General features: G+C 45.6%; 1 protein-coding gene across 1 annotated transcript; it reads right to left on the bottom strand.

Moving 5' to 3' along the window:
• Nucleotides 1-68,669: 68,669 nt before the first annotated feature.
• LOC144773090 (cullin-4A) lies at nucleotides 68,670-537,352 on the bottom strand. The gene is made up of 20 exons (XM_078657905.1): nucleotides 537,041-537,352; nucleotides 466,750-466,865; nucleotides 427,735-427,838; nucleotides 419,661-419,730; nucleotides 405,318-405,391; nucleotides 369,346-369,508; nucleotides 349,597-349,686; nucleotides 348,380-348,462; nucleotides 344,557-344,624; nucleotides 320,711-320,829; nucleotides 300,970-301,162; nucleotides 283,095-283,199; nucleotides 254,293-254,403; nucleotides 254,103-254,188; nucleotides 226,698-226,805; nucleotides 221,201-221,314; nucleotides 196,651-196,756; nucleotides 133,235-133,407; nucleotides 92,243-92,395; nucleotides 68,670-70,686 (listed from the first exon to the last, which is right to left on the bottom strand). Exons 1-20 carry the CDS (start codon nucleotides 537,198-537,200, stop codon nucleotides 70,591-70,593), a joined length of 2,292 nt encoding a protein of 763 aa, XP_078514031.1. The 5' UTR covers nucleotides 537,201-537,352; the 3' UTR covers nucleotides 68,670-70,590.
• Between the last annotated feature and the right edge of the window lie 4,653 nt (nucleotides 537,353-542,005).

Genomic DNA, 542,005 nt, shown 5'->3' with positions numbered 1-542,005 from the left:
TTTACAAGGTATACATTGTTGAACAAACAAAATGAATAAGGTGCAGGGACAAACAAGAACAACAAGTATGGTTACAGTCATAGTCAGAGTCAGAAGCAAAAACAATGTTCCAAATGTTCTCGTCGAGGGCAGTTGGTGATTGGGAGGCGGTAGTCAAGGTGTAGCACGCTCAATGGGGTGATTGAAGGCAGGCCTTAGGCGAGGAATTTGCCCATGAGGAAGGTTTTGGTCTCATTTTTGAAGCGTGCTAGAAGAGGGATTTTCCTGATGGAGGGTGGAAGAGAGTTCCAAATTCTTGGTGCTACTCCGCTGAACGTCCTGTTGTAGGTTCTTTTTTTTTTAAGGTAGCAGGAGGTATCTGGCGGACCTGGAGTTCCTGCTTCCCCCGGATATCACTAGTTTCTGTGCCAAATAAGCAGGGGGGTTTGTGTACAGGGCCTTGTGTATAGTGCAGGCCAATTTCAGCTGGATTCTGGCTTCCAGGGGGAGCCAGTTCAGCGCCTTCATGTGTGGAGAGATGTATATATATATAAATCTTTATTCGGCTTATTCACGGTGGAAAAACCATAAAAGTACACAAAAATATCAAAACGCAGTAAAAGTAAACATGTTACATATGCTTCTAATAAAATTCATTTCACAATTAAAAAGAGAAAAATTAATCAAGAAATGTGCAAAATACCGCTTATGCTCAAACTGACAGGATTGTTAGAGATTCTTTCTATGTTTCATAATACACTTTAAGAAACTACTAATAAAGTAACAGACATTCGGTGTTTCCAACATTTGCAGTCTTAAAAGGGCGGGTCTGCACTGTCTTAGCCCCCAAGATTTTAATATTGGTAAAAGCCAGATCTTTCTGTGCGGTTGGTGATATTTACAAAGTAGGATCACGTGCAGATTCGACTGCGTCGATGTACCGTCACAGGGACACGGCGGGAGTGTGGCTTCCCAACAATTTTGTGAGGGAAAGGTGACCATTCTAAAGAAAATATTTAGCCTGAATCTTGTGATAAGCATTCTCTCGTAAGTTGATATTTGAAGTTCTAAGTACGGGTGAATGACAAAGGCTATTTGTATCATGTTTGAATGAATCACTGCCGTTTTTGTGGAGTTGGATGCGAGTCTTAACGATTCCAAATGACATAAGGCTCGGCGTTTAAGATCTTTTTTTGGAATGACCGTTATAGTTGTCGGGTCTGTATAGTAGTTCTCGAAGCCTAAATCTGTAAAAAAGTTCCTGACATATAAAAGCCACTTTATTTTTGCAGAATTGTCCATATTCATTGCATCTGTGATAATGGCTTGAGTCAGAGCGTTTTTGTTTGATTTCCAAATGCGGCGCCACAACATCAGAGGTTCAATTTTAATTAAATCCTCTAAGTAGGGTATGGCTAGTTCTAGGTGCATTGCGTAGATTGAGGTGCCTTTGGGGGTAGCTAATAAGAATCTTAAAAATGTGTTTTCCACCCTTTGAATAGGGCTGACATCTGTGTACCCCCAGACTCCTGCACCATATGTGGCTATTGCCAGGCATTTGGCGTTATAAATCTTAAGGAGCTCTATTGGCGGTCTCTTGCCTAATTTCTGGGAAAAAGTTATTAGTGCTGCAATTGATCTCCTGAATAAAAGTGCCCTAGTGCTCACTGCTTGCTTCCAAGAGAGTTGGTCATCTATCATAACCCCCAAGTAGGGATAATGTGGGGTAGATTCGAGCTTTTGATTGTTAAGGACTATAGGGTAGGTTTTTTTCCGGTGTCTGCCAACTGTCATTACGAACGTTTTTTTCACGTTCACCTTTAAATCTAGGTTGCCCATAAAGGACGTGTATCTGTTTACTGCTTTTTGAAGCTCTTTGGGTGTACGTGCTAAAATAACGGCGTCATCCGCGTAGAGCAGGGCTGGGATCAGGCGACGATTTATGCGTGGGAGGTCCTGGGCCCCCCCCAGCATCTCCCCCTCCAAGCCATTGGTATAGAGTGAGAAGAGGAAGGGGGCCAGGACACATCCCTGCCTGACCCCACGCCCTACACCAAACGGAGACGTCAGCTCACCATTGACGCCAAAGCGTACTCTGGCTGTGGCCCCAGTGTAGAGCTCTTTGAGAAAATCTAAAAGGGGTGGATCTATTCCCAATGGAGCTAAGACCCTCCACAGCTTTCTGTGCGACACGCAGTCGAAAGCTGCGGAGAGGTCAACAAAGGCCATATATATCTTGGTGTGAATGGCCTGTGTGTATTTCCCCATTATTAGAGTAAGATTGAGGACCTGCTCGAGGGTACCAAATCCTTCTCGGAATCCAAATTGGATATCAGAAATTATGCCCCGGTCCTCTGACCACTGCTGGAGACGCTCTAGAATCACTCTCCCCACTACTTTCCCGAGCGAATCCAGCAGTGATATGGGCCGGTAGCATTTTACATCTTGTCGGTCTCCCTTTTTAAAAATGGGAACCATTATTGATTTTGTCCAAGATGTTAGGATTCCCTCGCTTGCTGCTGCTGTACATACTCTGGTTAGGATGGGGGCCCAGAGGTCTTGGTTACTTTTAAAAAGGTCCACTGGGACCCCGTCGGGTCCTGGTGCCTTACCTGATTTACTACTCTGTAGGGCATCAACAAGGTCTGAAATATCAAAAGGGACCAGAATAGGGTAGTTTACCTTGGGAATGGGGGATTCTGTTGGGAGGGTATTCTTAAAAATTTCCTCAAAGTGTGAAACCCAAGTATTTTCGTCGATAGCGACTTCTATTTTTGGGGTATCTCTTTCTGTGAGATATGGGGTTCTGACCGTACGCCAGAAAAGCTCGCTATTTTGTGAGACTGCACCGTGGTGGAGATCATCCCACAGCTTTTGCTTTAGTTGGGCAGTTCTCAGCTTTCTTTCCCCTGTATATTGTCGCCTGAGCAACTGAATCTGAGCCGCATCACGTGGGTTATTTTTGAGTGCGGATTTCAACTTTGATAGGGCCGCTGTGCAGTTATGATTAAACCACTTTGGTTTTGTAGGGCGGTTTGATTTCGATTTTGTGGTGAGTAATTCTTTTATAGCGTCTAGTATTAGATTAAAATTTCTCAGGACTTCTTTATGGCTAGTTGTCAGATCCAGGCATTTCATTATATTAGGGTAGGACCGCGTTATTAATTTTTTCATTATGTCAGATGGGTTAATTTTAGCCCATCTGATTGTTAGTCCATTCCGTTTGCTAATGTCAATCTTGTTCTGCCTGAGAGTGGTCGCCATCTCTGATTTATGGGAGAGGTTTACAGGCATAGACATTGTTAATATTAGAGCTGCATGATCACTAAAAGGAGTGACAATGACTTCAAAGTTTTTGAATTTCGGGGTTAGGGTTTGGGAGAGAAATATAAAATCCACTGTTGTCTTATGTCCCCTACCCACGTAGGTCGGTATAAATTCATTTGGGTCTGCTTTTATATGATTGGCAATCTGAAGATCCAGATCTGATAGAGCAATGTTTATTAGATTTCCTAATTTGGAGTGTGCAAGGTGTGCTAGTGGAACGTTGAAGTCATCAACAATCCCACAACACATTAAGTTGGGGGCTGTGCAGGGATGGAGATTAAAATCGCCTCCCCAAATTAATTGGGTTGCTTTGTCTGCAGGGCTCTGATGGAGTACTTGTTTTAATTTATCAGTTATAGTGGTGAGGAGGATTATAAAGTTATCTTCCGATAAATTATTGTACGTGTTAGTCAGAATAATGATGTCTTTGTTTGGAAGGGTAAGTGATAGGATTTGATGATTGTCATCCTGAGAGAGTGTGACCACTTTATTAAGAGGAAGGGAATTTGAAATATATATTGCTAGCCCACCTTTTGGTCTGCCCATTGTACTGGTTAGGGCTGGAACATTGTAGGTTTTATAGCCTTGTAGATGATGTTCTTCTACGGACCATGTCTCCTGGAGACAAATTATTTGGTATGGGGCTAAAAATTTCTGCGCAGAGCCATCCTCGATTTTATTTCGGAGGCCCGCGATGTTCCAATAAGAGAGTCTAAGTGGTGAAGCATCATCGGCCGATTCTACTTCTGGGGTTATCGTGTCCTTGTTACTGGTGAGTAGGGCGATGGTATTAGACTGCAGAGAGGGGGATAGTTGAGTGTCGATGGGAGGAGCAACTATTGATGGTCAGTCGACCATTTCTAGGCCGCTGAACCTATTGCTTAGTGGGATGTTTTGCCATAGGTCCCAGCGTGGTTGCTCTCTATGTGGAGGCCAATGTGTATGAGATCTTCTATCGTCCCACCTTCCTCCCTGGCGACGTTGTCTCACTGGGTGCCAGGAATAGTCTGGTTCGTATTGATTATGGGGGGCGTTGTAACTGATGTTTGAAAAATCATCCTGCCTGGAGAATGGGACAGACCAAGGGGGCTCTTGATCCTGTATATAGCTGTCTACCTGCCTGAAAGGATAAAAGAAGGGGAGGGACTTGACCTTAATTCCTCCATTCGAGGTGATGTCTTCCCAGGCACAGACATAATCCACTATTCGAGGATCCTCAAATGTGATTGCGATACAGTCCCCGGAAATGGTTTTTCGAGTATTGCCCACCCATGGAACCCTGGCTACAGATCTAATTCTTCCACGCCAGGAAGATGGAATTGGGCGGTTGGTCTGGAGCCAGTGCTGAACTTTATTTTTTAGGGACCAGATCGGTTCTGGGATAGAGTCTATTAGTTCTGGCACTCCAGCCATGACTGCCACATAGGGTGAGGCCTCTGGAGGGAAATCTGCTGGGAATCTTGGCGGGCCAGGGTTCCCCGCAGCATTTCTCCTGGGCCTGCCCGCAGGTGTTTTTGGTGGTACAGGTGGGGGGGGTAAAGTTGTTATTGTAGCGTTGTGCGTGGTATTCCCTGTGGTTTTATTGGCTATGCTGCTCGGTGCCGTCGGAGTTGCGGCAGTGGCAGCAGATACAGCTGTAACAGGCACAGCTGGGGAAGTCGGAACGGTGGACTGTTGTAGGTTGCTAGTAGAACTTTGGGCTACTACAGTTTTTGTTATTTTAGTTTGAATTAAGGTGTTTTTATTATTCGGAGGATTTGACGTACTTATCTGAAGAGTCTTTTGCTGTGAATTAGGTAAAGATGGTTTAGGGATTAATGGATTAGTGCTTCCTGAATTTTTGCTATTGTTTTGTAATGATTTTTGTGGACATGGTGGTAGCAGTGGTTGCTGATTTTTTAGATTTTTTAGAAGCTCGGAAATTTGCAATTCCAGGGTTCCTAGCCGATGTTCTAAGGGTTGTAGGGCATGTTTGACTACCCTGGCTATGCTAGAAAGTGTCAATTCCCGCGCCTCGACTGCGTTAGATTCCACCGGGGTTTGTTTTGTAGAGTAAGGGTCCAAAACTATCAAGGGGGGTGGCTCCTTCTCTACCTGGTGGACTAACGCTAGAGTCTCAACATGTATCGCCCTATCATCTTGAATTTGAGGGATAGTTGAGGTTATTGCCAGGTTTACTGGGGAGGGTGGATTACCTGGTGCCCTTTTCTTACTAATTGCTCCCTCCCTCTTACCCCTTTCTGCTCTTTTCTCTGACGAGGAGAGTTCAGCGGGCGTTATTGGGAGCAGTTCAGGGGTTTGTTCTAGGTCAAAGCTGAGTTGAGAGTCCGCTATCTGGGATACCGACAGATCTACCGTATTTGGTAGGCTGCGTCTCTCTCTAGTTGGAATCAGCTCTACATTTGGGACACCTGATACTGGAGATCTGGCTTCTGCCAAGATACCTAGTGAGGATCTTTTAGCAAATGCTAGATCTAATGAGACCCTTTCCTCAATGAGTGTTATGCTTTCATCTATGAGTGTGTTAGCCTTCGCTAGAAAGTCATCCATGGGACCAAGCAATTTACCTGCTGCGCTAGGGGCTTTAGTTGTAGATTTATTCCCTCTCGTGAGGACCATTGCTATTCTCGTTAGGTAATGGGGACTAGGTAAGCCCTGAAAGGATTACTAAAACGTAAGATCAAATAAATATTTTAAAATCAAGGGAGGTGGCCCAGTCCAGTCTCTACCAGCCTCTAACGGCCTAAAACGGCCCAGTCTTTGCCCGGGTCTTCGCCCCGGGCTGCGACCCGCGGCGCGACCCGCGGCGCGTTAGAGACTGGCTAGATATGGAGGACGGAAGGAGGGCGTGGCCGCCGGGGGAAGAGGCGCCGGCTTCAAGGAGCGGTGGTTTCTGGGCCTCGCAGTCCCCCGGTGGGCTGTTCGTGGACACAGCCAATGCACTGCTACCTGGGCGGGTCGCGCTGAGAGCGAGATGGTGAACTGCCGATTGCAGTAACGCTCCCACCAGCCGACCTCAGCTCCAGGGAGTGCGGGTCAAGATTTGGGCAGACAAGCAGTTCCTCTTTCTGGCACAAAGAGCAGGTCAGTGAGCGGCACCCGCGCAGCGGGTGTCGCGAAAGGTTATAAAGCAGGGATCCAATCAGTGGGCGTGGCCGCCGGGGGAAGAGGCGCCGGCTTCAAGGAGCGGTGGTTTCTGGGCCTCGCAGTCCCCCGGTGGGCTGTTCGTGGACACAGCCAATGCACTGCTACCTGGGCGGGTCGCGCTGAGAGCGAGATGGTGAACTGCCGATTGCAGTAACGCTCCCACCAGCCGACCTCAGCTCCAGGGAGTGCGGGTCAAGATTTGGGCAGACAAGCAGTTCCTCTTTCTGGCACAAAGAGCAGGTCAGTGAGCGGCACCCGCGCAGCGGGTGTCGCGAAAGGTTATAAAGCAGGGATCCAATCAGTGGGCGTGGCCGCCGGGGGAAGAGGCGCCGGCTTCAAGGAGCGGTGGTTTCTGGGCCTCGCAGTCCCCCGGTGGGCTGTTCGTGGACACAGCCAATGCACTGCTACCTGGGCGGGTCGCGCTGAGAGCGAGATGGTGAACTGCCGATTGCAGTAACGCTCCCACCAGCCGACCTCAGCTCCAGGGAGTGCGGGTCAAGATTTGGGCAGACAAGCAGTTCCTCTTTCTGGCACAAAGAGCAGGTCAGTGAGCGGCACCCGCGCAGCGGGTGTCGCGAAAGGTTATAAAGCAGGGATCCAATCAGTGGGCGTGGCCGCCGGGGGAAGAGGCGCCGGCTTCAAGGAGCGGTGGTTTCTGGGCCTCGCAGTCCCCCGGTGGGCTGTTCGTGGACACAGCCAATGCACTGCTACCTGGGCGGGTCGCGCTGAGAGCGAGATGGTGAACTGCCGATTGCAGTAACGCTCCCACCAGCCGACCTCAGCTCCAGGGAGTGCGGGTCAAGATTTGGGCAGACAAGCAGTTCCTCTTTCTGGCACAAAGAGCAGGTCAGTGAGCGGCACCCGCGCAGCGGGTGTCGCGAAAGGTTATAAAGCAGGGATCCAATCAGTGGGCGTGGCCGCCGGGGGAAGAGGCGCCGGCTTCAAGGAGCGGTGGTTTCTGGGCCTCGCAGTCCCCCGGTGGGCTGTTCGTGGACACAGCCAATGCACTGCTACCTGGGCGGGTCGCGCTGAGAGCGAGATGGTGAACTGCCGATTGCAGTAACGCTCCCACCAGCCGACCTCAGCTCCAGGGAGTGCGGGTCAAGATTTGGGCAGACAAGCAGTTCCTCTTTCTGGCACAAAGAGCAGGTCAGTGAGCGGCACCCGCGCAGCGGGTGTCGCGAAAGGTTATAAAGCAGGGATCCAATCAGTGGGCGTGGCCGCCGGGGGAAGAGGCGCCGGCTTCAAGGAGCGGTGGTTTCTGGGCCTCGCAGTCCCCCGGTGGGCTGTTCGTGGACACAGCCAATGCACTGCTACCTGGGCGGGTCGCGCTGAGAGCGAGATGGTGAACTGCCGATTGCAGTAACGCTCCCACCAGCCGACCTCAGCTCCAGGGAGTGCGGGTCAAGATTTGGGCAGACAAGCAGTTCCTCTTTCTGGCACAAAGAGCAGGTCAGTGAGCGGCACCCGCGCAGCGGGTGTCGCGAAAGGTTATAAAGCAGGGATCCAATCAGTGGGCGTGGCCGCCGGGGGAAGAGGCGCCGGCTTCAAGGAGCGGTGGTTTCTGGGCCTCGCAGTCCCCCGGTGGGCTGTTCGTGGACACAGCCAATGCACTGCTACCTGGGCGGGTCGCGCTGAGAGCGAGATGGTGAACTGCCGATTGCAGTAACGCTCCCACCAGCCGACCTCAGCTCCAGGGAGTGCGGGTCAAGATTTGGGCAGACAAGCAGTTCCTCTTTCTGGCACAAAGAGCAGGTCAGTGAGCGGCACCCGCGCAGCGGGTGTCGCGAAAGGTTATAAAGCAGGGATCCAATCAGTGGGCGTGGCCGCCGGGGGAAGAGGCGCCGGCTTCAAGGAGCGGTGGTTTCTGGGCCTCGCAGTCCCCCGGTGGGCTGTTTGTGGACACAGCCAATGCACTGCTACCTGGGCGGGTCGCGCTGAGAGCGAGATGGTGAACTGCCGATTGCAGTAACGCTCCCACCAGCCGACCTCAGCTCCAGGGAGTGCGGGTCAAGATTTGGGCAGACAAGCAGTTCCTCTTTCTGGCACAAAGAGCAGGTCAGTGAGCGGCAGGTCAGTGGAGAGATGTAGTCAAACTTCCTGGTACCTGTGAGTAGTCTGGCAGCCGCGTTCAGGCAGGCTTTTAGAGGCGCTAAGGAGGTCTTAGGTAATCCTGTGAGGGTGGAACAGCCGTATTCCAGTCTGGAGATGACAAGTGCCTGAACTGCCGTTTTTAAGTCCGGTGCATCGATGAAAGGTTTCAGCTTCCAGAGGTAGCTCAAGTGGAACCTGGCTGCTTTGGCCATCGAGTTAATGTGGTCTTTCATATTGAGGTTACTGTCGAGGATAATGCTCAGGGATTTGGCAGAGTCCCCAACGGTCGGTGGGCAGTTCAGGGCTGTGATGGTCTTAATCCAGGTCTGAGTCTCCGGATTGGCTTTTGATGGGGAGATTAGGAGAAATTCAGTTTTCTTTGCATTCAGTTTGAGTTGCTTATTGGCTAGCCATTGGACAGTTAATTTCAGGGTCTCGTTCAGGGCGACGATCTCATTGAGAGAGGAGATGTTGATGTATAATTGGGTGTCGTCCGCATACATATGGTAGGAGATGTTGGCGGCACGAAGAACTTTAGTGAGTGGCTCTAGGTAAAGGTTAAGGGGAGAGGGTTGAACCTTGGGGTACTCCGACAGTGACAGGGGTGGAAGCTGATAGTTTGCCGTTGATGAGGAATCTCTGAGAGCGGTTGTGGAGGAAGGACCTGAACCATTCTAGTACCACGCCATCCAGACCCATCCTGAGTCTGAGGCGTTCAAGTAATATTTCATGGTTGACCGTATCGAAGGCGGAGGATAGATCAAGGAGGATTAGAAGGCATGTTTTGCCTTGATCTAGGGCTAGGAGGGCATCATCCACGATGTGGAGCATAGCAGTTTCGGTGCTGTGCCCTGGTCTGAATCCAGATTGGAAGTCATCTAGTAGGTGGAAGTTGTTGATGTGCTGGCTAAGTTGCTGTTGAACACACTTCTCCAATACTTTGGCTAGAAGCGGGATATTGGAGATAGGTCTGAAATTGTCAGGGGAGGCTGGGTCCAGTGAAGGTTTTTTCAAGATAGGGAGGACTTGGCCGGCTTTCAAAGGGTCCGGGATCAATCCCTGCTGGAGAGAGGCATTGATAATTGTAGTCCAGCAAGGAACAATGGATTGGGAGGCAGCGGCGAGGCAGTTGGAGGGTAGCGGGTCATTGAAGTGGTTGTTTGGTTTTAATGTAGAGAGGATTTTTGAGATGGAGTTTTCATTATAGTATTCAAAGTCAGTCCAGCGGGCTTTGTTTTTAGGAGAGGCCGGGATGGAAAGAGCGGAAGAGTGAGGCAGAGCAGGCGCGGGTTGGGGGCAGGTGGTGGTACTGAGTTCAATTCCTAATGTCGTGATTTTATCAGCGAAGAAGGAGGAGAATTCATCTGACGATATTAGCGATTTGGGGGATTCTTTTGGTGTTTTAGCCAGTTTATTAGATTGGAAATTGACCAGTTCAAAGAGCTTTTGGGGTCTATTCTTGGCGTTCCCCAGTTCCGATCTGAAGTATTCTTTTTTGCAATTGATGATGTGCTTGTTGTATGCATTTCTTGCCTGACGCAGAAGTTTTAGATGCGCTGCAGAGGGGTGTTGTCTCCAAATTCTTTCAGATTGACGTAGGGATCTCCTCTCCATGTTAAGGGAGCCAGTGAACCAAGGGTTTCTGTCTTTGCATTGTGTTCTTTTTAGTTTTAGAGGGGCAAGGTCATCCAGGATGTTTGAAATGGACGATGAGTAGTGTTCATTGAGATCGTTAGCCTTGGTTATGTGCAAGGGGGGGATAGTTCAGATCTGCAGCGAGCCTCGAGTTTCATAAAGTCTAGGTTCTTAGTGTCTCTGGTCCAGCGTTTGGGAATCACCAGTTGAGATGACTTTGTTTTGCGGGTCCCGAGTAAAATGAAGGATATGCAGTGATGGTCAGACCAGTCACAGGGGTCTATGGAGATAAGCTTTACAGCGGACTCCTTTGAAATGATCCAGTCGAGGATGGCTCCTTTGGAGTGTGTTGGCATAGAACAGGCTTGGGTCAGGGCTTGGTCAGTTAGAAGGTCTTTGATGGCATTGACGTAGGGATCTTTCGCGTCATTCCAATGCAGGTTAAAATCACCCAGGAAGACCTCTGTGGCCTTGGAGGAAATTCTTGTTGTCATGATTTCCAGAAGGTGATCAGTGAAAGCGTCGTTTGGACCTGGTGGGTGGTAGAAGATGTGCAAGTTGCAGAGGTGTAATGAGTTGCTGCAAACGGAGAGTGCAAGGTATTCGCAGGAGTCTGAGGTGTCCGTTACGAGTTCTGTGACAAGCAAGGAGGAACGGTAGATGCAGGCTATGCCTCCTCCTTTCCTATTGGAATGTCTATCCAGTCTGGCGATGTTGTAGTTGGGTGGGACTAATATATCCAGGCAAGGGGAAAAGAGTATTCCTTTAGCCAGGATTCGGTTAGTATGGCTAGGTCTAGGTTTTTGACCAGGATGAGGTCAGCAATATCAGCGGCATGTTTGACTGCTGAATGGCAGTTAATTAAAAGACCAGATAAGGGGGTGTCGGGAGGAGAGTGAGGAGTCTGGACAGATAGAACTACAGGCGCCAGATTGCTTTTTACCACACTTCTGTTGTGTAGGGTAGCTAACCTGTTTGGGTTGATGGTGACCGTGCTGATGGGGTGTTCGGGACTCGTATTTAGCGGACGGGGGATGGCTGGGGTAGAGTTGTGGTCTTGGAGGATGGCTAGGATTTCGTTACCCGTGAGGTCTAGAGGGTTGGAGGAGGTGATGGGAGCGTTGTATGCGAGTGCGAGAGCCCGGGATTCCTCTTCAGAGAGGAGGCAAGGTTGTTTGCGTGGGCGAAGATGTCTCAGAGGTAGCGGGAGAGGTTGCTTGAGAGGTTCGGTGTTCAGTGGGGGGGAGGTGTGCGGTGACTTGAGGTTAGCCAGTGCGACCTCGGCAAGGTGAAGGAGGTTCATAAGGTCCAGAATGGAGCTATGAATGTTCTGGGTGAGTTTGGTCGCTCTGGAGTGCAAAGTTTCAAGATTAGTATAAACAAGGGGTACGAAAGGATGAGGGTTCGATGTTTCCAGATCAGTTGAAGGGGCATGTGACAGTGGCAGTGGGTTGGCTGGAGCAGGCTCAGGGGTCTTTGGAGGGGGAGTATTTAGCTCGCGATTTAGGTGGATGACTGGCGGGGAGGGGCTTTGAGGTCTGGGGGTGGTTCTGTTATGGGTGCCTTTGTCAGGGTGACTAGTGAAGGTGGCCATTAGAGGTCTGGCTCTTTCAGGGGCAGGGGTCATAGGGAGCGTATCAGTCTCCTCAACAGAGGGGGGCACTGGGTGGGCGGAGATCGCAGGTGTAGGGGAAATGCTGATGTCAGGGACAGGAGACATGGTAGGGTGGATTGGGTGAGCCGAAGTGGGGACCCTCGGAGGACTAGTGAAAGGGTTGCTGGCTCTGTTGGGGACAGGAGATATGAAAGGGGGGATTGGGTGAGCCGAGGTGGAGACCCTTGGAGGACTAGTAGATGGCTGGCTGGATATGTTAGGATGGCGTGGTGGTGGGTCATTGGTACGGGTGTTGGTTATCCAGTCGGAGTTGTGCACGTGGTTTCTGAGAAGGATGAAAAAGTCTGAGAATTTGTTGAGGTTGTAAGTTGAGGCTTGGATTAGAACAATGCCATTTTTGTAGAGGGTGATGTTGAGGTCAGCTCGCAAGGTTGGGGAGGGTGCTATTGTGAGCTTAGTGCCGTGTGGAATGTTCCTGGTTGAACGAATATTGAGAAGGTGCGCAAGGGTTTTTCGCCAGGAAGCTGGTCTTCTGGAATAGAAGATGAGGTCATTAATGACTGTGCCGATGTTCGCGCAGTAGCGCATGTCGGATATCAGAGTCTCTGGATGTCTTTTTAGGGCAACGTGCTTGAATGATTTCGTGGCGGTTTTGGAGAGGTTTGGGGGGTAGACAATAGTGTAAGAGTTTTCCCCCGATGCAGATAGGACAGGACTCGACATGGTTGGGTAGGGGAGGGGCTAGTAGGCAGTAGAGAGAATGGGTCTCCAGTACCACGGCGGGGTGGAACTCAAGCGGCTGAGGTAGGTTGCTCGACAGTCATTGAGTGATGGGTCAGGATTAGCTTTGATAAAAGTCAGTTGAATTGCATTATAGGCCAAATTAGAAAAGGGGCGCTGTTTGTAGTGACACTTGTGTCAGCCCTAGTATGTTGGCCCATAATGCCCTGTTTAAGGTGAGTTTGCTATACTTTCATATACGTTGCTCCTTGTTTAAGGCTAATTTAATTTACTTTACTATACTTTATTATACATTATACGTGGTGTGGTGTGGCTCACTGGTTAGAGGCGGCAGACCCGGAAGCAGAGAATGGCCCGGGACCAGGGTTCTATCCCTGACGCGGCAGGGTCGTGGACCAGGGTCGGCGGACTCGATAATTCTCGCCTCGGTGCCTACTCTAACCAGGGATCACACTCGGCAACTCTGGGCATTAGCTTGCCTCATCTCCACAACGGCCCCCCACATATGCCGGGGATGCCTGGTTTCACCTTGGAGATACCCAGTAGGGACCATCTCACAGGGAAAGCCAGGACGGGTTCCCCAGCGGTCTACAGCGCAGAGATACTCCTTCGGGAGTCGATTCTAGCGCTTTAGAAACTCACAATTAATTAATTAATTAATACATTGCTGCATTAGTAGTCTCTTGTCTCATATAACAGCATAGAATAGGTGTATAATTGATTCTTACTGTAGTTTTTACTCCATTTCAAGATGACCAATGCTTTTCCTGTGTTTGTTTAGTCTTCTTTCAGTGTCTATTGTTTTGCAGGGTCCTCCTCTCCATGAAGTTTTGATGTACAACCAAGTTTTGTAGTAGAAAGACACAAATTCTTTAAGAGAGAACAAAAAGTTGGTGAAAAAGTAGAGGATTTTATTTCAGCATTAAGAGTTTTGAGTGCTGAATGTGAATTTGAAGGTTTTAGATATCAATTAATAAGGGATCAATACATTTGTAAATGTACTGATAAGACTATTCAGCAACACTTATTTCTCTAGGTAACCCAACTCTAGATGAGACCATTCATATAGCAAAGAGCATTGAGCTTTCAAAATTTTCTGTCAAAGAACTGGATGAAAAGGGGGCATGGTTGTATACCAAAGATGATTCTGTCAATGTTATAAGGTCAAAAGATGCTTCTATAAATTCTAATTTAAATCGTACAGAAAATACGTTTTTCAAACAAACGAACATTTGCTTTAAGTGTGGTAATTTTCCCCATTTTAGGTCGGGACTTCCCTGTCCTGCTAGAAATGTCACATGCAGAATGTGTGGTAAGTTACGCCATTTTTCAAAAGTTTGCCAAAATGGGAAAAGAAATCTCGATTTTAATCAAGATTCAAAACAAACAAGCAGATTACCGTCTTCAATTGCAAATGTTTTAATGGCTGATTCCAAGGTTGATGATTTTGATAAAATTCAAGATGATTTAAGAGACATGGTAGTTGTGGTCGGGGACATGAATGCGGAAATTAATGAGTCTTCTGAGTGTGTTGATCCTTATGTGGAGATTGGAGTCGGAACTAAATGTTTATGTTTGCTTGCTGATTCTGGTGCGAGAATCACTATGATAACTCAGGAAAAGTTTAATAAAGTTTGGGGTACTCGTGCTTTATTGCCACCAGATAGGTCTCCTGTATCGTGTGAAGGAAGAACAATTGAATTAGCAGGATATTTTGAAGATACCTTGGAATTCAGGGGTAGGAACATTTTTGGGGAAATATATGTGGCCATAAAGGGATTAAATATCCTTGGATGGTTCCATCAAGGGCGTTTCAAAATGGTACTTAGACCTGGTACAAGGGATCAAGTTTCTATTCTTAGAACAGAAGAGTTTGAGGATATTTTGAGTGAACGTTATCCATCAGTTTTCAGCAACAATCTTGGAAAGATCAAAGGTTTTACTCATTGTATTAAAGTTAAAGAGAATGCTATACCTGTTAAGCACAAACTCAGAAACGTACCTTTCAGTGTGAGAGTACAACTAGAACAAGAACTTAAGGGTCTTTGTGAAAAGGGGATAACTGAGCCTGTTGAATCATCTCTTTGGCTTAGTCCTTTGGTTGTGGCTAAAAAGAAAAATGGCGAACTTCGTGTCTGTATTGACTTGCGCAGTCTAAACAAAAACATTTGGATTGATTCGTATCCCCTCCCAAAAATTTCCGACATGTTATCGTTGATTAATGGTTCCAAATGGTTCAGTAAATTAGATTTGGCATCAGCATACCACCAGGTAGTTTTGGATCCGTCATCTAGGCACTTGACTGCTTTTGTTTCACCTATTGGAACCTTTCAGTACTGTCACATGCCATTCGGGTTGGCCTCTGCGGCAGCAGTTTTCCAAAGAATCATGTCTAATTTACTAAAGAACATCAAGGGTGTTGTTGTTTTTCAAGATGACGTTTTGGTACATAGTGATACTTGTGAGTCGCATGATGAGACAGTCTTTTGTGTATTGGAAACTTTACGTGATGCTGGTGTGGTTTTGAAAAAGGAGAAATGTGTTTTTAAGGTGCAAAAAGTTGAGTATCTAGGACATGTTCTTTCTGAACATGGAGTTGAACCAAGACCAGGTCTTGTTAAAGCTATTCTGGAATGTCCCGCTCCGTCTGACAAGGTAGGACTCAAATCCTTCATTGGGTTGTGTGAGTTTTATTCGCGATTTTTGCCAGATTATGCTTCAAAAGTACAACCACTTTCAAACATGCTTAAGAAAAGTGTTCCTTTTGCATGGAACAAAGAATGCAATGATGTTTTTGTGTGGATTAAGGAAAATCTTGTCGGTCCCATAATTCTCAAACCATTTGTTCCTAATGTAATGTGTACCATCCCAGTAGATGCCAGTGGTGTGGAATTGGGGGCTGTTTTAATCCAAAACATTAAAGGGAATGAGCACACTTTAGGCTATGCTTCAAGAGTGTTACGTGGTTCAGAATTAAATTTTTCGGTGATTGAGAGACAGTTGTTGGCGTGTTGGTGTTCTATAAGGAAATTTACTCCTTATGTTTGGGGAAAACACTTTAAATTGTGCACAGATCACAGCCCACTAGTATCCATTCTTTCTGGTGACAAATTGAAAGAACACACGCCAAGAATCGCACGTTTGTCAACCAAACTTTTACAATTTGATTTTGAGGTTAGCTACATTCCTGGAAATAGGAATGTTAGAGCAGATTATTTTTCAAGACATCCTGTGAAATGTGAAATTGAACTTGATGATGAAGATGCGGAGGATTGTTTTGTAGCTGCTGTGGTTTTGGATGAGATGTGTGCTGTCAGTGAAGCAGAATGGAGAGATAATTTGAACGGAGATGCTTTACGTAAGGAAGTCATTAAGTGTTTAAGAAATGGTTGGCCGAGGGAGAAGAATGCTCATTTTTCTTTACAAACGTTTGTAAAAGTTGCAGATGAACTATCCATCGAAGATGGTTTACTTTTGCGTGGTGATAGATTGATTCCACCGGACACATTAAGATCTAGATTGATTTATGGTGCACATGAAGGTCATTTAGGAAAAACTTTTACAAAAAAAAGATTACGTGAACATCTTTGGTGGCCACAAATGGATAAAGATGTTGGCACATTTGTTGGGGAGTGTGTGATTTGCTCAAATTCAGAGAAAAGTATGAAAATACGCACCCCACCCCGTTCAACCTATTGCTTTACCTAGTAGACCTTGGGAGAAAATTGGAGTTGATTTGGTTGGGCCTTTTAATTCTCTTCCTAACAATGCCAGGTTTGCCATTGTGGCCATAGACTATTATTCAAATTGGCCTGAGGTTTGTTTCATCAATGAACCTAATTCCAGTAATGTCATTGATTTTTTGAAAGACATTTTTTTGCGGGAAGGTTTCCATACCACAATTATAAGTGACAATGGAGTACAGTTTGTCAGCCTAGATTTTGAGAGTTTCTTGAAAAATAGTGGTATCATACATTCAAAAAGTGCGCTTTATCATCCAGAAACAAACAAATTGGTTGAGCGAATGAACAGAGAGATAAATAATTGTGTACAATGGGCCTTAACTGGAAAGTGCAATGTTCAAAACGCTGTAAGATCCATGTTATGGTTTTACAGCACTACACCCCATTCTTCCACAAAAGTCTCACCTTTTGAACTTCTTCGGGGAAGAAAACCTTGTTCGAAAATATGTCCTGGATGGATGTCAAGATGGGTGAAAATGAATACTGTAGATAACCTTGATAACACTGTAAGATCTAATGTGTCACAAGCTCAATGCCAACAAAAACTATATTTTGACTCCAGGAAGAGGTCTTTTTCTCATAATGTTAAAGTTGGTGATATTGTACGTATTAAGATTCCTACTCATACGAAGAAAGGCAGTTAAAAATTCACTGAACCATTTACTGTTGACAAAGTGCGTGGTAATGCTGTGAGAGTCAATTTGAGAAATTGGTGGAATGTATCTAGAATTGTTAAAGTCACTGATCGTTCGGGTCAAATTCCTCCAATGAATTCTGACACTTCTGATAATGATTTAAAACCTGTAAACAATGATGTATCTTCTTTTCCTGCCATGGTGGTTCTGCGGAGATGTTCTCGTAGATGTTCTGTTCCAGCCAGATATCGTTAGCAGTATGTTTATCGAGATGTTCTGTTCCAGCCAGATATTGTTTGCAGTATGTTTTTCTTCTGTTACTGTTTCTTTGTTTTATTTTTTTAAATTTGTATTTAATCTTTTTTTTATATAGTTTGTTTTGTTTTCTTTAAGAAAATATTAAGAGGAGGAGGATAATGTAGTATTCTACATCCTTGTCCTAGATTGCTTAAGCTGATTCTTACTATGTCATTAGTATTCTATTTAGAATGTTGGTCAAGGTAGAGTTGACAGTTGGCTCCTTGTGTTGGTGTGAGCCTGCTGCTGCGCAGCACCTGGAAGAAATACTAATAAACTTCAAGATCAATCCAATTTGACTACAGCAAATTACTACACACTGTCTATTGAAAGGAAAGAAAATATCAAATCTCTCACTGCAATGTATCTTAATACACGATCTATACTTAAACATGCTATAGAGCTAAGGAGCATCCTAGACGCCGATAAACCAGAAAATTGTTTTTTCACCGAAACTTGACTCCATAGCCAAGCCTCATCTGACATAGCATCTGCTTTTCCCCCAGAGTATTATCTAACCAGGCTAGACAGAGAAGCGAGCAGAGGTGGTGGCATAGCAATTGCGGCCAAACCTCCCTTACAGATTGAGGTGCTAGAGTCTTTTTTCAGCCCAACCGCAGAAATCACGGTTGTTAATATTAAAATTACCAGCTCCGAAACATGGCGAGGGGCCTTAGTCTATAGACCTCCGGGTCCCAAAACCAAATTTGTGAACCATCTTTTAGAAATCATAGTCTCTCACACACTGGCAACTGATAATTTTGTTTTACTTGGGGATTTTAATTACCATGCCGAGCTCCTATCTGATCCTGAAACAAGCCATTTAATTAGAACAATGGAAAGTCTAGGATTGACCCAAAGGGTAATGGGCCCGACCCACCTAGCAGGCCACACATTAGACTTAATCTTCACTAACTCATCCAAAATGAGTAATGAGACCCCGCTCCCCATGATTTGGGCCGACCATTATCTTTTAAAGTTCAGTCTTCCTAGACTCACCCCGGTCAAATCAGTAAGTAAAAAAAGAGCGCTCATACGACCTTGGCGCAAATTGACGTCTGAAACTTTTCTTAAACATTTTAAACCTCTAACATATCAGGGGGCCCAACTGGAACAAATGGTAACCATCCTAGAGACCTCCATCCTGCAAACTCTGGATGAGACTATCCCTGAAACGACGGTCAATGTAAAATCCGTTGCTTCCCCTTGGTTTACCGCAGCTCTAAAAACTGACAAGCAATCCAGTCGAGCTGCTGAACGGCAATGGCGGAAAACAAAAAAGAAGGAGGGTCATACGAACTATAAATTGTTGCATTCACTTTATGTAAAAAATATCAAAATGGCTAAAAAGACTTATCTAACCGCGCGCATAAACAACGCGGCTAATTCAAGTAAAGAACTATTTAAAATATTTAAAGAATTTTCGTCACATCGGGCCGAACAGCATCCGTTTGTACCCACCCAAAAATGGGTCGAGTCTATGTCCATCTTCTTTGATAATAAAATTACATCAATTTATTCCTCCTTCTCGAACACTGACTTTAGCCCACCCCAGCAAAATAACCTTCCACTAATAAAATCCCCTTCTGTTAATTGTAAGGATATTCCTTGTTTGACTGAATTTGACCCTATCACCGTCACCGAAATTCTTGAGGGTCTAAACAAGGTAAAATCTGGTTCCCCCTTGGATCCCTTCCTCCCTGCTGCTGCACTAATATTACCCCTTACTGGCTGACTTTCTCAAGGACATTTTTAACACTTCATTATAGCAAGCCATTGTGCCAACTAAATGGAAACATGCTCAAGTCAAACCTATCCTAAAAAAAACTCCACGGATCCCACATTACCAGGTCACTACGGCTTTCATAGAATCCCACGGGGTTCTAGACCCCTCTCAATCTGGTTTCCGCGCCGCTCATGGCACGGAAACAGCGGTCATTGAGATCGTAGATAACATCAGGCTTGCGGTGGATAGAGGCGATTCAGCTATACTCATCCTTCTGGACCTATCCGTTGCTTTTGATACCATCTCCCACAGCATCTTGAAACATCGACTGTGGGAGATAGGTATCAGAGGAAGGGCCCTCGGTTGGATTGAAAACTATCTCACTGACCGCCTCACCACTGTGCGAGTAGACACTCTGGTCTCAAGTAGCCGCTCGGTAACCGTTGGGGTACCCCAAGGATCGATTCTCAGCCCTCTACTATTCAATGTATATCTAACTCTGTTGGCGAAGATCATCAATTCATACGGTTTTGTAACCGTATCGTACGCTGACGACACCCAATTGCTCATTACATACGGTACAGACTATTCTGGCACACGTTCTCGTTTCAAGAACTGCATGATTGAGATTAGTAACTGGATGAATAACAACAAACTGCAATTAAATGCCAGTAAAACCGAAGTCATTCTGTTTGGCAAGGCTGAAAAATCCTAGTCGCAAGACTGGTGGCCTCCTGAATTGGGAGCATGTCCCTTTCCAAAACCAGCTGTACGTAATCTGGGAATAACGATAGACTGTGCCCTATCCATGAAAAACCATGTCAACCAGGTCACAGGAATCTGTTATGGTATCATGCGCAATCTTCGGAAGATCTTTAGATGGCTTCCTATCGAAGCCAGTAAACCTCTGGTACAGGGCCTTATCATCGGCCATTTGGACTATTGCAATGCCCTGTACGCGGCACTCAACGAGGACCTGCTCTCAAAGTTGCAGACTCTCCAGAATGCTGCAGCCAGATTAGTTCCTAACCTCCCTCCCAGAATAGCCTCTGCCCCATGCTTGAAAAAACTCCACTGGCTCCCTGTTCACCCGAGAAGCCATTTTAAGATCTTGAGTATGACACACAAAACGCTGTACAACACCGGGCCTGAATATCTTCGAAAAAAACTCAACTGGTATGTACCCAAAAGACCCTTAAGATCAAGTACCAAATTATTCCTGATTCAACCACGAGTCCGTACTTCCCGTTATGGCCACCGTTCTTTTTCCTATCTTGCTCCTTTGCTTTGGAACAAACTGCCCCCTCACCTGTTATCCATCACCGAACACAAACAATTCCGTAAAACTCTCAAAACCTGGCTATTCCCTAAATAACCCCTGACACCTCCCTCAATAGCTACCAACGTTGTCTACTGTTTTTGCTGCAAGCGCCTTGAGACCTCACGGTGAAAAGCTGCGCTATACAAAAACATGTGACATGACATGACATGACACACACACATCTAGAAAATGTAAAAAAAAAAATGGTTTGAAAAAATGTAAAAATAATAAGCTCAGATTACTTCCGAAGGAGGTGCAAAAAAAGTTCCCCGGCCTTCGCTGCCGAAATAATATTATACTTTAAAAACAATGGTCTTAACACGATTGATGTTGTAACAAATGTAGGACAGGAGAAACAAATACCACATTATTTAGATATTGGACATAATTCACACAAAGGTCACAAAGCTTCTCATCCTTAGGTAATTCTTCCCATGCTCCAGTAATAATTCAAAGCGGAAGCAATTTCAGCCTTAATAGCAAAATAGCTGTATGCACGGGAAAGGATCCATAAAACATATGGTCACTTTTTTTTTTTACAAATAATACTCTCCACAGCTATGCCATTCCTGGTGTGCTGAGTACACAGTGCAAATTCTCTTTTCCAAATAACTTCCTAAATTCATTATTTAAATCATATTTTTCAAAATATGTTTGGGAGGGGTGCCACCTCACTCTGACCAATTCGAAACGTAACCAACGCGTTCATATAATTTGAGAAGACAACACTTCTTCCCTTTGGATAATGAAAGATTTCATATTTTAATGCAGCCTGTATAGCACCCGAATCACTATTCAGTATTTGATCCCCCACTTTAGAACTGCTGTCATAGCAACTATTTTCATAGAGAGGAGCCCAAATTCGAGTTGGAGGGCAGAAGGAACATCTGAAAATGTCAGATTAGATATTTGGCGCCCAAGGCGCCCTTCAACGCTCTCAAAAAAGGAATAATACCGCTCTTCCATTATGTCACAGGAATATCTCAATGAAGGTGGAATTTTAATCTTATACAGTGGCAAACATGGGCAAAATGCCTTTGCCCGCAACACTTTTATAGCTTGCGAATTCCTGAAGCCGGGGATAATGCCTTATTTCTACACTGACTAATATGATCACTATTTAAGCAGTTACTAACAAAAAAATAATACCACCTAGATATGGGTACTGCTTTACCACTTCCAATTTGTCTTTCCCCAAGAACCAGTGCAAATCCTTCCGAAGTCTGCACCCATCCACCCCCCCCCCCATATTCCCCCCCACCGAGTCATAAAAACCACAACTTTGCTCTTAGAGATGTTTATTTTTAGGGAATGTTCATCAGCATAATATCCGAGCTCTGCAAGAAGCCGATGTAGTCCAATTGGGGTTAAATCTAGAAACCAACATCAGCATAGAGAAGACAACAAACATTCTTTGTTTCTAGTTTCGTTGGGTCCCACTTGCACTGCCCAACTCTGCTAGGTAAGTCATAAATATAAAGGGAAGAAAGAATGAGCGCAAGCACTCCTGCTCCAGCTCCTTGTGTGTCTCTACTTTACTGGACAGTCCCTGGTTCCCTCCCACCCAGACCTGAGTACAAGTTGAAGAGTGCAAAGTTACAATCAACTTAAGTAAGTGCACGAGGATCCCCAATATAATCAATTTCCTACACAGCATCCCACTATGAACCCTGATGCTGAAGAAGACCAGGAGCCATGCACGAGCTGTACCATTTCAGATGTTGATGACTAGGTGGTTGGTGTCCGGCGGGAGCACCAACAAGCCTTGTAGCCATAACAGGTATGCAGAACGAATAAGGAGCAACGTTGAGACCAGTAACGTACAAGGGGCTCACCAAAAGAGGGAGAGTCAGAGCAGGCCTGAGAAAGCAGGGGAGCTCACCGAAGCAGGAGTAGACCCTTAGGAGGACCCATAGGCTGAAGGTACAGGAGTCGCACAAGGACCTCGAGCAGTTCACCAAGAAGGAAGGCCCACGGTGCAGAGGATGCAGATATGATGCTGTACTTAGCAGGAAGAGATGCTGGAGGCCAGAGCTTCTTGTAGCCCAAAAGATCTCTGGAGTGCAGAGCCAACAAGCCTTGGCAACAGCAAGTGACCCGGTGCACAGGAGGTTGGTCCCAGCAGTTCTGACGAGGGATACTGGCCTCAAAATTGCAGAGAGGACAAGTCAGGCCTCGAGGAAGTTGCAGAATCAGTACTTGTGCTGCTGAGCCTTTGGAAGTCTGTGGAACGTCAGGAGCAGCAGACCAGTCAGCTTGTTGTGGTGCCTGCAGATGCAGGGGAGTGACTCTTTTCCAAGGCAGATTACTTTGGGTGTCCTTGTGTCATGCCTGCCGAGCATCCGCGGATAGCACAGACAATGTATCGAGACCAATGCAAGATGGCCTCGAGGAACTGCGCATGCGCAAGGGTATCGGGCAGGAACATAAGCTCGTTTCCCTCGGCATCTAACGCTTTGCGCTCTAGTCTCCCCGTTGGATACTACGTCACTTCCGCATAGCCGCTTTCCGTCTTCGCCATAGTTTTGTGTGGACACTTGTTCCTGATTATTGGATCACTGCTTTCCCTAGCAGTTTGACGTTCGTTGGTTTGATCCCGGTTTGGGGTCATTTTGTCACAGACCTCTGTTCTGAGCGTTCGCCTACGTGGAGCTCCCTTCCTATGTTTTGATTTTGCCGTCAACTATATTTGCAGTTCTCTGGCAGCTCCAATCTATTCTAGCCGAGTGTTTCTCGGTAATCACTTCGTGCAGGCTGTACGAAGTTCCCCACCTCAGTTACCCAATAGACCCATGTGTGCCATTTAACGTGGGATCTAGTGTTTATTATTTCTCTCGTCCAGAGCCGGCTATCTGACCCATGGGATCAGTGTGATCTCATACACCCTGCTGCTTGCGGACTCGTCGTTGGGCCGGACTACGGTCCCGCCGGACGGCCGGTATTTGCAGAGTAGGGGAGTGTGGGGTTGCCTGGCATTGTGGGATTTGTGGTCCGCCTGGCGAGTTTACTTTATTCCCCGTTTTACCTTATTATTTTGGCATTCTCTGGGCTTCCTGGATGCTGGCATATATTACAGTACAAAGACAAGAAGACCTGGTAAAGCGCTTGTAGCGCACTATATTTTCTTCGTGTTCTTGTTGAATACTATTGGGTGTTTATGTACGTTTGCATTACCTTACAGGCAAGGATTATTGTGACTTCAGACCTTGTACCATATCTATTCCTTAGTTGAGAAAGGAAACATGAGGTAAGGTAGATACACATACCAGTAGATAGTACAGATTTATTTCACACCAGTATTACAAAGCATTTTCCTCAATACAGGTCTTATGCAATCTCCATAGGGCTGTACACATACGGTTCCAGACTAGATCATAGTTGTTTTCCTTGTCACTCCTGTAGACTCTCAAGGTGATTATTGGTCTATGTACAGAACATTGAAGGGATTGAATGGCGGATTGATTGTTGTTGTATTAACCCCTTTATTCCTTGTAGCTTCATCATCAGACAGAAGCGGAAGAGTACAGGGTCCGAAGAGTCCAGTGTTTTGTCTCCCCTTACTTTCCTTGTTTTGTTCCCTCCTTTCCCTCCATATCACCCCTGTGTCCTAGAGCTTGATAGGCACAGGTGGTGTAGGGAGGAAGGGTTGGGGTTATCATCGGCTCCTGGCACTCCTGCGGAAACGGAACCCGGATCCTTACACCTTGATGCCCAGAGGTCTGTTGAAGATCCTGAAAGAAGCACATACACAGGCAATGAAGAAGACTTGCAGAACGGCAAGACCAGTAGCAACAGGAGTCTTCCTTGCTGCAATCTCGGTTCCAGGTAAAGTCCAACGAAGTCTAAGTGTCCAGATGGTCGAAGAGTGACGTGGTTTCAGGCTTGAGTCTTGTCCCACAATGAATCCAAGGAATAACCCACAAATAAACCCTTAAGTACCTTATAGAAGGAATTGGAACGACTCAGGGGTCCGTCCGAGAGGAGGGGCTGGACAGAGGGGATGATACTCCCATGTCCTTTGTCCAGTTTCACATCAGAATGGGAGCCAAGGGCTCCCTAAACTGGCTAAAACTAGAGGATGCAAAGAGGGTACCAGATGTGCCCTTCAAAGTCTGGAGGCGCTGGCAAGCTCTCCCACTGCAACCAAATACACTAAGTCCTGTCAGGGAGGTGGTCACACCTCCTTATGACAGGAAACCTATTGTTTTACCTTCCCCTGCTCCAGCTCAGCTAATCAGCAGGAGGGGAGAATTGTGTCTGTGGTCGGCAACATCACTAGATTGCTGTCAGACCCTGAAAGATTTTAACCAGCAGTACAGGGGGTACCGCAAGGTGCCCCCCCAGTACATGGGATCATACTTCCAACACTGGAATCGGTATTGGGGTGTGATTCCAACATGTTTGATACCAAACATGACTAGGTTCGGGGCAGCCACTATATAGTTATACATCTCGAAATGACTGATGTCCACTATATGTATTAAAATGGTTGACCACACTTACAAAGGCTGGGGAATCGACTCTAGGGTAGTAGGGCTGTCCTGCTCATGTATGGGCGCCCTCACACCCAGCCGTCAGGACTGAGGAGCCCACCATAGAGGTGACTTATAGGTTTTAGGTGCAGTGACCTCAGATATAAGGAATCGTATATCTGTTGTGAGAGGTGCAAGCATGAACTCACACAGGCTACAATGGCAGGCTTGTAGTCACAGTTTGAATGGACTCCCATGGGTGGCATAATACCTCCTGCATCCCATGGGAGAACCCTGGTGTACCTATGCCTTGTGTACCTTAGTATCCTATACTAGGGACTTACAAGGGTACACCAGTAGCAATTTGGGGATGTACTAAAGTACTTACCAGGGTCCATTTATGGAGAAAGCACAGTGACTGGGGGTCCTGATTAGCAAGATCCCAGTCAGACTAGGTTAAAAACATACTGACATAAAGCAAAAGGTTGGGGTAACCATGAAAGCGGATCCTACTTTCCTACAGTCGCTCTTTTTTCGGGGGCCTCTCTCACAGGAACCCGTCCGTCCGATGCTCACCTCCTGGCTCCAAGTTACTGACGGGCTTATGAGGTGAAAGTGCTGTGATGGCCCAGCGGTCGCCACCCATCCCCCGTAGGTCAGAGACGGGCCAGACACACACACTTTTCTCTGTGCCTCCACACCAGCTAGCACCCCTTTCACCACGTCCTTGCGTTCACGTCGCACCCACGTCCTCCTCACTCATTCAGAGCTGCCTGAGGTTGAACTTGTAGGAGAACACACACAGGGGCGTAGGAGACACTACATTTCTGGGAGGGACAACCTTTAGGACTTTCCAGTGTCCCGATACAAATCAACCATTGTCTGGGAACTGTACACAATACAATTGCATAGTTTTGTGGTGAAACATTGATAAAGGCAGGCATGTAGTCACAGTTTGCAAGTATGCTTCGATTGTTATTTACATTCACAAAGTAATTAGACCAAATGTGAAAAAACATGTTTTTGAATCTTACATCTTCATGCACCAAGCAAACAAAGATGGGACGAAAAAGGAAGATTAAACTGAATGCTCTTTGCAACATGTGCATGATTGTGAGGGACTGTACAATTTACTTGTGAGGAAGCACATCTTTAACAACTGTCAAAATCAGCAACTCCACCAGTACATGGTGGACTCGGATCTGACCTCTCCCCGAGTATTGGGAAAGAAGGCAGACTAGTGGGTCCGTACCAGAGTGCAACAAAAGTCTCATGGTGGTGCTGACCAGAAGAAGCAAGTTTATTCTAAGGCCCAAGAGAATGGTGGGGAGAAATCTAAAGAAAAGTCTTCTGATGGTCCTCATAAATCTTTCTCTGGGGGTAGGTCCCATTGCTCTTCCTACTCTAACAAGAAACCTTGGTGCTATTTGTGTAAGGAAAAAGGTAAAAGGGCAAAGGATGCAGATTGCTCTAAGTCTAGCACCAATACTACTACTCCTAAACCTCCTAGTGCCCCTAGCAATAGCACTGTTAGTAGTAGGGCCCCCCAAGAGTTTAGCGGGGTTAACCTTGTGTACTAAAGTGGGGTCTGGCCTAGTCAGGACACCTACTTAGGCTGTTTTAGTCTGTGATGGCGGCACTGAGCTTGCCACCCTTATTGTAAGTCCCACTAACTTGGGCAAATACAGACAACAGCCTCTCCTCAATGGACAGGAAGCTGTGGCATACAGGGACACAGGGGCCAGTGTCACTATGGTAACAGAAAATGTTGTGTCTACTGAGCAGATTCTACTTGGACACATTTACCAAGTGACCAATGCTAATAATACCAGGACAGATAATTCAATGGCAGATGTCAATCTCAGCTGGGGAGAGGTAACTGGATCTAAGAGAGTTGTGGCATCTCCGATCTACTTGTGGACTGTCTACTGGGCAATCTTTTGGAAACTTCAGCCTGGAGTGTAGTTCCGGACTCATGCAGAAATTATGGGAATGTCAGCCAGTGTCTTTGCTGTCACTAGGGCTGAGGGCAAGAAGTTACGCACTGAGGGAGCCCTGGATCCTGAAGAAATGGACCAGCCAGCTTCCAAGAGAAGGAGCAAGCAGGATAAAGATGTATCCTTCTCTCAGACTTACAATGAGAATCAGCCTCCTCATGGAGATGATCTCAGTACTTGTGAGGAGCTTGGGCCTGACAACGCAGAGCAACTAGGGGCAGGGGTCCTTCAAGGGATGACTTCAGTCTCGAGCAGAAGGCATGCCCCTCTCTTGAACAACTCAGACATCAAGCTGCTGCTGAGAAAGCAGGACATTTCAATAGGTTCCACAGGACTTATCAGGAAGAAGGGCTCCTGTTTTCTGAAAGTAGAGACCCCAAGCCTGGTGCCACCAGGAGGGTGGTCATACTTAAGAAGTTAAGGGTTTCTTATTGACCCTGGCACACGACATTTCCCTTGCAGAACATCTTGGGCAAGGCAAGACTTGGTGCAGGCTTGTCCCTTACTTTCATTGGCCCCACGTGTCTAAAGACACCAAGGAGTTTTGTCAGTCCTGTCTCACCTGCCAAGCCAGTGGTAAGTCAGGTGGCACTACAAAGGCCTTCTTAATCCCACTGCCAGTGGTTAGGGTTCCCTTTGAGAGGGTAGGGATAGACATTGCAGGTCCCTTAAACCCTCCAACAGCATCTGGACATAGTTTTATCTTAGTGGTGGTGGACCTTGCCACTAGATATCCAGAGGCTATTTCCCTTAGGACCACTATAGCTCCTGTAGTGGCCAGGGCTCTCCTGGGAATTTTTTTCAGAGTTGGGTTCGCTAAGGAGGTCTTGTCAGACAGAAGTACTAACTTCATGTCTAGCTACATCACTGCTATGTTAAAAGAGTGTGGTGTAAACTATAGGTTTTCCACACCCTACCATCCACAGGGCAATGGGGTGTTGCAAGGTTCAACAAGACCCTCAAAGGTATGATCATGGGACTCCTAGAAAAGCTGATGTGAAACTGGGATCACTTATTACTTTGCCTTCTTTTTCCCTACACAGAGCTTCATCAGAAGGGGTGGGCTGCAGCCCATTTGAACTTCTATTTGTACATCCCGTTAGGAGTCCATTATTTATGGTCAAAGAAGGATGGGAGCAACCTCTCAGCCTCCTAAACACATAGTAGACAATGTTCTGGGCCAGCGTTCTTACATGGCTGCATATGAAGGCAGCCAGCAAAAACCTTGAGGCCAGCCAGGAGTTTCAGAAGCATCACAGCGCCAAGACTCCCATGGGCATTCGCGCGCTCTATAAAATTATATATCAAATCAAATCAGAACGCTTGACATGACCAAAAGGCTGTACTTACTGTTTACCAGCCAGGATAGAAAGTGTGGGTGTTGGGGCCTGTTGCCCCAGCAGCTCTCTAAGACAAGTGGAGTGGCCCCAAGTTGACCTAGGTACCCCAAGAAGTCCCCACAGTGTGCTTCATGTGATTCGCCCGAAACCTTTTGTTTACAGGGCTGACATGAGCTTGCTCATGGCCACTGATGAGAGACAAGAGTAAGAGAGTGGTCCTGTTCCTAATCTCTCTCAGGACCCTGTTGACGGATCAGTTGAAGGAGTAGCCTTGGCAGACAGCCTCACTGATCAACAGCAAGCTGAGTGTAGACAGGTTCTCAGTTTTCTGGTCTCTTTTCTCTGACACCCAGTGAAACCACCTGGTGTACCCTTGAAGTGGACACATGTGACAGCATGCCTGTGAACAGTAAAATTTACAGACAGCCTGACCATGTCAGAGACTGCATCAGGACAGAGGTCCAAAAGATGCCAGAGTTGGGAGTCATTGAGGCTTCAGATAGCCCTTGTCTTGTACTCCCTGTACCAAAATCTCACAGCTAGGATGGCAAGAAAGAGATTAGTTTTTGTGTTGACTATAGAGGCCTCAATGCAGTCACTAGGGCTAATGCTCATTCAATTCCAAGGGCAAATGAACTGATTGATACTTTGGCCCCTGCCAAATATCTCAGTACATTTGACCTGACTGCTGGTTATTTGCAAATCATACTCAATGAGGATGCCAAACCTAAAACAGCATTTTCAATCCCCAGTGGAAATGATCAATTTATTGAGATGACTTTTGGTTTACAAAATGCACCTACCACATTTCAGAGGCTGGTGAATAAAGTCTTAACAGGTCTGGAAGCTTATAGTGCAGCATATCTAGCATTTAGCTGTCAGAAGGCATTTGATAACCTGAAGCAAGCAATGTGCTCTGCTCTAATTCTCAAAGTCCAAAGTACTCCAAACCATTCATTGTCCATTTAGATGCTTCTGAGATAGGGATAGGTGCAGTATTGTCACAACTTAATGCAGAGGGCCAGGATCAACCAGTAGCTTTTATAAGCAGAAAGTTGACCCCCAGTGAGAAGCGTTGATCAGCTTCTGAAAGAGAGGTATCTGCTGTGGTCTGGACCTTGACGAAGTTGAGGCCATACCTGTTTGGCACTCACTTCATTGTTCAGACAGACCATAAGACCCTCTTATGGCTTAAACAGATGAAGGGTGAAAAACTCAAACTTTTGAGGTGGTCCATTTCCCTACAGGGGATGGACTTTTCAGTGGAACATAGACCTGGGACTAACCACGCCAACAAAGATGGACTTTCCAGATATTTCCAATTAGAAAATGAAGCCTCAAATGGGCAAGGTTAGCCTCATCCTTACGTTTGTGGCCGGGGGGGGGTGTAGGAAGGTAGGATCTGCTGTGGTTACCCCCACTTTTTGCCTGGGGTCAGTGTGTTTTGACTATAGTCTGCTGGGATCCTGCTAATTAGGACACCAGCAGCTGTGCTCTCTGCCCTAAATTGGCTCTGGTGAGAACTTTGGTACATCCACAATTGGCTTCTGGTGTACCATTATACGTCGCTAGTATATGCCACTAAGGTACCCAGGGCATAGGTACACCAGAGGCTCCAATGGGCTGCAACATGTATTTTGCCATCCGTGGGAGTTCACTTAAACTTGACTACAGGCCTGCTATTGCAGACTGTGTGAGATGGTGCTTGCACCTCTCACAACAGCTAGAAGTTCCTTATATCTGAGGTCACTGCACTTAAAAACTATGTCACCCCTATGGTAGGCAGGGTGCTTGGTTATAAATGTGAGGGTGCCCCTGCATGAGCAGGACACCCCTACAGACCCCGGAGTCAATTCTCCCGGCTTTGTAAGAGCGATCAGCTATTTTAAGGTATATTGTGGACATCAGTTATTATGAGATGTCTAACTAAATGATGGCTGCACTGGACCTGGTCATGTTTTGTATCAAACGTGTTGGAATCATACACCAACACTGACTCTGGTGCTAGAAGAACGATCCCAAGTACTGGGGGGCTCCTTAGATGACCCCCCCCTGTACTCCAAGTAACAGTCTTTCAGGGTCTGCCAGCAACCTAGTGCTGCTGGCCACAGACACGATTCTGCCCTCCTGTTGCTGAGCTGAGCTTGAGCAAGGGAAGGTAGAACAATAGGTTTCCTGTCACAGGGAGGTGTGACCACCTCCCAGACAGGACTTATTGTATTGGGCTGGGGTGGGGGCGCTTGCCATTGGCACCAGACTGCTTTGAAGGGCCAAATTTGTGCCTTCCTTGCATACTTCTGTTTGAGACAGTTCAGGAACCCCTGGTTTCCACTCTGGTGCAAAACTGGACAAAGAAAAGGGGAGTATCCACCCCTATGTCCAGCCCCCCCTCTGGGAGGGACCCCTAAGTCGTTCCAATCCTTTCCCTAGGGTACTTAAGGGCTCCCATGTGGGTAGGGCCTCAGATTCTTCATGAAACAAGAATTACCTCTGAAACCAAGACACTTTTCTACAGTTTGGACACTTGGACTTCGTCGGACTTTGACTGGACCCGAGACTGCATCAAGGAAGGCTCCTGCTGTTCCTAGTCTCGCTGTTCTTCAAGTCTTCTGCATTGTCTGTGCATCATTAAAGTTCTCCAGAAGGCCTGTGGGCATCAAGGACATCCGAAGTAATCTGCCTTGGCGTGAAGAAGTCACTCCCCTGCATCTGCTGGCACCGCAACAAAGCTGACCAGTCTGCTGCTCCTGCCATCCAACGTACTTCACTCGACCCAGCAACATAGGTGGTGGTTCTACAGTCCCTAGAGGCATTACCTGTTTTCTCTGCAATTTTGAGGACAGTATATAGCTCATCGAAGCCACTGGGACCAAACTCATGTGCACTGCGTTTAATTGTCATTGCCAAGGCTTTTTGCCACTGCACTCCAGAGATATTTGGGCTACAAGACGATTTACCCTCTAGCACCTCATCCCTCAAAGATCAGCATCCTCTGCACCGTGGGCCTCCATCTTTTGTGGGCTGCCTGAGGTCCTCTTGTGACGCCTGTGCCTTCGGCATTTGGGTCCTCTCGACGGTCTTGCTTTGCTTGAGTGTACTCCCCTGCTTGCTCAGAGCCTGCTCTGACTCTCCTGCACTTGGTGAGTTGCTTGGATCTTACTGGTCCCAATGTTTGCATCTTTTTCCTTTCCACGCCATTTCCGGCTACCAAGGCTTGTTGGTCCTCCCGCTAGACACCGACCAACTGAACACCAACACCCAATATGGGACAGCTCGTGCATGACTCCTGGTCTCCCTTAGCATCTCCTGGTCCTCGCAGCTGCAGCAACACGGTCACCGTCTTCACTCTTGAACCTCCCAACATTGGTGGGGATTGTGCTTCTGTGCCTCCTGGTCACTTCCGAGTGGCATAGACTCTATCCCCTCTGCTTGCAGGTTCTCTTCTTCAAGAATCTACTCTTGGATTCCACCGGACTCCTTCACATGCTTCTTCAGGGGAATTTTCTTTGAAGTCTTCCTTTGTCATCTATGGCAGGTTCCGACGTCAATTCACCCATATGCACCCAGCTTCCCTGGTGCAGGTAACCTGGTTACTGGGGCATCCATGGGTGGGATGACTCTCCAACCTCCCGTCTTCCAAAGGGCTTCTTCGAGGTCCTCTGGGAAGGGTCCTTCTTCTGTAAAACTGCAACCGCAACTTCTCCATTGACTTCAATCAGGCATGCGGCTGTGTTTCTACTCTGTATTTAACAACAAGGGGTGGTGATGGACAGAGTTTCTGAATTAAGCAGAATACTCTCCCCCAGTCAAGAGATCAGGGCTAGATCCAACACCGTTTTTTTAGCTCACTGCACCATCCCAGTTCAGAACCTGGCTATATGCAAATTAGTCTGTTCCTGTCCCAGTGCATGATGGGAACAGGGCAAACCAAACTACCAAGCCAATTCTTACACTGGGAAGGAAACAAGCTTCCGGGGACCGGTTTCTGGCATTTCAGCCGTCGTCGGCCCGGCTTGCTTGAATCCTGATGGTGCAATGAGCAAGGGACTCACATCTGAGTATACCCTTCCACGCTTAGGGTGGACAAAATATTTAACAACAAGGGGTGGTGATGGACAGAGTTTCTGAATTAAGCAGAATACTCTCACCCAGTCAAGAGATCAGGGCTAGATCCAACACCGTTTTTTAGCTCACTGCACCATCCCAGTTCAGAACCTGGCTATATGCAAATTAGTCTGTTCCTGTCCCAGTGCATGATGGGAACAGGGCAAACCAAACTACCAAGCCAATTCTTACACTGGGAAGGAAACAAGCTTCCGGGGACCGGCTTCTGGCATTTCAGCCGTCGTCGGCCCGGCTTGCTTGAATCCTGATGGTGCAATGAGCAAGGGACTCACATCTGAGTATACCCTTCCACGCTTAGGGTGGACAAAATATTTAACAACAAGGGGCGGTGATGGACAGAGTTTCTGAATTAAGCAGAATACTCTCACCCAGTCAATTGGCTTGGTAGTTTGGTCTGCCCTGTTCCCATGATGCACTGGGCCAGGGACAGACTAATTTGCATATAGCCAGGTTCTGAACTGGGATGGTGCAGTGAGCTAAAAAACGGTGATGGATCAAGCCCTGATCTGTTGACTGGGTAGGAGTGTTCTGATTAACTCAGATACTCTGTCCATCACCACCCCCGTTTTGTAATTATTTTGGCCACCATGAGTGTGGAAGGGTATGCTCAGACATGAGTCCCTTGCTCATTGCACCATCAGGATTCAAGCAAGCCGGGCCGAAGACGGCTGTAATGCCAGAAACCGGTCCCCGGAAGCTTGTTTCCTTTCCAGTGAAGAATTGGCTTGGTAGTTTGGTCTGCCCTGTTCCCATGATGCACTGGGCCAGGGACAGACTAATTTGCATATAGCCAGGTTCTGAACTGGGATGGTGCAGTGAGCTAAAAAACGGTGATGGATCAAGCCCTGATCTGTTGACTGGGTAGGAGTGTTCTGATTAACTCAGATACTCTGTCCATCACCACCCCCGTTTTGTAATTATTTTGGCCACCATGAGTGTGGAAGTGTATGCTCAGACATGAGTCCCTTGCTCATTGCACCATCAGGATTCAAGCAAGCCGGGCCGAAGACGGCTGTAATGCCAGAAACCGGTCCCCGGAAGCTTGTTTCCTTTCCAGTGAAGAATTGGCTTGGTAGTTTGGTCTGCCCTGTTCCCATGATGCACTGGGCCAGGGACAGACTAATTTGCATATAGCCAGGTTCTGAACTGGGATGGTGCAGTGAGCTAAAAAACGGTGATGGATCAAGCCCTGATCTGTTGACTGGGTAGGAGTGTTCTGATTAACTCAGATACTCTGTCCATCACCACCCCCGTTTTGTAATTATTTTGGCCACCATGAGTGTGGAAGGGTATGCTCAGACATGAGTCCCTTGCTCATTGCACCATCATGATTCAAGCAAGCCGGGCTGAAGACGGCTGTAATGCCAGAAACCGGTCCCCGGAAGCTTGTTTCCTTTCCAGTGAAGAATTGGCTTGGTAGTTTGGTCTGCCCTGTTCCCATGATGCACTGGGCCAGGGACAGACTAATTTGCATATAGCCAGGTTCTGAACTGGGATGGTGCAGTGAGCTAAAAAACGGTGATGGATCAAGCCCTGATCTGTTGACTGGGTAGGAGTGTTCTGATTAACTCAGATACTCTGTCCATCACCACCCCCGTTTTGTAATTATTTTGGCCACCATGAGTGTGGAAGGGTATGCTCAGACATGAGTCCCTTGCTCATTGCACCATCAGGATTCAAGCAAGCCGGGCCAAAGACGGCTGTGATGCCAGAAACCGGTCCCCGGAAGCTTGTTTCCTTTCCAGTGAAGAATTGGCTTGGTAGTTTGGTCTGCCCTGTTCCCATGATGCACTGGGCCAGGGACAGAATAATTTGCATATAGCCAGGTTCTGAACTGTGATGGTGCAGTGAGCTAAAAAACGGTGATGGATCAAGCCCTGATCTGTTGACTGGGTAGGAGTGTTCTGATTAACTCAGATACTCTGTCCATCACCACCCCCGTTTTGTAATTATTTTGGCCACCATGAGTGTGGAAGGGTATGCTCAGACATGAGTCCCTTGCTCATTGCACCATCAGGATTCAAGCAAGCCGGGCCGAAGACGGCTGTAATGCCAGAAACCGGTCCCCGGAAGCTTGTTTCCTTTCCAGTGAAGAATTGGCTTGGTAGTTTGGTCTGCCCTGTTCCCATGATGCACTGGGCCAGGGACAGACTAATTTGCATATAGCCAGGTTCTGAACTGGGATGGTGCAGTGAGCTAAAAAACGGTGATGGATCAAGCCCTGATCTGTTGACTGGGTAGGAGTGTTCTGATTAACTCAGATACTCTGTCCATCACCACCCCCGTTTTGTAAGTGTTTCTACTCTGCACACAGCCCCTTGGGGTTCCTTGGTACTTACCTTGGGTAGTTCCTTGTGTCCCCATCTCCTATGAGTTTTCTGGTCCAATCCCCGTTCTCCTTGAAGTTTGCATTCCACTTTCTTCGCATATGGTTTGGTCTTCACCTGGACATCAGTGTATATTTGTGCTACTTACCTAATTATTTTGAAGTATTCTTGTGTGTATTCTTGATATCTCTGGGTAGGAGATATACCAATGTGTTAGTGATTGTGTTGCATAATAAATAGCCTTTTGTTATAAAACACTGTGTGGTTCTTTTTCATCTAATCTACACTGTTGATTAAATGTGGTAAAACAAGCTGCTTTACACTCAAGGCTTCTCACCACAGCTACCTTTTTGAGAGCTTTATATGGTTATCAAAGACCACTAAAATCACCATACGGGTTGCCTGTATTAGTGCAAGGTGCATCACTCCTGGGAATGTGCACCATATCCTAAGCCAGCTTCCCACAACCACCAACACCAGTTCTCTAATATACTTCTCCCAACAGGGAACAAGTCCTAAAAAAATGAAGTGGGGCACTAACCAAGTTAGGCAGTATGTAAGTGACATCACAGCGCGTGACATCGCACATGACATCACAACACATGACCTCACAGGAAATGATATCACAAAACAATTACACCAGATTCTAAGACCTTGTATATGTTAAGTAGGTCTATCATCAGTACATTCGAGCGCATGACAATATTTAACAAATTAGAGTTTGTGTCGAAGTTGTGCCAAAAAATGATGCAACCCCAGTGCAAGGACTAGGCCTCCACTACATTTATTTAATAAAACTCTGCCAGAAAGAAATTGGCAACAAGGAGAAACAAGGCTGTATATCTGTTCTGCTTAATTGGTTAGAAAGTCTGCATTTTAAAATATCTTATGGGGTTAAGGCACCTGGTGCAGTGATCTTTATGTACCCAGTAAATCTCAGGAAATAATGATAACAATTGTAAGATAACTCTGGTGGTGAATGCTTTTGCTGGAGAGACAGTTGTTTTGTCTAGTCCCAGTTTTGAATCAATGTAGCATAGAGGATTAATATGTCTCAGGCAAAGCACATCATGTGATATACAGATGACAGATCTTTCTTTTATGGGTTATTGATTTTGACACACGGATCCTTTATTTACTTGCAGTTTATAAATTGTAATCCCTATAACATAGCTCAGCGAATTATAAAGGAAAGGACATGTGACTCCTACACCTTGTAACCCTCACTATCTTATGTAACACATCCTGTAAATTGATTTACACACATATGGTTTATTGTGAATGTATAATGTGTATGTGTGATTTAAAGAGCTCCAACACCCTGGATTAGGTTGGGTAGCGCTATAAAAGAAATAAGGCAACATAGTGGTATTTAAATAGTTATTTGTGTAAATATTAGGACAGACCAACACATCTGACACAACATAATGCAAGATAGCGTAGACTATGTTTGATGCTAATTGTTCTCATGTTCCAGGGCAAGGTTCAACTGCTCAAAATAAACATTCCAACAAAACATTAGACTTTGAGTGGCTGAATTGCACAGTGTGAAACAGTCAAATAAAGTAGGGTCCGGGCTGATGTGGGGCAGTATGCATTCAGCCAGGGCCGACTTTAAGGCGGTGCGACCGATGCCACTGCACCGGGAACCAAGCCCAGGGAGCGTCATTTGCCTCTGACCAAAATGCATGCGCTGTCCTCTTCCATTTCCACAACATCGTGAAAATAGAAGATGGACAAATGCGCTCACGTGGTTGCGGATGGATGTACACGGACAATAAGTATGACCCTCTGAGGATGCCTTCTTTGCCGCTGCTGCTGGGCCCCCCGAGTCCACCAATGTACCAATGCTTGTGCTGTGCAACAACAGCTAGTCGAAGCAGCCGTGCACCCTCGGGCTTCTGAAAACAACCCCGAGGGCCCTCGCAGGAGCAACCCTCAGATATAGAAGAGGAACAGCACTGGCCTTCACCCGAGCGTCCGTCACAGGAAATTGAGGCAAAGAACTATGGCTGAAAACACAGCTCCTCTCTTTTGGTATGTACAAGCCTTCCTTGTCTCGCCGTTTTTCATGCCTTTACTTTTTATTGTGAACAGTCTGCTTGTCTATGTTTTTACTTTACAGCCTGCCCCCTTTACACTGCTGTCCTGATCCATACTGTCTTACTTTCCAGTGGTGGACAGTCTACCTGTGCCTATTTACATTGCTCTCCTGCTACCAGAGGCCTATAAGTGTATCATGGACCCCAGTGCAAGAAAGAAAATTGGCCCCAGCAACCCTGCGTGCTGTGTACAGTATGCCCTCATCTCTATTTATGCTACTCTTCTGGTGTACAGCCTACTTGTGTCTAAACTGCTATTCCCTTATATGCAGTCTAGCTCCTCTGCTGTAATGGTGGACTGGTTCAATTGTAGTACCATCTGAAATTTAAGCGCCAGGATACCCGTAGGGTGACAGCTTTGCGCTATACAAATGTTCGATACAATAACATTTTTTGACCCTGTTTACACTGCTGTGGCTTGTCTTAATTTAGACTGCTGCTTTGGTGTTTACAGTCTGCCCCATACCAGTTTTCCGCTTCTGTCATGATGTGTACAGGCTGGTATGGACTTTTTTTACGCCGCTTTCCGTGCATATACAGTCTGCCATCCGACTAATTCAAGTGGCCAGGATACCAGATGTCGCCTAACTCATAGAGCTTCTGACTTTGCAACTAGGCACTCAGGTTAAAGTCCCGGCGTTGGCTCACTATGCTGTGACTCTAGGCAAAGCATTTCATTTCCCCATACCTGGAAAAAAACATGAATCTGACATTGTGTACTGTAATCTAGTGTTCACATGAAGCACTGTGATCCCCTGCGGCCAAGTTTGCGCAATATGAAACCTACAAAAGTTGGTAAAATGGCTGGTGGACACCCTGGGACATGCCCGAGTGCCCGGACTTCCCCTCACAAGCCAGGACCCCTGTCTTACAATCTAGGCTTTCTAGCCACCAGTACCAGGCCTGTCACCCAGGCATCGTCTAAGCAGGCAGACTGTTAGGCTATTAGGCGAAATGTTACTGCTAAGTAATCATAGCAACTGAACATATCCTCCCATTCAAGAAGCCACTCTCCATTCATATCACCTCTGGGCATCTGTGCTCCTTTTCTTCTTGAAGGTCTGATACACAAGGGCCTAACCTGTTAATACTTTGTCTTCGTGTCTTATAGAGCATCAGATGTAATTTTTTTTGCATTTTCTTCTAGAAGTCTAATTTGTTTAAGCACCGTGCACTAGCTGTGCTTTTCGTAGCCTTGCATCTGTCACTGTGTGTGCCAGACAATGCTGTGCAGCAGTGTGCGCCTATTGCATTCTGGTCATCCCTTACAATTCCTTTACTTTGTGTGCATCTAGTCCAAATACCTATCTTGTTTTCAGGAATGCAGTAAATAGCACATTTTTCATCTCATGTGCTCCGAGCGCAGTACATCTGAGTCCCTTAACAAGCATTACACTAGCATTGTTTTCCAGCATAACTCAAATTAAAAAAGTTTGTAGGGGCACCCACCGAGATGGTTGCGCTGGGTGCCACCAACTCTAAAGCCGGCCCTGCAGTCAGCAATCAACAAACTACCTACCGCGCTTTGACATACCATTGGCCCTGCCACAGACAGAAGAGAGAGAGGAAATTCTTTCGTCCCCTCGTCCCCCCACCCTTGTCCCCAGCGTCACCCCACTACAAAATCGGGGGGGGGATATGTCCCCCGCGTCTGCCACACTTCCTACGCCCATGCACACACATAACATTTTAATGCTGTTTAAGTGTGTTAGTTAACAAGATACTTGACATTCATGCCAATAGACCCGATTTAGGTGGGAGACTTCAGATTTCTTAATCCAAAAATGGCATTATTATAGACGTCTCCCATTGAAAATTACATCTGCTTCAATAGAAGTCAGTGGGGAAAATAGATCTGTCCGACTTTTTTTCAAAATCTCACACTTCCCAGTTTGAACATTTTGGAATGTATGAATTTACAGAGCTTGTTTTTCTATGGAAGTAGCACAGAGAGAGCAGTCATGAGGAATGTATTGCCGTCTCAGCGCTAGGCTTGCCAATGCTGCACTTTCTCCTCATTTTTCTGAAACTGCAGTCTGCTGTGGAGCTTCCCTAACCATTCCAGATGCAGCTCTCATGCTATTAACCAGCATGAGAGGAGCACCAGGATTGAATGGAGCGGGTTGGCCGGATGCTCCTTCAGGCCTTGGAGGCATGTACTTGCTCTCCATCTAGCTGTCTAAGACAGCTCGGATGGAGAGCTTCAAAGTGCGCATGTCAGAAGCTCTCCCTGGTGAGGGGAACTGGGGCTGCGAGCTTTAGAGCAATTGTAAGAATTAGATACCTGAATAGCGCAATTTTAAAAGTGAATCTGGAGCGTTTTTATTTCTTTTTAAAACCGCCTGATTTTTCATGTGGGGGACACCAGAATAAGGGGAATTGTAAATGTAGGTACTCTGACACCTCTACACACCTTACTGTTGTTGTTCAGGCCAGCCGCTTCTCTGCCGAATCCCGGCGGCGGTGGGCGCCATCTTGAGTGTGGCAGGTGGGGACAGCGCTCACGTCGTGCCGTCCTTCCCGCCCTCTTTCTGTATTTAAGCCAGCCTTCCGCAACGCTCGGTGCCGTCAGAAGCTCTCCCTGGTGAGGGGAACTGGGGCTGCGAGCTTTAGAGCAATTGTAAGAATTAGATACCTGAATAGCGCAATTTTAAAAGTGAATCTGGAGCGTTTTTATTTCTTTTTAAAACCGCCTGATTTTTCATGTGGGGGACACCAGAATAAGGGGAATTGTAAATGTAGGTACTCTGACACCTCTACACACCTTACTGTTGTTGTTCAGGCCAGCCGCTTCTCTGCCGAATCCCGGCGGCGGTGGGCGCCATCTTGAGTGTGGCAGGTGGGGACAGCGCTCACGTCGGGCCGTCCTTCCCGCCCTCTTTCTGTATTTAATCCAGCCTTCCGCAACGCTCGGTGCCGTCAGAAGCTCTCCCTGGTGAGGGGAACTGGGGCTGCGAGCTTTAGAGCAATTGTAAGAATTAGATACCTGAATAGCGCAATTTTAAAAGTGAATCTGGAGCGTTTTTATTTCTTTTTAAAACCGCCTGATTTTTCATGTGGGGGACACCAGAATAAGGGGAATTGTAAATGTAGGTACTCTGACACCTCTACACACCTTACTGTTGTTGTTCAGGCCAGCCGCTTCTCTGCCGAATCCCGGCGGCGGTGGGCGCCATCTTGAGTGTGGCAGGTGGGGACAGCGCTCACGTCGGGCCGTCCTTCCCGCCCTCTTTCTGTATTTAATCCAGCCTTCCGCAACGCTCGGTGCCGTCAGAAGCTCTCCCTGGTGAGGGGAACTGGGGCTGCGAGCTTTAGAGCAATTGTAAGAATTAGATACCTGAATAGCGCAATTTTAAAAGTGAATCTGGAGCGTTTTTATTTCTTTTTAAAACCGCCTGATTTTTCATGTGGGGGACACCAGAATAAGGGGAATTGTAAATGTAGGTACTCTGACACCTCTACACACCTTACTGTTGTTGTTCAGGCCAGCCGCTTCTCTGCCGAATCCCGGCGGCGGTGGGCGCCATCTTGAGTGTGGCAGGTGGGGACAGCGCTCACGTCGGGCCGTCCTTCCCACCCTCCTGCCTCCTATAAAATGTGCACGGCGGCCAGACGGCGCAGCGGGCTGGCGCAGCGGAGGCGCCGGACGCGCGCCGAAGCCGCGCCTAAGCCAAGCCCGTCTGTGCCCGTCCGTGCCAAGTCCGCGCCGAGAGCCGGCCATACTGCCCAAATCCACCCAATAATCAGGTACAATTCGAATGACCTACTTACAATACGACGGCCAGCTGCTAGCCATAGTTGTAAGGATCATTCTCCCATCTACCATCTCTGGGGCCCTTTCTCGTGTCGTCGATGTAGATGGTCCTCCCTGACGCCCACCAGCAATTTACCACGGCAACCCCCCCCAATTTCGCAAAAACCACCTTCCTTCCACCTCGGACTTATTAATGCAAGATCTTTAGCATGCCACGCACAAGACATCCATGACCTTGTACTTTTTCATGACCTCGAGGCCCTGTTTATCACCGAGTCCTGGCTCCATGACTCATCTAACCCAGATCTGGCAATTGCCCTTCCCCCTGACTTTACCATCTACAGACGGGATAGACCAGCTGGCAGGGGAGGCGGGTTAGCTATCATAATTAGAAAATCCCTGAGGTGCCACACATTTGACCTGGCCACCCTCAAGGACTGTGAGAGTATAGGTTTTGTAATCCACATTAACCCTTCTACTTCCTTTTCTGGAGGCCTTGTCTATCGCCCTCCTGGTAACGCTACGCCCTTCCTAGATTCCTTGGATGAAACCCTTGGATCCCTTCTGTCCCACTATCCCAACTTCACCCTTCTCGGTGACTTCAATCTTCATTTGGAATCCCGCGTAGACCCTCACACTCTCACTTTCCTACAATCCCTTGACGTCTTCGGTCTCTCTCAATTAGTCATTCCTCCCACACACCAGGCTGGCCACACACTAGATGGCATTTGCTCAAATTCTATCACTCTTGCTGTATCCCCCCTATCCCACAAATTTGGACTGACCATTGCTTTATACCCTTCTCAGTCCTGGTAAAACCCATAGCACAACCGAGTACCAAGAACACCCCCCCAACCTACTCGACCAACTGGAAGAAAGTAGCGGATTCTATTAAACTCCACCCTCAGCTCCCCACCCCCCCGCCCACTACTGTTGGAGATGTATCACAAGACTCCATAAACTTTCACACCTGGATTAATCAAATTGTTCTGGCCAATTCTAATTCAACCCACCTAAAATCTACTCTTCACAAAAGAAAACCCAATGCCCCCTGGTATACCCAGACCCTTACCGATAGTCACCATAAGTGTAGGGTTCTTGAAAGAGAGTGGAGGAAAACCTATGATCCTTCTTCCAGAGCCCGATACACCCAACAGAGGAAACAATACCTGTCTCTCATAAAAAACGCAAAAAAGGAGTTCTTTTCTGCAGCAATTGAATCAGCCAATCAGAAACAACAGACGATTTTCAACATTGTCAAGTCCTTCACCCATCCCAAGGCCCTCACAGTGGAAATCCCCCCATCCCAAACCCTCTGCGACCAAATCGCCGACTTCTTCGTTGAGAAAATTAATAATATTCGTCAGGATTTTCCCCCCGCTTCCGGTCCCCCACAAGTTGCCACTACCAATTCGCCCCTGCTTGGTAATTTTCCAACAGTGACCTTGCTCCAAACCCAGAAGGCCATTATGTCTTGCCGATCAGGAGCCCCCACAGACTCATGCCCCCCTGCTATCCTCCACCTTTTCATCGAGGCCGTCAACCCTCTCATCAATTCCATTGTCAACCAATCCCTCAGCTCAGGCACCGTCCCCGCAGAATGGAAGAAGGCCATCGTTAAGCCGCTGATGAAAAAACAAAATAAATCCCCCACAGACCTTTCCAACATGCGCCCAATCTCCCTACTCCCGGTACTAGGCAAAATCACTGAGCAAATAGTACATGAGGAGTTAAAAGCATTTGTGGAAAATAACCACATCCTCCACCCACAACAATTTGGTTTCCGCCCTGGCCATTCCACTGAAACTGCCTTGATCGAGCTATCTGACACCATCAAGTTCTTGCAGGATGAGGGGAAACACGCTGTACTCATCCTGCTCGACTTGACTGCCGCGTTTGATACCATCTCCCATGACATCCTCATTTACAGAATGCGCGAGATCGGTGTGACAGGCACTGCACTAAAATGGATAACGTCATTCCTCTCCCAAAGGTCCCAAACCGTCTCACTTGGCCCCTTTCTCTCCGGTGAAAGAACCATTATATCAGGGGTGCCTCAGGGGTCTATCCTTAGTCCCCTCTTTTTTAATATCTACATGGCCCCACTGCTCGCCCTGATTGAATCCCATGGCCTCCTAGTAACATCTTATGCCGACGACACACAACTCGTCGTCACCTTGGATAAAAAAACACCGGATGGCGCTTTGAGATTCCAGAATTGCCTCTCCCAAGTATTTGCTTGGCTCAAAAACAACCATTTAAAGTGCAATAGTGCCAAAACCGAAATCATACCCTTAGGCAAAGACATCCGTTTTTCCCCAAAAGATTGGTGGCCTCAACATTCGGAAGCTCCTCCCAGTGCAGTCTCCTCGGCCCGCAATCTGGGCGTACAATTCGACTCTTCCCTCAGTTTTGACGATCATGTGCGCATCACGGCGGGATGCTGTTTTAACCTTATCAGACAACTTAAGAAATTCTTCGACTTTCTCCCTATCTCTGCCAGGAAATCAGTTGCCGTTGCCCTGATTCTATCTAGGCTAGACTATTGCAACGGTCTCCTGGCAGGCATAAAGAAGTCTACCCTTAAGAAGCTACAGAGCGTACAGCACGCAGCGGCTAGGCTCGTCCTCAAACTCCCCCGAAGGTCTTCTGCCTCCGCAGCCCTTAACACTCTCCACTGGCTGCCCCTCCCCAAAAGAATCCTTTTTAAACTTCTTGTCACAGTGTTTAAAGCTACCAAGAACACAGGCCCCTCCTATCTCATTAAGCGCTTCCCACACTATATTCCATCACGTTCCCTTAGGTCATCAGGAGCCAACCTGGTCGCCATACCCAGGTTTAAGCTCAAAACAAAGGGCGGAAAAACTTTCTCGCTCCTAGCAGCAAAGGCATGGAATAGCCTCCCCTCCTACCTCAGGCACGCCCCCTCAGAAAGCCTCTTCAGGAAACTCCTGAAGACATGGATATTCTCTCAGCTCGACTCTTCAGTCCTCGCAGCCATCTGATCCTGTTTCACGCCCAGCTGGCTTCTTCTGTTCTGCGCAGCGCCAAGATGCTCCTTCCGGAGCGATAGACGCGCTTTATAAAAACTAATAAATATCAAATATCAAATGTCAGGCTGGCTGTGGCAAGACAGCTGGCAAAACTGACATGCACACTTTGAAGGATCCTGCCAGTAACTGATCCAGTCCTCCATTCTGCAGCAGAGGACACGACCCACGAGCTTCTTGGCTCGGGGGCACTGGAGCGCAAACATCAGTAAAAAAAATTAAATTGCAATGAAATCATTTCACTGCCATTTTATTTTTTCATGCGCAGCTCGCAGCAGGTGGGGAGGGGGATGCTCCCTGGCCCTCATGGAGAAACGGCTACTGTTTGGATCCCTAATGCTGATTTTCTTTGCCGTAGGTGAACACGGATCATGCATATGCACCATTACATAGGCAGGTCTCATGGATTGCAGTCTTGTTGGTTTCAGGGTGTGCCCAAAGTGCTACCCTCGTGGTGGTGGAAGGCTTCTGCCTTCATCCAGAGTTAAACAGCACAAACGTTGTGGTGGCAGCATACAGTGTGATGATTAGTAGTAATGACCAGGTCATTTTACCCTGTGTCATTGGAGTGAGGCCATCAGGCTCACTCACTTTTTCAAGTTTCACTGCTGTGTGTTTAACTCACCCATGGCCTAGATCGGGTTGATGTAGAAGTGCATGCATAGTAAAAACATGCGCTGAATGCATTTGTGTACGCAAGAAATACACTACACAGAGAGTGCAGTGTGGAACAGTGTGCACATGGTAAATGTGGGTGTGTGCAGACAGAGGGTGTTTTAGGTGGCACACTGGTGCAGTACAGAGAGACTGTGGTATTGAACAATGTGCACAGACTGAGCGCGTGTGCTGCATGTGAAAATGCAGGTGGTAGCATGGTAGATGGGCACAATACTAGACAGTGGAGTGTGCTGTGAATATATGCTGAGTGCAGAAATGCCTGCACTGGCACATTACAAGGGGGACCTTGGGTTCCCTTTTGGGAAGCCCAGGCCTGCCTGGTGAAAACAGGAGGGGTAGAGGAATATCCCCTGACAGAATTGTATATTGCTTCATTCCTATATGCTGGATGGGATGAGCACCTGATGAGGGGGGAGCCAGGCTCTTCCTATACATTTCAAAGGGCTCTTTGATTCAGTAAAAACTGACAAGGAAGAGGGATATGAGGCTGCTAAGAGAATCATAACCCCTTCGCCGCGGGACTAATTCCCCTGCGAGGCGGTGGGAAGGGGGGACGTGCGCGGCGCCGCAGTGCTTAGCTCAGCTCGGCTCGTCACGCTGTACGGTGGCGCTGTGCTCATGACGAGCTGAGCTCGGCATGACCACGCCCGTTTTCATGGAACGCTAAGAACAGCAGGGGAATTATCCCTGCGTGGGCGTTCCGCGGCGGTCATGACGAGCTGAGCTCGTCATGAGCACAGCGCCACTGTGCCTCATGACGAACTGAGCTTGTCATAAGCACCGAAGGTGATAAAGGGTAGGGCTGAGGGCCCAGGATTAACCTCTGATGCTCTGCTCACTGGTGTGAACTCTGGTCACTCCCTTGAATAGTGTTGTGGGTTAATCAGCTTCTGAGTCCTACCTGCAGAAGGAAGGACAAAGGGGAGAGATGTCCATATCAAAGAAGCAGGACCTAAAAATAAAATGTCAAAGTTCCAGACCCTAAATCAAATTTTTTTGTTTGGAAAAGAACTATAAGTGGGGGAGTCAGAGACCCCATACTTTGTCATCTGCTGAGCAGCCAGCTGGGCTGCATGAGGAAGGTAAGCTCTGCAAGACGCCTGCCTGTGACCAGAACTAGGAAGCCTAGCCTGCTAGTCTCCCTGCTGGGTGAGGGGACATCAACAGGGAAACCAAAATCACCTGCCCTGGAGGCTGCAGCACCAGTACCTGCCTGCTCGCCAAGACCAGTGTCCCTGTGAGGGAAAGTAGGGCGTTGGAGATTGTAAGTTTTTGAGCGGAGCCCACACATGTGGGGCTCCTGAGCAACATGTGAGCAGCTGTGCCACACCGATTGGACTGTTAACCGTGTGCCGCGTTGTGAACTTTGGCTATCCCATATGTCAGGAGGGGCTGCCAAGGACGAAGGACAGTGCTGCATCAATCGGGCTGTTGCCCATGTGCTACGTTGTGAACTTAGATAACCCTGTATACCAGGAGGGGCCACCGTGCATGAATGACAGTGTCACATGGATTGAAGTAGCACCACTAACTGACGTACGGATTTAGGAATTTGAATGACATATCCCAACACTACAATAGCCAGTGTATTTGGTATCCTCCAGTGGATAACAAAGGATATCTCATTCAATATTACCCCACAGCAGTCAACATGCAACCGGCAGTTCCACACTAGATGTAAGAGGTCTGCTTAGGACTGGACACGGGGCATTCATGAGATCTAGTGTTATCTTTGCTATATAGACTGACAGTTGTATAGTACACTCTGTGTAAAAACTCTAAGTGGATTTGCTTCTATTTGTAATTACTGGCATTTGTTTTCTAATGGAGTGCAACAATAAGATCACTTTCATACATTCCATAAATCTTCCAAATTGTGTTTCCAAAGAATCATCACAGGCATGCATCCTATTAATTGATACGTGATCCTCAATTTATATGTTTTTAGATACACCCTCTGGAGTATGCTCTTGTACATATACCCCAACTCAGTCATATCATCTTCAATGAACAAGACTTTTACAACCTTTTTCAGATATGAGAGGCAGTGCTGGGTTACTGAGCATGGAAAACCTCGGTGAATAAAGCATCTGTTCACAATCTGTGCCAATCATCATTGGTAGCTGCCACTGTAAAATCTATGGTAGCTGCAATTTTTTAGAGAGAGGTGCAAAGCACATCTGGGGCTACAACCTACGTTTCGATGACCATATATGGCAACATGGTTGAGGAAGGTACCAACAAAGTGCGAAGAAGGCTTGAGCAGACAAATAATACAATTCAGGATCTGGGACTGTCAGTCTTCCTTCAATAAGCGGAAGTGTCATAATGTCCTATCTAAATCTTGCCTGCCCACCAGCCGAGATTAATCGAATAAGCCCAGACCTCAGACTTTTCAAGAAGTTCTGTGTCAATGGTATAAGTATACTTTTAAAGAATGATTTAAAAAAACAAGGTAAAACCGCCATGTTTCTAATTGCTAATCTGCCAGCTATTGAGAGGGGGAGTGTTATCGATGTATACACGTGTATGTAATTTGTCTAATACTGGGCCATAGTTATGTACAACAATCTTTATCAATATGTATTTTATTGCCCAAATATTGGATAGATTTGTCTCTACATATCATAAGGTATTCTGATGTAAAAAGCATGAGCTGTGGTGTTTAATGGGCATATCACTGATGGTTCCAGTTAATCACAATACCAGAGACTCACCAAAATTAGTGTCTCACTTAGTGTAGGAGACAGGTTTTCTTCAGTGTTTTTATAAACAGCATGACATAGTTCATACATTGTAGGAAGTAGGCTCTGCTGCTCATGATTTCCCCCACTTCTTGCTTGATGTCTCACCATTTTCGAGTAGTCTGACTGGGATCCTGCTAATCAGGACCCCGGTCTATCTGCTTTCTCCCTTAAATTGACATACATATACTTTGGTAAACTCCAGATTGGATACTGGGGTACCCTTATCAGTCCATAGTATATGGTACCCATGTACCCAGGGCATAGGTACGCCAGAGGCCTCCTATGGGCTGAAGCATGTATTATGCCACCCATGAGAGGCCATGCAAAATGGAACTCCAGGTCTGCTACCGCAACCTGTGTAAGCTGGTGCTTTCACCACTTACTTTAGATATAGGTTCACTGTATCTATAGGTCACTGCACTTAAAACGTATAAGTCACCCCTATAGCAGGCCTTAACACTACTGAAGGCAGGGTGCTGAGTTTTATGTCAGAGGGTGCCCCTGCATGAGCAGAGCCTCTCAGCAGCCTTCGGAGACCATTCTCCCGGGTTGTCTGTGACTCAGGTAGAGATGCATTTTAACCTTGTGGCAAATGCCATCTCGAAAACGGCTACATAGAAACAGATTGTTTTTGGTATCAAACACCTTGGAATCATACCTCTACACCGGTAACCGGTGTGGGAGGTATAATTCCACCCTTCGGAAACGAGCTTCGTCGTGTCACTAGTCTACCCGGTGCCAGCCTCCTCGACCCGGACAGCACAAAATGGATGCTGCCGACCAGAGACACATTTCTGCCCTCCTGCTGCTGAGCCAAACTCGAGCAGAGGAAGGCAGCACAAAAGGCATCCTGTCACAGGGAGCTGTGACCACCTCCAACACAGTGTTTAGTTTATTGGGGTTGGGTGGGTGCACTCTGAGAGTGCCTGAAAGTCTGCACCAGGGGCACATTTGGTGTCCCTGTGGAAAGTCCAGCTCAAACCAATTCTGGGAGCCATTGGCTCCTGCTCTGGTAAGAAACTGGACAAAGGACATGGGTGTAACCACCCCTCTGTCCTGCCCCTCCCCTAGGAGGGTCCCCGGAAATCTGTCCAACCCTCTCCCGTGGGTACAAAAGAGCTTACCTGGCTGTAAGACTTTAGATTTTACGTGGGCAAGATTGTACAAGAAGAAACCACTGACCCCCGACCATCTGGACACTCTGGACTTTGCTGGACCTCGACTGGGCTCGACTTCGTCCCCCTTTCTGTCCGAAGCTTAGTTTGTGCCCTTGCTCCATACAGGCTCCATGCATACTGGTCTGCTGCTCCTACAGACTCCGAAGATTTCAGCAACTTAGAGGTGAGTTTCTGAGGGTTCCTCAGGTCTATCTATCCTCTCAGCAAGTTTGAGGTGAGGTACTGGGTTTTTAAGAACCGGCACAGAACCGGTAACCCAGCGGTGCCAGGGGATCAACACGCCATTTAAGACCCGTGCTCGCTTGGATTTTGGCCAATTTAAGTTTAAGCGTGCCATTGTAACATTCCACTAATCCAGCTGATTGGGGGTGATTTGCAGCGTGGAACTTCTGCCTAATGCCTAGCCCTTCACACACCCTTTTCATCACACAACCCACAAATTCACCTCCGTTGTCCGACCAGACCATTCTAGGCATTCCGAACCTGGGGAAGAACTCTTTCACAAGGGCTTTCGCTGTGGACAAGGCAGTATTGTCTCTTAGGGGATAGGCTTCTACCCAACTTGAAAAATCACAAACAACCCCGAGCACATATTTTAAGTTGTTGCACCTCTCCATGTGTATGAAATCTAGCTGCAAAACCTCGAACGGATACGTAGGAGGTGCGAAATGACCAGCTGGAGTTGGGGTTCCCCTACCAGGATTGTGCTTCAGACATACCATGCAATTCTTGACAACATTCTCTGCACACTTGGGAATCCCTGAATTCTTCCAAACTGGGGCCAACAACTCGCAAATCCCTTTCGCGCTGATATGGGCCATCCCATGAGCCATTGTAACCACTGCAGGCACATATGCATCGGGTAACAACCATCTCTGTTGCTCTGTCGATTCAATCCAACAACCATTTGCATCCATTCTCCCTGTACTTTCTCTCCACATGCTTAACTCTTTCTCCGTGGCCTCAGCTTGGATGGACTTCACACTTTCTATCGTGTCCTCACATATTCCAACATCACCAGTCCATCTTTCTGGGCTCGCAACATACATTCGGCTCATCATATTCCTTGCAGTATCCTTAGCAGTTTCATCAGCAAATGCATTTCCACGACCAACATCATCAATCACTTTCTTGTGTGCACTACATTTCACGATCGCTACTTTCAGGGGCAACGTCAGTGATTCAAGAAGCTCATTCACCAACTGACCATGCTGAATCTTAGCTCCATGCGAAGTCAGGAACCCACGTTCTCTCCACAATCGTCCAAAACTGTGAGCCACTCCAAACGCATACTGACTGTCGGTATAGACAGTCACTTTCATTCCTTTGGATAACACACATGCTCTCGTTAATGCCACGAGTTCAGCGGCTTGAGCTGAACCATGTGGTATTCGCGCAGTTTCAACGATTGTGTGCAAAGTTGTGACAGCATATGCTGTAGTCACGTTACCATTTGGGAGTTTAAAGCATGAACCATCCACCCATAATGTACCATCACATTCAGCAAGAGGAGTGTCGAATAAATCAACTCTTCCTCTTGTCTCTTCCTCCGTTCTGAGGAAACAATCGTGCTGTTCTGAAGCATCCGATTCCTCTGTAATTGGTAACAATGTGGCTATGTTCAAGGTACTACACCTTTTGATGTGCACATGGCTCGCTAGTAGCGTCAATTCATAACTGGACAGTCGAGCACTAGTTAAATGCTGTGTCTTGGTCCTATTTAACAATGTGTCTACTGCATGCGGGACCATCACGATTAGTGTATTATTCATTACTAGACCTGCAGACTGTCGAATAGAAACAGCTGCTGCTGCTGTGGCTCTTAAACAACTTGGCAATGCTCGTGCTACCGGATCTAAAGTTGACGAAAAATAGGCGCATGGCCGCTGTCTATCTCCGTATAACTGAGTCAGCACGGACAATGCACAACCCTCCTTCTCGTGGACATATAATGTGAAAGGTTTATTGTAGTTGGGGTTACCTAACACAGGGGCCGAACATAATGCTGTGCGTAATTCGAGAAAACTTTTCTGACACTCATCAGACCAAGGAATGGGATTGGGTGTATTTGTACACGTTAGTGCCAACAAGGGTTTGGCTAATAACGAAAAATTTGGAATCCACTGTCTACAGTACGATGTAATGCCCAAGAAAGCGCGTACTTCTCTCTGCGTTCTTGGCACATTTAATTTTGCTATTGCCTGAATTCTTTCTGGGGTCAGTTTCCTTCCCTCCTTCGATAAGAGATGACCTAAGTAGGTCACTTCTTGTCGACAATATTGAAGCTTGGAAAGTGACACCTTGTGGTGCAGATCACATAGATGACGCAGTAATTCCAACGTGGCCATTTTGCAAATTTTCTCAGTATCCGCAGCTATGAGCAAATCGTCCACGTACTGTACGAGAGTGGAACCTTTGGGCAAAACCATTGCGTCGAGCTGACTTTTCAGAGCTTGACTGTATATTGAGGGGCTTTCACAGTAGCCTTGAGGAGCGCGTTTAAAGCGGAAACTGCGACCACCTAAACTAAAGGAAAAAATATCCCTGCTTTCCTCAGCAATCGGGATACTGAAGAAAGCATTCTTCAGGTCAATCACCGAAAACCAGGATGCGGACGCTGGAATCATAGTCAATAATGTTGTAATGTCGGGGACAACTGGGAATTGCGGCACCACTATCTTATTTACTTCCCTAAGATCAATCACGAATCTATACACAGGTGGCTGAGAAGGGTCAGTTCGTTTTAAAACAGGCAGAACAGGACTATTGCAAACGTTGCCTCGTGTTTCTTCAATTACGTCTTTCTCAATCAACTCGTAAACAATCGCTAGCAAAGCTTTTTCGCCCTCATTGGATATTCTGTATTGGGCAATTCGTGGCATTTTGACATTCGGTTTCAATGTTACAACATACGGTGGAATTTCTAAAAGACCTACATCATTCGGACCAGTAGCCCAAAGAATATCTGGAAGAAGTGCCAATTCTGCTGGAAGTGTATTTCTCGACAAATACATGGGAGAAACCACTTTCTTACCTAAAGTCAGTTGTACTCCTGAAGGAGAACAGTACAAAGTCGCATACAATCTTTTTAGCAAATCTAATCCTAGCAAATTTTCACCACAACCTGTTGTCAAAATAAGGGGTGCTTCGAATTCACAAGGACCAACAGAAAGAGATAAAGGGTCAGAAATCGGATTTCTAACCGGGGCGCCAGAAAAACCTACGGAAACGTTCATTTCGCCAGACAAAGGTGCGCCAGGGAGTTTGGAGTGCATAATAGAACTCTTTGTAGCACCAGTATCCAACAGAAAAGGTTCTGACACACCCGATGTAATCACCTCAACGTAAGGTCCACTCTGATCTACTGGAACTGAAACAACTCCCTCTCCTTGTCTAAGGCTGTCCTAGCAATCATTATTCTCCCACTGCTCATTTTCTGTGTAATACTCGTCAACGTAGTATTGAGCTGTCCTGTCAGATACGTTATTTTGCTGATCAAACCTGTTCATAGAGTTTTGTGGTGGAAGGGGACGTGCGTCCTGAGGGGTGTTTCCACGCCCTCTACCTCTAGGCGCTTGCTGACTATCACGACCTCTTACGCCAGAAAACCATTTGTACGTTGTGGCAGGGCAGGACAGTCATATTTGTAATGACCCTCTTGTTTGCAGTATAAACACTGGTTGGGACCTACGCGGTTTTGATTGTAATCGAATCTCTGCAAGTTTCTCTGAGGCTGCTGAAAAGTGTTCTGGTAGTGATTCGGACTATTATTACTTTTATTACCACCACCACGTGGAGGATAGGCTTGCTGTAGCAAAACCTTCATTTTGAGTTCTCTAGTTTTCTTCTCTACTTTATCTTTCTCATCCTTGTCTCTATTCTCGTAGTATTGTGCGGTAGCTAATATCTGGGCTGAAGATGAGACTGCCCAAGAACTTTCTGAATCTTTTAATTTTCTACACAAGTCTGGAAGTAGATTGTGCACAAATTTATCGACAAACAATCTCTGACCACCTTCTGTGGTCATATCTTGACCGCTGTGGTCAATAAATGTTTCTTCAAATCTGGTGAAGAAATCTGAAACAGTTTCTTCTTTCTCTTGCTTACATGCAGATAACTTATCCCAATTTACGCGTATTGCAGGCATTATCGTTTTCATGTAATCTACTATTCTACCAGGTAGTTCCGCTATCAGAGGCTCAGGCTTGGCACCACCAACTTGTCGTGCGTCTGCAGCAGTAATATTAGCCCACGTGTCACCTAATTCCTGGTCATGATCTACATGGCGAATTTTTCCCCATAAAGGCTGTGGAACAACGTTCCCGAATAACATATCGATATCGGCCAAATTCATTATACATGACCCAGCAGTTTGCGACAATTCTTTATAGTACCCTGCAGGATTTTTACGCGGATCTGGTAGTGTTTGTTTGAGTGCTAAAACTTCAGCTCGCTTCCATGGAACATGTACCCATACGCGGTGAAAGTGGGGCAGGACAGGTGGGACAACTGTCGCGTCACCCTCTCTCCATTGTGGGGGAACTTCTCTCATAGGGTATTGTCGTGCCTTTTTCCTACTAGATGCACTAGATTCCGATGGTGACCCAGAACTACTTCCCTTACTTCGATATGATAATAGCATATCAACTGCTTTTTCCACATCGGGACCTACAATCATACCTTGACTAAACTTAAACCTTATACGACACATCTTTTGTGGGAGGCAATCCTGATCATTGTCTTCTAAATCCTCGCAAAGAAAAACACACATCTGTTCGAACACATATCTCTGTGTCGCTGTTTCCCATTGAGGAAAAACTTCCATGACAGACTGTAAATCATATTTTGCAGTGTCCAAAACCCATTTCCGAGCTAAACTATTCAGGGAATCTCTCTCTTGATAATCAGGCAGTTGACTTCGCAACTGTCTTCTACTTATGTTAGGGGTCGTAGCAGGCGACCCGAAAAGTGGTAAAAGAAGATTAGTAACAGTGCTGGCCATTTTCTGCCGAAGGGAAGGTGAAACGGAAGAACAAACAGATGAAAAAACAGGGTGAGATAAGGCGGGGGTAGAGATGGCAGAAGAGGTATGAGGAATAATAGATGTGGTACTAGGCGAAATCATAGGAGGGGCATTAGGAGATATAGAAAGTACAGTAGGCAAAATCGTAGAAAACACAGGAGGAACAGAAGTTGTCGGTGGGCCTGAAGGAGGCTGCACCGAAGAAGTAGGAGCCAGCTGAAGAACAGCTGGTGAGTGCTGTGGAAGAGCCAGAGGCGCAGTTTGTGCAACTAAAGGTTGCGGGGGTGCTGTAGCATTCTGCGCATAGGGGGGTGGCGAAGTTAATAATTGCGACATTAATTGGTCTTTTTCACGCTCTTTTGCTGTCCCTTGCTGAAGAGACGGCAAAACTGGATAACACTTATCTATTGCCATTTTACGTTGCCTGTGCAACTGCTCATTCATCTGCTCTTCCTCATTATCTTTAAACTGCACGGCAGCTTGTATTACTGAAAGTCCCCCTTCTCTCTTATTTTTCTTAGCTAATTTAATTTCTTTTTGTTTGGCTTCTTTGCGCCATATGCGAAAAGAGTCAAACATCGCCGGCCGGGCTTTCTTTTTGAAGAGTTTAACTTCAAGGTTGTCTAAGATTTCAGAATCGAAGCTACCATATTGGGGCCATTTTAAAACACCGTCTTTCCTAGTGTATTTAATCCATACCTCGTTGTAAACGATGGGGCCTACCCCATGTTTAACGTACAGCTCGTAAGTCGGAGTTCCAACTGGAGGAACCGGACATGAGTCCTCCAATCGGGAGTCCCTATTATTACTACCAAGACAAAACCAATTCCCGAGTCTAAGACTAGGCATCCTCGCTCTCTAGTCTAGTTCCAAAACTTCAAAGGATTTATCGATTACGATATTTCTCGTGAATACACGAGTCCTTCGGTTATGGTGCTTGCAAGTACCAATAAAAACCTTTATGTATCTCCAAGATACCACAAAGTAAGTCCAACTAAGGACTGGGAGACGCTCCACTTATACTTAACTGAAAATATCGATGGCTTCACCAGAAGACTCGTCTCAGCGTTTCGCTCTACCGAAAATTTCAAGGGTCCAACATCAGGGCGATAGCCAGGGCAGCAGACCTTGTAGCCGTCGGGAAGCGGGGAACCTCGCAGTAAAGACCTTCGGACCACGTCGACATGCAGGGGTCGATGAGGTGGTGGGCCCTCCTCCGGAATTTTCACACGAAGCTCCTCACGATCTTCAGGCTGATTGGTACCACTGGAATCGCCCCAAACGCTGGGCGCCAAATGAGGTACTGGGTTTTTAAGAACCGGCACAGAACCGGTAACCCAGCGGTGCCAGGGGATCAACACACCAGAGACCTCGGGTTCTCCTGAGTCAGACCTACAGAAACTTCAGAGTCTTCCAGGTGAAGTCAAAGATTCGTTTATTGGCTGCAACCAAGGTGACAGGGTCCTAGAAGTACGATACAAGTATATTCAGGAGACTGCACACTTTCACGAAGTCAGGCTTCTCTTCTTATACCTAATATTTAGCCTTGAGCAATACATTCCTTGGATTCGTGGTATTTCATTTATGGTTACTGATTACAAAAGAAAAGCAGAGTCATGATGACATGTACATATTTCACGTCGTGCTGCTCATAACAAATCATCCGGCAAGGCCCAACATTTCATCAGATATCGCTGGACCCCCAATAAAAATGGTCACCTCCCCATCATAAAGCAAGTGAAGAAAAGGAGTGGAGAAAGATGTGAGCGAGATATGGCAGGTGTGCGCGCTGAAATGGTTTTATGGCTGGTTGAGCCTAGATGCTATCTTGTTCGGCCACTGGGAGGGAACTGACCTAACGAGTTCGGCCTGGGGCAATGGTTCTAACTTGTACTGGGGTCAGAGAGAAGTCGATTAAGGGGTATGTGTCCTTGTGGAATCAAATTCAACTGGATTAAGGCCTATGTAAAGGGCAACATGCAGCTAAGGGTTCAGAAGGTAAATGACGATTTCGAGGTGAAATCGTCACTCGAATATGCCGAAAATACATGTACTTGATGTACTCGTCATTCTCGGTCTTTTGATACCAAATTCGTCCTATTTCGACGAAGTTTTTATTCTCGAGTCCGGTACTATAATATGAATCCAGATTTTTCAGAACCACAGAGGCCAGTATCCCTCGTGGGGACTGCATATCCCGAACCCCTGTGCGCCACGTCCATTTGCAGTTGCATATGCTTGTTGGTGATTCCCAAGCTTGTGTAGTGTAGTCTTGACTCTGAGCAGCATTTGCACCAAAGAACTCCGGCCTCCTCGCACCAAGTGCTCTGTGGGCTGGTACTTTGCAATCTTGCTCGAGGTCCCCTCACGACTCCTGGTCATTCCGCCTTTGGGTCCTCCTGAGGGTCATTTTGATTTCTCTTGGGCTTTCCTGGTTGCTCCAGATGTGCCCTGACTCCCCATTGCTTGGTGAGTCCCCAGGACCTTTCTGGTCCACACCGTAACCTGCTTGACCTACCTGTGTGGGTTTCCTTTGCCAAGGCTTATTGGTGCTCCACCCGGACACCGACCCCTCAGCTCTCTACATCCTTTGTGGGACAGCTCGCATCCGGCACCTGGTCGTCCTCGATGTCTCCTGGTCCTCGTGGCTACAGAGTCTAGCATCCCTTCTTCGCACCTGAAGCACCCAATATCGGTGGGCATTCATCTACCAAGCCCCTGGTCACTCTGTAGTGACCCAGACTCTGTCCCCTCTGCTTTCAGGTTCCTTCCTTCCAGAATCCAGGCTTGGATTCCTCTGCATCCTTTTCACCTTCACAGCAGCAGTACTTCTTCACATCCTTTCCACTGAGAATGACGGCGGTTTCCAACACCACTTCAGACCTATGCACCCGGCTTCTCTAGGATAGATAACTCGGGTACTACGGTATCCACAGGTGGGGTGGCTCTCTAACCTCTTAAGTTCCAAAGGGTTTGCTTGAAGTCCTCTTAGAAGGGTCCTTAAACTTTAACTTTCCAACCGCAACTTTTCCATAGAGTTGTACGGAGCACGAGGTCATGTTTCCTCACTGCACCCGTCCGCTGTGGGCTCCCTGTGTCATCACCTTGGGTGGTTCCTTGGGGTACCAGCGATTCTTTGTGCACTAGGCATTATCTCTAGTCAAGTTGTGATTGTTATACCACTATCTTAGTATATGGTTTGGTCACCCCCTGGAGCCCACTGTGTATTGTGCTACTTACAACTGTTCTATTGATCCCGTATTGTGTGCTTTGTGTTCTAACCTCGTGCAGAGGATAGTAGAGTGTTATATTAATAAATACATATTTTTATATAACTACTGTGTGGTTCCCCTTAATTTAGTCATTCGGGAGGTGATATTCTGGTAAAAAAAAGCTGCTTTACATTCCTTCAAGATTAAGCCTGAAGGCTGCTCTCCACAGCTACCACTAGGATAGCTTTCTAAAGGTTATCTTGGACCTCATACATCATAAGGGTCGTTTGGACTGGTGTAAGGTGCCCACTTTATATATATTGAATGCCAAACACCTGTGTTCATAGCTTGCACACCAATGGCACCATAGCAATAGTGAACAAGAGTAAAAAACAGGGGGCAACTATCTGTGCCTCGAGTAGATGCCATTGGAGCCATCCACTACACTTTGTGGCTTACTGCCAGGCCTTGATCACATTTGCTGTGGGGGTTGATAGCATCGTCAGTTTCCCTTTGATGTAGATCCACCCATTATATACCCCATGCTCATCGCCATCCCGTCCATCACCATCAAGGGCTCCCTTTGGTCTGTGAACAACCAATCAATGAGGACTACCACCTCTGGCACCCAGAAATATAGTTGGTTTGGCGGTGCAATGCCCCCGTCACATGTTTTCTTGTTGTCTTGATAGTGCTATCCGTGTGGCCCCACCTTTCCAAACAAGTAACCGGGTGATGGCCCCAACATACTGTTCCTAACAAGTAACTGGGTCGTGGCCTCAACCTGCTTACAAAAACCTATCTGGAATCTCGAAAAAGAAGTTCGGCAAGGCATATAGAATTTCAGACAGATGTATAATTTTATAGCGTGCCACAGGGCCAAGTAAATATATCGTACTATAGTATATAGTAACTTGGCAGCTCAACTGTCCACAGGCACCGTGCTTGGGCCTTTAGCAGAATGTGATCCCGGTCCCTAAAGTTTGGCAAGCTGGCAATATCAGTAGTTGAGAGGTGGTGGTCGTCCAGGGACTCTGTGTGTGTGCTCAACCGTATACATAGTGGAAGCCCGGGCCCTCAAGCACCATTTCTAGCAGCCATTTTTCAACGTATATTTTAGTGCTGTTACCCTCCACGTTTTCGGGAATCCCAGATGCACATTATTGTGCCTGGATCAGACTTTCACATCATCCAGTCGGGTTGTCAGCTTTTTGATTTCCGACTGAAGGTGTCGCAGTTGGGAGGTATGGCCGGTGACTGTTGGCTCAACCTCATTTAAAGTATGTTCAGTGTCTGCCACTTTGGCCACCTGCTTCTTATGATCCACTCATAGCAGGCCTGTGTCTAGGGCCACATCCTCAATTTTGCGCTCTCAAGTTGTTCTGGTGTCCTGGATGCCTCCAGAATCAGTTCTGCGTGGGCCTCCAGTGGCGTTCCACTACCCAGCAGGGTCACGTCGGCTTCCCTACTTCCTTGCGCTCCCACTTCTTCATCTTGGTTTAGGGTGTACCATGGCTCCCGGATGGACCCTTCTAATCCCAGCTTCAGTGTAATGAATGGGGACCAGCTCCTTTGGTCTCAGGCCTTGTGCCCAGTGGGCGGTGCCAGTCTTGCTATATCCAGGGGGAGTGGTGTTTAAGGGGACCTGTTTCCTATCAGGCTCTCTTTGATGGTTCACAGCCCACACCAGGGCCGGCCAGGTATCACCAAGCATCGCTCCATTGGGAACCCCGGATTATGTTATGTCCAGGAAATTTATTAAGCACACATACACCATATGGTTTCATGCCATTGATAGTCGGAGGGGACTTAACAACAAAAAACAGACTGCTGACAATAGAGAAGTTCTAGTTGAGCAGTTGTCGTAAAAGCCAGGTCTTAAGAGCCTGTCTGAACTTTATGTAGCGTGGTGCCATCTGTATATTAGGAGGAAATGAGCTACAATTTCGGGAGGGCAAGACAGAAAATCTGGAATCACCCATTCTTTTCTTTTTGAACATGAGTACAAACAGAAAATTCATGAGTCGAGATGTTATAAAGGCAGGGCTCTTCTCATCAAGAGCTTTAAAGATAATACACCCGATTTTAAAGGCAATCCTTTGTTCCATTGGGAGCTAATGAAGGTCCTTCAGTAAAGGGGAAATATGACAGCGTTTGGGCTGTTGAAATATCAGTCCAGCTGCCTGCTCTGGACCACTTGGAGCCCGTAAAGAAAGGTCTTAGGGAGTTCAATATAAAGAGAGCTGGCGTACTCCAGCTGAGATATGACCAAGGCGATGATAACCTGGATAAAGGCTTCGATGGTAAGAAACTTGAAGATTTTTGTTAACCTGTAAAGCAACAAGAAGGCGGACGAAATGTCTGCACCTAACTGGGGTTTTATTGATAACTCATTATCAATGATGACCCTGAGGCTTTTTACAGATCTCTTTGGGGGGGGCGGGGAATCCCCAATATTAGTCAGTCAAAATGAAGCATTCCGATAGTACATTTTGCTTTCTGTGATGACTGCCTCATGTTTTTTTTTATTATAACCAATTTTTATTTCATTTATACAGTGACACCATCCAAAGTTAGAAGCAGTAAAAGCTGAGCATTTAGAGTTACAACAGTACAAAAGGTGACCTCGCCATAAGTCAATATTTTCAGCAGGACAGTTCATAATAAGACAACCACTTATCAGGCTTCTGAGGGCATCCATGTGCCTCATAGATTGCTTTTTCTTGCTGAGGGCACCAACCCAGTTTGGGGGCCCAATTCGGTCAGACACTCCAGTACCGCTGAGATCTCCTGCTCCAATACACTCCAGAAGGATCCCACATCATATGAAATGTCTGCATCGGGGAGTGCGCAGTATGCACAGCAGAAGATATCCATTGCATGCGATACGAGAACAAATAGGTCGTGTGGAGGTAGTTCACTGTACCCTTCGCAGGTGTGTAGATATTGCCAATTCCCTAAGAGCAAGGCATGCTTCCCTCCAGTCACCATTGTCCAGCTTACCCACCCAGCACCCTCTCCCCAATTTCTGCAGAAGGAAATCAAAGGCATCAGGGGCATGGTAGTTAGGGAGCGGTATATCTGGGAGATCGCTCCCTTCCCTAGGCACCAAATTAAACGCTTGGCTCTAGGAGGCTTTATTAAGGGAGCTGAGGGTGATGATCTCAGTTTTATCCGCACTGAGTTTAAAATGACTAGTGTTCATCCAATCGTGGATAAAATGCATGGTATTTTGAAAGTTTTCCTTAGATAGTGGAGAAACATCTATCCTAAAAGTAGCTGCAAGGAATCTGCATAGTTCTAGATTAAGCAATTCATGATTTTGAGTGCATCAATGAGGGGGCGTATGTATATTTTAAGAAGATGCAGTGGAAGGGTGGAGCACTGGGGTACTCCAGAATCCAAATAAGCTTCTGTTGCCCTAAAGGGGGTAGGCCATACTGAATAGGAATGTTCCTCCAGGAATGATTTGATCCAGTCAAGCACAGTGCTGCGCCACCACGACACGGTCCACCAAAAAAGTATGGTCAATCGTGTCAAAGTCTGCTGAGAGGTCCAATAGGACTAATGCCTGTGTAGAGTTTTTATCACACTCCTGACACGCAGTCTACCACTGAAAAGATTACTGATTCAGTGGAGTCTGTGGGACGAAAACCAGCTTGGGCATGGCTCTAAGAATTTTGATTCTTCAAGAAAAGAACAAAGACACTGTGCCACATGAGCTTTCAGAACTTTTGCAAGGAATGGCAGCAAAGATAGTGGTCGATAGTATTTCAGTATGAGGGGCTCCTCATCAACTTTCTTCTGAAGTGGAATAATAACCACAGCGACCTTCAAAGAGCTAGGTGCCTGGCCTTTAGAGAGGGAGAAATTAATGAGGAACAGTGGAGGACTTGGGAGAGCTGAGAAAACTGATTTTAGCACCTTAGGAGGGCAGGGTTCATTAGGTGACCGCACCTTTAATTGGACAGGAGTTCCATGATAAGTTTATTACTATTAGAGGAAAAGGTGGCTGGTGTAGTGAGGTTTCTATCCTCCGGTGTAACAGTTTATGAAAGTCCTGTCCTGTTTCCCCTCACTCCTCTCCTTTGCAGCGTGAGGCAGGGCCCACTGCCCACTGTCCTTTCATTGCACCCCGAAACCTCTGAGGCTCAGCTACTTCTCTGAGCTTTGGGCCATAATGCAAGTCTAGTGCCTTCCAGGGATAAACCTCTCACCAGGTCCCAATCATGGCCATGAACTTCCGTTCCTCTCCAAGTGTCAGCTCCGGAGTGAGCACCAGTATTCCGAGTCCTTTATTGGATACCAATCTCCCGGTGCCTCTGACATGGGGAAGCTCCTCCACTTCCACGCCGGTGCCTCCAGGGACACGTGTATCTCTCCCAGGCCCGTGCTGGCTACGCCTGTCACCTCCGACCACTCTGGTGGCCATGCTCAGCTCGGTCCAGGTGCCCACTACAGGGTCCCTGCCTCCCCGTTCCAGGGACTTCCACACCTCGCAGCATCTCGGCCAGCATCTGCAGCTCACTTGTTGCCCTGGGGTCAGATGGTTGAGATCAGATGGACAGAGTCTCCTCTGTGTTTCAGGTGGGCAGAGGGAATGGAGTTCACTGACACCCCCCCCCCCACCCCTCACCCCCCCCCTCACCCCCGAGGCCTCCCGGGGTGGGAGGGCCATGGGCAGATGGTGGCAGGGTAGTATGTTTGTGGGGCCTGCATGAGTAGAGCGTGGCCAATATCATTCCTGTTCAGGCCATGCCCCTCATCTGTAGCGTTTGACACTGTTGACACTCTTTCCAAGTACTATTTAGTGTTGGTGGCTAGAGTTCATAGTACTTAGATCAGCTTAGGAGTTGCTTCTTAAATTAAAAGGAGCGAAGAGTTAAGAGAAGGTCCCATTTCTCAAGCTCGGTTCATTGCAAGATAGATTACTGAAATGTTACAAAATACACATAAAATGTAGTTAATATGCATTTATTTGCACACAGGACAGTGAGACCATCACCCAAGAGGATCAACCTGCAACCGACTTTCTTAGCATTCTAAGATATCACATTTGAAATACTGCGGAGTCAGCATGGCCATCTATGCATTATACAATATATTCCTTTCACTTACATTCAACAGAATATAAAAATGTACAAGTAATGATCAAAGGACACAAACAAATAATCAGAAAAAAACCTAGTAAAGACCACACATAAAGCCACTCATGAACATTCCTAGCGCTTTTACGAGAAATGGAAGGGTTCTCGATCTTGCTATAATTCCTTATCGCAAGTAAGATACATACCGGGGTCAGTTTCTCGCACACAGTTTTCCTTGACCCAACGACATCACACTGTGGCATGCGCAACACTTCCATTGTGCTTTACATTGCCATCAAACTGTTGCACCACAAATCTTCCTACACAAAGGATTAAAAAATTTGGAAAACCCCCTCCATGCCTTCTTTCCCATTTTTACTTTGACTCAATAATCAAACCTGGACACGGTCATGATCTCCGGAAACTTGTCCTTTCCAATACTTACATCTCCTTTGCGCACTGTGCAGCAATTTCCATCCAATATCTAGCTCTGCTCAAACATGGAGCAAGTATTCTCTTGATCTCATATTTGTACTGTGTTATTTATATCAGTTACTGCATTTGGGGTGGTGCTGGATACCCACAGAAAATTCTTAACCACTTTCCTCCAGACTCCTTCTTCACATAGAGTACTTTGTAAACTCTGTCTCTTAAAATTCTGTACCACCTTTCCACAAACCTGTTGCTTTGGCAGTGTAACACTGATGTTCCTAAGTGCCTTAGCATTCCAAAAACGTCTTAATTTCAATTGATACAAGTCGGACTATGTTGTCCTCAAACAATTTCTTCCTGCACACCTTTTCTCATAAAGAGAACTTACAGGAATTCTATAATGTTCTTTGTCTCCACTTGTTTCACAAGCATCACATCTGGCCAACGTGAATAGTATTCCAAAGCCAAGGGGACGTTTCCTCCATGGACCACTGGCATTAACCATTTATGGTCAAGTATAATTAGTAGTCTTCGATGACATGTTGCTCTATGCACAAGGTATACACTGCCTAACCATACCTTCAATGTCTTTATCCAACCTGCATCATTAAAAGTTCACATTAACCTTCTCTTTTTGGAACTCATCCCTCATGTGCCAAGTTCATTATCTGTTCCCTTAATCCTACCCATCCCATTATCGTCCCATTCCTCCTGAAAACATCATCTTACCAAAACAATTCTGACTTGACATTCTCCAAGCCTTAAAACGCCTCATCCAGCACCTTTCTGCCAGGCCATTCAGTCCAGACCTGTTCCCCCACTCTCCTTAGATTCTCCTCTAATTGCGATGCCTCCACCGATTCCGAAGGCAACACACAGTCCCATGTAACATCTATTGAATTAACCTCCACAAATTCCTTATTGTCTTCAGATTCCTGATCCTCGAGACGCAGCCAAGACAGACCATTTGCTGTCACATTTCTTATTCCAGGAACATACTCCATATTGAACAGAAAATCTTACAACTTGCACCACCACTTGACTGTGCAACGCTTCACCTTTGCAGCTCCTTTTCATGTAGGCAAATCAACCAATTGTGTACACATAACTGTCTAAAATGAGCTACACCTCAGTGCCACATAAGGGCTTCCGTCTTTATTACACAATAGTTCTGTTTAGCATGCTTCCAAGTTCTCCAAGCGTACATCACCAAAACTTCTTCCTTATCACTCACCTGCATGGGACAGTGCCCAATGAACAATTGCTTGCATCTGTCAACACAGCTGTGGACAATTTGGTGTCGAACAGCTTCCAACACTGGGTTGCACAGATTTCCTCTTTTACTTTAATACAATCCCACTCACACTGCTGGCACCATACAGAGTTGTCTTTCTTGATCAAACTTTGCATCTTTTTAGTTCTGCTTGCAAAAATCTCTCTAAATTCGGCATACTACTCTGATAATCCTAGAAAGGAGTAAACTGCTCCTTGTTGATGGAACTGGATGCTTCCTGTATCGCCCGTATCAAATACTCCTTGGGCTTGCTGCCACTCTGGTTGGTATTATGACTTAAAGAATAAGTTACCTACCTTCTGTAATGCCTTTTCTGATAGAGCCTCTAACTGCAGATTCCTTATCTTAGAATATTCCCGAGGTGTCCCACAGAATCCGGGAAATCTTGAGAAGTACCTTTGTGCGCTAGTAGGAGGCACTGACAGCTCTGCGTCGACCGCACCAGATGTGAGGTACACGGAGCCTATATAGGCACCACTCAAGTGTGCGAACGCTTGTTTCTTCGATGACACATTCCATGGCCACAGGCACAGAGGCACATCAGAATGACCGTGAATAGTGTGCTGAATCTAATGAAGGGCTTCCAGAGGAAGAAATCTAGTTCGCAGAGCAAGCGGGAAGGAAAGGTCTAGTAGGAATCTGTAGTTAGAGTCTTTACCAGAAAAGATGTTACAGAAGGCGAGTAACTTGTTTTTCTGGAAGTGACTTCTAACTGCAGATTCTTTCCTTTAGAATAGATATCACAGTAATAACCTCCCAGTGGAGGGACTGTGAACTAGCTTAAATGGGCAAAATACCCATCTTGACAGACCTAACGGTCCAGACAGTAGCACTCCGTGAACATATAGAGCAATTCCCATGTAGCCGTCTGGCAGATGTCAAAGCTAGGAAATCCACGTGCCAATGCATTAGTTGCAGCTTCTGGTGGAGTGAGCCCTAAAACCTTCTGGAAGCTGTTTTTTTAGTTAACACTTAGCAGATTTTTATGCAGAGTATGATCCATGAAGCGATAGTCCTCTTCTGCACTGCCTTGCCATTCTTTGCTCTGGTGTATCCAATGAAAAGCTGACCGTCCAGTCTTTGGTACATTTAAAGTAAGAACTAAGGGCTCTCTTTGGATCCAAATGATCAAGTCCCTCCTTCTCATAGGAGGGGGTGAGAGGGAGCAAAGAACGTCAGAAGGGTGATCGTCTAACTATGTGAAAGGGAGTCCCCCACCTTAGGTAGAAATAAGGCATGCATTCGATGAATTAATTTGGCCTGGTAGAAAGTAGTACACAGTGGGTGAACAAAGAGGGCCTGAAGCTGATATAAGAGCCACCAAGAAGACTGTTATGAGAGTTGGAATCCTGAGAGGACATCTATGCATGTGTTCAAAAAGAGAACATATCAGATAGGTTACAATTAAATTCAAGTCCCACTGGGGCATATTAAAAGGGGAAGGCGGAAACATTTATTGCAGACCTTTCAAAAAACGACTCATAATGGATAACCTCAACAGGGAAGACTGATCCGGCAATCACAGTAAGGGCGAGATAGCCTACATAAACCCCTTAACAGTATCCAGTGCCAGACCTTGCTGGGCCAATGATAACACAAACAGTAACACTTCAGTCAGTTTGGCAAGAGGTGGTTCGAACACCCAGCCACAAAGTTGTCCCAAAGGCAGGTGTATACAGATTTTGTTAGGGGACACCCAACTCCAACCAACGTGTGGATTTGTGCAATGCACAACGCTGAATTATAGGTCCGGGTGACTTAATGTTTGCAACATATGGTGAAACCTGAGAATGATAACACCATGGGTTGATTAAAAAGACTGAGAGTAACGATCAAAGGGATCAAATTCGACCCCTCCCTGAGCTTCAAACAGCAGGCTACGGCCGTAGCAGGGACCTGCTTTGGAATTATAAAAGGGCTCAGGAAATTTTTTGACCCGATTCTCATCTCCGCAAGGAAAACGGTCGCAGTAGCCCTCATAACCTCCCGCATCGACTACTGTAACAGTCTATATGCAGGGACCAATAGAGAAGTCTGCCACAAACTACAGATAGTGCAACATGCTGCGGCAAGATTAGTGTTAGGATGGAAAAAGAGAACCTCGGCCACAGCAGCAATGAACATCCTACATTGGCTGCCCATCTACAAAAGGGTGCTCTTTAAAATCCTACTGATCACTTTCAGGGCTTTCAACGGAAAGGAACCCAACTACATACTAAGAATATTCAAACACTACACCCCCACACGATGTCTTAGATCTCAAAGGGCCAATCTTCTCACCATCTCCAATTTCAGACTCAAGACTAAAGGAGGAAAATCCCTGGCGGTGCTAGGCTCCAAAGCCTGGAACACTCTCCCCCATCTTCTCCGTCAAATCCCCACAGAATCAATCTTCAGAAAAACCCTCAAAACTTGGATCTTCACCCTTTCCGAGGAACAATGTAAAAACCTTGTATAGAACTTCCCCCCTTCCCCACCACACTTACCAGACGTCTGATTTTCTGACCCTCTTTCTGTAGCGCAAAAACGCTCCCTGGAGTGCAGCCTGCGCTTTACAAAAACCCCATTACATTACATTACATTACGATGACGCTGATCAATGCCTGATTTTATCGGAAAGCTCTTTTTCTACGCCCCGTGGTGTACTTTCGTATAATAGACCCATAACAAAGGATGTAGGATCTATTTGACAAGCCAGGAAATGGACCTGACACATTACACTCCTGACTTAGGTAATACCAATTTATAAGTATGAGTTTGTGAGATTTTAACAAGTCCTAAGGAAGGTGGTCCCATTCCATGTTTACCACTGAAACGAGTCAACGTAATACTGAGACTAATTCCATAAACGTCTGGACGCACCAAGTGATGATTATGTCAAGTACTAGGCCTTCATGATATTGATTTTAACAGATTAGTTTTGTGCATTGCCCGATGTGTTTTTGTCTTTTTCTCCAGTGTTTTGTCTTCTTTCAATAAGTCAAAGTAAATTTACCCTGCCGTGTTTTACTCTATACATTTTGCTACTTTCAAATGTAATGTACATTGGGGATTTTACTTTATGAGACAACACATTGAGTAGGGAATCAAATTGTGATCATTTTACAGATATATGACTTTAATCAAATATATGAGATAGGTATATATGATATTAAAAGCTTGATACATTTTTATCGTGTGCCACAGATTTTTGGTTAATCTTGGGAGACCACTGAATGTGGAATATTGAGAATGGTGGTGTATAATTGTTTGAATTGAAGCAATTTCTATCGAGCCCCAAAGGGATATTTGTTCAACTTTACAAGTCTTATTTACTGCCCCGTCCTTTTGGAGTTTAGGGGGGGGGGGGGCTCTCTATTGACTGCAGTTTTGTCAGAATAACTACCACAACTTTGGAAGGATGATCAAAGACACTCAGCTGCCGCTGCTTAATCTCAAACATGAAGATGTAGTGTGAATAGGTTAAGGTGCAGGACCTTTCCTGCTGCTGCAGCAGGAGATCCTCCCAAAGAGACAGCCTAATCAGAAGATGGATGCTCATGCCCAAGAATTCGGAATACCATACCCTATGTGCCTAGTCCGGAGTCACAAAGATGACTGAGGCCCGGTTCTGATCATCTTGAGGACTCAAAGCAAAAGTGGTATCCGTGGAAAGGCGTACAACAGTCCCGAGTTCCACTCCAAGCGGAATTAATCTCCTAGCGAGAGTCACTTTTGAAACTTCCACACACAGAAGAGCTGACACTGTATGTTCTCGGCGATGGCAAATAGATCGAGCCAACATTCTCCCCATTTGCAGAAGACACATTGCACCACCTCATGGTCTAAACGTCATTTGTGGTCCACAGGCCGTGGACGGCTGAGTAAGTCTGCCCTGGCATTCAGACTTCACACCAGGTATTGTGTGACCAGGAAGATGTGCAAAATATGCAAAACCAAAGACATGGGTCCCTTGCTCACTTTGCCACTGGATTCAAGTTAGCCTGGCTGATGACGTCCGATTAGCCAGAAACCGGTCCCAAGATGTTTGTTTCCGGTCCAGGGAAGACATGGCTGGGCCGTTCGGGCTGGACTGTTCCCATGAGGCACAGGGTCAGACTGATTTGCATAGGCCATGTCAGAACTGGGGTGGCGGAGTGAGCTAAAGAATGATGATGGATTAAACCCAGATCAGTTGTCTGGGGGTGAGTGCTTGCAATGTTCAACACTACGTCCATCATCCCCTTTGGTTTTTCTCAGGAGATGTTCAAACATTCGAGCCACGTCTGAAAGTGCAGAGCATCTTGGGGCAGGGTCAACGACCCCCTCCTACTGCTTATTGCAGTAACATACAGTAGTGGTGGTGGTGTTTGTGCACAGCTGCACCAGCCTTCCTTTGATGGACAGCAGGAAGGCCTTTAACGTCAAGTGGCTGACCCTCAACTCCAACAGGTTAATGTGGGGCAGGGTCCTCATCAGAGACCAGTGTCCTCTGATCTCCACCTCTCCCAGGTGGCCACCCCATCCAAGAAACCATGCATCAGTCACCATTGACAGATCTGGAAGGGGATGGGAGAGAGGTCGGTGGCTGCTGACCGGATTACGATTCAGTAACCACCACTGCAGATCTCTTACAGTCTCCTCCGAACGGGGGGAGGGAGACAGCTGGAACTGCGGGAACGGGGCAGAGTGGAGTCCACTGCGCTGCCAATTTAGACAGTCCAAACACATTATAGTGAATTTCCCTGTGTTTCGGACTTCTAGCCTGGCACGAGTGAGAATCGCATATTCTTCTTCTGGGACCATTGATAGCACCAGTGCCACCGAGTCCCACAGAGCAAGAGCGCAGCAGCCCAGAAAGCAAGAGGTATTAACGGTCGAAAGCCCAGGAGCAACACTCCAAAAAAGTGCAGGTGACCATACAAAAAGAGTCATTTTCTTACAAAACCTCTAATCACCATGCAACTAGTCACTCATTGACCCATGCAGCCCAGCCTCCAATGTCCATCTATACAATGATTGCACAAGGTTCAATAATCAAATATGTTGCAAAACATATCATATTTGCAATTGTTTTCATAAATTTCTTGGGGAAGCACTGCCAACCCCCCTGTTCCATAGCCAGACTTGTTTGCACACTACATGTAGTATAGGGGAGGATCTGACAAAATTTGCCAGGGTTCCCAGTCCAACCCTGACAACTAAGGCAAGTCTCTCTAGTCAACAACATCTATTAATGCCCCTCAGTGCATGTCATCTTCCCAAGTGTTTCTTAGTATTGTAGTTGAGCACCGATTGCTATGTTCAATGTGAAACCAGTGGCAAGGCCAGTTGGGTACCTGTTCACTTATATATGGAAATTAATCGGCAGACAAGGCTGCTTCTGAGCACTAATGTTGCCGATTTGAAAGCGTGACGGCTAAGAGATAATTGTGTACACAGTACGAATCAATTTTATTTTCGTAATCTAAAATCTATGCAAGTTATAACGCTGCATTTTTTTTCGAATGATTTAAACTCTACCAAAAATATATTTAAAATGCTTACATTCAGCGCCAACAATGTTTTTATATGATTTAAAGACAATTTACAAACAACACTCAGAAACAAAGGGAGTTACCTAAGCATTTTAATGCTATGTAATATTAAATTACGCAGTTTAATAAATGCTTTCTAGAAAATGTACATACATTAGTATAACACTAATTTGCCTTTATCAAAACACCTTTGGTACTTTTTCGTTGCAATTAAAACTGTATGCGGATCTTGTGATATTGGTATTTATGTAGTGCAACTTATAAATGTAACCACACAAACAAATTCTCCTGTAGTTACAAATCCACTACTGAGTTCAATTACCAATCAAATCAAGTTGTATTATGTATGTACAGCATGTAACTAGTTTGACTGACAATACCCTTTCAACTCGAGACTAGTCTTTAACAACATCGAGCCTACAAACCTTGTTCCTAGAGTATAAGGCAGCAGTAGCACATTGCACGCTGAGATGTCCTGAAATTTTCCTTGGCGGTAAAGAGAGCTAGATGTATTGCAGCAGTTCTACAGAGTGCCAAATTATATCGAACAGCAGCAACTTGTAGCAGAGCAGTGTCTGCAAAATGGAATCTCATTCTCCAAAACAAATCCAACAGACGAATAATACAGTTACGACGACTAAAACTAAAAAAATGAACTAGAAACTATACCTTATGCATACTGGAACCCAGTTGTTATCTTGGCGCCTAAGAGAGCTTCCCTGGTATTGTAGGACCAGAATTTCAGGTTAAAGTTGTTTGGCGCGAAACCAAGTAATTGGGATTGGAAAACAATGGGGTATTTGTTGCGCACTAGCTAGAGAGTTTGAGCAGCATGAGCTTTAAGAGATTTCTGGTTAGAAGAACCATGAGGTCTGTGCAAGGTTAAATTCTAAGAGCTGGTTTACTCCCAAGTAACACGTATTGTAACATTAGGGGGCACCCAGCAAACCCAATATTTGTTGCTATAGATAGTGTTTCATTTATCCTTTTAAAAAATCTTTTTTTAATGTATATCTTCTCCAAGATACTCCTGCTCCTTCTCTCGAAATGACTGCATCTCTTTCGACCAGTTTAATCGAAGAGAGACCTGCAAACAGATAATTCTGGTTCATGAATGCGTTGTTAGGTTTCCTACCCTTATAGTCCTGGTCATAGAGGTGGGCAAGCCAGGCACTGGTCAAGCGTGACGCCGTCCCTTACATGTTGGTACGGACGAGACAAAATGGAGCCGTATTAATTCATAAATGCTTTTTGAGCCACTTACCAACAAGAAGCCTCCCATTACAGCACAGCACGGTCACACAAACTACGAGGACTCAGTATGTGGCAAAATGAGATCAGGTCAGCAGTGCGTGGGCACATGTTGTACGTAACTAAAGATAGCAAAGCATTTTAAATCAATATGACAAGATTGCAAATTTTTTCGAAATAATATAAAGTCACAACATTTCATTCATTGTTTACAAGCCACAAGTGGATCCCTCCTTTGTTTTAAAGTACACCAGTCTAATCAGCGCTTCAAAGCACCCCAGAATATTACTTTCCTAAAACTGTTTATTCCAATCCATTATGCATTACGATAAATGCTGTACCCATAATTCAGTGATCAGCTTATTTTGTTCATGTTTTATTTGCAGCTCACACTTGCAGTCAAAACAACGCAGCCTAAGGAAACGTTTATAGAAGGGAATTTATAAACACATGAGGCTCTGATGCACCAAGATGTGCACCCATGTCTCAAACATTGTAAAGAAGCTCTCCACGTACAACTTAATGTGCATCAAAAGCAGAGTGGCAATCACAGCGGCCAAGCACTTGTGCGAAACAGAACCAAACTTGTCGGTGGATGATCCCACAAAGTTTTGTATTACTTCTTCAGCTGACTGAGTTATCCGTTTGATTCACAGTGGACAACATCTTGTCTGAGAATAACATAGGCTGTGTTCTGTGTCCTTAAGGTACTTTCTAGTGCTACAAAATAGTCTTGAGCGTTTGGTTATGCAACATAGTGGTACTGGTTTGGGTTGTCTTTATCCCGCTCCATATAGTCTCGGTCTATAAGGGATTCTATTCTCTTCTTCAAGTCTCCCGGCTTCATAAGTGTTGAAAATTCGATGTTTTGTTGATGCAGAAAAGAAAAAAAAGAACAGTTACTTTAGGTAGCAAACATCCATTCGGCAATTTTTTTACATCTTGCATAAATGTGCCAAGCTATTTCTTTCGTCCACTTATATTACAGAGGTAATATTTTGAAATACAGTCACTTTCTACGCATTATATCAAAAAGGTGAAGTCACCTTTAAGTTGATGCTTGCAAATACAGTACATGGCTCTCTCCCATGATCAACCATCAGGACATGTTTCCCACTGTTCGAGTGACATGGACCCTACTTCTCAAAGATCTTCAAACCAAAATTATGCACTACCAGTTTGGCATCTGTATCTATATTCATATGTGCATCCTGGCTCCTTTCACCCATGCAGCTGATTCAGGACAGTCAGAGAAGCACAGTCAAATTCAAATTCAAAATTACTTTATTCGATTAATACATTATTAATCATAAAAGTTACAGAGATACAATACAGATAAAAATTCTAAAAAAAACAGACAATTCATAGCAGCAATTGGTCAATTTCCTTGTTCTCAGAGACGCACATAAGAATGAGGCGACACTCAAACAGATTAGGGGATCAGACAACATTCGTAAAGAATGTAAGGCAGGGCGACCGTCTAAAATCAAATTTACGTAAAAGAGGAATTAAAACCTTTTTACGGTGATTACAATAAAATTTACAGACGAAGAAAACGTGCAAATCAGTTTGTAGGGAAAAATCATCGCATGGGCAACATGTAAGATCACTACTAGAATAAATACCAGCAGGGTAGCCCAGCATACATGGGATATAATTTAGGGGAAATCGTAACAGAATACATCTGTGCCAAGGGCTTGTAACAAACTCCAGAAAGGAGGGATCTCTTCAACCTGCAGTGGGCCCTCCCAAGTATTCCCTTATAGTAGATTTATTATAAAGTACATTCATTCTCGCATCATTAGCACAGTCTAAAAAACAAGTTTTTAAAAGTTTTTTTGAGACAGATACACAATTTCCCGGTGACTCAAACAAGCTCCCAGAATCTAAAGTATATAAGGTATTTCTCACGTATTTTAACCATTGAACATTCTCTGAATGTTTCAGGGCTAAACAGTCAGTTATTATTTGTTGGGTGAGGGACATGGTATCTCTGGACCATACTGAGTGCCAGAGAAGAATAGGGGCAATCTGATCGGGTATATAGGGGATATTTAACTCTTGATGTAGTTTAAAACTGGAACAACTATTGGGAAGACTCGACATAGATTTCCAGAAACTATCCTCTATTATTTGTATATCCTTTACTTTAACATGGCCCCACACTCCAGCACCATATGCAGCTACTGCACTAGATTTTGCCCCATAGACCTTCCTTACAATTGCTGGGCTTCTTGTTCCCAATTTTTTCGAAAAGGAGCGTATTGCATTTGTACTCTTTACCAGCATCATCCATCGATTCTCCACCATATTCCCCCAAGATGCTCGATAGTCAAAGGTCACCCCTAAGTAGGAAAATAGGTATGTCTGTACCACTTTACGATTCAAATAAAGAAAGAAAAGGGTGTTTTCTTCTTTTTTCCTGCAATTAATACAAATGACTTAGATTCATTTGTATGAAGATCCAGACTTTGCATGAATTCTACATAATTACTCAACAGTTTCTGGAGCGTTCTCCCCGTGCGCGCAATTAAAACTGCATCATCTGTATACAATAAAATTGGAATGCGCATCTTATTTATTCTGGGTACATCTATGGTTGATTCAAGCAGACAAGACTCCACCCCATTGGTCAATATTAAGAAATGTGGGAGGTATGTGCAGCGTTAGCAGAGTTATCAGAAGCATTAGAGTCACCATGAGCTATATCACTCACAAGGATAGCTCGCTATTACTACCAACAATTTGGACAGACTTTCCAAAACAGAAATTCTATAGAAGTAGATAGATGTAGCTGGTCAGGCTTCAGGTACACAAGAGGCCAATTGGATAACTCTTCATGAAAATCTGTCCTGAGATTAATGACTTTGCTTGACATGCCTGCATGGCTAGCACACAACTACGCTTGATAGGTTCATGTCAATAGAAAGCCATATATTGATATTTAGCTGTGGTATATTTTGCATCGATCTCACGGAAGAATGCAGCCCTATTAAACTTTTACCCACACGTAATAAAGGAGTCTTTACACCTAGCAATAGCCTTTGATTCAAGTATACACACGTTCAAGCACAACAGAAAATATGTTCAGAGAGAACTTAATGTCAGTTTAAAATACAACTATGTAGAACATCCATGGCTTAGACAGAATTAAATAAACACAAGCTGATGAGAAACCAAGGATCTCATAGAGCCCTACCAGTACCACACCACTAAAGTAGCTGCAAACCTCCCAAAGAATGGTAGAGCAAAGCAGGGTTTAATATCCAGTTTGTATAATCCTTAATATTTATACATTCTGTTTTCGATAGTGCTATGACTGAGACTAGTTTGAAGGGGAATTTTATTTTTAAAGAGAAAAATATTTAAAAAAGAACGCAGCCTGTCACCTGCAATATGTGGAATGCTTCTTCATACAGGCAATCCTTTGCCAGCACCAGTATGGTGCTTGGAGGGCTCACCCTGAACTCTTTATGCGGAAGTGTTTTTTATAGGTTGTGAAAGAATAAAACTGTATAGAAACCACTGTCTCTCAAAAATACTTACAACAAGCAAGTGAATGCTTTATGAAGTAAAGACAGTAGCTCAGTGTAGGAAGGTAGGATCTTTCTAGCATGGTTACCAACACTTTTTGCCTGGTGTAAGTATGTTTTTGACCTAGTCTGACTGAGATCCTGCTAGTCAGGGCCTCAGTCATTGTGCTTTCTCCCTAAATTGACCATGTTAAGTACTTCTTTAGAGCCACAGTTGCCTACTGGTGTACCCTTGTAAGTCCCTAGCAAACAGAATTAAGATACCTAGGGCCTATGTACACCTGGGATCTCCCATGGGCTGCAGCATGTCTTATGCCACCCATGGGTGTCCACTTAAACTGGGACTACAGGTCTGCCATTGCAGTCCGTGTGAGTTGGTGCCTGCACCTCACAACATATATACCTGGTCTTATATCTGAGGTCACTGCACTTGAAACCTATAAGTCACCCCTAAGGCAGGCTCTTCAGTCCGGAGGGCAGGGTGCTTGGTTTTAAGTGTGAGGGCACCCCTACATGAGCAGAACACCCCTACAAAACCCGGAGTCCATTCTCCAGGTTTTGTAAGTGAGGTCAGCCATTTAATACATATAGTGGACATCAGTCGTTACAAGATGTCTAACTATATAGCAGCTACACCGAAACCGGTCATGTGTGGTATCAAACATGTTAGAATCATAACCCAACACCGATTCCAGTGTTGAAGTATGATCCCATATACTGGGGGGTGCCCCTCCCCCTGTACTCATCGTTAACGCCTTTCAGGGTCTGACAGCAAGCTAGTGCTGCTTCCGACCACAGTCACGATTCTGCCCTCTTGCTGCTGAGCCAAGCTTGGGCAGGGGAAGGTAGAACAATAGGTTTCCTGTTGCAGGGAGGTGTGACCACCTCCCAGACAGGACATAGTGTATTGCCAGCACCACCAGACTGCTTAAAGGACACATTTGGTGCCATCCTTGCATACTCCATTTTGAGCCAATTTAGGGAGCACTTGACTCCTGCTCAAAACTGGACAAAGGACATGGCCAGCTTCTCCTCTGGGAGGGACCCCTGAGTCATTACAACCCTTTCACTAGGGTACTTAAGTGCTTATTTGTAGTTGGTTCTTTAGATACGTGGTGGGACAAGACTCAAGCCTGAAACTACATCCCTCTTCGACCGTCTGGGCACTTGGACTTCGCCCGGAACCGCGACTGCACCAAAGAAGACTTCTGCTGCTCCTGGTCTCGCTGTTCTTCAAGTCTTCTTTGTTGTCTGGGTCTTTGCTTCTTCCAGGATCTTCACCAGACCTGTGGGCGTCCAAGACACCCAAAGTAATCTCCCTTGGAGTGAAGGAGTCCCTCCCCTGCAGGCACCGCAACAAAGTTGACTGGTCCGCTGGTCCTGATGCACCACGGACTTCCAGAGGCTCAGCAACATAGGTGCTGATTCTACAACTCCCTCAAGGTCAGACCTGTCCTCTCTGAAATTTTGAGGCCAGCATGCCTCGTCGCAACCGCTGGGACTGAACCCCTGTGCACCCTGTCAACTTGCAGTTGCCAAGGCTTGTTGGCTCTGCACTCCAGAGTTCTTGGGCCTACAATAAGCTCCAGCATCTCTTTCTGTCAAGGACGGATCCTCACCGCATCCTCTGCACCATGGGCCTTTTTGCTTTGTGAGCTGATTGAGGTCCTCAAGTGACTCCTGTGCCTTCGGCCGGTGGGTCCACCGGAGTCTTCTCCTGCTTCAGTGGGCTCCCCTGCTTGCTCGGGCCTGCTCTGACTCTTCTGCTTGTGGTGAGTCCCTTGCTGGTCCCAACGTTGCTCTTCTTTGTACTGCCTACCAGTTGCGGCTGCCTAGGCTTGTTGGTGCTCCCGCCGGACACCAACCACCTAGTCACTAATATCTGACTTGGACCAGCTTGTGCACAACTTCAGGTCTTCCTCAGCGTCGCCTGGTCCTCAAAGCTGCAGCTAAAAGGTCCCCGTCAACTCGTTTGAACCGTCCATCATCAGTGGGCATTGCTATTCCGTGCCTCCTGGTCACTCCTGAGTGGCATAGACTCTTTCCCCTCTGCTGGCAGGTTCCTCACTTCCAGAATTCTCCCTTGAATTTCACCGGACTTCTTCACCTTATTCTCCAGAGGCACTCTTCTCCAGGTCTTCCATTGTCGTATATGGAGGTTCGTGACATCTCTTCACCCCATATGCACCTACCTTCCCTTGTAAAGATAACTTGGTTTCCAGGGCATCTATCGGTGTGGAGGCTCTCCAAATCCTGCAGTCTTCCCAGAGAATTATTCGGGGTCCTAAGGAAGGGGCCTTCTTCTGCAAAACTGCAACTTCTCCATTGACTTCATTGGGCACGCAGCTGATTCCCACTCTGCACACAGCCTTCGGGGGGTTCCTGGGTACTTATCCTTGGTGGTTCCTTGTGTGCCGGATGCTCTGGGTCTTCTGATCCAAGTCCTGTCCTTTGCAGTTTGTATTCTACTTGCTTGGTAAATGGGTGGGTGTCCACCTGGAAATCATAGCTTCCTGTGCTACTTAACTTATTGCATTGAAGTATTGTTGTGTATCTCAGGGTAGGAGATATACCAATGTGTTAGTAGTGCTGTGTAATAAATAGAAGTAAAGCACAAGTTACTTACCTTCGGTAACGATATATCTGTAAGAAACAGTAGTTAGTGTTAGATTCCTTACCTTAGAATATCCCCAGGCGTCAGACTGGATCCTGAAAGTCTTGCGTAGCAGTACCCCTGCGCATGGGTAGGCGTCGTCTGCGGCTCCGCGTCCGTCGTGGGCGTCGTGATCGCCGGGATGACGTAGTCGGAGCACTAAGACGCCACTCTCGCATGCTGACGTTAGTTCTTGTACATAGCTTTCCGCACCAGGAACGCAGAGCCATGCCAGAGACCGACACTGGTGCCATGAAACTAGGGCCCTCAAAGGGAGATACCTTAACCCTAGATATCGGTTCGCAGAACGGGGAGGATGGGTGGGGCGGTACAGAATCTAACACTAACTTCTGTTTCTTACAGATATATCGTTATCGAAGGTAAGTAACTTGTGCATTAGAAAGAAACAGGTTAGTATTAGATTCCTTACCTTAGAATAGATACCCCAGCAATACCAACCCTGGAGGTGGGTCTGCAAACCAAGATCACACCAGAAAGTCCTGGAGAACGGAACGGCTGAAAAAGCCATCTCTCCGGACCTGGCTGTCCAGGCAGTAGTGTCTAGCAAATGTGTGCAGCGAAACCCACGTTGCTGCCTGACAGATGTCCTGCAAGGGGTCTCCTGGACCCAGGGCAGTAGTAGCCGCCGTGGCCCAAGTGGAATGGGCCCTCAGCCCGACAGGAGGCTCTTTTTTCGTCAAGGAGTAATAGACTGTGACAGGCTCGAGAGAAATGGGCAATAAGGGGGTCTTAGTTTTAACGGGTTTTATTATGTAATATAGGTGATCAGTACACGTTTTCCTTAGAGGCACATTTCGACGTAGAGATCGACTTCTACTGGACCTCCTATGGCGATGTTTGGTTGGGTCGAGTCGGCGATAGCCTTCAGGACTCCGTCGGGGCGTTGCTTCCTCCGTGTCCGTCTTGACTCTCGGGGTAAACAGACAAAAATAATGTCTCGTGAGAGTGGTGTTCTTAAATATACAAGTGGAGGGGAAAAAGGTGTGAGGACGCAATAACCCGTGCAACACTCTTTGGTACAAGGTACTAGATGTGAAGGGTAGTGCTCGGGGAAGGGTAAACCGGGACAGGGAGATACCAAGTTTAAACAGTTGAACCGCCCTTACGTCCCACCCAGCTCCGGATTGTATTGCGTACCTGGGTTAGCCACACACCTCCCCTGGGTGTGTGGCAGGGCGACTCGTGAGGACGTTGGCTTCCTGGCTTCTCCTCCGTCCCAGGCGCCGTTGCTCCTCTGCTCTCTACGTCCTCCGCTCTTTCCGTCTCCTCTTCAATACTGCTCCGCTCCTCGACACTCTTCCTCCGCGACTCCTCTTCTCTCCGGGTGAACAAACACACCTGGTTCTGGCGTTCTTCCGTATAAGACGTCTCCGCCTCATCGTACAGACCCGCCCATTCCTCCGCTGTCTCAGAATTAAAGGGCCAGTGTATCCCTTCGTTCTCCTGTGCGCTGGTTCCGGTATCGACGGGCTGTGAAGGGTAGAAGAGGGGTGTTGAAGGTGGTAAAACCTCCTGTAATGTCCCGTGATCATAAACAGGAGTATCCTGCGAGTCTACCCTGTTCCACAGACCTTGATGCACAACACGACCCATCGAGAGATGGTCCGCTTGTGCACCGCCCGTCCCTTCTTAGCGCCCACGTAACCAACAAAGAGCTGGTCGTCCACCCGGAACTGGCGTGTGCGGTCTAGATAAAAGGAGAGCGCGTGTTTTGGGTCCAGAAGGTGGAGCCTCTTCCTCTTTCGAGGGATGCGGAGGCGGAAAGAAGATGGGCAAGGTGATGGACTGCCCGATATGAAAGTCTTTAACCACCTTGGGCAGGAAAGAAGGACGAGTTCTCAAGACAACTTTGTCCTAGTGGACAAATAGAAAAGGAGGCTTGGAAAAAAGCGCCTGGAGCTCACTCACCCGTCTGGCAGAGGTGATGGCCACCAGGAACGCAGTTTTGAGAGTTAAAAAGCCTCAAAGGACAGTTGTGAAGCGGCTCAAAGGGAGCACACATTAAATAAGTTAAAACCAGGTTCAAGTCCCACCGAGGCATAACGAAGGGAACAGGAGGAAAGATATGAGTTATGCCATTCAAGAAACGATTTGCAACCGGGGACTTGAAAAGGGAGGCTGATCAGGAAGCCGAAGAAAGGCTGAGATGGCCGAGAGAAAAACCCTTGATAGTGCCCAGAGCAGAGCCCTGCTGGGCCAAAGAAAGAAGGAACAAAAGAACCTCAGAAAGAGGGGCAGAGAGGGGATCCACAACCTTTGCTGTGCACCATTCCACAAATTTGTTCCCCCAGCAGGTGTATACCCTCTTAGTGGAGGGACGCCTGGCTGCCAGTCAGTCAGTCAGTCAAATTCACTTTATTCGATTAATTAAAACCATAAAATCATACTACATAAAAATACAATAAATATTAAAATAATTAAAAAACACAAACACCAACAGGACACAACTGAGTCATCAATATGCAGAGGAACAATTCATTATATAAAAAAATTAAGATATTCTGCAAGTAATTAAAGGTATTCTAGTTGATGGCAAGCCTTCTCTTTTTCTTTATTCTGACCGCTGCAGTAAAAAAACTAGCTATATTAAAAATTTCCCAAACATTGGTCAACATTTGTAAATACATCAAAGCAGGTCTGGCCTGTAAAAAACCTTTGCCCTTTAAAATAGGTAAGATTAACTGATTTCAAATCTGCAAAAGATGCGCACAAGAAAGTACAAAATGAAATGAGTCCTGAGTGGAAAAATTATCACATGAACAAACACCCAGGTCCTCAGGCTTTTTCCATCCCAAAGGTTCAGCTAGAAGATGCAATTGATTAAATCTGAACCTCACTAGAAGGAAAAGATGTGGATGCCAGAATTACATCGCAGACTTCGGCACGCAGGTCGAATGATGTCAACTGCAGCCGCTCAATCTCCAAACAAGGAGGTGGAGGCTGGACAGGTTCGGGTGGAGGACCGTCCCCTGTTGCTGCGACAGAAGATCCTCCCGAAGAGGCAGACGGGTTGGAGGATCGATGGCCATGTTGAGCAACTCGGGATACCAGACTCTTTGTGCCCAATCCGAGGCCACAGGAATGACTTGGGCCCGATCGCACCTGAACTTCTTCAGCACTCTGGGCAGAAGTGGTATAGACGGAAAGGCGTACAACAGACCGCAGCTCCACTCACGACAAAAAGCGTCGCCTAGTAAGTGCCGACTTGGAAATTCCAACACGCAGAAAAGCTGACATTGCGCATCATCTTTGGTGGCGAATAGATCTAACCAAGGCTCTCCCCGCTGTCGAAAGAGACCTTGCGCCACGTCCGAGTGAAGATGCCATTCGTGATCCATCATGCACCTGCGGCTGAGTTCGTCGGCCCTGGTGTTCAGTCAACCCGCCAGGTGTTGAACCACCAGGGATATGACCTGATGTTCCAGCCATGTCCAGAGGCGGAGGGCCTTCTGACATAAGCTCCATGACCCCACCCACCCTGTTTGTTGCAGTACCACATGGAGGTGGTGTTTTCCGCAAACACCTGCACAACTCTTACCCGGAGAGAGGGAAGGAATTACTTGAGTGCAAGATGGATCACCCGGTGCTCCAGAAGTTTGATATGAAGTCGGGACTCCGTCGGAGACCAGAGGTCTCTGATTTCTGCCTCTCCCATGTGGCCACCCCATCCCAGAAGGGATACGTCCATCACCACTCTGTGTTCTAGTTGGGGAAGGGATTGCCGTTGACCCAATGCTGGTTCATAAGTCACCACTACAATTGCTGTGCAGTGCCCTCCGAGATCTGGACGCAATCTGACAGATACCCCTGATGCTGCGCCCACTGGAACTTCAGGTCCCTCTGCAGAGCCCCCATATGTCACCTGGCGTGATCGACTAGCAGGATGCAGGAGACCATGAGGCCCAGCAGTCTCAGGGTCATTCTGACCGAAACCCGGGATAGAGGCTGAAAGATCGGAATCATAGCTTCAATATCCCGGACTCGCTGTTCGGGAGGATAGACCCGAAACCGCGTTGTGTCCAGAACAGCTGCGATGAAGAGCAGGTGTGACTTCGGCACGTTTATAGTGAACCCCGGCGAGTGCAGGTCCGCCGTAGTCTGGAGGTGGGAGACGACTGCCTGGGGCGAGCCCTCCTTCAACAACCAGTCTTCGAGATAGGGGAAGACTGAACCCCCTGATCTGCGCAGATAAGTTGCGACCACCGCCATCACTTTCATGAAAACCCAAGGGGCACTGGTAAGGCCAAAGTGAAAATGCTTGTGGCCAAAGTGAACCACAGGTAACGCCGATGGGCTGGCAGTCTTCTGGGTCGAGGGTTGACAAGACCCGAGCAAGCGTCAACATCTTGAACTTGTCCTTCCGGAGGAAGCGGTTGATGTTCCTGAGATCGAGGAAAGGACGAAGGCCCTTGTCCTTCTTGGGGACCAGAAAGTGGTGGGAATAACAACCATGACCTACTTCTGGGACAGGAACGCGCTCAATGGCTCCCTTGGCCAAGGGAGCCGTAACTTCCTGCTGGAGATGGGCCATGTGACCCTACGACATGCGGTGGTATTGCGGTGGCATGGCTGGAGGGGTAGCCTCGAAGGGGAGGGAGTAGCCCCTTCGGACTATCTGTAAAACCCACCTGTCCCACGTGATGGTGCGCCAGTGGCAGAGGTGATGGCCGATCCTGCCGCCCACTGGCATGTGATGGGCCTGGAAAGTCGGACTAGGAGGGTTTGGAGGCTGCTGCAGAGGGGGATTGGTGGACAGGCCCGCCCGCTGGCCCCCTGAACCACGATGTTGGTTCCCACGTCCCCGGTAGCGTGAAGGTGGGTAACTTGCTGCTGCCTGTGGCTCTAGGAGGAACGTAGTGGGTCACCCCTTCCGTAGCCACGAAAGGGACGTAAAGCAGACTGCGCTGGGCGGCTGGAGAGGCCCAAGGACTTGGCCGTAGCCTGTGAGTCCTTGAAACACTCTAAAGCGCTATCCGCTTTGTCACCAAAAAGGCGACGGCCTTCAAAAGGCATGTCCATCAAGGTGCTCTGGACATCCCCCGAAAAGCCAGTTGATCTCATCCAGATGAAGGGCTACAGACGTGGAAATCGTCTTGCCTAGAGAGTCGGCAGTATGCAGCCCACAACGGATGGTAAACTTAGCCACATCCCTCCCGGTGAGCACTGTGTGGGCCTCCACTGGACACTGAAGCAGCACCTACGCAACCGTATCCCACACAGAGTGGTAATAACAGCCCAATACTTTTGCGCACACGCGCCTTGTTTTGCTGCTGGGGCATTTCTTTGAGCCCATACCTTGTGCCTGCATTACCACCGCTACCCGCATTGCTGCCCGAGGTCTCCTCCCGCCGCCGCAGCTCCACAACATCCTGAGCGCGGCCGCAGAGGGGGGGGGGGGGGGAGACCTGCCTGCCTGGGGACACGGACTACCAGTCCCAGCTTGCTTCGCGGCCGGAAGCCGCCTTCACCCGCGCCAGGAGGCGCTTTAAATTCAGGATAATCCCGGCAGAGCAGGGGACATTACTTTTGCGCACACGCGCCTTGTTTTGCTGCTGGGGCATTTCTTTAAGCCCATACCTTGTGCCTGCATTACCACCGCTACCCGCATTGCTGCCCGAGGTCTCCTCCCGCCGTCGCAGCTCCACAACATCCTGAGCGCGGCCGCAGAGGGGGGGGGGGGGGAGACCTGCCTGCCTGGGGACACGGACTACCAGTCCCAGCTTGCTTCGCGGCCGGAAGCCGCCTTCACCCGCGCCAGGAGGCGCTTTAAATTCGGGATAATCCCTGCGTCACGGGATCGCGCGCGGGTTGCGCCGGGCTAAGCCCAGGCAAAGGGCGGGCCCTCTGAGGCCCTCAGAGGTCGAGGAGGCCGGGCCGGGCGCACCCCCCCAATATTGCCTTCGTATGCCTCTTGAGGTATGTGTTCTTTACATTTCCTGCTTGCTTTGGATTGACTCTGACTATTACATCTTCAACCTACTAGTCGTGGGACTCACATAGTTTCATATATACCGCCCTGCACTTGTTGACTTCATAGTCTCCGCTGTATGGTATATTGCTCTTCGCTTTGCTTGCTTTGCCACCCGAACGACTATAACCACTGTTTATATTGTATTTGTATCCGCTCCCTGCATCGCGATTAGCGCGCCGCCGGGTCTGTTCAGATACATCCACCTCCGTACAATAGTTACCCTATAGGGGTTTCTCTTACAATTATTGTTTTCCAGCAAGGAGAGTGTGAGGGCCCAAGTCTAGCATAATATCTTCTGTTTTGGAATTGAGTCACATTCCATCTGTGATAAATACAAACGCACCCAAAGCTACCATTATGACTACTAGGGGCACTAGGAGCAAAACAGCAGCTGGGGGGGCTCCAGTGACAGGGCCGATAGATAATTTTATAACAAGGGCCAACGACGCCATAAACCAGGGCATCACACTTCTGGAGCGCAGGGGTTCGCAAGATTTAGCCCTAGCCAGACGATCATCTCTTGGCCTCATTGCATCAACCAGTCCAGGCCAGAAATACCAACACTGGTCCTATAACTACAACTGCTGTTCGTGCTGATATTCATAGTATACCAAATGAAGTCAATTTATCTGCATCAAACCCCCTAATAGATTCTGACCTAGATTCTACTACGGACCTGGAAAGGACCCCGGATCTGCCTATTGACCCTACACTAGTCGAAGTAGCCGTAGATAGCACAAGGCAATTAAGGGGCAATCGGGAAGGAGCAGTACGAAAACAGACTAAACATACAACACAGCTCAGCAGGTCCAAAGCTAGAAAGTATAGCGCGCCAAAGCGAAAGGCCAGGAAAGTCGCTAACCTACACACAAATGTAGATGGAATGAATGCAGTAATAGAAATAGAAAATTAAGTGTCCCATGGGGCACCGCAGGGCATAGGGGACAAATCTGATGCAGACGCTGTAAACAACCACCTGTTGGAAAGAATGGGTGAACCTTTTAGCCTCTACTTGTCCCCAATAGAATCTAGACTCATACGGATTGAAAAACAACTAGCTGAGCTAAGCACACCCACTAAAAACACTCCTAGTGATGGTGCGCCAAACCGTATGGGACCTAAATCTAAGAATAACACAGCCCCCATTACGGCTGTAAAGCCTAAAACACCACAAGCCCCATGTAAGGGAACTGCTGCCAAACCACCAGCAGCAAACACCATCAATACTGCTAATCCCACTGTCAATTCCCATAAGACTATGGTAGCCACACAGCCAGGGAAGGGGCAAAACATTGCCCAAAGTAAGGAAATCCAAACTAGTCAAACTATCGATTCCACCCAAAATCCCCCAAGGGTCCATCCCGCCCAAAATATGGCAACTAATACGAGGCAGATTTCTCCACGCATTAGTCTGCCGCCCGAATGCGGGGCCTACGTGCTGGTCCTAGTTAATGTTCCTAAACTTAGGAAGGATCAGGAAGAAACTCCCATATCCCTTAAAAATAAGACCCTACACTGGTTAATTGCAAATTGCAATTTCCCAATGGAAGGGGCAAGGGAGATCATTCACACCCAGAGTGGGATGGGTAGGCCCGCTGAGGAAAAAGTTTGAGGGGGACTGTATCATTGTAAATTTTAAAAACCCTCAATGGGCGGAAAAAAACCTTGGCTAGTGCACCACTACCTTCACCATGGGAATTCAATACCACTCTGCTCCCATTGGGCTATTTTTACAGACATTTGATTCCTCCTAAGCCAAATATGGCAAATAACTCTGTTGTGCCCTCCCGGGACTTAAATTTTGGTGCTGGGAATAGGTCCCAACTTTTTCCCCAGAACCTGGACGTTAATTCCCTGAAGGGCCCTGCACTGCGCCACCAGGCCCCAATGTTAGCACATCAGCTGCACCATACCTACTCTCCAATAATGCCCCAGTATGACCACAGGGAAAGATTTTACCCCACAATTATTCCCAACCAGTTCATGTATCAAAATGAAGTAAGGCCACTATTTAACATCCCAACCTATAATCGGTCTGAACAGGCCTTCTCAAATTTAGATGACCTGGATTGACCGGATACTGGGGCAGGTGACAATATTGGAAGTACAGCCACAAGCAATGATTACAAGGGGTGCCATCTAACAGAGGAAGAAATTACAAGCCAGGGAAAATTACTTGGTGCCATGGATGTCAATAGTGGTCACAAAGCAATAGGCAACAGCAGCGAGGAATGTTTATTAGCATTACCAGGCAATGTTGACCCGGGAATATCATCGCCTGATTTGGACGTGAACATACTGAGCAAACCCTGGAACCAAGCCTACTAGACACCTCGGCCATTGTGGTCTGAAAATCCTAAGCTGGAATGTAGCTGGGTTAGAAGCAAGGCTTTCAGACCCTGAATAGGTTAAGACAATTGATGACATGGACATTGTTATGTTTCAGGAGACTTGGGCTGTTGAAAACCTTTACATTGAGGGATACAACTGTTTTAGTGTAACAGCGCCTAAACCCAGCCTTGGCCGAGCAGTGGGCGGTTTGTTTATAGGGATTAAGACACTGGCTGGTGGCACAATCAAAGACTTGTCAAGAGGGAATCTGAACATTCAAATTTTGGAATATAAAACAAAGACCAGGATTTATTTAATCAATTTTTATAATAATGATTTTAATTGTGTACCAAACAAAAACTTTGAGGCTCTTTCAAAGACCTTACATAATTTGGAATCTAGCCTACAAGCAGATGTTGGGACAGGGATTTTGATTGGGGGTGACTTCAACGCAAAGATACCAATAGATTCTGAGACCAAGGATAGGACCTATTCAGACCAAGCAGAACGAAGGGGCACTGAATTAGGGAATATTTTATCTGAGTTCAACCTTGGTGATGCCATGGAAATAGGCCATAATCCAAGTGCTCCCCATGCTCCTACGTTTAGAGGTAGGGACTGCAGTTCCACCATTGATTACATCTTTATGACGCCCCATCTAATAGATTGTGTAGTTAAATCTAGAGTGATGGAGACATCGTTTGGGGACCACAACCCATTAATAGTCACCCTAGATGTAGCCCCCAGTTCTGTTTACTCAAATATAAATGGTGCAAGAGATATTACACCCTCGGTTGATGGCCTGAGATTAAAATGGAGGGGGATTGATAGTGAGGCAATCTTGAACACTGTACAAGTTAATCACCCCCACCTGATTAACTCTTGTTTATTCATGGACGGCAATTATCATAGGATAATTGCCGACTTTGGCAAATTATGTTTAGCCATAAAAACTCTTCGGTCAGTCCCTCTACCAAGGGTAGAGACAGAACCAAGATGGTTCGACTCGGCTTGCTCATTGGCAAATAGGGACTTAAGAAGGGCACTCTCCACTAACCCTAGGTGTACAACTGCTGTTCAAACAGCCAGGAAACAGTATAAACTCACAATAACAGGTAGAAAGGCCGCACTGCTTTCAGAACAGTGGCATTCACTGGTCGCCAGCGCTAATTTGGGGGGCAGTGGGCCCTTCTGGTCTGCAGTTAGGAAAACTAGAGAAATGGGCAAAAAGCTAACACCAATTAGCTGTAACATAACTAGCAGTGTCTGGGAGGCCCATTTTTCAAAAATGTATGCTGCCCCATCTGAGGAGGCTATGACTTACAGCCTAGGACAGCTGAGTGGCCTACAGATTGATATTCATGAAGTAGAAACAGCTATAAAAGAGAGTCTTGGAAACAAAGCTCCAGGCCCTGACGGTCTGCCTATCGATATTATTAAGTATAGTCCAGACTTATGGGCACCAATCCTAGTCAATGTCTTTAACAGTCTGCCAACAGTGCCCATGCCTACCACCTGGGCAACTAGCACCATCGTCCCAATTTTCAAAAAGGGAGATAGGTCGGACCCAGTTAATTACCGTCCAATCTCCCTTTTGGATAACACCTTAAAAAGTCTGGGACGAGTAATCTTTAACAGGGTGCTTGAATGGACTGAAAACACAGAGTTATTAGACCCGTGTCAGATGGGATTCAGGAGCGGGGTGGGGACAGTAGAGCAATGTTTGAATTTAAAATTGATAATTGATAAGTATAACATTGCTCGATCATCTCCCATTTACCTTGCTTTTATGGATCGCTCTTCCGCTTTCGATCTAGTGAATAGATCCAAACTCTGGACTATCCTATTGAACTATGGCCTAGATGAGACCCTTGTTAATTTCCTGGCTTATCTACACACTGATCTAAAAGCACAGGTCCGGATTGGGATGGGCGGAGAGGTCTCTGGAGCCATTGATATTGGTAGGGGGGTGAGACAGGGGTGCGTTTTAGCACCCCTGTTGTTTATCATCTATATTAACGGCCTATCTGGAACCCGCAAACAAGTCACCAGCGATGTACCGATAATTATGGGGAAACCTCTTTCAGTTTTATTATACGCGGATGACGCAGTGCTTATGGCCCGCACACCAAATGCCCTCCGTTTACTTGTTCAAAGTTTTGTCAAACATATGGAGGGACTGGATCTGCGTGTACATTTTAAAAAGTCTTTTATTATGTCATGTGGCCCTGGGAAGCGGAAGCTCAATACTATATACATAGGGACAGACAAACTCGAATCTATCCGTACGTTTCCTTATTTAGGGTTGGTTTTCGCTGCGAACGGCTCGTGGAGTGGGCACTTGGCCCACGCCACGAGCAAGTTCTCGAAAGCCACCAATTCTATTTTGAGCTTGTCCCGTCCGAAGAAAATAGGTGCCACAAGAGCCATTTTAAAAATATTTAGATTACAGTGCTCACCGGTAGCTTCATATGGAGCAGAGGTTTGGGGGTTGGGAGAAAGCGCATGCATTCAGCGGGAAGAAAGCCACTTTTGCAGAAAAATACTGGGCGCCCCAATCTCATCTTCTGATTTTATGTGTCATAATGAATTAAACCTCCCCTATGTATGTGATTTTATTAGAGCTAGACCAGCATTATTTTGGGTTAAGGTCTGGAGGAACAATTCAGCCACTCTCACACAAAACATTATAAAAGATTGCTTGAACTGTGACCGTGGCATGAAGATCCCATGGCTCCTAGGAGTTTCTAAAACACTAAGTGCCGTGGGCAAAGGTGATCTTTTCTCCGACCCCTCCAAGATTGAGCTCAAGGATAAAACAGAGGTCAAACAAGCACTGTATGCACATTTTGAATCTCAAAGGATGGGAAGAGAATTAATAAAATCAACTGTTGCAAAATATATGGGAAATGAATTGTGCAGATATCCACTCCCGCCCTACCTCACTCTACCCATGACCAACTGGGAGAGATCACTTTTGTTTCGTTTAAGAGCGGGTTCAGTGACATTTTTGTTGTCTTTCCCTCTGGGTTATCGTCATAGCACTGACTTCAACCCATGCCCGTGTGATGGTGTCAGCACACAGAATGATTTGCACTTCCTATTCTTCTGTAAATTTTATCTAAGATATATTAATTGGTTTTTAACTCCATATTTTAGGAAACATCGACCCCTCTTGCTGGAAAAGTCTTATTTGATGTTGGTTTCCCTGGACTCAGATGAACTAATTTTTCGCACTAGCACTTTACTGAGACTGTTAACGCGAGTGCGTAAAATGATGGAAAATCCTTGAAATTAGCCTCACTAGAACTGTATCGTACTGCATTACATATATTTTTTTTAACTTGATAATCTTGTAATAATGTGTTATGCAAATGAATTGTTGTTTTTACGTGGTACTTTTATGAATTTTATGAAATTCGAATAAAGGTCTTTTGAATTGAATTGAACAGCCCAATAGACATGCAGTGTTTACCGACCGCAGTCCCAAGCTGGCGGAAGAGAACATTTTCTTCCCAAGTTTGATTCCCTTTCCGGGGAGCGGTAGGGAATGCACCCTTGGAAGTAAAGGCTTGGACCACCAAGCTCTCCGGGGTGGGGTGTTGGGAAAGGAAAGTAGTGTCGCCCGGAGCCGGGAGGTGGAGTCTGGCAATCATCATCATCATCAATAGCTTTATTCGACAAATTAAGTCATAAAAGCATTTACCAAAAACAGATAAAAGAGTGGATAAAAACAATTACCACAATATAATACATAACCTAGTTAAAACAGCGTGACAATGAAAATTGACCTTTAAAAAGAGAAGAAGTAAAATATGTACAATTCACTCTAAAATCAGTATATTAAAACCAATTATTGGGCACAATAATTTTACAATTTTCAAGGCGAAGAACGGGCTTCCCACCAAGTTCGATCACGCATCTACCAGAACGTCTCCATTAGAAACTGTAATTTACTAATTCACTTTTCTTAGGTTTGGTGTAGAGAATTCGATCTTAGCGCCCACGACAACCTTAGATATTTTGCCATTGCTATAACAATGGATGCTGTTGTATCAGTCCGCACAATTCTTTCAGCATCATGTGGTGGGCTCACTAGCTAATTTTGTCACCCCTGTTTTCTGTGGTCCCCTCGCCCGCCCCCTCCAGTATGGGAAAAACTGTACCCTCCCTCTCGACCCCTCCACTTTGTCCTGGATATTGGTGTTCCATGTACCATCATAGAACGTTTAACTTTAAACTTAACATAGCAACATGAATTTACATTTCTGTGTCATTGAACCATTCCACTCAGTTCGCGGTCTATTCTGTAAGGCACATTCCAGTTATCTCATGAACCACAGGAAATCTAAAGAAAAAATACTGTATAAAAAAAAAAGAAAAATTAATTTTTGCTGACTGCTAGATAATGGTCACATAATGGTTACCGAAGGCGCTCTAACGGGGACAGACCATCTAATATGAGGTGCATGACCTCGTACAATTCTTCAAGTTGGGTGCGGTAGCTTTGGATCACGGAAACTCTGGGAGGCGTGGATATGGCACAAGCTTAACTGCTGAGCCAGGCCTTGAGTGTCGACACTCCCTTGTCTCATCAGATGACTTAGATGGACGGGCCGAAGATCTCTGATTGGGAGAAACCCACAGGTATCCACAAGTATTGCCATGAAGAATTCCACTGGTCACAGTTATGTTCTATCCATGAGAGTTACCAGATGTGGTAAAAACATGGTACCATAGTGGAAATTGATGGACTTTGTTATTGGTTAATGGTTACCTTAAACTATGTTTTTGTTATTTGTTGTACCTTACAACTCCTAAATAAGTAATTGAATATTTAGTATATGTTAAAAATCATGTACATTATGTGCTGTATTAAGGGGAAAGAAGTGTGGTATGGTTGCTCTTTTTCAGAGTTCTGCATGAGACAATAGTCGATTAGAATGTAGGAATGTGAAGGATGGAACAGAGAATGGTTATAACGTTTCATACTTATGTCCTGAATAAAGTTATACTTCTACTCAGCACCTGCAGTCTGCTTCCCTTACATTACTGTTTGCTGCAACAGTCTGTTTATTCCTATAAAGCCATCTATACTCTTGGTGAAATTATATTCTGTGTCTGAATAGGGAATATCCATTGTGGCTTTACATAGCATCTGCATGGTGCTTTCCCACACACTATACATATTCCAGTCTCTTTTTAATATTGAGCGAGGCAGAGACTTACTTAATAAATAGAAATGTGGGTGTAACATACTTCAGTACCAATTAGGAGCTGATGACGTCTGAGAGCCTTGGGCAGAGGGTGGCAGAGATGGGGACCTGGGTGTGCACTGTGGGGGCTCTGGTCTTGGGTAACATGGACTAGGGTCAGAGGAGCTCTTATCCGTAACCTCTGTATCACAATTTGTTAGTAAGTAGCATCTGTTTCCTGGGCTCACAGTGGCCTCACAATAATCCTTGTATCTGGTGGATAAGAATGACACCATGTTCACAAGTAGGTCTCCACAGCTCCTACTATCTACAAAATACTATAAACTCATAATGATTTCTTAAATTACTTCAAATGGCCTGCTTCTAAACTGCCTGTCACCACTGGAATGCTCGCGGATGAGAACAATGCACGGAAACCACTGCCGTAGATGTCTGCCTCCAGGTCTGTCCCTGCATCTAAGTGAGAGCATAGGTGTTTTCCTAGCCTTGGTATTTGGGATCACCAACATTCATAGTTCAGTACCAGCTCTTCGAACATGATAGGCCCTGGTTAGGCTTTCTCACAGAGCTCCTATTAAGAGCCAGATGGCCATTTATCTCAACAAGCATTTTGCCAATGGGCTGGAGCCTATCACTTTACAGCAGCAGAGAGAAGCATAAACAAAGATAGACAGAGATAGGAGGGAAAGAGAGCACAGGTCAGAGAGAGGGAGGAGAGAGAAAGAAAAAGATGGAATGAGAGTGAGAAAGTAGTGAGTGGGGCTGGTTTGAATATTTTTGCTAGAGCTGTTTTTGGTTCCCATTTCAGCCCTGCTTTTATTTCACTTCAGGAGGCAGGGTCACAATAGACTTTTCCCATTCCTTTAACTGTACTTGCGAGGGGGCAAGAACAATTTAAGGTCTTAACAATTATGAAATGAACAGTGAATTTGGAACAAGATTACAGCTGATTACCATTACATAGGGTAGGGGAAGAAAACAAGTTACTTACCTGTAACTACAGTTATCCAGTATTTGTATCTTTCATAGATTCACATGCCTGAATCATTCCCAGTATTATTTGTATTCACACACATATAACAGTAGCAACTATTTTAGGAGCAGTGGCCCTGATGAAAGCCAAGGGACGCTTTGCCCGGTAGGCAGAAACATGTTGGCCCTATTTTCGACAGTCATTTGTTCCATACTGTCGTTTGCGCTGTTCCTGTTTTTTAATTAGATGGTTGTGCCTTGTTCCCATTAAAGAGTTGTTTAGACACATCACCCTATTTTATATTCACCACTCTGTCTGTATGTTGCACTGTGTCTCTACCACCTTTCACCAACCATCATAAACTGGCCAACAATTGGAGGTTCATTCTACTGTGGACCGCACCCAGTATTCACTATCTACTGTGGGGCGTGGGGTCTAGATGATCTAGGGACCCGCCAGGCCACAGTGTGGACGGCCAAATGATAGGACGGATCACTTGGTTTGTTTGATGGTTATCCACAAAGTTCCTGTACTGGATTTGGTTGACCAGTCTGTGATCGTTGTTCTAGACACTATTTCTCTAGAGAGTGCCTTTCTTGCTTCCCAAACATGTTTCTTCTGTTCTTCTTTGTTTAACCTTCTGAATTCATTATATGGTGACTGTAGCACCACCTGACATAGTAGAAGATTTGTCAGTATGGCCAGTACAATTTATGGCTCATAGACAGACTGTTCAGCTGACCACGAGATTCGAACCTGGTTCCCCAGTTCCACTGTCGACAGCTCTGGCCGTTACCCCACATCCTCACTTCACATCAAAGCTCCTCAACTGTTTCTCACTATCACTTCCACATTTGTTCAGCAAGACCCTGTCAACACTGAATAAGCATTGTCAAGGACATTAGATCTCTGCAAAGCCCGTGCTATTGGCCATGTCAATGTGAATGTCTTTTGGCCATGTTGTCTAGCAGCACATCTGCTTGTTCTCACTACGGCTTCTTCACTAATTTTCCTGGCTCTTTCCCAACTATGATAGTGTACTAATACCTTCCTCTCTCACTGCACTACCATCTCCCTTTCTGCTCTGATCCTTTAACATTTCATTAGTTCTGTGTAAATGTGTTGAGTCTTTGGTCATTTCATTCTATTTTTCTCTTTTCCATCTCTTCCCGCTCAAACTCTGCCTCTTCTGTTTTGTCTGAACCATGGGCTTCAACCTTTGAGTCTGTATTATATTTAGAACGATCGCCATTCTTAGAAGCCTGCCCAGTCTCAACTTTAATGTGCTCAATTCAATTAGCAATATTCATCCTGTCAAATAAATCAGGGAAAAACACCATTGGCTCTCATTTCTTTTTCAACACCTGTAATCTTTAACAGTTTACTAACTGTTTCTGCTATGAACATTTTTCAACATAATTTATTGTTTTCCTCAAATTACCTACATGTCTGCTCCTCTCTGCTTCACTGTTTGCTTTCTTCTATTATTAAAAAAGAGAACTGAGTGCATAAACATGTGGCTGCTCTGTTCAACACTAATGCAATATTCAACAAGAATACATTTCCGCTTGCCGACAGAATAGTCTAATGAAAGTGGCTGAAAGTTCAAATGAATAATCCTTTGCCCTGCACGAGATCAGAATGCACCTGTACAATCAAAGTGTGCGAGTTCCATTTACAGATTTACAAATGTAGTTACCTTAACTGGAAATTTAAGTTGATTAAACAACTCAGAAACCAAAAGGTTATGGAGCAGTGTCTTTCTCATCTTCATAATTCTCACAATAGCAGCATCAATCTGGTATTGTCGGTCCTGAAATACTCTTTCCGTCGTGCTCACTTGCTCCTCCACCTGGGTAACAGAGAAAGAAGAGTGGAGTCAATACACTTACTGATAACATTTTGCATACCCTGTTAGAAGTCTGAAAAGAGTTGATTAATAGGCCTTTTTTTGTGGCTGAGGGTATGCAAGTACAGGTCAACGTATGCATAGTTATTGCCTTTTTCGAGGTGCCTGCAAACCCGGCCAGTTCATCTTGGAGCTACCGATACGGGAGGGTGTACTTTTAACTACAGAGGAAGGTGGTAAATATTGCCGACCGGTTACAAGCAAGACCATTGGCGTTCTCTGAAAAATGTATTGGGGAGAGGCAGCTGGGGTTGTAGTTGGAATTGGTAATGCTGGATCATATTCTGAGGGCGATTCTTCATTTTTTTCTGTATTTTACCTGGATATTTCCCATGTTAGCAGGTGAAGGTGATAGATACTGGGCATGCGGTGTTCCTGTGGGACTCGTAATTCCGATGGGGCCAGTAACTTCTTCACGGTTGACCTCTTAATGAGGTCCTTAACCCAAAGTTAACTGTAAGAAACCAGGTTATTCATTGAGTGGTTGGAAACCCTACTCGGGCAACAACCACAGTCCTTGCTAGGGTGAACTACAAAGGTAACTAAATTAACCTGAGCTTAACCCTCTGGCAGCCTGGTACAAAATCAGTCAGGCTTAACTTCGAGGCACTGTGTAAATATTTACGCAGCACACAAACCGTAATAAATTGAAAACACAACACAAGAAAAATTCCAAAGCAATAAAAAAAATAGTCAATTTTAATAGATAAAAGTAGACCAATCAGTAGTATAGAGCCTAGAAGCAAAAAGCGCAGCTTACAGTCATCTGATCCTCTCTTGTATGTGGAAAATCAAAACTTCAGGGCAACCGTGCTGTAGCACAGGCCGGATACCGAGACCAGGTTAGTCTCACTGAAAAAGTTACATTCGAGTCCAGAACTTCTGAATTTTTCCTTTTTTTGTAGAGAAGCGCACACTAATGCCAGCCAAGAGTCCAGGACCTGGGGAGACACATCTTGAGGATCAGGAACTCACTCTAGCAGAGGCCAGCAGGGGTCAAGCAGGTCCAGGTGCAGGTCCAGTTGGAGGGAGGCCTCTGGAGCTTGCTGTGTCTTTATATCTCAGAACGGGAGGTCAGCCAACTGACCCTTTAAGTCAGGGACTCACTCTAGCAGAGGCCAGCAGGGCTCAGGCAGGTCCAAACAATTAAACACCGAAAACAGGACAGCCTTATTATCACCTATGAAAGTACTTATAAATACCTAAGTTCAGGTTGTGCGCTGTACAAGCAACTCTTATATTTGATTTAATAGACTGTAATGTTGCACCATCTAGAAGAAGAATCTAGGTCATGTTTAGGGTTTACATGGCTACTGACTTGCCTTTTATTTCCCTAATGGCATGGTCGCTGGTGGGCGGTGCCATGAATGTTTCTAAAAACGATAATTTCTAATAAATGTCTGTGTAGGTAGTGATATAATCTGAGGTACTAAGGTCAAACCTTAAGCATGTTAAAGAAATAAACTTTTTTGAATTTTGAAGAAACTATCATATTTTTACATTATGTTTGTGGGACAATATACAGGTAAAAAGCTTTCATGGCTTGGCTTGTGAGCAGACTCTTTTAGCCAAGCCAGACCCATAGCTCGATCTAGCTTGGCTCACTCTATTAACTTGTGTAGGAAGGTTGATCCCTGACTATGGTTGCCCCCAATTTTTTTGCCTGGTGTTTTGCTGGTTTTCTGACTTAGTTGACCTGGGGCCCTGCTATTCAGGACCCCAGGCCTACTGCTCTCTCTGTAAAATGGATTCCATGTACCTTGGGTACATATCTAAATTGGATACTGAGTCACCTTATCAGTCCCTGTACTGTGTACCTTAGGTACCCAGGGCATAGGTGTACCCAGGGCCTACCAGGGGCTGCAGCATGTATTATGCCACCCCTGGATGGCCATCCAAATCTGACACAACTGGCTGCTTGACAGCTGGGGCAAGGTGGTGTAATCACCCTTTGCTTTAGATATAGTATACCTATATCTAACCCTAAAAATGGACACACAGATCTCCTATCAGTCACTCCTATGGCAGGCCTTAACAATCCTGAAGGCAGAGTGCTTGGAATCGTGTGAGATGGTGCTCTGGCATGAGCTGAGCCTGTCTGCGGCTTTCGGGATCCATCCCTTAGCCGTTTCCATGATATCGCATACCATATACTCTTAAGTGCATTATAATCCTCGCGGTTATGTGCCAACTCTGGTATCGCTTTATCAAAACATGTCGAGTAAGGTGTCGTACGAATTGGAATACTAACCCCTCGCCAATTCTGGCGACGGGGTTAGCATTCCACCCTTCTAGAGGGACACGACATGTATGTAACCCCTAACCCCGGTTAAAGTCAGACAGAGCCTTAGCATCCACAAAATGGATGCTGCCACCGAGACACAAGTCTGCCCTCCTGCTGCTGGGAGTCCTCCCAGAGCAGGAGATAAGGACAAAGGGTTTCCTGCCAGGGGCGGTGCCAGCACCGTCCCAGACAGGGTTTTGTGTATTGTAGGTAGGCAGGGCTTTAGAGGAAGGTGACTGCACGTGGCACCCCGGTGCTCACTGTGCATAGGCTGGCTGGAACCAGTTCCAGGGTCACTCCAGACCCTGTGCTGGGGAAAAGCCCGCCAAGGAAGTGGGTGTAACCACCCCCCTCCTAGTCCCACCCATAGGGCAGGACTTAGTCGCGTGCCAGCCCCTTTTTACAGGATAAAGGTAGAGACTGGCCCCCTTCCAAATCAGATCATCTTTGAATCCTGAAACTACTTTCTGCGAAAGGAACTCAAGACTTCTTCCTAAGATTTCTCCCTTGTGGCTAAGGAGTAGTCACCCTGCACCCGCAGGCACCATCTAAGAACACTGCGGTCTGCTGCAAGTCCTTCCTCCGGAATCCGACTGCCCAGCTCGACGAGAACCGGCTTCCCTGGCACCTCTGACCTCTACCTGCATCATCAGTCACGCTGAGATTCGTGGGTGTGACGAGACCTCGAGGGACCGGCCATCTTCAAGACTGCACGACTTCTTTCCAGCAAGCCCGCCGAGTGAATTCCTGGTGAATGCTTTGGGGTCCGAGAAGCCCCCACCCTGAGCAGCTCCAGCACCGAAGAGCAGCCCCCCAGCATCTCCACGATCTGCGTGGGGCCCTTCTGCTTTTTGCTGCTCACCGCGTTGTTTGGCTACTAGCCCGCTGGCTTGTGGCCTTCCTGACGACGCCCGACGACATTTCTGCTGCTGGTCTGGTTGCTCCAGACTGGCCCTTGCTTCCCTCCATCGGAGAAGTACCCTGGACCCTCCTGGTCCACTCAAGACGCCATTTTAGGTCCACCGCGTGGGCCTTGCATTTGCCAAGACTTGTTGCCCAATCCTGGGTCCAGCGACGTCGACAGCAAGAACCTTCGTGGGACAGCTCGCACCTCCATCCTGGTCGCCGACAACGCCTCCTGGTCCGAGAGACTGCAGAGCCCAGCAGCGCCCACTCACCTGACTGCGGTGACTTCGCCCGGTGCCATCCTGGTGCCCACTTAATCACTGGCTAGTGATTCAAGAACTTGGTCCCCTCTGCTTTCAGGTTTTCTTCTTCCTTGATCCAGGCTTGGATCCATCGAACTTTTCTTCACTGGTCGCCTGCCAGCAACTTCTTCCTTCCAGGCTCCTGGTCCGGCAACGAGATCCCCGACGTCTTTTCAGACCTATGCAGCTGCAGCCCCTGGGCTAGGTAACTTCGGCACTTCGGTGTCCCAGCATAGCCTCACTATCCTAGGGTCAGGATCCACTGTTGTTTTCTTCCTACCAGGTCGGGTTCGCCCGTGAACACTAACTTTGCCTTTACTAGCCTCCATAGACTTTGTCCCGCATCCCGCGTGAGAGTGCACACTCTGCACCCGAGTCCCCTGGGTCTCCTAGTAGTAATCTAACGATTCCCTAGTCCAGTCCTAGCGATTCCAAAGCCTATTAGAACTGTTACGTACCTGCTAGTAATTCGCATTCCACTTTTAAAGTATATGGTTTTTCGTGCCCCTCGGGCATTTGTGTATAACGTGCTAACTTAAGTATTTTCGTAAGAGTTCTGTTGTGTGCCTAGCACCCTGTCCTCATAAAGAGTACAGGGTTGTTGTGATTCTAATAAATACACTGTTTATTTTCATAACACTTGTGTGGTGTCCTTTCACTGGGTGTTCAAGGGGTAATGTGATGGTAAAACAGCTGGCTTAACACGCCCTCTAGAGTCTTAGCCTTAGACTGCTCGTATCCATGCTACTAGGATAGCTGGTCTATAAGGTTGACTTACAACCAATCATCAATAAGGGTTGTTTGGACTGATATATAGTGATCACTAGAATAGTGAGCACTGCACATCAGGCCAACTTCTCACATTGGTGAGCAGCGGTTGGGATTTGAGCTTGCTGTTGTTTTACCACACATGCCCTAAGAATATCTTGTGAAAGATCACATAAGTACTAAAGGTACATATAACTTAGCTTAGAATACTCTGAGTTCTACTGAACCAGCTGTTGTAGCTCCTAGGGCCTAGCACACCCTAAACTACAACTCTAGCAAGGGATCAGTAGGCAAACATATAGTGTAGGTAAGTGCACCACTTACACCTCACTAGAAAAGCATGTCGACTCAGGGGGACTCTACTGAGACTCCCCTGGTCAGTGTTGACCCTCCACAGGTCACTTCAAGATATGCAGCTCTCAGTTTCCAGGAGATGAGACAAATCTGTGTCTCCAGAAAACTGAAGCAGGGGTCTAACCCCACCACTCCCTTTCTGATAGGTCTCTTAGAGACATATGATGCCAGAAAGCTTTCTCAGTTACATGAGAACATGCCAGCCTTAGAGGGAACCTCTGGGGATCCAGATCTCCCCAACACTGATTCAGCAGTTGAGGAGGAGGATCAGGAGGTACTCTCTGGGGATGAGGTAGACAAGGGTCTTGAGGTAGTCAGAAGGCTAACTAGGACCAACTTAGACTTACTTGGGCTAGGATCTGGGGGACCCCCAGTACTAACCCGAAGTGGGCCTAACCTTGGAGTTAGGAGAGATAGATCTCTTTCTAGGGACTCCAATAGATCTCTGCACTCTAATGCCTCTTCTCAGGGGAGAAGGAATCCTCCACAGAGGAGATTTACTTCCCCTCAGAGAAGGGAGCATGAGGCTAGGATGAGACAAGCTGAACTGAGGATTGAAAGGGAAGAAATTGCCCTGGCCAAAGAGAAGCTTGCCCTGGCAAGAGAGCAGCAGATGAGTGGGCTAGCTCCCACTGGTGGCAGCAATCTCCCAAGAGATAGAGAGAAGGGTTTAGATACTAAACACCTGACTAAAATAGTGCCCCCCTTTAAGCAAGGGGATGATATCCAGAAATGGATGGCTGCTCTGGAGAGGGCCTGCACTGTGCAGGGCATTCCCCAGAGTCAGTGGGCAGCTATACTGTGGCTCTCCTTTGATGGTAAAGGTAGAGATAAGCTCCTCACTACAAGAGTGGAGGATGCTAACAATTACCAGGTCCTGAAGAACACACTGGTTGATGGGTTTGGTTTAACCACTGAGCAGTACAGGTTGCTGTTCAGAGACACCCAGAAAACTCAGTCTCAGGACTGGTCTGATTTTGTGGATTGTGCCACTAAGGCTTTGGAGGGCTGGTTGCTGGGTAGCAAGGTTACAGATTACACAGGATTGTATAATCTAATTATGAGAGAGCAAGTCTTAAATAATTGTCAGAACCAGTTATTACACCAGCACCTGGTAGACTCTGATCTGACCTCTCCACAAGAATTGGGTAAGAGGGCAGACAAATGGGTCAGAACCAGGATTAGGCCCAAGAACCAAGGTGGTGACCAGAAAAAGGAATCAACCAAGCCTCAAGAGAAGGGTGGGAATAAATCTACAGATCAAACCACATCAGGGCCCCAAAAATCCTCTGAGGGGGGTGGGTCCCAGAATCCTTCCAACAACCAGAAGAAACCTTATTGTTATCCCTGTAAACAGGTGGGTCATTTAAAAACTGACAGCAGTTGCCCAAAGAATAACAATAAGGAAAACATACCCCCAAGTAACATTCCCAAACCTCCTGTTACTACTAGTAGTAATCCCCCAGGCGGTGGGAGTGCCCCCAAGAATTTGGGTGCATTTACTTTGGGAGTTCCTGGGGACTCTGGCCTAACCAGGTCCCCAAACTTAGATACTCTTGTCTGTGAGACTGGCATGGGGTTTGCCAACTTCACAACTTGTCCCAACACTTTGGGCAAGTACAGACAGGAGCCCCTCATCAATGGTATAAAAGTTGAGGCCTATAGAGATACAGGGGCTAGCATCACTATGGTGACTGAGAGTCTAGTCCCCTCAAGGCAACTTTTACCTGGTGCCACATACCAGGTGACCAATATTGATGGAGTACAGAGAGATCATCCCATGGCAGTGGTCAATCTCAGCTGGGGAGGTGTCACTGGCCACAAGAGAGTGGCAGTGTCACCAAACTTGCCTGTAGATTGCCTACTGGGGAATGATTTAGAGCTCTCAGCCTGGGCTGAAGTAGAGCAAGAAACCCATTCTAAAATGGTAAATACCCATGGTAAGGTTAGTGGGGCAGTGATAGCCACAGCCCCAGTCCAAGATGTCCTCCCTGAACAGGTCAGGAGGGTTGTGCCAGTCACAACCCAATCTCAGACAACTTCCTTCCCAGAACAGGTTGTCAAGGCTGTCATGGTAACAGCCCACAACCAAACTGAGCCCCCTCCTGAAAAGGTTGGGAGAGTTGTGATGGCCACAGCTCAAACTCAGACAGATGACAGTGTTGTGAAGAATGAAACTATGGATCACTCCACTCAGACAGAGAGTATTGAGGAGGAAGAGAAATCTCCCTCCCACCAGACTTTAGGAAAGGATCAGCCTCCTCAGGGAACTGATCTGACCCCTTGTGAAGAAACTGCCACAGAGGTAGTCAGGCCTAGCCTGGCAGAACCCCTGATGGCAGTGGACCCTTCCAAGGTGGGACCCAGTCTGGAGCAGGTAACCTGCCCCTCTCTACCCTGCCTCAGTCAGCCCAGGGCTGTAGAGGTCAGGAAGGCCAGTGTTGGACCCCAAGGGGCCCCCTGTCCAAAAGAATTTCCCAATCAGCAGATTAAGGGCACTGAAGCTAGTAGTCCTAGCCAAGTGAAAATAAGACACACTCCTGAGGGATCCCCCTTAAAATTAGTTAGGGACCTCCCACAGATGGACACTGTTGGGCACAGCCAAACTTGGGACCTGAGGGCCCCAGACCTGACCTGTCCCCCCAGTAAGCCAACCAGAGGGACCCAACCTCCAGCTGTAGGTAGCCAGAGGTTGACCCTGAGAGCCCAAAACAACTCAGTCTTGGAAAGAAAGGCCTCTATGGTGGAAAATGATTGGAGGAAGCTGAGCCCAAAATTAGTGGAGCCTCACTTCAGTACTCCATTTCAGCACCAGCCTTTTTCTTTGACAAAACACACCACAGGTAGAGATTCCCTATGGTGGAGACCCTCAGACACCCTTAGGGTGAGGGGTTGCTTAGTGGACCATGACATAGGGGGTAACCATGCCAGTGCTGGCACTTCCTTAAATGGCCACTTAGGCAATATAGGCTTACCTGGACAAGGATAGCCTTATCTCCTTTCGTTTGGGGGGGGGGTTATGTAGGAAGGTTGATCCCTGACTATGGTTGCCCCCAACTTTTTTGCCTGGTGTTTTGCTGGTTTTCTGACTTAGTTGACCTGGGGCCCTGCTATTCAGGACCCCAGGCCTACTGCTCTCTCTGTAAAATGGATTCCATGTACCTTGGGTACATATCTAAATTGGATACTGAGTCACCTTATCAGTCCCTGTACTGTGTACCTTAGGTACCCAGGGCATAGGTGTACCCAGGGCCTACCAGGGGCTGCAGCATGTATTATGCCACCCCTGGATGGCCATCCAAATCTGACACAACTGGCTGCTTGACAGCTGGGGCAAGGTGGTGTAATCACCCTTTGCTTTAGATATAGTATACCTATATCTAACCCTAAAAATGGACACACAGATCTCCTATCAGTCACTCCTATGGCAGGCCTTAACAATCCTGAAGGCAGAGTGCTTGGAATCGTGTGAGATGGTGCTCTGGCATGAGCTGAGCCTGTCTGCGGCTTTCGGGATCCATCCCTTAGCCGTTTCCATGATATCGCATACCATATACTCTTAAGTGCATTATAATCCTCGCGGTTATGTGCCAACTCTGGTATCGCTTTATCAAAACATGTCGAGTAAGGTGTCATACGAATTGGAATACTAACCCCTCGCCAATTCTGGCGACGGGGTTAGCATTCCACCCTTCTAGAGGGACACGACATGTATGTAACCCCTAACCCCGGTTAAAGTCAGACAGAGCCTTAGCATCCACAAAATGGATGCTGCCACCGAGACACAAGTCTGCCCTCCTGCTGCTGGGAGTCCTCCCAGAGCAGGAGATAAGGACAAAGGGTTTCCTGCCAGGGGCGGTGCCAGCACCGTCCCAGACAGGGTTTTGTGTATTGTAGGTAGGCAGGGCTTTAGAGGAAGGTGACTGCACGTGGCACCCCGGTGCTCACTGTGCATAGGCTGGCTGGAACCAGTTCCAGGGTCACTCCAGACCCTGTGCTGGGGAAAAGCCCGCCAAGGAAGTGGGTGTAACCACCCCCCTCCTAGTCCCACCCATAGGGCAGGACTTAGTCGCGTGCCAGCCCCTTTTTACAGGATAAAGGTAGAGACTGGCCCCCTTCCAAATCAGATCATCTTTGAATCCTGAAACTACTTTCTGCGAAAGGAACTCAAGACTTCTTCCTAAGATTTCTCCCTTGTGGCTAAGGAGTAGTCACCCTGCACCCGCAGGCACCATCTAAGAACACTGCGGTCTGCTGCAAGTCCTTCCTCCGGAATCCGACTGCCCAGCTCGACGAGAACCGGCTTCCCTGGCACCTCTGACCTCTACCTGCATCATCAGTCACGCTGAGATTCGTGGGTGTGACGAGACCTCGAGGGACCGGCCATCTTCAAGACTGCACGACTTCTTTCCAGCAAGCCCGCCGAGTGAATTCCTGGTGAGTGCTTTGGGGTCCGAGAAGCCCCCACCCTGAGCAGCTCCAGCACCGAAGAGCAGCCCCCCAGCATCTCCACGATCTGCGTGGGGCCCTTCTGCTTTTTGCTGCTCACCGCGTTGTTTGGCTACTAGCCCGCTGGCTTGTGGCCTTCCTGACGACGCCCGACGACATTTCTGCTGCTGGTCTGGTTGCTCCAGACTGGCCCTTGCTTCCCTCCATCGGAGAAGTACCCTGGACCCTCCTGGTCCACTCAAGACGCCATTTTAGGTCCACCGCGTGGGCCTTGCATTTGCCAAGACTTGTTGCCCAATCCTGGGTCCAGCGACGTCGACAGCAAGAACCTTCGTGGGACAGCTCGCACCTCCATCCTGGTCGCCGACAACGCCTCCTGGTCCGAGAGACTGCAGAGCCCAGCAGCGCCCACTCACCTGACTGCGGTGACTTCGCCCGGTGCCATCCTGGTGCCCACTTAATCACTGGCTAGTGATTCAAGAACTTGGTCCCCTCTGCTTTCAGGTTTTCTTCTTCCTTGATCCAGGCTTGGATCCATCGAACTTTTCTTCACTGGTCGCCTGCCAGCAACTTCTTCCTTCCAGGCTCCTGGTCCGGCAACGAGATCCCCGACGTCTTTTCAGACCTATGCAGCTGCAGCCCCTGGGCTAGGTAACTTCGGCACTTCGGTGTCCCAGCATAGCCTCACTATCCTAGGGTCAGGATCCACTGTCGTTTTCTTCCTACCAGGTCGGGTTCGCCCGTGAACACTAACTTTGCCTTTACTAGCCTCCATAGACTTTGTCCCGCATCCCGCGTGAGAGTGCACACTCTGCACCCGAGTCCCCTGGGTCTCCTAGTAGTAATCTAACGATTCCCTAGTCCAGTCCTAGCGATTCCAAAGCCTATTAGAACTGTTACGTACCGGCTAGTAATTCGCATTCCACTTTTAAAGTATATGGTTTTTCGTGCCCCTCGGGCATTTGTGTATAACGTGCTAACTTAAGTATTTTCGTAAGAGTTCTGTTGTGTGCCTAGCACCCTGTCCTCATAAAGAGTACAGGGTTGTTGTGATTCTAATAAATACACTGTTTATTTTCATAACACTTGTGTGGTGTCCTTTCACTGGGTGTTCAAGGGGTAATGTGATGGTAAAACAGCTGGCTTAACACGCCCTCTAGAGTCTTAGCCTTAGACTGCTCGTATCCATGCTACTAGGATAGCTGGTCTATAAGGTTGACTTACAACCAATCATCAATAAGGGTTGTTTGGACTGATATATAGTGATCACTAGAATAGTGAGCACTGCACATCAGGCCAACTTCTCACAACTTGCCTGTATGCCCTACTGTTATTTGCCAATCAGGCTAAGTACATGCGGCCATCCGTCACTTGATAAAATGATTTGTAAAAAGAGAGGACTAGAAATATGGAACCCTGCCAACATGCAACAATTTGACATCTACCATCAAGGCTTATTGTAGCAGAGATGAAGAGATGTGTGTGGAGTGAAAATACATTTAAAATAAGTGATCCCAGGGCAGGGACTCCAGGCAGTTGAGTTGTACATGACCATAGGCATGAGGGCCCAGGTAGGATGGACAGGGACATAGCTTTTTGGGGGTGTTTGTGTTGTGACACCCCTACAATGCTTTCTTTGTTTGGTAGTTGGGGCTATGGGCCCCGATTTGGGTCTTCTAAGTCTGTTGGTTATTTGTGTTGCTATTAATTCACTAAGAGGTTTTGACTGGTTAAGTGTTTTGAATCAGGGATATATATATATATATATATATATCCCATATTCAAAACACTTAACCAGTCAAAACCTCTTAGTGAATATATATATACATATATATATATATATATATATATATGAAAGCTCGATGGGGTGACCAACAGTAAGAAGCACTCTACCACACACCGGCTTTTCCCCAAACAAAGCCTTTATTCGGGATGCACAACTTCCATCTGGGTCCGTATTGCAAATAACAGCAGCCTGACGCGTTTCGTTTTTCACTTCCTCAGAGGCTGTATTCCGAGCACAACGAGCCACACCTTCTTTTATCCCTCTTCGTGCGCTGATATGCAGCTGCTCCAATGAGACCACACGGAATTCTGGGAGATGTGGTTCGTTCCATCGGTATGTGCTCTTGTTGTTGCACAAATCAAACTCTGGATGAGCCCCATGATAAAAGTTGGTGCTCTATCCCTGGTGCGTGTTCCATAGTCAGAGCCCCGGGATGGAGCTCCGTGGCCCCCTTCTCCTTCACAAAGAGGTGGTGCTTGCTTTGCGGCAGGCCGGCACATATGTAACATGAAAGCTCGATGGGGTGACCAACAGTAAGAAGCACTCGACCACACACCGGCTTTTCCCCAAACAAAGCCTTTATTCGGGATGCACAACTTCCATCTGGGTCCATATTGCAAATAACAGCAGCCTGACGCGTTTCGTTTTTCACTTCCTCAGAGGCTGTATTCCGAGCACAACGAGCCACACCTTCTTTTATCCCTCTTCGTGCGCTGATATGCAGCTGCTCCAATGAGACGACACGGAATTCTGGGAGATGTGGTTCGTTCCATCGGTATGTGCTCTTGTTGTTGCAAAAATCAAACTCTGGATGAGCCCCATGATAAAAGTTTGTGCTGTTGGTCACCCCATCGAGCTTTCACACACATATATATATATATATATACATATATATATATATATATATAAAAACCAAATTGCCCAAAAGCAGCGAGAGGGCACACCACAGCGCTTACACCATCAGGTATTAGAAGCCTCGCTGCAGCACGTTTTTCATTTCCCAAAGTTCATAATCTGCCGACGCGTTTCGAGGCCAATACGCCTCTTCTTCTTGGGCTGATGAAAAGCACTGATCAGCTCCCTCGATTTTGACCAACTTTTATTTCGTACAAATCCCTTAGTGGGTGTGGCACAGTTCATTCACACAGCAGGATGCTGGGAGATGTAGTTACTTGGGGGAGCGTTTTAAAATTGATATCCTTTGTAAGTTCAGTGTCATTCTGCCAAATTAACAGTCCTTTGTAATGCCTTTAGTAGGAAGGGGAATTTTGAAAAAACGCGCTCTGTAGCAGAAAAGCGCTGTGCTGTATGGGTTCGGAATCCTTCCATCCCACAGCCTTCTGAGTTGACGAAGTGGCAAGTGACCAGACAACGCGTCGAGCAGCAAACAAGCAGAAGGGCCCCACGCAGATCTCGTGGATGCTGGAGGGCTGATCTTTGGTGCAGGGGCTGCTCGGGGCTGGGGCTTCTCAGTCCCCAAAGCACTTGGTCGAGTTTACCTCGGGAGTCGTGCTGGAAGCGAAGTGCAGTTTCTTTCAAGATGGCCGGTTCCACGTGTCTCGTCGCACCCACGGGTCTCAGCTTTGCTGCAGATATGAGTTGAGGTCGGAGAGGTCTGGGAATCCGGGTCTCGTCGGGCTCCGAAGTCTGGATCCTCGAGGGAAGACGACAAAGTGAAGCCGCTGGACGCTTGATGGTGCCTACTTGTGCAGGGTGGACACTCCTTGCCCACAAGGGAGATTTCTTCAGTCTTCTGTGGAGCAGAACGTCGAAGTCCAGAGTTTCTTCTTGCAGAGTAGTTCAGGATTAATCTAATTTGGAATGGGACCAGCTCCTACCTTTATCCTGCTAAAGGGGGCTGTACTGCTGACTAGGTCCCTCCCCTGAGTGGGACCAGGAAGGGGGGTGGTTACACCCCCTATCCTTTGTCCGGTTTCCCGCCAGAGCTGGGGCAGGGATGCCCCAGCAACTGGTTTGAACCGGTTTATGCACAGGGCACCTTGTATGCCCCAGGCATGTCTCATTCCTTTCAGGCCTATCCTACCCAATACACAAAATCCTGTCAGGGGTGGTGCTAGCACCTCCCAAGGCAGGAAACCCTTTGTCCAAGCCGCCCTCGCTGGAAGGACTCCCAGCAGCAGGAGGTCAGACTTGTGTCTGTGGTGGCAGCATCCATTTTGTGATGCCATGGCTCGAGTTAACTTTAACCGGGGTTCACAGTTACATACATGTCGTGTCCCTCTAGAAGGGTGGAATTCCACCCCGTCGCCAGAATTGGCGAGGGGGTAGTATTCCAATTCGTATGACACCTTACTCGACATGTTTTGATAATGTTATACCAGAATTAGCATTCAACCGCGAGGTCGATAATGCACTTAAGAGTATATGGTATAGCGTTATCATGGAACAGCTATTAGGACTTGGTTCCGCAAGCGCAGACGGGCTCAGCTCATGCTAGAGCACCATCTCACATAATTCCAAGCACTCTGCCTTCAGGATTGTTTTGATAAAGCGATACCAGAGTTGGCATATAACCGCAAGGATTATAATGCACTTAAGAGTATATGGTATGCGATATCATGGAAACGGCTAAGGGATGGATCCCGAAAGCCGCAGACAGGCTCAGCTCATGCCAGAGCACTATCTCACACGATTCCAAGCACTCTGCCTTCAGGATTGTTAAGGCCTGCTATAGGAGTGACTGATAGGAGGATATGTGTCCATTTTAGGGTTAGATATAGGTATACTATATCTACAGCAAAGGGTGATTACACCACCTTGCCCCAGCTGTCGTGCAGCCAGTTGTGTCAGTTTTAGATGGCCAGCCAGCGGTGGCATAATACATGCTTCAGCCCCTGGTAGGCCCTGGGTACACCTATGCCCTGGGCACCTAAGGTACACGGTACAGGGGCTGATAAGGTGACTCAGTATCCAATTAGATATGTACCTAGGGTACATGGAGTCCATTTTACAGAGAGAGCAGGAAGCCTGGGGTCCTGAATAGCAGGATCCCAGGCCAACTAAGTCAAAAACCAGCAAAACACTAGGCAAAAAGTTGGGGGTAACCATAGTCAGATATCCACCTTCCTACAGGCATGGGGATGTTTAGTTTGGAAGCCCCCCTGGCCAGAACATCCTGGAAGTGCTTACGCCATCCACCGGAGATTTTCTCAACAGTGGACTATCCGGAAGAGTGGGCGAATAGTCTCTCTTTGAGGAGTACGTTAAGGAGGTGGAAGGAGTAGGAGACCTGTGCTTTCTCCTGCCGCTGCAAGATCTTGACCTTCTCCTAGGGGCTGGTACAGGGGAGCGAGTACGCGCTCTTCCTCTTGGAGGCGACAGATCTGCCTCTTGAGCTAGGCGAGCTAGCGGAGACCTGTGAGTCGGGCTGGATTCTCTTCTAGCCTCCATAGTACAAGTACGATCCGCCCAATGATGCAGGGGTTGCAACCATCTGGGAGGGAGGTGGACAGATGCAGGCCTTTGTGCTCTACCAGGGGAACGTGATGGAGACTTCCCCACTTCCGCACGAGCTTCTGCAGCATGATGGGAATCCGAGTGCGAACCCTGGCTCCTTGAAGAAGAGATACCCACCTCTGGAGTACGAGACCTGGAGATGGACCGGTGTGAACCTGCTCTCGACGTCGATGAAGGAGACAGAGAAAGGCTTGCTGGGGCTGACACCGACAGAGACCTCGGTCTCGACGTCGCTTGTGAAGTGGATCTATGCTTAGATGCCGATCTGGAATGCATGTGCCCCAGTGTTGATCATCTGGACCGAGATCTGTGTCTCGACGTCGACCCCGATCTTTGTACTTTGAAGGAGTACTGTGTCTCAACGTCGACTGCTGCGCCAACAGAGGACTGTGCCGCGACCTCGATCTTCTCGCCAACGGAGACTCCTGCCTCGACCTCGACCCTGCTCTTTTCGACGGAGGACTGTACCTCGACGTCGAATGATGCCTCGACAGAGACACTTGCCTCAACGTCTATCTTGGTCGTTTCGACCTAGGGCTGTGTCTTGATGTCGAGCTTCTTTCCTTCGACGGAGGGCTGCGCCTCAACGTAGAGCTTTTTTCCTTCGACGGAGGGCTGCGCCTCGACATAGAGCTTCTTTCCTTCGACGGAGAACTGTGTCTCTGCGTCGACAAAGGAACCGACAGACTGGTGCCTCAACGTCGAGTGTCTTGCTGGCATCGACTGAGGGCCCTGCCTAGACGTCGACGATAGAATATCCGACGATCTCTGTCTCGACGGCTATCTACGCTGAGACCTCGACGTCGAAGTAGATGACTTACGTCTCGGCGTCGATGATCTGTGTCTCGACGTTGATCGTCGCTGAGGAGTCGACGGCGGAGGATCTTCTCTCGACGCCGGACGCTGTTCCAACGCCGACAGAGACTTGGCTTCGGAAGCTGAAGAGCGGCGCTTCTGCACCCGGTCCCTCGACGACGACGACGGAGCCTTCGATGTCGAGCCCGACGCCGAAGGGGAATATACCGGGACCTTGCTCCTCGACGTCGAATACGCCCTTTTCTTCGACTTCGCAGGAGACCCACCTCTTTCTGAGAGGCCATAGAGCCCGATTCTTTCCCTGTCTTTGAGAGTTCTTTTAGACAGCTTCCTGCAGTGTGGACATGAGGAAGGAGAGTGGGAATCAGGCAGACACAGAATACACTCCTCATGTGTATCTGTCTCAGCCTTCTTCTTGCCACAGGCAGGGCAAGGGTCAAATAAAGAATGCCTTTTTTACTGAAAAAAATTACTTCTGTCACAAAAAAATGGGTTACCGTGCACTCAAATGCCAAAAGACGTCGAGTGAAGCCAAGAAAACCCCCCAAAAATCAGAGAATTTTTGGCCAAAAAGTAGAGAGCTGTGACTCCAGAGTCCTGACAAAAGGAGCCGGAAAGAACAACTGACCCAACTGTCACCCCTGGGGCATGATGGGAAGCTAGGGGTCATGGCTGCCTTAAAGGCACAGTGCCAGTTTTTGTTGAAAATGCTTTCATTTTCCATGCTATTGTTTTACAATGCAGCCTGTAGGCTAACAATGTCTGCTTATGTGCAGGTTTTGCTCTTTATGAGTGTTTTACTCATTAAAAGACAGAGTTCAAGTGCTAATTGCCCTCTTGTGTCTTTTATGTATTGGCAAATACTGTCCTTGTGTGTGCAATTACATTGTTTAGCCTCCATTTGGAGGCTGCATTGGTATGGGAAAAAATGATATACGTTTGTATATATATGTAGAGCTGTACATATATGGTTTCCATATATAATTGTTTATTATTTGCGGGGTCCCAGCACATGAGCGGGAATATTCAGTGCTTATGACTATTGATGAGGATCCCCTGGAGGAGAAGTGATGACGACATCCTTAAGCTGCCACAGCTGTTTGCAGACAGGCAGAGCTATGTGGAGTGAACAGACAAAGGGATGTGGAAGTTTGTGTTGGCAGAAAATGAGGCGTGGAGCCTCATTACTGATAAAAGAAAGACACGAGGCTGCCATGCTAAAAGATGAAGCGCGACGACGGTGAAGCAGGCGCAATATTGATTAAAGAAAGTTGCACGCCCTCCTGAAGCGGCCGGTATGCAGACGCCTGATCAAGGGAAACGTTGCTGCTCTACTTCGCTACCATGCCAGTAAACAGAGCCCTGTGCAGCTGTAGACCGCAACGGAGCTCGGAGCAGAGCGAGTGAAAAAAAAAGACTCCCACAAAAACAACACATGAAGAGGAAAGTGTAAAGATACAGTAGTTAGGCACTGCATCGTGAGAGGATGAAAATGAGGGAAAAAGAAGAAGGATTAACCACTAGCAAGCATGTCTTTTTGTTGGACAATTGAAGTGATGATTAAAACGATAATGGGCGGGCTGTAAGCACACACAGTGAATACAGCATGTCTTGAAGAGACCGTGCATGCGCTGCCTAGGCTTGACCTACAAAAGAAGTAAGGACTGGCCAGCAATGGTCAGGCTAAGTCATTGCATTCTGTGTCTGTGACGGGAGAGAAGAATCGAGGTCTAGACAAGGACGGTTTAAGCTTGGGTTTATTTTTCTGTAAACTTTTATGAGTGGCCGGAGTCAGAGTTATAAGGATAATACGTCTTACCCGGTCTTCTGCAAATGGCTAGGAGTCCTTTCCTTCTTGGTCTTTAGAGCGTGGTCTTCCCCTCTTGGGCTGGGCACTCGGGCGAAAGAAAAGAAGGGAGAAGGTTGTAACTACTTCTAAAAGCTACAAGCAATGGGAAAGGGAGTAAGGAACACCCATTTAGTACTGTACGTTTTAGGAGTGAGTGCTTGTGTTCAGGAACCGGGTAGCCGCAGGTAACAGAGAGAGAGAGAACCGCCCTATTCGTCAGACTTCTCCCGCCTCCCAACCCATCCCGCAACTCATTCCGTACCTGAGTGAGCCACGCTCCTCCAGGAGCGTGACTGGGCGCAGCGCGGAACGGTTGGCCTCCTGGTGTTCTAATCGTCCCCGATTCCTCCGGAGTCTTCCTCAGGAGCGGTTGTCCCTTGGCTGGTGTCCCCTGCATTTATCTTGCGGCGCCCTCTTCCTCGTCGCTTCTCCTTCCGGAGGTTCTCCACACCTTGTTCTGGGTCCCGCCTTCTGCTATGGGTTTTGGAAGTGTATTTGAGCAGCAGAAAATGCATTTCTACAGCAAGTCTGCTGATATACGGCACCTGTTCGCTTTACTCAAATTCCAGTTGCTCTGTTTACTACAATCTTTCCTACTGAGGACTATTGCTTTTTATAAAACCCTTGTCATATATCAGAGACCCAAATTCTAGACCTGTGGCTCATCGAGGACGCAGAGAGTTACCAAAACCTGCCTGGAAGTATTAGTATATGAGGCACTTTTAAAACACTGCACACCTCCGCCCCGAACACACATGATGCTCACAAAGGGTTTAATTAGGAGCAATTGCCTGTTAGAGCAATGTTTAGGAAAGGTCAAGCTTTTTCTGGGTCTGGATGAGTTTGTCATGCAGTCGATTTCGTCTCCAGTCCAAGAACCTCCTGCGCTGGTTGTTAGCTTGCCACCCACCAGCACCCATGAGGCATTCAGGCTGTGCTCGAACACATCACCAATGGCAGTCCCTTCTGTCAATGTGCACACCTACTGCCGCGCCGTGCTCCGGCTGCTTCGAATCCAAAGTTACTGAAAACAGTTCTACTCATACAGATGCTTCCAAACCCATTGACAGCTCACACAGAGCACAAAACATCCCGGGCAGTGCGATCACGACGGCGGCCAACTTAGAATGGTGAAGTTTACTTTTATACACAACAGAAACATTGTAACTAAATCAAAACTAATTTAGATGATGTCATAGCATCACTTAGACAAATTTGTGCTTTTCCCAATCTTACAAATCTTTTTCGCAATTCTTGAGAGCCATACATGATCGATTTCTGTGCCCTTTCAATTGCCTTTTCGCAGGTAGGACTGCAACACACTGGAAATAGTCAGTTTCCATATACTCTGAAGCGCTCATGTGCAACAGGCATCTCAGTTGCTCCTCTTATTTTTGGAATGTAGGCGGCCAGCACGCTCAGTGTGCATGCACATTTGATGCCAGCTCCAACTGTGAGACAAAAGGCACGTGCATTGCGCGCCTGTGAGAAGTTGGCCTGATATGCAGTGCTCACTATTCTAGTGATCACTATGTATCAGTCCAAACAACCCTTATTGATGATTGGTTGTAAGTCAACCTTATAGACCAGCTATCTTAGCAGCATGGATACGAGCAGTCTAAGGCTAAGACTCTAGAGGGCGTGTTAAGCCAGCTGTTTTACCATCACATTACCCCTTGAACACCCAGTGAAAGGACACCACACAAGTTGTTATGAAAATAAAGTGTATTTATTTATAACAAGTCTACCCTGAACTCTTTATGAGTCAGGGAGCTAAGCACACAACAAAACTCTTACGAAAATACTTTAAGTCGCACAATTTACACAAATGCCCTAGGGGCACGAAAAACCATATACTACAAAAGTGGAATGCGAATTACTAGCAGGTAAGTAACGATTCTCAGAGGCTTTAGAAACGCTAGGCCTACAATACTGAACACTCAGGTTAGGAGTAGGAGGCCTAGGGATGCCACGTGCAGAGTGGGAACTCTCACGCGTAAGGCGGGAAAAAGTCTATGGAAGCTAGAATTCACAAAGTTACTGTTCTCGGGCGAACCCGACTAGCTGGGACGAAAACGGGAGTGGATCCGAACACTTGGAGTGTTGGACTATGCTGGGGCACCGGAGTGCTGGATTTACCTAGCCCAGGGGCTGCGGCTGCATAGGGTTCAAGTTGCGTCGGAAACCCACGTTGACGGACCAGGAGCCTGAAGACGAAGTTGCTGGCAGGCGGCCAGTGAAGAAAAGTTCGAAGAGATCCAAGCCTGGATCAGGGAAGAAGAAAACCTGAAAGCAGAGGGGACCAAGTTCTGAAACACTAGCCAGTGATTAAGTGGGCACCAGGATGGCACCGGGCGAAGTCACCGCAGTCAGGTGAGTGGGCGCTGCTGGGCTCTGCAGTCTCTCGGACCAGGAGGCGTTGTCGGCGACCAGGAGGGAGGTGCGAGCTGTCCCACGAAGGTTCTTGCTGTCGACGTCGCTGGACCCAGGATTGGGCAACAAGTCTTGGCAAATGCAAGGCCCACGCGGTGGACCTAAAATGGCGTCTTGAGTGGACCAGGAGGGTCCAGGGTGCTCCTCTTTTGGAGGGGAGCACGGGCTAGCCTGGAGCAACCAGACCAGCAGTGTTAGTTGTCGTGGAGCATCGTGAGGGGGCCACTAGCCAACGGGCAAGCGACCTGGACAACGCGGTGAGCAGCAAAAAGCAGAAGGGCCCCACGCCGATCTCGTGGATGCAGGGGGGCTGGACTTCGGTGCTGGAGCTGCTCAGGGTCGGGGCTTCTCTTACCCCAAGGCACTCAGTCGAGGGTCACTCAGGCGTCGTGCTGGACAAGCGTCGTGCAGTTCTGAAGATGGCCGGTCCCTCGAGGTCTCGTCACACCCACGGATCACAGCTGGGCTGATGATGCAGGTTGAGGTAAGAGGTGCCAGGGAAGCCGGTTCTCGTCGTGCTGGAGCAGTCTTGATCCGAAGGAGAGACTGGCAACAAACCGCGATGCTTGGTTGGTGCCTGCTGCTGCAGGGTGACTACTCCTTAGTCACAAGGGAGAAATCTTAGGAAGAGTCTTGAGTTCCTTCTTGAAGAAAGTAGTTTCAGGATTCAAAGATGATCTGATTTGGAAGGGGGCCAGGTCCTACCTTTATCCTGCAAAAAGGGTCCGGCAAGCGACTAAGTCCTGCCCTATGGGTGGGACTAGGAGGGGGTGGTTACACCCCTCTCCTTTGGCGGGCTTTCCCCAGGCCAGGGGCTGGAGTGCCCCTGGAACTGGTTTCAGCCGGCCTATGCACAGTGAGCACCGGGGTGCCACTTGCAGTCACCTTCCTCTGAAGCCCTGCCTACCTAGGATACACAAAATCCTGTCTGGGACAGTGCTAGCACCGCCCCTGGCAGGAAACCCTTTGTCCTTGCCTCCTGCTCTGGGAGGACTCCCAGCAGCAGGAGGGCAGACTTGTGGCTCGGTGGCAGCATCCATTTTGTGGAGCCAAGGCTCTGTTTGACTTTAACCGGGGTTATTTACAGGTTACATCCATGTCGTGTCCCTCTAGAAGGGTGGAATGCTAACCCCGTCGCCAGAATTGGCGAGGGGTTAGTATTCCAATTCGTATGACACCTTACTCGACATGTTTTGATAAAGCGATACCAGAGTTGGCATATAACCGCAAGGATTATAATGCACTTAAGAGTATATGGTATGCGATATCATGGAAACGGCTAAGGGATGGATCCCGAAAGCCGCAGACAGGCTCAGCTCATGCCAGAGCACTATCTCACACGATTCCAAGCACTCTGCCTTCAGGATTGTTAAGGCCTGCCATAGGAGTGACTGATAGGAGATCTGTGTGTCCATTTAGGTTTAGATATAGGAATACTATATCTAAAGCAAAGGGTGATTACCCCACCTTGCCCCAGCTGTCGTGCAGCCAGTTGTGTCAGATTTAGTTAGTCAGTCCAGGGGTGGCATAATACATGCTGCAGCCCCTGGGAGACTTCTGGGTGCACCTCAGCCCTGGGTACAGGGACTTGAGAGGGCCCAGTGCCAATTCAGTACCTGGGTACAATTTGGATTAGAGAGAACAGCTAGGCTGTGGGTTTGATTAGCAGGCCCACAGCCAGGGAAAGTTGTAAACCAGTGAAGCAAAAAGCAAAAATCTGGGTGATCATAGGATTGCAGACCCTACTCTCCTACAGCGCCACCCGTTCGCACTGCTAGAAGAACAAGTTACTTACCTTTGGTAACGCTTTTTCTGGTAGATACAATATCTGCCTGTGGATTCCTCACCTTGTGAATATCCCCTTGCATCAGCAACATTCGGAAATTCTTTTCGTAGCCTCGCGCCGATGTGGAATTGGACGTCATAGAGACACGACATCACTCGCGACTCCGCTGACGTCACCGACGCCTTTAATAGGCCCACGCCGGCGTGATGACATCAGTTCCGCCCTTTTTTCCGTGCCTTCGAGGCACACGGACGGACCAATGACAGTAGACATATACACAGTAAACGCAGTACAAATATCAAGGTAACACACACAGTGTGAAGCAATTGCAATAAAACATTTGAAATAAACAACTCCTTGACAATAAAATAAACACATTACATAAACTCTGGTATAGAAGAGTGGACAACGTGGAGGCGGGTGGGTCAGTGAGGAATCCACAGGCAGATATTGTATCTACGAGAAAAAGCGTTACCGAAGGTAAGTAACTTGTTCTTCTGATAGATACATCTGCCGTGTGGATTCCTCACCTTGTGAATAGAGTCCCACAGCAGTCCCGACTCACGGAGGAGGGTGTCCACTCTTCTAAACCAGGAAATCCTGGAGGACAGAGCGTGCAAAATGACCATCCCTCCTCACCTCGGAATCCAAGCAGTAATGCTTCGCGAAAGTGTGGAGGGAAGACCAAGTTGCCGCTCTACAAATATCCTCTACAGGAACACCTCTAACCAATGCAGAGGTTGACGACTTAGCTCTTGTAGAATGAGCCCTTATACCCTCTGGTGGTTCCTTACCGGCCAAAGAGTAGCAGATCTTTATACAAAGGACGATCCATCTTGACAAGGTTCTTTTATGGACCGCTCTTCCTTTCTTGCAGCCAGCAAACCCAATGAAGAGCTGGTCATCCAAACGAAAGTCTTTAGATCTGTCCAAGTAAAAGGACACCACCCTTTAGGGGTCCAGAAGGTGCAACCTATCCTCATCCTTAGGAGGGTGTGGTTGAGGATAAAAGGTAGGGAGGGTAATGGATTGACCAAGGTGGAAAGGAGTAACCACCTTTGGAAGAAAAGCAGCCCTGGTCCTAAGAACCATTCGATCAGCATGAATGGTCAAGAAAGGGGGCTTGGTCGTATATCCCTGTACGCCGATGACATGCTGATTTATTTAACAGATCCCGATAGGGGCATTCTGGCGCTCTTATCACTATGCGACACGCATGGGAAAACGTCGGGATACACACTGAACTGGGCCAAATCAGTGAATTACGTGCTAAGGGAACCGAGGCCGGTGCTACCTCACTGACCACAAGCTCCTTTAAATACTTGGGCATCCAGATCACGGATAACGCCCCAGAATTCTTTGAGCGAAATCTGAAGCCCCCTTTGGAGCGCCTCCGCACTGACGTTAAACACTGGGCGAGTCTGCCGTTGACCCTCCTAGGGCGCGCTGCATTGTACAAAATGATGGCGCTGCCAAGATTTTTATACGCCCTGGAAAACACACCTTACATTGTCCCACCACGTTATTTTAAATAGATACGGGCTCTGGTGTCCGCCTTACTGTGGAATAATGGTTCAGTACGCATTGCACATGACAAGTTAACAAAGAGCTGGTACGAGGGAGGTATTGCCCTACCGGATATACACCTATACTACTGGGTGGCGCAGCTCAAGATAGTGAATCGGTGGATCCATGCTCCGAGAGACGACCCTCCTTACAGGTCCGACTGGGCGCAGCTAGGGACGGAAGGTATGCTAGCGCCACTGTATAACAAACAGCAGGTCATGCGCTTAAAGGGAACCACTAAACACACGGCACTGATATGGCACGCAGCGCAGGCGAAGCTGGGATGGAAGGGGAGGATTACTAAACTGACCCCCCTCTGGGACACTAAGGCTCTAGGGCAACTTCGGAAGAGTAAGGGATTTGCACAGTGGGACATTATTGGGATCTCCACGGTTGGGGATATGTGGGAGAAGGACACTGTAATCACGTTCGAGAAACTCCAACACTACGGGCTGGGCCCGAACGAACTATATAGATACACTCAAATCAAACACGCGTTGCTGCAGGCGATACCACGTGACAGTGAAGTTCCAGACTCATCCCCACTAGAAGACCGATTACTCACAGATTTCATGCAACAGGGAGCCACCGCACTCACGTACAAAAAGTTGATCAACAATATGAAAGACCCCACATTGGCATTACGGGAGAAATGGGTGGAGGATGTGGGCGGTATCGATGATTCCGAGTGGAATGAAGCACTGGCGTCACCCAGAGAAGTGGGGATATCGGCGAAATTTAGATTAGTGCAACTTAAAATTCTACATCGCATTTATTACACACGATGCATGCTGCATAAGATACATAGAGCTCCGAGCCCCTTCTGTCTCCGCGGTTATGGGGAGGAGGGTACACTGTTCCACACGCTGTGGGATTGTCCTCCAGTGGTAGAATTTTGGCGGCAAGTCATGCGTACTGTTTCACAGACACTTAAGGTCTCTCTTGTCCCCGAGCCACGCAAATGCCTATTAAACATCTGGGAACCGAACGATTTGACGAAGTATGGATTAATATGGGCTACACTGGCAATAATGGTAGCGAAAAGAGACATCGCACAAAAATGGGGTGCCTCGGAGCTGCCAACAGCATCCATGTGGAGTAGAAATGTGGACTTGCTAATGTTTACAGAGAGGGCAGTATATGTGCTTAGGGCCTGTCCCCGTAAGTGGAACAAGGTATGGTCAAACTGGAATGTGTACAGAGGTGACTTATGTGATCCCTTGCCAGAAGATGATGACATAAGCTCGGACGAAGATGAGGAAGGTGTTTAGGAGATATGGGTGGGTAATACAGCTAAGAGGTGACATTGGGTGCGGCGCTGGGATTGCGAATTGACACATGATTTAATAACAAACGGCAAAACTACAAATCAGTGCATAGTAACTGACGAGGTAATGACAGCTACTTGTGGGTATCTATCTTGAACATTGTTATGGTTCTGGTCGAGAAATGTTTTATGTTCGAAATAAGAAAAGAAGGACAATGACAAAAAAAAAAAAGAAAAAATTGTTACACCTGTACGTCGCTGTAATTATGATGGAGGAGGGTGTGGGAGACATGGCAGACCATACGCCACCGGACCTCCGGGTTGTCGGATGCACGGCTGTGTATTCTGGAATAGTAAGCATCATGGCTATACTTGTAGCGGCCGGCCCGATGGGTTGTAGGCCCTGGAATGCATCGTCTCCCGCTTATGTGTATTCACTCAATAAAGGTCTTTAACAAACAAACAAAAAAAAGGGGGCTTGGAACTAAGAGCTTGAAGCTCACTTACCCTCCTTGCCGAGGTTATTGCAACGAGGAAGACTGTCTTAAGAGTCAAAAGCCTCAAAGGACATTTGTGAAGAGGCTCAAAAGGAGCACCCATCAAAAAAGTCAAGACAAGATTTAAGTCCCACTGAGGCACAATAAAAGGAGTAGGAGGGAACTTATTTGTGAGGCCCTTCAAAAACCTTAAAACTACAGGAGACTTAAAAAGAGATGGCTGATCAGGCAAGCAGAGAAATGCAGACAGCGCTGAAAGATAGCCCTTAACTGTGGCAACAGCAAGTCCTTGCTGCGCCAGAGAGGGCAAACTGGAGAACTTCAGACAAATGGGCTCTCAAAGGGTCAATAGATTTATCCCCACACCACGTGACAAATTTTGACCATCTATAAGAATAGATGGACTTAGTGGAGTCACGCCTGGCTGACAAGATGACATCCACAACGTCAGGCGGGAGGGAAAAGGAATTCAGGTTGCCCCATTCAATCTCCAGGCATGAAGGTGTAATGTCTGGAAGTGGGGGTGTAGAACCTGCCCCTCCATCTGAGAGAGGAGGTCTGCCCTGAGAGGGAGACGGAGCGGCGGGTGAGAGGAGAGGTGGAGAAGATCTGTATACCACACCCTTCTTGGCCAGTCCGTGGCGACCAATATGACTTGGGCCCGGTCTTAGCGAATCTTCCTCAGAACCCGAGAAATCAAAGCTATGGGAGGAAACGCGTAAAGGAGTTGATTTCCCCAACTCTGAAACGCGTCCCCCAAGGCTCCTTGCATCGGATACTGGAAACTGCAGAAAGACAGGCAGTGAGCATTCTCGCGAGTGGCGAACAGGTCCACCCGAGGAGTCCCCCACATCTGAAAGATGTCGTGAACCACCTCCGGGTGAAGCCTCCACTCGTGGTCGGCAGAGAACTGCCGACTGAGACTGTCTGCACGAACGTTCAGAACTCCGGCCAGATGATTTGCCATCAGACAAATCTGATGGCCCTGAACCCAGGACCAGAGACGCAGAGCCTCTCTGCAGAGACACTGCGACCCCACTCCTCCCTGTTTGTTGATGTACCACATCGCGGTCGTGTTGTCCGTCAGGACCTGGACTGAACGACCGCGAAGGGAAGGGAGGAAGGCCTTGAGCGCCAAACGTATCGCCCGCAATTCTAGAAGATTGATATGAAGCAACCTTTCCTCTGGAGACCAAAGACCCTTGATCTCCAGATCCCCCAGATGAGCACCCCACCCTAGAGTGGATGCATCCGTTATCACTGTGGCCACCGGATGAGGCAACTGAAAAGGCTTCCCCTGAGACAGGTTGCCTTCCACGCCCCACCAAGACAGATCCGCCGCAGCTTCTCTGGAGATCCTCACTGACTCCCTGAGATCTCCGTTGTGCTGATACCACTGCCTGCGGAGGCACCACTGGAGCGCCCTCATGTGCCAGCGTGCATGGTTGACCAACAGAATGCATGAAGCCATCAGACCGAGCAGGCGAAGGACCTTCAGGACTGGAACGACCGCTCCATTGTAAAATAAAGGAATCATTTCCTGTATGTCGCGAATCCTTTGAGGAGGAGGGAATGAACGACATACAGTTGTGTCCAGTACAGCACCTATGAACAGGTTGCGCTGGGAGGGCACCAGGTGAGATTTGGGCACATTTATCGAAAAACCCAACCTGTACAACAACTGGGTTGTCTCTTGCAGATGACGGAGCACTATCTCTGACGACTCTGCTTTGATCAGCCAGTCGTCCAAAAAAGGGAATACAGGAATCCCTGACCTTCTGAGATGTGCCGCCACCACTGCCATCACCTTGGTGAAGACTCGAGGCGCAGTAGTAAGTCCAAACGGAAGGACCGCAAACTGATAGTGCTGCGATCCCACCGTAAAACGGAGATACCTCCTGTGCGACTTCAGGATTGGGATGTGAAAGTACGCATCCTGCAAGTCGAGTGACACCATCCAGTCTTCTTCTAACAGCGCTTGAAGAACCTGAGCAAGGGTGAGCATCTTGAATTTCTCCTGCTTCAGATAGAGATTCAAGATCCTGAGATCCAGGATTGGACGAAGTCTGCCATCCTTCTTGGGTATCGGGAAATACCGGGAGTAGCATCCCTGACCCCTTTCCTGCTCTGGAACCACCTCTATCGCACCCTTTCTTAAAAGAGTCTGCACTTCCTCCTGCAGAGGTAACAGATGTTCCTCGGTGCAAAAACCTTGGCAAGGCGGGTAATTGGGAGGGAATTCCCGAAAGGGAAGGGCAACCCATTCTCTACAAGATTGAGAACCCAAAGATCTGATGTAACCGATTCCCAATCTTGTAGAAAATGGGTAAGCCGACCCCCCACCGGACCCACATGATCCTGAATGGCGGATCTAGGACTGCTTTTCTGAGGCAGGGGGATTAGAGGAAGTGGAAGAGGAAGAGGCCTGACGTCCACGAGGACGCAATCTTTGCTTTCCTCTGTACGACCTGTACATGGAATTTTGCTGCTGTTGTTGTTGTTGTTGCTGTTGACCTTGTCGGTAATTCCGAAAGGAAGAGCGACCAAAACCCCTGAATCTCTTGTTGGTTGAAGAGCTCCTTATTTGAAGACCCAAAGATTTAGCAGTTGCTCTACTATCTTTAAAACTCTCAAGAGCTGTATCAGCCTTCTTCCCAAAGAGGCCAGACCCATCAAAAGGAAGATTCAATAAGGTCGCCTGAACATCCGCTGAAAAGTCTGAGGATTTCAACCAAGCAGCTCTTCTAGTGGCGACAGCAGTACCCATGATACGTGCCACAGAGTCTGCAGTGTCAAGACCACTTTGTATAACTTGGCGAGCTGCTGCTTGCGCATCTGAGATCACTTCCTCAAATTCTTTTCTGCTGGCATCAGGAACTTTAGGAGTTAGAACACACAAAGAATCCATAAGGGCATGTACATATCTCCCCATCAGACAAGTGGCATTAGTTGACTTCAAAGCCATGCTTGCAGAGGAGAAGGTCTTTTTAGCCACCTGATCTTGTTTCTTTGCCTCCTTTTCATAAGGAACCTGGGGAAAGGCACTTACATTCTTTTTAGAGCAAGCAGCTTGAATGACTAAACTCTCTGGTGAAGGATGAGAAGTCAAAAAAGCAGGGTCCTCAGGTGCAACCCTGTATCTCCTTGCCACACTCTTGGAAACCGCAGGATTTGACAGTGGCTTCTTCCACACTTCCAAAATGGGCTCTGTCAAGGCGTCATTAAATGGAAGTAACGGTTCTATTACAGAACTAGGAGAATGTAAAACCTCAGTCAGAAGATTGGACTTAAACTCCACTGTAGGTAAAGTTAATTTAAGAAGATCTGCCGCCTTCCTCATAACCATATGGTAAGGTTGGACATCCTTAGAAGGTGCATCAGAGCTTGAAGGTAATTCCCACTCTGGGGAGAAATCAAGACTACTAGCATGAGCTAGCTCATCAAAACTATCTTCATCCCATTCACCTTCCTCTATATCAGGATGAGATTCTATATATCTTCTTTCCTCCAAAAGGCGTTGTGCTTCCCTTCTGGACCTCTCCTTCACACGTCTTGCAGCCGGATCCACCAACGGCTCCGACGGAGTCGGGATCGACGTCGGTTTTGAATGCGAAGGTTTAGTCGGATGTTCCAGAGGTCGCTCTGGAGCGGGTGACGTCGGAATCGGCGTCGACGGCCTCGGTGGAGCCGGAAATTGCCAAGGCGGCGTCGGGGCTGGCATATAAGGCATAAAAGGTGCAGGAGGATAGGAGTGAGGGACTCCTAGATTGAAAGCCAGCGGACCCATGGGACCAGAAGGTGCACCAGAGGGGTACCATGCCTTTGAAAAGACACCATACATAGCATTAAGAAATGCAGATGGATCTTGTCCTGGGGTTGGAAATGGAGGTTGGAAACCCTCAGGCTGGTCTTGTGGAGGAATCGGATTCGGCTCTTCGGTAGGCGCGGAATCCACATCCACTTGAACCTCTTCTTCGTCACGGGCTGAGGACGGCGCCGGAGATGGATTCGGAGCCGGAGCCGGTGACTGAACACGCGACTCCGAAGGTGAGGCCTCACCTTCTGGTTCAGAGACATTCAGAGTAACCACCTTAGAACGTACCTTCTTCGGTGACTTCGTTCTCGAATCCGACTCCTTACCAGAACGACGTCGGGATTCATGTCTCCTCTTCTTATGTTTCTTCTTCGACTTCGAAGTATGATCCGAAGCCGACCTCGAAGACGACTCCTCTCGAGATCTAGACCTCGACTTCGACCTCGATCTTTCTCTTCAAGAACGAGACCTCGATGTTCTTCCTTTACCAGCTTTTAATTTTGCCACCAGGAGTTTGGCCTCTCTTTCCCTCAGAGCTTTCGGGTTCATCTTTCGACAAGAGGAACAACTATCGGCGTCGTGGTCGGAGCTCAAGCACCAGATGCAGTCATCGTGCGGGTCGGTAATCGACATAATTTTGCCGCGTTCTCTGCAGGGCTTGAAGCCGGTCTTCTTTGTTGACATTTTCGAAGAGACAGGATACAAAGAAGCAGAAAATAGAAACAAAATAGGCAACAAAGTACCAGTTGGCTACAGAGATTCCCAATAACCGCTAGCGTCGACGACGCGGAAAAAAGGGAACTGATGTCATCACGCCCGCATGGGCCTATTATAGGCGTCGGTGACGTCAGCGGAGTCGCGAGCGATGTCGTGTCTCTATGATGTCCAATTCCACGTCGGCGCGAGGCTACGAAAAGAATTTCCGAATGTTGCTGACGCAAGGGGATATTCACAAGGTGAGGAATCCACACGGCAGATGTATCTATCAGAAATCCGGGATTGACCCTAATTTGGTTAACCAGTATATCATTCTCCATATTAAACTTTTAGTACTCCAATACGTAGTCCATTGTTAATCCAAACATTTAGTGTAGTCGCTCGAAGACATTCAAAACCACTGCGAGGACAGCGCATTTCTCAAAGGTCTTTTATTATGTAATCTTCAACTGCATTCAGCGTGCCTATCCGGGCCTCAACTAAAGCACGTAGAGGTACATAGTTCATACTCTAGAACCACATGAAATTCCACCCAATGTATTTCGGTCTCTCATAAGACCTTCGTCAGGGGTAACTACAAAAGACAGAAACAGACATTTCAAACTGTAGTTCAGAACCAAATATATATGAATGCAAATGAATCCCTATATGCGTGTGTCTTTAAATTAACTCAATTTCAGTCATTGCACCCCGCCCAAATCTCTATGAAAACATGCCCATTAATATTTACTCCTCTCTGCGTGTGCTTTAAAAGTGCTTAAACTTGTGATAGCAAAACGAAAATTGTGTCCATTAAAACGCCAAATGAATGTCAAGAAAAACCATTACCTAATATGTGCGCAAAATCCTTGCCTTTCTCAAACCCAAATCTTTCCCAACTCCCTGCTTCCCGCCGGAGTCCTAGTGGCACTCTCTCTGCCTCTATTTCATAGAGATTTGGGCGGGGTGCATTGACTGAAATTAAGTTAATTTAAAGACACACGCATATAGCGTAAAGATACAGTACTTGGTCCCTGTTACACGGGAACAAACAGATGACAAAAAGGAGAGATAAAGAGGAAGGACTGACCATTAGCAAACAAGGATGTTTAAAGGACACAAACAAACAAATGAAAAGCAGTTGGCGGGCTGTAAGCCCACAAATAGGTTTATACTAAAGAATATACAACAGGTCTCAAAAGGTCGACTTAAAAAAGGATCCTGTTCAAGACTCTGGTCCTTATGCACAGAGCTTTGAGTCACTTAGGCAAGGAGTACCTGTCTTCCAGTAATCAACACTACAAGTCTGTCCCTTCCTACGGCCATCTGGCTAAAGTCCCATGGGTCAGGGGACAAAAACAGGAGGCCGATCCTTCTCCCTTCTAGGCTCCCAAACCTGGAATAGACTACCTGCCGAATTACGCAAAATTGAAATTGAGAGGCCTTTTAGAAAGCAACTCTTAGATTTTCCCTCTCTTATTCCGACATCCTTTGGTCTCCTACATTCCATTCAGTGCCCGGATACTCCTTTGTGTAGCTGTGCGCTCTAGAAATCTTAATATTCATTCATTCAGGGTCTTGTTCGATGAAAAACTGCCAAGTGTCTTGACATTGAATCCTCAATATGCCCCTCGTCTTTCTCGACTATATCTTAAAGTCTTTTTACACCTGAAGGCTTGGCAAAAGGTACACTCTGACTATTGGTGATATGGAAAGAGACAAAGCTTTCAAACCTTGTGCTGATCAGATCAGGGATAATTTGAATTCCAAATGTCCAGGCCCGCAAGGTCCAGTCCAAGAGTATTTTACGTCAATCCTTCGATGATGTATTTGGGTTAAAGATGCCAAAATATGGATTTGATCCGGGATTGCTGCGCCGGAATAAATGAAGCGATGTATGGCCCGAAGTTTACACACACAAACTGAACGATATCGTAGCCATTATTTTCCACATCTGGATCCAATGGTATAAAAAAACAATCTAAGGATTGAGCTGAAGCCTATGTGCATTGCAGAACAAAGGAGGAGCCAGTCTACATCTTGTGACTCAAAACTTTTTTGAAGAAAAACAACCTGCAATGTCTGGACCCTTCATTTTATCTATCATTATTTCGGCACTTTGTGGCCATAAAAGATGCATAAAACTAAAAGTACATTTCACAATAGAGGAAAAACAGTTTACATGATGTGGATGGGGTTTGCAGGAATACATAAAATCCATAAATTAGTTAAGAAGGCATGTATAAAACATTTACTGAAGAACAATTGTACAAAACTAGTTATCTGAATCCTAGGAGCAATTCATTATTATACAATAAATAAGAAATCAGAACAACCTTATCCACCACAAATAGATATACACAGACCTAACCATTTATAAATCCAGTCCCAATTTTTTACAGGTATAACATACTGACAATAAAAATCTGCTTATACAAAAAACAACCAATTGTCTGGAATCAGTTTTAATAATCCTATATGCTTCCACATAGGAGCGTACACCCATGGCATTACACAGTGGTTTTAATCCATCTTTTTCTTGCTGATAAATATGCAGTACAAAAGAACAGGATGTGATTATCATCCTCTTTTGGACTGAACGGACACCACATACACCTCACACTTTTTGAAGACCCCACCGTCAAAGACCAACTAGCTAACATTGCGTTAGTTTTAAGTATTCCATATCTGAATTTCAGATATAGGCTTTTTGCCAGGGGTGGTTGAACCTCGTCTAAAAAGTCCCCAAAATGTGGGGAGTCCTTGAATGCCAAGAAACTCCTTGTAATGGCCTGTGTGGCTATTTGGGAGATTGTATGCTATGTACGCCCAGAATTTTATTTTAACTAGTTTTTTGCAGCTGGGTGTAAGACATTGGGGTTCCTCCCAAAAATGAGACAGCCCAATTCTACTAAGCCATGTATAAACGTGTTTCAGCCAGGGGTTCGAATTGTAAAGATCCAGACTCCTAAGTTCGAGGAGTCCATCTCTATAATCTCCAAGTTCTGGTGTGCACCAGAGTCTCACCCAGTATGAAAGTGGACGTAAAATGGCAAAATGATCTGTACGTTTTGCACTTAGGTCTAACAATAATGGTAAAAGTGGGGTACGTTTGGGTAGTCTTAAGATACTTCTATAAAACTTGTTTTCACTCTTTGCAAATAAATTCCCAGCTTTTGGGCCCCAAATTTCTGCGCCATATAAAGCTGCAGACTGGGCCTTGAATTTAAACACTTCTAATGCTGGTGAAATTGATTTGCTAGGACTCGCCCCATGTTTCTTTAAAATTGGTAAGGAGTTCTGGGTTAAAATAGTTTTACTTTTTTCAATTTGGGTTTTCCATGAATTTTTCAAATCTAAGGAGATTCCCAAATAAATAAAATTAGACACAAGTTCCAGTTTTTGATTCTTTAGAAAAAAGTTCCCCTTAAATGATTTATGGGGATTTAGGGCCATACATTTAGTTTTTTTCGCATGTATCTCTAGCCCTTTCTCGTTACAGTAAAGTTGGAATCTACTTAAAAGGGTTTGAAGACCATTAGGCGTCTGAGAGATCAGGATAGTATCGTCCGCGAATAAGAGTGTGGGGACCGTGGTTCCATTCAACTTGGGTGAATCGTTGTTACAATCTTCCACGTGAGCTAGGATGTCGTTAACAAATAGTGAAAAGAGCGTGGGAGCCAGCACACAACCTTGACGGACTCCCCGCTTTATGGGTACAGATTTGGACAGTTCCCCATTTGGTCCCCAACGCACTCTAGCATAATTATTGTCATGGAGTCTTATGATCTGATGAAGTAAGTAGACCGGCAACCCCAACATAAACAAACAAGCCCATAGACGATCACGTAAAACTAAACCAAAAGCTGCCCTAAGGTCAACAAAAGCTACATAAATGTGCCCTTTCCTTAAAAAAACATACTTCCAACAAAGACAACAGAATCTGAAAACTTGCTCAATTGTACTAATGTTTCTCCTGAAACCAGCCTGGAACTTTGTGAGGATAGCATTCTCGTCTATCCACAAATCCATTCGTGTTAAAATATGCCTCGCAAATAGCTTTTGTAAAATGTCCATTAAACTGATCGAACAATAGTTAGATGGAAATTAAAATGATCTCCGCACCCCTCCAACTATCAGGTAAATCTGCACCATTAGCTAAGATATTAAAAAGCCGATTTATATAGGGTGCCCAAACGTTAATCTCATGCTTATACAAATCGCCTGGAATTTTATCTAGGCCTGGTGCTTTGTCGTTTTTGACTGAGTTAATGGCTAACTCTGTTTCCTCTAGAGTGAACATTAGAATATTGGCGCAGACTGTATACCGGGGGTGCTCCATTGCATTTACCTCAATATGATCAGGAATTTCATAAAGGTGAATAAAGTGGTTGACCCAGGTCTGTTCATCGATGAACACATCCTGGGCCAGTCTGCCTGCATGATTCCCATTTGCTACTAATCTCCAAAATCCTACGTTGTCCTTAGTTTTTGCTGCCAATAACATCTTCTCCCAACATTCCTCATCCCAGTTAGTTCTTGCTAGTGCCTGGATTCTTCTATAATCCTTCCTAATTGTTTCAGGAGATTTACTTTTGATTGCCTCTATAAGCAAGGTCTTGCTTATACGACAATCCTTGTTGTACCAAAGTTGGGTACCTACTGAACTAGTTTTCCTTAGGCACCATTTTTTTAGGCATTTTGGACACATAGGGCAATAAGGATAAGAAAAACCCTTTGTGCAAATCAATAAAATCATTATCTCCTACCGATTGACTTATGACACTAGCAAACGTGTCAGCAAACATCTTATAGATACCTGCTAATGCTTCTCCATTATTTAATAAATGGGCCCATTTTAGTGATCGTCTGTTGTTACTTACCAATGGTAAATCATTACAGCTAATAACTAGGGGACAGTGGTCCTTCTCCAAACCATCACTGAAAAACAAACTGTGATCTATTAGTAATTGGAGAGGACGATGATCACTTTCAAACCGAGGCATAATCTCAAGGTCTATCAGGTAAGGCCAGATATCAAAAGATGCTAAAATGTAGTCAATTCGACTTTTGGAGTTATTTTTGACAAAAGTTGCAGCTTTGGGAGAGTCAGACGGGAGACGGCCATTGCAGGCCCTTAACCCATACGTGGTAATCAACCTCATTATTTGAACTGCTAAGGTGGTACAACGCACAGTTTCAATATAAGATAGAGGTGGGATGTTATTAGCCCTATCCTCATTACCAAAAACATCACCGAACCCAATTATCGGCTCAAAGTTGCAGTTCAGATCCCCGCCTATTATCATGCTTGGTAATTCATCCTGGTTACCTATAACATTTTCCAGCTTTTCCAGAATCGGGGACTCTTTTGATGGATTACCTGGACGGTTATATACATTAAATAGGAGAAGACATCTCCCATCTTTCATCATTCCCTTCAGCCCTAGTATATCTACTGAATCAATAGTTAATTGCGTAATGGTAATTTCCAATGATACTTTTACCCATATAGTTAGGCCTCCAGATGGTCTACCTCTAACTGACGGTACAGCTTCTATGTTAAAGGTCCTGTAGCCAACTCTATGTGGTATTTCTAGGGCCCATGTTTCTTGTAAGAAACAAATATCACCAGAGTCTCTAAATTTAGACCAATCAGGATCGCAAAGGTTTTTCAACAAGCCCGCAACATTCCAAGATATCAATGTTAAATTCTGTGGAGTATATCCAATACTATCTACATGAGGACCTGCCAGGGGAACATCATGAATGCCTGTCCTAAGGACAATAATTGATCCTGGAGTATGTTCTTTTGCAACCCCAAACTTAGAGACTCAGCACATCCCACCTGAGTATCCGACCTACCCAGATCTAACCCATCTGGAGACGACTCCTGGATTCCCTTCTTCGATACAGGAGTCAGGCCTGTTATTTCATACATGGCACCCAGAAAAGGAGCAGGACCCAGTCACACCTCAGTACTCACACCTGATGCCTCCTTATTTAACTCTTGAGTGGCTATCACGACATTTCCCGCCTTTCTTACCCCAATTTCCTCTATATCTAAAGCCATGGTCGTTGGTTCAATTAGTCAGTCAACCATCTCCAAGGATGGAAGATCCCAGTATCTATTAGAAATATGAAGGGGCAGAGGTGGGTCCGACCTGTTACCTACAGCCTGGGTAGATGGGCGGTAGAAATAGCATAAGGGGAGGGCATGAATATTAGTTTGTACCTTGTGGGTTTCGTCGCAAACTCTCAAAAGGTGACGTACCGTATTCGGACGTTTGAAGTTAATAACTATACAGTCTCCTTCAATATCTTTTCTTTGTTCACCAACCCAACCCACCCTGCGGACCATAATGATTTCATTTGTTTTCAAGGGGCTAAAACCTCTGTACTTTTGCAGCCAGTCCACAACTTTATTCCTCAGTGTATACCAGGTTTCATTCTGGTCACTCCTAAGCGTGGGTACTCCTGATAAAACTAAAACATAAGGACATGCTGCAGGAGGTAATCTCAAATTATCACAATTAGGAGTAATAGAAGCTTCACTTGTCTTTGTATTAGGTGTTGGCAATTTACTATTGCTGAGGTGCGCCTGACTCACAAATGCTCTATCAGACTTTTCCCCAGCTTGTCCCATTATATTAGACCTCAAGTCAGTCACAACTAACGGTTGAAGACTTGAGCTTGGAGCTGCTACTTCAGCCGGAGCACCTACACTTGATTGGGATATAATGTTCAACCTAGTGGCCATTTCTTTGCTTCCTGCTACGCACACATTTTCCCCCACATTGGCTTTAATACATTCTTCAAAGATGTCATTCCCTTTTTTAATCATAACTTCCATTTCCAATAACCCCTGGTTAAGTTTTGTTATTTTATCGTCTAGATCCTTTGCTCTGGAAACCATAAGATCATTTACTTGCTCCTGAATGGGATGTAGGGTGGATTTAAAAATATCGGTAACAACCGATTCCAGTGTTTCAGACGCGCCATCAATTCCAACAAATGGAGATAAGAAGACCGCCTCGGTTTGAGTACCGAGCGATCTATTGTTAGGGCTCAAATAGTCTGTTTGCACCGCCTGAGTGGTTGCTTGGTTTAATTTTATCCCTGCTATACCCTTATTTTTGTGTGGCTTTTTCCTTTGCCCTATGGGTTTTGTTTTGGTTTTGTCCTGAGCCCCCCTACGTGCCCCCCTCGCCTTGTCACCATAGGCGGGGATGGCGATGCCTCTGAGCCTGACCGAGTTCTATTACTGATCAGGGTGGAGTTTGCTATACCCGTCTCGGGTGTATGCGTGGAGGGTGGTAAAGATTCACACAACAGTTGGGATGTATCTAGTGGAACAGAAAGACCGTGTGCCTGGTGTAGCGCTAACGATGAAGGATCCAAGGACAGCCTTTTCTCCACTAAAGCAATCTCATGACTAATTAGTGATTCAGCACGTAGGAAAAACCCATCCAATGTACCAGCTAAGCATTTCTGATTATTGGTCTTAGTGGTCTGGAGTCCTGGAGTTGGGCAGTCCATGATTAATTGGCTAGCCATCAGGCTATGTTATAGGAACGGCCCAATTTGAAAAAAGGAAGTTATATGCACGAGCAACAGACCCTTGATACCAGCTATAAGGCAAACAGTATTTACTCAATCAGTGTACTAGAAAATAATAACATACCCCTGATCAACCACGACTTTCCACACTGTTCATTAAGGGTACACAATAGAATGAACAAGAGAGCCTAAGCTATACAGCTCTTCTAATGATTTTACAGGAGCAAGGATATTGCATAAGCACCAATACAAACTTAGTCCCCTATTAAAAGAAAAAGCTTAACATTCTAGCCAAGACAGATGGTCCAGCCTGGCCTCATCAGGCCCCGGATGGCCACAGATGGTCCCGGGCTTCTCCCGGCGCGTCCCGCGCGCGTTCCCGCGACGCAGGGGGTGAGCGCGATTTAAAGCACCTCTGGGCGCGGATATTGACGTGGGCGGCTTCAGCCGCTAAGGAGCCTGGGGGGCGTAGTCCTCCTCTCAGCGGCCATGGAAGTTGTATGCGGCGGCGGGAGGACAGGAGGGCAAACGGGACGACCAGCGTCGGAAGAGGGAACCAACAGGAACCAGCAGGTAAAGTTACAAATGCCCCCAGAAGGTTTCAGCGCCACCCGCTCCACCGGGCGTGAGCGCGATTTAAAGCGCCTACGGGCGCGGGAATGGACGTGGGCGGCTTCAGCCGCTAAGGAGCCTGGGGGGGTAGTCCTCCTCTCAGCGGCCATGGAAGTTGTATGCGGCGGCGGGAGGACAGGAGGGCAAACAGGACGACCAGCGTCGGAAGAGGGAACCAACAGGAACCAGCAGGTAAAGTTACAAATGCCCCCAGAAGGTTTCAGCGCCACCCGCTCCACCGGGCGTGAGTGCGATTTAAAGCGCCTATGGGCGCGGGAATTGACATGGGCGGCTTCAGCCGCTAAGGAGCCTGGGGGGCGTAGTCCTCCTCTCTGTGGCCGCGGAAGTTGTAGGCGGCAGCGGGAGGACAGGAGGGCAAACAGGACGACCAGCGTCGGAAGAGGGAACCAACAGGAACCAGCAGGTAAAGTTACAAATGCCCCCAGAAGGTTTCAGCGCCACCCGCTCCACCGGGCGTGAGCGCGATTTAAAGCGCCTCCGGGCGCGGGAATTGACGTGGGCGGCTTCAGCCGCTAAGGATCCTGGGGGGCGTAGTCCTCCTCTCTGCGGCCGTGAAAGTTGTATGCGGCGGCGGGAGGACAGGAGGGCAAACAGGACGACCAGCGTCGGAAGAGGGAACCAACAGGAACCAGCAGGTAAAGTTACAAATGCCCCCAGAAGGTTTTAGCGCCACCCGCTCCACCGGGCGTGAGCGCGATTTAAAGCGCCTCCGGGCGCGGGAATTGACGTGGGCGGCTTCAGCCGCTAACGAGCCTGGGGGGCTTAGTCCTCCTCTCTGCGGCTGCAGAAGTTGTATGCGGCGGCGGGAGGACAGGAGGGCAAACAGGACGACAATCGTCGGAAGAGCGTACCAGCAGGTAAAGTTACAAATGCCCCCAGAAGGTTTCAGCGCCACCTGGACACAACAGTAGATGGTAGGAGTATGCAAACCATCTGTATCTACAGCAACAGATGCTAAGAACAAACGTTTTTTCCTGTTTTACGCCACACTCCAGGATGTGTTTTTTTATGGAAAGCTAGGTTTGATCATTGTAGATAAAGCTTTGTGGTAAAAAATAAAACATGGGTGGTAGCAATGGATGGCTTAAGTACCGCCCATGGGACGCCCATTTGATGAAATGTAGCACAAAGCAAAACATAAAGCTACTTGTGCTACAAAAAGGGCACATTTCCATTGCAAAACAATAAAAAAAACATTTTGCACTGTAAAGTAATTTCCCCATCAAGACTTTGTGCCTCTTTGTGGTAGCACAAGTCTTGATAAATTCAACCCTTGTGTTGCACCCCGGCATGGGCCACTTCAATCTAGTCAGGCAAAAGGAATTGTAATGCATTTTACTTCTGAAATGCAGACAATTAAAACAATTAGCCAGTCAGTCAGTCAAACAATCTTTTTTCGTTAAAAAAATGCACAAAAATACATAAAATTACATGTAAAGATGTGGCTGCTAAAAAGGTACGCCTACACAATAATATACTATGTGCTACACAGGGACAATCCATCGCATGAGCAAAGACCCGGGCAACAGGAATCAATATTGTGAAATATAATACATAGAAAATGCTTAACAGGGGAAATTGATCACATGAGCAAAAGGTTTCAGACAAAGTATGGGCAATAGAAATGAATAATGTGGCTTAAATATGAGAATAAATGGCAAGTTTTCCAGACTACCGTTATTGACAAGTCATGATTGACTCCTATTAAATTGACAAATCCGTTCATGACTTAAAGATCTTCTTTCCTCAAAGCAGCATTTGTTAGAGCACAGTGCAGACAATCGAGATCAGTTCACATTTCAGAATACATAGCGTCCTGTCATTTACCCAGCATATTTCTCAGCCTTACTGCAACCGAAATAAATGTATAAATACCTATGCATGCAAATTCAGACTGGAGTAATTGTAAGTGCAACAGGGAAGGCCTGCATTTCCTTATGTTGAAAGGCCTCACTTACGGAATTAAAAGCATTTCTCTAGGTGCTTTTTAAAGCTTACAAATAAGAAGAAACACATTACTGATTGAGAGGATAGGAAAACAGAAAAGGTGGTGCATTGAAGCAAAACCTAACCAAATAAAACCGGTCAGAGATTATGTATTTAACACAAATGAACGTGAAATAGGTTTGTGGGACATTTGAATCTGCAATTTTGTGCCCATTCCGGTGGTTATATACCTTTACCATTAGGTTCTGCTTCCGATATTGATTATTTTGAGAGGACTGAAAAGTGATGCGATGAGGACATTGTTTATATGTGTAGGGTGACAAGAGCTCTATCATGCAGATGGAGAATAATATTTTGCTATACATGAGAGTATTTCATGGCTTTTAAATAGCCGATTAAGTCAACATGCTTCCAAATGATACCACTGAATACGTTTTGTAAGCATTCAACCACATCTTGGATTATACTACAGGGTTAGATCAATAGTGCCCAACGTATGACCAGGAGGATCTAAACCATGACACACTTAAGCTACCTACATACAATACATTCACGTACAATGAAATAAATAAAAATTATAATTAGATCAGACGTTGGCCAAGAGCTTATTGATTTACTACAATTATTTACATAATATACATATATGGGCTTTCAGCTAGTCTTCTTCATCCATTGCTCTGTTACTGTGTCATTCACATTTTTCTTCCGCCATGCACGACAGGCTACAGCATGGGACAAAAGGTCAGCCCACTTCTGCCTTTGGCTAACTTCAGTATGAATGACCGCATTCTGCCCTTTTATAAGGAGCACATCCACGCACATAGTATTCCCTTTATCATGTATGCCAACATTTTATAACTGGCAAGTGGGAGATTTTTTTTTTTTGAGGGGGAGGTAAGAATTGGGGAAGAGTATTTTCCCTATCGACTTATATTGAAGCAGAGCAATGTTAGGTGGGAGACCACTAAAATAAAGACATTTTTAGCGTAAAAAAAGGCAAGTCTCCCGTCTGCATTGGGTCTGCTGGAATGTAGGATTTAGTACCCTAGACTACTAGAGCTCGATGAGGGTCAGGGATCTTCGTCAAACAAAGTTTTGTAAAACTAGAACAAAAAAGTAAATAACACTGACTAAGCCAAAATGAAGGCAACACCAGACCTATTGGTTTTGCCAGTGCTTGTTTATATAGAGCCTATTTTGAAAATCTAGAATGACCAGCTCTGTGTTTGACAAAAATAGTAAGAACAGCATGAGACATCAGCTATCACTGTGCTAGATAAATTCATCACAGTGCACGAAGGCCATGGTGAAACATTATAGACCCATGTTCTGCTAATACTTCTAGAGGAGGATGTTTATGGAGGAGTACGTTCTATGGAAATGGTCAATTAATAATGTTAGTACTGTGGTGGAACATCTGATATTGCATTTTCGAGGTACTTCATGAAAAATAGAATTATGACAGAAACAAGAAAAGATACCTATAGTTCTTACATAGTTTTCATCTGGTAGATTATCGACTGAACAATCTATACATCAGATCGCTCAACACTGACGCAAGGTGAGATGCAAAAGCACTTTGCAATACATACCGTCTCTTTCATCTGAATCTGATTGATCTTGATCCTAAACAACTTATGTTTGAAGTCATTATTAATGACAAACTTGTCCTCATCTTCCACATCTTTGCTTTTTGGAGATTTGACCAATACGCGTGCTTTTCCACAGGCCAGTGACTGCAAAGTTCTCCGTAATTCACCATCCTCTACACACAAAGAAATATGAAGTTGAAGGGTGATCTTAAAATACCATGGCAATTAACTTGTGCATTTTACCAACATAACCTTTCTGTTTACAATTGTATTTTCATGAATTTGATCACCTAATACACCAATAACTGCAAGGTGAATCTAGATGGAGTAAATAAAAAATAATTGTTTACTACGTAAATCTCAGTATCACCACAAAGCATTTGGCTCTGGTATAACCATCAGTATAACTCGGAACTGTGCAATGAAACCAGAACAATTTCAAGTAGACTAAAAATAATCTATGAAGGTTCTGTGGATGGCCACAGCCTGATCACTATTGATTCACAGTTGTCTTGCTAGTAGCAGCCCCCTTCCCTCCCACTTTGTCACAAATGCTTCTCCCCCCTTGGTAGAAGCACTTAAAAATGACTGAAGCCCAGGGGAGCAATTGTCAGTGTGATAATGATAATGTGGATACATAATAATACTGTTACACGTGCTGTACTCCTAACTGCGATCAGACCTACAGGCCAAGATATTCCATGAAGCCAATGGTCCAACAGAAATCCAATGGTACTGAGAAACAATTCATGTTTTCTTTCTCAAGCCAATTCTATTATTTTGGTATTATTTTCAAAGAATCAAGAACAGCAGTACATCCAAGAATACATATTAACTGATTGCACCTATTAACTTGGTACAGATTATGCCATTTTCTCCAGATGTCTCATTTTCCTGCCGAAGGTCAAAAAAATAAGAGCATATTAAATCATAATACACCACATGTTACAATGTTTAACTCAACAGCCCCCAACCACCATATGCCCATTACTACCCATCACAGATCGCAGTCGATCCTCATGACATGCAATGTCCAAGGACTTGACCAGGTAGATGATTCTCTTTACAGTCTATGAGAGGCTTCCAAAAGACCCCGAGTCTGCCTCTCATTTCTCAACTCATAATACAACATTCCCAATGCTACCATTATCCAAAGTGTTTGAACCAATCCATAATTAGAAGAGGACAATTCTTCCAGTTAGTTATACTTTGCTGCCAGTAACGTGTCTCAAGGGCCAGTCGCTGGTTAACATGCCTTCCCGTTCCCAGGGACATACCATAGCAGTATAAAGGATTAAACATTTGGTAAAGGGCATGACGGAGTCCCTTTAGTATGACTCAACAAGTTCTTCCAATATATTAGCAAAACCGGACATAACCACCAAATATGCATTTAAACCGCACTTCCACTCCATTGTCTCCAGCATTCAAGCCTTGGGGTGCATTATCTTTAATATTTATGACGTACATTTTATCTTTTGAACAAAAATGTGCAACATTTATGAAATGACAATAGTTCAATTTATTTTTAATTTGTCAACATAAACATGTATTATTTGGAAAAATGAAACAACGTTCACTATTCTGCACCGAGATATGGTTATGTGACCAAGACAAACTGAAAATGTTCATAGTGCCAGCTTACAACCTTAGCTTCTGAAAAGAGGGAACGCTGGCTTTCACTTATCAGCATCCACTTAATTAAGCACATAGGTGCTAAGCTTCACACCCCAGTGCTCAATTTGTTAACAAATAAAAGCAGGGGCCCAAATGTTTTCTTAGGAGCTGCTGAATACCAAAGCAGCCTAGTTTTGGTTACAGGTCCGGCCTATTTTCCTCTCCCACCCTCAAGTATTCACTCTTGCAGGCTCTTCTATAACCCTGCTTTTATCTGTCACTGTTTTTGGTGAAGTTCTGTTGAAGAAAAATAAGTCTGATCCCTCAAAATGAGTGCCTGTGCCCACTATCTGTATTCAGCTGCACAAAATAAGCACTCTTCACTCTTTTGCGTATGGAAAGGGGATCTGGCCAGACAGGTTAGGATAGCCCTAGACAGATTCCTCTCTAGTGGTATCAGAATAAAATTCGGAATTCGTGACCTAACAAGCGAATGGGCAGCCGTGCACGTATAAACTTTATCAATGTGATGTCTCCAAAGCTGGCAATGGTCTGTGGCTTGGCCGCTCCTTTAAATATAAAAACAAAACGAATGCCACGCAGGGGCTCTTGCATCCTTGAAGATGATTCTGTCTTGTCTTAATGAATGGAAAAATTACCAGCTTTAGCTTCCAACAAAGAAAAAACATGACAAAACCAAGTTCATGCACATTTCACTTTGCGTTTCTTTTTCTAATCTGTCGAAAACAAATCTGAAACACTCAACTTCAATTCAGAAAATGTTAACTTATAAGGCAGAATCCAAATCATCCTTTATTGCCCCTCTCTCGACCTCTTCCAAAGGGATCAATTGCGGTCTACCTCGGAGCTGCAACTTCTTACATAAAAACATTTCAAAACCAAAGGAAATCTCTCTGAATCCACTCTCCTCTATCTGCACACACTCTTTATCACCTACTCACTTTTTGTGTTATATCTGTGCCTACTTTGCCTGAGCCAATGTGCTGCACGCATAGCTAGAAATAGAACACCAGTTTTACTTTAGTAACTCCATTTCAGTTTTGTATTTTTAGAACGTTTAAAAAGTTTCAAAATTAAGATTCGGCTCAAATATTTTTGGGAACTGCCACCATTTTTAGCCATTTCATTATCTTTGTAACTTGTCTTCTTCCAATAATTTATTACCCCGTCCTTTCAGAGCTACTTTTTTCTTTTACTTTCAGTACTTTACAAGAGTGCATCTGTTTGTAGATCATCTCCTCACCCACCGTCCTGCTTCACGTTGTTGGTTGCGCCGTACCTCCTGCCCCCGCGATGCTGCTTGGCCCGCCCGCGTTATTGCTTGCCACGTTCCTCCCATCCTGCATTGTTGGTTCCCCTGCCTTCTCCCGCATTGCTTGTCCCATCCCCCCCAACATTACTGCTTGCCCCGACTCACGTTGTTGATTACCCTGTCCCTCCTGCCCCCTCTCGTATTGTTGCTTGCCCCGTTTTCTAGTCCTGCATTGTTTATTTCCCCATCCCACTGGCCCCCTCAAGTGTTATTGCTTACTCCAAACCCCTCGCACACCTGCCATGTCCCTTCCAGCTATGTGCTTGCCCCTCCAATGTTGCTTGCTCCATCCCCCTCTTGCCAGAAAAAACAGCACTGACAAAGCCAACAGGTCTCACCTACGTGATCTATTAGCTTTGTCAATGTTTTAGCCATGTTGCACAGCAGCTGAGCACCATGGCTGAGTATTGGGGGGAAAGCAACATGGCAAAAAACATTGACAAAGCCATTAGCTCGCATAAGTAAGACCTATTGGCATTGCCAATGCTTATTATTTTAGCATTAGCTTAACAACGATTTTTAAGCAGCTAGAACAAAATAAAACATTTGTCAGCTGTATCAAACACTGAACTTTGGTCTGACACACTTCCTGAAAACAACTGGGTAATCTTTCTGTTTCTTTCACTTAATGCACATATATGGGCGTGTATGGCCCCGGTCAGGTCAGCTCCATTTCTTTATTCAATTATAGGCAGGAGTGACAAGACTGGTCCCTGTGAGTTTATTCCCGCAGAAACACGTATGGCTGAGTATAGAACATTCTAGCTGTATTACAACTGTTGGGACGGCCTATGCAAGCAGGCTGGCAACCTGTAGCTGTATACATGCTCTGAATGGCTAATGAGCAGGACAATATTAGGGGTAGTTCAGCTGGAGATGGGGGCATAATCATAAAAAACACCATAACTATGAATACCAAACGAATCAATGAAAACATGAATATTTGTTTTGTGTTCTAAAAAATAATGAATGCTGAAGAGATCTAAAAAATTGTATATATTTTTTTAAGTAGAGGCAGTTGTGAGGTATAGTTAACTTGAGTGTTCCAGCCATTATAGTGACATATCTCATCCCAAGGACAGAAGAGCTACTCAAAGACAAACATTTAGTTTGAACCCTACTGACGAGGCTGCACTGATTAGACGAAGAAGGAAGTAATGCATTAAAAAACGGAAAGCGTTCTTACTTCAGTCACAAATGAGTTTGATAAATGCAATGAGTAATCGAATGATGCGAAGTACTCTGTAATTGACTCGATCACTATCACTGGCATTGACCTGTGTGGGTTTTCCTAGTTCGGTAAATGTGTAGATCATAGCCTCCATACGCCAGGTACAACCATCAGTGATTTTCCCCGACAGAGGTTTTGTGCTAATCAAAATATAATGACTTTCAACATGGAGTTAGGTAATATGTCCCAAGAGGTGGCAGAGTGCTGAGTTTGAAGAAAATGTCCATTCGAGATAGTGGACAATCTTTTGTACTTTTTGAGTTATCAACATCAGATCTTTTCACCTGACAGAATGTTGCAATAACATGTTTACCCTTTCCATAAAGGTCCAAGAATGGACTTTTATTGCAAGCTGTACCTACGGCATAAGCGCACATGCATCAATGTTACCAATACGCCGATCGCGGTATACAGGAGTTAATGAAGTGGGGGTGGAGCACACATACTCAGTTCAGAGTCCCAGATGCAATGTCTTGATTAGGTCTGTCAACTCCTAGGTGGAGTGCGAGCCATGTGAAGATGAAGCGGGTGACATGTACCTGTTACTCCATCTGCATGAACAGGCGCTGGAGAGAAAACTGGACCATGATGCTATGGTACCGAGAGCTGCTGCATTGGGGACTCATGAGCCAGACCCACCCACCCGACTCAGCATGTAAAGAAGCGCTGCAGATGACAGCACTATTCATGATATTCGTTGCCCTCACTTAAGGAGGTATCATATCAGCTATCAGTAAGGGGGTGTTTCTGAACCTTTTCTCTTAGTCAAATTGGGCTTCCCCAACAACACGTGCCCTCGGGGTATTTAAAAAAAAAAAAAAGGTCTTCTCTCATTCCCCCGATATAGACATTTCCCTCCTCAACCACTCCCTTAGCCAAGGTATGGTACCAAACACCATCAAAGAGGCTATAGTGGGTCCGCTCCAAAAGAAAATTGGGCGTGGACCCATTGAAGAACTATCAGCCAATCTCCCTGTAAGCGTTCTTGGCCAAAGTACTGGAGGCTCATGTTGCAAGTCACCTCTGCTCCTTTTTAGAGGATTCTAATTTACTTGACCCCCATCAGGCAGGATTTCGGCCAGCTCATTCGACTGAGGCAGTCATTCTCTCAGTCATAGCTGAAAGGCGGGAAGATGCTGTCAAAGGCGATACCCAGGTGTCGGTCCAGCTTGATCTGTCTGCGGCCTTCGAAACAGTCGACCATGATCTCTTGATCGGCCATGTCGGGCTCAGGCCTACAGAACTTAGCCTTAGCCTGGTTTGCTTCCTTTTTAAAGGACCGTTCTCAATCTGTATGGCTATCCCCCTTCAATTCTCCCAAGGTCCGTTTAACCTGTAAAGTACCACAAGGATCTTCCTTGTCACCCCATCTTTTTAATCTGCATATTTGTCCGCTGGTGCACTCCTCAAAAGAGATGCAAGTCAGAGTGCACAACTTTATGGACGATCTGCAGCTGTTGTTTAACATTGACCAGTCGGTCACGTCATCCTGCTTTGTACAACTACAAAAATGAAGATTAGAAAATTCCTCCATCTGATGACTTGTTCCAGGTCATTTTGGCTTTTGTAATTTCTAGATTAGACTATGCCAACCAATGCCCCCCTAAAGGTCTGAACCATAGTAATCAGGCTGCCAGGCTTATTTTTTAAGAGCCTAGGCACTGCCCCTTGTTGAGAAAGTTTCATAGGCTTCCGGTGGAACATCGTTCTATTTTTAAAACTGGCTTTATTATTTTTAATTCTCTTCATGGCAAAAGTCTTGCTTTCATATAAAGAATCAAAAAATATTCCCTTAATCGCAACTTACGGTCCTCTCATAAGAACCTCCTTAAAACCCCCTCCTTTAAAAAGAAAAAAGAAGAGATTGGGAGGTTCCAGATTTCCAGTTTTTGCCCCACGCATCTGGAATGCCCCCCCCCAGAATTGAGATCTACACCCAACTATATGAGCTTCCAGAAACTCTAAGTCTTGGCTCTTTAGACATGTGTAAGACTAAGTTCTTGCTTGGTACCTAGTGGCAAGAAACCTGACCGGTGATAGAGTGCTATATAAATCCTTGTAACATAACATATCAATGAGGTCTACTTGCCAGATATATTAGATGACGGGTGTGTCAGCGACTAATTGACGTGCATCCACTGTGTGCTTTTGCTCACACAGCGATTATCTTTACTGCCATTATGAGTTGATGAAATAACATTTTGCTTGGGTAAGTGGTGGTGATATGCTTTCAGAAGAGGAAGGGGAAAAACTGATTAAAAGAGGAAGAAAGGAAAGTCTATATGAAGGTAGATCTAGAAAGTGCACTTCAGTGCCTGCAAGCCAAAGTGTGATTGGTGGAGGATGAATGTCAAGGAGCGAACGTAACCAGGCACTGAACCGGGAGCACTCAAAATCAGTGATGCGGCTGCCACTCATTCAGCTGCTGCAACGTGTTATTGGGGCTGCAAACCTGCTCCCTTTATTCAGCAAGCTTGCTGTTCCGGCTAATCACTCAGAGATGGCGCATTTGAATTGGATGCTTAATTACTTCAACGCTATGGGAGAACCCGTTTACTCCATGATCCACCCACTACTTCAATATATCTTCAAGTTGTTTAAAAAACTCTAGAATACTGGTGATGACATTGATTATGATGATGCAGTGGCTGCTTTAGATGCTTATTTTAATCCACAGCTCAACCAGGGTTATGGACAGATTATGCCAAGACAAGCAAAGCAAAACAAGGGCAAACTAATCAATAACTTCTATGCTGCATTGCAAGAACTCGTCAGCAAGTGTACCGATGGTGAGAGTGCAAATTATACAAGGTTGTCATGTGTTTTGTATAATACTTTGTGAAATGTGAACCGAAAATCACACTCGGTACCATGCTGACGCAATAAAGAGCTCACAATCCAAAGTGAAATCTGAACAGAGTCGGTGTTCGCAAAAATGGTCATCGTATCGGGACAAAAAGATTTAAAAATAATTAAAACAGAGCATATTGAAGGTATGGGTAGGACCACCAGTTAGGCTAGATCCAAAGAAACTAAAAACCCTCAAGATTCGGCCACATGTTGGTACTATGAGACAGAACATCAACTGGCAGCCAGATGTCCCAGGTCAAGGGAAGGTGTGACTGAACTGCAATAAGGCCAGTCACTTTGCCAGCGTATGTTTGCGACGATGATGAGGAAGAGGTCTGCCGACTTTCTGAAAGCCAACAAAATTATTTAGAGATAACTCAACAACCAATTTGACTAGGTCAGACCCTCAGGAATAAATGCCCAAAGCGAACAATCAAAAGGCGCTGAGAAAGAAAAAAGTAAACTTACCTCTAACTGCAGTTCTCCAGCATTGGCATCATTCGTAGAGTCATATGCTTGAATAAGTCTCTATTGTAAAGGTGGTAGTACCACAGTAATCTTACAATAGCAGTTCCAAGGCTTTGATCCAGAGGCACTTTAGTAGCACACTCGTCTCATTGGGAAAAGCCCTGAAATCTGAAAAGTGAAAGTGCTTTGAACTCTACCTTTCCAAGAAGCCATCTTAACTCGGATTTCCAGCACGAATGTGATGAGAGCAAATGTCTGAAGGCGAACCTCTGTCTGGGGAGGAACGAGGGCTGCATGTGAATCTTTGAAAGACACCCAACCCTAGAAAACTAGTTACAGAAAAGTAAAAGTTTTCTTCTCCGGCATTGCAGCTTTTATAGATTCACAAACTTGAATCAGAATTACAAACAGTACAGTAAATTAACACATCAACATTGTGGAAAGTGGAATAATGATAGAATGGCTCACCATATTTGAAAAGATGGTGAAGACCTGCTTGGACCACTGCTGCATCTGTCTGCTACAGCATCAAGACAGTAGAACTGAGTGAAGATGTGTCGCCTTCTTTGTGTAGCTGCACAACAGATGTCTACAAGGGGTACCTTGCATAGAGAGCTGTTGAAGTGCAATAATTCTTGTGGAATGCGCTGTGACTTTCCTCACAAGTGAATGCCCCATGTTTGAGTGGCAGTAGGTAATTGCTACAGCTACCGATTTAGATGTTCTCATTTACACAATGAATAACATTTTCATGCATTAAAAAAAGCTACCAGCAACTGATGGCACGAACTTCAGAATTGACTCTTTCAAGTTTCTACTCCCCCCCCCCCCACCCCACACGAGGACCTGCCTAGAGAATCCGTTCACCCGCCTGTTCTTTAAATCTAGAGCTTGGGAATATGGCCCACCTGCCCAAATGATGATAAATAAACATAGTCATATACTAGACGCCTGTTGAAAAGACCATCAAATTTCACTTTGATACTAAAAAACAATGTGGATTTTGTATCCTCAGCAAAAATGCGGTCGACAACAGGAAACCGAACATGGATGGGAATGATGAGGATTTCAGACTTGTTAAAACAGAAGGAGAAGCTTCAACAGAATGGGCTACAGAACTCTATTAGAAACCTCACAGATAAATATGGCAAACATCATCCGGCTCAAATACATTGTACACTGAAAAAGTGAAATTTGTTTTGATGCCTTTTTTCACATCAAGAGCTGAATATGCTTTTTTCGAGATTTCAGTGGTCTCAATATTAACAACAAGCATTTGCAATGCAATAGGTCTCGCATTAGGAAAGTTTGAGCTATTGGTATTGTAAATGACAAATATTTTATTTATGTGTTGGTTTTGAAAATAGCTAAATTAATAGCTTTGTCATTTACAATGCCAATAGTTTTAACTTTCGCAAATGTGACACCTATAGCATTTGTAATGCAATATGTTACGTGACTTAGATGTATTGATATTATGAATAACAATGGCTTTTATTAAAAAAAATAATAATACTTAAATAAAAGTTATTGTAATTTATAATGGCAATAGCTTAAACTTTTGAAAATAACTTTTGTGAAGATTATATTCAGTGTACTTTATTGTGACGAAAATCCAAGAACAGAAGTGAAATATTAACATCTTTTTGTGACATTTGTAATAAAGCTTGAAACATTCAGAGAACATATTTGAACCAGTTATTGTTGAATGGTTGCACAGATTGATGTTGTGGTGGCGACGAGTGATGCTGTGGCGTTCAGCGATGCTGTGGTAGCGCATAGTGATATTGTGGTGCCCCTGAGTGATGCTGTGGTGGTGCTGTGGTCATGCGATAGATATAGTGAGTGCGATAGATAGATAGATAGATAGTTAGATAGATAGAGGGAGGGCGATAGATAGAGGGAGGGCGATAGAGGGAGGGCGATAGATAGAGGGAGGGAGATAGATATAGTGAGGGCGATAGATAGATCGAGTGAGGGCGATAGATAGACAGATAGATAGAGTGAGGGCGATAGACAGATAGAGTGAGGGCGATAGATAGATAGACTGAGGGCGATAGATATATAGATAGAGTGACGGTAATAGAGTGAGGGCAATAGATACAGTGAGGGCAATAGATAGAGTGAGGGCAATAGATAGTGAGGGCGATAGATAGAGTGAGGGCGATAGATAGATAGATTGATAGAGTGAGGGGCAATAGATAGAGTGAGGCGATAGATAGAGTGAGGGCGATAGAGAGAGAGATAGAGAGGTAGAGAGAGATAGATAGGGAGAGAGGTAGAGATAGATAGGTAGAGAGAGAGGTAGAGAGAGGTAGAGAGATGTAGAGAGATGTAGAGAGAGAGGTAGAGAGAGGTAGAGCTAGAGAGGTCGAGAGAGAGAGGTAGAGAGGTAGCGCGAGAGAGGTCGAGAGAGAGGTAGCGAGAGAGAGAGAGGTAACGAGAGAGAGAGAGGTAACGAGAGAGAGAGAGGTAACGAGAGAGAGAGAGGTAGAGAGGTAGGTAGAGAGAGAGAGAGAGAGGTAGAGAGGTAGAAAGATGTTTATGTTCAAACACTGCTATCTGTAGCTTTTTCGTTCCTTGTCAGTCGAAATTCAAGCCCTGTTAAGTTAAAGCTTTGTCCCAAGCTTTCGTTTGAGGTAGTGCACCGAGCTTCCAGCACCTATTGTGACTTTGGTGCTATATAAGCAGGGTAGTAAGATATGAGCCTTTTGGTATGCATACTCACTCACAAACATTGCCGAAATCAGCACATAGAGCAGTTGGCATCCTTACCATGCATTTTTTCCAGCGCTGACAATAACAGGCTCATAGTTGTTAACCATGAGTATATGGTCAGCAAACATTTTTCGAGAAAAAGCATTGTACTGAAGGACCTTATTGTAAGTAAGCGGCTCTACAAGTCGAGGTAAGTAGATAATAATTAATTTTATTAGAATTAAAGAGAGAAGTCAAGGTCTTCCTGCCTCAGCAACCGCCCCATCGGAATGGTAGGAATCTGGAATCAAGTTGATGTAATGCATGATTCCATATTCCACACTCCTCAGCTCGAGGCAGAATTAAAGGCACATACAACATATCTCCTTTTCTTAATGGATTAAAGAAACAAACTAAAAAAGGAAAACAGAATACAATAATGCTGGATAAGTAAATGCAATGACTGCAATGAAAACTTGTTAAACAAGGAAGCATTAAATAAAATAGCAATAATCATGAAAACTTTGAACACATTTACACAAGAATATGAAGAATTAAAATTAACATTCTACAGTTAAATTATGTAAGAACAAGAGAAAAGGACTAATACATGATAAAATCGTCATACTTCTTTGGAGCATTGTGCTGTCTTGTAGAGTGTAGATCTTTTTGTACAGATTTATTTACTTGCACAAGCTCACCAGGAATGATTTTGGAATTAACAACAACCTTGGAACTGGAAGTGTCCTTACCAGAAGCCAATTCCTCAGAAGCAGCAGCACCACTACTCCTTTTCGAAAACAAAGCAATTCTTCTGAAAATCCAATTTTGACCATTTTCTAAAACCACATGCCACCTATGTACTTCTTTAACTTTAAGAGGTTCCGAAAACGTATTTATTCCAAACTCTTTCCTACCCAATTTGAACTTGACATAGTCACCAACATCAACTCTACCCACCTTACCTTTGAAACTATTACTAGAATTTACAGATTTATTATTTGAACTCTTAACATCTTGAAATCTGTCTTCAAACAACCACTTAGGGACCATCTTGGTCTTGGGAACCCTACCACGCATGCGCTCAAATGGGACTTCATTGGTGACACTATGAACTGTTGTATTATAAGACCAAACAGCTTCTTCCATAGCACTACGAACATTATGCTGACCTTGCACAGCTAATTGAATAACGCCTTTGACTAACCTATTCATGCGTTCCACAATACCGTTACCCTGCGGATTGTATAAAGAGGTATACATATGTTTGACGCCATGATTGGATAAGAACGTCCGCATAGAAGAAGAGGTCAGCTGTGTACCATTATCTGTCACTAAGATACCAGGAAAACTTTCTTTCATAAAAATGGATTTGAGTTGAACAATTACACTTTCAGTAGTTATATTCTTCATGAACTCGACACATAACCATCGTGAACATACATCCACTAAAACCATTGCAAAACGACATTCACCAGATAAGTAGTCCATAGGACCAATAAAATCCAAACATACTTTGCTCCATGGTAAATCTTCACTACAAGCAATAGACCCTAAAGGACGTGAATCGATTTTTAATCTCTTCTCACTCTCCTTGCACAATGAGCAGTCTTCAACCCATCGCCTCATATCGTCATCTAAACCAGGCCACCAGAAATTGGCCTTCAAACGTTTGTTAGTCATACTCTGACCAAGGTGACCTTCGTGTGCCAAAGAAAAAAGTTTTCTTTTTAGTGATTGCGGAGGTACAAATCGTTCACCTCTCAATACAAAGTCATCAGAACTACCCAAACTAAGTTCTTCCTGTAATTTCACAAAGCTCCGTAAAGAAGGTTTTACGTCACCTTCTCGTTTCCACCCAAGACGAATAGCATTGATCAATTCAGCAAAGTCAGGGTCTGCTACAACAGCCTGATGCCACTCTTCTCTAGAAATGGAGTTAAAACAATATGAACAAGCATCATCAAAGTCAGCAACCAAACAAACAGTCTCATCATTGAAATCAAGGCATTCTTCAGATTCAATAGGTAGGCGTGACAAGCAATCTGCTTGTACATTTTTCCACCCAGAGATATGCTGCAATGAAAAATCATATTCTTGTAATTTTGCAGCAAATCTCATAAGACGAAAAGAACCATTATTGGCACCACCAGGTGATAGGATCTTAATAAGTGGTTTATGGTCTGTTCTCACCGAAAAATGTGTGCCCCACACATAGGTGCGAAAGTGAGAGACTCCCCAAACAGCAGCTAACGCCTCACGTTCTATTACTGCATAATTGCGTTCAGAGGCACTAAGAGTCCGTGACACGAATGCTACAGTTCTCTCTATACCATTTTTCTTTTGAGATAGGATGGCACCAATACCATGAGCACTGGCGTCAACAGTTACAAAGGTGTCTCACAAGGTTCAAATGTAGAGAGAATGCCTGCGTTGATGATTTCAAATTAAATTTTTTCAAAAGCATCAGATTGTTGTGGACCCCACTCAAATTGTACCCCTTTCCTAAGAAGTAGTCTTAACGCTTCAGTTTTATGGGCAAAATTAGAAACAAACTTGGAGTAATACTCCACCAATCCTAAAAAGGATTTAAATTGGTCCTTATTTAAGGGAAGGGGAGCACATCTAATAGCCTTTAATAAATCTTCTTTTGGTTTCACACCAGAATGGGAAATGGTATATCCTAAATAGTCTATTTCTGTTAACAAAAACGGACATTTATCTTTTCTAAGGGTGAGACCAGCATTTGAAAACACATGTAGGACTTTGGCTAAGTTATTATTGTGCTCTGATTCATCAATCCCCGTAATTAAAACATCGTCTTGAAAAAAATGAACATGTTTCAAGTCTTTTAACAAAGAATGCATCATGCGTTGGAACACGCTGGCTGCAGAGGCCAGCCCAAATGGTAACCTTTTAAATTGGAACACTCCCTCTACGGTGATAAAAGCAGTAAGTTCCCTGGACTTGGGGGTGTAAAACAACCTGATGATAAGCTGAACGGAGATCAAGCTTGCTAAAAAACTTTGCCTTGTCCATTAGAAGAACCATTTCAGAAATGTTAGGGAGAGGGAATTTATCCACGATAATATTTTGATTGAGGGACCTAAGGTCCACACAAAAACGAAGTTTACCATCTTTTTTTTTTTTTGCATTTCAACGAAAGTTCCCTTAAACGTGTGACCATTTGATCCACAGATTCTTTGTCTTTTTGCGGCATAGTATAAAATTTATGTCTTTGCATGACAATGTTGACTTTTTTCCCAAAGTATTTTTCAAGTCTCATTTTTGCTTCTACATATGGATTGTCAACAAGTTCACCATCTGCACCACGTAATTCTGGTAAGAATTTAAAAGCATGTTGGCCTCCTTTACCAAGAGAGTTTAATAAAATTGTTTTTTTGCGTGTCAAAGGAAATCTAAGTCCATCGATGGCTTCCAAATAATTTTCGAATACGCCTATCCATTCTTCCCATTCAAGGGTAGGTGTATCTCCATCAACTAGAAACGGAGGAGGCGGTGCAATAGTAGAATTCGCTGTAGTAGCCATTTTATTGTAGATGTGTAAGTATCGTATGCGGAATTAAGCTGAGGCAGGATAATTTTTATTTTATTGAAATGGTGATAATAGTACAGCAAAGTCTTGTAAAATTTTAATAAAATTTAGTCACTGTAAGCAACCAGTGCGTAAATTATTGAAGCTGTATTTAAATTCATTTAAGTACATGTGTTGAAGTAGAAAAGAGACAAAATTGATGGCAGTGGTAGCGTTAAGCACGATTCGTCGCGCAAAAACGTTACATGATTGGCAAGACTTGGTTGGCAAAAATGAAGGAAAATGGCCGCTGTGCGTGGAAGCGTGATGACGTTAAATCAACATGCGTGTAGGCGCGAGTAAGGTTGTGCGCGCGTATGGAAGACTGATTGCAGAGTCTCGCGGTCATCTGATTTGAAATGCGCACTAAAGAGTCTCGCGGCAGTGCCTCGCGGTCAGCGCTTCATAATAATGTTTCGTAAAATCACCATAAAGTTAAAATAACTCTCGGAGGTTACCTGGGATAGTCAGGATGGTGGTTGATACTCACGAAGGTATCTGGAATGAATTTTTGAAAGTATCGTTGAAAATTGTAAACTACTGAAGGAGTTTCAGTCGGGTCCCGTTTCAGGTGCGGAAAGACGCGATGGCAAAACAGGTTTGTTGAACAGGATCGTCGCCAAATATTGTAAGTAAGCGGCTCTACAAGTCGAGGTAAGTAGATAATAATGAATTTTATTAGAATTAAAGAGAGAAGTCAAGGTCTTCCTGCCTCAGCAACCGCCCCATCGGAATGGTAGGAATCTGGAATCAAGTTGATGTAATGCATGATTCCATATTCCACACTCCTCAGCTCGAGGCAGAATTAAAGGCACATATAACAGACCTCTAAACAGAAAGTAACCAGCTTGGCAAGACCCAGGGCGAGCTCCCAGGCAATTCCGCGCCACAGGGGGTGCCAGGAACCAAACAGATTCTTAAAGTTTGTTCATGAATAAAGTTATTAGCAGTGCGACTGTAAACGTAAAAAAAAATGCGTGCACACGTTTCCCTTTTCCTGTGAAGCCAGACATGAAAGACTGTCCCTGTTGGGCTATTTGGAGACCCCTTCTTCGTTGACCAGCCCAACACCCCTTAGAGCTGTGGCAGGGATTTAGCACCTTAAGTGGGCCTGTCATTGGGCCGATGGTCTGGTGAAGAGGACAACACGAGAAGGTGAATTAGTTGTTTATGGGCCTCTGTTGTCAGCAGACAACATGCTCAAACTGAATACTATGGAATACTATGGTCGAGGGAGGGAAGTGTAGTATCAGCAGTTACTTTACTGTATAGAAAAAAAGAATTATTTGACAATAATATATTACAAGATAAATAAACATTAAAATCGAGAAAACATCCAAACTGCCACTAAGATGGACTAAATACATTTAGCTTAAGCGTTTAAAAGATGAAAAAGAGGAAAGATTGAAACATTTGACAAATTGTCAAATAAAACTAAAATCACTTGACGAGAGACAATACTAATAGCGTGATTGGTGAACCTGATGCTAGCTGTGACAAACGCCCTTCTTAAATATTTTCTCCTAAGGTCCAACAATGCCGGGCAGAAACATTAAGAGCTCATAGATACCTCCTACCTGCTAAGATCGCAGCCTGTGCGTGTTGTGCAAGACTGAAAGGCACAGAGCAGGAACAGGGAAAAAGAAAGGATGAAAGCTGGGGTGAACAGAGACAGGGACTAATAGAAGAAGTGCACGCCTTAGGATAGTGAAGAGATACTGAAATGAGAGTGGGAGGGGGTGAGCGTAGAAGACTTTGGAGATGGGATAGGTGGTTGGTGTGTGTTGGTTTGAAGAAGAAGTATGTAGCACGGAACAAAAAATAAAATTATGGACAAGAAATGAATGCAGTCACCGGTGGGGCGGGGGGGCACTGACTTCGCCGCCAACATCAGACATCCTGCTTAGCGGGGTCTCCGCGTGGTACTGAACTCTGGACAAGATCACCAAGACATTGTTGGGGTGCCTCAAGTGGCGCCCGCGGAGGTTACCTGCCTGAGGGTGTGGCGCTCCTTGCTTGTCCCCCAAGGGGGGTTCGGTCTCGCCTCTCCCCCCCCCCCCCCCTCCGCTAGGGTGGGATACGGCCAGTGGCTATCTTTGCTGGCCAGGAAGAGAGATTTGCGCGCACGTCTGTGAGACTCTGGAACTGGAGGGCTGGCCTGAAAGGGAGTTTGTGAGTGGGGAAAGCCGCGGATGGATCCTGAGCAGCGTCTGGATAGCGTGGATCATACAAGTGTGTGCCCCACGGGTAAAGCAGCATGGGCAGGAAGGACAAAGATCCCAAAACCCGTAGACAGGGAACAATAGACCGCTACACCACGGCGCCCCTCCCCCAGAAGATGATGCTGCCGGTGTTCGCTCGGACACAGCCCTACTGATGGGTGCCATACAGACGTCCCGGGTGGCCCTGGAGAATATAATTGGAGAGGTGCGCACGGAAGTAACGCTCATACGGCAAGACCTCCGGAATCTGGCGGAACGGGTGACGGCCTCAGAATTGGGGAAGCCGAGGATTCTATACAAGACTTGAGGAAAGGGATTGCGGACCTTCAATCCTCTCATAAGCAGCTCATGTGGAAGGTGGATGATGCAGAAAATAGGGCAAGACGCAACAACCTCTGCTTTGTAGGCTTTAGGGAGGGAATCGAGGGGGCAAATATGTCGAAGTTCCTACATTCCTGGCTTTTGCGCACTTTCCTAAAGGACAAATGCTCTTCTTGTTTCATAATAGAAAGGGCGCACCGAGCGTTGCTGGCTAAACCACCGGTGGGTGCTAGGCCTTGGCCAGTCATCGCTCGCTTCCTCAATTTCCTGGACAGAGATATGATCCTACGGAAGCTCGGAAACTTGGGGAAATCCGCCTGGAAAATGCCCAAATAATGATTTTCCCAGATTACAGCCAGGAGGTGCAGAGGCAGAGGCGCTCCTTCGACGCAGTTAAGGCTAAGCTGAGAGACCTCCACATCCAGTACATGCTTCTCTTTCCTGCAAAGTTGAAAGTGATTTACAAGGACCAGACGTATTTTTTTCAAAACCTGGAAGAAGCATGGCAGTGGCTGGAAGAACGCCCTCCTCTGCCAAGAAACGCATCTGGGGTTCACAAGACACCTGCTATAGAGAGATCCATGGAGGGGCGGCGAAGCTCACCAAAACCGCAGAGACAGAGACTTGGAAGCCGGAATCTGGCGGTGACCCCACACCCCGCGTTCGGCTCTGTACGGCGGAGGGGGCGAAGCGCCGCCTCTCCTGATTCACGTCGGTTGACGGGCTCCAGATTCCGCTGCCTCGCGGAAAAAGCACAGTCGGAAGGGGAGAGAGAACCTGTGGATACCTTCTCCGAGGGAGAAGAATCGGAAAGGCACTCACTGCATCCCCTGGCAGTGGCAATCAACGACATAGAACAGGAGACTACGCAAGGGACGGGGACTTCTCAGAGAGACCCATTGGACTCCAACTCGTGAAGATGGGACAGTAATGGCAGACCGAGTGTTGATGATGGGGCTATGGACACCCCCTCATATTGGCTCTGTTGTATTGGCCTAACTTTCTTTCTTGTTTTTACCTGCTCGTGTGTCTACCTCTACATGTTTCTTTGTTAGAGGTCCAGAGCAAGTTTCTCATACTTTGAGGGTGAGTTTGGGTGGGCGACAGACCTCCTGCACCTGAAGGCTTTATCTCTGTCTTTTGGATGGCGATGGGACTTGAAGGGGAGGGAGGTGGGGAGTTATTGGGGGGAGCTATACTGCTTGCGGGGAAGGGAGGGTGGGTAGTTTTGAATGAGTGTTGGGGGGTTCACTGTTCACTTTTTAAAGTATGTCGCAGATGAAACTGTTCCATACACCTGCATGCCACTCACCAGACACCTGCCTTTGCATGAGCGAGTCAAGACTAGTGTTCCCTACGATGTTGGGTAGCCTGGGAACGCCCATACAAGACAATAAAAGTGTCCGAATCATTACATGGAACGTGAATGGCCTGGGCAACAAGGGTGGCCCCATAGTCCTGCTGCAGAAGAGCCACCTACACTGTACGAGATGCGGGTTACTGGCCAGGGGGTCATATAAGGTTCTGGCCCATGCCGGATACACCTCGGGCTCTAGAGGGGTTGCCATACTGATTAAAAAATTCCCCCCATTTGCCGTCACACGAACATGGACAGACACGCAAGGCACCTATGTGGGGGTTACGGGAACATGGGGACGCCAGAGGATCACGTTTATTTCTGTTTACACACCACCGAAACTCCAGGCCCGAACACTTGCAGGTCTAGCTGATGTCCTTTTGAGTACACCTGACACACTGCATGTGATGGGTGAGGACTTCAATGATGTTATGTGCACGTAATTGGATAGGTCAAGAAATCGGACGTACCCTGAACCACTGTCTCCCCTGGCGAAGTCCATGGACACGCTAGGATTGACGGACACTTGGAGATGGCTCCACCCGGATGTTAGAACTTACTCTTACTTTTCAGCGGCCCACAAGATCTACTCCAGATTGGACTATGTCTTTCTCCCCCAACATGTTCTTAGAACGGAGGACAAGGCAGAATATTTGGCACGGGGAATCTCGGACCACTCCCCCCTCCTGGTGACATTAGGGAGGAGACATGGTACAGGGGCAGGATCTGGCGCCTAGCGGCATGGGACCTCCAGAATAAGGACTTGCTGCGGGGACTTAGGGTGGACGTGAAGGTGTACTTCTCAGAAAATTTAGGATCGGTGCAGTCAGGGGTGATTATATGGGAGGCTTTTAAGACTGTCATGCGTGAATGGGCCCAGAACAGGTTAGCGGAGGAGAAGAGGAAGAAACAGGGCGAGATGCATGACCTGGAAACTCGTATTTTGGAACTAGAACGGCAGCACGTGGTAGATCGTGCCGCGCAACCTCTCAGACTGCTAGGGGATGCATAGCAACAATATAGGGCCCTGGTGTCGGACGAAGACAAAACACAGGCACAGGCGTCTTTGCATAGACTGTACGATGTGGGGGACAAGTCTGGAAAACTCCTGGCGTGGTTGAGTCGTAAGGAGCAGGATGCGAGATGGGTGGAACAAGTGTCAGATGCTCAGGGTCATATTAAGCAGACTGACGTCCAGATAGCGCAGGCTTTCGCTTACTATGAGGAATTTTATACGGCCAGAGACCTAGGCTCGCCGGAGGAGGTAGGACACTACTTAGACAGTATTGAGACCCCCGTTCTAACGGATGAAGATCGGGCGACTCTGGAGGAAGAGATAACGGCCACAGAGGTCAGGGAGGCCCAGCTAGGCTTCGTCTGGGGAAATTGCCTTGACCGAACGGGTTTCCCCGCAGAATTCTTTAAAAAAACGGCGGATCTACTTACTAAACACCTGTTGGCCTTGTTCCTGGGGGCGGTTCAGGAGGGCGCGCTGCCTCCGGAACTTCGGATGGCCACAATTATACCAATCTATAAACAAGGTAAGCCGCCGGGGAGTGTGCGTCGTATCGCCCCATTTTTCTCCTGAACGTGGAGGTTAAACTCCTGGCGACGATTCTGGCGCTGAGGCTGAGACGTGTGATTTCGGAGCTGGTCCGCTTGGACCAGACCGGCTTCCTGCCGGATAGGGCAACCAGGTTAAATTTAAGGAGAACTCCTAATTGGTTGATGGAGGTATGTAACCGTCCGGAGCCTCATGTGTTCTTGTCTTTGGACGCCGAAAAGGCGTTTGACGCAGTGCATTGGCCCTTCCTGGAGGGAGTGTTGATTAAGTTTGGCTTTGGTCCTAAGTTTAGGAAGTGGGTGGGCCTCCTCTATACTGACCGGAGAGCGAGGGTAAAAGTCAATGGGGTGTTATCCGACCCGGCAGGGGTGCCCTCTCTCACCGCTCATGTTAGCCCTCACCATAGAAATGGTAGCGTGCGAGATAAGGCTCGACAAAGGGATAAGAGGGTTTCAAACTGACTCGAATGATACGGTTGAGGAGAAAATATCGCTATACGCGGATGACATCCTCCTATATGTCACCCACCCTGAAGTCTCGATAAAACGACCATTCGTCTTGCTGGGCCGCTACGGTTCAAATTCAGGATATACGATAAATTGGCATAAGTCATTGCTGTACAGCCCCAGGGGGGAGGAGGCATGGCCTGTTCTGCCTGAAGCGCTTCGGGTTACGAGAGAGGGGTTCACGTATTTGGGGATATACGTGACGAAAGACCGATCACTCTCGTATCGGAAAAATATCCAGCGAGTGCTCACAAACTTTGCTTGTGATGCAACAAGATGGAAGACCCTCCCCCTTACGATTCTCGGACGAGCAGCAATGTTCAAGATGATAACCCTGCCACCATTCCTGTACGTCCTACAATATGAGTATTCCCCCTTCCTCGACAGGTTTTTAAAGTTATACATGATGAGCTTCTATCACTGCTCTGGCTAGGGAAGCATCCTAGAATAACCCTAGAGACCTTGCAGAGGAATCAATATAATGGTGGGATTTCCTTACCCAATCTTGAGGTGTATTACTGGGCGGAACATTTATCGCCAATAAATGACTGGCTCCATGCCCCGGCGGATCACCCCACATATAGACTGGAGAGAGGGACAATGGCGCAGCGTACCGGTCTACATTATTTATATGGAGGTAGGGGTAGGGAACGACTTCTTTCTGCAACACGGGTGACTGTGGAGACATGGGAGAGGGCGACTAAGAGGATTGGATGGGCACACAAATCGACGAAACCGACGCCAATTTGACACTGTACATGGCTAAAGGACCTGCATAAATTAAAGGGTTTCCACAGGTGGGATGACATTGTATCTCTGTTCTAGGTGATCTGCTGAAAAGGGGAGCTCTGAAGTCCTTCCAGCCGTTGAGGATGGAGTATGGATTGAATCTTACTCAGTACTTGAACTATGCGCAAGTACGTCTTGCGTGGAGGGCGGAGAGTACGCTTTCGGACCCCCTGCGGGAGTACGCACCGCTTGAGGGCCGTCTGCTGCAGAAGCGCGGCCCGACTAAACTGGTGTCCCTGACATATAAAATGTTGATTAACAATATGCCTGACGGCCTGGGGAAATTGAAAGGCACATTGGAAGTAAATCTGGGGGAGATGGACACTCTTGACTGGGAAACAGCCCTGATGCACCCTAGGGAAGTTCCGATAAAGTCTTGACTTCGGCTTATACAATTTAAAATCCTCCATAGGGTCTACTATGATAGACATCGTTTGCACCGGATGGGGTGGGCCAGTTACCCTAATTGTCTGCGATGTGGGAGCATTTAGGGAGACTTCTATCATACCATATGGGACTGCAGTGTCATTCAGGACTACTGGGCTAAAGTTATTGAGCGAATTAAGTGATATACTGGAAACGACCCTCCTGATGGAGCCTAAACTTGTGCTGCTAGGTATCACAAATGAGGTGGATTTGACTCGCCCACTCTTGATCTTCCTTAGACTGGCCCTGGTGGTAGCTAAGAGAGATGTGGTCAGAGCTTGGGGCGCTCCCATCCCTCCTCGACTAGATGAGTGGAGAAGAGGCATGTGTAGGAAGGTGGATATCTGACTATGATTACCCCAACTTTTTTCCTGGTGTTTTGCTGGTTTTTGACTTAGTTGGCCTGGGATCCTGCTATTCAGGACCCCAGGCTTCCTGCTCGCTCTGTTAAAATGGACTCCATGTACCTTAGGTACATATCCAATTGGATACCGGGTCACCTTATCAGTCCCTGTGCAGTGTACCTTAGGTACCCAGGGCATAGGTGCACTCAGGGCCTACCAGGGGCTGCAGCATGTATTATGCCACCCCTGGCTGGCCACCCAAATCTGACACAACTGGCTGCACGACAGCTGGGGCAAGGTGGTGTAATCACCCTTTGCTTTAGATATAGTATTCCTATATCTAACCCTAAAATGGACACATACATTCCTATCAGTCACTCCTATGGCAGGCCTTATCAATCCTGAAGGCAGAGTGCTTGGAATTATGTGAGATGGTGCTCTGGCATGAGCTGAGCCCGTTTGCAGCTTGCGGAACCAAGTCCTTATAGCTGTTCCATGATAACGCTATACCATATACTCTTAAGTGCATTATGAACCTCGCGGTCAAATGCTAACTTTGGCATAGCATTATCAAAATATGTCGAGTAAGGTGTCATACGAATTGGAATACTAACCCCTCGCCAATTCTGGCGACGGGGTTAGCATTCCCCCCTTCTAGAGGGGCACGACATGTATGTAACTGTGAACCCCGGTTAAAGTTAACTCAAGCCTCAGCATCACAAAATGGATGCTGCCACCACAGACACAAGTCTGACCTCCTGCTGCTGGGAGTCCTTCCAGCGAGGGAGGCCTGGACAAAGGGTTTCCTGTCAGGGGCGGTGCCAGCACCATCCCAGACAGGATTTTGTGTATTCCAGGTAGGCAGGGCTGAGAGGAAGGTGACTGCAAGTGGCACCCCGGTGCTCACTGTGCATATGCCGGCTCAAACCAGTTCCAGGGGCACACCAGCCCCTGAGCTGGGGAGAAACCGGACAAAGGAGAAGGGTGTAACCACCCCCTCCTGGTCCCACCCATGAGCAGGACCTAGTCGCGTGCCAGCCCCTTTTTTTAGAATAAAGGTAGGAGCGGGCACCCTTCCCAAATTAGATCATCTTGAAACTTGAACTACTTTCCACGAAAGGAACTCTTGTCATTCTCTGAAGACTCTCCCTTGTGGCTAAGGAGTAGCCACCCTGCACCAGCAGGCACCCTCTAAGCGCTTGAGGTTTGCTGCACGTCCATCCTCCGGATCAAGACTGCCCAGCTCGACGAGACCCGGATTCCCCGCCATCTCTGACCTCTACCTGCATCATCAGCCCAGCTGAGATTCGTGGGTGCGACGAGACCCGTGGGACCGGCTATCTTCAAGACCTGCACGACGCTTAACCAGCACGACCGCCGAGGGACCCTCGAGTGAGTGCACTGGGGTTTGAGAGGCCCCAACCCTAAGCAGCTCCAGCACCGAAGTCCAGCCCCCCAGCCTCCACGAGATCTGCGTGGGGCCCTTCTGCTTCTTTGCTGCTTGTCACGTTGTCCGGTCACTTGCCCGTTGGCTAGTGGCCCTCCTGACGACGTACCACGACGTTTTCACCGCTGGTCTAGGTCCTCTAGACTGGCCCTTGCTCCTTGTCCAACAATAAGTGCCCTGGACCCTCCTGGTCCACTCCAGACGCCATTTTGACTCCACCGCGTGGGCTTGCCTTTGCCAAGGTTTGTTGCTCCAATCTTGGATCCAGCATCGCCGACAGCAGACACCATCGTGGGACAGCTCGCACCTCCAGCCTGGACGCCGACAACGCCTCCTGGCCCGTGTGACTGCAGAGTCCAGCGTCACCCACTCACCTGATCGCGGTGACTTCATCCGGTGCCATCCTGGTGCCCACACAATCACTGGCTAGTGATTGAGAACTGAGTCCCCTCTGCTTTCAGGTAGTCTCCTTCACTGATCCAGCCTTGGATCACACCGAACATCTTCACTGGTCGCCTGCCAGCAACATCTTCTTTCAGGCTCCATAGACTACAACGAGGATTCCCGACGTCATTTGAACCCTATGCAGCCGCAGCCCCTGGGCTAGGTAACTCGAGCATTTCGGTGCTCCAGCACAGGTTCACTATCCTAGTGTCCAGATCCTTTTTCGTTTTTAGTCTACCTAGTCGGATTCGTCCGGAAACAGTAACTTTAGAATTACTAGCATCCATAGACTTTGTCCCGCATCCCGCGTAAGAGTTCCCACTCTGCACCCGGGTTCCCTAGGCCTCCTGCTCCTAACCGGAGGGTTCAGTAAGGTAGTCCTAGCGGTCCTAAAGCCTCTGGATCGTGTTACTTACCTGCTAGTATTTCGCATTCCGCTTTTAGAGTATATGGTTTTTCGTGCCCCTCGGGCCTTTGTGTAAATTGTGTAACTTACAGTATTCTCGTAAGAGTTTTGTATTGTGCTTAGCTCCCTGACTCAAAGAGTTCAGGGTAGTCTTGTTATAAATAAATATCCTTTATTTTCATAACAACTTGTGTGGTGTCCTTTCACTTGGTGTTCAAGGGGTATATGTGATGGTAAAACAGCTGGCTTAACTCGCCCTCTAGAGTTTAGCCTAAAGACTGCTCTTGTCCACGCTACTAGGATAGCTGGTCTAATAAGGTTGACTTACAACCAATCATCAATAAGGGTCGTTTGGAATGATACAGAGTGATCACTAGAATAGTGAGCACTATATATCAGGCCAACTTCTCACATTGGTGAGCAGTGGCTGGGATTTGAGCTTGCTGTTGTTTTACCACACACGTATCCTAAGAATATCATTTGAAAGATCACATAAGTACCAAGGTACATATAACTTAGCTTAGAATACTCTGAGTTCTACTGAACCAGCTGTTGTAGTGTAACAGGGCTTAGCACACCCTAACTACAACTCTAGCAAGGGATCAGTAGGTAAACCCATAGTGTAGGTAGGTGCATCACTTACACCACACTAGAAAGCATGTCTATCCATGGAGAGTCTTCAGAGACTCCCCTAGTGGTTAGTGACCCTCCACATGTCCTTTCCAGATATGCAGCTCTCAGTTTCCAGGAGATGAGACAATTGTGTACCTCCAGGAAATTGAAACAGGGTTCTAACCCTACCACTCCTTTTCTGTTAGGTCTCTTAGAGACATATGATGCAAGAAAGGCTGCTAACCCAGACCTCTCTAATCCAGATAGGAGCATGCCCCCCTTAGAAGGTACACCTGGTGATCCAGATCTCCCTGAAACAGAGGATGTAGAAGAGGAGGAGGAAGAAGGGGACACCTCAGGGGATGAGGCAGACAAAGGTCCTGAGCTAGTCAGCAGACTTACTAGGGCCAACTTAGACCTACATAGGGAAGGATCTGGGGGACCCCCAGTACTGACCCTAAGCAGGCCTAACTTTGGAGTTAGAAGAGATAGATCTCATTGTAGGGACTCCAATAGATCTGTGCACTCTCATGCCTCTTCCCAGAGGAGAATGACTTCTCCCCAGAAGAGAATTACTTCCCCTCAGAGGAGAGAACATGAAGCAAGGATGAAACAGGCTAATCTGAGGATCCAGAGGGAAGAACTTGCCCTTGCCAAGGAGAAGCTTGCCTTTGCTAGAGAGCAACAGTTGAGTGGGGCAGTCCCCACTGGTGGCAGCAATATCCCTAAGGATAAAGACAGGAGTTTTGATACTAGATACCTGAGTAAAATAGTGCCCCCCTTTAAACAAGGGGATGACATCCACAAATGGGTGACTGCTTTGGAGAGGGCCTGCACTGTCCAGTGCATCCCCCAGAGTCAGTGGGCAGCTATATTGTGGCTCTCCTTTGAAGGTAAAGGTAGAGATAAGCTCCTCACTACTAGAGCTGAGGATGCTAACAATTACCAAGTCCTGAAGAATACACTGATTGATGGGTTTGGCTTAACAACTGAACAGTACAGGTTGCTGTTCAGAGACACCCAGAAAATTCAGTCTCAGGATTGGGCTGACTTTGTTGATTGTGCCACTAAGGCTTTTGAAGGCTGGTTACTGGGAAGTAAGGTTACTGATTACAAAGGATTGTATAATCTAATTATGAGAGAGCAAGTCTTAAATAATTGTCAGAACCAGTTATTACACCAGCACCTGGTAGACTCTGATCTGACCTCGCCACAAGAATTGGGTAAGAGGGCAGACAAATGGGTCAGAACCAGGATTAGGCCTAAGAACCAAGGTGGTGACCAAAAGAAGGAATCAACCAAGCCTCAAGAGAAGGGTGGGAATAAATCTACAGATCAAACCACATCAGGGCCCCAAAAATCCTCTGAGGGGGGTGGGTCCCAGAATCCTTCCAATACCCAGAAGAAACCTTATTGCTATACCTGCAAACAGGTAGGCCATTTGAAAACTGACAGCAGTTGCCCAAGGGCCAACAACAATAAGGAGAACATACCCCCAAGTAACACTTCCAAACCTCCTGTTACTACTAGTAGTAATCCCCCAGGTGGTGGGAGTGCCCCCAAGAATTTGGGTGGATTTACTTTGGGAGTTCCTGGGGACTCTGGCCTAACCAGGTCCCCTAACTCAGATACTCTTGTCTGTGAGAATGGCATGTGAGAATGGCATGGGGTTTGCCAACTTCACTGATTGTCCCAACACTTTGGGCAAATACAGACAGGAGCCCCTCATCAATGGACTAAAAGTTGAAGCCTATAGAGACACAGGGGCTAGCATCACCATGGTGACTGAGAGCCTAGTCCCCTCAAGGCAACTTATACCTGGTGCCACATACCAGGCGACAAACATTGATGGAGTGCAGAAAAATCATCCCATGGCAGTGGTAAGTCTCAGCTGGGGAGGTGTCACTGGCCCCAAGAGAGTGGCAGTGTCATCAAACTTGCCTGTAGATTGCCTACTGGGGAATGATTTAGAGATCTCAGCCTGGGCTGAGGTAGAACAAGAAACCCATTCTAAAATGGTAAATCATCCTGAACAGGTTAGGAGGGCTGTGCCAGGCTCAGCCCAATCCCAAATAGATTCCTTCCCTGAAAAGGTTAGCAGGGCTGTGATGGTAACAGCCCATACCCAAACTGAGTCCCTTCCTGAAAAGGTTGGTGGGGTTGTGATGGCCACAGCCCAAACTCAGACTGATAACAGTGTTGTGAAGCCTGAAACTATGGATCACTCCACTCTAACAGAGAGCATTGAGGAGGAAGAGAAATCTCCCTCCTACCAGACTTTAGGAGAGGATCAGCCTCCTCAGGGAACTGATCTTACCCCTTGTGAAGAAACTGCCCCAGAGGTAGTCAGGCCTAGCCTGGCAGAGCCCCTGATGTCAGTGGACCCTTCCAAGGTGGGGCCCAGTCTGGAGCAGGTAACCTGCCCCTCTCTACCCTGCCTCAGTCAGCCCAGGGCTGTAGAGGTCAGGGAGGCCAGTGGTGAACCCCAAAGGGCCCCCTGTCCAAAAGAACTCCCCAATCAGCAGATTAAGGGCACTGAAGCTAGTAGTCCTAGCCAAGTGAAAATAAAACCAACTCCTGAGGGATCCCCCTTAAAATTAGTTAGGGACCTCCCACAGATGGACACTGTTGGGGACAGCCAAACCTGGGACCTAAGCGCCCCAAACCTGACCTGTCCCTCCAGTAAGCCAAACAGAGGGACCCAGCCTCCAGCTTTAGGTAGCCAGAGGTTGACCCTGAGAGCATACAGCAACTCAGTCCTGGAAAGAAAGGCATGCATGGTGGGTAGTGATTGGAGGAAGCTGAGCCCAAAATTAGTGGAGCCTCACTTCAGCACTCCATATCGGCACCAGCCTTTTTCTTTACCAAAACACACCACAGGTAGAGATTCCCTATGGTGGAGACCCTCAGATACCCTTAGGGTGAGGGATTGCTTAGTGGACCATGAGATAGGGGGTAACCATGCCAGTGCATGCACCTCCTCATATGGCCACTCAGGCAATATAGGCTTACCTGGTCAAGGATAGCCTTATCTCCTTTTGTTTGGGGGGGGGGGGGGTTATGTAGGAAGGTGGATATCTGACTATGGTTACACCAACTTTTTTCCTGGTGTTTTGCTGGTTTTTGACTTAGTTGGCCTGGGATCCTACTATTCAGGACCCCAGGCTTCCTGCTCTCTCTGTTAAAATGGACTCCATGTACCTTAGGTACATATCCAATTGGATACTGGGTCACCTTATCAGTCCCTGTACAGTGTACCTTAGGTACCCAGGGCATAGGTGCACTCAGGGCCTACCAGGGGCTGCAGCATGTATTATGCCACCCCTGGCTGGCCACCCAAATCTGACAACTGGCTGCACGACAGCTGGGGCAAGGTGGTGTAATCACCCTTTGCTTTAGATATAGTATTTCTATATCTAACCCTAAAATGGACACATATATTCCTATCAGTCACTCCTATGGCAGGCCTTATCAATCCTGAAGGCAGAGTGCTTGGAATTATGTGAGATTGTGCTCTGGCATGAGCTGAGCCCGTTTGCAGCTTGCGGAACCAAGTCCTTATAGCTGTTCCATGATAACGCTATACCATATACTCTTAAGTGCATTATGAACCTCGCGGTCAAATACTAACTTTGGCATAGCATTATCAAAACATGTCGAGTAAGGTGTACGGGGTTAGCATTCCCCCCTTCTAGAGGGGCACGACATGTATGTAACTGTGAACCCCGGTTAAAGTTAACTCAAGCCTCAGCATCACAAAATGGATGCTGCCACCACAGACACAAGTCTGACCTCCTGCTGCTGGGAGTCCTTCCAGCGAGGGAGGCCTGGACAAAGGGTTTCCTGTCAGGGGCGGTGCCAGCACCATCCCAGACAGGATTTTGTGTATCCCAGGTAGACAGGGCTGAGAGGAAGGTGACTGCAAGTGGCACCCCAGTGCTCACTGTGCATATGCCGGCTCAAACCAGTTCCAGGGGCACACCAGCCCCTGAGCTGGGGAGAAACCGGACAAAGGAGAGGGGTGTAACCACCCCCTCCTGGTCCCACCCATGGGCAGGACCTAGTCGCGTGCCAGCTCCTTTTTTTAGAATAAAGGTAGGAGCGGGCACCCTTCCCAAATTAGATCATCTTGAAACTTGAACTACTTTCCACGAAAGGAACTCTTGTCATTCTCTGAAGACTCTCCCTTGTGGCTAAGGAGTAGCCATCCTGCACCAGCAGGCACCCTCTAAGCGCTTGCGGATTGCTGCACGTCCATCCTCCGGATCAAGACTGCCCAGCTCGACGAGACCCGGATTCCCCGCCATCTCTGACCTCTACCTGCATCATCAGCCCAGCTGAGATTCGTGGGTGCGACGAGACCCGTGGAACCGGCTATCTTCAAGACCTGCACGACGCTTAACCAGCACGACCGCCGAGGGACCCTCGAGTGAGTGCACTGGGGTTTGAGAAGCCCCAACCCAAAGCAGCTCCAGCACCGAAGTCCAGCCCCCCAGCATCCACGAGATCTGCGTGGGGCCCTTCTGCTTCTTTGCTGCTTGCCACGTTGTCCGGTCACTTGCCCGTTGGTTTTTCGTGCTCCTCGGGCCTTTGTGTAAATTGTGTAACTTACAGTATTCTCGTAAGAGTTTTGTATTGTGCTTAGCTCCCTGACTCATAAAGAGTTCAGGGTAGTCTTGTTATAAATAAATATCCTTTATTTTCATAACAACTTGTGTGGTGTCCTTTCACTTGGTGTTCAAGGGGTATATGTGATGGTAAAACAGCTGGCTTAACACGCCCTCTAGAGTTTAGCCTAAAGACTGCGATTATCCACGCTACTAGGATAGCTGGTCTTATAAGGTTGACTTACAACCAATCATCAATAAGGGTCGTTTGGAATGATACAGAGAGATCACTAGAATAGTGAGCACTATATAACAGGCCAACTTCTCACAGCATGGATATCTACATGGCAGCTGAGAGGGTCACGTACAAAGCCAGAGGTTGCCCCAAGAAGTTTAATAGAGTTTGGGGGAAGTGGAGACGGTACTATGGCCTGGATGGAGGTTTGTGATAGAGGGAGGTCAGGTCACCCTGTTGTCCCGGTACTTGTGGATGGCACTGTGCAATGCAGTGATGGGTGGAGCAGCTACGTATCCACTTGCACTGTTTTCTTTGAGATGCGGGGAGGGGTGGGTGGAAGGGGGGCAGGATATGGTAGACAGTATTATGTGACATGCCCGTTATGTTTCAATGTTCCAAAAAAGCAAATAAAAATATATTTTTTAAAAAGATGTACTTTACAACTACTCACTGAGTGAGGATGGCTATCTGGCAGACTTTTATAAACTTGATAAACCATCTTTAACAAAGATGCGCATGCTGCCTACAATAAAGCTGAAATGATGGTAACACTGCTGTCGGTTTCCAAGAACGCATTGATATTACTGATCCCAGAACCAAGTAAAGACCCACTGTACTGTGATTAAGATCTTGCCCAAAATCCTAGATCACACTTTAAGACAAGTGTTCCCTTAGCCTTCTCCATGAAACTCAAGCAGGGTTTGTCCCAGTACCCATCTGTGAACACTCGCCCACTCTCTGTAGCTAGCAAGAGACTCAAAGGAGGTGGTCACTGTGATATCACTTAACACAGAAAAAGCCTTTGATCACGATGAATGGGACTATTTATTCAGTATTCTAGAGAGGGTGTGTCTGGGAGAGGATTTAATAACCAAAGTATGCCTAGGGGCGTGGGCAAGGTGGTGGCGGGGTGAGACGTGAATATCGCTCCTCTGCTGCCTGGACCGAAATGCGCTGATATTTTCAGAGACCCCATGGCACATCTAAGCTCCAGAACCCGAGCCAGTGGTTGCTGTGACCAATCGGTTGCCTGCGGGCCGACACCGTAAAAGGCAAGATGGCGGTCATCAGGAGCGGAGGGCCACCGGCAGCGATACGCAGCCTCCCATCGAGATCACGGTTAGATGGCACTGCGATGAAGGGCAGGTGCAACCCCCGTGGAATTCGTTGACCCAGAGAATTCCAGTGGGGTACACGGCGGTCCTTGAGAGGAGCGGTGTAGGAAAATGCCCCTTTTTGCATGGTTACCCACCTCTTTTTACCTGATCTCTTTTGCAACCTGACTTGATGTGCCCTGGGTCTCTGCCAATCAGGTTCCCAGGGCCTATGTACTCTTTTCTAAGACAGTACCTTAGGGGCCCTGTACCTTAACACCCACACATTACCATTGCAGGCTGCGTGTTTTGGTGCAGAGAAAAGTGAAGAGTCGACATGGCACATATTCCTGTGTGCCACAACCCACTGCCTGAGGCCTAGGTAAGTCACCCGGCTAGCAGGGTGCACTAGCCCTCAGGTGAGGGTACCCTTGCATGAGTCCTGTACCCCTACAGTGTCTAAGTCCATTCTTAGACATTGTAAGTGTAGTAAAGTCATAAAGAGTATACAATCTGGGAGTTGGTCATTACAAGCTCCACGGCTCCATAATGGTTTTACTAAAAACTGGGAAGTTTGGTAGCAAACTTCTCAGTACATTAAACCCACACTGATGCCAGTGTGGGTATAATGATTTGATGTAAAATGCACTCAGAGGGCTTCTTATAGATGCCCCCTAATAATAGACTAGTCCTGGTGTGGTTCCCGAATAGCTGCCCGCCATTTGCCACCACCGGACAGGTTTCTGGAGCCCTGGGTAGAGAGCCTCTGCTCTTTGGGTCCAGAAACAAAGCCCATCCTGGGCAGAGGTTTCAAGCTTTCTCTCCCAGGATGGGCTGGGTCCACGAAGAAGCAGCTTCAAAAGCCTGCCGCCTTTGGAACCTGTCCCTGCCTTTCACTACCCCCAGCAACTGGCTCCCACTGATTCTGCCCCCCACTTTGGGCAGGAGAATTGGCGGGAAAACCAAGTTAGGAAGAGTGATGTGCCAACCCCACACCTCAGGGGGGAGGCGAGGTGAAGCACACATTTCAGTCCCCTTAATCTTGAAGATGAGAGGACTCAGCCAATTAGGGAGAGGCTCAAGCCCCCTCCCACTAGACAGTGGCATAACAGGGGGTTTACCCACCCAAAGGAAGGGACCCATTTGTCCCGACCTGCACACCCCTAAATTTAGTATTTAGGGGCAACACTTAACCTTGCCTCCTCAGATTTGAGTAAGAAAGAAGGACTGAAGAATAAGAGGACACCAACGGCTTTGGGCCCAGCCTTACCGGCCTGTCCCGTCCACGACCTGCCTACAGCAAGAACCCTGGTGAGTCCAGCAGCCAGAAACCCCCAGAGGACCTGCCTGACGCCAATTAACCGACTGTCTCCCGTGAGCACTGGATTTGATCAAGCTAAGATTCACCCACAGAATCCGGATTCCGGTTACTCAGCGATTTTGGACCACTCTGCACCCGACACCCAAGGCCTGTGTTCGAGTGGCCCAACACCACTAGGAGGTCTACCCAGCGATCCTGACCTGGTGATCCCCAACCTCCCTCAAGCTTTAAGACGATGCGTGCAGCCTCAATCTGGAGCCCCCACCCGACCGAGACCGGAACTGGTAAAGAAACCTGCTGCCAAAAGACACCCCTGCACCCGACGCCCCACAGCCTTGTGTGGCCCAACAGACAGTGTCCAGGCATCCCCCAAGAACCCAACTTACCTCTCTAGCTGGTGGTCACCTTCAAGAAGACTCCCTGCCCGAGCCTGCAGCAACTTTGCTGAGCTGAAGGTCTCCAACGAGAATCACTGGGTCCCCGATGTCTTCTTGGCACCCTGCACCTGGCCGCCCCAGTGCCGCTGGTGGTGCAGCTCTTGTGCGGATTGTTGGCCCCTGCAGTGAGGACATTAACCCCAGGAGGTTTGCTCTCACACCAAGTGGCCTGCTCGTAAGCAGTCCCTAACCCGAGGCCCCCTCAACCCGATTAGCTAACATTGGGCACCTGCACTCTGCACCCAGCCGCCCCAGTACCGCTGGTGGTGCAATTCAAGTGCCTACCTAGCCCTTGGGGAACCTAACCCGGAAAACTCCCACTCTTAAGTCGAATACTTACCTGTAAAACTGATAACCATTTTGCTCTCATAGGGATCAATGTTATGTGTTTTGACCCTAAAAAGTGTTGAACTGATGTTTGTATGAAAGAATAACTAAACTGCAAAGCTTTAAGTGTCTTACTTACCTTGCATTGTGAGATCCCTCGGTGTGCTATTTAGGCATACCACCCCAAGTCGAAATAATCTGAAAGTAATCAAAAAGTATCCTAATTGTAAATGAAACTGCTTTTTGAAAACATAACCTGTAACAGTTGTAAATCCATGCCCAATTGCATTTCTGTGTAAAGGTTTACACTTTACCTCACTGTACCAAATCCTCCTTGGTTCTAGAAATATAATATAAGTATATCTATTTGTATGCTTACCCAATTGGTCTGAATTCTGTCTGTGGGTGTGTGCCATCGGACTTGATTGAGTGAATACAATAAATGATTAACACACCCTCTGGATAAGCCTAACTGCTCGCCCACATTACCACAAAGAGAGCTGTTATTATTTACCTAATTTGGCCTCTGCTATACCTCAGGAGACTCCCTGGACTCTGTGCACACTATACCTCATTTTGGTGAATGTTGAAGCTTTGTTGTCTCACTTGGGCCCAGTGCGAGCCGTGACGGGGCCTTCACTCTCTATACCCCCAGCACAGTTGCGCAAGCCAAATCACAGACCTGGGAACTTCCCCCGCTCCCCTGAGTCAGATGTCAACAGTGGGAGCCAAGAATAGGGCGTGGGGCCAGGTCCATTCACGTTGAAGAACACTCACTGCCGCGGCCCGATTCGCCGCCGAGGTCCCATGATCATGGGCTGAACTCTTCTGATGCTGCAAGGACGCCCAGGTAGCTCCGCACCGGCTCAACCACAGCTGTCTCCACGGCTCGATGCAGCCGCCGGGTATATTTGGCCCTGGCAGAGTCCCCATCACCGCCATGGCTCAATGTGGCCGCCGAGATATTTAAAGGCTGCAATCCCAGCGGCTACCCAGGCACCGCACCCATCAGTTGCCACCTCCCAGCGGTCCCGAGCTATGGGGTGGCTCCAGACTCATGATGAGAGGGTCCCAGACTTCAGATCCCCACCACTGACGATGTAGCAGCTGGGCTGCGAGGGTTCGCCTCGTTGCGCCAGGCAGCCAGCGCAGGCGATCCGGGAAGCGCTCTGCGTCGTTCTTTGTCTGCTCCGGCTAGTCCATCCCGAAGAGTCTCTTCAAAGAGGTGAGTGAACACAGTGGGACAGGCACCTCCAACGGGCTGTTCAGCGTCTGCGACTTGAGATAGCAGCCGGATCACTCCTCCTAGGCGGCCACACCACCGAGAGTGTAGTGTAGTTCCTATATTCCTAATAGGATCTGCGCATTGGAAAAATATATCCTATAGATTTGACGTAGGAATTATGTCGACTAGGTCTCTATCAAATATATTAGACTTAATTGTGAGTGCCAGCTAGCTCAGAGGTCACTAGAAACTTTCTCGAATAAACAAGAAGGGATTTGTTTCTGACAACCGCATAAACATGAAAACTTTGTTTCCCAAGAATAAACGTATCTTCAGAGTCGTGGAAACAATAGATAGATATTTTACTCAGTCAATCGTGCATGCTTCGTTTCATCAGAGGTGCAGAGAAATAGAGAGACGGGCGTTTTCAATAAAAGGATTTATTGAACAGTCTTCTTTCTCATGCAAGTAAAGTGAACTGCTACAATCGTAATACAGGCTGCGAAGTATAATACGTACAGCGAGAAGAGTATTATAAAATAATACTGTAAAAGCATGGTATGGTTTCTAAGCCATAAAATACATACATAAATAACAAAGACTAAAAGTCCTCAACTGGTACTTCAAAAATACGCCTACCCCAATGTACCTACCCTAAGTCTAGTACGAGGGAAGAAGTAAGTGAGGTGTAGCATAGGTTTAGTTTCTTTGCCAAGAATCTATCCAAGATTTGTCATAGGGTCTAATCAGCTCCGTACCTTGGTTTTAGAATGAAGGAGGTCTGGTATCTCTGTCTCGGACGCGAGGGGAGCTTGCAAGCACTGGAGCTGGATTCTCAGCAAGAGAAAGGCAGCCTCTCTGTCAGTGCGTCAGCTGGAGGGTCGGCTTCCTTTGGCACTTGCTGTAGCGAGCTGCGTTGGGCAAGTAGATAGTGGAACTGCTCCAAACCGCCGTGTGTTTGCTAGGGCAAGTGTGGGCATATTTACATCTTGAAGGTGCCGAGTTTGACGTAAAGTTGGACATAATAACATCATGAAAGAACCCCAAGGGAATGGTAGTTCTTTGAAAACTCCATGATTTCTAGGATAAATCAATATTCAAGAACGGGGATTTCCCTGACTGCTGAAGCAGAGTTTTCCAAGAAATCGTTGTGGCTTTTCGGAGCTAGTGGAAGTATCCCTGCCTGTATTTGGACTGCATGGGCTATGTCTAAATATGGTTATGATTTCTATGACTATATAAGGGCAATGTGAATTATACCTATATAAGGGCGTGAATCGGGAAAATTTCACTTGGGTCCTAAAACGCTATACAACAAGAGGTCACAGGGTGTTTACGATGTTGCTCGGAGTCTCTCCCCTTTTCACCGTGTAACACCAAGTGTACCTGGGCAACACAGGGACAGCATGGGACGAGGATGTGTGTTTTTCGACAGGATATTGCGCACATAAGATGTCAGGCTACTGCAGCTTGCCTAGAGCACGTCCAACATATTGGATCGCCAGGCCACGTCCCCACATCTTAGCTTTTTAAACACATCCTGTCCTACTTTACAGTCCCAGTGCCCCATATCAAAAACATATGAACAAACCAATTACCTGGTTTATTAAGGAATGTAGACAGAATCGAAGTATCCTGGCATTATCAATCAATTTTGCAAGTCAAGAAAGGTCTATAAATGAAGTTTGGCTAAAGCCAAAAAGGACTGGGATGAACACGGACTGCAGGATCTAAAAGCAGCTTGCCTCGCTAATGACTCGACCAAGTTCTGGTTCTTGGTCTCCCAGGGTGCTAATTATGCAGCACCTCTTCCTTTAAACCATATATCCCTGTCAGACTGGTCTGAATTCTTCTCAAACCTGTACTCTAGTGGTAACGCATCAACTACTATAGCATTGCCTCTAGTACAGAACATTCCTTCCTTTGCGAGTTCAATGTTCGATGTGCATGAGGTTACTGTTTCTCTTAATGCCACCACTGGTTGCAGGGCTGCAAGACCTGATGGCATACCAGCAGACATAGTTCTCTATGATAAACCAAACTGGTCAAACTACATCATAGTCCTTGATAATGTGCCAGCCAAGGGAAATCAATTCTTGGAAGGGTGCCATAGTTATACGGATCTATAACAAGCATTTACAATGCAACGGTTTCGCTTTTGCCAAAGTTAGAGCTATTGGCATTGTAAATGACAACATTTTTATTTATGTGTTGGTTTTGAAAACAGATAAGTAAATGGCATTGTCATTTACAATGCCAATAGCTTAATCTCTTGCAAATGCGAGACCTATTGCATTTGCACCCACACACACACAGACTCACACACAGACTCACACACAGAGAGCCCCCCCACACAGAGCCACACCCACACAGCGCCCCCCACACACACACACAGCGCCCCCCCCCCCCACACACACACAGATCCCCCGAGGGGCGTGGCTAGCGAGCCACGATAGCGGACGGAGTCTGGTAGAGCTCCGGTGCTGCCGGGGACATCGCATCCTGATAGGGCTCTGAGCGGGGGGGAATGGGGGGGGGGTGGGGGCAACAATCTGACCGCATCCTGTAGCCCCTGAGCCGTGAGGAACTGCGGTGGCTCCGGGGCGCTTCTAGGGCTCGAAGGATACCGGCGGCCGGAGGTCGCGGCTGCGGCGAGGGAGGCCTTCCCCTGCGTGGTCGGCCGGGGCCTGGCGTAGGAGGAGTCGCCGAGAGGCTTCGGGTGCGGCGGACCGGAAGTGTCGCGGAGGGTCCGCGAGCCGCGGCTGGGACACCTGGGATTCCTGCTGGCCTGCCTGGCGGCCCCCCCATCGGCGGGCCCAAGCTGCAGCCTGGTGATCCTGATCGCGCAGGGATCCGGAGGCGGCGGAGACCGCAATCTGCATGGCGGACGGCCGACGGACCCTGAGAGAGAGAGTGTGAGGTGACTGCTGGAGCAGATTCCTGGGGCGGCGACTTCGGGAGTGGGGGTGCGGAGCTGGTGAGATTCGAGGGGCATAGTGAGACGGACCTTCGTGGCCCCCCCCCCCCCCTCCCACTGACTGGTCTCCCTGCATCCTCCTCTCCTCTCCCCCTTGACGACAGGGGCGGCTGCTGCCGTTAGAGGACACCGGATTCTCCACTGCCACCGGGCGGAATTGTGCCCCACTGGCCGGGGTAGAGGCCCTGACGGCCGGCTTCCCCCCCTGGCCTTGGCGATCGGCGCGGGGGGCTCCAGAGGACACGAGGTTGGACGACCTACCCCCCTGAACTGCGACAAATGGCGGGGCGCTGGGAAGGAAGGTGTTGACCCTGCTCGCTTGACCGGCGGGGGGTGTGGAGACGAGAGGCGGTCACTGCCTGAGGGCGACTCCGGTTTCTGCCTCACTACTCCTTCGGCCCCCCCGCCCGATTAGACCTTCCTCCCCGCGACTTCGGGACATTCTGGGAGCGGCCAGAGCCACTGACGACGCTGCTGTGGATTGTGAGCTGACCTCTGAGACGGTACATGTCGCTGAGAGGCGCCCGGAAGACTCTGGTGTCGCCTGAACTTTCGTGCTGCTGCCTTGTGGGGACTGCGGAGTGCGGAGCCGCGGCGCGTGAGAGACGGAGAGGGGCGAGTATAACGCCTAGTGCGAAAGGGACGCCTGGAGTGGACGAGGAATTGCCAGGGGGGTCCCCCCGCGTGGACGCCCGCACCCGGTGGCTGGCCGAGCCTGACAGGCAGCCATGGTCCGAAAGGGGGCTCGGGCACTGGATGGGAAGGATGGCCCGGCGAGCACGGGTTCGGCCCCGGGGGCTGTGCAGGACGGCTCCATACTACCCTCCCTTGACCAAGCCTTGGGCGGGGATAAGCAGACTGACAAGCTGGACTTGATCCTTCAAGAGATCAGAGACTCTCGCCTGGCTATGGAAACCCAGATGGGCGTCCTCACCACGAATCTCTCTCTATTAAAAGCAGACCACGGTAAGCTGGCCGACAGGGTGAAGGACCAGGGGATAACGCTGACGGAGCTGTCTCCGACGGTGGCAGAGCACACTACCTCTATCAAGCAACTGCAGGAGCAGGTGATGACCCTCATGGACCGTGTGGAGGATGCCGAAGGGCGTAATCGACGCAACAACATCCGCGTCATTGGGCTTCCGGAACGCAGTGAGGGGTCCCGCGCAACGGAGTTCATGGAGCAGTGGTTCCGCGATCATGTCGCCCCGGAGGGACTGTCGCCGTTCTTCTGCGTGGAGCGGGCACACCGGATCCCTACGGGGAAGCCTAGAGCAGGACAGCCACCGCGACCTTTGATAGTCAAGATCCTGAACTACCGGGATAGAGACATGCTCCTGCAGAAGGCCCGGGAGAAATCGCTCATTGAATATGAGAACCAACGAATCTCACTATACCCGGACTACACAAATCAAGTGCAACGACAAAGGTCATCCTACTTTGCGGTCAAGAAAAAGCTCCAGAAGGCTAATCTCCGGTACGCCCTGTTTTCCCGGCCCGCCTCAAGATCATCCACCACAATAAGTCCCACTTCTTCGAGAGCCCTACTGACGCAGAGGAATGGTTGGAGGTGATGGGCGTTGAGGAGACACAGGAGGGGGCGTCTGGCAGGTCCGGGAGCGGCTCAGATCGCGGAGGGAGATCTTCACCCGTAGCGCCGTTGCAACCCAGGCGACGCAAGCCCTCTATTGCACAACAAAGGGAAGACCAGATGACAGCGGTCAACATGGTGGGCTCTTTCCGCGACAAACACGAACTAATCCACACGGACACGGAAGACAGCACACCACATTCAGACTCGGAACACAGCGTGATACTGTTCCCAACGGTGACGCCGAGAGCGGCGGACGAAATGCTGGACAATGGTCTGGAGTGAGGGCCCAACCCGGAGTGCCCTAAAAACCTTTGTCTCCATCTGATATCCTTTTGTTGATGCTTGGCGGGGGTGGGGGTGCGGGGTGGGGGATGCGGGCATTCTGTACTTTGGGAGGCGCTACCTCCTGCGATACGGGGAGGGTAACTACAAACTTAGACATTGTGGGCTCGGACCTTAATGACTGGACTCTATTGCCTGGCTTTTTCTGGCCTTTTCGAACTGAGACCCCCGAGTATGTATGGAAGGTGTGGGAGGCGCGAGCAAGGGACCCCTCCCTCCCTCTTTTTTCCCTTTCCCTCCCCCTCCCTTGGCTTTCCTTATCCCCCCCCCCGCGCCCTCCTCCTTTGATTCTCTACTCCCTCAGGGAGGTTGTTGGGAGACATATAGCCCGTGCACAAACTTCCCCGGCGGCGCTGTTGAGCCGTCAGCGTAACACTGTTAGACTTGATGGACGAGGTACAAGCTATGCCAACCCCTATGGCGAATGCACCACTGTTTGGTTTGTTATGTTCTCCATTTCATGGTTCGGCACGGCACTGTTCTTTAGCTGCGCCACAAGAGTTCGGGTTTGGGGTGGGTCGAAGTACGTCTCCTGGCTTATCACGGTTAGAATTTGTGCTGTGGCTACGGGCACAGTCTCTTCCGATATGTATCATAGAATATGGCTGACACTGTAGGGAAGTATAGGCTGGCCACCTGGAATGTGCGGGGACTTGGTGCCATACAGAAACGACACAGAGTGCATGCATACTTGCTTCGACAGCACGCCCACATCGTATTCCTCCAGGAATCCCACCTAACGCACACTGAGACACTCACACTGCGGAAGAAGTGGAGGGGGACTGTGTTCTCTACGACATATTCCGCCTTCTCCAGGGGGGCTACCATTTGGGTAAGGTACGGCACTCCCTTTGTTGAACTGGACAGGAAGGTTGACGACCAGGGTAGGTACATCCTAGTGAAAGGTGAATTGGACGGCTCCCTCGTGGTTCTGGGTAGTGTGTATGCCCCGAACTATGATCAGGACGCATTCCTTGCGAGGGTGGGGCGAGCATTGGCTGAATGGGGGGATATCCCTTAGATTCTGGGGGGAGACTGGAACATGATACTGGACGCAGCCCTTGATAGGTTGCACCCCCCCTCCAGGCGACAGGTGTCCAAAGAATAGCAGACTCGTTTAGGACATGGATGCAGAGTTGGGGTCTGACAGATACATGGCGCACACTCTACCCGACACACAGGGAATACTCCTACTACTCCCCGGTTCATGACTTGCATACCCGGCTGGACAGATTCTTGTGTACTAAGTCCTTGGTAGCTAAATGCACGTCCTCCGATTATCTGGCTAAAACCTTCTCCGACCACAGGCCTTTGACACTCGATTTACACTGGGGGAGGGTGCCATCTCCGGTACCAACCTGGAGACTTAATCCGGCACTGCTGGAGGATGCCCCTTTCCGCACTTCCCTGTTGGACACCCTCGGCGATTACTTTCGAGAGAACTGGGATTCAGCGACCTCTAACTTGATAGTGTGGGACGCTATGAAGGCTGTGATAAGGGGGGCGGTTATTGGTCAGGTGGTAGGTGCCCGGCAGGAGATCCACAGGAAGCTGTGTGATGTAGAGACTTGCCTACAGACGCTAGAATCGGCGATGGGTGAGACCCCTGATCGCGCTGGAGAGTTACGACTGTGTAATATTGAGCACGCCGAACTCTTGGAAACTTTGCGAGTTATTGATTACAAAGACTATCTGAGACGACAACAGGCCGACTCGGACAGATCGGGTGCTTTACTGGCCCGGCTGGTACGAGACAGTCCCGAGACCCCAATGATCACACGGATTAGAGATAGCGCGGGTGGGCTGGCAACTACACAATTGGCTATTAATGATGCTTTTAGAGATCACCTTAGCGCGTTATATGCTTCCCCCCCGTGGAGGACCGTGCGGCGATGATGGACTTTCTGAGAGACTTGCCTTTCCCGGTCTTGTCCCGAGCGGAGCGGACGGGGATAGACGGACCCATCACGCAGCAGGAAATAAAGTTAGCCATCCGATCCCTTAACCGGGGTAAGACTCCTGGACAGGACGGTCTGCCGGTGGAGTTTTATCAGTCATATACTGAGACCCTGGTCCCTGTCTTGGAGAACATTTATAAGGAGTCGTATGAACTTGGGTACCTGCCTGAGACGACAATGCAGGCCTCAGTTATCTCAATCCCCAAGCCCGGCCGGGCGCCCTTGACCTTACCAATTACAGGCCCCTTTCAATGCTCTCTACGGAGTATAAAATACTCAGTAAAGCCTTAGCTCTGCGGATACAGTCCCACCTTCCGGCCTTGATCCATTCGGATCAGTGCGGATTCCCTGCCAGGGAGAAGTACGTCCCAAAACACGAGGAGACTCCATGCCCTCATGGCCGCGACACCGCCGACTCTACCTCGGGCCGGCTGTGTCGCTCTGGACCTCCGTCAAGCTTTCGACTCATTGTCCTGGGAGTTTATGTTTGAGGTCTTGCTACGTTTTGGCCTCCCCAACTCCCTGATACGAATGGATCCGGCTGTTGTACACACGCCCGACAGCTCGGGCGCGCACGGGTCGACACGTCTCCTCTAGTTATAATATATATCGTGGCACTCGACAGGGCTGCCCGCTGTCGCCCCTGTTCGTCTTGACCCTCGAACCTCTAGCGATCGCTCTCCGGACCGGGATGGCTGAGAGGGGCATTTTCGTCGGTGGCACACCCAATTTGATATCAATCTACGCCGACGATATCCTTCTGTATTTCCGGGATCTGGAGGAGAATCATTTGGCCTTAGCGACCATTTTTACTCGGTTCGCAGATGTGTCGGGACTGGCGATCAACCCGGCGAAGTCGGTGGGGTTTTATTTCCAGGAGGGCCAACGACCAACCCACATACTGTTTGGCACTTCCCAAATCCCGATAGCGCAGGATACGTTTAAATATTTAGGCATACAGGTCTATAGACGGCCGGAGGACCAGATCGATGGCAATATTGGGCGGGCCATTGCTGGCCTCCGGAGTAGTGTGCAATTCTGGACGTCTCTGCCGCTGTCCGTCATGGGTAGGATTGCCATCTCTAAAATGGTCATGCTTCCCCGATTGCTTTATTATTTTGTAAATCTACCGGTTCTCCTCCCACAGACTATTTTTAATAATTTGAATACACTCTTGACCACCCTAATTTGGGGCTCTGGCCGGCGGAGAATAAGCCTCAAAAAACTTCAACTGGGAACCAGGCGTGGAGGCCTGGGTGTACCAGACTTTCGCGGTTATTATTATGCGAGCCAATTACAATGGCTATCGAGATGGTTGGCGGGCAGACATCTGCATGAAATCGGCTTTACCGGTGACCGGCCGGCGCGTGGAGAACTGCACTCCCTACTACTTCCCAAGGCCAAGGTGCCCCAAGACTGCCACCCCCTTCTGCATACCGCCCTGATATGTTGGCGAAAAGCTTTGGCATACACCTCACCGGCCCCATCGTACGCCGACAACATCCCCCTCTTGGGAATCCCAACGCCACAAGGTCGGTTGACGCACGGTAGATTGCGGCCTTGGACGGATGCGGGGGTAGACAGAGTAGGCGATTTCTTTGGGGAGGACGCGTTATTAGACCACGCCTCCTTTGTGCAGGCCACGGGAGCCCCTCCACGACTAAACCTCCAACATGCCACGGTGACACACTACATACGCACTACATGGGCCCCACAGCGAAGCAAACCGGAGCAACATGAGCTAGTGCACCTACTACATTACATGGGAACGGGAGGTCATCTTGTGAGGTGGCTATACACTGGCATTAGGGAACACGCTGCTATGTCCCTTACCCCCCTCAGGACCACCTGGACGTTGGACACGGGGGAGGATATGACAGATGGGGCATGGAAGGTGGTTATGGAGCACCCTAGACGAGTGTCCAGGAATGTGAAGTTTAAATTTATCCAAGCCATGTTACTACATCGGGCATACCTTACCCCACAGAGGCTGCACAGGATGTTCCCTGCCTCACTCCATTGCTGTCCCCGATGTCATGAGGAGGAGGCTGGCCTTCTCCACATGTTATGGTCCTGCCCACGTATAGAAGGCTACTGGGGTCAGGTCCGACACATCCTCTACACTGCCACGGGCATGCGGATACCAGAGGGAGAGCTGCCGTGCTTGCTGGGACATAGGAAAAGGCCTAAGGGACGTAGGGCCCCACTGAAGTTCATAGACTTAGCATTACTACTGGCGGTCAGGACACTGACTATGAGGTGGAAATCTGCACGGCCCCTGACTGTAGAGATCTGGTGGTCCGAGGTACTGAAGTGGGGTAGGGCTGAAGGTACAATACTCAAGAGGGAGGAAGACCGAGGGCAACGAAAACACCCAATAGCGCAGGACTGGGAACAGATACTGTTAGAGCTGGATTACATGACTTTGACGCCCTCCCAGACGGAAACCGTGTAATGGGGGTGACTGGACAAGGGAGGTGAGTTCACGAATGGAGAATGGCCCAAGGTACACACAGGTTGGCCGGAGGAGGTTGATCACACTTATTCAGATGAGTCAGTTTTCCGAGTTCACTAGGCCCGGGGAGATACCATGGCCTCTGCAGAGCTGTCAGGAGACGTACGGAACGGGGTGGGGGGATGGGAGGGATAGAGACTGGCGACGCCTCCACTTATGGAGTCATAAATCTATACGTGCTGAGAATTGATTGAGCAACGACAGCTTGCCTTTACTTGCAAAGAACTGCCACCCTTATATAGAGCTGTTCAGGTTGCTGTGGATGATTTGTATAACCTAAGTATCAAGAGAGGCGCTGAGCCAGAAGTTTAATGTTGATGGGGAGAGAAAAAAAGAAAAGACTATATAAGATGTGTAGAAAATGTATGTACAACGATTTATCTGGTTGCAGTCATCAATAAAAAGTTTTTTTTTAAAACAGATCCCCGCACACACACAGAGCCCCTCCACACACACGCACAGAGAGCCCCCCCCCCACACACACACACACACACACACACACACACACACACACACGCACACACACACACACACGCACGCACACACACACACACACGCACACACACACACACACACACACACACACACACACACACACACACAGAGCCCCACACACACACAGAGCCCCACACACACACACTGAGACTACTCCATCACACCAATAAAATTCAATCTTGGCAGCTATGTGTACTGCTACTGTTAAGAATGAAATAGTACAGCGACATCATATAGCATTTGAAAGATGTGCTCCCGAATTGTGGGAGCCATCAGCCCAGCTGTTTGCTCATGCTCAGTCATGTGCAGTCTTATCTCCTGGACTGGATGTGATGAGATTGAACATTTTAGTTCATGCAATATTTATTACAGGCTTGTAAATTTTGCTTTAGTGCCTGCTTGGCTGCCCTTTGCTTTCCTTTAAATTGTCTGCAGCGTGCAACACAGCCTTTTTTGTGGTTTTGTACACTGTATGAAAAGGAGGTTTTTGATGTCTTGTTGGCATTCTTTGATCACACAGAGAACAGTCTCAGAACTGCACCATCCCTGCAGCTCTGAGTGTGAATGACAGGAGCAGAAACCAGAGTCTTCAGCAAACGGCAGGTTCTTGTTTTTGTAATATCAAAGTCCCAACTAGTAGGATTAATTGTGGCGCGTCTGCAGGAAGCATGCTCGTTATTACCCTAGCATTTTGAATTTGCTTTATTGCATCTCAGTGCAGTTTCCTCGCACTCACTTCAAGCAATTGTGAGTTAAGCAGAAGCTAATCAAATCTAAAACAAGGGCAAAGGGCTATTTTAGCAAAGGATAATTGGTTTAGAGGTGACATTTCATCCAAGCAGAGTGAAAAATGAGATAACAAGATTTATTAAAGGGGGAGGGGAGAGGCAGCCAGAGACTGCCACAGAGCAGCGAATCCTCAAAGCAAGAATGGAAGGAACCGGGATTTAAACGTGTTGAAATCAGCGATCTGGCAGTTGAAGGGGTCAGACAAGAGACAAAACAGATTAACAGTGTTGAATGCCAGTGAAGGTTCAACAGCCAGGAAACGGGGTTATGTAATCACGGGGTGAATGCCCAGGCAACCTCGGAGCACAATATACGTCAACAGAAGTAATTATACGGCCGTGGGGTGCCGGTAGGAGAGGGGGGGGTGGGCAGAGGATCGGGTGCAAGTGAGCTCCGCACTGCTGCACTCACCACAGAAGTCCCTGGTCACCGCCGTGCTCTGCCGACGCTCTGATGCGGCATCTCCTCTCTGTTGGTGACCTCCCGCCACTCCGGCCCAGAGGCCCGCACAGCCGCCGGTGGAGCTGCATGACCCCCCTTCCCCTCCGGCGGACACCAGCCCAAATACGGCCGTGGGGTGCCGGTAGAAGAGGGGGGGGTGCAGACTTACCGCGATAGCAGCTCCGGCCAGCAATGTCCCGACGGCCGATTTTGATGCTGTGGAGACTCTGGTGTTCCGCGGCTGTGTGGTTTGTGCCTCTCAGCAGGAAGAAGGGAGCCGTAAGGATGGCGCCGAAGACAGTTTCCTGGGGAGAACAGAACGGAACATCTCGAGCATCCGCTCAGCCCCATGAAAAAATGGCGGCCGCAAACATGAGGCAAAAAAAAAAAAAGTAAACACCCACAATGGGCCCACCTCTTCGTGACGGCAAAAAAAGGGGCGGGATGAGTAAAAATCGCCAGAACGCCCACGAATCTGCCCTGGCAATGACGGACAGATCTCTCTTCCAATGGCTAGCCTCCATTTATGGTGCTAGCCAATGGAAGAGAAGGCGGGACAAAGGTCCATACTGGTAAAAACATAAGATTTCGCCTGCGCGAACGCTGCTGTGCAGCGGACGCCAGGCGAAACCTAAAAAGGGTGAATGTAGTTTCCCGGCAAATTACAGACCAGACAGTCTGATAGATTGCATCCAAAAGATCTTTTGCTGAATGGTGCAGAACAAAATCCAGCTATGCATCGAAGAGGAAAGTATATTGACCTGCTTTCAATCTGGGTTCTGCAAGAGGACCAGCATCATTGACCAGGTTTTTCTGTTTCTCTCTCTAAATTGGAAGATAGCAATGATCAGCAGAGGCAGCTTGTGCAATGCTTTTGCTGATCTCAAATCAGCCTTTGACTTGGTCCCCCACCCTAAGCTTTGTCAGGTACTCAGTGATATGTGCAAGCTCCCCGAGCTCTTGGCATTGCTCATTCGTCTACATGAAGGAAACTTTGCCAAAATTTGATGGGGTACACAGGGCCAGATAACTGATCTAATTTGGGTCAACAATGGAGTCCGCTACTGTGTCCTTGCTCCAACACTTTTTTTGTGGATTTCCTCGCTCAGAAAATGATGCCCCTACTTGAACTGGAGAGAAGACACCAATTCTCCTTTTCACTGATGACACCCTATTGATCGCCAAAACCCAGAGTGGGCTCCAGCAGTTGCTGAACTGTTTGAGGGGTTCTGTGGCTCACACAGGTTGGAGTTCAATGCAGCAAAAACTAAATATATGTCCTTCAACTAGCACAAATCCTACAAGGGGAGGCTGACTTGGGCTGTAGGTTCCTCTAGAAAGTCGACTCATTTGACTATTTGGGACTAAGCTTGTCCTTCACCATGACATGGAAGCTTCATATCCATAAAATGATCATCACACAAACTACTTACAGGGATTATTCTCAAGGAAAACCGGGCATCGTATAGCAAACCCATTAACTCTGCATTGCAGATTTATGAAGCCAAAACCATGTGACCTGCTCTTTATGGAGCAGAACTCTGGGGCTTTTCCAACAGCATAGGACTAGCAAGGGCTGCAAACAAAAGCCGCGCTACTGATCAAAGAGCCAGGTCTTGAGAAGTCTTCTGAAGGCCAGGCGGTCTTGGGTCTGTCGATTGTTGGTGGGGAGGGTGTTCCAGGTCTTGGCGGCGAGGTGGGAGAAGGATCTGCCGCCGGCGGTCGTTTTCCTGATGCTTGGGACCGTGGCGAGGGCGAGGCTGGCTGAGCGGAGGCATAGGGTGGGGGTGTAGAAGCAGAGTCATCCGTTGAGGTATGCTGGTCCGGCGTTGTGTAGGGCTTTGTGTGCGTGGATGAGGAGTTTGAAGGTTATCCTCTTGTTGATGGGGAGCCAGTGTAGGTCTCTCAGGTGGGGGGTGATGTGACTGCATCGGGGGATGTTGAGGACCAGTCGTGCCGAGGCGTCCTGGGTGTGTTGCAGCCGTCTCAGGAGCTTGGTTGTTGTTCCTGCGTAAAGGGCGTTTCCGTAGTCCAGCCTGCTGGTGACGAGGGCCTGGGTGAAGGTTTTTCTCGTTTCAGAGGGGATACACTTGAAGATGCTGGGGAGCATTCGGATGGTGTTGAAGCAGGATGTGGAGACGGTGTTGACCTGCTTGGTCATGGAGAGGGTGGAGTCAAGGATGACCTCCAGGTTTCGTGCTTGGTTGGTGGGTGCTGGGACTGTTCCCAGCGAGGTGGGCTGCCAGGAGTCGTCCCAGACTGAGGGGGTGAAGCCGAGGATGAGGACCTCCGTCTTGTCAGAATTCAGCTTCAGCCTGCTGTCCTTCATACATTCGGGGATGACCTTCATTCCCCTATGGAGTTTGGCTTTGGCGGTGAGAGGGTCTTCGGTGGGGGAGATGATCAGCTGGGTGTTGTCGGTGTAGGAGATGTTGAGGCTGTGCTGGCGGGCGATGTGGGTGAGTGGAGCCATGTAGATATTGAACAGCGTTGGGCTGAGAGAGGATCCTTGTGGTGCGCCGCAGATGATCTCGGTGGTCTTGGAGTAGAAGGGTGGGAGGCGGACGCTCTGGGTTCTGCCGGAGAGGAAGGATGTGGTCCAGGCCAGGGCCCCTTCCTGGATTCCGGCGTCGTGGAGGCGCGTTGTTAGATTGCGGTGGCAGACCGTGTCGAAGGCGGCTGAAAGGTCCAGAAGGATGAGGGCGACTTTTTCTCCATCAGGGTCCTGATGTCGTCGGTGGCGGTGATGAGGACGGTTTCGGTGCTGTGGTTGCTGCGGAAGCCGGACTGGGATGGGTCCAGGATGTTGTTGTCTTTGAGGTATCGGGTCAGTTGTCTGTTGACAATTTTCTCTGTGACTTTCGCCGGGAACGGGAGCAGGGAGATGGGCTGGAAATTCCTAAGGGTCCTTGGGTTTCTTCAGTAAGGCGTTGATCTCGGCGTGCTTCCAGCTTTCCGGGAAGGTTGCTGTCTCGAAGGAGATGTTGATCGTTTTCCGGAGATGGGGGGCGATGGCTGTGCTGGCTTTGTTGAAAATGTGGTGTGGGCATGGAGTTCATGGTCTTGATGGTGTCTTCGTCGCTGTCGTTTTAAATGCATTAGAGTTTTAGAACAACATTGGGATATCATCACAGTTGTGCTGCACAGGAAACTTTATTTCCAATCTAGGATTGGTAACTTACCTTAGTATACATTCTCCTATAAATGGATGGCTACTGACACCTTGCTATGCACAGCTTGTAAAATAGCGGATACATCTGTACCTCATGTTTTGTTTGCACTGCATAAGCCCGACCCTTATGTAAACAGTAGGGGACATGAAGCCATTTTTCTGCTCTCAATATTTTAAGGTCAGACTATCGTCCATTATTTACTTCTTCTAAAGCTAAATTCTTGGGACATATGTGCACCATAAGAAGAGCGGCGATTCCTACATAGTCGCAGAAAGAGCGACATCACATTTAAAACTATGTTTTACTGTCATATCCCTTCTCCTACGGTGTTGCTGTCCCGCTGATTTTAGCTATGCACGCCTGTTTTTCTATGTATTCAATTATATGATTGACTTTATGCACTTTGTGAAGGGCTACCGCTCGTTTTACTGTTTTATGATATATTTTTTTCTATAACAAAGTTATTTGAAATTAAATTTAAACCTATAGGGAACACGATTTACTTACTTGGGGAGGAGAGCACAACATTTCCAAACCTTCATTTGTTTCAGTTCCGGGCTGCTAGAATTTCATGCAAAGACAACAGCTTTAAAAGAATGGGAACCATTTGTTTACATAACCACATACAGAGGACCAAACAAGGCTTTGGAATGAAGGCAAAAATTAAGGAACATAGTGTTCTCTTACAATATAATTCAAGAACCAACTAAAGAGACTATGTTTAATTTTACTTCCCAAAACATATGCAAAAGCAGAAGTGGGAGAAGTAGTCTGGAAGGGCAATGAAAATTTGCTTGTATGGCATTTGTTTGGTAAAGTTCAAACACATTTAATTCTCGCTACATTACATGTAATTTTATGTATTTTTTGGTTGGGTTTAGGCCGTTATCATAGCTAGACCTTTGCAGGCAAATGAGCATAAGCTTACTGTTGCATCTTTCACATTGCAAAAAAGGCAGGTTCCGTGGCAAGGCAGTTTCTGTGCTGCCAAGGCACAAATTGATCCATCTTCGTAAATATCCACATGTATTATATGGAGCAAATCTAAGCCACAATTTGAGGACTGTTCCCCCTCATCTTGTCACATTAATAATAATGCATTTATAGCGCACTACAAATTGCAATTATACCATCTCAGGTGCTGCAAGGTGCTGCAAGTGTGAGAGCTCATCAAATAAAAGCAGACCGTGTTGTTTATACACCCCAAGAGTCTAAAACATATGTAATATGAATGTGGATATAGGAACACACTAATAATCCTTCTTGTTATTAAACAGGTATGCACTCTGGGCAGTCGAATTCCCTGCCCCGTTGCATATGCCGACGGGAGTCTTATATCCATGGTTTTAATCCAGCCTGGCTCTCAGGCCTCAGGGCTTCTATGGTGGCGGGCTAAATAAGTTACTGGGGCGCCTTCTGTTCCCCCTGCCATACCGCTGGCCGCATTTGCCTCCTCTCGCTCCCCGGCCCACTCGAATGGCAACTCGCGCAGCTTAGGGTCTTTGTGGCCCATGCTGATGCTAGCAAGACCCACAACACAGACCGAGGGCCACAACCAACACCCGCACAGGGTAGGTGGCGTCACAACATGTACAACGGGGGGGATGGGGGTATGCCAGTGTACTGTATGAGGTGGGGCAGAGACTGCGTTCCAAAAACAGTGAGACTGTTAGCTAATGTCTGGGAGCTCCACTTATATTTCCAGCTTCTTTGTGAAACAGGGCTCGAACAGCGTGGTGGTGGCTCCCCGCCAGACCAGGGGGACTCACGGCACGTCAACAACTTGGGGGGGGGGGGGTGGTCTCCACTCCAGGGGGAGCAACTCCACCACGACTGGATGGGGTGGGGCTGTGTGTAGCCCGCTGCCCCAAACCCAGAAGGCACCACCACCCAGCACCCCACTATGAGCCCAACCACAGCTCAACCATCATCTCTAGGGCTCTCCAGCAGAGCTAGTTCACAGGGGGGGCCACTGACAGCAGCAGGCAGGTGCTGCGCCAGGCAGCGCGGGCAGGCTCTGCTCCACTCCAAGGCCCAATGCCGCTACCGACCGACGTCCCCCAGGGAGCAGACTCTCCCCCGCAGCACTTCCGAATAATCTGCAGCCTTGCAGGATCTCGTGTCCAGCAACGCAGCCCGAGACCTGAGCGCAGCCCTGAGCCGGCGACAGAACCTAGCAGGGCTCGGTGGCCCCAGCCTCAGGCTCGCCCATGGCCACTGTCGCCGAGGGGCCTCACAGGCAAATCTGGACCTACCACACAGCTTTAAGCAAGATTGGGAATGTCGCGCCCCAGAAACCGGAAGCCGCATCCTGGAGATGGCCAACAACACCTGAGGCACAGGCGCCCTTCAGGCAGATGATGCCAGTTTCGGATGGGTTTTATTCCAATATTTCGGGAACCGGCTTGCAGAGCTTCAGTGCTGTGCGGCCATCTTGGTCGCCGGCCTCACCATGCCCCCACTTCGCTGCTGTTGTTGGTAAGGTCGTTGCTGGTGAGGTTGCTGGCGACCTTGATACCAGTGAGGGGTTTGAACCCTCAGAGGGTATAAACGGATCTGGTAGGACTTGAAAGAGCTTTTTTCTTTCTAGGTCAACTGCCTTAAGGGTCTCCATTTCAGATTTCATCCAAGCCATCTTGTCGTTAGTTTAGCTGCTGAAGAGGGTGGATCCTGAGAATGGGAGATTAAGGATTCTTTGTTGAGACTCCGGTTTGAAAGTCGTGAGATGGAACCAACAATTCCTAAGTAAAGCCACACCACGACAATATTCATGTACGGCCAACAAGGAGGATTCAGCTGCAGCACAGCTGACCTGATTGGAGACCATCAAGCCTTCATTGACTATCTCTAGGAAGTTGCCCCGTTTGTCCGTGGGAAGATCATCTGCAAACCTTTGTATAGAGTCCCACAATGCTCCAGAAGGGCAGCTGCACTGGCCACTTTTACTGTGGTTGCAGCTGAGCTACATACTTTGCGATCACAGAGTCCAGCTTCTTGCTCTCTTTATGAGGTGGTACAGAAGAAGTAGGAGTAGTAGCATGGTGTTTCTTGGCCGCTTATATGATCACTGAGTCCGGAGGTGGATCAAAGTGGAGGAAGAGAGGATCCTGCTCGGGAGGTCTATATTCTTTTTGTATCCTTGATGGCACAGATTTAACTGAGGCCAGGGTCAAAAACAATCCCATTGCTGGCTCTAGAAGGCCTGGCACCAAAGGAACTAGTGGTCTTGACGGTGACCAATGGTGAAGCATCTCAAATATAACAGACACATAAGGTGCAGGCACCAATATCGGTATACTGAGCTTCGCAGTTCCTCTTGCCAGGACCTCCTGTAAGGGAGTGATGCCATCCACTGGAGAGATCCGAGGTGGTGATGAGTCCAATAGTGTCGGTGAGTATCTTCATGTGGAAGTGGAGGAAGTAAATTAGAAATGATATCTAGATCTTGTGCGTGATCTGGACCCTGATCTTGATCAAGATGTAGGACTACAATGGTGAGAGCGCCTTGAAGATGGATGGGACGACGAGTGCAGGGATCTGCGGGGTCTGTGATGATGTCATCGATGGCACATTCTTAAACGCGATCTAGGTCTTAGGAGAGGAGCTTCCACAGGCGGAGTAATTGACGCGGTAGAAGGGGCGCTGAAGGGGGAGATGGTGGTGGAGGGGAGTCCGGTAATATTATTGGTGAAGGAGAGTATACCCCTGAGAATTCAGAGTCTGAGTTGACTATCCACATCCTTCAGAGGTAGATGACAGAGCCCAGGTAGAAGACCGACCCTCTCCTCCCTCTGAAGTCCCACCTACAGACTGTGCATGCGTCTTTCCTCAGTGCTATGGAGGAGGATTTTCTCCCTTTCCTTCAGGGTGCGCCTTGAAAACTTTCTGTAGTGCTGGCATTTATACGGAACATGGCTTGCTGGAAGGCAGAGAATGCAGAAACTGTGAAGGCCTGATTAGGCCACCTTTCTCACACAGGCAGGAAACTTGTTACACAAAGATGGCATCTTATTTGATAAAATACCACCAATTTCTGTCAGAAAATGTAAAGGAGAGATGAAAAACGTCAAATGAAGTAGTTGTCACAAAATTCCACTGGTGAATTTTTGAGAGAAAAAGCCTAAAGGGCTGAGCTCGTGCTTCAAGATCCTATCACCAGGAGCTGAAAAAAATAGAACTGAGGCAACAGCCACCTGCTAGACATGATGGGATACTGGTGGTCTGTGTCCTTAAAGACACAGACGCGGTTTAAAAACTCACATAATAGCAGCCTATAGCGCTACCCTGCTCTGCCTTCCTTTATCTTTCTACTTTTACAAAAAGGGTTTGTGAAAGAGGTTTAAGCTGTTTGTACAAAGAATTGACTTTAAATTATACACATATGGGTATTTTGTCCCTTATTAAGTATAATCTGATGAATTTCACCACTGTAACATGTTCCTATAGACTGAAGAAAGGTGAACATCAACACTTAAGACAATATTCTATGGAAAAGTGGTCTGCTATTCCCACACATGGGTGGAACTATTCAAAGCTTGTGACTTCAATGAAGATTCCCCTAAGAGAGAAGCAGTCATATCCCCACACAGGCATGTACATACCCACTCACTCACTCACACACCCATTCACTCACTCATAAAGCCACTCACACAACTGCTCACTCACCCATACAGCTACTTACACAACCACTACTCACCCATACAGCCACTCACACAACGCACACTCACCCATAGTCACTGATAGACCCACTCACTCACTCATACAGCTACTTACACAGCCACTCACTCACCTATACAGGTACTAACAGAGCACATCACTCACCCATACAGTAACTCACACATCCACAAAACCACTTACATACCCATTTACACATCCATACAAGCACTTGCACGCCCACTCACTCACCTATACACCCAGTCACACAGACCCTGACTGTGCAAAACAGCCAGTCACACATGCACTCACTTACCCAAACAGCCACTTACTTTCCCATACACTCACACACCTGGTCACTCACCCATACAGCCATTCATTCACTCACACACACACACACACACACCAGTACAGCCACTCACACGGCCACTCAATCACCCATACAGCTACTCTCACACCCACTGATTCATCCATACAGCAACTCACACATCCATACAGCCACTCACACACAGAGTCAGACAGTGTCACAGCCACTCAGATGATATATATTAGAAATAGTATCACTCGGTAGTACTGAAAGAATAGTCATTTAACTTGTGCAGTAGCTTAGTATATTTGTTTAAGTCTCAGAAACGTTTACAAAACACTGACACTCACTTGATGTTATTATCCGTGATGTCATGAGTGATGTCACTGACCAATCTCACTTACAGGTACAACGGAGCTGCTCGCTTTTAGAAAAGCCTTAAAAACCTGGCTGTTCAACACATAAAGTCTAGGCATTTTAATGTGCCTGCAGGGGATCATCATCTATAGCGCCACGACGCCCTTGGGCAACAGTTCGCTCTACAAATATCTTTAACATTAACATGAGTGATGTAATATGTGAGGTTATAAGTAGTGCACTGCAGGGTGTAGGTTATAGTTAGCTATAACTGCTGAAATTCAATGGTTTTGTACAAATGAAATCTGAGCCTAACTTCCCTGTAACCTTTGGTTTTATGTATATATTATTTATTTCTCCATTGATGTTCTTTTGCCTGAACATCCGATCCGGCGGCACATTCAAACAAACACCAGTCCATTGTTCAGGTCAGTTTTACAGTTCCTATTTTATTTTCGGCATAAACAATCGGCATTCCATAGTCCTTCTCGTTAAGAATCAAGACCGACGCGTTTCGGTATACTGCCTTCTATTTATATACACACACATATATATAAAGAAAGTCCAATTGGTCGCACACTGCTCATCCTATCAGCGTGTTGCCCCAAAGCATTGTGGTCCATGAAGTAAGCATCAGCGGGTGCGCCTCTGCCAGGGTCTTGAGCAAAAAATCACTGTCGTGTTGGCCATCCCTGGACACGTGTTTCGAGGTTGTTACCTCTCGTCAGCAGGGAATAGGCAAATATGTAGGGGTGCTGCGTAGGCTGCAAAAAATATCCTCAGGTCTGGTACCACTCGTGGCACGCAATTGCGTAACCCGGGCTCGTGCCACGAGCGGTACTGGACCTGAGAATATTTTTTGGCAGCCTACGCAGCACCCCTACATATATGCCTATTCCCTGCTGACGAGAGGTAACAACCTCGAAACACGTGTCCAGGGATGGCCAACACCACAGTGATTTTTTGCTCAAGACCCTGGCAGAGGGGCACCCGCTGATGCTTACTTCATGGACCACAATGCTTTGGGGCAACACGCTGGTAGGACCAGCAGTGTGCGACCAATTGGACTTTCTTTTATATTCAAGCTCCCTTGAGCTGGTGGGGCTGACGAGCCCAGGTTACGCACCTGCGTGCCACGAGCAGTACTGGACCTGAGAATATTTTTTGGCAGCCTACGCAGCACCCCTACATATATGCCTATTCCCTGCTGACGAGAGGTAACAACCTCGAAACACGTGTCCAGGGATGGCCAACACGACAGTGATTTTTTTGCTCAAGACCCTGGCAGAGGCGCACCCGCTGATGCTTACTTCATGGACCACAATGCTTTGGGGCAACACGCTGCTAGGACAAGCAGTGTGCGACCAATTGGACTTTCTTTTATATTCAAGCTCCCTTGAGCTGGTGGGGCTGACGAGCCCAGGTTACGCACCTGCGTGCTACGAGCGGTACTGGACCTGAGAATATTTTTTGGCAGCCTACGCAGCACCCCTACATATATGCCTATTCCCTGCTGACGAGAGGCAACAACCTCGAAACACGTGTCCAGGGATGGCCAACACAACAGTGATTTTTTGCTCAAGACCCTGGCAGAGGCGCACCCGCTGATACTTACTTCATGGACCACAATGCTTTGGGGCAACTCGCTGGTAGGACAAGCAGTGTGCGACCAATTGGACTTTCTTTTATATTCAAGCTCCCTTGAGCTGGTGGGGCTGACGAGCTCAGGTTACGCACCTGCGTGCCACGAGCGGTACTGGACCTGAGAATATTTTTTGGCAGCCTACGCAGCACCCCTACATATATGCCTATTCCCTGCTGACGAGAGGTAACAACCTCGAAACACGTGTCCAGGGATGGCCAACACGACAGTGATTTTTTGCTCAAGACCCTGGCAGAGGCGCACCCGCTGATGCTTACTTCATGGACCACAATGCTTTGGGGCAACACGCTGGTAGGACAAGCAGTGTGCGACCAATTGGACTTTCTTTACATATATATATATATATATAAAGAGTGTGAATTTCACATTAAAGTAGCTATAGTTAACACAGGCCTCAATTTAATGCTAAGTTGAAATGATCGTCTGTGGAGTATTTTTTTTTTCCTTTCTCTTGTTCCAGGGGCCAAAATACACCAGTATATGTTGATTGAATTGTATCATACTGTTTTTGTTTCTGTGTGAATGCATATCTGTATATGTTATTTGGAGAGCTAAATAATGAACCTCTGACCCTGTGAGAAGAACACCTACCAAAATTAATCCTTCAACAACAAGATATCCAAAGAAGGTCATGCAGCAAAGACTCAATTAAATGGTATATGGAAAGAAGGCTGAGACTGGTTTATTATAAAATGTTCAATCCTGATTGGTTCTCTTCATGGGAACCATATGGAGTTGTGTTTCACTGGAAAGATCTGTACTATTTAATTATACATTGCAGAGTTAGATCAGATGCACCCTCCCGCTGTCCTTAGAGGAGCCACTCCTTCTGCTTCGGTCAAATGAGGTAGACTCATGGGCAAATCCATCGTCACTTACCAGACTGAATCTTTATTTGATTTTCCCTTTTGAGGCCTTATTTGCTGGCACCTTCTGTCTGACTTCTCCCCAACTTACCTGACTTTTTAGCTCAGCGTATTAGGGAACTTCCCTTCATGGGAAGCTTAGGGCTATCTCGATTTGCTTATGATAAGTTTAAACCGTTAGTGTTTGTATTTGCTATTTTGAATTGTTTTGCATTAGACTAGACTAATCGGACAAGTTACTTACCTTCGGTAATGCCTGTGTCATGTCTCTACCAGATAAGGCTTCACAGAAGGTAAGTAACTTGTCCATCTGATAGAGACATCTAGCTGCAGATTCCTTACCTTTGAATAGATACCCAAGCAATACCATCCCCAGAGGAGAGACCACGGAACGGTTCAGACCAGAAAATCCTGTAAAACAGAGCAGCCAAAGAGGCCCGCTCTGCGAACCTGGGAATCCAAGGAGTAGTGTCTGGTAAACGTGTGCAGAGATGTCTACGTAGCAGCTTGGCATATATCCAAAATGGGAACACCACGCTGGAGAGCTGTAGTGGCAGCTTTTGCCCTGGTGGAATGGGCCCTAAGCCCTTCAGTGGGCTCCTTCTTCGCTAAGGAGTAATACATTTTTATACAGAGGATAACCCATCGGGAGATAGTCCTCTTCTGGACAGCACTGCCTCTCTTTGTGCCCACGTACCCTATAAAGAGTTGGCCATTCACCGGAACTCTTTGGTTCGATCAATGTAAAACGATACTGCTCTTTTTGGATGCAGACGGTGGAGACGTTCCTCTTCCTTGGTGGGCAGGGTAACAGACTGTCCCAGATGGAAGGGTGTTACCACCTTAGGAAGGAAAGAAGCCCTAGTCCAGAGTATTATCTTATCCGGAAAGGTAGTCAGGTAAGGATGCTTTGGTGATAAGGGCTGCAGTTCGCTGACTCTACTGGCAGAGGTTATTGCCACCAATGATGGTGAGCAACCGCAGAGGACAGTTATGCAACGGCTCAAACGGTGCACACATTAAGAAGGTGAACACCAAATTAAGGTCCCACTGTGACATGATGAAAGGTGAAGGGGGAAACAAATGGGTTAGCCTCTTCAAAAATCTCTGCACTATAGGAGATTTGAACAAGGATGACTGATAAGGCAGCCGAAGATAAAAGAACGGGCCAAAAGGTAGCCCTTCAAAGTGCCCAGAGCAGAGCCCTGCTTTGCCAAAAAAGTATGAAGAGAAGGACTTCAAATAAGGGAGCAGATAATGGGTCAATAGATCGGTCTGTACAATATTTAGAAAACGTATTCCATCGGCAGGCATATAGTGATTTTGTAAAGGGAAGCTTGGCTGCCAAGATAACCTCACAGACTTAAGGAGGAAGGACAAAAGAGTCAACTGTCGCCGCTCAATCTCCACGCAAGGAGGCAGAGAGTAGATAGGTTCGGGTGGAGGACCCTCCCCTGCTGCTGCAACAGTAGATCCACCCGAAGGGGCAGACGGACTAGATGATCGATGCTCATGCCTAGAAGCTCGAGATACCAAACTCTCTGTGCCCACTCTGGAGCCAAAAGAATAACTTCGGCCCATTCGCTCCTGATCTCTTTGAGCACTCTGGACAGAAGTGGTATGGGCAGAAAGGCATATAGGAGGCCTGAGCTCCACTTGAGACAAAAAGCGTTGTTGTGCTGCCTTGGAAACTCCAACGCGTAAAACAGCTGACATTGCGCATTCTCTCTGGAGGCGAACAGATCTAACCAAGGCTCTCCTCACCGCTGGAGACCTCGTGCCACCTCTCGATGAAGAAGCCATTTGTGAACCCCAAGGCACCTTCGGCTCAGCTCGTCCGCCCTGGGGTTCAGAGAACCGGCCAGGTGTTGAACCACCAAGGAAATGCCCTGACTTTCCATCCAAGTCCAGATATGTAGGGCCTCTTAACAGAGGGTTCCGACCCCACTCCGCCCTGTTTGTTGCAGTACCACATGGCGGTAGTGTTGTCCTCGAACACTTGAACAAGTCTTCCCTTTATTGACGGCAAAAAGATTTTTAGTGCCAGTCGGATCGCTCCGAAGCTCCAGCAGGTTGATATGGAGCTTGGCTTCCGCCGGAGACCAGAGTCCTCTGATCGCCACCTCCCCAGATGGCCACCCCAGCCCAGAAGGGACGTGTCTGTCACTACTGTGAGATCTGGGTGGAGAAGGGAGAGGGGTCTGCAACTCGTGGTTTGTCAGCCACCACTGCAGATCGTCCGCAGTGCCCTCTGAAATCTAAACCAGGTAAGTGAGGTTTCCTCGATGCTGTGCCCATTGGAACTTCAGGTCCCACTGCAGAGCCCGCATGTGCCACTGTGCATGGGTCACTAGCAGGATGCAGGAGGACATGAGGCCCAACAGCCTCAGAGTCAGTCTCACCGAAACCCAGGATAGAGGCTGAAACATTGGTATAATAGCCTGAATATCCTTGACTCGCCGTTTGGGAGGATAGGCTTGAAACTGCACCGTGTCCAGAACCGCCCCAATGAAAGGAAGTAACAGAGGGAGTCAGGTGTGACTTCGGCACGTTGATAGTTAACCCCAGCTAATGCGAGTGGTTCACCATCGACTGGAGGTGGGAGACTACTGTTTGGGACTAGCCAGCCTTCAACATCCAGTCATTGAGATAGGGGAAGACTGTAACCCAAGATCTCCGCAGATAAGCCGCGACCACCACCATCACCTTTGTGAACACCCGAGGGGCACGGGTGAGGCCAAAGTTGAGCACTTTGAACTGAAAGTGCTCGTGGCCCACCGTATTGTGCAGGTAGCGACGATGGGCAGGTAGGATGGGAATATTGAAGTAGGCATCCTAGAAGTCCAGCGCTACCATCTAGTCGCCTGGGTCCAGGGCAGACAGGACCTGCGCAAGGGTGAGCATCTTGAATTTCTCCTTTTTGAGGAAGTAATTGAGGGTTCTGAGGTCTAGGATAGGACGAAGGCCTCCTTCCTGGTCCCCAAAGAGGACGTAGCAGGAATAGCAACCACTGCCAACTTCAGGCCCGGGAACCCTCTCTATGGCTCCCTTGGCCAAGAGAGCATTGACTTCCTCGCGGAGCAAAACAAGGTGATCCTCTGTCAGCCGATCGTATGCTGGGAGCATAGAAGGAGTAGTCTCGAAGGGGAGGGATTACCCCTCCACACCGATATGATGTTTTGCCAGTGATGGCGTATTTTGCCACCAACTGGCCGAGAGTGGTCCTGGGGAATCGGACTAGGAAGATTTTGCGGTGGAGGAGGGGATGGTGGCTTGGTTCAGCTTCTAGTGCCCTGACCCATGAGGCCGGTGTGAGCCGCGTCCGCAGCCCCGCAGAGGTTAATGAACTTGCTGGGCCCTCTGGCCGGAATAGGGTTGGCGCAGCTGGTAGTCCCTTCCGTAGCCACGGAAGAAGCGAAAACTGGATGATGCCCTGGGGGCAGTAGTGAGGCCCAATGACTTGGCTTTGGTCCACAAGTCCTTGAAGCGCTCAAGGGCATCATACGCCTTGTCTCCGAAGAGACGGGAGCCATGAAAGGGGATGTGCATGAGGTTGGCTTGAACATCCCCCGAAAAACCAGATGGTCTCTGCCAGGCGTGGCGACGAACTGTCATGGAAATCGCTCTACCTAGTAACTCTGTCATGTCCAAGTCACAGCTGATGTCGAACTTAGCTGCGTCTCTCCCATCTGATATAGCTTAGGAGAGTAGAGCCCGTTCCTCCTCCGAGACTCTGGGCAGCACCTGCGCTACTGTATCCCATGGAGAAGGGGCGTAACGGCCCAAGAGGCCTGCGGTGTTCACCGACCGCAGCGCTAGGCTGATGGAAGAGAAAACTTTCATCCCAAAGTTTTCCAGCCTCTTGGGTTCTCTGTCCGGGGTGTGGAAGGCAATGCGCCTCGGGACGTGGAAGCTTCGACTACCAAGCTTTGGGGAGTGGGGTGGGTGGTGAGGAAAAGTGGGTCCCCCAGTGTGGGGCGGTGGCGGTGGGCGATCACAGGAGCCCCTGTGCTGGGTTTGGACCATGTCCCAAAAGGATGTCTGTCAAGGCCTCATTGAAAGGCAGTAGGGGTTCTGAGCTCGAGACCCCAGGCTGCAGGACCTCTGTCAAGAGGTTTGTCTTGACCACCACTGTAGGAAGCTGTAGCTCACGGATCTCCACAGCCCTATGCACTACCATGACAAAAGTTGCTCTCTACTCCGTAGCCAGGGTAGGAGGGAAAAGCATGCCAGAGTCTGGTGAGTTGTCCAGACCACTGACATCACCCAATTCCTCATACCAGTCCAGGTCTTGCTGCTGCAGGATTTCTAAGGGATCTTGCTCCCCTCCTAATCCTCTTCCTTCATCCCTAACCCTTCAAAATAGGGCAGAGAGAACGGCATGGAGCTGTACGGCTCTGTTGGCGCAGGTCTCTGTGTCGGACGAAGCCCGACTGGCTCCGTGTCGTTGGGGAATGAGGATCAGGGAGGCACCGATAGCTTGTGCAGGCGATGCAGAGGACCTCAGCACCCGACGCAACACTGAGGAAGGTCACTGTGGAGGTGTGACCGGTGTTAGTCGGGACCCCGGAATAGGTCCACTTGGAGGCTGTGGAGCTGGGGCCGGAGCCACTAACACGGGAACCATGGGCCCATCCGTCCTCTGAGCTTGCGGGGCCCGAAGGCGCATCAGCAGGGTCAGGCCACCCAAATATGACACACAGGGCATCATAAAAGTTCTTTGAGTTGAGTGGGGGTCGCTCCCAGCCATGGAAAGGGAGGGAAACGCAGAGCCGACATAGTCACCCGCTCTGCTCTGAGGATCCTCCGCCGCATCAAGACAAGGGCGAGGCCAAGTCGAAACACACTTCAACTTCTTGTGCTTTTTGTGGTGGCCCTTACCCCTCTTCAATGACTTCGACCAAAAGGTCTTTGAATCACCAGATCGGTGTTCGGACCTTCTTCTCGACAGAGACCTGCAAGCTTCAGGGACTGCTCCCTCAAAGCCTTCGGTGCCATGGCCTGGCAGTCGGAGCATGACTTGGAGTCATGGTACCGCTCCAGGCACCCCAGACAAGCCAAATGAGGGTCTGTGACCGACATGGCACAATGACAGGCCCTGCACGGCTTGAACCTTGTAGTCTTCTTACTAGACATACCTAAACACACTAAGAGTCGACAAAAAGTCTGTCAAAAAATGACAGGCGGTAACTCTCCTCAACAGATCTGCTGTGGCTGGTGCAGAAAGAAAAGAACTGCTGCCGCCGGAGTGACCGTTTTATTGACGAAGTGGACGTCACGGCGATGACTAACACGACGCCGACATACGCGCACGGGTACTGCTATAAAAAAAATCTTCTGGATCCAGCCTGACGCCTGGAAGTTCAAAGGCAAGGAATCTGCAGCTAGATGTTTCTATCAGATAATGTATTCTATGTTGTTTACTGAATAACTACTAATTTGAATTTTTGAGTTTGTACTTTGCTAATCTGCTAACAAACCTTTACGGTTTGCAAATCTGATAGACTGTTATTGTGGAGGAGCTGATGGGGACAGAGATAAGTTAACAGGATATTCAGGTGCTAAAAAAGGGCAATTTTGTAGGAACTTGAGAATTAAGGGGTTGGGAGAAGCTTGAATACATCGCATTCATACAATACGTAGACCACTCAAACTGAAATGTTAAATAAAGCAAAAGAAATTCCACATACCTACACCAGTAGCCATTTTTATTTCTTCAAAACTGAATTCCTCTCCTTCATTAAACATAATTACAAAAAGGGGGTGGTGATGGACAGAGTATCTGAGTTAATCAGAACACTCCTACCCAGTCAACAGATCAGGGCTTGATCCATCACCGTTTTTTAGCTCACTGCACCATCCCAGTTCAGAACCTGGCTATATGCAAATGAGTCTGTCCCTGGCCCAGTGCATCATGGGAACAGGGCGGACCAAACTACCAAGCCAATTCTTCACTGGAAAGGAAACAAGCTTCCGGGGACCGGTTTCTGGCATTACAGCAGTCTTCGGCCCGGCTTGCTTGAATCCTGATGGTGCAATGAGCAAGGGACTCATGTCTGAGCATACCCTTCCACACTCATGGTGGCCAAAATAATTACAAAAAGGGGGTGGTGATGGACAAATGAGGGTCTGTGACCGACATGGCACAATGACAGGCCCTGCACGGCTTGAACCTTGTAGTCTTCTTACTAGACATACCTAAACACACTAACGGAGTTGACAAAAAGTCTGTCAAAAAATGACAGGCGGTAACTCTCCTCAACAGATCTGCTGTGGCTGGTGCAGAAAGAAAAGAACTGCTGCCGCCGGAGTGACAGTTTTATTGACGAAGTGGACGTCACGGCGATGACTAACACGACGCCGACATACGCGCAGGGCTGCTATAAAAAATCTTCTGGATCCAGCCTGACACCTGGAAGTTCAAAGGCAAGGAATCTGCAGCTAGATGTTTCTATCAGATAATGTATTCTATGTTGTTTACTGAATAACTACTAATTTGAATTTTTGAGTTTGTACTTTGCTAATCTGCTAACAAACCTTTACGGTTTGCAAATCTGATAGACTCTGTTATTGTGGAGGAGCTGATAGGGACAGAGATAAGTTAACAGGATATTCAGGTGCTAAAAAAGGGTAATTTTGTAGGAACTTGAGAATTAAGGGGTTGGGAGAAGCTTGAATACATCGCATTCATACAATACGTAGACCACTCAAACTGAAATGTTAAATAAAGCAAAAGAAATTCCACATACCTACACCAGTAGCCATTTTTATTTCTTCAAAACTGAATTCCTCTCCTTCATTAAACATAATTACAAAAAGGGGGTGGTGATGGACAGAGTATCTGAGTTAATCAGAACACTCCTACCCAGTCAACAGATCAGGGCTTGATCCATCACCGTTTTTTAGCTCACTGCACCATCCCAGTTCAGAACCTGGCTATATGCAAATGAGTCTGTCCCTGGCCCAGTGCATCATGGGAACAGGGCGGACCAAACTACCAAGCCAATTCTTCACTGGAAAGGAAACAAGCTTCCGGGGACCGGTTTCTGGCATTACAGCAGTCTTCGGCCCGGCTTGCTTGAATCCTGATGGTGCAATGAGCAAGGGACTCATGTCTGAGCATACCCTTCCACACTCATGGTGGCCAAAATAATTACAAAAAGGGGGTGGTGATGGACAAATGAGGGTCTGTGACCGACATGGCACAATGACAGGCCCTGCACGGCTTGAACCTTGTAGTCTTCTTACTAGACATACCTAAACACACTAACGGAGTTGACAAAAAGTCTGTCAAAAAATGACAGGCGGTAACTCTCCTCAACAGATCTGCTGTGGCTGGTGCAGAAAGAAAAGAACTGCTGCCGCCGGAGTGACAGTTTTATTGACGAAGTGGACGTCACGGCGATGACTAACACGACGCCGACATACGCGCAGGGCTGCTATAAAAAATCTTCTGGATCCAGCCTGACACCTGGAAGTTCAAAGGCAAGGAATCTGCAGCTAGATGTTTCTATCAGATAATGTATTCTATGTTGTTTACTGAATAACTACTAATTTGAATTTTTGAGTTTGTACTTTGCTAATCTGCTAACAAACCTTTACGGTTTGCAAATCTGATAGACTCTGTTATTGTGGAGGAGCTGATAGGGACAGAGATAAGTTAACAGGATATTCAGGTGCTAAAAAAGGGTAATTTTGTAGGAACTTGAGAATTAAGGGGTTGGGAGAAGCTTGAATACATCGCATTCATACAATACGTAGACCACTCAAACTGAAATGTTAAATAAAGCAAAAGAAATTCCACATACCTACACCAGTAGCCATTTTTATTTCTTCAAAACTGAATTCCTCTCCTTCATTAAACATAAGCAGTACCAATGTCTGAAAAAGTGATACCTGAATTTCTTTTTTCCCCTAGAATTTAAACAAATACCATCAAATTATTTCTATACCACGACCACAATGTAGGTCTTTAACATTAATGACATAGCTGTATGGTCAACCATTGACTGTTTGGAAACAACATATTAATTAATACAAATTTATAAAATACAATATCTTGAAAAATGTTAACTCAGCAATTACATTTATAAGCCTTTTTGCTCAATGATGAGACAACGTATTGCTAATTCCGTAAAACATAAACCATAAATATAAACAGATAAAAGAAGTAAATATGTTAGACTTTGCATATCACAGAGCGGAAAGGAGAAGGGTCTTTGAAGAAAAAAATCAAATCGAAAAATAAAAGTAATACTTAAATAACCCTTCAGGATACTTAATTTAGAAGCACAAGCAGAATGAGCACTAGCTTGATATAATGGTTGTACCATAGCGCAACCCTTTTTAGCAGATAGATTGCTGCACTTGGTATTCATTTGCTGCAAACATCAATGGCGTCCCCATCCATGAGTAATCTACCAACGGTAAACTGTCCATCTGTTTCCACTGTGTCAATTACTGGTCCATAGTGTGTTTTGGGTGTTTCCCCTCTCTTTGGCATGCTTCTCAACCACACCGGGTGTACTTACGTGCACAGTACTGTTAAATTACATATGTGTATATATCGATTTTATGTATTCTTTCTGTTCATAAGATCCAAAAGGTTGGTCATTTTTGTACCTTGACTCTTAGTGTGGAGTATGGGCTCATGGAGAGAAGCCTGAAGGTACTGAATCATTGACCATTATTCTGTATCATCCTCAAGATCAACACATAGTGTGTTCTGCATAGCATTACTAACACTTATTAATGGACAATCGCTAGGTGAGTGGTCTCTGCAAAGACTAAGTCAACTATGGCTTGTTGGGCTTTTATAAATAGTCCACGTGGCCCTTGTTAGTGTGTGATAATATTTTGATTCTATGCACTGACATAGCATCACCATTTAGTATTGAAAAAACGTATCACTCTAGTAAATTGTCTTTATTTGATGCTGCCTGACACAGAGGATACCACTAAACGTGCACATGACATTTATGTTGCTGTTTGATTACTGATTGATCTCTGTGGTTCGATTAATCCTATACTAACCAATGAGTTTTTTATTTAATACTCTAGTAAAATTATTCCTTTCAAAAGCGCCCTATTATATTTACATGTTCATAAACAATCACCTGGGGGATTATTGGGCTACCCTATTTTGTGTTTAGCTATCCTAACTCGACAGCTGGACCTTCACAGGTGTGACAATCCAGCTGAGTGGTCTCTTTCTCCCCTGTGCTTCAGTCACCCAAGCCTTTCTCCTGCTTAATACTGGAGACAAAGTGTCCTGCAGTGTCAACTGGCATGGGCCTAGAGTGCTTACCCTCACATACACTGCTCTCAAATTCTCTTGGGATCATAGTCCAGCTGGCGCTACCAACCAACTTTGGCCAGTGATTTAGAGCTGAAATCACCACATAAAAATGTGACAACCGTAACACACCAGTTCTTTTTCCAATGTAATAGTTTTCAAGATTCCCTCACACCTTTTCTACAGCTTGTACATCAAGCGTCTGAATAATATTGAAGTTCAGAAAGCCTGTTCCAAGCTGCCTCCAGCTATGTCATCGTTCCCACCGATGTCAAGACATTGCTTTAAACAACCTGCAGTTTTAACTATTGCCTCCAATTTGAACTTAAACATCACATGCCTATTCATTGTTCCCACCTTTTCATGTAAGGCCAATCCCTTAAAGAAGAGATTCGGAATGTTTCCTGATTATTTAGACCTGCCAATTCATTGCGTCTCCTACATGCTTTATCAGTGACTATAGACTGACACAAAACAAACATGTGGACTACTGAGAGAAGGATCAGTGTTGAGGAGCTGCTGTCCTTTTTGCAAAGGTCTAACGTCTCAACAGTAAGCCAATGGGAAATAGTTTATTATTATCAATAAACACATCATAATCAAATACTCCAGTTTCATTTACAAAATTTTAAACAAACAGCAATCTGTTTGCCGGTCGCTTGTGCTTAAGTCTTAACACAAGGCAGTGTCACATTCGTTATGCCTTCCTTTGTCACTTCCCAAGCAACAGATCTGCAATTCTGGTTCAATTGCAGGGCCCACTGGCTTTTACCTTGATGCAGCATACAAACACTGCTTGTGTCTGGGACTTCACCTTCGCACCACCGTGGAGTGGTTGCCATGATGAAAAACACAGCATCTTGGGAGAAGTGGTTGTTTAAAATAGAGCCTCTCACTCAAGTGGTCCATGGCCATGGTTGCCAGACTACATTATTGGCATTGCTGCAGCTCTAACTGCATTATCGTCCTGTGCCTGGACCCCACCTCGAAAGAGGCGGTGGCAGAGAAAAATCAGGCACCTAATGGATAAAAGCAATCGCTTTTAGATGTATCTTCCCTTTAACATTCTTTTTTTGATAATCAGATTTCATTGCTTTTTTTGTACAGTTACAGCCCATGAGCTGGGCCAATGAATAAAACAGGTAGGGGCGTCAGCCGCCCAAGCAACTTACGCTATTCCATATACAGCCTTCAGTACTATACATCAGGTGCTCATCTCAAACCAGTATTATCCACTTTAAAAAGAATGGGCTATCTACTGAATTCATCAAATGCAGATTTAACATGCAAAAACTTGATTATTTGGGCCATGAAGTAAGCAATGTGGGTATAAAACCAAAGAAGGCTCTGTTGCAAGCCATTCAGAATGTACCAGGATCTATGAGTAAGGCAGAACTTAGGTAATGTATTGGCCTAATAAAATGTCATGCTAAATTTGTGAATTGTTTCTCAGAAAAAACCTATGGAATAAGACAGCTGTTAAAAAGGAAAATGTTACTTAACAGTATGCATCTGTTCTTGGCATGTAGAGCTGTAGAGTTGTATACTTTGGCATAGATCGCCATCTGGTGTTGGGCTCAGATGTTTGCAGTTTGTTTTTGTCAAAGAAGTTTTTGTAGTCACGGGATAGGTGACTCCTCCTTATGGTGATAGTTCGCATGGGCATCGACTCAATCTTCAGATTGTTTTTCGCCATAAAGGGTGATAAAGGAGTTAGGAAGAGAGTAGAAAAGGATGTCCATTTGATGTATCTAAGTAAGATAATACTGCAACAGATAAAGGTACCTGAGGAGGTGGGTGGGCGTATACAACTACAGCTCTACATGCCAAGAACAGATGCATAATGGTAAGCAGCATTTTCCGTTCGAGGCATATGACCTGTAGATTTTATACTTTGGCATAGACTATAAAGCAGTTTTCTCCCTAGTGGTGGCAACCTGTATCCGTTGAGGTATGAAAATGTGTTCTTAATACAACCTGGCCCACAGTAGCTTGTTGCTTTGCTTGCACATCTACACAATAGTGTTTAGTGAAAGTATGCGGCGTAGACCAAGCTGCAGCTTTGCAGATGTCATCTAGGGGAATGTTCCCTAAGAATGCCATAGAAGACCCTAGTTTGCGTGTGGAATGAGCTCTATGGGGAATAGTTAATGTGTGTTTAGCTCTGAGATAGCATATTTGGATGCATGTAACAATCCACCTTGCAATTCCGGTTTTTGAAATGGGATTGCTTTGTGAGGTGAGGAGAAAGCGTCAAAAAGTTGTTTTGTTTTCCTAAAGCTTTTAGTTCTTCGATGTAGTAGAGGATGGCTCTTTTAACGTCTTAACGTGAGGATAGCGCGTTCTGCTACTGAATCTGTTTGAGGGAAAAAATACTGGAAGTTCAACCGACTGATTAAGGTGATTCAAAAGGGGGTGGTGATGGACAGAGCATCAGAACCAATCAAACACTCACACCCAGTCAAAAGATCTGGGTTTGATCCATCACCGCTCTTTAGCCCACTCTGCCACCCCAGTTCAGACATGGCTGTATGCAAATCAGTCTGACCCTGTGCCTCATGGGAACAGTCCAGCCCGAACTGCCAAGCCATGCCTTCCCTGGACCGGAAACAAGGACTGTTCCCATGAGGCACAGGGTCAGACTGATTTGCATATAGCCATGTCTGAACTGGGGTGGCAGAGTGGGCTAAAGAACGGTGATGGATTAAACCCAGATCTTTTGACTGGGTGTGAGTGTTTGATTGATTCAGATGCTCCGTCCATCACCACCCCCCTTTTGTACCGCTTTTGGCCGCCATAAGTGTGGCAGGGTATGCTCACACGTGAGTCCCTTGCTCAATTTGCCACTGGATTCAAGCAAGCCGGGCTGAAGACGGCTGGAATGCCAGAAACCGGTCCTCGGAAGCTTGTTTCCGGTCCAGGGAAGACATGGCTTGGCAGTTCGGGCTGGACTGTTCCCATGAGGCACAGGGTCAGACTGATTTGCATATAGCCATGTCTGAACTGGGGTGGCAGAGTGGGCTAAAGAACGGTGATGGATTAAACCCAGATCTGTTGACTGGGTGTGAGTGTTTGATCGATTCAGATGCTCCGTCAATCACCACCCCCTTTTGTACCGCTTTTGGCCGCCATAAGTGTGGCAGGGTATGCTCAGACTTGAGTCCCTTGCTCACTTTGCCACTGGATTCAAGCAAGCCGGGCTGAAGACGGCTGGAATGCCAGAAACCGGTCCTCGGAAGCTTGTTTCCGGTCCAGGGAAGACATGGCTTGGCAGTTCGGGCTAGACTGTTCCCATGAGGCACAGGGTCAGACTGATTTGCATATAGCCATGTCTGAACCTGGGTGGCAGAGTGGGCTAAAGAACGGTGATGGATTAAACCCAGATCTTTTGACTGGGTGTGAGTGTTTGATTGATTCAGATGCTCCGTCCATCACCACCCCCTTTTGTACCGCTTTTGGCCGCCGTAAGTGTGGCAGGGTATGCTCAGACGTGAGTCCCTTGCTCACTTTTCCACTGGATTCAAGCAAGCCGGGCTGAAGACGGCTGGAATTCCAGAAACCGGTCCTAGGAAGCTTGTTTCCGGTCCAGGGAAGAAATGGCTTGGAAGTTCAGGCTGGAGTGTTCCCATGAGGCACAGGGTCAGACTGATTTGCATATAGCCATGTCTGAACTGGGGTGGCAGAGTGGGCTAAAGAACGGTGATGGATTAAACCCAGATCTTTTGACTGGGTGTGAGTGTATGATTGATTCAGATGCTCCGTCCATCACCACCCCCTTTTGTACCTGATTAAGGTGAAAGGCAGATACCACCTTAGGTAGAAATTTTGGATTAGGACTCAGAACCACTTTACTATGGTGTATTTGTAGAAATAGTTCTTGTATGGATAATGCTTGTAACTCACTAACTCTTCTAAGTGATGTGATACTACGAGGAAGGCTACTTTCCAAGTAAGGAACTGTAACTCGCATTTATGCAGAGGTTCAAATGGGGGACCCATGAGTCTGGTGAGGACTATGTTGAGATTCCATATCGGAGAAGGTGGAACTCTAGGTGGAATTATTCTTTTAGGTCCTTCCATAAATGCTTTGATAGTGGGTAAGTGAAACAACGACAAATGTCTGTTTTGGAGGTAAACAGCAATTGCAGCAAGATGTAACCGTATAAATGTATATGCTAGGTTACATTGATGTAGATGTAAAAGAAAACAGATAATATTTTTGATGGAAGCATCTAGCAGATCGATTTTGTTATTTGTACAATAAATGACAAATCGCTTCTACTTTGCTGCATAGCATGCGCTAGTAGTAGGACGTCTAGCCTCCTTAATGATATTCATGCAGTCAGGCGGGAGATTAAGGTATCCAAACTCTAGGATTTCAGGAGCCAGATCGCAAGATAAAGTTGATTGGGATCTGGGTGCCTTATTTCTCCATGGTTCTGAGTGAGGATGTTGGGGGAGAGGTCGAGCTTATGATGAGTAGGAGAGGCGGAAAAGAGTATACAAATCTGCCTGATAAGTTCATCCATAGTGCATTGCCTTTGGACAATGGGTGTGGATATCTAGAGGCAAAGCTGGGGCATTTGCGTTTTGGTGTGTGGCGAACAGATCTATGTCTGGATGACCCCACATGTGAAAGAATGGAAGAAGAACTTTAGGATGAAGTTCCCATTCATGGATCTGCTGTGTTTGACGACTGAGTAGATCCGCGATCTGATTGTGTACTCCTGGTAGATGTTCTGCGAGGAAGTAAATGTTTAGAGGAATGGTCCATCTCCATCGGCTTTGTGCTAGTTGTGAACGCTGACGAGAGTGTGTCCCCTATGCTTTTGTATGTAATACATTGCTGTCATGTTGTCTGTACGGATCAAGATAGCTTTGTCTAGAAGCAAAAGTTGTAAGGACTTTAGAGCTAGAAAGATTGCCAGTAACTCCAGGTGATTTATGTGGAGTTTCTTTTGTTGATGGGTCCATGTACCCTGAACGGTTTGGTTAGGAGATGAGCCCCCTATCCGGGGAGCGATGAGTCTGTGGTTAGCACTATTTTTTGAACCGGGTCAAGGAATGGCTGCCCTTTGGATAGGTTTTGTGTGTTCTACCACTGCAGAGAGCGATGTGTGCGGCTGTCCACCAACAACAGATCTGTTAACTGACCTTGAGCTTGGTTCCACTGATGTGCTAAACATTCCTATAGGGGGCGCATTTGAAGTCTTGCATAAGGAACGATGAGGATGCAAGAGCCCATCATCCCTATTAGCTGAATGAACACTCAAGCAGGAAGGGATTGCTGAGGTTGGAATTTTGATATGAGAGCTGGATTGGGGGATGCAAGGGACTTTAAGGTATCTATTGTGGCACCTAGATATTGAATGATATGAGACGGTTGAAGGTGTGACTTGGGAAGGTTTATTGTGAATCCCAAGTCGTGGAGCAGTTGGATTGTTTTGTGTGTATTGTGTACACAGTGTGTGTGTGTGACTTGGCTTTTATGAGCCAGTCATCGAGATAAGGAAACAAGTGAATGTGTTGTCTGTGTAAATGAGCTGCGACTACTGCAAGACATTCTGTGAAGACACGGGGTGCTGTAGTCACTCCGAATGGGAGGACTTTGAATTGGTAGTGCTGTCCGTCCACTACAAACAGTAGATATTTTCTGTGAGCGGGGTGAATGGAAATATGAAAGTAGGCATCCTTGAGGTCAAGAGTAGCAAGGAAATCGTCCTGTTGGTGCAGTGGGAGCACCTGTTGGAGAGTGATCATGTGGAAGTGGTCCAACTGTATGTAGAGATTTAACGGTTGAAGGTCTAGTATTGGTCTGAGAGTACCGTCTTTCTTTGGGATTAGAAAATAAAGGGAGTAAACCCCTGCTCCTTCATGAGGTAAGGGAACTGGTTCTATCGCGTGGTTTTGTAATAAGGAGAGATCCTCTTGTTTTAAAAGTGTCAGATGTTTGGTGGACATAGGACGTTGTTTGGGTGGTGTGAATGGAGGAGTTGAAGTAAGTTGCAGGCAGTAACCATACTGGATAATTTGTCTTACCCACTTGTTTGTGGTCTTGTCTGTAGCGATGGAATTCCAGACAGGTAGGAACTGTGATAGTCTTCCACCAACTGGAGAGGAATGGTGGGTGGGAAGACACTGTTTTGTAGTAGGAGAGGTGCAGGTGTTATTACCGCGGCCTCTACCCTTGTTGTTGTTGCCTCTATAACCTCCTGTGAAATAGCCTCTGCTAGGACAGGTTTGAGTAGTGCTTTTGTAGGTGGATGAGGTGTTATCCGTCCCAATAGATTTAGAGGTGCCCCTATAACAGGAGCGACGAAAGGAAGCTCTACTGGTTGTTGCCTGTAGGGCTCCCATGGACTTAGTAGTTTCTGAGACCTCCTTCATTTTTTCCAAATATGTTTCTACAGTGGGTCCAAATAAGTGTTCTTGATCAAAAGGTTGATTAGGAATCGTGGACTGCACATCTTGTTTAAACCCAGATATGCGTGTCTGCGCAGTAGAACGCTGGTGTTAACTGCACGTGCGCTGTGTGGTCTGCCACAAGAGCATACTTTATAGAAGTGTTTATGATTAATTTTCCCTCTTGTATGAGGTCACTAGCCTTAGCCTTATACTGATCGGGAAGATGTTGTATGAGCTTTTCAAGCTCATCGTAATGAGCCCTATCATACCTGACCAGTAAAGCTTAGGTATTGGCAATGCGCCAGTGATTTGCTGCTTATGAGGCAATGTGTTTGCCAGATGTGTCTAATGATTTAGACTCCTTATCTGGAGGTGGAGCATACCCTGATATTTGGGAATTTGCAAGTTTACGTGCATTTGGCACCATCAATGAATCTAGAGGGAGCTGTGCTTTAATATAAGCTGGATCGTTGGCAGCAGGCTTACATTTTTTCTTGAGCCTGGACTTGAGAACACTAGCCCTGACGGACTCGTTAAAAATGTCAGGTGCATGTTTGATTATACCCTTCAACATAGGTAGAATGCTTGTTGATTTTTATGATTGTGTGAAAGTCTCTAACCAAAAATCTTCCTGTGGGTCTAAATGTAATTCTACCCCATGATATTGTACAGCTCTGATCATCAGCTGTGTAAAACCTATGTCGTCATCTGGGGGAGATGGCCTAGATGGGTAGGAGTCTGGATCAGGGAGATCTGGGAAATCTGGTGAATTATCATAATCCTCCCAAGGATAAGGTGGTGGAAGAGTGGTGTCATCATCATTATCCTATTGTGGGTTTTCATCCCCACCCCCAAGATGATGATGATGATGATGATCATCATCATCTTGTGGTGTAGGTGAATATGGAAGCACTGGAGAGTGTGCTGGAGAAAGTAGTGTAGTGGGGATATTTGGAGGGGAGAAAGGTCTGACTCGACAGTTCCCATGTCTCTCTTTAAGGGTACTTTGGGTTATTCTGGTGAGTCCAAATGTCTCTTTTTTTATAGAATTGTTTTGATTTTATCAGTTTTAGGGTCAATATGAAGGGTTTTTTGTTTCGGGTCCACTGGATCTTGTTGAAATAGGTCTTCTAATTCAGTATCCTTGTTCGGCGCCAATGATTTTGGTTGTTTTGGCCTTGATTCCGAAACTTTAGGAGGGATCTTAGTGTACTTTTGCTTTGGAGGATCTGTGGAGTCCGAGGACTTTTTCGGCTCCGAGGATTTTTGGTCTTTTTCGGCTCCGAGGACTTGTTGTCTTTTTTCGACTCCGAAGATGTACTTTTTTTCGGTCCAAGGGTTTATCCTGATGGTGTTTCGGTGCCGACTGTTTGGGTTTCGATACCGAGGATGGTAGCTCCATACCGATGCGTGGCTGGCTTGGTCCAGAGTCACCAGAAGGCTTGTCTTTGGACTTCGGAGCCGATCCCGAAAGCGAGGCACCAGAAGTTTTGTAACGGTGTCGACCTGAGCCAGAAGGCTAAGGCGTTACCGGAGCCTTATGGTTTTGGGAAGAGGTAGGGGTATCAACATCGGTACTCATGGTTAGTTGCCCTGGAATAACCATTTCATCTTCGGCCTCTGATTCGTCGGCCTCGGAGACGCTGATGTCCTCATTTTCTGGTTCTAGTTCCTCAGGAGCATTGCGGCCTGCATCGAAGATGTCGTCCGGCACCAAGGTAGTGGATCGAGACATTACGTGACGTCGAGCCTGGCGATCATGTATTGTTTTCTTCAATCGGAATGAAGCACAGGCCAGGCAATCATTGTCCTCGTGTTCTGGAGAGAGGCAAAGGTTACAGACCTCGGGGAGAACAGTGTGTAGGAATTTGGCACCACACAAGGGGCATTTTTTTAATGGAGTTCTTTCCATTAGCTGTAGGGTCTGATGGCGCGGATAGGCGCAACGGCCCGCGTCGACGACCGGAATCAAAGGTGTTGAGATTTGTGTTGGATCCGCGTCGAGGAGCGCGATTGAAAACAATACCGTTGAGCGGTGAAGGATTGCACGTCGAAGGGGAATCGAATACGATACCAACCCGGAGCTCAGCCGTTTACATCCGAACCCAATGGCAGAAAAAAAAATCTGAAGATGGAGTTGATGCCCATGCACACTATCACCATAAGGAGGAGTCACCTATCCCGTGACTACAAAGACTTCTTCGACAAAAACAAACTGCAAACATCCGAGCCTAACACCAGATGTGTCATGCCTGCCTAGCTTCCACGGTAAATACGGACGAACATCCAAGACCATTCCAAGATGGCCTCGCGGCTATGCGCATGCGCGAGGGGTCCGAGCCGGAACTTAAGCTCGCGTCCCCAGGCGCTCAGCGCTTCGCGCTCTAGTTTTTCTGCTCTATGTAGAGACTTCCGCTGGCCGTTTCCTGTTTGCTCGCCCTCGGATTCCTTCGGGGCATTTATTGTCTTTGAAGTGATACTCGGCTTTTCCTTTGCCTTGACCCGTGCTTATTCAGTTGCTTCATTTGACCGGCTCAAGGTCGCGGTGACTAGAACCTTACCTCGTTCCCCGGGATTACAGGCAGTCCTGGCAGATCTATGCCGCTTCCTTGATTCACATATCAAAATCTTGTTTTCCTTCCTGCCGTCCACCGGCCGAGAGTCAGTATCGTTCGCCTCTCCCCAGGAGTTTTAAGGAAGGATTCATAGTTATATTCCCAATAGACCCAAGTGCCCACTTCTTAACTTGGGCTCTATTAATTATATTTGCCCATTTTCGCTATTTGGCCGGCTGTCTTAACCAGGTGTCGTTGTGGTGTTCCTGGCCCTGTTTTTTGCGGACTCGTCGTTTGGCCGGACTATGGTCCCGCCGAACGACCGGTATTTGCGGAAGCAGTGGTAGGGAGTATTGCATGGCATTTTGGGCTTTGTGGTCCGCCTAGCGATATCCCTTCCCCCTTTTTGTTGTTTATGGTTTTTTTCGTTTGCTGGACTTCCTGGATGCTGGCAGTCATCGCAGTACAGGGACACAAAGGACTGGTAAAGCGCTTGTAGCGCACTTTCTTTATTGTATTCTTCATACAAGATATATTGGTGTTCACATATATATTTTCGAATCCTCTAGGCAACTACCTCTGTGATCCTGACCTTTGTTCCATGTCTAGATTATCGCCTACAAAGATGTCTAGTTAGGTAAAATAAGGAGTACGCTCTGATCAGTATAGTGGTAGATACCAAGATCACCATCAGGGATAATATCTCACATCCCTTTAATCCAGGTCATATCAGATGTACATAATTTCAAGGTCACATACGGTTACCTAGTTGCAGTGATTGATACACTCTTGAGCTATCAGGTAAGGGTGATTTCTGTAGTGATATTCGGAGGAAAGTGGGGTGACTGTTGTTGTGCTAACTTCTTATTCTTTATAGCTTCACCTCCAGACGGAAGCAGAAGAGAGCTGTCCAGAGAGTCCAGTGTTTTGTCTTCCCCTACTTTCCTTGTTTTGTTCCCTCCTTTCCCTCCATATCACCCTCGTGTCCTAGAGTTTGATAGGCACTTGTGGTGCAGGGGGGAAAGGGTTGGGGCTATCAGCGGCTCCTGGCACTCCTGAGGAAACCACCTTCCGCGTCCTTACAGATGGAGATATATACCAAAGTATAGAATTTACAGCTCATATGCCTCGAACATAACATTACATTTGAGTGATCAGAAAATCTAAGGGGAGAGCTACCTCAAAAAAAAAAAGAATTTTGTAAAGCAGCCCCATTGCATGGGTTTTACCCTAATATGAGTTGCATTATCACTACTGATGCACGTGCAAGAGGCTTTGGGGCAGTTTTGACTCAAAAAAGATAATGAAACCAAGAAGACCACTGTGGCGTTTGCATCTCGGTGCTTTCACCAGCTGAGGAACGTTACTCAGTGGTAGAGAGAGAAGCACTGGTTGGTGGTATGGGGATTAGAAACCTTTAGCAGTTTTGTATGGGGCTTAAAGGTGCTGGTCACGTGTGACCATAAGCTGTTGACCAAGTTACTTACCACAGAGGGATTACTTACTGCCATGCCTCAGATTGCGAGGTGATCTATAAGATTGATGGACAATAACTTCAAGGTTCATTATGTATGTGGAGTGAAAAACGAGGTGGCAGACTGTCTTAGTAGACTTACCTTGTCAGTGAGAAAAGGGAATTAACAAAAGGGCAAAGATTGGGAGGTGGCTTGCATGAATGAGGAGGAAAAGAAAGAGGTATCCATTAAAGAATGGGATGAAACATTGGATGAGGATGTCACATTGCAGAAGATCAAAGGATACGTGGTTAAGGGATGGAGATAAAGGACATTTTGGAAGAGGAGTGTAGCACCTTTTGGGAAGTGTGTGATGAGTTGTCTGTGGAAGGAAAATGCATTGAGAGGGGATAAGATTATCCTACCCCGGTCATTACAAAGTAAAATTGTGGAATTATGTAATGATGGCCATTCTGGAATTGTTAAAAGCAAGAAGGTGGTGAAGGAAAAATATTGGTGGCCAGGTATAGATGGAGATGTGGAACGGGTTGTGAGAAAATGTGTAAAGTGTGAATGTGCAGACAAGTCCAAGGTGTCTTTGAGGCCACCTATGGTTCCAGTGGAATGGCGCAGGATGGGATACCATCGGGATAGATATCAGTGGTCAATGAAGATGGTAGATGTAAGTTTGTTATTGTGGTCATGAATTATTTTTCCAAATGGCCAAAGATTGTTTTTGTGGATGCGGTCAGTGCAAGAACAGAAGTAAAATCCATATATGAATTGTTTCAGAGGGAGTTATTACGGATAATATTCCACAATTCCAGTCTGCAGAGGTGCAATTGTTTTTACAATACAATGGGGTGGAGTATAAGCTTACCTAAGTTTATCATCAAGAAGGTAATAGTGAGGTTGAGGGATTCAACAGAGTTATCAAGAGTGCTCTGCAAATGGAGAGTACTAGAAGGAAGAATTGGGTGGTGATGGTAAGGAAGATGATTTGGATGTATTACATCACTCCTGAACAGGGGCGGTGGGTGAGATTTGAAAGTGGTGGGGCGCAAAGTAATTTGCATACAGCACCATAGCGAGCGAGCGAGCCCGAACCCTTTAAGGGGGGTTTGGGGGGATAACCCCCCAAAGAAAATTTTGAAAAAAAAGAAGAAAAATCTCAGCTCTAAGAGTAGAAGAAGTTGCACAGCAGTTGGGAGACAGCCTTTACAAAGCCCTCTGTCCCACTCGTTTTTTGTATCTTTCTGCCCCCTGTTCCACTCGTTTTTGTGCCCTTCTGCCCTCTGTCCCATTTGTTTTTGTGCCTTTCTGCCCTATGTCCCACTCGTTTTTTGTGCCTTTCTGCCCATAAGGGGGGTTCGGAAATTTTTGAAAAAAGAGAAGACAAATCGTGCATTTTCAAGCAAATTTGAGAAAGCAGGAAGGTTAATAAAGCAGTTGTGAAAGTGCAGTTATTACATTACAAACACACGCCCACACACAGAGACACGCTTTCACATACAGACTCACACACACACCCACACATCAATCCACACACACACTCACACAGACACCCCCCCACACACACACACGCTCACACACACATATCTAGATAGATTCCACTCTCCACAGTCACTACATGAGGTGCCAGTTCGCTACCACACATGCCTATTCTTTCGAAAAGGCAAATAAAAGATCTAGCATACACACACAGACACACACAGACACACACACTCACACACACACAGACACACACACACACACTCATGCAGATTGTGTTCCTGCAGGGAGCTTGCTCTCAGGCTGTTTGAGGCCTAAGTACTTGCAGCCAGTTTTTACAGTCCGTCTTTGTTTACATCTTAGATGTACCCCAAAAGTGAGCACATCCCACCAGCAAAACCGCAAAACCATAAATATTGTAGCAAGGCCAACTTTGAAGCATTGTAGTCTTACAGGCTAAGGGAAAGATGGAAGCAGCGGGCCCACAAAAATATGGTGGCACTGTGGCAGTCATTGTGTGCTCTTTAGTCACATTAAATTGAAGATGACCTGATTTTACTGCTTTGGCATCAGTTCTGTTTTTCTAGCAACTTTCCACCTATTAACTTTTAATAAGCAGTCTCTTTCACTCACACCCAAAGCACTACCTATTCATAGCACATTCACTGCAGAGTGTGTACAGGTGACGTTTATCAATTATCTGGGCAGCCCAATAAAACAGGAGGAGCGTGAGCATTGCTCTCACTTACAAGCTGAGTATAGCATCCTCTGGCCCAACACAGTTGAAAGCTATAAAGAACGTTTGTGTTTGAAAGAAATGTGCAGCCCCTTTGCACACCAGATGAGTCCTGATCCAGCTAAACTTAGCATATAAATGACCCAAGAGAAGCACACTTCCTGTTGGAAGAGAGCATGAACCCACTCATCCAAAATGATGGGGGCTCCCTGCAGTGTGTCATGAGGGGCCTCGAGTCTCCCAAATCTGGCTTTCGGCCAGGGCTGGAGTGTACGAGTGCAGTTGTGTACCTACAGTGGGTTCAGGGGCCTGCTCTACCCCCCTGCACTCCTGCACTCTTTCTGTAAGTCTGCACAAGTTTATCCGACACAGTAACCAGAGTACAAAACTGTGAAAGCAGCGACAAGCCCCCTAGCAATGAGCAAATAAGGCAAACCACGCCCCAATTTGCATGACCTAAATATTTTCTACCTATATTGCTTCAAATGAGGCACACATAACAGAAACCAAAACTCTCATTAGCAGTTGCACAGCCTTCTCCTGAAAGGAACAAAAAATAACTTTGAAAAAGATACAACGAATATAAAGTCTCAGATGCTGACCTAGTCATTTGTGAAACTTCACTCAGAGAGGCCAAACATGAGAAGGAGGCTGTAAACATCAGAAACCAGAAAGCTGAGCAGGCCTGTGTACAACATGGACACAATACAAGACAAGATGACAACGAATGATGAGGCATTTTGGAATTGGGGAGAAAGTTGTACATGTTATTAGGCACCAAGAATCAAACTAAATTCAAAAGCCAATACACCAGAGTGGCCATGGGCACAAACAGGTTATATATCATTGCGATTTACATTTTCCACTGTTCTTTCGAAAAGGCAAATAAAGGATCTAGCATACACACACAGACACACACACACACACACACACACACACACACACACACACACACACACACTCATGCAGATTGTGTTCCTGCAGGGAGCTTGCTGTCAGGCTGTTTGAGGCCTAAGTACTTGCAGCCAGTTTTTACAGTCCGTCTTTGTTTACATCTTAGATGTACTCCAAAAGTGAGCACAAATTAAGTAACGCGGACGCCCATTGCCAGGACAAGTTTACGTACTCAGTGCGGCCCTGCTTTCCTTCCTGCCCCTTCTTAGTACTTTGCACAACTTACATTTGAATCCATTGTTACATTACTGTAAATGAACAGATAAACAATTTAAAACAAGAAAGAAAGCCCAGTACTCTCATTTCGAGTCGTCTTCCTGCCTGGCGCACTTTGCAGCTGATCGTGTGGGAAGAGGAGAAGTGAAACGCGGAAACCCCCTGGTTCAGCAGCCAGGTGCTAAGAGGCAGATCTTGCCTTTCCCTTCCTCTTATCCAATATTTATTTCTCGTATTCACTTGGGCCCTGTTCCACTTTCCTTCACTGTCACGAGCAGCTTTTAAAAAATGCATATATCGGAGAAATGTTTTTTTCCCTTTCCTGAACGGCATTCCTCAGATCGTAAAGGGTCCAGAAACCCAGGTGTCGGTGCATTTCCCCCAGTAATATATCACAGTGAATTACATCACCCCTCGCTGCTCAGAGCGGGCTCAAATGAAGCAGGGAACTCCAGCTGGTGAGAAATATTATGGTTCAGTGCTTAACAACCGGGCTGGGGGCCTAGGGCTGTCTGACCTCCATGAGAGAGCTGCATTCTGGAAGCCATGGCAAACTCCTGAAGACTTTCCCAGGCTGGCGTACACTACTGTGGTAGAGACAAGCAAACACCAGTAATCAAACCAGGCCCAGCCTTAATGAATCAGTGTATAACTATAAGGTTACCAATTTTGGAGCCGGTGTGCCCACAAAGGCAGAATACAACTCCACAGGGAGGCCACCCGGGGCCGGAGTCTTACCTCTGGCCATGTCCTTCAGGGCCTCTTGCACTTCCAGAGCTTTTACTGGCCCCCCCAATACCTCCTGTGCTACACATGACATCACCATTAGCGAGACCCTTTTCAACGCCTGGGGTCTACAATAATGGGGCTCATAATATGTACAAAACTCCTTGTTAATGTCTTTTGGCACATAAATGAGTGTCCTGGCCCCAGAGGTGAAGTGAGTGATGGGAGAACCACATAAATTTTGGCAGATAATCCTGGCCATCAGCCTTCCAGACCGGCCCTCCCCTACGTAAGCCCTGCCCATATAGGTATTGCAGTCATGGCAGCGCAGGCGGTCCAAAACTTCAAAGTACTTTCGTTTCACATCCTCCATCTGTTTCTGAGTTGCCATATCCATCGGGCGCTCTCTAGTGTGCGTGTAATGTGGTCGTGGTGTCCAGAGTTGACAACTCGTCATGTAGTTCACTAGCAGAGGTTACCATATATAACTCCAGCAATGCTGCTTAGAGTTACTCCTCCACCCTTCTCCCTTTGAACCTTTTCGGCCCCCCTCCTTAAACCTGGCCCTCATCACCAGGCTCTGGCTACATGCGCTACACTCCATTTCTCCCTATTAAAACGTAGTCTTCACACGCACCCAGCATTGCAGGGGAGCCACAATCCTGCTGATGGTGGCGATAAGTGACCTGCAGATCTACAACATTACCCTGAAAATGATGTTTGTGGAGTGAGTAGGTCAGTAAGATTGCTTAGACAATCTTCCACGCAACCCGTGTCTCCCTGGCACCCTTCTCACTGGTGCTAATACGAGACTCGGGTAATACATCGCTGCCAACCACGTGCACTAGCCAACCATCAATATCACTACCTGGTCTTGAAACATATGCATTAGGGTTCTTTCAGCCGGCGGCACACCCACCACACACTATCTCCAAGACCAAAATGTCTTAATGGAAGTGGAACTTATAACCTACACATTCTGTCGCTCCTGCAAGTTAAGCACTCAGATGGGTGAGCTGGACTAACAGTGCGACCATCAGAAGGAGAATCACCGCTAGAACCGGTTATTACCAGTCCTAGCTCTTTACTTTCCCAGGAGAAATCAGCTTAAGGCGCCCTCTTCCACCCGGTTCAAAGGTTTCCCTTTAGGATTCACCTGATTCCAAACTGCAAATCTATACGCAGGTAAGAAGCGCTTTCCTCTGTACCCTCGGCTCATTGCGGAATTGTTAGAGGGTTTCCCCACCCACCCGTAGACCCTGAACAACGGAATAGGGCCCATTTCCTCAGTGCTTAATTTGAGCTGGTGGTTTCCAGTGCTCAGCACCAGCACTTAATCATTAGCATGACACTTAATCATTAGCATCGGAGCTTTTCCTGAGCACCAGTTAAGGACACATTAATTTAAGGAGAGAGTAAGTGATTTGCCCAGAATCACAGGATGTTGAGCTGACTGAGGAGATATGAACCTGGTTCCCCAGCTCCGAAGTCTGCAGCACTGGCCATTAAGCAACATTCTCTGCCCACTTTCATGGTTAGCAGTTGCTTCTGTTAAGGAGTGCCAAGCCCACTCAGACGATCCATTGTCTGCATCCTCCTGACACACAAACCCTACAAGGCCTCCAGCGTCAGTCCTGAAGGGCCGACAAGCATTGCTGCCCTATTTCTGCTGCAGACCTATTGAGCATGTACTGCATTGTCTGATCCCCTCCTTTTAGGCAAATGCTCCACGTCAGTGGTAACATTTCCCGGTAACGAAGCATCTGCTAACGTTATTCCTGAGAGCCCACAACACGCACCACTCCATCCTCACATCGCGACGTCTCGTCCTAGGAGTCTCTTCCACCGGAAAATGTAGCCTCTTTTCTATATCTATTTCCTGCATTCATTTGCATGTGCTGTACATAAATATTCCCTTTAACTCCGCTCTTTGATGTCGCCTTTGCCGACACAAGATGCTCCATCTCAGCGCACGACTTCCAATATCCCATGTCATTATGGAAGGCGCCTGGACTCCGTGGATGCTGAAGCTTGCACCGACGGGGGTCCCTCTTCCCACAGCTGAGGCCGCCGATTGGCAGTCCAGCAAGAGAGGTACCTGTAAATGAGCAAGCGAGCAGCAGGTGCAGCGCCCGCACCTCGCACTAACGGAGCCCACGCCTCTTACCTGCCAGCTGGACTCCCGTCCTGCAGCCTCCCTCCGCCCTAATTCAAGTCACACCAGCAGTCCTCGCGCCCTAATTGAAGTCACACCAGCAGTCCTCGCGCTCACCAGCCACTATTGCAATCCGGCTCCGTGGGAAAACAGACGTTGACTACCTTGGAGCATCTGATTACTAGTAGTAGTTAAATGAAAATACCTTAAGTAAGTAGTAAGCAGGGCGTCTAGTCGAGAGAAAGGGCACACAGGCTGGCTCTCATACACTGGGTCCACACGAGGCGAGACTGGTGGCGATGGCGAGTAGAGGATCTGACGTCAGCTCCGCAGTGCCGCAAAATGGCCAATCACTGCATGACTACATGAAGTCACACACAGTGATTGGCCATTATGCAGTGTGTGTGTCACCACCAAGGCGCGGGATCCAATAATGGATTGCCCTGCCCTGCTGCGCGGTGACCGGCCAATCCTGGCGCTGCAAGCAGCGCCAGGATTGGCTAGGGGGGCTTACTGACTGCTCGCCCTGTGTCGCCTCTGTAAAGCCGGGGGCTGCGGCCAGGTTAAACGAGCACCCCCCTGGTCACTCTCTATGGGGGACCTTTAATGCGCATGCTCGGGCAAGTTTGTGCCCCAAGCATTACTTGCGCTGTAGATACCTTGGCTGTCCTGGCTGTCTGCTGCTGCAGCTGAGTGATTGCGTCACGTGGAATGTCACTCAAGCTGCGCAACAGTCCAGACCAGCCCCTCTCCCAGATTTCTCGGGTGCTTCCCGGATTCCTGGCGGCGCACGCACAACTTTTACAACATTTTAGTGTGTGTGTTTATAATCTCTTGCAGCAGCCGAGCAGCGTCGTCCATGGGCTTGTGGGGCTACGCCCCTACGCCCCTATGGACGCACCGCTGCTGCCCCTGAAGTGACTGGGTATAGTCCTTTTACCGTTATGCAATGTAGAGTGCCCTTTACAAAGGACACCCAAAGGTGGACGGAAAAGTCTAACACAGGTTCAGTGGTCGCCAGAGGTGGTGAGGAAAAACGTTAAGGTGGCAAACGATAAGCATAAAATGCAGAGGTTCCCAAACTATTTCGACTCACGACTCCCTTGACCCATTGGCCATTGACTGTGGCTCCCCACTGTTACTTTTTATGGAGGGTGGGTGGATGTAAGCCCGGCATCAGGAGTACTTGCATTTTTCTCCAGGAAAATAATTGGGATGAAGCAGATGAAGGTATTACAATCATATACGCAGGGTGTTTGGTATTACTAAGGCAGCGCCGCTAATAAAATAATCCTAGTTACACTCCTTTGCCCATGCCTTTTTTAGAGTACCCACTCAAACTTTGTTATCCCAGTTACAGTGCTAGATAATACTCCTATGCACGTAGACCCCATTGCCAAAGTGTTTCTGCGCTTGAAGAATATTTGCATGCACTTCTATTTCTACCCATGTCAAACATGCCAACACACCTGTCTCAGCAGCGTGACTCATGATTTTTTAAACCACATACAGCTTTATTTTTGCTGTCTTTTCCCTAAAATTGCCTCCAAATAAAAATAAAATAAAATACATTCACTTGATTATTTTTTTAAACCCCCCGTCTTTCTTGCGTCCAAATGTTGGCATTATGCCGTATATGGTGTTTTACTTCCCTGTGCTCAAGGAGAGAGCAGGCCTGTCTGGAAATGTGTGTTTACTGAAAGAAAATGTGTACTGGAAGTACCTATGATTCAAGTACAAATGTCAATACTTAATAATAATTAATAGACAGGACAACTGTACTTTCCTGATAACTTGCATTGGTGTAAAATGCAAAATGTTTTATTGTTATTGACAGTCGTTCTGTTATATTTAGGGTAGTAACGATGTTAGGCTTTAGTAGTTCTCTTTAGTGTTGTAAAATGTTGTTTATGTTATATCTCTATTATGAAGGAAAGGGGATGTGTTATGTATTTAGATTCTTGACTCATGCACAAGTCAAGAATCTAAAGTGGAATTCAGGGAGGGTAGGGAGGTTAGGGACAGTTGACGGGTACGGCTGTGTAGGGCTGACATGCTTTGTATCTCCCGTTCAGGGCAGAATAAAGAAGTTATTTCTACATTTCCAGAGTGATGTATTTACGTAACAATTACTTTAGTGTTACCTTTGAATTTAGATCCTGTTGGGCTAGCAGGGTGCTTTCTACTAGCTCTTCATGCTGCCTTTGAAGTGAACACAGGGCACCAGCTTTATCAGCTCTTGTCTCTGTAATGCCGTTGTAAATTCCTTTTAGCATGGTGGCAAAATAACAATGGATTGGAATGCTACACTGAGCAATTCCCAGTGGTTATACAAATTGCAAGCATTTCTCCCATCACCTTTTGTGTGTTTGATATAACAGTGTAAATCACAGAAGGTATAAGGGTTTTAAACCAGACATCATCCCCTAGTCTGTGTTATTCACATTTTTCTTTAACCCACTCTTGCATGCATCGAGGGGCAATGGGTCAGCCCACTTCAGCCATTGGCTTACTTCACTGTGGGTTACAGCAGGCTTCCCTTTTACAAGGAGTACATCCACACACAAAGTAGTTCCCTTCAGTGTTAGAGACTTATGGTAATGTGTGCTTTTTTTAGAGAAACTTTTTTTTGTTGTCCTTAGCCATTTTTTTATTTAAAAGATTGACGAGGACCCAGAAGCTACCCCAACAATAAAGTTTAGCAAAAACCATAACAGCGACTGGTACGATGGCGGCATAGCGCTCCCTAACATACAACTCTACTATTGGGCAGCGCAGCTAAAAATCATACACCAATGGGTACATGCCCCACACACGGACCCCGCCTACAAGGCAGATAGAGCGCAGCTAGGAACTGACAGTATTTTAGCGGCCTTATATAATAAACGAAGGGCGACGAAGCTGGAGGGGCCCACAAAACACACAGTCATGATATGGCATGCAGCACAGGCACACTTGGGATGGAAGGGGACCATCACAAAACTCACACCACTCTGGGACACGAAACAGCTTGGGTCACTTAGGAACACTAAAGGCTTTGCACAATGGGACGCCATAGGGATCTCCCTGGTAGGCGACCTATGGTACAAGGGCACGGTCATCCCTTTTGATCAGCTGCAAAGGCAATACGATCTGGCACCTACGGAGACATTCCGCTACATACAAATCAGGCATGCACTCCTCACAGTACTTCCGCAGAACACCGACTTACCTGAATCCTCTCCCTTGGAAGACAGATTACTAACGGATTATATGCCAAAACGTGCCATTTCATTCACATATCGTAAATTGATTAATAACCAATCAGAACCCACAACAGCCTTGAAGGAAACATGGGCGGCTGAGATTGGCGCTATGGACGAGACGGAATGGCAAATGGCGTTAGCATCACCTAGAGAGGTGGGAATCCCGACCCGATTGAGGCTTGTCCAGCTTAAAGTCCTCCACCGCACATATCTCACTCGACACACTACACAAAATAGGCAGAGCACAACACCCATTTTGCCTAACGGGATGTGGTGGTGAGGGCTCTTTTTTTCATACGATCTGGGACTGTCCCATGATAACTGATTACTGGCGCAAGATCCTCCGTACAGTGTCACAGACTCTAAATGTTTCCATATTGCCTGAGCCTCGCAGAGACCTCCTCAATGTTTGGGAACCCAACGACTTAACGAGGTATGGGCAAATGTGGGCGACGCTCGGCATCATGGTGGCTAAACGTAATGTGGCGCAGAAGTGGGGGTCACCGGAATTGCCCTCATTGGAGGCGTGGTGTAGAGATATGGACACTACCATGATCCCTGAAAGAACTGTGTATATTAATCGCAAATGCCCCCGAAAATGGACTAAAATATGGACTGCCTGGAACACCTACAGGGGAGATATCTGTGACCCAATATCTGAATCTGATAACGAAAGCTATGATGAGGAATCTGATGATGAATCTTGAGATGGGAGGGGTCATGTGTGAAGGGGTCTTTTTTTTGGTAAAAAGGGGAGGGAAGGGTACTTGTGGTCTGTTTTGCATGGCTGACTTGCTGCTCATGATAACTCAAATATTCGTAACTGCACAATGTCTCTCCGATGTATGTTTTCAATTTAATGAAAATAATCCCCCCCAAAACAAGCATTGGAAATGCAATAGGTCTCGCAATAACGCGAGTCTGAACTATTAGCATTGTAAATGATAATGCCCTTTATTTTTGCGTTCTGGTTTTTGGAACATAAATAAAAGGCTTTGTCATTTACAAGGCCTATAGCATAAATTTGCGTTAAAACGAGACCTATTGCATTGCAATGGTGGTGGTGCTGCTGAGTTTTCTCTGAATCTGCACTCTGAATCTGCACCCACAATCTGCACCCTGACTCTGCACCCTGACTCTGCACCCTGACTCTGCACCCTGACTCTGCACCCTGACTCTGCACCCTGACTCTGCACCCTGACTCTGCACCCTGACTCTGCACCCTGACTCTGCACCCTGACTCTGCACCCTGACTCTGCACCCACAATCTGCACCCACAATCTGCACCCACAATCTGCACCCACAATGTGTGAGTGGCGTTGCGTGTGTGAGTGGCGTTGCTTGTGTGAGTGGCGTTGCGTGTGTGAGTGGCGTTGCGTGTGTGAGTGGCGTTGCGTGTGTGAGTGGCGTTGCGTGTGTGAGTGGCGTTGCGTGTGTGAGTGGCGTTGCGTGTGTGAGTGGCGTTGCGTGTGTGAGTGGCGTTGCGTGTGTGAGTGGCGTTGCGTGTGTGAGTGGCGTTGCGTGTGTGAGTGGCGTTGCGTGTGTGAGTGGCGTTGCGTGTGTGAGTGGCGCTGCGTGTGTGAGTGGCGCTGCGTGTGTGAGTGGCGCTGCGTGTGTGAGTGGCGTTGCGTGTGTGAGTGGCGTTGCGTGTGTGAGTGGCGTTGCGTGTGTGAGTGGCGTTGCGCGTGTGAGTGGCGTTGCGCGTGTGAGTGGCGTTGCGCGTGTGAGTGGCGTTGCGCGTGTGAGTGGCGTTGCGCGTGTGAGTGGCGTTGCGCGTGTGAGTGGCGTTGCGCGTGTGAGTGGCGTTGCGCGTGTGAGTGGCGTTGCGCGTGTGAGTGGCGTTGCGTGTGTGAGTGGCGTTGCGTGGATGATAGTGGGCTTGCGTGGGTGTGAGTGGCGTTGCGTGTCTGTAAGTGTTGCTGTGTGGGTGAAAGTGGCACAGAGCCTTTGATGTGGCCTGGCGCAGGATAAATGCTGCTGCTGCTAATTAAATACAAGAGTGGCCGGGAAGCGGCCGGGAAACACAAGTACGGCCGGCCACATAATTAGGGGAGGAGAAGCCGCACAGCACACGCTGGGAGAAGCCCTTTGATGTGCTGTGCGGCCGCGATGCGCGCTCTGTGCTGGGGGAGGGCCATTAGCCTGAACTCGCGGCAAGATCAAACGAAGGGTGGGAGGGACATTGAGGAACAGATGGCCATGAAAGTGTATGGGCCAAAAGCGCGTGCCTGTGGCCACGTGCACTCGAAGAAAACGCCACGAAAAAAAGCGGTGGTTTCACAATCAGTTCGAGCACTTGAATTCTCGCCATTTCCCATTCCTTCGGAATGATAAAGGCGAGACCTAAAAAACCATAACAGAACAAAACAAGGGTTGCCAGGCTAGTGGCCAATGCCGGACCTACTGGCTTTGCTAATGCTTGTTGGACCTGCTGGGGCTTAAAGAGTCCAAACTCCGATTTTAGAATTGCAGACCTTGCAAGCTCCTCGGCCCAAAGCATGAAAAGGTCATGGAGTCTGTTTCTTTACATTCTGTCATTTGGAGAGTTAATGGAAGAAAGAGGCATGGTGTGGAGTGAATTACAAGCAGTCTTAATATTCGGCAACCCTGGCATTCAGTGCCAGCTTAGGACTCCTCAAAAATGTTTAGGCAGTTTACGAGGCTTACTTTTCAAGATAAGCACTGGTATTCATGTTCTCTAACGTTGCGTGCCTGTCTGAGTGTGCACATGAGATTTCTGTTGATAAGTTGACAAACCGACAGAAAGAAGACTAAATATCCGGTTAATGTTTGCATCAGCTAAAGCTGCTATACGAAAACTATACTTCACCAGTCAGTTATTTGTCCATTGCCACCAAAATGGAACTAACATTTAGGTTGGGGAAAGATTTGGGAAAAGACACTATACGCAAATAGAACGGGTTCTTTCACAACTATTGCCCAAGTGTTAGAAAACGATTCAATGCATGTTGATGCAGGCTATGATCTTGGAGATTTATGAATAATACTCCCTAAAAATGGAAAACAGTTATTTCAATTAAACAGACTACTTTTGATCATTGTAGCGAAAATAACATTTTACAAAAAACATAAAACGTTTAATACGACCAGAATAAATTAACCTACTTCTTTGAACTCTGCTTTTAAAACAGCATGTCCCAAATTTGACTGCCATTGTAACTTTCTGCCACTGTGTTTTCCAAGATAAAACGTCTTAAATATTTCTTGAAGTTTCACCATCTTGAAAAAAATAGAAACATACACACAGTCAGAAACATCAAGTACATTGCAGTTGCTATACATTTTGAAACATATACGAACAAAACAATTAATGACAAATATAATGCATATTTTTTGCGTATTTTTGTTGTTGCAGTCTACAGGTTTTATGCGCTTCACTATATATGTGTGCTGTAGTTCAAGTGGGGTTCTGATTTTCAAACGTGGAGACTTCTGTTAACAGACATTCGCACTTCACCAAAATGTTGAGATTTTTTTTTTAATTACCTCCTCTCGATGAGTCTTATAAATAGTAACAAGCATTGGCAAACCCAGTCAATATGTCTCGCCTTTCAGAGCAATTGGTTCTGCCAATGCCTTTTGTTCATGTACAGCGTCATTATACAAGTGAACGTGTGTGACCCTGCATGGGTGCTTCCAAAATTAGTGCTTCTTGAAAGAAAAAAAAACATTTAATAACCTAAAAAAAAAATCGGCAAAAACGAAGTATAATTTTTTTCATTATTAGAAAAATAGGACTGGGAGGTGGGAACAACAGAGGAATGCTAGGTGGCGGAAGTAGTAGGCTGTGGCGGTGCGAGGGGAACAGCAAAATATGAGTACCCGCATCGCAGGAGATGGGAAGAAGCAAATCAAAGCATCAAGAGCAACATAGAGAGCAGGGGAGACTAAGAGAAGCAGGGATGGAGCACTGGGGAGAGAGCACATGAATGAATCAGATGACAGACAAAATCAAAGAACGAGGGGGAAGGATACAAGAGAGGAAACTGAAAAACACATGCAATCTCATGGAGAGTTTAAGCGAAATGAAAAAAAGTATTTCCCTAAAAGTAAGCAGTGGAAGGACATGAGTAAAGAAGGTACACTCCAAGGAAGGGAAAAAGACATAATGGGTAAGAAAGCCTTTCGAACAAGAAGCAAGCAAATTACCATAAAGCTACCAATGGTAAGCAATGGGCAAGCCTTAAGCCTACCACAAGTTCTTGATAAGTTGGCATTAGGTCTTATTCAACCAGCCAGTTGCACGGACTGATAGGCTGGACCTGAAAATGTGAAAAGCAATGTAAAAATGCATAAACCTCAGGAGGGCAGAGTTGGAAACCAAAATCAGTCACAGCAAACATATTCAAACTAGACCCACAATGCATGAAGCTAAGACTATTATTGGGTCATGGAAGCATAACCCGGTCAAGGCAGCCATTAAGAAAGCAGCCCTCTAGATGGGAGCCCACTGGGAAAATGCCAGTGCCAGAATGGCGAGTCCTGCCCTGTACACCAGCATTGTACAAAACATTTGATAAACTTTGATCACCTCATTGATGTGCAATGCTTCATTACTCCTAAGAGAATTTCGTAAGCTGTACTTAAATGATGCCATTAGTTACAGGTGGTGGGCTCTAACGCTTATTTTTTTGGCACCAGGACTTATTTTTCCCCTACAGATGTTGCGCTTAAGTAAGAGAGAAAAACATATAAAAACGAGACTGCAGAAGGAATAGCAAAATAGGAAAACAGCGACAATGAGCGAAAGTAGGGATGAAAAAACATGCAAGAGTTAGATAAAGACAGTAAGTGAAGGGTGTATGTAGAGGAATCAAAACTAAGCAGCCTTCTCCATCAATATAGGAGCTCTATCACATGATTGCTACAGAAAGGCTTTCTTGGCACTCATGATCAATAACAGTTTGATGGTGATCATTAATAGCCAATGCTGAGAAACACGCATAAAATGAATGTGCTGTACTCAACAGGTTCAACCACGAGGGAATTAGTATACAGCGCTCTATGTACTAAGAATCGTCTTGGTGCCAGGTAAGTCCGCAATAAGGCTTCCGGAGCGTCTGAATGACTGATATTAATCACACCCCTAAAGTCAGAGGACCTGCTAGTACAGCAGATGCCTGGCCCTATACTGTTGATCCTAAATGTTGAGAATCTTTTATGATCAATTGGGAGAGCGTCTTACAGTCATTAGGTGTCACTCCATTTCCTAATGATGTTGAGCCTGAGGACTTTAAGTGCCAACATGGGAAAGTTTCTCCTTAGAAGAGAGAGCAGAGCGAGCTGTCTTTTCTTACATTTTAGCAGCACAGCCTCAAGCAGGGCCCTTTGTTTTAAACTAGCAATGTGAAGACAAGCCTGTGCTTTAAAGAAAAAGATAAACCAGAAATTCTGATGGAGATGAAGAAGCACCATAAATGTTGTCACCTGTTTATAAATTTTCCTTAAAAAAGAAGAAGAATATGGGGCACATTTAGCCCTCAAACCGCTGCAATCAACTGTGTAGATTTCCTTAACTCGAGTATTTTATTACTACATTTTTTTTAACCTTAAGAGTGTTGTATTTGTGTCAGTGCCCATTTTAAGCAGTTTTGTGGCCCCAGGCAAGATTTGAATCTATTTTTTATTTTCAGATAAATGGAGCCCCTGTGACACTAAACTATATTGAATTAAAAGTTAAAGTTGCAGAAAAAGGGTAAGGCAAGAAAGGGCTAAAGTTAAAATTGCTTGGAGCCCATCGGCTAAACAGAAAGCTTGTACAAACATTGATAATGCTATTTCTTTATGCACTGGGATCATCTAGATGTGTTTTTTGTTTCTATAAAAAAAAATGGAATGGAATTCAGTGTCTTAAGAGCCTGTTCCTCCCATTGTAGGAAACATGCCATACTGGTGAGGTTTAGTGGACTTGTACATAATAATACTATAAAATATACAAACATAGGGCTTGAAATTGCAGACGCATTTCCACATCCCATTCCATAACTGGTATTAATGTAATCTTTTTTTAATGCAACAGGTACTGAATGCCTTTAAAGACTGACGATTATGTTTGATAAGGCTGGACTTGAGGTGCGAATACATCCTAAACTTATAGGAAATGAGAATGCCCAGCCATCAAATTAAAAATTTCTTTTTGTAAATTCAAACTGTTAATACTTTTATTACTGCAGTTATTCTAACTATCCCCTGACTTTACCAGTAGGCCCCTTGGGAGGTGGGGGCCCTAGGAAACTGGCCACTTTGCCCCTATCTGAAATTGGCTCTCATTTGTGTTTTCGTTGACAGACTATAGACAGCAAACACAAGGAGTTAATGGACGGAGCGCTGAAACTTTCCAGACACTCACCCCAGTCGGAGATCAGGGTTGAATCCATCATGGTTCTTCAGCTCACTTCGCCACCCCAGTTCAGACCCAGCTATATGCAAAACAGTCTTGACCCTGTGCCTCATGGGAACAGTCCAGCCCGAACTGCCAAGCCGGGTCTTCCCTGGACCGTAAACAAGCATCCTGGGACAAAATATGGACAGCACCATGCTCCAGTTTCAGCATTGAGTTTTTGATACAAATCTCCCAGGAGATCAATAAAAGCATAAAAAATGCAATGCACAGGGAGGGGTGTGTGAACTGGGTAACATGAACGATGGCCCCATCTTTATTGCGCTCTTTAACAAGTGGGAGCCTTATTATTTTACATCTGTACAGCGGAGTTCAGAGCAGATAAAATGTATCTTTGGAAATAAACCGTGATGACCCCAGCAATGCACTTTGTTTTACCTGCGCAGGGATTATTACTGTTCTGAGGAGTAGCCACCATTTTGAGACGCATCCATGGCTCTACCTGATAAACGTTTTTGCCTGCTTGTTTTCCATTAGATGGTGGCTAATTGCTACCTTCAGCTAGTGGTAATACGCTTTGTTTTAACGATGTGCTGAAACAAGACCGCTGTTTTCTAATGCATGCAACATTTTTGTATTTTTAAAATATATTTTATTGGCATCTGCAAATAAGTGTGCAGCGAGATACGCACTAAAGCTTACATTTTTATAGCATGAATAGTTAATGGATACAATATGCTTTCGTTCATGCATACTATCTTCGAGTTATGCTGTTACAGGTTTCCCAGACATTTTATGTGCAACATAATCGCAACGTAATGTGTACAAACGTAACAGATTGAAAACATTCTCCAATCACTACTGGTAGAAGCTTTGGTGTGCGTATGTGTGGAAATCCCTATCCCCACACTACTTTACGCATCAGGTTCCAGGGGACTGTTCCACTCAGTTATAGTGGAGTGCAGATTATTTTAGGAGAGAAGATTCTTGTACATGATAATCCGTCTATTGGTATTCAGTTACATCAAGCAGTGTATATGTATAGCGTTAAGGTAAGTCTGCCTCCCATTGTTTGCGAAGTTTAGACCGAGAACCACCCTGTGGTGTATAAAAGTTTTATAAAGCCATTTGATATCTCCCATATTGTGTAAAGCGTGAAGAAGAGCATGCGTAGGTGGCTCAGAATCCCATATCTGCCAAAACTCTTGTAAAGAGCGTCTAGTTCGCTGGGATGAAAATAGTTGCCCAGACGGGATACCAGTGGCGGATGGTGGATTTTAAACGTGGTGATGGGAAATTTTACACCTGAGCATAATGTGAAAGTGAAGCGAGTGAGAACTTAAACAGGAGGGTTCGGGGGATTCTCCCACCCTAAGAAAATTTTTTGAAAAATGTATTCAAATGGTGGATTTTATGACATGCAGTCACTCATTGAAAACGTTGTACTTCAGTGTAAAGAGCAACGGCCCAGTGCACAGTGTTTTCAATTAGATTTAACCACACACATAAATATGCACTGATAAAAGAACAATAAGCACTTGGTTCAAAACATGTATTTGTGTACAATACGTTTTGTTAGCAATTGCTTTTGTTGCCTGTTTCAGCCTGGCTACACAAAAGAGACTTAGACCAGAAGTAGACAAGCATACTTCCTTAATGTAAGTGGGGACACACTCTAATTCTGCCAATACCCACGTATTGCTGTCCTGACATATAGCACAATATATCCTAGTCATTTTCAACCAAGATACTCAGTGCCTGCTACGACTGGCAATGTATGTGCCATGCTTCGTCTCCGCAGAAGCCATCTGAGCATTGCCTGCTGTTGTGCTAATTTTTCTTTAATTCACCTTTTGTTTTGTGTATGCTTACCCTTGTAGTCCATTAATGAATGAATTAATAATTAATGGGCATTTATAAGTTCAGGGTTTTCATCAATGTAGATCAATTTACTTTCTATGAATGCTACTTTATCCTGTTGTGCGTTTTTCTATTGTGCTTTGAAAGGACATTCACTGCGATGGCGTAATTCAATTAACTGTTAACTAAACTTGTACATAATTTTATGAATTATACATCTGATGTATTGTATTTTAACATGTTCCATTGTTCTTTTAGGATTATTGTTCAATAATTTGAGTAAAGGTGAAAAATGATGACGAAAGATGATGAACACGAACCTCTAAACAAATTGGCTACTCATAGTAATAGCACATTATTAAAAATGTTTTAAGCAATATAAATCATAATAAAGATGCTCACCTCTGGTGTCAAATGGACCTCCATAGCTGTATAGGTTGGCCAGTATCCCATCGTAAGTATATTTACTGTCAGCTCTATTCCACCTGGATAACTTTGGTTCTGCATATACTATGAAAACAAAAACAACCAAGTGGCAGACATAATGTATTAACAAGAGTTCTCAAAGTCTTAAAAAAGCCAAGTTCGGATATTAGAAATCATACAAATTTACGTAGAAAGCTACATTATCAAGTACAAATCTGTAATACTCAAATCAGCTATGGCGCATGACATCAAGTCTGCGCAGAGCTAAGGGTGTAGGGAAAAGGCACCAAAATTTGTAGACTTGAAAAATCAATACAAATTTTCTTCTCAAGAGGTGCTTAATCAGCCTCACTCTTACAAGGTAGAAAACGTACAACATTTCAGAAAATGTTCATATGTTTGAATAATATGTATAATAAGTATGTTTAACAGTATTTGTTCCTTTCTGGAAAATTAAGGTAGGGTACATGCAGACGGCATTTTTCCCGGTCTATTCTTTGTCCCTATTTTATATTTCTCTTGCTTTAACTGAACAATCAAATTTTACTTTATTGCTCTCTCGCTCTTTCTCTTCCACTTTCTCTATTAATCTCTGATTGACTACCCTCACTTCTCGATATGTCTACTATTATATTTAGGCTTATGTCATATGACCTATCCATAATGCTAATGCCCAGATCTTCCTCACAGATACCCGAGTCCTACATTATCTATGCAATTCATAATTGGTGAGTTACTCATGCCACCCAATTTGAAACCTCTCTTGCCTTGACCATTCATACCTGGAAATACTTTGCCACACTTTATTTAGTCTTTTGTGTCTAATATTACAGCTCCTAGATGAAACAAGGACGGTAAATGTGGCTATGCAGAGAGAGGGCAGCATATCTACTGCAAGCTCCCAGCACTGTTCGCTCAAACCCCATGCAGGCGGTAATTTCAAACATCCCAAATGCATAATGGATGAAGCAAAGGCAACCTGAATAGTTTGAGGGTCTGGGGTGGCCCTTTATACAATATATGAAGGTGTTCCCTCACTGATTTGACCAGTGCAGTAGCGAATCCCAGAGGCAAAATGGCAGCAACAGCTCACCAATACAAAAGTGCAGAGAAAGCCCAGTTGACTGGCCACAGCTTTTTTCTGCCAGCAAGCTACGCTGACAAGTGTTGATGCCCCAAAACTGCACACAACTGGTGGGATGAAATCCTGCATAAGATGTCCACTGTCTTAAGTAGTCAACCCCTATCTGGGTTAAGTAATGAAAAGAGACTTTAGAAATTTCGATGCATTGGAGGCATCTGCTGCCCTTTCGAGCCCTTATGCACCACAAACATAACTGGAGACCAGGCAATACAACAACCCCCCCCCCAACCCCACCAATTTTGCATGATCAAACAGAACACAAAGATCCTGGGACGAGTGCTCTAGGACCCTACTGAGTGAAATTGGGAGTTAAGAGATGAGGCTTATTTGTGCTTTTTAAGCCATTTTTGCACTATACTGTACATTGTCACTGATGTGACAAAATCGATAGGTGATCTTCAGTCGGGAACAGTCTTGGAGGGTAGAGGGGAGGCAACAAAAACTATTTAAGGTTGAATCTGCTTTGGAAAAATATAGACTGCCCCAGTGCAACATTTAATGCATTCATTGGAAACATTAAGAATTTTGCAGTGCATCTGGAAAGAGCTCTGAATAATCAGGAACCTGTTTTTTACTCCATAACACTGGTCCTTAAGCTTTGTAGAGGCAGGCATTAAAGGCGGGCAAAATGCCATTAGCAGCAAATTGAAAAGTGGGTTACAGACGAGTGCTGTTGTTAAATTGATTTATTAGTATCACAAGACCCCAACAGCATACAATGTGCAGAGCACTTCAACAATTGTTCTCATCCAGCTCAAGTCACATCATTCACCCCCCCCCATTGTTGAATGTGATGATATACAATTATAATGCATCAACACAACAACCAACAGTAGATTTCTTTGTAATTTGCACTAGAATAGACAGAGAAGTTCGAATGACGAGGGATTGAGGCTCAGTAGAAAGTAGTGAAGAGCAAGTTACTTAATTTCAGTAACGCATTATCTGGTAGGGACAATATCTAGCTGCAAATTCCTTACCTTTGAATTCCCCAGGCGTCCGGGTAAAATTGCATTTTGAACATTAGTAGCAAGCTGCTATGCACAAACCTGATCCCTGTGTACAACACCATATGCGAGGACTATAAATTTACATTTTCACAAAGACATCTCTTTAGAATCCTGTAATTACAGGGGCCACTTTCTCATGGTTGATGAAAGCTCCTTTATTTAAGGATGTAGATCTCCATCCGTGGTGCTCCCACTTCCAGCCACCAGCAACTGCCACTCCCTGGAACTTACACGGAACTCCATGACAACATAACCAATGCTTAACTAACATTACACACTAATAAGTAAATACATGTTTAGAAAGAAGGGTATACAGATTGTGTATAAAGGCAAATTCACAACAAGGCCCCTCCCCTTACTGTGAGACAAGAATAGGATCTTCATAGATGAAGGCTTCAAAGAGAACAGAACTAGAGCTGTATCTAGGGAAACAATACGGAAAGCTGTGAAACCACTAGCAAAGAGATCAATAAACCCTTAACCACAAATAACACATTTGTAGAGTCAGACTCTCTAATCCAGATGGTAATTTCAAAGCACAAGCAAACTGGGCAGCCTCTTCCTCTACAATATAGGTTTAGAAGAGGCAGACCATAGACCTTTGAAGAACCGGGTTATTTAATACCCAGCGGCGTCAGGGGACACGCCCAAAGTCTCAGAGTTCACCTGTCTTCTAAACACAGAGACACGGAATCTTCTTGGTGACGTCAAAGATCGAATTTATTGGCTGCAACCAGAAACAGAGGTCCACGAAGTACAATGGCTGTATATTCGTAGGAGACTGCCCAATTTTTACAAAGCAAGCCATCCTTTTTATGCCAAAAATCACATTCCAGACAAATACCTTACATTTACAAACTGTCCAATCACATGTATCCAACTCAGAGGTATCGCATGACGGTAAAACCCACTTTTCAGTTGCCCAACCCACGATCGATCATTGGTCGAACCCAACATACTTCATCAGACAGGTCGATCGAAACCCACCATAAAACCGGGCACATCCCCATCGTAAACAGGCCATAAAGAAAGGAGCAGAGGCAGGTGTGAGTAAGATAAGACATAGTTGTGTGCAATAAAAGGTTTATGATCTCCTGTGCCTTGATCCTCAATCTCGATCAGCTACTGGGAAGGAACTGGCCTAACAAGTTTGGCTTCAGGCAAGAGGGTCGCTCGCTCAGGTCATTCAGAAGTCAGCTAAAGTGTACGTGTGCTAAAGACTCGTTCGGCCGTAGTCATCGGCCTATGTGAGGGCAACCACAAAATGGCTGCCATACACAAAATGGAACCCGAGGGTTCAGAACGAATCCCTAAATACGTAGTGAATCCATTGGTGTAACATGACGAAAACACTCATGCTTGCCGTACTAACTGGTTACGGTCCGTTAATACCAAATTCGTAATGAAACAATGACCTTTATGAAACGGGTTCAGGATTCACGGAACGTCACCTTTCAGGGGGTTATTAAGAGCTGCCTTTCAAAGATAATTTCCAAAACAACACTACTGCAATAGTGCATCTAAAGCACATCTGGCCAGTAGTGATGTAATAATGATCATAACAAAGAATTTTTACTGATCATACAAGAGGGATTGGAATACATTTCTAGGACTAAGCGCATGGGGTTAATTGTAAAGCACACTTGTCCAAATGGTCTAGAACACACCTAACTGAGTTAAAAGAGCATTCAGTAGGAAGCATACAAGTTGCCTCATGGGGGCATTTATAAACAAATGAAGAAAACATTGTATTGTAAGTCACTTATTTGTATCTTCTCATCATGCCTACCCTTATGGATCTCTAGAATTTCCAATGTTATTTTTCACATTCTTTTTATCAACTCTTCCCTTCTGTCACTCTTCTTTTTGGCCTTCTTTTTATCTGTTAATCTCTCATTTCTATGTTTGCTACTTATAGGACTCTTCTGAATGCCCGTTTCCATAACACTTCTTTCTTTAATTCCCTCCTTTCAACTTCTTTCCCTTCCTGTATTAACTCTACCTTATCCTTTCCACCTCTCTTACATTTGCTAATTTTTTTCTTTTTTATGCCCCTTTTCCATCCTTTTTGTTAGAAAGTCATCCTTTTCGCCTGTTCACCCCACTTATTTGCTACATGACATAGATAGAAACTAACTCAGACTGTAACCAGGGCCAGTGTTGTGTGTAAAAAGGTACATGCAATGAGGTACACTTACACTTGGCAATGACAGACCCTATAAGTTCCTAGCAGATAATAGGGCTAGGGGGTGTAATCTACCTGTAAGTCCCTAGTATATAATGGGGCACAGAGGTTTAGAGGCCCAGCAGATTTCCTGCACTTGCATATGTGCCTGCTGTCCTTTTAAAGGCAGTCCTGCCTTGTAGCCAGTCTTTAAAAGTAAATTCTCACAATTGGTATTGACAGACCCTAGAAGTCATTAGTGTATAATAGGGCTAGAAGGTTTAAACTACCTATAAATACCTAGCATGTAGTAGAGCATGGAAGTTTAGCGGCCCAGCAGATCTCTTGCACTTGCATGTGTGGACTGCTGAGTGCCTGCTGTCATTTTAAAGGCAACCTGGCTTTGCTGACTGTCTTTAAAAGTAAATTTGGTGCAAACATGACTTTGGTGGAATGGGTACCTTTAAAAGTGTAATCTACCTTATTGTTTTACATATTAGTCATCTCCTGGTCTCCCTTAGGTGTCCCAGGGGCAAGGGCCATGACACGATAAGCTGGGACCTTATAAAATATGTTTTATATGCCCTGGGAGGGACAACCTGCCCATGCCACCCCTCCCTACCCGCCAATTGTAGATACTGAGCTCCAAAGGATAACAATGCAATGTGTTATGTAGATATAACTATTGCTAGGAAAGGCCTGAATATATCATTCAAGGACTTGAAAGACTGGTGTTGATAAATGCAACAAGTTGCCGCTGGTGAATTTATTATAACTAGCACAGAACAGAAGTTGTGGAACTCTCTCTTCTGTAAGCCAAATTCCAGCCTTCTAGTGGTCTCTGCTGATTGCTCAGCCTTAACAGGCTGAGCCAGGCTACTTTGTTTAGATGATAAGTGGCCTGGCCGTAGCAGAGGTCATCTGATAGAGAGATCTCTGCAGCTGGGGAGGAGGGGTCCTTTAGAGGGGGATGGGTAAATAAAACTGAGCTCAAAGAGAGAGCAGAACAGTAAGGAATGCCAGGCGTACCTACCCCCACATCCTATGCCCCAGCCAGATGGCAAGCTTCAGATACAAATTTGCTGAGGTCAGGGGGAGAAGAGCTAATGGAAATGAACCACTGTGGGTTGGTTTAGCTAGTGCTTACTCTTCTGGAGAGAAATCATCCATTTGTTTTTTTTTATTGTTGAGAGTTCATTACACAATTCTTCATATACAAGAAAAAAGTGCTTGCAGTACTCAGTTTTGATTGACTCATATCATCCAACCAGCGTAATCAATCAGTAAAAACAAACAATATATTCCAAACGTGTCACTGTGGGTAATACTAAAAGAACACACAAAAAAGCCACATATTGCACAGTTTCCCTTTAATAGCTTCATTTATCTAATCTAACTTGCTAGTTCCCTTCCTATGGACTTTCAGAGTTTCTAAAACTTTGCGTACAAGCCCGACCGTAGAGCGTAGCGTCTCTCCAGCTCTTTAACTTTATGCAGTTTAGACTGCCAACAACGAAAAGTAGAAATATTCTCACTTCGCCAATTCTGAAGAGTTTGTGATCTTGCTACCAAGGGCAGCATTTAAAGACCTTTCTTTTGTATGTTATTCACCATTGTGTTTGGGGAACACCCAAAGGTTGCAATATATCTATCAATAGTTAGTGAGTGTCCTAAATTCATTCTACAGTATTTCTCAATTTCTTCCCAAAATTTCCTAATCTTTGGGCAGTGCCAAACAATGTGGGTCCATGTACCACCCTCGTCTGCAGAGCATCGAAAATATCTATCTTCTATCTAGGGATAGATTCTGTGTTGAAAAGACAGAGTCCTGTATAGTAGCCATTTAGTGCAAAATTGCATTCTCTTAAAGTTGGCGCCTCTTAATAATGTAGTGTTACATTTATTGATTCTATTCCAGACCACCCTTGGAATATTAAGGCATTCTTTCTCTTGCCATTTGTCTCAGGCTTTTTCGCACACCTTTGAAGTCTTATGCTCATTAAAAAATTAAACCCAACTACTTATTGATTTTCGTCTAGTATATCTAGCAGAGTTTCACTTAGTTCTAGTCTTGCCCTTAGTACGGACGGAGCTATATTTTCTAAAAAATACCTTATTTGAATAAAAGACCATTTAAGCATATCTATAGAATGACTCAGGCCATACTCTATCTCAGTCCACCTTTTCCAAGTATCTGAGATAGGAACATCTCCAACATATTTATACCCGTCTCCTCCCATTTCTTTACTATACTGGGTTGGATCCGCCTACGTTTGCAGACATACAGGTCGGCCAAACATGTGGAACCATTTATCCAAGGTATTTCATAATGCTTAAGCAGTTGGGCTTTTTGTTTTAGAAACCACTGGAAGATCTTGTAGCACACGTTTTTGGGGTTCTTCACCAGCCTCATAGGATCTAGAATTTTATATTTCTTCAGTATCCTTATTATAAAAATATTAACCATACCTAGCGGTTTAAGATAGTTAAAATACTTGCTTGTGCTATGTGCAAAATTCGCATGATAGTATTCACTCAAATTAGGAAGGGCTAACTCTCCCTCTTCGTTTGGGTTACTTAAAGTGGCTAGTGCTAATCTCGGTACCTTGTTGGCCCATATAAAAGATGAGACTAGACCATCTATTTCTTAAAAAAAAGTCATTTGGTGTGCACAGGGGATTGCCGCAAATAAAAATGTAATAATGGTAAAATTGACATACGTACAAGTGCTACCCGTCATTTTATTGAGATTGGAAGTTGATTCCCTTTTGCAAATAAGTGCTTCACTTTTTTCGCACGGGACATAGTTTAATGCATATAGTTCATTCACATTTTCTGACACAAATATACCTAGATACCTCTTGGGCTTCATATTATATAATAACTGGATGTTTGGTAATAATGTGTGGTCTAAGCAGTTGCAAAGTAAGATTTCTGTGTTAGCATTATTTATTTTGTACCCACCCAGTGCTTGAAATTCTGAAAAAATTGGTAAAATTTCCTTTTGAATGCTTTCTCCCGGTTTAAGAAATAGAACAATATCATCAGCATATACTTTTATTTAAGACATGCCTTGCAAAGGTGCAGGTTGTAGTGCTTTTTGTCTAATGGCAATTGCCAGGGGTTCTATAAAAAGGGTGGAAAGAATATTGGGGATAAAGGACACCCCCCGCCGGGTATCCCTAGTTATTCTACAACTACCTACATTTCTAGAATTAATTATTAATTGTGCTGAGGAATTCTTATGTAGATATTTCGTTATATGTATAAACCCAAATCTAGCAAGAATTAAAAAAAGGCATTCCCAGGACACCAGATCTAAAGCTTTCTTGGCGCCTAAAAACAATACCTATGCCTCTATTTTGTTCTGGGTAAAATTGTCCAAAGCTTCTATTAAATACTTTATATTTGAGGCGAGCTGCCTACCTGCTACAAAACCACACTGGTCTCCATGTATAATTGAACCCACAATCTTAAGAAGCCTGTTGGTGAGAATCTTTGTAAAAATCTTGTAATCAGCATTAAGAAGGCTTAATAGGCTTATATGAATAAATGTTTTCCCTATCTTTGTCTTTCTTTAGAATACTACCTACCACAGCCATGTGAAAAGAAGGTGGGGGTCTCCATCTTTTAATATAGGATTGTCAAGGTTTACCAGTTGCATATTTAAAATTGGAGCAAACCTCTTGAATAGTTCTACTGGTAGTCCATCCTCCCCAGCTGCTTTGCTATTAGCCATTGAACTCACAACTGCGTCCATTTCTTCAAGGGAAAACTCAGCAGTTACCATTTCGCTTTGCTCTCTGGTTAGGGATGGAATCAGCAATTTATCTAAAAACCTTATAATACGCTCATCCGTTATTTGTTGATCTGTCTGATAGATTTTCTCATGTTTTAAAAAGGCCTACCAAACTCCAAGCTTGGAGTCCGCATCTATCAGCGATAAGATCCTATTTTGAACCTGTCTATCCTTTGCTTGCCACACAAGTAATCTCCCTGTGTATTCAATCTCCTTGTATACCCTCTCAAGATAGGCAATGTTACCCTGCAGATAATAGTAGCCCTGCATATCTAACTTTGCCTGTAAAAGCTCCTGTTTTTAACTGAATTCCTAATTTCGGAGTGTTTCCTACATGCTTGTTCAAGCCTGAATTAGAGCTCTGATTTTTTTTCCCTTTTTCCCCTCGGTTGAAGGATTTCTTTGGATGTAATAAATCCCTGTAATACAGCCTTAACCCCTTCAGCGCTGATGGCAAAGCCAGCTCGTCATGGGCGTTACCTGCGCTAAGCGGATGACGAGCTGGCTTTGTCACAAACCGCGCATTTTTCAAATTCCAGCGCACAGCGGGAAAACGCGGTAGAGGTTAAAGGCATTCCAAACAATTCCTATCCGGTCAGAACCGGTGTTGTAAAAAAAATTAAAAATCATTAGTAACCTCTGTACACCATTCCTCTCTCTCTAAATTAATTTTCTTAAAATGCCATCTTCTGGGTGCTCTTTCAGGCCCTACCCCTGCTACTTCCATTTTGATTAGTGCATGATCTGAAAAGGCATTTTGAATATATTCATGCGTAATAATTTTCAGAACACGTGAAATCAATATATTGTCTATTCTAGAAGCAGGATTATATTTTGCAGAAAAACATGAAAAAACGTGTTTCCTAGGGTGCCGAGAGCACCATGGGTCTACCTGGTCTAGATCCTTTTTGCAATTAACTACAGAAATGGCCACCTGCGGCTTATTTTCTTTATACATTTTAGTGGAAGAATCGATTAGTGGCTCTTGGGGGAATTTAAAGTCCCCACCCAAAATGATAGAGCCGGGGATTGTTCGTTAAGGCCTGTTTAAGCTGAAGCAAAGGGAGCGGATTGTCTAAAACCGGTGCATAGATCATTGCTATAGTAAAGCTTGATTGATTAAATCTCCCATTTACAAAGGCCCATCTTCCATCTGAGTCTAACTGTGTGGCTTTCGCCTGGAATGGTACATGTTTAGCTACCTAGATTGCCACACCCTTCTGTGCGGAGCTGGCATTATATAGGCAATAAAAACCGGCCCACTGTTGTAGAATCTTACCCGCACTGCTTGAGTTCTTAAAATGGGTTTCCAACAGGAGTATGACATCCGGGCTATGGCTTCTCAGCCAGCTTTCTATTGCATGGGCCTTGAGTTTACTGTTCAGACCATTAGTATTAAAAGAGATTACCTTCAGAACCTCTTTACCTATTATTTATTAGTAACTGAACTAAAGTGAGCTGTGCTATTGTAAACAGATGATGTAAACAGAAAATCTCTCAGTCTATGAAAAAAGTGCTGCATGCATTGCTTCATATTGTGGCTATATTCAATCTGAACCGATATAATAGCAACTAGAGTAAGACCCAAATAGATCTAAAGTGCATCCAGTATGCATAAAGTGGCACATGCATTTAACAGTATTAAACTGTACCAAGTGCTTTTTTCTGTCCTGAGCTTTCTATTCTTAGTTCCGTATGCCAACACGTAGTACAACCTATGTGTCCTGATTCGTTTCTTCCCACTGAATAGTTAATCACTTACATTTGAACTCTCCTTTTATATTTTGCCTCATCCCCACCATCCCTACCACCTCAAACTTCCTATCCCCTCCTTGAGGGCTGGAATTGCCCATTAGTCCCTCTTCACCCCTCCTGTTGCTGGATGCAATTATATTGCATCCTTTACGCGCTCCTGTTTTCCCCACTGAAGACTAGTGCTATAAGCACCCCTCCTCCCGCCCTAAACAGAAAAATACAAAAACATTCAATATGAGACTGAGTAAATTGTATCACTTGTCGCCACCTAACACATTTGATAGCATCAATTGAGCTTCCTGAATGTCAGTAAATATGTGGAAAAGCCCTTTGGCTAAAATGTTAAGCTTTGATTGTTGTACAATCGAGGCCTGGGCCCCCTTCTCATTGAATAGGTCGATCATCAAAATCGTATTTGCTGAGCTGTTGCTACTGAACATCTGAAAATATCTTAAACTGTGGGGTTTCTGTAGTAGAGAAGGATCTCTTGGCAGTGCCAGTAGTTAATTTTCTTTCCTTAACTCGAAAGTCCGCAAAATTAATATGGTTCGAGGGAATTTTGCATTTGGTTGACTCTGAGTGGGGACTCTGTGAGCTCTAGTGATCGTTAAGTCCCCTTGCAACTCCGGCATTACTTTCTTAAGCAGCGTACCAGCCCATTTGTCTCTCTGTGCGTCTTCACATCCTTACGGGATACCCACTAGACGGAGATTGGAGTGTCTATTGTAGTTCTCTAAATCCTGAAGCTTCAGCTCCATCTGGTTCTTGTTTTTACCCAGCTCTGATAGTTCTCGCTGAATTACAGTCAGTTTATCCTAAAGAGCTGAGATATGGCTCTCTGCCTCGCTCATTCTTTTTGGTGTGTTAGACATATTTTCTTCCAGCTTAGACATCCTCTCATGTAGAAAAGCAATCTTGAGGGCCTGAGATGGTTTTAGATCTCTAAATTCGCCCAGTATGGTAACCAACATATTTTGAATTGATGTCTCTCCTCCCTCTCCTCCTTCCGCAATTCTTCTTGGTGGCTCCTTCAGGCGAATCGCTTTCTCCCTCTCTTCATTTTCACTGACTGTCACCCAAGTGGTCCTGGCTGACGATTGAGTACCCTGAAGAGGTGGTGAGCCGTTGGGGGTACTTTGACATGACCCAAACTGAGTATTTTCTTGTGATTGGGCTGAAGGTAGAAAACTAGCCTGTTCTTTAATGGGCGCGGCATCGTCTAATGGGGTTAGGGCTGGGTTCTGCTGCTTCTGATGTTTTTGGAAGCTAGAGTATTGTTTAGGGGGAGTAGAACCACCGCTCGACCCGAGATATGGCCCCTGTGCTTCTGTTCTTTTAACCTCTGTTCTCTTGTCCTCGTGTTCCGCATTGAGAGTTATATCCAGCTGTGGGTCAAACGAAGGACCAGAAGCCTCCCATTGCTTTCTGCCTCAGACAATTTCTCAGTGTTTGAGGGGTCACCCAGCTCCTCATTCTTTTCTAACTTGGTTAATGCATTAGCTTTAGGTTTCATTCTTTGCTGTGCATTTCTCGGACCCCTGTGGTTACCTCTAGGAGCTGGTGAGGGGGGTAGACTGGTCCGTCTTTTCGTTATTGTCTTTCTTCGCTGTTCTAGGCTGTTTTGTGCACATTCTATGGTCTCGTCCCCTCGGGAAAGCAAAACAAAACCCAAGCAAAGAGCAGGCAAGAACACCCAGGGGTCTTTTATCTTCAGGCATGCCAATTAAAAGTCTTGCAGAGTCTCTTGAACCCCCCCTCCCCTCACCCCCTAGGTGTTCCACAAGTGCATGCCTCCTTACTTGTTTTTTTCCGCCCAGTAGTCTCAGCACCGTGGTATCACCCTTCTGCTGTCGCGCTGCTGCCACACGGTCTACACTGTTGCATGTTCAATGGTAGGGGGCCAGGCACTTGCACGTTATCGCGGAAACCGTAGATTCCCTCTAATTTGCCCCTGGAATCAGCTGGACTGGACTTCTCCTAAGCTCCAGCACTGAATTCACATGGGGAACCACCCCCCGCCTGACAGAATCCGGCTGCAGGGCCCAATTCTCTTGCGCCGTTACCGCGCCATTCCACAACCTGTCAGTCAGTCAACAAGTCATGGGTCGCGTGTGGCTCTCTCCCTTCCACGCTGGGATTTTTTACCGCAGTTCAGCTGCCGTCACAGCCCTATCATCCGCAGCTCATACCTCTCCTCCTCTGCGTCTCTGCGGAAAAGGAAGTGTGAGGGAGTGAGGGGGAGCTAGCGGCTATGTGTGTGGGCATCCATGTTGGATTTTGGAAGTGCTGTGCTTTGTGGGACAAGAAGATGCCACACTTTGAAGGAAACGGTCATGCTTTTGGGTGGCACCCAACATCTCAATGGACAGAGGTGACACCTGCTTGTCAACCCAGAAAACTGAATAAATGAGACCTGCATATTTTCTCAGATCTGCTGACTGAAACTACAAGAGAAAGAAGGACTGCCCTACTGGAATCTGGATTTGCACCCAAAGGCCTGCACCCCGAATGACTGCGCCTCCAGCACAATCTGGTATTTTAACCCTGGGGACTGTCCACTGTTTCAAGAAGGATCAAAAACTAGACTCCCTGCAAGCTACAGGTTAACAGAGCTCACCTGCACCATCGCCACCAAGAGTCCCCATCCTAGAGTGCGTCCAGTAGGCTTCTGAGGATTTGGCCAGGTGCATTGTGGTAATTGTGGTCCAGACATCCCAGAGACCATCTAGGACATTCCAGACATTGGGATCAGTGATTTGGACACTTTGATTCTAAACTTTCAACTGTGACCTGGCCAGGATTTCAGTTTCATCCAGCTGAAAGCTACAGACTTCCAGGATTTGACCGGGACCTTGTGGAAAGTCAAGACGGCAAACCCTCTCCGAATCCAACTTGCTGTGGAGGGTCGAGCGATGTCAGAGGAAAAAGCTCTGGAAAATTCCTAAGCATGAAGATAAAAGAGCCAGAGTGGCGCTTAAGGTTTTTATCCACTAAAAATTCATATTCTCCTGTTCCCTACATTGGATTTTTGTAGGTTTGGTGTCTATTTGTTCCTTAAAAAATTCCAATTTCTGTAAATTGGTGTGGGATTTTTATTGTGTGGTTTCTTAATTGTTTGATTGATGGGTGTTTTTAAATGCTTTACAATCTTGTCTCCTAAATTAGGCCTGACTGCTCACTATCAGCTACCAAAGGTTGAGCAAGGGGATAATTTACTGAGACCTTCACACAGGACCCTATACAGTGTTAGTGATGGAGCGAGATTCAGAAATGTTTTCATTTCAACTCGTGAAGTCACACTTCCATAACAAAAATAAAATATGCTAACAATTTGTGCTGTGTGTGTGTATTAATTCAACTTAGTTTAAAGTTACATTTACGAATATAGACGAGGGTTACTAACATGTGTGCTCATAAATGTGCTCTATGTTGCATTCTCTTGTACGTGGAGAATAATAAATTAATTTTGTCTATCCTTGTGTCATGTCTAATAGCAGCTGTTTTAAATAATGGTATGTGCTTATTTTTGCTTTTTTGTCTATGTAGTGTCACTTTACTTTACAGGTGCATAAAGAATCCTGTTGGAATAAATAAAGAATGGTAGATATAAATGCTGCTTTATTTGTATGCTATTAGCTAGGTAATTTAGACTAATGGGTTAATCATTAGCTATGGTGGGTGGCAACAGAACGAATTATATTTCTCACATTAATTCTTTTCTTGTGTTTGTTTATAGAATAGTTCACAAAAAGTGGTTTTGAGCCTAGTGCATTCGTGTTTGTCAAAATTCTGCTTGGAGCAAGAGAGAGTCCATGATGGAAAACTTCCTTCTGCTAAAACATTTTGTCATGATGCAAATTGAAACTGGATGAGCTGACTGTTCTTTCAGTCAAGCAAGGCCAAGGCCAGGAACCGGCAGAAGGACGTGAGACAATTTCATATCCGAGGAAGCAAAGACTTTACTTCGGTTAAATGTTGCAAACTGGAGGAAGCCTCGTTGTTCGAAAACTAGAGACAATGGACTCTAAGAAAGTTACGGAACTGATATTCTAAAAAGTGGAATGACATGATGGTGTCACTTGTCAACCAATGAAACTCCGATTTCAGCAGAAAAGTTATACTTTTGCTTAGATTAGCTTAGTGCAGTAAGGTATAAAAACTCTTCCCCGTGGAAGAGGAGTGCTGCTTCTTGCTGACTTTTGACGAGGGTGCGGTGCAGATGAACTTTTCTTGGATCACGTAAGAGCCTTCAAAGACTTTACTCTTTTATTCTTTAAATTAGCAAGTATAGTTAGGGACTTAGGTTTTGAAAAATGCTAAACTGATACATTATTTGCAGTAATAATTTGAATTTCATAAACTTGTCATAACTATTTACAATGATTCTAATAAAAATGCTTTAATAAAGATTTTCTAATGCAAATTCCAAAATAAGTAGCTAATAAAATCTTACTTTGGAAAACAAGCTGGTCTTGTTATTTCATGAGTTTAGGTTACTATTAGCAAGATCTTATCGCCACAGTGGCTTAATTAATTCATAGGGTTTTATAAAATATGATGAATTCATTTACCGCGGTTGTATATAAATGTATATATTTGTGAATAGGATAATTAGGTCACATGATTCAGTTGGTCAAAATATATCATGTTAGTTTATGGGCCTTGTGATTGATTTATAATTAATGATAAATATTGTGAAGTTGGGTAGTGAAGCTTATGATATATTTCCTATAGGCCGCTGGATCAATTTCCTGGTAACAGAGGATGGTTTCTATGGTAACCAACATATATGGTAGTTACATAGGATCGATGTCTAACATATGTTGATTTTGTTCTCGTGTTACATGTAAGGTTTTTTCCAGCAGCGTGAAAAATCCTAGTTGCACCGGTACAGCGTAGTGTGATGAGAAGGTAGTCACACAGTACATTTGATCTGTTTCAGAGTTGTGGTATCGTCGTGTATCACAAGTGTTGTGGCCGTACAGCACGTGTTAGGGATAAAGGTGTGTTAGATGGAGTATATGTATAGTGAGGCTTGTCTATGAAATTGAGTATAGGGACAAAGAGCCCGTTCTAAAACTTACTGCGAGAAAGTAATAGAATATATTCAAACTTGAGTGAAGGGTAAAATAACGTCGCTTATTTTACTAACGGTTCATGTTATCTGTGGTGGGTTAGAGTCCTGCCAAGATTTCATGTGTGTATGGTTAGGGATATTTTCCGTTTGAAAGTGCGTAATTGATTCTGTAATTTCGTTGGAGTCAAACTTTGAATTGCTACTTTAAGTGCATTCAGAGGGAAACGTGTTCGTTATTTACTTGTTTGAAGGGTAAAGTAAAAGTTTACTTTATCGACGAATGTATATTCTGTGAGAATAGCGTCGTCTATTCCACGTAAAAGAATTCTTGTTAAGTTTGTAAAAATCTATCACTTTATTTAGAGAAACAGACAGATGAGTCGTCCTTTTGTCGTTATTAAATAAATCTCATTAAAGGAGTGTTCTTAAAATGGCGCTGTGAAAAGTTTTTGCAAAGGAGGGGTGAGCGTTAAGAGTGAGACGCGAAAAACCGCAGCGGCTGTGTACGTCACACAGTCCGCGCAGTGATTGGATATCATACGTCACAGGCTGTATTCTGATTGGCTCACGTGACTTAATCGAGCTGAGCACTGATTGGCTTTTGTGAGAAGCTCCATTCTTATTGGTCGAGCAAGGTAGTGACGTAGCTCAAACCTGATTGGCTTGTTGGTGTGTTTCGCGCACGGATTGGTTGGTGTTACGAAACAACCAGGAAACTTTTATGATCATTTCCAATTAAGTGGATTTGATTTTAAAATGAGTTATTATTACAAAAATGTTGAGAAAAAGCTTACAATGTTTCAGAAATTGAAAATTTTTATTTCACCTGACAAGAAAATTGAAACGCGAGGTGGTAAATTACTTCATAAATATAAAACACCTGCAGCGTATATGGAAGGTGAATATGGTTATCATACTGTTCTGTGGTTTGATGTGTGGAAACATTATACAAAAGATGACGGCGTATTGGTTTGGCCGGACGATGGTTCATTTAATATGAAAATTGTAAGAAATTTAAGAGAAAAGATGTCAGCTCTTATACCTAAGCCTAGACCAACACAATTTGAAGCATTAGTTGAATGGGAGGATGAGATGTTTCAACTTCAGAAAGAAGCTAGTGGGATAAAAAGACCTCCAAAAATACCGAGTTACAGAAGAGAAACGCATGAAGATAGAATGCGTATGTGGAGACAGGGAGACATGTGCGATGGTCTCTATTTAATTAGGGAAATGGTTTTAGGGTCTCCAGGTGAAAAGAGAACTGAAAAGAAAAATAACGTTGCTATAGAAAGTGAATCAGAAGATGCAGTTTTAGAAGAAATTTTTACCACAAATAAAAAAAATACCCAACTGAGACCGCCTTGTTCATGGTCTACTCCGATGGTTTCTACAGGAACAATACCAAGTGCACCTCCATTAAATGAAACTCCTAAATTGTACCCAAATAATTCTGAATCTTTTGAAACTCCAGAAAGATTTGAAACCAGAACCAATTCTAGTGTTTATAATGAAAGCAGAAATTTTTCAGAAACCCCAATGGAAAGGGAAGCCCCTAGAAATTTAACGAGAGCTGCCAGAAATGAGGAAGTTGCAAATACTTCAGAATATTTACGATCGAAAGAAAAATTAATTCAGCAGATAACTAAGGGCATGGAAGCAATAACAGTTCCAGTAACGATTGGTCCTGTTCAGCCTGTTTTTGATCAAAAAGAATTAAAACAGTCAGGTTTGACAATTCCATTAAATGCAGAAATTCAAAAAGTAGCTGAGAAATTTTATTCAGATTTGTCTGAAATTCATCGTGAGAAAACAAGAATGCCTGATTTAACTTTTAATCAAGGTTCTTTTAACCAGTCACCAATGGGTGCAGAATCAGATGCTGAGACTCCTGAGAAAAGAGAGTCAAATTCAAAACTTGATGTTGCAAAATTGAAAGCTGATTTGGAAGAATTAATAATTGGCACAATTGGTCCTGACAGCCTGAAATTTTATCGTGATGATGAACTCCTGTTCATCTGTAAGAGCATTCAATGGAAAACTAAGAATAAATACGATCAGTTAGAAGAACTGGCAATTGAACTGGAAATCGATTTGAGCAGACAGAAAATCTTGGGAAAACACTACAGGTTAGATTTTACAGAGAGGGACATTGAGAACTTTAACACAATGGGAAGAATACTGCATATAAAAGAATTGATTGTTTACATCAAAAAGTTGGGTGACTTGAGTAAGTGGAGAGTGAAATGGACTAAAAAGAAGGAAGATGAAAGGTTAGACAAACTGGATAAACGGTCTAAACAGTTTCCTATGAGAGAAATTGCAGGTGGAGGATATGTCCATGTCCCATGGTCAAGACAAGATATTTTGCTATTCATAAATGACTTTCCTCGGCTGAGAGAAAAGCCTGTGGAATGGTATCGACAGGTGGACAGATTCATCAAAGTTTCAAAAGTTCTGTGGATTGATCTAGATGGATTATTTGACATTGTTGTCCCCTCTGATCTTTGGACAGAATGTAAAATTGCTGTGAATTGGCCAAAAGGGGAACCGGAGCGAATTAAAGAAACAGGTGCTCCAGCCCCAATAGTCATGGATGTATATGAAAAAGTGATTTATTGGTTGAAAAAAAAAATTGCCCCGAGAGAAGTTGATTGGGTAAAAATAGACAGGACAAATCAGGAACCAAAGGAATCAGTTCATTCATTTTATGAAAGATTATTGCTGGTTTTCGAACAGTACAGTGGTTATGAGAAATTAGATGAAAAGGATATGAGTCATTTTATTTACAGATTTGTTTATGGTCTTAGACCAGAAATTGGAGAAATGATCAGGAATAATATTGTCGGATGGCAATCAAATTCAGTTGATGATATTTTGAGAAAAGCAAAATACTGCAGTGATGAATTAGAAGTGAAACAGAAAAAGTTAAAAGAAAAAGCAATGTGGGCGCAAGTGAAGGTGGCTGAGCAACAGATTGCAAGTCTTGAGAATAAAAATGTAAATTTTGCACAGAATCAGAACCAGAGTCAGGGTCAAGGAAAATTTAAAAATAATTTTAACAAATCAAAGAATAATGCTAGAATTGAAGAATTAAAACAGAAATTACCTTGTTTTAACTGCGGCAAAATCGGTAATTGGAAAAGTGAGTGTAAAAACCCACCCAGGAATTTTAAAAATGCCTCATTAAATCCACAGATGCAGAATGATGTTGATCTGCAGCAACAGCTACAGCTACAACAACAGTTGAATGACCCGAGTCTTCAGCGACAGCTACAGCATCAGTTAGCGCAGCAACAAAATCAGATTCCACAGCCTCCATTTCCAAACTGTGGGGGAGGTCAAAAATATAATCCAGGTGTGGGATTCGGAGGAAGTGATCAGGTAATAAGAACTCAAAGATTTAATTTGCAAAATACAACAGGACAATTTTTGTTGTCAGAAAAACAAGGAAGTGATTCTGATGACTGCTTCTGACGGTGCCCGAGAGAGGGGGAAGAGTGTGTAATTGGAGCCACTCTTGAGGTTGACCAGACTGGTCCATTTGTAAATGGAAAAGTGAATGATGTAGAAATCACTTTTCTGGTGGACACTGGTGCTACCCGTTCTACTGTTACATCAGTAGAAATTGAAAACCTGCCTCTCTGGGGATACCATCCAAGTAGTCGGAGTAAGTAATCAGCAGATTAAAACTGATCTAACTGATCCTGTTAAGGTTGAAATTGGCAATTTTAAAGACGAACACAGATTTATAGTTTGCAACAGCAGTCCAGTAAACTTATTGGGAAGAGATATATTATGCAAAATGAATTGCAAAATATATTGTTCACCTGATGGAATTGAATTACAAACCATGGAAGAAGATGGGTTATACCGATTGACAATGTTGTTAGTTGAAGCAAATGAAACAAAATTATTTTCTACATTTGAAAAAGAAAATTTACCAGAAGAATTGAAGGAGACTGTCAAAACTGAAATTTGGGATTTGACTGGAAATGAAATGGGTCTAATGAAACATATCGATCCAGTCAAAATTATAGTGAAACAAGGAATAGAATTTCCAAACATTCCCCAGTATAAAATGAAAACTGAAACAATTGAAGGTGTCATTCCAGTGATTGAAAAATTCATTAAACAATGTGTTTTAAAAGAAATTGAAAGCAGCCCTTGTAATTCACCGATTATGGGGATCAAAAAGTCAAATGGAACGTATAGAATAGTTCAAGATTTGAGAAAAATTAACCAAATTGTTGTTCCTTGTTGTCCAGTTGTTCCAAATCCAGCAGTCATTCTTTATCAAATTCCGCATGATGCAGAATGGTATACTGTTATTGATCTTTGCAATGCGTTCTTTACTGTTCCATTGCATCCAGAGAGCCAAGAAATCTTTGCTTTCAGATTCCAAAATAGGACCCTAGCGTGGTGTAGAATTCCTCAAGGGTATACAGAGAGTCCTTCTATCTTTAATGAGTTGTTAAAGAAATCCTTGGAAGATCTTAATCTACCTGGCAGGTCAACATTGGTGCAGTACATTGACGATCTGTTAATAGCTGCAAAAACAAGAGACAATTGTGTGATAGATACGATTACTCTTTTGAATCATTTGGCTGACGAGGGACATAAAGTGTCCCCTGCAAAATTGCAGTTTTGTAAACAGGAAGTAAAATACCTTGGACATAGAATTGCAAAGGGAATGAGACAGGTGACGATTGAGAGAATAAAAATGATTCAGGGAATGCAACCTCCAAAAACACAAAAACAGGTCAGAATGTTTCTGGGAATGGTTGGTTATTGTCGTCAATGGATTAGTGGATTTTCAGTAATTGCAAAACCACTACAAAGATTGACAAAATCAGATATAAAAGATCCAATTTTTCTAACTGAAATTGAATTGGAAGCTTTTGAAAAGTTAAAAAGAAGTCTATGTGAAGCTTCTGCTCTAGGAATGCCGGATTATGAGAAGGATTTCGAGCTATACTGCAGTGAAAGGGAGGGTGTGCTTTGTCTGTGTTGATACAGAGACATGGAAACATGAGAAAGCCTATTACTTATTTCTCAGCAGTTCTTGACCCAGTTGCAAAAGCCTTACCAGGTTGCTTAAAAGCAGTTGCAGCAACTAGTATTAGCCTTGAACAGAGTGAGGGAATCATTATGGGATTTCATGTAAAAGTCTATGTTCCTCATTCAGTTGAAATTCTCCTTACAAGGAGCAAAACGCAACACCTGACAAGCAATAGATTGACAAAATATGGAAAGATTATTCTAGGATCAGACAATGTATCAATTGCAAGGTGTGTGAATTTAAATCCTTCTACACTGTTACCTGATACTGAAATTAGTGATGAAAATAATGTGGAACATGAATGCTTGGATGTTATGGAATACTGTACCAAGCCAAGACAGGATATTAAAGATATACCATTGCCTGAATCAGATTATGTCTACTTTGTAGATGGCTCCTGTCTAAGATCAGAGGGAGGTGTTTTAAAGGCAGCATATTCAGTCTGCACAGTGGCAGATGTTGAAGAAGCATCATGTCTTGAAGGAATTCGTTCAGCACAAGTGGCTGAATTAATTGCTTTAATTCGTGCTTGTGAACTGGCAAAAGATCTGAGAGTCACTATAATTACTGATAGCCAGTATGGATACGGAGTTGTGCATGATTATGGACAGCTCTGGTCTCAGAGAGGCTACATGACATCAGTAGGTTCACCAATTAAAAATGCAGAGTTCATCAACAGATTGATTGATGGCATACAGTTGCCAAAAGAGATTGCTGTGGTAAAGTGTGCAGCACACAGAAAGGGTGAGGTTTTTATCACCAAAGGCAATGCTTATGCAGACGAAATTGCAAAGTATTGCGCAAGGAATAATTATTCACTTAATCGGGAGAAAAACAAAGAATTTGATTCAAGTTCACTGATGCTAACATCAATTGTTGAAACATGGCAAGAAATCAGAGATTTACAAAATGAAGCTGATGATGATGATGTGAAAAACACATGGTTGAAAGCAGAATGTAGACAGAGAGACGAAGATGGAGTTTGGACATACAAAGATGGGAGGGTAGTTTTACCAAATTGCATGATTGCTGACATGGCCAGAATGTATCATGGCCCTGGTCATATTGGAAGAGATTCAATGATTAGGCTTTTTAAAGAAACTTGGTTCAATACCAAGTTCAGAACAATTGCAGAGTCTCTCTGCCAAAGGTGTTTGATCTGTCAACAAATGAACCCAAACAGGAAATCAGTTGTGGGAACAGGAATAATAGGTCGAGAGGGTGGTCCTTTCACCAGGTTACAGATGGATTTCATTGAGATGCCCAAGCACAACAGACTGCAATATGTTTTGGTGATTGTTTGTCTGTTTTCAAGATGGGTAGAAGCTTTCCCCACACGACACAGTGATTCAATTACTGTAGCAAAATTGCTTCTACGTGAGATTATCCCTAGGTACGGATTTCGTGTGACCATAGAGAGTGATAGAGGAGGACATTTTGATAATAGATTGTTGAAATTGATCTGTGAAGCATTACACATTGAGCAGAAGTTGCATTGTGCATACAGACCAGAGGCATCTGGAGTTGTAGAGCAAATTAATGGAACGATTAAAAATAGAATTGGAAAAATGTGTCTAGATACAGGCATAAAATGGACAGATGCTCTTCCACTTGTTTTGATGACTTTAAGAAGTACACCAGATAAAAAGACAGGTCTGAGTCCTCATGATATTATCATGGGCAGAATCATGAGACAAGCATTTATACCAGTAGGAAAACTGTTGAGCATTAATGACAGTGCAATTTTGGAGTATTGTAAAAAGCTGTCTGATGTCGTGACTTCTGTGTCTAATCAGGTGGGAACTGAAATACAGTCAAAAGACAAAGTACAAACACATGATCTGAGACCTGGAGATTGGGTCAGAACAAAAGTTCACCGAAGAAGAAACTGTTTGGTTCCGAGGTGGCAGAAACCAAGGCAGGTGATACTTTTAACGACAAATGCTATAAAGTGTAGGGGAATAAAAAGGTGGATTCATCCAAGTCATACTATTCCAATACCTACACCTGAAAACTCTTATGAAGAGTGATATAACAGCTGATTCAGATTCTGAAGAAGAAACTGAGGAAAATCTAGATTCTGAAGATCGACAGACGTCGACATCTGGAAAAACCTTTAGTGAATGAAAAGGATTTGGAGATTATTGAAATGGATTCTGAAAATGATGAAGATCTGTTAGAAAAAGAATCTACAAAAGAATCTAATCAAGATAAAGAAAGAGAAGTTGAGAAGAGAGAGAAATCTGATCAAGTTCAGAAACAAGACCAGGAGAGTATCGAAAGGCAAAGATTAAACTCTGAATGCAGGAACAAGAAATCTGGAACTGGGAAGTTGAAGGTAATTGATGAAGTGGAGGAAGACGAATTGCCAAGTACCAGTGATGGAATAAAAAGTACAGTTCCTAACGGAGTGAAGCTGCCGATTAGAGAAGATCCTGAGTCAAGAATTGAAATTTCTGACAGTGATTCTGGAGAAAGTGATGAAGATTGTCAAAGAAAAAGCGTGAGGAAAAGATCTTGGAAAACAGAATCTAACGTGACAGAACCAAAAAGGAAAATTCTAAGAAAAGGTGAAACCTGGCCAAGTGAAAACGGAGGGTTGAGAGTCAGGTTAATAAAAAGATCAAAGGAGCAGGTAAATGAGATTACTAGTCAAGAGGATCCTGAAAAGAAAGCAGAAAAAGGAAAGAAAATAGAGGTTATCTCTAGAAAAACAAAGAGAGTTTTGAGGCCAAATCAGAACTATAAGTCTCCTGAGTGGGCTTATATAATAATCCCACCTGTAATTGAGATAAATAGCAGTAGTCAGGAGGAAGTTGAAGACAATAGTGACAACGATTGAAATACTAATATTTTAGAATTTAGGTTTCTGTTTTTGGCATAAGGCTGGAGAAATTGTGTTAGGTGACACAAGGTCGAAGAAATTGTGTTTAGTTGGAAAATAACTTGTAACGCAAGGTCGAAGAAAAGTTGTTAGAAAAAAAAAATATTTGAAAAAGAGGGGTGCTTTAAAAAAAAAAAAAGAAAAAAAAATTAAGGTTTTAATTAGACATTTTAAAATTTTTGTTTTCTTTTAAGACTGGCTAAAATGCCTGTTGTTTTGAAGCATAGTACCTCAAAATGTTCCATTTTTAAAAATTGCTGTAAAATGACTCTGATATGTATGCTCATATTAATTCTGCTCTGGTTAGTGGTAGCTGTTATTTTTCCTTTCGGGATCGATAAGGAGATGTACAAAGTCAATATGACAAGCAAAGCTTCAGTTAGTCAAGACAAACATAGTGCAACAAACAAAGCTAACAAAGTTATTGATCACAGACCAGAAGCTCATCAAGATAGGTCTGTTAGTGATTTTTCTAGCAATACATTTTCGAGACTTTTGGGAGAATATGTTAAGGTTATGAGTGTCAAAGATTGCTATATCTGTGTAAAATTACCTGCTTCTGTTTCTGAGGGAGTGACATACAATATGCTTCCTCTTACCTATGGCATAACCTGCAGTGTGATAGCTAGCTTATTTTATCAGACTGGTCGCTTGGAGTATTATTATTCAAACTATGATGAGATTTTTGCTAATCTGAAAATTGAGAATGCTTTAAATAAACACAAACAAGCCAAACAGATGAGGGATTTCTTTTTAGTTACTAATGAGCTCACCTATGAGTATGCTTACAGAAATAATCTAACTTGCAAATTGAGAACAGAGAAAAAGACTTTCCTAAACTTAGTTGAGGAGAGAAGGGCAATCTATAAGAGGAATGAAAAGGTCAAACAGACCAAATCCAAGTTTTGGCAGAAAGAGGATGAGAAGCTTAATGGCAAATCTTTTGACAATGTTGCAATTCACATAGATAAACCAATTAGTGGCAAGCTTTGCATTAGAAGAGATAATACTCTTTTTGATAATTACTTTGTAGGTGCTAGCAATTGTGAGGACACTTATCAAATTATGGGAGGTTGGGGATTCAAAGGTGGTAAAGATCCAATTTTTCCTGGGATCTATTTTATCTGTGGAGACAAAGCTTATTATAATCTTCCGGACCATTGGTACGGGACATGTTATGTTGGTCTTGTTTTTCCAAAAATATTTCATGTTGACAGAAATGTAGAAGGTTCGTTTGAAATCAGTAATCATATAAATAGGTTCAAAAGAGAAAGTTTCTCAGAAATTTTGGGAGATATTTTTGAGGCAGTGATACCTTTAGTAGGTATAACCCTGAATGCAGGAAGAATCAGAAAATTGTCCACAATTGTGGATAGATTATCCACTGACACAGCAGGTGGTTTCCAATTAGTGGATACCGAGGTCATCGCGGTTAGGTCAATGGTGATGCAGAATCGCCTTGCCTTAGATATACTCCTAGCAAAAGAGGGAGGAGTCTGTGGTATTTTACATGTCCAACACTGCTGTACATATATCCCAGATGAGAGCAAGAATATTGAAATGTACATTAGGAACATGACAGAAATGCATTCAGAAATAGTTCCCTTAGAAGAGGATGATTTTATAGAACGACTTTCAAAAAGATTTCAAGCTATCAAAACCTGGTTTCAAGAAATTGGTGGTTCAGTTCTTGGCAAGATTCTAACACCTTTGTTTGTTATAATTTTTGTGATAGTTTTGACGAAGATCAGTTGCATGTTACACAAGAGAAAGAAGGACATGAAGGAAAAGAAAAGAATTTACAAAATCAGAAAGGAACAAGAAAGGGAGATAGAGCTAGAAGAGTTACACAGAGCTCAATATGATAGTTGTAAAGATTTTGCTGAAACAAAACTTTAGAAATACTAACATAGTGAAATCGAATCATATTCTTTTAGATAAAATTTGTCAAATTTTGGGTGTGGTGTGGTGATTTGTAAATCACCAGATGAGGGAGTTGATGGAGCGAGATTCAGAAATGTTTTCATTTCAACTCGTGAAGTCACACTTCCATAACAAAAATAAAATATGCTAACAATTTGTGCTGTTTGTGTGTATTAATTCAACTTAGTTTAAAGTTACATTTACGAATATACACGAGGGTTACTAACATGTGTGCTCATAAATCTGCTCTATGTTGCATTCTCTTGTACGTGGAGAATAATAAATTAATTTTGTCTATCCTTGTGTCATGTCTAATAGCAGCTGTTTTAAATAATGGTATGTGCTTATTTTTGCTTTTTTGTCTATGTAGTGTCACTTTACTTTACAGGTGCATAAAGAATCCTGTTGGAATAAATGAAGAATGGTAGATATAAATGCTGCTTAATTTGTATGCTATTAGCTAGGTAATTTAGACTAATGGGTTAATCATTAGCTATGGTGGGTGGCAACAGAACGAATTATATTTCTCACATTAATTCTTTTCTTGTGTTTGTTTATATAATAGTTCACAAAAAGTGGTTTTGGGCCTAGTGCATTCGTGTTTGTCAAAATTCTGCTCGGAGCAAGAGAGAGTCCATGATGGAAAACTTCCTTCTGCTAAAACATTTTGTCATGATGCAAATTGAAACTCGATGAGCTGACTGTACTTTCAGTCAAGCAAGGCCAAGGCCAGGAACCGGCAGAGGGACGTGAGACAATTTCATATCCGAGGAAGCAAAGACTTTACTTCGGTTAAATGTTGCAAACTGGAGGAAGCCTCGTTGTTCGAAAACTAGAGACAATGGACTCTAAGAAAGTTACGGAACTGATATTCTAAAAAGTGGAATGACATGATGGTGTCACTTGTCAACCAATGAAACTCCGATTTCAGCAGAAAAGTTATACTTTTGCTTAGATTAGCTTAGTGCAGTAAGGTATAAAAACTCTTCCCCGTGGAAGAGGAGTGCTGCTTCTTGCTGACTTTTGACGAGGGTGTCGTGCAGATGAACTTTTCTTGGAGCACGTAAGAGCCTTCAAAGACTTTACTCTTTTATTCTTTAAATTAGCAAGTATAGTTAGGGACTTAGGTTTTGAAAAATGCTAAACTGATAAATTTTATTTGCAGTAATCATTTGAATTTCATAAAATTGTCATAACTATTTACAATGATTCTAATAAAAATGCTTTAATAAAGATTTTCTAATGCAAATTCCAAAATAAGTAGCTAATAAAATCTTACTTTGGAAAACAAGCTGGTCTTGTTATTTCATGAGTTTAGGTTACTATTAGCAAGATCTTATCGTCACAGTGGCTTAATTAATTCATAGGGTTTTATAAAATATGATGAATTCATTTACCGCGGTTGTATATAAATGTATATATTTGTGAATAGGATAATTAGGTCACATGATTCAGTTGGTCAAAATATATCATGTTAGTTTATGGGCCTTGTGATGGATTTATCATTAATGATAAATATTGTGAAGTTGGGTAGTGAAGCTTATGATATATTTCCTATAGGCCGCTGGATCATTAGCAGCCTCATTACTAATGGTAGGTGCATACCTACCCCTACCAAAACAGGTCTTGATTTTTTCCTCTTTCATATGTATATCTACATTATTCTCTTACATTCCCACCATACTCTTCCTTTTGTACTTCATTCATCTCTTTCTTTCTGTTTGTTTTCTCAAATTTTCCTACGATCTTCTCTATTCTGTCCTCTTTTTCACTTCCATCATTTCAGTCTCCTACATTATCTCAACTATCACCATTCCTCTCACACTGGTTCTCACGGTATCAATGTGTGTATGTTTTTTCTTTTCTCTTGCATGAGTGCCCCAAATATGGTACAGTAAGACATGACTATCCCACTTGAAAGGGATACCAGGATAGCAAGTAGGCAACTGCTAATGTCAGATGTTAGAGTTGGAAACAATCACAGAAGTTACACTGGGGAGAATAAAACGACTAGATGATTCTGGGACTTTTGAGCAACTCAATGAACAAAGAAAGTGCTGGGTGGAACTTGTCCTGTAAGTCCAGCTCCTGCATGGCCTATGCACGATAAAGCAGGACTTCAACAGAAGCAGCCCATTCAAAACATGTTGTAGAGTGGAAGCCCCCAAAAGTTACTAAGTACAGGAATTTTGATCTCCAAAATTATGGCAATCGAAAGGGACTGATTCATTGCTGTGTGTATGTTCTGGAAAGATGGCAAAAATTTCTAGGGCACAGCACATACTCGGAGAGTGGCAACAGCCCTGAGGGAAAAAGCAACCAGACACTTTATTTCCCAAGAATCCGCATCACTGCCCTGCTTTGTGTGCCTCTTTTGATCGCCAGCCTTCCTCAGCCCCTGTGTGTCTGTGGGATGACATGTGAAAAGGATGTGTCGAGCTGAAGCTGTCGCAGTACAATGGCTGTTAAACCCACCTTATTTACACACTGTTGAAACCCATTTTCATGGAGATTAAGTACTCAGATCTAAAGTTGCAACTTTGGAAGATAAAATGCTTCAAGTTACCTGCTTAAACTGAACCATGACATCTTTTGAAAGTTCCATGTCCTTAAACATGCCCTCAAGCTTACTGGTAAAAGCTGCTCCGCATTCTAGAACACATAGAGCAAAACAAACGCGTCATAAATAGCAGAGGAAGCAAGCACAGAATATCACAAATTAGTAAAAAAGACCTCGAAGTTTCTTATTGTCTTACCATGCTTCAGTTTAGATAACATCGACTTCTCTGCATCAACAGAGGCACTTTTCCCAACAAGCAATCTCTTGGCTAAATCTTTTTTGTAAAATGCTTCAAAGACATCTTTGCCTGTATTGTTAGCAAAACAAAATAATCAATTTTAGCAGTGGGCTTTACTTATGAAGGGCATTCTTTTCATTTTTAACTAGGCTAAACGATCATTGGTTTTAGCAATCTTTCTTGTGCTTCATTGTGAATGCAAGTTGTGGGTTGATGGCTCGACTGTCAATCCGGTACTTTATAAGGGATCTGCACAACAAATTATAGCATTTTATTATTGAGATAAACTATATCAGCTGTATCCCTCACTATTCTTCAAACCGTCGAGCGATTAGGCACTGCAACCCAAGACAGGACAAAACCAACCACCTTGACCACTTACACATGTTGATGATTATGACATCAAAAGCGCTGAATGGTGGATCGGGGTTATGAGTGAGTCAAAGACAAGCGCCCTGAGCACAAATACAATAAAACCCAGAGAAACCAGATAGGAAAATACACACAGGTTCAAAGTACAAACCATAAAAATGTAATATAATTTAAGAATCACCACAGAAGGCAAAAGGTCTGTTTAGTCTATCAACTCAAAATGCTCATAAATGTAAATAAATGTGAATCAGCATTGGCAACGGAAGCGGAGACCCATCTAATCAATAGCTAGGACAGAGTACGGTTTAGTGCAAGTCAATATAATAGACAAAGAGCAATGTGTATTAAGGACTGCTCAATACATCAGGAGAGAAAGACTTGGAAAATATTTTAAGTCCAAAATGATAAACAGGCTAGCACAGAGTCTGCTCTTTAATAAATGCAAGGGAAAATATTAGCTCATTTTCCAAATGGAGAGGTTTTTATACATTTGTAGAAAGAGAAATCATACTGTTACTGTGGTTCGACAAAGTTACACTGAGATAACTAGTAATAATAAATCATAAAACATCACACAGGAACAGAAACTAATACATTTAAAAATGTTAAAATGTTACAATGTACGCAGGACTGTGAAGATAACTGAATTTTGTGTATTTAACCTTTCACTGATGGTCACAATTTAAACTCTCGGAGCACAGGTAGAGGAAAAAGCACTACACACATTTAACTATGTATTTGAAGCACAAGTTACTACTTGTGTAACGCTATATCTGTAAGAGACATTAGTTAGTGATAGATTCCTTACCTTAGAATATCCCCAGGCGTCAGACTGGATCCGGAAAATTTGGCGTAGCAATACCCCTGCGCACCGGTAGGAGTCGTCCGCGGCTCCGCGTCCGTCGGCGGCATCGTTAGCGCCGGAATGACGTCGGAGTACTTAGACGACGCCCATGCGCGCTGACGTCAGTTCTGATACACAGCTTTTCCGCGCCAGATACGCAGAGCCATGATAGAACCAACACTGGTGCCATGAAACTAGGGCCCTGTAAGGGAATGACCTTAACCCTAGATATCAGTTCGCAGAACGGGGAGGATGGGTGGGTCGGTAAGGAATCGATCACTAACTAATGTCTCTTACAGATATATCGTTACACAAGTAGTAACTTGTGCATCTGTAAGAGACACGTTAGTGATAGATTCCTTACCTTAGAATAGATACCCCAGCAATACCAACCCCGGTGGTGGGTCTGCGAACCAATAATCACACCAGAAAGTCCTGGAGGACGGAACGGCCAAAGAAGCCATCCCTCCGGACTTGACTGTCCAGACAGTAGTGTCTTGCAAAAGTGTGCAGTGAGGCCCACGTAGCTGCCTGGCAAATGTCCTGCAAGGGCACACCCCAGCCCAGGGCAGTTGTAGTAGCCGTGGCCCGGGTGGAATGAGCCCGCAATCCAACAGGGGGCTCCTTCTTAGCCAAGGAGTAACATGCCTGGATACACAAGATGATCCACCGCGAGATGGTCCGCTTGTGCACCGCTTTCCCCTTCTTAGCGCCCATATAACCAACAAAGAGTTGGTCATCCACCCGGAACTGGCGTGTGCGATCCAAGTAGAATGAAAGCGCACGTTTTGGGTCCAGACGGTGGAGCAGCTCTTCCTCTTTAGATGGATGCGGTGGCGGAAAGAAGGTGGGCAAGGGGATAGACTGCCCGATAAGGAAGGCCGTGACAACCTTGGGCAGGAAAGATGGCTTAGTACGTAACACAACCTTGTCCGGATGGACAGAAAGGGAAGGAGGAGTACAAGAAAGAGCCTGGAGCTCACTCACTCTCCTGGCAGAGGTGATGGCAACCAGGAAGGCAGTCTTCAAGGTAAGAAGACGAAGAGGACAGTTGTGAAGTGGCTCAAAGGGAGCGCACATTAGAAACGTAAGAACAAGGTTCAAGTCCCACTGAGGCATCACAAACGGAACAGGAGGGAATGTGTGTGTGATGCCCTTCAGAAATCGATTTACAATATGGGACTTGAACAAAGAAGGTTGATCAGGCAGCCTTAGAAAGGCTGAAAGGGCAGAAAGGTAGCCCTTGATAGTGCCCAGAGTAGAGCCCTGCTGGGCAAGAGAAAGAAGGAAGAGAAGAACCTCCGAAAGAGGGGCAGCAAGAGGATCCACAGCCTTTGCTGTGCACCATGCCACATATCTGTTCCACCTGCAGGCGTATACCGACTTACTGGAGGGACGCCTGGCTGCCAGAATGACACTACAGACTTCAGGAGGCAAGTCAAATGGCCTCAACTGTCGCCGCTCAATCTCCAAGCATGGAGGTGGAGACTGGACAGGTTCGGGTGGAGGACCGCCCCCTGCTGCTGCGACAGAAGGTCCTCCTGAAGAGGAAGACGAACCGGGGGATCGACTGACATACTGAGTAGCTCTGGATACCAGTACCTTCGTGCCCAGTCCGGAGCCACAAGGATGACTTGTGCCCGGTCGCGCTTGATCTTCTTCAGCACTCTGGGCAGAAGTGGTATAGGCGGAAAGGCGTATAACAGACCGCAACTCCACACGCGACGAAAAGCGTCGCCGAGCGAGTGCCGCCTTGGAAATTCCAACGCGCAGAACTGATGACATTGAGCGTTCTCTTCTGTGGCGAATAGATCTAACCAAGGCTCTCCAGCTTGCTGAAAGAGGCCTTGCGCCACGTCCGGGTTCAGACGCCATTCGTGATCCATCATGCACCGACGGCTGAGTTCGTCCGCCCTGGCGTTCAGAGAACCCGCCAGTTGTTGAACCACCAGGGTCACGCCCTGCTGTTCCAGCCACTGCCAGAGGCGCAGAGCCTCCTGGCAAAGGGTCCACGACCCCACCCCGCCCTGTTTGTTGCAGTACCACATGGCGGTGGTGTTGTCCGTGAACACCTGCACTACACTCCTCCTGACAGAGGGGAGGAATGCCTTCAGTGCTAGACGAATCGCCCGCAGCTCCAAAAGGTTGATATGGAGCTGGACTCCGCCGGAGACCAGAGGCCTCTGATCTCCGCCTCTCCCATATGGCCTCCCCAGCCCTGGAGGGACGCGTCCGTCACAACTACGTGCTCCAGCTGGGGAAGGGAGAGGGATCTGCCACTGACCCAATCGCGGTCCGTGAGCCACCACTGCAGCGGTCTCGCAGTGCCCTCCGAGATCAGGACATGGTCGGAAAGGTTGCCTTGATGCTGGGCCCACTGAAACATCAGGTCCCACTGCAGAGCCCGCATCCGCCACCAAGCGTGATGCACCAGAAGGATGCAGGAGGCCATCAGCCCCAGAAGCCGCAGCGTCAACCTGACCGATACCCGGGATAAAGGCTGAAAGAGTGGAATCATAGCCTGAATATCCCGGACCCGCTGTTCGGGAGGATAAACCCGAAACTGCGCCGAGTCGAGAACCGCTCCGATGAAGAGGAGCTGCTGAGAGGGGCACAGGTGTGACTTTGGCACATTGATGGAGAACCCCAGATGATGCAGGAGGTCTGCCGTCGTCTGGAGGTGGCTGATGACTGTCTGGGGCGAGCCCGCCTTCAACAACCAGTCGTCGAGGTAGGGGAAGACTGAAACCCCTAACCTGCGCAGATGAGCTGCGACCACCGCCATCACCTTTGTGAAGACCCGTGGGGCGCTGGTAAGGCCGAAGGGGAGCACGGTAAATTGAAAGTGCTTGTGGCCAACCGTGAACCGCAGGTAGCGCCGGCGGGCCGGCAGGACAGTGATGTGGAAATAAGCGTCCTGCAAGTCCAACACTACCATCCAGTCTTCTGGGTCCAGGGCAGCTAGGACCTGAGCTAGTGTCAGCATTTTGAACTTCTCCTTCCGGAGGAAGCCGTTGGCGTTCCGTAGGTCCAAGATAGGGCGTAGGCCCCCTTTGCCCTTCTTGGGTACCAGAAAGTAGTGGGAGTAGCAACCACACCCTACTTCTGGCCCAGGAACGCGCTCAATGGCCCCCTTGGCCAAGAGGGCCGTAACTTCCTCCTGCCGAAGTCGCAAATGATCCCCCAATACTCGGTGGCATTGCGGTGGCATGGCTGGAGGGGTCGCCTCGAAGGGGAGGGAGTAGCCCCTTCGGACGATTGGCAGCACCCACCCGTCCGACGTGACATTGCGCCAGTGGAAGAGGTGATGGCGAACCCTGCCACCCACTGGCGTCACATGGGCCTGAAAACACGGACTAGGAAGGTTTTGAGGCAGGTGCTGCGGAGGGAGGTGTGGACTGGGCTCGCCGCTGTCCCCGACCGCCGTTACGGCGGTTTCCACGGCCACCACCGCGCTGCTGAACATTCTGCGGTGCCTGGCTGGCAGCTCGTGTGGGGGCGCCCCTTCCGTGGCCACGAAAGGAACCCGATTGCTGGCGTGGGGCCGAGAGGCCCAAGGACTTGGCCGTAGCCCTGGAGTCCTTAAAACGCTCAAGCGCATGGTCTGCCTTGTCGCCAAAGAGGCGACTGCCATCGAACGGCATGTCCAGAAGAGTGGACTGGACATCGACCGAAAAGTTGGCGGTCCTCAACCAGGCGTGGCGTCGTACTGCCACTGTCGTTGCCATCGCCCTGCCCAGTGAGTCCGTGGTATCCAGCCCACACCGGATGGAATATCGCGCTGCATCTCGACCCTCCGCAAGGGCTTGGGCAAGTTTAGCCCGGACCTCCTCCGGGCATTGCGGCAGCACGTCCGCGACCGTATCCCACAGGGTGTGGCGGCCCAAGAGGCATGCGGTATTGACAGACCGCAGTCCCAAACTGAGGGACGAGAACACCTTCTTCCCGAACTGCTCGTACCTCTTGGATTCCCGATCGGGCGGGGCCGTCGGGAATGCAGTCTGGGAAGTAGAGGCCTGGATGACCAAGCTCTCGGGGGTGGGATAGGTGGACAAAAAGCAAGGGTCGCCCGGAGCCGGGCGGTAGCGTCTGGCCACGTTCCTATCCACAGGCGGACCTGAGGCGGGCTTGGACCAAGTGCCCACAAGAACGTCACACAAGGCCTCATTAAACGGCAGCAGTGGCTCACTGGAGCTTGCCTGCGGTCTAAGGACCTCAGTGAGGAGGTTAGTCCTCACGGCCGCGACGGGGAGCTCAAGGTTTAAGGCCTTGGCCGCCCTCGTCAACACTACACTGTAAGCAGCCCCCTCCTCCATAGCCACGGTGGGAGAGGAGACAAATCCAGTATCTGGCGAAGTGTCAATACCACTGGCCTCCCCAAGCTCATATGTCCAGTCCTCTTGAGACTGGCATTCCTCTGCCAGAGGGTCAGCAGACCCCTCCCAATCACCCTCGTCACCCATCTCCTGTAGAACAGGTTCAACAGACGGGGCCCCCTCATGGAAATAAAAATCTCCAAAGGCCGTCGGAAGCGGCGCCCAATGGCGCTGTTCCGGCGCCAGAGTTGGACCGAAGGGAACATTGGGGACGGCGTCCACAAGGGGCGCCGGGGGTGACACCCGTGGGGCCGGCGCCGGTGAGGTCGTGAGGTGGACCGGCGACGACCCGGATCCGGAAGCGGATCCGGTGAGGTCCTGCGGCGCCGGGACCGAAGTCGCCGGCAGCGCCGGGGCCAAAGCACCCGACGGCGTTGAGGACGAAGCACCCGACCCGCTAGGGCCTTCAGCCGGGGCCGCTGGGCCCGAAGGCGCCACGGGACCCGGCTGAGGAGGGAGGGACCTCATGGCCATGAGGTGCCGCTTGATCTCCTCCGGCGTCGCGCCATGACCAGGGACCCGAAGGTGTGGGGCAGGTGGCGACGCCTGCGACTCAGTCGGAGCCGCGTGGGTGGTGTCACCCGAACCCCCGGCGGCATCGCGCGAGCGTCGGAGGAACGATGACGCCTCTCCGACCTCTCATGCCTCTTACCTGAGGACTTGGATCCCGATGACCGATGTCCACTCCCGGAGCTGCGAGGACTCCGACCCCGCAACCGGTCCCTCGACCTCCCGCGGGACCGGGACCTGGAGCGGCGCGGGGCCGAGTGCCGTAGCTCGAGCCGCTTGCGGGACCGCTCCCGCCTAGCTTTCGACGTCAGGGCCCGGCAGTCGGAGCAGGTACGGTCGTCGTGGTCGAGGCCTAAACACTTCAGGCACCGGCGATGGGGGTCGGTAACCGACATCAGTCGGTCGCACTTGGAACAGGGTTTGAACCCGGGCATCCCTACCGGCACCGTCGGAGTCGAAGACTCGAGTAGAAAAATGATCAAAAAGATCGAAAAATTTAGTCAAAAAAGACTAAGGGGTAGAGCTTCTCCGGATCTGCGCTAGCTGGCGCGGAAAAAAGAAGAACTGACGTCAGCGCGCATGGGCGGCGTCTAAGTACTCCGACGACGTCATTCCGGCGCTAACGACGCCGACGACGGACGCGGACGACGCCTACCGGCGCGCAGGGGTATTGCTACGCAAAATTTTCCAGATCCAGTCTGACGCCTGGGGATATTCTAAGGTAAGGAATCTATCACTAACGTGTCTCTTTCAGATAACTGGGCTACTCATGTCAACTATAAAGACTGTTATATTGAATACAGTACAACCACTACATTTGTATCACTATGATATTAACCAAAGCACAGAATAAATAATAATTGAAATTCACGTCAACACACACACTACCAAATACATCCCGCATATAACATACTGCAATACAACACCCTTCCAACCAGATTTCCTACCATCCCAATGTGTAGAATGATAACCATCCTATAAAATGCTTTGGTGCCTAATTAATATTATGAAGCTCTAAACGAAAGCACATACAATAGCAATCTCAAACAATGTGTTCCTTGTTAAGGCTTCTTACAGAAACAAACGTACTTGCAATATATGATGTATATTGCTTATTTACATGACGGGTTGCAAATTACGAGGTCTCATCGGAGGTCAATATGACATGTAAGGACAATGAATGATTATGGCCAGATTACTTTAAATCTAGGTCTTCCTCTTTAAAGTGCTTACTCTATGAGGATACATTCTCATTGCGAAGAGAGGGAACATCCTTTCATCTGAAACAAAAGAGGTTATTCGTCTAGAACCTAAAATATCTTGCTTTTCGACAACGGAATGTTTTAGCTATAAACCACTGGCTATACAATAAGGCCCCCCGAACTCTCCCACTTTTGAACCAAAATAAACATGTAATTGCATGACTGAAGGAGCAAGAGCCTTGAGGTATGGTAGGAATGAGGTATGGTAGGAATGATGTATGGCTGTGCTGGGGAATACGTGAATGAATGGAAATTATCTCCAAGTAATCAAGCCATTGCCACCTAGTATGTCTACCAATGGGGATGAGATCGAAATTGTGGTCTTCTCCTTACACCCAACCAAGATCCGCAACACAAATGAATGCTTCATGCGAATGTCACATCCACTCAAACAGACAATGGAGAACTTACGTCAACAACCAAGTTACTTCTACACCAGGTGAAGGCTGGAGACTGGGCTGAAGGGGCAGCCAAGTGGTTCAGGTAAATGGATAATTCAATCACAGAAAACAAGAGAACTCCAAGCGTTGTTAAACTACTGCCAAGAAACCCAGTCCCTTGAACCACCTAGCAGAAGGGAACCGTACCTCTCCCTGTCTGATCAAAGCTACAAGAGACGACTTGTTGGGTGGGAAAGAACTGATCTATAATTGTTGAGGAATAATAATAGGACACAGAACCATTTAAACGGGGCCAACATTTGCCACCTGGGACAACAATGCTAAAAAAGATGCTGCACCAGTGAGCGGTGACCTGAACCGTTAATGTGGCAAATGCCAATGCACAGCCAAAACATAATGAGAAACCAATGTGTAAATGGCCCGAGACACCACCAGAAAATTGTCCAACTTGGGACATCACCTGCAAAGTCAAGGTGTAGAAATCCCAGCCATTCACAATAAGAACCAACAAATTGGGTCCCTAACATGGCACCGAATATCCAAATTCTGCAGTAAACAAAAAAAAACAATTAACATGGGGTGAAACTCTCCAGACCATGACAACAGCCAAAACATGAGGACATTGTACAATTAAGCACACCAAAGGGGCTGGCCCCTACCCTGAGAACCAAGATTTGCAATACTCCATACCCATACCATGACTAAGATAGACACCGACAGATATAAGGCTGGGCAGTTATGGCTATAGCTGATACTGGAAAATAGGGACAATGCTGGGGTCTGGAAGAGCACGGAAATCCCCACCACTGCAGAGATGAGAGTCTGGACTGCATAGGTGAAGGTCACTGGAAATCCCGGTCTACAAGGCCAGGGGGTGCCCACAAAAGCACTATAAAATTCGGGCTGCATGGTGTCAATACAAGGGCATCACCCTTGAAAGAAGTGAAGGCCAGCATTGAGCCTGGAACCAAGAAATTCAAATGTATGCTGCATATCTACGGAATTGGGTGCGGATAGGGAAGTTGAGTTCAACATTCACCATATCTGTTTTCTCATGTGGTGAAAGGGCACTGTGGGAGACTCATTCGGTAATGGCTCACTGTCTTTTACTTAGTCAAATTATTTTTGTTGATGGCCTAATTTTCGTGGTACCACATGTTGCATAAAAAAAGGAAACCAATAAAATGTTTATAAAAAAAAAGCCTACCAAAGGAGCCAATGGTGACTAATTGAGAGTAACACAAAAAAGCACAAGAAATAACATCACCTCCAACATCGTGAAGATGAACATTCAAGCCAATCAGGACCATGGCAAGGAAGGACAGCAGACCGCATGCTAAAGAGCTGAAGTCCACCATCTGAAACAGTAGGCAGTTGGAGCCTCCACACCCTTGCAGCGACTCCTGCCAACTACGAAAGGTACTAGAGAGTCCAATGTTGTGACCAATGCGCTGGCCTTATCTGCACGTAGTGCTAAGCGATGCACGATGAACCTCCCAGATGTGCTATTACGGTGTTATAGTATGCAATTTCCTATATAATTCGTATCTGCCAATTACTTGCCATTTCTGGCATAATCCATCGGGCTGTCCACGGACAGACCACGCTTAATGCATCGAGAGCTGTGCTGGATGCTGAATTTTTCCTGCAACTGCGTCCCATACCACTGTGAGAGTAAGAGGTTTTAGGGTTGCCTCTGCAAGGTGTATCACCTTCACAATAGGGGTGGTGCGAGTCATTTGACCCTCTTCTGAAATGTGTCAGCTGTTTTCGTTAATCCATCTGCCCAGTGGCTTAGTTGGCCTGGCCAACCAGAGCAAGACTAGGTGTTAGTAGAGTGCTTGCAAGGAGGCATGTGGGTTGGCGGTGACAGATTGCTGAGATTGTTTAAATGGATCTGAAAGCCAGGATCCTGGAGTAAGGGTTTTAATTTATTGTGTAGGTCGGTTGACAATTTGTTCCAGGTACACTATCCTGATAACTTACCTAGCCCCATGTTCCCCTTAGTGGAAAGTATCTATACAATGTATTTATGCAAGTTAAAAACTGCACCCATTTGCCAGTGTGGGCCACTTTCTTAGCTATCTGCTTCACAAATGGAGGCCTCCTTTATTTTGGTGGCCTGGCCTTTTTTCTGCCCCAGTCCAAACCTGGTTGGAGTAGCAAAGGAAGATCATTAAATGAGACTTTTCTTAACAAAGGAGTCTGCACCACCTCACCTTGTGCAGTATATACAACCTGTACCAAGCTTAGAATACTGTGGCAGGTAATGGTCTATCTCAGCCTTTCACATAGCATGCTCAGGCTCATAACGTTTGAATGATCGGTACACTCGGGCTTGCATGTTTAAACAATCTGCCCTGGACATAGATCTATGTAATGTTATTTTTTCTACATTTCTGCTTCCTCGAAATGCATGGTGTCTCAAAAATACTTCTCCTATTGTATTTCTAAAACCCTGCATGAAAAATTCCGTTTGCCTTAAAACTTTCAATTGTTTTCTCTCATTTGTTTCTTTGGACTGACCCTCTCCTTACCTTCTATTTTGTGCATGCCTCCTCTCTATGAGTACAACATACCTATTATTGTATTTCTGTAAATGACCTACCCCTCATTCATGGCTAACAACCTACCTGCCTTTAAACCATATTTGTGCAACCTTACACAACATTTAATCGCTGCTCGCCTTCGTATTCACTGCACTAAGTATTTTTATCAACCTGCATAGCTTCCACTAATTATCACACCCAACTCCTATTAATCTACCACAAACAAACTGAAGTAAATCCACTGAATGGTTTACCTTGAGAACACATGACTAATCCCAATAAGCAACACTAACCACTGGACTAACCCAGTGCTCCAGAGTAGTGCGATACTCGCTATAAATCGCTTCAACTCCGCATCAGAAGTAGTAGGTGCTATATAAATACAATTGGAATTGCAATGCAATCAGAGTTACTCTAAGCGCAGTAACAAGTGTTACTAACACCAGAGTAATAGCATTAGGTCAAGCAAACCAGCAAGGTTTGAGAAAACTAGTTTAATTGACTTGGCAAGTTGAATTCTGCTTGGAAGACAGTGTTGGACTTGTCAAGATTTGATGGCACAAACTGTAAATAGCAACATAGTTTTGCAATCATGGCCCAGCTTGTTGAATCATGTGAGGTCCCCAGCTCAATAGCTCACTCGCCTGCAAAGCTGCCAAACTGAAATGTATAAAGGCCCTTTCAGGTAACAAGCCTGTAAACAGAGCGCAATTCACCCCAAAAACAAGCGGAGCTACCACTGACAGTCACTATTCAATCTGAGAAGAAGGTTATGAATGGCGTCTTCCATCCCAATAAAAATTGTTTAAAAGAATGAATGGCCCAATCCATTAAAAGAATAGACCTACTGTCCTCAAGCAAAGTGGCAAGTGGTCTCTGATCCGCTGACAGGGACAGCAACTGCAAAGGCATGGAAGCAGTAAGGTCAATGGACCAGATGTACCAAGGGTACATCATTGATTGCGCAGGACTTTACAATTCACAACATCTCAATCCCTTTTTCCAATATATTAACCCCATTGTACCATTTGCAAGATTTTTTCAAATTGGAAAGTGGGGTTTCCAACCCTAAGAAATTATAATTTTGAAGGGATGTTTTTGGGCGTCCAAAATCTGGTCCCGAGTTGGGGTGGTAACTGATTCGGAAAGGGAGTCTCTTCAGACAGCTTACCCTTTGGGAATGAGAGTGGAACTTTTGAGGGATGTAGGCAGTGGACTAGGGGACTACTGCCCTGCAAACTCTCACTCTCAAGTTTTTCAAAATCGGAAAAAATGGCAGGTTTCCTTTTAGGAAATCTGGCTGCTTAAAAAAGAATAAATAAAAAATAAAAGCTTTTCATTTTGAAATAGAATCAGAGAGATAGTGGTCTGCTGTCCCTCGCCGGCCACCATGTCTGTTAATTAGGCAGGTTTTATGCACGCTCTGTGACTCCCTATCTTGTGGGCTGACCTATTAATACATAGAGCGGGTTGCACAATTAAAATGCATTCGCAACAAGTCAATACTCAGCTTAATACCGATTTTGAATAATCCAATTTTAATACATATTGGTCAATGGTCATTATTCTGTAGACCTTTCTGATGTATCCAGGAGTTAACAAGCAAGACACAGTGGAGGATATGAGTTTCTAAGGGCGCAGCTATGCATCTACTTTCTTTTTGTAAATTCTTACACTTTAAGAGCCAGATTTATTAAATCAATTTTGCTTGGAGAAAGATTTATTGAATGTAATTCCTAGCAACTGATACAATTCACCTGCCAAAGTTGGAGATGTGGTGTCCAAATTAGCCAATTTTGATGAAGGTTCTATTTAGAACGACACAGTCAAGATCTAACACGATGCAAATGGAGGACTATGGGCACAGGAGAACCTATCTGACATACTATTAGGTAGGCAAAAGAGACTGTATATCAAATGAAATAAAACCTAAGCGGTTGAACGCAAAACAGTTACGAGTATTTAACTGTTATGTTTTCAGAAACTCAACCAAAACGGGGAGGATTTGAAAAAAAACTGCAGCATAGATATCATGATGTAAATACGAAATGTTAGTCCTGAAATATTTGCACAAATATAGTGACTCAAAACACTATATAGACAAGACTACTTTTTCTGTCTGAAATGAATCTTTTTATATAAACAATTTATAGAACCAAAGACATTTTACATTTTTTAGTTGGCACTTCCACAAGAAAGACACAGATTACAATATTATTTCTTTACATCACAAATATACAACATTACTTCAGTAAGCGACTCTCACTATTCCCAATCATACCATTCAAAATCCCATACACTCATTTAGAAAAAAAACACTACTATTTACACAATATACATGAACACAATATTAATGAATCAGAGTTCAAAACGAAATTCAAAAGGCGACCTTGGTGCGAGTTTTACTTCACTCTGTGTTTTTTATAATTATTTATAACAACCTAAGGTCGCATAGAAAGGTCTACGCGTCACCTATTGCATTTGCACCCACACATACACAGAGCCATACACAGAGCCATACACAGAGCCACACACAGAGCCACACAGAGCCAGACACACACAGAACGCCACACACACACAGAACGCCACACACACACACACAGAACGCCACACACACAGAACGCCACACACACACACACAGAACGCCACACACACACACACACACACACACACACACAGAGCACCCAAACAGAGTTAATAATGAACAGCTACACCCAACGGGACGATATTTCTGCGAATCACATTTAGGACATGGTACTCTTAGGACATGGTGCTCTAGTCAGGCGAGAGTCTGTGGTCCATATTCTGGCCTTCAGTCAAATGGGCGACATCATTCATCACCATCATGCGCGCTACCGGCTTACGTCATACAGTGTTTAGAATCCAAGTCACCATAGTGTGAAAATCATTTGCTCTTTGTTCAGAAAAGTACCTTTTCTGAAATGGGATGTGTGACTCAGCGTGAAGTTGTGCTGGGGCAGTCAAGGCGCTTTGCACGGGCCCCGTGCGTGTCTTTCAGGTCTGTAAAGATGGCTGACTGGCTGCACCAGCCAAAATTGGAGGAGTGTCGCACCTAGAACCAGTAACAGCGTGTGAATTAAACAGCCGTTCACCGCGGTAGGCGCCGTCTTGTTTGTACCACTATGCAGCTTCCATTGACACTGCTAGCTGGGGAGGAGGGGGGGTGGGCGTCTGAGGGGAGCTCCCTGACATACTTTGTTTGGCCGACCTATGAGCTCTGGACTCCGGACAAAAGGCCCGGTCCTCGGCGCGAAGCAGGGACACCCCGGGCATGCGCCAAGAGGGGGGACGTGCAGCACCCCACGAGTCCCCCGATGCTCCCGGGCTGCGAGTTCAGTCGTACCCGAGACCCACAAGCCCTGCTGCTGGCCTCTATGCATGGAGAGGAGCCGCTAGCCGTCGACGCCCATCGCAGCGCTACAGGGTGCCCCAGACCCCCGCAGCAGGTACTGAAGCGCCCCTCCACCCCCCGCACTTACTGCGGGTAGAGCACGCGCCTCTTCTGCAGTGGAACGAGGCAGCGCGCGGGGGCTGGTTTGGGCCAGCTGTGCTTGCGGGCATTTCCATAAATAGTAGTTCCAGAAGGTATTTCTGACGTGGTCGGAGTTTATTTTAACTGCGCACTTTACGCTGGTTGGTCGCGCGGGAAAACGTGGTTTTAAGCGTGTTTCTTTTGATTTCTTGTACAAAGGGAAAAAGTTTACCAATGCAAAGTGACAAGGCTAAACAAGCAGCACGTGATGTTTGCACACAGCCTTTTATCTGTAAGCACCGTCCTTTTCAGGCTGGGGGGCGTGTTTTAGAATGTAAGAAAGAAAGTCAAAAACACGCCCCCCCATTCTGAAAAGGACGGGGCTTAGATCGAAAGAATAACATCACTGGGACCTCTTCTCCAATGGCTGACCACTGTTTAGGAGGCCAGCCAATGGAGAATAGGGGCGGGGCTTAACGCGCTAAAGACACTCACTCTATCTCACTAAGTCTCAACAGCGAGACTGCGCATGTGCGCAGTCTTTCGCAGGCGGAGACCTAAAAATGACCCTTCCAATATTTTAACTCAGCAGTTCTGCAATGTTTCTACATCCTACCTACTTCCATATTCATATCATCAAAAAGACTGCCCCAGGTCCAAAATCAGTCTGCAACAAACATGAGAACTAAACCAACATCATACGTAACACAAACTCGACATCCTTTGCATCACCAGAATATGGATAATGTTGGTTCACAACCCATCCTTGACCTTCATGGTTACAATATTATTTGTGCAAACACGCGACTCAAGTCAAGTCAAGAATAACTTTATTTTGGCTCAGAGAACCATAAAAAGATTTACATCTTATAAAAGGTTAAAATACAATACATACAAGATCCTCAATAACACATTAAAATCTCCACACAGATTTTAATCTTAATGCTTTCTGATCACTATAGAGGCTCTTATATAATTAACTACTGCAATACAAATTCCATCCGAGGCCAAAGACGGTAAAATATTAAAAACATCAATATACAAGCAAGTACGAGCTTTCCTCAATACTGGGAGCAGAAATCTAGTTCTCTCGGATTTATATAAAGTGCAAAATAATATAAAGTGCATAGTGCTTTGAACAGGGACATTATTGCATGGGCAGGAAATTTGCTTGTTTGACCACCCGCTTGGCGGGGAAATGCCAACAAAAAGTGCACTGTGCCTAAACAAAACCTGATTAAATAAAATCAAAGCTGAGTCTTAGTAGAAAAAGATAAATAAAATTGTGCCGGGCAGGAGGCGAACAGAGGTCTCCCATATCGCCATGTTGGTAGCTGATAAACCTATTGTCCCTGGAATGGTACGCCACCTTAATAATACCTTTAGCGTTCAAGGGAATACCTTCCGGGTTTTCAAAAAAGTGTTCAAGACCAATCTCATGATATTAACTCCTTAAATATTGAAACCATGAAATCTTTAAAACATTGTCTGATTTCATGCAATAACAATATCCGAGAGAACGTTAAGTCCTCAGAGGTCCATATCTTGGCCCATAAAAGCAGAGGGGCACTGCCTATACGATCTTCAATAAATTCAAGGCCAAGTTCTATATGGCAGAATAGGGTAGGAGCACTTTCGGGAGCATTAGTAGCTTTTTCATGAATTTATTTTCAATTACTACAAACCGTTGAGTCTTAGCATATCCCCAAACCCCAGCTCCATACGAGGAAATAGAAAGACATTTGGCTTTATAGAGGGAAAATAATAATATACTTTTATTTGATTTTCTTAAAATCATAAAAGGGTGGAACATACCGCAATGAGATATACAATGTGACGCAGATGTACTAGATAAAACATTTTTTGTAATAATAACCCGCACGTGGTGTAATTAATTCCAAAGTAAAACAATTTGTTATAAGCTGCTTCGACCGCAATCTTTAAAAATGAGTTATAGACTTATCTGTGCTCCTATTTCAAATAAAGTGCTTGTGCTAAAAAGTGAAAGGGAAGAGATAGGAAGTGTAAATTCAAAGTTCTAGAAACAACTCAGTCCGACTGCATGATGGAGTACTGGTCATCTGTCCTTCTTTTCAAGTTCTATTATCGCTGAGTCCTTCTTTTCGAGTTCTAGCGCTAAGTTCAAGAATGTAATAGTCTTACAAGACAGTTGGACAGAGGAACCACTGAGACATTTTATGACAGCCGCTCTGCAAGTTCTTATTTGTGTTTCCCTTAAAGTTGGCCGTAAAAGGATCTTCCTCAAATTGTGTAGGTATGTGTAATAGCAACCTATACTATCAGGAGCCTAGGGGGAAAGAACAAGGGAAACAGGCCGCCCCCCACTCAAATCTTTATCAACAGAAAATGGCCTTCCCCTCTGTACTGTGTGGTCAAAGAACCCAGGTTAATTCTGCATTTTATTCAGTCAGACAGAGGCTGCTCTTCAACCTTCTCTCTGCATGTGCTGATCACAGTCACTGACTTAACTAATACAGGCTTAAAAACCATATATGTGTGTGTATGTAGCCCCCCACTGATCCTATTGCCTCACTGCACCCTTCTACTGTGAAAAAGGGTGAGGGAGGGTTGACAGAGCCTCACGGGAGTGACACCCAGGGGAGGATATGACAGGCTGGTACTCGCCTGAATCCTCACTTCTCATCATCAGCTACTGTCAAACAAAAAAGAAAAGGGGATAAAAGGATGTGCAATAAAACCAAAAACCATTGTGTGTTACATGTGTTGAATGACCCAATGTGGTATGCCAAACCTCTTGAGTTCGAGATATGGAAACACCACTATTAAAAAGAGCTGAGCTAAACTGGCTACTACAACTTTATTCTGTGCTGTTTGCCCACTCTATTAAAAACAACCGACATATACTTTACCGGCGATTTCTTCAGGGTTTTTTGGGTCAGCGTGAGTATTGCACGTCTGGATTCTCCCTTTATTGTACCTGTAGTCAGAAATGTACACAAACACACACAAACATATATTGCACTCAATGTGTCTCGGTAAGGGTACCACTAAAATTCAAGCTAAAAGATGGTAACTCTACATCTGATTGCCGATAGTATTCGTCATACATTACCACGTGGCCTCCTTAATTGAGCCTACCCGGCCCCCGTGGAAGAATCTGAGACTGTCGGACTCCACTAGACCATTAGTGGGTACCGTATACCGCCTGTAGGTTGGTCTCTGTAGAGAAAAACAACAATGTGTATGCAGTGTTTGTATATTTGCTCATTTGCACTTCGGCTGGCATGCATCTAGGTCGGCCAGTTCGAGACCAATTACATCTACCATGCATCTAATCTCTTCCAGGGGAACATTGTCCTCTGGAAGAGATATATAGATGACATTCTGTGCATCTGGAGGGGATCCTCAGATGCACTGGACCAGTTCCTTACATGGTTGAACAGTCTCGACCGGTGCCTGAAATTCACATGGACTGTGGATCGGCACAAAGCGACATATCTAGACCTGGATATACAGGCCAGAGATAACAAACTCATAACAACAGTCCACCAAAAACCCACGGACAAAAACTCCCTGTTGCACTATAAGTCGTTCCACCCCAGGGCCCTGCGGGACAATCTCCCGGTGGGGCAATTCATGAGATACCGGAGGAACTGTTCTTCAGCAGCTAGTTTCTTGGATCAGACTGAGGAACTAGCAAATAAACTCATTGCCAGAGCTTATACACAAAAAATTGTGAAACAAGCAAAAAAGCGGGCACTTAACACCCCGAGGGAAGCCCTCCTTGACCGACAGATCAAAGAGCAGCAGGACTGCATCCCGGTAGTAACCACCTTCGGACCCCACTCTACCAAGATTCGCCAAATAATCAGAAAACATTGGCATCTACTGAGCACCAATTCCATGCAAATGCCACAACCGCGATTTGCCTTTAAGCGATCGTCTAGCCTGAAGGACCGGCTGGTCCACTCACGCCCACAAGCAACAGGGACAGACTCGAACATTCCGCCGGGTCACTACCCATGTGGGGCTTGTACCATCTGTGCCCTCACCTAGAAGACCAGATCTATTACCAGAGCCAACGGTAAGACCTGGTACTTAAACAGTTTCAGCAACTGTAACACATGTAATGTGATTTACAGGCTTTCGTGTCCTTGTGGAATGTACTATATTGGATTAACGACTAGAAAGATCAAAGTCAGAATCCAGGAACATCGGAGTACACTCAAAGCAGCGAAACTCACTACCAAACTGGTGCAACACTTCACCAGCCAAAAACATCAGCCCAGGGATCTCCGCTGGTTGGTGATTGAAAGAGTGAAGGGTGATCAGTATAACATGGGGAACAGACTACTTAAGAAAGAGGCACGCTGGATATTTGAAGAGGCCACGGACCAGCAGGGCCTCAACGAAATTATTGAATGGAACAAGGTATCAGTAATGTAGGGGCCTCCATTGATGGCTACTAATATCCAGTTGTTCCAGCATATATGGATATCGCCCCCTATAGGCTGAGGATAGATGCATGACATCCCACAGACCAGAATATGAAATGATTAAAAACAGTACAAGGGTCTGGCATTACACTTGACAGAGGCCATGAAAACGTGGATCTTCGGACAGGGATCACAGTTTAGGCACTGTCCCTCTAGGCACATAGATACACGGAACGAATGGCCAGGATATGTGGTCACATATATAGATAACCACAATAACTGCTATACACAAGAATACCCCGATGTAAGTTGACGGTTGCCCCGTGACAAATTGACACGGTTGTAAAGAATCACCTTCCAATTGGAATACTATTTACATGGGCTGTAATCATCACCGATCATCATATGATGCATTTACAATCGATCACGATGCATACATATGAAAACCAACCCATCCAAAGATGGCCGCCAAGCACAACGGACACGGTGAGCAACGTCATACTGACGCTGCGTAATACACTGGCAGCACGTGACCGGAACTCCGAGGTTAAAAATCGCACGCCGGGAGATTCGGGCTAGACGCAGGGTGAGCGGTGACCACATTATTGCGCAGTTACGGTAAGGAGGATAATAACCAGTCGCTGCATGTCTGCATGGGGTGGCAGGTCTATTGAATCCGTAACACACAACATCGGGATAACGGGCGCCAAGGGGCTCGGACGTTGTGCGGGTCGACGGACCTATGGAGTGAAGCACGATATGCTCTCATGTAGCGAGTGTTTTAACAAGATATGGGGTAACCGGCCACTACCAGCATTGGGGCAACGGGGCTATGAGGAGCAAGCCATAACCAGGCACATACAATAGCCCTCAAAAATATATATAAGAGAAAGATCGCAAGGCACAAGACCTTTACAGGCGAAGTGCAAATGAGCAAATATACAAACACTGCATACACGTTGTTGTTTTTCTCTACAGAGACCGACCTACAGGCGGTATACGGGACCCACTAATGGTCTAGTGGAGTTTGACAGTCCCAGATTCTTCCACGGGGGACGGGTAGGCTCAATTAAGGAGGCCACCTAGTAATGTATGACGAATACTATCAGCAATCAGATGTAGAGTTGCCATCTTTTAGCTTGAATTTTACTGGTACCCTTACCGAGACACATTGAGTGCAATATACGTTTGTGTGTGTTTGTGTCCATTTCTGACTACAGGTACAATAAAGGGAGAATCCAGACGTGCAATACTCACGCTGACCCAAAAAACCCTGAAGTAATCGCCGGTAAAGTATATGTCGGTGATGAAACATGTTGGTTGTTTTTAATAGAGTGGGCAAACAGCACAGAATAAAGTTGTAGTAGCCAGTTTAGCTCAGCTCTTTTTAATAGTGGTGTTTCCATATCTCGAACTCAAGAGGTTTGGCATACCACATTGGGTCATTTAACACGTGTAACACACAATGGTTTTTGGTTTTATTGCACATCCTTTTATCCCCTTTTCTTTTTTGGTTGACAGTAGCTGATGATGAGAAGTGAGGATTCAGGCGAGTACCAGCCTGTCATATCCTCCCCTGGGTGATGCTCCTGTGAGGCTCTGTCAACCCTCCCTCCCCCTTTTTCACAGTAGAAGGGTGCAGTGAGGCAATAGGATCAGTGGGGGGCTACATACACACACATATATGGTTTTTAAGCCTGTATTAGTTAAGTCAGTGACTGTGATCAGCACATGCAGAGAGAAGTTTGAAGAGCAGCCTCTGTCTGACTGAATAAAATTCAGAATTAACCTGGGTTCTTTGACCACACAGTACAGAGGGGAAGGCCATTTTCTGTTGATAATGTGTAATAGAAACTCTGCTCCATTACAACAGAGACGGCAGGCGGAGGTTGACCAGGTCCATAGCCATTTTGGAGTAAGATCTTTTGTCGTAAAGGATCCCTGTCTCAATATGCTCAGTTTCCATTGTAGTGATCTGTGAAGCCTTCTTGTAAACATGGTTGAGGTTTCAGCTGTTTATAAATTGGTATCACCATCCATGCATGACTTTTGCCAGCCAATAAGGTTTTATCTGTTTGCAATGATAGTTGTTTAATTGCTTTATTGGTAATTTGTTTGAATGCGGAGTACGGCATTGGTGTGTGCCAGGCTTCCTCGAGGTTTCATGTTAAAAGAGCTTGTTCTAGAATTTGCACTATGGACTTGTTCTGCCTTGATTGTTTTTCAACCTCCTCCCAGCAGTGATGGGCTAGCATGTTATCTTCAGCTGCCCTTACTATCCAGTAGTATCTGACCAAGACTCTGTCTGGCCGGTATCTGATTGTTCAGATCATATTCCAGATGTATCTGCGCCTGGGAAATATGATGTGGGATTGTGAACAGATTCTTAAATAATCTGGACTGGGCTAAATTTAGAGTTGCGGAGTCCTTGGTGTTTAACATTTCAGAGCTGTACTTAATAGATGGTAAAAATGTAGCTGCTACGACCTTTAGTAGGTGGTTTGTTGAAATACTGCTTCGTTTTTTCTGCAGAGTTTTGAATGCAGTTAGTAGTCATTTTATTTTGGTTTGACTGTGGTCTTGATGTTGTTTGTAGCTTAGTTGGCGATCTAGAAGGACCCCATAATATTTGTATGCACCCACCTGCGATAGGATGTTGGAATTTATCCTCCAAACACATTTGGGGCGTTTTTTAAGGATACTAGAGAAGCATAAGACATTACATTTTTTTTAAATGATTATTAGTTGTTTTTTTAAAAATATATAGCGCTAGTTGTGAGATCAGCCACTGAAAACCAAGTGGAGTTTGGGAGAGCAGCACAATGTCGTCCGCATATTGCAGGCTCACTATTGGTGTCTTTCCCAATTTGGGAGGTTTGCCCTAAATAAGACAAAGGTTGCTCTCTAAGTCAGCAGTGTAGATGTTGAATAAGCTGGGAGCCAGGACACATCCCTGCTTTAGCCCGTTGGTTGTCAGGAATTTCTTAGTTAGGCACCGGCCGTCCCCTTTTTTTTATTTCAACCCAGGTTTGCGAGTAAAGGTTGGCGATAACTCCCAATAATTTTGAAGGGGCTCTCCAAGCTTTCATTTTGGCCCATAGCTTGGATCGTGGCACTTTATCGAAAGCTGCTTTGAGATCTACGAGGCATGTATAGAGGATATTTGAGTTAGCAATTGCTTGCGTGGCTAGAAGGGCGACTGCCAATATATTTGTTAAGGTGCCCATGCCGGCCCCGAATCTGGTCTGCATTTTCGGAATCAGATTTATGCTGCTGACCTAGGTCTCCAGTCCTGCCAATAAATTTGATGCTAGATCTTTGCCTCTACATATATGAGGGCTATCAGTCTATAGTTGTTAGAGTCTGAATGTGTCCCTGTTTTATGTATGGGCTGCAGAATGCTGCCCCTTCAGGAGTCGGGGATGATGCCGATATCTAAGCTGTGTGAGAACAGGGAGATTAAGTGGCTGGACCAAAATGTTGGATTGTGCCTGAACAGGGCGTTCAGTAGGCCGTTCGGGCCTGGGGCTCCATCCGATCTCAAATGTTTAATTATGTTCAAGACCTGCTTTTGCGTTATCTAAGCTAGTTCTTCCCTTGGCTCATTCTTGCTTAGATCTCTACCTTCTTTTTGGCTTTCTCTAATTTTATTTTGGTTAGGTTTTTTGAGTCGTTGACTGAAGCCTCAGTGGATGATCGTCTGTGTGAAGAATCTGGTCCCTTTTTGGTACTCTGGCTCCCGTCTTCGGATTTTATGCTAAAACTGGTGAGCATTTTGATCTTGTTTGGAGCATCGGCAGTGCTAACTGCACTCGGGGGGCTGTGGAGTTATATGTTGCTTCAATGCGAGCACTCTAGGTTTGCTCCATTATGTCCAAGTTAAAGTGGCGATGTTTACCGTTTAGCAGGAATTTGAAGTTGGCCCAAAACTGTTTTACATTTTTCTGCTTACTAGCATAGAGCATATTAATCTCGAGTGTTTCCTTATATGTTTGCTTGGCCGCCTTTATTTAATGTTTTAGCTCCTTTTTTGCTTTTTCTGTTGTTGTGAGGATCAGTTGAGTCGGTTAAGAGCCCTTTGTCCTTAATTGTTTATTTAGCCGTGTTTTTATTGCCCTATTTTTTACGTGTACCACGGCCCTCCTCCACTTCTTGGAGTTTTGTGGCTCCTGTAGTTGTTTTGAAATTGTTTGTTTATTTCAGTTACAATTGACTGCCAGGCCTCTATGATATCTTGATCTACATCTGGGGGTGTTAATAATGTACAACATGTCTCCATTATGGAGTCTATGTTTTTTTCATTCCAAGTTCAACATTTTAGGTTGTAGAGTTGCGTTGATAGTGTAAGAGGCTTGACCTGCTCTGACCCATATGGGGTGATGGTTAGTGTGAAGGTCTGGGGTTAGTGATCGCTTTCAACTCGTTCCTGTATTTGAAAATCCGTTATGTAAGGAAATAGATCTGGGTCTGCTAGGGTGAAATCAATTGATGAGCCTATTTTCCTTGTGACCCTCAGGAATGCTGCTGGGCTGTCCAGAGAGCCTCTGCCATTTAACATGTGCAAGAAGAGGTCATCCAGTTTTGCTGCGCAATTTTTTCCCATGGCGTCTTGTCTACTTATGTTGCCCAGTCTTGGCTGTATGACGCTTGCTAGGTTTCGCTCCTGTCCTTTAATTAAATTCATGTTAAAGTCCCCGGTTATTATAATATTTTCGCTTGGGTAGATGCCTTTCAGCATTTTAATTGCAGCTATTAATTGCTTGATTCTTTGCCCCTTCTGCTTTCCTGCTGGATGGATATAGATGTTCAGAATTAGCAGGCACATTAAGGGGCCGAAGATCTAGTTTGGTGCATTGCATCCAGAGGGAGTCAAGGTCGATGATTACATCTCTCCAAAGGAAATCGGTAGAAATGAAGGTCGATAAGCCACCTTTTGCCCTCCGTACTGTGCATCCTTTTTTGCTGGAATAAGGTTTTCTTTACAGACAACTAATGGAGAGTGTTTTGTCTGCCAAGTTTCTTGGAAAAGGAGTATATCATACTGTTTGATGAATTCTACAAAGTCGGCTTATTCTAGCTTTGTGCTTAAACCATTTACATTCCAGGAGCAGATCCTGCAACCCTGCGCTTTCCCTGGAGGTGAACTTGGTCTAGTTCATACTACTTCCCGCTGCTTTGGTTCCAGTGTCACTTGGGGGTGCTTCTCGAGGTTCGCTGCTTCTTGTTGTGCTATTGTGATTGTAATTTGTCGGAGTAAATGACCCTCTTCTACCTTAGTGCTGGCTTGGTCCGGATTTTGCTCCTTTTAGGAAGTCCTGTTTTTGTATTTGCTGTAGTAACGGTCTAGGATACCGAGGGGGCTTCACCTTTTTTAGCTCAATGCCCCAGTAAGAGAACTCTTCCCTGTGCTGCAAGATCTGTTCTGTGAGCCTGTAATCGATCCAAGTAACGATTGTGCAATCTAGGGCTGTTTGGTTAGGGTTCGGTTTAAACTCTATTCTGTCCAGATCACAGGATTTTATATGACTCAGGGATGGTAGTGCCTCTAACAGTTTTAATATAGACCCTCTATTCAAGATGTCATGTAGCCCCCTCGAGCTGTATTCCGGAATTAACTCTATTTTTAGGTCTCGCGACCTATCAATGCGCATGCGCATTGAGCGGAGCGAGATATAAAGGGGCTTAAACAGAGCTTACCGAGATCGGGCGATTCCATGCAGTGCCCGTGAAAAGCTCACTCAATGCGCATGTGCATTGCCATAAAAAGCGCGTGCACAGACACCAGCCTCCCTCCCACAGTCATCCCCCAGCGTGCGCTGTGCTAACAAGCCTTTGAAGTGAAGCTTAGCTTAGCTTCACTTCAAAGGTATCCGCTACCCCCGCCCCCTGCTTCACACGTTTCTCGCATTTCTCCTCCCTCCCTCGCCTCCCTCGCCCTTCAACGTGCCCTGTTCACCCTGCTCCCTTTCTTCGTTCTTTCCTTTCCTTCTTTTGGCCCGTCAGCCTCCATCCTTTCTTTCCCTCTTCCTTGTTTTTACTGCTCCCGCCACTGTGTAACTCCCCCAAAACCCAGAGCTACCCCCTTCTATGGTTACCTCCCAGCTTCCACAAAATAAATATAAACGCTTACATATGTAGCAAACTGAATGTTCGTGCATGCGTTTCTTTTCTCGTTCATTTTTTGGGCGCCATGTACTATTTTTACCTATCCGGTTGTCTAACAGCCGCCCTCCAACCACTCCTCTCCCTTCTTCATTCCACCTACCCCATCTGATTGGCAAAGCCAATAGCTGCTCACGAGACCGATTTCCTTTGACAATGCATTTCCGTAAGTATATCTGTCGTGTTACAGTAGCACACCAAACAGCTGAGGGCTATTGTTGCAGGTCTAATTTCTGAATATCTGCCCAGTTTTAAGCGTGCAAATCCTAGTTAAGTATGTACAAGAACAAACCCCTCCTTCAATCCCCCTCCCCGAACCACACCCCCACCCATAGCTGCAGGTACATGACCATTGTGGGACAGTGTGATAATGGCCGTCAGTGGAACAGGGAAGATATACAGAAGGTTAAATTAGGCGCTAAAACGCCTGCTTAAGAAACGTATTCAGAAACTGCCAATGTCTGAATGCATTAAAAAAAGCCATCTTAGCGCCTACTTGAAGGCGCCGCATTTATTTCGCATTACAAAAGGAGCCATCACCTTAATCCCTGCAACCGCCCATGCTTAAAATGGTTGAGGGGGCCGTGATTTCTACACTGAGCATCATCATGCATAACTAACTAAGGGGCTTTGTTTTAGCCCCAGGATCGCTGCTCATCTCTACTTTCAAGCAAACACCCAACCTGCTCAGGGAGGTGGAGATGTCTTTTTGACCGAGTGTTGCACACCAAACCTGCAGCTTCACAGATAGCAGGGAGACCACCTTTTGGTGCTTGGCATTTGGGGCACCCAACAGCGTCGCACCAGTGCGGTCACCCCATCATATATCCATGTTTTTAGTTTGCTTATGTGTGACATTTCAGCATTTTAAGTGCATTTAAAAGTGACGACTTTTTAGTGCTTTGACTGCGGCTCTTTGAGTGACTATCACACGAAATAACAAGCATCTGCAATGCAATAGGTCTTGCATTAATGCAAGTTTGAGCTATCGGCATTGTAAATGACAATGCCTTTTATTTATGTTTTGGTTTTAAAAACATTAAATAAAAGGCATTGTGATTTACAATGGCAATAGCTTAAACTCTTGCTAATGCGAGACCTATTGCATTGCAAATGCTTGTTTTACTTGTGATTTGCCATTCTGAGGCTATGTGTTGTTTTTTTTGCCCAATTACTCGATGTAGTAAATAATGCAAGGGTTAGGGCTTGGTCCGGTGGGGCTGGGTTAAGTTGGTTATGTGCACTATTTCTTATGGTACCACGGGAATTCACGTCTGGCGCGACCTCGGTTCTACCCAGCAACTGGTCCCTTTTCTTTTCTCCTTTGGGCTTGCTGCTCTCCTCTGGGTCCACTTGTCTACTGGTAATTGCCTCTTGTGGGGGGAGGGAACTTGTGCTTGCTGTGTTACCGAAGGCAGTGAATGTGGTTTTTTGTATGTCTAGGATGGGTGGTTTGATTAATTCTTGTCCTGCCTGAGGGTAGAATATACAGTACATTTTCCTTGCTTGTTGGTTCGCACTGATAAGTTGTTTTGGGCTTTCTGAAGTTGTTGCCTCCTTTGCGATGGAGTTTTGTGATGCCCTTACCCCGATCATGGACCTGGTATTATTTTCAATTTTGTCCTTCTCCGTCGATTCCTTGTCTTTTGCATTGGGCACCCATATCGCCATGTTGGTAGCCGATAAGCCTATTGTCCCTGGAATGGTACGCCTCCTTGATAATACCTTTAGCGTTCAAGGGAATACCTTCCTGGTTTTCAAAAAAGTGTTCAAGACCAATCTCATGATACTTCCTCCTTAAATATTGAAACCATGAGATCTTTAAAACATTTTCTGATTTTAAGCTGTCTCTAATAACATCCGAGAGACCGTGAAGTCCTCAGAGGTTCATATCTAGGCCCATATCTAGGCCCATAATAGCAGAGGGGCACAATAAATTCAATGCCAATTTCTGTATGGCAGAATAGGGTAGGAGCACTTTTCGGGAGCATCAGTAGCTTTTTCATGAATTTATTTTCAATTACTACAAACCGTTGACTCTTAGCATATCCCCAAACCCCAGCTCCAGAAGAGGAAATAGGAAGACATTTGGCTACATAGAGGGAAATTGGTTTCTGCACTGGCTTATGCCCCAATTTACAGACAAAGCTAAATAGAAAGTCCATTGCCTTACTTGTCTGCTGGGCCCTTAGGGTTAGAAGTGGTTCCCAGCTCAAATGACTATTACAAAGATTACCCAAGTATGAAAAATGTATAACTTTTTCAATATTCTTCCCCTGTACAATACAAGTTTTGGATTTGGTGGTTTTAGGTCCACATACCATTGAATATGATTTTATAAAATTAACTTTAAAATCAAGCAACTCAAATCAGAGGGTGGTGCTGTACTCATACACAAGGATACAGTCAGTTATACACTTTCACCTATTGCAAGCTGTCATTAAATCTCCATCACAACCTTCCCAACTAGCATCATTCACCTAGAAACCATATGTAATCTTCCTGAGCCCAATGCAAATGTACTTACCAAGTCATAGGCAGTCTTACATATATTCTCATGTTGTCCTTAAAAAACATCCTCCTGGGAAATTTAAAATCAAGTGTGACAACCACAAATGCACATCCTTTATGATTCTTGAGAACTTAACCCTACTACACAACGTTCTTCGACAATTTTCAGTCTACACACAAGAGCAAGTTAGTAGACGTCAACTCTACCAATTTCCCAAACATTAGCTGTACATGTACTTCAGGAATGTAATCCTAGTAGGGGGTTCAACAATCCTCTTTGATGCCGTTTAGGGCAATACTCCTCTCAGCAACCTAGATTTAGAGTACAACAACTACATCACCCCCATTTTCTGTGACTTCCATTTCGAAACCATCATGTTAACAAATTCCAGCTAATTCCAATCCAAGGCAGACAAAGAGGTCTCGGATGTCAGAACTCTACAGATTGAGGCCTCTAGATTTAGTATATCTTTTACCTGGAAGTGATTCTTTGCTGGCACTGCAACTTCTGCCCGGACCTCTCCCTCTCTCTCAACATCAGAGCCTACCCAACACTCATTTCTCCCAGGATGCACCTAAATCCTAATCTCTTCAGTCCCGTACTGAACTAACTTTCTGATTCTTTCCTGTAATCTACAAATCCTGCAATTCCCTATTGTCTGGACAACTAGTATTCATACAGTGCTTAAAGTTCACCACTTCTGTTCAAGTTGTAATTAGATTTAATTTGATCTTTGATTTATTGTATTAATATTAATTGTTTGAGATATATGTAAAGTGAGTCAATAGCAAATGGTGCAAGAGTGCCGAATACAAATATTAAATTATGTTTACTCAGGGGTCCAAGACTGATCTATAAGATTCTATCCATGGAGTTGAGCACCATATAATGAGTATGCGATTGACTAGATGATCTCTTGTAGGGAGTAATGAAAATAGAACCAGTGTTTTCCTAGTCACCTCTCACTTTGAACTGTCCGGGATAGGCTCCTCGAAGGTCTTTTGTAAATACAGAATGCACTTCTGAAATTTGAAAGTGTGTGCGGTAGGGTACCCTTTCAAAATGATGTCACACTACAGCTACACCCTCACCTTTCGTTGTCATTGAAGTTACATTAAAAACACACATTTTAAATTGGTATCAGTCTCTCGCAATAAGCTCCTATAACTTTATTGTGTTCATCGATAATGTTGCCATTTTATGTACTGCTTTTGTAAAGTATGTACAGCCCTAGGGAAAAGCCTTCAATAGATTAAACAATCATGGGTAAAGCCAACAGGTGTGGCTTGCATTTTGGGTCCTGACAACAACATTTGAAATAAAATTATCTTGCCGTGGAAAAAAAGCAAAAAACACATTTATGATGCATTTAATGCTAAATGATTGGTAATACATTTGATATGTAACCTAGTTCCTCATGCATTGGTTTAACAAGCATTCCGTAAGTGGCAGAATGATCCACCAAACAGCCAATAGCATACTATGAGAAAGAAAAATATACTCTGGCAGAGTCAAAACCCTAACTATGTATTTTTTAAATACAGGTTAACAATAGGTATTGTAGACAGCCCTGCTGACAAGCCACTCTTAAATAATAAAAACAAAAAGTAATGAACCCCTATGATCAATGAGTGTAGCCAAAACAATGGGCCATAAATAGCCTTTGTTTTTCACATCAGCAATTTTTGACGTAATGGTTACAATGAAAAAATATAAACTTTGTATTTACGTCTTTTAATAAACCCCAAAATATTTCATATTTTAATAATTAACAGTTCAATCTGAGGTCAAACTTTGGTGTCATTTACGTTGAAAATAGCTGAAAAGGGAATTCTTAAATATTGCGAGCTGCAATTCTTACCATGAATGAATCGAAAAATTATCATAATTTTATCAAGTATTCTTTCAAGTTCTTCATCTGTTGATTCTTTATTACCAGCTCTCAATTTGGAGTCCACGTGCTTTGCTACAAATACAGAATGATTTACAGCACTTATTGTTCAAAATTGAAATTACAAAAAAAATTGAATTCAAAATACATCTCACGAAAAGGTATAATAGTTCCGTCCATTTTTCAAAAAGAAATGTTAATGTTTAACATTTTTAGCCACCTCATGGGTTTAAGTAAAATTCCACAACACATTCAATAATACCTTGCTTTTTTACACCACTTCATACCGCTTTTTTGCTGTTTCCATGCGCTGTAAATATTATGTTACTAATACCTAATTTCACACCACTCCCCAATCTCGACATGAAAGGAGGCTGAGTTTGGCCTTGCCACAATTCGAAAGCTTGACCTTCAAATCCCACAAGAGGAAATAAGAAACCATTTCACTAGTCTTAGTTACCATGCAAAAATTCACAAATTCAAGTTTTGTTTTTTTGTGCGCCAGAAACAATGCGACATTGAACAATTAACACATCAGCCTGAGTAGACAACCTCTGTAGAAAAAACTACTATTAGTTCAAGTGTGAATATTAGTAGGAAGGATGTAATGGAAATTAAGAACAGGACTGCAGTTAGTGAAAAGCATGAGAAGTAAAAGGTGTCATGCCGCAGTTGTCCGATGAGTAGTACTTTTTACTCACCAAGACGTTTTCAGGGCTGCTGTTAATACTGAGGGTAAATAAGAAGGGCCAGGCTCATCCAGCCCTGTCTGAGTGAAAGTATACTTGCTGTCCGACTCGTCTTCATCTCATGTGACCAAAATTTTAATTTCAGCTAACCTTTCACTCAGAGACTATTTTTGGGAGACTTTCTGAATGTTGCTTGAGGTTACAGGAAGCAAAGTGCTCAAAAGGAATGGCGAGAATCTAGAGATAGCATTGTTGGGTGTGTGGTCACTGAGGCGGTAAAGCGGCTGTACTGGGCATAAAGACAGTGCCTAAATAATATGTCACAGATTAAATGGAAGGAAGAAAACAAAACATGGATAGATTTAAGGGTGAATGTAATGGGGCTTGGACTGGCTGTGCATGGAGTAGGGAGCAGGATATGAAAGAAACAAGTTACTTGCCTGTACACTGTGGTTCTCCAGTATTGATATCTTTCATAGAATCATGATTATATCTTCCGTCATCGTGGTCAGTCCCAAGGTAATTGTAAGTAGTAGTATAACAGAGTTTCATCTAGGTCTATTATTGTATTCCCTATTGAACTGAATACCAATCCTCATCTTTTTGCGCAGGACCAAAGTCTGACCAATCAGGGATGAGCTTGCATCCTTTCCTCCTGTGCAGTGGCTTCAAACCTCCGACTTCTGTGCACAAGTGGAACATTTATAGTGCTACTAGCTTAGAAGAGGACAATGAGGTGATGGGAAGGTGGGTGGATCGCATGCACGTGAATCTATGAAAGATATCAATACTGGAGAAGGATTAGTTTCTTACCTGTAACTCCAGTTCTGTAGTAGGGGTATCTCTGTTATAGTCATAATCTAGTGAATAGTCCCGCTCATGTGCGGGGACCCCGGAGCAATCAAAAATAATCTCTTAAACGGTCTTCTTTGCAGTCCTGCATAGACACTTAAGAGAGAATTTAAAGACAAATAATGCAGCCTATACATGCAAGGCTACACTGTCCAGTACTTCAACTAGAAATGCATAGGATATTCCACCAATATCACATTTAAACCTGTCTGCCAGGTTTCACCATGGAAAACACTTCACCCCTTCACCAAATCCTTGGAATGATAGAGAGGAAGGGCAGGACAGACAAGCCCCCATAGGCTGCCATTATGTGGCTTAAAAAGGGATACCGGGCCTTTGAGAAAACTTTCCAGAACTCTCCTGGTATCCCAGAATGCACAGCAACTCCCTGCACTTTCAGTTCTTTTTGGAGGTGTATACAGCTAGACCTGTAGCATTCATCATATTATCCTTTTCTCCACCGGGGAGGAGGGCGGGCGCTTATGACTATAACAGAGATACCCCTACTACAGAAGTGGAGTTACAGGTAAAAAACTACTCCTTCTGTAGTAGGGGGTCTCTGTGTATAGTCATAATCTAGTGAATAGAGTGGCAAGCCCATCCAAAAAACAACCTGGCGGTGGAGAAAAATAAGGCAACACCACTACTGTGCAAACAGATTTCTCAATGAAGCCTGCCCAACCTGAGCATCTGCCCTGGCATCCAAATCCAGACAGTAATGCTTAGCAATGGTATGGACTGACTTCCATGTGGCAGCCTTGCAGATTTCTGCAATGGGAACGTTACGCAGCAAAGCTGTCGTAGCCGCTTTGCCCCTGGTGGAATGAGCCTTAGGCTTACCTCCTAAGGTCTTATTTGCTTTCTGATAACAGAGCTGGATACAAGACACAATCCGCCTAGAAATGGACTGTTTCGAAGTAGCCAGACCAGTCCTAACCGACCCATAGTTGACAAACAATTGGTCGGATCTGCGAATGTCTTTGGTTTTATCCAGATGGAATTTCAACACCCTTCTGACATGCAGGGAATGAAGAGACCTTTCCGCTGGAGTGGAAGGATTCTGGAAAAAAGTCGGTAAAGTTATAACCTGATTAACATGAAAATCAGAAATCACCTTGGGAAGGAACTTAGGGTGAGTACGCATAACAACCTTAGCAGCATGAAATACAGTATAAGGTTCCTGGCAACACAATGCCTGAATCTCACTCACCCTGCGGGACGATATAATGGCCACGAGGAACGCCGCCTTCCAAGACAGGTGCTGCAGTGAAGCCTTGTGAATAGGCTCGAAAGGCTCCTTCATCAGCCTGGACAGCACCACATTCAGTTCCCATGCAGGCGAAGGAAGCCGAACAGGAGTGAACACCTTCTTCAACCCTTCCAAAAAATCCTTAATCACAGGAATCTGGAAGAAGGATGTCTGTGAAGGGCATTTTCTGTACGCAGTCAACGCCGCCAGATGAACTTTAATGGAATGGAAATTAAGTCCAGACTGAGCTAAATGCAAAAGGTATGGAAGGATGACATCTTCCTTGCAGGTTGTCGGATCATAGTTCTTAGACATGCACCCGATGCAGAATCTCTTCCATTTGTAAGCATAAGAGGTCCTAGTAGATGGCCTCTTAGCCTCCTTCAATATGTCCATGCAATCCTCAGGAAGATTCAAGTGGCCATACTGCACTATCTCAGGAGCCATGCCACCAAACTCAACGACGAGAGGTTGAGGTGCACCATCTGTCCCCCGAACTTCGTGAGAAGGTCCGGCCTGCACGGCAGTCGCATGTGAGGAAGGAGAGACCGGTGCAGCAGGTCCGTGTACCACCACTGTCTGGGCCATTCCGGAGCAATGAGGATCATCCGCGCCCTGGACTGGGACAGCTTGATTAGCACCGCCGGAATCAGGGGAATGGGTGGAAAAGCGTACGGAAAGCTGTTCGACCAGTTGATCCATAACGCATTCCCCAGAGTCCGCTGCTGATAATACCTGGATGCGAAGTCTCGGCATTTCCTGTTTTCGGCGGTGGCGAACAGATCTACGTCGGGAGTGCCCCACCTGGCGAAGACGTCTTCGAGTACTTCGTCGTTTATGACCCACTCGTGGTTTTCCTGAATCAGTTTACTGAGGGCGTCCGCCTGAGCATTCTGCACACCTGGCAGATGGGTGGCCATTATCGTTAATCCTCTGGCTAGCAGCCAGTGCCAGATCGCCTGCGCTTCCTGTGACAGTGTGCGCAATCTCGATCCCCCTTGCTTGTTCAGATAATACATTGTGGTCGTATTGTCCGTCTGGACAAGCAGAGAGTTGGTCTGGAAGGACGGAAGAAAGGCCTTCAATGCCAAGTGAACAGCTCTGCGTTCCAGGAAATTGATGTGGTACGTTGACTCCGTCTGGGACCACAGTCCTTGGATCTGTAACTGTCCGGAATGTGCTCCCCATCCGCGGAGAGAAGCATCCGTCACGATAGTCTGAGAGGGAATGTCCTTGTGGAACGGAACCCCCTTGAGGAGGTTCTCCACCGAACACCACCACCTCAGGGACTGCTGAGCATGCAGAGACAACTGTATCCTGTCGTCCCAGGTCCCTTGTCTCTGGTCCCACTGATCCTCCAGACATTCCTGCAGCGGCCTCATGTGCAGGCGTGCATGCGGAGTAAGGAAGATACAAGAGGCCATCGACCCCAGTAGAGAAGACACCGTCCTCACTGTTGTAGATCGAGCAGTCGTGAGAGTCTGAGCCTTCAGAAGTATCGATAAGCGTCTCTCCTCCGAAGGACACACGCTTGCTGACGACGTATCGATCGATGCCCCCAGGTATTGTAGGCACTGGACAGGAGTCGGGACCGACTTGGACATGTTGATATGCAAACCTAGCTGGCTCAACAGAGCGGCCGTCCTGTTGAAGTGTAGTTGTGCTTCCTGGAAGGTCGAGGCTTTGATCAGCCAATCGTCCAGGTATGGGTAGACAAACACCTTGTTCTTTCTCAGGTGTGCCGCCACCACCGCCATGCACTTTGAAAACGTCCTTGGAGCAGACTTCAGTCCAAACGGCAGTACGGTGTACTGATAGTGATTGGTGCCGACCAAGAATCGCAGGAACTTCCGGTGTTTCCGTGTGATGGGCACATGGAAGTACGCATCCTGCAGGTCTATTGCGCAGAGCCAGTCTCCCCTTTGCAGCTGAGGGTAAATCTGGTGCAAAGATAGGATGCGGAACTTCTCCCTGCGAATCCATTTGTTGGCTTGTCGTAAATCCAGAATGGGCCTGAACTCGTTCTTGTCTTTCTTGCGCACCAGAAAGAGGCGTGAGTAAAGACCCTTTCCCCTTTGAGACATAGGAACGTCTTCTATCGCCCTTTTCCTTAACAGGGTATCGGCCTCCGCCTGGGGCTCGCGTAGCTGGTACTGTGAGCAAACCGGCGGAATCGCTGGAGGCGGGCTGATAAAACGAAGACTGTATCCATTGGAAAAAATATTCAGCACCCACTTGTCCTGAGTAATGTTTCTCCACTCTGCCAGGTAATGTTGGATGCTTCCCCCCACCGGAGCGGGTAACGGACGAGGGGGAAGTAGCACCTCAGGGCTTAGACCCGGCCGGGCCCTTATTCGCTGCGCAGGACTGTTGTCCACCTCTGCCCCTCTGGCGCTTCTGGAACGGTCGCCGATGGTATTGCTGCTGTTGCTTCTGTCCAGCCTGCCGACCCTGTCCTCTGCACTGTGCCCCGTACCGCCATTGGAACGGGCGGTAGGTCTTCCTTTGCTCCTTCGGCTTCTCTAACCCGACAGCCGTCAGGGTCTCAGCCTCCGCCTTCATGCGGGCCATCTCCTCATCCGCATGTCTGCCGAACAGGGTTGCTCCAGAAAAGGTCAGATTGGCGACCCTCTGTTGAGCTTCCGGCTTCAGCGACGTCAGACGCAGCCAGGCGTGGCGGCGCAGGTTAATACCGTGGCAGTACCCATGGGCTGCCAACAGCGAGGAATCTGCCGCGGAGCTGATTATCTAGTTAGAGACCATCATCCCCTCCGTGATGATCTCCTGGAAGTCCTCTCTGCGTTCCCTGGGCAAATGTTCTGCAAACTGCTGCAGGGACTCCCACAATGCTCTATCGTACCGCCCCAACAACGCCGAGGCACTGGCGGCCTTCATGGACGTGGAGGCCGTACCACATACTCTCCTGCCCGCTGAGTCCATTAATCGACTCTCCTTGTCAGGAGGCACCGCCGATGATGGCGCGGTGGAATATGTTGTTTCCTTGCTGCCGTCACTATCACTGAGTCCGGTACAGGATCCACACGCAGAAAAGCAAGGTCCGACTCAGGGTCCTTGTACTTCTTTTGTAGCCTCGACGGTGCAGACTTCGTAGAGGCAGGCGTAGGGAGGAGGTCCATGGCTGGTTCTTCTAGCCCTGGCACCAAAGGTAGTAGAGGACGAGACAGCTGCTTTTTATGTAGGGTCTAGAATATAACTGAGGTTGAGGGCGTAGGAACCGTCCGCGTGAGGACTAGTTTTGCCGCTCCTCGCAAAAAGACCTCCTGAAAGGAGGCAATGTCGTCCACCGGAGACACCCTCGTCCGAGGGGAATCCGAAAGCGTCGGGGAATAGTCCCTGGCATTAGATGACTCCGTGCGGCGGGACCTGGACTTGTCTCTCCTGTGACGTCGTCTGGATCTAGTAGACGACCGCCGATCATCTCTGGACCTGCTCCGTCCGGTGCTGGACCTCGGTCTCCTTGGTCTTGGCCGATCCACTGGCCGTACAGGCGCGGGTTGTGGAGGCTGAGGCGGCAGCTTAGGCCTTGGAGGGCCTGAGGGTGGCGTAGGTAGATGTAATGAGTAGGACCTCGGAGGAGGAGGTGGAGGAGGAGGAGTAGTAGTTGGAGCCCTCGGAGGAGGTGTAGGTGTCCTCAGAGGTGTAGGTATCCTCGGGGGAAGGCCCCTAGGTAACGGAGGAGGCGGTGTTCCATGCCTAGAGGGTGAGTAGGCTTGTGAGTACCCCGGGCCCGGGGACTTCTCCACCCTCTGTCTCTTTGGCTTCCGTACCCTTGAAGGAGACCTTGAGGCCGACCGCTTCCTTGACGAGCGACGGCATCGCCGCGACCGTGAGCTCGTGGTCGAAGAAGAAAGGGTGATAACGGAGCCTTGGGACTCTGTCCTGGCCTTAGAACATCTTCGGGACCTGGACTCTCTTCTTCTTGACTCCAATCTGGTTCTCGACGTCGAACGCGTCAACGCCGACCTCTTCGACGTCTAAGATCTTTCTCGACATCGTGGAACACCTCCTCGACAACAACCGGCGGTGTCGCCTCGACGGGGAGCGCCGGCGTCTGAGAGACCCCTCTCGACATCGGTGGTACCTCGACGACGAAGTTGTCTTCGATGTCGACCTCGTCGGAGGTCTCGACGTCAATCCCCTCGACGTCGAACGACGCCGCCGCTTCTACCCAGAGCCCTGGGGAGACGGGGAACACACCGTGGTCATGCCTCTCGGCGCCGACGTTGAGGCCATCGACGTTGATGGAGAACGATGTCGTTTTCTGGCCTTTTCTTTACTGGGGAGCCCCCCAGAGGCCTCAGCACGGGCAGAGGAAGGAGCCCCTTCATGCCCAGACCCACCTTGGTCACGCTGTCTTCGCTTCTCCAATCCTTGAAGCTGAGTCTTCTCCATGTCCCCCAGGGTCCTGTTGGAGAACTGTTGGCAGATCTCGCAATCCTCTGGGACATGAGAAGGGGGCAGACAATGAATGCACACCCTGTGCTTGTCTGATTTGGCCTTCTTTCCAGCACACTCTGGACACCTATCAAATAGGGATGGCATATTTGATAAAAAAAGAGTGGCTAAACTTACTAGAAAAACACCAGCAAGAGCAGAAAGGGGCAAAAGACGTCGAGTGAAAACACACTGAACACTTAAAAGTGCAAAAAAAGATTAGAACACCCAAAAAGGGAGAGCTCAATGCTCCAGGGTCCTGCTAGCAGGAGCCGGAAAAAAGAACTGAAAGTGGAGGGAGTTGCTGTGCATTCTGGGATACCAGGAGAGTTCTGGAAAGTTTTCTTAAAGGCACGGTATCCCTTTTTAAGCCACATAATGGCAGCCTATGGGGGCTTGTCTGTCCTGCCCTTCCTCTCTATCATTCCAAGGATTTGGTGAATGGAGGGGGGGGGGGGGGGGGGGAGTGTTTTCCATGGTGAAACAGACAGGTTTAAATGTGATATTGGTGGAATATCCTTTGCATTTCTAGTTGAAGTACTGGACAGTGTAGCCTTGCATGTATAGGCTGCATTATTTGTCTTTAAATTCTCTCTTAAGTGTCTATGCAGGACTGCAAAGAAGACCGCTTAAGAGATTATTTTTGATTGCTCCGGGGTCCCCGCACATGGGCGGGACTATTCACTAGATTATGACTATACACAGAGATCCCCTACTACAGAACCACAGTGTACAGGTACGTAAGGTGTTTCTTCTCCAGTACTGAATCTTTCATAGATCCACATGCTTGTATCTGAATAGCGAGCAGTATACAATAAAGAGATAATATTAAGACATGAATAAGATAGTTTGCGGAGGATGGTAATATACCTATAAGTGGATGAATACAAAGTGTTCTACGAAAAACAAACATCAATAAATATCACAGAGCTCACCTTTATTGAAAAAGGTTTTGAAGTACCCCCTGACCCACTACTGCATCCTTGTTAGCAGCGTCTAGGCTATAATGTTTGGTAAATGTATGTGGGCTGGTTCATGTGGCTGCTCTGCATATGGCAGTGGTACTCCTGCCAACAAGGCAGTTTAAGTTGCCAAGCTTCTGGTAGAATGTGCGTGCACTTTGCATGCTAGCGGTCATCTCACTTTTTTGTGAGAAAAACCAATAGCTGCAGAAAATCATCGATCTATAGTTGCTCTACATACTGGTTTGCCTTTTAAAGGGGGCGCAAAGGCTACCAGAAGTTGATCCATTTTCCTGAAGGACTTGGTGTTTTCCAAGTCACCTTTCAGGCATCTTTTGACATCAAGGTTATACAGTGATTTTTCTGCTGCACTTGAACATCAACCCAACCCTTAGTGTGGTCAATGACTGGCCTAAGCCAGCCTGTCACCACCAGACAGGGTTCTGACCTTACAGGGTGAGGCTGACCCGCTCAGAGGTCGAGAGGTCCGAGGTCGAAAACAATGCTTGCCCCAGGCGGAGGTGTTCACATTAACCCACTAGTCAGGAAGAGCCATTTGTGGCAGGAAGCTTCAAAAGCCTTGACAACTTTGAAACTCGATCCCAGCCTCTCCTGATAAAAGGAGCAGGTCCTAACTCCTGTCCTCATTCCTTTTGGCAGGAAGGCAGGTGGGAAAATAAAGACAGAGTTAGACCTGTGCCCCCACCCCCCTCTGCCAACTCCATCCCTCAGGTGCTGGAGGTGTGGTGAAGTACATTTTTCAGTGCCCACCATCTTGAAGAGGATAGGACTTCTCCAATCAGGGCTAGGCCCCCTCCCACAGGGAGTGGACATAATAGAGGGTGAGCCCCATTGGTCACTACCTGTCTCTCCCTTGTAACCACCCCAAACATTTAGTATTTCTGTGGTATTCCCATACCCTGAACAGTAGTATCCATGGACACAAGAAGAAGACAAATGAAGAAACGCTGTTGAACTGAGAACTGCAGACCTCGTGGTGGACTTTGGGCGCAAAATCCTGCCTGCCGCCACAGACCTTGACAATCGCCATCCTCCAGCTCTTCTCCTTGCTGGTGGGCCTCCACAAACCCCAGAGGGTCATCAGCACTTCGCAAATAGGAAATCCTTGGCGATCCAGATCGCAAAGGAGCTCCCCTGAGATGGCAGAGCGATCTCTCTGCAGCCGCAGGTCCCAAAAACAGTGCAGTTCAGTCCAGCATTGTCCAACTCCCCAGTCCGACTGATGTCTCCAAGTACTAGCCGAAGGTACACTTGCTCTGGAGGGTCAGCTCGGCCTCAGCACCAAGTTTTGAGGCCTCGGACTCAGAGCTAAAAGGCACAAATACCCGGTTACCAGACCTCCTGGTACTAAAACTAAAGAAGCTGAGTCCAGGCGGACTCCAACTTTACAGCGAGCCAGGACCCAACGAGGGACATCGGGACTTCAGAGATCCACCTCAGCAGTGGCCCAGCAGCTACAGAATCGTCGGACACGGATTTTTGGAACTTCTCTGTGCCGCCCGCCTAACCACCAAATCTGACTTAGGATGACCTCGCAGGCATGCTGGAAAGTTCTATGGGGATTTATATTTTTTGTCAAACCATGGTATCACTGCAGTTACTTTTGCAGGCCTCTTATGGCCTTAAGGCCCTCATTACAAATGTATTCTACTATTGGTATTGATCGTACTGTCTTCTTGGCAGACTCTTAAATCATATAAGAAACAGTCTGTTACATGGACCATTATTGGAAGGTCAAAACGCTTTGCAGCTCTTTCTATAAGCTTGTGGAACCCTCCAATGTCATCAGGTGGTGAAACCGCACCTGAGGGTGATGGAGGAGCAGATATGGGAGTTGTTTGATCCTCTGGTATTTCTCCATCCTCTGGTTCATTGTCATCATCCCCTTGATCCATATAGTCATCATAGATTAGGATGGACTCTGTGTGTGTCACCTTGACAGACAGCATCCTCAGTGTGGGCTGATGAAACATAGGTCTCTTTTGAGGCAGTGCTGACTCTTCTGGTTTAAAAGGTGTATGCAATTTAGAAGAAAATCTTTTGTGCTCCTCATGTGACATCATGCGAAGGTCTGTTATTAATCGCACTCGTATTTGCATTGTGGGTTCCTGTGGGTGTTGCATCTCAAGGCTATACTCAAAACTCTCAAATTTTAAGAGTTCCTCATAGTGTCTGGCCTATGCAAGACACCATGTGTTTGTCTTTTTGAGGTCTGTTTGAAAATGAAAAATCGCCATGCATGTAATGCGATTCCTGGTCATCATTGTCAGACTCCTGACATTTTATATTTAGTTGAGACGGACTGGTGGCATCCTAAAACAATCCATCATCTTCTTCCTCCTCACCCGCATTATCTATTCCAAGCAGGCACATTGGTGGTAAGGGTGACACCTTAATAGGGGTCATCAGTTTCAGTCTCGTAACTAAATTGTCGATGGGCCTGCCGACGGTGCAGTAGACAATAAGAAAGGTTTGGATTAAACGGGTGTTGATGCAGCAGCCGTTGGGGTCCCCGCCGATTGAATCGCTGATGGTATAGGTGAAATCTTCATTGATAAAGGTCTCGTTGTCCACAAAACTGTAATCGTCGACGAGGCAGAAGACACCGTAATCATGGGTGTCGTCACCGTGGATATTTTTACAACTAACTGAGCCGTTGTTGATCTGGTTGACGATTTGGCTTTCGATTTGCCTGATTTTAGTGTGGAAGTTTCTGTTATTTCCGCAGAAACAAAAGCCTTTTTAAAAGGTGTTGAGGGCTCCGAAGCAGATACCATTTGACCCTATATTTCTTGAGGTATTGGTACCGGGATTTATTCTGTGACTGACTCTCGTTTTTCTGTCTTTAGGATCTTTTTAGGTGGCTCGGAGGTATCTTTTTCAGATTTTTAACTTTTTTAAGATACCTTAGCCTGTTGACAAGGTGTGTCAACTCCATAGTCTGGAGTTTTTGATTTTTTTTTCTTTTCAAACCATAACAGCAGCCTTGCCTCCCAATCTTTTACGGTTTTGGTTTAAAAAGGTCTATAATATTTGCAGTCTTTAGGTTTGTGGTGCAGACGGTATAGGCACTTTTTGTGAGGGTCAAACGGGGAACAGCATAATTTTCCCACACCTTTTGATTGTTCTAAATAATCCCTTTTTAGACCCCTCTGACATGATGGCAGGCTGTGTCAGATGAGTGGGATACTGTTAAAAAAATGCAAATAGTTCCCTGAATATAACTATCCCACGAAGAGTCTAAGGAAAAAACTGAGCAGAGCTCAGGGAGACTCCCTTTCGATAACGTGCAGTAAGAAATCTAAGGTGTGACATCACTGCACAGGAGGAAAGGGTGCAAGCTTAGCCCAGATTGGTCAGACTTTGGTCATGCACAAAATGATGTGGATGGTTATTCAATCCTAAAGGGAAAACAATGATAATAGACCTAGACGAAGGACTCTTACACTGCTACTTATAATTAATGTGGGACTCCCACCTCGACGACGGAAGATAACGAGTTAAACTATGAAAGATTCAATACTGGAAACACTCTGTTGGCCTACAAAAACATTTTTCATTTTTAACCTGAAAACCTACACCCAACAGTGACAGATAGCACAGAGAACTTGGGAAACAGTGCTGACTCGTGCAGAGGGAGAAATCTTTAGAGCGTTTTAGGCGAAGAAGTGGATCTCTGGCGGATTAAGAAATGAGAAAACTCAGCCCTACCAGATTCGATAGCTGCCAGTTGCTTTTAGTCAAAAGGGAAGACAAGCCAAAAACAGGGACGAAGACTTGAGTTGGAACATCATCAATAGTATAACCAGTTCAGTAAAACAGAAGAGAACCAATATTGCGGAGAAGGATTCGGTGGGTTGGACCCCAGGGTGGAAGGATTACCCTGTGAGTGTGGTGAAAAAGCAGTGGGTACGAAGAACCCGCAGTTGCTGAGGCACATTTCAGAGAGTTGGATCTATAATGGGCAGGTCTATAAAATGTGAAGCTCTACCAGTACCTGTTATTCATCACACTTTGTAAAATATTAAATGTATTTTCCGTTACACATTTGGAGGAAAGAAGATTTGCTACCACTGAGCACACACATTTATGATGAGGTTCACAAGGAAATGAGACATGCAGTGTAAATATTAACCAAAGTTGAGGTGCTGCTGAACTTGTTTGAAGATGACTCCAGTGAGGTCCAAGGGACAAAAGCAACAGAAACAGAAATCAATAGGATAGCGCGTGACAGAGAAGCAGGAAGGAGGATGTCATCACAGAGAAACAAAGCAAAGACCAAAATAGATATCCTCCAACACTTGAAGTGGGTGTGCAAAGCAAGAGACTAAAATAAGGAGGCACCAGAGATTTAGGGAATTCCAAGGACTACACAGTACGGAAATGTTGTGGGCAGAATGGCACATGAGTAAATGGGTGGAAGATCTTAAAAGGAGGATGATGGTTGCTTTCGCATACCGGACGGGGAGGATACTATAGGCATTTTAAAGCACTTTTTCAAAATCAATCATTGGATAAGAGAGGTTAATTTGTTGGGGGAGTAGGGAAAAAGGGTGGAGAATAAAGAATCTACAGGAATTTCCGTTATGTTTAGCTTTGCATGTGTCAGGGTTTCGGGGTTGGGGGCATGGGGGAAAAGATGTTTCAAGGAGAGGCTAGTTTTGAATGGGGATGGAAATTATGGAAACAGAGTATATGTGAAGATGCTTGTGATGAGGGAGTCCTTGAATGGGAAGCAGTGGGTAAAGTTTATTGCTTTTAATGCAGATAGACTAAACGTATCTTCCAACAGACTGGGGATTCTCAAATTACTGATGAACAATGAAGGAGATATTTCATTATTGCGGGAAACCCACTGTTTATGAGGAATTAACAGAAACTAAAATTACCAGAATCCCCTTACCAAGGTTTTGCATACGGGCAGCCCAAAAAAGGGAATGTGTGGGTGGCAATATAAATAACTCAAAGTTTTATTAGGGTTGGGAGGTATTTACTGCTTCATTAAGGGAGCAAGAGCCAGATAACAGGATCCACATGTGCTCTTTTTGTTGGACAACACGTATTTTGAAAATTAACGAAAAAGAACAGAAGAGGAGGTGATTATTAGTGTGGACCTACACTTAGTAATAGACAGGGGAAACTGCACACACATATGGAAAGTCTGCCTAGATTTGAAGGGGTTTAATTTTTATCCGGAGGGGAGCAAGTTGTAACTTTACATTTTATTTAGCAGCACAAAAGAACTGCAGTAGACTGGACAACTTCCTGGTCACGGACAGAAGGTGGAGGATATTGTTGTATCCAACATCATCCTGTCAGACCATAGCCTAAAACATATAACTGTAATACTTTGTAGATCACAATGTTGCCATGGCTCATGGAAATTAAGCAAGAGGTTTCTGAGAGATCCAGTGATGATATAGGGCATCAAAAAGGGTTCTTGGTTTTATTCAAGTGAATAAAAATTAAGGAATGGGTAGGGGGTCCTCATTCCTGTCGGTGCATATTTTTTAATAAAACATTTTACTGGCATCCCAAAATAGAAAAATAAGCAAAGGTTTACAATCCAAATGTATCAGATCACAACAAGACAAGGTATTTCCCTCGATACACAACACTCACATAGAAACCACAGAGATTGTTTCCAACCCTTGCTCCTGATCGGCTGCAGTCAGCCCCACTGCATTTGGGTCCCTCAGGCCTCAAACGTTCATACTTCATTTTCCGAGGCCCAGGTCTGCATGGTGCAAGGCTCTAGCAGAATCACGGATACTAACCCCACTCTCTTTAAATCCTACCATGTTTATAAGGATAGCCTCTTGCAGTAACTCTAGGTCTCTCCAAACTCATGCAGCGGTCCATACCCCTCTTCCACTCCCTCAATGACGGGACCTCTGTGTCCTTTTATGCTTTGGCAATATCCAGCTTGGCAACGGCCTAGCCAAACGACAGTAGGGCTCTTTTATACCTGTTACCATCTATGTCACTGGTGATGTTGTTACACATAAGGTTTAGGCTCATTGGGGGTCGGGTCCCTCCGAATAAGTTGCTTATCAGTATCCCCACCCAAAATCAGGTAAGTTCTCAGCAGCCCCAGACTTTTTGAAGAAAGGCACTGCTTGGGTCAGAGAATGTAAGAAAAGCAGCAATGCAACCCATCTATCTTCCACAACCTAGCCTCAGTAAGGTAAAGCTAGTGGAGGTCCAGCAGCTGTATAAAACGATATTAAGCCGTGAAGGCGGCCTCTCGCAGAGATCCTAGAGCATTCTGCCATTCATCATCAGTAAGGGGACCTAGGTCTTGAGCCCAAGCTGAAAACAATTGAAGAACGGAGCTGGGGGTGTTAATGACTAGGGTTTTATATGTATGAGAGAATGTGTGGTGTATTGGTTCTCTGAGCAGGACCTGCACATCTAGTGTACTGTATTCTGAGTGGATCGATAGACCAGAAATGTAGGGCATGAGCACATGTTCGAAGTTGCAAATACCCGCAGAATTTACCCCAGTGGAGGTCACACTCTGCATGCAGTTCAGGGAAAGATTTAAGTGTGGTCCTTTCAGGAGATCCTCCAAATATGAAATACAGATAACATCCTGGATTTTGAAATCTTGTAGCTCTAAAACTGGAGCCAGCACCCTTTCCATATAGTAGGGTATCCCGTGTCAGATGCTGGGAACATCTCTGGGCATTGAGCATTTCCCCATAAATCTTAAACACTGCCTTCATGGGCACAGGTTGGATTGGAAAATCAATCCCCATACAAAACATATGAAATATGAGTCCCCTGTACAGCTAATTTCTCAGATGTGTAGGCTGGGTAGTCCAGTCGGTTGACTTATCACTGATTAAGAATAACCAAGTGTGAAGTACTGTATTATGAAACGATAACAGGTGTAATAATACCACCCTCGAAAGTGGACCTGAAGTACTTAGCACAATTCTATGTAGTTGATGGTTCCATAGGAACATCCTCAACAATGCGTTAAGACAGGTGACGAAGGCACCATCAACCAGGTATGGGACGTTCTGGAGCTGGTATAATAAACGTGGTAGCCCAACCATCTTGAAAACTGCAGATCTCCCCATGAGAGGAGGGAGAGCATTGACCAAAACCCAAAGTCTTTGTTCAATCTGTCCAACTGTGGATACCGGTTCTTTTCCAAGGCGCGTTGACTAACTTCAGCTATGTATACCCCCAGACACTTAAATACCTCTGTGAGCACTTGCAGGTCTTCAGCCCAAGGCACAGTGTTGGGTTTCCCACAGACTGGGTAGATCGTGGACTTTGCTGCGTTTCAGCAGGGCATGGGGATCAGACCACCGTGGGTGATTTAAAAAAATGAGAACGTTGTCTGCATATAATGCAACTCTGTCTGCTATCCTGGGTGCCAAATCAAGTCCACTAACCAGGGCGTCGGTCATTATCCACTCTGCTAAGAGATAGATTGCAAAAGTAAATAGTAGAGGTGACAATGGACAGCTTTTCTAACTCCCTGTTGTGCTGCAGTTGGTGAATTTTATCAAACGGAGAGCATTATCTACAGCAAAACTAGTAACAAAACAAATTTCCCTTGAGTATGGAGAAAAGTATTGGTGGTGAGGTTACAGATATATGTAAGGATCTCTTATAAAGGGTAGTTTGTTCCTCTCAAGGTGACACAGATACTTTGAAGGGGTAAATAATGCAGGTTGTAAGCTGTGCTGAAGATCGTTATTTCCAGAATCAAAGAAACAGGAGAGGACAAATGTTCTATACAATGATAGCATAGTTTTTGTTTGAAAAACTGTTGTTACACTTTATATACAGGTGAAGAAATGCATGAAATATTTAATAGATTGGAGTGACCCAAGCTAACACACAAGCAAGCTATGGAATTTGTTTTTATGATTTCAAAACCAGCAAGAATTATTTGAAGACAAATGTTACGCCTATTAGTGAATGTTGGACCGAGGACCACAGGAGGTGATAACAATGCAACAACATTCACATCAAAGGCCTCCCAGAGAAAGCAGATGGACAGTAAATGGAGTTCATTAGTCTCTGGTGCCTCTGTTAAAGTTTTTTCACAATGTGCAATAATGATGTTGTACGTCAAACAAATTAGTAGTTAACTTTATAAGTGTGATCAATAATGTAGATATACAATGTGCTAAACTGCTAAAATAAATAAAAATATTCTACAAAGAAACTATTTAGGCATATTTTGATTCAGTGAAAGGTGAGATGGGACCAGATTTTGAAGTAATTTGGGGGATGTTAGCAAGTGAAAGTAGCCATGGATGTAATGAAGGTTGAGTGTGCCATTTCTCCTTTTAAGAGGACCCAAAGATTTTAGGTAGATATGGAAAGTACTACATAGTCAGGAGAAAAGCAATTGTGGTAACTTTCAGAACGGTAGACGATGGAACTTAAGTTATCTCTGCTTTGCCTGGGTTAAGCTTCGGGTAGTGGGTGTTCTGCAAGATCCAGATTGCAGAAAGGTTGTTGATATTTGGTGGAAGCTTGGAGCACAATTCTGAGTAAGAAAAGAAGGTAAGAGGTGGTAAGTGAAGCTAAACAAGGAGATGGTGGAATGGTATTGTAGAGAGAAGAAAGGTGAAAGACCATGGGGGAGTGGTGGTAAGCCCTCACTTGAAGAGATGAATACAAGATGAATTATATTAGGTTGATGAAGTAGATGAATTTGGCAAAAGCAATTTAAGTGGTACTAACCACGACAACATGTTTGAAAACTACCATGTTCGCTTGTTTCAAAGTCTGCACATAGGTCTAGGATGAAGAGAACAAAAGATAGGATGTAGTGGTAGGCAGGCAAAGTTAATTTGGAGACAAGGGAAAAGGCAATCTCTGTGTAGTAACTTTTATGTAACTCCCAGAGGCCACAGATATCCTCCAGAACTGGACAGAGATGTCAAGCATTTCAGCCAGCAACTCATCACAGTTGTTCAATTTTTGGCTCTTGGATAACATTTTTTTGCATGTGACATGTTTACTTCAAGTTTGTGTTGCACTGAGTTGCACCAAGATGTCACTGTTCGCCAATTCTTCCTCAGAAATTTTCGGATAGATTTTGATCTGTTGTGTATATTTTTGTTATTGGAAGAGTCTCTGCAATATCTATTCTATCTGAGTCAATCTCCAATTATAAAGGTTCTATTAAGTGTTTTGTATTGTTGTTATTTAACAGTCAAATTGTGTTATGATGCTAGGCTTGTCTAGGCAAATTAGCACACTTTGTTACCTTAATCTACAAAATCACAGTATCACTTACACAGAGAACCACAATCTTAAAATCTTTATCTTAATCTGACCCCTCACCTTCTGAGTTCGACCCTGTTCACTACTCTCTTTTGTGTAGTGTCCCTTCCTAATACAGCAAAGCTAAAACATTTCCCCCCATCAGTAGTATGGTTGATGATATTTAAAAGAGAGCATGTATGATCCAGCAAGGATCGGTCAGTGGAAATAAAATTTAAAAAAGGCGAACATTTCTCTATTGTGAAAAGGTCACAGGAAGGAAAGAGCAGTAATCTTTAAAACAATATCCACTAATAGAATCATCAAATGAATTGTGCATTGCTTTCAGTAAACAAATAGAACCCAGAAACTCGTACCTATCAATTCTGCAGGCTTATTAGGCCTCTTGTTGATAAAGGTTTCAAAAGATTCCTTCATCGAGTTGATGAACTTCTCATTCTTCTGGAAGCAGACTTCTATGATGATGTCCACCTTATCCTTAAAATCCAGAAGCTCTTGGACCATGTCCTTGTCCTTTTCAGGGTTAACAACAATTGTGGTCCCAAAGTTCTGTAACAAATTCAATTATAGACATGAATGTGGTAAGTTCCTTCACCACATAGCTAGACAAATGCTCAGTGCTTTAAAAACTTCAAAATAAACGGTTGCACACAAGGCTCGAGTTGAAAAGCAGAGTGTGCTTCACAATTAAACAGTTATACATACATTTCTTGTTTTCACGCAAAGATCTTGTGACCTACATGTTTCTATCTCTGCTGGTGGATAATAAACTTTCATACAAGTAGGGTGCAGCAAAAATGCTACATTTGAGCGCAAGAAAGCATGGGTACCCATTTAGGGGGAGTCCAAAGAGGTTCTGTCCCTGAATTAATTACAAAAAATAAAGTAGGGTCAATAGAATAATTTGATGGGACAATTTCCCCAAAAAATAGTATAAAATGCCATAGATTTTTACAGGCCGTTTGGAAGAGCCAGTCATGGATTATGTCAATATTCATGGTCTGCAGAGCGAGCCCAACTCGCTCAAGTGTTTTTTTCATAGGATTAAAAAGCATGGTGCTACCTACAGGCATCCTATCTATCCTACAAAGGAAGGAATATGCCAGATAGACATTGCCATTAACAAGTAGCGCTCCAGCCCTCATCAACATTAGCACATCATGTGGACCATCCCAGACTCCATCCTCCTTGCCTGGATGAGTCATCTCCAACAGTCACAGTGGGCCTCTGGTTACATGTAACTGTGGATTCTTCCCTCACATAGCACCTTAAATTGCAATGGAAACCATAAAGAGATTACTTATCCATCAAAAAGCTACTCTTTATGTAAAAGATTGCAGCTCGACCACTCAAAAGTGTTGAGTGATGCGGGTCTGGGAACAAATTAATTCTCTGAAAAGCAAACCAGTGGACTGACATTTAAGCTGCTGTTCACATTATCACATTTCTGAGTTTGCCACTCAATAGTTCTAGTAACACAGTGCCCGATCGTGACTCTTACTGGCCCCTCTTTATTTAGTAGGAAGCCTGAAGGCCTTGAGAACCTCATTCCGTAATATGGAGTGAGGTCCCAGCAGTACATTCTGTAAAAAGGCCAATATGAATCTGTTAATATTCTCAACCACCCTAAACGATGTACCCAGTATTTTTAAGCTTGTACTCCTTTCCATTTTCTGCTACTGTTCCACCTTGATCTTCAGACGCAGGTGATAACACATTGTTGTAAACAATCTCTGCACAGTTTCGACTTTACCTTGAAACACCCACTTCCACAACAACAACTTACTTGACTAGGAAGTATGTCTGTCTATCTTTTCCCATGAAAGTCTTAAATTCCTCCAAGATCCCCCTTCGCTGAGGTCACTTTTGCATCAATGCACTGCTTAGACTTTAACTGTGCAGTATCGCAATAATCAAGGCCTTCCAATTGGAAATGTGCCTCTGGATCTTCATGCACCTCTTGCACAGCTTAAGCTTTCACTTTGTCCTGGAGGCCTTAGGATTAACAATGTCCTGTTTCTCCTTTACCCCCTTATATTTATTTCTGATTAAAAGGTTGATATAATCCAGATGCACCTAAATAGTATTAGCAGGCTTTATCTCAAACCCACAAATTTACAGTTTAGTAACTAACAGCATGTGTCGTATCATGATTAGCTTCTTGGCGCAGAGCCGAGAGCCTGTTTTATTCGCCTGCAGTGGGTAAATACAGGTTGATCGAGAGCTGCAAAAAAGGGGAAATATACTGAAATAAACAGTTCATATATTAGTTAGGTGTTGTTTATCAATAAAAAAGAAGCATGACGAGGAGCAAATCAAGTCGGGTAATTTTAAAATGAGTTTAGCAGGAAGTATCAATGATAAAAATCGAAGCAAGTGATCAGTTGTGCTGGAACAATTTTCAGACTGGTATTGCTGCCATCAATGCTACATCCCTAAAGTCATGGCGATTGTGAAAAATCCAAGTGTCACACACAACAAATCCAGCAAATGAGCCACTCCAATTCAGCAGGAGAAAGACAAAGGTGTGTATGTAGCAGGGGTGCATTTTGGAGCATACTGTCACAAATATATTATTAATGCACACTGGAGTAGCATACTGGCATTTGCAGACAACACATTTTTTATTGAAATTACAACAAAATTCAGAATAACATACAGCTGTACAGAAACAACTATATAGTGCACAAACGAGAATGTGTGGAAATCAGGTTTCAGCAAATATCTTTAATTTACACATCGAGCCTCCATCCTGCTGCACAGTCATCATCCTTGGACGCATGTATGTCTCACCTTGATACACACTTTGATCCTATTTCACTAAGGGACACAAGCAGAGCAAGAGGACAGCTTGTGTCAGACATAGGCGCAGATACTGAACGTCCAATGAGAAGTATTCAATAATGGTCTGTCCAGGGTGTAGCCCAGCAATCTTGCGGTGATGAAGAGGGGCAACATCTTCAATTATTCAAGTAGTGTGCGGTTCTATTTACATTTTGATCTAGTAGAGATTATGAATTCAGCTTTTTGTGGGTTCACTATTAGCAAGTGGTCTGATATCCAGATCTGAAGCTGTTTTAGGAAACCTTATAGATTTAGAAATTTATCTATAGTTAAGTGTCATTGACACACTGCTCCTTTCTGTCTCCAGTGTCTGCTAAATTGCTAAATATACCCTCAAGATTTTTGAGGATAAGATGACTAGTGTAGGTAAGAGAATGGATCGTTGGGGAACTCCACAAGCCACAAAAGATGGATTTGAGGAATGGGTACCAAGCGTCACAATTTGTTGGCCATGTTTCAGAAAGCAGGAGAACCAACTTAAAACTTGCTTTCTGAAGCCCATTCTCTGTTCCACTGTGCCGGACTGTCAGGTGCAGACGACTGATCATGCAGGGTCCAAAGACACTCCTGACCCTCCTTTAGTATCAAAGTACATCTCTTTTGTTTGAGATTCTTGGGCACTATCATATGTCCTCTGGCAACACCTCACACAGAGCAGGAAGCTTAGTACGTGCTCCTGTGAGCAAGGTAGGGATCAGAGATAAAGCTGTAGCAAATTCCCTTTCTGTTATTATGCTGCAAAAAAAGCTACTGACTACACGTCAAGGGGAAGAACCCATAATCCAGCTATAGTAGGTTACACCATAACGCTTTCTGCTGCCACACTCTGCCTGGCAGTCGGCAAATCTGAAAAGCTGGTACTTTCAAAGAGGTGAGTGAGACTTGTTCTGCATTGTATCGACATTGCCTGCAACACAGACAGTCAGAAACAGAAGGCTGCCATGTTGGCTTGCTCCTAATTTTGAGAGGAGAACCGTCTCTAATTATTTTAGGGCCCGAGTCAGACACTGTTAACCAGGAGCTATCATCAGTAGGGCCACTGTTTTCACGGCCATTCACTTAAAAACAGGAGACCGACACCAACTGTGCAGAGCTTCTGAAAAGAAGCTAGGTCAGAGCTCCAAAGAAATGCAGCTCTCTTGATGCTCAGCTGGCTCCAACCAAAGAAACCAACTTAAAAACAATGTGGAAATACCATTTGGCACAGCCTACTAAAAACTTTTCTTTACAACTCAGAAAGGACAATTCATTTTAAGCAATAGGTTGGGGGCAAACACCACAAAAACAAAAGTAATGTTATTTGGGGAATTGGAGGGGAAAGCCAAGAAAGTGCGGAAACTCAATTACATCAACAATGACAACTACCTGGGAATATTGCTAACTGAAACAACTAAACCATATTTTCACAAGAGATTACTGGGGGAAAAATAAGACTTGAAAGATAATATTTGTCCACGTCATCTAAACACAAAGCTACATAGGGTATATAGTACATTGCCCAAAGCTGTTATAAGTGTAATAACAGCAAAACTAGCAGCAACTATTTCATATAGTCATTCAACTTTCCCATGGAAAATTGCCGCATTATTGGACAAGATGTAATGCATTGCCTACAGACGAGTATTCGAGCTACCGCAACATATCCGTTGAGCACAGATAAACGCCTGGAATTCGGTTTACAAAAAAAAGACCTAATTTACAAATCTCGGTTTCTCAGCTATTACTACCAGATTTTACATGAGGAGGGCTCATTAAAAATGGTCCTGAAAGATATTTTAATAGCTCAGACAATGACTGACTAAGATACTTAAAGTATGTATGAGATGACAGAAGATGCTCCTATCTGAATTTCGGGGGGTAGAGGGGGAGGATGGCAGGCATGGTGCAGTCAAGGCCTGTGGAGCAGGAGTACTGCTATGGAGAAAGCAGTGCTCAGTGCTATGATATGCCAAAATGCGGGAAAGTGTAATCCCGTGGAGGGGAGGGGGGGATGGGCGGAGAGAAAGAGAAAGAGAAAGAGAAAAAGAGAGAGAGAGAGAGAGAGAGAGAGAGAGAGAGAGAGAGAGAGAGAGAGAGAGAGAGAGAGAGAGAGAGAGAGAGAGAGAGAGAGAGAGAGAGACTGCACTCTAGTGTAACAGCAAAGCAGTTAATGTCTGAGCAGTGTGATTGCAGGTAAGCAATCTGGGAGAGAGAAACAAAAAAAAATTTAAAAAAAGAAGAAAACAACAAAGGTACAACGTAGAGTAAGTTACTAAGGCACCAAGAGAGATGATGTGACACAGAACTATTTTTTTTTCTTTTGCAGTTTTATATAGGGCGAACTTGGACCAAAGGCATTAGAGTGTTTAACAAGAGCACCAGATTACACTACACAAGATCAGATTGTTTTCTTTCAGGTATGGGATGTTTAAATGATTTGTCCCAAAACACACAATGTTGCACCAACGCAGGGACGCAAACCTGGTTCCCCTGTTGATCGCCCTGGTCGGTAGGCCACATTTTGTTAGACTATCATGAGGAAACAGGAAAGGCGGAGGCATCAGCGGTGGAAAGGACTTTGGAGAAAACAGAAGCGAGGTTGTTCGTTATAGCACCTATAATCTACAGAAGCGTAACTGCAAATAGCAGAAGGCCAGTTAGAAAAGGCAAAAACTGAATTGCAGCCAACATCATATCTTCGGCAAAGGGCGGCCAACGCTTTGCCAATTTTGGGAGTCTATTTTTAATTAGAAAATACAAGGCAGACATCGAACATTCATGCGTTAGGATTCATAGCCTTGTGCACAGAGTTCAAAACCTGCTGCTAATTGCAACAATTTGGAAACTCTGGTCCCTTGCTGGTTAAGAAAACTTGTAGACCGTTTTCTAAAGCCTACAGAGTGCCTGCAAACAGTTGGTGGTACAATTATTGTGGTGCTACAAAATTCAGAATGGTGTGAGCACATCGTGGAAAAAACAAACGCTTAGCACAACACAATTATATAATGATCTCCTATAACTTCACCCAGTCTTTTGGCCAGGATATTTGTAAAAAGCTTGTAGTAATTGTTGAGTAATGAGATTGGTCTATATGATTCACATGCTTTGTTTTTGTATTTGGTTTGAGAATTAAAGTTATTGTGGCGTCATTCCAAGAGTCAGGAATGGTATTATCTATGTAGATATGATTAAATAACGAGGTCAATTCTGAAACTATTTCCTCCGCTAATGCTTTATAGATATCGGATGGGATACCATCAGGGCCAGGGGCCTTCCCCCTTTTTGAGTTCTTAATGGCTTTAAAAACTTCGTCAGGAGTTATTTCTTTGTTGAGATATTGCTCCCTGTCTGATGTAAGTTTGGGAACTCAGTCTGAGCTTAGCCAACTCTCAATCTGGGATTTTGTCGCAGGACAATCCTCCCTGTACAAGTTTTGGAAAAAGGCAGTGAAAGCTCTCTCGATATCTTGATCCTTTTGAGACATTTCCCGCTTCTTTAACTTCAATTTCTTTGATAATATTTCTGCTCAAAGCCCCTCTTACATTCACGTTCCAACTTCCCCACATCCCTCCCCGTATTCATATTGTGCAAGTTGACTAGCGTTCCACTTTTGTACTTTTTCTGCTTTGTCTATCTGTTTTTTAATCTTGGTAACTTCTTCACTGTCAATCGCATTATTCAGATCTGAGAGCCCAACAGCTATTGCGCTCTCTTGCCCAGTTATTCTATGGTTAGCTTCCCTTCTTCTATGTGTGACATAGCTTATCAGTTTCCCTCAGAAAAAAGCTTTATACGAATCCCAGATTATACCTGGTTGGGCGGAAGTTTTGTTCATATCGAAAAACTCTAGAGTGTCTTGTTTCAGACTCGCGATTATATTCTGATCCTCTAAAATGGATCGGTCTAGCGTCCATCGCAGATTCGGTGTTTCACTATCTAGAGTTAAGATGAGTGCTCACCGCAGAATGATTTGACAAATGTTCAGATTGGTGTGTGATTGGTGCAATCTTGTTGCCTAACCTAATATCAATAAAAAAATAATCTACATGAGAAGAGTGGCTATATTTTTTATTGTGGAATGTGTAACCCTTATTGCTACCCGCCTTACGCCTCCATGGATCTATCAACCCCATACTCTTCATTAGATTTTGTATAGTCTTGCTCATTTTTGGTGTATTTACCGTAGGTCGTGTAGAAGATTTATCTAGGACAGGATCAAGTAATGCTTTAAAATCGCAAGCCATTATAATAATATTTTCATTGTCTAGCAATAATTGGAATAGATCTTGCAGGGAGGAAGGGTCATCTACATTTGGACCGTAATAAGTGATCATAGAGTATTTAATGGTATTAATATTTGCAATGATTATCAACCATCTCCCCTTAGGGTCTGCAATCACCTCTAGGATTTTGGCCTGCGCTGTATTTTTTATTAAGATCACTATCTCGTTTACATTGCAGTTTTGATTTGTACATGCATACTCGTTAATCCAGCTCTGGCTTTGACAATTCCTTCCCACTCTGCTTGCCGGAGATGCATCTCTTGCAACATTAATATGTTGTTTTTGATTTTTTTTTTTTTTTTTTTTTTTTTTTTTTTAAAAGACGTTTATTAATGTTCAAAGGTTCAGTACACATAGCGAAGCCTACAACCCTGCGGGCCGGCTGCAAATGAACGGTGAATCTTGAGGGTGTGGGCCATCATAAAAAGGGGCATGTCGTTACGTCCCTTGTGTCCCCGGTGTGCTAGGACATACAGAAGATAGTCACATTTTCTGAAGTCAAGAAAGTAAAAGTCCATAAATGACGCCTTATTTTCCATTTTTTTCCTAGAACTGAGCCATAAAAACGGCAAACTAAACAAAACAGTTCGTATCGGTATGTCCCAATGTTCCTATCGCGGTTTCCCCACTCGAGGTCCGTCCCACTGGCACGGCGTTAGTAGGTGCCACCCCTGAACGGTGTGTCGTTTGCCGATGCTGCTGCAGTGCAGCCAGAGGTCAGAGGTGTGCGTGCGCAAGTGTGCCTGAACCCGGAGTGGGGCGGCCCCTGCGGGCCATGGTGTGTCATTGGTCGCCGGCCTTGTTATTGGAGCATGTGGCATTCAGGTGGAGGAGCCTCGCCGCCGGTGTGGCCATCAGCGTCTACGCCAGCAGTCACCGTCTGTAGTGCCGTCAGTGGCTTCTGCCCACGTCAACGCTAGGGGTCAAAGAGGCCACCGTCCGTGAGCAGGGGTCCGATACTGTAAACAGGTAAACATATATGTGTTGATGGGTGGGGGGGGGGGGGGGGGGTTGGAGTGTGCTTGCGGGGGCGATGTCAGCGACTTTGTGTTTGGGGCGCGCTGCTGGGCAATGGCCACTGATGGGCGCCTGCGTGAGCGTCGGGTCGCGTCTGAGGTTTACGCGTTGGCTGTGTCTTGTCTGTGTCAGGGGGGGGGGGGGTGGGGGGGGGGCGCCGCTTGCGGTGATTCCTGCGATACAGCATTAGCCTCTGTGACCCACCTCTGGCTTCACCCAGTCTACGTGAGCCCCCTGACAGTGCCCTCCCCCCTCAGGGACCCCAGGATACCATCCCAGTGCTGAGCTATCGGGAACTGTCGCAGGCCCGCCGTTTCTTCCCGGTGGAGCGCCGTGCTTTCCGCCCCTGCCCAGTTTGTAAAGGATGCGAACCAGTGTTTTGGGGTAGGCGGTTCCCGCCGTTTCCAGTGGCGCGTAATCAGCCGTTTGGCCGTAACGAGGCCCAGATCCCAGAACCGCGCCTGCGTTTTGTTCAGCTTAGTTCTTTTATAGAGGCCGAGAATGCACGCCTCCCACGTGTCCGGCAGTCCCGGGCCCGTGCTGTGGTTCAGGAGTGAGGTCACCTCCCCCCAGTACGTGGTCAGGGTCGGGCAGTGCCAAAGCATGTGTAGGATATCCGCGCCTAGCAGGTCGCACCTGGGACAGACGGCAGTGTCGATCGCGAAGTATCTGTTTATTCTATCTGGCGTTAGGTATGCCTGGTGCAATATGTACAGTTGGATGACACGGAAGCGGGAATTGCGGGGGATGTTCACGGGGCTAGCCAGTACTAGGTTCCACTCCTTGTCTGTCCAGTCCCTCCCACGATGCGCCGCCCATTTAGCCCTAATCTGCTGCGTGGGTTTTTGCGTGTGAATGAGAAGCGCCTGCGCTAACCAATGCGTGATGTGCGAGCCTCTGCCCATTACATGTAGATATTGGACCAGGTGGTGCATCGGCGGTTCATCCTGGATGTCGCCCCAGGAGTCAGTGTATGCCCGTATTACCGTCGCATGGAGTAGGAACTGCCCGGCCGGGAGCCCCGTGGTGTCAGATAACTCCGCAAATGAGAGCAGTGCCCCGTCAACATACAGGTCACCCATGGTCTCTACTCCAGCCGTGACCCAGTGGTCCAGATTGCGCTGCGTAACCGTCCCGCTCCTCCTGGGGGTGCCCAGCAGGGGGAGGGCAGGGGCATATGGTCTGGTGCTTTGCGTCAGCTTCAGGCTGCGGAGAAAACATTTGCGGGCCACGGCTACGTGCATGGGCAGGGGGCGGGGTCCCTTGGTCAATGGGTGAAACAGGGCGCAGGTCTGAGGATGCGTCCACTGGTAGGCCGCTGTGGCCGTATCGTCCAGATGTGCATCGCTGAGCCAGTACGTCACCCATTGGAGCTGTGCGGCCAGGTAATACAGCTCCATGTTGGGGACAGCCAATCCCCCCTCCGCGGTCGGGGAGTACAGTTTAGCCAGCGCCACTCGAGGTCGCCCCGTGTTCCAGATCAAGCCACGAAGCATTGATTCCAGATCGCGGAATATCCGCGTGGGGACATACGTGGGGATATTCGCGAAGTAGTATAGCAGCCTAGGGAGCGCTATCATTTTAATAAGAGCTATGCGGCTGGGCACGTTCAGCGGAAGGGTTTTCCAGAAGGACATCTGAGCTCGCAGAGAAGAAATGGCGCGCACCAGGTTGCCCTCCAGTAAGTCCTGTGGGTCTCTATAGATGCGCAGTCCGAGGTATTTAAACGTGGTCGGGTACCAAGCGAGTCTGGCCCCTCCAAGATGCACATCACATTCTTCCTGATCACGGCTAAACGAGTATGCCCCGGACTTGGCCCAGTTGACCCTGAGGCCCGAGACCTCTGCGAAGGTCCGGAAGATGTCCGACAGCTCGGCTGGCACCGCGGTGAGGTCCCGCACATAAAGCAGCAGGTCGTCTGCGTAGAGTGAGACTATGTGCGTTCCGTCAGCCAATGGGATCCCCCATTCCGCTCCTCTGTCCCGCAGCAGAGCTGCTAGTGGCTCAATGGCTAAGGAGAAGAGGAGGGGGGACAGGGGGCAGCCCTGCCTGGTGCCTCTGCGCACCCCGATCTTCTCCGACAGCAGCCTTCCCGTCCTCACACGGACACTGGGGCTCTGATAGATCAGACCGACCATGTCAGCAAATGCATCTCCCACCTCAAATCTGTCCAGCACGGCTCCCAGGTATGGCCACTCTACCGAATCAAAGGCCTTCTCCAGGTCCAGGACCAGGCACCCCGATCTAGGCCAATGCGTCAGAGCCGCTTCCTGAATCCGGAAGAGGCGGCGTAGATTACGAGACGTGCTCCGCGCCGGCATGAAGCCATTCTGATCGGCGTGTACCAGAGCTGGTGCCTCCAGGGCTAGGCGGCGGGCCAGTAGCGAGGTGAAAATTTTATAATCTGTATTTAGCATGGCCAACGGCCTATAGGACCCCATGAGTGCGCCATCCCTGCCCGGCTTCAGCAGCGAGACCAAGTTTGCCTCGTTAAGCGAGTCTGGGAGTGCTGATTCTTCCATTGCTGTATTGTACAACTTGAGCAATTCCGGAACCAGTGTGTCTGAGCACGCCTTAAAAAATTCGGCGGGCAGTCCATCCGGGCCAGGTGATTTGCCGTTGGACAGTGCGAAAATGGCCTCGCGTATTTCGTCCGCAGAGAGTGGCGCCCCCAGGGCGTCCTGCTGTGTGCCTACGAGGGAGGGCAGCGGGATATCCGACAGGTATTCCGCTATGTAGGCCGCAGTTACTCTCAGTTGCGACTTGTATAGGGCCCGGTAGTGTCCCACAAACGCCTGGTGTATCCTATTTTGGGTGTACACTAGTACTCCCTCAGCCGTGCGGATGGCGGAGACCGGCTCCGTGCGATCCTCTTGCCTGACTAACCAGGCCAATAGCCTACCGGGCTTGTCACCGTGCTGGTGCACTCGCGCCGAATGGGCCGCGAAGTTAACGTGCCGCAGCCGTTCCAGCAGCGTTTCGTGCTCCGCCCGGGCCGCCTGCAGCCGGTCACCTGCACCCCCCACCGCCTCCTGCTCCCCGCCTAGTAGGTCCGCCTCCACCCTGCGCAAGTCCTCCTCCAACTTCCACCGTATGCCCCCCTGAGTGCTCAAGCAATGTCCCCGTACCACCACCTTGAATGCGTCCCACTCTACTCTCGGGGAGGATGCTGTATCTGAATTGTCTTCGAAGTATTGCGCTACGCTGGCCTGCAGGGAATCTCTGAAGGGGGCATCTAGCAGTAATGCAGGTTGCAGTCGCCACGTGGGGATAGGCGGGCGCGGGCGCTCCCAGGCCATGTGCAGTGTATGGGGGTTGTGGTCGGAGTGTGTCCTACCCAGGTATTGTGAGCCAGTGATATGGGGCAACATGTCCGCCGACACCATGTATCTGTCGAGGCGAACATGTAATGCATGTGCTCCCGAGAAGTATGAGTACACCCTAGTGTTCGGATTGTGCGCACGCCATGCGTCTTTCAGACCCCACTGCGCCGCCCACTGTGTGAGTGTCTTCGTGGCCCCCTGGGATGCCGCCTCTGGCCTCGGCGGGACCGAACGGTCCAGCACTGGGTCTAGTACCGCGTTATAATCGCCCCCCAGGATCCATGGGACGCCGTGCCAGGGCGCTAATTTCCCTGAGATACGCGCCAGGAAGGTGCCCTGATCCGTGTTTGGAGCGTAAATGGACGCCAGGACCACTGGTTGCCCGTCTATGCGCCCCTTCACCAGGACATACCTCCCCTTCGCATCTATGTGTACTTCCGACATTACGAAGGGGGTTCCCGGTTTTACCCATAGCAGTGCCCCGCGGGCGTACGAGGAGTATTCAGTGGCGTACAGTTGTCCCCTCCATCTCCGCCTCAGCGCTGTCACCTCCGCCCCACTCAGGTGTGTTTCCTGCAATAGCGCGACCTGCACGTTCTGCCTCTTCAGGTAGGAGTAGATTTGGTACCTGCGCGCGGGTGTGTGCATACCTCTAATGTTCCACGTGCATATTTTTATGGCAGACATTTCAGCAGTACACATTCCCCCCTGACCCTCCCAATAGCAGCAGCATCACTAAAGGCCCCAGCAGTGGCTCCCCCAGCTCTTCCGTTCCCACCCCCCACATTACACTCAACAAAGCTTGGGAAAACATAAGGACAGGGAAAAAAAACTGTAAAAAACAACAACCAACAGCGGGCTAACCCCACGAAAATACCAAAAGGGCAGTGGCGGAACGGGCCACCGTCCATACTCTCAAGAGAGAGGAACATTCCTACTTCGTTTAAGGGGCAATGTGCGCTAAGCACAAGTTCGGCAGGATGGATATGTAGTCAGTTTAGGGGTAGCAAGCCGCTTCCCTGAGCCATACAATACAGGACAATAGTGGCCGCCCTCTGCGGTCCAGTGCTCCAAGTTGTCCAGCCTGTGTGCGATCAGGCGCAGATGCGTGCTAAAAGGCCACCCCTTCAGTGCCCTCCCAGCTTACCACTAGCGCCATAAGGGCATTACTCACTGTTCCAGGTGTCCACAGTTCGATCAGCTGGCAGGGGGGTGGGACGCGGCCCCAGCAGTGGCGAGCGCCGATCGCACACCATCGTCCAGGCGGCCACTGCCAACCCTCCCCTCGTCATGGCTAGGCCAGTGCAGACATCCCCCATAGGATCAGTGGATCAGGTCTGAGGTTTGCGGCGTGACGATGGGCAGTTCCATCGAGATCTGTGAGTTCGGGATCCCGTATATGGCCTCGTCGTCGTCGCTAGGTACCGGCTGTTGGCCGTCTTCTTGGGCCGCCTCACGGGGGGATGAGTCGCTTATTTGGGAGACCTTCCGTAGCGCGTCGCGCTGTTCACGGAGCATCTGGTCCAGCGTGGGGGAGAGTCCCACCCCCTCCTCCGCGGGCCGAGACTGTTGGGTCCTGTGCCTTCGGCGTCGTCGCGGTGCTCGCGGCCTGGTCCTCGTCTCGCCTCCGCGAGAGTTCTTCGGTGCCGTGTCCGTGCCTCCGTCCAGCCACTCGTCGGCCTCCTCGGGTGTGTTGAAGAAGTAAGTGCTGTCTCCCGCCACCACTCTCAGCCTGGCAGGGAATAGTAGGGAGTACTTGAGGCCCGCGGTGCGTAGTCTCCCCTTCACTGCCATAAAGTCGTGTCTCTGGCGCTGCACCTGGATGGTGTAGTCGGGGAAGAACATGATTGACGCGTTGTCTATGCGCACCTCGCCCAATCGCCGTGCCTCTCGCAGCACCGTGTCTCTGTCCCTATAGTTCAGTATCCTGAAGAGCAACGGCCTTGGGTTGGTGCCGGTGGTGTAGGGCCTCGTTGGCACCCGGTGTGCGCGCTCCACGACGAAGTGTGGTGACAACGAGCCTTCGGGCAAAAGCGTCCGCAGCCAGTCTTCCACGTGTTCGGCCGGGCGGGCCCCTTCCCATTTCTCCGGAACCCCCACAAGGCGAATGTTGTTGCGTCTCGCCCTCCCTTCCGCGTCCTCGGCCCTGTCCTCCAGGAACTCCACTCTGTTCAGGAGGTCCTGCACGCGTCTGTCCGTCTGGGTGACCTTGGGCTCGATCTCCTTCACTGCGCCTTCCAGGGTCTTGGTTCGGTCGGACAATTTTCTATGGTCATCGCGCAAGAGGGTCAGGTCTACTGCGACCCCGTCGATTTTGGACTCCAGGGAGGTTCTAGTTTGCTGGAGGGACTGCTCCATCCGCTCCACCGCTGCCAGCACGCTGTCAAGCCTCGCAGCCAGTTGCTCGGCGGCCATTTTGTGCACCTGTCTGTCCGTCTTCCCCTTCGGCTGGGCCCCTCCAGTCCCAGTGCGGGTCCGCACTCCCCCGGACATGTGCGGGTGGCGCCTGTCCCGTAGGGTCGGCCCCTGGCGTTACTCCAGTGACGGTGCCCCCTAAGGTGCTGTGCTCCTGGGTTGTGGCCCCGCTAGTGCTGGTTGGTCCCTCAGGTTAGGCCGTCGTTGTTGTCTCCCAGTGAGGGAGGCCCTCCTGTGGGTGGCCTTGTGTGGGGGCCTCGGCGCAGGCGGGGGGGTCCTGTCCTCTCCCTCGCCCGCGCTCGTCCCTGGCGGTCCGCGGCCGCGCCGGCTGCCCTCCGGAGCGCTGGTATGTGCGGCCCTGTCACTCCGCCCCCAGTTGAAGTGGGGGCCGGGGGGGCCAGCACTGTGCGTGAGTTCGAGGGGTCCAGGCGCCGCAGACGGGGCCGGTCACCAGTTCCGGCCCGGGTCACAGCCTCTCATGTGCCTCGCCGACCCTCAGGCAGTGATGATCCTCGTGGGGGGGCCCCGCAGGCGGGCCCGGCGTGTAGCACACCGTCGCGTGTCTCCGTCCCAGGGGGGGGCAGCCAGCCCGTCTCTGGCAGTGGTGTGGCAACCAGGCGAGGGGAGGGGCGGGCTGTCTTACTGCGGGCCCTGGGGCCGCAATGTCCGGGCTGTCGCTCCGTGTGGGCTCCTCTATGTTGGTGGGCGCAGAAGGGACTCACCGGGTGGCACCGATGGTTGCACAGTATCTCGGAGAGGGGCCCCCGCTGGTCGGGGCCGCCACTACACCGGCGCCTCTCCGGTGCCCCAGGCGTGTCTTCAGGTAATCCAGGGAGCCCGCCAGCTCGCTTGGCAGCAGTCGCGTGGCGGCCGCGATGTGGGGGCTGGGGTCCCGTTTTCCGCTTGGCCCGGGCCCTCCGCTGGAGTCCTGCTGCAAATCAAGGCGACCACCGGGCCACCGGAGGTTGCCCACAGCGCGGCAGCAGCCGGCCAGGGGGCCGCGGACAGTGTGGTGCGGCCTACCAGTTGGGGCCTGTGAGCTGGGCCCAAGCCTCGGTCCCTCGTAGTTGCCCCGCCGGCCAGGCGTCAGTGGGTCCCGCAGGAGGTCCGCAGGATAGGTCGGGGTCAGCCTCGTCGGAGCCCCGAAACAAAAGTCGGCCAGATTGCCGAGGAGAGCACCGGGAGGGTCCGCCAGCAGTTTCGGGCGGCTAGGGTTAAATGTGGCGGAGAAACGGCTCAGGGAAGGGGAGCTTAGCACGGAGCTCTACCCTAGTGCGTCCTCCGCCATTGCGTGCTTAGCCACGCCCCCATTAATATGTTGTTTTTGATTGTTTTAAAAACAGCAAAATTTTCCTTCTTCTGGCTGGCACACTTAACCCATTTACGTTCCAGTTTAGTATCCTCAGGTTATAAGTGGTGTTGGTGTTAGTTATTTTGAGAGGGACACTCTTCCTTTGCACTCTTTAATCTCAGTATATTTGCCACACATGAAGACCTATTTTTTTTTTCCCGCTGCTCCCCATCCGGTGAATTATTTACATCAGTGTACTTATAGTTATCCCTTCCCCACTGAGGAACCCTCCCTTTGACCAAATTAGGCATTTCTATTCTGCCCTTTGCCCTCAACTCTCCGTGTTGGGTGTAGCTAATTCATTGTAGTGACCGAACCTAGCCCTTAACTTTTAACACCTCTCAAAAAGGGTTTATGACAAGTAGACATTTACACGAGCTGGTTCACGACCTGGTCTGTGCGATCGATTTAGCCACTATCCAACAACATCCCTTAGCCATAATGATGGTGGACGCAGCTAAGGCATTTGATAGGGTGAGCTGCCCCTTCTTAAAAAAGTTCTTAAGCTTAACGGGGCGGGCATTAACTTTTTATGCACAATTCAAAATATATATAGGTCTCCAAAAGCAAGAATCCTGGTTAATGGTACACTTACACCTGTGATGGAGATAGATAGAAGCACCCGGCAAGCTGCCCCCTCTCCCCACTAATGTTTAACCTATATATTGAACACTTGGCCAGAAGAATTAGAAGGGAAGAGCAAATCTCACCATTCCAACATCAAGAATAGACTAAGAAAGAGGCCCTTTATGCAGATGATCTAAGAATATTCACACACGATCTTGTAGGGGCTTATCCCATCATTATGGACATATTAACAGATTTTGGGAAAGTGTTGGGATATTTAGTTAATGAAGGGAAAATCGAGATAATGGCATGGAACACTTCTTTAGACAGCTCTGAAAAAGCTAGAGATGAACGAGATTAGGTATCTAGGTGTACAAATTACGAAAGATATAGATATTAAGGCACAGATTAATTGGGTAAAAATCACCAAAGAAACCAGTAAACTCCTAAAACTCTTGTCTCACCTCCCGCTGTCGATCATTGGCAGACCTAACCTAATCAAAATGACATCTCCCAAAATTCACCTTCCTGTTTAATGCACTCCCTGCCCATTTTGAGGCCAAGTGGATGAGGAAGGTACAGAGTGAGCTAAGTAGCTTTATTTGGAATAACAGAGCCATCAGAATATCCTGGAAGAAGCAGCGGGGGAAATAAAATTGATGCTGGATTGACCTCGCCAGATCTCCAGACATACTGTTGGGCCTTCCAATTAAAACACTTCAAAACATTGCTAACAGATAATTTTCAATTGGGGACGTCCTGTTTTGGAGCCCTAACGGAAGACTTGGCAGAGCAAAGATCTGGTTTTCGATCCAAATTTGGGCACCCCAAATACTTTAAAAAGGTGCGACTAAGGATTTTGATCACAGCATGTAAAGTATGGATACAAGTTAGGAGACTTGTTGGAATTTCCTACTATTGTCATTTGGTCCCAATTTGGGAATTCCCGGGAACCCCAGCATGGTTAGTGGACTTATTGGCAACACCACTTATTCAGCCCGGAATAGAAAAATGAAATTTTAAGAGCATATGGATTATCAGGAAGAACCATCCATTAGACTCCTTCACATGGAAGCTGCTCTGGTTTGTTTTATGAAGCTGGTTGAGATGTGAAGAGGAATTTACTATGAGGATTGATTGCATAGATTTGCCTATTACATTCACAAGACTTGAAAGTAAGAAAAACCTAGCTTTGAAAAAGATGCCCATTTAAAACATCCAAAGAAGATCCAATGTAAAAAAGTCAGCTTTGGGGTTATGATTTGGTTCCTCCAAAGAATGCGTAGGAGAGGGAAAACAACCAGACCATGAAGATCACACATGACAAGATTGGCTTTACTGATAGTTCAAACCACTTGCTTTTCCCCAAACACTCCAGAGTTTATGTTTCTCCAGTGTCAATAGAGTGGGAACAACTATCAGTGTATAGCAAGGGTCCAGGAAAACCAGGACACCATTAACTTTCCATTCTTTCCTTGTAGAGGTCATCCAGAGAAAAGTTCTGCTGCAGAATCCACCATAAATTATTTCGGTTTACACCGTTTGAGAGGTCTGCAGTTCTAGTTGCTAGCTACTGTTCTCAGGAACCAAATCTGCCTGAGAGTTGGGGCCTCCTTTGTTCTGTTAAATGCAGTCTGATCTATCAGAAGAGGCTATCATCTCTGCCACCCCTTCCAACCTCCGCATGGAGCCACCTGCAGAGTAAAGCAGGGGGTTGTTGCTGGAAAGCAAACTACCAATGGCTTGATGTTCCAATCAGAACCTTCCAACAGAGTCTCTATCCAAATTACGCCTATTCATGAGCCCTTACATCACCGGACTATGACGAGTCGTTTTCTAAAGCACCATCGGCTCTCATATTAAAATATTACTACAGACAATTCTGTCCCGAGCACCCCAGACTCGGCCCTCATCACGTGAAGATCTGGGTTTGGCATTAACTGTTTGGTCTGAATGAATCCTGAGCTGGCTGAATCATTGAAAGACATGATGATTAAAAAGTCCATGTCTGAGCCAACCCCGCGCTTCCTACAACAGTTTGAGTGCCCCTAGTCCCCAGGAACTCCCAGTCCTGAAGAGACCCCCATATCCTCAGTTCGGTCGAAACGTAGTCGACAACCGTTAAGGATAGTCAGATAAGGACTAGAAAAGACTCTAGTCCTAGATCTGGAATATTCTCTTTAAGACATCCTTTCTTTCTAATAACCCTTTTTTAAAGTAATGAACACAGTCACCATATGTTTTCTTTGGTTATGGTCACTTCACTGGAGATAACATTGTCACTAATTTATTTTCTAGCATGGCTAAATGAATTGTAAATAGATTTCAACAAGTATGTGTTTTGATAACAATCCTTCTGAGATGATGAATAAATAGATTACTAACTTCGGCTGAAGTGAGTAGAAATCAAAATTTTTTAGGTCTCGCCTGTCGATGCGCATGCGCATCGAGCTTGCGAGACTATTGCGGCTTAACAACTCTTTAACTAACAAGCAAGGAATCGTGGCGATTCCTTGCAGTGCCCGTGACTTTTAAGCTCAATGCGCATGTGCATTGAGCTTAAAAGCGCGTGCACATCAGTTCCCTCAGCCGCAATCGCCGTCTGTTCCCTCAGCCGCATTCCTCCGACACCTTTTGAAGTGAAGCTTAGCTTCACTACAAAGGCCCCGGCTTCTTCACACCCACATGCCGCTCTCCCCGCTCCGCCCCTCCCCTGCCCGCCGTGTGCATTTCTCCTCGTACTTTCACTCTCGTGTCTCTCCTTGGTTTTTTTTGGGCTCTGCTCACATCTCCCCCTCCCTTCTCCCCCTTCCTTTTCGTTAGTTTCATTTGCCTGTACTTCTCACTAGACACTTATTCCGAATCGCTGACTCATGCTGCTCTGCTTATTTTATGGTAGTAGCCTGACACGGGCATTAACATACAATACAATTCTGAATTCAGCCGGCGCACACGTATAATTTGAGACGAGACACGCAATGAGCCGCTATGCTGCAGTCAGCCCTTGTAAATCATAAAACTCGTCAACCACAGATCACTCCCAACCTGCAAAGTGGCCAGCCACCCTCATAACCGTATTACTCAGAACATTGTCATTGAAAAAACACTTCAGTGCATGATATCTGGTGAAATGCTACTTTCTTTTGTGACCAAAAGAGGGCTCCCAGGAAAAAATTATAAACATTCATTTTGATGTGAAAAGGCCTCTGCAATTGAATATTTCTTAGTTATTTATACGAAGGGAATGACTTTTTGAAGCAGTTTTTTTTTGTACATTCGTCACATATTTTAAACATTACACAGTCTACTAGCTGAATGTCTCTCTCCTTCTCGGTCTTTTTCCTCTTTAATTCTCGCAGTAAACAGACAACAGGCGCCACTGGGCCTGTGGGCAGACAGAGCCATCCTGCTTGATTGATGGCTTTGCATTTCCATGTGTTCACAGTAAACATGCCCGAGGCGCCAGTCGAGCACAAGGCACACGGTGACATCCTCCTTAATTGTTGTTTCCCTTCTGAGCGGAGTCACTTTATGCTCAACTGCATAAAACAAGCATTGGCATAGCCAATAGGTCTCGCCTTTGGGACCTTATTAGTATTTAGTTATGCAGCGAGACCTATTGGCTATGCCAATGCTTGTTTTTTAATTGAGTAGAAATCAAGAGACTCTACAGGCTACCTTCTTGATAATATCCAGTATATTGTGACTAATTAATTAAAGGTGGAGAGACTGTGCCTTAACCTAGACACACTCTTAAAAATGTAGGTTCAAGATTAGATCTTTTCAATTGATCAAAACTTGCAAAAATTAAAAACAATGTGTTCTAAAAAGGAGTTCCTTGTGAACCATTGTGCCAGCTTTACAGCTAATACCCAGTTCAAATGGACATATGGGTCGCTCTTGTGTTTTTGTAATAGCCATAGACAACGCAGGTCAGTAATTTTAAAGAAGTCTCTGCTTTGCTTTTGTCCATCAATCCAAAACTGATTTGGGTAGGAGATATGGGAGGCATTATATGTTACCTCAAACCAGTTCTACTTCTGACTTTCGTTAGGCCTTTTGATAAGTAAATATTTATATACATTTTCTTCCAATTGGGTCTTGTGAACCAATGTAGGTTTAGGCAGCGTTAAAAGCTGCACTTTTTGTGACCCAACTGCAATTTATTTTCTCTGTACAACTGTTTTCAAACAACCGACGATGCAACACAATACAATTTATATCTACACTTTTCCATTTCTCACTTTGTTTGCATGCACTGCAGCAATTGTGAACAACATAGCAGTAAAAATAGAAAAAAACAAGCCCTTTAAATAACCTTTATGTATTCACTCCACTGCTGCAAAAGTATCTGCTGTCCATCTTTGACCCGACTGAACAGTTGGTACATTAGCGTAATATCGGAGATTCGGTTTTCATTTAGCAAGTTATCAAGCCCTGAAATCAAAAGAACAGCAACTGAGCATTTACAGCAACCAATAAATAAATAGGAGGAACATTTTTCACAACTTACAGTGTCTTTATAAAAATACAGTAATCAAATCAGAATGTAATTATTCGCATTAAGCTTTAGATTTGACTGAATAAAACACACCGGGTCGATTCACAAAGATTTAGCCATGAACTACTATTACTGCTTTCAGCGTTTACTCCTTACTTTAAGTATTACAGAAATAAATATGACATACTCAAAACAAACACTTTGTGGATTAGGCCCTTAAGAGTTAACGCTTTGGGAATCGCAATGCTAAACTCAGTTGTCAACGAGAGCACAGTTGCATGCCTGGGAAAGATTCTAAAATCAGATTGTCTGGAGCATAGAATAGCAGCAGAACAAGTTCCATGTTAGATGTTTAGAAAACTAATGTATTGATCGAGGGGTGTAAACTGTCACTGTATCTTTGGCGTTTGTTGTGTGAAGTGCAGACGAAGACTTAAAGTCAAAGATTTAATTCTGCAACAAGTCAAAACATACCAAAATGCGTGAATATACAAATTATATGTTGTGAAAAGGCTGTTAAGAGTGTCACCTTTCAGGCATTATCCACAACTGTATACTATTGTTCAGCGCATCATTCGAAGGTTATCATTAGATGATCCTAACACTCTTTATCAAATCTTCGACGATTTTCATTTTGATCCTCTTAATTTTGTAGTTATTGATGGTGATAGGGAGATATAAAACAGAAGTGTTTTTCATAATATGGAACATTCAGTCCATATCCTCCATAATTTCTTACCATAAATATTTTTTCTATAGCATGTCACACCACGCATTCACTACTGCTAAGAACTTAAAGAAAATATATTATTCAACACAATTTAATGGTACGCATATTAACAATCTCAGAGGTTTAGCACAATGAGTTAGTTGGCCTTGCCCGGATTCAAATTTATGACCAACTGATCGCAGCATTTAATAATTTGAACCACTTTGCTGGCATTTTTATTCTTTCTCTCTCACTTGCCATGATCTAAAAACAATATTGGTTTTTCTGATGTGGGATAAAAACATGCACATTTTTAGGTCTCATCTAGGCAGTGATTGCGCTGTCTCTTCTAGACATGCTGTATTCAGGATATGGGCATTAAGCTCCGCCCATGTTCCACCCATCTTTACAATTGGCTCCTCTTCCTGTCCCTTGTAAATGATGGCTTTTGATTTGTCAATAGGCTTAGTAATCCCTCCTTAGTACTTCCCTCTCCTGTTACCTCCCATAAGGACAGTCCTCCTGCATGTGTCCTTACTCCGTAGCTTTCATTAGCAGCTAGGGAGAACTTTTTACATTATTCACTTATTTTGATATACTCAATTGCTTGGTTATTTCATTTATTACCTGCCTCCAGCGTCTTCTTGTTTTCTCTCACACGAGTGGTTCATTTGTGGAAGGAGCTTCGGCAGCAGATACCGAGAACAATGGCTTTCGCAGGACAAGGAGGTGACCATGAAGAAGCACTTCAAAATAGAACAAGCATTTGCAAAGCAATAGGTATTGCATTTGTTAAAGTTAGCGCTGTTGGCGTTGAAAATGACAATGTTACTTTTTATTTGCAGTGGCGTAATTATATTTGCATAGCGCTTTTGCATTAGTATAACATATCAAAAGTACAAACATTGTCATTTTCAATGCCAACAGCTCTAACTTCAACAAATGTTAGATCTATTACACTGCAAATGCTTTTTGTAGATCAGCTACCTATTGAGCTCTGAACGCTGTCATGTGGAACACAGAAGAGATAAACAAAGAATTTCGAGAAAAAGTCTTGGTGCAGTACAGAAGTCTTGAAACTTTTTTGCTCTGAGCCCCTGTAAGCAAAACGTTTTGAAGTCGGGCCCTAGTCCAAAGATTTATGACAAAAATATGGGAAGCAGAAGGGGACGGCTGAGCGCAGGGGTATTTTTACGTAGCTCTTAATCCACACTAAATGTAAGACCTATAAAAGTGCAAATTTATCATACAAAAACAGAAATTGACCAGTAAACACTAGGCCCCATAATTGGGGTGTTGTGAGCCTGGGTCCCAATGCAACTGCACCTGCTGCACTAATGGTAGCTGCACCCCTAAGAAGCAGGCGGTCTTCTCTGCCTCTTTCATTCCTTCTCTTCATGCCTGGCCATCACTCCAATCTTTAAACTCTCGGTCTCTGAGAACAAAATTAGCTTCCAATTGTTGCCCCCTCTTTACAAGAAGGGTGCCCTCTGCCCTAACACTAGCAAGGAAAATGAGCATTCTGTGCCACATTTTTAAAGGCTGGCAGTCATAAATGTGATGCAGTGGACCCTTCACAGTCCTTGGCCCTAGTGCCACTGCTCCTGCTTCACTAATAATAACTACTGCCTTGCAAAACAGGTAGTCTCCTCTGCTCTTTGCTACAAACATGGTCCCCCAAATTGCCCCACCCCCTTTCTGTCATCTCTCAGAGACTCTACTCCGATACCTCACCTGCTTCAATTTTGACCTACGTTGGGCCATTGGTTCAAGGCCCACAGCAACACTGACAAATGTGTACTGGACCCCCTTGAAAGCAAGGAAGCATAGTACAACAGCCATAACTGGGGTTTAGTTGGCCCTTCACACCCCTGGGACCTATTGTCAAAGCACCTGCAGCACTAAGGATACCTCCAACCCTCTAAGCAGAATAAGCCGGTCTTCTCTGCCCACTTCACTGGGCCATCACACCTAGGCCTTAGGCTCAAAACAGGCTGTCTGCCCCGTCTATAAAATAAATTAGGGAAAAAGTATTCTCTCTCACCCAGTGTTGCTTGGGCCCTGTTCAAGGATGACCTTGCCCCTCATGTTGGCAAGGAAAATGTCTCCCACCACTTTTTTGATAGTAAGACAGCCAAAATTGGAGTCTGGTGGTCCTCACAACCCTGGTCCCAGTGACACTGGATTTGCTGAAATAATGGCCCTTCAAAACAAATTAAAAAAACAACTGGAGCACCAATAACTCCCCACCTCCTCAAGGCATCTCTTTGAGGAAGTGGTCTCGGTCATTTGTAAAGTAAATAATTACCCACATATTGCTCTTTTCTCTGGTGCATCTCTTCAATGCTATCCAAGAATCTCACTACTTTCCTCTTTCTCCTGGACCATTTCTCTGAGGCCCAAGAGTTCCAGACGATAAGAGCTCTGTGTCTGAATAGGACCCTGCTGACCCCCACCCTGTCACCCTCTCGACTCACTTTGAAGGACATCTGCATGTAAACAGAGGTTGAAGTGGATGCGATCTTAGGGGACCCACATGCCCATGCTCTTTTAATTTTACAAAAGCAGTTCCCATACTTTTGGTTAAAAACAACCTTCCTTAAAAAGTGAACATGGTCCTTGAGGTGCGTCTACATGAAAGTGAAGGGAGGGCGGGGTTGAGGCAGAGAGGGAGTTTCCTGTGCTGTGAAGCCTAGGAAGGGACATAGAGCTAAGGGAGAACAGGGCTTGTTACCAGGATGCCTGCTACCTGAAAGAAATGTAAATGTGTACAATTGGTTCATCGCCAAATCTAAAGGCTTCTTGGGGGCTTGTACAGGCTTTAATTGATACAATCACTTGAAGCTTCATGGAGATATTCTTTTAGAAATGTAATGTCAGGGTGTTGCAAGGTGAGCTCTAAGAAAGCGTTCTTTTAACAGAAACCTATAAAATAGTGTGTACAGGGTACAATTGACCTATTACTAAAATATATACGCTGAAAGCACATGTTTTATCTTAAAAAACAACATAATTTTGCAGGAGCCTACCTTATACTATGCATAATACAATTTTAAAATAATGTCCTCAATATTCACAGCGCTTTCTGTTCCAGGTTGGGACCAAGTAGAACAATAAATACGCAAGTCACTATTCCCCACAGCTGCAGTTATCCAATTAGTCAAATAAAATATCAAAACATAAAAAAATGTATTTCCAACTGATTAGCGTTACTTGCATTTATTTTTTGTTTGAGGTTTCTGCTTTATTTTACACGCAGTTATAGGAAAGTGAAAAACAATAGACTTGAGGAATACTTTGTTCTTTTTAGCCACTTTTCTTTACCCTGCCATCATCCGATTGTGGTGGTGGCGGCAGGGTCAAAGAAGTGGCTAAAAAGAAGTGTGGTAGTTGTAGGAGAGTAGGGTCTGCTTCCTATGGTCACTCCCACTTTTTGCTGTGATTCTCTGGTTTTTCGTCTTTAGTGTGGCTGTGGGCCTGCCAATCAGACGCACAGTCCAGCTATTCTCTCTCTTAATTGATACCATGTACTTTAGGTACATACCAGATTGGTTACTGGGTCACCCTTGTGAGCCCCTGTGTAGTGGACCATAGGAACCCAGGGCATAGGTGCACCTTAGGCCTACCAGGGGCTGCAGCATGTATTGTGGCACCCCCGGTTTGCCTTCCAAATTGACACCACAGGTCTGTTCACACAGCCTGGGTATGGTGGTGTACTCACCCCTTACTTAGATATAGTATACCTATATCTATATATACATATAGACACATATACACCTATAAGTCACTCCTATGGCAGGCCTTAACAATCCTGGAGGCAGAGTGCTTGGTTTTATGTGAGAGGGTGCCCTAGCATAAGCTGAGCCCCTCTGCAGCTTTCGGAACCATCTCCTCATAGCTGTTCTATTATACAGCCATACCATATACTTTTAAGTGCGTTATAATCCTCGCGGTTAATGCTAACTTTGGTTTGGCTTTATCAAAACATGTCGTGTAAGGTGTCAAACACTTTGGAATACTCTCCCCCCCACCATTCTAGAGGGAGAAGACATGTAGTTACTGCTTTACCCGGCTAAAGTTAAACAGAGCCTCAGCATCACAAAATGGATGCTGCGGCCTCAGACACGTGTCTGACCTCCTGCTGCTGGACGAAACTCCGGGGAGGACTGGGCAATAGGTTTCCTGTCCAGGGAGGTGCCAGCACCTCCCCAGACAGGGTTTTGTGTATTGGGGCAGGGAGGGCTGCATCAGCAGATGCTTTTCCAGACACTGCCTGGGGCACACAAGGTGCTCCATGCATAGTGCGGTTCAAACCAGTTGCTGTGGCACTCAGCCCTAGCTCTGGCGCGAAACTGGACAAAGGGAAGGGGGTGTAACCACCCCCTGCCCAGGTCCACCCATAGGAGGGACCTAGCCAGGTAGTTCAGCCCACAACCTTGGTATAAGTATAGGAGCTGTGTCCCTAGGACTTTAGATTACCCTGGACGAACCTTTGAAAGATATATCCTGGACCTTCGATGTTCCATTCTGACTGTAAGATGGAAGATATCTCCCTTGTGGTCAAGGAGTGACCACCCTGTTCAAACAGGCACCACCGGCAACTTTGCCGGTCTGCATTTTCAAGGCTCTGCCCGTATCCTGAAGAATCTGCGACACAGGACACGGACTTCCAGACATCTCCGACCCGACCCACATCCACAGCAAAGCTGAGACACGTGGCGGACACGAGAGACGTGGGACCGGAACTCCTGGACATCCTGCATTTTGCAAGCTGCACTCCTTCAACGAGGTTTCTCGAAGTTGTGCTTTGGGGTGCTTGAAGCCCCAGCCCCGAGCACCATTTGCACCGAAGCCCAGGCCCCCACACTCCGCGAGTGTTCCGTGGGCCCCGCTTTTGCATTTGAGCTCAACGTGTCTTCCCGGTTCTTAGTCCGTTGGCTAGCGAGCCCCCTGAAGACTCCATTTAAAACTAACTCGCTTTCCTAATTGCTCCAGGCTTGCTCCAGCTTCCCTGCAAAGGAGAAGCGCCACAGACCTTGCTGGTCTGCAACAGAGCCAATCTCGACATCCTGCGGGGTTGCGGTTGCCAAGGCTTGTTGGGTCCAATCCAGATACCGACACCGCAGTCAACTAGATCCATAGTGGGACAGCTCGAATCCAGCGCCTGGTCATCGTCGAAGCCTCCTGGACCTCGTGGCTGAAGAGACAAGTTTGACTACTTCACCTGAAATCACCAGACATCGCCTGGTTCCTTCCTGGTCACTGGCTAGTGACCCAGACTTTGTCCCTTCTGCTTTCAGGGTCTTCAGATCTTCAATCAATCAATCAACAACTCGTAAAGCGAGCTACTTACCCGTGAGGGTCTCAGGGCGCTGGGGAGGGGGTGCTGCTACCGCTAGAAGAGCCAGATCTTGAGAAGCTTTCGGAAGGTGAGCAGGTCTTGGGTCTGCCGCAGATGGGTGGGAAGGGTGTTCCAGGTCTTGGTGGCGAGGAACGAGAAGGATCTGCCGCCGGAGGTTGTTCGTTGGATGCACGGGACGGCGGCCAGGGCGAGACCGGCAGAGCGGAGCTGGCGGGTGGGGGTGTAGAAATTGAGTCTGTTGTTCAGGTAGGCTGGTCCGGTGTTGTGGAGTGCTTTGTGTGCGTGGGTGAGGAGCTTGAAGGTGATTCTCTTGCTGACGGGGAGCCAGTGAAGGTTTCTTAGGTGGGAGGTGATGTGGGTGCGGCGGGGGACGTTGAGGATCATCGAGCGGACGCGTTTTGGATGCGTTGTAGTTGTCGCAGGTGTTTGGCCGGGATTCCTGCGTATAGTGTGTTGCCGTAGTGCAGCCTGCTACTGACAAGGGCTTGGGTTACTGTTCTTCTCATCTCGGTTGGGATCCACTTGTAGATCCTGCGAAGCATGCGGAGGGTGTTGTAGCAGGAGGATGAGATGGCATTGACCTGCTTTGACATGGAAAGGGAGGAGTAGAGGATTAATCCTAGATTGTGTGCTTGGTCCGTGGGTGTTGGAGCTGTTCCCAGTGTGGTTGGCCACCAGGAGTCGTCCCAGGCTGAGGGGGAGGGGCATAGGATGAGGACCTCTGTCTTGTCCGAGTTCAGTTTCAGACGGCTGCTCCTCATCCACTCGGCGACGGCCTTCATTCCCTCGTGGAGGTTTGTTTTGTCGGTGTGTGGGTCCTTGGTGAGGGAGAGGATGAGCTGGGTGTCGTCGGCGTAGGAGATGATGTTCAGGTCGTGTTGTGCGAGGGGGGCCATGTAGACGTTGAACAGGGTCGGGCTGAGGGATGAGCCCTGGGGTACGCCGCAGAGGATGACGGTGGCTTCGGATCGGAAGGGCGGGAGGCAGACTCTCTTGGTTCTGCCGGAGAGGAAGGACGTGGTCCAGTCCAGGGCCTTCTTCTGGATTCCGGCTTCTTGGAGGCGTGTTCTTAGAGTGTGGTGGCAGACCGTGTCGAAAGCGGCTGATAGGTCCAGGAGGATGAGGGCTGAAGTTTCGCCATTGTCTAGTTGGCGCCTGATGTCATCTGTGGCGGAGATGAGGGCAGTCTCGGTGCTGTGGTTGCGTCTGAATCTGGACTGGGAAGGGTCTAGGATGTTGTTGTTCTCAAGGTGGCGGGTCAGCTGCGAGTTGGCGATTTTCTCGATGACCTTCGCCGGGAAGGGGAGCAGGGAGATGGGTCGGAAGTTCTTGAGGTCCGCCTTGGGTTTCTTGAGAAGGGCGTTGATTTCAGCATGCTTCCAGCTTTCCGGGAAAGTTGCTGTGTCGAAGGAGATGTTGATGACCTTCCGTAGATGGGGTGCGATGGTTGCGTCAGCTTTGTTGAAAACGTGGTGTGGGCAGGGGTCTGACGGAGATCCTGAGTGGATGGAGTTCATGACCTTGCGTGTCTCTTCGTCGTTGACGTGGGACCAGGAGGTTAGCTGGTTGGTGCAGGTGGTGTCCGGGGTGGGGTCTGCTGTGGTTGGGGCGGCTGAGGAGTTGAAGCTGTCGTGGATGTCGGCGATCTTGCGATGGAAGAAGGTGGCCAGTGGGTTGCACAGATCTTGCAAGGGCGGGATGTCATTGGTGTTGGCGCTGGGGTTGGAGAGTTCCTTCAAAATGTTGAACAGTTCTTTGCTGTAGTGTGCGTTGTTGTCCAGTCGGGTTTTGAAGGACGATCTCTTGGCTGATCTGATGAGGTGGTGATGTCTGCGGATGATGTCCTTGTGGGCTGTGTGGCTGTCTGGTGTGCGGTCCTGGAGGCATTTCTTCTCCAGCTTCCGGCATGCGCGTTTGGAGGTCTGGAGTTCTTTGGTGAACCAGGCAGCTTTCTTGCTGGGGTGGTTGCTGGAGGGTTTATTGATCGGGGCGAAGGTGCAGTCGTCGATCCATTGTTTGAAGTTTCGGGAGGCGGCATCTGTGTCGATGGGGACGATGGGTGGGTTCTGGGCGAGGGTGGAGGTCAGCTGGTCTTCTGTGACTTTGCTCCGGCAGCGGCGATCCACCCGGACACTTTTCCTCTGGTCGCCTGCAGCACTTCTTTGCAGCTCTCCATAGAAAATGACGACAAAACCCGACACGAAAAGACACCTATGCACCCGGCTTCCCTGGGTGAGGTAACACGAGTACTTCGGTGCTCCCGTGGGTGTTGACTCTCGAAGTGTCCTAGTTTAAAAGGGTTCCATCCTAGTCCATCCGGAAGTGTCCTTAAATTGTATATTTGTAACTTTTACGATCTCCATAGAAAGTCAATGGTAACCCACGCCTGTGTTTAGACACTGCACGCGTCTCCCGTGGGCCTCCTACTTCCTAACCTTTGGTCGATTAGAGTAGCCCCAGCGATTCCACAGTCCCCAGGCCTGCTTTCTAATTCTCTCGTGGTTCTCATACCACTTCCTTAGTATATGGTTTGTGAGGCCCCTAGGGCAGAACGTATACTGTGAAACGTATCGTATATTAACTGTGTGACTTATATTGTATTTTTACCTCTGACCTCATAAAGAGTGCAGGGGGGTTGTGTTTAGATTAAATACATATATATTTGATATATACCTTGTGTGGTGTCCTTTCATTTGATATTCAAGGGATTATAATTGTGAAAACAACTTGCTTAACTCGCCTACTGAAGTCTTCGCCTGAAGACTGCTGGTTCATGCTACCACTAGGATAGCTTTCTAGAAGGTTGACTTTACAACCACCATTTAATAAGGGTCGATTAGACTGGTGCAAGGTGCCCACTAGAACTAGGGGACATCATATGCCAGGCTAACTTCTCACAGTAGTGGCAGAGACCAGGTATTATTTTAAAACACTCCGCCACATGTGATAACAAAAATTGGATATATTCTGTAAAATGCCCTTGTGGGCTATTGTACTTCGGCAACACTGAAAGAAAAAGAAAAACTTGCTTTTCTTAAAACAAAAGTAATATGAGAAATAATTTGAAATCCAGGGTGTCCATGCATTGGAGTGAGCATAAACATAACATCAGTCAATTAAGTCTTAGAAATTATTGCGACGTCACCTGAGAGAGACAATAATAAATATTGACTGCAAAAAATGTGGAAAGAACAATTGAACACTTTACAACCAAATGTAATGAATGATAGGATTGAAATGTCCGGTTTCTTATAAACCCAAGGGTTATTATGTTGCTATAAATTGGGTTTCTGTCAACAAAAAGATTGATGATTAAACTTAGCATGTACTTCTGTGTAAACACTTCACATCTGTAAGCACCAAATAAATGGGTTTTTATGTCGCCATAGATTTGTTTAAGGAGTTGCATAGCATGTTTATATGTGAAATTTCTCTATTTGTAAAAACTGTTATGCATATTCATGTGCATACAACATCATCCCAATAGGGCTGCTCAGGAACATCATACTTGAATAATTGTTAAGCTTACACTAGTTTAAAAACAAATTGGTTGTTTATGTTGCTTTTAATTTGGTTGTGGTGTTATAGAGTTTTAAGTTCGATATGTATGATACTGCTATGTTGGTACATTTGTGAGGCACAATTGCTTGCTTATAACATCACTTTAATATGGCCGGCACAGAACCATATCATGTGACTATGATTTGATTGGAAGAGTGAGTTACAGGTCAGGTTGTAATCCGGGAAACTGTAATTGCAGCTATTGGAGTTGGTTAAGCTGCGTGATAAGAGAAATAAACCAAATTTTATCGGCGAGTCTTGCTTTGTCAACGGAGACTGGGACAGCTTATTAAAAATTTAACACTTGAGCATGTTTGCTGAGGGTCTGTCTCGATAAGAGAAACATACTGCATTGCACAGGTGAGTCTCGCTTTGTTAATGGGTAGCGGGACAAATCATAATCGAACCTTGAAGAATATGTTTGTTGAAGGTCTGTTGTGATAAGGTAATGATCATCAACAAGAGAGAGAGGGCTTAAGGACACTCCTATACCCCAATTAAATTTTATCAAACAACAGAGGAGTGACTTCTCTAGAGACTATATGTAGCCACCATATGAGAGCACAAAGTGAAAAAGGAAAAAAGGAAAAGTGAACGTGCAATGAAGAAAAACAAAATTATTTGTTTTTAAAACCCTCACTCACCCGTCTAGTGGGTGACATGCTTCATCATTGGGTTTTGTTCACCGGGCGTGCCTGAAAGATTCCAATACTAGAGAACTAAAGTTACAGGTAAGTAACTTGTTTTCTTACTCCAGTATTGGAACTTTCATAGATTCACATGCCTGAATCAGAATAGAGAGCAGTGAAAAAACAACAAAGCACATTTTCCTGATACATTACATAATCATGCAATACCATTAGAAAATGAGGCATAATCTCATATACATATATACATACTTATATAAAATGTGACTTTGTAAACACGAGAAATTATGGATGGAGGGATGCAAGAAAGGCTCACCGTTACTGGATGATATTCCGCAGTACCGCCTCTCCCACCGCCGCATCCGATTCTGCGGCTGCCTCCAAGCAGTAGTGCCTGGTGAAGGTGTGCGTAGATGCCCAGGTTGCTGCTATGCAGATATCCTGGATTGGCACTCCCCCAAACAGTGCAGTGGATGTGGCCACCGCCCTCGTGGAATGGGCACGGACTCGTGCATTCAAAGGCTTTCCAGCAGCTGGATGACAGTAGACAATTGCACTGGAAATCCATCTGGCAATTCCCCTCTTGGACAGTGGGAAACCTTTCCTGGGTGCGCTGAAGGCGACGAATAACTAGGAAGACTTGCGAAACGCCTTAGTCTCTTTCAAGTAAAATTTCATACATCTCTGAACGTCCAGTGAGTGTAATACTCTTTCTGCCGCTGTTGATGGATGAGGAAAGAAACGCTTCAACACCAATGGTTCGTTCAAATGAAAATCAGTTGGCACCTTCGGAATGAACTTCGGGTTTGTCCTGAGAATCATCTTATCCTCCTGAAACTGCAAGAAAGGCTCCTGAATCTTGAGCGCTTGTAGTTCACCTACTCTTCTCGCTGAAGTCAATGCAATGAGAAGAGCCACTTTCCAGGACAAGAACTTTAGGTCTGCCCTGTGTATCGGTTCAAATGGTGGTTTCATCAATTGGGAGAGTACAATATTCAGATTCCATAATGGTGGTGGAGGCTTTACTGGTGGAAAAACTCTGAATATCCCTTACATAAATTGTTTGATAATCCTTAAGGACCATAAAGATGGGCCTGACGATGACCTCCTGTAGCGGGATAACGCAGCCAAATGCACCTTGATGGAGGCGTGTGCTAATCCTGACTTTGCTAACAGCAGAATGTAAGGTATAATTTGATGAGGTGCAGCATTAAGAGGGTGAACATCATGTCTCTTACACCACAGACAAAACCTCTTCCATTTCATCCTGTAGGTTTTGTTGGTACTTTCCGCTCTGGCCTTGGACAGGATCTCCCTACATTCATGAGAGATGTTCAGATGGCTTAACTCACAGTGTTCAGGAGAAAGGCTGCTAATCGCAAGGATTTCGGGTCCGGATGGAGCACTTGCCCCTTGGACAATGTCAGAAGCGATAGAATTAGGCGCAACCGAACTGGACGGTCCTCCGACAGCAGCAGCAGTTCCGTGAACCAGTGTTGTCTGGGCCACCACGGGGCTATTAGGATCAGCGTGCACGGCTCTTTCTTGATCTTCACCAGTACGCGGGGGAGAAGAGGAATTGGAGGAAAACCGTAGGCAAAGATGCCGGACCATGCCATGGAAAACGCATTCCCCCAAGATCCCCTCTGGGGAAGCCAGCTTGCGAAGTACTGGCATTTTCTGTTTTCCCTTGTAGCGAAGAGGTCCACTATCGGTGTTCCCCATCTCCGAAAGACGCTGTCCAGGATACCGGGTCTAGCTCCCATTTGTGGCAGGACGATTTTAGCCTGCTGAGAGTATCCGCTTTGACGTTTTGATCCCCCGGGAGGAGTTCTGCTGCCAATGATATTCCTTGCTGAAGAGCCCATTCCCATATCTCCTGGGCTTCCTGAGACAGGGAGAGAGATCTCGTTCCCCCTTGCTTGTTCACATAGTGCATCGCCGTGGTGTTGTCTGTTCTTACCAACACCGGCACACCTTTTATCCTTGGCAGAAAAGCCAGTAATGCCAAGCGGATCGCTCTGAGTTCCAGCAGATTTATATGTAATTGCTGCTCCTGTGCCTTCCAACGACAGCTGACTTGAAGGTCCTGAAGGAAAGCTCCCCATCCTTCTAACGGCGCATCCGTCGTTACCACTAGCGGCGCCGCTCTTGCCAGAAACGTCAGTCCTTGAGACACATTTGCCTTTTGTGTCCACCACTTTGCCGCCTGTTGCATCACTGGTGTCACCTTTATTGTATCGTCGAAGGATCCCTCCTCCTGACGCCATTGGAGATCGATGTGTTCTTGCCATGGTCTCATCCTTAGCCTGCAGCAAGGTACCAGGGGAATACAAGAGGACATCGTGCCCAGTAAGGATTTGTACCTGCGGACTGAAAGAGAATTTCTTTTTACCAAGTCTCGGAAGAGGGACACAATCCTCAGTTGTCTTTCCTCGGAGGGAAATGCTTTGTTGCATTCCGTGTCCAATATTGCCCCCAGAAATGTGATCACTTTTGCTGGGTGGAGGTTTGACTTTCCCTCGTGAAGAGTCAATCCTAGATCGGCGAATAAGTCTATGCATGCCTGCGTTGACGCTCTGGCCTGTACCTTTGATGGTGCTTTGACTAATCAGTCGTCGAGGTAAGGAAATATTTGATGTTTTTGCTTCCTCAACACAGCCGCCACTGGAGCCAGGCATTTCGTGAAAACTCTTGGCGCTGACTTCAAGCCGAATGGCAGTACCCTGAATTGGTAATGTCTTCCGGCTACCCAGAACCGAAGGTACTGTCTGTGTGCGGGATGTATCAGCACGTGGAAATACGCGTCTTGTAGGTCCAATGTGGTCATATGATCTCCTGGGTTTAATAACGGAAGCATGTCCTGCAAAGATACCATCCTGAAAGATTGACTCTTGAGATAGGTGTTTAAGGATCTGAGATCCAGAATGGGGCGCCACTGGAGCTTGTTTTTCTTGAGAAGAAAAAAAAAAACCGTGAGTAAAACCCCTTGTTTTCCTGGGGTTTCGGTACGGTTCTATTGCTCCCTTTCGGAGCATTGTCCGAATCTCCTGCCGGAGTTGATGCAGATGTTTGGCTCTCTGGTGCATCGGTGGTGTACAAAGGGGCGTTTGAAGAAATTCTAGGGTGTGACCGAATTGAACTATTTTGAGGACCCATTGGTCCGTTGTTATTTTCCGCCAATTGTGAAGATAGTGAGCAATCTTTCCACCCAGGGGAGCATCTGACAGAGCCGGAAGACGGAGGTTGTCATTGCCGACGGGTGTTGTCCTTTCCCCGGCCACCACGTCCTCTTGGAGTTGATTTTGTATATCCTCCTGACTGACGCTGGTTATATTGCTGACGGTAAGGCTGCGATGAGGACTGATAAGAAGAAGAATATCTTCCCTGTCGGTATCCTCCTCTATACGAGGACTGTCCTCTACCCCTGGAGCCACGAAAAGGGGTTTTCCTGTATTGCAGTGTTCCCAGAGCCTTTGCCGTATCAGTATCCTTCTTGATACTTTCCAGAGTATCATCTAGATGTTTCCCAAATAATTCTTCTCCATTAAAAGGGAGGTCTAAAATCCTGTTTTGCACCTCCGGCCTAAATGCTGTTGCTCGCAGCCAACCTTGCCTGCGCAGGACCGCAGCTCCTCCCAAGGATCTAAATGCTGTGGTCGCTATATCCATAGCGCAGTCTATGACTTCAGCCGAAGTCCTCTCTCCTTCCATGAGAATTTTCTTCGCCTCCTGCTTCTCTGGATCCGGCACCAGGTTAACGTATGGAGACAGGTCACACCACATCTGCCTGTCATACATTCCCAAGATAGCGAGGGCATTAGAGGCTCTCACAAGCAGAGCCGACATTAATGAAAAACGTTTTCCTGCGTTATCCAACCTTCTGCCCTCTTTGTCTGGAGGTGTTGCAATCGGAGCAGATGGGTTCCTGGATTTCTGTTGTGCCGACTGGGTGATAACAGAATCCGGTTTGGGATGACCCAACAGGCAAGATGGAGCATCAACCGGTGCTTTATACTTTTTATCCAGTCTGGCCAGAACCAGTGTTATCGTCGCTGGCGTCTCCATGACCTTTAATCCTTCCTTCCAAATATGAGACACTAAAGGCAGGGATCGTACGGATTTCCGATACGAGTCTTTGAAGTCATATAGAAAACATTCCGTTTTCTCTTCTGTCATGGTCAGAGCAAATCTCTTAGTGGCTCTCTCCATCAAATTATGAAATCCACCAATGTCCTCCGGTGGCGAGTCCACTGGTCTTTGAGGAGGAGTTGAAGGTGATGGGGCGTATATAGTCATGCCATTCTGCACTTGTGTCCGCAATCTCACCATCCTCATGATCGTCATCCGAGGTATCATGGTGTGTAGTCGGCGGTGGGGACCTAGCAGTAAGTTACGGCACAATCTCTCTCCTACGAATCGGTGTCCCTGGAACCGATCGTAGACGTGGAGTAGCCTCTATGGCCTGTTGAGCGACTGGAGTCGCTGGGTATCTTTTCCTATAATCCTCCAACATTCCCTGGAGATCCTTCAACAAAGAGGATGGCACACTTGTCATCTCCTCCCGTTGCTGTTGGCGATATCGGTGTTGTTCCTGGGGTTGCTCTTGATAACCCCCATATTCCTCCTCAAAATTGTCTTCTTGGTACTTGACCTGTAATTGCGAAGGGCTACTGGCAATACCGTATTCATCATCTTCTTCAGAATCTTCCTCCTCCAGCAGGTGAGATGGCAGCAATGGGGAGACCTTGCTTGGAGATGTAACCTCCGGTGTTATAGGTTTTTTCCAAGGCACCAACCTTTTTTCTGGTGTTTTTTCCCTCGTCGACGAGATTCCCATCGCCGTCGTCGACCAGGTCATTGCCGTCGACGCCACCGTCGACGCTACCGTCGGCGCTGTCCTCGTCGACGTCGTCGTCCTCGTCGACGGCACTGTTGCCGTCGACACAGTTACCGTCGTCGACGCCGCTGTTGACACGGTCGTCGACGGTGAAACCGTCGACGATATCGCCGTCGAAATCGTCGACGTTGTTTTCTCACCAGCCTTTTTATCCTTTTTCGTCGACGACGGAGGTGTTTTTGTCGTCGTCGATGGTCCCTTTTTTGTCGACGGTCCCGTCGACGGAGTTGACTTCTCCTCAGAAGGCGTAGAAGAAGACCGTTTGATGGTAATCTTGATCTTCTGAGGTGACTGTGGTGGATCTGAGGTGGATTTTGCTCCTTTCACCTCACTAGCAGAACCCTTCTTCCCCTTAGATGAGACTGAAGGGGATTTTGAGAGACTGCGCCCCGAAGACCCTGGAGTGGTCTTTTTTGGGGCCTTCTCAGGTCTTTCCCCTGAGGAATGTGTCTGAGGAGATCTACTTTTCTTCTGAGATCTCTTAGACGCCACAGATTCCTCCTCACTCTCACTTGAGAGGATTTCCTTCCTGGCTTTGACCTTCTGAAGCCAGAGCAGTAGCCTTCCCTCACGATCTCTCAAGGTCTTATTTGAAAAGGTACGACATACCTTACAATCTGCTGCCTTATGGTCTGGATAGAGACAGTAGATGCAGTCCTTATGAGGGTCATCTGTATAAAGCCTTTTCTTGGAGCAGGTTGAACAAGCTCTAAATAATCCTTTTTTCTCATTATCAGACATGGTTTATGTAAAAACCTCAAATCTAAGTAAAAAACTGTAGAAGTAAAGAGTTTGAGCAGAGCTCAAAGGAGACTCTCTAGCACAACGTGCGGTAGAAAAATCTGAGGGGCAGACGGTTCTCTCAGGAGTGTTCTAGAGGGTGAGGAGCTCTGATTGGTTCAGGGAAAAGTTTGGGCCTTTTTTACATAACAAAGGCTATGGGTTGCAAAAGGGAAATGGGCCTAGGCCTCTTTTCAGTTTGCTATACTACTAAGCACTGCTTTTTTATATACCGGAGACTCCCGTCTCAACGACGGGGAATGATTCAGGCATGTGAATCTATGAAAGTTCCAATACTGGAGTAAGCCCCACTATCATTCCGGTCTGGTTACAGAATGTGTGAACTTGACACTTGAAACGTAATTTGTTTATGATCAGGCTGTTCTGAATCACATGTTGTGAGTCACATGGCCAACAATGTAAAAAACGGTATGATGATCGTATGTTTCGTTCCGACCAAAAGCGATTCACCCTTATGTAAATTTTGATTATGTTGCGCCGATTTTTAAGTACTGGAGCTATTTGGCAAGTAACAATGTGTCAGTTGTATTATCTACTTGCATATGAATATTTCTGCCAGTATGATGCCAAGTTGTATCATTTTTTTTTTATTTCACGGAGTATGCAAACGTCTTCAGATAAACATGCTTTATATTATTTTCTGCATATTACGATTTACAATTTCAAACAGTCGGCTTTCACATTTTCTATGCATCAGGTGTCATGGTGTTTGAGTGTTTTTTCACGGTCTATAACCCCGAGGTTATTTCTATTGTTGGTTGGGCACAATTGGTAACTGGCTGTGACAAAGAACTTTTCAGGTCGGAACATGTTGCCGCAATACATTTTATTGACTGCGAACACTGTGTGCGGTCCTGCGCTTCCTTTGGATTACTGGGAGGCGGGACTTTCTTTAAATTCTGTACCCCTGACACCGGACCAGCCCCGCTTGGTGGATGTGGCTGGATTTCCGGACGGGAAAATTCTCCTTCATATACATATATACACACACACACACACACACACACACACACACACATATACATATATATTTGCAAAAATGCTCCCTATATGATAAAACAATCACGCAGAATACTACAACATTATATGCACCTGTATATAAACGTATGCACTTGATAAGCACAAACAGTAATGGAGGCTCACCATATTGGAGCAGACAACGTAATACCGCCTGTCCTACGGCTTTATCACTGCACTGTGTCAATTCGAGGTAGTAGTCCTGTGTGAATGTGTGGGTGCTCTTCCACGTCGTAAAAAGAGCAGCCAAGGAGGACACTGGCCTTATTGAATGCCCCCTTGGCTCGCTACGAATGGTTTGCCAGCTTTTGAGGGGTAAAACTGGATGGCAGCATTTTGCGATGGTTGCTTTTGTGACTGCAGTACTCTACCGAGATTGTCCATAAGATACTAACAGCTGATCAGTTTTTCGAAGCTGCTTGGTACAATTTAAGACATTGTTTAATATTCAGTATATGAAGAGATCTTTCAGCTGATAATGCCAGATTTGGGAAAAAAGTACATAGTAGGACAGGTTCATTGAGGTGAAATTGCGATGGAACCTTGGGAATGAATTTCGGATTTATTTTGAGAAGTACGTAACAATCAGTGAAATGTAAGAAGGTTTTCTGCATTGTGAAAGCCTGTATTTGACGGACCCTTCTAATTGAAATGAGAGCCAACTGTAAAGCGACCTTCTACAAGAGAAACTTCAGGTCTTCCTTGTGGATTGGTTCAAATGGAGATTTCATAAATTGAGCAATAACTACATTGAGATGCCATACTAGAGGAGGAGTTTGTACCAGAGGGAACGCTCTGAGCAACTCCTTCATGGGGGGGGGGGGGGGGGGGGAGGAGAAGAGAGAGAGAGAGAAGGGGGGGGAGAAGAGAGAGCGAGAGAGAGAGCGAGAGAGAGCGAGAGAGAGCGAGAGAGAGAGAGAGAGAGAGAGAGAGAGAGAGAGAGAGAGAGAGAGAGAGAGAGAGAGAGAGGAGGGGGGAGTGGAGAAGAGAGAGGGGGGAGTGGAGAAGAGAGAGGGGGGAGTGGAGAAGAGAGAGCGAGAGAGAGAGAGCGAGAGAGAGAGCGAGAGAGAGCGAGAGAGAGCGAGCGAGCGAGCGAGAGAGAGCGAGCGAGAGAGAGCGAGCGAGAGAGAGAGAGAAAGAGAGAAAATGAATGAAGAGCATCTGTACTGTAATGCTGAGGCCAGGTGAACCTTGACAGAGGCTTGCACCAATCCTGATCTATCAAGAAGATAAGACAGAATCTGCTCAGCTGATGGCGCCAACATATGCAATTTAGATTGTTGACACCATGAACAGAATCGCTTCCATTTCAACTAGTATGTTCTCTTTGTGGCTTCCGCTCTTAATTTATGTAAGAGATCCCTACAGTCTTGAGGAATATTAAAGTCTCGGAATTCATAGAATTCATGAGCCATGCACACAAATGGAGAGAGGCTGGTTCTGGATGTAGCCGGTAGCGAGAGCCGTCGGAGCGTGCTATTAAACCCCTACAACCGCATCGTCTTTTGAAATCCTGATCCGCTCTGGTTTTGGAGAAGAGTTTTATCCCGTAGTGAGTTGGCTGGACACGCTGGATCCATTACCGCGCTACCTATTTTCTACAGCCGTCGCCTTAGAGGCAGGCTTATTGACAGTACTTAATACGGTGGACCCCTGAAAGTCCAGAGAGTTCGCCGTTTGGAAGCTGGGAGACCCTTCCAGGCTCCGCTCCCCTCCAGATCCTTTACAGCCCTTATATAGAGGAGGTGAGCAGTCCGATAGAAACTATGAGAAATCTAGCCTATACTGATCCTCCAGCGAACACCTGAAACAGGAGTCCGTGTTCAAGCATTACTCCCTACTTTGCGAGATTGTTGGGTTGTCCCCCACGCCGTGGTACCTCCTCGCCCTGACGAAGGTGCGGCCTAATAATAAATATTTTAAACTAATGTAATGTTTTTTCATCTCAAACGAATAATGTTGACATACAAAAAAAATTTGTGATAAAATGGTAAATGATAAATAAAGAAATCTCAAAATAGTTCTTATGTGTATCTGGCTCTGATACTACTTGTTGTCACCAGTCTGTATATAAAGGGATCCTCTGGTAGGACCTTAGTGTATATCTGTGGCAGGGTTGTTGCGGATTCTTTTTTGCTGGTTCTGGATGTAGAACCTAGCCCTGGTTCATCGTCAACAGTGCCCACATTGCTGGTAGGCGAATGGGATTGGACTTTGACAGCAGGAGAAGCTCCGGAAACCAATGCTGCCTGGGCCACTCGGGAGCAAGCCGGATTAGGCAACAGTTTTCCATTTTCGTCTTGAAGAAAACGTTTGGTATGAGAGAGAAGGTGGAGACGCATATGCATAAATCCCGGACCATCTCAATCAAAGAGGCATTCCCCCAGGACCTGGGAACAGGTACCGACTAGCGTAGAACTGGCATTTGGTGTTCTAGTCTGCCGCTAAGAGATCCACTGATGGTTTGCCCCAAAGTGAGAATATCTTGTCCAGCTCCGATCAATCCAGTATCCACTCATGGCAACTGTACTTGGCTCTGCTGAGCGTGTCTGCTAAGGTGTTGGTTACTCCAGACATGTGCTTGGTCCTCAGAGATATCTTGTGGGTTGTTAGACAGCTCCAAAGTACCTGGGCTTGTTGGTAAGTGTTAGTGACCATGTACCCCCTTGCTTGTTGATAAAGTGCATGGTGGTTCTATTGTCCTTAAGCACAAGCACCGAAGATCTTGCTTTTCTTGGAAGAAAAGCTTGTAGGGTGAGAGTGATTGCTTTAAGTTCCAAGCAGTTGATATGCATGGCTTTCTGAAGCACAGACCACTTCGCTTGAATCTGCAAGCCCTGCAAGTGGCTGCCCCAGCCCTCTTGAGAGGCATCTGTGGCCATGACGAAGTTGGGTATTAAAGCCACAAACGTTAAGCTTTTCAAGAGATGAGAGATCTGAGACCACCACCCTAACATTTCCACCATCCTTGTAGAGATGCTTATCAAATCTTCAAACGACCCTTCCATTTGGATCCATTGCGCTTGTAGCTCCTCTCGCAATGGTCTCATCTTCTGAAGTTATCGCTCTCCATTGAGGGACATAGCTGGAAATGTTCGCACCCACAAGGTGGGTAGAAATGGATGTAGCCAGCACAACCTGTATCTCGACTCGGGGGTGGGGGAATTGCTTTCGGTGAGAGCCTTTTTTTGTGTATGCTGTTGTGGGCAGTTGGAGGTACGGTTGTTGCTGGTAAGCAGGCCTGTATTGAGACTGGAGGTGCTAGTATTGTTAGGCGCACTTTCCTCCTCTGTAGGTGGAAAAACCTCTTCCACATGCTCCCCGAAAGGGCAACTTTCTGAACTGAAGGCTGCCGACGGATCTAGGTGTATCTGTTTTGATAGCCAACAGAGCACTGTCTATGTGTTTTCCAAACAGAGCTTCCCTATCGTAGGCCATAGGCAGGATCTTGAATTGCACTTCCTGCCTGAAGTATGTAGCTTTGAGGCATCCCTGCTGTCTTAGGACTGCGGCCCCTGCTAGTTGACGAAAGCTAGTGGAGGCGATGTCCATTATACATTCTATTATTTCCGATGAAGTTTGTTCGCCTTTCTGCAACATTTTTCTTGCTTCAGATCTTCTGCTGTCAGTCGATAAGGGCGCTGATATCCAAGCACATCTGCCGATCGTAGCAACCCAGAAGTGCCAGAAAATTTGCAGCACGAACAGTGACAACAGACATGGTGGAGAACCTCTTGCCTTCTTGATCTGGTTGCATAGAGATCGGGCGGAAGGATTTTTGAAGTGATATTGCGCCACTTGCGAAATCACAGAACCTGGTTTGGGATGTCCTGTGAGGCAAGCAGGGTAATCCTCTGGAGCCCTGTATTTTTTGTCAATCCGCAGCAGAACCACAGCCATCATAGCTGGGTTCCTCATGATTTTAATCCCCTTCTTCCAGACATAATCAATGATAGAGATAAATCTGACTGACTTCCATGCCAGCTCTTTAAAGTCATATGGGAAGCAGTCGGACTGCTTGACGGAAATTGGCAGGTGAAACCTTGTTGCAGTCCAGTCCAATAAACTATGAAAGACACCAATGTCCTCTGGGGGAGAATCTACCGGCTGTGGTGATAGAGGCGACGGAGTGGGTATAACGTAATCGTCCCAATCATCTTGCAGAGTCTGAGGTTCCCTTTCATCATCTGAAGCTGATGGGTCTTCCCTTTGCGGTGCTGCTATGTTGGAAGCCGGCGTCATACTGGGCAAAGTAGGTGAAGGAATGGGCCGTAGAGTAGCAGGAGAGGTAGGCTAAAGAGGAACCACTGGATGTTCCTGAAAATTACCTGAAGGTCTTGAAACAATCACCGGACCAACATACCTCTACAGACGACTCAGCTTCTACACCCCCACCCGCCAGCTCCGCTCCGCCGACCTCACCCTCACCACAGTCCCCAGCTTCCGAAGAGCGACCTCCGGCGGCAGATCGTTCTCCCCTTCGCCGCCAAGACCTGGAACACCCTCCCCATCCACCTACAGCAGACCAAAGACCTGCTGACCTTCAGAAAACTCCTCAAGACCTGGCTTTTCGAGCAGCAGCAGCATTCCCCACCCCAGCGCCTTGAGACCCTCACGGGTGAGTAGTGTGCTTTACAAATGATATGATTGATTGATTGATTAATTGATTGATTGATTGAAACAGTGACATGGGCACTTATACGTCACACTGTCTGGGCTGAGAATCATCATAGTATTGGTAATGTTTAGAATGTCTCTTTGTAGAAGGGGCATAATATAGTACTGTTCTTCCTCTTCTATATCAACATCCTGATGTTGGACTTGATGCTCTGATGAGCTATGAGGTGCTCCAAAAGGGTTTTCATCGTCTGGTCTACTAAGTGACTTGAAGAAAGAGGATAGACTTTGCTGGGAGAGGTTAGTTCAGGTCTCTGTGATGTTTTTAAAATGTTGGAAATTTTCATGGTCGTCGATGACATCGGCAAGGTGCTGGTCATCGGCATGGTGTCAGGTGGCATGGCAGTGAGGGTTTAGCCATCGATGGTATATCTTACCAGCAGCGGGGTCGACGGTGCATGCGGAAGTAGTGTCAACTGTGCCTTTGTCGATGATCGAATTCTTGTTGACGGGTCTGAGGGTCGACGGATATCGGTGCTGACGTTCTCGTAGATGAGACGGTGGTGACGGTCGTCAACGATATTGCTGTTGACGGTGATGGTGCAGTCGATGGGGCTCTAAAAGGCGACGGTTCAGAAGAAGTTAAATATGGATGTTACCCAGCCTTGATAGATGGTCTGCTGTGTTCAAAGGAGGTAGCCTCTGTGGAGATATGCTTCGTCTTCTCCTTTCTCAGGGGGTCTGTGGCCTGATGAATTTTAAGGACCTTCCTGCTCTCCTCAAACGTCCCTTGGTCAGAGGATCTAGCTCTCTTGCAAAACCTTACAGAGGTATCACTGTCGTCCTCAGAAGAGGTGGATATCTGAGTTTTGGCCTTCTGTAGCCACAGAAAGAGCCTCCCCTCCCTGTCCTTCATGGTTTTGGAGGCAAAAGTGTGGCACATTTTACACTTCTTTAAATTGTACTGGGGATAGAGGCAGTAAAGACAGTCCTTACGTGGGTCATCCACATGCAGCCTTTTCTTTCCGCAGGTTCTACAGTATCTGAAGAACCCTTTTTTCGAGGTGTCAGACATGGAAGAAGTTGTTTAGGATTAAATCTAGACTCTAATTTAAGAAAAACTTAGGAGTGTTCTGCAGGGTGCTGTCACCTTATAGTTCAAGATTGTTTCTTTTTTTAAAGGGCATAGATAGGCTATTCGGGTAACATCTTCTGTCCAGTTATGGTCCATTCTCTTTTTATCCCTTGTACCCGGTGGTCCAAAACTTTGTCTCTGTCAGGACCATCTATACTGTACAAAGAGGAAATACAAATGTATTCAGACAGTGACTCATCAGTTTCTATGATTCACTGATACTACTGCACTGTGAATAATATCTTATTCATCTTAGCTGATGTGCACCCAGTGAAAGATACCCTTGCAACACCAACATTTTTAACCTGGCAAATTGACCTAAGTATATACAGGAAGTGATTGTCCTCAATAAAACAGGTTGTTGCACACTATGACAAACGCAGAAGGCTGTGATAAGGAAATTAACTTGGTGGGAGATTATCCACCATTAGGAAGGGAACGTTACAGTATGCTGAGTAGTGAGAACAGGTAGGGTATGTTGTGACAAGACAACATTTATATTCTTACACTTAATATGAATTTGAATAGATTTGTTTTGTTTCATAGTAATTTTTTTGTTACTCACCAAATCTATGAGGAAAGGATAACACATTAAGAAGGATGTGCAAATGTAACATAATAGGCGGATACATTTTTTTTAAAAACTATTTAAGAAAAATGGTAAATAAGCAAGCATGGGCCATGCATTTGCAAGCACAAAATAAAAAAAAATATTTCTATATGGATAAGCAAAAGTTTTGAGACTTGGTTAGTCATAATTCGAAAATGTATTGCGCCATGATTATATTTTACTTCAGATAATTCAGCTATTTGAAGACTGAAATCAAGTACCAATAAATATATATAATTATATATAATTTTTCCACATATTTACTCACAAAACGTTTGCAACACTATTAACAAATAAACGTTACCTTTCTGAAGAATTGCTGCTAGGTGTTCACCCAAAAGCTGCTTTTCTACACGGAATATTAGGGGTTTCCTGTGAGAGGCAGAAATTAATTCACATGATAATGTACTGATGGTAAACACGTTCACCCTGAATGGAAACTTAGAACATCTTTCAATTTAGCTTAATCAGCTCACATTTAAGGTTTCATTGTAGGATAATTTGGGTTGTTGGCTGAGTGAGGTGGAAACCCTGCTCATGCCACAGCCACAATCCCCGTCAGGGTGAACCACAAAAAGTCACTAAATTAAATTGTGCTTAACCCTCTAGTAGACTGGCACAAAAGCAGTCGGGCTTAACTTAGAGGTAATGTGTAAAGTAATTATGCATAATGTAAATAATCTAGGGCAACTTCAGATCATATAATTCCTCAAATCATTATGAGGAAATGAACAAAACAATAGTGACACTAAATGGTTTTAAAATTATAACAAGATTTATTTATTAGTTATCTTTTGTCTTTTTTTTCACTATGAAATAAATATTAAAGACAGAAAAAATTCATACAGAGACTAAACATTGTACACACCATTCTGATCACATTCATTCACAACCACACACATACTACATACACATACTCATATTGATATATATATATGGTCTTTTTATCAGACTTTTTAGAATTTGTTTAGGATGTAATGAAAAAACAGTAGCAGCATATTGATGAATGATGAGCTCTTTTAGGTGGTTTCAAAACAGACTCTACGCGCGTTTCGACAGAAACACTGTCTTCATCAGGTGTTCCACCTCAGAATGTTGTGTTCAGAGAAGGATAATTCACGTCCCTGAATAGAAAGTGGATAAAATATGATCTCCAGGATAAATATTCAAATCTGTCCAGCATATATATGCGTAGATCAGTATGCTGTTTTCAATATTACAGGTCCGAGTGGGATCTTAAATCGTCAAGGATTAATATTCGTCACCCAGACGGTTTCTATGGGTTTCTAAAGCTAGTGCAGTGGTGACCTTTCTTAGAAAAGAGATGATAATATGGTAACTGATTCCTCAAGGGAAAAAGGCTCTGCTGAATAGCAAGTGTCCAGACGGGGCGGACGAGTTGCAAGTCCTTCCGAAAGTTAAAATAGGATATGATTCCGACAATCTAAAAAAAGTTATTTTCGCAGCTCCGTACTTGATGTGGCAGACGTCCGATGCGGCTGAGATAACGCCGATAAGAGACACTGTCCCCGTCAGGGTGAACCACAAAAAGTCATTAAATTAACTTGTGCTTAACCCTCTAGTAGACAGGCACAAAAGCAGTCAGGCTTAATTTAGAGGTAATGTGTAAAGTAATTATGCAGCACACAAAACGTAATAAAGTGAAAACACAAAGAAAAATCCCACACCAATTTAGAAAAATAGAGTACATTTTACTAAATGATTGGACAACAAAACAACAAAAATCTAATCAGTAGAACAGGAGATATGAATTTTTAAAGTTTAAGGTAAAAACTATCTCCTAAAGGATCAAAGCACCAACCGTGAACATCTAGTTGTGTGAGATTGCGGCAAAGTTCGAAGATATGGCCGAGCGAGTGTCAGATATCAGGAGTGAATTGGGCCCGACGTGCGCTTAGCTTTGGGCTTAGAAGAAATTTTGCACAGCTGTCTTTCCAGGTATAGCTAAGCATTCTTCTGAAGTACACAGCAAGCCACAATAGCAGGCAGTCCTTTTAGAGTCCTTCCTCAGCTTCAGAAAGAGCACTGAAGAGTGGTACAGAGGGTCCTATTTTTTTATACCTGGTGCCTTTGTAGTAGGAGAAGTTTCTAGAGAATTCCCTTTGAGGTGCTTGGAATTTCCTGCCGGACTTGTAAGTGGGGCTTTACCCAGCTCCCCTCCTCCCCCCATCCCACCGGTGATGGCCCATCCAGACACAACTAATCCCTTTATTATGTGGCTGTCTGGGAGGTATATACCAAGTCCAACTACCAAATAAACCTAGTCACATGACTCAGGAACAGGCTTAGACACCAAATAGGGCAGGAAAATACCAACTTTCTAAAAGTGGTATTTTCAAAATTGTGACTTAAAATCTGACTTTACCATTAAAGAGGATTTTAAATTACAATTTTCAGGCACCAAATATTAATTTTCTACCTGCTCCCAATCAAACGTTAGCACTTATTGAATGTAGTAAGGCAACCCAGTGTTATCATATGGGAGAGGTAGGCAACACAGTAGTGAAAAACATATTTTTTTGATTTTTTTCTACCAACACATGTAAATCTTAGTAGTACGTGTCCAAGCTGTTAATTACAATGCCCAATGCAATGTCTAGGGGCTACCTTAGGGGGTGCCTCAGATGCAATAAAAAATCATTTGGTAAGTGGGTTATTTTGCCAAGTCGAATAGGTAGTTTTAAACTGCATTCAGGCTACAATTACATACCTGGATCACGTTTTAAATGACTACTTATGTGGGTGGAACAATAAGTGCTGCAGGCCCACTAATAGCATTTAATTTGCAGGCCCTGGGTATATGGTATACCCCTTTACTAGGGACTTATAAGTAAACTAAATATGCCAATTAGGTGTAAGACAATTTAAAATGTTTTAGTTAGTGAACACAATCACTTTAGAACTGGTCAGCGTGATAAAGTGCACAGAGTCCCAAGGCCAACAAAAATGAATTCAGCAAAAATAGGAGGGGTGAAGGCAAAAACATTAGGGGGTGATCCTGCAGAGGGCCAAAGTCTAACAAGTATAATAAGAAATATTGCATTGCTAAGTCATTATTTCCCCATAGGTGCACATTTTCCTGCGGCTCATAGCGGACTCTTATCTACAGTCCTATTGTGGTTATCTCCCTAGAAAGAACCTGTATCAAATAAGAAATATATTGTCCAACATTTTACAACAGAAAATGAAACGCTGAAAATCTATTTGGTGCTAAACTTTATAGATTGGTTATTGTTTTTTCAAATCACTGGCTGTCACTGATCACTCCTGAAGTGGGTGACTACTCCATTATAGCAGGGGGTTAAACACTGCGTAGCTAGTAGTGACACTGCAGATTGTTCAAGTTTACAGGATATGCTTTTTCTGAATCAGAATGCATTGGAAGAACATGAAAATTGAAAGAAGCCGAGTATTCTAATGGTCAAATGAAGAATGAGTAATTATTGAATTATATTATGGATTTTTAATATAACTATTTATTTAATGAATATTATTAAAAATGAGGAAAAAAAATTGAAAAATCGATTGAGCTTGGTAGTGATTATATCACCAGCAGTATGTGTAAAGTATATGGTGAAAAGAAAAAACTAATATTTTAATCTGGGTGACATAGTTCATGGTCAAATGATAAGTACCAAAGCAGGCAATCTTAGAAATTATTTAAAACACTTATAACACGAAGTGTAAAGAAATATATATTTTTTTTCCATTCCTGTTCTGCTGTCAATCGGCTTTCAATGCCTTCATTTTCTTTGGGATTTACTGCCTAATTATTCACATGACCAGTTGCCATTTTCTTCACCTCCCGGTTCTTTCTCTGTATTTCGGCCTTTCTTCAGCTCTCGATGAGGTACAAGGATTTTTTGGGGCCCCAGGCAAAATAAAAGCTTCCCATTTGGGCACTCACCCTCCTTAGCAAGAAGGGCGTTTTTAGATGACTGGCTGCTAGCTGGCACTGTCTTATGGCGGTGCTGTAAAGCAGACATCAACAATGGCACTTATTTAGCAACAACTCGCAAAATGTAGGTTATATTACATGTGATTTCGTGAAATCTAGCAATTGATTATATGATGACACTGCCCGAGAAAATTCGGTCTACACTCACTGTGTGCTGTGATCCAAATAGGTCATTACTCGATCACCTTCTTCTTCCAAACGTTTATTTACATGATGGAGATACTCTGGAACCTGGAGAAAAAAATAGTTCAGACTTAAGTCCTGTAATCTGCTGTATTTGATGTTTTGATTTGAAAGCAAATAAAGATATTACAAATATTTTGGTCACCCTTAACAATGAAAGTGGAAACAGCCTTTAATCCCAGGTGCCCTGGCAATCCACACCAATTTATAATGTGGTTGGTTTTATAAAACTTATACCTCCCCCTGCATAATTAAAGACTATGTTCATTCAGGAATTAAACATCTGTGGATAATATATTGAGTGCCATCATTAAAACAAACTTTTTAAGAAGGCAGTGGTGCACTATAAAAGATTTAAATGTACCTCAGATGTTGGAATTTTACAACAGGATGGATGAAAGAAAAACGATTAGAACGTGCTTACATTGCACTGGAGATTTGTCTGAAGGAAATTATACAATAAATACTTGAAATAGGGCATGAGAGAGAAATGATCTATTGGATCACTTTAAATTCAATAACTTTCTTTAACTAGGCAATGCAGTACCCACCGCTATAACAGTAAATGCTGAATAAATAGGCACAACAGCTAAACTTCATTCTATATGGCACAGTAGCTAAGTTTCTCTCCGTTCCTTCTTTGTCTGTAAATTGGGTACCATAAATTTGATAGAGTAACTTTGGTTATTTATAGTGCTTAAATAATGTAGGAACGCAGGTTTAAGTTCTATACAGAAAGAAGTTATTACTTGCCACCACTTGTATTACTCGGTTACTTCACCAGTCAGAAAAAATGCAATTTAGAAGAGCATAGGTAAGTTTCTTCTTACATCTCCAATTCAGTTGGCACATTTCTGCATGTGATACCAAGACAATTCTAAAAATTATACACAAAGCACAGATGTCACTTTTTAGTGGTTTAAAAAAAAAAAAACTTTTAGGTGTGAATTTGCCTGCAAATATTTTTATCTCTTGTATAAATGATGAATCAAGTGAAAAACACCTGCAAAGCTATATAAAAAAAAGAGAAGAGACAATTAAGTGTCTAAACAGATAAACCTTGATGACTTGAAAAATGACAAACTTTTTCTCCAAGTTTTCTAGATCCTTCAACTTTTTAAAAATATAAGGAGTTATTTTTCTCAATGTTATGCTAATGTGAAATTCTGGAAAATGCTGTACCTCTCTTTCTTGCATTAATCGTTGGCCCTCTGCAGCGTACAATCGATCAGTTTCCTCCAAGAATCTTTGTTCAAAGCATTCTTTATACACCTACAGGAAACATAAATAAAAATCAACATTTCCTCCTAGAAGTAGTTTTTACACTTCATTGTACACAAGAAAATTATATTTTTATTCCCTACTAGGTCTTTCTAGTGGTAAGTCTGTCAGCGTGTTGCTAATGCACTTCAGCGCGTATTAAGCATCAGGAAGTATTTCAGTTTGCGCTCTGCACCATAGCTCAGGCAAACATCAACATGAAGAGGAAACAGAACCCCAATGCATTAATGTGCATACCTTGCAAATTATTTCATTAACATTCTGGAAAGAGTTCTGTTGTCAAAACGTTGAATATGGTTAATACGTTTGGAAGCACAACCCTTAAATTATTTCAGTTTGGATCTATCAGGAGCACTGTCAAACTAACTGCAGAAGCACAATGCTGAGTGACAGCTGATAATGAAGACTAACTACAGGATATTAACAATTCTACGTAACATGTTTATGAGAAAAGTCACAACAGAAGCACAAAAAATGTGTTTCTGTGAGCCTATTCTCAATTTCAAGGAGCATGGTAATGAAGCAACAAAAGTAAACTTGGAACTGATCTTGAAGACAAATTGTCATTTAATCAGGTCATTTTACTCAGTTGCAGTGACTCCGGTGCCAAGTGTATCTGGACCGCTCCTATTTCTAAATCTTGGACTCTATTGCAGCCTTATGAAATACAAAAATATGGATCTACAAGATAATTGCATGTCATGGTAGAAACGTTTACATACAAGAAAGCCCAAATCATCCATTTGTCCTCCCTTCAATTAACTTCTAAACTAATAAGTAGAAGGAACCAGCCTATACAGCCAGAAGGGAGATCAGATGTCTGGGTTTCACTGCTTATCTACTTTTTTTCAATATACTACCAAGACACAAATTCTCTTTAGGGATATAGATCAGGGAAAGGAATTTAGTTTTTTTTTGCTGATGATCTGAGACTGTACTGCAGCATTTATAACAAGAAATGGAGGGCTTCTCTTGATCATTGTGGCCCTCTTTATTTTATATCTAATGCATCACTTCTCTAAATTTCATTAGATGGTGGGATGTTATACTAGGAATTGTGTTATTCATCCTGCACACCTAATTTCACTCAACGTTCCTGTGCTTTTACAAACTTGAGGTGGATTCGCAACCAGACTCTAACTAATACGGCAAACCATTCCAGGGAGTGGAACCTATTATACCAAGAAACTCCAGCACTCGGGTGATAATAATGGAAATACTTAACTCTACTTATTTACTTATTTAAATTGTATTGTTTTAAATCCATCCACAAATTACAATAATGAGTTAGGACATTTTTCTACATCAAACTTTTGATGTGCTTATATTCTTTTAGGCATTTTAGAGAAAACAACTTCCTCTGTACTATTAAACCAAAATACCACACCATAAATCAATTATGACTTTCAAAATAAATCATTTTTATCTCAAGTTGTGTTTTATTCAGCTCAAATATGAATCTTTAATTAAGCCTCCCCTGTTCTCACATCAGAGAGACATGCCTGGATCCATTTTGAAATAAGAGGAGGCAAGCACTTTTTTTCTCTGCTGTCTACTTAAGCTATTTTTCTTGTGACTAGTCTTTATTTTACTTTGTAGCAAAACTGTCTTTTAAATGGACGTTAGTAGTTTATAATTCACAGAAAGTATGCCAAGTGGATCAATTCTTTGAATCCCTTCGTTTCTACTACGCCTTGAAGTTGCTCCCAAAGAAGTGAGTTGCCGGAGCAGTGTTTCTGTGATGTTTTTACCTCTTATATTAGTTAGACCTATTTGTGCAAAGCAAAACGTAGTCAGGGGCTTTTGATTCTTAAGCCGTATTTGTGAACTGTTACTTCCACTTTATTTTACATTTATTTCCGTCACCCCAATGTAGTATGACCTACAATGGCATTTGTGACAAATACATTGTTTGTTTAGGCATATTTTTTGGTTGTATTTTATCTTTATGGGGATGGAATTTGGGTCATTTTAATAAGCAAGAACAACTAGCACTATTTGGACATGGGTTGGTGGCAGTATTTTAGTGCATACCACTTGCTGTTTATGTATTTCTGCTAATGCAGCATTTATATATTATGACCCCTACCTCATACCTCTTTGATAGACTGTCGGTGGTTGACCTTTAGTTTTCGATTTCAGTTAATTTTCTTGTTTGACTTTCAGTTTAACAAACTTGTTTTACCTTGTAAGCTTGTAATGAGTATTTCATGGCATAAAATCATGTTATCAATTGTTTTTCTTCCTTTGTAGGTTGTCTCCTTCCTATTCCATATCTTCAGTTTGAGCCACACCTGTTCAATAATTTAGATCTGTGCTTGAAATGAAAGAACACTTCTAGGCAAGAGTACCAGTACTTTCCCACTAGAAATGTCAGTCATTTGCAGCATTGGTTCCAATGTTTATCCTCTCTGCTGGAATTTTGATTGTAATATGTCTATGTGTTATCGTAAAGCAATTACGTAAAAGATACTGCGTTTTAGGTGGATCATTTGATTGTATTTTGAAGTGATTTTTTTCCAAATATTCTAGCTAGCCACTTGTGGCCATTAACAAGTTGTTTTGCTCCATAGGTTCCGAAACTGTTGCAGTTTGCCAAGTGGTACTAAGAAAAGAAAATGAGAATGAGCAAAAGGAAAAAAGTAAAGAAAAGAAAAAGTGAGAAAGAAAACAGGAGAGAAGAAACAAAGGCGAGGAAAGAAGACAGGAAGGACAGGAAAGAAGAAAGAGGTAAGGAAAGAGGAAGAAAGGAATGGAAGAATAATGAAAGATGGAAGGAAGGGGAGAACAAACAAAGATGGAAAGAAGAGAAAGGAGAAGAACGAGAGTGAGAAAAAGAAGAGAGAAAAGAAAGACTGAAAGGAAAGAAGTAGAAGAAGGAAATAAGGAAGAAAGGGGTTTGGAACAAAGAAGACATGGAAAAGAAAATACTAAAGGCAAGAAGAAAATGAAATAAGGAATGAAAGGGGATGAGGAGGTACCAAGCAAAGGATCAGAAAAGGTAAGGACTGAAGATAGGCACGGACTTTAGACACAGATAATGATAGAGAAGGGGAGAAGGAGAAGGAGAAAAAGAAAAATAGACAAAGTAGGAAGGAACAAAATTAAAGCAAGACATTAATCAAGGAGAGGAGATATTAAGGAGAGAAACAAATAAACTTGTAAATGAGATCAAAAAAGATGTAGAAAGGAAAGCAATAAAAGAGCAAGGAAATAGGAGAGGAAAGACAGAAAAAAAGAAGAGGAAAGGAGAAACAGAAAGAAACAGCAAGAGAAGAAGAAAGGAGGGACAGAAAGAAAGGAGACAGCCTGAAAGAGAGAAAGAAAGATACAGAGAAAAAGTAAGATAAAACGAGAAAGATGAGAGCAAATACAGAGATTATGAGAAAGAAAAAGACAAATAAAGAGAACGAAAAATTTGAAAGGAGGATAAACAGAAAGATGGAAAAATAAAGTAAAATGAAGAGAGAGAGAGAGAAAGGTGAGAAAGAAAGATGAAGAGAAAGAAAACAGAAGTGTAGTGCAACTCTGAAAATGAGTTGTTTAGATGTAGTGTAATAACCCTACAAATATTTCTCATTGAGTTTAATGAAATTTAAGTTCATGAAGGCAATATTTTTCAGGGTTCAAGTTTTCAAACAATGTGCTCCGAACCTAGACATTTATTTATGGTCAGACTTCTTTCCCAGGCAGCAACAATATGTATTTAATGGAAGGGTGGGTGCTTGCTGCTCCTGTCACATTTCCCTGCAGCAGCATACTCCCAGACTGAAGGGAGAGGCACGAGCTACTTACCCCAAGACTGGCTATGAGCTACTGGTAGCTCATGATCAACTTGTCTGAGACTTTTGTTATAAAGTATGATTCACAATTATGTATGAAGAAGCTATACCAATTCTCTTCTACATTTCCCTCAAATCCTATTATCTTTAAGATAAATATGGACCAAAACACTGAACATAACCCAGAGTACTATGGAAAAACCCACCATCCTTCTCAAGAGCTCGAACCACTGGGGACCAGCTTCTTAACCACTTTTAATCTGGGCCAGATGCCGATGGAGCCCCTTGATCTGCTTAACGTAATGATTGCAATAATATTTGTATACTGCGTAACGTAACTGTCTTTAAGGTGGTAACCTACATGTGAGCTTTTGTCAAAGTATTAATAAAAAGAAATAATTTTTTTTTAAAAACACAATTTTCCAGGAACACATGAGCAACAATTAGTAAAAAGACAAATTAACATTTGACCTCTGTCCTTGAGCAGTTGGCAGATGTGTCAAGATAAACCAAGATTTAAAGGTGTTTTAATTGCTCATTCTCTTTCTGAACGAGCAGAACACCGGTTTCTTCCACCTTAAGTTTACTCACCAGCAGGGTCAAGTAAGTGCTAAAAATAGCTCGACCAGCTAAAATTTCACTCGCAATTGCGAGAGGGCGAGTGAATTTTTCAAGGCCTGGAGTGCATGAAAGAACTGTACCTATACCATGAGCTGAATGCTGTTCCGAAAAGGGGAACCCAAAATCCGTTTGGCCCAGGGCTCCCAAAATCCTTATGAAGTCCCTGGGAGGAGAGGTTGTGGGGATAATGTAATCTTCCCAAGGATCTGCAGGTGGAGGCTCTGGAATCTGACCCTCTTCTCATCCGAGGAGGAAGGGTTGTCTGGGTCAGGCTCTTGTATAGGAGGGCGTGGTAATGTTGGGGTCACTGGCAAAACCGGTGTTTCAAGGGACTCCGGATAAACTGGTGGTGGCTCTTTTTGAATACTTTGCGATATAAACCTTTGTTTATAGTCTGCCAGCATAGCCTGAAGGTCTTGAATCAAAGATGGTGGAAGATGTGTCATCTCTCTAGGGTGAGATTTGGGAGGAGAGCCATAATGTTGGTAATGATATGGTGGCGCCAAATATGGCTGATAGTATTGCTGCTCGTAGTCATAAGCCTCGTCCTCTTCCTGGCACTTTACATGTAACTCGGATGGACTATGCGCAACCCCATATAATCCACCCTCAGGATCATACTCTTCATCTGACTCCTGTAGGTCTAAAAGGTGCGGAGGCGGCAAAGGGCAGATCTTCCTGAACGTTGATGGTATCATGACTAACAAAGATGGGATGGCAGTCGTCGACGGAGCTGTTGCAGTCAATGTTGCCATCAACTGTCGTCGTAGGTGATGTCGACGTCAGCAGTGTCGTCGATGATGGCGTCAATGAGGTTCTCGGCGACAATATGGGCCCGGAAATGGTGTGGTCGTCTTCTTCCGTGCCATTGGGGTTGCCGTCGACAACGATTTTTCGGCTCTGAGCTTCCCAGGATCTGAGGAGGAGGCTCCATGACGTTTTTTTTCTTTCCTCACAGGAGTAGAGGAGACTGAAGATGTAGACTCTGAGGAGACGTTTGGATATTTTTCCTTTTTTTAGCTCTTGCTCTCTTAGGAGGGTTTGAGGTGTTTCCTCCCACCTCCAGAGTCTTCCTCACGAGATCTGTCTCTCTTGTGAGGCCTGGATGATCCATCACTGTCCTCTTCAGGTGATTTCTACTGCTTAGTGGACTGCAGCCACAAAAGCAGCCTCCCCTCTCTATCTCTTAAGAGTTTTAGAAGAGAAAGTGCGACAGATTTTGCACGGCCTTACCTCATGGGCTGGGTAGAGGCACTAATTGCAGTCCTTGTGAGGATTATCAACATTGACCCTCTTCTTGCACAGGTTTTGCAGGCACAGAAGAGGCCTTTTTTTATCAGACATACTGAAGAAATAGTCTAGGAATAAATTCCAGAAGCATGTAGAAGAAAACTGAGCAGAACTCAGGGTGGCCCCCTTCACCCACGACGTGCGGTGTAAATCTGAGGGAAACTGCCTCTGCTAGGAAGGTTCTAGCAGCTGATGGGCCGTAATAAACATTTAGTCCTTTTTTTAAAAGGACATAGATAGGCTATATAACACATGGCTCAAGGCAATTAAGGCCCATGGCATTAGTTAAACACTGCTTGATTATATTAATGTGGGACTCCCGTCTCAACGACTAAGAATGATTCAGGCATGTGAATCTATAAAAGATTCCCGAATACTGGATAAAGTACAGTTATGTTTGCCTATGTTGTATTAGAGGGTAGGAACACTCACAGATTACCTCCTCAAACAATGGCAATAGTTGAAGTGGTTACAAAATGAATAGTTTCTTACCTGTAACTCCAGTTCTCTTGTAGGGGTATTTCTGTAATAAGTCATAAGCACTAGAATAGTCCCGCCCACGTGCTGGAACCCAGGAGCACTTCCTTAGATATAACTTTTCTTGAGTGGATATTTTTCGCCTTATTTCAAGGAAGGCCTGCAAAGATACTTAAGAGATAGAAAAGACAATAATGCAGACTAACTAACTAGGCTACACTGGCCACGGCTTCATCTTGAAGTGAAAAAAGATAGCCAGTAAACTTATATTTTGCAATTTTTCTGGAGTTTCATACAGAGAAAACTCCACTTCACAAAACTCCTTTTTTCATGCTAGAGATGAAAGGGTTGGCCAGAGTAGTCCCATAGGATGCCATTATATGTCTCAAAATAGAAGCTGTTCTTGTAAGAATCTCCAGAGACTACCAGTATCCCATGATGCACAGGCAGTGGCAGTTACTTCAGTTCTTTTTGAAGGCGTAGAGAAGTGAATGCCTATTCTATGTAATGAATACGTCTGTCTATTTCACCGGGGAGGAGGGAGGTTTGCTTATGACTTATGGAAATACCCTACAAGAGAAGGAAAATGCTACTTACCAGTATGCATCTGTTCTTGGCATGTAGAGCTGCAGATGTCTACACTTTGCATTAGATGGCCACCTGGTGTTGGGCTCGGATGATTGCATGTTGTTGTCGTCTTGGAAGAAGTCTTTGTAGTCACAAGATAGGTGACTCCTCCCTTGGACGATAGTGCGCATGGGCATCGGCTCCATCCTTCAATTGTTTTTCGCCATGATGGGAAATGATGGAGTTAGTAGAAAGAAAGAAATGATGTCCATGCGTGTATATCTAATTAAGATAAAACTGGAACAGATACAGGTCCCGGGGAGGCGGGAGGGCGTGTAGAAATCTGCAGCTCTACATGCGGTCCCGGGGAGGCGGTAGGGCGTGTAGAAATCTGCAGCTCTACATGCCAAGAACAGATGCATACTGGTAAGTAACATTTTCCGTTCGAGGCATATGAGCTGCAGATTCGACACTTTGCATCGATTGTGTAGCAGTGTCTCCCCTAGCGGTGGTCACCTGTATCCGTTGCAGTAGTTTGAAAGAGAGTTTTGAGGACAGCTTAGCATTCTGCAGCTTGCTGCTTGGCTTGCACATCAACACAATAGTGTTTAGTGAAAGTGTGTGTTGTAGACCATGTTGCTGTCTTGCAGATGTCTTCTTGGGGAATGTTCCCTAAGAAAGCCATGGAGGCTCCTAGTTTGCGTGTGGAGTGCACTCTAGGAGGAACTGTTAATGTGCGTTTTGCCTTGTGATAGCTTATTTGTATACATTTAACAATCCACCTTGCAATTCCTGATTTAGAAATAGGGTTGCCTTTATGTGGTGGAGAGAAAGCTACAAATAGTTGCTTTGTTTTGTGAAAGGATTTTGTCCTATCAATGTAATAGAGAAGAGCTCTTTTGACATCTAGTGTGTGTAGAGCTCTTTCTGCTACAGAGTCTGGGTTTTGATAAAAACACTGGCAACTCTACAGATTGGTTTAGATGAAAAGGAGTAATTACTTTAAGAAGGAATTTAGGATTAGTCCTTTGAACCACCTTGTTACGGTGTAATTGTAAGAATGGTTCTGGTATAGTGAAAGCTTTGTTAGAAATTGCAGTTCACATTTGTGTAAAGGTTCAAAAGGGGGTCCCATGAGCCTGGTAAGAACAATGTTTAGGTTCCACACTGGAGAAGGGGGTAACCCAGGAGGAATAATTCTTTTTAATCCCTCCATAAAAGCTTTTATCGCTGGTACTCTAAACAACAACATATGTTATCTGTTTTGTAGATATACCGCAATGGCTGCAAGATGAAATCGTATAGATGAATATGCTAGATTACATCTTTGTAAATGGAGAAGGTAACAGATAATATTTTGGATGGAAGCATCCAAAGGATCAATTTGATTATTAGTGCAGTAAATGGCAAATCTTTTCCATTTAGCAGCATAGCAAGCTCTAGTAGTAGGTCTTCTGGCTTATTTAATATATTCATACAGTCTGGTGGCAGGTTAAGGTAACCAAACTCTAAGACGTCAGGAGCCAGATCGCCAGATTCCGTTGATCTGGATGCCTGATGTCTCCATGGTTCTGCGTTAGCATGGATGGTGTCAGAGACAGTTTTTGGTGTGGAACTAGAGAAAGTTCTAGCAGTGTGATGAACCACGGTTGGCGTGCCCATGTGGGAGCTACCAGGATCATTTTGAGAGACTGTTGTCTGAGCTTGCGTACCACTAGTGGTATTAGTGGGATTGGCGGAAAAGCGTACGCAAATGTGCCTGAATCATCCATATCGCATTGCCCTTGGACAACGGGTGTGGAAACCTGGCGGCGGAGGTTGGCCATTTTGCGTTTTCGTGTGTGGCAAACAGATCTATGTCTGGATGACCCCACTTGTGAAAGAATGGTTGAAGAACTTGCAGATGTAGTTCCCATTCTTGATTCTGTTGTGTCTGTCGACTTAACAGATCGGCTATCTGATTGTGAACTCCTGGAAGGTGTTCTGAAAGCAGATATATCTTTTGTGGAATGGCCCATCTCCAAATGTTTTGCGCGAGCTGTGACAGCTGCAGGGAATGTGTGCCTCCTTGTTTTGTATGTAGTACATGGCTGTCATGTGTTCCGTCCTGATTAAGACAGCTTTGTTCCGTATGTGCACTTGAAAGGACTTTAGTGCTAGGAAAATTGCCAGCACCTTTTGTTGATTGGTCCATCTTGCCTGAGTAGTGTGGTGGAGCAGATGTGCTCCCCATCTTGTCAGGGATGAATCCGTTGTCAGTACTATCTGTGGAACTAGCTCTAGGAATGGCCACCCTCAGGACAAGTTTTTGGTGTTCCACCACTGCAGAGAGCGATGTGTGCGGCTGTCTACCAACACCAGGTCTGTTAGTTGTCCTTGTGCCTGATTCCACTGATGTGCTAGACATTCCTGCAATGGGTGCATTTGCAGTCTTGCATATGGTACAATAAAAATGCAAGATGCCATCATGCCTATTAGTTGCATGAACACTGGCTGGGAGAGAGTGTTGGTTCTGAAACTTTGTGACTAAGGCTTGAATGCTTTGTATCCTGGCTGGACTGGGATAAGCTAGAGCTATATTGGTGTTTATGGTAGCCCTCTGATATTGATGTACATGAGAGGGCTGGAGATGTGACTTGGTGTAGTTGATTGTAAACCCTAAGTGGTGCAGTGTTTGAATTGTTTGCGATGTGTGTTGGACACACTGATTGAATGACTTGGCTTTTATGAGCCAATGGTCTAAGTACGGGAAGACGTGTATATTTTGTCTTCTGAGATGTGCTGCTACTACTGCTAGGCTCTTTGTAAACACTCGTGGTGCAGTTGTGACCCCGAATGGAAGGACTTTGAACTGATAGTGTTGTCCTTGTAGTACGAATCTGAAATACTTCCTGTGAGAAGGATGTATGGGAATGTGGAAGTAGGCGTCCTTGAGGTCTAGTGTGGTTTGGAAATCGCATTGTTGCAACAATGGGAGCACTTGTTGTAAAGTTATCATGTGAAAATGATCTGATTGTATATACAGATTGAGAGGCCTTAGGTCTAGAATTGGTCTTAGTGTTCTGTCCTTTTTGGGTATTAGGGAACAGAGTGAGTAAACCCCTATTCCATGATGTTTTAACGGAACTAGCTCTATTGCATCTTTTTGCAGCAATGAGAGAACTTCTTGTTGAAGCAGCGTTAGATGTTCTTTGGTCATTGGGCGCTGTCTGGGTGGTATATGTGGAGGGGTAGCTGTAAGCTCTAGGCAGTAACCATATTGGATAATTTGTCTTACCCACTTGTCTGTTGTGATGGAATTCCAGACAGGTAGGAACTGTGTTAATCTCTCCCCTACAGGAGTGGTATGCTGTTGGGGGAGCTGAAGGAAGTCACTGTTTAGTGGTGGAAGAGGATTGATTGTTGTTATTACCTCAACCTCTTCCTTTATAGTTATTCCCTCTGTAACCTCCTCTAAAATATCCTCTATTGGAGGATGTTTGTGTATTGTTTTTAAAAGAAGTTGAATTGTCTGCTCCAGTTTGTTTGGAGCCTCCTCTATAAAAGGAGCGACAAAAGGAGCCTCTTGGTTGAGTGGACTGCAAAGCTGCCATAGATTTTGCAGTATCAGTATATTTTTTCATTTTCTCAAGTGCTACGTCCACCTCTGGACCAAACAATTGTTGTTGGTTGAAGGGTTGATTTAAGATGGTTGTTTGCACCTCTTGCTTAAACCCTGAAATGCGTAGCCACTCATGTCTTCAAGGAGGACGCTAATGTTTATTGCTCTAGATGCAGTGTCTGCTACATCAAGAGCGCACTTGATTGAGGCATTTGAAATAAGCTTACCCTCTTGCATAAGGTCATTTGCCTGTGCCTTATATTGGTTAGGTAGATGTTGTAAAAGGGTTTCTAACTGGTCATAATGAGCCCTGTCGTATCTTGCGAGGAGGGCTTGTGTGTTAGCTATACGCCATGTGCTGCTAGCTTGTGCAGCTATCCTTTTGCCTGAAACATCTATTAATTTTGATTCCTTATCAGAAGGTGGTGCCTCACCTGATGTCTGTGAATTTACTCTTTTTCTAGCGTTTGACACGACTAGGGAATCTAAGGGTAGCTGACCTTTAATGTAAGCAGGATCCGCAGGAGCGGACCTGTACTTTTTCTCTATTCTTGGGTTTATGATCCTAGCTCGTACAGGATATTTAAACACTTCTGGGGCATGCTCAATAACTCCTTTAATCATGGGTAATATTTGAACAGTTTTTTGTGGTTGCTCCAGAGTGTCTAGCAAAATATCTTCCTCTACTTCATCTAAGTGCATTGTTACATTATGATAGATGGCAGCCCTATTAACTTGACAAAGGCCTACACTTCAACACACCGAAATACCTAGCTGACAAACTGAAACTGTCCGGCAGTGGCAGACCATCCAAAAGCACCAGCACCTTACTGTTGAAACTTCAAAAATGTTGGAAAAAGAAAACGTATTACAGAGCCTTCTCCGGAGTGGCCCGTAGAATCTGGAACTCCCTGCCCCCAGCAATCAGGCTGATCCCTTCAATCACTTAATTCAAAAAAGAAGTCAAACTGCTTTTAATGAACAAATCTCTGAACTAAACCGACTGACTCTTTCCCTGGATACTGATAAGACGCAGTTCTTCAACCAGGGCTTGCACATGCCGTCTGAGTCCTGGTTTGTAACTCACTGTCTCACTCTTGATTTGCAACAGAAAATGTCAGCGTATATGTTTCTTGGTTATCTATTGTCTACTTATTGAACTATTTGTAAAGCGCTTCGATACCCTTGTAGGGTCAAGTTTGCGCTATATAAAACTCTATAAATAAATAGACTAGTAAGCCCATCCCTTTAATAAACACACCGTGGAAGAGACAGAGAATTACCATGCCAGTTTAAGCAAACTGGTTCCGAAGAAAAGCCTGTCCGACTTGAGCATCTGCCTTGGCATCAGAGTCCAGATAGTGGCGTTTTGTGAATGTATGGACTGACTTCCAGGTAGTAGCCTTACAAATCTCAGAAATTGTTATATTATGAAACAAGGCCGCAGTAGCTGCCTTTTCTCTAGTAAAGTGAGCCCAAGGCTTACTAACAAGAGTTTTGTTGGCTTTCTGGTAACCGAGTAAAATACAGGAAACAATCCATCTGGAGATGGATTGCTTGGAGGTCGCTAGACCTGTACGGAGAGAACCATTGTTTACAAATAACTGATCTGATCTCCTTAGATCTTTAGTTTTGTCCAAATAGAACTTCAAAACCCTTCTAACATCCAGGGAATGAAGCGATCTCTCCGTAGTAAAGAGAGAGTAGTATTGAGTAGAGAGTGAGTAGTAGAGAGTAGGTAATAGAGTAGTAGAGAGAAGTAGAGCGTGAGTAGTACATAGAGAGTAGGAGAGAGTAGTAGAGAGTGAGTAGTAGAGTAGTAAAGAGAGAGTAGTAGAGAGTAGTAGAGAGTGAGTAGTAGAGAGTAAGTAGTAGAAAGTAGTAGAGTAAGTAGTAGAAAGCAGCAGAGTGAGTAGTAGAGAGTAGTGAGTGAGTAGTAGAGAGTAGTAAAGAGTGAGTAGTAGAGAGAGAGTAGTACAGAGTAGTAGAGCGTGAGCAGCCTCCTCTGACCTCACAGTAAGGGGCTGCAAGGAGCTACACATGCATGCACCCGGGGAAGAAAAGAGGGGGTGTAGAAGAGACAACGAGTTAAATAAGAGATGACCACATACGTATACCTACACAGAGCAGAGGGGTTTAGGGTTTTGGTGTAGTTGGCGCTATAAAAACTCCAATGCCAACAAATTAAGAACAGGTAAAAAATGACTAATGTATGTGTGGGGGGGGGGGAGGGGTATTGCTCGCCCACAGCATGTGCTCTCACAACCCAGCAGGGCCTGGCGGGTAAACGTGCTCATTAGAGGAAGTGTTGGTGAGTGCTTGGCAGCTCAGCCTCCAGGCGCTGCCTAATAGTTACAGGGTTCCGGAGGGGCGGGGCGAGGGTGTAATCATCACGGGGCTCCTCGAAATCTGCATTAGACTTCGGACTTAGAGGCTCGGCGTAGGCACCCACGCACAGGCACACGTATGGATAGACTAATGTAGGTGCACACACATATGTGCACACTCAGATGCACAGTCACACGCACGTATGGGCACAGACACTGGCACGCGTGGAGAGACTGGTTGAACCACACCTCCCTCCCCCAGCCTCTATTTTTTAACGCTGGGCAACTTACGTTCAAGTCAAGTCAGATCACGAAATGGATGTTTCCAGGCTTAACGGAGAGCTATGCAATATCATTCTGGTCTGTATAGCGCTGAATTTTAGGCACTAAGTCCATTCCAAGGGCTGCTTTTGTTTACAGCTGGAGGAACCCAAGAGGCACAAAAAGACACAACGGTTTTGCCCAGGATCACACGCATATAGGGAGAGCCGTTACTTAGCCGGGATTAGAGTCTTCAGGTCAGGGCGTTATTTACCAGGGAGATCAACTAACCAATTACTTGGTTTCAATGTGCTCAGACTGGACTCCAGTAGTGAGTACTCAGTGAAAGTCACGGGGTCTCAGATAGAATGGACATATACTCGCTGCACGGAACACACAAGGATGAAAAAGTCACATGTTATAAGTCGACTCTGTACCCATAGTACTGATGTGAATGTGTAATGTAGCCGGTGCTCATGTAAAGCGCTCCAATGCAGGGGCTCGGGTCAGATCTGCGCTATAAATAAACTGCAAAAACACTTCATTTTCGGTGGTTCTTTGACCGTGGTGCTGTACTGGAAGCACTGTATTGTAGTGCTGTATTTATCTATGCCTTTTTGGGGTGAATACTGAAATGTAGTCTGTCCAGGTCATAATGAGATGCTCCCTTCCAAAGCGAGCACATGGGGGCCGTGCCCCATTAATCACGCACCCTCCCTTCCAGTACCCCGGAGAGAAGGGTCTCGCATTCTTGTTTCGCCACAAAGAGCTGCTGTGCAGTCCGAGGAGCCCAACCACCGCCCTTCTCCCGCTTCCTCAAAGTGCCCGCCGGGCTTACAATCCTGCCCTACCCCTTCACAATTGCAGCTGCAGAAACCCACAAGGAAATACAGACTTTGGTTTCACGTAAAGACTGGGACGGTTTGTCGTCAAGGATTACACTTCAATAGTCTCCCCCCCCCACCCCCACCATAAAGCAGACCGTGCGCCCCTGCAGATGCAGATACACAGTAGAGCACGCTCCCGGCTCTGTCCTTCATTACCAACTGCGTTACGTACATTAGTCACTAAGACCGCAGGATGTGGTGGGTTAGAAAGAGGAAGCAGCTCCACCTCCCCGCCAAGCGTTGCGCAAGATGCAATTTGTAGAGCGTAGCATGGGTTCCAAAAATGACACAAATTGAAGATTCATGTTGGTATAATCGCGGCACCCCCGCTTTACTTATAACATTTTAAAAGTAAAGCAGGGGTGCCGCAATAATACTAACATGAAAGAAATTTCTCGTTTAGCCTCGTCCCTTTCAGACTGAAATAAAGAAGATAAGAAACCTTTTACGCCAGCAGTAAGTCAAGTAACCCAGTCTGAAAAGGATGGGGCTTAGAGAGAAAGAAGAACATCACTAGGACCTCTTCTCCAATGGCTGGCCACCGTTTAGGACGCCAGCCAATGGAAAAGAGGGGCTTAACCTCGCTAGTAGAAAATACCCTATATCATTAAATCTCGCCAGCTCGACTGTGCATGTACGCAGTCTTTCGCAGGCCGAGACCTAAAAAGGAAGTTTGTGAAGGGCATTTCCGGTAAGCAGTCAGAGCTGCCAGGTGAACCTTAATGGACGAAAATTGAAGGCCAGATTGTGGTAGATGAAGCAAATATGGAAGGATGACATCTTCCTGGCAAGAAGTAGGATCCTCATTCTTCGATGAACACCAGATACAGAATCTCTTCCATTTATATGCATAAGCGGAGCTTGTGGATGGCCGCTTAGCTTCCTTAAGGATGTCAATGCAGTCCTGAGGTAAGTTAAAGTGTCCATACTGCGCTAACTCAAGACCCATGTTGCCAAATATAAGGATGAGAGGTTGGGGTGCACCATCTGTCCTCCGAATTTAGTTAGAAGGTCTGATTTACAGGGCAGCCTGAGATGTGGAAGGATAGACCGGTGAAGAAGGTCTGTGAACCACCACTGACATGGCAACTCCGGGGCTATGAGAAATATCTTGGCCCATGACTGTGAGAGCTTGATGAGGACTGCCGGGATCAGGGGAATTGGAGGAAAGGCGTAAATAAATCTGCTTGACCAGTTTATCCATAGGGTATTCCCCAGAGTTTCCGGTTGGTAGAACCTCGAGGCGGAGTTTTGGCTTTTGTTGTTTTCTGCGGTGGAGAACAAATCGACCTCTGGAGTACACCATCTTTTGAATATATCTCGCACCACGTCGTCAGTTAAGACCCACTCGTGATTTTCCTGAAGGAGTCTGCTTAGAGCGTCGGCCTGAGCATTTTTGAACACCTGGGAGGTGAGTTGCTGTTATGGTCAGATTTCTGGCTTAGAGCCACTTCCAGATGGTCTGGGCTTCTCGAGCCTCCCTGCTTGTTGAGGCAGAACATTGTTGTCGTATTGTCCATCTGGACAAGCAGGGAGCTGGCACAGAATGATGGCTGAAAGGCTTTCAGAGCCAAAGGAACTGCTCGTAGCTCTAGCAGATTGATGTGGTAAGTGGATTACTTTGGTGACCATTTGCCCTGAATTTGAAGATGATCCGTATGTGCTCCCCATCCTAGGAGAGAGGCATCCATTACTATGGTTTACATAGGTATCTCCTTGTGAAGGGAATCACTCGTAGGAGATTGGTGGGCAAACACCACCATTTGATGGACCGGAAGGTATATTGTGACAGTTGAATCCGGTCTTCCCAATCTCCTATTCGCTGGTCCCACTGGTCCTCCAGACATTCTTGCAGGGGTCTCAAGTGGAGACGTGCATTCAGTGTGAGGAAGATACAAGAAGCCATGGAGCCTAGAAGAGAAGAGACCTTCTTTAAAGTTGGAAAAGGCTTTGTAATGAGAGCCTGAGCCTTCTGAAGGATCGATAAGCATCTCTCCTCTGAATGATACACGATTGCCGTGCGAGTATCTATGGGTGCTCCCAGCTATTGTAGGCACTGTACAGAAGTCGAGATGGTCTTCATTTGATTGATGTGAACACCCAAGCGAAGGAGAAGGTCAGAGGTCCAATTGAAGTGTAGTTGAGCCTCCTGACAGGTACGGTAGACTAACACTTTGTGCTTCCTCAGATGTGCAGCAATCACCGCTATGCACTTGGAGAAGGTCTTGGGCGCTGACTTCAGGCCAAATGGGAGTACACAGTATTGATAGTGGTTGTTCGCCACTGTAAACCTCAGGAACTTGCGATGCTTCCTTTTAATGGGAATGTGGAAGTATACGTCTTGCAGGTCTATTGTGCATAACCAACCCCCTCGATGTAGTTGAGGGTAGATCTGGTGTAACGCTAACATTCGGAATCTCTCTCTGAATCCACTTGTTTGTTTTTCTTAAATCGAGAATAGGTCTGAACTCGTTCTTGTAATTTTTTTCTGACAAGAATCTTGAATATAGCCCTTTTCCTCGTTGTAAAGGAGGAACAGGTTCTATTGCTTGTTTTCGTAAGAGAAAGTTGGCTTTCATTTGTAATTGGCACAGTTGGAATCTTGACTGTGTTGGAGGTATTGATGGTGGAGGGCTGATGAAACGTAGAGAGTATCCACTGCAAACAATATTCAGAACCTAATTGTCTTGTGTTATTTTTTGCCACTCTGCCAAGAAATGTTGAAAGTTTTCCCTAACCGGAGTGGGTAACGGGAGAGGGGGAAGACAGGATTCAGGGTTTGGAACCTGTAGGTCCCTTGTTTTATTGCGCAGGTTGTTGTCCTGACCTTCCTCTTGGTTATCGCTTTTGGAAATGTTGGAATCATTGGTACGACTTTTGTGTACTGGTTTGTCGGCCCTGATACCAGCAAGGGGTTTGAAACCTCTGTGCCGAGTATCTGTGTGAAAAAAGGCGGAAAGATTTACGTTGGTCTTTGGGTTTTTCAAGATCAACAGCCTTTAGTGTCTCCATCTTCGCTTTCATTCGGGCCATCTCCTGATCTGTATGAGAGCCGAAAAGGGACGTTCCTGAAAAAATCAGATTCAGGATACGTTATTGTGTTTCAAGCTTAAGAGAGGTTAAGCAAAGCCATGAATGCCTTCCGAGTGCCACCCTGTGGCAATATCCATGTGCCTATTCAACACGGGGAGTGCAGTTTCTAAGGGGTTGATGGAAGGGGAAAAGACAAAGCTTTTGTCACGTTGCCCTCACACACCCCGAGAAGTGTCATGCTTCAATAATGGGCCTTGCTCCTCTTCGGGCCGGCGCTGCAATGCTCGACAGGCTCACCGTTTCCGGGGCTCTTTGTCGGACATCTTTTTTGGAAAAGCCGTTGGGTACATGCGGGTATGGGGGCAGTGTGTGGTAATGTGCACATGTAAGGTGATCTAAAATAGGTCAGGGTCAATCCTAATCTCAATAAGTTTAATGGTGAAGGTAGAACCTGCCTAAATAAAATAAACTGGACGCCCTGTGGGAATGTAATGTTCCTAACAGGCGGTCTCTAAAGTGGGGTCGACATGTTTCGTGCCTAGTTGTTCCAAAGGAATCGGTTGGCACTTCTTCAGGACCTAAGTGAAATGTAGTGCACGACTGAAAAACAGGCTCCAAGACTTTTGGGAATGGCCTGTTGTGGGGCATGGCTTGGCAGTTCGGGCTGGACTGTTCCCATGAGGGACAGGGTCAGACTGATTTGCACATGGCCATGTCTGAACTGGGGTGGCAGAGTGGGCTAAAGAACAGTGATGGATTAAACCCAGATCTGTTGACTGGGTGTGAGTGTTTGATTGGGTCAGATGCTCCGTCCATCACCATCCCCTTTTGTACCACGTCGACATGTTTCGTGCCTAGTTGTTCCAAAGGAATCGGTTGGCACTTCTTCAGGACCTAAGTGAAATATAGTGCACGATGGAAAAACAGGCTCCAAGACTTTTGGGAATGGCCTGTTGTGGGGCCCTAGTAGTCCTGTGAAAAGTTTAAACCCATAGTATCAGGAACTACTGCCCGACGGGGGTGACAAGGAGCACAAAGTTGCTCCACTCAGTAGGGTGGCGGCAACTTGCTGGTATGCCTACCCTCGCTCCGGTTCCCCCGTTGGCAGTAGTTCCTGGTACTACAGGTTTCAACTTTGCCCAGTACAGGACTACAAGGGCCCCACAACAGGCCATTCCCAAAAGTCTTGGAGCCTGTTTTTCAGTGTACAATTTAACAAATTAGTTAAGGATTGCATCATATAATACGATCAGATCCTCTGCTATACAAAAGCTAACATTATAAGCCAATTGGAAGTTCCTGATAAGCCGTGCCAAGATGTGTTCTGGTTCCTACGTTTTACTCTTCTTCTTGGCTCTAATTCTGGACACTCCACCTCCGCCTGGGACAACACCTGGTGACCCACTGCCCTCGGCAGACCTCCCACCCCAACGGACCACGACCAAAACCTCGGCATCGTACTCGACTCCTCCCACTCCATGACCCGACAGGTCAACGCCGTCGCCTCCAGCTGTTTCAACACCCTCTGCACTCTCCAAAAGACCTTCAAATCGATCTCCCCAAATCAAGGAAAACCATCACCCACGCACTCATAACCAGCAGACTAGACTACGAAACGCCCTCTACGCTGGGATAAACAAGTAGCTGCTCCACAAACTCCAGACCATACAAAATACCGCAGCCAGACTCTTCCTCTGCATCTCTCGACATGAACACATCACCCAACACCTGTGTAACATCCACTGGCTCCCCGTTGAATCTCCTTCCACGTACCCAAGAGACACCTCCGATCCGCCAACATCGCCCTTGCTGAAACACCACGAATATGCAAAGCCAGAACAGGTTGAACAGCCTTTTCCTACATTGCGGCAAAAACCTAGAACGAGCTTACGATCGGTATCAGACGAGCCCCCCTCCCTGAACATCTTCAGCAAGACACTCAATACCTGGCTCTTCAACTGACAAAGAGCGCACTTACAAATACCCTGATTGATTGATATGGGACTGGTTCTAAACAGTTCTCCTGGGGAGTATCCTAACCAGCTAGAAACTGATATAAATTGTTTTTATGAGGGATAAGTAGCATGCATCATAATTTTGGCCAATGGACAAGCACAATTTGTTGTTGGATGGGTCACGCACACAGTAAGTCGAAGAAATTTTCTAAATGTAGAAATATTTTTTGCTTATTGGGGAGAGTCAGTCATACGTTGTAGATCATTGAAGATAGAGTGTACAATATATTGTTATATGGGGAGGTGGCATTAACTACACACCTCTTCAAAGGTGATAAATGTAGGCCCTGAGAAAAAGCCAACCACTTTGAATCAGTCACACGTTCCAAATTATTTAATTCTATTCAGCTACCTACTTGTTATGAGAGGATAGAACTAGACTGGCATCTTTGAAAAGCAATTACCCCAATTATCCATCCTCTCCATGAACACAGTCTAGGCAACATAAAGCAAAGATCAATATAGCAAAAAAGTCAATTAAAAGATATAAACTTTTAGTGATACAAGAGACAACAACAGTTTGTTGCATCAGAAGAATCACACATACGGACACCCTAAGTTTAATAATTAATGTCCTGCACAGTCTCCAATAAAAGAACAAACTGATCCAGTTGCAGGAGCAATTTTACATCACGACTACTCAGCAAAAGAACAAACAACCCATTGTCATACCACAATGCAGTAAATTTGAAATATTGTAGAATAACAATACTTCTCTTTTGTACATACACCAAAACAATTCTAAATGAGCTGGATGAGAAGTATACTTCTAAGATGTTCTCTTCTTACCTGCAAATCAGACAGCATGCTGAGAAGACTTCGCAACAAGCTCCTGTCGACTGTTTCACCACTGCGTTCTTGTTCAATAAGCAGGAGGATCCCATCAATGGTTTTATTCTGCACCATTTTGTCACTGATAACATGACTTCTAAAAAGCTCCAAACCCATGTCCCTGGATATGTAGTGAAAATAATATATTATTAGTTTACAAAATCCCTTATAGCGTTAATCAATAGTTTTGTAGTCAGCTTCTTCCACATTTAAGAACTATGATGTTTACTCATCAACAGTAACATTTAAAAGCACAAGGCAACACAAACAGGCCTGTAAATGTGGCTGATTATTGACAAAGTTACTTTGTATCTACCCCAAAAACTCTTGATGTGGTTTGCATGTACTTTGCAATGTAATGTTTTTTTTTAAATTAAATTCTTTATTCATGAATGTACATACAAGGCAGAACATACCTATAATCGTCATATATTTAACATTCACAGTTTTCTATTTTCACCCCAACAATAAGTAACACAGTGGTAATCCCCTTCAGTAGTCACGGATCTATGTAACTTCTATACCTTCAACATGGCCCCTCGGCGTGTGACAGCACACATCTATCTACATCTATCTTAGGGGAGAGGAGTTGGCCTAACGGCTAGGGCGCTCGACCTCGAACCTGGGGACCTGGGTTCGAGTCTCTGTAACGACGCCAAAACCTCCTGTGATTCTGGGCAAATCACTTAATCTCCCCGTGCCTAAAATGAATGTGTGTCCGTCCTCATGTAACGTAACTGGTGCTATGTAAAGCGCTCGGATACCTGATTCGGTTTGGTTCTAGTTCGCGCTATATAAAACTCTGCAAATTTTTTTTTTTTTAAATCTACGGGTAGGTTGATACGGAACGTCTATATTCATACATATGTCTGAAGAAGAAGACCCATCCCCTCCCACTCCCACCCCAACTATCCCGCCCCCAACCCCCATTTTCTCCTGGGCGCGAGGGTCTCACATTGGTGCAATTCTCCGGTCAACAGTACCGACTACTATATTACTGTGTTCACACTAAAACATAAACTCCAAATCTGGCATTGGGGTGATCTGTCCCCAGACCTCTCTACTTAGTGTGTATCCTGTGGTCTAACTTCCTGGGATGGTGCCGGGTCCCATCTATCTAAGTCCAGTAGCATGACCTCCCAATCCAAGGCCATGGGATTTTTCCGTCTCCCAGTGTCCTCCTCTCTCTTAAGGGTGACGCTCTCAATCTGGCCCCATTTTACTACATCCCTCCTCCATGTCTCCACACTAGGCGCTCTGGGGGATTTCCACCTCATTGTGATCACTCTGATAGCCAAGAGAAGCGCTTGATCCAGAAATCTCAGTTTGGCTTTCAGTGTTTTAGGGCGGTGGCGGGCTCCCACTAGGCAATACAAGGCAGTCTCCTGTATCCACACGTGCGTAACCTCTCTTAGAGTCTGGCATACCTCCCCCCAATAGCTCCTCAGTTGTGGACATATCCAAAGCATATGGAGGAGGCCCGCCTCGTCTGCTCTACACCGAGGGCAACAGTGGGGAGAGTCTGGAAACATCCGGTGGATCCTCTCCCGGGTTAGATACACCCTATGAAGAACCACTGTCTGAATAAATTTAAATGTCACATTCCGTGAGACTCTTTTAGGGTGTTCAAGTACCGTCTGCCATATATTATCTGGTAGTTCTTCCCCGGTGTCCTGTGCCCAAGTGTCCCGTAATGTGGTGAGGGATATCGCTGCGTGCGTTCTGATCCCGCTTTATAACCAACGCACCAAGTGACCCCCAGTCCCCATGTAATGCATCAGGTGCACTAGCTCGTGTATAGTTGGTTGGGTCTGTTGTGGCGCCCAAGTTGTCTGAATATAGTGGGACACTGTGGCATGCAACAAGCACTGTCCGTCAGAGGTACCTGTAACTTGTACAAAGGTGTCGTGGTCCAGAAGTGTGCCATCCCCGAAGAAGCTCCCTATCTCCTCAATCCCGTTCTCTGTCCAGTGGCGCAGTGTCTGCCTTGTGAGTCTCCCCTGTGGCGTTGGGATGCCCAGTAAGGGGATATTCCCACATAGGGTGTTACTGATGCAGTGTACGCTAGTGCCTTCTTCCAGCAATTGAGGGCCGTGCCAAGCAATGGGTGACATGTCTGTGGTATCTTACTTTTTGACAGCAGTAAACTATGTAGTTCTCCCCGATCTAATCGGTCCGTCGCTAGTCCAATCTCGTGGAGGTTCCTACCTGCCAACCAGAATGACAACCACTGGAGCTGGCTGGCGTAATAGTAGCCTCGGAAGTCTGGGACTCCTAGGCCTCCCAGTCTGGTGCCAAGCTGGAGTTTGCGTAAACTTATCCGCCGTCTGCCCGTCCCCCATATGAGAGTAATCAGCAGGGTGTTTATCGTGTTAAATACCTGTTGTGGGAGACATACCGGCAGGTTAACGAAAAAATACAATAGGCGAGGGAGCATGACCATCTTGGCTATCGCATCGCGACCCATGACGGACAGGGGTAATGAGGTCCAGAACCCAATGCTGCTGCGGAGACCAGTAATGGCCTTAGAGATATTGCCGTCAATCTGGTCCTCCGTTGTCCTATATATTCGAATCCCCAGGTATCTAAATGTGGACTGTGCCACCGGGATCTGATAGGCCCCGAAGGGTATGGAAGGGGGGTGAGGCGCATCCCAGAAATAAAAGCCGACCGATTTATCTGGGTTTATGGCCAATCCCCACACTGTTCCGAACCTGCGGAATGTGTCGTACAATAGTGTATGGTCGGCTTCCAGATCCCGGAGGTAAAGCAACATGTCATCCGCATATACGAAAATTAGGTGGGACGTCCCCGCCACTGGAATGCCCAACTGTTCGGTGTGCATCCGGAGGGCAATAGCCAGTGGGTCAAGCGCCAGAACAAACAGCATTGGGGATAGGGGGCAGCCCTGCCGGGTACCCCTATGCACTAAGTATTCCGCCGAAACATACCGCCCCGTTCTTGCCCGGGTGGTGGGATCGGTGTACAGCAACCGAATCCATTGCAATAAAGAAGCAGGGAAACCAAAGCATTTCAAAGCTTCGAACATAAAGGGCCAGGAAAGGGAATCAAACTCCTGCTTTAGGTCCAGTGCAATGCACCCCACTCAGTCCAATTCCTTTGGCGATGCAGCCATCAGGGCGTGCAGGCGTCTCGTATTCAGGGAGGTATTACGCCCAGGGAGGAATCCACACTGGTCACGGTGTATAAGAACGGACAGGTGGGGTTGAATCCGCAGGCCAATAGCTTTGCTCAATATTTTATATTCTGTAGACAGCATGGATAGAGGTCTATAGTTTGCCAGTTCTAGGACATCCCTGTCCGGCTTAGGTATAGAGATTACCAGGGCTTGCATAGTTGACTTCGGCAAGTGTCCCTCCTCAAACGCTGTCCTGTAGATCTTTTCCAGGACCAGTACCAGAATCTCAGCATAGGCCGAGTAAAACTCCACCGGGAGCCCATCCATGCCCGGCGTCTTATTTCTGTTTAAGTGTTTAACCGCAGCGCGTATCTCATGTTGTGTGATAGGCCCCTCAATCGCCTTTTGTGCGTCTGCTGCTAAGGATGGGAAGGAAAGATCACACATAAACTCAGCTATCTGCGTAGAGTCCTCTAAGCCTATAGGAGCATAAAGTGCCTTCAGGTGGTCGTGAAATGCCAGGTTAATGTTGGATTGAGTGTGTATTAGGGCGCCCATCGGGTTATGTATTTGTGTAATTGTCTGTGGGTCCGGTCTATCCCGCACCAAACAGGCCAGAAGAGCACCGGAACGGTCAGCTTCAGTGTGTTGTCTCTGCAGGTGTGCCTTAAAATCTACGTTTCGCAAGGACTCTAACGTCTCTGCGTGATCAATGTATACTTCTCGTGATTCCTTTTTTTTCGCCGGATCTACGTTCGCCTCTCGCTCAAGCCCCTTTAGTCGTTCCTCCACCTCGCACAATTTCTTGTGAATTTCTTGTCTGGCCCCCACTAACTGACCTATCGCTACCCCCGTACTACTACTTTCATTGCATCCCACACCACCAAATTAGAGGAAGCGGAATCCCAATTGTCCTCCAAGTAGTGTGTTTGGGCGTCCGACAGGGTCGCCCGAAATGGCCCGTCCTCCAGGAGATGTGGGTTAAGTCTCCAGGTTGATACCGGGGTCGGCACTCTGCCCCAGTGGAGAGTGAACGCTAGGGGCCTATGGTCCGAAAAGGTTTTCGCCAGGTTCTCCGAAGAGCCTACCGACGTGACCAGAGTGCGGGAACACAGGAAGCAGTCTATGCGGGTGTGTAAATCATGCACCGGGGAATAAAACTAGTATTCTTTATAGGAGGGGTGTAATGTTCGCCAGCTATCAGTCAGTCCCCAGCCGTCTGCCCATGCAATAAATGTGTCAGTCAGCTTCGTAGCACAGGACGCTTGAAGGGGGGGGGGGGGGGGGGGGGGTGTGACCTGTCTAGGTCCAGATCCAACATGGTATTCCACTATCGTCCCCCCCCCCTCCCCCTGAGTACCCAGGGGATTTCGGCCCAGTCTGATAATGCCATCCCCACCTTGTGCAGGAATTTGTCCTGTTCATAGTTCGTGGCATATATACTACCCAGGATTATCAGTGTGCCATCTAGGGTGCCCTTAACTAGGATATACCTGCCCTGATCGTCCGCCCTCCGTTCCAGTTCTACGAAAGGTGTCCCATGGCGAACCCAAATAGTTGCCCCTCTAGAGAAAGCAGAGTATGACGTGGAATAAATAGTGCCCCTCCACTTTTTTCTCAGCTTGTGCACTTCTGATGTCGTGAGGTGTGATTCTTGTATGAAGGCTATTTGTGTCTGCTGTCTAAGGAGGAAAGAGTGGACTCTGTGCCGTTTCTGCACCGCTCCCAGACCCCGCACATTCCAAGTAATAAGTTTGTACGATCCAGCCTTCTCAGCCATGATCATCCGTTGTCGGATCTATCAGTGTCAGTAGTCTTTTACAAGGATCCCAACAGACAAGCGCCCAGGAGAATGTATACCCCAAAGTGTCTAACAAAAACAGAACCAACTCGTCACAGCGGTGCAACCCAGCTGAGCCCAACATAAACCATTGTAACATAAAAATCCGAAGTCTTGTGCATTCGCCATTGGGGGGGGCGGCCAAGCACACACACGTTCATGGTGTTGTCATCAGGCGCTGTCGGCTCGACGGTAGTCCAGCCAGAGAGTCTATCTTACAAAGAATACCAAAGCATAGTTCGAAACGGTTGCCGCAGGACACTCAATGGGTCTCTCTCAGCACCTCGTGGGAGTGTCCCCTGTAAACAAGGTGGGTTCTTGGTAGAGCTACCCAGGTGTTACTAATTCCTGTGACCACCTCCCACCCCACAATCATGTAGCCATTTAGAACTATTACAGGGTCAACACCGTACAATATAGGAAAAAGGATACGGTGAAGTGCATTCGAGGAAGACAGTTCTAAGATGCATCAGCCATTCAGTCAATTATCCATTAACTCATCCGCAGCTCGGGGTGTGACCGTGGGGAATAGGACCACACTGTTCTCCGAGTCTGATTGTAGCGTGCTGTCCTCTGAATCTGTAGTTATTTTCGCTGCATCTTCCCTAAAGGTGCCAGCCATCGACAGCGCCTCTAGCCGGTCCTTCTGCTGTTGGGCCTGGGACGGGCCTTGTCGATTCCTCTCCTTCCCGGCTCCCGGGGACCGTCGGTCGTCGTGGCCCGAATCTTCTTTCGAATTGTCGGTAGCAGCCATTTGGGAGCTGTCCTGGCTGCCATCAATGTCCATTACTTCCGGCCACTCATCTGCGTCAGAGGGGCTCTCAAAGAAATGAGTTTTCCGCCCATGTACGATTTTCAGGCGGGCGGGGAAAAGGAGAGCATATTTCAGCTGTGCCTTCCTAAGTTTCTTTTTGACCTCCAGGTACGACGCCTGTCGTTTTTGCACCACGTTTGTATAGTCTGGGTAGAGGGACAACCTCTGGTTCTCGAAGTGAATTGTGGACTTCTCTCTGGCTCTCTGTAGAAGGACATCCCTATCCCGGTAATTTAGGATACAGACTATCAAAGGACGCGGTGGGCGTCCCGGTCTAAGCTGACCGGACGGGATCCTGAGCGCACGTTCCACGCAGAAGTGTGGGGCTAGTCCTTCGGTCGTAATCTGGTTGCGGAACCAGTTTTCCATAAACTCCGCAGCCTTCATCCCTTCGCATTTTTCCGGCAGGCCAATCACCCTTATATTGTTGCGGCGACTTCGCCCTTCTGCGTCCTCCACTCTATCCATCAGGGAAGTGACCTGGGTCTGCAGCTCCTGTATAGAGGTAGTGTGTTCCGCCACCGTTGGTGTAAGGTCTGCAACCGCTAGTCCTTGGTCCTTGACCCTCTCTGCCAGTTTGGTGTGATCTGCCTTCAGAAGAGAAAAGTTAGTGGCGAGGGTCCCCAGTTGTTGTTTATCCTAGAGTCTCTGATTTCCTGGAGGATAAGGTCAAGCTTGTCCATTTGTTGTGCACCCGGTTGGACCATCTCAGCAGTCCCCGGACGGCCTCCACCCTCTCCCGCCCCAGTCTGCTGGTGGGGCCCATCCGGATCTCCCTGTCCCTCAGTAGTTTTCGGGCCTCTACGCACCATGTCCTCTGTGTACCAGGGTCTCCTCACTTCAGGGTGTCAGTCTCAGTGTCGGTCCCACTCCCGTAGGATAGGTGCCACGACCCAGAAAGGGTAGGTGTCTGTCCCCCGGAGCGTTCAGCCACGTGGCAATGCGGGGGCAGGGGGGAGGCCCAGTGCGGCCCTCACCAGGCCGAGCCGAGAGAAGAGCGCCCGGTGTCCGCACCTACTTCTCCGGTGTCTCCTCAATCCAGAGGCGCCCTCTCTGGAACCCACTCACCCCACGATCCGTCGAGGGTAGCAGTCAGATACACAGCGATCCTCGGGTGCCACCCCGCCGCACGTCCGGCGATGTCAGGGAACGTATTCTCCACACTGAGCTCTAGTGTCCTTCCGTCGCAGTTGGGCTCCTCTCACCACCAGGGCCTGTGGCTCCTCCATTACACTCTCCGTGCACCTCGCTGTCCCTCCACACCCACCGCGGCACAATGGGTGATTCTCCAACTGCCCCTCAGAGCCGGCAGTAGGAGGGAGGGGGAAGAGGGGGTGGGAGAAAGGCTCCGCCGCCTCAGGCTCGCATCGTGTCCGTCCGAAAGCGTCGCCTCACGGGCGTCCGGGTCCCAGTCCCTGGCCTTCCGCTATGCGCTGAAAATGGTGTCGGTGGGGGCCCTCCGCCGTCCTCCAGTGCGGTCCCAATCCACGCGGCGTGCCTTCGCCGCGCTGCCGCTCCTCGCCTCCTCAGTCTGATCGGGGACTTGTGCGGGAGGAGAAACGCCTACACCAGTACTCACCACCGCGGCTACCAGGTCCCAAGCCGCGGCCGTCCACCGCACAGCAGAAATGACGCCGACAGGGTGACTCAAGCGCCCTTCAGGGCGGCCGTGATCAGCGCGTCTCTCCCTCTCCCGGCAGCCCATCTCCTACACACCGGGTCTCATCAGAGTTCCAAGCGGGGGGGAGCTCCGATAGTATTTTATGTTTCGCTGCCGAGGGAGGCCCACAGCCCATCCTCGGCGATCCCCGGTCTAGTCTCGAGCTCCTCACCCGACCGCACTGCAGGCCGGCCGGGCGCCGCCTCCACGCCACTCCCCGGCTCCGATAACTCTCGCCGCCTAGGGGGCCCCGTCCTCTTCCGGGCGGAATGAAGCTCGGCTATTCTCGGGACCGGGCCCAGAGCGGTCCGTTTGCACTTCGGATAACGCCTGCAGTCCCGCTTCAACAGGATCTAGCTCTCGGCCGGGCCCGGAGCTCTAACAGTCGCCGTCCGCCATCGTGGCTGCTCGGCCACGCCCCCTACTTTGCAATGTAATGGTTATATTTAAAATAATGAGTAACCAGCATTTGAGCATTGTTTTCTTTCATGACCAATCCATGAAAGACAACAGAAAATGCCACAATGTTCCTTAACCCCTACCGCGCTCATGACGAGCTGAGCTCGTCATGAGTTGTGCCGCTCGCACGCTCATGACGAGCTCAGCTCGTCATGTAACGCTGTATTTTAAAAAACGCAGCGGGAAAACCGTTAGCGCGCATGCGGTTAACAAGCATGGCTAGATGCCTTTCTCAGATACATTGCTGAATTTTTTCATAAAGAGGCAAATATCTGCCTGGGTAGATGTAAAAGTTGTGTAGTTTTATTTGAGTATGTACTGAAATGTAAGGAGTTAAAACTGGTTTTAGTGATCAGTAAAAGAAGACATGAGGTATCTATTTTTTCACTACTCACTTAACCTAAACTCCAAGACACTTTCATTTCACTTGAAGAATACTGTTGCCCTATGTTTTAACTGTCACTTTGTGTCTCTGTGAATCAGCTTGTTTTCAGTGATTGCAATCAGAACAACTGCAAACTGAAAATCTTAGAGAATCACAGTAATTCGACTGGGTTGCGCCTTTTTATAGTGTTGCTTACCTGAATATTACAAGTTTAGAATATTGTTTGAACCAGGAACCTTAAGTCCTTGTCAACCACGGGCCCGTAATTTGCCTACCCTTTATCTGCAACATCATTGAAAAAACAGTCTATAGTCAACTCCAAGATCATATTAATTCTAAGCATCTCCTACACAGCAAGCAGTCAGAATGAAAAAAGTCCTACCGAATGGAAAGTTTCCATTCTATTAAGGACTCGGAGGCAAGGATTGTTCTATTCTTTCTTCACTTTATTGAATAGCAGCCATTTAAAGTCAACAGTAAAAAACTACTATTCCCATGGAACATTGGAAATAACCACAAAGTTTAAACAATAGAGTGTACAAGGATAGAGTGTCCAATCCATCTACACCAATCATGGGGCTTCAGTCTCTTCACAGTCCTCTGTCAGTATCCATTCCCGCTCTTTCGTTGCTCGAGATCAGCCAGCATGGATCCTTCACAAATCCCGCTTGTTGGAATCTCCTGCTGAAAGCAAACAACATAGTTTAGGCGACATCCATGGCTAAGGGTTAGCCCTGTGGACTGGAAACCAGACTTGCGACCTCCAAATCGGGGTGATTATTACCATGTTCGCTCCCTGGCATCGAACTTGGGCCAAAGCTCTTGTTATCATGGCGAACGGGGCAAAGGTGTAACCTGATTTCTCTTGCTAGTCCTGGAGACAAAACCACTGGGTATGGGCTCCCACAGGCATTGCTTGCCACACTTGTGTAAAGAACAAAACAGTTGCAAATGCCACTAATTTTTCAAAATAAACATTTGTTAAATAAACATACAATAGAAACAATATGTTTAATTAAATAAATTCTGTTTGTTTTAATCTTTTTGCATTTTCATTTAAACACTTCTATTTGAAAATAATTTTTCTTATATTCTACACATATTAAAAACCTGGAGTGCACAACAAATATCATATACAGTGATAACAGACTTGTTGAATATTTACAGTGTAATACAACTTGCTCACCATTCAATCTTCACTCATACAACACTCAATCCACTACAGACCAAACAGACTGACAACAAAAACATAAATGATTCAAAAAATTGCTGGATTAAATCTCCAGTAACAAAAGCCAAATGTTATTTTACAATCTGTACAAATGCTTCTTCATTACTGAATCAATTGTCAATTTTTTGGGCTATTAAAGGGGTCCATTACTGAATAAATTGTCAATTTTTTGGGCTATTAAAGGGGTCTACGCGTTTCGAACTACCATTCTTGCGTAGTTCTCTTCAGGACCAATCTTGCGCTCGACAACACAAGCTGGAAGGGTTGTGGTCCCAATTTGGGGATTCCCAGTGCGCTCTGCGGGCGTCCGGACGCTGCACTGGATTGCAGGCACTTCCGGACGCCCGCAGATACAGACGTGATCGAGCCACGAATTGTGGAAGCGGCTACGAGGCTAATTTGAAAGCCACCAAGGCGATAGAATCGTTCCTGCTTACAACACGCCTGACCCGCCTGAATCAGACAGGCGAGCCAGGCAAGTCCGCGAGCGCACTGGGAATCCCCAAATTGGGACCACAACCCTTCCAGCTTGTGTTGTCGAGCGCAGAAAAATGACCTTCTGGTCGGGAACCAGGGTGGATTTGGTCTCATTGCTACAAACCCTAAACTCTGAAGAAGGTCTACCACGGTCTGAAGTTGGCTAGAGCGCGCCCTGGGGCACTGGGCCATCAGCAGGATGTCGTCCAGGTACACAATGAGCCTCATTCCCGACACCCGAAGGCGTTCTACTACCGCCCGAGGACCTTGGTGAAGCACCAAGGCGCTGAGTAGAGGTAGAACGGGAGAGTGGTGAATTTGTACATTCTGTCCCTCCAGAGAAATTGTAGGAACCTCCGGTGCAGAAGGAAAATAGGAATCGCGAGGTAAACATCCAGTCGTGAAGTCGGAGGATATCTCGAAGGAGGTGGATCCCCTCCATCTTGAAGTGGCAATAGACCAGCCACTCGTTGAACTCACAGAGGTTGATAACTGGCCACTGACCCCCATCCGTCTTGTCCACCAGGAAGAGGTTGCTGACAATCGCTCTGGTGGGGCAGAGTTTCTGCAATCGCTCCCTTGTCCAGGAGAGACTGGACCTCCTGGTCGACTAAGGCGGTGTCTGCTGACGAGAAGTAGAGAGGCCGCGGAGGAACAGGTTGTGAGGGTTCCCCGAAGAAATTCTATGCAGAATCCCTCAACAGTTTGCAGGACCCAGGCGTCCACTGTGATGGAAGTCCAAGCCTGGCAAAAAGGCGCCAGACGGCCCCCACCTTTAGAAGGGAAGAAGGGAGAACACTCACCGGAAGACTTGGGAGGTGCCACCGCCTCTGCCACCTCTGTGCTTGACGTGTCTTTCCCTGGTTGGGTAGTAACTCCCAAATCGGGCCTGATCTTGATACTGGCCTTGGTTGGAGCCTTGTCCCCTGTGTTGGTTAGGACAGCTGGATGAGCTGCCCCTTCCTCGTGTGGCCCGCAGAAAACCCGAGGGTAAAACACCTTCTTTAGAGGACTGAGCCTTGTCCAGGGATGTGAAGGTGTTAACGAACCTCCCCAGTTCCTTGATAAAGGGCTCCCCGAAGAGGCCGCCCTGCGCAACCAGGCCCGTCTCTGATGAATCTGTCAGGTCCCCAAGCTTGGGGTCTACCTTAATGAGTAGGGACCTGTGCCGCTTGCTAGACAGGGCGCAGTTGGCGTTGCCTAAGTAGACCACTGCGTGCTGTGCCCAGGAGGACAGGTGTTCAGGAGAGATAAGAGATCCCGATGACTTCACCTTCTCCGCCATATCGAGGATCTTCGTGAGCGGCCCTAAAGTGTCCAAGAGCTTGTCTTGGCAAGCGCCACGACCAGTCGATCCCCTTTTTTGGATCCTTGACAAACTTCTGAAGGAATGTGGCCATACGGGGATCAATGTCAGGAGTTGAGGCCACCTTGCCCTCCAGAGATGGGCGTGGGCGCTCTGCATGAAGGCAGTTGCGGGCAGTTGGTTCCAGAGGTCGGCGGATACGACTCGCTACGTACTGGGCAACCTTGTCGGAGGGTGCTAAGCCCGAGGACCGAGGATGGTGGATGTCATCTGAGTCTAGCATATCGGCGCAAAGGCCCCGGTCATCCCGAGTGGGGTGGGGCGGAGGGGCCAGCATCATCATCGGCAGAACCGTGATTGCCATCCCCTGTGTCAGTGAGGGGCACTGGTGGGGAAGTACTGGCAAGAAACGCATGCTTGAGGTGATCAAACGCATCGGTGTCCACCCCAGAGTCGCGTGCACGCTTGGCAAGTGGTGGCTGTTGGGTCAGTGTGGGATTCAGTAGGAGTAGAAGTGGCTGGCAAGGTAGGGGTGGTCTTAGCCAGTTTCTCAAATGCTTGCGCGATTTGGCGGGACAGGCGACTCTTGAGGGGGGCCATGACTTTAGCGACCGCCCAGTGAATGGATGCATCAACTGCATCATATAGGTCATTGTCCCACTGTAGCGCCGAGAGACGGTCCTCCTCTCCCTGGTCGTCTTGGTAGGGATCCATAGAGCTGGGGAGAATATCACCCTACGTCAGGTAAGTCGTGTAGTATGGGTGACGTCAAACTATGGGTGGCTGGGTGTCAGCCTCTACTTTGGGCGGGCAAGGCTGGCAATTAGATGGGCTGGAAGCCTGGGACCCTGCAGCCCTGGTGCGAATATTAAGAGGGCAGCCTGCCTGAGGAAGGTCCCTGCAGGTCAAGTAGAGCCTGCACTACGGACTCCAAACGGCGTGTACGAAGGCCTAAAATGCAGACCCCTGGGGCATAAAACTCATAAAACGCTGCCTAATGGCAGTAATTACAGACCCGAGTAAAGCGGGTCTAACAGGCAGGCGGACAAGGCTCCCCGCGGAGCTGCGGCTCTGAAGCTGGAATTCAGAGCTCGTGCGCCGCGGGTTGAAGATGCACACTGGGGTCCTCTGGCGGCCGGAGGAGTGCAACGCCGAGCCCAGCACAGAGATATGCTTCCATGAGGGAGCTCACGCACTCCCACAGTCAGGTTCCGGTCTACCCAAGTAGGGGTATTTCCCACAGGAAAAAGCTTGACGAGAAAAAAACTGTGAAATAATTAAAACCGGACCGGAAGCGCACCGGCGTTAAGGCCACTCGATATGCTTATCCGCACACGGTGCCACAGAAAACGTTCAAGCCTTCACTACCACAATGCGTAAGGCAAACGAAGCAATTAGCTCACATTAGCATACAAATGAAACACCAAGGGCATACAAAACGTGTTATTAGATGCTAAAGAACCCTCTAGAAAAGTACACACAGAGAGGTAAAGAAAAACCACACTTATCTGGCTGTGAGCAGCAAAGAAAGAGGAGGAATGGAGACTGACAGAGGACTATGAAGAGACTGGAGCCCCATGATGGGAGTAGATGGATTGGACACTCTATCCACGGACACACTATTGTTTAAACTTTGTGGTTATTCCAAATATTCCATGGGAATAGTAGTTTTTAGGGCTCGGACTCCTTCCCAGTGTAAACTGGGAGGAGTTTGAGAACTAATGTTAAAGGAGAAAAAAAAAAGAAGAAGAGGGCCTTGGAGAGAGAAATTCCAGACATTCCTTAGCGTTTTCTGTCATCTGGTCAGTGATTCGTCTTCCTTGTGTTTTCTTTGTAATAGGCTTGAAGTGATAGGGTAAATGTAGTTTTGTTCCGCCATTTTGAGGCATATTTCGTGCGTGCTCGCGCAAAGAAGTACATTATTTATAATTAGGAGCTGTCAGGGTGGCCGTGTAATGCATTGCAGATGGTGCGCGCGCGTTCACCATCTAGCAGTGTGTTTGTCGGGCGCGCGTCCTCCTCACGTGCACACAGGCATATACGCCGTGTGCGGCTCCTTCCTGCCGGCCCGGGGAGCTGCTCTGCCGCTCTCTGCAGAGTACGGGCGACCGAGCGGCGAGCAGCATTGCCAAAAGAGGGAGCCCCAGAACCGAGGCCCACATCCGCAGGCCCATGAACGCCTTCATGGTGTGGGCCAAGGACGAGCGCAAGCGGCTGGCTCTACGGTTCCCGGATGTGCAGAACGCCGAGCTCAGCAAACTGCTAGGTAAGGCCCAGCGCCCAGAAGCTAAAATAGGCAACACTTAATAATAATGATTAATAAGACGAATTGCACTTTTTTTTCTCCAATTTTTGATTTATTCTGATTTCGATATTGCATTTGAAGCTAATTATGTTACTAACGCTGGCGGTGAGTTTCGAGGCTTCTGTTAAGTATGATGCATTTCGACCTCGTCTCCTCCTCAGACGGCAGCATCACCCCCGTTCGTCCCCACTCACAGTTACGCTACTACGCATGTGTTCTACTGAGGGGTGTTCTATATCACATTAATGTCAAGCCCTGGCCCTATGAGGTGACGTCCCCACTCTTGTGTGATTGAGGGCGGGTCGCGCATTCTTCTTGGGCCTCTCTGGACGTGTACGGAGGCCGGGCGGTGTGCAACAAGTCACTTCTGGTTACAACCGACCCGAGCCAGTCTTGGACTGTAGATGACCCCCACTCCCCTTGTTTAACCATAGCGCTCCGACGCACTGAGAGGCTAATCAAGGAATTATTGCTTTTATGGACTCTTTCCCTGTTTTTTTCTTAGTTTAAATCGGACTGTGCGTGTGTGCTGAATATTTGCAGATTGCTTTTTAGAAACTAAGTAGACACTCGCACAGAGCGACTTTTATGGGAAGCCCCGTCGCTATGTAGGCTTAAAAACTCCTAAATGGCGCGCAGATAATAGTTGATAAAAAGACACTCGCGTGTTCTGATTGTACGGTACATTTTTCCGTAGAAAATTCAATGTAAATGAAAAGTATGTACTGCCAGCTTTCTAGCTCGCTGCTTGTCTTTTGCCACCTCTGGAATTATAGTGGTTTCAGTGGGGTAACATTAGCACCTGCTTTACCGTGCACAGGCTCAAGTTTCGATACCTCACAGGGTGGTTGATCACGTATTTAACACACGATACAGTTTGAATGGATGAGTGAATCAACTAGTGAGCACCTGAAAATAAATAAATGCTTGAAGGAGTGAACAAAGCAGTGTCTAAACGAATGCATACTTTGTGCTTAACGCACCCAGTTAGGGCTTCGAGCGCTTTGGTGATCATGGTTAGAACAACGGAGGGACCGATTTAGAATTTAGACACTTGAGTTAAAGATGCTTTTTCAGGAACCCTTTGAATTGCATGAAAGGCACTTTTCAGAATGAGTATTCAGTTGGAGCAAAGTACACACTTTTAAAATGTTCAACTCTGCTGTGTACGAAAGTTTATGGATTTGCGTTTGCGTGCAGCTTCATGTGCACGCGCGCAAAATTAAAATAGTCTTGGAAATACAGGAAGGACATCACAGGCAGTAACGGTGCAATATTCTCACACTCACAAGGAGATCACTGGCAGTACACACCACATGAACACATTCCATAACACATAGCAACAATACATTGGCATTTACAATGCCATTAGCTCAAACTCAAATAAATCCGAGCCCGATTGCATTTCTAATGCTTGTTTACTGTTGACTTTAAATGGCTGCTATTCAATAAAGTGAAGAAAGACCAGCATAACCCTCGCCTCCGGTCCTGACATAGAATTTAGATCACGCTTCAGCACAGACGCTACCCTATAAATCAGACACAATGCCCTTCTGACCACAGATGATAAAGACTCCTGCCTCCTGATATTGCTGGACATCTCAGTTGCCTTCAACATAGTCAACCATGCCACCTTCATTACACACACTAAACTCTCAAATGGGATTTACCAGCAATGCCCTTCATGGTACTCCTCCAAGCTTTCCAAGCAATATCAGTTACTTCGCATGGGCGCCTCCAGGTCTCAAAAGATTCCTATCACCCACGAAGTGGCCCAGATTTCCATACTGTACCCAATTATCCTCAACCTCTAAATAGAGCAACTTGGTGTTCTACTCACAGATAACAGCAACAAGATTCACCAGCATGCCAATGATGTACAACTCTACTTAAAAGCCTCAGCCATGCAACACATCAAACACTGCCTGCACATCATCCAGAACTGGATATCCAGCACCTATTGCTGGGGCTCACACCAACTGTTGGAAAGTCATCCTTTTTGCCCGGATTACCCCCTTATTTGTGACTGTTGAAGGTGCTTACTAACACTGAAAGGCCAGAGCTCTGTCCTCTACAGGTATATGGTAATTGGTAAAATGTTAATTGGCAAAGACAGCCTACCTGTAAGTCCTAGTATATGCTAGGACATGTAGGTTTATAGACCCCCAGTGGGCCCATGCCCTCAGGGGTGCACTGCTCTGGTGTTATTTTAAAGCCTGGCCATTTAAAAAGAAAAAAAACATGTCCACATTTGACTCTGGAATTAAAAATACTTCCAAGGTCCAAAACTACATTTATATTACATTTACATCAACCTTAAGGTCTGCCCTAGGGGCCCCAAGAATAGGGTGAAATGCTACAAAAAGGAGGGACAATATAAATTATGTATACATGCACTGGTAAGGAAAAACAGCCAAAGTCGCTTTTTCCCTATTGTAGTGCTGCTAGCCCCATAGGCTAACATGGGAAGGCTTTATTAAACTTTAAAAAGCCTACCTTTTGATTGGAGCTAGGTAGACATATCATTCAAAGTATCAAAATAATGGTTACAATAAATACAACAACTTGTCATGATCGGGTTAATTACAACTATTACAGGATCAATTTTTAGAAATTTCTATCCAGAAGTTACCCAGAACAAACCTGCAGCAGCCTCTTCTAATTGGTCAGCCTAGGAGAACCTGAGCCACGCTGCTCTCTGAGTAGGTGTGAAGAGGCATTGGGCTGCAACAATACAGCCATATGGTGGGAGGAGATTTGTACCTAGAGATGCCAGGGAGAGAAAGGGGGCCGGGTAGATAAGCCAGACTTGAAAGGCAGGAGCCTCTTTAGAAAACAGATGTCAAAGGATCCGTTTTTCAGCACTTTACCTTGGGAGCTTCCCTGATATATAGGCCCGGGCCCGGCAGGACTATTTTTACAGACTTGTGGGGACGCCATTGTCTCGTGGGCGGTCAGATTCTCCCACTATATGGTTCTGGGTGATCTTAATATCCATTTTGATCGTCCAGATACCAAGGATGTGATCGACCTGCAGGACATTTTACATCTGGCACAACTCAACCAGCGTGTTAGCCTTCTCACAAATCAGGCTGGCCATATATTGGACCCAATCTGTACTAACTTCCCTATTGCTCTTAGAGACCCATGCCCTGTGTCCTATAGCTATGCAAAGGCTTAAAGCCATGCAAAAAACATATTACGAAGCCATTGTGTTGGCGAAGGGGCAATTCTTTGCTGCTCGCATCGACTCTGCCAGTAACAACTCTAAAGAGATCTTCTCCATAGTGCAGAGCTTAACGTCTCCGCTGGCCCAAACGAGTGTGATTCCATCTTCTCCTGCCAGGTGTAACATGCTTGCCTGCTCCTTTAGGGATAAGATTCAGGCTATTCAGGCGGCTTTTCCTTCTGGCGTGGGCAGCAGGGAGGGTTTGTTGGCGTTGCAACCTGTTGCTTCCGCCTGCTCTCTGTCAGCTTTTAGATCAGTTGACCCCTCGGAATCGCTTAAAATTCTCATGGGGCTTAAGTCTGGCTCACCATAGAAAACATGCTAGGCCAAGCTTCTGACAGCAGTGGCATTGAGCGTGAATACAGAATTGAACTTTATCATTAACATGTCCCTTCAGACAGCGGTTGTTCCCCAGGCTTGAAAACAGGCGAATATCTTGCCTCTCCTTAAAAAACCTTCCCTGGATCCAGGAAACTACCGTCCTATCGCCCTCCTTCCGGCTATTGCCAGGGTTTGAGAGAAGGCGGTCAATAAACAGCTTCCAGAGTACGTGGAGAGAGAGGCACTGCTGCACCCAGCTCAATCAGGGTTCCGAGCCTCTCACAGCACAGAGAGAGAGGTGGTGGAGGCCATTCGGGAGTGTCTCGACGGGAGAGCGGCATTAATTTTGCTGGATCTCTCCTCAGCGTTCAACACGGTCCCGCAGATCTTCTCCTGGCCCAACTAGCAGGGATTGGTGTGTCGGGTGCTGGCTACGGTCTTTTTTGGAGGACCGTGTTGAGCAGATCTGGCTCCCCCATGCTCCTCCTCTCGTCAGTTGGTCACTACTGGTGTCCCGCAGGGTTCCGTCCTTAGCCCGCTCCTCTTCAATATTTATGTCACTCCATTGATATATTTGGCAGAGGAGCTTGGGGCTAAGGTGATGGCATATGCGGATGACACCCAGCTGCTCTTCACTTGGGATAAAGTAACAGACTCGGTGTCAGTGGCGCAACAGTGCTTAGCCTCCGCCTTTAATTGGTTGGCGGACGCACAGTTGAAATGCAATGAACAGAAGTCCGAGATCCTGTTATTTGGTAAATTCCCCTCTAATTTCCGAGAGGTGTTGTGGCCGCCTGACTCTCCTTTGCCGCCTTCCACAGAAAAGTCCGTAAAAAACCTGGGTATATGGTTCGGTGAGAGTCTCTCTTTTTCAACGCATATTAATAAACTGGCACGCTGCTGCTTCGGCCTTCTTAAGACTCTCAGGAACTTTTTGCAGCTTCTTCCGCAAGCGGCCAAAGAAACAGTTATGTGTGCTCTGATTTTGTCACGTCTGGATTACGACAGTGCCCTATACTAGTATTCCGGGCTACCTGTTGAAAAGACTTCAGGTAGTTCAGAATACGGCGGCCAGATTGTTACTGGGCATTTCGGCGAGGGACAGCGTGCAACACCATTTGAGTTCCCTCCACTGGCTCCCCGTGGCGGACAGAGTCAAATTTAAATCTCTGGTCCTGGCCCATCGGGCTCTTCATGGGTGTGGCCCTCTTTATCTTCAGAGCCGTTTCTATGTCCTTTCACAAGCTCTTCACTCCATGTCTCTTCGCTCTGCCCGGGTCCCTTGCTTCAAGTTTCAGAGGCTGGCGGGCAGCTCTTTTGCTGTGAAGGCCAGTGTGGCCTGGAATGCCGTCCCCCTTGACCTACGCTACATCCAGGATCCTGTGTTGTTCAAAAGGAAATTGAAGACTCATTTATTTGTTTAATATTTTCTTTCTTTATCCCTGTGCCATCGCGCTGGGACACTAATGAGTAGCTGTGCGCGTTATAAATGGATGTAACATAACATAAAATAACACCACCCCCACTTCCTTGCTCTGTGCCTGCCACGTGTGAGCACCCCTAATTAGATTAGGAGAAGGTCTGGAAGGGGAGTGTAGTCAGATATTAGCCACACCTTTGGGTTGGATTACGTAGACAAACACACCAAGGACTGAATTTCTCCATTTAGATTTTTGGAAGAACAATACATTTTGGGTCAAAAATATGCCACACTTGACAGGAAGTGGTCATTGCTAATGGAGGTAACTTTACACCTATTAGTTGGGGTAAAGAATAGAGGATAAATAAGGAAGAGCTGCAGGAGACCATCAGATCACTGCCTGGAAAAAAAAGAAAAGGACTGCCAGCTGGACCCTTGGACCGCACTCTGAAAGACTGCACCTGCTGCACTCACAACAAGACTCCACCAAGAAAGGACTGTGTCTCACTCAAACGTGGAGGGGTGGACTCCCGAATCAGCAACAGGTATAAAAGTGCTGGAAAAAGTCACCTGCAAAAGACAAACAGAGGACCACCCCAGCTGACCACTTGCAACTGAATTTTCCTAGACTGCAAAGGTGCATTGTGGGAAACTGAGTCCTAGCCCTCAAGAAGCAATCCACAGTCTGAAGCCTCAGTTGGAAATACTGGACCCTTGTTTCCCCAAAGGAACCAAGAAACTGCAAGAAGTCAAAGTTTGGAAACTTTCTACAAAGTTTTGCAGAAAGGCTGCAGGAGGAGACCGGCTTGACGTTGAGAGTCAAGTCACAGTCATCGACTCACAAATCGGCCTGACCGCAATGGTTTGCTCCACGGACAGATCTGAAGCTCCTCGCCGTCGAGGACAAAGACTTACAGAGGCTTATCGAGACTGCCGGTGTCGAGTCAAACGATGGATCCGGGGAACCGGAGGACTAGTCGTTGAGAGAAAAGCTCCAAGAAAAAGAACAAGTCTGAATGTAAACTTTTGACCAGGACCTAGCCCTCAGCCTATCCAACCAGCACTCCATTGTGGTTGGCCTACAACTTTAACTTTGTCCCGATCCAGCATGACCAGATAGCCACAAGTGGCGCTTTAAACTTTCTGGAGCAAGAATGAACAACTGTTTATTTAATCTTTAACAATTTATAATGCCTGTTCCCTACATTGCATTTTAGTAGTTTGAGTGTTGTTTTGAAGATTAACATATTCTCTATTTTGGTAAAGTGGTGTTGGATTTTATTGTGTTGTGTCATTTACATATTTACAGTTCTGGTGGTATTACATTGTTTACACATACCAGCCTCCTAATTTAAGCCTGACTGTTTGTTTGCTAAGCTACCAAGGGCAGAGCAAGGATTAATTTAGTGAGACTTGGCTGGACCCATTAGTGATCATGGTAATATTACTAGCTGAAGGTGAATACCCCCACCTACTAATAATCCACTATCCTACACCAACCAAGACAGAATTCCTGTTATTTACCAAAAGCAACGAACAAGAAACAGTATAATCCTGGCTTAACAATATGCATCTGGGGGGCGTGGCCAGCAACATGCCCGAGTAAGTCGTGCTTTCGCCGAGCTCCGGCTGAAAGTATTATCCGTCTTTGAATCCGGTGCCCTGTAGCCCCGGAGAACACCACAACTGCTTGAGTGTGCCCCGCTGTTCCCTCCCAGTTTAAATCGAGAGGAATGCACCGTAACCTGAGTTTGAGGGGCTGAAACTTGGCTGCGCCTGGACAAGCCGACACCTTCTCAAAATGGCGCCGCGCAGTAGCTAAGGACTGGAGGCGCTGAATCGGGACTTGCGACCTGGATAGGAGGGGCCGCTGAGAGCAGAAAGCTGACCCTAGGTGTGCCGGCTCGCTGGAATTCTATCTGGGGCGCTCCAGGGAGACTTCTACTCCTGCAGGTACGGCTGTGGCGACCGCATGGGTGGAGCCCCTTCCCCACCGGGACTGGGAGCTGCTGCGGTGACCGGCCGCGGAGCTGTGAGGTCGGGCTCGTGAATGGGGTGCTGCGAAAACCTGTGATTGCTGCTGGGTCCCGCGTGCACGGAGTGCGGGTCTGTTCCCTGGCAGAGCCTGGAGGCGTTGTAGAGGCCGCGTTGGAGAGGCTGCAGGTGGGGGCGTGACCCTCCCCCCATCAACCCCGGGAGTGAGAGACCACGCAGGGTGGCCTTTATCTGCGGCGGCGGGAGGTGGTGAGTCCATCCTGGGCCACCCCCCCCCCGGCACCTATGACTTGGCCCTAGGAGAGGAGCAGCAAGACAACACCAGGGAGGAGATGTGGTGCCGGGGGTAAGAGGCGGGGGCCTAGACTCTGACGGCAGCGTCCCCCCTTCTCCTGGAGCATCACGTGCAGCGCTTGTGCGAGGGTGGCCCCTGAGGGACCAAAGGAGGCGAATAAGTCCCCGAGGGGGGCCGTGAAGGAGAGAGCCTGCCCCCCCAGCCCGGGGCTACTGGTGACAGGCTATAGCGGACATCGCTGTGGCATACCACTGAGACGGGACAAGCAGTGCTTCGATACAGCAAATAGACTTAACTTTAATGTACCATGCAAATACAGGCAAGCAGAAGTATTTCTATGTGGCAGCTGGTGAGCGGTACAATCATTGCTAGTTCGAGGTCGCTTCCCTGCCGGAGGGGGAGGGTGCCGGAAATACTGTCACCAGGAGGAGGTACTCCACAACGTGACGCCTGCGGCCGGGGGGTGAAACTGCGGAAGTGTCTCTTCGCCTGAGGAGGGGCGGTGGTGGCCGCCGGTAGGAGTGGTCCCTCGAGATCGTACAGTGATGCCTGGTAGATGAAAACTGCACAGAGCTGGCCGTCTTCCCCCCTTTCTCCTGCCCAGTGTGTTGGACTGATTGACTGAATTTGACCTTCCCCCCTCCTGCGGTGCCCCGTCCAAGTGAAGGTACCCGCTTACAGACACAACTGGCGAGCAACACGTGAGCTGTGGACGAGGGGTGACTTGGACTACGGGGCGGTAGGGGCGGACTACTATCTGAGTCTGTACGAACCAGACATGGGGAAAGACAGAGATCCGAAACAGTAGAGCCAGGGCAAGATGGATCAGTTTACGAAGGTCATGCCCCCCCCCCCCAGGAGGAGCGCACGGGCGCCTGCTCGGATACGGATACCCTCCCCCAGGCAATCCAGGCATCTAGGGCAGCGCTGGAAGGCCAGATTGGCGCCGTTGGGTCGGAGGTGGAGCTCTTACGTCAATACCTCAGGAACTTGGCAGGAATGGTCACGGAGGCGGAGACGCGGCTGGGAGAGGCGGAAGACTCGGTGCACAACCTCCGTGAGGGCATGTAGGAACTTCAATCCTTTCATAGGGACCTGCTGTGTAGGGTGGACGACGCCGGAAATAGAGCGCGACGGAATAATCTTCACTTTGTGGGCTTTAGAGAAGGAATTGAAGGGACAAATATGCCAGAATTTCTCTACACCTGGCTACGAAACACCTTCCCAGCAGAAAAGTTCTCCTCTTGTTTTGTCATAGAAAGAGCCCCCCGGGCGCTGCTGGCCTGGCCGCCTGCGAGGGCGCAGCCGCGGCCCGTAATATCGCGTTTCCTGAATTTTCTGGATAGAGACATGATACTTAGGGAGGCCCGTAAACTAGGGGAGATCTGATGTGAGAATACCCGAATAATGATCTTTCCGGACTACAGTAGAGAAGTACAAAAGCACAGGCGCACTTTTGACTCCGTGAAAGCTAAACTGTGAGAACGCAAGATACAATATTATGTTACTCTTCCCCGCGAAACTGAAGGTCCTCTTCCTGGGCAAATCCCACTTCTTCCAGATGCCGGAGGAGGCTTGGCAGTGGCTGGAGGAGCGCCCCCCTCTGAGGCGCCGGGAAACACAGCCTGGCGGTAGGGCCCCCTCTGGCGGAGCTGGTGACGGACCCCTGGAATACCAGCGCTTGCTTCGGCCCCGGCAGCTGCGAAGAGGCCGCGCCCTAGATGTCGCGCCCTAGAGGTCACCCCGTATGCCCAGAGGGGCACAGGCAGGCAAAGACGGCGCACAGGTGGATCCCACGACTCCCGGGTCTCGGTGGGTGCTCATGCGCTCCGATCATCCGGACGACTTCAGAGGGGTAACGACACTGAGAAAGATGACGGGTCTGAAAGCGGACACTCTACCTCCGGAGGAGAGGAGGTGGGCCCCTTGATGCACCCCCTGGCGGCCGAAATATTGGCACTGGAGCAGGCAACATTGACTGAAGCGGGGGGCATCCCAGACTGAGACCCTGATTCCAACTCCTGAACAGGGGCCTGAAGGGACGACCGTGGTTCAAACAAATATGCGGGGGCAGGCAAGCTTGACACGCACGTCCTCTTCTTTCCGATCTCTCTCTGCTGATCTGGACTCTTTTTCTACTTTTCTTCCTTTTCTCTCTACCATTGCCGTCTCTGGCCTTCTATTCTCTGTATTTGGTTCCGATGGTTCTGGGACAGCCGCAGAAGTTTAAGCGTTTGGCGTAAGTTGGGTGCGGGAGGGCGACAGACCTCCGCCTACCATAAAGTCCACCCCCCAACATATTGCCGGGGATGAGTCAAGGGAAAGGGGAAGGTGGGGTGGGGGAGAGGGAAAGGGGACTGAGCTGGGAGGAGGAGGTGGGGCGGGAAGGGTGGGGAATGGGGTGTCAATTGTGTTATGGTTGGGGAAGTTTTGTTTAATTTGTTCCATGTTTTTCCTTATGTTTCGCTGGCACACTGATCACATGATTGGATTGGCAAATGCACCCACTGCCTACCCGCTGCTTGGGATACACTCGCATTGCACTGCCTCATGGCTGCCTCGAATGATTATAGACCCCCTGGAGAGGGACTGGTAGCTGGCCCCTGCAAAGTTCTTACATGGAATGTTAATGGCCTGGGGGACAAAATTAAGAGAGGACTTGTAATGACATATATTAAACGGATACACCCTGACGAACAAGTTACTTACCTTCGGTAACGCTTTTTCTGGTAGATACAATATCTGCCTGTGGATTCCTCACCTTGTGAATATCCCCCTGCGTCAGCAACATTCGGAAACTCTTTTTGTAGCTTCGCGCCGACGTGGACCCGGACGTCATAGAGGCACGGCATCGCTCGCGACTCCGCTGACGTCACCGACGCCTATATTAGGCCCACGCCGGCGTGATGACATCAGTTCCGCCCTTTTTTCCGTGCCTTCGAGGCACACGGACGGACCAATGACAGTAGACATATACACAGTATACGCAATAAAAATATCAAGGTAACACACACAGTGTGAAGCAAATGCAATAAAACATTTGACAATAAAATAAATACATAATAGAAACACTGGCATAGAAGAGTGGACAACGGGGAGGCGGGTGGGTCAGTGAGGAATCCACAGGCAGATATTGTATCTACCAGAAAAAGCGTTACCGAAGGTAAGTAACTTGTTCTTCTGATAGATACATCTGCGTGTGGATTCCTCACCTTGTGAATAGAGTCCCACAGCAGTCCCCACTCCCGGAGGAGGGTGTCCACTCTTCTAGACCAGGAAATCCTGGAGGACAGAGCGTGCAAAGTGACCGTCCCTCCTCACCTCGGAATCCAAGCAGTAATGCTTCGCGAAAGTGTGGAGGGAAGACCAAGTTGCCGCCCTGCAAATATCCTCTACAGGAACACCTCTAGCCAATGCAGATGTTGACGACTTAGCTCTTGTAGAATGAGCCCTTATACCCTCTGGAGGTTCCTTACCGGCCAAAGAGTAGCAGATCTTTATACAGAGGACAATCCATCTTGATAAAGTTCTTTTATGGACCGCTCTTCCTTTCTTGCAGCCAGCAAAGCCAATGAAGAGCTGGTCATCCAACCGACAGTCTTTAGTTCTGTCCAAGTAAAAAGACACCGCCCTCTTGGGGTCCAGACGGTGTAACCTCTCCTCCTCCTTGGAAGGGTGTGGGGGAGGATAAAAGATAGGGAGGGTAACAGATTGACCAAGGTGGAAAGGAGTCACCACCTTAGGCAGAAAAGCAGCCCTGGTCCTAAGAACCATTCGATCAGCATGAATGGACAAGAAAGGAGGCTTGGAACTAAGAGCTTGAAGCTCACTTACCCTCCTTGCTGAGGTTATTGCAGCAAGGAAAACTGTCTTAAGAGTCAAAAGCCTCATAGGACATTTGTGAAGAGGATCAAAGGGAGCGCCCATCAGAAAGGTCAAAACAAGATTTAAGTCCCACTGAGGCACAATAAAAGGAGTAGGAGGGAACTTATTTGTGAGGCCCTTCAAAAACCTTAAAACCACAGGAGATTTAAAAAGAGATGGCTGGTCAGGCAAGCAGAGAAATGCCGACAGCGCTGAAAGATAGCCCTTAACTGTGGCAACAGCAAGCCCCTGTTGCGCCAAAGAAAGGGCAAACTGGAGAACATCAGACAAATGGGCTCTCAAAGGGTCTATAGATTTCTCCCCACACCAAGTGACGAATTTTGAACACCTATAAGAATAGATGGACTTAGTGGAGTCACGCCTGGCTGACAAGATGACATCCACCACGTCAGGCGGGAGAGAAAAAGAACTCAGGTTGCCCCGTTCAATCTCCAGGCATGAAGGTGTAATGTCTGGAGGTGGGGGTCTAGAACCTGCCCCTCCATCTGAGAGAGGAGATCTGCCCTGTGAGGGAGACGGAGCGGCGGGTGAGAGGAGAGGTGGAGAAGGTCTGAGTACCACACCCTTCTTGGCCAATCCGGAGCGATCAATATGACTTGGGCCCGGTCTTGGCGAATCTTCCTCAGAACCCGAGGAATCAAAGGTATGGGAGGAAACGCGTAAAGGAGTTGCGAGTTCCAACTCAACTGAAACGCGTCCCCCAAGGCTCCTTGCATCGGATACTGGAGACTGCAGAATGACAGGCAGTGAGCATTCTCGCGAGTGGCGAACAGGTCCACCCGAGGAGTCCCCCACATCTGAAAGATGTCGTGAACAACCTCCGGGTGAAGCCTCCACTCGTGGTCGGCAGAGAACTGCCGACTGAGACTGTCTGCACGAACGTTCTGAACTCCGGCCAGATGATTTGCCATCAGACAAATCTGATGGTCCTGAACCCAGGACGAGAGACGCAGAGCCTCTCTGCAGAGACACGGCAATCCCTCTCCTCCCTGCTTGTTGATGTACCACATCGCGGTCGTGTTGTCCGTCAAGACCTGCACTGATACACCGCGAAGGGAAGGGAGGAAGGCCTTGAGTGCCAAACCAATCGCCCGCAATTCCAGAAGGTTGATGTGAAGCAACCTTTCCTCTGGAGACCAAAGACCCTTGACCTCCAGGTCTCCCAGATGAGCACCCCACCCGAGAGTGGATGCATCCGTTATTACTGTGGCCACCGATGGAGCAAGTTGAAAAGGCTTTCCTTGTGACAGATTGCCTTCCACGCTCCACCAAGACAGATCCGCTGCAGCTTCTCTGGAGATCCTCACTGACTACCTGAGATCTCCGTTGTGCTGATACCACTGCCTGCGGAGGCACCACTGGAGTGCCCTCATGTGCCAGCGTGCATGGTTAACCAACAGAATGCAAGAAGCCATCAGACCGAGCAGGCGAAGAACCTTCAGGACTGGAACGACCGCTCCATTGTAGAACAAAGGAATCATTTCCTGTATGTCGCGAATCCTTTGAGGAGGAGGGAATGCACGACACACAGTAGTGTCCAGTACCGCACCTATGAACAGGTTGCGCTGTGAGGGCACCAGGTGAGACTTGGGTACATTCATCGAAAAACCCAACCTGTGCAACAACGGAGTTGTCTCTTGCAGATGATGGAGCACCTTCTCCGGCGACTCCGCTTTGATCAGCCAGTCGTCCAGATACGGGAATACAGGTATCCCCGACCTCCTGAGATGAGCTACCACCACTGCTATCACCTTGGTGAAGACTCGAGGCGCAGTAGTAAGGCCAAACGGAAGGACTGCAAACTGGTAGTGTTGCGACCCAACCGTAAAACGGAGATACTTTCTGTGCGACTTCAAGATGGGAATATGAAAATACGCATCCTGCAAGTCGATCGACACCATCCAGTCTTCTTCCAGCAGCGCTTGAAGAACCTGTGCAAGAGTGAGCATCTTGAACTTTTCCTGTTTCAGGTAAAGGTTCAAGATCCTGAGATCCAGAATTGGCCGAAGTCTGCCATCCTTTTTGGGGATCAGGAAATACCGGGAGTAGCATCCCTGACCGCTTTCCTGCTCTGGAACCACCTCTATCGCACCTTTTCGAAACAGCGCCAGGACTTCTTCCTGCAAGAGAAGCAGGTGGTCCTTCGAACAATAAACCTGGCAAGAAGGGTAATTTGGGGGAAATTCCCGAAAGGGAATAGCATACCCATTCTCTACAAGATTGAGAACCCAAAGATCCGATGTTATCAATTCCCAATCTTGTAAAAAAATGGGTAAGCCGGCCCCCACTGGGCCCACATGATCCGGAATGGCGGATCTAGGGCTGCTTTGCTGCGGTGGTTGGGGGCTGGAGGAAGCGTTACGGCCCCGAACTCTGGTCCTTTGCTTGCCTCTATAAGATCTACATAATGTGTTTTGCTGCTGCTGTGGCTGCTGCTGGGTTGACTTATAGGTTCGAAAAGAAGATCTGCTAAATCCTCTTGAACGTCTTCCAAAAGTGCCCCTGGATTGGAGACCCAACGACTTTGCTGTCGCCCTGCTGTCTTTAAAGCGTTCCAAAGCAGTGTCTGCTTTCTTTCCCCTCAAACCCCCCCCCCCCCTTTCACGACAGAGGTTGGGGCAGAGGAAAAGGGCGCAAGCGGGGCGGCGGAAGAGGGGTACAGTGGCAAGATCAGCCGTCGACATCTGCCCCAATGGAAACCAGGAGTGTAACCAGGGGAAGGAGAGCTTAATAGTTAACCTCTCCTAAAGAACACTCAATCCCATTGAAATAGGTATCCTTGAGAAGGGATTGGGCTTCGTACCGACCCCTACTCCAGATAACTTCATGGAAATCTGTGAGATTAAACAGCTTTTCCGCAAAGTGCGTCTCAGGGCCTTCTTTCAAGATCAACCATCAACTGATAAAACCGACACAGGCCTACGAAACCCTTCCACCTTCACCCCTACGGATGGGATGATCCCACCCGAGGTGTTAACATTTGAAAGAGCAGTAATGAGGTCTTTGAAGCACATACCACAGACCAGTAGTTACAACAACCTGAGCAAAGCAGAAAGAGATGCAGTACAAGCCTTGGGGAGTGACACTTCTATTGTCATTAAACAAGCTGACAAAGGGGGAGCCACGGTAATACAAGATGTCACTGACTACGACATAGAATGCAAACGTCAGCTGGCCAATACCACCCACTATAGACCCCTACCGGCAGATCCTACCAGTAGGCTGACTACAGACATCTCCAGCCTGATCATTGAAGGTGAGACCAATGGCTGGATCTCTAAAAACGAAGCGGATTTCCTCCTAACAACGACCCAGTGGTCCCTTACTTTTACACCCTACCCAAGATTCATAAGGGTACCAGGCCAGTCCCAGGGAGACCTATAGTCTCCGGCATTGGCTCATTACTTGAGCCATTGTCAAAGTTTTGTGATGTATTCCTTCAGCCTATTGTGAAGAAAATACCTTCCTACCTACAGGACACTAGAGATGTCCTTCGCCTGATTGACTCGATTGATGGCAGGGAAGACGTGGACCTCCTCCTCACTCTCGATGTGGAGGCATTATATACGAATATCCCCCAAGCTGCCACATTGGAAGCAGTGGAAACTGCCTTTATGCAGGAGGAATGGTCCTCTCCCACACCAATACCGTTCGTCATGGCATGCGCCAGCATTGCCCTGATAGAAAATTTCTTCCAATATGGTTCACAAATTTATCACCAAGTCAGGGGCACGTCAATGGGTTCTACTTTTGCTCCTAGCATTGCCTGTATTTATATGGCGTCCTTTGAGCAGCTAGTGATTTACCCAGAATCCAACCCCTTCAGAGAACATCTGACACTATGGCGTCGTTAGATTGACGACATCCTGATACTTTGGAAGGGTGACCAAGATAGCTGCACTGAATTTTGCGCATGGATTAACCAACAGAACCCATACCTTAAATTTACAGGGACTATGTCTGCAACATCTCTCCCTTTCCTAGATCTCACGATACGGCTGGGCCCAGCCGGATTGAGCACTACTCTTTTTCGGAAGAATACCGATAGAAATAGCCTCCTCTTGTTTAAAAGCCATCACCCGAGAGCACTACGTGAGAATCTACCCTTTGGCCAATTCCTGCGGGTCCGTAGAAATTGCTCCTCTACGGATGACTATAGACACGAGGCTAACACCCTCCAACACAAATTGATGGAGAGAGGGTACCCCACGAGATTAATAAGGGACTCCAGCAAGAGAGCTCTCAACAATCATAGAGAAGCCCTTCTGGAAGTACATCAAAAAGAATGTGATGACCTAATTACCTGTGTCACCAGCTTCACCAGGAACTCCAGCTTCATTAAACGAACTGTGAATAAACACTGGGGCATCCTTAACGCAGGGGGCACTGTACTACCCAAACCCAGGTTCGCTTTTAAACGTACAGCGAACCTCAAAGACTCTCTGATACACACACGCCCTAAGAAACATCATAACACTGGGCAACAGACATTATGGTACCTCCCCCCCGTAGTACTACCCGTGCGGTGGCTGTGCAGTATGTCCTCAGTCCAGACAATGTAAAGAGATCAGACTTACGGACTCTTACATATGGAAACTCAATAGACACATCAATTGTCTTAGCACCAAATGCATCTATCTACTGATCTGCCCCTGTGATAAGCTATATGTAGGGATGACCATGAGACAAGTAAAATTGAGAATAACGGAACACAAGAGTAACATTCGGTGCTCTAGGACCCACACGAGACTGTATGAACATTATCATCAAAACAACCACTCTGCAGACAGCCTTGAGTGGCTAGTGCTTGAGTCCCAACCAGCATGTCCAAGCAAGCATTATTCAAACTGGAACAGCGATGGGTGCATCGCCTACAGTTAGATATAGTAGGACTCAATGATGCAGTCCCTTGGGCCTCTGTCTCGAGGTGAACCACTGTCCAGTTCTGGTTCTCTCACTGATTGACCAAATGCCAGTGGACATTGGGGATTAGTGACCTTTCAATCCCCAATCCCTGACACTCCTAACCTTGCCCCCCTTCTTCGCCTGCCACCTCCTCCTCCCTCTCCTAACCAACCATCAGTCCCCACCTTAACTGCAGTTATCCGGCTCCCATGCACCCATGGGCATGCAGCCTCTCCACATACATGGAACCCCCCGAACACCTTTTCACCTGCCTGTATATTGCATATTGTATATTATACATTGAGCTTTATACTGTCCCCGGTGTGCCCTCAGTCAGTACAAAGAGCCAAGTACTGTGAGTCCTATCTAGGGCGCACTTTTCCTGAGACAGTCTACACAGCCGACTCACGGCAGCATCATTGCTCTCTCAATCATGGCCGCCACAAACATCATAGTTTAACACTGATCTCGGGAGTCCCGGGTTCTTAGGCGCGCATGCACGCTGAGCACTAAACTAACCACTTTACCACTCTATCATGGCCGCCACGTTTACTTTGAGTTCCGGGTTACCAATGCGCCCGTCGATGACGCGCACCAATCATCAATCACCAATGTATCGATGACGCGCTCATTCACGGTGCCCCAGCCTCTCTAAATATACGGCAAACACCTAGACTATGCACCAGTCGCTCCGCACCCTGACCAGGTGCCGTGAGCGTGAGGGGTAGATGTCTCTGGCATGCTGGCGCATGGACTAAGGTAAGCCCGCTTGCTCTTTCCTTCCCGCCTTTGGCTTCGTCCCCTAGCCTTCCACCCCCGGGCATCGCGCACCACACCTTTAACCTTAACAAACCCCCCCTCCCCCTCATTTTTTATCCCACCTCCCACCCCACACTTCACCTCCCCGCCTTTGTACCATCCTCCCTGTGCTACTTGCCACATGCCTTTAATGCTACACCGCACTATGGCACCCTCGCCCATAGCTCCCTGCTGACTCAATCGACAGCTTTACCAGTTGACGCATCCAGCTTCCCACCGTGGTAGGGACAAGATCGCTGGCACTAGTGAGTGGTCGCTCGGTAGTAATCACACCGATACCTCGGAGTCTCCACTGTGGGGGCTCTGTCTATACCTTACCTTAACTTTTACCAATGTCTCAGTATTTACACAGCGGGAAGTACGCTTGGAAGGGTGGCCAATATTTCCCTTCACATTCACAAACGCACTTGCAAGCTTCCCCATTCCCTTGCTAGTACTTGGGAGCCTCAGCGCCAGGCACCCCCGACTTACCCCTTTACCCCTTACCACATACGCTCTTTATATTTCAACCACATCCCTGCCCCTCTACCTTTCACAGGCATTACCACCAGACAGCGCTGGCCTCACGGGAGCAGACTGCGAGGCCCCTCTTAATCCTCCTTAGGGTAAGGAATCGCTATTTTGTTTGCCCTGGGTGTCATCTGGGCCACGGTGCTGCATGGATGGATTCGGCTAATTAATTAATCATGTATTCATTTACTTCTGAGTTCTCCAGTGAGAGATTAGAAACGCGGCAACACTAAACTGATTATGAATAATCTGTATGAATGTATCTCCTGCACGTTTCAGCCCCCCCATACCCAATAATGTGGAGAGTATATATTACAGAGTCACTTTTATACTTTATCATAGTATAATTACTTTCCTGAGACATGTCTGAACTTGTTCTCTGTCTGTTTTCCTCCATATTTTTCACCCTATAGGTCGCCTAATTAGAGCAGGACCTCTGGCCCTTTTCTCAACCGACCCAGTGAGGTTGTATTTGTACCTTATTTATTTATTTTTATTTTTTTTTTGCACCTTTTTTACGTGTAGTACTGTGTTTTTGGTCCTGACGAATCGCCGGATGGCGAGAAACATGTTGACCACACCAGGGGGTAGAGCTAGGTTCTGAAACTCACCACAGTCCCTCGCTCCCCTCTCACCCCCTTTTAATCAGGGAAGCGGCCACACCAATAAATTCTATTGTGGACTGGTTACCCTTTTTATCACTCACTTTCTCTGCACCGACTACACTACCATCTTCCTGACTCACACACACCGTCGGCAAGGAATAAAAGAACTCCGCCAAAAGGGTGCCTGCTGGCACCCCGTCAGACATTGCAGAGCCGGTCTGACGAGGAGCAGTGAGCCAATGATGACACTGGACATCCTACGGTCAGGGTGTGTTCCACACCTAAACGCCCTGGGTGTGTGAGGCTCTCTAATTCCGATAGAGGAACCACCTGGCTCCTTGACGGTCTACTTTGTAATTATCTCTCCTCTTTAGATAAACCCCCTCCCCACGGGGAACTTTGTATCCTTCTGTGCGCTGCTTTCTTTCCAAACCCATCAAATGGAAGATCCATTAATGCCGCCTGGACATCTGTGGAAAACTCACTAGACTTCAGCCACGCAGCTCTTCTTGTCGCTATGGAAGAGCCCATGACCCTTCGCACAGAATCTGCTGTATCCAATCCACTCTGAATAACCTGCCTTGCTGCAGCTTGAGTATTAGAGATTACCTCTTGGAAGTCTTTTCTATCATGCTCAGGTATCTTGGGTACCAACTGTTTCACAGTGTCCATAAGAGCGTGGATATAACGCCCCATCAAACAGGTTGCGTTTGTGGACTTCAAAGCCATACTGGCAGAGGAGAAAACTTTCTTAGCAGCCTGATCCTGTTTTCTCAACTCCTTTTCTGCTGGGACCTGCGGAAATGCACCTGTAGATCTTTTGGAACAGGCCGCCTGCACCACCAAACTCTCCGGTAGAGGATGAGAGGTTAAAAATTCCGGATCTTCAGGAGCCGCTCTATACCTCCTAGCTCCAGCCCTAGATACAGCAGGAGCCGATACAGGATTTTTCCAAATCTCCAAAATTGGATCCTTTAAGGCATCATTAAAAGGTAACAACGGTTCAGTTACTAATGAGGGAGAGTGAAGAACCTCTGGGAGCAGATTAGATTTAAATTCTGCAGTTGGTAGAGCAATATTCAATAAATTTGCAGCTTTTTTTATCACTACATGATAAGGTGTCACTTCCCTTGAAGGCTCATCAGAAACTGAAACAAGGTCCCATTTAGGTGACAGTTCTAGGCCACTAGCTACAGACAGGTCCTCAAAAGGATTCTCAGACTCTTGTAGTTCACCTTCCTCTAGATTCTCCTCTCGATATCTTTCCTCCTCCATCAACCTCTGGGCTTCACGCCTTGATCTGTGCTTCACATTCGAAGCCGTTGGATCCGCCATCAACTCCGATGGAGGCGGCGTCGAACTCGACGTCGGACGAGGAAGAGATCCACGACGTCGCTCAGGGTTCGGCATCAAAGTTGACGGAACTGGCGTCGATGGAATCGGAGTCATCGATCTCGGCGTCGATGGCTTCGGAGTCGAAGGCCTCGCCGGAGTCGGATAATGCCAATGCGGCGCTGGAGCCGGCATAAAGGGCGCAGGTGCATAGGATTGAGGAACACCCAGACCATATGCCAACGGACCCATAGGACCAGTAGGAGCCCCAGAGGGGCACATAGCCCTTGAATAAATCCCGAACATCGCATTCAGGAAATGCATAGGATCCTGACCTGGAGCCGGGAAGGCAGGGTATGAACCCCCAGGTTGCTCTTGAGGGCGTGGAGTCGAAACGACGTCGACCTCCTCTTCGGGCTGGTGCACCGGAGTCGTACGACCGTCGGGCATCTGAGCCTCTCCCTCTCCAACCACCTCCTCCTCACCTTCATCCTCCCGACCTGAAGGATGGGATGGGTCCGGAGATGGAACAGTTTTCTGCTTCGGCGAACTCGGTGAATTCGCATGCGACGCCTCAACTTCAGCATCCTGTTCTTCCGAAGCCGAAGATACTATCACCTTCTCGACCAGTTTCACCTGTGACTTCGGCTTGGAACCCGATTCCTTCCTTGAGCGATGTCGGGATTCATGGGTTCTCTTTTTATGCTTCTTTTTGAAGATCTTGAAGCATGGGCCGAAGACGAATCCGATCGCGACCTCGATCGAGACCTTGACTTCGAGCGTCGAGTCCGCGATCTTTATTTCTTCTTCTCTTTTCCTTCTTTAAACTTGGCAACAAGAAGTTTTGCCTCTCTTTCCCGTAGGGCCTTTGGTGTCATCTTCCTGCAGGATTGGCATTATTCGACGTCGTGGTCGGAGCTCAGACACCACAAACAGCATTCATGTGGATCTGTGATGGACATTATCTTGTTACATTCTCCGCAGGCTTTAAATCCGGTCTTTTTCAAGGTCATGTCGAAAGAGAGAAGACAAAGAGACTAGAAAGAATAGCAAGTAACAAAGTTACAGCAAAGGCTACAGACGATCCCAGAAAACCGTTAGCGTCGACGACGCGGGAAAAAAAGGGAACTGATGTCATCACGCCGGCGTGGGCCTAATATAGGCGTCGGTGACGTCAGCGGAGTCGCGAGCGATGCCGTGCCTCTATGACGTCCGGGTCCACGTCGGCGCGAAGCTACAAAAAGAATTTCCGAATGTTGCTGACGCAGGGGGATATTCACAAGGTGAGGAATCCACACAGCAGATGTATCTATCAGAAATAGTCCTACTTCAGGAGACTCACCTAAAAGGAACGAAATGTGGGTTTTTTTTGTTGCAAGAGGGGCCTACGAAAAAACAGAAAAACAATATGCATCTGGAACGCTTCAACCCCCAATTTTCAAGAATTGTCAAGTCACATAGATTCACCTCTGACATGAGCATCACTCTCAAGGAACACACTGCTAAAAGAAATATAAACACTGCCTGGTATCTCTCCTCTCTTCTAATTAAATCGAAACCGTTAATTCCAGAAAGCAACTTCAGAACTACAGTTCAAGTCTTTGTATTCTTGCCTCTGGCTGGTGGTGACACCCTGCTCCATGGCATTCTAGACTCCACTAGATTCACTAGATTCTAGGCTCCATTCTAGATTCTACTGGCACTCCGTAAGGGAATCCTACACACCACAGCACGTCTCATCAAGAGCTTGAAGAAATATGAAACACATCACCCACATCCTGATAGGTCTCCGCTGGCTTCCCTTGCCGGCACCATCTTCAAAACTAGCTGCATCATTTATAAAACCATAATGACCAGCACTCCCACCACCCTCCGACAATTTGAGCATCCCAGATGGTTCTTGGTAAACTCACAGCTAGAACAGCATCAGACTGCAGACTAAGCAGTGAAAAAAGAAAAGAAAAACAAGACAGCAAGACACTTCCATTTGGCACACAGGAACTCGAACAACATCCCTGCATCCATTAGGACTATCACCAAAGCTGCTCCAATATAGGAAGGAGTTGAAGACGCACCACTTTAACGAGCAGTACAACACAATGCAATAACAGTCCATAAACCAGCTACCTCTCCTATCACTTGTTGGCTCTATGCAGGTTTTTTACCCTGTTCAGAGCTTTGTTGCCTTTTGGCTAGTTTGATGCTATAGACATACCACATATAGGCATTTCATTGTTCCAGTAAAAATGCATTAGCATTGTTTTATATTTCATTTAGTGATCACACATGGTACCCAGCCTTCATGACCATAGGCCTAACTCTAACACTGTATTACTGAACTATTATATGCTGTGTGTTGTGTTGTTTTTACCACTTCTCATCTGTACAGTAAATAATTCATATATTTTGATTTGTTAATAAAGCATTGCATAGGTACAAAAACAACTCTGGCTGGGCATTTTTATTGAACTATGAGAGCTGGGCTCTCCTGTGTCTACACTGAATCCTACAATACAACCACATTTGAGCTGGGCCTTATATGCTCATCCACTTCCACCAGGATAGTAAAGGGGGGCAAATTTCCACTGCAATGTCTTGGTTAGAAACACCAACACTCTATTTGCATAGTGCTTGGCTGTTCTGTGACTAAGTATTGGAGAAAAACATGACTATCTCAGAACGGTCATGTACTGGATGATCTAACTGTACAACATGAATGCAGTCACTCCAAACTGTTACATAGCATTTCAAGTAATTATGCATTGAAGAACCTAACATTAATCTAGCTGTTAATCTTACAAGAGATCGAGGCTGGGTGACTGCTGGAACGCATTCTTTGCAAGACTACACAAAGATTTTAGCACAGGCACATTAACCCACAACTGTAGCTAAATACAGCATTACACCAATATTGAACTTTAAATATCTTAATTCTAAAATTATGGGCAAATAGTATACACAAGAAACAGAATTGTAGAGTACTTACGCATACACCTACCATATTGACGGAAGCATGGAATTCTGAAGCACATACGTCCGATCCAAAAATAAGAAAATGCTTCTTATCATAATCTAAAACCATTAAAGGGACACAAATGAGTCTTTCAGATGTGTAATTAGTTTAGACAACAATTTGGATAGATGAACTCATAACATATTTAATAACACTGATATGCTGGTGCACTGGTTTTCAGATCGTCACAAACCAATAACAATACTCTCCTCTGTATGTAATTACAACTAGAAAAAGTAATGAATTTTAATATTTTGGCACTCATCTCCCTAGGGAATATTCAGTGAAGTAAACAGTCCAGATCACTGCTTGTTTAACAAAGAGAACACTGGGAGACATAGGGAAAAAGAGTGCAGACAGGTTTAATATTGGGGCACACTACCTCTCCCCTTGGGCTGGGGTTTGAGGAGTCATAAAGGAACACACAGATCCTTGGCCTTAATTTTGCTTTTAAAATAAGTCCTGATGTTAGGGATCAGATAAATATCTATTCTTTTCTTTAAAAACAAAAAAGGTGAGATTGGCAATGCCAATGTCTTCATTGTTTATTTAAGATCCAGACCTCCTGACTTTGCCAATGTTAAAGGCTGCCAGAGAGAGACAGTAACGGACAGGTTGCAAACACAGACTTCAGGACAGCTAGACCGTGAAATATGTTTTGCTACTTTTTTCAGGATTTGCAAAAAAACGAAAAAAGAAATGTTCCTGTGTTGAACAATCTGTGGATCTACCTCAAATTTGCAGACCCAAAGTTGGATCTGCAAATCCCATAAGACAAATAGTGTTTTTTTCTACTTTGTGAACAGCCATATCCCTTATCAGATGCCCGAACGTCCTCCTTGAGGTCAGGAGATTCTTCTCCAGCCCGCTTATGACTGCTGATACGTGACAACAGTGGTCCAATAGGAGAGTTACTGTGATCCTCCGAGCACTCAATCATGTAACAAATAGTCTTTATATAGTTTTCACTATATCTTTAATGTCCAGTCTTCTTGTACATTCAATCCAATTTTCCTCATAAGATATTCGCAGCCAGATTGATCACTTCTATGTCACATGCACTGGGCTCATTATTGGTTGTCATTGTTTCCACGATCTCAGGGTCCTGATTCTTGCCCCTGGATCTCCTACCCCCCCTACTGCCTCTCCTTGTCTTTTTGACTGTAAATCTCTGTTTCTCAATTCTAAGTCCCGATTGCCCTTCCTTAGTCTTTGTACCTCCCCAAAAATTTTTTTGTATTCTCAGTAGTCGGGACTAGCTCTGGAGCATCTCCATTCTCACTGCTGGATATCACTGAAGATGCATCATTATCACTCATTACAGGGGTGCCACCACTCACTACGTTAGAGGAATCTTTTTTTACTAAATAGTCAAATCTCTTTGCAAAGGTATAAACTCTCCCTGTATTATAATCTCTCTCATCCCTCCTTAGTTTCTGTGCCTTCCTTTGCTTGATCTCCATTTGTAAAGTATTTAGTTTCTCATCTAGAACCAAATAATTCTTAACGGTAGGTTCTGGTAGGTTCATCTCTTTTATATCCTCTTCAATTTTACTGATCTCCACCAGTAATTTCGCTATCTTCCTTTCTGCATTATCAATTAGAATCTGTATAAGATTTCGTGAACTATTATTTAGTTCCTTTTCCCAGATATCATATAGATCCGGTTCCAAATCCTCATAGGTCGGTATTGTGTGTGATCTCAAACCTCGTGGAATCCTATTCAATATCAAGTATTGTTTTAAAGTGGCAGCATCCCACCATTTACTTAGCTCAGTACGTTTTAATAGTTCGAGTTTCACGAATTTGGCTCTAAGGCCTTCTTTCTTGGTATCTGCCGGCGGTCCCATAGCTTTCCTAATGGTACCTCCTGCAGCCAAACTCCCAAATAACGTCTCAGCTTCCTTATCTCTATTCATTATATGACCTCAGCGGCAGCTCTAACACCACAAATACAAAGAAAATATATTGGTAACGGTATACAAGAGCGCACAGCACAGAGTCCAGGTACAAGTAATAAAACAGTGAATCTATTAGGTGCTCAGGAAGAGGTGGGGGACTGGTTACCACAGTCTCCAAGACAACCAAAGGTCCAAACAGTTACTGTGATCCTCCGAGCACTCAATCATGTAACAAATAGTCTTTATATAGTTTTCACTATATCTTTAATGTCCAGTCTTCTTGTACATTCAATCCAATTTTCCTCATAAGATATTCGCAGCCAGATTGATCACTTCTATGTCACATGCACTGGGCTCATTATTGGTTGTCATTGTTTCCACGATCTCAGGGTCCTGATTCTTGCCCCTGGATCTCCTACCCCCCCTACTGCCTCTCCTTGTCTTTTTGACTGTAAATCTCTGTTTCTCAATTCTAAGTCCCGATTGCCCTTCCTTAGTCTTTGTACCTCCCCAAAAAAATTTGTATTCTCAGTAGTCGGGACTAGCTCTGGAGCATCTCCATTCTCACTGCTGGATATCACTGAAGATGCATCAGTATCACTCATTACAGGGGTGCCACCACTCACTACGTTAGAGGAATCTTTTTTTACTAAATAGTCAAATCTCTTTGCAAAGGTATAAACTCTCCCTGTATTATAATCTCTCTCATCCCTCCTTAGTTTCTGTGCCTTCCTTTGCTTGATCTCCATTTGTAAAGTATTTAGTTTCTCATCTAGAACCAAATAATTCTTAACGGTAGGTTCTGGTAGGTTCATCTCTTTTATATCCTCTTCAATTTTACTGATCTCCACCAGTAATTTCGCTATCTTCCTTTCTGCATTATCAATTAGAATCTGTATAAGATTTCGTGAACTATTATTTAGTTCCTTTTCCCAGATATCATATAGATCCGGTTCCAAATCCTCATAGGTCGGTATTGTGTGTGATCTCAAACCTCGTGGAATCCTATTCAATATCAAGTATTGTTTTAAAGTGGCAGCATCCCACCATTTACTTAGCTCAGTACGTTTTAATAGTTCGAGTTTCACGAATTTGGCTCTAAGGCCTTCTTTCTTGGTATCTGCCGGCGGTCCCATAGCTTTCCTAATGGTACCTCCTGCAGCCAAACTCCCAAATAACGTCTCAGCTTCCTTATCTCTATTCATTATATGACCTCAGCGGCAGCTCTAACACCACAAATACAAAGAAAATATATTGGTAACGGTATACAAGAGCGCACAGCACAGAGTCCAGGTACAAGTAATAAAACAGTGAATCTATTAGGTGCTCAGGAAGAGGTGGGGGACTGGTTACCACAGTCTCCAAGACAACCAAAGGTCCAAACAGTTACTGTGATCCTCCGAGCACTCAATAATGCAGAAAGGAAGATAGCGAAATTACTGGTGGAGATCAGTAAAATTGAAGAGGATATAAAAGAGATGAACCTACCAGAACCTACCGTTAAGAATTATTTGGTTCTAGATGAGAAACTAAATACTTTACAAATGGAGATCAAGCAAAGGAAGGCACAGAAACTAAGGAGGGATGAGAGAGATTATAATACAGGGAGAGTTTATACCTTTGCAAAGAGATTTGACTATTTAGTAAAAAAAGATTCCTCTAACGTAGTGAGTGGTGGCACCCCTGTAATGAGTGATACTGATGCATCTTCAGTGATATCCAGCAGTGAGAATGGAGATGCTCCAGAGCTAGTCCCGACTACTGAGAATACAAATTTTTTTGGGGAGGTACAAAGACTAAGGAAGGGCAATCGGGACTTAGAATTGAGAAACAGAGATTTACAGTCAAAAAGACAAGGAGAGGCAGTAGGGGGGGTAGGAGATCCAGGGGCAAGAATCAGGACCCTGAGATCGTGGAAACAATGACAACCAATAATGAGCCCAGTGCATGTGACATAGAAGTGATCAATCTGGCTGCGAATATCTTATGAGGAAAATTGGATTGAATGTACAAGAAGACTGGACATTAAAGATATAGTGAAAACTATATAAAGACTATTTGTTACATGATTGAGTGCTCGGAGGATCACAGTAACTGTTTGGACCTTTGGTTGTCTTGGAGACTGTGGTAACCAGTCCCCCACCTCTTCCTGAGCACCTAATAGATTCACTGTTTTATTACTTGTACCTGGACTCTGTGCTGTGCGCTCTTGTATACCGTTACCAATATATTTTCTTTGTCCAATAGGAGAGATCCACTATACCGATAAGGTTATGTTCTTGACACTGCGCAATCAACATACTGTGTGCATGCTCCTAAGGTACTATGCCAGACATGGATATTTTGGAATATGTGGGAGATGATACATATATCCTCTAGACTATGACGTTTCATGTATTGCCCCATACCGTTTTTTCAACTGAAAAGGGATAGAGGCAATTTTTCTAGCCTCGGTGAAAGCTTACTTGACAACTTTGGGAGTTTACACTAGTTCCACAAGGGCATACAATGTATCCCTTTAAGAATTTTTTTCAACACTGTCAGCACACGCATTTTGCCCAGCTACAGACGATGCATAAACGCTGACACAAAGACAGCTTTATCTCTGCTTCCAGACACGCCACTCACTTAACCGTGATGGTAGCAGTCTGCTTTGATTCTTCACTAAAGAAGGAGGTAGGTGACCTGGCCTTCAGGTCGTGCGCTATTGTTTTTCTTTCTTCTTAAGACAAAATGCACCGTTCTCTTTAACTAATGTGCAGCTTTTATAATCTTTCGTTCCAGAGCCGGAATAAATAGGAGGCCTTCCTTTCAGCCTGTATAGAGTAGAGTCATTGCGATTCATCATCAGTAGGACCCAACCATGTCTGTTTTTTTAGAGCATGGATTTCAACTGACTCCTACTTCAGGGCTACACGTTATATTTTCATTTCAACGGCTGGCAGTATCCATTTGCCTTAAGGTAAGCCAGCATGAGAGGCAATTTTGCAAACTTTATCAGACCGGAATATTCCCATGTGAACTCCTTAATCATGGCAGATTTTATCCTTATATTTCCTGGATTAACTCCACCACGGGTAAGAGCCAGACACTACTCACCAACTGCATGATCAAATTCTGCAGTCTTCACAGTGGATGAGTTTCCAGGAGAGGATGTGTGACCATAAGGGAGATATTTACACACACAAATAATATCACTGGGCTTTAACAAGTATGACTTATGTCCTTTTCTTTAGTAGGTTACTCCCCATGTTTAAATGGTTATCCAGTCCTGATGAAGACCAACTTTTGAGGCTTTGATTGGCCCCCATCCTTCCACTTCTTGCCAGGTCGAAACATTGACATCTCCTACAGGCTGGATTGTCAACTGGTTCCACAAAGGGGAAATTCTGAATGCTACAATGTACTATGTGTGGATGTGACAATAATTATGTTGGATAAGTATATACAAACAGGCTATTGTGTAAATAAGCTCATCTATGTAATATATGATCTACCTTCTCTCACCTCAAACTTCATGCACAAGCACTGAGCATCCTTTCATGTATCTCTTTGGAGCAACCATATATGTATATAATTACCCAGATTTGGTGTTTCTCAAAATAAATAAACATGTATACATTCAAATGTGTTTCCTTTGTGTGTGATGTTAAGTTTTGAAAATATTATAAGCAAATTCTCCCTTACGGTTAGAAACAGTACCTACCCAGCTAACTCCATCCTTGAATTATATGGGTAGGGGCTTATTAAGAAGTATTTAGGATAATTGTATTCATTAAAACTTTATCTGTATAGTGGATCTCTCCAATTTGACCACAGTTGTCAAGTATCATTAACTACCCAGGTCCTTCGGGTTATTTTTGGGTCACCCCATTGTTATGTAATGGCCTTTATAACTGCTGTCACTTAATTCAAGGTGATGCTCTGCTGCCTTGCATCTTGTAATGGCTGAACAAAAAATGTTTTCAGTAACAGTCAGACAATCAGATAGCCGGGTTCCTTGAATACACCAGGGACCCACTGGATCCATTAAGTCACTCTGTTTCATTGACGATATGCAGGTACTACAATGGTGAAGGGAAAAAATATTCTCTTTGCTTAGTTTTCAAAACTCTTATCCTCCGAACATTTGGGGACACTGAATTTGGCATACAGGTATTTAACACATTGAGGGAACATATATCTGTAAGACTACAATTTAAGCTGTGAGCATACCTAAAATTGTTTCACACCAGTGAGTATTTTACTTATTGTTAAATCAACTGTGTCCTCTGCAGAGAGCTTCTATACTGTAAAGGTACTAGTGAGTAGAAAAGAGTGTTAAGATTAAAAAGTAAAATGTTGCTCACCATTAGTAGAGCCTGATAATAAAACGGAGCATAAAAATGTAGAGAAAATAACACTGCACACCATGCTGCATGAGGACAAGGCCTATGTACTGTAATGCAGGTGAAGAGGTTTGAAAATAACACTCATTTTGTATTTCAGTACTGAGAATTTGAAAAATCCAGTAAACTGTTCTTTACGAATTGACAACGTTACTCGTAATACAATGTTTGGATGGGCTCAAACCACTAATCCTACACAGTTTATTAATATGAGATTAACTGCTCTTATTATTTATAGTCACAAGTTACTTAACCGTTCCTGGAAAACTCTTTCTCCCACATCTGTTAAACACAGGCAATAGGTGTTTTCCTTACATTTCTCCATACACTACCTCACAGTAGGTGACAGAGCAGGATGAAGCAAAATGGGGGAGGGGAGGAGAGGGGGGGTGTCTGTATTGACGAATGCACATTACTGTGTTCAGAAATAGTAAAGGGTCTGCAATATACAAGTCACAAAGTGATCTAACCATACCTCGTTTTTTACGTTTGTAGAAGGATGGTAGGACTTTAATAAAGGTAAACTATGTGTAGCAGAGGGATTCTGCTTCGTTCCATTTAGTCCTCCTGGATTATTCACATTTCACTATCCAGTTAATGGACTTTTAAAGTGAGCAAGTCCACCACACGAATCTCACTCATGGTAAATTCGCAGTAAATGGACTGAGAGCACTAACTGTCAGGGTCTGCTTTTAAGATAAGGCCACTACTGCCCAGCTAGGGTGAGAGGCTCTGGATGAGTCACAAATGAAAAAGTGAACATCCATGTGGGGGCTGCGCATGTGACAATAGAGGATTCCGTAGGCTGGAATCTGCGTACATGTAGGTTGTCGCCGGAGGGACTCTTCAAAGATTGTTACTGACCTGGGGTAAGGCTTATAACATGAGTCATCATTCATAGTTTAGGTCTATAGTTCCTAAATAAGTCTGTGGTGCTTACACTGTATTACACATTATTGGGTAATTCTGTACCAAGGTACAGTGTCCGGTGAGGTATCAATCTAGGGTTATACAGGCACCCAGAGAGTTGCTTTACAGTCCTTAACATCACACATGCACTGCTTATGCCACTTTAGGAATTGTCATAGTTTCCTGTCTCAGCTCCTAATCGGATTACAGGCCTTTATTTCCCTACTGGGCTATGTTAATTACTTTGGTCCCCAGCAGGAGATCAAAGGCCTCACCCACACAATAGAGCCATTAACAGTGCTTGATCCAGTTCCTGGGTAAGAAAGGGGTAGGGAGGAAATCTGCACCTGTTAAATATCTGTCGCACTGCACAACCTAGGTCTACAGAAACAAAGGCGGAGGGCCAGACCTCTGAAGCCTACACAGGAGGGGTTCGCCTTTGCAATTTTGGTGGGAAGAGATCAGGCATCTGTTTAAGCTGGGGGAGTATGCTAAGGCTCTCAGGACAGCTCTTTCCATAATCTCCAGAATAGTGCACTGTTCCCTTGATAACTCAACACAACACTGGTGTTTGTAATAGAAGTCTGACACTAACAGCATCCTTTTTAGGATACACAAGCCCTCACCCACCGAAGTTGCATGCTTCATCATCAGGCCGTTCTCCTAGCTGGTCAGACCCTACAATGCCAAGCAGGCCCTTACGAGAGGGCTCTTTGCCGGAGACCTCTAACTCAAATCGTTCAAAGTGAAACTGTTGAGTATTGCCCTGGGCCTGACTCAGAAAGGGAATTGGTGGATTGGGATGTGCAGTTAAAAATTGGCTGTGGATTAATAGCTGCGAAACTTTATTATTCAGAAAAATACCCATTACAAAATTAAAACAAGAAAAAGAATCTTAGAAGGGAAAAATGGGATTTAGGTTCTTAAAACAGGATCAACATGTTTCATGCCTTATCTGTTCCTGTGAATCAATGGAAACTCACCAGGACCTACTTTAGTGCCCTAATATACCACTGGAATACGTTCATGTGCATGTGAGTAGTCAAATATTCATATATAGTATCCTCACTATTATAGTTGTCATGTGCAAAGCGTGAAACCCAAAAATGTAGCTAAATTGTCTCACACTGGAGATCAGGAATCTGTTCTCCCCATTACTAGAAATTGATGGCCCTTAGACTTCCATTGCGCTTGCAAATTGCACTGTAGAAAAGTGAGGTGGAGAACCTACCTGCTCAATCGCACTCCAAAAAAAATCTTTCCATAGACAACCTTAAGTTGTCATATTGGATTGTACCAGAATGTTCTGCAAGACGACTGGGAGAGGGGTAGAGTGATACTGTGGTACCCTTGGATTGGTCAGAGGTGCAGGGTTTTTAAGAACTTTCCACTCCAACCTAAATACCTCTGCACAAGGGAGAGACAGATCAAAGGACAATGGGCCTGGAAGTGACAATGGAAAAAGTATACCCAGCTGGAAGGAGACACCCCTGCAGGGAGGGACTTAGACTTCAGCTTACCCCATGGCTAGGATAGGTCTCCCCAAAGCCATTGGTGCTGACCCCCTTAAGCTGATGAGGAACAGTTAGGAGAGTGGCCCTGCATGGAGCGGTTGGAGGGTTTCCCTGGAACTTCAGTGTACTATTGACTATGCTGATACACAAGTGCCATGCAAGGAGACCCTGGGACTTGAGGAGTGTGCCAGGAAAGGTGTTCTGTTGGCTGGCGAGACACCCCCCAAACAGGAAAGGGCACCAGGTGCCCAGGTAAAAGACAGGTCAGGAGCAGGAAGCAGTAAAAATCAAGCTCCTCACAAAAAGTGACCTTTAAAGATCACGAGGCTTGAGGAAAATCTTCCTGGTGGCTAGGGCTGGCCACTAGTAGCAGAACTGGACCAAAATTGTGTCGAATTGCAATATTGGGACCAAGGTAAAGCCTGGGAAAGAAGAGATGAGAAAGTGCTCCTGGCAGGCAGGCATAGAAAAAGCGATGTGTTGGTTCCCGGGTGCAGCAGAGGTGGCGCAGTGCACATGGTTACCCAGCTTGGGCCTTGGGGCTTTCCGTAGCCCTCAGCAACAATGAGGCTGTGGATGCCCAGGGTGGGACTGAGGCACTCCGAATATAAGAGACTGCTACACGGCACAAGGACAGCGAAATTGACAGCCAGGGAAAAAATCCTCTATTTAGATATGCAAGCCCCAGGGTTTGCAGTGCCCCATAATTCCCTGCGAGGGGATTAACATTTGCATATTTTCTTTGCAGTTGCGATTCTGGATCCATGATTGTATAAACACACAAAAGCAGAGGGACTACTGCAGGATGAAAACCTTATGCTGTTTTTAATCTAAAATGGAAATAAACCCCTGAAGAAGGGCTTTGGACAACAGCCCGACACGCATTGGGGAGTTCTAATATGTATACATTAAAGAAGGAATGAATTACTAAAAGGAATAAAGGAGTTTTTTTAAATCAACAAATCGAGATTTTTTTTATAAAAAATGAAATATCACAAACTGTGGGTGATTCATGAATTTGCAGACAGTAAAGTGAATTAAGATTGTGACAAAATGCGCAGTCATTTGACTCTGTAGAAGTACTGCTATGAAAGTAGGACACTTAACTCAGGCGGTTTTAGTACTTAACCATTAAATCCATCATACGTTCCTCCGCTGCCTAGAGATACCCAAAGGGTCACACAATTATCTCACACAGACATACACTATCCACTTCTGTAATCTCCAGAGCTGGCTTGCAGACTGTGAAATGACGGATGTACAACTATTCCACAGATTTCAAATAGCTATGAATAACTCGTATATTGCATAGGGCATTTTTGCAAATCATGTGCTGCTATCTAGCAAAAAACAAAACACATTAATTTCCTTGTTAGAGCAATTGGGAAAATATGGGAGTGAGGGTGGTCTGATCCAAATACAATTACATTGCTTTAACTGTATATGTGCTGCTCTGTGGCTGAGAAGGATTCCATTCAGACTATTTTTTAACCTAAACACTGAGGAAATTTGTACTTCCTAAACTCCGCACTGAAACATTAAGCACAAAAAAAGTAGCTTATCTATACAATCCGTGTCTGGGGCAAGAGTTTCAAAATTGGTTTTGAAAAGTGCCTATTTATAAAAGGAGTGTCTTTGCCAGGACTCTGTTAGACCGGACATCCTTGGTCTAACTTTTTGCCTTCAGATCTCCTATTTGTGCTGACTTCTTTCTTGCTGGCCTAAAGACTCTGCGTACATTACCACTTTTCATAACCCAATACTCAACTGCCATATTTAATTTACTTGTAAGTCCCTTACAAAGTGGCACTACCTGTGCCCAGGGGCTGTAAATCAAATGCTACTAGTGTGTTTGCAGCACTGAATGTGTCACCCACTTAAGTAGCACTTTAAACATGTCTCAGGTTTGCCATGGCAGCTTGTGTGTGCAGTTTTATTCTGCCATTTTGAGCTACCAAATAAGTCTTTTGCCAGGCTTACACCCTCCTTTTCAATACATATACGTCACCCCTATGGTAGGCCCTGGACAGCTCAAGGGAAGGGTGCAGTGTGTTTAAAAAGTAGGAGATGTAATTTTAAGATTTACATGTCCTGGTAGTGAAAAACTCTTCAATTTGTTTTTCACTACTGCAAGGCTAGGATATTACATTTTATAAGCGTAATTTCCAAATGGAAACAGGTAACCCCTTCATGTTAAGTGTCTCTAGAAACACAATTTAAAATCCTAATTTATGGTGAAGTCAGATTTTAAATGATAATACTGAAAATGCCGCTTTAAGAAAGATGACATTCTTGCTTTAACCATTTGGTGCCTGCAGCCTTTCTCTCGGTCACATGACTGGGTCTGGGTGACAGTTGTGCTTTGTGTAATTCTCCTAGCCAGCCATGCACAATGGGAAGCTTAGGTGTGACTGGATGGGTCATCGTTGGCAGGATGGGAGGGAGGAACTGAACCCAGCCCCACTTACACTTGAATAAGTGTGTCCTGTCTCTACACAAATGGCTGCATACCCGCTGTAGTTAGTCTGGAGCCAGGGCCAGGAAGGCAGGGCACCTGTGCACTTTAAAGGCATGCCTCTAGAAGCTTCTCCCCACTTCAAAGGCACAAATGGGTATAAATACTGGACCTCAGAAATCACCACTCTGGGCAGTACACTTCTGGGCCGATGAATACTCTGCCAGGAAGACGGACAGCTATTCTGCTGAAAGGAATGCCACTGCTGATCTGAAGGAACTGCTGTCCTTCTGTGCTGACCTGCTCCCTCTTGCTTGTGGAAGGACTGGGCTTTAATTTCTTGAACGCAGAACCCAGAGTGACTCCACAAGCTAGTTTGCTGACCTCCTGATCTGAAGTCTCAGGGACATAACAGGCCTCCAACAACCTTGCATTTGTACCTGGACTCTGCCCACTGTGAGTCTACCCAGCCAAATGGTGCCACCCCAGTCTAGGACCCTTGGAAGTGGGTTTAAGGTGCTCTGCCAGCCTCTGTGGATAGAGCCGAACCAATGCATCTCCTCTGCAGCACGGCGCAACCACAAGCAGAACCTAAGCAGCTCCACTACTACATGGATTGGACAAGTCTCAGAGGCCTGCCTCACTGCCGCAACAAGCTTCAGAACCGCCAATGCCCAACATATCCTCGGCACAGGCCCTTGCATTTCCCATCAACGGCTGCCTTGATTACGACGCCAGACTCCGGATCGCAGGTTTGCTGCTCTTCTTGGAACAGACGCATCGCCCGACTCTGCGCCACACTTCACACTGCAAGCCCTGCCAACAGGATCCTTGACCACAAAGGCCATCACATTGCAGCCTCACCGCATTGCAGAACATATGTTTTGCTTGGCTATGCAACACATCTACCTCGCAACACTCCGCAAACCATGATTTAAGGTAGTGTGTTCAGCTGGCCTAACTGGGTGCCTGTAGCCAGCCACTGCTCCATCGCAGTCTGGCTGTATTTGTGACTTTGACCAGATCCGGCAGAACCAGATATGCATAGTTGCCACTTTGTGCTTTTTGGCGCTATTTTCACTAAAATCTTTCAAATTGCATATCTACGTTTGGATTTTTGTTGATTCAGTTTCATTTTAGTCATTAAAGAAAGTTTTATTTTTCTAACTTGGAGTGGTATTCTTTTTGTGGTGTTTTCAGAAGAAAGATGTTGAGCCTGACTGCTCTGTGCCAAGCTAAAAGAGGGTTGCTCACAGGTTAATTTAGGGTTGGCTTGTGCCTCACCCTGACTCAGGTTGCTGCTTGCCCAGGGCTCACACCCCAGTCAACCAACAACCCAAATGTTCACATACTTCAACAGAAGAAGCACGCCTCGCATGATTACAAGTCATTTGTCAAGAAAAGGTGCTGGAGTCTGCACAGAATGACATTTGAAGCAAGAAACAAGCATGTCAAATTTTCTAGTAACCAATTTGTTATTGCTTTCACAGTTTTTTACCTCTAATTCCTGCAGCCAGCTGAAACATGAAAATAGAGCAGAAAGACACCTTAATTGCTATAAATCTCCTTAGACATGGAACATAATTTCTAGAGATCATTCTCAGGGCATTACCCTATGTAAATGAGAACACCAGCATAGTCAAACGAACGAGAAATACATGAGCGAATTGCTTTGATTAATTCACATTCACATGGGAGTAGATGGTTCCATGTGTGTCGCCAAGTAACAATTGAGCAGTTCTCTGCATACAGCAGATTCAAGGAATGAGTCACAATGGGAGTAAGCTTTCCTGCTTTTCTTTAAAGTGCAGCGCATTGCTGTTCAGGAATGTGAAAGAGTTTGTGACCAATTACTGGACTTTTCATCAATATTTAAATTGAAGCCACATTACTTATATAAACTCTCTAGGGAACCACTGGAACGCAAACATCCTGCTCTGGGACTTCAGTTGTTGAAAAGAAAGCAATTCCCAATAAGGACTGAACAACTCTATGGCATCTAATGGCACACCGTAATCTCATGTTTGTACTTTGATTTTTGTCGGGTTCATTTTGTGTCTTATTTTTGTATTAAAGTATACAAAAAAGTGATAGATTGAATGCTTGAATTAATGTCAGCCATTGCTAATTACTCAGGGTAGCATCCAAGTTCATCGTTATTTGGCCCATCATGCCACCTCAGTTTGGACCCACCCATATGCAAATCACTCTTGACCGTGCTCCAATGGGAACAGTCCAGCCCAAACTGCTAGGCTAGGTCCTCCCTGAACCAGTACAAAAGCATCATAGGACTGGTTTCACCCTACTTAAGGCTAAACAGGCAGGTATATCATGGTTCCAGTGACAAAGTGTGCACGAGATCCACGTCTGGGCATACCAGTGCCACTTAAAGCACAACATTAAAGTGTGCAAAAAGTGATGGATGGATTTGGCCCGATGCAATAGGTATGCCGAGACGTGGGTCCTGTGCTCACTGTGCCATTGGAACCAAGCCATACCTGGCTGATGAGCCATAATCAGGACAAGATTAGTCCAAGGATGCTTGCCTTCCGGTGCCTGGCAGTACAGAATGGGCTGTTCCCATGGGAGTAGGTCAAGACTGATTTGCAAATGGGTGAGTGAAAAACAATTGACTGGGATGTAGCCCGAGCGATTGCCAGTGGTTGAGATTAATTCAAGCGTTCCTTAAGTCATCTTGTTGTTATTTTTGTATGTCATACATTTACCTATATTCATGTGTATCGCTTGTGGGGTGCTTAAAAACTATCTAATTTCTAAACTACCTCATTTCTTAAATAACACAAAGCAACATGAATGCATATTGTTTCAATTCCTTGTGTATTATAGCAATCAATCAATCAATACTTGATTTATGGCAATTGGAGTGTCTTTCTTTTCTGTTTTTAGTATATTGAGCCCTTACGCAGAAGCCTTAATAGGATTAATCCAGTTTCGTCCAGCTGAAATATGATCAATTTAAGAAGAATTGTACACACAAGACTAAAGCTTTTCCCCACCCACTACCAAGATGCTCCTAAACACCTTTTCACAACTCACTCAAAAACAGTTTCACACACAAAATTAAAAATGTTAGTTTTGTCAATGTTTGCTCCACATGTTTTACATCATAATGCAGACACAGAGAGAGCATGGTTACTCACCATTTGCCGACAGTGATCTTGCCAACATTTGTTAATCTTCTTTAAAAACAAGAGGCGATCCATAGATACTGTGCAGCAGAGTAAAGGTTAAGGAAAACATTCTAACATTGCCAACGCACATTGTGCTCACATGTTAAAACCGCGTACATTTATGCAGTGGATGATTGTATGTAATGGTATGGATTATATTCTGTCCTGACATTGCCTTTAGAAAAGGCACGAGGAAAGCTGAAAGATGATGCTTGCAATTACTAAACTTAGTGCGATTAAGCCCTTCACGTCCACAAGTCACAGTGAAATCCAAAAAAGAGATTAATTGAATGTACTCAGTAGAGTCATCTTTTGGTTAGGGATCTGTATGTAACAACAAAGAAGAAAAACACAAGAGTGAACATGTACTCACCGAACACCGAAAACAGAGCAAGGCTCAAAAGATGATATGAAGTAAGAACAATTCATTGGTGGGCACAAAGCAGTTACTGAGGAAAAGCAACAAAACAAAAGAGCTGCTGACTTAAAAGTGATTGGCAGGCAAGTTGCGGATACATATTTCTGCAGGGTAATTACAATATTTTCTACTGCCATATGTGTACGTAAAAAGACTTAACAAACAAAAAAAATAAGCCTTCATTGTATTCATTTTGTGAACACCCGACCATACATCTTCAGTGATTTTCTTCTGTTCAACAAATTATTAAATACGCTTGGGGTGCCAAAAAACTAAATAACAAATATAGTGAATAATAAACACTGACAGTGGGCAAGTACTTCATGTTTGTATTTAAACAACTCTTAATATGTTTTTGCTTTAGTTATACAGTTATATCAAATACCGCATAGCAACAGAAATTAAAGGGGACGAACATATCCCCAGATAATTCTGATGAGTCGGGTTGCGATAGATCATAATCAAAGACATAAGGGAGATATACAGCAGTGCAGATTTGTGAGCGGTCATATCCACTGACCATATAATGGATAAGAGTAGAGATCTCAACTAAGTAAAACAAAAACAAGAACAGCAATGTTAAATATGACAGGTCTGGTCCCAATGTGCAGCGAATATGAGTGAGTGAGTGGGGTTGTCCCATAGTATGTATGCATGCTGATTGTGTGCTTGGAGAAGGTTTGCTGCACCCTTGGGGTGGGGTTGGGGGGGGAGAAGAATAGCAGCTGGGACTTAGAGGAGAAGAGTGTTCATGAAGCAGGTGGGGGCGGGTCATCAGTGTGAGTGCGTCTGTGAGTCTACGTAGGTACACAAGGATATATTAATTTAAGGCGGCCTAATGTTGCCTTTTATATAGTCCCTGAAGGAGGACAACCTCATCCCAGAGTGATACGATGGGATATTTGCGGAGTCCTCTGGCTTCCGCGTGCCATAAAACCACAGACTCCACGTCAGCCCAGCAAAGTAACTCAACATGCTATTGCACTAGTCCAATCGGCACATCATAATTGACCATTGAACTATAAGAAAGGCCAGGTCTAGATATTTAGTTGTAGCTCAATTAGTCTTGGGTTGTCGTTGAGAGGGTAGTACAGACTGTGCCCTAGTTGAGGCAGTCCCAGATCATATGTTTGATGTCCGCGTGCGAGGCAGAACAGTAAGGGTAGGATGAGGTAGCCAATGCATAAAAACTGCTGAGATGCTCCAGGAAACATGTGCACAATAAAGTATGTTATGTTGGATGTATTCAGATCAGGCATTGTTAAGATTTTTTGGGCAAATACATCTTTTTGTTTTATTCAGTCGCTCAATATCTGACATTTTGACCTCTACAGTGGCTGCAGCCTATTCATGTGCATTTTCTCTGCAAAGGACTGACATTTTATTTGTTAAATTGCAATGGCAATCCATCACATGAAACAACTGTCTGTGTTCATATCTCATGTGCAGCTATATACACTACAGATATGCTATGTAGATAAAGGTTAGTCCCCACCAATTTTTAATCCGAATGTATGACTTTCGACTACGTTTTTTGCTCATAGTGACAGAGGTAGGACGTATCTTCTTCTACATAATAAGTAACATGACATTTAAGCCCTTATTATGATGTTGGGTGGACCGCCACCAACAGGCCATCGGTAGCGGTCAGCCCAACATCCAAGGCAACGGTCCAACCGCCGATTAAGATACCGGCAGTCTGAGCCCAGCAGGCAGGGGGTGGGGTGGTGGGAGACCGCCGCCTCCGACAGGCTCAAGGGGCACGTCGGGCCAGCAGTCAGACAGTGTTCCCCACAATGAAAGTGACGCCTGTGCAGGGACCTCCACAGGGATTACGATGTTCAATTCCCACAGCCTTTTCATGAAAGTCCTACCGCCGTCAGAAGGGCTGTCGGAAAGGGACTTTGGGGGCCCGTAGCAGGGCTTCCTGTCCTCCATAGGCCTCTGCTATGTGGCCATGTGGCCAGGGAGGCAAATGTGGTGCTATACCAAACATCTATGCACTGTGTGCCTGGCATCGTGTGGTGCCTGGATGTTTGCAAACAGGACAACTCTGCACAGCTGACACAATTTATCACCATCTTAGGTTTTTGGGTGCATGGAGTTCGGGGAAGGATGTAATGCCACATGGACTATAAAATTTATTGAATAATGGAATAATTTAGATTCAACAACCTACAATAAAGCAAAGGGACACAGTCCTGCATCCACAGTGCTGCACACACAATACACATAACATGTAACTAAGGTTTTTCAGGCATTTACAGAAACAAGAGCAAAAGACATTAAAGTATAATCGCTTCACATATGCGAAAAACACATGAATTTTAGCACATCATAGTGAACTTAGTGTTTAAACACATATTTAGTCGACGGCGTTTCGATCCAATCCTCAATAATGGATCATCATCAGGACATTTGATAGGTTGCCTGAATTAAAAGGCCTTATGATTAAGGTCGGTGCGTAATAATTGGTAATTAGGCACCGGCATCAGTCGGGACACAGTGAGATTGGAGTGACCTAGGTAGGCGGTTAACCCACGTATAATGGTATCCCAAGGGATCAGATTTTTAGGTAAGCCGTGCTGCCGCTGGACGGGCAGTCATCGGTCAGCCATGTGGTATAATCGATTTCCAAAACGTAACCTGGGAGCTTCTAGGTAAACAGTCCCTTGTAGCGAAGCGTGGTAGCTAACGTACGGGCTCCTGATGTTCACAGTGGAACACGCAGCAACATCCCGGTGCCTGGTCGCGCCGTGGACGGGTCGCTTTTAGGTAAGCCCGTCCAGCGGCAGCACGGCTTACCTAAAAATCTGATCCCTTGGGATACCATTATACGTGGGTTAACCGCCTACCTAGGTCACTCCAATCTCACTGTGTCCCGACTGATGCCGGTGCCTAATTACCAATTATTACGCACCTACCTTAATCATAAGGCCTTTTAATTCAGGCAACCTATCAAATGTCCTGATGATGATCCATTATTGAGGATTGGATCGAAACGCCGTCGACTAAATATGTGTTTAAACACTAAGTTCACTATGATGTGCTAAAATTCATGTGTTTTTCGCATATGTGAAGCGATTATACCTTAATGTCTTTTGCTCTTGTTTCTGTAAATGCCTGAAAAACCTTAGTTACATGTTATGTGTATTGTGTGTGCAGCACTGTGGATGCAGGACTGTGTCCCTTTGCTTTATTGTAGGTTGTTGAATCTAAATTATTCCATTATTCAATACATTTTATAGTCCGGCTGGACTATTTGTTTATTATAGTGCACATTGTGGCCTATAATTATTGGAATTACCAATTCTCTCCTGTCAAGGGCCGCTGTCCTTTACTTAACTGATACCCCAGGTCCTTGGTTACTTAGTGGGTTCCCTTGTCGTTTGATAACAGTAATGCCACATGGAACATTCCTGGAACAAAAGTGTGTAAACGTATGCGTGAATGTGTAGTTTATACAGATGAATGGTGATAAGTTGTTTGTACAAATGAGCCCAATTAATGGAGGTTGGAAGGATCCATGTTGAATGCTCTTAGCCTGAAATAGCAGAAGATGGAGTGTGAGGACTGTACTCCCAGACAGTGATCGTGCATTGACTGCATTCATGTCTGGAGGAAGAAGAACCAACCACTAAAGTGAGGTGGATGGAGACAGGGCTTTCATTTAGAAATTCAAGAAGGCTTTCTGTTAACAAGGAGCAGCTGATTTGTGTTCGAGAGTACAGTGATCTGATGGATGGTAAAGGTGAGGGGTGGGACCTAAGGCCCTATTATGAGAGCTGACGAAACCTCTCTATGAGGGATTCCTTTTGGTCTGTCTAAGATTACTCCTTCAGTTAGGCTTGTGAAAGTCAGGTGCAGAAACCGAACATCTCTTTATGCCTGCTGTAATGCTCCTGTTCAGAGAAAGCTCCAGTGCTAACTTTCAGGAGAAGAGACAGTCAAAGAAGGAGGTGGTGCAGTGCATACTCTGTGGCTGTGGGGTGCACAGAAGAGCAGACTGCCGGAGAGTGATCTAGAAGGACTCGGTCATCAGTGCCCCCTCATGCCCTCACACCTAGACTCTCTCCGTTGCAACTGTGATCGCTTAGCCTGCGAGTGTTCAGCCCTCACTAACCTTACAACAAAGTGTGGAAAGGGTTGTACTTGGTCCAGTCTGCAGTCATAGTAGGGCCGACCTCAGGGCACGATGGACAAATTACCTCAAGCCCCACAACTGAGGAAAAGTAACCTCTGCATACCCAATGGCTGTCCAAACGGGTTCTGAGAATTGGTGGCAAGCAGAGACAACATGCACAACATGATAGTTGAAACGTAATCAAATAGCTATGGTTGCTACCACTAAGAACGGCAAAGTGTATCACGTGTGACACCTCAGTCAGTTCTGGTTGTTTAGACACTTTGCACACTGTTTTTTTGAGCCCACACTTACAATATTTAAATCAAACCTACAATTCACTGAATGTTTCCCACTTAACTTGGGAACTTTTTTTTTTTAATTTCTGATTTTTAATTGAGAAAGAATCTTAGAAAAAACACAACAATTAAAAAAGCAACATGCAGAAGAACAGTTAGAGTTCAAGCTATCTCAGAACATTCTAATCAAGGACTGAAACATTGTATGTTTTCTTTATATTGTAGCAATGTGAGCCTTCGTGGTGGGCTCATTAATGCCAGATCAATGAGCAAACATGCACAGCATATCTATGACCTCATAACGGAAGGAGATTTAGACGGTCTCTTCATAACTGAGACCTGGTTAAAATCTTGGTGTAATCCAGATATTGCAAATGCACTCCCCCCGGCTATCTAATCTCAAGGGCAGACAGACCTAAACAACGCGGAGGAGGCCTTGCAATAATTTATCGGCACACCCTAAAGTGTCTAACGTACGATCTTTCGGACCTCAAAGGAGCAGAGAGTATGGGCTTTTCCATACAGGTCCATGACTCGTATACCTTTGCAGGATCATTAGTTTACCGACCTCCAGGGCAGTACAATGGGTTAATGGAAAGCATTGGGGAAGTACTTAGTAACCTAGTTCTTAGGTTTGCTAATTTCACGCTCTTAGGGGACATAAACCTGCACCTTGACTCCCCCACAGATCAGGCTGCAACATGTTTTAAGGACATAATGAGCGTCCTAGGCCTATCACAGCTCACACTAGATATCACACATAGGGCAGGACATATCCTCGACTGTATCTGCTCGAATTTAGAAACGCTCAAGGTAAAACATCCTTTAATGCAAACATGGACAGACCATAACTTTATCCCATTTGAACTGTTAGTCAAGAATAGCCCAGTAGGCAAAAGTACAGCAAAAGCGATAATGCCTCTACAGGGAAAACCCTGCTGGAAAAACATTATAGGACACCCCGATTTCATGAATAACGCCCTAGAAAAGAGGCCTCCCTTGTTAGGAGACCAGATCAATGATAACCAGCTGTTTGGGGATTGGATAAGGGAACTCAGTAAGGAGTCAGGTCCCACAGCCCTCAGAAAGGAAGCACGGAATAAGAAAACATCCGCACCATGGTTCTCGGTGCCTCTAAAAGGAAAACAAGGGGAAGTGAGGGCTTTAGAGCGAAGATGGCAGCAAAATTATGAGAGTAAAGATCTCAGTATCTATAAAGCTGCAAGGCGACAATATCATGTCCTGATAAAAACTGCCAAAATAGATTTCTACACGGAAGCCATAAATAACAATAACAACAAATAGAAAGAGATCTTTAAGATAGTGAAAACCTTTATGAACCCCAAACCTCTGTTGCAAGAAATTCCCCCTCTCAAAGTCTCTGTAACACCATAGCTGATTTCTTCGAAAAACAAATCCATGTCCTAATCAAAGATTCCCCCCCCAGAGTCCATCGAACCTAAATGAGGATACTAGGGCAGGGACAACACCGCCAGTATGAGCACTTTCTCCCCCATTAATTTGGAGGAAACTCACAAAGCCATATTGTCCATTAAATCAGGCTCCCCTTTCGACCCTTGTCCCCCCTTTGTCTTGCAGTCTATGGTGGACATTGTCAATCCCATCATTAACAATATAATAAACTCCTCACTTGACCAAGCAATGATTGCCATAGAATGGAAATTAGTGGCGGTAAAGCCCCTACAAAAGAAGCAGCTAGCGGATCCCACGGCCCTCACAAACCTACGACCTATCTCGCTTCTACCTGTTCTCTTTAAACGAACTGACAAATTTGTGAATAGACAGCTCACCACCTTTCTGGAGGAGAACAACGTTTGGCACCCAAATCAAACAGGTTTTAGGGCCCAACACTCCACAGAGTCAGCTCTCCTTTTTACCACGGAAACACTGCAGGCTGCTATGGACCAGGGAAAGAAGGCCGTCCTGGTCTTATTGGACCTGTCAGCGGCCTTCGACACGGTCTCACATACCATCCTTATAGACCGTTTAGCCGCATTTGGTATAGCAGGCAATGTATTGGGCTGGATCAAAAATTTCCTGAATAACAGGCGGCAAGTGATTACGTTAGGGCATTTCAGCTCGCAGGAAAAACAGCTTACCTCAGGGGTCCATCAGGGGACCTTTAAATGGATGAGCAACAATCACCTGAGGTGCAATTCAGGAAAAACGGAAATTCTGCCTTTTGGCCAATATAATCATTTCAGTCCCAAGCAGTGGTGGCCTGAAGATGCCACTGTTCCCCCAAACACAATTAACGCAGTCAGGAACCTAGGGATTAAGTTCGATGCCACTTTGTCTTTTAAACAACAGGTCCTGGCCATGGTCGGTAACTGTTTTGGCATCATAAAAGGCCTGAGAAAGTTCTTCGACCTATTACCAATCGAATGGTGGCGGCGGCACTTGTAACATCTCGGCTGGACTACTGCAACAGTCTATATGCAGGTTCTAACAAGGCGGTTGTGCACAAGCTGCAGATGGTCCAGCATGTAGCAGCCAGACTGGTGTTGAGGTGGCCTAGGAGATCATCGGCCACAGCGGCGATGGATACGCTCCACTGGCTACTGATTCACAAGCGGGTACTGTTCAAGGTCCTACTGATCACTTTTAGGGCCTTTCATTCGCGGGGACCAAATACCTTCAGAAGAGCTTTAAGCGATACCTCCCATCGCAAAATCGGAGATCCTCAAACACAAACCTGCTGACCATTCCTACCTTTAGACTGATCACTAAGGGAGGGAAAGCCCTGGCGGTTTTGGGTTCAAGGGCTTGGAATCAACTTCCTCTGCCTTTTCGTCAAACCACCCTTGTATCAGTATTTAGGAAATCATTAAAAACCTGGATCTATAGCCTGCCAGACACACTGTGTAAAGGTTTAATCTGATTTGTTGAGTCCACATAGATGAGCAGTTTGAACCAGCGCTCTCCATCCACCTGGGTACTCAGTGCCAAGATGCTCCCTGGAGTGATAGCCGCGCTATATAAAAACACTATTACATTACATTACAATTTAGATGGGAAAACATGTCCTTCATTACTTCCTGAGTAAATACCAGTTATATTGTAGCAATGAGTCAATTTAGATGGGAAAAACATGTCCTTCGTTACTTCCTGAGTAAATACGAGGCTGCGCACAAACGTTATTATTCACAACTGTAGGTTCCTCTTCATAAATTAAAAGGATATTCTCTGAACTGGACAATCTGCGATTGCACATGCTCTTCACAGACCTGACGCAGCTGTTTGTATAGTGTAGGAGACACTTTATATGAACAAAGATTTTCGACAGCCTGCAAAATAGGAAACATGTCATTAAGTAAGTAAAAACAAACGAAAGGTATCAAATACAGTTTAGCCTATGTATGCCTAAAGCAAATTAAACAGAGCAACTATGTTAACATTTGAGCTAGCATACACCAAATGATAACTTTTAGCACACATAGTGTTAACTTCCGACATCTATAAAAGAAAGAAATATAGAATAGTCTACATCCACAGAAAGCATCTAAGTCAACAGGTCAACCCACTGCATTAATGCAAAACATTAGTTATTGTGACCATTGTCATCAACAATTTCCTACGCCCATAAAAACTCCTCTGGTTGATGCCCTCACGGGTAATGTGAACATTACATGTGCAATGACATCAACATCAAATGCAAAATTATGTAATTTACTGTGATACCATCCTAAAAGATAGGGGTAAGATCAAAGGTAACAGCACTTTGAATCCCACTATCCTAGTGGTACATTAACATCACCTTCAAGCAAGTACAACAAATGACTGAACATTAATGCGGTAGTATGGGCTGGGTCGTAGCAGCTGTGCAATGAGACCCAGCATCAGTGCTTAATTTCTTCCGGCGGCGGAGGCCCGAGGTTATTTTGGTGTGAAATTGACTTATTTTTTAACATAAGACTTTGACGCAGAGCAATAGAGAGAGAGAAATGAAGTAAACAGAGAAAGAAAGAATAAGAAAAATATAGGAAAAGCGTGATAATGGGTGTAAAGCAGGGTTAAAAAACCTAAAGAGGGAGTTAAAGGGACAGGAAGTATGGGGTGGCGATGACAGCAGCAGGAGGTGTAATCAAGAGCCTTTGTATTATGCGACGGCGCAGGACGGCTCCTGAGCAACACTTTGAGACCTTGAGATTTTAATTTTTTTGCAGATTAAGCATTGGTCAGAACACATTTCTTTCTAGCAAACAAAAAGGACTATGGTGTCAAACAGCTCTACTTCCTTCCCTCCTCTCATCACACCTCTGCGTTCCAAGTCTTCATTTGGTTGGATCTCACCTATGTCCACTGGACATAGAGAACCAAATAAGCACATTATGTTACAGGTTAGCAATCCAAGTATCTAAATAGGATTTAAAAGCTATTTTGACGTTTTTTCACGCTGATCAAAAAAAAACTGAGAAAATAAAAAGGGATACAATCTCACAATCACATTAGGCATCCAAAATCAAACATACCAAACATGATTAACACACTACAACTACAAAACAAATGACAAATTTGAACTAAAACACTAAACACAATTTAGAGACAAAAGGGTCCCCGCACACACAACATACACAAATATAACACAAGCTCTCAGTCAGTATGAGGAAAAAATACAAAAATAATACAGGAAAATTCAAGTTTCACACACCAGACCTTAAAAATCAAGAGCAATCTGAATACATGCATACCCCACAGACACATACAGTAAAATATACAATAATATGTGTAATGAAAAAAACTTTCCAAGGGCTCATCTCAAGCATACGCACACCAGATACAAATACTTCACACACATTCAGTGCAAGCCCTAAAAATGTTCTTCCTATTATGTAAGCATTCACATAAACACATCACTAGTTTCCTGTATGCTCACATCATTTTACAAACCACTCTCAAAGAAGGATACCATTTAGACAGATACATATTACAAAAAACCAGCCATACCTAAGCAGACTGTAGCAGTTGGCAAATGGTGACATTTCAAAGTGGTGTGGCATAAAATTTGGGGTTGAGTGTTACGTAGCGAGTGAAGCGAGCGAGCTAGACTGACATAAGGAGGGTTCAGGGGAGGTTCTCCCCACAAGAATTGTTTTGTGTTTTTTAAAAAGTGGAAAATGGAGGGTATTAAAGAAAATTTTAATAGAGAATTTAGTGAGAAAGCAATGAGATTTATGAAGCAATTGTGAATATGTAGTCTTAAAACAATTAAACGCATGAAAACCTGCTTCATATCTTAACGTATTAAATAAGTTCAATACTTGCAATTGTCAAGTTACCCATGAAAAATGTTGTGGAAGGTATGCACTTGTGTATGAAATGCTTACAAGTAAACATAGTAACATGATTTCACAGTTCTCACAAGAGGAAGTAACATTCGGTTTCAACAGCAAGTAACACTTACAAGAAAGAGAAAAGGTAAGCTTGGGTGTAACCACAGGAAAATTAGGAAATTCAATGAACTAGTTGAAGGGCAATACATAAGGAATAGTGCAAACCGTTGCTTGCATAATTGAAAGTTTGCACACCCCTTGTTTCTGTGTGAAGCAAATATGTTTGTTTATAGGTAGTTGCATGCAAGGTCCATTATTAACAGGTCCTTGAAATGTACATAGCGGGCTTGGGCCCCGCTAAGAAGAAAACTTTCCTCTCACCTCATACGTTGACTTTGGTATCATCATTCTGCTACCGATGAAATGCTTGCATTGCAATGCATGAGGAACTATTTCACATCTCAAAGTACAGTAATTCTTCATACGTTATGGCATATCAACATTGTAGAGGTGGGAAAGCCACTTAAAGCTCGAGCCAGATGCCAGGCTCTGTTCAAGGTCCTCTTGGAACCTTCAGGCCAAAATGAGCTAAACTTTAATATGGCTTCTGCTACTTTCGCACTACCGTCAAGCACAATGTTAAAAACAAAGAATTAACAATTAAGGTAAAAAAGAAGAGACAAATAGATACCCATTTAGTGACTGATTTATACAAAGTGAGACCAGAAAACCTGGGATTTATCACAGCTTCCCGTTTAACCAAACTGTGTGATCTGAGGCAAATATTTTGTTTCACCAATTCCCCTTTTTCTTCATAACCTCTTAATGAACTGTTCATTTGTTGGCGTGCCCACCTCTATTGCAATTTATACAGAAAGTAAGCTTTTTGAAAATACTTTACTCAAGACTTGTATGTGGTTTTCCTATCTGTCTTCCGGATTGTTCTTTACTTTACCCACCGTCTTTACTACAGACTTCATTTAGGTTTCCTTCCCATTGTTTATTTTGTGTGCATGAACTTCCATGGTATTTTCTATTTAACGCCATAAGGACTGGATTTATTAATCTACCACATGTAAATACATATATGCCCAAAAGCTTTTTCCAGGTGTTGTACATTAAAAACAGACCTTCTTGCGTTTTTATGAATGCAGTTAAGACTAGAGGAAGATGACCTAGCATTCCACTCTATTAGCATTGGCTGACGAATGTTTAACCATCACTGGTTAAGCGATTGCATCAGTGAAGTCTACTCTCTAAACACTTAGACATTTTCCTTGTGTTGCAGGTTGGGAAGTTGCTGTGGGGTCACAGGGCATCAGCTCACTTCTCTTTTACTGATTGAGCACCAGTGCTCTGTGTAGTCAAAACACACTGCCGGCTAGAAATCAATAATCAAGGAATAACTAAAATAGTCTCCCTCATGAATGATAATGCATGTTCATGCTGTGCTGTACGTCTGAGATCGAATTTGGAGCAGAGAAGTTCAACAGGCGAGAGCTGAAATTAGCTAGGGCTAACACATTCACCTTGATTTCACGTATGTTTGCTTTTTTAGGATTTCATTAGGTTTCGCCTGCGCTTGTGAAATCTATTGTACTCAATATACATCTTAAAAGGGCTTCTCTTATCAGTGTCCCGTAGCCAAAGTACTGCTTCCATCCGCTTTTGGGGAACTTTTTTAGTAATGATGTGCCTGCACAGCGCTTGTGCTGTGCTGGTTTACCTAATCTCCCCTGTCAAGCCCTTGCGTTGTATTAGTTTACCCAATCATTCTCCTCCTGCCTGCACGCATTTCGAACATGTTTGTTGGCTCCATTTTGTTTTTTGTCCAATGTCCTCCCCTGCACAGCTCTTGCGCTGTGCTTGTTCATTTAATCATTCTCACCCTGGCTGCACGCTTTTCACGCTTGCTGATCGGCGTCGTTTGGAGTATTACATTTCTTTCAGTTTTGGCTGCACACAGATTGTGCTGTGCTGGTTTATACTTCACATTTGTTCTTCTTTGGGCAACCGCTTAGCACCGAGCCAATAGAGGCAGCGCTCATTACATCTGATGACGCCGCTTGAATGTGGCGCAACCGCACTCGCATTTGGGCACTTAAAATGCAAAGCATGTAAATCTCCAGCTAGAATATATCAGTGTGGCGTTGCTGGTGAAAATAAACTTACTGTCAACGTACCTCCTCACTTCACCCTCACAGTGGTGAAATGCATTGGCAAAGGGCCTTTATATTTGATCATTATGAAGCAACATGTTTGCATTTCTTTAATTTTGGGGCAGGTTTGACGTAGATCGGCAGATTGATTTCTTGATGAACGTACTAAAGTAAGGAATGTTGTCTTGGCTATCGTTTTATCTGTTGCTTATCCATCATTACAGCATGCACAGTGAAAATGGATCGGTTAAATGTATCTATGTCTTAAAAGAGACTGGTGTTTTTTGATTTGCTTGGATATAGAAAAGATACACATTTACCATTTATTTCCAACTTTCATCTTAAGAAAATACAGTGTCCTTTTATAAAGAATGTGAGGCACCGCTTCTAGTTCTGCGCAAGGTATATCTGAGCTTTTAATAAAAATCATCACCGGTCATAAAGAGGTTACAGAACGCTAATCAATGAAACATATCTCAGTTTCCTTTCATGGGATTTTATTATTGTCACATCCATCACGCACCCACATGCCTAGCCTGTCTACAAAATACAGAGAGGCAAAGCTAGAAATCGTAATCACCAGTACACGTCCTAAACATTTTACGTATAAGTATATATGTTGTGTATATTGCGATAACTGACTTAGTTTTTAATTACATGAGCACAACTTTACAGTACACTTAAGTAGTAGCTATTAACTGTAGAGAATCCCTATTGCAGAATTAGCGAATTAGAGGCGAGGAACCAGCAGGACAGATCCTTTCTAGCCTGTCACTCAGGCCTGGGAAAAAGACAGATAAGTCTAATCCTAGGCGAGGGAAGGGTAGGTGAAAATATGAGAATGGTAGTTGAGAACCATGAGGCAGGTAAACCGTGGGGTGATTGGTCTTTTAATGATAGCTGGTCAGGTGCCCCATATGGGCAAAATTCCGTTGATGACCGTACCAGTGATGTCGATTAGGGAGGAGGGGTGTCGCATAGCATGAACCTGTTATCTTGGAATGTAAATGGGCTAGGAGGGGAGGCAAAAGTAGAAAGTATAAAAACCCTAGCCCGAAGTGCCGAAATAGTAGGTTTGCAGGAAAACTTGGCTATGCGACAATACCCCCGTATTTGAAGGCTTTGTACAACTACATAGGCCAGCAAGAAGGAAAAGGTTTGGCCGTCCAGCTGGGGGCATTATGACTCTTGTCTCGACCAAGATAGCAAAAAGGGCTATGATTGTTTATATGACTTGTAAATGGTTATTGGTCATTGATGTATCCCTGCTGGGCTCGGTAGGGGCGTATGATCATATGATAATAATAAATGTTTACATTCAATGGGGATCAAATGAAGAATAGGAGATAGAAATGAGACGTTTTGAAAATGACCTAGATACATTGTGTGAAAAGTTTGAAAATTATATGATAATTGTATTGGGTGATTTTAACCATAGATTGAACCCCTCGAGATATGACCATTGGGTTGAAGACCTCTTGAGCTCAAATAATATACCCCCTGCTGTGTTTCCAAATTGTACTACCTCTAAACTAGACGCAAAGTTGGGCAAATTTTTGGGGCTAAAAGGATTGTTTTGCTTAATGGCAGATGGGAAACAGACTGCCCTGCAAGGCAGACCTTTAAGATAGGTTCCCAACTTTGCCCGATTGATTATATATTCATCCATGCGTGGAACTTTGATCTTATCAATGGGTTTCAGATAATTGCTTGTGATGGTAGTGATCACAACATTTTGCAATTTGCATTAGCAAGGGGACTTCAAAGCTCTAGAGAATTGGTTCTCCCTCAACAAGTAGAGTACCCTAAACGGCTGACAACAAGATTAACTGAGCAATATATTGGAAAGCTAGCTGGATTCCAACAGAAAGTGGATCTGAAAGATGCTAGGGCTAAAAAAGTGCCTTGGTTCGAGGAAAAGATAAAAGAAATGGCGCAGTGCCTCAAAGTAGATATAAAAAGTAAGGACCGATGCATAACTGCTAAACAATCAATACAAGCCAAACAGCCGAGTTGATTTAACGAGGAGTGTTTAACCAGAAAAAGAGAAATAAGAAGGGAAGAAAGAAGCCTGAGGAAAAAATATGATCCAATAAGACAGCAAAATTTAAGTAATATGAGGAAGGAGTATAAAATGGTAGTTAGAAATCTGAAGAGAGAATTTAAAGAGAAATGCTGGGTTAACTTGCTGGAAATTATTGAATCTAAAAACTTGCGAAAGTTTTGGAATTTGATAAAGGTAGCAGCAGGTCAGGCTAACGGGGCTATGCCCTGTGTAGTAGAGGAAGCAGCATGGGAAGAATACCTAGGTGAGCTATACGGAACATATGCTGAAGAAGCATGTGAGGATATCTGTCCCTGGATGGAGGCGGTGGTAGACCTAAAACCCTTATTTACTACAGAAAAGGTCAATAAAATCATAAGAAGTCTAAACCTAACCCGTGCTGCAGGTCCAGATAACCTACCAGCAATTATCATAAAATCCTAGCAAGATTGGTGGGCGGAATTTTTTTCCTGTATGTTTTTGGCAATATTGGACTCAGGTAAGATCCCCAAAAAGTGGAGAGGAGCAGTAATCAGACCAATCCACAAGAAGGGAGACAGAAAAGCACCAAAAAACTATAGACTTATTAACTTGCTGGATATTGGGGAAAAGGTATTGTCCAAAATAATCCTGGGCAGTCTAAAAGACTGGGTGGAACAGTGGACGATTGTGCCAGTAGAACAAGGAGGATTTAAGAAGGGGCATTCCACGATCGATCCCTGCTTCGCACTGTGGGCCGTGGCGCGGAAGTCGGTGGAAAAGCAGGGGAAGTTATGCTGCTGCTTCGTAGACTTCCGCGCGGCATTCGACCTAGTAGATAGGAGATGCCTGTGGGAGGCCTTAAGAAAACTTAATGTCCCAGAGGGGCTCCTGAAAATTATCCAGGAGCTACACAAACAAAATTGGGCGCACGTTATTAAAGACACAGATGGAGCCCTGACACCAAAAATATTGATTAAGAATGGTTTAAGGCAGGGATGCGTATTAGCCCCCTTACTGTTTGCAATATATCTAGCTGCTCTCCCAGCCACCTTAGAAGTGAATAGAAGCGCCAGCCCTAAAATGCAGGGGAAACAATTGTCCTGTTTGCTGTACGCCGACGATTTGGTAATCTTTGACAAAACGGAGATTGGATTGCAAAGGCAGTTATCTGTCTTTAATGAATACTGCTTAGCTAAACTCCTGACTGTAAATATGGAGAAAACTAAAATCCTATGTTTTGGGAAGAAAACTCAGAATTTTAACTGGTATCTGGGTTCCAGTAAATTAGAAATTGTGAATGAATACAGATACCTCGGTATCTGGTTCGAAAAGTCTTTGAAATGGGATATCCATCTGGCAGCCCAGAGTGCAAAAGCCCATACATCAGGATGCGGGTTAAGGAAATTTAGCCAAATCTATGGGGATATGTCACATAGACCTTTACTGAACGCCTATAAGGCAATGATACCCCCACAAGTGCAGTATGGGGCCGAAGTCTTGTATTTGAGTGGGAAGAACAATTGGGACATTGAGGAGGGGAAATGTCTCAAACCATTGATGTCACTGCCTAGCTCCTCTATGATCCAGGCAATCCGATTGGAGTTGGGAGTGACATCATGGAACATACAGGTACAAGTGGCTCTTTTAAGATTTTGGAAAAGATTGGGATCGGAGGAAGTTACAAAAGTATCACAATGGTGCAAAGAGGAGATTTTGCACAGCGATTTAAAATGGGCCAAGGTGATTAGAATGAAATTGTGCGCAATGTGTAAAAGCCTAAAAGTAAAATTTGACCAGGTGACACTGTCGGTTGAAGCCTCATATGGGGAGCTTAGAACAGCAGGGAGAGAAGTATCCAGGGAAAATGACATGATATACCTGAGAAAGAAAGTATCAGTCAATTATATGATGAATAGTTGGGAGAATGATATGTGGTACCCCTATTTGGATACACTACCTAATGCTGGACTAAGAGCTGAAGTGCTCAGATGGAGAATAGGGGTTAACCATTGGGCATCTCATGGAAATAGAAAAGCAGAATTGGTACAACCTGACGGTAAATGTTGCTGTGGATTAGGTATTAAGTGTGACAATTTACATATTTTACTAGACTGCCAAAAATTGGTGTCACAGCGGAAATTGTTTTTACGACCTACGTTTTTAAAATATGGTATATTTGAGCGCCCGCTAGCAATTATCTACTTACTGACATGCCAAATCTTGACATCGCAATCGCCATGGCAAAATATATGAAGGCGGTGAAAAGGACTCTGCTGGAACCAAATATGACTGGATAGAAATTGGCATGGAAATATAGTGGGACACGCTCAAAGTAAATTGTGTTTAGGTGGAAATACTATCCTTACGTTAGTGTGACTGTTGCTCGTTGCAATTTTAGGGGTATTGTTATATGACATTTTTAAGCTGTGGGAGGGAGGTAGTAACTGTCTGTGAAGGTAACGCCTTTTTAAAGTATCAGTGAAATTGTTTTGTATATGTTTTATACTATTTATTGTAATATGTAGCATGTTGTTTAGAGATCAATGGTCTAATAAACATACTTTTACTACTACTACTATTGCAGAATGCTGTAGTAGCAATCAATGAAGTCAAAAGGTTAATCAAACTAGATTGTATGTTCTCCCATTATTAAAATGATTGCCCTGTCGCACCCACCTGTGAAGAACAACACACATTAAAATCCCTTCATGTTGAACAGGTTCAGCGCCCTCAAATAATCCTGCCCCCCTGTCAAATAATTTGGTGCTCCCCTGCCACATAGTTCCAGTGGCCCTAGTCATGAGGGAAGTAAATGTAGGATGTTTTTTTCTTATTGACATCTTAGAATGATTCAATTTAAAACTACAACAGTCACCATAAGAAATCAACCACCATGCATTCAGGCACTTTCACCTGGCACTCAAACACTTATCAACCTTCATTGTTGCACCTCTCACCCTGCACAGAGAGCACTCACACCATTCTCCCTGAATCGTACACTTCTCCCACACGTCATAACTTATTAATGCCAATGGCGAAACCCAGTGCATTTACCAATGCTTCTTCTGCAACTGCTATGACCTTTTTGCGCGAATACAAGTTTTGCTAACTCTTGGAGGAGGCAATTGTCTAAATCGCTCATGACAGACATGAGAACTCATAACTGCTATGGGTGTACTTGTTCCATTCACTACACACACATTTGGCAGTGTACACTTGAATATTAATTTTGTTTTCCTTGTAATATTGGCGGTAAAATATTTTTAATAGGCTGCTGTAGGCGATAAGTACACAGCTCTCTATTCCATGTATAGATAAAGCCTTGGTAGAAGGTGATACCCGCCGATAAGTAAAAGTAAATAGTGCCCACTTTATAGCGTTATCATTCCCGACGACGAGCAGCCATCATAATTCATTTCGTTAAACAGATTAACGACCAAGGCTGCTGATGCAAATTTGTAAGTGAAAGATAGACAGTAAACATTGCAATGCACTCCTTAGAAAAATTGCGTTTCGGGACTATTCCGTTTCACGTTTAAGAAATTAAACGACAAAACATCCTGATTAAATTCTTAACTGTAAAGATTTTAGTTTAGTCAGTATGATCTTGGTGTGTTGTTCTTAACTATGAAGGAAGTCATGCGGCGCACTGCCGGAAATACAGTGAATTTGAAAAACATTTTGCACCAGTAAGGTGAAGGCCTCACATCTTCCTAACTAAGCACTTCATTTTAATAAAAAGAAGAAAGGTTAGATGGGAACTTGTCACATAATTGATTGTGTCAGCCAGAGTGTTTAAACAAAGTCGACCCGCCCAGAGTCCCAGCAAGTCGTTTTTTTAATGTATATTATTTGCTTAGTGCTTTCTTGATTCTCTCATGACCCCCCATTGCTGGTACCTTGTGAACTTGTACTTGCTTCTACCAATGGATCAGAATAAAAAAGGCAGAACTGTTTAAAAGGTGGGCCTCCGCTGTGCAGATATGTGTGTGTGTGGGGGGGGGAGGGGGAGTGTACTCCTGTGTACTATTCAGAAAGACATAACATCCCAAACATGCATATAGTATAACACACAAGCTTAAGAAATCACAAGTCCTGTCGGACAGTAAATTGGTTGAGCAAGTGAAACAAAAACATAGATTCCACCTTAGACTCAGATTTGTCTCACACACTTTGACATTAAACAGGTCATCCACACAATCTAATGTATACACAAAGCCCACCAATGTAATTGAAATACTATAAGCTTCTTTTTTTTTTTTTTTTTTTAGAGTTTTTAGAGTTTTTTAGAGTTTTAGAGTGTTATATAGCACGAACTAGACCCGAACCGAATCGGGAGCGCTTTACATAGCACCAGTTACGTTACATGAGGACACGCATTCATTTTTAGGCACAGGGAGATTAAGTGATTTGCCCAGAATCACAGGAGGTTTTGGCGTCGTTACCGAGACTCGAACCCAGTTCCCCAGGTCCGAGGTCGAGCGCCCTAGCCGTAAGGCTAGGGCGCTCTCCCTCTGTACATACACATCACACATTAGCACAAAAGGCATACACCAACAAAAAAAATCAGCCATTCATTGTACCAAAAACACAAGCAGACCGATCTCTTGTTCAAACTAAAATGCACGCCCACCTTCACTGCACACCACCAAAATAAGACTTTGTGACATGACTGCACATGCAGAAATGTCCATACTAACACAAATTATAAAATGTTTGTACTGCAAAATGGTATACAAATTCCTGTACATGAATGAGACAACTAAGAAAACAGGGAGTTTAGGAGAGAGCATAATGGGACGCCTGTCAATGTCAGAAGTGAGAAATAGAGGAGGAGCTTGGCGGGCATCCGTGATGGCCGCGTGAGCACAGCGCTCTCCGGACCCCCGCCACTCCCGGCATGATATCCTGAACATATCCTGATTCTTCACGAGGATTTATGTAGAGGACGCTGGGCTGATCTTCCTGTGACTTTTGGAAGTTGATTTGGACCAGGGGCGCCGAAGATACGGTGATTCGAACTTTCGGGGTCCGCCCTCGGGGTGCGCCCGGGACTGGGTGAGGCTCTCTGGCCGTCTTGGAGTTGAACAACAACGGCAGGGGGATTGGACTTGTGGGTCCCCCTCTTAAGTTTCGGTTTCGATTCTGCCTCAGACTGAGACGTCAGGCCGGGGAGTCTGGCCTGGGCTGGTTCTGGCGCACGGTACGGCTGTCGGGCCCTCGGCTGGCTTATTCTCCTTTCCGGCTGGTCCTCTCCTAGTGGTACCCTTGCAGCGGCCTTTTGGTCCCGACGCCCTGCTTTCCTGCGCCCACTTCCATCGGGTCGAGTGAATCTCCTGGTGACGCGATTTCCGACATGGCGGGCAGAGGGGACCGAGAGACACGAAAGACCAAGACGCCCCTGCGTGGGGGCCCGGTCCAGTCTAACGTTATGGACCGTTACACCCATGTGAAGGGGTCCCCCGGAACCGCCCTGCCTGGCTCAAGTGCGGTTGACCCCATCGTGGACGCATCAACGGAACCGTCCCTGCATGACATCATGGGCGCCATATCTGGCATGAAGGAGACGATAGGTCAACAATATGAAACTTTGGCCCACAAAATCGACACCGTGGCCATTGATGTGAACTTGATTCGGGCCGACCTATCTAAAACCAATGAGAAGGTGAAGTCATTGGATCTCAAGTCATCCAGCCTCACGGCAGACGTCTCGGAGATACAGACAGAGATTGGCAATCTCCGTAGGGTGAACGATTTCATGACCCGGCGCTTGGAGGACTTTGAGAACAGGGCACGTCGCTGTAATGTACGTTTAGTTGGCGTTCCGGAGAATCCAGAACCGCACTCCGTTGATCTCCTGATCCAGAACTACCTCTCGCCGTCTGGACTGAGTAAGTTCTTCGCAGTGGAGCGTGCCCATCGAGTTCCGGGTGGCCAGGGTAAGCCTGGCGCCCCGCCGAGGCCTATTGTTGCGAAACTCTTCCACTATAGGGACCGGGACGCTATCCTGCAGGCATCACGTGTGAAGGGCCCGGTGGCCTTTGAGAATGCCACGGTGAACTTTTATCCGGACTTTTCACAACAGGTGCAGAAACAGCGTATGGGTTACCGTGGAGTCAAGAAGCGTCTCCGGGACATGGGATTGCGCTACGCTATGCTTTTTCCGACCAGGCTACGAGTTGAGTACAATGACCGAACCCTTTTCTTTGATCGGCCTGATTCTGTGAATGACTGGCTGGACTCCCTGCCGGACCGACCTCCTGCGGCTGAGTCCGACACCCACCCGGGTGGTGCTGAGGGTGGTGTAGAGAGCTGAACTATTTGTTTATGCCCGGGTCCTCGTGTACAGTAACTTTTTTTGGGATTCTTTGCCTAAGTGCCTCTGCTGTCTGAGTGTTTTCTTTGTTATTTTTCTTGTTGGGGTGGCGGGTGGGTCAGGGCCTTTCCTCCTCCGGGGTCTTTTTGTAGAATGGGGGTTCTTGGGCGACAGGCACACTGCATGTTGGGGTGGCTTTTTGGCTTCTTGCAGGGGTGCAGGGTGGGGGGCGTTTTCTTGATTGTTGGGGGGTGGGTGGATGGGAAGTTTGATGTTTGTGTGTTGTGTTCTCAAGGCGATTTTATCTTGCTAATGATGTTTTTGATGTCATGCTCATTGGAGGGGGGCTGCGATGTTGATGTGTGGGGTGGGGGGTAGCGGGTTGAGGTTTATTTCATGGAATGTTAATGGTCTGGGAGATCGTATTAAGCGGGGTGTGGTGATGCGCTGTATACGACGTTTGTCTCCGGATATTGTTTTTCTACAGGAGACTCATTTGGTAGGCAATACGTGTCGTGCCCTGAATAGGTGGGGCTACCGCCTCGCCGCGCATTCGGGGTTCACCACAGGTTCCAGGGGGGTGGGTATCCTTGTTCGAGCTTCCCTCCCCCTAGCTATTGATGAAGTGATCCTTGATGATCGGGGGCGTTACGCCGTCCTCGTGGGTCGCTATGAGGGTCGAACCCTTTCCTTGTTTGCCGTTTGTGTGCCCCCCGGTCTACAGACCTCTACCTTTTCCGATTTGGGCCGTGTGTTGTTGGACCTCCCTGATAGTATTCTCTTCATAGCTGGTGACTTTAATTCTGTGCTCTCCGGTCTACATGATCGTCACCCCCCTAGGAACACCCCTTTGGCCCAACAGTGGCTGGGTGGGTTTCTGGATATGTTCGGCTTGGTGGATTGTTGGAGACTTATGCATCCTGCTCAGCTTCAATACACTTTCCACTCTGGGGCCCACGGGAGTCTGTCTAGACTGGATTACTTCCTGATGCCTGCGGCGCAGTCGCCAGCGGTTCGTGGGATTAGACACCTCCCCCGGGGCATCTCTGATCACTCCCCGCTCTGGCTTTGTTTTGAGGTGGGGGTGGAGGCGGCGGGCCGGGTGGCTCCTATCAACCCATGGTACCTCACCTCCCCCAAGACCCGCGCTCTCTTGATTAAGTCCTTGGACGATTATTTTTTAGACAACGAGGGGTCCGTCTCCTCTGCGGTATCCCTGTGGGAGGCCTTTAAGACAGTGATTCGCGAGCAGGCCCTTTCCCTTATTGCTGAATCCAAAAAGGCGAGGAACCGGGAGGTGGTGGTCCTCGAAAGGGAGATTGCTGATATAGAGGCTGACCTAGAGTCGGGTGTTACGTCTGGTAAACTCCACGCCCTGGGTCTGAAACAGTTTGCTTACAGGACTTTGGTCACAGATACAGCTAAATTGATGTTTCGGGAGCAACAGGGTCGCTTGTACGATGTGGGGGACAAAGCGGGTAAATTATTGGCATGGTTGGATAAGAAGGAGAGGGCGAATCGTGTGGTGCCCGTGATTCAGACTTCGAATGGTGTGGGAGTGACAGACCCGATTGGCATAGTTGAATGTTTTGCAGATTATTTTCGTGTGGTTTATACCCCTGTGTCGGGATGTTGATGACTCTCGCCTTTTGTTGCGTGATATAGCTCTGCCCAGTGTTTCCGATTTAGACCGCATCTCTTTGGAGTCCCCTTTCACTACGGACGAGATAGCGACGGCCATTCGCTCACTCCGTTCAGGCAAAGCTTCGGGCCCGAATGGATTGCCAATTGAATTGTACAAGCTACGTCCTGACAAGTTGGCGCCTTATCTTCGCACCATGTTTTTGGAATCCCGGGAGCGGGGTATTCTTCCATATGATCAGCGTCTGGCTACGATAGTTGTTATTCCCAAAGACGGTAAACCTCGGGACCTTTGTTCGTCTTACAGGCCCATTTCCCTGTTGAATGTTGAACCCAAGGTCCTGGCTAAGCTCCTGGCAACCCGCCTCTTGACGGTCATTAGTGGCCTGGTTCATCCGGATCAGTCTGGATTTATCCCGCATCGCAACACGGCTCTTAACCTACGTCGTCTCCACGGAGCTGTTGCGAGGGCGGGGCTTCTGACGGAGCCGGCCATTTTGGCTTCGTTAGACGCCTCGATGGCCTTTGACACGGTGGAGTGGCCCTATCTTTGGGCAACTCTTGAGAAATTCGGTTTTGGCCCTGAGTTTATTGGTTGGGTGCAGTTGTTATATACCGAACCCTTGGCACAGGTGGTGGTAAACGGTCGGGTCTCTGTCCCCTTCTGTCTTGGTAGGGGGACCCGTCAGGGGTGCCCCCTGTCTCCGTTGCTTTTCGCGCTTGCTCTGGAACCGTTGGCTGCGTGGCTTCGCTGGGAACCTTCACTCAAAGGGATCCGTTGGTCACCAGATTTTGAAGACCGTGTCTCGCTTTACGCGGATGACATTCTTCTATATCTTACTTCCCCGCGTAAATCTTTAAATGTCTTATTTGACGTGCTTACATCGTTTGGCGCTAATTCGGGTCTGGTTATTAATTGGGCTAAGTCCTGTGTATATGTTCTTTCAGGTGTTTTACCTGTATTTGGGGATCTTTATTACGCTGGACTCCTCACTCCGGTTCGAGCGTAACCTCCTCCCCCCGCTTCTTAGACTGCGACTGGATGTGGCCCGTTGGCGTAAGCTGCCCCTGTCTCCTCTGGGCCGGGCTGCCCTTTTTAAAATGATGTCTTTGCCGCGATTCCTGTACGCGCTTCAAAATTTTTATGACGACATTCCCGCTACCTATTTCCGGGAGATCGAGAGTCTTCAAAGGCAACTGATCTGGGACGGACGTCCACGTATCGCCCTTGCGAAACTTACCATCCCTTGGTATGACGGGGGCATGGCGCTCCCTGATATCAAGAGATATTATTGGGCTGCCCAGCTGTCTGCCATTAACCACGCAATGTATTCCCCGGGTCGAGATCCGGCCTTTGAGATGGATAGACTCCAGCTGCCGGGAGGAAATTTCAATAGAGCGCTTTATTCCAGATCGGCTGGGCGCCTCCTTGCGGGCCCGTCCAGGATCGCAGTCAATGTGTGGCGCGCCGCGAATGTGAGTTTGGGATGGGAGAACCGTCTGACATTGGCGACTCCGCTTTATGCTTCCGAACGTTTGGGATGTCTTTGGTCTACTAAGGGCTTTGACCGTTGGGATATGATTGGGATATGTACAGTGGGTGATGTCTGTGTGAAGGGTGGAGTGAAGTCTTTCCAGGCCCTTAAGGCAGAATATGACTTGAGTGATAGGGAGTTCTTTCGGTACTTGCAGGTCCGGCATGCCCTGGCCTCAGTTCTGATTCCTGATGAGACCCTGCCCGAGTCCTCCCCCCTTGAGGATCGTATACTGGATGGACACTTGCCCGATAGTACTATCTCCCTTATTTACAAGAAACTGATTAATAATCGTGCCGACTTATTGGTCCGACTTAGGGAGGTTTGGGTCAGTGACGGATTGGACTTGGATGACGAGGATTGGCAGTCGGCACTCTCTTCTCCGAAAGAGGTCGCCATCCCCGCCCGTCTCCGTTTGGTCCAGCTTAAGATCCTTCACCGGGTGTATGTGACTGGTCCGCGCCTGGTTGTGATGGGTTTTTCCCCGGATGGCTTATGCAAGCGTGGTTGCGGGATGAGTGCTACATTTCTACATATTCTTTGGGAGTGCCCGGTGGTAGCGGCCTACTGGAATGATGTGCTTGCGGTGATGACTGTCGTTACTGGTATTACCCTGCGGCCTGAGGCCCGTCGATGCCTGTTGAACGTGTGGGAACCCACCGACTATTCTGTAGCCCAGACCAGATGGGCGACCCTGGGATACATGGTCGCGAAGCGGGACATTGCGCAACTCTGGGGCGCATCCAGACCTCCCACAGTTTCGGTGTGGGAGGATAATATGGATTGGTCCATGTTCCGAGAGAAGACTGTCTATGTGGCTAGGGGCAGACCCAGGGCGTGGACGAAGATCTGGGGTCAGTGGAATGCATATCGTGGAGATATTTGTACCCCTCCCTTGGTTGACACTCCCGATGTTATCCTGTCTCCCTAGGCTGACATTCCCGAATACTTTTTCATATTGTTTTAGGATTTTCCTGCCCTCCCCGCTGCCCCCCCCCCGGCCATGCCGAGTTTCATTGATCTGTTTTTGTCCTCCTGATTAGTTGCTTTCCCCTCCGCCTTCTGGGCTGACTTGACTCATGTGCTTTCGCCTTGTTTAGTGTTTGTTGTTTTCATGATTAATATAAAATTGTTCTGTCCTGTTCTATGCTCCGAGCGATAATTGGTATAAGTTCTGTGCCTCGCCACGGGAATGATCGTTTGCTACTTATGTTGTGCGTTGCAATTAGCGGCCAGCCCGTGTGGTTGTAGGCCCATCTCTGTAACTCTTATTTTATTGCTCAATAAAAGTCTTTAACCAAAAAAAAAAAAAAAAAAAAAAAAAAAAAAAAGAAGAAGTGAGAAATATTCATTATTTACAAATTGCGCGTGATACGTGTACATCACAAAGGGGGCATACCCATCTCTGGATGTTCCCCTCCTGGAGAAGTAAACATTAAGGCCATGCACAATTTCCTGATTTATGCATGACAGACATACAGTTTGAGGCCATAAGAATATATTTAAAAATAACTATCAGGGCTCCTTCTAATTTTGGACCTGAACGGGCACCTCCGTCTTGCAAGTAAACTGGTCCAAGTCTCTCTTGGTTCCCTTGACAGGGGAAGGTGAAGCAGTGGATTGACAGATCCAAATTGCTGTCCACAGACTTAGTTTCCAATATCCGGGGATTCATATATACTTGCACCCAGAACTCTCTAGGAGCCTCAATCTTTCACCCCTAGTATACAATATGTGTAAAGACGTTAATAAGTGGGCTACGTTACCGCTCAATATTCTGGGCCAGACAGCACACTTTAAGATGAAGGACCTGCTGTGGTTCCTTTAAATCCTCCAGAATTTCCAGTTTGTGCTTCAACATCATTGGTTCATCAACTTACAAGCCATGGCACAATCCTTTCTATGGTTCAACCAGTTACCTTGCCTTGCCTTGCCTTTGGTAAATGCGTGCATTCCATTTTTGACTGGGGCATAGCCATCGGGGAAGTGCAAATGTACCTCTGGACCTCTAAGATGGTTGTTGTGAATGAATGGTTTAGTGGGGGTTGGCAGACTTAGCTTTCCAGATTGAGGTATCCTGCATGGGGAATGATGCAATGGTGGATATGATGTATGGAACCCCATCCTTTGTTCCCTCTTGGAGATTTCCAGGGTGGTGTTCCTGGTTTGGAGGTCAGCCTTGCGTTGGACGCGATAGAACTGAAGACTCACCCTTGATACTACCCTTTGGAGAGGACAATGGGTGGGACAAGTGGCCCAATTAGAGCGCTTTGGCAAATGGTACTTCATTGCCATATCATAACCGGGGAATATGTTGCTGGTTGTCTCATGTGAAATCATTCTAGGAGCTCTATGCAGATTACACACTTCAGAACTCTCAGTTCTATAGGTTCATACAGCTCCATCAGGCCCTAAAGTCCCAAGACAACTCCCTTGATAATATCCCCGAGTATAACCCCTTGAATGCCAAAATCCTTGTGGGGCCCGGGGGGCAATGAGGTTTATCCCACATTTGTAAATCCCTATGGATTCGTGGGTGGGACCAAGGACGACAGACTAGAGAAACGTCAAAAGGGCACCACAGGTGATGGCACCACAGGTGATGGCAATCTCCTCGAGACTTTAGACCATCAAAATAAAATACCTGCAGAATACCTAATTTAAGCCGATACAGCTGTGGTGGGCACTGAAGGAGCCCCAATGTTTTTCCATGTAGCCTGGAAGTGTCCAGTCATTAGGAAGGACTGGGCTACTATTTTTCCTACTCTGTTGTGTGTTTTGGAGAAACCCACTGACCCTCCTCCTTACATTGAACAACTGGGTCTCTTGGAGGACCTGAGAGGATATAGGGGGAATGGGCTCTGGCTGGGCTCGGCACCTTGATAGCAAAATGAGATACTGCCCGTGCTTGGAACTCTATTACTCCTCCCCTGCTGGCTGCCATGGACTAGTGTGCAAAACTGTGCGCAGTGCCCCCAAAAGCACAAGAAAATTGATAGCAAATGGTGGAATACTAAGAGCTGGAGTGACCGTTCGGATGCTCTATACTGACTGTGTGCCACATTTTCTCGCTTGCACTGTACTGTTTCATTTTGCATACTACAAAACCAATAAAAGTTGGTTGGTTTATTAAAAAAAAATGGAAAAAGTCTTTTGAATGCAAAGAAGCCCTCAAATGGTTACAGAATATCAGGCTTTTATACAAAAGACGACCCATCGGTTTATAGTACGCTTGTGTATGACCCGACCGTTCTTGGCGCCTACGTAGCCAACAAATAGCTGGTCATCCACCCGGAACTGTTGTGTGCGATTCAGATAGAATGAGAGCGCATGTTTTCGGTCCAGACGGTGGAGCCTCTCTTCCTCTCTGGAAGGATGAGGAGGCAGAAAGAAGGTGGGCAAAGTGATGGTCTGCCCGATGTGAAAGGCAGTGACAACCTTTGGCAGAAACAATGGACGTGTTCTGAGCACAACCTTATCAGGATGGACTAACAGAAAAGGCGGTTTACAAGAAAGAGCCTGGAGCTCACACACTCACTCTCCTATAGCAGAGGTGATGGCAACCAAGAAAGCAGTCTTCAGAGTTAACAAACGAAGAGGGCAGTTATGAAGAGGCTCAAAGGGAGCACACATCAAGTATGTAAGAACCAGATTCAAGTCCCACTGTAGCATTACAAAGGGAATAGGAGGGGAAAGAGGACTAATGCCTTTAAGGAATCTATTTACAACAGGGTACTTGAAAAGAGAGGGCTGATCAGGGAGCCTGAGAAAGGCCGAAATAGCAGAAAGGTAGCCCTTGATAGTGCCCAGAGCAGAGCACTGCTCGGCCAAAGAAAGAAGGAACAGCAGGACTTCGGAAAGAGGTGCCGAAAGGGGATCCACAGCCTTTGCTGTGCACCATGCCACAAATTTGTTCCGCCTGCAGGCGTATACCAACTTAGTGGAGGGACGCCTGGCTGCTAGAATGACATCACAGACTTCAGAAGGCAAGTCGAAAGGAATCAACTGCCGCAGCTCAATCTCCACGCAAAGAGGTGGAGACTGGACAGGTTCGAGTGGAGGACCGTGTCCTGCTGCTGCGACAGAAGATCCTCCCGAAGAGGCAGTCGGATCGGGGGATCGATGGTCATACAGAGTAGCTAGGGATACCAAACTCTTCAAGCCCAGTCCGGAGCCACAAGAATTACTTGGGCCCGGTCGCGCCTGATCTTCTTCAGCACTCTGGGCAGAAGTGGTATAGGCGGAAAGGCTTACAACAGACCGCAACTCCACTTGCGTTGAAAAAGTGTCGCCGAGCGAGTGCCGCCTTGGAAATCACAACGCGCAGAACTGCTGACATCGCACGTTCTCTTTAGTGGCAAATAGATCTAACCAAGGCTCTCAACACTGTTGAAAGAGACCATGCCCCACGTCCGAATAGAGAGGCCATCCGCGATCCATCGTGCACCTGCGGCTGAGTTCGTCCGCCCTGGCGTTCAGTGAACCTGCTAAGTGTTGAATAACCAAGGAAATACCCTGATGTTCCAGCCTTGTCCAGAGGCGCAGGGCCTCCTAACATAGGGTCCAAGACCCCACCTCGCCCTGTTTGTTGCAATACCACATGGTGGTGGTGTTGTCTGTGAACACCTGCTCTACTCTCCCCTTGACAGAGGGAAGGAATGCCTTCGGTGCCAGCCGGATCGCCCGAAACTCCAGAAGGTTGATGTGGAGCCTGGACTCCGCCGGAGACCAGACGCCTCTGATCTCTGCCTCTCCCATGTGGTCCCCCCTTCCAAGGAGGGACGCATCCGTCACCACTGTGTGCTCCGGTTGAAGAAGGGAGAGGGATCTGCCATTGACCCAATGCCCGTATGTAAGCCACCACTGCAGCTGGAGTGCAGTGCCCTCGGAGATCTGGACGTGATGGGACAGGTCTTCTCGATGCTGTGCCCACTGGAACTTCAGGTCCCACTGCAGAGCCCGCATATACCATCTGGTATGAGTGACCAGCAGGATGCCGGAGGCCATGAGGCCCAGCAGCCTCAGGGTCATCCTGACCGAAACCCAGGATAGAGGCTGAAAGATCGGAATCATGGCCGAAAGAGCATTGCATCGAGAACCGCTCAGATGAAGAGGAGCTTCTGAGAGGGAATCAGGTACGACTTCGGCACATTGATGGAGAACCCCAGCAAATGCAGGAGGTCGGCCGTAGTCTGGAGGTGGGAGACAGCTGTCCGGGGCGAGCCCGCCTTCAACAGCTAGTCGTCGAGATAGGGGAAGACTGGAACGACTGAACTGCGCAGATGAGCTGCGACCACCGCCATCCCTTTCGTGAACACCCGAGGGGCGCTGGTAAGGCTAAAGTGGAGCACAGTAAACTGAAAGTGCTTGTGGCCTACTGTGAACCGGAGGTAACGCCGGTGGGCCGGCAGGACGGGAATGTGGAAATATGCGTCCTGCAGGTCCAACGCTACCATCCAGTCTCCAGGGTCAAGAGGCAGACAAGACCTGAGCCAGAGTCAGCATCTTGAACTTCTCCTTCCAGGGGAAGCGATTGACGTCCCTGAGGTCCAAGATAGGACGCAGGCGCTTGTCCTTCTTGGGCACCAGAAAGTAGTGGGAATAACAATCACGTCCTACTTCTGGCGCAGGAACACGCTCGATGGCCCCCTTGGCCGAGAGGGCCCGACTTCCTGTTAAAGAAGTGCCAAGTGATCCCCTGACATGCGGTGGTACTGGGGTGGCAGGCTGGAGAGGTAGTCTCGAAGGGGAGGGAGTAGCCCCTTTGGACTATTTGTAAAACCCACCTGTCCGAAGCGATGGTGCACCAGTGGGGGAGGTGATGGCGATTCCTGACACCCACTGGCGTGTGACGGGCCTGAAAGATCTGACTAGGAAGGTTTGGAGGCAGTGGTGGCCGGGATGGAGGTGGACTGACCTGCCTGCTGGCCCCCGAACCCGCCTCGTCGGGTCCTACGTGTGCGGCCGCGTTGAGACTGTTGCTGCGCAGGCATGTGGCTCTGTAGCGAACGTGTCAGGGCGCCCCTTCCGTGGCCACGAAAGGAGCGAAAAAGCAGAAGGCGGAGCAGGGCGCGTGGCCGAAAGGTCCAAGGACTTGGCCGTAGCCCACGAGTCCTTAAAGTGCTCCAACGCACTATCTGCTTTATTGCCAAAAAGGCGAATGCCTTCAAATGGCATGTCCATCAAAGTGTTCTGGACATCACCCGAAAAACCAGTTGCCCTCAGCCAGGCGTGGCGACGGAGCGCTACTGTCGTGAAAACCGCTCTGCCCAGCGAGTTGACGGTGTCAAGGCCACATCGAATCGTGAACTTTGCTGCATCTCTCCCTTCAGCAATAGCTTCAGAGAGCACTGTCCGGGCCTTCTCCGGACACTGAGGCAGCACCTGCGCCACCGTATCCCACACAGAGTGGGAATAACGGCCCAAGAGGCATGCGGTGTTCACAGACCGCAGCCCTGAACTGGCAGAAGAAAAAATCTTTTTACCGAACTGTTCCAGTTTCTTGGATTCCCTGTCCGGGGGTGCGGAAGGGAATGCGCTTTGGGACGCAGAGGCTTGGATAACAAAGCTCTCAGGGGTGGGGTGTTGGGAAAGGAAAATTGGGTCGCCCGGGGCCGGGCGATGGCGTCAGGCCACGTTCCTATACAGAGGAGCCCCTGTGTTGGACCTGGACCAGGTGCCCAAAAAAAGTCAGAAAGTGCATCATTAAAAGGCAGCAGTGGCTCCACAGAGGTAGCCGCCGGCTGAAGAACTTCTGTCAGGTTAGTCCTGACGGCCACTGTAGGAGTTCGAGGTGGAGACCTCAGCTGCCCTACGCAACACCACTGCATAACTCGCACCCTCCTCTGTAGCCATGGTAGGAGGAGATAGCATGCCAAGTTCAGGAGAGGTGTCAAGACCGCTGGCATCCCCCAATTCCTCTGCCCAGTCCGGGTCAAATTCACCCTGTGCTGTGAGAGGGTCCTTAGACCCCTCCCAGTCCTCCCCTTCCTCCGAAGGCTGATGAACAGGCCAAAAATAAGGAGGCTGGAGATAGGGGTAGAAAGGGCCCATTGGCGTCGGAATCGGGGTAGAGAGACACCGTTCCAGCGCTGTGTCCACATCAGGGCTGAAATCGGAGAGGACGTTGTCATGGGGCACTGGCGACATCGGAGGTGGTGCCGGTGGGGTCAACTTCGGTGGAGGCATCATGAGATCACGAGATCAACCGGCGTTGACCGGGATCCAGGCCTGGAACCTTTGGGGTCTGCAGCGCCGGAGCAGACAGCGATGCCGGAATCAGAGCCGCCGACAGTGAAGAGCGAGGTCCCCCAGTCGGGCTAGCGGGGCCCGAAGGCGTGCCGGCAGGGCCTGGCGGCCCAAAGAGGCGGGCCATGGCTGACAGAAAATCCTGCAGCTGGGCCGGAGTCGCCGACGGACCCGGAAGGGCGGGTAAGCCGGCTGTGACTGCGTAGGCTCCACCGGAGCTGCGGGGGAGGCACCACCCGCACACTCAGCCGCGCCGCACAACGGGAAGCTGGAGAGCAATGGCACTTCTTTGACTTCTTGAGATGCTTCACCTTACCTGACCCAGAGTGCGAAGACTCAATCCCGATGAACGATGGTGGTGGCTCCGCGACCTGTCCCTCGACCGCCCACAGGACCAGGAACGGCACGGAGCCAACTGCGAGACTTCAAGCAACTTTCGGGACCGCTCCCGCAAAGTCTTAGCCGCCATGGCCCGGCAGTCGGGGCACGACTTGGGGTTGTGGTTGCGCCCCAGGCAGTAGAGACACACACGGTACGAGTCCGTCACCGACATCATGCGATGACAGTCCCCGCAGGACTTGAAACCGGGCATCCCTACAGCACCAGGAGTCGATCGACTTGATAAACAGAGACAAAAAGGCCTAGAAAATCTCAGTCAAAAAGTGACTGGGGGTACTGCTCTCTCCGGATCTGCGCTTGCTGGCGTGGAAAAAGAAAGAACTGACGTCAGCGCGCGAGGGTGGCGTCTAAGTAGCTGCCGCGACGTCATCTCGGCGACCACGACGCCAACAACAGACACGGAGCTGCACAATGCCATCTTCCAATGCGCAGGGGTACTGCTGGCGAAAACTATCTGGATCCAGTCTGATGCCTGGGGTAATTCTAGGGTAAGGAATCTATCACTACATGTTCCTTTCAGATTCACCCTCTAATTAGATATTATGAAATGACTTTTCAGGGCACACAGGATTATTCATTTCTGATATTTCTCCAAACTCAACATCGTTCTAAGATGTATAATCAAAGTGAAACGTATGCACAGAAATCCCTAAGCAAAGGTTGACTGGTTCCTACTCCGAACCCTTTGATGTTGGAGGTGGCACAAAGCTAGGGCCCCTATTGTTCCTTTTGCTCTTTCCGGAGCCACATCACCGCCGGAGAGTCCACGCCCCAAGCAGGCCGGAACCCAGCCCTCCGGGACAAACTGTGACACTTACCCACCGGGGAGCAACACTCACGTTACATCGGAGAAGGGCGAGGACGACGACCACCGCCGTATCTGCAGCGGTCTGCCGAAGCAGATCGAGGGGAGGACGCTGACCTGGAAAGACGCGCCAAGAGAAGTTTCATCCGGCGCCCCAGCCGGGACTTCGGCTTCAACTGCTGGCAACAACGTCATTATTTTCGATCTCTCATGCTATCTAATTACATTTGTTTTGTTTTGCTTTTGATCTTGCATTGGCTTGATGGCTCACGCTTACATTTCCAGGATACTTCGGGCTACATACAACAGATTTGTCAGTTCTCAGTCAAAGTCTACTTCTGTACAAATGTTTGCCATTGTTAAGCTCTCTGAACCATTTTGGGGATTGAGGTCGCATTATAGAAGAATACAAAATGAAAATAAAACAAATTCCAATTAATGGAACATCTCTGTTTAGGCCAGCGGGGCATCATGCACTTCCGCCAACTAAGTCCTCTTCTGAGCAAAACCCTTGAATATGAAATACAATTTATTTTCTTACCATATTAGCTAGAAGTGTCTCTTTCAAAGACCGAACTCGTTTTTTTTTTATTTTTACATTAAGAATATGGAAACTGGGGTCTTTTTTGGGGAACTTAGTGTGAGAAAATTCGCCAAGCCCAAGTAAAAAAAGGAGCAGTACCTGTAAAGCAGCTTAAGATACTGGATACCTAAACTACAAATATCCCAAAACATCTAACAAAATGACTGGTATTTTCAGATACCCTCGAGTGAAGTCAGAAAATTGATTCTAGAATGCTGCAGGGTTGAATACAAATACTTGAGCGTCAATGTCCTTAAGACACAATTATGCCTAATGAAACATGAAGGTTATGGAAGTAAAATTGTTTTGGGATCACATTACATTTGTAAAGAGCTTATCTTCATAATGCGTAACTCTTGAGAAGATAGCATTCAGAACAGCATTTGAGAGTCTAGGAGTCAATTATCGCAGGAAGAGGGTAATGGCCAGGGTCGAACTGGGACAAAACAAAAAATCAGCTATAATCAAAGAGGCCCCTATGACCGAATCAGATAGCTAAAGAAGTTGCCCACAAGTGCAAATCAGGACAGTTTTGAGCTTAGATTGGACTATAAAAACTTCTGTGCTTAGACATTTACTCAAGAGTTTTAAACAGCGCAGGCAAGACCCGAGGGTATTAGAGCGCTTTACATCAGTACATGTTCAACAAATAACACGTATAATCGGAACAGCTGATCAAGACAAGTCCACGGATAAGTACTAGGGGGACAAATAATAATAATAATAGAGAAGGGGTACAAGGAGAGCTAAGAGCTGCGAACATGGCTTGAATTGATATCCTGCTAGTTGAGACATTGGTTGATAAGGAGATCCTTTAGCGGTCTTTTGAAGCTCCAGAGAGAGGGGGTTGTCCTGGAGTTCCAGGTTTTTGAGGCATTGCTCGAGAAGGAGCATGCCTTGGTTTTTTGTTTGTGAGCTTTTTGGCTGAATGAGGAGGAGGATGTTTGAGCTTCTTACATTTCTTGTCTGGCGAGCCCTTTTGAGTTTGAGGCGAGGTAATCTGTTTCCCAGTGTTGTGGTATATAAATAAATAATACCGGATCTAGGTTTGACTGGACATAGCAATAACAGATAGCTCAATAAATAAGAGTCAAGATTCGAGGTAGTAGGAGTTTGCAGGTTTAATACAGCATAAAGGACAGGAACAGGACAACCTGCACAGGAATGGGATGGCAGCTGCCTAGGGGCAGGATCTGGAATGAGCGCGCTAACTTTAATAACAATACACAAGCATATATACTAAAACAGTTGCAATTGTAATACATACAATAGGCGGAGCAGTGGGTGTGGTCAATAGCAGTCGCGAAAGATAAGGGTGAAAGTAGGTGTAACAAGAGGCGTATACATAGACATGTGATGAAAACGTAACAGAATATGTCATAAAGGGGGCGGAAACATGGAGGGGGCTACCTAAGGAGCCGGGACCTCTAACCTAGTGGTGCGCGCAAACTAACAATGACGTGTTACTAGGAGAAGCTGGGGGCTATGACTTCTGCGCTAGGAGCAGAGACTGAAGTCTGGAGAGTCAGGGCGACATGTACCCAAACACTATCTAGTATCTGATGTTTAGAGAACATGTTGATAGAATCCAAAAGTTATCGGGGTAAAGGCTAACAGATTCTAAGACTGGTGCATGCATTATTCTACATGTAGTGCGTGTTGAAGAATATTAAATGACCATTAATACAGTATTTTCTCTTAAATGGAGACGTATAGGCTAGACCATGACGGAAACTATTGATGCGATTCAGTAGCTTAGGAATGCAGAGAAGGAGGGCTGGACTGATAACTAGAATCATAACATACTCTTGGCAGACTCAGAGGCAGAGCCAGGCCGAGCCGGGCACTGTGAGGCAGGAAGTAAGTGAAGGGTCAGGAACACAGGTGGGGGCTGTATCGCTCCTCAGCGAGGGCTCAGGAGACAGGAGCTGAATCTGGTGTCCGGGCCCTTTTGAGGCCTAGAAACGGGGACTTTTCAATGAAATAACGTGCACACTGGGAAACGTGGCAACGTAACTTTACATAGGCCTAATACTCGTAGCTTTCACGAGAACTGGAAACTGGCATACTAGAGATGGACACAACTGTAATTGCGTCTTTAATCAAACATATGGAATACATATGCATCTTAATCATGCACACATAACATAAGATGGGGAACACGTAGGGACACAGAACATGGCAAAATTTACTTTTCCACATTCCCTCCTTGTCACTACGTTTCCATCAGGAAACATCAATATTCATGATACCATCTATTATTTCATACAGTATCATTTGTTCGTCTCGAATTTTCTTGGAACTGGATTTAGAACGGGACTTGGGACTGGGAATACAAGAGGTAGCACAAATGCCACAAATCGCAGGGCCACATTGTATACAGAGGCAGCAACTGAATATGATCGCTACTGCAATACCTAGAAAGGACAACACTTTCCATCCCCAGGCGGAAATTATATTCCAGAACCAACCGGACCATGTCCAGGTGCCTGGATCTTTGTGTAACAGATGGGCAATTTTATGGAGTCTGGTTATAGCTGAATAAACAGACGGCGCGTTATTTGGAATGAAAATGCAGCAACTAGATCCGATGACTCTACAAGCCCCGCCCCTATCGGCCAGTATGACGTCAAGGACGAGACGATTCTGGAGCACGACAATTCTCATAAAGGATTGCTCTTCGGTTAAGTTACTTAGAGCAGAAGTAGTCTCAATCACTACTGCTTCAAGGGTTCTGGTTAATCTACGTATCAGTTTACTATTCACGACAGTACCTAAATAGGGGAAGACACCTTTATTGATATCTATGTATTGTTCTAGAGCAGTTTCAGTATAATCGACAATCGGGAGGTCTCTCTTGTGTCTAGTATGTACTAGGTGGGAGTTCCTATGATAGTCAGGTGGGGCTAGAAAAACTGGTGGCAGTAGGAAGGCAATGTAACAGGTTCCCTCCCAATCGAGGGGCAGACGAACATATGCGGTCTGACCACAAACAAAATAAGAATGACGTGAAGCTTTGAAAATAGATTTCCTGCTGTCACTATACTTGACAATAGTAGTACAATCACTATGTCCTACATGTACGGAACCATTCTTTCGGACACATAATTCACCTTTAACGGGTAGTACTGACATAGCAGGTAAGTCTGGAGTAGTATCAGACTGAACATTCAGGACCATGAAATTCGAAGAATAATTACCTAAATTATAAACTTCATTTTCTAGATCTAACCCTGTTCTGTGGGGAAAACCTTGCTTGTCTGGAAAACATGTATTGTTAAGAAAGGACATATCTGTTGAGGATGACGTTAACGTGGACCATGCTCCACACGAACCGTTATGTGAAAATAGATAAGGAAAGAGTGGCAGAACTCCCTTCGGTGTCTGGAAAGGGGGGAGTCGACCACACACCCAACAATTAGTGGCATTGCTGGTCTGGTGTGAATAATGTAACATGCGGATAAAGGAATTGTTACGCATAGCAAGACGATAAGATAGTTCATGAGGAGGCAGATCACTAAACGTGTGCTCTACTGTAGCATTAGAAGACTTCTTTACATGAGAAACTGGAAAACATAAATAAAAAGCATAACTTGTGCAGGTAGTCATAAGGCTGAAAAACAATATGAAACTTAGAAAAACGATACATCGGATTGAGTTTTGACTAACTCTCTCACTATGGGGGTCTATTTTATACATGTCAGAAACCGGTCTAACCGTTTCACCTAGGGGAGGACTTAGACAATCAAACTGGCTGACTTATTTTACTAGACCTTAATTTCTTCTTATACTCCTGTTGCGGAGTTTTCTCTAACAGGGAGGGTTTAGTATCATTGTCTTTTGCGGGACAGTCCTTAAGAACAGTACTTTGGCAGTCTTTCAAATCCTGGGAAATGTTCTTGGAAACAGTCTTTAGTCCATAAAACTTTTTCACATGTGACAGGTGGACCCAGCCCTTCCTGCCTTCCAGCTTGACGGCAGTACGGGTGGCCAGGAGGACCTGTTTTGGCTCCTTCCAGCGAGGCTCCAGCGGACTTGAACGATCAAAGTTCCTCACAAGAACCAGATTTCCGGGAACGATCTCATGCGGTGCCACCTCAGTATTGTCTGGAAATGCGGCGGCAACCTGTGAACGACAAGAGTGTAGGGCAGACATCAAGGAAGCTAGGTAATCTGTCAGCATATTACTTGAAACATCGGTAATACTTCGGGGTCTAGGTGTACCCCACATGTTAGGGGGGCGGCCGAATACGACCTCGTACGGGGACAGACCTGATCTGGAATGTGCGACCATGCGCATATAAAACAAAGCGACTGGCAGAGCTACTAGCCAGTCCACACCTTTCTCTTTACAGACTTTGGCAATGCGGATTTTCAGGGTCTGATTATGTCTCTCTACGAGACCGGCTGCTTCAGGATGGCGTACACAATGGAACTTCCACTGGTACCCTAACAACAGGGAAATGTGTTTCATGAGCTCAGATGAGAATGGCTGGCCGTTATCAGAATATACGACCCTAGGGAGTCCATAACGGGGGAAGAATTCACGAACCAACTGCTTGGCAGTGGTCGCGGCTGTGTAATCTGGGACTGGATATGCTTCTGTCCACCTGGACAAAGCGCATACAACTACAAGGACATACTTGAAACCTCGACATCGCTCCATCTGAATATAATCCATCTGGAGGACTTCAAAAGGGTGGTCAGGGGGCTGGAATCCACCTTGTTCCACCGGGACACTTTTACCTGGATTAAACTGGCAACATATCATACAGGTACGGACTTTCTGCTTGGCTGCAGCTCGTAAATGCTTGTTAAACCAAATGTTCTGGATACTGTCTAACATAGCTTTTTCTCCTAAATGGGCTGGACTATGTGCGGTATTGATAATGACTTGAACCATAGAGTCGGGGAGAAACCATGTGGCTCTACCCTTCGTTACCCATCCCTGATCTGTCTGGACCCCTCCTTGTTCGGACCATTTCTTGATTTAATCGGGAGTAGCATGTAACTGGATATCTATGACATCTTGAGTAGGGTCCTTAACTGTCATACAGGTAGTCGGATCTGGAGTATGTGTCTGTGTCTTGTTAACTGAAATGTCTAGAGTCTGTGCTGTAAGCTTGGCTGTGCGATCTGCTAGATCATTACCTTGGGAAATAATGTCAGTAACCTTCGTGTGTGCTTTGCACTTCATGATAGCGATAGATGTCGGTAAGTGTATAGCATCTAACAGAGCTTGAATAAGGAGACCATGCTGAATCTTGGTTCCATGAGAAGTCATGAAACCTCTCTCCTGCCAGAGCACTCCGAAGTCGTGTACAACTCCGAATGCGTAGCGTGAATCTGTATAAACATTAACTTTCAGGTTCTTGGCGTGTATGCAGGCTTGTGTCAGAGCAACTAGCTCTGCTGCTTGAGCAGACAGGGTGTCAATACGGTGTGTTTCTATAACTTCAGTGTCAGTAGTCACTGCATACGCGGCTACTAGTTCTCCTGTACTTGTTCTCATACATGAACCATCCACATAAAGTGTCAGGTCGGGATCTGGTAATGGGATGTCTGTCAGATCTTGTCTTGGCTTAGTCATAATATTAACTACTTCCACACAGTCGTGTGTGGCAGGATTCGAATTAACTGACGGTAATAGTGTAGCAGGATTTAGAACGTTGCAGCGTCTGATTTCTATGTGTGGCTGGAACAGTGTCAGTTCATAACCTGTTAAACGTGCAATTGTCAAGTGCTGAGTCTGGGTTCGGTTTAAAAGAACTTCCACGGAGTGTGGAACTTGTACTGTCAAGGAATGTCCTAATACTATGGAATCACTTTGTCTGATAGCTAGTGCTGTGGCTGCAACTGACTTGAGGCACGCAGGCAGAGCCTGGGCTACTGGATCTAATGTGCTCGAAAAATAAGCACAGGGCTTGTATTGTCCTGCTTGATCTTGTGTGAGAACAGATAATGCTGTACCTTCGCGTTCTGTGACAAAAAGTGTAAAAGGCTTACTGTAGTTCGGTGTAGCTAGAACTGGAGCTTGGCATAGAGCTTTCTTTAACTCATTGAAACTAAGTGTATGTTCAGATGTCCAAGGGAGGACAGTCGATACGGCTGCCTCCTGTGTCGTTAACTGTATCAGTGGTTTAGCTAGAAATGCATACTGAGGAATCCATTGTCTGCAATAAGAAGTAAGGCCGATAAAAGCACGTACCTCCTTCTGGGTCTTGGGCTGAGGAAGACTTGCTATTAACTGGATACGGTCTGGTGTCAACTGCCTACCCCACTTGGACAGTAAGTGGCCTAAGTAGATCACTTGCTGGACACAGAATTGAAGCTTCGAAGGGGACACCTTGTGCCCCATCTCGGCAAGGAAATACAAGACTGTAAGTGATGCTCGCTCGCAAGCACGTTCAGAACGGGCTGTGATCAGTAGGTCATCGACATACTGGAGCAGGGCAGTGTCTGTTGGCATGTGAATGTTGTCTAGTTGTCTCTTAAGTGCTTGACTGTAAATACTAGGGCTTTCTGTGAAACCTTGAGGAGCTCGTGTGAATTTATAGCTCCTTCCATTTAAACAAAATCCGAAAAGAAACTGGCTGTCTGGATGAATGGGGACACTGAAAAACGCGTTCTTGAGGTCTATGACTGTGAAAAATGTTGCTTCGGAATCAATGGCTGTCAATAGGGAAGAAATATCTGGAACAACTGGATACTGGGGAATAATACATTTATTGAGTTCTCGAAGGTCAATCACTAATCGATATACTGGGGGTGCATTTGGATCAGTACGTTTCATGACTGGAATGATCGGAGAATTACATACATTGGAGTCAGTTTCTACAACTACCCCTTGAGCCATGAGCTCGTCAATAATTTTGGATAAGGCTGCTACAGCCTCAGGTGGCAATCTGTACTGTCTGATTCGTGGCAGGACTATACCTGGTTTGAGAGTCACACGATGGGGTGTGATTTGCATGAAACCTACATCAGTTGGACCTTGCGCCCATAGATGCTGCGGAACATTAGACAATCTTGGATCAAAATCTCGTAATACATAGTGACCCTTGAAGTCACGTAAAAACAGACGTATTCCCTCTGGGGAACAGCAAATAACTGCACCTAATTCTTTCAGTGTCTTAATGCCTAACAAATTTTCTGGACATGACTTCGTAAGTAACAGATCAGTAGTGCGGGACAATGGACCTACTTCTAGAGTAACTGGCTTAGATATCTCGTTTACAATAGGCTTTCCTGAAAATCCAAGGGAAACATTTCTAGAGCCTGAGAGCGGAGCCCCTGGAACTTCGGCGTGACTGATGGTCGTCCTACTTGCCCCTGTATCAATCAGAAACTTTCTGTCTTTCCCTAGTACCTGACTATGAACATAGGGACCTTCTTGATCTACAGGAATCTCGATGAGAGGCAAGCCTACCTCCCTCTCTAGGCTGTTTCATGAATACTGTTGATACTCTGGATACTCGGACTGTGCATACTGGTACATCTGCTGTGTAACATGCTGTGTTGCAGCAATAGGCTGCGGTGCTGGAACTGTCTGTTGTGCATTCGGTGGCTGAGAAGTCTGTAAAACTTGTTCTTGTCTAGGCGGACGTGGTCTTTCTTTAGTCTTACCGGTAGCTATATTGTGTTTCAGAACTGCACACTCGTTTATAAAATGACCTGGCTGTTTACAATAATTACATGTCCCTTTGACGGGAGCTGCAGGATGACTGGCTTGAGTCGGACCCCTCTTCTGACTGTCTTGAGGAACAGATTGTGCAACTAGTACTTTCATTTTCGTGTCTTTCATACGTTTTCTCTCGTGTTCTTGCTCTTCTCTGATTCTATTCTGGTGGTACTGGAGCATCTGTAACATCTGGGACGGGGTACTTGCTTGCCATGTACTTTCGACTTTCAAAACTCGATTCTTAACTTGTGGACTTGAATTCTCGACTAATTTAGTAACAAAAAGATGAGGGTACGACTCGCTACTCGTCTTCAAGCCACTGTTTATAATAAAGCATTTCTCGAATCTAGAATAAAAATCACTAGTGTCTTCATCTTGTTTCTGTTTACAGGCTGAGATTGCATCCCAGTCTTCCTTTTTAGTGGCTAATAGTCTGGGCAAAACTTGTATTAACAGTTCTGGTAATTCTTTACATTTCTCTCCAAGACCGGTACCTGGTACTCGTATCTTATCTTCAGCTTCTAGAACTGCCCAATCGATCTTTTTCTCTCCCACCTCCCAATCTTTTTCCTTGAGTTTCTCGAATACCCCTGCGGGCAACAGGACCTTTAACATTTTAATAATATCTGGATAAGTGTATTCTCCCATACGGAGCATGTCTTTTAATTCTCGGTGGAACCCTGCTGGATCTTTGTCGTGACAAGGAATTAATTTCTTCATTTCTAAGAGTTCCATCTTTGTAATCGGGGTGTAAACAAATACTCTTTGCATTTCACCACCTGCTGTCCTGACTGGGTGTACTTCTCGTAGCGGGTTCTGTCTATCTATGTAAAACGGTTTACTTTCTGGAGGTGAGACATGAACAAAATGCGGGTTCAGAAACGTTCTATATTTGTGACGCTGTTCTAAAATGACACTAATTAAATCGGTACCTAAACCTTTCCATCTATACTGGAGTAACTTGTTCAGGACATCATGTAACGGACCTGGATCAGAATGTTGACCCTCATACAATGTGATGAGGTGCTGAATCATATACATACCCACCAGTCGCTGTTCGGCTGGGGGCAGTTTCAGAAACATTTGTGCCACTATTTCGTCTGGAAAAGTGGTAGAATCAGTAGTCCATCGGACTGCTGATCGGGCTAGTTCTTGTTCATGCATAGTACTTAACTCACTATAACCGATTCGTGATTTCAGAATATGATCGGTAGCTTGAAATACTTGTTCTAGAGAACCTTGTTCTGGTGCTGGATGATGAAAAACTGACTTGTGTTCTAGGCGTAAATGGCGGTCTGGAAGTCTAGATTTACCTACATACGCTATTCTGGCGGGATTCTCGTCCTCTACCTCTTCCGTAGGAGAGTCATTCTCTTTCTCGCTTACTTGTGCTGCTTTACGTTGTTCGTGTAACCTTATTATTTCCTTACGAATTTTCTTGTACATACTCTCTATACTACTGATAGTTCTGTGCTTACCCTCGGCTATATTATCACTCCACCTTGTCAGGATTCTCATTTCGCTCGGATCTTTGGACGGATAATCTTGTTCCCTTATTAAACAATTAATCAGAAACTTTAATAGCATGAGCTGGATCTCAGCTTTCCTTTGGGACATGGCTTCGCCAATACTTTCTGGATCATTCCCTGTACGGATGAAACGATATATTCTGTCTAGATCTTCTTTCATATCCGGTAGGGTGTCCAAATACCCGGTCACCCGTCTTACACGTATCGAATATATAACCGTACTATCATCACCTGCGACTGGATCATAGCGGCATTCAGTAAGAGCTCGTCGGATATCTGCAACGGACTTATATTTGGGCGTACGCTGTAATGCACATTCATGTAACTCGACTAACGTTAAACGTTGGTGTGGTGGCGGGGTACCAGGAGGACCTCCTCCTGCGGCCCCTAAACTGGTATCATCGACTGATACTCTTCGTGCTGGTGCGGCGGGCAATTGTAATGTAGGCTGGACCGGGGGTACCGTAGCAGGTACTCCGGTGTCTGGAGGAGCAGGAATGGCATGATTTACAGGAACTGGCGGAACAGGATTTGCATATTCTGGGACTGTGTCGTCCAAGTAGGACGAGATGAAAATATCAGCTGCGGTCGGTTTGTGACGTAGCTTGGTCGGAACTAATGGTGGCGGAAAATTACTGGATGCCTCCGGGGTCGCTTTTGACAAGCCCTCGGCAAGAAGAGGATACATACCCTTAATGCGGGCATGCCTCTGTCTATCTGACTGTTCGGTTTTGACTCGTTCACCTATCTCGATTAATTCCCTTTCGTGGGCTCGTTCTAAGGATTCTCTACTTAATTCTGACTTTCTGATTTCTTTTTCGGTTCTTTTATGAGATTCTTTGCGCCATAACTCGATGGCATCTTTCTGTGACTGTCTGGCTTTCTTTTTCCATAATGCTTCTTCTACTCGCATGATGCACTCGGCATCCCATGTACCCGATACGGGCCATCTATACTTTTCCTCTAACTCTTTGGTGTACTCGACCCATAAATCTAGATACAATATGGCACTTATGCCATGCTTTTGATACATAAAATGACCTGGACTGTCCCTAGGCGGGACAGGAACTGCTTCTTCTAACAGACCTTTTCTAGTTTTTAACTGACGTAGTTTGGAAAACCACGGCATGACTGGACTGTAATCTAGACACAATACAATACACAATGAACACGATAATTACACTACTTTCATACCACGACATTAAAATACATGAAGAACATTTAAAATAACAGTTCGGACAGAATACTACCTGGAATACGGAAAACAGAATACATGAATCTTCTTGAGAACAGAACTGACTAGAACAGAAACTAGATGCACTGCTGAAACAGTACGAAACTTACCGGTCTCATAAAGAGACACGTCAGGACCCGCATCCACCGGAGTGGACACTTCGTTTTGGGATCTGTGTACCACCAAACCCCACGGACCAGAGACAATTAGATTGACCCTGTCTAGATACTCCCCAGCAACGGTACTCACCGGGTAGCAAGAACGGAAGGCCTCGGACTGGACTGGACTGCTTCGACGCCGGACGGACACACTTCGGACTTCTGTTACGGGTGGGCCTCCGGATACCTCGGACCTTGGACTCTCGGCTTGGGCTCTGGTCGGGACTCGCCGCGTTCCTCCACCGCCTCGTCTGGATGCTGGACCGCAACCTCCGTCTCCTCCGTGGGCCTGAGGGATACTTGAAGCAGAAATATCTGCACGTGCACGGTATGGTTCCGTCACGGCTGCAGAGGATCAGGGGGCATACGTGGCTTCACCGGCGCGTGGGGAAAGGGCAGGTTCCTGTTCGGGCGCCATTATGTGGTATATAAATAAATAATACCGGATCTAGGTTTGACTGGACATAGCAATAACAGATAGCTCAATAAATAAGAGTCAAGATTCGAGGTAGTAGGAGTTTGCAGGTTTAATACAGCATAAAGGACAGGAACAGGACAACCTGCACAGGAATGGGATGGCAGCTGCCTAGGGGCAGGATCTGGAATGAGCGCGCTAACTTTAATAACAATACACAAGCATATATACTAAAACAGTTGCAATTGTAATACATACAATAGGCGGAGCAGTGGGTGTGGTCAATAGCAGTCGCGAAAGATAAGGGTGAAAGTAGGTGTAACAAGAGGCGTATACATAGACATGTGATGAAAACGTAACAGAATATGTCATAAAGGGGGCGGAAACATGGAGGGGGCTACCTAAGGAGCCGGGACCTCTAACCTAGTGGTGCGCGCAAACTAACAATGACGTGTTACTAGGAGAAGCTGGGGGCTATGACTTCTGCGCTAGGAGCAGAGACTGAAGTCTGGAGAGTCAGGGCGACATGTACCCAAACACTATCTAGTATCTGATGTTTAGAGAACATGTTGATAGAATCCAAAAGTTATCGGGGTAAAGGCTAACAGATTCTAAGACTGGTGCATGCATTATTCTACATGTAGTGCGTGTTGAAGAATATTAAATGACCATTAATACAGTATTTTCTCTTAAATGGAGACGTATAGGCTAGACCATGACGGAAACTATTGATGCGATTCAGTAGCTTAGGAATGCAGAGAAGGAGGGCTGGACTGATAACTAGAATCATAACATACTCTTGGCAGACTCAGAGGCAGAGCCAGGCCGAGCCGGGCACTGTGAGGCAGGAAGTAAGTGAAGGGTCAGGAACACAGGTGGGGGCTGTATCGCTCCTCAGCGAGGGCTCAGGAGACAGGAGCTGAATCTGGTGTCCGGGCCCTTTTGAGGCCTAGAAACGGGGACTTTTCAATGAAATAACGTGCACACTGGGAAACGTGGCAACGTAACTTTACATAGGCCTAATACTCGTAGCTTTCACAAGAACTGGAAACTGGCATACTAGAGATGGACACAACTGTAATTGCGTCTTTAATCAAACATGGGGAATACATATGCATCTTAATCATGCACACATAACATAAGATGGGGAACACGTAGGGACACAGAACATGGCAAAATTTACTTTTCCACAGTGTGAAGGGGTTTATGAGTGAGGACGGCAGTTCTGAAGCTGCAGCGAGCTTCAATTTGGAGCCCGTTCAGTTATTTCAGTGCAGGGGAGATGAGGTCATATTTTTTGATTCCTGTAACCTTTCTGGCTTCTGCAATGAAGCTGGTTCTATGGAGTGCAAGGTGAGAATTCGCAGTGCCTGTAAGGGTGGCGTTCCCATAGTCTAATGTGGACAACACCATTGATTGCTTGGCAAATTTAAGATCATTCGGCAGGAAGAAGAGTTTGATATTGTTCTTAAGATTCAGATTGTAGAAGGCACTCTTCACACTGTTCTTTATATGATCTTTCATGGTCAGTTTAGGGTCCAGTGCGATTCCTATATATCTGGAGAAATTACCTTGGGTTAGCTTGCAGTTAAGAGCGTCTATGGGGTCTAGCCATTCTTGAATATGGGGGAGGAGGGGGCTGCTCTGTCTATGATTTGAGAAATATATCAGTCTTGGTTAAGTTTTAGGTGGTTGCAACCTAACCAGATTTGGACTTCTTTGAGGTAGGCATTAAGCAGGCGTACATCTTCCAGTGAGGAGATTTCCATGAAGAGCTGGGTATCATCTGCATATAGATGGAATGGGATGTTTGCATGGTTGAGAATGACTGTGAGAGGCTCCATGTAGATATTGAAAAGTGTGGGCGAGAGGACAGAGCCTTGGGGTATGCCCTGGGTAATTGCTTGTGTCAGAGGTCAGGTTGTTTATTTTTATTGGATGAGAATGTTTTTGTAGGAAAGATGTGAACTAGCGTCTTCTCCCCCATTCTGGGAAATCTGATAGGTCCAGCCTTTCTACTTCTCTCCAACTGTGGTTTATTATGTATGGTGGCCTTCATTAGCGAGCAGCCCAATCCTTTGCTAATACTATCTGACTCTGCATAGTCAGATCAACACCAACACTACCTCTTCTGCATAGGGGACGAGAACTACGTGCCTGACTGCCATCTTCACTGTCATTGGGCAATCTCAAATCCAAATCTTTATTTCGATCATATGATCATAAAAGATGTACAAAATTTATCACATTAGTTAATAATCCGGAATATCAATATATCATTAATATAAAATGCATTAAAAATTAAGAAACTTAATAAAAAGAGGTGCCGGTTAGTCAAGGGATGCCAGTTTGTGAAGAGTCTCCGACCCCCCTTAACAGTCTGATGCGAGCATACCACATTGCGGTTAAAAATTTTGCTATAGCGAACACAATTGGCGGGGATAAATCAGTCTTTAAAACTCTATATGCAGGTAAAAATGTTCTAAAACCCAAGTTTTTGAGGAGGGGGACAAGCCAATGTTTCCTGCTTTTCCGGTAGGCACGACAGAAGAAAACGACATGCACATCATTCTCCTTTGTATGGGCACATGCAGGGCACGTCTGTTGCAGGCCGACAGGACCATGCTTTGGTGAAAGACCCAAGAGGGAGGGTCCCATTGGGCAATCTGTGTCAGACACTCGGAACTGCAAGAAAGCTGGCTAATACACTATGCTGTCCGATTTCTCTGGTGTCTATAGCTCAATGGGCCACCCCCCACGTCCGATTAGCCAGTGGTTATTTTGGAGGAGGAGATTTTTCAAAGGCTTGCACCAGGAGTGAGAAGGAGTTGCTGGACTTGTCAGAACTCAAGTATCAACCCATATGAATTGTGCCACACAGACACAAAAGCAGTATCTCTAAACGAGGGTGATTTGTAGACCATCATTCGTCCAAATTCATAACTCTGATTTTATATCCACCTTTCCTTGCGGTTAGCAACAGTCCTATTACCACAAATCTTTAAAAGGCATATTATGCAGTACTGAAATTGGAAAAAAATGTAGATTTCACATTTGAGCAGCAAAATTTTCATTGGCTTGAGAAAAGTATAATTTACTTTCATTATTTGGGGACAAATACTATTTTATCTAACATCTGACAATAAGTGCTGCACCAGTCAAACCTGACCAGAGACTGCTACCAATCATTTCATACCTGGTAAAGCTCTTCTAGATTGTATTTTATGGACGTGCTACTTTCTATCGCACTCACTGCCTCGTGAAGTTTCTGCCATGTATCCTGGGTGTAATTGTCAGGTAGCTTGGGTCGATCTGTTAAAAAGAAAAGAAAAATATAAATCTCTAAATTCGAATTACCCTATGACATTTAGAATTATCTTGTATGTATACATAGCATGCAGTTAAAATACTTAAAAGGGCAAACAGGATAATAAACATTCCGCAAACAAGTAGGCGAAGAGGGGAACTTGATGGACTTACTGGATTCTGATTCCCAATGCACAAATGTATTCTATGAAAAGTTATCAGGGAGCCTGAGAAGATGTTTGTGGTGGTAGGATATGGTGTTTATGTCTACAAGACACTAACACAGAGTTAGGAAGGAGTGATTTTGTCTCCAATAACTGACGTGAATATATATTGTTCTAAAGGATGTTTACCCTCTCCCACTTCCAGTGACATGCTTCATCATTGATTACCTCCTTGCTACTATCAATGATTTAGTAAATTAGTGAATTCTCGTGAGCACTTCAGGGGTACAGGCCTTTTCTTTTCTTGTAATTTTAGTGAAGGAATAGTGCAATTTTACACTCCAGGGTATAGACAAACTATCAGTGAGTGTGAATTTAATTAAAGGAAAAACCACCAGAATTGTAGTAACTCCCTTCTTGAGAAGAGATGAGACGTTATCTAAAAATACACAGATAATGTATTACTTTAATGTTTTGTAGCTCTGTTTTGGCATAATTCAAACCAATGATACGAAGAGATATGTGGAACTAAGGCGGTCAGTAAGCAGACATGTTTCTGCCGTCATTAAAGCCTCACATAGGTCATGGCAGTGCTTAATTTTTAAAAGGTGTGCCAGTGCCCAAAGCTCTTATCTTAATAGCAGTGACTGCTGCCTTCTATGTCAGCACAAGCTTCAATCCCCTCATGCCTCTTTACTCCACTACTAGACACTCTCTACCCCCCCCGTTATCTCAGTCTTCCTCATTTCTCTCTTTGTGACAGTTTTCAGTCTCTCTTCCTCAGTCTTTCCCCTTTGCTTTTCGCTCTTTTGCCGCTGACAAAGGTCTGACATGGAAAAATAAGTACTGGTCCTTAAAAAGGAGTACTGGCTGTCCCCAGTGGCATCCACCAGCTTAAATTAAGCACTGGGTCAAAGGCATTTATTAGGACTGGTCCCTGTAGAATTAACACCCTAACTAGCATCCTCAATTAAGGGGGTTTAAAGGAATGTAAGGAAAAGAACAAATCTTATATTTTGGGTGTTCATCTATTGGTGTAGACCACTAGTATTGTATCTTTAGTAATGGCCACCTAGTATGACCGTACCCTCTCTGCAAAATTTTTTCCTTCTTAGCAGCCTGATTTTTTGGAGGACTAGATACTTCGTCACAAACGTGACGGATAGTCTGCATGCCGTATTACAAGTTCTGTAGGATATAATGTAATTGTAATTTGGCGGACGGGATATCACATTTGTGACGGAGTAACACTGCCTGCAAAACTCGAAATCAGGCCCCGAGTTTGATATTTTGTATTAACAAATTTGTTACATTTCTACCACAAATCATTTCTTTACAGTTTCAAAAATCTATTTTAGCAAGAGATTGATGCAAAATTAGACTGTGGCAGGAAGAAATTAGTTTGTCACATGTATACATCCTTTCATCACTGCAACTCCTCACAATAATGATAGTAGCAGTACAAGGAGTGGCAGTTTCATAGAAGAGGTAGTTGGTTGCTATTTCGTCAGCGCTGCTGCCTTTCCTCTCCCTACTATCAGGTAACAGAAGCACATCTGAGTAGAATATAAAAACATTGAGGAAAAATTAGGACAGTTAAATGATCAGGGGGGTGTTACTGGACAGTCTATGGTCAAGACTTACATAGTTTGTCAAGCAGAGGCGGCAGAAATACATCGAAAACGTGAGCGTGCGGTTGCTGGGAACATTACAAGTTTTTGAGACACGCACTTACAAGCACTTAACATGATTTATTTGCCTCACAGATGATAAATGCAATCAGTCTGGGGTTGGCATAGTTTAGGATGTGACGCAACTTGAGTATGTAAAAGAGCGAGTCTCTTTAGACTTTATTAGACACACGGACTCAGAGTAAACAAGCATCCTTGTCTTTTTTTTTTATTTATGGAGTTTTATATAGCGCAAACTTGACCCTAAAAGGGTATTAGAGCACTTTACAAATAGTTCAATAAGTCGAAAATAGATAACCAAGAAAAATATACGCTGACATTGTTCGTTGCAAATCAAGAGTGAGACAGTGAGTTATAAACCAGGACTCAGACTGCATGTGCAAGCCCTAGTTGGAGAACTGTGTCATATCAGTATACACCTTTTTGTAATGAGATCAAGTGATGTCTTAAATATTGTATTTGTGTCTGCTTTTTGCCTTTTATGATTTTAACAAAAATCGAATAAAGAGTATTTTGACTGACTGACAGTATCCAGAGAGAGTCAGTGGGTTTATTTCAGAGATTTGGTTATCAAAAGCAGCTTGACTTCTTTTTTTAATGAAGTGATTGAAGGGATCAGCCTGACTGCAGGGGACAGGGAGTTACCGATTCTAGGGGCCAATCCGGAGAAGGCTTGGTTATAGATTTTCTTTTTCCAGAATTTTTGAGGTTTCAACAGTAAGGTGCAGGTGCTTCTGGATGATCTGCCACCGCCGGCAGTTCCAGTTTGTCAGCTAGGAACTTCGGTGTGTTGAAGTGTAGGTTTTGTGGGTAATGCAAGCAATTTTCATCAGAATTTTTGACTCATAAAGGAGCCAGTTTACTTCTTTTAGATCTGGAGTGATGTCCTTGTACCTTTTCGATCCAGTGATGAGCCTTGCAGCAGAGTTAAGGGATGCCCATAGTGGAGCCAGCTTGGAGCTCGGCACCACATAGTGTAGTACTCACATAGTCTAATCTGGGGTTCACTTGAGCTTGCACTGCTGATTTAAGGTCGAAGGGGAGGAAGGGTTTTAGTTTTCTTAGAATGCTCATTTGAAAGTTTGTTCATTTGGTGGCTGAGCTGATGAGTTCCTGCTTGTTTAGATTCTTGTGAAGTGTAATTCCTAGTCTTGTGGCATCTATAATGTGTGGAAGGCAGTTTAAGGCTGTTAAGTGTTTAATCCTAATTTCCATGTTGAGGGATCTTTTTGGTGGGGCAATTAAGAGGAATGCGGTTTTGAGCAAGTTGAGTTTAAGGTGGTTTCTGGTTAGCCAGTTTTAGGATTTTTGGAGAGTTGTGTTGAGTAGCTGGATATGGAGGGGATTTTAAGGTATAGTTGGGTGTCATCTGCATACATGTGGTATTGTACATTGGAAAATCTCAGAATTTCAGTTAGAGGCTCCATGAACAGGTTAAAGAGAGTAGGTGATAAGGGGGACCACTAAAGTAACCGGAGTGGAAGTGGACAAGGATTAGTTAACCTTAAATCTTTGAGTTCTATTGTGTAGAAATGAGGCGAACCAATTTAGGACAACCCCTGCTAGTCCCATTCTTTGTTCAAATAATTCAAGGAGGCTATCATGTTTGACTGTGTCGAAGGCTGAGGATGGGTCTAGGAGGATTAGGAGGCAAGATTTGTTCTCATCTAGCATTTTAAAAGCGTGTTCAGATAACTTATGTAATAATTTCTGGGTTAGCATACTAATGTGATTCACCACTCGATTTTACGCATGTGGTAAGCCCTAATAAATTTATTTTTGAGTCAAGATACTTAAATAAGCCTCCTCTGAAATCAAGACTTTTTTTTACCTCCCAGTAGCATCCTCACTAGTGGCCACTACTGTTAAGGAATCCCTGAGCCTGCAATTGCCTGACATACAAGGCGTAAGTACCTTCTTTCATAAGCTTCATCCGTCAGACACTTGCACTTAGAACTGGATATACAGTTTGTCACACCGCCTTTTCTTTTAAGACTTCAGTGACACCACCTCAGATCGCCCTTTACAAAAACACTTACCGAACCGTACAAACCACCGCAAGTGCTGGTTTCCCCACCTTAGCTGGTAAGGGCCACAGTTGATATGCATTATTAGGTCCAAGAAAACATATAAATATTTTGAACACAATACTTTGCCGCTTGCTATTCGTATGAGAGTTACAATGATATTTTCCCTGAAAGGTTGACACAAACATCCTTGATTGTGAGATCCTTTGCCACAGTCTCACGATATGTTATATGATCATTCTTTACTAGTGTAACAATACACTTACAAACTACAATGTGAACAGACACAAAATTCTGTCACTCCCAGGTGCCTCCTATGTATATTTTCCATCCTGATGATGACCCTTCTCTATATAATCGTGTATTTTGGGTTGAAACGTCGACAATCAACTACTACAATGGACTCTCTTTTAAACTGATCTAGGATCTCAACACTCCCATTGGGAGTGGTTGTTTGTACATCCAAAACATCCTTATCAGTCACATGTAAATACTAGCGTAATGTATAGCATTTGCACACTATTCATTCACTATCATTTTCCCTGTGACATCATATTTTTAGGAGCACCTTGTTCAAAGATTGATTCATAAAATTGAGTTCTTATCTGAAACAAGACGTTTTCAATGTGAAATATCAAATTTGTATATTGCTTTCCAAGGCTTATTAGTGGAGGTTTTTTACACCTATTGCAGAGGACGTCAAGGTCTACACTTCCCCCTTAGCAACCAATTGTGCCTTTATTACTTAAACACTGTTTGCAGTATGAAGAACCGGGTTTTAGAACCCAGGGGCACGCCCAAAGTCTTCGGGTTCACCTGTCTTAGAATACAGAGACACAGGATACTTCTGAGTGGCGTCAAAGATCAAATTTATTGGCTGCAGCCAGTAACAGAAGTCCTAGAAATCATCACGGTATGAGTTCTCAGGAGACTGCTCAACTTTACAAAGCAAGTCATCCCTTTTTATGCCAAACATTATACTTCATTTTTACAAACAAAAGGAGTTAGGTCCTGGGGTAAGGAGTGGGGGGGGGGGCTGGACCCTATTTGAATCAGAAAAAGCACAAGAATGCCACCACCCACTTGTAATTTTTGAAAAGATGCCAGTTATTTAGGAGCAATAGGACAAACACACCTTTCTTTTGTTCGACCTGGTACTTTTATTTGTACCTGATATCTTCAGTATTTTTTGTTTTTATACTTTTGTGCAAAGAAGAAAAACAGAACATTCAGCTACTTCACCATGAATATATACATCAACTACTTCACAATGAATATATACATCAATATTTACAAACCACAAAATTAAATCCAATCGTATTGTACAATCACAACCATTCTACATATAATACAAAACATATACAACATTCAGTAGAACAATCAGGTGTATAAACGATCAAATCAATATTTATACAAACGGAAAAGAGACAAAGTCAAAATGGGGGAAGGAGAGATGGTTTGGTTCTAGAAACAGTTAATGTTTATAAATAGCTCCTTCCAGTGTGCCGACGCGTTTCTGGTCCAAAGAGATCAATCTTTAGACTGTCATCAGGGCTCTGTCACTTATCTGTTGGGTTTACTTTGGAAAAACCAAAATCTGGGATTGCGATTTCTGTTGTCGCTTTCCTTTGAATTACTGGTCGGGGTCTCCACCTGTCTATTGTAGCAGGAAGGCTCGATGGCAGCGGTTTCTTTAGCGGGTTCAATTCGCCTCGAGTCTTGACTGGAGACGTGGGCTCCTACCGCTGGGTCCCTCCTTTCGAAGCTGCCCGCGCGGCGTGCGCCGCGCTCCTTTTAAGTGCGTTTGTATGCGCATCCACAGTTTCCAGATACGATATCTGTTCAATTCCCGACTGTGTTTCACTGATTCACTCAATGTCTCAATCAGTGAAACACAGTCGGGAATTGAACAGATATCGTATCTGGAAACTGTGGATGCGCATACAAACGCACTTAACAGGAGCGCGGCGCACGCCGCACGGGCAGCTTCGAAAGGAGGGACCCAGCGGTAGAAGCCCACGTCTCCAGTCAAGACTCGAGGCGTATTGAACCCGCTAAAGAAACCGCTGCCATCGAGCCTTCCTGCTACAATAGACAGGTGGAGACCCCGACCAGTAATTCAAAGGAAAGCGACAACAGAAATCGCAATCCCAGATTTTGGTTTTTCCAAAGTAAACCCAACAGATAAGTGACAGAGCCCTGATGACAGTCTAAAGATTGATCTCTTTGGACCAGAAACGCGTCGGCACACTGGAAGGAGCTATTTATAAACATTAACTGTTTCTAGAACCAAACCATCTCTCCTTCCCCCATTTTGACTTTGTCTCTTTTCCGTTTGTATAAATATTGATTTGATCGTTTATACACAGGATTGTTCTACTGAATGTTGTATATGTTTTGTATTATATGTAGAATGGTTGTGATTGTACAATACGATTGGATTTAATTTTGTGGTTTGTAAATATTGATGTATATATTCATTGTGAAGTAGTTGACGTATATATTCATGGTGAAGTAGCTGAATGTTCTGTTTTTCTTCTTTGCACAAAAGTATAAAAACAAAAAATACTGAAGATATCGGGTACAAATAAAAGTACCAGGTCGAACAAAAGAAAGGTGTGTTTGTCCTATTGCTCCTAAATAACTGGCATCTTTTCAAAAATTACAAGTGGGTGGTGGCATTCTTGTGCTTTTTCTGAAACATTATACTTCAGGCAAACATTCTTTGTTTACAGTTTAACCAATCACATGTTTCCACAATGAAAGTATTGCAGGACGACAAACCCATTTTACAGTTGTCCGGCCCATAATCAATCATTGAACAAACCCAACATTCTTCTTTAGACAAGACAGACAGACCCATAATAAAAAGGACCACAACCCATATCGTAAATAGACCATAAAAGAAGAAACAGAAACAGATAGAAGTAGGATAAGGCATGTTTGTGTGCAGTAAAACTTTATGATGTCCTGTGCTCTGATCCTTAATCTTGATCAGCTAAAGGGCAGGAACTGGTTTAACAAGGTCAGCTTCGGGCAACAGGGTCAGTTCACTCAGGTCAAACAGGAGTCAGCACGAACTCGAGCTAAGGTGTACATGTCCGTAAAAGACTAGTTCAGCCACAGTCATCGGCCTATGTGAGGGCAACCACAAAATGGCTGCCATACACAAAATGGAACCCACGGGTTCAGAATTCACAGAACCTCAGACCCTCCTTTTGCCCTTACATAGGCAATCACTCAGTCTGTATCTGAATCGATGTCAATATTCATCAGGTCATTTAGGTGCTGCTGGAGCATCATTCTATCTCTCTGTGCTTCTCTCGAGACAGGCGGTCTCCTTACACATGTAGTAGCACAAAGGCCACATATGGCAGGACCACACTGTACACAAAGACAACACAGAAAAAGAATCGCTAAAGCCATACCAATGACCATCAGAATCTTCCATCCCCAAGTGGATAACAGTCCCCAAAACCATCCAGTCAACGACCAATCTCCTTTGTCCACATGTATAGACTCAGAGATCTTATGCAGTCTGCCACGTATACTGTAGGAGCATTATCTGGAATGAAAACGCAGCAACTCGATTGGATCACTTTACATACTCCACCTCGATCTGCAAGTATGACATCTAAAACCATACGGTTCTGTAACGACATAAGACGATCCGCTTGAAGCTCAGCAGTCAAATTACTAAGTGCACCGGCAGTTTCATTTACAGTGGACTCAACCACTCTTGTCAATTGGCGTATGTTCCTACTGTTAACCATAGGTCCCCAAAACGTCAGGAAACCCTTAAAGAAGTCTCCCACTTCTTGTCCAGCGGTATCTTCCTGATCGAAGACACCTCTAACAACTCTCGTTCTGTGGTAATCTGCAGCAGCAGTGTACGTAGGGGGCAACAAATACGCCACATAACATGTGCCCGAAAAATCAGGGGGCAACCATGTATATGCTCTGTTGAAGCAGACAAAATACGTGCCCGTAGCTGCTTAAAACGGTGGGGAAGATTGAGACGCAAAAACGTACGTCTGAGTACATACACTCTTCCCTAACTGAGCTCTCGGATTCTTGCCATTACCTTGCAAACAAACATGACCTCGGTGGGGTACGATCCAAATCGGAGGTGACCTCTTCCGTCTCTGCTTCTCACCCAGACTAATACTATATCCGGTTGCATTCCAACCAACATATGCTAGTAACTCATCCTTGGGAATAGTCCTATACGTTTCGATATCTCTACTCATATTCCTAATTCCCTTCACCAAGGCTTTATTACTTGAGTTATCTCTCATGGAACGCAGGGGATAGACTTCGATGGCATAAATAAACATCGTTTGGAAAGCCCATAGAGACCCATTCTGACTAAACGGTAGAACCAAATAGGAAATACCTCTATCCGTAGTATGCGTCATAAGACCACACACCCAACAATTAGTGGTGTTCACTACCAACTGGTGTTGATGCAGAAGCTGTACAAAAGAATTATTCACAAATTCCGACCTTCTAATCTGCTCGTGTTCAGGTAAGATATGAAAGGAATGCAAAGAAGTAGTAGTAGGAAAAGACATAGGTTGGGAGGTGGGTGCAGAAGTCAATTGGGTAGTAAAAACAATCCAACCCACCAATGCTAACGTCATGCTTAAAAACATCAGAACACATGTTATCAGAAAACATTTGCTATGCATTAATTTACACAGTTTCATTTTAAAGTTCATTTCCTCGGCAGCTCTCTCCATCACAAAAAACTCCATCCTCTAACCGTGCTGTTCGCGGCAGTTGGTTTTCTTCCGCTAAGGAATGCGTCTGTCAGTCCAGGGAACGCCCTAGGACCAACCAGAACCGTCGACCTTGTGTCTACACGGCTGCAATCCCAAGTCTTTATACCGCGACCCTACAGCTGAGCTCGGATGGCAGCTCGAAAAAGAAAAATAGGCCAAAACAGTTTCTTGGATGAGAGAGTGCAGTTCTCCAAAAACAAAAGGAAAAATTATGTTTTTATTTGTCCATTGTTTCTCAGTCGTAAATTATAACGGCCTTTACCAGGCACTGTCTGATCTTTAAACAGAAGTTCAGGCTCAGTGGTGTCCAATCTCAGATGCAGAGGTACAGCTGCTTGCAAAATGTCGTCGTCGTCCTCTCGTTCAGACTTTGTCCATACTAGATGTGCATCGCTAAACGGCATGAACTTCGGCACCCGTTCTGTCTCTGAGTCACCAATACCTTCACGGATCCACTGGTCGTACGGCAGAGGTAAAGGCACCCTCTTACAATGTACGCAGTGGACCCAATTCCGCTTCCCGAAGACCTTCACCGAGGTTCTTGTCGACAGGAGCACCTGGTGGGGGCCGGTCCAGCGGGGCTGCTCGTTTTTGGGCCGCTGAAAGTTTTTCACGAGGACCCAGTCACCGGGATTGATGGTGTGACCTGGGTCCACAGATGCTGGTGGCAAGTTATCGTGAACCTGTTGATGCAAGACACGCAATTTAGCCGTCAGGTCATACAAATAGTCCACCAACACAGGATACTCGATGTCACTAAACTTCACTGGCCTCGGCACTCCCCAGACATTCGCCGGTCGACCAAAGACTATTTCATACGGACTAAGTCCGATTCGCGAATGCACTGTAGTTCTAGTTGACAAAAGTGCCAACCGCAAAGCATCGGGCCATTGGAGACCAGAACTCGCCTGAATTTTGGCTAACTTTAGCTTCAAAGTGCCATTGTAACATTCCACTAATCCAGCTGATTGGGGATGATTTGCAGCATGAAATTTCTGTTTGATGCCCAAACCCTCACACACTCTCTTCATAATCTTCCCCACAAACTCACTTCCATTATCACTTTACACCATCCTTGGCAATCCAAACCGAGGGAAATATTCTTTGAGCAAGACTTTAGCTGTGGATAAGGCAGTATTATCTTTTAGGGGGTATGCCTCTACCCATCTAGAAAAGGCACAGACAACTACGAGGACGTATTTCAGGTTGTTGCATCTTTCCATATGGATAAAATCCAATTGCAGAACCTCGAACGGATACGTCGGAGGTGCAATGTGACCAGCTGGAGTTGGAGTTCCCTTGCCAGGATTATACATCAGACACACCATACAATTCTTGACCACATTCTCCGCACATTTGGGAATTCCACCATTCTCCCACACTGGAGCCAACAACTTACAAATCCCTTTCGCACTAATGTGAGACAACCCATGTGCCATCGTAACCACCGCAAGCACATACGCATCTGGCAACATCCATCTTTGGTGTTCTGATAACTCAACCCAACAACCAGTCGAATCCAATCTACCCGTAGATTCTCTCCACACACTCTTCATTTTCAGTAGCTTCAGCCTGGATTGATTTCACACTCTCAATCGTATCTTCACACATTCCAGCTGCACCAATCCATCTCGCAGGGCTTGCAACATACATTCGACTCATCACATCTTTCGCTGTTTCTTTCGCAACTTCATCCGCAAATGCATTACCTCGACCAACATCATCCGTAACCTTCCGGTGAGCACTACACTTCACAATCGCAACTTGCTTCGGCAAAGTAAGTGACTCAAGAAGTTCATTCACCAACTGCCCATGTTGAATCTTAGTCCCATCGGATGTTAGAAATCCCCTTTCTTTCCACAAGCGTCCAAAACTGTGTGCAACACCAAACGCGTACTGGCTATCGGTATACACATTCACTCTCTTTCCCTCAGACAGAATACACGCTCTCGTTAATCCAATCAATTCCGCTGCTTGTGCCGAATTATAGCTCACTCGTGCAGTTTCAACAATTGTGCATAATGTCGTCACGGCATATGCTGCAGTCGTATCACCATTCGGGAGCTTGTAGCATGACCCATCAACCCATAGCGTACCATCAGGATCCAAAAGAGGAGTGTCTTTCAGATCGACTCTACCCTTCGTTTCCTTTTCCGTCCTCAAAAAACAATCATGCTGTTCCTGACCATCTGTATCCACAGAAATAGGCAACAATGTTGCTGGATTCAATACATTACACCGCTTGATGTGCACATGACTAGCCAAAAGCATCAACTCATAACCCGACAACCTCGCACTAGTAAGGTGCTGAGTCTTGGTTCGATTTAATAAAGTATCCACTGCATGTGGAACCATCACAACCAACGTATTATCCATCACCAATCCAGCAGACTGTCGGATGGAAACAGCCGCTGCAGCTCTCAAACAGCTTGGCAACCCTCTAGCTACCGGATCTAAAGTTGACGAGAAATACGCACATGGACGCTGCTTATCACCACACTGTTGAGTCAAAACTGACAATGCACAACCCTCTCTCTCGTGAACATAGAGTGTAAAAGGCTTACTTTAGTCAGGAGTACCCAACACTGGAGCAGAACACAACGCATCACGCAATTCAGAAAAACTTTTCTGACAATCGTCAGACCATGGAAGAGGATTCGGTGTATCTTTACAAGTCAAAGCCAACAGAGGTTTCGCCAATAGAGAGAAATTTGGAATCCACTGTCTACAATACGACGTGATACCCAAGAAAGCACGCACTTCTCTCTGTGTGCTTGGTACAGTCATTTGCGCAATCGCTTGAATTCGTTCTGGGGTCAACCATCTTCCCTCCTTTGACAAGAGATTACCTAAGTAGGTCACTTCTTGGCGACAATACTGCAACTTAGAAGGTGACACTTTATGATGCAAGTCCGACAAATGTCGCAACAAAGAAAGAGTAGCTTCTTTACAAGTTTTCTCATCATCAGCGGCCACTAACAGATCATCCACATACTGTATAAGAGCAGCACCAGCAGGTAACACAAGAGTATCGAGCTGAGTTTTTAAAGCCTGACTATAAATGGAGGGACTTTCACAATAGCCTTGGGGAGCTCTCTTAAACCGGAAGCTTCGGCCTCCTAAAGAGAAGCCAAAAATATCTCTACTCTCCTCAGCAATTGGAATACTGAAGAAAGCATTTTTCAAGTCTATGACTGAAAACCAGGCAGCTGAAGCAGGAATCAAAGTCAACAAAGCAGTAATATCCGGAACAACTGGAAACTGTGGCACAACAATCTTGTTAACCTCTCTAAGATCGATCACAAACCTGTAAACAGGTGGCTGAGAAGAGTCAGTGCGTTTCAGGACAGGCAAAACAGGACTGTTACACACATTACCTCTTGTTTCTTCAATCACACCTTTCTCAATCAAATCATAGATAATCGCTAAAAGCGCTCTTTCACCATCACTCGAAATCCGATATTGGGGAATACGTGGCAATTTAACATTCGATTTGAGCGTAACAACATAGGGTGGAATCTCCAAAAGACCCACATCATTAGGACCAGTAGCCCAAAGAGTATCAGGGAGAGAGCGCAATTCCAGTGGAAGTCGATCTTTAGATAAATACATTGGAGAGATCACTTTCTTACACAATGTAAGATGTACTCCCGAAGGAGAACAATACAAGGTCGCATGCAATCTTTTTAACAAATCCAAACCCAACAAATTCTCACCACAACCTGTCGTTAGAATAAGGGGTGCTTCCAATTCACAAGGCCCAATGGAAAGAGACAAAGGACTAGAAACTGGATTACGTACTGGGGCGCCAGAAAATCCTACCGAAACATTCGTTAAGCCAGACAAAGGTGCGCCTGGGAGTTTAGAGTGCATGATAGAACTCTTTGGTGCACCAGTATCCAAAAGAAAAGGCTCTACTACACCTGAGGTAACTACAACATAAGGTCCACTCTGGTCTACTGGAACTGACACTACTCCCTCTCTTTGTCCATGGCTGTCCTAGCAATCATTATAACTAGTACCCTCATTTTCAACATAATAATCGTCAGTGTAGTATTGCGTAGATCTGCCAGTCTGTACATTCTGCTGATCAAAATAATTCATTGAACTCTGAGGAGGAAAAGAACGTTCGTTCTGGGGAAACGCACCACGTCCTCTACCCCTTGACACTTGCTGGAAACCACCACGACCTCTCGGGGCCGGTATACCACTCGCGCGTTGTCGTAAAACAGGGCACTCATTTTTATAATGACCTTCCTCTCTACAATACGCACACTGATTTAAACCCAAAGGTGGTCTTGGAGGAAAATACCCAACGTTCTGTTGCGGTCTCTGAAATGGTGGAGGTTGCTGAAACTGTGGGCGTTGCTGCGTTTCTTGCTGATTCGAGCGAGGCGGATAAGCCTGCTGCAAAAGAACTTTTGTCTTCAAGTCTTTAGTCTTCTTCGCTACTCTATCTTTCTCATCCTTATACCTATTCTCATAGTACAGTGCAGTCGCCAATATCTGAGCCGACGAAGAAACAGCCCATGAACTCTCAGAGTCGTTTAACTTGTTACAAAGCTCTGGAAGTAAATTAAAGACAAACTTATCTACGAACAATCTTTGGCCACCTTCCGTACTCATGACCTGAACACTATGATCTATGAATGTTTCTTCAAACCTAGTGAAGAAATCTGACACACTTTCATCTTTCTTCTGTTTGCATGCTGCTAACTTGTCCCAATTCACTCGTAAAGCCGGCATCATTGTCTTCATAAGGTTGATAATTCTGCCAGGTAAATCTGCAACTAGAGGCTCAGGCTTAGCTCCACCAACCTGTCTACCATCCGCAGCAGTAATATTAGCCCATGTATCACCTAACTCTGGCGCATGATCCTCATTACGAATCTTTGCCCACAAAGGTTGAGGAACTACGTTACCCAACAGCATGTCTATGTCGGCTAAATTCATGATGCATGCGTCAACTGTCTGGGACAATTCTTTGTAATAGCCAGCTGGATTCTTACGGGGATCAGGCCATGGCACATGTACCCATACTCTCTGAAAATGAGGCAGAACAGGCGGATTAGCGTTTGCGTCCCCTTCTCTCCAAACTGGGGGAACCTCTCTCATTGGATATTGTCGTACCTTTCTCCTGACTGCGGAATCAGGCTCAAACAATCGCTGAGAGGGGAAATCGCTCCTAAACGCAAGTACTATCGCAACTGCTTCCTCAACTCCGGGACCCACTATTGTCCCTTTCGCAAACTCAGACTGGACATTTAGCAACTCTACGGGAACTGAACCCAAATCATTATCTGCCCATTCCTCACGGAGGAAAGTACACATTACATCAAACACATATATTTGCTTGGGTGCTTCCCACTGCAGGAAAACATCCATAACTGACTCTAAATTATACCTCGAAACATTCGAAATCCACCTGCGAGCCAAGAGATCTAACACTGCCCGTTCTTCGGGACCAGGTAGCTGACTACGCATTTGTTTACGTGCAGAAACAGGGGTCATACTCAATGACCCAAAGAAAGGAGACAAAAGACCAGTAACAGTATCAGTCATTCGTTGTCGAGCAGAAGGAGAGGCTGTCTTAAGGACAGGAGACAAAGTATTTTGAGGTGATAGAAGTGTAGGGTTAGTAGCAAGAGAAGTTGAAGGTACAGGAGAATAAGGCAAAGTAGTTCCAGACAAAACCGATAGCAAAGTCTGTGGCCCCAGAGGAGGCTGCGCCGTAGGAGGAAGAACCAGCTGAGGAGGAACCGGTAGCTGAACAGCAACAAGAGGTTGTGCAACTGGTGGTTGCGGAGGTGCCGTAGCACTCTGTGTGGTAATCTCAACAAATGTGACATCAAAGGATCCTTCTCAGGGTCCTTCGTTGCATTCTCAAGAAGAGATGGCAAAGCTGGATGACATTTATCAATAGCCATATTATGTTGCCTATCTGACACCTCAATTGCTTTATCTTCTTCGTTTTCTGTAAACTGCCTAGCAGCTTCCATTATTGATACATCCTTTTCTCTTTAATCTCTTTTAGCTTGTTTAATTTCTCGTTGTCTGGCTTCTTTACGCCAAAGGCGAAAGGAGTCAAACATTGCCGGCCGGGCTTTCTTCCTAAATAATTTAGTTTCCAAATTGTCTAAAATCTCTGTATCAAAGCTACCATGTTGGGGCCACTGTAAGACACCATCTTTTCTAGTATAGCGGACCCATACTTCATTAAACGTAATGGGGCCCACGCCGTGTTTAGAATAGAGCTCATAAGTCGGAGTTCCAACTGGAGGTATCGGACATGAATCCTCCAATCTGGAATCCCTGTTACAACCACAACAGAATATCCTCCTAATTTTGCTAAGACTAGGCATCTTCGCTCACTAATCTAGCTTCAAACTTCAAGGGATTATCTACAACGATAGTCTCGCAAATATACGAGTCCCTCGGCTTTGGAAATTGCAATTTTCAAATGAAAACTAAGGACCAAACAAACTAAGAACCAAAGAACCAAAAACTAAGGACTGGGAGCGACCCACTTATACTTAACTGAGGTATCAGTCACGCCACCATAAGACCCGTCTATCGTCTCGCCGTACAAAGCATCACAAATGGGTCCAAGACAGGGCGACAGTCAGGGCAGCAGTCCTTCGTAGCAGTCAGGAAAGCGGGAAGCCTCGCAGCAAAATCCTTCAGTCCACGTTCGACATGCCGGGGTCGATGAAGTGGTGGCCGTCCTCCAGAATTTCCTCACAAAGCTCCTCACGATCTTCAGGCTTGGACCGGTACCGCTGAAGTCGCCCCACGTTGGAAGCGCCAACTGAAGAACCTGGTTTTAGAACCCAGCGGCGCCAGGGGCACGCCCAAAGTCTTCGGGTTCACCTGTCTTAGAATACAGAGACACGGGATACTTCTGAGTGGCGTCAAAGATCAAATTTATTGGCTGCAGCCAGTAACAGAAGTCTTAGAAATCATCACGGTATGAGTTCTCAAGAGACTGCTCAACTTTACAAAGCAAGTCATCCCTTTTTATGCCAAACATTATGCTTCAGGCAAACATTCTTTGTTTACAGTTTAACCAATCACATGTTTCCACAATGAAAGTATTGCATTCTTCTTTAGACAAGCCAGACACACCCATAATAAAAAGGACCACAACCCATATCGTAAATAGACCATAAAAGAAGAAAAAGAAACAGATAGAAGTAGGATAAGGCATGTTTGTGTGCAGTAAAACATTATGATGTCCTGTGCTCTGATCCTTAATCTTGATCAGCTAAAGGGCAGGAACTGGTTTAACAAGGTCAGCTTCAGGCAACAGGGTGAGTTCACTCAGGTCAAACAGGAGTCAGCACGAACTAGAGCTAAGGTGTACATGTCCTTAAAAGACTAGTTCAGCCACAGTCATCGGCCTATGTGAGGGCAACCACAAAATGGCTGCCATACACAAAATGGAACCCACGGGTTCAGAATTCACAGAACCTCAGGTAGGGGTAGCCCCCAGTGCGTAGCCTGCAACAAGACCCTGCCCCTAAACTCTAGTGGTAGCCCAACACCTTGTGCGCATGGCCTACGCCTGTGCCCTGCAGAAACTGCCAGCAGGACATGTGACGAGCCCCGGCAGGCAACCCTTGAGGGCTCCACAACCCCAGTGACTGCACACAGCCTTTGTACAAGAGCAGAGTGTGTTAGGCAATGGAACACTTGCTATATTTACATGACCTGAATGGGTGCTGAACAAGGACAAATTATGCTTTTTCTTTTGGCTATACAAAAAATTACTTTCCTTTAAACTCCCTTTGTAATATAAAATACTGAAGCCTGTGCAAGCATGGTCTTAAGGCTTGATACATTATTCAATTATTTAGTTCTGATTGTGCAAGACTTAATTAAAACTGAAAAATAAAATAAGGTATTGAGAATATACCACAAGACTTTAGGAGTCAAATGCTTTTCTTTATAAAGAAGTACGCGGTGAAGTGCACTTCTAATTAGAGGGTACCCTTTACTGCCAGTCTTCAATGAGGCTTTTCTTCCTGGCCTCTGTAATCAGACTATGATGGTTTATGTTGTAGGCACATCCTAGTAAAAACTAATAAATTCAGATTGGAATCGCACATCAGATCCCGTATGCAAGTATTCCTTGGCTTTAGAGGGGTAGTTCTTAACCTTTTGACTTGTGTGGACATCCACTTGATCTTTCCTTGAATCCGGGGATTCCCACTGAATCCTTACTGGAATCCAGGTATTGGCACAGAGTCATTATTGGAATCCGGGACCCCAGCCTAAGCAAGTTTGAGGATTTGAACTGCAAAGCAATACATAAAAATACAGATACAAGCATTCAAACAATACACTAAGAAGGAAAATATTTTATTTAATTCACACATTAAAAAATCATCTACAGGTAAAGTCAACTAGGAAGGTTGAAGCTTTTCTAAATTCAATTGAGGCCACCCATCATCCATACTATGTTCTGTTCGATGCACTTGCACTGCTCCCATGAATCAATTTAAAGTTCCAAACAACATTTTTGGCTTCAACTTGCTTCAAATTTACAAAATATTTTCAACTTTTTAATGTTACTTATTAGACAATTGTTATTAGTCTGTTAAAATTATTTGTTTGACCTGTCGCGGACCTCATGAGTAGGCTTTGCAGACCCCCAGGGGTCCTCGGACCACAGGTTAAGAATTGCTGCTTTAGAGGACAGGCATGCACTTCATTAAGGAATTGATTAGGGCCTTGCACATAAAGAATGCCAGTATGCACCCCTGCTTCAGCCATTGTTACATGTGTTTATTATCTCCCAAGACAACGTAAAATCAGACATCTTAATGTAGAATTTGGATGCCTCTTAGAAGAATTGAGTCAATGCCCCACCTTTCCATTTAATTCCAAAGGGTTTGGAAATCAACCCTGCCAAATGCAAATGAGCGGCCTACACAACAGAAATACAAGGCCAATTTTTGTTGCTTCACTGTTTTGTTAGACGTCTGTGCCAAAGACAGGTTGTTGGCCAGGGTTGACCGAAAACATGTCACAGTTGAAATCCCACTTGAATCATTGGGAGCAAAGTACATTTTCAGTTGGTACCCTGGCTGCCATGCAGTAAAATTCACTTCGTGAGTTTTAGCTTCTGCCTAAAATAAAGCTTTTAGCCAAAGTAGCTCGTCTGGCTTGGTCTGCTGTCTTATATATTGGACTATATTAAGTCTCTCCACAACCATGGAAATGTACCTAACAGTTTCACTGAACAGTACTTGTGTCCAAAACGGTAGTATCCGTTTTAAGCAAAGGTACTGGTTTGCATATGGGCCTGGAGTTCTTGAAGATTTCATCTCAATAAGAATCCACCTAATTCAAATTTCGGTTAGGTATAAAGACAAGCAATGTCCCTTAGCAGATTTCCAGCACATTGCCTTTAAAGTCCCAAATACAGTTTCATATGACAGACTCACTCACAAAGGGAAATTATTTTTAACCAGGTCTTACAAACTCCTGTTATTCAAAAATCACCCAAACCTTCAGAATCAGTTCTTTGTATTACTTCAAAAATCTCGATAAGTTAAAGCAAATTTGAACATTAGAACGTCATTTGAAGACAATTCAGTGACTCGGGGATAATAATTGCTGGTAACAGACTTCTCCAACATTCCAAGGCTTGTCTTCCGTTTATTCCTTTTTAATTTAGAAAATTATACCCTCAGTGGGTGGAACGAGGGATGTGGGTGGAACGAGGACTGTGGGTGGAACGGGGACTGTGGGTGGAACGGGGGCTGTGGGTGGAACGGGGGCTGTGGGTGGAACGGGGGCTGTGGGTGGAACGGGGGCTGAGGGTGCAGCTCGGGCCTATAACCTGGGTTCAGGGGCTTGAATAACCAATATAGGCCTCAGCAGCTGGTTATAAGACTATATCATACTCTTCGCCTCCTAACTTGACTTCTGATACTGTACTTGTTTCCTGAAAAATACTTTTGTGAATTTTTATGTGCTGTCACAAAACATCTTTCTTCACATTTCTGGTCTTTGGTCTCTTAAGTGAACCAAATGTTAGTTTGAAGTGAGGTCACACTACTTGAAATGTTTTCATATTTCCGTTGGTTAGGTAAAAGCAACAAATGATTTAAAATACCTCCCCACTCCCTACATTCTCCACAACTGTTTTCTTTGTTGTTATATTCATAATCGTAATCACTGAAATACATTAGCCCACGCATGGAAGTGAGAATAACCCCTAACAGACTAATTTACAGCTTTTCCTCTACACGTTGTACTTGACCAGCCACGATGAAAATGTGACTAGACAGCTGTCTTAATGCCAAGAGACACACTGTCTACAGAGGCTACCTTCTGGTCTTTTAACCCCTTGGCCGCGGCGGTAATTCCGGCGCGGCGCTGGGGGTAGGGGGGCCTCGCGGCGCTGCCATGCTGGTGACGGAACCACTCCGTCACCAGCCACGGGCGAGCTGTGCTTGTGACGGAGTTGTTTCGGCACGGCCCCGCCCGCTCAATAGAATGCGCTGCGCAGGCGCAGAATCGCGGCAGCGTGGGCGGGGCAGCGCGCCGTGACGGAACCACTCCGTCATTAGCACAGCGCGCCCGTGGCTGTTGACGGAGTGATTCCGTCACCAGCACACAAGGGGTTGATGACATTATAATCCATACATAGACTGGAACAGGGATGCTTATATAAAATGTGAATAAAACACCACCTCTTTTCCCTAGGTTTATCACGCTTCTCAGTTGCTTTGCCGGCTTTTGGGATCTGCCATTCCATCAAATTTTTGACACCCTGCCCTTATTAGACACAACGAAATTACCACAAGATTCCTAAAAGGGAGTAGGAGGCGCAAGTGACAAGGATAACTTACAAACAAATCAAATTAAACTGGAGATTCACTTGGCTGGGGTTTTCCTAACTCTCCAGTTGGCGTTCACAATCCCTTTTTTTTTAAACATTTTTTTTATTGTTTTCATTAACAATGACAAAAGTGGCATACCGTAAGATGAGAAAACTAAGGATGCCTCCTATCATGCATATAATAATAAAAAAGCCTGATGCAGATCCACGTTAATGACATCATCGACACGGTGCAGTGAGAGCATTACTTACACTGTGAGGAGCAACAGCTATCACTTGCCACTACAGCTGCATACAATAAGCACCAGGAGGGAATACTAGACTTATCGTAATATTTTTAGCCATGTTGTACAACAGCATGGCTGATGTTCGGCATGGTTAAAAGTTGGTGGAGTTGAGCAGAGTGGAGTAATGTGTTGTGAAGTATCATGTCGCAGAGTGGAATAGAGTGTTGCAGAGTGGCGCGCCATAGACTGGGGTATAGTGGCGTAGAGATGAGTGGACTAGAGTAGCAGAGTGGAGTGTTGTAGATTAGAGTGGAGGGGCGTATAGTAGAGTGGAGTAAAGTGGAGCACCATACAGTGGAGTGGAGTGGAGCGGAGCGTTGTGGTGTGGCGCAGAGTGAAGTGTTGTATAGTGGAGGAGTAGATTGACGTAGAGTGGCCAGGAGTAAAGTAGCATAGAGTGGCGTAGAGTAGAACGGCATGGAGTAGAGTAGGATGAAGTAGAGTGGCATGGCATGGAATAGAGTGGCATGGAGTAGTGGAGTGTTGCAGAAGAGTGTTATAGAGTGGTGTGATCAATTGCCGTAGAGTGGATGAGTAGAGTGGCATCGAGTAGCGTAGAGCCGAGTGGAGGGTCATATAGTGGAATGGTGTCGAGTACAGTGCTGTAAAGTGGAGTATAATGGAGTGGAGTAGAGTTCAGTAGACTGTAGGAGATTGTTGTAAAGCAGTGAAGAGTGGTACAGTAGAGTAGAGTCGATTGGAGCAGCGGGGAACGGAGGAGACTGGAGCAGTGTGGCGTTTCATACAGTGGAGGGCATAGAGTAGAATCTCAGAGTGGAGCAGCATAGAGTGGCATGGAGTAGACTATCAGAGTGGAGTGGCATAGAGTGACGCAGATTAGAGTGAAGTGACGCAGAGTAGAGTGACGCAGAGAAGAGTGGAGTGACGCAGAGAAGAGTGGAGTGACGCAGAGAAGAGTGGAGTGACGCAGAGTGCAGTAGAGTGGAATAGAGTGTTAGAGTGGAGCAGCACAGAGTGGAGTAGAGTGGCTTGGAGTAGTGTGTCAGAGCGGAGTGGCATAGAATGGAGTAGCAGAGTGGAGTTCAGAAGAGTGGCAGAGTAGAGAGGCATGGAGTGGCGCAGACTAGTGTGATCGCGTGGAGAGGTGTAGAGTGCAGTAGTGTCCTTTTTAGGTTCAAGATACAACAGATGTTGAAGAGAGAGCACATGCAGGTGGCCTCCGGCGAGACCCAAAAAAATAAGTAAATTAATTTGTACAGCACACAGCTGCTTCCCAAAAAGCGTCCCGGTGCTAGAAAAACCTGTAGAGCAGAAAGAAGTATGGTATGTTTTCAGTGTGGACTTCAAAGCCTTTCCACGTCTAGATCGCTCTGTACTTTAGGGAGTACGTTTTAGTTTTTTGCTGCCAGATAGGAAAAGGACCATCTTCCTAGCCAGGCCTTGAAATCCTGGGGATGCACACAAGCCACTTGTGAGAAGAACGTAGCGCCCTACTAGGGTCGTAATTCTTAAATCTCCTTTGTAAATAGGAGAGGCTCTGCTTGGTGCAGAGCTCTTTGGGTAATTACCCACTGTTTAATCGGGAACAAATGAAGTATCTTACGATTTGTCATGGTAGATTGCCTACTAGGACAGTTAAGGATTAAGTGCGCATTTTGGACCACTTGTAACTTGCTAAATTGCCCAGCCGTTAAACTCAAATAAAGGGTATTGGCATAGTCCAGTATTGCGGTGATCATAGCATGAACAACTATTTTGCGTGTGTGGGGAGGTAGAAAAGTGAAAATCTTCTTAAGTGATTTCCGGAAGGCAATATAAAGCCAAGATTGCCCTTACTTGTGGTTTAAATATGCTATTATAAAAAATGATACCCAAATTCCTCACTTCTCCTTTGGGTACTGGGGGAGGCCCCACATTTTCTGGCCTTAGCAGTCTGGCATCTGGGGAGCCAGTATCTCCAAAGATTTCCGATTTGTCTGAATTCAGCTTCAGGCAGCTATGTTACATTCACTTTACTAGCGAGGTCAGACAACTGTATGGATTTTACACCACTGAGTTATCCATTTGCTGAAAGGATAGCATCAGGTGGGTATCATCAGCATACAAAACAAGATCAAAGCTCCAGTGTTTTACTATCTTACCCAAAGGTGTCAAGTAAATGTTGACTAATGTAGAGCTCCCCACAACTTATCTTCTTGAAGCATGAGGTAAACAGTTTAAGATGCACTATTTTCTCCCTGCCTCACAAGTATGATTTGCAGTGCCTGTTATGCCTACAGCCCTCAGCTGGTCCAATAGGCTCTTATGTGACACTGTATCAAATGCGGCGGAGAGGTTCAATAGGATGACCACTGCTTTTTTACCTGTATCCAAGCTGGGTTTAACAAATTCTACCATCTTTATGAGGGCAGCCTCAATGCTAAAACCCTCATGAACACCTGGCTGGGTATAGTGCAGAAAGGCAATACCTTCTATGAATTGGGAAATCCGAATCAGCATTTATCCAAGGCAGGCAGGAGAGAGATTGGTCTGTAATTACTCAAACAGGTAGCATCCAAATGTACTTTATTTTTTTTAACAAAGGAAGAACTAATGCCTTTTTCTATGATTTAGGAAAGGTACCTGAATTTAAACACTGATTAAAAAGCCTGCTTATCTATTTATTTACCTTTAACACTGCCAGTTTTAAAATCATTGTTGGGCAGGGACCAAGCAGAATTACCGATTTAGCCATAGGAGCTCTTTTTCAGACTCCACCTAGGAAATCTCCTCAAATTCTGTCAGTTCTGGTATTTCTGAGGGTAGCGGGACTTTCAGGAGATGGAAAGAATCAGGAGCACTGTAATCAGCGGCCATATTAAAATAAATATTCAATATCTTCTCCTGAAAGTAAATTGAAAGATTGTCACAAAGTTTGGGAGACCTTCACATTTGGTTGAGTGCCAGCTGGAGAGAGGAATGTCTTTACTATCTGAAAGATAGCTATGGAATCCTTGCCCTCTTTACCAGCATTATCAATTTGTATTGTGAAAGCCTCTGCCCAGATTTCAGTGACTTCTTGTTTTCACAAGATCACAAACCAAACTAGGCAAATTCGAGTATGCCCTTTTAGTGGTGTAGGACGTCTGTCTCTAAGAGAAAGATTAAAATCTTCCATGGCTTCCCTCAGCTGTATGGCCCATAATTAAGCTCCTCCAAATGGACATTAAAGTCCCTAAATACTGTAAAATTTGAATATTGAAAATTCAAACGGCTACTGCTTTGGTCAGTAAATCTTATGGGGGCTCTATATGAATGCCTCCGAGAAAGAGATTGTTAGATACGTTCAGAGAAAAGACACACCTTCTGCTTTTTCTATGTCATCCATCTTTCTTGTAGAACAGTTAAAACTGGAACGATGGATTATCGTCACACCCCACCCAACTTGATTTTCCCTTTTAAGAGAAACCATCTTGTAACCTTCCGGGCAGGCACGTGTGATGCCCGGTTCTGATACATCATTCATCCATTTCTCCATGATAAATAAAACATCCCAGTAATTTCCGTCTAACGGCTCCTAAATGTCCAATTTATGTTGGACTAGGGACCTGGCATTAATTACGCATGCTCTTAGGTGACTAGTAGAACGTACCTTCTCCCCTATGGGTGTCCTATCGTCCTTTTCCTTGACCTTGCAGGCATCTTAAGAGGGAAGCTGCATGTGCGTAGGCAGCGTTGACTGCCATGATTGGCCAACTCAAGCATTTACACTTTCCCCAAACTGAAAGAGGAGCCATGCATATGTTATTCCGTAATGACAGCAAGGCCTCCTTACTATAAACCTTACATGCCTTATCTAAATGGGGTGCCGTTTGGGACACGGACGGGTGCAGGCAGGCTTATCTTTGGCCCGCCAGCGGCACATCCGCACTCCTGCCACCATTTTATGGGAAGACAAAGATGGGATGAGTCGCTGTCAGAGAAGCAACTAGAGCGCTAACTCAAAATGGTGCCCAACAATGCGGCTCCAACAAAGAGTAAACATTGCCGAAATTCCTTTAGTTGTTTGGTCCGTTGCATGATTTCCTGAGACAGCACTCCCCACATCAGATTTCATTTGGCAATACTAATCTCTTAATGTGCCTTCTTCAACAAACAACATACAAATTCCAGCCATTTAAAAGATTCCCACCCACCCAAAAGCTTAAAATAAAAGCAAAGTGCTTTGATTAAAATAAGCAAAAATAAAAGCTTTTATAGGATACGCATCCGCGCTCCTGCAGCCATTTTATGGGAGGGGATGAGACACTGCCAGAGAAGCCATTGGGAAGCGTTTTAATGAAAACACAAATTAATAGAGCTTAAAATGAATGTATAGTATTAACGTACAAGATTAAATAAAAGAAAATGCATTCGAAATGTGACACAGCTACCATATTTACGTGTACTCGGCCTTAAATACATAAAGTACCACTGCTGAAAGCCTAACTAGATTAGAAATGCTTAACACACTAAATATTATATCCTGAAAAGGAAGCTATTATACAAGAATGTAGATATAAGAAAATGTTTAATTCTCTACCTCTACATAGAAATGCTTTTCATAATAAAGCAAATGTTTTGTAAAGTTTCACATATTTATGCAGAATGTTTCTTCTTAAACAAACCTTACTGTCATAAAAGATCCGAATTTAGTGTTTTAATGGAAAAACAATGCATTCATGATGTAGAATCAGTATTTAATCTTGATATTGACCCTTTCAACTAACTTGTTTTTTTCCTTTTCACTGATTGTTGTCTGAAACATTTTTCTTGCATTATAAGAGATGTTTCCACTTTTACATAGCCTATTGCGTAGATTGTATGTTTGAAAGGTTAGAAGTGTACAATTATATGTGGGAAAGTAACTTTTTTTATAAACTTTTTTTAATTGAATTTTTAGGGGAGATACACAGCATCAGTAGCATCATTACACATAGTCTTTAGTACATATTGGCTTCATCTGCACTCACGGCTCTTCTAGGTTCAGCAGGTTTATACAATGTATACCAGCCCATGAGATCTATTCCTACAGCATTTCATAAATCAGACATTTATTCGCAGCTCATTTAGCAATTTCTGAATTCCAACGATCCCACATTGTTCATTAATATTCCGGCTCCTTCCTCATTTCTGTCTACATATCGGTTATGAACAAATCGGACTTACATGTCATATTCTTTATCTCTCCCGTCTGAGGTCCATTCACCCTAAGTATATCTCCTGCCTGCTGGCGCTAAGGAGTAGCTATGTGTGCCTGTTCTGAGTCTTGTGGGTGTGCCAATAAATAACATGTTAAGGGGGCCCATATATCCTTGGACCGGGAGGCGCTCTGCAATAGTTCAGCATATACAGTGAAGCGCTCCTGGCAAGTCACCATGTCAGCTATCCAGTCCTTAAATTTGGGTGCCCGCCCCCTCCCCCAGTGACACGCCACCCGCCTCTAGGCCATTAATAGGGCGAGAGCAGCATACGTGCGGTGCACTGCCTGCAGCGGTTTAACATAGCCCAGCAGTGCCATCAATGGGGTGGGTTCAATCCGCTCATTAATCATGAGTGCCAAGGCGCTAAACACCTGCTCCCAATATGCGTGCACTCCCGGACATTCCCACGCTACATGCAAAAAACCTGCTCCCGGAGCCTGACATCTATTGCACCTGTCCGATTCCAGTAAACGGAACCTATGTAGCCTGGCCGGGGTGTAGTAAATTCTATGCAGGAATTTATAGTGTATAATACGGAGCCTACTGCTAGCTGACAGGCTTTCTGTCTGTAGGCAGCAGAATTCCCAGTGGTCATCCGTTACCTCCATCCCCAGCTCCTCACTCCATCGAGCACGGGAAGTCGTGATTGGCAATTCCCTCTGTGTGGGGACCATTCTAGAAACAGTTGAGACAAGGCGCTTGGGTGTCACGTTCTGCAGCATCCCCTGGAGCGGTGCCAGTATCTGCTGCTCCGCCGGAAAGTCTGGTGTGAGAGACCTTATTCCCTGCCGTAGACGAGTATAAAGAAACAAATCAAGTGGAGTGTGTTGTGATCCCTGCAATATTTGCTCCGCTGTGCGAAAGCGCCCGTCCTGATATAAATCTCCCCAAGTGCGTATGTTAGTGCGTTCTCTAAATTTATTAAATATCGTTTCTTGTAGAATTGGCATGTTTGGGTGGTAGGAAAGTGGCAATAGTGGAGAATACATGAAGGTAGTTTTCATTATGCTTCCAATTCGCTGCCATGCCGCTGTCGTACATGTGACAGTGGTAGGTGCAGTCTTTCTGGGCCCACTCACCTTGTACAGTGCGCCATAAATAGGAACAGGGTGGGCCAGCCAATGTTCCGCCGCTACCTGTGCTATCCAGAACCACGCATAGTGAGCCTGCGCACAAATATAATACAGCTCAAAGTTCGGGATCCCAAATCCTCCTTGAGAATATGGTCGTATTAGGACATTCCATTGTAACCTCGGTTGTTTACCACCCCACACTAGACGCATCATCTCCGACCTCAGAGTCTTAAAGAAGAAAGCTCCCGGAAAGTATGGAATATTTAAAAATAGATAAAGCAGCTGGGGGAGTATCACCATTTTAATAAGCGATGCTCTTCCCGCCATGGAAAGGGGCAGTGTAATCCAGCGAGTTACGCTCTCCGTAATGCGGGTTATCGAGGTGCCATAGTTTATCCTCAGGAGTTCTTCCTTGTCACTCTGATGCCCAGATAGCGCTGCTCGTTCTCACACCACTCCATTGGGTAATCGAGTGGGAAAGGGAACGTAGCCGCTGTCACTGGAAATATACTTGATTTTCCCCAGTTAATCTGGATCCCTGATAATTTCCAGAACACTATGAATTCTCTAAGGATCGGACTCAAATTCTGCTGTGGATCTCGTATGTTCAGGGTGATATCATCAGCATATACTGATATAAGTATTTGACGCATATTGCAATGCAATTGTAGTGCCTTGTCCTTATGATGCTGTCTCAATTTAGCCGCCAATGGCTCTACCGCTATGGCAAACAGCAGGGGAGAAAGTGGGCACCCGTGTCGGGTGCGTCTGGTTATGGGTAATGTTGGAGATGTACGCCCGTTTATATGCACCCTGGCAACTGGCGTCTGATACAATAGCCTGATCCATGATAGAAAAGGGGGGGGGGAAATCCCATACGGGACATCACCCCAAAGATGGAGTCCCATTCGAGTGAGTCAAACACCTTGGTAGCATCTAAAAACACTGCAGCTAAGAGTAGGTCGGCCGAAACATTGTTTAGGATAGCAAAAAGGGTCCTCAAATTATGGGACGTGGCTCTTCCAGGAACGAATCCCAATTGGTCTGGTAGGATTAAGTTTTACATGAGGAGGCTCAACCGGTTTGCAACTACCTTAGCTAAGATCTTTGTATCACAATTGAGGAGAGATAATGGCCTATATGAATTACAGTGTTGGGGCATCTTCCCCGGTTTGAGTAAGGAGATTATCAGCGCCTCCCGCATGGACGCAGGGAGGACTCCAACTTCAGCGACTCTTCATATGCCTCTCGCAGGATGGGAGCCATTAGATCTATGTATGTTTTGTAGAATTCCACCGGAATTCCATCCGTCCCCGTGGCCTTCCCTGACTGCATCCCCATGATGGCCTCACAAACTTCGTCCAACTCAAATGGTGCACACAGAAAGGTACGTTGGACATCGCTCAGCCAGCCCAGTGAAACACCCCCGGCTAGCTATCCAGGTCCAAGGCATCCCAGCGCTGTGAGGAGTAGAGCTGAGAGTAATGTTGCATGAAAACATTTAAAATATTAGTCTTGTCCCGATACACTAACCCATCTAGGTTTTCAATTTTTATAACATACCCTGAGTGTCTGGGCCGTCAGACCAACTGTGCCAAGGCCTTGCCTGGTCTTTCTCCCTCACCGTTGCATCTGGCTGTCCAGTATTTATGCCTAAATCGTGTTTCTCTCTGTGCATTGTCCATATATTCTGTGAGTGTTTCCCGGAATTGTGCCTGAACAGGGGGAGTCGGATCCGCGGCCATCTCCAGTTCTAGTGTTTTAAGTTTGGCCTCCAATCTGCGTATCGTGTTGAGTATATCCTTGAGCACCCCTGCCCCCTTTGAAATGCAAACTCAGCACAGGAAAGAGCAAGCACCACCGGGCATGATCTGAATACGTCCAGGCCAAATGCTGCACGCTGGCTATGACGCTGAGTATATCCTTGAGCACCCCAGCCGCCTTGGATATGCAAAAGCCGCGTAATGTGACCATAAATGCTTCCCATATGGTTTCTACCGTATCCACCGACCCCTTGTTCGTACAAAAAAAATCTTGAACCTCCTCTCCTAACTCTTCCTGAAAGACTGTATCCATTAAACTAGGTGCGTACATTCTCCTCACCCTGCGCAGCGCTTCAAATTCAGCACAGGAAAGAGCAAGCACCACCGGGGCATGATCTGAATACGTCCTGACCAGATGCTGCACGCTGGCTATGACAGGGCCTAGCCCTCAGGACAGAAGCCAGTAGGTTAACCTTGCCCATGACGCCGCCTGCGCAGTGTAGTGTAGTGTGTTCCCTCTCGCACCAACGGGTGCACGTGTAACCACGCATCTAACAGTTGATACGTGGTGATCGTATCTTGTATCACCTCGCGCGCTCTGGTGTAATGATGCGGGCCGGATGTGATCTGTCCAGCCCTGGGTTGTATGTTACATCAAAATCTCCACCCCATATGACGTGGCCAGATCCCACTGCAAATATTTTGGCCCACAGTGAAGTGTAGAAATCCGGGGCATCGACATTAGGTACATAACAGGCCAATGTAACAGAAACAGTCCCCAGTCTCCCCCACATCAAACAATAGCGAGCCTTTGGGCCAGAGTCCTCACCAGCTAGGTGAAATAGTACCCGCTTTTTTATTAGTATCACTGTTCCCCTCGCATAAGAGTATGAGGAGAATACTCTATGCGCCGCCCATTTACTAGCAAAGTTGTGTGCGTTTTGTGGAGTGAAATGCATCTCCTGTAACATGGCTATATGTGCCTGATGCCTGTCCAGATACGTCAAAATTTGTCTCCTCTTTCTAGGATCCCCAGCCCTCGAACATTCCATGTTATTACATTCAGGGTCCCCACCCCAGTCTCAGCCGTTTTGTCCAGTGTGTGTCATCTTATCACCTGTGAACCAGTGAGTGCGGTGCCTCTCATGTACCCTATCACCTAATGAATGGGAAAGTCTCTCCTGATGCTTCAATATAACCGTGATAGGCAGCTCAACCGTTGCAATACCCGCACAATCCTGACGCATAAGCCAAGTGCAATACATCAACCAAAATTCCCCCCTCCCACTGAAGCAGCCCCAACTTGCCAGTATTAGACTTCCACCCTCCCGCCCCTCCCCTCATCCCAAACAAGAACAGAAAAAGAAAAAACAAGTGCAACACTGCAATCCTTTTCATCAGTCTGCAGTGCACATCACTGGGGGGACACCCATTGGAGAACAGGTCTAGGCAGCATCACAGAAACCCCTCCCCCACTGAGCCCTTCTGAGGTGGAGCCCACTGACTCCAAGGGGGGTGGGGGTGCCCGGTATATGGAAAATATATCTCAGAACTCCATCAAAAACGTTATGCCATTCTGAACTTGGAGCCCATCCCCGCCTCCACTTCCTACTCCCCGCATTAAATCAGTGAAAAGTGTTCATGACAAGGATATGGTCCTCTGCGAGTCCTCTTCCGCGCCCGTCGGAGCAGAGTGCCGTGAGGCCGACATGTCCTCCTCAGGTCTCTGCGTGCTCTTCCAGAGTTCTAGGAACGTTTCTACTTGTTGCGGATTGACAAAAAGTCACTGCGCGCCCTGTTGTGGTACTCAGAGCCGCGCCGGGTAAAGCAATGCATACCCTACTAGCGCCTTTCCAAGTTCGACTTCACATCCGGAAACTAGTGCCGCCCAACTAGTCCTATGGGCGGAAAGTTCGGGTAGACGGACAAAGTAGATCCATCCCATGACAGGGTTGCTCACTTCTTGCTGCGCGCTAGGCCCTCTCACGGATCTTTGTAGATTAAAAGTCTCGCTATGATGGGTCTTATACTGTCCATATAAAACCAGTAAACACTCAGAGAATGATGATGAGGATATACGTCACTGAGTCTTCCTCAGCGCCCGTCGATGCAGATCGTTGTGAGGCCGACGCTTCCCCCTCAGGGCGCAGTGTGCGTTTCACAGTTTTGAGGAACTCCTCCACTTGTTGCGGCTTTGTAAAGAATCTTTGTTTGCCCCGATGTGTTTTCCTGAGACGTGCGGGGTATAGCAATGCATAATCAATTTGCGCTGTCCTCAATTTCTTTTTGACATCCAGAAAGGTGCGCATCTCCTCTTGCACTATAGGCGTGAAGTCTGGGTAGATAGAGAAAGTATTCCCGTCATAGGACAGGGTCTGTTTGCTTCTTGCTACGTGTAAGGCCACGTCGCGGTTCCTATAGTTTAGAAGTCCCGCTATGATAGGCCTTGGGCTAGCGCCTGGAGGTGGTCTCAGCCCGAGTGATCTATGGGCCCGTTCCACAATGAACTGATTCGAGAAGGACTCAGCCCCTATCGCTGTCAGCAGCATTTTTTCCATGTACTCCTCCATGTTTCCTGTGTTTGTGGATTCCGGGATACCAAGAACGCGTATATTATTGCGCCTACTGCGCGCTTCCAAGTCCTCATTCTCGGCTGCTATAATTTTTAGGAGGGCATCCGTGCGAGTAATTTGCGTGGTGTGTCTGGCCGTCGCATCCTCCGAATCAGAAATGCGCCTTTCTGTTTCCTTGATTCTGTCTTCGTGCCCCTCCGGTTTGTGCGCAATTCTATCCATACGTGATGACATGCGATCAACTTTATCCACCACTGTGGCGAAGCCCTGGCAGACCTTCATCAGTATGCTCTGCACGTCAGAAGTTTGCGTCGTAGATCCTCCTTGGGTCTCTTCTCCGACCTCCAGGGTTCGCTCTTCCTGCACGTCGCGTGCGCTGCGTTTTGCTTCAAAATTCAATTTCGGCTGCCTTGCGTCCTGTTTTCCCATGATTGCACGCTGGCGTGAAGTATCCCAAAACCGCGTCTTGCACACTCACACCGCGACCTTTAGTAGCCTCAGTTAGTGTAGCACACCATAGTCAGCTAGCTTTTCAGCGATCATGACTGGGCTCTCAGTCACATAGGGCCCATCCTCCTGCCGCACAAGCCCAGCGCAACCTCCGTGGTGCCCCCAGATCCTACGTTCCTCTGGTACACCAGCCTCCGCGTGTCTCTCTCATCAGACCCCCTCACACCAGTATCAGGGTGAGACAATTCGATAGTGGTGCCGACAGCTCACCACACATCTAACATCTGGTCAAGCTCCTACTCCAGCTGCATTAAATCCGGTAACAGAGGCTGCTTTTCGGAGGCGTCCGATGTATCAGCATGTATGACTAGGGAGACGATGCCGTGAACCCCCCAGGCAGGGCGGGCGTATTTGGTGTCCCCCGTTGTATTGTCTGACTCAGCCACACTCAAGATGGCGGCTGCACCTTCTTAATTCCCGACGTAGATGCTGAGCCGATCGTAGTTAGACAGCGAGGGGTCCTCAATCAGCGGCCGCCGCCCATAATGACTCCCGCAGCCTTCAATCCAGATGTCCCAGGCAGGGAGGGGGCACCGCAGCTCCTCCGACGCCGCAGACCCCCGCAGCTGTCACTCACTCAGGCGCGGCGCAAGGCCCCCGCTCTCTCCGTCATGCGGCCTCAACTCAGGGCTCATTGCACCGCGCCCAGCTCCTGCCGCACTCGTCCACTGGAGCGCGCATGTGCCATCTCGCCGCCACCGCCTGCTCTCTCCGCTGCAGCCCCCTCAAGGCTTCCGTTTACTCAAGCCTATCGAAAGACATCCCAAACGCCTCTTGCCGATACCTCCTGACCGCCATCTCCGCAATGCCCCATTCAGACGCAGGCGGCGCGAAATGCACAGGGCTGTCTCTTCCGCCCGCGTCACAGGCTGGGTAAGGCCAAAATTCCTCAAATTTTCAGCGAGTGTAGCAGGTACGGCCCTCCACCAAATAGCCGAGTTTTAATCGTCTGATGTGTCGTGAGAGAGGATAAAGGCTCCGGGCAGCAGGAGCCTCACTTAAATGCAGCCATCTTGCTAGTGCACCGCCTAGCGCCCCCATGGGAAAGTAATTGAATGAGAAGCTGGACCATACTCAACTTTAACGGATACAAAACTAACATGATGACTCGAAGGACTATTCATCTCTCGATAATATTAAGAGGAGTGATCCTGTTCCCAGGACAAAACTGAATGCTGTTTGGATGGAAGATGAAAGATGAAACAGTTGCAGACGTTCATAAAATATGTTATATAAGTGTGTGTTCCTAGAGTAGATGAGCTCCTTCTTTTACCCAACACATTTCTATTTACACAGACTTGACGCCACGTTGCTCTGAGACTCTACTGAGTTTCTTGAATTTCCCTATATGGGATGTTCTACTTTGATATTTTTTATTAAATTTGTTGAAAAATTGTTAAAGCTTTATGATTACTCTCACAATATAGAGCTCTTTATGAATTCAAATCGACTCCTTTCTCCACATTCTTAGAATATGGATTATTTTCTGTAGGGAAAGCGCTTAATGCAATTATTAATAATCTGCATATTGTTTTAACAAAATTACAATTATTGATTATTTATCAAATTTGTTTGCTGGACTAATAAAGATAATCTACTAACAGATGTTGATCCAATAAAACCCTTAAACTCATTCCTAAGTCTCTTTATTGAATCAAAAATAAAATTATTGATTAATATAATTAACTTGATGCGTTGATCTTCTCTTCTCAAAACAGCGGCCATGATCCTTCGGCCTAACAAAGTGGGAATGAGACTGGATGACTGTAAACCTGAAACTTCCAATTTAAATCGTATTCTCTCTCCAGCATCACTAGAGTGCTAACTCAAAATGGAGCTTAGCAATGCGGCTCCAACAAGGAGTAAAAATGTCCGGAATTCCTCTAGTTGTATTTCCCTTGCACAATTTCCTGACACAGCCCCCCTGTCAGATTTCCTTTGATAATATTAATCTTTTAATGTGCCCTAGGACTACAAACTACAAAAAAAAAAAATCACCCGTTTAAAATATTTCCCCCCAAATTGTATAAAAAAAGTTTACATTGAAAAGCACAGCACTTTCATTTAAATGAGCAACAAATACCACTCTACGGACTAAAAACCTAAAAAGAAAGAATAAACAAAAGGCAATGGTAAACTGGCGATCCCCCTCTAGGATTCCATCGGTACGGGTTAGAGACAGCGACAGGATACTGCACTTCAGACATGAAAATGGCAGGAAAAAGAAAAGGAAGGAACAAAGATTGGGGTGCGGTGCAGAGGAGGGAGTGCTAGGGCGAAGAATAACCTACATTAATTCTCACTTCTCTGGCGTTTTCCAACTTTCTGGGAAGTAGGGATGGAGCTGAAATCGTATTTCCTTTAAGGAGTGGGTGATTTGTTCATTCAATTGGTTCGTACTGGTCATCCCAATTGCTCGGCATTACTGTAATTATGGGGCCCGACGCTCGCACTGCATCCCTCAAAGTCCTCTTTGCACCTCCTTGTGTCCAGTTCTGCTTTCACACTCTGCCCAATTAATAGTTCCCTTTGCCATAACTGGATGCTTGGTTGCTTAGCAGCGCTCCAAAGCATGGTAATTGTCACGTTTCACCAGAATCAATGCAAGATCAATAAATCTACTCATTATCCTGCCAATTTTCGACATGGGAAACAGAACTAGTTTGAATACCGCTGAGTTTTCCATCGTTTCCATCAGTTGCTGCATTAATAGTTACTTCAAATTGTTTCCCTCAATTTTGTGCACCCCCATATCATGTGGCAGAAGTGTTCTGAGCCGACCTCTTTGCACCTGAGGCATTGCTTATGTGGAGTAGGGCAAATTCTATTAATCTTCATGGGGGACATGTATGCTCTATGTAAGCAGAAGAGATGGATCAACTTATATCTTGCATTTCTTGATATTTTAGGACTACTTCTCATTATCCTTGCCATTTCATCCGCCTTGAGCTGGGTGCCTAGAACAGCTTACCACTTGGCTCGAAGCTAGTCTACAGAGTATTTTGGGTGTTCGCTTAGGGTCCGGTATAGTAGTGTGACAGCTTGCTACTAATGGAGCATAGCTTTCACAGTACTTGATGCAAATGGGCGATTTTTCACTCCCTACACCACATAGATTCTGCAGTTTCACTACCACAGACCACAAAAGAAGAAACTGGGTGGGAGAGACTGCCATGTTCCTCCTGCTAAGTTAAGCCCCATTACTGAGTAGGTCAACCAAGTGTCCTATGCACAAGTCCGCCCAATCAAGTAGTCTCTCCAAGTCCCCTTTGTGCCAGTATGTAAGTTACAGGAAGTTCAGGGGCGTACATGTACAAAGCGCCCAACTATACCGCATGTTTGTCATCTATGTCTTCATGGTAATTTCTGAGTTTCCTACTTAATAACATCAGCATTATGGCCTCGTTGCGGTGATGGCCAAGTCTTGCCCCTCCCAGTGTGCGAGGTACTGCTATCTTCATCATATAGCCCACTGGAGTTGAGTGGCCAAAGTTCAGCAGAATAGTGTCCATCTCCTGGAATGTATTTTGGGGTATTTTGAGTGGCAGTGCAATCACGAGAATAGTCGGAGTTAGGGCACCATTTTAGCTAGGGTGAATTCTCCCAATAACAGACAATAGTAGAGTAGGCAAAAACTTCACAGAGTTTTTCATGGTGGCTATCGAGAGTCTGAGAAGCCCATCCAGGGGGTCTGCTTCATTCCAGTGGTTGTGGACTCAAAGGTAGTTCAACTTGAATAGCTTCCAACTAGGTTCTTTGATCCTCTCTAGGAGTATGTCGAACCCTTCATCCCTTTGCGGAGGGTACATGCTTTAGACTTTCCCCAATTCTCAGTACCGAGATGTTCGTTCTCGAACTGGTCTAGGCGGTGGTAGCATTTGACATTAGGTTGCAGATTGCACACAAACAATAGAATGTCTTCTGCATAGAAGACTATGAGATGAAGGGATACAGCCACTGCTGCTCCACTGATGCCCTTTCCCAGTCTAAACATGCAAGCTTGTGGCTCCAATGCTAAGACAACAAGCACTGGCAAAGCCAATAAGTCGCTGCAATGCCCGAGCTGTTGCCCTTGTCAATGTGAATGTCTTTTAGCCATGTAGTCTAGCAGCACATCTGCTGTTCAGAATGGATGAAAGTAGAGAATCACAGGATGTTGATCCGACGCAGGGTCTCTTCGACCCCATATTGAATTTATTATCCTGACCCTCCTTACAAAAAAAAAACCCAACAAAATAAAATCGCTAAGGCATGGTCTGGCTGGCCGCATCATAGCACTTTTTTCGATGACTTAGCTATGCTGAACAGCAGATGTGCTGCTCGACAACACGGCTAAAAGACATTCACATTGACAAGGCCAATAGCTCGGGCATTGCCTTGATCTATTGGCTTTGCCAAGGATTTTTCAGTGTTGACGGGTTCTTGCTGAACATATGTGGAAGTGATAGAAAAACCATTGAGGAGCTTTGAAATGAAGTGAGGGTGTGGTGTAACGGCCACAGCTGCAGACAGGGGAACGGTGGAACCAGGTTCAAATTTCTGGGTAGGCTGAACAATATGCAATTCTGGACAAATAACTTACATTCCCACCTGCCTACAACATTGAATATGTCACTGTGTAATGTAATTGGTGAGCACTTAAAGTGCTCCAATAACCCTGGACGGAACAAGCGTGCCAAAACCATCTGATCGTGCAATACATTTTTTCTTAGAAAGGTGCTCAAAAACCAAGAGGATATGAAACAATAAGTGTTTAAGTGACTTAAAAATTAATAACTAGATAGATAAAAGATCGTAATGGATAAATAAAAGATGGGTAGATAGATATATGAAAGATAATAGATATATAAAAGAGATAGATATAAGAAATAAAATATGGATAGACAATAGATAAAAGGTAGATAAATAAAAGACAGATAAGAGATAGAAAAGACAGCTAGATAGATGAAAGATTGAAAAAAGAAAGATAGAAGGAAGATAGCTAAATGGATAAAAGATACATAGATAATAGATAGATAAAAGCTATATAGAGAAAGGTTAGATAGAGAGATAAACAATAGCTAGAGTTTTTTTTTTTTTTTATGGAGCGCTATATGTTTATTATTATTAACACAACTTGCTCTAGGGCACAAATCGCCCCAGTACAGGTATCTCAGCTCTAGATCAAATTCGAGCCTGTGTATGCAAGCTAAAACAGTACTGATTTCCTGAAATTGGAGTAGTTAGGACAGGTTTGAAGAGAAAAAGGCAGACTGTTTCATATGGAGGTAGCCACATAAAAAAAATGCTCTACCGCCACATCTGGCGCGTCGAATCACAAGCAGCTCTTTATCATTGGAATGCAGACTCCTAGTGGGGAGATAGTGCTTGAGTTTCTGAGAGAGATATTAGAATCCTTTTCCCTGGATTACTTTATAAGTTAAACAGCAGATTTTAAATGCAATTATTTTCTTCACTGGCAACCATTACAAGGATTGTAGTAGAGGTGCGGAGGGCGTTCTGGGGGGCTGATTGCAGATCAGTTGTGCAGCCGTGTTTTGCACAACCTGTAATTTGGCTATTAAAGACTTATTGGCATAAGACAATAACGTGTTACTGTAGTCCAACTGACTTACCACCAGCGCCTGTACCAAGGTCTTTCTGGCTGTCAGTGGGAGAAACTGCAAGGCTTTATTTAGTAGGCACAGAGTGGAAAAGCAGATACCTGTAGTGGCTATAGCCTGCTCCCTCATGTTCAGTTCTTGGTCCACCTTAACTTCGAGGTTTTTTGCTACTTTACTGGGAGAAGGGGCCTTGCCCAACTCTTGACGCCACCAGTCTGTAGACCACAGGTCTTGGGCTTTCCCAAACAGAATGATTTCAATTTGACCTGGGTCAGCTAGTGGAAGTTATTTAACATCCAGCCAGCAATTGCCTTCATACCTTCCATGACATGGGTCACGGAAAGAAATCACCAGCTGAGTGTCATCCGCGTAAGACATAGTTTTCAAAACCATGCCATGTAAATGTTAAACAATGTGGGGCTCAAGCAGGACCCCTGCGGTACCCCTTTATCAAATAGCCTGGGTTTGGATTTAAATGTTCCAAGCAAGATGCATTGGCCTCTGTCTTTCAAAAAGTCCTGGAGCCAAGCTAGAGCCAACCCCGTAATTCCAATCTCTTGTAGTAGTAGGAGTAACTTGGCAAGGGACACCGTGTCAAATGCAGCAGATAGGTCTAAGAGTATGGCTGGAACGGCTGAATACAGTGAACACCTGATGATATCAGTTAAGTCAACCAAGGCCGATATGCTCTGAAACCTGATTGCGAGGGTCCAAGATCTGATTAACTTAAAGATACTTAGTCAGCCGTTTATTGACTAGACCTTCGAGTAGCTTACCTAACACAGGGAGTAGGGAAATTGATCTGTAATTTGAAAGGGTTAATGGATCCACGTTCTTTTTTTAATTGGGATAATCTGTACTAATTTCCATGCTGGAGGAATAGTGCCTGATTCCATATAAGTATTGAATAGCAGGCTGACAGCAGGGGCTAGCTGGCAGGCCAATAGAGCTATAATCCTGGGGTGACACAGGTCCGTTGGAGATCCAGATTTGGCTCTTACAAGCACTTGCTGGATTTGCTCCGAAGTAAAGGGTTGGAAACTGACCAGCCTATATCCCTCGACTTGGGGAAAAGGTAGTCATTAAGCTCCGCGCTGAAATATGGTGGGGTAGTAGGAAATGCTTGATAGACTAGGTGTATATTCTCCTTTAAATAATCTGCGAGTCGCATAGTTCCTGCAATGCTAAAGGGGGCAGTGGGCAGGCAGGAGGATGATGATTTAATTTCATAACCGTTTTAAACAATACTTTTGGGGCATTGCCAGCTCGCTCAATTTGCTCACTGATGTACTGTTTCCGCGCCTTCTTGATATTTCAATGATATGTCACAAGAGACAGCCTAAAAGCATCTTTGTCAACTGAGCCACGGCTCCGGCGCCAGCGTCTCCCATTTTTTGCAAGCTACTTTTTCAGCTTTAAGGTCAGAGGTGTACCAAGGAACAAGCCGTCTATGCATAGTATTGAGCCTGATCCTAAGAGGCGTAGCACTATCAAAGGCAGAATTTAGAGCAATAGGAAACTCGGTCAATATATGAGTGACTTGGGCTGAGGGAAGTCAAAAACCTCAGGAAAGGAATTTGGCAAGACACAATGCCATTGCCTCATAGTTATCTTATTACTGGGCTGATTCAGAACAAGTTTTTCCTGATGGGGAATTCGGAAACAAATCAGAGCATGGTCGGTCCATGTCAGGGGGAGAGGTGGCACACCGTGTAATGTGCTGATGTTAGAAAATATCAGATCTTAAGTGTGGCCAGCTGAATGTGTGGGGCCAATAACTTTCTGATGGAGGCCTAACGCGCCAAGGTCAGCTGCAAGCTGGGACAGATCAGAATCCGAGGGATCATCATCGTGGTAATTAAAATGTCCTAATAGTAACAGGTTTGCACCTGTTAGCACATGTGGTGCAAGAGTTTCAGTAAGATGAAGGTTGAAATCATTTTGGGTCATTGGGGGCGGTACAGTAAGGCACCTTCCCAGTAACGTTTTAGGTAAATCTCTAGTTTAAAAATACACATTTCCACACTATCAGTGTCTAGTGTGTTGATCAGTGTTACTCTGAATGATTCTCTAAAAAGAATCGCGACTACGCCTCTAGGCCTCCTATCTCTATTGATTTTGATCATGCAATAGTTCTGTGGGAGAGCCAGCGTGATAGCAGGTATAGGGACTTAACCATGTTTCTGTCGGGAAACAGGCATCATGCCTAAGGAAGAAAAGGAGATCCCAGCATTCAATGGTGTGCTTGGGTAGGGTTCTTACATTACATAAGAGGCTCTTAATCCCATGTGTAGAAGGCGGGGATTGAGAGGACTAGGCTTGAAGTAAGGTGCCTGTTTCCCGCATGGTAATCGTTTCTGACCTTATGTCGCTAAGAGAGTTGGGTTTGCAACAAAATTTACATTTAGGACAGCTTACGGATCCTTCTAATGTTAATGGAATACATTCAAAACAGTCTTCAATCCATAGTGGAGAAAGTCTGCAAGTGTCCCTTATTTTAATAAGTGCGATGGAGGAATACTTAATAGTGGGGGGCTGACCTTAAACGGGAGAGGATCAGGGATCCTGGCGACGTTCGGGCGCACACAGGGTTGCCTTTGGCACAACTTCAGTATATAAAACTGTGATTGTGGAGTTCAATGTAAAATATGGTTCCACAACGCCTCAGTCCAAAATAAAGATTGAGTAAATATGCATAGCATTACCTAACATAAACATTATGTTTGCATCAGCGGGGCTCCTGCTTACTGGAATTTACAAAACTGAGCTTATTTTACATACGGAAAAAATACCACATAATCAACCAAGAAACCCATCAACACGAATATGTATTGTAGTGAAACAGAGATGAACACAGATAAAATGTGATCCTGGGGGTTTCTCTGTCAAGCTCTATCCTTTCCTAGGTACTGCTGCTGCGCCTTCGAAGTGCACACCCACATGTGCAAAGGATCCGTGCACCCCAGTTCAGGTGAAGGCAGAGAGGGTGAGCCGTCAGTGTTTAGAAATATTTCAGTGTTGCACATGGGATTTTATAGAAAACAATGATCTTGCTTTGTTCGGTATGTTTTTCTGTTTTTCATGTATCAAAGGGAAATGACCCAAGCTTGAAACATTTTTCATCGATATATCGTAATCAAAGCGAAAATGCTCAAAAACAATGGAAAGGCACGTGATGACCCCTTTGAAAATTAGGTCTGTACTGATCATTGTCCAACTGCTGGAGAGAGGATGTGGCGTAACACCCAGACCTGCCGAACCAGGTTTGAATCTCTGCATCGGCTCAACATCCTGAGATTCTAGGCAAATCACTTCTTTTCCCCAGGGAGGAGTTGTGATGCATGCATGCTACGGGCAAATAGGGGGCAAGAACCAATAATGCAGCGACAAGGGAGTCAGCAACTGGCAAGCCTATGGACAGGCTGAAGGCCACAAAGTACATACAACAGGCCGCTTTTTGAGACGGCGCATTCTCACCGTCTAGAGCAGGGACCTGAAAAAGATGGGCGATATTGGGCAGCCTTGTGCATGCCCCTGCCCACTAGGTAGGACTGCAATATGTCCCTTCCCGTTTGGGCTTGTCTAGTGGGTGGGGTGTACAGCAGCTGAGATCATCACAGGAATCCCTCCACAATGCTCAGGCAGACTCTGGCAAAGTATAAATACTGCCAATTGAAGGTACTAAATGCCTTTTCGATGCCCAACGATCATTGCCATGTTGTTTCAGGGAATAAATCTGAATTAACCGGTTGTATTAACCCCTGAATCCTAGGGAAGATCCAAATAGACTATATTTTACACAATATTAGTTGAGCATCGAGAGAGGTTTACAAATGGACAGTGGCAGCTTATCTCTTCCTTCCTTTGGGAGAGACACAATCAATGCTTCACAGACTGATGGGGGTAATATATAATGTTTGCAGGCATAGTTATAAAGCTCGGCTAGTTAGTTCAAGAAAGTGAACATATGTCAGGAAGAACTCTACAGGCAGCACATTCGAATAATGCACTTTCCTGCGCCATGTGGCATTCACTACTGCTCTCACCTCTTATTCCGTTATGCCTGACCCCCTCAACTCCACTTCTTCCAGGGCTAGGACTGGCATACCCACTGCCTGAATACAAGCCTGGGGTGCTATGCGTGAGGCACTCCTACATGGCTGCATATAACAATTTGTAATACAGGAAGAACGCCTTGTTAATATTGACCTGTGAGTGCACCAAGTCACCCTTCGCTTTTTGAATCTCAATGATGAGGGATCCTCTTTTTCCAGGGTCGCCAAGGCAAGAGTCTTCCAGCATTGTCCTGTGGAGCATGTGTCATAGCTATTCGAACCCCCACAGTCTTTCCACGAAGCACATCAATGTCTCCCTTTCTGTATTCACCTCATTGTGAAGGTCAGAGAGGTCTATCACTCTGATTTCAGAGACTTTTAGAGTCTGAACCTGCCTGTTTATTTTGCATAATGCTGGTCTCGCACCTACAGAGGTTACAATAATGCATTGCCTTAAATGCATCTGATTCTACAAGCACGGAGTCACTTGTGCCGCCATCAAAGTAGTGCTTAGTCCCTTCCTCAATTGTTACCCTAAACACCCAGTTATCAATGGTGTATACCTGCAGCAGCTAAGTCAGTATACTTGTCCCATCTGACCCATCTCATCATCATTAGGAGTGTATCGTGACTGGAGTAGGTCCCAGTTAAGAACTCAGTGTGTCCTACATTTGGCCACAATCTGTGCCACATTTGGCCACAATCTGTGCCACATCGCTGCTGTCGGGCACTAGGAGAAGTGGTTGGGTTCACCGCAGCCAACTTCTCCATAACAGAGTTCAGGGAGTGGCAAAGTGGAGGAGAGGTTGGTTTTGTCACAGTTGCGATTGGCTGGAACTCCAAAGAAGCCAGATACTGAGCTGATGACCAGATGGTTGAGAGCAAGAGCATTGGGTGCTAGAGAGATTTGGCTTGGAGCGGAGTGAAACCTAGTGGTCACACAAAGAAGAAAATTGGACCAGTAAGTATGAGATATTGAGAGGGCGCCCTTGTAGTGTAGTTCCTATTATCCCAATAGGCTCTGCGCATTGGAATAATACCTTCAATAGTATAGGCCTAGACCAGACGTTAACTAGGTCTTCTATTGTCGATATTAGACTTAAAGTTTTGGGTTTGCCAGCTAGCTCAGAGTTCACTAGAAACTTTCTCGAATAGGCAAGGAGGAGTTGAACCTCCCTGGATAGACAAGAAGGGATTTAGTTTCTGACAACCATAGAACATGACAACTTTGCTCTCCCCTAATCAAGAGTGTATCTCTAGAGTCGTGTGAAAACAAAAGACAACTTATTTTACTCAGTCAGTACGTGCATTCTTAGTCTCACCAGATTGTAGAGAAAAGGAAGAGACGGGCGTGTTCAATGAAAGATGGTATTTATTGATCAGTCTCTTTTCTCATACAAGAGAAATGGATCGATATTATTGCAATACTTATGGTTAAGTAAAGTGCATACAATAAAAGCAGAAGTATAAAATAATACTGTAAAAACATCTATATGGTTTCTAAGCCATATAGTGGTTTAAAATGGATAAAATAGATACATACATATATACATTTGACTAATCGTACTCAACTGGTGCTTCTAACTACGCCTACCCCGGTGTACCTGACCTAAGCCTAATACGTGGGCGGGAATAGAAAGTAGCAGTTTAAGTTAAGTTTGTTTTGCCAAGTGACTGACTCAAGAATTCTCTGCGAGGGGTTATTCAGTTCTGTACCTGGAATTTAGGATGAATGAGGGATGGTATCTCTCGTCTCTGGTCTCGATATTCCAGGCTGCCTGCGAGGGCTACCCGGAAGCGCCGGAGCTGGATTTCTCGGCAGGAGAAAGGCAGCGTCTCGTTCTCAGAGCGTCAGGAAGGCGGGGCTGCGCCAGCGGGGTCTGCTCTGCTCTGGGCTTCGGCAAGTCTGGCTGCTCCGATCTCGTCACCACCGCGTGTCTTTGCTTACGGCAATACCGTTAATATTTATACCTGTAAGGTGCCGAGATTGACGTAAGGATGGACATAGATACGTCAATAAGGATGTCATACGAACTGGTCGTTAGCACATTCTTTAGCTGAAGTTCTCGATGAAATCAAAACAATGGCCGCAGGGTTTTACCCAGGTTGTCATAGGTTTGATTTGTTTTGAGAACTCCGTATGCCTTATCAGGGGCTGGAGGAATATCGCTTGTCTAATTAGATGGCAAGCGTTATGACATAATCAGATAACACGTTCCTGTGCCGTGGTGTGGCTTAATCAGATAACGGTTTCTGCATCATGGGATGGCTGCTAGTTAACTTGTTAACCAGAACAGGGTCAGGAATAGGGGGATCAATACAGAACCTATAGGAATACATCACACCCACTCCACGCTAACTATGGCCATGTTTACTAATCTAGGCATAGTAAAACATACTGTAGAGTATCGTGTATACCTTACCACCCCAAAATACATATAATGCATTTTGAATTTATCTAATATACGAAAAAATAGTCACATGTACTATATGCACTCAAGCTGTAGAATAATGCCAAAGTAATCAAGCATATGTATACATTATTACTAATCGAATATGAGAATTACACATGAAATGGCTCTTATTACAGAAGAAAAAGTTCGAGACCATTCCATCACAGAATAAAAATAATTATGAACATACCAGCGGGCAGCTAATGTCTATAAAGTATCTAAAAATAGAAATTTTAGTTCTCTAAGAATAGTTCTTACTTTAAGCAGAAGATAAGTGTCCCGAAAAATCGTAAAAAATATTTTGGGGCTGCTGAAAAAAATTGCTGTCCGTGAACTGGAGGGAAAATTGTTCATGGTATTTTGTTATTAAGTTGAAGGCCAAATTCAGGGCGTTGGGAACGCCGTGTGCTAGCTTGCTCGAAAGTCGTTATTTCTGCCCTGGTGAGAACATCATATCGTTTAGACTGTCGAAAAAGCTGTCAACAGCTTCCTGGGAGAGTTCCACTAACTCGGAAAAGGATGTAACCATGCATTCATGTGCATGATTGTCTCCACTGACGTTTTGATTAGTATTGCTGACAGAAGGTCGTACCTGATCGATGCTGCTTTCATCTTGAACTTCACTACCCCTTAATCGTAGCGGTGAAGTCTCCACGAATGCCGTCATCAGAATTGGTAGCCGTTGAGGGCAGCACAAAGCATGAGCCTTTATTGGACTCAACAATGTTTCTGCATCCATTGGCGCATCCGATTGTAGCGTCAGACAGGTGTCCAACACGCATTCTTCTCCGCACAGCAGGCACCTTAATACAGGTAAAACACATCGATGCCACATTGGTCGAAATGAAAGAAACCAAGTCATGTTCAGGTCTCTAAGCCGGGATAGTCCCAGGATTTTTGATATCCGGTCCCGGTATCCAATGGCTCGGATTGTTTCTTCCCTTGTCGCAGGTGTTTTGTCTGTGACATGGACCAGGAATAGGATTCCTGCAATTAGTCCCAAAATGAGGGGAAGACCGCCAAAAATAGAATGGACGAAGTCTGGAAAAATACCCAGTATGGCTTTGAATGGTGTTAATGCCATCGAAAATACTGTCTTAAATACTTTTGAGACTCCACTGGTATCAGAAATATTTAAGATTTCATTCAGGATTTCTGCGAAATGTATGGGGGAATTAGTTGATAACAATGAGTGAATCTCTGCAGTCGTCCTTGCGACTAGGAGATCATACGTTTCTTTTGATGACGTGAGTCTGGTCGGCGTCTGAAGAAGCACTGTTTTCATTCTGCTTAAAGTGTCTATTCGAATAGAAGTAATTTTCAAGTTGGGCCATGCCCTTGCCTCCCTGTCTGGAAAGGAGCTGGGGAACAATGAGTGTCCACAGCACTTGACCTTCGCAGTCGTAGTTATGAGATAAGGAGTCCCGGGCATAAGACTACAACATCTGCGATTCACAATTAGAATGTAACTCCCATTATAGAGTCTTTTAAAGAATGGTTCTATCTCTGTTGCAGGTGCGCCTAGCTGGTGACATGAAAGGTTATTTGAGTTCCCTTCACAGGCTCCATGCAAACTAATTCCATTACACAGAAGTGTACCGCTTAGTGACATCGCACAATTATTGCCACTAAGAAACACTTTCTGTCCTTTATTACTGACACATGCATGTGAATAGGGCAAGTTCCATGTTGTCTTAATGTACCCTTTTCCCAATTTTTCGTACATGCCAGCCTGTATATATTTTTGGCAGTATTGAAACCTGAAGGTTGATATTGGAATATTAATTATCCCATGTATTATCCATTCACTGACAGGTTGTTCTGACATTGTCACTGGTAATCTCTCGAGTTTCTCAATGCTCAGGATTGTATAATCAGCACCCTTTTGTGCCATACTGATTTGTTTATCAGTAAGGTTAAAGATAGTGAAAAGTGACGTTGTGTTGATTAAACGCCAAGGCACATAGCCTGAACGCAGATTTTGTAACGTCCAGCCAAGCTGTACAATAGAACGCAATTGAGACTGACCGTGTTGTAACAACAGTAAGTCTTGCGATAATATGTCGATTGCTGAAGACACAATGCTATCCAAAGAAAAAATTCTGGAGGACAGAGTCATTAACCCATTGTCCACTACAGAAAGTGATTTTTCCAAATTAATACGGTCAATTTCCCGTATACTTTCTGCTGTCTCAATTTGAGTCACCTTCCAGGCCTCGTTGTAAGCTGCATATACAGAGGCTGCTATGAAACGTTTCTGACGCTGTTTGCGCGGTCCCATAATGAAATCACGCAAGTCAGCACCATCAGTAAGTAAAGTTAGGTGTTGCTTAATTTCTGTCAGTGTGGAAGTTTGTAGCCATTGAAGGCATAATTTGCCCACACTGTAGGTTGTTATTATCCCTGAGTGTTGTCTTTGGGAATATCTAGGGTCTGGCCTGGTCAATGTGAACCCCTGTGTTTTGTTCAGGAATCTATCTTGACAGTTATTAGTATCTGTGGGCCAGATCAACCATTGTTTCCATTCAGGATGTGTTCTGTTTTGGTTTAATATATAGTTTACGTCTATCTCTTCATATGTAGAGCTATTGCTGTTCATGGTTAGCTTTGGAATAGACGGTTTGTTTAAGTCTTTGATTTTGGCTAGGCCAAGACAGGTAGTTTGTTGAACAGTGTCGTTCAAAAATATAATTTGTTCTGGGATCATGCAGGCTCTAAACAATGATTCTATACCTTGTACTTGCCATTCTTTTGTACCCCAAACACTTTTTACTTCAACATTTTTGTCCCAATAATCAAAACCAAAAGTATTCATTTGTTCAAAAAATGAGTCTGAATATATCAATTTCGTGTTTGTAAGCATGGTCTTTGTCCCTGTCTTATTTGACAATTTGAAATAAAATGTTTCAGCATTACTTGTGTTGAACCCTGAAAAGTATGAATATTTGTTATAAAAGGTTTTTGAGCTTCCTTTTGGAGGGGTTGCACATTGTTCCCACTGATTATAATTTAAAACATTTCTAGGTTGTGCCGATTTATGTAGGAAATGGTTACCATAGTGGTTGTAACAGTACATACTATCATACTTAGTTGAACCCTGCAAATAATCATGTTTGGTAAATTTAGCAGACATCACTAAGTCAGACATCATATCATTTATGTTTTCAAAGTCCCAATCATCAGCAATTGAGCTTGGTTTTACAAAGTCACTTAACGAGATCTTGATTTGGTGTGGATATTTCAGGATTTCTACCGGACCATAAATTTCGTAGTCAGTATTGTCCCATGCTACCCCACCCGGTATAGGATTGGCTGTGAAGTTGACTGAAGAAAGTTCTCTTTTCTCGACGTGTGAAGATGTGTGTGGCTTGAGGATCAAGTTGATTTTCTGACTTGCTGTGTCCATTTTAGCATATTTTCCCTCAATGAAGCGTCCCAAAGTTAGTACCATGATGAGCCAAAGTATGAGGATAAATGCACCAAAACCCACCCAAAATTCAATCCATGGAGAAATTAGATAGATATGTTTCTTTCAGTTGTTTCAAAAGTTCTTTAGATTTATCTTTAAAGGTTTTTGATGATGGCTGTGTTTTTGATTCACTTAGGTCTTCAGAGGAATCATCGAAGTTTATGAAGTAGCCGGATGCAGTTCTGTCAATTGTTCCAATTGCTTCAGGATTATTGTTTCTTGCATATTCGTTTGTTACTTCATTGTATGTTGGTGTGTCTCTACTAAATGTTTTTATTTGGGTGTTCAGAGGTCGAAGTTCCATTGCATTGTTGCATAGTCCTTGTTGTTGTTCTGTAGGCGTTTCAAATGTTATTAGCCTCTTTGATTGGACCTCTGTATTGGTAGCAAAACTTGGCGTTCTACTACTTCTCGGGAGTCCACTTGGCCTACTGTTTGTTATCGGCCACATGATTGTGGTTTTACCAGGTCGATGGATACAACTCGGTTCTCCTTTTTACCAGCAAGCGGCGGTACTACAACTGATCTTGTCCCGTTGATAGACAAGACAGGAACTGCTTTTCTGTAAGAAGGCCCAAATTCCTTCTTTACCGCGATCTTTTCTCTGACTAGATCCCCGACTTTTGGAATCCAGACAGGTCTTGCTGGGACAGGTGGTGGTTCTTCAGTGGTTGTTGGCTGCTGTTTCAACTTTATGTTGCTCAGGTCTTTTCTTGTTTTGTTTAAGTCCTGTAAAATAGCCAAACGATCTTTGATATCAAAGCTTTTTTCCTTCACCACTGAAGTCTGACTGTCAAGATCTAAGACTAACATCCTAGTTCCAAACAATAATTCGCACGGACTGAATCCCTTCAGAGAATTTCTTGGCAGGTTATTTAGACTACGTTGGACACTTATTAGATGTTTGACCCACCCAGCTCCCGAACCTAATATCCTTTCCGTTATAGATAGCTTTATGCCTTGGTTTTTTCTTTACACCATCCCGTATCCCTAAGGAAGGAAGTGAGAAGAATCCCGCTGTGCTATGCTCATTTGGCCATGTTTCCCACAAGCTTGAGGGCTAAAGTGAAAGCATTGGTCAAACGTAGCATGCTTCTAGCGTATATGCCATTTAGACTCGCAAATCTTTGTATAACAGTCCAGACGTCAGCCGAGTGCTGGGGAATCTACATTATAAGTGGAAACTAGCCTGTATATGTTAATCGGACGCTTTGCTTTTTACTGTTGATTCTTTCTGGAGTGCAACGCCACGGTAGTATACCGTTTCTCTCGCCACTGCGATCTCTGTTGCAGTCCTGGCATTTTTTTACAAAAATGTGATGCTGCAGGCTCATGCCTGGCCACCAGTACACTGATTGTAATTCTTCCAGAGAATCTTTTTGCTTAAGGTGTCTGAGACCCTCGCCCATATGTGCGTCTGCAATTAACAAGGTTCTCCTGCCCACGTTTGGAATTACTCTATCCCCCACTCCAGGGATTCGAGCAAAAGGGACGGAGTTTGCATCGATTATGTATGTATAATTGAGTGGATAGTTGATCGGTAGTGCTGAGCAGTCGCCTTTTGATGACGTTTTCACCGCCAGCACTGTTTCACCGTCAATGTATTTCATTGTACGCTTTTTCCTAGCTACGGAAGCCGATTTAGTTGCTACCGCTGTGGCTGTCTCAGCCAATGAATTCCCTGCAACGTGAACGCCATCACGCTGATGACTCAGTGTATGTATCACGTGAGTCTTTGGTAGTTCTTTTTGTAACAGAACTATTTGTTCCCAAAGCAATTTTTGCTTTATTGTTGCACCTGTGTCATCTTTGTAACCGTTTTGAATCCATGTCTGCAAATCGTTGTTATATGATTTGACGCAGTAATATGAATCGGACACTATAAGTGTCGGGAATTCGCGATCCGCATTATCTAGCGCCATTTTCAATGCTATTATTTCAGTCTGTTGTTCTGAATTAGTCTCTACCGAGTGTGTTTTTGTTAATAGAGGTCTTAGTTTACCTCCGCGCCACACTTCTTTTGTAATCTCACATGTGGGGTTGTATGCTTGTTCTCCCCAAACGGAGGGTTGAGCATGTCCGTCTGTATAGATTATACAAGCGTACTGTCGTAATGGCAGAATGTCGGCTGGCAGAGGGAATATTCTTTCATATTCTAGATTTTTTAATTCCTTTAGTTCTGGATCAAAGTAGTAGTATACTTTGTCCGTTGTAACTGAATTCACCCATTGTATCCACTTTGGATTCAATGCTGTTGTTGGTAAATTACACGGGGTTGTTAATGCCACAAAGGCTGATTCTGCTGTTATGACTGTGATGTGTCTACCGTCAGCTTTATCTTTTTCTTTAGCTATTGCGGTTTGAACTGCATGAACAATGTTTTCTTTAATGCTGAATTTCTTTTCAGCTTCTGTGTACAAGTGTGATTTGAATGCAATTGGTACCTTTTCTCCCTCGTTAGAGGTCAGGTATGTGAATCCGCATCTTCCTGGGATGACTCGAATCACAAGATTGCGTGTGTTATCACGTGTTTCTAATTTTGTTTTAATTAACATGTCTGTTTGTAAGGATCTCAGAATTTCTGTGTGTATTTGAGTCTAATTGGTTCTTTTAAAATCTGGTTTTATTAGATCATAAAGGGGTTTGACCCTTTCTGCGTAATTTGCAATGTATGTTCTTCTGAAATTTAGGAAGCCTAGAATTGACTGTAGGTTTTTTAGTGTTCTAGGTGCTTGGAGTACGGCACATTTCTCTAGGAAATTGTCAGCCAGGCTTTTGCCTTCACTTGATAATTCATATCCTAAGAACAGGACTGTTAGATGGGCAATTCTGGACTTTTTAAAGTTGAATTTGTAACCGTCTGCGGCGAACCCAAGTATTATGGTGTTCACTCTCTTCAAGTGAGTATCCAAGTCATCATCTGTTAGGTATATGTCGTCGACATAAGATAATGCCTCTTCGTCATATGTTTGTAATAATTCTGTTACTCTCGCTGAGAATAATCCTGGGCTGTTCTTGAACCCTTGGGGTAACCGACAGAATTGTTTTTGAGCGCCATTTATTGAGAACGCGGACAAGTATCTGCTCTCTGGTGCTATATTTTGACAAAAGAATCCATTTGAGATGTCTAATGTTGTTTTGTATTTTTTGCGCACTATGTTATTCATTAGTGCTGCACTATGCGAGTTTTGCACTGCAAAAGTTTTGCAACATGAGTTAAGGTGTCTGTAATCCAAAACTAGACGATATGAATTGTCTGGTTTGGAGACAGGAAACAAAGGGTTGTTCATTTGTGAGGTGCAAGTTTCAATCACCCCTTGGTATTCTAATTGGTCTAGGATTTCTTTTACCTGTTTTTTAGCTTCTTGCTTAATTGGGTACTGTCTTTGTGCATTAGGTTGTGATTTTAACTGGATTTTGTGAGGAGGAGAGTCCTCATCCCATCCTACATGATTTTTATATAAAGCAGGAGCTTGAGCTACTGCCCACTTTCTTGCAAGTGTATATTTTTTATGAATTGGGATATGATTTGAGAAGGCAGGCATAATTATTTCTTCGCCATGAGGGCAGTCCCTGACAAACTCTGGTGGCCAGTCTTTTTCAGCTAGAAGGATGTCATAGCCTTTGGAGAGATTATCCCAAAATAGTCCCCTTATTTTTCTAGTCTTACCCCCTTCTATACGTAAAGTTATTTCGTATATTTTGTGAGGTTTGCTAACTCTGGTGTCTGCAGTTTCCACTTGAAGGTATTCATTCGTGTCCACTGTCTCCAGATGATTCATAAGGACTTTGCGAGCTATGCTCACTTCTGCTGCGCTGTCTAGCATTGTCTGAGCCCATTCTCCGTTTTTCAGTTGTGTCCTCAGTATTCTCGGCATTGTTAACTTCTTTAATACTGGCTACCTTCTTTTTTGGAAATTGTAATTTCTTATTTGGATGAGCAGGTTCCTTGTCTTTGGACTTGACGTGCCCTTCCCTGGGTTCCGATCGTCCTCTTCTTTCCGATTTCTGCGAGGAAGTCTGAAAAGATTGAGAGGGACGTGTATCAAAATCTTGATATCTATCCGGTTTCTTTATATTATCCCTATTTTTAAGGTTGTATTTTTTCCCAGAGGGCTCACTTTGGGGAGACTTGGGTCCTTGGTCCGGAGATCTTTCTCTCCGCCGAGGAGACCTTCCTCTGGACTGGAATCTCTTTTCTTTTGGATTGGATTGTTTGTTTCCATCCCAGTTCTTCTTTTGGCTGTTTAGATTATTTTTAATAAATATTTTTTCAGGACTTTCAATCAGTTGGGGTTTTACTGGTATTTCACCTAAACTATCTATACCCAGTTCCTCATAGGATTTTTCTATAATTCTGGCAATTTCAGCTGGTTGGTCTGCTATATCTGTTTCTTTTAACCTCTGGCGGATCGCCACGTTTGCTGCTTCTCCCTTTATGTTGGCTAGTAATATAGCCGAGACCTGCTTGAAGTCTTTCAGTAATTTCATACCAAGAGTTAAAGCGGGTTCTGGACCGTATTCGTCCTGAATTTGTTTTAGCACATCTGGTATTACCGAGATGGATGGAACACCGTGCGTTTTTGTGTAAATGGAAGTAAAGACTGTACCCCAAGTGTCACAGTCCTCCACGTGTGGTGCGATTCCCATTGGAAGACAGATAGTCAGAATCCTGTGTTTATCCACAGGAGTGGTGTCTGGAAACACCGCCTCTATTTGGGTGATTTTTTGTGCTAACCAGAATGGTATTTGTTCCCATTTAGCTGGTACTTTACCTAGGCAGGACTGTATGTTCTGTGGTGTAATTTTATTTGTGTTCCCCTGATGAGGGGTCAGCTGTGGAATTTTAATTGCTGGTTGGATTGTTGAAGTCCGCATTACATATTGGACTAATTGTCTATGTACTTTTATTAATTGTTTTAGTTGTATTAAAAGATCTGCTGCAGCCATTCTTTCGATGTCTGGATGTGGTGTGTATCCGGCTAGGACCGGCCACGTTGCTCCTGGTCTACCTAATGGACCGAGCCTGGTGATGTGATTGTTGTGTTTTAGGGCGCCATTAAACAAGAGCAGGTGCTCTTGAAATTTAAGTGGTACTTCCACCTCCTCGAAAGGAGTGTATTCTTCAGGAGGTTCCTCTATTTTGTAATGGTGGAAGACCTTTGTTACAGCGTTTGCTGCTGGAACGTTTATCCATGAATAGAACACCTCTGTCTGCCGATATTCGTGTGCCTCTATTACGAATATGACTGTGCCACCTCTAGGTGTCAGTCCATTTTCTATAAGTTTTAAAGTTATAGATTTTCTTGTTTTGACCGGGATGAGTATTAAATCCGGGTCTGCTCCTTGCAAAGTAAGATCAGCTGCTACGAGTTCAGCTGCTACTCTAGCTATCTCTCTTTCTTCTTCAGTATCTGACATTATATTGTCAGGAAGGTTATTTTGTTTGTTTGCAGATCAGGTTTCTTATGGAAACAGAGATTAGATGCACAATATTTTGGAACAGTGTATCCTTCAACGTTGACTAAACCAAGAACCATACATAGGAGTTTCATCCTGCGAGGTTTGGCGGATATGACCTTTCACCCACTCCAGACGTCTTTGGAGTATTATGGGTAAAAAGGGGTCTGAGTGAAAAAGCACGACTGAGTTACTCTAATGTCTTGCGTTAGTTTTATCGCCTTTCCAAACGTTTGGGCGCCATGTAGTGTAGTTCCTATTATCCCAATAGGCTCTGCGCATTGGAATAATACCTTCAATAGTATAGGCCTAGACCAGACGTTAACTAGGTCTTCTATTGTCGATATTAGACTTAAAGTTTTGGGTTTGCCAGCTAGCTCAGAGTTCACTAGAAACTTTCTCGAATAGGCAAGGAGGAGTTGAACCTCCCTGGATAGACAAGAAGGGATTTAGTTTCTGACAACCATAGAACATGACAACTTTGCTCTCCGCTAATCAAGAGTGTATCTCTAGAGTCGTGTGAAAACAAAAGACAACTTATTTTACTCAGTCAGTACGTGCATTCTTAGTCTCACCAGATTGTAGAAAAAAGGAAGAGACGGGCGTGTTCAATAAAAGATGGTATTTATTGATCAGTCTCTTTTCTCATACAAGAGAAATGGATCGATATTATCGCAATACTTATGGTTAAGTAAAGTGCATACAATAAAAGCAGAAGTATAAAATAATACTGTTAAAACATCTATATGGTTTCTAAGTCATATAGTGGTTTAAAATGGATAAAAGATACATACATATATACATTTGACTAATCTTACTCAACTGGTGCTTCTAACTACGCCTACCCCGGTGTACCTGACCTAAGCCTAATACGTGGGTGGGAATAGAAAGTAGCAGTTTAAGTTAAGTTTGTTTTGCCAAGTGACTGACTCAAGAATTCTCTGCGAGGGGTTATTCAGTTCTGTACCTGGAATTTAGGATGAATGAGGGATGGTATCTCTTGTCTCTGGTCTCGATATTCAAGGCTGCCTGCGAGGGCTACCCGGAAGCGCCGGAGCTGGATTTCTCGGCAGGAGAAAGGCAGCGTCTCGTTCTCAGCGCGTCAGGAAGGCGGGGCTGCGCCAGCGGGGTCTGCTCTGCTCTGGGCTTCGGCAAGTCTGGCTGCTCCGATCTCGTCACCACCGCGTGTCTTTGCTTAAGGCAATACCGGTAATATTTATACCTGTAAGGTGCCGAGATTGACGTAAGGATGGACATAGATACGTCAATAAGGATGTCATACGACTTGGTCGTTAGCAGATTCTTTAGCTGAAGTTCTCGATGAAATCAAAACAACGGCCGCAGGGTTTTTCCCAGGTTGTCATAGGTTTGATTTGTTTTGAGAACTCCGTATGCCTTATCAGGGGCTGGAGGAATATCGCTTGTCTAATTAGATGGCAAGCGTTATGACATAATCAGATAACACGTTCCTGTGCCGTGGTGTGGCTTAATCAGATAACGGTTTCTGCATCATGGGATGGCTGCTAGTTAACTTGTTAACCAGAACAGGGTCAGGAATAGGGGGATCGATACAGAACCTATAGGAATACATCACACCCTGAAGAGCGAGCAAGTGTCCCGCTGTGCCATGGGCAAAGCACCTTCAATTGAAAAGGGTAGGAGGCAGAGGAGCAACTATATTAAACAAATGAAAACAGAACAAGGGGATTATTTTAAACGGATATATGCTAAAAAGAAAGCAACCAGGCAACCTCCCCACATCAGTTTTGCACAGCCAAACAAGGGAAAAGAAGACAAGGAAGAAGGACTTGTTTAAGACTCTTGGGCTCAGTGTGGAGAATACAGCAGTGAAAGGCTGAATCCCTGTTATTTTATTTTAGTCAAGTGGCTCCTAGAAAAAGGGACAAAGGACAGATGAGAGGTCAGATGAAGTTTTTGGGACAACAGATGGAAGGTGACTAAAACCCTGTCCTTTTGATTCAGGTAGTGCCTGAACAGTTTTGTGACACAGACGGCTGAAGCCCCAAGACGTTTCTGGAATGTGAAGCAAAAATGACACGGGCATTCATATGTACTATGATATTAGAAAGTACCTGAAGGGTTACTTTTAAGGAAGCAGTAACCCTTGCATTCAGAAAGGGAGCTCCACTTCCTAGAATATCGATCCATTGTTCACAATCAAATTTGAATCAATTGTATGATGGTGATTTGTTACTCGTCAGTTCCTTGAAATTCTAGTTGAATAATCTATGCTCGATATCAGGGCTAAGTGATAGGCCTTAATTAAGTGGACTGGAATGCTCAGGCCTTTGTAGAAGTCATTTTTACCTCTGCCCAAATTATCTCTAAAGTGGTACCTTTATCAAAACTTAACAATCTACACCATATAAGAGGCTCTATCTTACCAATCACATGTATTCATGTTGGGAATCACGCATAACGGCTGGAGTAACGTTTGTTACATAGGGTCTTAAAAAGAGAGTACCAGAAACGCATCAAATTCTCATCGAAACGTAGTCGTTTATCAGAAAAGTATTTTTGTTGCGATTTTATTTTTAAATTATGGGCTTTATGATAACTTCTGGACAAAATGAAATACAAATCTGTACTGTTACCATTTCAATCTGTATTTGTTGATGTAACAGGACCTTCCATATGATTACGTGTTAAAAAAAAAAAAAAAAAAGAGGTTTGAATTTTCTCCAAGTTTATTGAAGGTGGAGTTTCTTCAACATATGCATCAGGGGTATTCATCATTCTTTGGAGTACCATGGCAGTACGATCCATTAAAAGGAAATTGTAGGCATAATAATGCACAGCGCTGCACTGATGCCAGTTGCATAGGGTTTATTTATTTATTACATTTATATGGCGCAACAGCTACCCTGAGGGTTTCCCGGCGCCTTGGATCTGTTTGACTGAACTAAACATTAAAAGGAAATAAAATGAAATTGTGGATGCTACTGATTAAAAAGCCAAGCTTTGACTCCCTTCCGGAATTGGAGGTAGTTAGGTTCCAGGCGCAGTCTAAGTGGAAGAAAGTTCCACAGGACTGGAGCCAAATAAGGGAACGAGCGTCCACCCAGACGTACTCGCTTAAATCTGGGGACAACAAATTTGGCTTGTGACATGGACCGAAGAGCACGTGAGGGTAAGTATTTCTGGGCCAGTCTACATAAATAGGAAGGTGCCTCGTTCACATTAATCCTAAACATATAGCAGAGTGCTTTGAATTTCACTCTGTTGGCGATTTTCAGCCAATGCAGTTTCTTCAGATGTTCTGATATGCTTGTACGCCCTGGGAGATGGAGAAGCAGCCTAGCTGCGGCGTTCTGTACAATTTGAAGACTGTTAATAGTATCTTTGTTGGATCCTAGATAAAGGATGTTTCCATAATCCAATCGAGACCCTATTAAGGCCTGTATTACTGTCCTCTGTGCCCCTTCAGGGAGTTGCCAAAGTATTTTCCTTAACCATTTAAGGATTGCAAAACAAGTTGAGGCGGTTTTCGCGGTATGTGCACGCATTGACAGTTTATCGTCAATTATTATTCCAAGGTTGCGAGCAGATTGTACCGCAACCGGGGTCGGGCCCATTTCGACCGGCCAATGAGCGGGACCTCAGAGATCCTTGTGATCACCAAAAAATAAGTAGCTAGTGTTTTTTCCCCGTTCAGTTTTAATTTATTAGAGTAAAGCCAATCGGCAATTCTCAGAAGTCCAAAGCGGAGAGGGGAAATATCAGATTTGTCTGTTGTTGCTAGGGAGAACACTACCTGCGTATCATCCGCGTAGGAATAAATATTAAGACCCATTTCTTCCGCAATTTTGACTAGTGGGGTAACAAATATAATATATTAAATAAGAGTGGGCTCAGAACAGAGCCCTGAGGTACCCCATAAAGAGAGTTCAGAATATCACCTATGTCCTCCAACGTCTGAATCAGGGTATTATGGGAGATGGTGTCAAAGGCGGCACTCAAATCTAAAAGAATGAGTGCCGCCGTGCTCCCTCCATCTAGTTCCTTTCGGATGGCTTCCGTGACCCCTCATAGGGTTGACTCCATGGAGGGTCCTTTTCTAAACCCTGACTGTGAATAGTGCAACAAATTATTATCATTGACAAAGTCAGATAATTGATTATTTACGTGCTTTTCCAAATTTTTCGAGCAAATAGGCTCCTATCCGACTCCTGTCCGGAAAATGTCATTGATGAAAATGTTAAATAGATATTGTACCAGAATATACTCTTGCCTTTCTCCGATATATCTTTCAATTATTGTCGCCTGCTATTGTTGAGCTTACATAGCCCTGTAGGTGCCATGGAGTTGCTGCATAATGTATACAAATATGGGTGGGGCTCCCAAGTTGAGAAGTGTGGATCATAGCTTACCTCTTGGGATGGAGTCAGAGGCCAGCACCATCACACTGCATATGAAAAGGATCAAGTTACCAACAGCCCCTGAGGGTCGCTGCAGGTAAATTGGGCAAAACGTAAAGAAAAGCTGCTGTGTTACTGTAACTGCAGACCCCATGTGCCGCCCTTACACCTGAATAATCAATACCATGTATTGAGCTTTTCTGACCATGAGCACTATAGACAATATTAAGTTTCACCAACCTCTACGCTTTACTTCACAGGAGGTGCAGGGGATCTGGAAGATCAATGTCTTAACATGGTATGGAGTGAATTAAATCTCACCATCCTTTGCACCGACATTGCTCCCATAGAAGTACCAGAAAAAGCAGGCTAGCAGCAGATGCTGTGATGAGCCTCTGGTGTTCAGCAGCAAAACGTACAAACCTGTTCCCTATATACAAGCTATGACGATTTGTACTTTTCTTAGCTGCACACAGTGATTACTGAAGGCTTCTTTGCTGTTTATCAGGTGTATATAACATACGGTATTGCTGCAGAACTCAATCATCTTCATTTCATACATTTCAGAATACGGTGAAAGGCTGTCCCAATCATACTGATGCCCCAGCTAATTATCTGCATGTTACACAGACATCCCAGCAATAAGTGCAGACATACCCACTAAGTGATCTGATTAAATTATGCCTACACTCTCCCAAGCATCTAGAGGTTCGTTTCCAGCATTTGTGGCGAACTTTGGAAATATAAAAGATGGAGATTTTGCAAACATGTAGTACTCAACTACTATTGTAGAATATAAATTAATGCTATAGCTACTTTGTTGGCTAAGGGTGTTCTAAACAGGGTATAGATGGGTATGTTTGCATCTAGATACATATACAGAATGTTAACTGACAAAACTACATCAAAGAGTTGACATGGTCATGAACTAAATAACCAAAGACTAAAAAACACTCAAAATTGACAATTACAATTAGTTACCACCATGATGTTAACTGTGACATGTTACATCACGAGTAGTGCAGGGGTAGTCATAACTGCGTAGCTCACCATAAGGGTAAAGTCATAACTGCGTAGCTCACTATAACTGACTTTCAGTGATTTTTATAGTTTGTGTTGTAATCATTACATTCCCTCAACTGAAGTTAAGAGGATTTTTTTTATGTCTTTTGAGCATTACATTTCCTCTTAACAAGGTTTTCCTAGCGAATGTTTACATATTTATGATATACTTTGGTGTTGCCCAAAGTATTCACACGATTTGTTGGAAATAAATATTAAAAACAAATTTTGACTTGCAGATCATGTTTGAATTGCACTCTAGAAGATGTTCAAACGTTGCAGAAATGATTTTACATAGAAAATAACACTTAAGTAAAATATGCTTACTTTAAATGGTCAACAAAATAATTTTAGAATGCATTTTTGCTTTGAGTAAAATGATGTTTTCACATAGGCAATAACCTGTAGGGGAAAGGTGCTTACTTAAATGTATATGAAAATAACGTGAAGATTTTTTTTATTTACTCAGCTATCATACTTAAATGTGCCCCTTTATCTAGGCCCAAGAATTTTCTATTTTACTCTCGCTCATAGCTAAGTAGACGTTTATTTAGGACATTTTAACTAGCATTATCATCCTGCTAAAGAATGTGCTGACTTTAAGCTTACGTTTCCTTAGTCTACTCACACTATAATAGATCAACAATAAGCCTTGCTATAATGCATAATGAATAGACTGTAAAAATGAACTATGTCAGACATATTTTATGTATGCTTAACTAGAACATCATCGATATATTTGTTTCCGCGCATTTGACTAAGTCTATTGTATTCACAATAGAACACTGAACCCAGCTTTAGCTTGGGTAAAAAGGTTCTCATAAGACCTTTCCTCCATAATACGATCATATCACACCAGTGTTTACTATACTACGGCGTGAATGTTTAGCGTTGGAATCGGGAGAAGAAGCAACCGAAGGTGACGATACAATCGGACAAGCAGTTTCCATTGGATGAAGGCATCAGATAATTACTAGCGTTCTTGGTGAAGTTAGGATTATTATTATTACTAGGATGATGATTAGTTTCCTTCCACAATTACTCTCCTATCCCCCACCTTGCCGACAGCTATTGCTAAAGGTGGCTATATTCATTTTCATTACTCTGATCAAAGCTACCTTAACGATCAATCTATCAGTGATATTCTGAGAGTTGCTACTGCAACTGTGGGGAACTCAGCTGAGTTTCCAGGACGACTCTTTATGGGAAGTTCTCTCTATGCTCCGAAATCTTGCTCTTTTCTAAAAAGGAACTCTTCATGGGTTTCTCTACGTACGGTAGATTAGGATGTTACCTAGTTAGTGACAAGATCCTTTAGGGAACAATCTGCATTTGACTTATGCTGTCAATAATCAACCTTTTAGTCGACATATCTGTAAACCTGACAAATCTGAATAAAGTTGACAAAACCCATACTAATCCTCAAGATAAATAAAGGTTTTGAAAACGTATTCAAGATATCATCATTGACTGAACATTAAGGATCTGACAGTTGATTATTTTGCTTGAAATTTGTTCATGTTCCAGATCCATTCACAGCACAGTGGCAAAAGTTCATTGAGTTGTCAAGCGCCATTGGGATTTCCAAACAGATGAAAAGTGTAAGTCAAGATGTTTAGTATTAAATACCATTTGGGCAAATCTTTTAGGAGCTAATCGTTTCAACCAGTCTCTCTGCCCCCAAAACAATGTCCACTGAACTTAGAGAGAGAGCTAAGCACTGACTTTGACTTTTGGCCATAGCCTAACCAGTCCCTGGCGTGTACTGGCAATAGCCTTTACATGTGACCCAGAACCACTGGCCTTTAGATAACTGGTTTTCCTGTGATATGGTGTTGTGTACCTTTGCTTGCGGTTATGAGGTTTTTGGATAGCATAATGGCAGTAGCAATGACTTTTCCAAGCTGTTTTGGTCAATGAGCATTGAACAGGTCACAAACCAGTTCACATGATTTGCAAACCACAAAGTCATTGCACTTTTCAGCTCCACTCATTTACATAGATGGCCCTTTCAAATGTTATCAAAAACTACAGAACATATTTGCATTAAAACAGAAAAGGTTATATTCAGGTAGTAGCTAAGTGTGCATGCCAAGTGTGGATGAAATCTGTTCCATTGTTTTCACTACCGCTAAGAAAGAATAATACCATGCAAATAAGGAATGACCCGTTTAGGACATCCAACTTCTTAAAAAACGCTGTATGAAATTTGACAAAAACATTCAATGGAAGCTAAGAATTTTTGGGGAATGTTTTCTGTAGATTCATCAAAAAGAGAGAGCATGTTTTGCAAAGGGGATCGAGCTTCCAACTGTACATTCCATTGTGGAAATTGACAAAGACTATTGTGCAGATAGTGGGTCCTGATTTACATATGGTTGACAGCTCGTTTCCGATAGCATAGACAAGTTTAATAAAAAACAAAATGGAGTGCCCCCAGAGTGTTTATCTGTGGTTCAAATCAGTCCAAACATGTTCATCAGGGCAAAGAACCACCTAACACATTTAAGGCAAAAAAAATCATACTTTTCACTCTTATAATTCTTCAAGCTTTTCCACTTATTGGACAATTAAAAGCACCAATTCCTCAAATTGTAGGTGTAAACAACTTACAAGGTTTTTTTATATTAAAAAAAGCTAAAATATTATGAGGTGACAGGTATAATTCTACTGGCGTACTTGTTTCAATTCAGACAGCAGAAAGGCAGGCTGCGACGCCTACATAATTTTTAGAACTCATTATAGAAAGAGGTAGTTAAGGATCTGGAACATAAAAAAGTGATAATGTTTGACATCTTAAAAAATACTTCAGGGGTTCCGCATCTGAAGTCACTAGGAACACAATACAATGTAAGGAAGTCTGAGTTTACGATTCATATTCCTGAAATTATTTAGCCTTCTCCACCCACATTAACATAAAAGTCCTGAAACACTACAACCATAACTTTTTTGAAGGGTCCTCTCCCCTCCTTAACCCCGTAGATAAGCTGTTTGGGAGACAGGTGTAGACTGTTTATAATATAAATGTTTTGCATGTACTTAAAACTATAATAAATAAAAAGAAATGCCTTCAAAGGGAAGCACTTCTCAGCAGGAATGGAATACTTTGAATGGGAGAATGTCTGCACTTCCCAGTAGCAATCAGGCACTCTGTGAAAGTAAGTACATGCACTTTCATATTTTAATTGTAAGCACTGAATGAAAAGATGACACCACTGCCCCTTTTTGGGAGTGCCACATACCATACATTTGAGAAAGTTAAATAGCTACTGCAAAAGCCAATATGTCCGGCCTTGCATGCAGGTGAGATGATTAAACGGATTAGTTTATTGCAAACACATTCCACAAAAGCAAACTGAAAAAAGCAAACATGATGTCTCCTAAATGTGTTGATCATATACTTGTAATAAAACACTTTCCTGAAATTAACTATTACGCCTTGAAAGAGTGAGTCATGTTATACGTTTAAACGCAAAAACTAAATCCTACATATACCCTACCATGTCGCAAACATGTTATTCAATACCGTCCAAAGGCATTCAGATGGGCCCTCAAACTCCTAATCATATAGCCAAAAAAATAATCCATGGAAACGACTTTTGAAAAAAGGCATTGCTACTCTCGCCCTAACGTTTAGCTTCATCTATCTGTATTTCAACAAATCCACTAAAATAGTGCAACCTGGTGCAAATGTGAAGGCATTCGTTGCTCATTCATCCTTAAATGAAACAGTAAGTCAGAGACAGATAATTTTGTGTTTTACTGTTTCTTTTATATACAGAAACATCGAGTTCTTTCAATGAGCAATTAACAGATTATATTGGCTGAGCTAATATGATTTTAATGGAGTTAAAACAGAAAATCTGCATGTACAGAGTTGTCGGGGCAGTGAAAGCAGAGTACAGCACCTTAAATACCGATGGAATGAGCATTCAATGTGTATATTGTGCAATGCATGAAGCAATACCACGGGAAATTGAATTACTTGAGTGTTAAATTTTAGTACAAGTGGCTTGGCGGCATAAACTTTGGTCGGGTTCATAGTCTTCTCACTCCTTTGATAGGAGGAATTCAGCATGTGAAATCAAGCAAGCATACAACTCAATCTTGGTTTGTATTTTTACTTCTTTTGACTGGGCAATAACCCAGGCTAGTTTATGTTAAACTGTGGTGTGTTAAAGGGGAAAAAGTCAACACAATTGTAGGCATAATGGTGGGAAAAAGTAAGCGTATATATAAAATGGAAAGAAAGCAAAAAAATAAAAAAAAGTTAATGGGGGTAAATAACAGAAAGGGCAGGAAGGAATTAACGCTAGGATGGCAGTGATAAAGTGTTTAGCATGGAATGTGGCTGGACTCAATAGTAAGATCAAGAGACAGCTAGTCGCAGAAGAACTTAAAATGTACAATCCCCAGATTGTTATGCTGTCTGAAACATCTTTCCTACAAGGATAGAGGTTACTTGAGACACTTAGGTTATGAAGTGATAATTAGTTCAGCAAAAACCAAGTCTAATCGGGGTTAGCTATTTTAAAGTGTTAACGATTTGGTGTGGAAATTTGTAGGATACAGTCTGATAATGGTGGCAGATGGGCTATCACGCAAGTTAAAATAGACAGTAAGAAGTATGTGTTTTGTTCACTCTATGGCCCTAATACAGACGATCCTACTATAATAGAGGCAGTGACTCTAGAACTATTAAACTGGGAAGGGAAGCGGTTGGTGATGGGGGATTTCAATTGTCTAATGGACTACGCAGTAGATACTACAAGGAGAGAGGCTTTTCAAAGGATGAGGAAAACACGAGCAGCTATATGGGAGATGGGACGTTTGCTGGGAATCAAGGATGTCTGGAGGACCCTATATTCCAATATAGCAGTTTATACGTACTATTCCACACCTCACAAGTTATATTCAAGAATTGATATGGCTTGGGCTTCAGATAATATCTTATGGTCGAGCGATATGGAAATATGTCCAAGGGTCACGTCAGACCACAACCCTATTCTCCTCACACTTAAAATTTCGTCCAAGCCCAAATGTTCTCGGTCTTTTTCCTTTCCTAGATATCTGCTGATAGATGAAGAGTTTAAGACCCAGATTAAGAAACATCTTAAGGAGTTTTTTTTTAAATTAATATAGGGACTGCCTCTCCCATATTAGTATGGGACACATTTAAGGATAGCCATGAGCGAGATGACACAGACAGAATAGATGAGGGTACGCAAGATGCGCAGATAGTGCTTCTCCCCCCCCCCCCCCCCCCCCCCAGCGACAATAACACATTTGGAGCACTGGCTGTGTGGCGTTTCTAGATCAGTGGGGACTGCCACCTCCCCAACTGCCCAGAAAACTGACAACTGCACACACCGCACGTCCGACACGCTAGCCGGTGGACCGGATAGCTGTCCGCTTGCAGACGCAACGACAAAAAGACCTGTTCCGATATCTTCCTGGCCACCCTTCGCGGCGTCACTCCCTTAGATACGCTCTCCCTCCCCACCCCACCACCCCCTCCCATATAAACACCCCCCGTTTAACTGTTCTGGACTCTTGCCTCCCATACATAGTTTGTACGCCAGGGGGCACACACGAACACCGAATCAGACATGGGGACTGAAGTGGGCCATGTCTATACAGCTAACTGACAGGCTATAGAGCTACCCGTGTGAAACGCTACACAATGAAGGGATGAAATGTGAGGCTCCTCTGTCCCTTAGTGGATGGAGTACCTCGTCGCGAGGGTAGGCCGCACACGAGTATCAAATACATCCACACTATTGACACGCAGCTAAGGTCTACACGCGATCTTTATGGGTTTCGGAAACACAGCTGCTGAAATGTTCCTTGGTGATATAGCCGACAAAATGGGACACACCGATGAGAATTGTCCAGTTTACAGAGTTGATATGTTTTTCTTATACTTAATAAAACAAGACGTCCTTTGAAGACACATTGTACATAAGAGCGCCTATAACGCGAAGGTTACTGTTAATGACCTGCAGCTTTTGGTAGCCGATGTGCGACTGCATACTTGTTACTTGCGTCTCTTTGTCCTTCACGTGCATCCTCAAGTTGCGGCCGGCCCGAAGGGTTGTAGGCTAAGCTATATGTACTGCACTATGGAATATCAATAAACGTCTTATAAAAAAAAAAAAAAAATGGGACACATTTAAGGCAACAACTAGAGGTTTTGTTCAACAGTTCATTTTGAGACAAAATAAAGAGCAGAAAACGAAACAGGAAGCAACTATATCAGAAATACGGAAGATAGAAAATGATCATATAGAGGCAGTTATTAGAGGCCATCAAAATCAAGACGAGCTGGGGTACAAACTAGTGGATCTCAGATCAGCAGTGAAAAAGACATTCAGGGAAAGGAGCATAGTGAAAATGAATAAGTACCGTCTTTCACAGTACGAGTCTGGGGAAACGATAGGGAAGATTTTAGCCTTTAAAGTAGCTGATGATAGGGCCAAGACATCTATAAAGAAGATTAAGGGGATTGACAACAAATATTATGAACGCCCAAATCAAATATTAGAACAATTTGTGGCTTACTACCAAGAGCTATACACTCCGGGTAATTGTCCAAAGGAAGAGGAAATATATGACTATATACATGATAATCCTGTGTTAAGTATCAAGGCGGAAATAACCAACTCCCTAGCTAGTGTAATAACATTGGAGGAGATAAGGTTAGCAATCACTTCTCTACCATCGGGCAAAGTTGCAGGAGACAATACTATTCCTCTTGAATTTTATAAGCAGTTTATGGAGGAACTATGGATACCATTTAGTCAGGTAATAGGATTTATTAGTGAAGAAGGCAGGGCTCCTGACTCGTGGAAAGTAACGCAAATTGTTTTTTTGTTTTTTTAAAGAATAAAACGGTAGAGGAGTGTGGGTCGTATCGGCCGATTTCACTCATAAACGCAGACGCAAAGATTTTTGCAAAGATACTTGCGATTTGATTAGCTCCTGTGTTACCGAGTGTAGTGTCGCCTTACCAGCACGGCTTTATTCAAGGGCGACACACGACTACACATGTGAAAATGGCTATTTCTGCTTTTGATGCAGCAAAAATCCAGTCAACCCCACTCGGTATGATATTGTTAGATGCTGAGAAGGCATTTGACCGAGTGGGGTGGGACTTCTTGTGGGCCATACTTGATGCTTTTGGCATTAAGGGGCAATATCTCACCTGGATAAAAGCTTTATATGATCGCCCTAGTACTAAGTTAATGTATGTGGGTTTGCAATCAACCGCTTTTTCAATTTGTCGGGGCACCCGTCAAGGGTGTCCCCTTTCACCACTTTTATTTGCTCTTTATATAGAGCCTTTTGTTTCGGGTTCTTCAAAACCAGCAACTAATTTGCCCTTTTATGCTCGGCGAAAATTATCTTAAAGTCATCGCGTATGCTGATGACATAGCGGTGTTTTCAGCAGACCCGCAGGGGGCTACTCTAATGATTACAGATGAAGCACAAAAGTTTGGCATGGTATCTGGGTACAAACTGAACGTCAACAAGACTCAGATTTTAGTGAATTATAAATCAATGTCTCCGATACAGGGTGTTTGCTCGACTGCTATGTATCTGGGAGTTAAGATGGCGGCACAGATTGAAAGAATAATTTCTTTGAATTATGAGACTCTGCTGAGGGAGACGGCTAAATCACTTAAGAGCTGGCATAGGCTCCCTATTGGAATAATAGGGCTTATTAACATCATAAAAATGAAGATCCTGCCAACATTTTTGTACCTGTTTAGATCTGTTCCCCTGCAATTGACTTTGTCTTTTTTTAAGCGATTAAATGCGATTTCGGGCAGCTTCATTTGGGGATACAAAAATGCGAGAAAAGCTTTGGATTTGTTAAAACTTCCCTTAAGTCATGGGGGGTTTAGACTTTCCGGATTTTAGAATCTATTTTTGGTCTGCTTTTTTTGGCCGTTTTCGTAGTTTTTTACATTCGGATGAGAGCACTTATTATCATAAATTTATGTTAGCAGCAGAGAGTAATTTATTTCTATTTAGAACAAATGACCCAAACTACTACAAAAGGGTGAAATTCAAGACAATTCGTGATTGCATAACAACATGGAGGGCAATCGCTCTTAAGTATGGCCTGACACTCATGAATGGTAAACTACCCCTTTGGGGTAATCCGGGCCTACCAAGCATTTTCCATGACCTGGGAGGTAATCGTTGGATTAACTATGGGGTAGCATGCCTAGGGGATCAATACGACTATAATGATTTTATGAACTTGGTAAAATGCAGGTTATATATAAGCTAACGGATAACATGCAGTTCAAATACATACAGATTCGGGAATATTTTGACAATCATTTGAAACTGATGAATCTATCTCAGTCAGTTATATGGGACTGTCTATACAATTTGAATGATAAATCTCTGATTAGCAGAGCATATGAAAGCTTATGTAGTCACAGATTAGAAGATAGTTTAAGAATAGCTACCAGATGGACTAGAACTATTGGGACAATAGTCTTGTCTAAAAGTATAACTCAATCATTTTATAAAATTTATCGGGTAGTACATTCTTCCAGCTTGCGAATGCAACAGTTCCGTACAATCTGTCTATTATATTAAACGCCAGATCACTTAGCAAAACGGAATACTAGCAACCAGGCAAATGATAGGACAAAATGACCTAGGTGTGAATTATATGCGGCAGACATACAACATATGTTTGTCACATGCCCTGAACTTTTATTTTGGCAGAAAGTAGAACAAATTCTGATGCAAAAATTGAGGATTGAAATAATATTAACGGTCATGGAAAAATTGATGGGGGGGGAGGGATTTGAGAATTGGTAATGAAGATCTTTTAACAATATTGTTGGTTTGTGCTAGGCTGACAATAGCACAAGTCTGGATATCTCCAAAGGCCCCCACAGTTTGGGATTGGTGGGTATTAATCAGGCAAATCTATGATATGGAGGAAGCACTAGCTAAATCGAAAGGCGTTAAAGCGATGTGTAAATTTAACTCAATCTGGGGCACATTGCACTAAAATGCTAAACGTAAAATGCAATCTCCTTTCTTCTCTCTATGAATGTATAAATCGGATAAGTATCCTGCTCTTTGGGGTTAGAAAAATGTATGTAATTATATTGTTGATCGCTCATGCTTTCATTCTGATGTAAAATGTTTAATCATTCTAATTGGGGTTACGATTTAGTTTGTATAAATCTGCTTTATGCTTGCCTTTCTGTTGACAATTAAAAAATTATAATATAAAAAAAAACAGAGAACAGCACCTTAATTACCAATGGAATGAGCATTTAATGTGTATAGTGTGCAATGCATGTAGCAATACCACGGGAAATTGAATTACTTGAGTGTTAAGTTTTAGTACAAGTGGCTTTGCGGCATAAAATTTGGCCGGGTTCATAGTCTTCTCACTCCTTTGATAGGAGGAATTCAGCATGAGAAATCAAGCAAACATACAACTCAATCTTGGTTTGTATTTTTACTTCTTTTGACTGGGCAATAACCCAGGCTAGTTCATGTTAAACTGTTTAAGTAGGCCAAAAGCCCAGGTATCCATGTGCTACAATAAATTGTGCATGTTTTTCATGGGGTAATGTACAAATCCAAGTCATTTCAAGCTCAATTCTAAAATCAAGTGACATTTTCTTTTTGCATTCCTTTTTTCAGAGGATAAACCTGCATGCATGTGAAATACTGAAGTTCTGAGTCAAAGTCAGAACGCACTTGCATCGCGATCGAAGGCAAACCTCTTTATCCCACACCTCTCTTTTGAGCATCCATGGAAGGGTGAGACTTTGAAGAGTGTTCAGCCTGAAATCAATGGTAATGAAAGTTTTTGGTGGGTGAGGAAGGTTTCCATGGCGCTTGGTCCCACTAAAGTCGGTCTCAGGCATTTTGCATGTTTGAAGGATGAAAACGTGTTCAAGCTGTGTGACACCCTCCAGAGGAGGGGTATTGTTAAAAAAAATTACACTTTTTACGTGGTCTTCCACATTTTTTGTTCATTGATATTGCAGGTTTTTTAACTCTGCACACTGGGGCACTGCTGTTTAGTCCCCAGTGTATGTACGCTGACCCGTAAAATATGGTAAAATTAAATAACTATTAACAGGCATGTTTATCTTTTCAGACATGTCACATTGTAAGGTGCAGGAAATACATCAATGGCATGGAAATATGTAAACATCACATCAAGACTGCAGCACATGTTGCTCCATCCACAAGGCTGACTAAGAAAACATGGATTCAGGCCTACATGCGTAGCCTGCCTGCTGCAGCTTTGTAACCGGAGGCTTAACCTGTCATATCAACCCTTTCTGGTATGAAAGAACACGACAAATACTAAATAAGCCATGCCAGTGTAGGCCTTGTAGCATACAAGATAGGGTGCCCAGTACTTATACGTGGAACATATAATAATTTCACATTGCCATGTCCTTATGGTAGCTAGCCCGACAGGACTGTAGTTGATCCTATCAGAAAAACGTAAGTGCATTTAAATACAAAAATGCCTTAAAGATGGTTTAGGATAAACTACAGAAATGATTCAACTGCTGTTTTTTTTTTAGAAAAAGCAGTGGTTAAAAAGTTGGTATTTGCCTGCCTGAAGCTCCAGGCTAATTAGGCTTAGCCTTCAATCAGCTGTCTCCATTAGTAATTTGCCCTTAAGGGGTGTAAAAACTGATCCCAGAGCAGAAACAATGTCTCAGGTATTTTGTAGAAGACCTGCATATGAGGTATGGGACTCGTCCTCTTTCAGGTAAGCCTGAACGAAATGAACTTGAAAGGGAGGAGGATGAGGCCTGCCCATTTGCAGTTAAGTGTAAATGTAGGCCTGGGGAAAAGAACCCAGGGTACAGCGTTGCCAACTTCATACTAGCTCATTTAGGAGGGGGGTGGGGGGTGAGTGGTCCCATAACTAGCTTAGTATGGTCAAAGAGGAAAGGACTCTTTTCTTATAATATCCCTGGCTGGGACACCACCGCCTTCAAGGACACAGGGGTTCTGCCATGTTGAATGTATGGCATAACAGTGCACTGTGGGATACTTTGTGTCAGGGCAAACTTGATGTTCTGTAAACGTGGGAAGGTCTGCCCACTTGTCACAGGATCGAGAAGTGGACACCAAGCATCAGTTGACTGATGTCTGTATGGCTTAAGGACACAACAAACTACAAGAGTTATTTTTCCTGGAATTACCAACTAATAGCAACTAGTCCTGGACTGAATGAAGACTGCTGGTGGCCTCTACTGGAATGAGTCCTGGTCCCTAGCTGCTGGCCCAGATGTCCTTGGAGCCTTAGAAGAGACCAAGAGGAAATACACCATAAAATCCGAAAAGTTGGAACTCAGAAAAGTTTTGAACTTTGAACACTGCAGGAAAGGTTTCCAATTTTGAGAGTACTTTGTCGGACACAAATTCAGGCTTGCCCTACTTAAGGTTTCTGGGCTCCATAAAAAAAAGAGAAGAACTAAGGGCCAATGGAAGATAGCGAAGCCTTATGTAGAGGTTATTTATGTATTTAAATAATCTGAGTATGAAGGTAAGTAAAGCATGACAAACAATGCGAAAGGAAGACACAATTGAACACAAGACAAGTGAACTTCAAAAGGTGGAGGAAACAGCAGAGATACATCTTATAGCTGCTGAATACTCTAGTCAAATGATTAGCGCTGCCTAACCTGGAGGTTTTCTTAGAGACTGAAGTCCAAAACAAGCCGAACGTTAAGGAGCCCATGTGGCTTAGCAGCAAATACTAATCATGTAAAATGTGGAGTCAGGTTTGAATGACTCCAGAAATCTGGCAAATCTCCCTGTCCTGAAAAACAACACATAACAGTCTGTTGTGAGGCACTTGTATGTCAATGGGCAAGGCTCACTGATATGTGAAACTAACAAAAATGTAAATGTGGATTCTGCCTGTTCCCCACACACTAGTGTCATCTTCAAAGAATGAATGGCCTTTGGTGTTATTAGTGGATACCTATCCAGTGGCTGAATTACCGGCATGATAGTGAAAAACCTAGGCTCAATCTTGGCTTCCCTGCTTAATTGTAGGCAAACACTATTTCACCAGCATCGTTTTTGTTCCTGATCACATCAGAGTCCCTTCAAATACACAAGTTCAAGATATGTGTTGTACAAAACACGTCTTGTGTTTGATTTAATGTCTAAAATGTTGTTCCATAAACAATCAGAATCATGGCCACACATATGGTACACATGACAACTGATGTGCATCTTACGGCGATCGGATGAATGTTTCACAGTTTGTTTAAAATCAATTACTTTTAATAAATACTTATCAATGCAGAGATATAATCCTATGTTCTATATTGAAACGCTCTTACGTGTTAAAGCAACATGCTTTTTTATTTTGAGGGCACCTAACCGTTTTATCACATGATGTTTGGGGCATGATTTGCAAGTCAAATATTTATATAAGGCTCGGCTCGGGTATGGGATCTTACAGCCAGAGCCGACCCGTGCCTCGGCTCTCACTCCTCATTGTTAGATCGCCCACCTCTACACATCTGGGAGTCGTCTCCTTTCAGAGAAGGTCAAATATTATGAGGCAAAAATACAAGCGTTAAATGTTATTATAATGCACGGGCCACTTACATGCACGCAAATAAATGCAAGTGGCTTGGACTCCCGCGCCTGCTGCACTGACACATGTGAGAATAGTTGGTGGAAGGTGTTTCCTACCTGTAACTTTTCACCAGCTCCATTAGAGGGAGCGGGAGGGCAGTAGAGATGCTGTGTAACCTACCTTTAAAATTCTTGATGATTAGTTTCCTGGAGCCCCCTGAGACTGCAGCTTTCGCTGCTGCCAGGGAACCGCCGCTGCCCTTTGTCAGCCCGTTGGTGTGGCCGGCCGGGGCGGGTGAGAAGCCGAGTTTTCTAGGTGCCTGCTGCTCCTCTTCCGCCATGGCTGCCCCGTTAGTAGCGGGGTGGAGGCCTGGGCCTGAGACCCTGTCTCGAGAAGTTACTGTTATCTAGGTAGAGAAATGTTGAAGGAAAGTCACGCAGTGCACGACACGAAAGAGGGTTTGGCACTTTGATGCAGCCACGGGTGCACGGACACTCTCAGCTCTCTCCTGCCAGAAACGCGGGGAGGACGGTACGTACGCCGGTGCTGACTCCTCCCGCTGCCGCGGCGCACTCACACCGGGCAAGATGGCCTCTGCCGGCCGCCTCCCCCTCCACAGAGCATCTCGGGAGAGGCGGCCCTATTCAAACAGAACCAGGACACACGGCGCACCGGTAAGAGAAGAGGAACCTGATATTCAGGCTACTACTGTGGCGGTGCTGCTCTCATACATGTGTTCTTGTGTACTCATACGAGACTGCCACTGAGGCTTTCATGCTTCCGCTGTCAAACGGTCCGCACCGGATACAGCGAGTGCTGGAGCCAGGGGAGCTCGTTCACGTGCCCTCACCAAACGGCAGTAAGAGGCACACATGGATAATAACAACAACAACTGCCGTCGACGTCACTTCACATGGGAGGCGACAACAGCCGTCTAGTCTGGATCACCAGACAAGATTGGAGCGAGCCGGGAGAAGGATGCACTCGCACAGGACGTTGACACAGAGGATGGACTATGGTAACAAGGCTGGACCGTACAAAGCAGTCCATGATCCCCCAATGAAGTACTGTTAACGTGGCGGCCATTTTGAGGTGTTGGTTATCCTCCAATTTGTTCCGTTTCATCCTTACGCGGCCCTGCAGCCATACATGCATGTTACAGACCGAATTCATGCATTACACTCCCTGTTTTGTTAAACGAAAAATTGCTTTCTTTTATTTGTCTTCCGCCTAAAATTTCATCCGCTTCAATAGATGTCAATGGGGAAAATACATTAAACGTTTTTTTTCTCAAAATCTGCCGCTGTAATGTACTAAAATGTTGGCATGTATGTGCAATGGACGATTTCGCTGGTACAGCTATGGCTAACTCAATCAATCAAAAAGCATTTGTAAAAAGCATGGTGGCTTCCACCAAAGCGTCCCTGCGCTTGCGAAAAGACCAATACCACACAAAACCACCTTAAGTATTAATCAAAGTCAAACAGCAAGGTTTTTAGATCTCTTTTAAAAATGGTAACTGACTATGCCCTTCAGAAATTAAGCGCCAGCATGTTCCATAGCTTGTCCATAAGTACCACAAAGGCTGTACCTCCACGTTGGGCCTATTGCAGCGCAAACGTGGTATACATTTTCTGTACGCTTACTCTCCTTACTAGACCCGTACTGGGCCCTCTATGATTAGACAATCTGCAGCATTTCCATTTACCCAAGAGCCAATGAACCTCTGATGAATCTTTCTCCGCTGATAGGAGGGGTGGAAATTAGGGTGACCAAACACCATGTTAGCTGCCCAATGAGGACCATACATTGACAGGTAACACACATTTGAAATCAGATTTAAATACACCACTCTCAAAACCATGCTGTAGGAATAAATAATTTGCAATAGGAAGGCCCAACCTCCTAAAGAAATTAAGTTGGACTAGAATTATGCAAAGCAAAAATTCTGCTACGTCCACACACAATACAAGAAGTAGAACTTGATATTCAGTAAACGCTCACTGATTCTCCCTACATCGCATTTAAATCATTGGAAAATAGCACAGTTTCAATGGAAAAACCAATAAGACTCAATAATAGACTCAGACAGACATTACATTGATTTGGTTATTGTATTAGAGATTCAAAATGTATGGCATTAAACAGTCTTTTAAGTAAATGGTTTACATTTATCACAGCTTGCAATATAATGCCAAACATTTAGGCCCAGCTTCTAAGAATGATTATTGCATAAGTCAATTTACAGAGTTACGGAGTCCCACTACCATCAAAGGCAGAATGATAGTCCATTTATCTAACAGCTCACGATCCTAAGGAAAATGGAAAAAGGTTCAGATTTAAAGTCCACTAAGGGCAAGTCCATTATATGGGACAAAAGAAATAAAGAAAATTAAATGGTTCAGCAAAGAAGGGTTTTAGCGCATCACCTACCAACTGTAATATTTGCCAAACAGTCCAAAAGTAAAAAGCCAAAGAAAATAGGTTTCAATTTATCAAAAAGTGATCAGCATAGTGTTCTGTTCTCAAGTAAGAAAAATCAGAATGGTGCTCATCAAGAGGCAAAAATCAAATGGGGTTGCCCCTCCTTTGGGGATTCTTCGTATAAAGTCTCTGGAAGAGTCCTAGTGATGTAGCATCAAACCACTGTCAGAAGATTGTCATGTTCTCAGATTCACATAATGTCACCTAGGACATTTGCAATTACAAGATGATTTCCCATGTTAGTCATGAGAAACAAGAGATTTAAAAGTCCACATAGGCCTAACAACGGGGAAATAGAATAGAAAGTATCAGTTTGTAGTAACAGCTGAAATTCTGTTCCCACCGGAACAATTCACTGTGAACGTTGAGGAAATATTTAGGAACGGTGAATGTTGCACATGTTCTGAACAAATAAGGCAACATTTTACTACTTGCAAAAGAACCATTGTAGTAGGCCAAGTAATAGGTCAGTATTAGGGAAAAAGCACATTTGAAAAAGGCCTCTAATTGGCATAATAATTTGAAATTTAATAAACTATAAACCTATATCAATTATAATGCAATACAATAATTTCATATTGAAAAAAAAGTATAACATCAAGTATTATCACATAAAAATGATCAAGGTTACATTTTTACCTTTTTATAAACTACAGAATATCTAATATTATCAGTTTAAATTTCAAGTTCCTAACTAGAATTTTTACAGTTTTGCACCAACTTTTCTATATGGTGCATTCTAATAGAAACACTAAGCCACTTTATTAAGAGTACATTATTATTTCATCAGCAAATGCCAATAAACAGCCTTTTCATAAGTATTGTCATTAGTGCCACTCATTTCTATGTGTTAGTATTGTTCTGTATATGTTTCTTCATCTTTCATTTCAAAGTACATTTATACGGTGCTTCTGCTGCACTTGTCTCAGTTTTGGGTGTTACTGTGTCTTATGGTTGCAAGGCACACTTTCAGCTTTTTGTGTCTTAAATCAGTAAATGTATTGTGTATTATGATTTTTAAAAATGTGCATCATCATGCCCCCCTCTGATGGCGAGTCCAGCTGCCACTTAAATACCACATGAGATCTCGTCACAGATTATGTGTTTGTTGTCTTTAACCTTTTTTCTTCTACTCTCTTACAAAGTTTTTATTTTGTCATAATATTTACATTGTTCATCCTCCATTTCAAGATCAGTTCTGTTTCTTTGCACTCCACGATTTTGGCTCTTTCTGTATCTGCATCATTTATTGATATCAACAGCATAATGCACAAAGACATCACACCTAAAGGTCTCAGGACTGAAATCACTAATCCATTTACTAAGTTACCCAAGCAGTTGCAAACAGTTGACAGTCTCTTACCTATGGTTTCCCATGTACCGTCTGCTTTTACGTTTTTCAAGTCCTTGTTCAGGTAATATCTGCCAGCTTGGTATTCGTGGATTTGGACTCTCCATACCAAACTCATCATGATATATGTGAGTTATTCTTGGACCCAAGGCTATCCTCATCACCCCAACTATTTCCCCTATCAGTTGATCAAGAATCAGAAGGAGAGAGGGAGGGGAGAGGCACAGGCGGTGACTCTGAAAGTAAGGAGCTCAATAACCCAATGGAGGAACTCCTCGAAGAGGATGAAAGAGCAGAAATGCCTCATGATTGAGTAAATGACTCTTCGGATCCATCTATGGTTAACTTTGAGGTCACAAGAACTTCAAGCGCCTCAATGCTAGAAGTAATGTTAATCCTGCTAAAGACACTGCAAGGCCTGTTGGAGATATTGGTAATGAATAATGACATTCTAAAAATTGAAAAAGAATAGTTTCAAATTATAGTGGGGGAATTAAAACAAATTAAAGATCTCATGCCCTCCATAGTTAGGCCAGTTGGTGGAGACCAACAAGCAGGGGAAGAGAAATTCCAACAGGAAGGGGTGAAGAATGGTACCCCAATGCGGAAGGAGGAGTAAAGTGTATTTATGTCACAATACCCAATGATTATAAAGAAACAGGGAGAAATGGTGAGTTATAAGCAGTATATACCGCAACCAAGGAGATGGAGGAAAGGCATAAAGAAGGGCCCTATTGTAAAACAGCAGGAAAAAAGGAGGTGGTTATAGAAAAAGGGTATAAGAGTGTAACAAAGGTTGTGGTAAAAGCTCTGCGAAAAAACACCCTGTAAGATGAACTGAGAGAGTTGGGGGGGAACCTAAGGGTACAAAAAGAAGCTCTAAGAAATATTCTATGAGTAGGGAAGAGGGTGATGAGCATATGAGTAGGGAGACAGGTGGGTATAGAGAATTAAGAACTAGCAAAGACCAAATGGGGAGAGGGAAGGAAATAGAACAATTAAATAGAAGAGGGGTGGATCTGAAGGGGGGCCCACTAGAAACTGAGAATAGAACCAGACATGATCTGTGGTTATTCTTTGAACCGCAGTGCCCGGGGAACGGTGGTAAAAACATGAGGAAATTAAAGCCATTAAATGGGTCACAGTTGTTATTATCTCTATCTAATTGTGCAAGTTTGTGGAATATAGGCTTTGAAGATCTCAGACAAGTGGGGCTCACCGTAAACAGGAAAGGAGAGCAGGTAACCAAGGCTCTTCTATATTCCTGGTTGGTGAAGTCAACACTAGTAAATGCAGAGCAGGAGTTACAT

This window comes from Lissotriton helveticus, chromosome 8, assembly GCF_964261635.1.
Source record: "Lissotriton helveticus chromosome 8, aLisHel1.1, whole genome shotgun sequence".
Classification (NCBI taxonomy): Eukaryota; Metazoa; Chordata; class Amphibia; order Caudata; family Salamandridae; genus Lissotriton; species Lissotriton helveticus.
This window is presented reverse-complemented; position numbering and strand designations above follow the sequence as displayed.

Bases quoted from the DNA above. Each gene is read 5' to 3' on its own strand.
- LOC144773090 (XM_078657905.1), bottom strand. From the start codon at position 537,200: ATGGCGGAAGAGGAGCAGCAGGCACCTAGAAAACTCGGCTTCTCACCC. The intron at 427,839-466,749 runs GTATGAAATGAT...CCTATTTTGCAG, and splicing joins ATCTAGAAGAGCTTTACCAG to GCTGTCGAAAATCTTTGTTC. The intron at 348,463-349,596 runs GTACAGCATTTT...TTTTTTCTCCAG, and splicing joins GATTAATGCAAGAAAGAGAG to GTTCCAGAGTATCTCCATCA.